The sequence below is a fragment of the Hoplias malabaricus genome, chromosome 15, assembly GCF_029633855.1.
Source record: "Hoplias malabaricus isolate fHopMal1 chromosome 15, fHopMal1.hap1, whole genome shotgun sequence".
NCBI classification, from domain to species: domain Eukaryota; kingdom Metazoa; phylum Chordata; class Actinopteri; order Characiformes; family Erythrinidae; genus Hoplias; species Hoplias malabaricus.
Genome location: NC_089814.1, coordinates 20,852,356 through 21,402,337, shown reverse-complemented (window position 1 = coordinate 21,402,337; position 549,982 = coordinate 20,852,356). Strand labels below are relative to the sequence as shown.

The 549,982-nt window shown below is 38.3% G+C and overlaps 46 protein-coding genes, 1 long non-coding RNA gene, 3 other non-coding genes and 3 pseudogenes across 58 annotated transcripts in view; 27 read left to right on the top strand and 26 right to left on the bottom strand.

Annotated features, from left to right (window-relative positions):
* Window positions 1–7,589: 7,589 nt before the first annotated feature.
* LOC136668043 (olfactory receptor 2AT4-like) lies at window positions 7,590–8,528 on the top strand. The gene has a single exon (XM_066645288.1). It carries the CDS (start codon window positions 7,590–7,592, stop codon window positions 8,526–8,528), a length of 939 nt encoding a protein of 312 aa, XP_066501385.1.
* Window positions 8,529–17,512: 8,984 nt separating this feature from the next.
* On the top strand, window positions 17,513–18,451 carry LOC136668487 (olfactory receptor 52D1-like). The gene has a single exon (XM_066646027.1). It carries the CDS (start codon window positions 17,513–17,515, stop codon window positions 18,449–18,451), a length of 939 nt encoding a protein of 312 aa, XP_066502124.1.
* Window positions 18,452–44,550: 26,099 nt separating this feature from the next.
* On the top strand, window positions 44,551–45,482 carry LOC136668468 (olfactory receptor 52N2-like; annotated as a pseudogene).
* Window positions 45,483–54,184: 8,702 nt separating this feature from the next.
* Window positions 54,185–55,123, top strand: LOC136668453 (olfactory receptor 8G17-like). Its single transcript, XM_066645978.1, has one exon. The coding sequence runs from the start codon at window positions 54,185–54,187 to the stop codon at window positions 55,121–55,123; it is 939 nt and encodes a 312-aa protein (XP_066502075.1).
* Window positions 55,124–79,439: 24,316 nt separating this feature from the next.
* LOC136668450 (olfactory receptor 8G17-like) lies at window positions 79,440–85,511 on the top strand. Its single transcript, XM_066645973.1, has 2 exons — window positions 79,440–79,456; window positions 84,572–85,511. The coding sequence occupies exon 2, from the start codon at window positions 84,573–84,575 to the stop codon at window positions 85,509–85,511; it is 939 nt and encodes a 312-aa protein (XP_066502070.1). The 5' UTR covers window positions 79,440–79,456; window position 84,572.
* A 4,696-nt stretch (window positions 85,512–90,207) lies between these two features.
* On the bottom strand, window positions 90,208–91,173 carry LOC136668519 (olfactory receptor 8G17-like). The gene has a single exon (XM_066646083.1). It carries the CDS (start codon window positions 91,144–91,146, stop codon window positions 90,208–90,210), a length of 939 nt encoding a protein of 312 aa, XP_066502180.1. The 5' UTR covers window positions 91,147–91,173.
* A 3,800-nt stretch (window positions 91,174–94,973) lies between these two features.
* Window positions 94,974–96,469, top strand: LOC136668042 (olfactory receptor 3A3-like). Its single transcript, XM_066645287.1, has 2 exons — window positions 94,974–95,060; window positions 95,915–96,469. Exons 1-2 carry the CDS (start codon window positions 94,974–94,976, stop codon window positions 96,467–96,469), a joined length of 642 nt encoding a protein of 213 aa, XP_066501384.1.
* A 2,644-nt stretch (window positions 96,470–99,113) lies between these two features.
* LOC136668432 (olfactory receptor 52N5-like) lies at window positions 99,114–100,034 on the top strand. The gene has a single exon (XM_066645950.1). The coding sequence runs from the start codon at window positions 99,114–99,116 to the stop codon at window positions 100,032–100,034; it is 921 nt and encodes a 306-aa protein (XP_066502047.1).
* Window positions 100,035–113,045: 13,011 nt separating this feature from the next.
* On the top strand, window positions 113,046–113,794 carry LOC136668558 (olfactory receptor 52D1-like; annotated as a pseudogene).
* Window positions 113,795–116,752: 2,958 nt separating this feature from the next.
* On the top strand, window positions 116,753–117,673 carry LOC136668488 (olfactory receptor 52N2-like). The gene has a single exon (XM_066646028.1). It carries the CDS (start codon window positions 116,753–116,755, stop codon window positions 117,671–117,673), a length of 921 nt encoding a protein of 306 aa, XP_066502125.1.
* Window positions 117,674–119,914: 2,241 nt separating this feature from the next.
* LOC136668041 (uncharacterized) lies at window positions 119,915–121,279 on the bottom strand (annotated as a pseudogene).
* A 2,617-nt stretch (window positions 121,280–123,896) lies between these two features.
* LOC136668040 (olfactory receptor 52D1-like) lies at window positions 123,897–124,947 on the top strand. The gene is made up of 2 exons (XM_066645286.1): window positions 123,897–123,916; window positions 124,101–124,947. The coding sequence occupies exons 1-2, from the start codon at window positions 123,897–123,899 to the stop codon at window positions 124,945–124,947; spliced, it is 867 nt and encodes a 288-aa protein (XP_066501383.1).
* Window positions 124,948–127,625: 2,678 nt separating this feature from the next.
* LOC136668454 (olfactory receptor 52N2-like) lies at window positions 127,626–128,546 on the top strand. The gene has a single exon (XM_066645979.1). The coding sequence runs from the start codon at window positions 127,626–127,628 to the stop codon at window positions 128,544–128,546; it is 921 nt and encodes a 306-aa protein (XP_066502076.1).
* A 3,119-nt stretch (window positions 128,547–131,665) lies between these two features.
* Window positions 131,666–132,622, top strand: LOC136668039 (olfactory receptor 52N2-like). Its single transcript, XM_066645285.1, has one exon. It carries the CDS (start codon window positions 131,666–131,668, stop codon window positions 132,620–132,622), a length of 957 nt encoding a protein of 318 aa, XP_066501382.1.
* Window positions 132,623–148,151: 15,529 nt separating this feature from the next.
* Window positions 148,152–149,105, bottom strand: LOC136668957 (olfactory receptor 6N1-like). The gene has a single exon (XM_066646729.1). The coding sequence runs from the start codon at window positions 149,103–149,105 to the stop codon at window positions 148,152–148,154; it is 954 nt and encodes a 317-aa protein (XP_066502826.1).
* A 4,225-nt stretch (window positions 149,106–153,330) lies between these two features.
* On the bottom strand, window positions 153,331–154,290 carry LOC136668038 (olfactory receptor 6N1-like). The gene has a single exon (XM_066645283.1). The coding sequence runs from the start codon at window positions 154,288–154,290 to the stop codon at window positions 153,331–153,333; it is 960 nt and encodes a 319-aa protein (XP_066501380.1).
* Window positions 154,291–168,601: 14,311 nt separating this feature from the next.
* LOC136668727 (neuronal acetylcholine receptor subunit alpha-10) lies at window positions 168,602–182,980 on the bottom strand. Its single transcript, XM_066646407.1, has 5 exons — window positions 182,862–182,980; window positions 175,657–175,802; window positions 174,949–175,103; window positions 171,114–171,646; window positions 168,602–169,365 (listed from the first exon to the last, which is right to left on the bottom strand). Exons 1-5 carry the CDS (start codon window positions 182,917–182,919, stop codon window positions 168,635–168,637), a joined length of 1,623 nt encoding a protein of 540 aa, XP_066502504.1. The 5' UTR covers window positions 182,920–182,980; the 3' UTR covers window positions 168,602–168,634.
* Window positions 182,981–187,993: 5,013 nt separating this feature from the next.
* On the bottom strand, window positions 187,994–206,170 carry nup98 (nucleoporin 98 and 96 precursor). The gene is made up of 33 exons (XM_066645546.1): window positions 205,993–206,170; window positions 205,054–205,160; window positions 204,484–204,579; window positions 203,855–204,034; window positions 203,617–203,756; window positions 203,401–203,508; window positions 203,115–203,295; window positions 202,539–202,696; window positions 202,298–202,426; window positions 201,956–202,088; window positions 201,716–201,808; window positions 201,424–201,567; window positions 201,178–201,311; window positions 200,863–201,050; window positions 200,624–200,743; window positions 200,159–200,442; window positions 199,899–200,012; window positions 199,652–199,790; window positions 199,328–199,505; window positions 198,793–198,945; window positions 197,523–197,747; window positions 195,089–195,218; window positions 194,552–194,969; window positions 193,981–194,207; window positions 193,607–193,876; window positions 193,146–193,303; window positions 192,637–192,777; window positions 192,203–192,357; window positions 191,552–191,773; window positions 190,811–191,052; window positions 190,557–190,711; window positions 189,390–189,501; window positions 187,994–189,283 (listed from the first exon to the last, which is right to left on the bottom strand). Exons 2-33 carry the CDS (start codon window positions 205,130–205,132, stop codon window positions 189,081–189,083), a joined length of 5,409 nt encoding a protein of 1,802 aa, XP_066501643.1. The 5' UTR covers window positions 205,133–205,160; window positions 205,993–206,170; the 3' UTR covers window positions 187,994–189,080.
* Window positions 206,171–208,527: 2,357 nt separating this feature from the next.
* Window positions 208,528–210,446, top strand: LOC136668882 (uncharacterized). The gene is made up of 5 exons (XR_010795540.1): window positions 208,528–208,749; window positions 208,886–208,947; window positions 209,357–209,403; window positions 209,733–209,760; window positions 209,950–210,446. It is a non-coding gene; the product is annotated as an uncharacterized lncRNA (long non-coding RNA).
* On the top strand, window positions 209,212–209,287 carry LOC136669009 (small nucleolar RNA SNORD49). Its single transcript, XR_010795583.1, has one exon. It is a non-coding gene; the product is annotated as a small nucleolar RNA SNORD49 (small nucleolar RNA).
* Window positions 209,588–209,662, top strand: LOC136669017 (small nucleolar RNA SNORD65). The gene has a single exon (XR_010795590.1). It is a non-coding gene; the product is annotated as a small nucleolar RNA SNORD65 (small nucleolar RNA).
* On the top strand, window positions 209,804–209,879 carry LOC136669016 (small nucleolar RNA SNORD65). Its single transcript, XR_010795589.1, has one exon. It is a non-coding gene; the product is annotated as a small nucleolar RNA SNORD65 (small nucleolar RNA).
* A 236-nt stretch (window positions 210,447–210,682) lies between the features above and the next one.
* Window positions 210,683–217,696, bottom strand: nsrp1 (nuclear speckle splicing regulatory protein 1). The gene is made up of 8 exons (XM_066646110.1): window positions 217,565–217,696; window positions 217,158–217,200; window positions 215,912–216,002; window positions 215,763–215,819; window positions 215,074–215,202; window positions 213,754–213,961; window positions 213,436–213,538; window positions 210,683–211,953 (listed from the first exon to the last, which is right to left on the bottom strand). The coding sequence occupies exons 2-8, from the start codon at window positions 217,178–217,180 to the stop codon at window positions 211,128–211,130; spliced, it is 1,437 nt and encodes a 478-aa protein (XP_066502207.1). The 5' UTR covers window positions 217,181–217,200; window positions 217,565–217,696; the 3' UTR covers window positions 210,683–211,127.
* Window positions 217,697–218,691: 995 nt separating this feature from the next.
* Window positions 218,692–223,585, top strand: bud13 (BUD13 homolog). The gene is made up of 11 exons (XM_066645920.1): window positions 218,692–218,925; window positions 219,053–219,152; window positions 219,862–219,946; window positions 220,051–220,093; window positions 220,197–220,474; window positions 220,607–220,857; window positions 221,386–221,494; window positions 221,580–221,718; window positions 222,160–222,350; window positions 223,090–223,171; window positions 223,290–223,585. The coding sequence occupies exons 1-11, from the start codon at window positions 218,780–218,782 to the stop codon at window positions 223,381–223,383; spliced, it is 1,518 nt and encodes a 505-aa protein (XP_066502017.1). The 5' UTR covers window positions 218,692–218,779; the 3' UTR covers window positions 223,384–223,585.
* A 150-nt stretch (window positions 223,586–223,735) lies between these two features.
* On the bottom strand, window positions 223,736–227,701 carry si:dkeyp-69c1.9 (uncharacterized). The gene is made up of 5 exons (XM_066645921.1): window positions 227,635–227,701; window positions 227,223–227,345; window positions 226,708–226,936; window positions 225,356–225,497; window positions 223,736–223,842 (listed from the first exon to the last, which is right to left on the bottom strand). Exons 2-5 carry the CDS (start codon window positions 227,311–227,313, stop codon window positions 223,810–223,812), a joined length of 495 nt encoding a protein of 164 aa, XP_066502018.1. The 5' UTR covers window positions 227,314–227,345; window positions 227,635–227,701; the 3' UTR covers window positions 223,736–223,809.
* Window positions 227,702–230,354: 2,653 nt separating this feature from the next.
* Window positions 230,355–232,648, bottom strand: c1qb (complement component 1, q subcomponent, B chain). The gene is made up of 3 exons (XM_066646333.1): window positions 232,522–232,648; window positions 231,910–232,081; window positions 230,355–231,535 (listed from the first exon to the last, which is right to left on the bottom strand). Exons 1-3 carry the CDS (start codon window positions 232,522–232,524, stop codon window positions 230,994–230,996), a joined length of 717 nt encoding a protein of 238 aa, XP_066502430.1. The 5' UTR covers window positions 232,525–232,648; the 3' UTR covers window positions 230,355–230,993.
* Window positions 232,649–234,370: 1,722 nt separating this feature from the next.
* c1qc (complement component 1, q subcomponent, C chain) lies at window positions 234,371–236,047 on the bottom strand. The gene is made up of 2 exons (XM_066646088.1): window positions 235,812–236,047; window positions 234,371–235,075 (listed from the first exon to the last, which is right to left on the bottom strand). Exons 1-2 carry the CDS (start codon window positions 235,972–235,974, stop codon window positions 234,519–234,521), a joined length of 720 nt encoding a protein of 239 aa, XP_066502185.1. The 5' UTR covers window positions 235,975–236,047; the 3' UTR covers window positions 234,371–234,518.
* Window positions 236,048–237,038: 991 nt separating this feature from the next.
* On the bottom strand, window positions 237,039–239,535 carry c1qa (complement component 1, q subcomponent, A chain). The gene is made up of 3 exons (XM_066646082.1): window positions 239,436–239,535; window positions 238,858–239,026; window positions 237,039–238,313 (listed from the first exon to the last, which is right to left on the bottom strand). Exons 2-3 carry the CDS (start codon window positions 239,018–239,020, stop codon window positions 237,718–237,720), a joined length of 759 nt encoding a protein of 252 aa, XP_066502179.1. The 5' UTR covers window positions 239,021–239,026; window positions 239,436–239,535; the 3' UTR covers window positions 237,039–237,717.
* A 346-nt stretch (window positions 239,536–239,881) lies between these two features.
* On the bottom strand, window positions 239,882–242,495 carry fbxo40.1 (F-box protein 40, tandem duplicate 1). Its single transcript, XM_066646536.1, has 3 exons — window positions 242,360–242,495; window positions 240,450–242,270; window positions 239,882–240,183 (listed from the first exon to the last, which is right to left on the bottom strand). The coding sequence occupies exons 1-3, from the start codon at window positions 242,360–242,362 to the stop codon at window positions 239,983–239,985; spliced, it is 2,025 nt and encodes a 674-aa protein (XP_066502633.1). The 5' UTR covers window positions 242,363–242,495; the 3' UTR covers window positions 239,882–239,982.
* A 1,670-nt stretch (window positions 242,496–244,165) lies between these two features.
* fbxo40.2 (F-box protein 40, tandem duplicate 2) lies at window positions 244,166–247,992 on the bottom strand. Its single transcript, XM_066645282.1, has 3 exons — window positions 247,981–247,992; window positions 245,664–247,577; window positions 244,166–244,389 (listed from the first exon to the last, which is right to left on the bottom strand). The coding sequence occupies exons 1-3, from the start codon at window positions 247,990–247,992 to the stop codon at window positions 244,177–244,179; spliced, it is 2,139 nt and encodes a 712-aa protein (XP_066501379.1). The 3' UTR covers window positions 244,166–244,176.
* A 2,788-nt stretch (window positions 247,993–250,780) lies between these two features.
* arhgap42a (Rho GTPase activating protein 42a) lies at window positions 250,781–288,594 on the top strand. The gene is made up of 24 exons (XM_066645780.1): window positions 250,781–251,124; window positions 254,710–254,805; window positions 260,323–260,384; window positions 269,751–269,822; window positions 272,686–272,787; window positions 272,927–273,037; window positions 274,095–274,199; window positions 274,449–274,578; window positions 275,122–275,222; window positions 275,339–275,448; window positions 276,179–276,257; window positions 277,621–277,660; window positions 277,797–277,859; window positions 278,968–279,042; window positions 279,155–279,239; window positions 279,322–279,380; window positions 280,888–280,993; window positions 281,082–281,241; window positions 281,692–281,848; window positions 282,338–282,733; window positions 282,898–283,054; window positions 283,729–283,791; window positions 284,141–284,220; window positions 285,459–288,594. The coding sequence occupies exons 1-24, from the start codon at window positions 250,971–250,973 to the stop codon at window positions 285,545–285,547; spliced, it is 2,652 nt and encodes an 883-aa protein (XP_066501877.1). The 5' UTR covers window positions 250,781–250,970; the 3' UTR covers window positions 285,548–288,594.
* A 2,025-nt stretch (window positions 288,595–290,619) lies between these two features.
* trpc6a (transient receptor potential cation channel, subfamily C, member 6a) lies at window positions 290,620–300,647 on the bottom strand. Its single transcript, XM_066645964.1, has 12 exons — window positions 300,495–300,647; window positions 298,664–299,417; window positions 296,644–296,823; window positions 296,080–296,244; window positions 295,490–295,706; window positions 294,144–294,371; window positions 293,733–293,997; window positions 293,127–293,322; window positions 292,763–292,966; window positions 292,521–292,565; window positions 291,456–291,531; window positions 290,620–290,949 (listed from the first exon to the last, which is right to left on the bottom strand). Exons 1-12 carry the CDS (start codon window positions 300,635–300,637, stop codon window positions 290,810–290,812), a joined length of 2,613 nt encoding a protein of 870 aa, XP_066502061.1. The 5' UTR covers window positions 300,638–300,647; the 3' UTR covers window positions 290,620–290,809.
* A 1,938-nt stretch (window positions 300,648–302,585) lies between these two features.
* angptl5 (angiopoietin-like 5) lies at window positions 302,586–309,612 on the bottom strand. Its single transcript, XM_066646244.1, has 8 exons — window positions 309,485–309,612; window positions 308,932–309,100; window positions 308,003–308,106; window positions 307,809–307,902; window positions 307,610–307,713; window positions 306,614–306,734; window positions 306,147–306,332; window positions 302,586–304,894 (listed from the first exon to the last, which is right to left on the bottom strand). The coding sequence occupies exons 1-8, from the start codon at window positions 309,551–309,553 to the stop codon at window positions 304,575–304,577; spliced, it is 1,167 nt and encodes a 388-aa protein (XP_066502341.1). The 5' UTR covers window positions 309,554–309,612; the 3' UTR covers window positions 302,586–304,574.
* Window positions 309,613–313,339: 3,727 nt separating this feature from the next.
* Window positions 313,340–317,418, top strand: cfap300 (cilia and flagella associated protein 300). Its single transcript, XM_066645123.1, has 7 exons — window positions 313,340–313,612; window positions 314,243–314,324; window positions 314,409–314,481; window positions 315,081–315,238; window positions 315,340–315,512; window positions 315,700–315,766; window positions 316,665–317,418. The coding sequence occupies exons 1-7, from the start codon at window positions 313,503–313,505 to the stop codon at window positions 316,797–316,799; spliced, it is 798 nt and encodes a 265-aa protein (XP_066501220.1). The 5' UTR covers window positions 313,340–313,502; the 3' UTR covers window positions 316,800–317,418.
* Window positions 317,419–319,152: 1,734 nt separating this feature from the next.
* birc2 (baculoviral IAP repeat containing 2) lies at window positions 319,153–326,874 on the top strand. Of its 4 annotated transcripts, none has more exons than XM_066645121.1 (9): window positions 319,153–319,302; window positions 323,388–324,899; window positions 324,989–325,088; window positions 325,175–325,253; window positions 325,339–325,387; window positions 325,508–325,750; window positions 325,849–326,103; window positions 326,346–326,387; window positions 326,539–326,874. In XM_066645121.1, exons 2-9 carry the CDS (start codon window positions 323,966–323,968, stop codon window positions 326,730–326,732), a joined length of 1,896 nt encoding a protein of 631 aa, XP_066501218.1. In that variant the 5' UTR covers window positions 319,153–319,302; window positions 323,388–323,965; the 3' UTR covers window positions 326,733–326,874. The 4 variants fall into 4 exon arrangements, with proteins under 4 accessions (XP_066501218.1, XP_066501216.1, XP_066501219.1 ...); XM_066645119.1 differs by lacking the exon at window positions 319,153–319,302 and adding an exon at window positions 321,664–321,786; XM_066645120.1 differs by lacking the exon at window positions 319,153–319,302 and adding an exon at window positions 322,116–322,213.
* Window positions 326,875–327,034: 160 nt separating this feature from the next.
* Window positions 327,035–344,961, bottom strand: polq (polymerase (DNA directed), theta). 2 transcript variants are annotated; one of them, XM_066645117.1, is made up of 32 exons: window positions 344,836–344,961; window positions 344,252–344,378; window positions 343,504–344,173; window positions 342,346–342,528; window positions 339,256–339,386; window positions 338,885–339,041; window positions 338,687–338,795; window positions 337,401–337,614; window positions 337,148–337,289; window positions 336,735–336,881; window positions 336,243–336,455; window positions 335,867–336,009; window positions 335,585–335,780; window positions 335,358–335,500; window positions 335,068–335,261; window positions 334,406–334,530; window positions 334,021–334,264; window positions 331,076–333,657; window positions 330,833–330,973; window positions 330,542–330,741; window positions 329,769–330,009; window positions 329,485–329,678; window positions 329,119–329,253; window positions 328,766–328,940; window positions 328,556–328,682; window positions 328,370–328,485; window positions 328,097–328,281; window positions 327,905–328,016; window positions 327,699–327,823; window positions 327,463–327,604; window positions 327,288–327,394; window positions 327,035–327,208 (listed from the first exon to the last, which is right to left on the bottom strand). In XM_066645117.1, the coding sequence occupies exons 1-32, from the start codon at window positions 344,895–344,897 to the stop codon at window positions 327,095–327,097; spliced, it is 7,896 nt and encodes a 2,631-aa protein (XP_066501214.1). In that variant the 5' UTR covers window positions 344,898–344,961; the 3' UTR covers window positions 327,035–327,094. The 2 variants fall into 2 exon arrangements, with proteins under 2 accessions (XP_066501214.1, XP_066501215.1); XM_066645118.1 differs by having other exon boundaries at window positions 327,472–327,604.
* Window positions 344,962–349,468: 4,507 nt separating this feature from the next.
* On the top strand, window positions 349,469–353,614 carry ddias (DNA damage-induced apoptosis suppressor). Its single transcript, XM_066646287.1, has 4 exons — window positions 349,469–349,783; window positions 350,788–350,949; window positions 351,042–351,147; window positions 351,227–353,614. The coding sequence occupies exons 1-4, from the start codon at window positions 349,668–349,670 to the stop codon at window positions 352,910–352,912; spliced, it is 2,070 nt and encodes a 689-aa protein (XP_066502384.1). The 5' UTR covers window positions 349,469–349,667; the 3' UTR covers window positions 352,913–353,614.
* Window positions 353,615–355,565: 1,951 nt separating this feature from the next.
* On the top strand, window positions 355,566–367,119 carry pcf11 (PCF11 cleavage and polyadenylation factor subunit). The gene is made up of 16 exons (XM_066646706.1): window positions 355,566–355,935; window positions 358,442–358,567; window positions 358,801–358,983; window positions 359,078–359,260; window positions 359,558–360,522; window positions 360,673–360,853; window positions 361,371–361,611; window positions 362,102–363,543; window positions 363,634–363,700; window positions 363,806–363,919; window positions 364,482–364,623; window positions 364,719–364,902; window positions 365,003–365,158; window positions 365,303–365,395; window positions 365,498–365,533; window positions 366,241–367,119. Exons 1-16 carry the CDS (start codon window positions 355,768–355,770, stop codon window positions 366,454–366,456), a joined length of 4,497 nt encoding a protein of 1,498 aa, XP_066502803.1. The 5' UTR covers window positions 355,566–355,767; the 3' UTR covers window positions 366,457–367,119.
* A 152-nt stretch (window positions 367,120–367,271) lies between these two features.
* Window positions 367,272–370,679, bottom strand: ccdc90b (coiled-coil domain containing 90B). The gene is made up of 9 exons (XM_066646708.1): window positions 370,198–370,679; window positions 370,002–370,121; window positions 369,657–369,760; window positions 369,474–369,575; window positions 369,247–369,288; window positions 369,091–369,162; window positions 368,949–369,002; window positions 367,792–367,906; window positions 367,272–367,589 (listed from the first exon to the last, which is right to left on the bottom strand). Exons 1-9 carry the CDS (start codon window positions 370,304–370,306, stop codon window positions 367,534–367,536), a joined length of 774 nt encoding a protein of 257 aa, XP_066502805.1. The 5' UTR covers window positions 370,307–370,679; the 3' UTR covers window positions 367,272–367,533.
* A 136-nt stretch (window positions 370,680–370,815) lies between these two features.
* On the top strand, window positions 370,816–377,125 carry alg8 (ALG8 alpha-1,3-glucosyltransferase). Its single transcript, XM_066646707.1, has 13 exons — window positions 370,816–371,357; window positions 372,741–372,819; window positions 373,236–373,429; window positions 373,595–373,701; window positions 373,774–373,841; window positions 374,114–374,240; window positions 374,344–374,447; window positions 374,787–374,907; window positions 375,029–375,168; window positions 375,356–375,495; window positions 375,599–375,696; window positions 375,788–375,860; window positions 376,297–377,125. The coding sequence occupies exons 1-13, from the start codon at window positions 371,269–371,271 to the stop codon at window positions 376,529–376,531; spliced, it is 1,575 nt and encodes a 524-aa protein (XP_066502804.1). The 5' UTR covers window positions 370,816–371,268; the 3' UTR covers window positions 376,532–377,125.
* A 632-nt stretch (window positions 377,126–377,757) lies between these two features.
* On the bottom strand, window positions 377,758–382,675 carry guca1d (guanylate cyclase activator 1d). Its single transcript, XM_066645281.1, has 4 exons — window positions 382,481–382,675; window positions 380,909–381,058; window positions 378,067–378,154; window positions 377,758–377,897 (listed from the first exon to the last, which is right to left on the bottom strand). The coding sequence occupies exons 1-4, from the start codon at window positions 382,673–382,675 to the stop codon at window positions 377,758–377,760; spliced, it is 573 nt and encodes a 190-aa protein (XP_066501378.1).
* A 5,987-nt stretch (window positions 382,676–388,662) lies between these two features.
* On the bottom strand, window positions 388,663–409,170 carry dub (duboraya). 3 transcript variants are annotated; one of them, XM_066646282.1, is made up of 7 exons: window positions 408,736–409,170; window positions 394,878–394,961; window positions 393,609–393,680; window positions 391,924–391,989; window positions 391,466–391,660; window positions 390,720–391,229; window positions 388,663–389,011 (listed from the first exon to the last, which is right to left on the bottom strand). In XM_066646282.1, exons 1-7 carry the CDS (start codon window positions 408,739–408,741, stop codon window positions 388,988–388,990), a joined length of 957 nt encoding a protein of 318 aa, XP_066502379.1. In that variant the 5' UTR covers window positions 408,742–409,170; the 3' UTR covers window positions 388,663–388,987. The 3 variants fall into 3 exon arrangements, with proteins under 3 accessions (XP_066502379.1, XP_066502378.1, XP_066502377.1); XM_066646281.1 differs by having other exon boundaries at window positions 391,924–391,995; window positions 394,878–394,958; XM_066646280.1 differs by having other exon boundaries at window positions 391,924–391,995; window positions 408,736–409,169.
* Window positions 409,171–410,409: 1,239 nt separating this feature from the next.
* Window positions 410,410–413,995, bottom strand: cysltr2a (cysteinyl leukotriene receptor 2a). Of its 2 annotated transcripts, none has more exons than XM_066646546.1 (3): window positions 413,936–413,995; window positions 413,069–413,261; window positions 410,410–412,230 (listed from the first exon to the last, which is right to left on the bottom strand). In XM_066646546.1, exon 3 carries the CDS (start codon window positions 412,214–412,216, stop codon window positions 411,209–411,211), a length of 1,008 nt encoding a protein of 335 aa, XP_066502643.1. In that variant the 5' UTR covers window positions 412,217–412,230; window positions 413,069–413,261; window positions 413,936–413,995; the 3' UTR covers window positions 410,410–411,208. The 2 variants fall into 2 exon arrangements, with proteins under 2 accessions (XP_066502643.1, XP_066502644.1); XM_066646547.1 differs by lacking the exon at window positions 413,936–413,995 and adding an exon at window positions 413,357–413,473.
* Window positions 413,996–417,882: 3,887 nt separating this feature from the next.
* On the bottom strand, window positions 417,883–450,539 carry rb1 (retinoblastoma 1). The gene is made up of 27 exons (XM_066646208.1): window positions 450,157–450,539; window positions 449,419–449,539; window positions 449,197–449,300; window positions 447,720–447,854; window positions 445,247–445,285; window positions 445,102–445,151; window positions 444,722–444,832; window positions 444,400–444,536; window positions 443,786–443,863; window positions 438,299–438,408; window positions 437,697–437,774; window positions 437,307–437,394; window positions 437,003–437,119; window positions 436,853–436,909; window positions 436,732–436,763; window positions 435,644–435,720; window positions 435,227–435,432; window positions 426,464–426,579; window positions 423,053–423,189; window positions 420,679–420,824; window positions 420,347–420,451; window positions 420,131–420,244; window positions 419,819–419,964; window positions 419,424–419,454; window positions 419,191–419,333; window positions 419,038–419,084; window positions 417,883–418,927 (listed from the first exon to the last, which is right to left on the bottom strand). Exons 1-27 carry the CDS (start codon window positions 450,270–450,272, stop codon window positions 418,857–418,859), a joined length of 2,712 nt encoding a protein of 903 aa, XP_066502305.1. The 5' UTR covers window positions 450,273–450,539; the 3' UTR covers window positions 417,883–418,856.
* On the top strand, window positions 427,223–430,547 carry lpar6b (lysophosphatidic acid receptor 6b). The gene is made up of 2 exons (XM_066646210.1): window positions 427,223–427,652; window positions 427,906–430,547. The coding sequence occupies exon 2, from the start codon at window positions 427,929–427,931 to the stop codon at window positions 428,961–428,963; it is 1,035 nt and encodes a 344-aa protein (XP_066502307.1). The 5' UTR covers window positions 427,223–427,652; window positions 427,906–427,928; the 3' UTR covers window positions 428,964–430,547.
* On the top strand, window positions 433,489–434,478 carry LOC136668675 (lysophosphatidic acid receptor 6-like). The gene has a single exon (XM_066646343.1). The coding sequence runs from the start codon at window positions 433,549–433,551 to the stop codon at window positions 434,476–434,478; it is 930 nt and encodes a 309-aa protein (XP_066502440.1). The 5' UTR covers window positions 433,489–433,548.
* A 737-nt stretch (window positions 450,540–451,276) lies between the features above and the next one.
* dlat (dihydrolipoamide S-acetyltransferase (E2 component of pyruvate dehydrogenase complex)) lies at window positions 451,277–461,109 on the bottom strand. The gene is made up of 14 exons (XM_066646209.1): window positions 460,664–461,109; window positions 458,632–458,733; window positions 458,378–458,502; window positions 457,775–457,925; window positions 457,569–457,695; window positions 457,223–457,398; window positions 456,161–456,308; window positions 455,972–456,039; window positions 455,714–455,836; window positions 455,505–455,612; window positions 455,265–455,383; window positions 454,950–455,112; window positions 454,732–454,868; window positions 451,277–452,630 (listed from the first exon to the last, which is right to left on the bottom strand). Exons 1-14 carry the CDS (start codon window positions 460,895–460,897, stop codon window positions 452,501–452,503), a joined length of 1,911 nt encoding a protein of 636 aa, XP_066502306.1. The 5' UTR covers window positions 460,898–461,109; the 3' UTR covers window positions 451,277–452,500.
* Window positions 461,110–463,207: 2,098 nt separating this feature from the next.
* zw10 (zw10 kinetochore protein) lies at window positions 463,208–471,662 on the bottom strand. The gene is made up of 16 exons (XM_066645151.1): window positions 471,241–471,662; window positions 469,794–469,928; window positions 469,603–469,704; window positions 469,293–469,370; window positions 468,817–468,976; window positions 467,436–467,588; window positions 467,136–467,330; window positions 466,908–467,044; window positions 465,874–466,056; window positions 465,540–465,775; window positions 465,269–465,340; window positions 464,967–465,130; window positions 464,734–464,864; window positions 464,486–464,617; window positions 464,194–464,396; window positions 463,208–464,043 (listed from the first exon to the last, which is right to left on the bottom strand). The coding sequence occupies exons 1-16, from the start codon at window positions 471,343–471,345 to the stop codon at window positions 463,923–463,925; spliced, it is 2,307 nt and encodes a 768-aa protein (XP_066501248.1). The 5' UTR covers window positions 471,346–471,662; the 3' UTR covers window positions 463,208–463,922.
* Window positions 471,663–472,639: 977 nt separating this feature from the next.
* Window positions 472,640–478,549, bottom strand: LOC136667962 (G protein-activated inward rectifier potassium channel 3-like). Of its 2 annotated transcripts, none has more exons than XM_066645153.1 (4): window positions 478,438–478,549; window positions 475,017–475,238; window positions 473,186–474,407; window positions 472,640–472,948 (listed from the first exon to the last, which is right to left on the bottom strand). In XM_066645153.1, the coding sequence occupies exons 1-4, from the start codon at window positions 478,438–478,440 to the stop codon at window positions 472,752–472,754; spliced, it is 1,644 nt and encodes a 547-aa protein (XP_066501250.1). In that variant the 5' UTR covers window positions 478,441–478,549; the 3' UTR covers window positions 472,640–472,751. The 2 variants fall into 2 exon arrangements, with proteins under 2 accessions (XP_066501250.1, XP_066501251.1); XM_066645154.1 differs by lacking the exon at window positions 478,438–478,549 and adding an exon at window positions 476,461–476,508.
* Window positions 478,007–497,275, bottom strand: usp28 (ubiquitin specific peptidase 28). The gene is made up of 26 exons (XM_066645155.1): window positions 497,159–497,275; window positions 495,786–495,860; window positions 494,733–494,853; window positions 493,883–493,970; window positions 493,263–493,425; window positions 490,750–490,836; window positions 490,365–490,502; window positions 489,757–489,827; window positions 489,585–489,661; window positions 488,921–489,069; window positions 488,687–488,814; window positions 488,423–488,518; window positions 488,145–488,303; window positions 487,031–487,245; window positions 486,653–486,723; window positions 486,263–486,491; window positions 485,260–485,574; window positions 485,042–485,175; window positions 481,942–482,217; window positions 481,569–481,664; window positions 481,272–481,450; window positions 480,855–480,933; window positions 479,776–479,855; window positions 479,569–479,692; window positions 479,066–479,261; window positions 478,007–478,624 (listed from the first exon to the last, which is right to left on the bottom strand). The coding sequence occupies exons 1-26, from the start codon at window positions 497,204–497,206 to the stop codon at window positions 478,452–478,454; spliced, it is 3,567 nt and encodes a 1,188-aa protein (XP_066501252.1). The 5' UTR covers window positions 497,207–497,275; the 3' UTR covers window positions 478,007–478,451.
* A 481-nt stretch (window positions 497,276–497,756) lies between these two features.
* On the top strand, window positions 497,757–506,882 carry htr3b (5-hydroxytryptamine (serotonin) receptor 3B). Its single transcript, XM_066645280.1, has 9 exons — window positions 497,757–497,810; window positions 499,355–499,510; window positions 499,774–499,818; window positions 500,266–500,375; window positions 500,528–500,697; window positions 501,935–502,092; window positions 505,153–505,363; window positions 505,976–506,185; window positions 506,617–506,882. The coding sequence occupies exons 1-9, from the start codon at window positions 497,757–497,759 to the stop codon at window positions 506,880–506,882; spliced, it is 1,380 nt and encodes a 459-aa protein (XP_066501377.1).
* Window positions 506,883–509,211: 2,329 nt separating this feature from the next.
* htr3a (5-hydroxytryptamine (serotonin) receptor 3A) lies at window positions 509,212–515,777 on the top strand. The gene is made up of 9 exons (XM_066646473.1): window positions 509,212–509,278; window positions 509,980–510,143; window positions 510,256–510,300; window positions 510,416–510,525; window positions 510,739–510,908; window positions 511,627–511,787; window positions 513,103–513,313; window positions 513,941–514,171; window positions 515,494–515,777. Exons 1-9 carry the CDS (start codon window positions 509,212–509,214, stop codon window positions 515,775–515,777), a joined length of 1,443 nt encoding a protein of 480 aa, XP_066502570.1.
* A 9,420-nt stretch (window positions 515,778–525,197) lies between these two features.
* zbtb16a (zinc finger and BTB domain containing 16a) overlaps window positions 525,198–549,982 on the bottom strand; it is a 115,440-nt gene continuing 90,655 nt past the window's right edge. The window contains exons 6-8 of the mRNA XM_066646566.1: window positions 534,977–535,147; window positions 529,997–530,164; window positions 525,198–527,806 (exon numbers count right to left, since the gene is read on the bottom strand). Coding sequence (XP_066502663.1) covers window positions 527,577–527,806; window positions 529,997–530,164; window positions 534,977–535,147 — 569 coding nt within the window. The 3' untranslated portion in view covers window positions 525,198–527,576. The remainder of the gene's footprint in view (window positions 527,807–529,996; window positions 530,165–534,976; window positions 535,148–549,982) is intronic.

The following is a 549,982-nucleotide window of genomic DNA, read 5'->3' as shown; positions in this document are numbered from 1 at the left end:
ACGGCCTTGACCCTTACGCACAGCAATTTTTCCAGATTCTCTGAATCATTTGATGATGTTATGCATGGTTGATGATGATAACTTAAAAGTCTTTGCTATTTTACGCTGGGTAACACCATTCTGGTATTGCTGCACTATCTTTTTGCGCAACAATGGTGGAATTGGTGATCCTCTTACCATCTTGGCTTCAGAGAGACACTGACACTCTGAGAAGCTCTTTTTATACCCAATCATGTTGTCAATGGACCTAATTAGTGTTAATTGGTTTTCCAGCTGTTCGTTATATGCTCAATTTCCTTTTTCCAGCCACTTATTACTACTTGTCCCAACTATTTTGGGATTTGTTGACACTGTGAAATATTGAATCAACATACTTTTCCTTTAAACTGTTACATTTACTCAGATTACACTTTTGATCTGTCATCTTGTATCATGTTGTGGCGGCACGGTGGCTTAGTGGTTAGCACGTTCGCCTCCCAGCGCTGGGATCTTGGGTTTGCGTGTCTGCGTGGGTTTCCTCCGGGGGCTCCGGTTTCCTCCCACAGTCCAAAAAACATGGGGGTAGGTGAATTGGCTTCTCTAATAACTGTCCTGGTGTATGAATGAATGTCTGCATGTGTGAGCCCAGATATGGATTGGCGCTCTATCCTGGGTTAAACCCTAGTGCCCGATGCAGTCCTCCAGGTGGACGGTCGTTCCTGGTTGAGAGTAGGCTGTGCGCGTTTGGCTGCCGCTTCTCACCAGTGTGTGTGGATTGTAATCCTTGGGTGTCTAGAAAGGCGCTATATAAGTGTAAAGATACATACATACATACATCTATGTTCTATTACGAATAAAATATTGACATTTGCCATCTCCACATCATTGCATTCCGTTTTTATTCACAATTTGTTTAGTGTCCCAACTTTTTTGGAATCCGGTTTGTGTATATATATATATATATACACAAACCAGATTCCAAAAAAGTTGGGACACTAAACAAATATATATATATAAATACACATACGACAAAATAAGTCCATAGGTTCGTACATGAACAGCTGTGTAATGCCAATTCTATGGCCTATTCTGTGCCATTTTATTATGTAATGTTATCTTGTGTAAAAAGACAGCATTCTGTTCTCTAGTGATAGAGAGATGTGAGTCACACAATGTCATTAGTATGTCGGACCATGCCCACACCATTCTTAGAGAGGTCTGAGGAGAAAATTAATATTTAAAGAGAGATTGATTATATTTCTGTTTGTGTTTTTTATTTAAACTTTGCTGAACATTTCACCTAACACCCAAGTTTAGGATTATACAAAATAACCCACAAAATTTCAAAATGGGATCTCAGGGGCTTTAAGTGATTTTATATTGAGTAGGCCAAGCTTTAGGTCTGTGGCAATAATACTACCTTCTATTTCTGATGGTTTAATAATGATTAGGTTATTAGGGCATACTCTTTGAGACTTTCTATGTTTAAGGTTGATTAGGGGCACAGGCAAGATCTTGATATTGTAACATATGTTTATATTTTTAAGAGCAAGCATTTTGGATGCATCTTTCCCTTATTATGTACATAGAAAAGGGCATTATCTGTAAGAGTATAGTTGAACGTATCATTAAAAACACTTGCCTGATTTGTGTGGGTGGCTTGGATAAGTCAGGCCTGGTGTAGAACATCCTCCAAACTGTGCCCTATTCACTATATAGTGCACTAAATAATGAGGTAGTCCCACAATCGTTCACCCTCTTAAATTTGAATAAGGCTCACATTAACATTCAGATGAAAATTTCAAGGGGAAGCAGAAGTTTTGTGTTGAATTTGGTGAAATCGCATGTTATGGTAATTGTATTGAGTTATTTAAATTGTTCTTGTTTGATTGGTTTATTGAAAAATGGTAAATGTTTGTATATTATGGCAATAAACCTATTTTCCAATGTGGTTGTATAATTTCAGTTGTTTCGTTATCTCTCTACATTTCCTTTATCTGTTCTGGTCGGAGAGAAGAGGTGAAAACTCTCTCCAAGAATTAAGAATTCTCTCTTAGAACTATAACTGGGTTTTTCGCTCCACTGGTTTTTATGCCAGATTTTAGGAAACCCGCCTTGAATGCCTGATTGGTCTTCAAGGCGTTTGGAGCATCTCTTGCTCCTGACTGGATGTTTCCTGTACCCAGTTTATGGTGCTTGACAAGACAAAGACTTAAGGAAGGTTCCTGTTGAATGAATACCCAAGAATTCCGAATCATACTTTTGCAATATATAAGATTATATGTAAACATAAAATAATATCATTCAGACAAAACCACGTTTTACATAACTCTTAACCAAATAACACACAGAGTATGTGGCTACCTTGGCTCCTACATAAGTTCACATAAAAAGGTGATTTTAAACACATGTAAATTAATTCCGCCCATTTTGATTGTCTAAATGGAATTAATTTCAGACAGTGTTACCCATATGCAACTTCTTTTTTTAAACCAATGGGAATTAAGGTTCAATTCTGTGGTTTGAGATTAAGCAGTTTTACAGAGAGCATAAACTGATCCTTGGAGTGTCTCTGACTTCACCAAAGATTCCTCTCTTGACCCTATGCGACCCTGGGTCATAAACCATCCCTGTAGTGTGGTTTACGATCCTTCTCTGCTCGGCTATCTCAATTTCTGGTCTGGGCTGTGTGAAGAGGCAAAGCATCTCTGAATTTGGCCATATAGATTTTTAGTATTAAAGTAAATTTTCTTTTATTAAAAATTAAGGCACATTCATCATAGTGTACTACATGAGTTTACATTAGCCATATTGAGTGTCAAATATTTGAGCCTTTTAAGAAAAAGCTCCATCAGTGTCAGTCGCAACTTATTGTTTTTTGTTTTGTGTTTTTTATTGCCCAGTAAAGCATTTTACTAACGGTTGATCAAAGCCGGTGAAACTTATTTTTGGCAAGAATAAGGAATCACCCCTGAGATTAATAAATAGATAAAATATAATTTATCGGACTTCAGACACCATTTCTGAAACTGATTGACGAGGCACGTCAAGACCTGCCCACTTCAGGGGGAACTCCCAACCAGAACAGCGATGTCATCAGTCTGCCTGGACAAGGAACCACAACTACGTCACTCCTGCTAAGGGGAACACCGTGGAAGTGGTCCTGTGCATAGCTGAGGTGATCACTCCCTCCTCCAGCATCATCAGCCCTCGCTGTGGCACAGAACAGAGCCAAGGCCTGGATCCTCTGCTTCAACTAAACCGATTCGCTGTATCCATCGGTTGGAGAAACAAATTCACAGTAAGCCTCAGATCTCATTTTCAGAGTTGGTGCTTAATTAGTCCTTGATAAAATCCCACTTTAATTACTAGTTAACTTAATTTAGAGTTAGATCTTAGATATTTAACCAAACATAACTGATAATACCATAATAATAAGAATAATTAATAAGATGTGTATATATATTCTTATTAATTAAGAATTATTAATAAGCGGGGTTTCATCTGCATTGATTCCAGTCTATGAGGTCCTAATAATTGTGCTATGTTGATTAAGTGATTATTGTTTTCTTTTTTCAATAAAGTATCCTTTATGATTTGAAGTGATATTGCGTGTATAAGACTGTTCATTAAAAGGAGTCTGAAAATCCTGGAAAATAAACCCACGTTCTAGCAGGGAATTGTAACCAAATTTATAATAAATTATTAGTATTATTATTCTCTAGGGGTTAATAATAACAATAATCAATAATTAATAACACTTAAGCATAAATAATCCAAATATTGTTCCCACGCTACACACCAATTCTTCACACTGAAAGAAGATTGAAATCAGCTACCAAAAAAATATTATTGATGTTTTATCTTTGTTATGATATAAAGAAAGATAATGCATTAACACCACATGAAACTAAGATAATATAGTTGTTATAATATATGATGAGAATTGCTTATTAAAGGATATTTACTGATATTTGTGATTATCTCTGATCAATGCCATATTGCAACTGATTCACAAAGAATTTAAAATGTGCCCATGACTAATCTGTTTCAAGTCCTTTGTCTCAGGCCTACCCCTCTTCAACAAGAATTGAGAAAACCCTACTCCTAGGCAAAATGGGGGTTAGGGCTAAGGAGGGAAATATGTCTCTGGTTTGTCATCACTTGTCTCTTGTCACTGCATGTATGGGGCTGCATGTGTTCTCCCTATGTCTGTGTGGGTTTCCTCTGGGTGCTACAGTTGGAATATTTCTGGAAATGACTTCAAGTAACATTTAAATTTACAGTGTTTAGTAGATGCTCTGAGGAGAGAGGAGAACATTCTGAAGCGCTTGCATGGATCAGATGCTAATGCTTCCAGTCTCCCTCTGTAGAAAGACGACTTTGCAGAAGTTACTTCATTAGAGAACCTTGATAGGAGAGATTGGTAGGAATGAAAATCTGAGGGAAGCTGGGATTCCTTTCATCTTCTCTCTGCCTTTCTTAGTTCTCTCCGGTGGCTGCAGAGAACATCTTTCAGCCAAGGGGCAGGTGATGAGGATCCTGGAGGACAGAGGACATAAAAGGTTAACCGCAGATGAGAGTGAGGAAAGTAAAGTATCTGTAGCTGTATCCAAGGAGAGAGAAGAGAGAGTCTGTGTGGGGAAAGGTAGTCAAGATAACTGAGGTGAGAGATGGAGGAGAAATTGAGTGCAGGTTGTGTTGAGTAAAGGAGGAGCAAGGAGGTAAGTCATGGTCAGGAAGAGCAGGGTCGGAAAGTGTAAATGAAAGTGATGATCTGAGCAGTGAAGGGGTGTTACTGTGATGTCCAGAGTGTTGCCTGCTCTATGAGTCAGAGGAGAATGGTTGAGGGTGATGTCGAAGGATGACGCCAGTTATTCAAGGCAGGATGACTGCAACTTGTCTGTTGGAAGGTTGAATTCACTGAGGAGAATGAGTGGTGGTCCATCGATGGGGGAGAGACTCAATTAAGCTGCTTAGAGGAGATAGGGACAATAGATATATTAATATATCTATAAATAGAAAATATTTAAAAGATGAAATAGAAAGATGAGGAAAAGTGAGTAAAGTGAAGGTCCACTTTCTGAACACAAGAAAACCTGTGCCACCACCCCTACCAGATTTTCTCAGAGAGGGGGAGAAGTTAAAAGCAGAGGATAGGGCTGCTGGAGTAGCTGAGTTCTCAGAGGTGATCCAGGTCTCAATGCCAAGAAGTGCAGAGATGGTGCAATGCCAGGGCTGAGATGAAGTCTGCCTTTTGAACTGCTGATTGGCATTTCCAGGGTCCACCTACCACCCTGGTCTGGGACTGAGATGACCATGGTGGATAGATAATTTTAACAAATTACTGGTGTTGTGATAAAAATGCTGAGTCTTCTGACTCTGAAGGGTGAGAGAATAGGAATTGAGAAATGCATGTTGAAAGAAAAAGAGAGGGCTATTGAATGGAAAGAAGATTAAAGTAAGGATACTTAGCCAAGGTAGGAGAGACCTGTCTTTGTGTAGAAAGTGAACATGGAGGGTCCACATAGATATACCACAGACAGACTGCTACAGACCACCTCACTATATGTGAGAAGTCCCTAGATAGGAAACCCCCAGCAATTCACATCTGGTGCTAGCCCAAAACCACACCTGAAACTAGTAATTACAAAAACATTATGTATGTATGCCAGTTCTTTGTTCATATGTTCTTTTGGCTTTGTGTCTATATTCAATCATCATGGTGCCCATGGAATGCTAATATTTTAAGTAAACCTTTTAATGACAACTGAAGATCTCTCATTTTGTTAATGCTGCTCTGTTCATAGTTTCAGTGGGTTTTACTGTGGGCATTTGTCCACTTCCCATCAGCCTGATTACCCCAGCCATCTCATAATTGTGTCATGCTTCTACACTCCAATGATGCTTGCATCGTCATCTTATTAATCCTCAAACATCGGATATCTCAAACTTATCACCTTTATGTACACATCCTCTCATCCTTGACCTTTCTACAGCACTTAAAGGAATACAATGTAGGAATGGGCTTTTTTGTTTCCTGAGCACCCCCTGCCTGCTGCCGAGTGTAATTCACGTTTACAGTACTGTCGTGAAATCAAGTCTTGCACATATATCTCTCTCTCTCCCTCACTCACTCGCTCACTCAAACACAACCGGCTCTCGCACACACACTCCCTGCCTTTCTCTCACAGACAAACGCACACCTCTCTCACATTCTCTCTCAGTCATTCATTGAGTGATGTTTACAAAAGTAGCGAATGGCTCTCAGGGTTCCAGCTGATGTTGAGCCAGGGGAATGTGTGTAATCAAATAAAATATTGTTGACTACATGATAAAGCCCATATATTGCTCAGAATACACACTGGACCATGTTATTACAACCATAAAGTGTAACTCCGGTTGTACACTAGCCAATGTAAGCACAATTATAACAACCATTATAACCATAGCTGCAAACCCTGTTCAGTAACTTTCAGAAACTGATTATTAGTTTTTTGTCAACAAAATGTTTACTAACTAGCAACACATGCACTGCAACACATGAAAAAGGCAACATATGCTTACTATCCCAACTTGTCTCCTCATGTCTGTTTCAGCTCACTCTACTGTATAAATTTAGTCCTGTATTAACTATTATACGGCCACTCATTCTCTCTCTCTTTGCACCCCCTTTCTCTCTCTGCCATATAATGTCCATACTGGGAATACAGAGCTAGATTCTTCTTGTAGCTAGGCAACCATCCACTTCTGAGCTATGTGTCGTTAAGCATTACCCATGTTTTTCAATAGTCCTCCGCTCCGTGATTCAGAAGTTGCTTAGTGCAGTAAACTAGCAGAGGACCCATCGTAGCCAACAAAGAGGCCATATTCTTCCAATTACAGCACCGTGGAACATTACAATCATTCAGAAGCTGTAATGTAAAATACTACATAGTGTTCCAAAAACGCTTATTTTGGTGGGGGGAGGGGGGTGGTACTTGGCTTCACATACATTTACACATACTAGCAAACTAGCGTGTGATACCAAAGTTTTGGGAATAGAACCATCTCCAAACTCCCCCTCTCAGTCATATATATGGTATACCCTACAAATTGATTGCAATTTCTGCATCTGACACTCGAGTTCACCTGTCCAACATTGTCTCATAGCTTCACGCATACATTTCAAAGCCATGCTGAACTCCTGCCCAAACATTATATTGGAGTTCGCCTCCCCTAAATGTGACATATCCATGTCGGTACACATTGTAATCAATAAAAAAAACTGCGGTAGTGACACTCCATGGGAAATCCCATGAGTTCTTTAGAGTATATAAAAAGATGTATTGCCTGGCAAGTTCCTTATAAAAGAGAAAACTGAATGACAGTGCTGGGGTTTGCTAATGTTTAAAATTGAAAATTTGAAACCATAGTGTGATATATTTCTTTTCCCAAATATTTTTTCTACTACTTGTTCATTTTTAATCAGCCAAGGAGAAAATATATCATCTATGTATATATTTTGAACATGTAAATGATATCAATACAGCAAAGCAATTTCCATTTCAGGGTTTGGAAGTGGAAGAGTACATTTTTCCTTATTTTATCAACAGTTTTATCGTTTTTCAATGGAAAACCTGACCTATAATAGCCCTGTTTTGCAGTTGGAGGGACTGGTAATCTCTGAGCATTACATTTATCCAACATTTCTTTCCTTACTGTTTGCTTATGTGCTTGTTGTAATATCCAACACTGGAATCCTCCTGCTAATAATAATGGAAAGAAGTTTACATAAACCTATGTACCTTCTCTTCTGTAACCTTCCCTTTAATGATGTGTTTGGAAACTCTGTTGTTGTCCCTCGATTAATGATGGATATGTTGAAGCCAGACTCAGAGCGTTACATTAGTTATGTAGATTGTGTTACCCAGGCTTTCGGTTATCATATGTTCAGCTGTGCTTCTAACTACGTACTTATGGTTATGGCCTTTGACCGGTATGTTGCCATTTGTAATCCACTGCACTACACAACTATTATGACTACTAAAATGGTGGCTAAACTAACTGCATCAGCCTGGGGTGTGACACTGTTGCTCGTTTGTATTTTGCTAGGTCTCACACTAAGGCTGAATCGATGTGGAACATTTATAGCAAACCCATTCTGTGATAATGCATCACTCTTCAAACTCTCATGTGAAAGTTCTGAAATTAATAACATTTATGGCCTTGTGTACACTGCAGCTGTAGCTGGCTGTTCCATTGCAACTATTGGACTTACTTATTCAAAAATAGCAGCTGTTTGTCTATCCAGCAAAAATAAATCTCTAAACAGCAAAGCTTTGAAAACCTGTAGCACACACCTGACCGTTTATATGATCATGTGGTCATGTGGGTGTATCATGATCATACTCCATCGTTTCTCTGGTGTTGCAGAGTACAGGAAAGCGGCAGCCCTGATGTTCCATATTGTCCCAGGCATTCTGAATCCTCTCATATATGCTCTGCAGTGTACTGAAATCAGACATGTTATATTAAAGATTTTAAATGCAGAAAAGCTGATGACATGAAAATGTTCATGTTACATCAAGGATTCTACTTTTCAGTTTCACCAGATATTGTCAAAAGTCAGTGTTTCTAGTGTTAAATGTTGATTTGTGACAATCCTGGTTATGCTGTCAACATATATCCCTTAAACAGTGATGGATAATTACCTTTATGTGAGAGAATCTGGAAAAGTGAAGTTTAATTTAATAAAACTTTTGATTTTTGATTTATGGTACTGAAATTATTACTTCAGAAGACATAATTGTTAAGCAGTTGTGTGCTCTTCTATTATACTAATATTTTTGAACCAGTGAGAGATGTTTAAATATTGTGGCATGTTCATGAAAAATGTGACCACAGAATAATAAAATTAGCTTGACCTGTTAGAGCATAAAAATTCTATTTGTCTAGCTAAGTATGCATTTTTATTGTACTCATTCTGAGGAAGGCATGATAAATTTTGCACAATGTAAATTCTAAAGTGTTAAAACTCTTGTCAGAAAATGTACTCATAGACTAGAATGGATTTATTAGTGAGTGTCTATATTTAAAGAGCTTCATATTTATGGAAAATGATGCAGAATTTAGTGATAGAAGCATAGTCCTCAAACGTTGCTGTTGAAATGGTGAATGTGAAATTCTAGCTTGAACAGGAGTGCAGTGCCACTTGTCTAGTACAAAATCAGTTCATTGCTGCATATAAACAACACTCTTGGATGATACAAATTAGCATTTTAAACAGATATGATTATTCTGCCGTCACATGTAAACCAGTTTGACAGCTTGGCAGAGAGATAAACGTGTTCAATTACTCTTGAAATTTAAATGGATTTATTGTTGTCACTATTCAGCAGAAGAGTGCACCAGGAACGCAGTAAAACTACAACACAAATAATCCCACATAAATATACACCAGAGTGAAGCATCCATGCTGTCAACCCTTACAATAAAGAAATTTATTTAAGTGTGCTATTAGTATACCTCTTTAAAACAAAACAACAAAAACAAAAACAAACAAAAAATGCATGTATATGTATATTTTCAGTCAACTTTTTATGTACTTATCAGTGATATACTAATCACAATTATACTTAAGTATACTTGGCTTATACTGACAAGTATGCTTGGCCTACAACACTGGAATTTTAGTAAAGAGTTAGTAAACTTTACAAATTTGTTTTATGTTTGTCTTCTGAACATGATTTCAAAAATGAAAATTATTTCAATCTTGAATGATTTAATTCTACTAATCTAAATCATGTTTTGAAGAATTAAAAGAGTGGTGTTTCAATAACAGTAAGTGGATGTTCCCCACTCCTTTGACAAGACTCCAGCACAGAGAAACAGTTGCTGTTGACTTTTCACAAGTGCCATTTTTTCCTTTCACTTCTGTGGAAAAAGTGGATATGGAGGACTCTGCACAGTGAGTGTAACTACAACCTATCAAATAGCAGTCATAGTTAGGGGTAGTCTGATTTCACAAAGTGTTTTTTACAGGATTAGTATTGTGTTTGCAGGAAATACCAAGGAAAACAAATTTTAATGCTAGTGATTAATTAGCTTCATTAATCACGCTGAGAAAATATCTAAGTTAGTAATCTTCCCCCTTACCCCGGCTGTACCCCTATTTCCTGCCACTGTCACATATGGTGCTCTCTCTCTTCACCACTCGCAGTAAGTGAAACAATAAAACATAAGTTCACGCCTTAGTAGAGCATTTAAAGTTCATTTTTGCACAAAATCACACATCTAAACTATATTTAAGTATCTCTAACAATGTTGCAATTCTGCGTGTGCAAAACTGCATGTAGAACACACTGCATTACCATTTTGCGACAGATATTTCTCTCCATGTAAAAGTTATCGGGTAGCTTGATCTTCTCTAAAGGGAAAAATCCTTACATATTCCAGCACAGGGCAAACATAATCTCATTGTAAACCACTGTAAACAATTGAAACTGGTAGCAACAGTCTTGTTTGACTGTCACAAGCAGGTGAGGTGGCCGACATTAGGGGCACCAATAAATCTTAGTAGTATTGGCATTTACTTCAACAAAAACATCTTTATACATAAACATATTTTCTTTCAAAGTCAGACAAGTCTTGGAAATTTAAAAGGAGCAATCTGTAATATTGACACCAAGCGTTTAAAATCTTAAGTACAAACCAGATTCCAAAAAAGTTGGGACACTAAACAAATTGTGCATAAAAACTGAATGCAATGATGTGGAGGTGCCAACATCTAATATTTTATTCAGAATAGAACACAAATCACAGATCAAAAGTTTAAACTATTAGTTTAAAAGTTTTAACTATGAATGTATAATTTTAAGTGAAAAATATGTTCTTTCAAAATTTCATGGCGTCAACAAATCCCAAAAAAGTTGGGACAAGGCCATTTTTTACCACTGTGTGGCAGCCCCCCCTTCTTCTTACAACACTCAACAGACGTCTGGGGACAGAGGAGACCAGTTTCTCAAATTTAGAAATAGGAATGCTCTCCCATTCATGTCTAATACAGGCCTCTAACTGTTCAATCGTCTTGGGCCTTCTTAGTCGCACATTCCTCTTTATGATGCGCCAAATGTTCTCTATAGGTGAAAGATCTGGACTGCAGGCTGCCATTTCAGGACCCTGATCCTTCTCCTACGTAGCCATGATGTTGTGATTGCTGCAGAATGTGGTCTGGCATTATCTTGTTGAAAAATGCAAGGTCTTCCCTGAAAGAGATGACGTCTAGATGGAAGCATATGTTGTTCTAGAACCTGAACATAGTTCTCTGCATTAATGGTGCCTTTCCAGACATGCAAGCTGCCCATGCCACAAGCACTCATGCAACCCCATACCATCAGTGATGCAGGCTTCTGAACGGAGCGTTGATAACAACTTGGGTTATCCTTGTCCTCTCTGGTCCGGATGACATGACGTCCCAATGTTCCATTGAGAACTTCAAATCGTGACTCATCTGACCACAGAACAGTCTTCCACTACTGGTGCACTGCAGAGTTTCAGCTGGCAACGGCGGATTGTGTCCACTGACAATGCTTTCTGGAAGTATTCCTGAGCCCATTCTGTTATTTCCTTGACAGTGGCATTCCTGCTTGAGGTGCAGTGACGTTTAAGGGCCCGGAGATCACGAGCATCCAGTAGAGTTTTACAGCCTTGACCCTTACGCTCAGCAATTGATCCAGATTCTCTGAATCTTTTGATGATGTTATGCACGGTTGATGATGATAACTTAAAAGTCTTTGCTATTTTACGCTGGGTAACGCCATTCTGGTATTGCTGCACTATCTTTCTGCACAACAATGGTGGAATTGGTCATCCTCTTACCATCTTGGCTTCAGAGAGACACTGACACTCTGAGAAGCTCTTTTTATACTCAATCATGTTGTCAATTGACCTAATTAGTGTTAATTGTTCTTCCAGCTGTTCGTTATATGCTCAAATTACTTTTTCCAGCCACTTATTGCTACTTGTCCCAACTTTTTGGGGATTTGTTGACACTGTGAAATTTTGAATCAACATATTTTTCCTTTAAAATGTTACATTTACTCAGATTAAACTTTTGATCTGTCATCTATGTTCTATTACGAATAAAATATTGACATTTGCCATCTCCATATCATTGCATTCAGTTTTTATTCACAATTTGTTTAGTGTCCCAACTTTTTTGGAATCCGGTTGTATAATACAGTTTCAAAACAGTGGAGAGAGCTGTCCATCTCCTCCCCCTCCTCCCCAGAAGTGAAGCTTGAACAGATTGCCATTTTGAGGAAAACTGAATGAACAAGCAAGAGACAAATTTAAGGACTTGGGCCATAATAGCTAAAAAAAGTTTATCACAATCAACATATTTACACAGAAAAGTGTTCATCATTTCAGTAAAACATCTACCTGCGCAAAAAAGTGAACATGCAGCTGCCATTTCCCTGCATTTACACGCCTTTACTGTCCAAATCCACATTGTCTTCAGCAAATTGAGGGCTCACATCAGGTTCTGAAGGGCCTTCAGAAGAGGTTCAGAAGAAGCGTCTTTCTGGGAAGACGGCTAGGCAGACAGAGTTAATGCAGTGTGCGGCATATGGCCTGAGCACTGACAGCCTGAGCTCCCACTTCAACCTCCGCAGCAATGCTGGCAGCACTCATGCCTCATGCCTTTTTTTTATCAAGCCAACCTCTGGATAAGATGCTGAACACATGGATTCACCTTCTTTGTCTGAACCTGGTTAGGCCTGTTCCGAGTGGTACCCATCCTGGAAAACCACTGTATGGGGCCTTGGACACAGGCCTGTAGTTTAGTTTCAGGGTGTTAGCAATCTTTTATAGCCTAGGCCATCTTTGTTGAAAGCAACAATTCTATTTTGCACATCCTCAGAGAGCTCTTTGACATCAGGTGCCTTGTTGGATATCCAGTGGCCAGTATGAGAGAATTGTACCCAAAGCACCAAATTTAACAGCTCTGCTCCCCATTCACACCTAGAACATTGACACCAGGGAGGGATGACAACATAATTGGGCACAATTTGGACATGTTCACTGTGAGGCGTACTCACTTGTCTTGCCAGCTATTTGGACGTTAATTGTTGTGGGTTGAGTTATTTTCAGAAAACAGTAAATCTATACTGCTATACAAGCTGTACAAGTTTAATTTCTATAGAGCTGTCCCATGAAAAGATATAATAAAATAATTGCAGAAATGTGAGGAGTGTACTTAGATCTGGGCAATATGGCCAAAAATGTTACCACGGTAAGTTTTTCTATATTGATTGATATTTTGTTTGATATTTATCACAATATTAACACCTTTTCACTCTGTGACTGTTTTTTCAGTTTAAAAAGAATTTTAATTCAATTCTTAAATTTTTTTGAAAAAATCATTTATTTATTTTTGCCCTGTGAAGGACTAGCGCACCCTCCAGGGTGTATTCCCGCCTTGCGCCCAATGATTCCAGGTAGGCTCTGGACCCACCACGGCCCTGAACTGGATAAGCATTTACAGATAATGAATGAATGAATTTATTTATTTATGTTTATATCATTATTTATTTTCAATTTTCACTTTCCTATATATTTTGATATTGGAAGTCTTATTTTTTTCAATTGCAGATTTTATGTTTTCAGATTTAAATCTTAATTTTTTTAGTTTCATATCTTTTTTTCAGTCACAGATCTTATTTTCACTTTCAGTTCTTTTTTTTCAGTTTAGTTTCAGACTTCTGACCTTTTTCTGAACACTCACGTTATATGCAATATTCAGTATAAAACATAGACTTTAGTGACAAAGTCATTTATAGTGAGCTCTTTTAGACAACATTTGGTACCTATCACAGTAAATGGGCTATAAACTGTCAGACTGCGTAGTTACACAGCCACATTTTAGTTTCCCTGCAATTTGCTGGTGATTGTGTGCACTCCATCAGGACAAAGCTGCAGCGAGCCGGTAACAAATTTGAATAAGCTCCTTATTCCACAGGTTCTTAGTCTGATGTTTTGTTCCATCTTAAATCGTGCTTTAATTTAAACTTTAATAATGCTTTAATTTAAAAGCATTTTCAACTGTGAATTTGTGGAGTAAATTTTGTTCAGTAAAGTACTTCAAAAGCAAAGATAAATCTGCAAGCAATATCCTTAATCCAGAGAGGAAAGTATATTTTGTGAATGCAAAACAATGTATATTTAAAAGATACTTGGTTACTTTATTTCTCCTCACTTATTAGATACTTATTTTCATATGCATTTTGTCATTATTATCTTCATTATGTCAGTGATTCCTGTTTTTATTTTTTTTATTATTTGTGCATGTATTTATTGATAGTTTTTTTCTCCTTACATGAACACCTGGCCAGTTAAAATATAATATATACAGTGCCTATAGAAAGTCTTCATACCCCTTTGAAACTTTGTCACTTTTTAGTCTTACAGCCAGAAATAAAAACTCACAACAAATAAATCTTTCTCCAGTGTTATTTACATATTTTGCCTTCCAACATTCAAGCAATGAGAAAAAATGAAACGGTTCAGAAAATTAACAATAAACTGAAAAAAGCAAAATAACAGGGTTAGAAAAGTCATCAGTCCCGATTCAGTACTTTGTAGCACCACATTTTGCTTTAATTACAACCATGAGTCTGTTTGGATATGTCCCTACCAGCTTTGCACATCTAGATTAGGGAATATTTGCCCATTTTTCCTTGCAGAATTGTTCGAGTTCAGTCAGATTCATGGTGACCTGCAATGCGCTCTCTTCAAGCCATCCACAGATTTTCTCTTGGATTTAGGTCAGGGCTCTGACTTGGCCACTGAAGGACATTTACCTTCCTATCTTTAAGACACTGCTTAGTTTTTTTTTTTTTTTGGCAGTGTGTTCAGGGTCATTGTCATGCTGGAAGATGAATCTCCTACCCAGTTTCAGTTGTCTAGCAGAGGTCCGCATGTATTCCTCAAGAATTTGGATGCACTTGGAAGCATCCATTTTCCCTTTGATCCTGACCAATTGCCCAGTTCCTGCTGAAGTGAAACAACCCCATAACATAATGTTGCCACCACCATGCGGTATGGTGTATTGTTGGTGGTGTGCTGTGTTTGGTTTTCACCAAACATACCTCTTGGAATTCAATCCAAAAAGTTCAATCTTGGTTTCATCTGACCATAAAACCTCTTGCCACATGTCATTAGAAACTTCCAAGTGTTTTATGGCAAAGCACAAACGAGACTCAGTGTAACACTTTTTTAGAAGTAGCTTCTTACTTGACACCCTGCCATACAGGCCAGCTTTGTGTAATGCTTGTGAGATTGTTGTCACATGCACATGCTGACCAACCAGCCATACAGCCATACAGCCTTGTAGGTCCTTCAAAGTTGCCATTGGCCTCTTGGTAGCTTCCCTGGTCAATGTCCTGCTGGCTCGGTTTGTTGGGAGTTTGAAGGGATGGCCTAATACTGGCAAGGTGATGGTGATGCCATACACTTTCCACTTCTTGATAATGCAGTACAGTACTCAGAGGGATAGTTAAAGCTGCTGAAATCTTTTTGTATCCTTCTCCTAACTTGTGCCTTTCCACAACTTTATCACAGAGCTCTTTTGAAAGCACCTTTCCAACCATGGTGTTACCATGCACTACTAGTAGTGGACTTGTCAAGAAACAGCTGGTTTTATTCTGAAGTAAGCAAAACCAGTGCAGTTGATGTTAGGTGTGGGCCAATTGGCCTGGTGTGTGATGTGGAAGGTGGTTAGTGTTAGACATAAATTCTGGTAATATTTGCTGTTCTCTGGTTGCTGTGTGGTTATAATGTCCAGAGTTACACTTTATCATCAACAAAATTTGGGTTCTATTGACACAAACGGTTAGAATCAGGTTACTGATAAACGAGTGTTAGCACCTGCTAACCTCAGCTCAATTAGCTCATATGTTGCATTGGGCCTTGATTTTTGTATAAAGTGCTTTTCTGTCGTTTGTTGTGTGGTTATAACGGCTTACATATGGTTGTAAGTTACATATGGTTGTGATAACATAATTCAGTTTATATTATGTGACATATGGGCTTTATCGTGCAGTCAAATTTCTTTTTTTGATTACACACATTCCCCATTCTCATTCATGAGACGTGTGAAACATAGGTAAGAGATCCATCCATCCATCCATCCCCTTTGTAAAGGCCCCTTTGTCCCCACCCACCCCATCAGTGAAATCAACTGAATCATTTGGTTGTAAATTGTGGTATTTTAGTTATTTAGCAACAACACAGACTACTTTGGAGCAACAATTGAAACAAAGCTTCAAATGCATCCAGACTTTACAAGCCATTATTTTCCTTTATCAACTAAGCTCTTTGCCTCTGCACAATTAAAAAACATTTACCGCCAGCTTCCCAAAATCTGGTGCTGGAATATACTACTGAACTAGCATAGCCTCGAAGCTAATATGCACCAAACATGCTGCAGGCAGGAGCACCGGCTCTGGCATACTGAGGTGTATGTTAATTACAATTTATATTGATTTACTGCTTCTGTCCCTTACCCAGTCTTCCATTAGTGGAAGTACGTAACCAATTACTGATTATAAAATAACTATATTGGTTGAAGTGAAATAAAATAAAACAGCATATCTAATTGTGCTGGGCTGATTTTGTTCAATTATTCAAATGTTTCCTGCTGGACATATCCCACTTCCAGGTTTCTCTTTTTGTATTGTTTTTTTTTTTTATTTATTTATTATTATTTTTTTATGTAAAGGATTCTATGGGGTGTCATTTGCTCTGCTATAACATATATAGCTATAACATACCTTGACCTCACAAGTCCCCCTGCTGACCACATATCCTAAAAGTCTCTGCAGAATAAACCTATTCTACTCTTTTCATATTCAGCTCCTGACTCTATTTGAATTCTTCCAATTATAATTATATGCTCCTGATTTAGCAATGGAAAGTCTGCAAAGGCACATGACAGTACAACATGGCCTTAAGAATGACTTGGTCTTGCAGTATTAAAAAAAAAACTATGTGATTTTCTTTAGTATATCTGGGTGTGTTATCACAACAAAATATATATAAAAAAAAAACAATGAAACAAAGTATAGAACTTAGAAACATGAAGCTAAATGTTACAAATTCATGTTTGTACATATTGCAACCACAACACTACTGTAATGACACTCCATCAGAAATCCCATGAGCTCTTTGAGACAGTAAATAAAAGAATGCCTGGCAGTTGCAGTTTTGCTCCAAGCATAACGTTTTTATAACAGAAAAGAAATTTGAATATTAATGGTGGTTTTTGCTAATGTTTAAAATGTTAACATTGAAACCATACTGTGATATGCTTATCTTTCCCTCAATATGTTTCTACTACTGATTAATCTTTATTCAGCCAAGGAGAAAATCTGTGTATATGCTTGAACATGTAAATGTAGCAAAGAATATTCCATTTAACTGACAAATATTTAAAGGAAGATCATTTTTTACTAAATTTGCTTTAATTTATAAATTGGTACATCATTTTTCAATGGAAAACCTGACATTTAATAGCCCTGTTTTGCAGCTGGAAGGACTGGTTGTCTCTGAACTTTATATTTATCCTGCATTTCTTAGCTTACTGTTTGCTTATGTGCTCATTGTAATATCTAACACTGCAATCATCCTGCTAATAACAATGGAAAGAAGGCTTCATGAACCTATGTACCTTCTCTTCTGTAACCTTCCATTTAATGATGTGTTTGGAAACTCTGTTGTTGTCCCTCGATTAATGGTGGATATGTTGAAGCCAGCCTCGGAGCGTTACATCAGTTTTAGAGATTGTGTTACTCAAGCCTTTGGTTATCATATGTTTAGTGTTGCTTCTAACTGTATTCTAATGGTTATGGCCTTTGACCGGTATGTTGCCATTTGTAATCCACTGCACTACACAACTATTATGACTACTAAAATGGTGGCTAAACTAACTGTATCAGCCTGGGCTGTGACACTGCTGCTCGTTTGTATTTTGTTAAGTCTCACACTAAGGCTGAATCACTGTGGAACATTCATAACAAACCCATTCTGTGATAATGTATCACTCTACAAACTCTCGTGCGAAGGTTCCTTTATTAGTAACGTATATGGCCTTGTGTACACAGCAGTTGTAGCTGGCTGTTCCCTCACAACTATTGGAATAACTTATTCAAAAATAGCCATTGTCTGTCTATCCAGCAAAAATAAATCCCTTAACAGCAAGGCTTTGAAAACCTGTAGCACACATTTGACTGTCTTTATGATCATGTGGTCATGTGGGTGTTCCATGTTCATTCTCCATCGTTTCTCTGGTGTTGCAGAGTACAGGAAAGCAGCAGCCCTGATTTTCCATATTATCCCAGGCATTCTGAATCCTCTCATATATGCTTTACAGTGTACTGAAATAAGACATGTTATATTAAAGCTTTTAAATATAAAAAAACAGGTTCCATGATGACGATGTTCAAGTTACATCAAGGAATATTCTCTTCTGATTCACCAGATAGTGATTTTTAAACTCAGATAGTCCAGATTTTAATCATCATGCAAGTGTAGTTGAGTTTACACACTCTCATAATACATGTGTTTGTGTTGTTGTGGTATACAGCGATGTATTGTGAATACTGGTAAATTAGTGAAAAATAATAATAATAATAGTATTTAAAAGAAATTGTACACTTTTCTGTTGTAAATCAATCAAATGTTGTTTAATCATTTTAATCAGTGACAGATGTTATGATGATGTTGCATGTCCATGAAAAATATGAACATAAACTGATAACATTAGTTTGTCCATCTGGAGTGTAAATAATTCCCCATTTGGTTAGATGTGTGTGCTTTTTCACTATACTTCTCCTGAGGAGGGCATGCTAAATTTTGCACACTGCAAAATGTAACATATCTAATATGTGGACTAGGTTATGCATGTGGGTATGCATGAGCGTATGCATGATAAAACACTCCAAGTTTATAGCAGTTGATGCTGAGTATGGTTATTGCAGCAGAGGCCAAATATTCTTAGCAGTTGATATACTGAATGTGAAATCCAATTTTTAACAGAAACGCGATTATGATTGTCTGGTCGATAACCCATTAATTACTGCATATACACACACATCTCACCTGTAACACAAGATTTGTGTCATTTAACAGACTACAAACCCATTTCCAGCAAAGTTGGGATGCTGAGCATAATGTAAATAGGAACAGAATTCATTAACCTGCAAATATGGTATTTGTACTATTTCAATGTTCAAACTGAGCATTTATTTTATTTTGAATGTATCCAACATTTAATAATGTCAGCAGCATGCTACAAAAGTCTAATAAAATTGTGTAATCTGCACTAATTAAAGAACTAATTAAATTAATTGGAAAAGATCAGGGATATCTCACATCTCAGAATGACAGAGTTGCAGAAATAATATTATTGAAGGGGATAGCCTCTATGTGAAAGGCTGCACAGGCAACTTATGAATAAAATTTCCCAGTTCAAAATGGCAGATGATCTGTGATTTCACCTTCTAAAGTACATAATATCATAAATATTCAGAGAACCTGGATAGATCTATACTTACAAAATATTGGCTGGCTGAAATATTCCAGAACTCTAGCCACTGAACTAAACACAGAGGCATTTCTGAAGTAGAAATTAATGCTTGGGCATAATTGGAAGTGGAATAATGCCCTGTTGTCAGACAAATAAAGTTTGAAATTCTGTTTGGAAATTATGGATGCCTATCAGCTCTCAATTAGCCCTGATGAGTCCAACGAAGGGCTGGACAATTATACAATATTAATATATATTGTGATCAAAAATACAGTGATATTGTATTTAAATACATTTCATATGTATATTGATACATTTACAACATTTGCACTGACAGTGTGTGATGATGTACACCGCAGAGCCAGCACTCAGCAGTAATAGGCTAGGCTTGGTTCCAACACACAATATAAATGTGACTGTTTCACAAGTGATAATATAGCATAAAAAATAGCTAATAAGTGTGAAAAATGTATTCACTTGTATGGAGGTGGTTCAGCTATTATAGATATGATAAACTTTAGGTTTCAGTGTGCTGCAAAATATACCAGAGAGTGGTGCCAACTAACAGCAGGAACACGTCAAATCTGTTCCACCACCTGAAGCAGTTCTACTCAACAGAATACTCTTTGAGTCTGAATTTGAGGCATCATATACTTATATATACTCATATACTGTCCCTGAAACATCACTGCCACCTCAGCTGTGACATGCAAAGAGAAACCCACACAGCAAATACTGCATTTATGCCAAATGACAAACAGCCCAAGCATCATAAAGACATCACTAAAGCAGTAACAAATGCATTTGCTAAGTACACTGTTTAGCACAGTGAAAAAACGTGGACTTCAGGAAAATGATGTTAGTTATTGGCCCCAGATACGAATTCTAAGAGTATTTTTCATGCACTGTTATACGTAAGCTTTATGGATAAGTTAGGGAATGGATGGAAGAACAGCTGAAGTCAGTGTCATATTTTGCATCCACAGCTGATCAAGCCAAACCTCTGAACCATACATGACCCTGAAAAATATCTTTATTGACCAAGAGTGGAAGCTTGTCAGCGTATGATTCAAGACGGTTTACATTCGTAAATATAACACAGGCAAAGCAATTGCAGCTGGACTCGTGGATGTGCTTGCTTTCTGGAGACTCATACAAGACCAGCAGGTCTGCATCATCACAGACAGTGGGACCAGTGTCATCAAAGGCACTTAACTGGATGGACAAGACTACAATTCTTCTTGCACCGACTGAACTTTGCTATTGGTAAGTTAGACACAATTAATATAAATTTGAACATTATAATGTATAATAACAATAATAATGTGCAATTATTTGTTACGTTATTTTTTTGTATGGTCTGATTATATTTTTATTGCTAATAAAAATTGTCAGAGATATGTTATGCCTAAACATATAATATTACCTAAATGTATCACAACAGCGCTTGTAACAGAGCCTGTGTTATACTGTGTATTTGATAAATAAACAATTTGAGTTGAGATTCTGTGTGTTGTGTATGAATACAGAGCCTTGCGCTGCACCCGTTAGTGGCTGCTCACTACACAGTATAATGCTCCTTACCATACCAGGCACTAGATATTACTTAGTTGGCCTACAGTTTTTATTATAGGGATTTATTCCCCCTATATAAGTTGTTTTTTAGGCTATTCTTTAAGTCTTTAGTTAGGACAGACATATTTGTATAGATTATTATACATGCAGCAATTCTCTCAAATTCAATGGTGTTTTATTGCCATTGGATCAGATGCTTGCCCAATCAAGTGTAAAATAATTTTTATTTTATTTTAATAATTGATTGCTAAAAACATAAATACAAATTGAGAACTATACATGGCAACATTTGTCTCTCTTAATATAAGTGAGTGGACAACAATTGAGATCTGTAAAAAGGTGGTGGCTGCCTTTTCCTTCTCCTGGAGGACCTTGAAGCTGCTCAGGAGGAATATAACCAGGCAAAGCTTGTGAGTGAGACGCCAACAAGACTGGGCTTTGGTCAACAAATGGTGAAGCAGATTTGGGCAAAAAAAATGGGCTATCACAGAGGTCCTCTCAAAGGACAAGACCAGGTCGCTGCTTTCCGCAGATGGAAGTTTTAGTTACACAAACTTGTTCTGAGGGCAGAAAGAAAAATGATATGTAGTGTAGGGATGAATGTAGTGGGGGTGGGGCAAAATAGGCAGAATCAAAATTTGAAAGACCAAAAAAAAACCACTCACCCTGTGTTCTCCCTGTGTCCGCGTGGGTTTCCTCCGGGTGCTCCGGTTTCCTCCCACAGTCCAAAAACACATGTTGCAGGTGGATTGGCGACTCGAAAGTGTCCGTGTGTGTGTGTGTCTGTGTTGCCCTGTGAAGGACTGGCGTCCCCTCCAGGGTGTATTCCCGCCTTGCGCCCGATGATTCCAGGTAGGCTCTGGACCCCCCGCGACCCTAAATTGGATAAGCGGTTACAGATAATGGATGGATGGATGGATTATTTAGCAACCTTCAACTAAGTGAGTGCAAGTTAACTGATTTACCTCATATTTAACAGTAGTTTCACTGATGTCAGCCAGCAGGTTAAATTATGTTCCTTTGGTAACATTTCACAGACAAATATAACTTTACTTGATTTTGTGGAGAACCAAGAAATGAAGCTTGCATCTGAGAGCTTAGGTAGCTATAGCAAAATTAGCTAATTGTAATGACTGTGAAATATCACATAATGCTGACTGGTAGCTATGTTAGCTACATGTTTACATGCAACCCCATGCTAGGAATTCTTATATATTTGGGATTGAGTTATTTGAGATTAACTGAGTAACCCAGTTAGCTAACTCATTAGTCCATATCATACTACACGGTGTGGGGTGGGTGCTGCTTTTGGGGCAAGAGTGCTGCCTATTAGAAGGATACATAGAGAGAAGTGTTGTTCTTGGGGCCGGAGTACTGTATTTGTTTGGAGTATATAATGCTTACTTAAACAATGTTTTAATGACTATTTTATTGCTTAATTTTGCACTTAAGGCAAAAATGTACTGTGTAGTGTAACAGTGCTGCTCTAATGGAGGGGAAATGTACTGTATTACTGTTCTGAGGGCAGGGTGGATGTAGCTACAGCTCCGAGGGCAGAATGCATCTAGTGCAGTGTGGTACTGCTTTGAGGGCAGGAGGAATGTTGCTACTGCTTTGAGGGCAGGGGGAATATAGCTAATGTAGTGTGGTACTGCTCTGAGGACAGGAGAAATGTTATTACTGCTCATAGGGCAGGAGGAATGTAGCTTCTGCTCTAAGGGCAGGGGGAATATAGCTAGTGTACTGCCTTACTGCTCTGAGGATGGGTGGAATATAGCTACTGCTCTGAGAGCCGGAGGAATGTAGCTTCTGTTCTGAGGGCAGGGGAAATATAGCTAGTGTAGTGTGGTACTGCTCTGAGGGCAGGGGAATGTAGCTTCTGCTCTGAGGGCAGAGGGAATATAGCTAGTGTAGTGTGGTACTGCTCTGAGTGCCGGAGATATGTTGCTACTGCTTGGAGGGCAGGAGGAATGTAGCTTCTGCTCTGAGGGCAGGGGGAATATAGCTAGTGTAGTGTGGTACTGCTCTGAGGGCAGGGGAATTTAGCTTCTGTTCTGAGGACAGGGGGAATGTAGTTTCTGTTCTGAGGACAGGAGGAGTGTAGTGCCTTACTGCTCTGAGGGCAGGAGGAATGTAGCTACTGCTCTGAGGGCAGGAGGAATGTAGCTACTGCTCTGAGGGCAGGAGGAATGCAGCTTCTGTTCTGAGGGCAAGGAGAATGTAGCTACTGCTCTGAGGGCAGGAAAAATGTAGCTTCTGCTATGAGGGCAGGGAAATATAGCTAGTGTAGTGTTTTACTGCTCTAAGGGCAGGGAAATGTAGCTACTGCTCTGAGGGCAAGAGGAATGTAGCTACTGCTCTGAGGGCAGGAGGAATGTAGCTACTGCTCTGAGGGCAGGAGGAATGTAGCTACTGCTCTGAGGGCAGGAGGAATGTAGCTACTGCTCTGAGGGCAGGAGGAATGTAGCTACTGCTCTGAGGGCAGGAGGAATGTAGCTACTGCTCTGAGGGCAGGAGGAATGTAACTACTGCTCTGAGGGCAGGGGGAATGCAGCTACTGCTCTGAGGGCAGAAGTAATGTAGCTATTGTATGTGTAGTACTTCTCTGAGGGCAGGGGGTATATAGCTAGTGTAGTGCAGTACTGCTCTGAGGGCAGGAGAAATGTAGCTACTGCTCTGAGGGCAGGGGGAATGTAGTGTCTGCTCTAAGGGCAGGGGGAATATAGTTAGTGTAGTGTGGTACTGCTCTGAGGGCAGGAGAAATGTAGCTACTGCTCTGAGGGCAGGGGGAATGTAGTGTCTGCTCTAAGGGCAGGGGGAATATAGTTAGTGTAGTGTGGTACTGCTCTGAGGGCAGGGGAATATAGGTAGTGTTTTGTGGTACTGCTTTGAGCACAGGTGGAATGTAGTGCTCTGAGGGCAGGGAGAATGAAGCTACTGCTATATGGGCAAAAGTAATGTAGCTATTGTATGTGTAGTACATCTCTAATGGCAGGAGGAATGTATGGTTGTGCTGCTCTACAGGCAGGAAAAATGTACTTTAGGACCATTTTGGTGCCATTAATTGCTTTTCAAGAGGAGTAGTATTTTATTAACAGTTTAGAATATTATGTGATATACACTGTATATTTTAGGCTGAATGATATTATATTGAATGGATACATTTCGTGTTTAAATAATGTATTTAAAAACTGCCAATAAGAAAAAAAAACATCTACAGGTTTCACATTTTGTGCTCTATTGAGAGAAATTGTTTGTTTCAAGGAATTTAGTTAGAAAATGTATTAAATCTTTATCCTTTCAAATTCACACTTTCTTTTCTTTCTTTTCTGTCAAGAGATTTTTTAGATCAAGGACCAGAGAAGCCTGAGATTGCTTATTTCATGTCCTCTAAGGGTGCTCAAATTTGGATAAGATTCATCTCTGGAAAAAGCAAGCACAACCAAAGTTAAACTAAAGCAAGCTAGGCTATTAGTAGGAATAACTATGTTAACATATAAAGGTATTTGATGCATACAAGATATTTTGTGTGACAGCAACTTAAATATCAATGTGTCATGCATTCTAACCAATAAATGTTTTCATGTTGTAGAATTGAGCAACTATGTTGTGATTTGTGGACAGCAATGAGAAGCCCATATTTTCTGCATAGCCTGGACACGCTACACACATTCCTTGTGCATTAGGTGATTCATCACTATCTCCACAATGACCATCAGACCTTTGCTGAGGGCTGGCATCATAACCTCCCTGCACTTAATCCCTTGAATTGTTATTCTCCTGCAAGTTTGCATTTCTTTTATTTTTCTATTGAACAATTATTTTCCCTGAACATGGAAAGGGGAACATGCCTAGTCCAGCGGGGTACAGGGTATCCAAACAGAAATTACAGTGCTGCAGATCTAGGGTTACTTTCTTAAGGAGAGTAGTAACACAGGGTTCCACGGGCTTGTCCGCCACACACCGGTCCGCTATACTGTCACACACAAAACCTGAAACTGTGAAAGACATGTTAGCATTTTTAGGACTGACTGGCTACAGCAGACAATACATTCCTGACTTTGTCGGACGTACACAACCTCTTAGAGACATGGTGAAATCTCTGGGGATGAGAAATTTGTCTGGTAAGCTCACCTGGACGGTGGAGTCGGAACAGGCGTTTATAGATGTTAAACAAGCCTTATCCGTTGCAGTTGACTTAGCCAGACCTGACTATTCATTACCTTTTTACATGGATGTTTCTGAAACAGACACTGTGATTAATGGTGTACTGTTTCAGAAAAAGAGGGAAGGTAGAGCAGTACTAATGTATTTAAGTGTCCCATTGGACCTTATAGAGAGGAGACAACCACAGTGCACAAGACATGTAGCAGGACTGACCAAATTAGTACACAAAACAGCACATCTAGTAGCAGGATACCCATTGCGCATTTTAACCACACACGGAGTAGTAGCGTATATAAACTCACAGATGTTCACACTCACTCCATTGAGACAGAGAGGCATTCACAAAGCATTGACTGCACCCAACATCACCTACACACACGAAGGAGTTAACATGGCAGATGGGATGTTGGAAGGTCCACCACATGAGTGTGAGGAACAGGTGGAAAGGCAAGGAAAAGTAAGACCAGACTTACAAGCTACACCCATTCCAGGGTCATGGAATTTATGAACGGATGGGTGTGGGTACAGGGCAGATACAGGTGAAGTCAGAGCAGGATACGCAGTAGTTCAGGAAGCAAAGGGGGAAACACATGAGTTTCAGACAGTTATAGCAGAGGAGGTGAAACAAAACCCATCAGCGCAGAAGGCAGAACTGCTAGCAGTAATTTCAGCATTAGAAGTGGCAGAAGGAAGGGACGTCACTATTTATTGTGACTCAGCGTACGTAGTAACAGCTGCGCACGTAGACATTCCACATTGGAAGCAGGTTGGATATGTCACAAGCACAGGGAAACCACTCAAACACAAGATAGAAGTGATGCGATTGGAAGCAGCTATACACAAGCCAACTAAGGTAGCGATTGTGAAGTGTAAAGGACATCAAAAGGGAGACACAATAATAAACAGAGGGAATGAAGCTGCAGATGAGGCAGCAAAAAGAGCAGTAGGATACATGGAACCCAACAACATGCTTGTGTTGGACTCCAGTGTACCCTGGGAACCGATTCCCACAGGACAAGAGCTTAGACACATACAGGATCAGGCAAGTCCAGAAGAAAAGTCAGTATGGCTAGCAAAGGGAGCTAGCCCAAACAGTCAGGTGTGGACGTCACAAGAAGGACAAGTAGTTTTACCAATGTTACTAACAGAAGCAGTTTTAGAAGAAGCACACACAGTGGCGCACGTAGGAAGACGACAAACACTGGAAAATCTAAAACAATGGTGGCACCCATATATGTCAGCATTAGTGGTTGATCACATCACTAAATGTCAGATTTGTAACACACAGAACGTAGCAAAAGCATTTAAACTAGCTCCAGGAAGGTTTCCATTGCCAGATTCTCATGGACATGAGATTCAAATGGATTACACAGATATGATTGACCCCATTAGGAGATATAGATATCTCCTGGTCGTTGTAGATAGATTCTCGGGGTGGGTAGAGGCACTCCCCACTCTGAGGGAAGATGCAAAATCAGTCTGTAAGTTTCTGATTAATTGTTGGATTCCGAACCATGGGTTTCCTAGGAAAATTTTTTCAGATAACGGGAGTCATTTCACGAGCAAAACACTGCAGTGGGTGAAGCAGTCGTTGGGGCTGTGCCATAGCTATGGCTGTGTGTATCATCCTGCCTCACAAGGTCAGGTGGAGAGGATGAATCAAAATTTGAAATCAAAATTAGCTAAGATTACACTGACCACGGGCATGAATTGGCTTGATGCTCTACCAATTGCCCTGATCAGTATTCGGAGTTCAATTAATAGAAGCACAGGCTTCTCCCCATTTGAACTGGTCAGAGGCGTAGCATTTCCAGGCCCAAAAACAAGACTGAGTCCTGATGTGGGCTCGCCTGGGACGAACACAGATGAGTATCGTCAACTGTTTTTGAAACTAAAATCAGTGTGTGAGGAACTATCTGTGCAGGTACGGAGAAACAGAGGAGGAGACGAGGAGCATGAGATACCTCCCGAGGTGGCCGTCGCTCCATGGGTGTATCTGAGAGCCATCAAGCGAAAGTGGTCAAAACCTCGCTGGACAGGCCCATTCAGGGTGACAGAGAGAACCAGCCACGTGGTACGACTCAAGGGTAAAGGCAACTCATGGTACCACCTGTCTCAGTGCAAGCCAGCACTGCCACCCGAGGAGCACCAGACGGAGAAGCAAGCATCTAATTAGTAACAAGTTCCAGCTGGACACTCTGCGAACAACAGGTGTCACCGGAGAGCTGTCTGAATCAAATCAAATCAAATCAAATTTATTTATAATGCGCTTTTCACAACTGATGTTGTCACAAAGCAGCTTCACAGAATTCCAGTAAGACAAAGATTTGACATGAAATGTAAAAACAAATGTAAAACCCTCAAGTGAGCAAGCCAGGGACGACAGTGGCAAGGAAAAACTCCCCCAGCTGAGGAAGAAACCTTGGGAGGAACCAAGGCTCACAAGGGGTGACCCATCCTCCTCTGGTCAATCTACTGGTGATGATAGTTAGTAGTCCATGAGAACTTCAGTGTAGGGACAGCTTCAAGGCACTTGGTGGTTGCTGGAGCGTGGGCAGCTGGTCTGAAGCGTAGAGGAGGGTCTCGACAGTCATCCATCAGTGTCCAGACAGACAGGTGGGCAGTTGTTTACTCGGAAAGATGTAAAGGGATGGAATTAGTTTTGAACTGTTTTGTGTTTGTAAAGTAGAAAATATGAAAATTTCCAGAGTGTGGCTAATGACTCCAGCAGATCTGACTATGACAGCTTTAACTAAAAGGAGAGAACCAGGAGGACACACAGACACGGGAGCATCCTGAAACACTGGCATCCCTCTGCTCCACCGTCAACAAACCTGAGTGATCGCGAGAAGCGGCGGGACGACAGCACCAGCGTCTCAGTTTACTATAATTCCCTGTGTCCATGGACCCCCCGGATCTGCCACCTTTATCTATGGGGGAGCATTAGCTACCAAAAGATAAACTAAACAAATGTGTTTTTAGCCTAGATTTGAAGATTGCGACTGTGTCTGAGTCCCGAATATTTTCTGGAAGATCATTCCAGAGTCTGGGGGCTTTATAAGAAAAGGCTCTTCCCCCAGCTGAGGCCTTCTGAATTCTGGGAACAATTAAAAATCCAGTATTCTGTGATCTGAGTGAACGTGGAGGCTCATAATAGGAAATTGTATCTTGAAGATATTTAGGAGCAAGCCCATGTAGAGCTTTATATGTTAATAACAAAATTTTGTAGTCAATGCGTAATTTAACAGGCAGCCAATGAAGTGATGATAAAACTGGGCTGATATGTTCAAATTTTCCAGTTTTAGTGAGGACCCTAGCTGCAGCATTTTGAACTAGTTGAAGTTTTCTTAAATTGCTGCTGGTGCATCCTGACAGTAGTGCGTTACAGTAGTCAAGCCTTGAAGTAATAAAGGCATATACTAATGTTTCTGTGTCCTGAAGGGATAAGGCATTTCTAATCTTAGCAATATTGCGAAGATGTAAAAAAGCTGTCCTAGTGATACTACCTATGTGTTGATCAAATGATAAATCCGGGTCAATTATGACACCAAGATTTTTTGCTGCTGAACCAGGTTTAACTGGAAAGTCAGCTAGATTTAAAATTAAATCTGATAATTTATTTCTTGCCACTTTTGGACCCAAAAGCAGGACCTCTGTTTTGTTGCTGTTTAGAAGGAGGAAGTTACGCAACATCCAGCCTTTCACGTCTTTTACACAGTCCTCTATTTTCTTTAATCTGTGTTTGTCATCAGGCTTGGCTGAAATATACAATTGTGTGTCGTCTGCGTAACAGTGAAAGTTAATGTCATGGTTTCTTATAACTGTGCCTAGCGGTAACATGTATAATGTAAATAATAATGGTCCTAAAATAGAGCCTTGTGGAATTCCAAATCTTACTTTAGAATAATTTGAATTTAGATTGTTTACTTTTACGAATTGATAACGTTCCGTTAAGTAAGATTTGAATAATAGGGCTGTCCCTGTGATTCCAACCATGTTTTCTAACCTTTCTATGAGAATATTGTGGTCTATTGTATCGAAGGCTGCGCTTAGGTCAAGAAGCACCAACAGGGATACGTGGCCTTGATCAGAGGCAAGAAGAAGATCATTTGTTATCTTGACTAGAGCTGTCTCTGTACTATGATGTTGCCTGAATCCAGATTGGAATTTTTCATATATATGATTCTTATGTAGATATGAACTACGTTGTTGGGCCACAGCTCTTTCTAAGATCTTGGACAGAAATGGCAAATTAGAAATAGGCCTGTAATTAGACAGTGTACTAGCATCAAGATTTGGTTTCTTGATCATAGGTTTAATAACTGCTAGTTTAAAAGTTTTGGGTACATGGCCCAGACTAAGGGATGAGTTTACTATAGTTAAAAGAGGATCAATAATAGCTGGTAGTAGTTCTTTGAGCAACTTTGTGGGAATTGCATCAAGTGTGCAAGTTGTACAGTTTGCGGAGGTGATAGTCTTCTCTAGTTCTAATTGTGGGAGTGGGTAAAAGGTTTCAAGTCTTTCTTTTATAGTTATATTATGTTTTATATCATTCACATCGAGTGGCAGCCAGGATGGATTTGATCCTGTGGCTTGAGTTTGTTGTCTAATATTCTCAATTTTATTATTTAAAAAGTCCATAAAATCTTTACTGGTGAGAGTTGCTGGAATTAGTTGTTCAGAACCTGCTTGATTTTTTGTAATTCTAGAAAACACACTAAACAGTACTCTCGGATTATTTTTATTATGGGAGATCAGCGAGGCCAGATATGCTAAGCGAGCTTTAGTGAGGGCATTTCTATACTCTATAAGGCTGTCCTTCCAGGCAGAATGGAACACTTCAAGCTTGGTTGATTGCCATTTCCACTCTAGTTTTTGTAATGTTTGTTTTAAAGTACGGGTCTTATCATTATACCATGGTGCGAGCTTTTTCTGTCTTATACTTTTATGTTTAAGTGGTGCTACCTTTTCTAAAGTAGATCGACGGGTATTTTCTAGGTAATCAGTTAGTACATCTAGGTCCATTGGGTCTGATGGAGTTGGAACTGGGGTCGATAGTTCTGGTAGGTTTTCTATAAATTGTAGGGCGGTAGATGGTTTTATTATACGCCTTGTAGAATAGCGAGGGTTCTTACATATATTATGGCTAAAACGTAGCTCATATGAAATTAAGTAATGATCGGAGATTGCTGAGGATTGCGGTAAGATATTAATTTTGTCAATGTTAAGACCTAGTGTCAGAACTAAGTCTAAAGTGTGGCTGCAGTAGTGTGTAGGCCCTGTTACGTTTTGAGTAATACCAATAGAGTCTAAGATTGAGGTAAATGCCTTTTTTAGTGGGTCACTTTCCTTCTCAAAATGGATATTGAAATCTCCTACAATTATAACTTTATGATTGCACACCGCTAGGTTTGTAGCAAAATCGCTGAATTCTTTCAGAAATTCTAAGTAAGGCCCTGGTGGTCTGTAAATGTTGCATAATAAAAATGCGTCCTTTTTTGTGACCGGATTTGTAATAATAGTGGAGAGAACCTCAAAAGAAGAGAAGGTGTCACATTGTTTAAGTCTAATTTCTAGGGTATTTTGGTAAATTACACATACTCCACCTCCTTTGCCTGATATTCTTGGGCTATGTGCATAATTATAGCCTAGGGGGGTGGCTTCATTTAGTGCTAAATATTCATTTGGTCTAACCCACGTTTCCGTGAGACAGAAAACATTGAATTTATGATCACTTATAATATAATTTACGATGAGTGCTTTTGAGTTTAGTGATCTTATGTTGAGTAACCCAAATTTTAGTTCTGAGGTGTTGCTGCTAGGTGTTGTGTATGATTTAATATTGATTAGGTTGCTGAAACAGGCTGATTTTGTTTTTCTACTTTTACATTTAGTTCAGGGGAAAGACACAGTCTCAATACAGTTGAACCTGGGTGACGCCTCAAGACAGTTCGCAGACGGTCGGTTTAGCCTGTCTGTCTGTGGCCTGGTCCCGGCTCTGGATTGTCAGCAGCTATCTACACTACTCTGCTGACTAACTAAAAGACTATGTGCTATGCTGCAAGAAAGTAAGGCAGCACACTCCCGCGTGGGGTGGATACCATCCCTACCTATAAGACCAGGCTTGCCCTCAAAACGTAACCAATTGTCTATAAAGCCCACTTGATTTTCGGAACACCACTTGGACATCCAGCAGTTTAACGCCCAAAGTCTGCTGTAAGCTTCGTCGCCACGCCGCATTGGTATGGGGCCAGAGCAGATTACGGCATCGGACATCGTCTGGGCCAGTTTAATCACCTCTGTAATATTACCCTTAGTTACCTCAGACTGCCGCAGACGAATATCATTGGCCCCTACATAAATGACTACCCTCGAATATCTCCTATTAGCTAGCAGTCTAAGGTTGCCACTAATATCCGGCGCTCTGGCTCCCGATAAACAGCTAACTGTTACTGCCGGCGCCCCTAAAGGAGTAGCTAATTTCACGTGTCGAACAATAGAGTCTCCTATAACCAGAGCACTCTTAACAGGCTCCTCAGCGGGTGCTTCGCTGAGCAGGGCAAACCTGTTTGACACGCGAATCGGAGGAGCGTGGTGTCCCGGTGGGCTAGCTTTGGCCTCAGCGTTAGCATCAGCCTTAGCTTTCCGGCTATGACGCCGAGACGTCACCCATTCACCCCGCTGTGAGGGCTCTAACGCCGGAGTCGTGGGGGTGCTAACTCTCCCTAAGGCACCTGGAGTTGCTAACACTGAATCTCGCTGTTTATCCCTTAACAATAATAAGCTCTGGATGCGCACTTCTAACTGGTCCATTTTATCCACCAGAGAGCTAACTAGCTGACACTTAGTACAAACACAACCACTATCTTTATCGCTAGAGGTGGAAAAGGGGGTTAAACTAAACATGCCACACTCTGAGCAGGCAAAACAGCCAGTAGTAGCCATGGAATTGCAGGTACTTACCGCTTTTAGTTGATTTTAGTAACTTACACCAAGAACGTTACTCCAGGGTCCGGTGGCAGTTTTAGTGCCTCTGTAATGAATATTCCTGCGGAGACAATCGTAAAGATAGATCTATGGATGGTTAGTAGGTTATAAAAACAGATATAAATATAGAAATAACTGGAAACGAGTAAACAGGAAAACCAGAGCGATCAAAACAGCTTCCAAACGGGTACAGAAACAGCCAAACGGGTTGCCAGATCACTGTTGCTTCAGCAGAAGCTGTTGAAGATCCAGAACACATTATTATTTTCTTTACAGGTTGTCGTGGACTGTTCTTCTTTTTTACAGGTTGCTTGGACTGTTAATTTTTTTCCTTTCCTTTTAGGTTGAACTTTCTAAACAAAATGTAAAAATTATTTTTTTACGTATTTTATTAAGTAGAAGGAAACTTAGTGGGGAAACACATTGATTGTTTAATGATGGCTTGGTATGGTAAAAGGGGGTGCGACAGGACAAAATACAGACACCATTACCAACCAGTACTTCCTCCAGATATTCCGATATGGCTCCAGGTAGCCATAAACATTACTCTATTGAGTATAATGATAATAACACTGGCCATGGTCTTCACACAGGAACAATTAACAACGGTAGAGGGAACAGTTGTCAATATTTCAGCAATCATACGCCCGGCAAGCGCGACAATTAAAGACCTGACATCACAGCTAAATAGAACTAAACGATCAACCATCTCTCAGCCTAAATCAAAATGCATCAGACGCTGGGGAGGTATAGAATTAGACTATTATTGGGGTGAGACAACCGCATGGACAGTGAACTTATGTGAAGTGGTTAAATGTGGTACAAATCAGCTGGGGCATAAGAGGGAGCCGGTGTATTTGTGTTGGTCTCGTAACGACAATATTAAATGTAATCAAAACACCGACCAAGCTGCTTATAAGGCTAGACCCTGTAACAAATGGGAAGATGTGATGAGGTCAACACATGTTAATTGGAATCCGACTACACGTTGGGCGACTCGTGAACAGGAGGAATGGGAAAAACTTAACATACAGAGGGATAACGGTCCAATAACCAATTTAATAACTATTGCATTGGAGTGGCAAGCCGACCCTAATGGGGAAAAGTCTTCAGCATTTTTCATAGGGGTCGGGGTAGATGTAAGTGGTAATGACCCTGTGGGATGGAATAAGGTCAGAGTTAGAAATAAACCAACAGCCGACACCGTTGAGGACACAAAAAACATGACAGACAGCAGTGAGGGGAATCAGTCTATATTGGGAACAGATTATTCTACATGGACAACCGAACAGATCGTAAAATTAAGCACAGGGTTTGAAGGGAGTAACTTATGGATTAGATGGATAAATGCGCAAGCCAGAGAAGCTAACATGGACGGGTGCATAGCATGTGCTGCAGCCAGACCAACATTGTTTTTAGGTCCAGCCCCATTATTTCCGAGGGAAGACCCAATAGGGTTTAAGTGTATTATTAACTTAACACATATGGCTAATCCAGCTAATTGTACTGCCTTGGTAAACATTTTTCCAGTCATAGCAAACAACACAGGCTCAGGACCGTTCAAGATTCCTGAATCAGGTAACTTCACTTGTTTTAATCATACAGCAGGTGACGTGACACGGAGTGCAAAACACTTAGGTAACATAAATCCTAAATGGTGCCACACTATATTTAATCATGACTCCGGTAACTATATAGGACCATGGGCTAGAGCAGGACTGTATTATTATTGCGGAGGGTTAAATCTATTGCTAAGACTACCTACGGATAGTCACGGCCTTTTTGCTATGGTTAGATTAATTTCCCCAATCACTATGTATGGCGCGCACAAACCCACTCCTAATCACAATAGGCTTAGACGATCAGGTGACTATGACTTCGACTTAACTAAAAACACACCCACTTATATAGACGCAATAGGAATTCCTCGCGGAGTGCCAGATGAACATAAATTGGTAGATCAGATAGCGGCAGGATGGGAAAGTATTTTCATTTGGATCACACCAAACAAGAACGTTGATAGAATTAATTACGTAAATTACCAAGTAATGAGACTGGCTAACATCACTGGAGGCGCAATAACTGGTTTATCAGAACAACTTTCTGCAACTTCATTAATGACCATACAAAATCATATAGCTTTAGATATGGTACTCGCTAATCAGGGTGGCGTTTGTCATATGTTCGGAGATGTATGCTGTACTGTAATTCCAAATAATACGGCCCCAGATGGAAAGGTAACTAAAGCCTTAATAGCCCTAAAATCTCTGTCTAGAGAGATGGCAGAAAATACGGGAGTAGACAATCCAATCACTAAGTGGTTAGAGAAAACTTTTGGACAATGGAAAGGCGTGTTCATATCTATGGCTTCAGCCGTAGTGGTATTTGCCGCTATTCTAGTCACGTGCGGATGCTGCTGTGTACCTTGTATTAGGTCCCTGATAGAGAGAACAATAACACGTATGATGGAGGGCAAAGATCCTCCACCGCCATATATGTTAACAATGTTGGAGTGTGCGGAAGAGCGGGAGGAATTACTGTTGTAGAACAAGTAGTTTGGGAAATAACAAACAGGGAAATAATGTTACTTCCTCCTGTTGACATGGTTAAAATTTTGGCCGCCTGGGGGCAGAAGGGGCAAGTGGGAGAATTTTTCCTGTCAAAAATTGGTTGGTTGGCTGCCCGACAGGTTTTCGCTCTCACAGGTTAAACACATGTCAAAAACATGTGTGGAGGATTTAGAGTGTGATGACGGGGGAATTGTTGTAGGAAACAATTTTATTACTTTGTGTTAGTGGACAAATATGCTTAAATGAATATTAGTTAAAATTAGAAAGTATAATTACATATTCATTGTATGAAACCGTGTATTTTATGTACTCATATGAATGATTAACCAGTATTTACCCATGTAGTAAACAGTTTAGATCCTGCACACTAACTGGCATGTTGACTCAGTATTTACACCTTTCTAAATTCTTAAACATTTAACATTGAACAGAGGTGCACTTAGGCTTTTACCAAGCTTACATAAATTATAAATGTTAGCCAGGGTGGGGCTGAACTTCATTTTGACCCTGGAGTCCATTAGGGACTCCCCTAAATTTTGGTGACATGAAAAAAGGCGTGGGAAAGGAAAGGTATTTGTCACCCTCCTAATAATGAATGTTTTTGGGGTCAACAGGGTGCATTTGAAACTGGCACGAGAGAGCTGAGTACTAACATGTCTTGTTATGCATAATAATATATGTTAATCAGCCAGAAACGCCTTACCAGCAGGGATATACGTCATAGGGGGTATAACTGTGGAGTCAGATCGGGGAGAGGTCAGAACTTTACTTGGAAAGAGTATTACACTGTTTTTCATGTATTGTTCTCTTGGATCCAATATTGTTAAATAAATACTTTGATTTGCTTTGAACTTCACTCAACTGGTTTCTGCAACGCTTCCGGAACGAGCACGTCTCCCCGAAGAGGTAGGGTGTATTTTGGACCTTTTGGATATTTTTAAATTTTAGTTACTTTGAGAACGGTCCAAAAGAACATTTTAATCTTCACTTCCTAAATATAGTTGAAGAAAATGTTAAATCAGTTAAATGTTTGTTGACAGTTGTGGTTTTTTTAATCACTACAGTTGAATGCTGCTGTTTTGCACTTTGCCGAGTATTTGTTTATTTTATTATCCAGAAATGGATGATTATTTTAATTTAATAAGCTATTTTGTAATACCTACCTTTTGGGTTCCACTGGCTATACTTCAGAGTTTACAAGTGATTTTTATTAAGGTGTTTAAATAAAAATCCAGTTATTTATACAATTGAATGTGTGAGTGCAATCAGTGAGATATTACAAGACAGCCATAAAAACAAATGGCCATTGCAATACTATTTATTATTTGTAATATTGAAAAATAATGTTTTGTCCATATAGTAATGTAAAATGTAGGTAATATTGTTCTGTACCAGTGGAAAAATGTGGTAAAACAAAGAGCCATTTAGGAGCCGAAAGAGTCGGCTCTTTATGAAGAGCTGAGTTAAAAGAGCCGGCTCCCCAAAAAGAGCCGAAATTCCCATCACTACTTGCACTGAGGGTGAGTGTTTTTTTGTTTTTTTTTTGGTCTTTCAAATTTTGGTTCCGCCTATTTTGCCCCACCCCCACTACAATTTGATTGGTTATCTCTCTGAACCAATCATTTTTCTTTCTGCCCTCAGAACAAGTTTGTGTAACTTTTGTTTTCATAATCCAGTTTTCTGTATGTTGATAGGTGGACGTGTGGTTAGTGAGGTACCCACTACCACACGCTCCATTTAAACAATGGTAACATGTTTAAAAATACAGCTGTTAAAATTTGCACCCACACTGATGCCGGCGTTTCCCACTTTCACATCCATTATTAGGGACCAGTTTGGAACACGCACATTGTTCTTAATGGCCCTTTATTGGAGGTTCCGGGGTGGAAGATGTCTGTTTTAGAAGGAGGGGTGTAATTTATCTCTAACATGACGGTGGTATTTACATTGTGCATGTTTTAAATTCTCAGTTAAATATTATGAACAATGTGATGTATTTGGGTGCTTGATGTTATTTTAAAGGCATGAAAAGTGATTTTTGTTTCTTTAGAAACTGCATGTTCCTGGTTAACCGTACCTTCACGGATGGTATATCCCAGGTAATGTTAATGAGGGGAAGGTATTTAAGCATGGGGTGTGTGGAGGAAAGTTGAGTTGGAGTGGGCCAGCTTGGGAAGAGGCTGCACCAAAGATAGTGCAAGGAATTTGTGTTTCTTTTTATTTTTAATTTTTTTCTCTCTTTCTCTTTGTTTGTGATATGTGGGTATAGGCAATATTACCCAATAAAACAAAAAGAAAACTTACTGTAGTGACTGTACCTCTGCCAGTTATTGTACACCCAGCATCTTCACATAGCAGTAAACACAGCAGGAGAATATTTTATCTAAATATCCGTATATGTTTCAAATTATGATTTATTGATCAATTTCTGACACTGATCTGGAGACAGAGCAATCTACTGTTGAGAGGTCAGTAAAGTCTACATTTGTTAATGTTACGGCAGGTGGTGCATACGCTATATTCAGTGTGTCCTTATCTTTCAGGTCATTAGTTCTGGGTTAAATCTGGGTCTTTGTGCTGAAGGCTAATGTCCACTGAGATCCCAAATGCTTGCTTTACTGCTGCTTCCAACTTTGCATTTCATGTGGTATTTCAAGACGGTAAAGTTTCATTATTTCATGATCCAAGACTCCAACTTAACTCTAAATTTCACGGCTGCATCCATTTTAACTATGTATTCTTATAAAATGAGAAAACAATATTATTATAATTGTTATTATTAGTTATTTTTGTCATGCATTGTTTAGTGTTATTGTTTAGTCTTTTGTGTTTGTGAAATTGTATTCAGCTTTGAAGAGAATTAAAGAGAATTGAAAGAAGATATACATCAATACCACTTGAATTAGTACAACAAACATTCATTCGTTCATTATCTGTAACCACTTATCCAATTCAGGGTCGCGGTGGGTCCAGAGCCTACCTGGAATCATTGGGCGCAAGGCGGGAATACACCCTGGAGGGGGCGCCAGTCCTTCACAGGGCAACACAGACACACTCACTCACACCTAAGGACACTTTTGAGTCGCCAATCCACCTGCAACATGTGTTTTTGGACTGTGGGAGGAAACCGGAGCACCCGGAAGAAACCTACGCGGACACGGGGAGAACACACCAACTCCTCACAGACAGTCACCCGGAGCGGGTGACTGCGACACTACCTGCTGTGCCACCGTGCCGCCCAGTACAACAAACATTTACCATCTATTCCAGACAAATATGGTGCTTCAGCACCACTATACACCTTCCTGCAACTTTGTAGTCTGACAGTGGACAGACATCACTGAGATCCTTTTGTTCCACAAAAACTACAAGCTCTGCACTCTCCAACTCAAATCCTCGAACATGTTCAACATACAAGGAAATTAATACTTTAGCAATAAAATGAACCTTTTCTCTCAGAATTATGATCTGATGTATTTCAACAAAGTCTGGGTAGCCTGAGTCAGTGCTCAGAAAACTTTTTTATCAAGATATGGCATATTTGCTTAAGTATGGGTTGGAGCTACCACAAGTTCAACTATGTCTTTAAGACAAATGATTACATTCCATTCTGGATCATTCAATGGTATTTTGTGGCCTATCATTAGTGGGAGCAGCTTATTGAGGGTCCAGTTTTCATGGGAATTTCCTCCAATAGCCTTTCATGTGGAGAATGTAATGGGAATGGCCTGTGAACAGTCTGTCTTATCTCCCCACCTGTAGGGAAACAATTTGATTGTGTTGTTAAGCTCTTCAAGTGTGACATATCTTTTGGCACAAATCACTAAGGCACAGTGCCAATTCCATGGGAATAATCCCCCCAAAAAGGCTATGCAAGATATCAGGTGGATATCCTTCAACCATGTGAAAATGACTCTGTCAATTAGCAAGGACTTTTCACATTTCAATGAGTTGGTGCAGGGCTTTCCTGTATGGTCTGAACATTAACAGAATAATCCTTTGTTTGCATGTGGAAAGCATCTAATTTCACTTCCTTTTCTTGAATGTGCATCAAGGTTGTCAGCAACTACATGAAAATACAGTCCCTTTGATAGTTTCTGTCAGGAACGAGGGGCGGATATAAGGAGGGCGGACGCACTCGCTAAAACACAGTTCTTTAATAAAGGGAGGTAACCAAACAAAGCACGAAAACATACAGGGAAACAAGGCAGGCTAAATTAAACAAGGGAAGCTAAACAGGGCAAACGGGACTGACAGACTAAAGAGTAAACGAAGGAACGAGAGAGGAAAAGAAACTACGACACGAAACAACGACTAGGGAAACAGACACGGAGAAACTGTAGAGACAGACGGACAGACTCGAAAACACGACCGACTAGACATGAGAAAAGAGAAATGAGAAATGTACGACAAACAGGACGTGACACAAGAGGGCTTAAATACAGACACAAACGAGACACACCTGGACAGATAACGAGGACGGGCTGACACATGACACGGACGAGGAGGCGGGACGAGGGCGGAGACAAGGATATAAACAAAACATAGCCATGTGCGAATAAAGCACATGGCGGGGACAACAGACTGACAGGACGAAGGCGTGACAGATGCCCCCCCCAAGAACGCGCAACTCCCGGGCGCGTACTCCTAAACCCCCCAGGAGCTGGCACTGGAGAGGGCACGGAAAACAAGACAGGACAACAGACCAACGGGTGACAGGACTCAGGACAGGACGGGAACAGACACAGGAGCTGGGGACACGACAGGACCGAATATACGAGACGGGACATGGGACATGACAGGAGACTGACAAAGGGGGGCAGCAAGAGACGAGAACGGACTGGACAGGACAGGAGTGGACACATGGGACTTGACAGGGTTTTTGACATTGGACATGACAGAAGACGGGACAGGTGACAGAACTTGGTGCTGGGACTGGACGGGAGCAGAGACTGGTGACAAGACACTGGACAGGATAGGAACGTTAGACTGGACAGGGGTACTTGACTGGACAGAAGACAGGACAGGTGACATGACACTAGACTGGAACGGAGACGGGACTGGAGACTGGACAGGGGATTGAAAGGGAAACTGGACCGGAGACAAGACAGGTGACTGGACATTGGACGGATACGGGAACTGGACGTGAGACAAGACAGAGGGTTGAAACGGGGACTGGACAGGACTAACAGGGGACTGGACAGGAGACAAGACAGAGGGTTGAAACGGGGACTGGACAGGACTAACAGGGGACTGGACAGGAGACAAGACAGAGGGTTGAAACAGAGACTGGACCGGAGACGGGACTTGAGACTGGACAGGGATTTGAAACAGAGACTGGACCGGAGACAAGACGGGTGACTGGACATTGGACGGATACGAAGACTGGACATGACTAACAGGGGACTGAACCGGGGGTTGAAACATAGACTGGACAGGGCTGACAGGGGACTGGACATGAGACAAGACAGAGGGTTGAAACGGAGACGGGGCTTGAGACTGGACAGGGATTTGAAACAGAGACTGGACTGGACTTGGTAGGGGAACAGGGACCAAGACGTTTACGGGGACAGACATGAATACAGTAACAGGTACAGGGACAGAGACAAAGGCTGACACGGGTACTGGGACAAGGACAGAGACGGGAACCATGACAGGGACAGACAAGGGAACCAAAATAACAGGGCGGTGCCCAGGACTGGCTAATGTCTGTGTGGCAGTCTGAGGAACCAGCCTGGGCACAGTTCTGGGGATCGGCCCTGAAGTCCTTCGGGCCGACCTACGGACATGGACAGGAGAGGCCGTAGCCACAGTCACGGGGACAGGAGAGGCCGTAGCCACAGTCACGGGGACAGGAGAGGCCGTAGCCACAGTCACGGGGACAGGAGAGGCCGTAGCCACAGTCACGGGGACAGGAGCGGCGGTAGCCACAGTCACGGGGACAGGAGCGGCGGGCGCCGCCGCAGTCTCGGACACAGGAGCGGCGGGCGCCGCCGCAGTCTCGGACACAGGAGCGGCGGGCGCCGCCGCAGTCTCGGACACAGGAGCGGCGGGCGCCGCCGCAGTCTCGGACACAGGAGCGGCGGGCGCCGCCGCAGTCTCGGACACAGGAGCGGCGGGTGCCGCCGCAGTCTCGGACACAGGAGCGGCGGGTGCCGCCGCAGTCTCGGACACAGGAGCGGCGGGTGCCGCCGCAGTCTCGGACACAGGAGCGGCGGGTGCCGCCGCAGTCTCGGACACAGGAGCGGCGGGTGCCGCCGCAGTCTCGGACACAGGAGCGGCGGGTGCCGCCGCAGTCTCGGACACAGGAGCGGCGGGTGCCGCCGTCGTCTCGGACACAGGAGCGGCGGGTGCCGCCGTCGTCTCGGACACAGGAGCGGCGGGTGCCGCCGTCGTCTCGGACACAGGAGCGGCGGGTGCCGCCGTAGTCTCGGACACAGGAGCGGCGGGTGCCGCCGTAGTCTCGGACACAGGAGCGGCGGGTGCCGCCGTAGTCTCGGACACAGGAGCGGCGGGTGCCGCCGTAGTCTCGGACACAGGAGCGGCGGGTGCCGCCGCCATCACGGACACAGGAGCGGCGGGTGCCGCCATCACGGACACAGGAGCGGCGGGTGCCGCCATCACGGACACAGGAGCGGCGGGTGCCGCCATCACGGACACAGGAGCGGCGGGTGCCGCCATCACGGACACTGGAGACCCTGCGACGACGTCCACGGAGGCAGGGGAACCTGCAGCGACGTCGTCCACGGACCTGAGGGGGTAATCCTCCAGCGAGGGGGGAACTCCAGCACGGTTCTTCCGCCGACTCTTTCGATTCCCGCTGGCGCAACTACTCGATTCCCGAGTCGACTCCTCCGCTATAGGATCCGGAGCAGCGCCAGGCAGGAGCTGGAGCCGGCGACTCCATTCCGAGGCCGCTTTCAAAGCCTCCCCCACAGGATCTTTGGGGCCTGTGCGGAATGGAGTCCGGCGAACGGCACATCCCTTGAGATAATAGTCTGTGCTAGCTGCGTCCTGGGGGTCGTACATTCTGTCAGGAACGAGGGGCGGATATAAGGAGGGCGGACGCACTCGCTAAAACACAGTTCTTTAATAAAGGGAGGTAACCAAACAAAGCACGAAAACATACAGGGAAACAAGGCAGGCTAAATTAAACAAGGGAAGCTAAACAGGGCAAACGGGACTGACAGACTAAAGAGTAAACGAAGGAACGAGAGAGGAAAAGAAACTACGACACGAAACAACGACTAGGGAAACAGACACGGAGAAACTGTAGAGACAGACGGACAGACTCGAAAACACGACCGACTAGACATGAGAAAAGAGAAATGAGAAATGTACGACAAACAGGACGTGACACAAGAGGGCTTAAATACAGACACAAACGAGACACACCTGGACAGATAACGAGGACGGGCTGACACATGACACGGACGAGGAGGCGGGACGAGGGCGGAGACAAGGATATAAACAAAACATAGCCATGTGCGAATAAAGCACATGGCGGGGACAACAGACTGACAGGACGAAGGCATGACAGTTTCCCCAAAGCCAGGAATCAAAATACCATCTTATTACAGTTTAGCTAAGTCATCTAAGAGTGGCTTAAGAACTTCTGTGTAGCCAATTTTTTTAATATCATTAACTTTGCACAAAGTGCAAGATACACTGAAGTGAGGGATGACCAAAAACAGGATGGGACATCTGCCAATATACAGTACACAGACGTTATCTTATGTTTTTTTTCCCTAGATGTTTCTCAGGGATTAAATACCACAAAAACATCTACATATAGGAATAGAGATTCTACGGACTTCAGAATAAAAGTCACTCTCTCTGTAAATGGCACCATCATGGAAGGATCTGCACTGGGAATACTTGTGCATCCATAATCTTTGAGGAACTTTTCCCTGATATTTTCATTGCTCAGAATTTGTTTTAAAGATTCAAAAATTTGAACATAATGAAAACTCTATCTTCATTTGGATCAAGAACATATTCAACTGGCTCCACAATGTCAAACCTTTGTATGAAATACTGTCTTCTCTTGAAAGCTGACGACAGAGGACCAGCTTTGCGATGATGGTGTCATCAATGGCAAGACTCTTCTTTTTTAAGTGTGATTCAACAGTGTCTCTGATAATTGGCATGGATGCTGATGACACAAACTTTAGCTCATCTACTAATTCATCTATACACCTTTTAGAAACATTATGCACACTTTCCAGTTTAAGCAGGAAGGAAGCAAAATTGTCTACAATTAAGTGCCTGTCATCCTTTTCCATAGAATGTGCATCTGAGCTTGTTCCTTCCACACTATCATCATCATCAATATTCTCACCTTGAGCAGCTTCAGAGTTATCAGGTCCAACAGTTGGTTCAACATTTTCCAGAAGAACAGTTCCTTTAAAAACACTAACTGTATGAGGTGTGTGCTTTCTGTTTTTGTATATTTTAAATGTTCCATAAATATTGGTTTGAAAATTGCATCCTTTAAACATACAATCAATAGTCTCATTACTTTTAAGGTGATGGCCAACGTGTTCAAAATATTCTCTCTCTCTTGGAAACCCTGGTGATCTACCCACCAGGCATGTAAAAAACTGGATAGCCTCAGATCTTTGTGACTGACATTCCACATGGATAGTGATATTTTTGCTCTTGCAGCTTCCAATTCATGGCAGACCTTTATAATGGTGGTTTTGCATTACACTGGTCCAGCTGGGCAAGTCTCTCAGTTGAATGTGGCAATTACACCCCACACCAGCAAAGAGTTTCATGTGTTCACCCAGTGGCTGTGTGGTTTCCTTTGGCTGCTTCTTTTGGAACCCTCTTGGCTCCAAGTTATATTATTAACCTATCTAAGTTTACAATTGTTTTTTTCAAATGTGCACTGTGCTCTTTTGGCTGTCCCTTTTTATTATGTTTGTATTATTATACACTAAGTATTGGGCAACAGCACCAAGTTGAAAGTCATTTTGGAGCTTTTAACTGAAATGCATTTATTTAATAAATGTATGTATGATTATAACCCTGTATGTATGCATTTCACCTTGTGCTATTTCAAGAGAAGTCAAGTTTGTAAACGTTTTCGTCATTAAAATAAAGTCTTCAAACTTGCTACCAATGAAACAGAACAGGTGCAGAAATGATTAAAGGCTAAATACTTCCCTGATACAAACAGATATATGATAAGTGTAAAGTTGACCATAAGCTTTATTTGCATAATGATTAAAGAATAGAATTAATGAAGTTGAAGAAATATTGTGATTTCTTTAATATGACTGGGTGTGTCACTAAATGTTACATATTCATGTTTGTACATCATCAGAAATCCCATGAGCTGTTTAAAGTCAGTAAATAAAAAGACGCCTGGCCTGGAATTTGTTTTGCTCCAAACATGAAGTTCCTTTGAAATGAAAAGACTAAATAACAGTATTGGGGTTTGCTAATGTTTGAAAGTTTATATTAAAACCCTCCTGGGATATGCTTTAATCCCAATATTTTGAACATGTAAATGGTATCAATGCAGCAAAATATTTGTCTTTTCAGGGTTGTAATGGCAATAGATTAAGTGTGGAAAAAGATGTGACAGTCATAGGTTTTGTAAGTGAACAATATATAAAGATAGATTAATATTTTTTTGCTGACCACTTTTGCTCGTTTTTTCTTGCTTTGTTTGATCAACTGTTGTGTGATATTTCAATGGAAAACCTGACATATAATAGCCCTGTTTTGCAGTTGGAGGGACTGGTAATCTCTGAGCATTATATTTATCCTACATTTCTTTCCTTACTGTTTGCGTATGTGTTCATTGTAATATCTAACACTGGAATCATCCTGCTAATAACAATGGAAAGAGGTTTACATGAACCTATGTACCTTCTCTTCTGTAACCTTCCATTTAATGATGTGTTTGGAAACTCTGTTGTTGTCCCTCGATTAATGATGGACATATTGAAGCCAGACTCGGAACACTACATCAGTTATGTAGATTGTGTTACCCAAGCTTTCGGTTCAGTTGTGCTTCCCACGCTATACTTATGGTTATGGCCTTTGACCGTTATGTTGCCATTTGTAATCCACTGCAATACACAACTCTTATGACTACTAAAATGGTGGCCAAACTTACTGCATCAACCTGGGCTGTGACACTGCTGCTCGTTTGTATTTTGTTAAGTCTCACACTAAGGCTGAATCGATGTGGAACATTCATAGCAAACCCATTCTGTGATAATGCATCACTCTTCAAACTCTCATGTGAAAGTTCTGAAATTAATAACATTTATGGCCTTGTGTACACCGCAGCTGCAGCTGGCTGTTCCATTGCAACTATTGGACTTACTTATTCAAAAATAGCAGCTGTCTGTCTATCCAGCAAAAATAAATCTCTAAACAGCAAGGCTTTGAAAACCTGTAGCACACACTTGACTGTCTATATGATCATGTGGTCATGTGGGTGTACCACGTTTATACTGCATCGTTTCTCCGGTGTTGCAGAGTACAGGAAAGCAGTAGCCCTGCTTTTCCATATGGTCCCAGGTATTCTGAATCCTCTCATATATGCTCTGAAGTGTACTGAAATAAGACATGTTATATTAAAGATTTTACTTTCAGAAAATCTGATACTAAGATGAAAATATTCATCCCAAAGGATTCTCCTTTTCAGTTTCATTAGGTATAGTACTAAAAGGTAATGGTTATAATTTTAACATGACAATCTTGGTTATGTTGTCAATGTATAACCCTTTAATAATGATGAATAGTTATCTTTTTTGTGAGAGAAAATAAAATACTGAACATTAATTTTATAACATTTTTAGTTTAAGGTACTGAAGACAGAATTGTTTAAGCAGTTGTATGCTTTCTATTGTACCATATTTGAACACTGGCAGAGGTTTTAATATTGTCACATGAAAAACATAGAAACATAGAAAAATAACATTTGTTTGGATAAATGATTCTCAATTTGACTGTGCATGCTTTTTCAATGTATTTATCCTATTAAATTTTGCACACTGCAAATTGTCTAATGTCAAACCTCTTGTCTAAAATGTGCTTATACACTACAGTGGATTTATTAGTGAGGATATGTATGTTAAAATGTTCCAAATTGATGGCAGTTGATGCTGAAAGTAGTTAGTGTGGTAGAGCACTAATATATATTATATATATTTTTATATTATATATTTATATATATATTTGAACCAGGATGCAATACCGCTTGTCTGGTGCATAATCTGTTGATTGCTGTATATACACAGCTCTCCTCAGTGATGCAACAGCTGCATTTTGAACAGATATGTTGCAAAGCTTTTTTAATTTTTGCTCTCTTTTTGTGTCATTTTCCAGTCTACAGACCCCTTTTCCAGAAATGTTGGGATGCCTAGCTAGGGTTGGGTGGTTTAACAGTAATACTGTATACTGCTGTAAAAATGTGGATGGTATTTTAAAATGAGGCAGATATTTATGACGTCTGTAGGGTGTGTCAGATTTCTGTTTCATGTTTTTAATACAAGGATGTAAAGTTAATTTGTGTGCATTTAGGAAAGCCACAGGAACTACTTACAGGGAGCTTACTCACAGTTGATGTCACACTTTGAAAACGGGTGGAAAAAAATCACAAGCCCAATAGCCAAATGCAGTTGTGAGTTAAGTGCTGAGTTTGGTTTAAAAGAGAGGAATGAAGTTGTAAAGAAACAAAATAAACAGAAGACACTTTGGCTTTGACACAGAAGGCTTTGTCCTCTGAAAATGTTTATGAGTCTCAGTTCACTGGAAAATCATTTGCTGCGGTGTGATAAACCCCAAGCGCCTGTTTTCTGGCCAGCTATGCTTCTAAAAAGCCTATAGCCACTTCTTATTTTGCTTATTTTCGAACGTTTTTTTGGCCAGCACCAGTCGCTGAAATTTGCTTTCTCTGAGATGTTTATATATATATATATATATATATATATATATATATATATATATATATATATATTTAATTCGATATAGTACAATGACAATATTTCAAATGTTAAAACATTTGGAATGTGGAACATTTATAGCAAATCCATTCTGTGTAATGCATCACTCTACAAACTCTCATGTGAAAGTTCAGCAGTTAATACCATTTGTGGTCTTGTTTTCACAGCATCTGCAGCTGGCTGTTCCGTCACAACTATTGGGATTACTTATTCAAAAATAGCCACTGTCTTTCTATCCAGCCAAAATAAATGTCTAAACAGCAAGGCTTTGAAAACCTGTAGCACGCAATTGACTTTCTATATGATCATGTGGTCATGTGGGTGTATCACTTTTATACTGCATCATTTCTCCGGGTTTGCAGAGTATAGGAATGCAGCAGCCCAGCCTTTCTATACTGTCCCATATAGGGATATTTTCAGCAATTTCAGTTAGGTATATCATATAGCAGACAAACAAAGTGATATTTCAGAAGTTAAATGAACTTTATACGATTTACAGAAAGTGTGCAATAATTATTTAAACAAAATTAAGCAGGTGCATAAAGTTTTATTGATTTGAATACATTTAGCACTAATTACTGGAACACAAAATTTGTTTTGTAAACTCACTGACCGTTGACCTACATACACAGGTGAATCCAATTATGAGAAAGGGTTAAGGTTGCCATTTGCAAGTTTTTCTCCTCTTTGCATCTTGTCTGAAGAGTGGCAACATGGGAGCCCCAAAACAACATCATGGATTAGGGGAAAGATACTGTCAGGAATGAGGGACGAACTTGACTGAGGCGGACGCATACGCTAATAACACAGACTTTATTATAGAACAAACTAACAAACAAAGACAGGCATACTAGATAAGGAAACACACAACACAACTTGGCTAGGGAAAGGAAATGGGTATGGATACCGATACACGAAACAGTACAAAGAACAATGAACGCCAACCAGGAAGTGAGGGAAAGGGACTTAAATACCAGAACAAACTAGACACACCTGACACAGATAACGAGGGTAAAGAAGGTGGAACAGAGGCGGGACAAAGGCGGAGAAATGGACAATGACAGACAAACAGAGCCACATGGCAGGGGAAAACAAACAAGAAAGGGCCAGGATGTGACAGATACAAAAAGCTATCTCAGAGATTTCAGCTGTCATTTCCACTGTGAGCAACATAGTGTGGAAATAGAAGACCACAGGCACAGTTCTAGTAAAGGCCTGAAGTGGCAGGCCAAGAAAAATCTCAGATAAGCAGAGGCAAAGAATGGTGAGAAAAGTCATAGTCAGCCAACATAATCTTGCTGTAGATGGTGTCACTGTGCATCGTTCAACTATTCATCCTACTTTGCACAAGGAGAGGCTGTACGGGAGAGTAATGCAGAAGAAGAATTTTCTGTGCACATGCCACAAACAGAGTCACCTGAGGTATGCTAAAGCACATTTGGACAAGCCAGCTTCATTTTGGAATAAGGTGCTGTGCACTGATGAAACAAAATTGAGTTATTTGGACATAACAAGGGGCGTGTGGCCAGTGCAGGTACTGGGAATCTTTTTGAAATTGAGGGTTGCATGGATTCCAGGCAATATCAGCAGATTCTTGAGAACAATTTTCAAGAATCAGTACCTGTTTGTACGGCTTTCCCCACCATCGTATACAACTACCAGCCACCAGCTGTGGACTTGTGAGTATCCATACATCCGCAAGGCACCTCTCACCCTGTACAACTCTTGAGTAAGAGAGAGACCAACTCCTACTGAGAAGTTTGGTTCTGTCATTTTCCAGTCTACAAATGTCAATTCCTGTAATTTGCTAGTACAGACCATGCCCGTATAGGCTGGAACTGGGAGGTGAACTCAGAAGCCTTTGGGGAGGAGTTCAGGTTGGCCCCATTAGATAGATGAATATGAGAAATCAGTGGAGATGGGGTAGAGTTGGGAGCAAGTTTGTCCAATGCGGAAATTACGTGAGTATGCAGGGTTTATATACGGTTGAGGGGAGGAGTTCGGGCATGGTCTTACTCCCAAAATTATGTCATTACATAACTTCACTTTGCTAGTACAGACCACGCCTGTAAAGGTTGGAACCCGGGTGGTGAACTCAGAAGTCTTTGGGGAGGAGTTTAGGTTGGCTTCTGAATGCGTATGAAGCCAGACACCAAAAATTACAGTCTAGTCATTAAGTGCTACAGAATGGACAAGTTGAGGTACTCTGGCCAAGGGTTTGGTTGGTGTCCTGAATCATGAGTAGGTTAATCAAAGGCGTTAGTGAGTCAGCAAAAGAACTGGCTTAAATAAACTAGTGCATGACTGAGCACTGTGTGAGATGGTAGAAGAATAGCATTAGGTTGAGTAAATTGAAGGTCATTTATTGATTATACTGAAAGAAATTCTAGCGTAATGGGGGATGGCATGAGTGGAATTCAAGTACTCAAATTGCGCAGCGATAAAGGAGTAGTGGTTGCGCAATGCGATGGATCATCGCACCAGCGAAAATCAAATTTATTTGACAGGTGAGGGGATGACAGGTGAGGTGAAATAAGAAGCCTCAAAAGGACAGCTGCTGGTCAGCACTCCAGGAACAGTGAGACACAAAGAAGGCAGCTTGTTGCATCAAACTCTGAAAAAGACTAATTTCAAAAGGTGCTGAGGAGCTCAAGCATTGTGGCAATAAAAAAAAAAGGTAGAAAGTTGACTCAAGTATGGCAGAAATGCCCAAATGGTGAAAAGCAGGTGCCAGAGGACAGGCAGCTTGTGAGAAGGTTAATTGAATTTGAGGTGGAATCACGTACCTGGAGTGCCAGGCAGGGAGGCTGGTCCATCAATCACCGAAATCACGGAAATGGCAAGGGCTGGAAATTTGGGGCTAGGCACTGTAGTGGAAATAGTTATGCACACGTCACAGTGGCATACATACTACATAGCGGAGTCAATGATAATTAATTATTATTTGACTAATAATTAATTATTTAATTCATTTTTGTTAAGCTCAGTGTTTGGGAGTCATTGAATAATATGTAGTGTCTTTACCTGTCCAATTTTAGCTTGGACAAGTAGGTCATCTTGTTAGATGACTTTACATATTATATAGCAGAATTAGCTAGAATTAATTATTATTAATGACTTATGCTCATTGACCCGCCATAAGTTCTTGGCTCCGAAATTGAATCTGAACTAGAAGTTATAATTCTGTACAAGAAAGCTGCACACACAAACAAATAACCAAGGATTGGTTTTATCACACAACTGGTTTATTAATTGTAATATCAAATAATGAATATCGATTATACATTCATATAATTAAATGGATTACAGGGATACATGAGGGAACAGAGAGATTAATATATGAGGGAATTTCTCTATGATAATTATCCTAAATTCTAGAAAGGCTATAATTTATCCCAGCAAAGCATTCCGCACCACTCCTTAGCTATGAAGAAATGAAACCATGTGGAGATGTTGGTGTTCTGAAGTTCTCTGTGGGAATTCTCCATCATCGCTGATCTGCCGCCTTGTGAGAGACACGTCCATGCCAGTCTCTCCTGGGCCTTTTTCTCAGAAGGTCTTTCTGAGGGTGTGTGTGGCCTTCTTCGTCGCTGGTCCTGAAGCTTTTGTCATCACTTTGAGGGTCAGAGGTCTCCTTCATCATCCTTCATTCATTCATTCATTCATTCATTCATTCATTCATTCAGAGTTCTCTGGCTGTGCTGTTGAATTTTTGCTGGAATAACTACAGTCCTTTTTACTATAGTTTTCTAATAGAGATAAAGTTAAAATAGAGCTTCTATCTGGACCACGCTTGAGGGGCCCAAGACTATTTAAGAGAGCCATAAGACAGTCTGACACCTGCAGAGGGTTGGAGAGTCATTTCAAAACCTGAGTCATTTCTCTCTTTAGCCTTGAAAATGGCTTAAAAAGAGAAAAAGTGTGAAGTGAAGCGAAGGGGTGTGAAAAGAGCGAGCGTCATTTGGCACCACAGGGTTCTTAACCAGAGTTTAGAAAACCCACCTTGAATACCTGATTGGTCCTCGAGGATTGGAGCGTCTCTTGCTCCTGATCCCGGTTTCCTGGACCTTGGTAGTGACATCACATAAAATGTATGACACTTGACAAGACAAAGACGATTCCTGTTGAATGACCATCCCAAGATTTTGAATAGTACTTTTGCAGTATAAACAATTATATGTTAACAACAAAGCAATATCATTAAGACAAACCATGTTTTACATAATTCTTAACCAAATAATACACAGAGTACATGGCTGCCTTGGTTCTACATAAGTTTATATAAAAATGTCATTTAAAACCTATGTAAATTAATTCCATTCCTTCAGATTTGTCTAAAACGGAATTCATTTCACACAGTAGTACACATAGGCAACTTGTTCATCAGGTAAACAAAAGAATTAAGGAATGTGTGATTCTTTTGTTTAACAATCTTTCAAAATGTGTGAGAAGACAGTTTTAATCAAGGTTGAGCCTGTGTGTCTCTTTGCATTCTGAAAGATTTTTCTTTTGACCCTGTGTCTTAAACTGTTCTGAAAAGGGCCTATAGTGTCAGTTGTATGACCCTCTCTGGGTAATCTCACATTCCATCTGGCTTGTGTGGCTTGGAGATGTCTCTGAAAATACAGAAAAATCTTTCAGCATATTAAGATAACTTTGGCATATTAAGTCCCCAAAAATTATAATATCTTTTATTAAAAATTAATAATCTGTTCATCTTCACTTCATGAAGAGGACGGGCTGTAAAGGAAGAGGCAGGGTGCAGTGAAAACGCAAGAGGAGGTGATTAGGATGAAGATTTGTGGCAGCACCTGAAAAGAGGATGGATAGCTGGAAAAGTGTAGGCAGTACAGCAGCAGAGGGGAGGGGTTGGGACAATAATTCACAGCATCACTTGAAAAGAGAGAGCATGAGCTGGAAGCTGGAGGGTGGAGTACAGGAGGTCTTCTGCACAGCAGCAGAGAGGTCAGGATGAGGATCTGCAGCAGCACCTGAAAAGAGAATGTGAGAGTTGTATTCAGAGGCTGGGTATGGCACGGCCGCAAGGACACAAGCTGTTGAATTAGAAGCTGGGAGGGTGAGGGGAGGAAAAGAGCAGAGAGGGGCTGCATCTAATTGGGTGCAATGCTGTCAATCAAGGCAGTGTTCCAAGGGAAGAAGGTGCAGATTCAGAATGAATGCTTAAACATGCTTTCTGGTATCCATCTTGGCAAGCACTGTGGGTGAACTAGTGCCCTGGAAATGTGCAGAAATATTGCAGGTTCCAAGCCATTTTCTAGTGCAGCTTAGATAGAAATATTAGAGGCACTGACATGTGAGACAGCAAAGACAAAAAGACATTGAGGCTAATGCCTTCCAGTTCAGACAAAACCAGGAAGAGTAATAGGACGAGGAACACTCAATCAGGGGCATAGAGTTGGGAGAGAAGATGATATGACGTTATCACATTGCTATGCAGGGGCTCCATACACTGGCAGTGGAGGTGAGAGACAAGAAAGATTCCTCTCTTTAGTTGAATGAACGAAGGGGAGGTCGTTGTTTTGGAGCACGTTACTGGAATGCTGAGGCTGTTCTGCCAGAGAAAGAGGAAATGGGAGGCTTGAGGCCTCGCCAGCGGCTGAGATAGAGGTGGGGTTTCACCCTGGATGCTGTAGGCTGCGGTAGGAGAAGCCGGGTCTGCACTGCACAGCTTGTAGATGTTTTAGGGCTGGGGAAGCAGCCATGACGACCGCAGATTTGCATTGCCCAAACATGAGGCAGTCCCGTAGCAGTGTAGCCGGTGATGGAGGTAGGTGGAGGCTCGAAGCTGTGAGCCGGAGTGCGGAGAAGTGGGAACAGAAACAGGAGAGAGTAGAGGATGGGCGCAGATCTGGAGTGGGAAAGACCGAAACGCGCCGCAGAGTTTATAGCAGGAAGCAGGCGCGACAACAGCTGAACAAAGCCCCAAATACAAGTCCATCCCGTGAGCCAAATACAGCGAGTTTGTCCAGCATAGAAATTATGTGAAATTGCAGGGTATATATAGGGCTGAGGGGAGGAGTTCCGGAATGGTCTTACTCCCAAAATTATGTTATTACATAACTTCACTTTTGGGAACTAGCAAGATGTAAATATGAAGAGAAAGCATTTATGTGCTATTTATATAAGCTTTATTTTTTAGTTCAAAATTTTACAATGACAATATTTCAAATGTTTTAACTTTTTTATTATTTAATTAATTTTTTTTATATGTGCTCATTTTAATATTGATTTTAGCAGCATGTTGCAAACATTTTGGGACCGGGCAACAAAAGGCTGATAAATCTGTAAATCTACAAAAATATTGTTTATTGGCACAAAAAAGCATCTCAGTGGCCAAGTCGTTCAGAAGTAAAAATACTGAAGGGTTTACCACTTTATGAAATTCTGAATGGACATATAATGCAACAACTTAAAAATAATATTTCTAAACTTTAAAATTGTAAAGAATCCTAAATCATAAAAAGATAAAGATAATCTAAAGAAATCTCTAAATTCAAAACAACAAAATTCAAACATTTATAGAGTGTTGTTAAAAGATAAGATGATGATGCAACACAGTGGTAAACATGACCCTGTCCCACCAATTTTGGAAGTGTATTTAAATACAAAATGGCCAAATAATTTTCAAAAACAAAACACTTTCTCATTTTCAACATTGAAATTTTGTCTTTCTAGTTTTCAGTTAAAAATAATGGTTCACTGGTTTGCACATGATTGAATGTTGTTTTTATTTACATTTGGCAGTGTCCCAACTTTTTGGGAAATGTAGTTGTACATTGGACTCAACATTTTTTAGAGAATCCCACTGCATACATGATTGAAGGATATTTCCATCAAACACACACAGACACACACTCAAATATGCTAAATATGTATGTAAACTGGACCATAATTGTAATTCCATAATGATTTATATGGTCTAATTAACAAGAATCAATAAATCATCCAATTTCTTGAATTTAACATGTCAGAGCAGGCAAAAAAATTTTAATCAGTGCAGAAATACATCAATAACAGGAGTAAAAACATGCATATCCATGTTTGTACACCTGGCAAACAAAACACTGCTGTAATGGCACTCCGTCAGGTGTCCCATTGGATTTTTTGAGTCAGTAAATAAAAGGACGGCTTGTCTGGCATTTAATAAAATGATGCTCCAGTTCTGAAGGTCTTCGACAACAACAACAAAAAAAATAATAATTACAGTGCTGAGGTTTGCTAATGTTTTTGATAAGCCAAAATTCTTTTAAATGAAAGATATTTAAAGAAAGATTTACTTATTAATGAGTTGTGTTTGCATTGAATGTTCATTTGCCTTATTTAATTTGCTGCTTTATAATATTTTTTCAATGGAAAACCTGACATTTAATAGCCCTGTGTTGCAATTGGAAAAACTAATAATTTCTGAGAATTATTTTTATCCTACTTTTTTTTTCTTTCTTATTGTTTATGTCATTATTATAGTATCTAACATAGGTATCATTCTGCTCATAACAATGGAAAGAAGCCTACATGAACCTATGTACCTTCTCTTCTGTAACCTTCCCTTTAATGATGTGTTTGGAAACACTATTATTGTGCCTCGATTAATGGTGGACATGATAAGACCCACATCTGAACTCTACATCAGTTATATTGAGTGTGTTACACAAGCTTTTGGCTACCACGTATACACTTGTGCCTCTCACACTATTCTCATGGTTATGGCATTTGACCGGTATGTTGCCATTTGTAATCCATTACACTACACAAATATTATGACTAATAGAATGCTGGCTAAATTGACTGCATCTGCCTGGGGGGTGGCACTGCTCCTTGTGAGTATATTGTTAGGTCTCACAATACGGCTGAGTCGTTGTAGAACATTAATAGCAAATCCATTCTGTGACAATGCATCTCTTTTCAAACTCTCTTGTGAGAATACTTACATTAATAACATTTATGGCCTTGTGTACACAGCAGCTGTATCTGGTTGTTCTATTGGAATTATTGGAATGACTTATTCAAAAATTGCATCCGTTTGCCTCACTTGTAAAAATAAGTCTCTAAACAACAGGGCTTTGAAAACCTGCAGCACACACCTGACTGTCTATTTAACAATGTGGTTATGTGGGTGTATCATGTTCATACTCCACCGTTTCCCTGGTGTTGCAGAGTACAGGAAAGCAGCAGCCCTGCTCTTTCATATTGCACCTGGCATTCTGAATCCTCTCATATATGCTCTGCAGTGTACTGAAATCAGACATGTTATATTAAAGATTTTACATTTGAAAAAGGTGATGCCATAATATGTATGTTCTATTTTCATCATCAATTCTCTTATCCAGTTTCATTCAATGTCTACTAACAACAGTCAAACTGGTTCTGTTTTTATTTATTTATTTATTTTTAATTATGTATATGTGATGATGCTGATTATGCTATATAAAAAATGGATGGAAAAATGAATGGAACCTGACTACTGAATGTTTACTTGTATTCAAATATTATAGATTATATAATTAAATGATTGTACTCCCTTCTATAAACATTTTTATCAGTAATATCCATTTCAATATTCTTGCTTGTCCATGTATTGTCATATATCACATATTAAAATACAATGTTGAAATCATAGTAATTATTTTATTACTCATAAAAACTCTATACTCTCCCAGTGTTTACTCAGTCAGGTAACAGTAGCACTTTGTTCCAAATTTACAAACAGCTTCCTTTCTGGTTGCTGTAACTTCCTATCAAAAATTCATTACATATATGTATATTGCTTTCCAGCATTTAATAAAATGGTGATTTGTATAGATTCATAGAGATAAGTTGGGAGGCACAGTGGCGCAGCAGATAGTGTCACAGTCACACAGCTCCAGAGTTCAAGTCCCGCTTCTCCCCGTGTCTGTGTGGGTTTCCTCTAGGTGCTCCGGTTTCCTAAAACACACCACGACCCTGAACTGCATAAGCATCTAAAGACAATGAATGAATAAAGATAAGTTTTGCTAATGAATATAAAAGTGTTATCAGCCTGCTTCAATTTTGTCTTGTGGTGAAGAGTGTCTAAAAATATAATGGATTTCTTTGAAAAAAAAAATTAACCCTACATATTTTTGACTACTCAGTGTAATCACCTATGTTTGGGATTTTTGCCTTATTGTAGGATGAAACCCTAACCAACTAATTGTAGGCCAGAAAATACTGCATTGCACTGTTTTTTGTTTGTTTTTTATTTCTTCTTCCTTTCAAGTGTTTCATCTACTGCATCCTCAAATGGAACCATTAATTCGATGAAATAAACTATTTGTTTACTTTCAGTGTACAGCACTACATCTGGCCACCATAGTTAGCCCACCCTGGGATACTGGATAATATGCAAAAAGGTTTGTTAAAAAAATTTTTTGTTGTTGTTGAGGCTGCAGACTTCTGGGTGCAATCACTTCATTTTAGATTTTGAATATTCCTGCTCCTTCAGTGTGTCCATGAATAAGATATGGCTTCAGCTTAATATAAAAGTTAGAATTAAAAATTGGGGATTGATGACCTTTCAATGGAAAGGAGAGCGGCATGTGTTTCTTTACTTATGTTTTAGATCATGGGCTTGACTTGACTTTTAGTGACAACATATTCATTTGTTCATTCATTCATTCATTCATTCATTATCTGTAACCGCTTATCCAGTTCAGGGTCAGAAATCATCCTGGAAGGGGCACCAGTCCTTTGAAAGGCGACACACATATTCACATCCTTGGACACTCCTGAGTGGCCAATCCATCTGCCAATGTGGTTTTGGACCATGGCAAGAAACTGGAGCACCTGGAGGAAACCCATGCGGACACAGGGAGAACACATGACAACATATTGTTTTTTCAAAAACAACAACAGGTGGTATGTAATAGTCTTTATATATTATAGCTCCATATGGAAATGGCCAATTAAAAGCCATATTGAAGCCTTATTTTATGGTAACTTTTTAGATAAAAAGGATATCATACAGTGTAAGAAATATACTGGTGACCTGCTATAATCTTTTAAACAAATGCCACTCCAAACACCAAAATGCTGACTAAAATTATGCAAAGAGTAAGTTGTTTGAGTGAGCTTCCCAGGAAAAAGTAATCTTTCACAAAGAGATTGATCACCGTGTTTAACTGGATAAATATTGACTGAACCTCTGACCAATTTACACAGCACCTCTGTTTAACTTTACACCAAAACAGGGCAAATCTCTGGATTTTTTCACTGGCCAATTTAACCAGAAAAAATACCTAGACCTAGAGACCTAGACAGAGAGACCAGGACAGGGATACTGAGACTGAGAGACCAGGACAGGGATATTGAGACAGAGAGACCCAGACAGGGATACGGAGACTGAGAGACCAGGACAGGGATACTGAGACAGAGAGACCCAGACAGGGATACTGAGACAGAGAGACCAGGACAGGGATAGTGAGACAGGGATACTGAGACTGAGAGACCAGGAAAGGGATACTGAGACAGAGAGACCCAGACAGGGATACTGAGACAGAGAGACCAGGACAGGGATACTGAGACAGAGAGACCTAGACAGGGATTCTGAGACAGAGAGACCTAGACAGGGATACTGAGACAGAGCTACTTTTGGCTTTGCTTTGGTTAAAGTGAGAATATTAGCTGTTCTCACGTGTGATTTCAAAACATCAACAAAAACCACAGTGTTTCTATACTGTAGGCCTAGATGTACATACAATATAAAAATTCTGTAAGTTATAAATGGTCATGATTGTGATTTCAATTTGGCTATGTTCATATCAGAGGGGATTTTACTTCCCCATCCCAGAACACCCCCACTTCTGAAAAGCTTGACACACCCCTGGTTGGGTGTATCTTTGTTGCTCTTTATATTGTCTGTTATGTCATTCTCTTATTACCTCTAGTATTAGTACCTGAAAAGAGGTATGTCCCAGCTAAATGGGAGATATAATTGTTCTTTATTTCTTCTGGCTGTTTGTTTGTGCAATCGATTATTTAATGTTGCCTGAGGCTGACTGCAGATGTCAGCAGGAGTCACTGTTCCATCCATCCATCCATCCATCCATTATCCACCGCTTATCCGGGTCCAGGTCGCGGGGGAAGCAGTCGGAGCAAAGAAACTCAGACCTCCCTCTCACCAGCCACCGACTCTAGCTCCTCCGGGGGTATACCGAGGCGTTCCCAGGCCAGTCGAGACATATAGTCTCTTCAGCGTGTTCTTGGTCTGCCCCGGGGCCTCCTCCCCGTTGGACATGCCCGGAACACCTCTCCAGGAAGGCGTCCAGGAGGCATCCGAACCAGATGCCCGAACCACCTCAACTGGCTCCTCTCGACGTGGAGGAGCAGCGGCTCCACTCCGAGTCTCTCCCGGATGTCTGAGCTCCTAACCCTGTCTCTCCGCTTGTACCCGCAATCTCGTTCTTTCGGTCACTACCCAAAGCTCGTGACCATAGGTGAGGGTTGGGACGTAGATTGAACGGTAAATCGAGAGCTTTGCTTTTTTGCTTAGCTCTCTCTTCACCACAACGAACAGATACAGAACCCGCATTACTGCTGACGCTGCACCGATCCGCCTGTCAATCTCACGCTCCATCTTTCCCTCACTCGTGAACTAGACCCCGAGGTATTTAAACTCCTCCACTTCAGGCAGGATCTCACTTCCAACCTGGAGAGAGCACTTTTCCGGCTGAGTACCATGGACTCGGACTTGGAGGTGCCGATCCTCATCCCTACTGCTTCACACTCGGCTGCAAACTGGTCCAGCAAGAGCTGGAGGTCCCGGCTTGATGAAGCCAACAAGACAACATCATCTGCAAAAAGCAGACATGGAATCCTGAGACCACCAAACCGGACACCCTCCGCCACTTGGCTACGCCGAGAAATTCTGTCCATAAAAATTGTGAACAGAACCGGTGACAACGGGCAGCCCTGACGGAGTCCAACTCTGACTGGAAACCAGTCGGACTTACCGCCAGCCATACGAACCAGACTCCTGCTCTGTTTGTACAGGGACTGTATAGCTCGTAACAAAGAGCCCAGTACCCCATACTCCCTGAGCACCCCCCACAGAATACCCCGAGGGACACGGTCGAATGACTTCTCCAGATCCACAAAACACATGTAGACTGGTTGAGCAAACTCCCATGCACCCTCCAGGATCCTAGCGAGGGTAAAGAGCTGGTCCTGTGTTCCGCGACCGGGGCGGAATCCGCATTGTTCCTCCTGGATCCGAGGTTCAACTATCAGTCGGACTCTCTTCTCCAGTACCCCCGCATAGACCTTACCGGGGAGGCTGAGGAGTGTGATCCCCCTATAGTTGGAACACACCCTCCGATCCCCCTTTTTGAAAAGGGGAACCACCACCCCAGTCTGCCAGTCCAGAGGCACTGCCCCCGATGTCCACGCGATGTTGCAAAGACGTGTCAACCAGGACAGCCCCACAACATCCAGAGCCTTGAGGAACCCGGGGTGAACCTCATCCACCCCCGGGGCCCTACCACCAAGGAGTTTCCCTACCACCTTGGCCACTTCAGCCCCAGTGATAGACGAGCCCCCCCCACCCCCCCGGGGTCCCCAAGCTCTGCTTCCTCTGCGGAAGACGTGCTGGTGGGATTGAGAAGATCCTCAAAGTATTCCTTCCACCGTCTGGTGACCTCCCCAGTCGAGGTCAACAGTTCCCCACCCCCACCATATACAGTGTTGGTGGAAAACTGCTTTCCCCTCCTGAGTCGCCTGACGGTTTGCCAGAAACTTCTTGGAGCCGACCGAAAGTCGTTTTCCATGTTCTCACCAAGCTCCTCCCACACCCGAGTTTTTGCCTCAGTGACTGCCGAGGCCGCAAGCCGCTTGGCTCCTCGGTACCTGTCGGCTGATGCCAGGTGTACTTGTGGACACCCTTATGTTCGAACATGGTGTTCGTAATGGACAAACTGTGACGAGCACAGAAATCCAATAACTGAACACCACTCGGGTTCAGATCAGCGTGGCCGTTCCTCCCAATCACGCCCCTCCAGGTCTCACTGTCATTGCCCACGTGAGCGTTGAAGTCCCCCAGCAGAACAATGGAGTCCTCAGAATGAGTGTTCTCCAGCACTCCCTCTAGGGTCCCCAAGAAGGCATGGTACTCTGAACTGTTGTTCGGTGCATAAGCACAAACAACAGTCAGAGCCCTTTCCCCAACCCGAAGGCGCAGGGAAATTACCCTCTCGTCCACTGGGGTAAACCCCAATGTACAGGCGCTAAGCCGGGGGGCTATGAGTAAGCCCACACCTGCCTTACGCCTCTCACCCTGGGCAACTCCAGAGTGAAAGAGTATCCAGCCCCTCTCAAGGAGATTGGTTCCAGAGCCCATACTGTGTATCGAGGTGAGCCCAACTATATCTAGCCGGTACCTCTCAACCTCGTGCACCAGCTCAGGCTCTTTTCCCACCAGAGAGGTTACGTTCCATGTTCCAAAAGCCAGTTTCAGTAACCGAGGATCTGAGCTGTTGTCTCACTAATGTCTGATTACTACATCTTTTCCTTTCCTCTGCCTCTCTATTAATGTATTTAGGCACAGAGCTCTGTGAACAGCCAGCCTCTTTAGTAATGATTTTTTTTGTGTCTTCCCCTGCTTGTGTAAGGTGGCAATGGACTGTCAACAGACCTCCCCATGATTGTGAACTAGACTGAGAGACAATTTAAAGGCCTTTTGCAGGTGTTTTGAGTTAATTAACTGATGAGTGTGGCACCAGGTGTCTTCAATATTGAACCTTTTCACAATATTCTAATTTTCTGAGATATTGAATTTGAAGTTTTCATTATTAGTTGTCAGTTATAATCATCAAATTAAAAGAAATAAACACTTGAAATATGTCAATCTGTGTGTAATGAATGAGTATATTACACAAGTTTCAGTTTTTGAATGGAATTACTGAAATAAACAAACATCCCAGTAAACAAGGAACGTCCCTGGACGTTCAAAATAGGTCTAACAGTAGTCTGTCCGTCAAGGACATATTTTAAACGTGAGTGGACGTCCAAATTCCATCTTAATAAGTTAGTTAAGTTGTGACCAATCGATAACACCAGTGGACGTCCAAAATGCATTTTATACAAGTAATTTATTTCGGGACCAATTAATAACGTCAATGGACGTCCAAAATACGTCTAATAATCGTCTTTTCAATGTCTGTGCTTGGACGTCTTTTCAACTTTAATTTTCAACCTTAAGAGAACGTTGATTAGACGGCAGTCATTACATTATTTCAACGTTGAATCAATGGCTAAATGTTTACTGGGATGATATTCTAGTTTTATGACCTTCACCTGTATATCATTACAGAAGGTCTATATAGTCGGGGTGCTGAGCAAAATGTAAATACAAACAAAATGCAATATTTGCAAATTATTTAAACCCTATATTTAGCTGAACACAGTAGAAAGATAATAAAACACTGCATAATACACTTTGTTCACCAACAGTAGTTTTGTAAATTGTTTGTAACAATTACCCTAAACAATATTGATAGAATGCTACAAAAAATGAGGGGGATACCACATGGGACTGCATAAATGCTGCAGTGTTAAACGAAGACAAGGTAGCTGAAAGGAGACCTTTAATCTACTATAGTGTTTACTAATTATTATACTCAATATTAACAACATTAATAATTAGCAAATAAAATGTATATATTCATATAGCATAAACATACAACCAAAAAATCTATACAAAACCAACCAATCAATAAAAAAAATAAAAAATAAAAAAAAAACACAAAAAAATAACCCATCAAAACACAATCCTTTGTCTTTGTCCTTCCTTTTTTCTTTTTATCCTATAGGAGCATGGGCTTAGGTTTGGGTAGATCCTTAATGGTAAAGGAGATAATTAGTCCCACCAGTTGTAATGTAGTCCAGAAAGGATGAGCAGCAGGTGGAAGATATAAACTTGAAGGAACTTGGGTACAGCAAACTTCCAAGCAGTTCTCAAATCCGCACATTAAGAACCTCCTTCTGTGTAAAAGGGTGAAAATGAATTCCCCAACTACCATGTTCTTAACACATTAGCATTAGCATATTAGTATAAAAAAAAAATCTGCCTTAGCCTAGCACTATCATTAGCATTATATTAGCATTATCATTAGCATAATATCAGCATTGTGGCATAAGTAGTACATACTCACAATGAACCTGCAACTCAAAGTTTCTCACAAGGAGGTCTTCCAAGCAGCGAGTATGTGAGTGAGTGAGTGTGTGTGTGTGTCTTACCTGGCTTCCCCTATTTATACCCCTAGACATGTTAACCTCCCTCCTGCCCCCTAGAGGATAGGTGGAGGTATACCACAGTTAGTGACCAGGTTGGTTACATGTTTCTGAGCCAGAAAAGCAATGTTTTTTTATGTTAATAACATATTTTTTATGTTATGTTTTTATGTTTAACAAAAAAATCAGCTATCGTCAAAACCCTTCTTTGGGCAAATAACAGGATTTGAGCATTGGCAATGACACAGCACCACCAGTGGGTTTGGGCTTACTAAGTGATCATACAATAACTACAAATTACATTGCAGTTTAAGTGTCCTCAGCATAAAATTACAATGTTTAAGTAGGTATGGTGTATTAGTAGTTTGCTTAAGTTTCAGACATTGAAATCATGTTGCTTAGTCCTTGGAAGGATATTGTCGATATAACCAGCCAAATATTTATCTTTTTCTGTATTGGTTATCAAGGGGTACTGTGGTGGAAATTGTTATTAATTTTTTTTCCTTTTCTATTATTTTATTTTTGTTTATCAAATATTATTTTATATTTGTTTATCAAAGGGAAATAATTAGATATTTTATTTTAATGTGTTTAAGTAGGTATGGTGTTTTAGTAATTTGCATAAGTTTCAGACATTGAAATCATGTTGCTTGGAGTTGGAAGGATATTGTCGATATAACCAGCCAAATGTTTATCTTTTTCTGTATTGGTTATCAAGGGGTACTGTGGTGGAAATTGTTATTAATTTTTTTTCCTTTTCTATTATTTTATTTTTGTTTATCAAATATTATTTTATATTTGTTTATCAAAGGGAAATAATTAGTTATTTTATTTTAATGTGTTTAAACATTGTATGGATTCTATGTGTGAGAAACTGCTGTATTTGGATATATATACAGGGGGTTCTGGAGACAATGCAACCTTTGAAATGTATAGCTGTAAGGGATCCAGAGACAGCATGTGTTTACAACCCTTTGAAATGTATAATATAACTGTAGGGGTTCGGGAGACAATGTGTGTTAACAACCCTTTGAAATGTATGATTTCAATATATGGGATCTACAGCAACCCTAAGTGATAGATGAATGAAACCTGAAAGTGTCACTGCTACGGGGAGAGTGAGCCAATGTGCGTTTGTCCCGCTAGCAGAATTTAGTTTCATTCCCATTCCTAAAGCAACTGATTATTGGTGATTGGTTCATGTTTAGATTTTTACTTCAACAGTACACTTCCACCCATGTACTATTTGCTATTCTACCCCTAACTACCACCCAAACATGCCTAACTTTAAGGCATGTAATATTTATCATTTTCTTAGGCATGTCTACATCAAAATATTAAGTACAAGTATTCCAAATATACTTAGAATTTTCTATATACTTGTCAGAATAAGCAAAGAATATCTAAAGGCGATGTTTGCTATTTTAGTCCAATAGATATTTTATAAAATTCTATGAATGTTTCATTGCTGTTTGCTAGTTTTCTGGTCTGTTTTCAATTGGAAAATTGTCCAGTGTTTATAAAAAGCCCTGGCTTGGTAAATTGGAATTTAAAAAAATGTAACAAATGTCTAAATGTCTAGTGACTCTGTGTGACATATGTGGGTATTATTAAAATATTTTTGCTGTTTAAGATGTATTACTTAATATAAGGTGGAACTGACTCCAATCACTCACTTTACATGAACATAAACATATACTGAAAGTGCTACAAACTAACATAAAAGCTAATAAGTTTATATATGGTTTTATCTATAGATTTGTGAATATTAACTTACATTTGTGGATGCAGCGACTTCCTGTTTTGTGACGTATTTGTAAGCCTGTGCAATAATTTCCATTACAGAAACATGTCTGATTTTAGTTGTTAAACAAAACACAAACATTAACAAAATTAATAAACTGTTCCTTTCATCCCAATATTTTCATTTTAGTCTCTAGTCAAACCAGGTTGCTACAGCATTTCTGAGAAAAAAACAAAGAGCAACAAGCTTGTGCTTTGCTAACTAGTATAATATAGAAAATTTTGCTTCTGTAAATGTATATCATTTTCACCTACTATCATTATTTCACTGATGAACTTAGCTTTGCCTTTAGTAAAATGATTAAGTTAGCTACATTGACTTGTGCCCCATCCAGGTTGCGTTCCTGCCTTGCACCCAATGATTCCGGGTAGGCTCTGGACACACAGACACCTGGAACAGAATTAGTAAGTTAAAGAAAATGAATGAATCTATTTTTTTTTTTTACCATCAAAACAGATTGTAACCTGACAGCATAAAAACAGAATTTATTTTTCAAATACAAAAATAATTCATATTTGAATATTGGTTCATGATGTTCTATAAAATTTTTAATGCAAAATGTTTTTTGAAATATCTTTTGTGTGACAATATTGTAATATTGTAAAATAGAAGTGTGGTTCAGTAAAAGTGTGTACAATTGCAAAACATTCTTAAACATTAATATCAGTAGCTGAATTTGCTTATCAACAGTCATCATCTCATAACTACAATCACTTAGACTGTTATTATTACAATGTCTCCTGTAGAGGAGAAAAATTAATGTAACACGAAGATGTTCATCTTGGCATTAACTTTTTTGAATGTAAAATTTTTAATAAAACATGTCTGATTTCAGTACACTCCAGGGCATATATGAGAGGATTCAAAATGACTGGTCCAATGTGCAAAAACAGTGCTGCCCCTTTCCTATAATCTACAACACCAGTAAACCGATGGAGCATGGTCATAAAAAACCCAGATAGCCACATGATTAAATAGACAGCCAAATGCGTGCTGCAGGTTTTCAAAGCCTTGCTGTTCAGAGATTTATTTTTGCTAGTGAGGCAGACAACTGCTATTCTTGAATAAGTAAGTGCAATACATCCCATGGAAATGCTGAGTACAGCTGTTGCATATATATGGCAAGCCAAACAGGAAATATTTAATGAACTTTGATATATATAGAATGAACACTGATTATATATAGAATGAACTTTGATATATATAGAATGAAAGCTGAAATAAATAGAATGAACTTTGATATATATAGAATGAACGCTGATATATATAGAATGAACTTTGATATATATAGAATGAACGCTGATATATATAGAATGAACACTGATATATATATAGAATGAAAGCTGATACATATAGAATGAACTTTGATATATATATAGAATTAACTTTGATATATATAGAATGAACTTTGATATATGTAGAATGAAAGCTGATATATATAGAATGAACGCCGATATATATAGAATGAACGCTGATATATATAGAATGAAAGCTGATATATATAGAATGAACGCTGATATATATAGAATGAAAGCTGATATATATAGAATGAACTTTGATATATATAGAATGAACGCTGATAAATATAGAATGAACGCTGATATATATAGAATGAAAGCTGATATATATAGAATGAACTTTGATATATATATATAGAATGAACGCTGATATATATAGAATGAACTTTGATATATATAGAATGAAAGCTGATATATATAGAATGAACGCTTATATATATAGGATGAAAGCTGATATATATAGAATGAACTTTGATATATATAGAATGAAAGCTGATATATATAGAATGAAAGCTGATATATATAGAATAAACTTTGATATATATAGAATGAACGCTGATATACATAGAATGAAAGCTGATATATATAGAATGAACTTTGATATATATAGAATGAACTTTGATATATATAGAATGAAAGCTGATATATATAGAATGAACTTTGATATATATAGAATGAATGCTGATATATATAGAATGAACTTTGATATATATAGAATGAACGCTGATATACATAGAATGAAAGCTGATATATATAGAATGAACTTTGATATATATAGAATGAAAGCTGATATATATAGAATGAACTTTGATATACATAGAATGAACACTGATATACATAGAATGAAAGCTGATGTATATAGAATGAACTTTGATATACATAGAATGAACACTGATATACATGGAATGAAAGCTGATATATATATATATATATATATATATATATATATATATATATATATATATATATATATATATATATATATATATATATATATATATAATGAACTTTGATATATATAGAATGAAAGCTGATATATATAGAATGAACACTGATATATATAGAATGAACGCTGATATATATAGAATGAACGCTGATATATATATAGAATGAATGCTGTTATATGTAGAATGAACATTGAACACAGTTTTCTTTTTGGGGCAAATTTCGGGCAAGTCATTATTGCTCCAGTAGGTAAACGGGTTGCTTCTGCTGAGCGAGAGAGTGACTGTCTCGTTTCCAAAGGCTTTACTGCTATCTGTTTATTGTTGCCATGGAGGCAATCACCAGCCTCGCCTTGAGATCGATTTGATTTGAATTGAATTTGAATTGAGATATTTTGATTTCAAAATAAGAGCGGACAGAGCGACTGACAAAAAAATCATAATAAAAAATAACTTTTCAAAACAGCTCTCGGGCCAGAAATAGATGCCCAATGGGCCTAAAAATATCCCCCATACTCAAATAGCGAGTGAACGCTATTTGAATAGAATGAACTGAGTATCTGAATATATATCAGAGTTCATTCTATATATATCAGTGTTCATTCTATATATATCAGCGTTCATTCTATATATATATCAAAGTTCATTCTATATATATCAGCGTTCATTCTATATATATCAAAGTTCATTCTATATATATATCAGAGTTCATACTATATATATCAGCTTTCAGTCTATATATATATCAAAGTTCATTCTATATATATCAGCGTTCATTCTATATATATCAAAGTTCATTCTATATATATCAGAGTTCATTCTATATATATCAAAGTTCATTCTATATATATCAGCTTTCATTCTATATATATATCAAAGTTCATTCTGTATATATCAGCGTTCATTCTATATATATCAGCATTCATTCTATATATAACAAAGTTCATTCTATATATATATCAGAGTTCATACTATATATATCAGCTTTCAGTCTATATATATATCAAAGTTCATTCTATATATATCAGCGTTCATTCTATATATATATCAAAGTTCATTCTATATATATCAGCGTTCATTCTATATATATCAGCGTTCATTCTATATATATCAAAGTTCATTCTATATATATCAGAGTTCATTCTATATATATATCAAAGTTCATTCTATATATATCAGCATTCATTCTATATATGTCAGCGTTCATTCTATATATATCAAAGTTCATTCTATATATGTCAGCGCTCATTCTATATATATCAAAGTTCATTCTATATATATCAGAGTTCATACTATATATATCAAAGTTCATTCTATATATATCAGCTTTCATTCTATATATATATCAAAGTTCATTCTATATATATCAGCTTTCATTCTATATATATATCAGCGTTCATTCTATATATATCAGCATTCATTCTATATATATCAAAGTTCATTCTATATATATATATCAGAGTTCATACTATATATATCAGCTTTCAGTCTATATATATATCAAAGTTCATTCTATATATATCAGCGTTCATTCTATATATATCAGCGTTCATTCTATATATATATCAAAGTTCATTCTATATATATCAGCGTTCATTCTATATATATCAAAGTTCATTCTATATATATCAGAGTTCATTCTATATATATATCAAAGTTCATTCTATATATATCAGCGTTCATTCTATATATGTCAGCGTTCATTCTATATATATCAAAGTTCATTCTATATATATCAGAGTTCATTCTATATATATATCAAAGTTCATTCTATATATATCAGCGTTCATTCTATATATGTCAGCACTCATTCTATATATATCAAAGTTCATTCTATATATATCAGAGTTCATACTATATATATCAAAGTTCATTCTATATATATATCAGCTTTCATTGTATATATATCAGCGTTCATTTTATATATATCAGCTTTCATTCTATATATATCAGTGTTCATTCTATATATATCAGCCTTCATTCTATATATATCAATGTTCATTCTATTTATATCAGCTTTCATTCTATATATATCAAAGTTCATTCTATATATATCAGCTTTCATTCTATATATATCAGCGTTCATTCTATATATATCAAAGTTCATTCTATATATATCAGCTTTCATTCTATATATATCAGTGTTCATTCTATATATATCAGCCTTCATTCTATATATATCAATGTTCATTCTATTTATATCAGCTTTCATTCTATATATATCAAAGTTCATTCTATATATATCAGCGTTCATTCTATATATATCAGCGTTCATTCTATATATATCAAAGTTCATTCTATATATATCAGAGTTCATTCTATATATATATCAAAGTTCATTCTATATATATCAGAGTTCATACTATATATATCAAAGTTCATTCTATATATATCAGCTTTCATTGTATATATATCAGCATTCATTTTATATATATCAGCTTTCATTCTATATATATCAGTGTTCATTCTATATATATCAGCTTTCATTCTATATATATATCAAAGTTCATTCTATATATATCAGCGTTCATTATATATATCAGCATTCATTCTATATATATCAAAGTTCATTCTATATATATCAGAGTTCATTCTATATATATATCAAAGTTCATTCTATATATATCAGCGTTCATTCTATATATATCAGCGTTTATTCTATATATATCAAAGTTCATTCTATATATATCAGCGTTAATTCTATATATGTCAGCGTTCATTCTATATATATCAAAGTTCATTCTATATATGTCAGCGCTCATTCTATATATATCAAAGTTCATTCTATATATATCAGCTTTCATTCTATATATATATCAAAGTTCATTCTATATATATCAGCTTTCATTCTATATATATATCAAAGTTCATTCTATATATATCAGCTTTCATTCTATATATATATCAGCGTTCATTCTATATATATCAGCATTCATTCTATATATATCAAAGTTCATTCTATATATATATCAGCGTTCATTCTATATATATCAGCATTCATTCTATATATATCAGAGTTCATACTATATATATCAGCTTTCAGTCTATATATATATCAAAGTTCATTCTATATATATCAGAGTTCATACTATATATATCAAAGTTCATTCTATATATATCAGCTTTCATTCTATATATATATCAAAGTTCATTCTATATATATCAGCTTTCATTCTATATATATATCAGCGTTCATTCTATATATATATCAAAGTTCATTCTATATATATCAGCGTTCATTCTATATATATCAAAGTTCATTCTATATATATCAGAGTTCATTCTATATATATATCAAAGTTCATTCTATATATATCAGCGTTCATTCTATATATGTCAGCGTTCATTCTATATATATCAAAGTTCATTCTATATATATCAGAGTTCATTCTATATATATATCAAAGTTCATTCTATATATATCAGCGTTCATTCTATATATGTCAGCACTCATTCTATATATATCAAAGTTCATTCTATATATATCAGAGTTCATACTATATATATCAAAGTTCATTCTATATATATCAGCTTTCATTGTATATATATCAGCGTTCATTCTATATATATCAAAGTTCATTCTATATATATCAGAGTTCATTCTATATATATATCAAAGTTCATTCTATATATATCAGCGTTCATTCTATATATATCAGCGTTTATTCTATATATATCAAAGTTCATTCTATATATATCAGCATTCATTCTATATATGTCAGCGTTCATTCTATATATATCAAAGTTCATTCTATATATGTCAGCGCTCATTCTATATATATCAAAGTTCATTCTATATATATCAGAGTTCATACTATATATATCAAAGTTCATTCTATATATATCAGCTTTCATTCTATATATATATCAAAGTTCATTCTATATATATCAGAGTTCATTCTATATATATATCAAAGTTCATTCTATATATATCAGCGTTCATTCTATATATATCAGCGTTTATTCTATATATATCAAAGTTCATTCTATATATATCAGCATTCATTCTATATATGTCAGCGTTCATTCTATATATATCAAAGTTCATTCTATATATGTCAGCGCTCATTCTATATATATCAAAGTTCATTCTATATATATCAGAGTTCATACTATATATATCAAAGTTCATTCTATATATATCAGCTTTCATTCTATATATATATCAAAGTTCATTCTATATATATCAGCTTTCATTCTATATATATATCAGCGTTCATTCTATATATATCAGCATTCATTCTATATATATCAAAGTTCATTCTATATATATATATCAGAGTTCATACTATATATATCAGCTTTCAGTCTATATATATATCAAAGTTCATTCTATATATATCAGCGTTCATTCTATATATATCAGCGTTCATTCTATATATATATCAAAGTTCATTCTATATATATCAGCGTTCATTCTATATATATCAAAGTTCATTCTATATATATCAGAGTTCATTCTATATATATATCAAAGTTCATTCTATATATATCAGCGTTCATTCTATATATGTCAGCGTTCATTCTATATATATCAAAGTTCATTCTATATATATCAGAGTTCATTCTATATATATATCAAAGTTCATTCTATATATATCAGCGTTCATTCTATATATGTCAGCACTCATTCTATATATATCAAAGTTCATTCTATATATATCAGAGTTCATACTATATATATCAAAGTTCATTCTATATATATCAGCTTTCATTGTATATATATCAGCGTTCATTTTATATATATCAGCTTTCATTCTATATATATCAGTGTTCATTCTATATATATCAGCCTTCATTCTATATATATCAATGTTCATTCTATTTATATCAGCTTTCATTCTATATATATCAAAGTTCATTCTATATATATCAGCTTTCATTCTATATATATCAGCGTTCATTCTATATATATCAAAGTTCATTCTATATATATCAGCTTTCATTCTATATATATCAGTGTTCATTCTATATATATCAGCCTTCATTCTATATATATCAATGTTCATTCTATTTATATCAGCTTTCATTCTATATATATCAAAGTTCATTCTATATATATCAGCGTTCATTCTATATATATCAGCGTTCATTCTATATATATCAAAGTTCATTCTATATATATCAGAGTTCATTCTATATATATATCAAAGTTCATTCTATATATATCAGAGTTCATACTATATATATCAAAGTTCATTCTATATATATCAGCTTTCATTGTATATATATCAGCATTCATTTTATATATATCAGCTTTCATTCTATATATATCAGTGTTCATTCTATATATATCAGCTTTCATTCTATATATATATCAAAGTTCATTCTATATATATCAGCGTTCATTATATATATATCAGCATTCATTCTATATATATCAAAGTTCATTCTATATATATCAGAGTTCATTCTATATATATATCAAAGTTCATTCTATATATATCAGCGTTCATTCTATATATATCAGCGTTTATTCTATATATATCAAAGTTCATTCTATATATATCAGCGTTCATTCTATATATGTCAGCGTTCATTCTATATATATCAAAGTTCATTCTATATATATCAGAGTTCATTCTATATATATATCAAAGTTCATTCTATATATATCAGCGTTCATTCTATATATGTCAGCGCTCATTCTATATATATCAAAGTTCATTCTATATATATCAGAGTTCATACTATATATATCAAAGTTCATTCTATATATATCAGCTTTCATTGTATATATATCAGCGTTCATTTTATATATATCAGCTTTCATTCTATATATATCAGTGTTCATTCTATATATATCAGCTTTCATTCTATATATATCAATGTTCATTCTATTTATATCAGCTTTCATTCTATTTATATCAAAGTTCATTCTATATATATCAGCTTTCATTCTATATATATATCAGCGTTCATTCTATATATATCAGCGTTCATTCTATATATATCAGCGTTCATTCTATATATATCAAAGTTCATTCTATATATATCAGAGTTCATTCTATATATATATCAAAGTTCATTCTATATATATCAGCGTTCATTCTATATATATCAGCGTTTATTCTATATATATCAAAGTTCATTCTATATATATCAAAGTTCATTCTATATATATCAGCTTTCATTGTATATATATCAGCGTTCATTTTATATATATCAGCTTTCATTCTATATATATCAGTGTTCATTCTATATATATCAGCCTTCATTCTATATATATCAGCTTTCATTCTATATATATCAGCTTTCATTCTATATATATCAATGTTCATTCTATTTATATTAGCTTTCATTCTATATATATCAAAGTTCATTCTATATATATCAGCTTTCATTCTATATATATCAATGTTCATTCTATATATATCAGCATTCATTCTATATATATCAAAGTTCATTCTATATATATCAGCGTTCATTCTATATATATCAAAGTTCATTCTATATATATCAGCTTTCATTCTATATATATCAAACTTCATTATATATATATATCAAAGTTCATTCTATATATATCAGCTTTCATTCTATATATATCAGTGTTCATTAAATATTTCCTGTTTGGCTTGCCATATATATGTTATTAATGTAAGTATTCTCACATGAGAGTTTGAAGAGTGATGCATTGTCACAGAACGGATTTGCTATGAATGTTCTACAACGACTCAGTCGTATTGTGAGACCTAACAAAATACCCACAAGGATAAGTGCTACCTCCCCAAGCTGATGCAATCAATTTTGCCACCATTCCTGTAGTGTGTTCCTGTAGAACACACAGGTGAGAAATCCTTCTGCCACTGTCAATGATAATGGCCCATTAGTGTCAGTTCAGAACACGTGAGAAGTGAAGTTATGTAATAGCATAATTTCAGAAGTAAGCCCATGCCCAAACTCCTCCTCTTCAGCCCTATATATACCCAAACTCACGTCATTTCCGTGTTGGACAAACTTGCTGCATTTGACTCACAGACCTTGATTTGACCACTTCGCAATGTCAGCTCACTCCTCCACTCTGGGTTAATTTCTGCTGATCCTTTGACTCAGATGTGAAGCCACGTTCAGCTGCCATCAAGCCCACAGAGCCTCCAATTTCCCCTTCTCCAGCTAAATAGCTATGGGACTGCCCTGTATTTGAGGATTCGTTCAGCCATTGTCACACCTGATTCCTGCTCCCACTGCTCTAAACTCTGTGGTCCGTTCCAGTCTTTCCTGCTGGATCCATGCGCGGCCTCTGCTCTCTTCTGCTTCTCCTCACACTGCAACCTGTTCCCTCAAGTTTCGCTGTAATCCATTTAATTATATGAATGTATAATCAATATTCATTATTTGATATTGCAATTAATAAACCAGTTGTGTGATAAAACCAAACCTTGGTTATTAGTTTGGGTGTGCACCTTTCTTGTATAGAATTATTACTTCTAGTTCAGATTCAATTTCAGAGTCAAGAACCTATGGCGGGTCAATGAGCATAATTCATTAATAATAATTAATTCTAGCTAATTCTGCTATATAATATGTAAAGTCATCTAACATGATGACCTACTTGTCTAAGCTAAAATTGGACAGGTAAAGACACTACATATTATTTAATGGCTCCCAAACATGGTGCTTAGCAAAATTAATTAAATAATTAATTATTAATAAAATAATAATTAATTATCATTGACTCCGCTATGTAGTGCTTATGCCACCACAACATGTGCAAAACTATTTCAACTACACCATTCTTTTACAGAATAGATTTTAAGGTGTTGTTAATGTTATCATTGTCTTAATGGTGTAGGACCAGCATATTTATCAGATCTGCTACAGAGATATGAGCTGTGCAGTGATCTCAGATCTTTAGGAACTAGTCAATTAGTCCTGCCTCAGGTGAAAACTAAACATGGAGAAGCAGGGTTTAGCTACTTTGCTGCTCTTAAATTGAACCAGCTGACTGAGAAAATTAGAAGAGCTCTGACTTTAGACACACTTAAATCAAGACTTAAAACATTCCTTTTTGAGCAGGCTTACAGCTCAGTTTAAAAAATTTTAAACATTCAGTAATTGCACTTTATTTATTTATTTATTTTTGTATCATTTTAATTGTTTGAATTATTTGAATCATGCTTTCTTTTACACATTTAATATATTTAATTTTATTTTATTTTAATTGTGTCACGCCTTCGTCCTGTCAGTCTGTTGTCCCCGCCATGTGCTTTATTCGCACATGGCTATGTTTTGTTTATATCCTTGTCTCCGCCCTCGTCCCGCCTCCTCGTCCGTGTCATGTGTCAGCCCGTCCTCGTTATCTGTCCAGGTGTGTCTCGTTTGTGTCTGTATTTAAGCCCTCTTGTGTCACGTCCTGTTGGTCGTACATTTCTCATTTCACCTTTGTTCAGTCGCGTTGGTTCACCTTTCTCATGTCGGTCGTGTTTTCTTGTCTGTCCGTCTGTCTCCTCAGCTTTTCCCCGTCTCTTTTCCTTTATCGTTGTTTTCGCTGTTTGTCCGTCTGTCACGCTTACCCTGTCTAGTTCACCGTGTTTTATTTAGCTTGCTTTGCTCCGTTTGTTTTCGTTCTGTTTTAGTCTCGTTGTGTTGTTACATCCTTTATTAAATATACTGTGTTTTAGCGAGTGCGTCCGCCTCCTTTAATCCGCCCCTCGCTCCTGACAAATTGCTTATTTATATTATTCTTGCTCTTAATTTAACTGCTTTTTACTGTATCTTTTGACTCTTTAAAGCACTTTGAATTGCCCTTGTATTAAAAATGTTCTATAATTAAACTTGCCTTGCCTTCTAAAATGTGTTGTACGTGTGTAATTTTTTGGCCGATAATCAAAACGTTTGGTTAAACATGAGGTTCAAAGTGTTCAGGGATTATACTGTAACACAATTTCTTTGATTAATGCTTTTCCCATCTCTTAATGCTTTTTTCAAATGGTCATTTATATGACAACTTTTTAAAAAATTAAATTGAAGAGTTGAAGACAGATTTCTCAACTCTGAAGGACAGGAGTGTGGACAAAGAAAAAGTGAACTAAATATGGTTGCTATACAGTTTAATACTCACTGCAAGCAACACCCTGCTTTCAAAATACTCACATGACTTCCTTGACAGAATTCCCATGACATGATGCTAGCACTTTGATTTCAGTGCAGAAGTAAATATAAGGATAGGAGGCAAACCAACTAGTACATCACTTATGCGACAGGTCTCATTTATTTATTATTTTGTTTTATCAAAAACTAAATGACAGGTCTTAGGCTGAAGACAAATCGCTTGTTATATATACAAAAGCATTTTTAAAGATGTGTTTAATGCTGAACTAATTTTTTAGTTAATGTTCAAATTTTGACAGCTATTATTCTTTCTCAATGGAAAACCTTACATACAACAGCCCTGTTTTGCAATTCGAGAAAAAACAAAAACCTCTGAGATTTCAATACACTTACACAGATTACATTTCATCAGTCTATAAATCATCATAATGAACAGTTGTTACAATTTTTAATATTACCCGTGTAATGTTTTATCAATATCGAAGATTACTAATAATAAACAATTCAATAGAAATTCCTAATTTCTCCAATAACCAAGTATTCACAGACCATCCAGCTTCGATGGGTCAAACGCCTCCCTTGTATGCTTCAATGCTTCTATAACACTAGTAATATTATCAGAATTATCCGGAGTCATGGTATAACAGGTATCCCCTGTTAGATTCAAAGCCACACATAAACCTTTTTGCTTAGATAAAATGTAATCCAGAGCCATGTCATGTTTTAACAATGTTAATCTATGACTTTTTTGTGTATTTGACAAATACTGAAACCCTCTTATTGTCTCATTAGCAAACCTTTGTAAAGTGTATGTAATATTATCTATATGATCTGCTAAAAATGTCACACCATACCATGGGAATAATCCTATACCCCATTTTTCTCCTATATTGATTATGATTTCTTTCTTCTCCCAGAAATACCTTCAGAATTCCCTTCATCAGTTACTTCACCTTTTTGGAGAGAATAAACCTCATAAGGAAGCTTTAATGTTACAACATATAACAACAGCCTGTCCACCCATATGGTAGAAATATGTATGCTTTATCTCCACAAACCCACCAAATATCCTTAAAAGTTCCTATAGTCACATTTACAGACAAAATGTCATACATGCACCTTTAATGTTCTACTCTGTTTGCAATCTGGTGTATGAAAAATCACTTTACACAAAGCATCCTTAGGTTTAGGTTCTTTAAAATTCATCATATAATGAGCACAATCAGATATTCTCATAAACATCCCCTGCCCATTGTGAGTATCATTGGAACAAATGTCCCCACAGATTTCCATCGCATCAGGCAATGCTGTCAGTATATTTTCATGCTGATGAAGAAAATTCACATATGGCAGCTTCATCAACCAAGTACAATTTAATCTAGGTCTAAACAAATGCACTGATAAAGCCATTATTTTATCTTCTGCAGAGTTTTGCTGATATTATAACCATGATAAAGCATAAGATTGACACATAGCATGCAGTGGTTTTGGTACTGTCTCTAAAATTGATGGCCAGGTTCTTGGTGTTGGAACTTTCACCACACATGGACCAGTCAACTTCTTACTCATTCTTACGGAATGGGTTATTTGCTGAAATCATACATTTCTAGCTGCCCATGGGTCTGTGATTTGTAACACTGAAGAATCAAATCCATACGCTTTCCATTTTGCTTCTCTTTTCTGTATTACATTGTAAAGGACAGTCATTTCTTCAGATGTCCAGTCAAAATAAAAAACCTATGTCTGCCCTTCTAAAGTGATTTTCGGATTTGTTACAAAACCATTTGAATCAATGTGTTCCATTGGGTTTCTAGCTTCACTTCATGCTCTGTATTTAACACTGGTCTCTGTGTTATGTTTACTTTCTTCTGCAATGGAAAGGACATTGCTTCAGGAGACTGGGTTATTTTTACAACATTATGTGATCTTGTTATTCTTTTATTTACAACAGGTGTGATAGATTCAGATGTACTAGAAGCAGAAGTTATCATTGGCAGTGTAGTAATATGCATCTCCTTTAATGGCATATCTAAAGTAGTAATCTGATTTGTTACATTATTTCCTTTACTCATTTCTGGAGCTAAATCGGCTTCATTTGTTCTTCAGAGTCATTGCTATAGTGATTTGGTCCTGATCTTTTCCAGTAGATGTAAAAACTTCAAATGTCTCAGGTCCTTTATAATAACTATCACTGTACGAGTTATGTACCCTTCTCTCCACACATTTTGAAATGGCACAAATTTAAGTTCTGGCTCCAAGTAAGTACAAGTGTATTCCCCTTGATCTTCCCATGTAACATTACGTAAAATAATTGAACAATCATCTCTTACTTTGAACTTCCTAAAGGCATTAAACAAAATATACTTTCTCTGGTCACGAGGCAAATGATCAACTTCAGGTCCTGTTAAAACCATATCCTCATCTTGACTATTTTACCACTCAGGAGGACTATTACTCCCTGAATTAAATCTTCCACATTTACAGGGAAGATGAACTGTTTTACCTAATTTAACTTTAATCACAGTCTTCAAAGGTGATGACGTTGAAATTATCAGAGGCACTAGTGTAGTTAGATGTGATCCATTTAGTAACTTTCAGTAACTTTCGACACTGGAAAAGTAAAATTCTCTTTAGTTCTCATATCGTTTAGGTCTAACCTTTTTTCGAACTGGACTCTTTTCTTGATCCAAGTCTCTGAACTGTTTTGAAATGGAATTACTGCTTTCTGGAATGGGACCTGCTGTTTCTGGGACATATTGAAATTAAATTTCTCCAAACTTTTTGTGTTGTTTACAGTGTCTTCACTTGGTGCTTTAACACAATGAGATAAATGATACCACGTTGGAGACCCTTTAACTTGGACCGCTGTTCCAGTACTGCGAACATCTTCAAAAGGTCCTTCTCTGCATTTGTTATACCATTTTCTTCTAAATACCTTTGCATACACCTTGTCTCCAAGATGCAATGTATTCTTCCTTTGTTCATCCAGCCTCTCCTGCTCCTCCTCTTTTCTTTGCTTTTCTGAAATGTATGTGGATATTCTTTTATGTAAATTAGCAAAGTATATATCATATGCCGGCATGTCATCTTCTAAAAGGGCTAAACTTGGACCTTTCCCACTTGTACGCAAACAGGGCATTGGCATTCGTCTGCCTGTCATCAACTCATGAGGAGTCATGTGTAAATCATGCAGCTCACTTGAGTGACACACCATTAATGCTAATGGAAGTGCTGCTATCCAATATAAACCTGTGTGCTGACAGATTTTAACAATCCGATTTTTCAAGACACCATTCATTTTTTCACAAATCCCTTGACTTTGCAGATGGTACACAGCACCCAGACACTGCTTAATTCCCAATTTTTGCAAAATTAATTTCACTGATTTATCCACAAACTCTTTCCCATTATCTGAGCATATTCGATCTGGAAGTCCCCACCTGCTTATGACTTCTCTATACAAAAACTTGGCAACAGTTTGTGCATCTTTACACTTAGTTTATGGCATGTTTCCTCATCTGGTGCACAAAGAAGAATATCATCCATGTATTGAATGACAGTACTTTTTAACTTCTGATCTACACCTGCTAGATCATCGTTCAATACTTTATTGAAAATGTGAGGACTAGGTTTATATCCCTGTGGTAATCTCTTATACTCATAGAATTGTCCCTTGTATGTAAACCCAAATAAAATCTGACTATCTATACTTAGTGGAACACTAAAAAATGCACCACATAAATCTGTGAAATAATTTGCCTCTGGAGGAATTTGGGCTAACAAAACATGTGGATCTGGCACTTCTGCTGGAAAGTCTGCTACTACTTCATTTACTGCTCTCAAATCATGTACTAAATGATAAGAGTTATTTGGCTTCTTCACAAGCAACAAAGGTGTATTACTCTGCGGGTTCTGTGTTATCTTCAGAACATCTGCTTTCACAAGACCTTCAATTTGTGGTTCAATCCCTTTGATTGCTTCTTCATTCAAAGGATACTGAGGCTTCCATGGAGGTTTTGTTCCTGGTCGGAGTTCAACTTTCACTGGTTGGGCTGACTTCACAAATCCAATGTCAGTGCTATGTTGTGACCATAAACAATTTGGAATATATCGCAGCATTTCCTCTTTCAGAGAGTTTGAATACATCTTCTCATTGCAAATTGACTCATGTGTCATCCTGACGACTTGTGGCTGTCCTTGTCCTTGAGCAGTAATCATAATCTTAAAAAATTGCTGGTCTTGACTCCTCCAGATGGAAAGATTCTGTTTCAGTGGTTTAAAGATAACTTCTTCTGCTTCTGCGTTTCACCTATTTATTTCTGCTCACAATCTTCAGATACCAGCAAAGTCACATGTGGTACACTTTTTCCCATATCAAACTCTTTATGCAAATGATCATTTTTGTCTATCTTCATAGCAGCACCTTGTGTTCCCAAAATTATGCAACGTGAGCGTAATTCAGCTTGCTTTGGTTTATGACTCAACCATTGTTCTGCACCTGATTGTTCAGCATCCTTAAAGTATTTCAGTGTACAATGAAATGGATACTCTGGAACCTTTGCATCAGGCATGTTTGCTACAATAAACTTCTCCCACAGCTTGGCTGGTTCCAAGAATTCTTCGCTAAGATTTCCAATCCAAAATACTGAAGAAGCTTCAGTCTCCATTTTTATCATCAATTGATCAATCATTTCACTCTGCACTTCCACCAGGCAGCCGTCTGGTGTATATTTTATTGTACAGTTCAGTCTGCATAAAGCATCTCTTCCCAAAAGTGTAATAGGTGTATGTTCTGATACCAGTATGGGTATTTTAGTCTTCAGATGTTTATAGCAGAGCTCAATTGGTTCTGTGAGAGGAATCAGCTGTTTTACTCCCTCAAACCTGATTGTCGGAATCATCTGACCAGACCTGGGGAGGTGTATATCATCTTCCATCCATCATCACTGTCTTTATTCTCTGTTTCATCAGAACTTCCATCTCTTGAGTCCCCTTTCCTCCTACTCACATCTCCTCTTTTTTCTGCTTTAGTCAGTATGCATCTGATGGCTGGGCCGTGTCCACTCATGGCCTCCTCCTGGTCACTCGGATCCTCATCTCCAATGGTCCCCCTTCTCATTCTCAGGTCACCTCTAGTCTGCAAACGTCGAATTGCTTTTGGAAGTTGGATACAGTTTTATCATTGTCTCTGCTTGTCCTGTTTCAATGATGCATTCATCTTCAACTCGAATGTGATAACTTCCTCCTTGACTGATCATTGGAAGCTGAGGGTATACTTCCTCAGTTTTCACTTCTTTCTCATAAGGTGGTGGTGTCTTCACATGTCCACATGTGAAAAAGGTACATTAACTTCTGCCATTTGTTTTTCTATTGCCTTTGTACGCTGATTTATTGCTTCTGCACCTTTCTCCCGCTTTTCTTTTGCTCTCTATATCAGAGACTATATTTATCTATATTTTTTGACTCTTGTTCAAATAACTGGAGAATACCAAGCTCTATTTGACTTTTTCCTTTCGCTTTTCTCCTTGATGCCCTTTCTTCTGTCCTGCTTTGTATGTTGATACAAGTACCTCCATCGTTTTAATTACATTTGAGTTAAATGTCCCCTCTGTTCCGGCCATTGTTGGTCTATGTCAGGCCATTGCTTATAAATTTTTTCTGATATTTTTGCAATGCCTTTTATTAAAGGATAATTTTTCTTAAATATATCAACAGGAGTAACCCCTTTACATTAGTGCCCATTTTAGCATAATAATGGCTTAATATGTTTCCAACTTTTAAACTTTTAAATTATTTCTCTCCTTTTTTCCTCTGTTTATAGGCCACTATATTATCACAATCAACAAAAATTAAACCCCAATTGAATTTGCCAACTTCAGAGAAATCAAACCTTAATATGCAACACAATTCACTCCACTAAATCCACTTTACTAAGTATTAAAACTACTAAGTACACCATTAACTTAGATTTATTAAGCATTCAATAACTACCTTGTAGTTAAAGAATATAAAAACTTATAAAAGGCTCAACAAGCACTTCTACATATGATAATTACCACTAAATATTTGCACCCATTACACCTACAGCAAAGCTTAGATGAGAAACCCCTTTCCAAATAATAATTTGTCTTCATAAACCTCATTTATAACTCTTCATGGAATTATAATCAAAGCATTATCTTTGAACAACCTGTAGCCAGGCTTTCTTTGAAAAAATCTATGTCATGTACTCTAGCACAAATAATGGGCTAAATGTAAATAGATGGCTTAAGACCTTAAGATGGCTCTTCATTGGCTTAAGACCTGAATGACCTTTTTCTTAACAGCCCAGAGAAAGGGTCTAAAGTGATTGATGGCTCATAAAGCTTGCTTTTAACATCTGGTTTTGCTTTCCCAGTTGAACATAAATATGTCACATACCATTTTTATGATCACTAGATAAAGTAAATTCACTAGTAAATTTTCAACCCTGCATCTTGATTCTTAAAACTTAGTGTATCAATCTTATCTTAGTAGTAGTAAGTTGTAATTTTAACATATAAAAACATTGCCGTGGTATGTTTGAAACCCCAGAAAGCACCACTGTCAAACACTCAGAATTTACCAATATTCCCAATTTGGAAGTACTTTTACATTTATCAGTTGGCAGCTCTATCCATATAAGGCCATCACCCAGTTCCACTGGCCAAAAACAATTACCCCATACAATGTGCCTCAATGTTATAAAACTATTGCATTCAAAGAGAACCCAAACAAATTACTGCTCCACCAATTCACTCTCACCCACTATGTTAAATCTATCCTATATTTGCCTTTTATTTTAGATTATTATACTTTTATCTCAGGTGTGCTCACATACAACTCCATACATGCACCACACAAGCACCACACCCATTGAAAAACTCAAACACACCCAATCTCAGGAGCCCCAAACCCCTGCACAGCACTATACATCATATATTTATACATCTATATTTTGCCCAAATAACTATTATTTTCTATTTAAACCAAATCAATGTGGCTTTTATCAGTACGTCACAAATCAAAGTCCTGCCATCTCTCTCTTTTTCAAGAGTGAAACTTAGGCCTTACACACTTGTCAGAGGAGGCCCCCTTTTCAACGTGTAAAATCTCGAAGCTTCATCGGAATGAGGGGAAATTAGACCCGTGATCTCTTTTTTCTCCCGATAAAAGCCAACATATGGAGATTTTAAATTTTCTCCTTTTCTCCAATACTAATTTAACCTTTAATTCCCATGATTAAACCTTACAGTTTCCCCAATGTACCCTAATAATTACAGACACTTTTTGTCTGTTTTGATTCCCCTTTAATACTAATTATTACAACACTCAGCTTTATAACTTCTCTCTCCCTTTTCCTATTCTCAGCATCTAAAAACGTCTTTCTGGAGCTCATTTTCTATTGTTTTCTTAATTTACGGTCTCCCAGAAAGCTCATTTAATTTAACTTTTTATTTTTTAATTTAATTTAAAAACATCTTCCGTTCAAGGCGGTGCAACTCTTCTGGCAGCAGACAGCTCAAACAAACAACCAGCGCTCAAATTTGTGAAAAATCTCACCTTCTTAATGCTGGCTGAATGCAGGAGCTGTCTGAAGCTGAACGGCCACAACTCAGCATCCCATTCTCGTCGCCATTTGCTGTATTGTGAAGATAGGTGATGGAAAAGAATCTCCGCAGACACAGTTTAAATACATCTTTATTTACAGAAACAGTGTCTTACGGGTTCTTAAGGATCCCGTTGAGAGAGTTTTCCAATTCAGTGCATGCACGTCTCTGCCCCATTCTCTCTTCTCTATCTTCTCTCCCCCATCTCTATTTTCTCTCCCCTCTCTTGGGTAGGACTCCAATGTATATGGTTCTTTCTCCTTTTCAAATATGATGAAGTAAAGGTTGGTCTACATTTGCATGTTTAAGGGACTAAGGGAGGGGTAAAATTTATAGTCTCCTATGCTCACTGACAGCTTATCCTAAACATTTCTCTCTTTGGAGCACAGACACAGAGCATACGTCTAAACATACAGAACAGTGAACATTTCTTTATACTGCACTTAAGGCCTTGTTTTTAAATATACCTCACATGCTTAAGGTCAAATCCAGCAACAATACTGTGAGAGAAGTATGTATGTCTTACCTTTGTTTTTCCTCCATTAAATTAAAACATGGAAATTAAAAATTAAAATAAATATATATTTTCAAAGGTGTCAATATATGTGAAAAACACATTATACTTTTTCCCTTGGAACACTGCCTTGATTGACAGCATTGCACCCATTTAGTTGTTCCTTTCATTCTCTCCTCTGCTATCCCACCTTTCTCCTCTTTCTGTCTCTACTCATCATCCCAACCCTTCCCTTTATAATCCCACCCTCCCTTTCCATTCCTCTCTCCATCTATCTCTACTCATCATCCCAACCCTTCCCTTCATCATCTCAACTTCCTCTCATGTGTTAGACAAACTTGCTCCCACCTCCACCCTGTCTTCACACTTTTCATCTATCCAACAGGGTGGTCCGGCTTCCTATGTATTCATAAGCTACCCTGAACTCCTCCCCAAAGACTTCTGAGTTCACCTCCCCATTCCAGCCTTTATGGGTGTGGTCTACACTAGCAAAGAGACAATATAAGCACTTTTTTAAGTTATTTAAAGCATGTAGAAATGCAAGCAATAAATGTGTAAAATATCAAAAAGTGCAACATTATTCTATTATGCAACATTTGTATTGAGAAAATGTGACAATGAATATTATATATATCAGTGGTGGATGCTGGTCTTTCAAGTAGGGGAAGCTCAATTTTGGCCTACATCATAAAATGTGTCGGTTTATTTATACATAAATTCTACCCTCCTTTCCTTTTCAAGAAAATGATCTGTGACCCTGTCGTACCAACAATGCGTCTTTTCAAGTGAATTGACTAGTGCCCTCTCAATGACCAGCAGAGCTAGGCTGCTTAAACGACCTTGGCCCATGTGAAGTATGTCCGCCAGTGAGTGCTTTGTGACGGTGGAGGGGCTCAGCAGTGTGGACAAAGAAAAGGTGAACTAAATATGGTTGCTATACAGTTTAATATTCATGCAAGCAGCACCCTGCTTTGAAAATACTCCCATGACTTCCTTGACAGAATTCCCATGACATGATGCTAGCACTTTGATTTCAGTGCAGAAGTAAATATAAGGATAGGAGGCAAACCAACTAGTACATCACTTATGCGACAATTCTCATTTATTTATTAATTTGTTTTATCAAAAACTAAATGACAGATCTTAGGCTGAAGACAAATCGCATGTTATATATACAAAAGCATTTTTAAAGATATGTTTTATGCTGAACTAATTTTTTAGTTAGTGTTCAAATTTTGACAGCTATTATTCTTTTTCAATGGAAAACCTTACATACAACAGCCCTGTTTTGCAATTGGAGGCACTTGTTTCATCTGAGCAAAATACGTATCCTATATTTCTGTTCTTCCTGATTGTTTATGTACTCATTGTAATATCCAACATGGGAATTATGCTGCTCATAACAAAGGAAAGAAGTCTACATGAACCTATGTACATTCTCTTTTGTAATCTTCCCTTTAATGATGTACTTGGAAACTCTGCTGTTGTCCCTCGATTAATGGTGGATATGTTTAGGCCTGGATCTGAACGCTACATCAGTTACACTGATTGTGTTACACAAGCTTTCAGTTACCACCTATATGCCTGTGCCTCTCACACTATTCTAATGGTTATGGCCTTTGACCGGTACGTAGCCATTTGTAATCCATTGCACTACACAACTATTATGACTACAGGAATGGTGACCAAATTGACTGCATCAGCTTGGGGGGCAGCACTGATCCTTGTGGGTATTTTGTTAAGTCTCACAATACGACTGAGTCGTTGTAGAACATTCATAGCAAATCCGTTCTGTGACAATGCATCACTCTTCAAACTCTCATGTGAGAATACTTACATTAATAACATATATGGCCTTGTGTATACAGCAGTTTTGCTTGGTTCTTCCATGGCATGTATTGCACTTACATATTTTAGAATAGCAGTTGTCTGTCTTACCTGCAAAAATAAATCTCTGAACAGCAAGGCTTTGAAAACCTGCAGTACACACTTGACTGTCTATATGATTATGTGGCTATCTGGGTGTATTATGACCATACTCCATCGCTTCTCTGGCGTTTCAGATTACAGAAAAGGGGCTGCACTGCTCATGCACATTGGCCCTGGCATTCTAAATCCTCTCATATATGCCCTGCAGTGTACTGAAATCAGACATGTTATAGTAAAAATATTACATTCGAAAAATGTGAGGCCATGATGAGGAAGATAAATCAGGGTTTTCTTTTTCTCTCCAGTTTCACCACACATTGCAATAATAACAGTCAAATGATTTTACTTTATTTGTGTGATGATGATGCTGATTATGTATAGATGTACGTATTATCTATGTATAGAGCTAAATTATGGCTAGGGTCTAGTTGCATTTACTTACTTATATGTATTCCAGTACCATGCTGATGGACCTCTAGTTTTCTGGGTATGATGTTTCTGGCTAAAATGATTTTACTTTTCACTATTTGTGTGATGATGATACTGATTATGCTATCTTTGTATAGAGCTAAATTATGGCTAGTGTCTAGTTGCATTTACTTACGTATATGTATTCCAGTAACATGCTGATGGACCTGTATTTTTCTGGGTTTCTTCAAATATTTTTTGCTCAAATATAGTTGAGTACATTTTTTATCATAATTGCTTTCATTGGCTAGTTTTCTTTCATTTTAAGTTAGGCAACTTACAATTACAATATGAGATTAATATTATCGCAGTTTTATGCAAATTTATTTTACCCACATTCATCATAATATTGTGACAAGACAGATTTTTCAATGTTGTTGCATGAGGAAGTCCATTGAACACCATGAAGCAATATTAAAACACAATGTTTACTTTTTACTGCTTGTGTTTAGGTCTTAAGCCTAAACATGGTCAGTATTTTCTTTCATTTTTTTTCTCAGAAAACCCACAATAAGATCTGATTTCTTCAGCTTATTTATTTGTTGAGTTTGGTTTCTTGGATGGTGGTGTGTTTTTGTTCATTTGTACAATAATTACTTGCAAAGAACTGCATTGGAATCCAATAACTATTTCTTTTTCTCACTTATTATTATTTATCTAAGATCAATAATGCAACAGACCACATCAACTAAAAACATCATTAAACTTTTTTGCAAAGGTCTTGTAAATTGTGCTGTGGCTATGGCATTTCCATTTTCTACACTTTATATTTTTCTAAATCTTAAAGAAATAACACATTTTTCCAAACCATTGGTTGCAGTCACACGTTTTAATTTTTTTGTTTTTTTGCCGTGGACACCATATTGAGTACCGGTTGTCTGGTCTCAGAGTGCAGCAATAATGTACACAAATGGGAAAGATGGATACATTTATTTCATGCTCAGTTTCTCTTCCGTCGTTGGATTCCTATAACACCTGGGGCACAGTTGCCCACAGTTAGCTTCAAGAGAGCATAATGAGGAGAAAGACTGTTAGTCCTGTGCTAGCTATATTAGTATTTTTTTATGGGATCCGATGGAAAACTTTTAGCATGTTAAACTACAATGCATTTCTCTGCTTGGGATTAAACCTGTGTGTGTTATTTGCACACAAATTATACAATCTTAGGATATTTTGTTTATTTAATTTTTTTGTTTTAACGCATAAGAGACTACATGCACAAGCCACGTATTCTTTTGTTTCATTCATTCCCCCCGTTTACAGGGTTAATAATCTGAGCCCACTGTCTCTGCACTCTGCACTAGATTCTTGGAAAGCTTAAATGATGTAGGAATACACTGATCGGCTCTTTAAGCATTTTACTGCTCAAACATAAAGTTATTCTGCAATTAAATGATAGTACCTATAATATATCTTGACCACATACTGTAAGTTCTTTTACTGGCCGCTCATCTTGCAAGCTTCCTCAAGTTACCCACCTTCTTTTTGCTGCATACTTTCACCATATTCACAGAGTGTAATATTAGTCTGTGCTGTGTTGCACACAGAAAATAAGCACAAGAAACCATCCGAAAACCACTTGTTCTACATTTATTTATCAGGCTGACTTATGATAATTATTATGAGACGCCTTACACTCCCTGCTTCTCATTAACAATGGAAAAAATTTGTTGAACTGTGTGTGTCTATTTATATCTATTTATACCCCCATTCCAAAAAAAGTTGAGATGCTGTGTATAATGTATATAAATGTAAATAAAAACAGAAAGCAATGATTTGCAAATCCCATAGTCCCTTATGTTATGAACAATAGTAACTCATTTAGAAAGTGATGGCATCATCACATCTCAAAAAGGTGGAATAGGGGCGACAGAAAGAAAAGTAAGTGGTACTAATGAAACAAACTGCTGAAAGAGCAAGTCACATGACTGGTATAAAAAAGCATTTTACAGAGGCAGCATCTAAAATTGTGGAACAATTTAAAAAATGTGTTCCTCAATGTAAAATTACAAAGACTTTGAATATTCTACCATCTATGATACATACGTCCCATGTTCTGTCACCTCAAGAAGAGAGGGATCATACAGCTTGTTATCAACACACAGATCAAAATCCTTCATCTCTTATGGTATGGGACTGCATTAGTGCCTTTTGTAATTGCTGAAGAATATATATAGAGGTTGTAGAAAAATATTTGCTCCCGTTTAGACAACTTCTCTTTCATGGAAGGCCTTGCATATTTTAGCAAGACAATGCCAAACTATACACAGTATCCATCTCAACGGCATGGCTTTGCAGAAGAAAAGTCAAGGCTGGTTCATAATTAATTTGGACGTGGACATGCCAAGGGGTGTAAAGGCATTGTGACATTGTGGCTGTAACTGTCGGGTGTGTGAGCTATACCTGACGCAGTATACCACATCAAAAGCCTGGTAAAAAAAAATGTTTTTCAGGAAGTGGGAAAAGGGAGTGGGTCCATGGAAAGTATCTTTCTCTTAAAACTTTCTTGACTGTTTTTCCTGTTTTGTTTTTTTTTACTTTTTCTAACTTTAAGTTATTTTGTGATAAAATATTAACCAATTTAACTGCAAAAATAAAAGCACAAATGGATTAGGAATGGATTAGGAAAATAGGAATGACTGTTTCTTGCCATGACACAATGCCAGCAGATGATAAAGTTCCTTCGATTTTTACTGAAGACATTCATGTTGTTTTTTTATATGCATAAACACATTTGACCAACTCTCTTTATTTATAGTTTTACTAGATTATTACTTTATTATGTATCATATAGACAGTGCATGTGATACATGTGTGTTTATACAGGGGCTTTCCTTTGTCCTACTGTGATAACATGGGGTAATGTGAAAACTTTGAACATGAAGAAATGTGGACACTCTGGCACTATGTGACATGCAGGTATATGAACTGGCCATTTGCAGTCCAGACCTTTCACCAATAGAAATAATTTCACATATCAAGAAATCAAAAGAATGTGAATAGACATAAACCTTTCTATAAGAAAAAGAGAAATTTATTTTTAACTGATGAAATCCATTAATGATCACAATTATGATTATCTAAAAGTTTGGGTATAAATAATAAATAGTCATATTCATTTAGCTGAACATTGCAGAGTAAAATTCCACCAGTTATGACTTTCTCTAACACACCATATTTTTTAAGATTTAATAGAAATTTAAATGAATATGTTTGCATGGATACAGTAATGATTTAGCTCCAATACTGGCAAAGCAAATCTAAGTATGTCCTCAGTTGCCACAACATATCAGAAACAAAACTGCATAAACATCTACAAATGATTAAGTTTTCTTTATTTACAACCTAGACAAATGTCTAAATGGCTAACATAAAAATATCTGAACATGTAAAATATCGAAGTAAATATCCAACAAACTATAAACTAGTATGTAAAAAAATCTGGTTTAATGGCTTTGTTAGAAATGATAAGTCAATAAATAACAGTCATTGTGGTTTCAATAATAGGCTTTAAAAATTAAATAAGAAATTACATTGCAAGTAAGCATAATATGACATTTCATGCACAGAATGAGTTAAATAATGAGTACTCCCATGACATATATTATGTATTTTAAAATTTTTTAATTGCAGCATTTCAAGCAACATTTTTGAAACGTGTCATAGATTTGTGACAATATTAATGCGTGTACAATATAAATGTGTACCATTGCTAAAACAGTCAAATAAAATAAGTGTAATATTAGCATCCTAACTTAAAATTACTCTTATAAATATATTTTTGTAGTGATGTATGTCAACTATAGGAGTGAATGGATTTAAACAAAATAATCATGCAAAAGAGTAAACATTGCCTCTTCACAAATATGTTTGTGTAAAAGCTATTTTTGTTTTACTTCTTTTTACCAGAGTACATATTACTGATTAAATGCAACTAGTTACTTAGGACTATATATAAACAGCATAATCAGCATCACGTTTTAACAGTTAAAAAATTAAAACTAATTTGATTGTTATTATGTCAGGATCACGGAGCGGACTGACTGAGGGCGGACGCATTCGCTAAAACACAGTAAACGTTTATTCACGGAAAATAACACAACAGATACTTTAAACATAAGGGAAACAGGCTAAACTGGAGACAAGGAAATAAACAGGGTAAACGAGGCAATGGCGAACCAACACGACTGAGACCACGACAAAACAAAGGTGAAATGAGAAATGTTCGACAAACCGGAAGTGAGACAAGAGGGCTTAAATAGAAGACATAAATGAGACACACCTGGACAGATAACAAGGAGGACGGGTTAACACATGACACGGAAGAGGAGGCGGAACAAAGGTGGGACAAGGGCGGAGACAAGGACATAAACAAAACATAGCCATGTGCTAAAAGGAGCACATGACCGGGGAAAACAGACACGACGAGACGAGGGCGTGACATATTACAGTATCTAGTGAAACTGGAGAGGGGAAATCTTGATTTAACTTTCTTTTCATGGCATCACCTTTTTTGAATGCAAAATTTTTAATATACCATGTCTGATTTCAGTACACTGCAGGGCATATATGAGAGGATTCAGAATGCCTGGGCCAATGTGCAAAAGCAGGGCAGCCCCTTTCCTGTAGTCTGCAACACCAGTGAATTGATGGAAAATGGTCAGGAAAAACCCTGATAACCACATAAACACATATACAGTCAAATGTGTGCTGCAGGTTTTCAAGGCCTTGCTGTTGAGTGTTTTGCTTTTGTTGGTGACACAGACAGCTGCTATTGTGGAATAAGTAAATTCAATAGTTCCAAGGGAAGAGCCAGTTATTGCTCCTGTGTACACAAGGCCATATACATTATTAATGTAAGCAATTTCACATGAGAGTTTGTAAAGTGATGCATTATCGCAGAACAAATTTGCTATTAATATTCCACAGCGGTTGAGCCTTATTATGAGACCTAACAATATAACCACAAGAAGCAGTGCCACCCCCCAGGCAGATGCAGTCAATTTTGCCACCATTCTATTAGTCATAATAGTTGTGTAGTGCAATGGATTACAAATGGCAACATACCTGTCAAAGGCCATAACCATTAGAATAGTGTGAGAGGCACAAGTGTATATGTGGTAACAGAAAGATTGTGTAATACACTCAATGTAACTGATGTAGTGTTCAGATGCAGGTCTTATCATGTCTATCATTAATCGAGGGACAACAACAGAATTTCCAAACACATCATTAAAGGGAAGGTTACAGAAGAGAAGGTACATAGGTTCATGTAGACTTCTTTCCATTGTTATGAGCAGCATAATTCCAATGTTAGATAACATAATGAGCTCATAAACTATCAGGAAGAACAGAAATGTAGGATACAAGCTTTGCTCAGATACAATTAGTGATTCCAATTGCAAAACAGGGCTATTGTATGTTAGGTTTTCCATTGAAAAACAATAATATTGACAACTGTTGAAATAAGGATGCAAACTGTGTTAATATGATCAGTTCAGCACAAATATGAACCATAAAAATTCTTATGAGAACATCCCTGTCCTCAGCCTCAGCTCTGTCATTCATATTTTTCTGGTAAAAAGACTTAGGAACTGATGCATCATAGATAATTTTATGCTAGGCCAGCTATCATTTTATTTATTTCTGTACTGACTCAAAAGGGTAATATCATGTCATGGGATTTCTGACAAGAAGTCTTGGGACTTCTCAGTGTTGTGACAGAAGTGTGTTTTTGTGCAGTGTTTACCAACCAGTAAATCAACCACATCTAGCCCAATGGTTGTCAGTCACAAATATAATAATTTAGTCATTTTAATATATTCTTAATAAATGTAAAATAAATATGTTTTATAAATCATCACTGTCCAACCGGAAACCGGAGCACCCAGAGAAAACCCACGCGGACACAGGGAGAACACACCAAACTCCTCACAGACAGTCACCCGGAGCAGGACTCGAACCCACAACCTCCAGTTTAAAGGAAAGTCAATGTAAATATTTATTATACATAAATGTATACGTAAATTTATTACACATAATGCTTTGACCATTTCTGTTGGTTCATTCATAATTAAATATTCACATGATATGAAACATTCTGTGTTCAAATGGTTTAGAAAACTAAAACACTGACAAAAATGGAGACACATATTTTCTTAATTTTTTACAGTGACGATATGTAAAATTTGTCAAGATTGTAATAAAGAATAAAGCATAAATTTTTCAGTTTTTGGTCATGTCCAAATATACAGATGTAAAACAGAATTTAACAACATGTATGTTAATAACTGTTTAATGAATTAGAGCCAAAATCTCTCATTATACAAACAATACCCAGAATGTCAGACATTAATGTCTGGCTCAGAGAATTTTGTGGAGTACTGAACAACAGACTCACTAGACTCACAAAAATGTGACATACTCCTTGGGACAATCACACAGACAGCTGACAAGGTGGTAAAGACCATCTGAAGGTGGATGAATCAGTTATATAAAATGAATGGCAACCAGGCTTCACCCAGGCTTTCTGCTGATTCAGTCTGGCTGCAGGTCTGGTAGGAACTTTTCTCCATGATGTCCTGATTAGGAATTCATTCGTAATTTTTTTTTTTTTTGACCCATAAGAAGTTCTTCTAGACTTACTTTGTTGTAACCTATATCACATCAGGGGTGGGTTGTGAGAACATTACACTAGGGGATCTATTTTTGTGCACACACTGCAGTATTGTGTCTGTGTCCATCACCAAATGGCTCTGTATGTCATTCTCCATCCCTCACTGTGCCCCCCACCATGCCAGGGAGCATTCCTAGCAGGACCACTATCAAAAGGCCAATATTCCCACTACATACTCATGAGAGAGTCTGCACCCCTTTCACGTGGCTAATGTGTATAGCTTGCTACCTAATGCTGTCTTCAGCATTGTTTTAAGCTTGATACACCATACTGTTTAGTTTTATCTTTACCACATTGCAGTTTTTTCACCTGCTGTTTCACCAACATTGGAACTGTAGCCTGGCCAAACTTCAGCAGGTGTCCTGTAATCAGCGCGGTGAAGATGGCACTTTATGCGCCACCACCACATATTTTTTTTTTTTTTTTCATTTACTTTCTATTCATAATTTAATCCAACTTTATTAGAATAATTAATATAGTATTTAATTTGTTTTATGCATATTGTTAATAGTCTGAGCACTTTATGTACTTCTATGTGCACTCACCAAGAATTAATTCATTGTATATATATAACATACTTGGCCTAATAACTAATAACTGGGTTACTGATTGCTGACAAAATTGAGAGCCTTTTTTCATTAGAGACATACATTTTACTCATTTGAGCTTTGCTTTATATTTAGGCTTGTTTTTGTAGAGCATATTGTCACAGTGTATGTGTCAGTGTATGGGAGAGGCTGGGGACCTCTCAGAAGGAGTTCCCAGCATGCTTGGCAGCAGCACACTTTCTTTTTTGGGGGATGGTTGTGAGCTATTTAGAGGGTTCATATTGTAATTTTGTGTTTTGTAAGTATGTGTGTGTGTGTGTGTGTCAGACACTGACACAGGCAGAGCACTACCCACTGTCCTACCATACACTGTGATCCTACCATACACCAATTGCCTGTTCCCCTGCTCCTTTCTTCCTAGTGCCCTTGTAAATGTACTTCAGCGAAGGATATTTGTCACTGTATGGCTGTGTCTTATTTTCTCATATTCAATGAAATCACAATAATTTATAATACGTTAAATTAATAAACTTATTATTATTATTATTTTTGTTTGAGGCATCTGTTCAGCTGTTGTCTTATGTTAGTTTAGTTCATTTTTATTTACTGAAAAATCATGACCTGTTTTATGAAAATAGAGCAAAGGCATATGCACTGAGTGTGTGTTTTGTGTGCTTACATCACATTTGTACCATTGTTGCCTAATACTAAGCACAATGCACATTATCCAAGCAAATAATATCGTAATGAATCAGCCCTTAATGATACACTGGGGGCTGACTATGTCCACAGAGACAGAGAACTGTAACAGTGCCAAAAATTACCTCCGACATTAGGTGTCAGATAATAATTAATCCCCCTGGATCCAATTTTAAAGCTATTAAGTGTTTATCATATTGTGAGGCTCCCAAAGAAGATACCAAAGAAGGCAACACGTTTTTCACTGCACTGGCTTCTTAACAGTGTAAGCTAAAATGTGCACACTGAGATGTGATTCTCCAGCCTAACACTAGAAGGAGTTTGATCACAGGGAATGTAACATAGAATGCGGGTGGATAACACAACTAATGCATAAGCACAAATAATTAAACACAGATACAATATATTACACCCAAACAAACATAAACAAATGACGCCAGTTGCTCTGTCCTGCTAACTCCTGAGTACAGGATTAGCCAGTCCTGTTGGGCCAACACTGTCCATTGCCCCAGGCAAGTGTGCTAGTGCACAACTTCCATGTGGTCCCAAAACCCTGTGACTTAGGTCACAGCCTTGTTTTTGACAGTAGCCAAAACGTTATACATTGGTGACTGTAAATTCGCCATTTTTTGTTTTCTGTGCAGGTGTTTCAGCTTACTAGTAAATGCTGCCACAGCTTCTTCAAAATTTCAAAGTACTACAAACTTGTAAGGCCATGCACAGTCTACAAGGCCTCTGTACAGCGCCCTCCATAATTATTGGTGCCCCTGGTTAAGAATTGTTCTTTGTCTTCTAATGAATTCTTTTTTATATATATATGGACAAAAATGCAAAAAAAGAGAAAAATCTAAGCTTTAATTCAAGTGCCTTTATGTGGTGGGAAAAAAAATCATACATTAAGAAATAAATCTTTTGAATGAAACCACGTGTTCCACAATTATTGGCACCCCTAGTGTTAGTACTTTGTACAACCTCCTTTTTACCAACAAGACAGCACTTTTCCTATAACTCTTCACAAGATGGGACAATACAGAAAGAGGGATCTTCGACCATTCCTTTTTGCACAACCTCTGTAAATTGTCCAGAGTCCTGGGTCTTCTCCTATGCACTCTCCTCTTCAGCTCACCCCACAGGTTTTATATTGGGTTGAGGTGTGAGGACTGAGATGGCTATGAGAGGAGCTTGATTTTGTGCCTTGTGAACAATTTTTGAGTACATTTGGCCACATGTTTAGGGTAAAAATCTTGCTGAAAGACCCAGTGATAATCTTCAGCTTTTGGGCAGAGGCCACCAGATTCTGATTCAATATATCCTGATATTTCAAAGAGTTCATGATCCCATGTATCTTTACAATGTTCCCAGGTCCTTTGGAGGAGAAACAGGGAAACAGAGAAACAGCATCGCCGATCCTCCCACAAACTTAACAGTGGGCATGAGGTGTTTTTTTGCGTACTCCACCTAGGTGTTACGCCAGACTCACTTAGAGTGTTTGTTGCCAAAAAGCTCTATCTTGGTCTCATCTGACCAAAGCAAACAGTCCCAGTTAAAATCCAAGTACCGCTTGGCAAACTCCACCCGTTTACGTTTATGAGTATAACTCAGAAAAGGCTTTCTCCGTGCATGCCTCCCAAACAGCTTGTTGACATGTAGATAGCGCCTGATGGTTGTTTGGGAGACCTCGTAACCCCAAGATGCTACCATTTGATTCAATTCACTTGTTCGTCACAGTTCCAGATGTTTTGTACTTATTGATTATTGCTCTGACTGTAGATAAGAGCATCTGCAGTTGAGTGGCTATTTTCTTGTAGCCATTGCCTGATTTATGAAGGTCGACACACATCTGCCTTACTTGAATAGTGTGTTCTCTTGTCTTTCCCATGTTTAAAAGTGAGTAAGAGAAATAGGCCTCTGTGTAACATCATATTTATATCCCAAGGAAACAGGAAGTGATGAATTACTAATTAAAGGTCCCTAGATATTTTGATCCACTTTTTACACTACAGCAGAAATGACATAAATGGTTCAAATACATTTATTTCCAAAAAATTGTTAATGATGCCAATAATTGTGGAACTTTTTGGAATTACTGTGGAATTGTTGTTTTTTTTTCACTTGAGTTGAAGGTTATTTTTTTCTAATTTTGTTTTCAGAGTGAGATTATGCTTCTGCAATAAAACATTAATTTATATTAAGGCTTTTAACACATTTTAACTAGGGGTGCCAATAATTATGGAAGGCGCTGTACAAGGAACCAGGATCTCAGACCATCCAAAGGTATAGTACACTACACACTACACAACTATTATGACTTCTAAAATGGTGGCTAAACTGACTGCAGCAGCTTGGGGTGTGGCCCTGGTCTGTGTGAGCATACTGTTAGCTCTTACAATAAGACTGAATCACTGTGGAACATTGATAATAAATCCATTCTGTGATAATGCATCACTTTTCAAACTTTCATGTGAGAGTCCATACATTAATAACGTATATGGTTTGACGTACACCACACTTTTACTTGGCTCATCTTTGGGATATATTGTAATTACATATGCCAAATTAACAGCTGTTTGCCTCACTACTAAAAATAAAACTCTGAACAAGAAGGCTTTGAAAACTTGCAGCACACACTTGACTGTCTATTTGATCATGTGGATATCTGGATTTACCATGATAATACTCCATCTTTTTTCTGATGTTGCAGACTACAGGAAAGGGGCTGCACTGCTTTTCCATGTCGGCCCAGGAACTCTCAACCCTGTCATATATGTCCAGCAGTCTACTGAGCTAAGATATGCTATGATGAAAATTGTATGTTCAAAAAAGTCGATGCCATGACCAGAGAATACATGCATTGCAAAATATAGGTTTCTGTCTGTAGTTTAGTTGTAGGTTTGAAAATCAAACGTAACTAGTCACATTTCCTTGGTTCTATGTAATTTGTTTCAGAGTATGTTCAAATTATAAAAATGTATTTGCAAGGAAAGGAACTGTTTGAGTATTTTTTATTTTGTCTTTAATTTCCCTGTACATTAGAAGTGACTCAGTTGTTTTCAAAATATACTGCCTACTCACGCGTGTCTAATAGGCCATGTTTAGTAATTAAAATAATTATACATATATGTTTTAAAGTCAAAATCCGTCGTCATTTTTCATAAAAATAATAAATCCTTGGAAAATGTAAATTTTAAAATGACCAATATTTATTTTAACACATAATTCCTTTGCATAATTAATGTTTAAACCTGACAGAGATTGTTAAAATTTTACAAATATTTAAATGTAACATGAGAGTTTGAATTCTCCATATTAGGTTATCCTGGCAAAAAGGCATCTGAAAATAAGTTTGTCACTTTCCCTTATGATTGTTTTATATATATACTCTGGCTGTTGTTCTCCATATATACTTAAGAGAAAATCCATTACACATGCTGTGTTATGTGTTGGGGCAGCCATGGCCTCAAGGTGAGAGAAGCAAGGCAAAGTAGGCTAAGTCTGTAGGGGCAAGCTCAAAATATAAAACTAGAGTAGAATTTCTGACCAGAACAGTCATGTCTCTCATTGAGTCATCATATATATAAAAATATATGCTGTTCAGCAAAGCATTGTAGCTGTTTAAAATGTATTTAGCAAGTTAACCCATTACCACTGTTCTGTGACTGATCTGGTCACACATGGCACACTGCCAGCCAGCAAGGATGTAGTATGTCAGCTCATTTAACCAAACTGGGCGGTCAGCACTCTCCTCTAGTACCTTAGAACCTGGGGGGCATTGCAGTAGGGGTGGTGTGAAAAAAAGCCTATGGGTGGCATTTCATGCCTCAGAAGTGGCACATGTTTGTCGTCATCTTCCCATTGTTGGTGGAAATCACTTTAATGGATATGGCTATTGAATAACGATCACTTATTAGCATTTCTCTTTGCTAAGAGGGACAAGACAAGGCTGACCTCTGTCATATTTGTTATTTACAATAGAGTTTGACCTGTTAGCCATTGCACTACCACAGTCATTTGAAGTGAAAATGTAATAAAGAATAAAATGTTAGTGTCTGTTCATATAACACTTGATTGGCTTGTATTTCATCAAATTTTCGGGCTGATCAAATTTTAATCTTTAATCGGCCCGAAGTGCAGAATGTCATTGTAGTGGAACTCAGCTTCTGCTGTTAAGCCCCACCCCCAAAACTTATAAAGATGTAATTCATGTTTATGAACTAAAAACACTTTTTATAAAATTGAGAACTTGTTTCCTCACCATTTGCTAGCTCTCCAGTCTGTTTGCTTGCTGGAAACCAGTCGGATGTGTTAACTAAGCCCCAGTGTCTGTAAATGAGTGAAAAGACAGACAGGCTTGCTCTGGTATGCCAGTTTTTCTCTTTCTCTCTGTCTGTCTCTCTCCGCTCATATAAAGACACCATTAACTGGAACCAAATTCCTTCTGTGTAAAATATACTTGGCCAAAATAAATCTGATTCTGATTCTGATATGGACTTATGGTTTTGGATCCCTTAAGGTGGAATGCCTCCAAATTCGGGAGACGGCTAACTGCATTAAAGGAAGTACTTCGAAACTAAACAACTGAGTTTCTGTGATAATTCAAACAGTGAATAAAAATGTACAGACAACTTAAACCTCATTCACGTGCAAACAACAGTATTTTTTCCCCTCAAACACACCATTTCACTTTAAACTTGGAATGTAAACAACCAGAGAGTACTGCTACTGTCCACAATGGTAGAGGTACCCTTTAAGTCAAATCTACATTTACAAAAACCTTTATAACTTTAAATGGAAATTAATGTAAAAAGATTTTACTCTGTCTCCTCCAACCATGAATGTTGAAGCCTGCTTCTCTAACCATTAGGCCACAGCTACCCCACAAACTTGTGTCAGACACATATCTAATATTCAGAGAGCACTCTGCAAAAACACATTTTTGACGGCTTTGAAAAACAGATAAAGATAAATGTGTAAACTATATATAAAATCAAAATGCATTAAAATTACCATTCAGTGCACACAAAAACAAGTTTGGGGAAAGAAAAAGATGCAGGGATGGAACTTAAACTGTTGACAGTACGACTGCAGTTGTCATCTAGTCTATCTAGGGACAGTGTGACACTTGAATGGAGATGGCAGAAAAGAATATAAGTTTGGCTTGTCTGGCACAGAGCACAGCTGTGCTTTTTACGCACCCACCTTGATGAGTGGCCACATGAGCTAAACAAATACTGCAATTCTGAATGCAAATGAAACACATAGAGATTTCATAATGTTCAAGAATGGCTAGCTCTGGAAACCTGTAGTGAAGGACCTTAACTGTGTATACTAGTATATGTATATGGCAATGTTTTCAGTTCAGCTTTAAACAATTTTTGTTATGCTTGTTTTTATTGTAAGCATTATGAATGTGAATTTAAATGTAATATTTAAATGCCATATATATGTATTATATTAATTTCTTCTCTTCCACAGGCTTCAAATGGAAAACGGAACATACAGAAACCAAATACTTATGATAGAAGGATTAAAAGTCACACCCCTTTCATCTTATCCAGCTTTCATCTTTCTCTTTTTAGCATATATATATATTATGGTATCCAACATTGGACTTATTGTCCTTATTTTAATGGATAAAACTCTTCACAAACCCATGTATTTACTTTTCTGTAATCTCCCAATATGTGATGCTCTGGGAGCTACTGTTGTGGTGCCTGGTATGCTGAAAGATATTTTTAAACAAGCATCTGACAGGTATATTAGTTATATTGCTTGTGTAATTCAAGCTTACTTGGTTCATGTTGTGGGTTCATCTAATCAAACTATATTAATGGCTATGGCATTTGACAGGTATGTAGCCATATGCAACCCCTTAAGATACAACATTATAATGACCAACAAAATGGTTGTTTCCCTCACTGCATTAGCATGGGGATTGGCAATAATCCCAACAGGAATTCTAATAAGCCTCTCAGTTAAATTGTCCCATTGCAGTTCAAACATTTCTAACCCTTTCTGTGACAATCCATCCCTCTTTAAACTGTCTTGTGAGAATGTGATAATTAACCAAATATATGGTTTGTCTACTACAACATTGTTCTGGATTGTTTCTATATCATGCATTGCATTCACTTATATAAAGATAGCTATTCTCTGTCTAAGCAGTGACAACAGTGGACTGAAGAGCAAGGCTATGAAAACATGCACTACTCATTTGTGTGTGTATTTAATTGTTTTGGCATGTGGATTTACTTTCATTATTTTGCATCGCTTCACTGCTTTTTCAGATCTAGGAAAGCTGGCCAGTGTTTTATATTATGTTATTCCTAGCAGTCTCAACCCTATCATATACGGCGTTCAAACCAAAGAAATCAGACGAGTGCTGTGGAGGATCTTTCATTGAAAACAAATTACTTGAGAATTATCAAAGCAATAATACTTATGTATGTACATATTTAAAATAATATTACAAATTTATAATAAAAAAATACATAAAGTCTGATTACCACAATTCCATCAATCATTTAACCAGGAGTGTCTGAGGTAATTGCCTCATAGTAGCAATTTGTATATTGTTATAATAATGTGTATGTTATTGTTAATCTATATGAAATTATCTAGTCCCTAGTGCACTTGTGTGTGTGTGTGTGTGTGTGTGTGTGTGTGTGTGTGTGTGTGTGTGTGTTGTTATCTTTGCTGTGTTGTGAAGACAGGTGATGGAAAAGAATCTCTGCAGACACGGCTAAAGGTGTAAATACATTTTTATTTTCCAAAACAGTGTCTTACGGGTTCTTAAGGATCCCGTGAGAGGAGTGTTCAATTCAGCACTCAAATTCCTCCTGGCTAGGACCCCGATCTATATGATTCTCTAACCTTTGCAAATATGGTAAACATAGAGGTTGGTTTACATTCGCATATACTAAGGGAGGGGTAAAATTCATAGTCTCTTACCCTCACTGACAGCTTATCCTAAACATTTCTCTGTGTGGAACACAGACACAGAGCATATGGCTGAACATAAAAAACAGTGAACATTCCTTAATACTGCACTTAAGGCCTTATGATTAAATATACCTCATAATTTCCTCCCATTGAGACTGTTAAAGTCTTCTAAATTTTAAGCAACCCATACATGTTAATGTCATAACAAATAAGTGATATCTTCCTACACACAATTTTAACATCACTTGCATTATGATGTAACACAATTTCATGGAGTGTGAGGGCGAAAAAACCTGTCAGGCAGCCATCTTTCTTGAAAATCCTTCAAAGATTTTAGACAGGAAAAAATCCCCCACGATCACAAACTGTACTCCAGTCCAATTAAATTTATTCTATATGTGTAGGAAGTTGACTTAAGTAAATGGGCATGAAAATCTCAGAAAATAAAATCAAACCAATGTCCAAATTCAGGCTGGTCGACTCATCTGACCTTCCAATGGATCTGTCCCTACCTGACATAACCCTTGGCCCTAACATCGATAAAAACATAAAACATCTGAGATTTCAATACACTTACACAGATTACATTTCATCAGTCTATAAGTCTTCATAATAAACAGTTGTTACAATTTTTAATATCACTCATATAATGGTTTATCAATATCAAAGATTACTAATAATAAACAATTCAATAGGAACATATGACATAATATTGCCTTTTCAGAAATTTTGTCTTCTGATGTGATGTTGATGACATATTGAGCTTCAGCAAGTCTTCACCATTCTGTTTCAAAGTCCTTCTGTTTTATTGTCCTCTTTGGAGATTTTGGATCCCTGTAGCATTTCAGGAATCTCGAACAACCATCCTCCCTTACAGTGATCTTCCCCCCTATTTCCTTTCTGGAAGAAAGAAACAACAGCCAGTATCTTTTGCAAAAATGACAGATGCAAATAAACATCAAATACAACTTTAATAATAGTAATACTAATAGATTAATACATTTTATAAGCTACAGTGTATACTTCATCCTAGAATCTTTATAATTGATTACTAAATAATAAACCTAACAAAATAATAGAATAATGTCATAAGTGAATAGAAAAATATATAATAGTGGATATTCAAAATGGATATCTTTCCACCAGGTTGTTTTCCAAAATTTCCTCCTCATGGAGTCGGTTCTACTTAATAATGGCATCTGTACTTGATCTCCAGGCATTACAACTCCAACCCATTTCAAAATCATAGCTTTTGCACAAGTTAACAACAGTGTACAAAAACAAAACCTTATACACACTGCTAAAAGAGCTGCTCCAAAAACTTGAGCCAACATTGCTCCTAGTGGTCCTAATTTCTCCAATAACCAAGCATTCACAGACCATCCAGCTCCTTTCGATGGACAAAACGCCTTATATAACGCCTCCCTTATATGCTTCAATGCTTCTATAACACTAGTCATATTATCAGAATTATCCGGAATCAAAGTATAACAGGCATCCCCTGTTAGATTCAAAGCTACACATAAACCTCCTTGCTTAGCGAAAAGGTAATCCAGAGCCATGTCATGTTTCAACAATGTTAATCTGTGACTTTTTTGTGTATTTGACAAATACTGAAACCCTCTTATTGTTTCATTAGCAAACCCTTGTAAAGTGTACGTAATATTATCTGTATGATCTGCTAAAAATGTCACACCATACCATGGGAATAGTCCTATAACCCATTTTTCTCCTATACTGACTCTCAAATGATAGGCTTCCAAGTTATGAAACTGAGCAATTTCCCTTTTCTTTCTTCTCACAGAAGTACCTTCAGAATTCCCTTCATCAGTTGCTTCAACTTTTTGGAGAGTATAAACCTCATAAAGAAGCTTTAATGTTGCCATATAACAACAGCCTGTCCACCATATGGTAGAAATATGTATGCTTTATCTCCACAAACCAACCAAATATCTTTTCCTATCTTCCACCTATCTTTTATCATTTCCTATAGTCACATTTACAGGCAAAATGTCATACTGCACCATTAATGTTCTACTCTGTTTGCTATCTGGTGTATGAAAAATTACTTTAAACAAAGCATCTTTAGGTTTAGGCTCTTTAAAATTCATCATATAACGAGCACAATCAGATATTCCCATAAACATCCCCTGTCCATTATGAGTATCATTGGAACAAAAACAGTTTTTAGTCTCCACAGATTTTACTTCTATCGCATCAGGCCGTGCTGTCAGTATATTTTCATGCTGATCAAGGAAATTCACATATGGCAACTTCATCAACCAAGTACAATTTAATCTAGGTCTAAACAAATGCACTGATAAAGCCATTATTCTATCTTCTTCAGAGTTTTGCTGATATAATAACCATGATAAAGCATAAGATTGACACATAGCATGCAGTGGTTCTAGTACTGTCTTTAAAATTGATGGCCATGTGCTTGGTGTTGGAACTTTCACCACACATGGAACAGTCAACATCTTACTCATTCTTACGGAATGGGTTATTTGCTGAAACCATAAATTTCTAGCTGCCCATGGGTCTGTGATTTGTAACACTGAAGAATCAAATCCATATGCTTTCCATTTTGCTTCTCTTTTCTGTAATGCATGGTAATGGTCAGTCATTTCTTCAGAGGTGCAGTCAAAATCAAAAAACTCTCTCTGCCCTTCTAAAGTGATTTTCTGAGTGGTTATTAAACCATTTGAATCCATGTCTTCCATTGGGTTTCTAGCTTCAAAAGCCACTTGACTAATATTCACTTTATGCTCCATATTTAACTCTGGACCCTGTGCTATGTTTACTTTCTTATGCGATGGAAAGGACATTACTTCTGGAGTCTGGGTTACTTTTACAACATTATGTGATCTTGTTATTTTCCATTTACAACATTTGTGATAGATTCAGATGTACCCGAAGCAGAAGTTATCATTGGCAGTGTAGTACTATTTATCTCCTTTAATGGCATATCTAAAGTAGTAATCTGATCTGTTGCATTATTTCCTTTACTTATTTCTGGAGCTAAAGTAATTGACTTAATTTGTTCTTTAGTAACCTTCAGAGTCATTGCTATAGTGGTTTGGTCCTGAACTATTTTAGTAGATGTAAAAACTTCAATAGGACTTGGGTCCTTTATCATCACTATCACTGTACGAGTTATGTACCCTTCTCTCCACACATTTTGAAATGGCACAAATTTAAGCTCTGGCTCCAAATAAGTACAAGTGTATTCCCCTTGATCTTCCCAAAGAATTGAACAATCATCTCTAACTTTGAACCACCTAAAGGCATTAAACAAAAGATACTTTCTCTGGTCACGAGGCAAATGATCAACTTCAGGTCCTGTTAACACCACTTCTTCACCACGACTATTTTTCCACTCAGGAGGACTATTACTCCCTGTATTAAATCTTCCAAATTTACAGGGAAGATGAACTGATTTACCTAATTTAACTTTAACCACTGTCTTGAAAGGTGATGACGTTGTTGATATTATCAAAGGCATTAGTGTAGTTAAATGTGATCCATTTACCCCCTCTACTAACTTTCAACACTGGAAAAGTATAATTCTCTAAAGTTTCATTCTCTTTAGCTCTCATACCGTTTAGGTCTAACCTTTTTCCGAACTGGTCTTGGACTCTTTTCTTGATCCAAGTCTCTGAACTGTTTTGAAATGGAATTACTGCTTTCTGGAATGGGACCTGCTGTTTCTGGGACATATTGAAATTCAATTGCTCCAAACTTTTTGTCTTGTTTACAATCTGCTGTGTCATGTCTGGCATCGTCAGAAATATACACAGAGTCATCAGCATCATCCAAACCAGGGACAATCTCTTCTTCAGGAAATTTACTCTGGTTTGTTTCCTGCATGTTATTTTCAACCTGTTCTCCCTCATGTTCTTTTGGTTCTCCTGACCCTGCAACCTCTCCTCCCTTTGAGAAAGGCTTCTCTTCACTTGGTGCTTTAACACAGTGAGATAAATGATACCACATTGGAGACCCCTTAACTTGAACTGCTGTTCCAGTACTGTGAACAACTTCAAAAGGTCCTTCTCTGCGTTCATTATACCGTTTTCTTCTAAATACCTTTACAAACACCTTGTCTCCAGGCTGCACTGTATTCTTCCTTTGCTCATCCAGCCTCTGCTGCTCCTGCTCTTTTCTTTGCTTTTCTGAAACATATGTGGATATTCTTTTATGTAAATTAGCTAAGTGTGAAACATGCTCTTTTAGAAGATGACATGCGAGCATAACTTGGACCTTTCCCACTTGTACGCAAACATGGTTTTGGCATTCGTCTGCCTGTCATCAACTAATGAGGAGTCATGTGTAAATCACGCAGCTCACTTGAGCGACACACCATTAATGGTAATGGAAGTGCTGCTATCCAATTTAAACCTGTGTGCTGACAGATTTTAACAATCCAATTTTTCAAGACACCATTCATTTTTTCACAAATCCCTTGAATTTGCAGATGAAACACACCTCCCAGATGCTGTTTAATTCCCAATTTTTGCTAAATTAATTTCACCGTTTTATCCACAAACTCTTTCCCATTATCTGAGGATATTCGATCTGGAAGTCCCCACCTGCTTATGACTTCTCTACACAAAAACTTGACAAAAGTTTGTGCATCTTTACACTTAGTTTATGACCTGTTTCCTCATCTGGTGCACTAAGAAGAATATCATCCATGTATTGAATGACAGTACTTTTTAACTTCTGGTCTACCCCAACTAAATCATCTTTCAATACTTTATTGAAAATGTGAGGACTATGTTTATATCCCTGTGGTAATCTCTTATACTCATAGAATTGCCCCTTGTATGTAAACCCAAATAAACCATGACTTTCTATACTTAGTGGAACACTAAAAAATGCACCACATAAATCTTATACTGTGAAATACTTTGCATCCGGAGGAATTTGGGCTAACAAAACATGTGGATCTGGCACTTCTGCTGGAAAGTCTGCTACTACTTCATTTACTGCTCTCAAATCATGTACTAAATGATAAGAGTTATCTGGCTTCTTCACAGGCAACAAAGGTGTATTACTCTGCGGGTTCTGTGTTATCTTCAGAACATCTGCTTTCACAAGACCTTCAATTTGTGGTTTGATCCCTTTGATTGCTTCTTCATTCAAAGGATACTGAGGCTTCCATGGAGGTTTTGTTCCTGGACGGAGTTCAACTTTCACTGGTTGAGCTGACTTCACAAATCCAATGTCAGTGCTATGTTGTGACCATAAACATTTTGGAACATATCGCAGCATTTACTCTTTCAAAGAGTTTGAATCCATCTTCTCATTGTAAAGTGATCCATGTGTCATCCTGACGACTTGTGGCTGTCCTTGTCCTTGAGCAGTAATAATAATCTTAATAAATCGCTGATCTTCACTCCTCCAGATGGAAAGATTCTCATTTAGCAGTTTAAAGACAACTTCTTCTGCTTCTGCCATCATTTCACCTATTTGTTTTTGCTCACAATCTTCAGACACCAGCAAAGTCACATGTGGTACATTTTTTCCCATCTCAAACACTTTATGCAAGTAATCATTTTTGTCTATCTTCATAGCAGCTCCTTGTGGTCCCAAAATTATGCAACATGAACGTAATTCAACTTGCTTTGGTTGATGACTCAGCCATTGTTCTGCGTCTGATTGTTCAGCATCCTTAAAGTATTTCAGTGTACAATGAAATGGATACTCTGGAGTCTTTGCATCAGGCATGTTTGCTACAATAAACTTCTCCCACATCTTGGCTGGTTCCAAGAATTCTTCGCTAAGATTTCCAATCCAAAATACTGAAGAAGCTTCAGTCCCTGTTTTCATCATCAATTGATCAATCATTTCACTCTGCACTTCCACCAGGCAGCCGTCTGGTGTGCATTTTATTGTACAGTTCAGTCTGCACAAAGCATCTCTTCCCAAAAGTGCAATAGGTGTATGTTCTGATACCAGTATGGGCATTGTAGTCTTCAGATGTTTATAGCAAAGCTCAATTGGTTCTGTGAGAGGAATCGCCTGTTTTACTCCCTCAAACCCGATTGTCCGAATCATCTGACCAGACCTGGGGAGGTGTATATCATCTTCAGGCCGAATACAGGTGAAAGCAGCTCCACTATCTGCCATCATTGTCAATGGTGAATTATTTATTTTCACCTCTATTGTTGGATCTGTCTCCGGCCCTATTGCTACCAGCTGACACCTCCCACACGAGTTCTCCGGGCATCCCTAGAATCCTGGTTCCGGGCCCCTATAAGGGTTCACAGGTCCCTTGATTGACATTGGTTGTCCTCTGAATCCTCCTCTGAATCCTCCTCTAAAGTATCCCTTGAAGTTTCCTCCTGGCCTGTTGCACTCACGAGCAAAATGACCAAACTGTCCACAATTGTAGCAAACTTCAGGAGGCTGCTAAAAGTTCAGACTGAATCTTCCTGGTCTTCCTCTTCCTACATTTCCTTGACCTCTTCCTCTCCATGTCTGCACCTGACCAAACACTGGCTGTGGCCAGGGAGTCACTGGAACATCTGATGTTGACTGGCTCACTTGAGGTTGAGTCTGATCCAGATGTGGTCCTGGCTGATTAGGAGGCTGACTTTGTATGACTACAGCTTGTTTCTTTTCTTTTTTCTTGTTGTCCACCAATTGTATTTGGTTCAGCTTTCTGAACCTGGTTCTGAATTTGGTTCAGCTTCTTGTTTTGGAACTCGGATACAGTTTTATCGTTGTCTCTGCTTGTCCTGTTTCAATGATGCATTCATCTTCGTCTTCAATGTGATAACTTCTGCCTTGACTGATCACTGGAAGCTGAGGGTAGACTTTCTCAGTTTTCACTTCCTTCTCATAAGGTGGTGGTGTCTTAACTGAGTCCACATGTGAAAAAGACACATTAACTTCTGCCATCTGTTTTTCAATTGTCTTTGTATGCTGATTCATTGCTTCTGCACCTTTCTCCCTCTTTTCCTTTGCCGCCTTTATCAGTTTCTGACTCTCTTGTTCAAATAACTGGAGAATGCCAAGCTCTATTTCTCCTATTTCCTTTCGCTTTTCTCCTTGATGCCCTTTCTTCTGTCCTGCTTTGTATGTTGATACAAGTAACTCTATTGTTTTAATTACATCTGGGTTAAGTGTCCCCTCTACCGGCCATAGTTGTTCTATGTCAGGCCATCGTTTATAACATTTTTTGATATTCTTGCAATGCTTTTTATTAAAGGATTATTTTTCTTAACTATATCAACAGCAATAACCCCTTTTGAAACATTAGTGCCCATTTTTGGCATAATAATGACTAAATATGTTCCCAACTTACACTTATTAATTATTTCTCTCCCTTTTTCCTCTGTTTATATGCCACTATATTACCACAATCAATAAAAATTAAACCCCAATTGAATTTGCCAACTTCAGAGAAATCAAACCTTAATATGCAATACAATTCACACCACTAAATCCCCTTTACTAAGTGATATAACTACTAAGTGCACCATAAACTTAGATTTATTAAGCATTCAATAACTACCTTGTAATTAAAGAATATACAAACTTATATAAGGCTCACCAAGCACTTCTACATATGATTACCACTAAATATTTGCAACCCCATTACACCTAAAGCAAAGCTTAAATCAGAAACCCCTTTCCAAATAATAATTTTTCTTCATAAACCTCGTTGTTAACTCTTATTATTATAATCAAAGCATTATCTTAAAAAAATTAACAACCTGTTGCCAAGCTTTCTTTGAAAAAGTCTATGTCATGTACTGTAGCATAATAATGGACTAAATGCAAATAGATAAACAAATCACTGAATGTTTAATTATTACTTTTTAATAACGAGACCTATTAATGATTTAATCTAAATGTATCAATGCAGGTGTTTGTAAAAGAAGTTTGTGGATAAAATTACTGGCCTTTGTGCAGTCTGCTCTGCTCTGGGTAACTTCGACCCCCCTTTTTCCAGCCAGCTCCTCGTCTCCTCGTCTCACGCACCCTCACAGGATAAGAGAAACAGACAAATAGAAATTTAATACATTCAGCTTACTTTTTGGTAAATAAACATTCAATATGCTTATTTATATTTTATTTACCAACATTTAGTTCATTCATAACATTTTTAACCTTCATTCAATATTGTAAACACCTCCAACAAATCTCTTCATTGGCTTAAAGCCTGAATGACCTTTTTCTCAACCCCACTAGAACGGGTCTAAAGTGATTGATGGCAAAACTAAGTCCATCCTCAATACAACTTCTTTTAACATCTGGTTTTGCTTAACCAGTTAAACATAAACATGTCACATACTTATGTCACATTTTATGACAACTTGATAGTAAATTTTCAACCCTGCATCTTGGTTCTTCAAACTTATATACTAAGATAAGATTAATGTACTATGTTGTAATTTTAACATATAAAAACATCGCAGTGGTATGTTTAAACCCCAGAAAGCACCACTGTCAAACACTCAGAGTTTTCCAATATTCACACATTGGCAGTATTTTTTTCATTTATCCGTAGGCTGCTAATTAATTTTTTATATATATATAAAGTAACAGTACTTCACAGAGATCTAAACACCAGAGACTATAAGATGCAACCCCTTTTTCTGAGCAACAATTGTTAATTCATTAAACCCAAATGAACAACATTAACGCTCAACATCCAACTGAAACAACACCATTCCAACACACTTAATTAATTAAATCCAAATTCCATCTTGTGGCAGCTCTCTCCATGTAAGGCTATTCCTCAGTTCCACTGGCCAACAACAATTACCCCATTCAATGTGTCTCAATTTCATCAAACTATTGCATTCAAAGAGAACCGAAACAAATTACTGCTCCACCAATTCACTCTCACCCACTATGTTAGATTTATCCTCTATTTCCCCTTTTATTTTAGATCATAAGCACAACACAAGCACCACACCCATAGAAAAAACTCAGTTCAAACACACCCAATCTCAGGAGCTCGAAACCCCTGCACAGCACTATACATCAATATTTTTCATACATTTATATTTTTAATTTGCCCAAATAAATATTAGTTTCTATTTAAACCAAATCAATGTGGCTTTTATCAGTAAGTCACAAATCAAAGTCCTGCCATCTCTCTCTTTTTCAAGTGTGGAACAATCAAAGTGTAAGATCTCAAAGCTTCAGCAAAATTGATAGGAACTTAAACCCATGATCTCTTTTTTCTCCCAATAAAAGCCAACACATGGAGATTTCAAATTTTCTCCTTTTTCCCCAATAACAATTTTACCTTTAATTCGCATGATTAAACCTTACAGTTTCCTAATGTACCATATTAATTACTCAGCTTTACACCTCGCTCTCCTTTTCCTATTCTCAGCATCCAAAAAAATTATTTGGGAGCTCCTTGTCTATAGTTTTCTTAATGTAGAGTCTCCAAGAAAGCTCATAAAATTGTCTTTCTGGAGCTCATTTTCTACTGTTTTCTTTAATTTTCTGTCTCCCAGAAAGTTCATTTATTTTTACTTTTTTATTTTTTAATTTACAAACATCTTCCATTCAGGCTCATTGTCAGTATAAATAAACAAACTCCTCATTTTATTGAGGTTCATAATCATTTAAATAACTGTCCTTGAACGAAGCTCATAATTTTTACCATTACAAATTTCTCTCCCTATTAATTTCTAAATCTCTCATTCTTCATCACATTTCCCCTCTTTCTCTAAACATTCTCTCTCTCTGACTCTCTGGGCAGAGGTGTCCTTTCCCCCACTTTCTCTAAACACCCCCACAGAAAATGTATGGCTCTTTACAGCGCAAGGGTGAGACCAGTTCTCCCCACATACACTCATGAGCAACCAAAAAAGGGAGGGGGTTTGATCATTCCCCCACTTTCTCCTTTTTCTCCCAAAAAAAATCTTTCAGCTGACACACACACATAGTTACAGACTAAGGGGCAAAGTTATAGGATGGGAAAAGGGAAGGGTGAGAGACACACTCACACTGCAAGACACTCCTTTTTTCTTAACTCACTAAGCACACACACACATACACAGCATCCAACATCCCCAAACAGCGCTTACACACACCCATCACTTTCAACACAATTCTCATAGTCGACTCATTCACACATTAACAGCATGCTTTTTTTATTGCCGCTCTTTCCTTTATTTCCTTTCCTTATTTTTAATTTATGCTACCTTATGAGGTGTAATAATGCAAAAAGAGGCAGCATCAATACAGTGTTCGTCAACAGTGTTTCGAGTGGGCACCCCTAATTAAATCTCTGCATCACACCTCCAGTTTCTCATCAAACAGACCCAAAAAATCACCTAGTGAATTTTTCAGGATTTACGGCCGGGCCCGCCTCCATGGGAGGGCTTATCCGAATCAGGGCGTCCTCTTTTTATTTAACTCTATTGTCTCTTTTCCTTTTTCCCTTTATCCTCTTATATTCCTTTTCCTTTTAACCTTAAATAAATTTTAACCAAATGCCACTGGGCCCAGGGCTTCTCACTATTTCAATATAATCCAATTCCACAATAACTCAAAGCTTAGTTTCACGCAATGACTGTGATCCATGTCTTACAGTTTCAAGCAAAAATAGGGCCCTGTTTACCCAAACGTGCATGTCATCATCAGCTCACCTCATCGTTACTAATTAAGCTATTCTACACTTATACTTCAACTTTTCCTTTCCTTTTCTTTTTCCTTTTTCTTCTATTCCTTTTTACTGTTTTCTTTATTATTCCCTTTTATTTACTTCATTTCTATTTTCTATGATTATAGTTAAAAATTTAGAATGTAGAAACTTTATCCAACACCATCATCAACACAACACTGCATACACTAATAAGTCTATCTCGGTGCAACTCTTTCTGCATCAGACAGCCCAAACACCCAACCAGCGCTCAAATTGGTGAAAATCTAACCTTCGAAAATCTCACTCCGGCTTTAAGCGGGAGTTCGAAAGCAGGAGCCGTCTGAAGCAGGAAGGCCACAACTCAGCATCCCATCCTGGTCGACATCTTTGTTGTTAACTTTGCTGTGTTGTGAAGACAGGTAATGGAAAAGAATCTCCACAGACACGGTTAAAGGTGTAAATACATCTTTATTTACCAAAACAGTGTCTTACGGGTTCTTAAGGATCCCGTGAGAGGAGTGTTCAATTCAGCACTCAAATTCTCTCTCCCCCTCCTGGCTAGGACCCCGATCTATATGGTTCTCTAACCTTTCCAAATATGGTAAACATAGAGGTTGGTTTACATTCGCATATACTAAGGGAGGGATAAAATTCATAGTCTCTTACCCTCACTGACAACTTATCCTAAACATTTCTCTCTGTGGAACACAGACACAGAGCATATGGCTGAACATAAAAAAGAGCGAACATTCCTTAATACTGCACTTAAGGCCTTATGATTAAATATACCTCGTGTGTGTGTGTGTGTGTGTGTGTGTGTGTGTGTAGTTCACTGCCACAGATGAGTTAAATACAGAAGACACAGGTTGTGGTAAAACGACAAATAATTGCATGTCACGTTATCTAATGTGATTTGTATGTATAAATAATTACTTTCATTCAAATATATATCTGTGATGTGTTAAGGGAGAATGAAATGTAGTTTCTCCAAGACAGTGTGCTTTACATTAGTTCTATCTGAAAGCTGAGCTGTGCTGCTATCAGTGCCGCCACAAAACAACCTCCTGTAGGAGGTATTGTATGGAGTCCAAAAAAGGGTTGAATATTTTGAGCTTGTAAAGCAATGCTCACAAATGTAATGGAATTTGTAACTGCGTTTGAGCAATTACATAAACGTAAATCTAAAATCCACAACGGTATTGGAATGCACAAATTTAAAACAACAATAATAATTTAAATTCAAAAATGTGTAAAAAAAAGATTTGCATTTGTAAATCAAAGGTCGTGAATGTGTGAATCAGTACCTTCTCAAACGGCTTAAAATGTGCAAGAGCAAACATTTCTGAAGTTCTAAATGTGACAGTGGGAGTTTTTGAATGAGGTGGGAAAAATCCATACATTCACCTTCTCTGTGGCTTGTGTGAATCTCTTTTTACAGTTGCGGATTTATGACCCTGTTTTGTTATCCAATTGGTGGATCAATAGGAAAGCTTTAGTTGGACCATTCAGATCGCAAGGTTTGTTTAACCAATCAAAACACTGATTTGTTGCCGTCAATCATATCTATTTTCCACCAAAAGAAATCTGGTTCTTGAAACCCATTCCTGATTCTTGTAACCTTGGTCCTTTCCAGTGAACCGTTGGACTGTCATTATATTGGCTGCAGCACTGAATGATGGACAGATAACTTTGGCTGCTGATTGGCTAAATAAAGGTCACAACCAATGAAGAGTGTGTTCTCTGTTTTGGAGCCATGGAAAAACTGCCCCTTGCTCCAGCTGAGTGTGAGCTGTGTGTTCTGTCTCAAAACATTGCCATAACAGTGTGACCTCAAAATACGGTTCAAAGAGAATGTATGTTTTGGTGTCAAAATACGTTACGGAAAGAAGTCTACATGAACCCATGTATCTTCTGTTCTGTAATCTTCCCTTTAATGATGCATTTTGGAAACTCTGTCATTGTACCACGACTGCTGGGGGACCTTTTAAAACCAACATCTGAACGCTACATCAGTTACACTGATTGTGTTGCTCAAGCTTTCTGTTTCCACATGTATGTTGCTGCTTCTGACACTGTACTCATGGTTATTGCCTTTGACAGGTATGTTGCCACTTGTAATCCACTGCACTACACAACTATTATGACTTCTAAAATGGTGGCTAAACTGACTGCAGCAGCTTAGGGTGTGGCCCTGGTCTGTGTGAGCATACTGTTAGCTCTTACAATAAAACTGAATCACTGTGGAACATTAATAATAAATCCATTCTGTGATAATGCATCACTTTTCAAACTTTCATGTGAGAGTCCATACATTAATAACGTATATGGTTTGACGTACACCACACTTTTACTTGGCTCAGCTTTGGGATATATTGTAATTACATATGCCAAAATTGACTGTCTATTTGATCATGTGGATATCTGGATTTACCATGATAATACTCCATCTTTTTTCTGATGTTGCAGACTACAGGAAAGGGGCTGCACTGCTTTTCCATGTCAGCCCAGGAATTCTCAACCCTGTCATATATGTCCTGCAGTCTACTGAGCTAAGATATGCTATGATGAAAATTGTACGTTCAAAAAAGGTGATGCCATGACCAGAGAATACATGCATTGCAAAATATAGATTTCTGTCTGTAGTTTAGTTGTAGGTTTGAAAATCAAATGTAAATAGTCACATTTCCTTGGTTCTATGTAATTTGTTTCAGAGTATGTTCAAATTATAAAAATGTACTTGCAAGGAAAGGAGCTGTTTGAGTATGTTTTGTTTTGTTTTTAATTTCCCTGTACATTAAAAGTGACTCAAAATATACTGCCTAATCACGCGTGTCTAATAGGCCATATTTAGTAATTAAAATAATTATACAAATATGTTTTAAAGTCAAAATCCGTGGTCATTTTTCATAAAAATAATAAATCCTTGGAAAATGTACATTTTAAAATGACCAAATTTTTTTAACACATAATTCCTTTGCATAATTAATGTTTAAACCTGACACAGATTGTTAAACTTTTACAAATATTTGAATGTAACATGAGAGTTTGAATTCTCCATATTAGGTTATCCTGGCAAAAAGGCATCTGAAAATAGGATTGTCACTTTCTCTTATGATTGTTTATATATATCCTCTGGCTGTTGTTCTCCATATATACTATAGAGAAAATCCATTACACATGCTGTGTTATGTGTTGGGGCAGCCGTGGCCTTAAGGTGAGAGAAGCAAAGCAAAGCATACTAAGTCTGGAGGGGCAAGCTCAAAAAATAAAACTAGAGTAGAATTTCTGACCAGAACAGTCATGTCTCTCATTGAGTCATCATATAAAAAAAGACCAAACAAATCCTCTGCTGCTGCTCAGCAAGGCATTGTATCTGTTTCAAATGCATTTAGCAAGTTATCCCGTTACCACTGTTCTGTGACTGATCTGGTCACACATGGCACACTGCCAGCCAGCAAGCATGTAGTATGTCAGCTCATTTAACCTAACTGGGTGATCAGCACTCGCCTCTAGTACCTTAGAACCTGGGGGCATTGCAGTAGGGGTGGTGTGAAAAAAAGCCTATGGGTGGCATTTCATGCCTCAGAAGTGGTACATGCTTGTCGTCATCTTCCCATTGTTGGTGGAAATCACTTTAACGGATATGGCTATTAAATAATGATCACTTATTAACATTTCCCTTTGCTAAGAGGGACAAGACAAGGCTGACCTCTGTCGTATTTGTTATTTACAATAGAGTTTGACCTGTTAGCCATTGCACTACCACAGTCATTTGAACTGAAAATAATGTACAAATGTAATAAAGAATAAAATGTTTGCGTCTGGCCCTGTGAAGGACTGGCGCCCCCTCCAGGGTGTATTCCCGCCTTGCACCCAATGATTCCAGGTAGGCTCTGGACCCCCCGCGACCCTAAAATTGGATAAGCGGTTACAGATAATGGATGGATGGATGTTTGCGTCTGTTCATATAACTTATTAATAAAAATGTTTACCTTGATTGGCTTGTATTTCATGCTGACCATTAAATCACTTATTTTTCCAGCATATTGTGGTCTTGGCACCTATGGTAAAATAAATAGAAACATATAAATATAATTTTAATCAAAGGTTCATTAGCTGGACCACAGTAGAAATTTAAAATAAAGTTATTTTCAATCCTCAGACATACCAGGCTGATCAAATTTTAATCTTTAATCGGCCCGAAGTGCAGAATGTCATTGTAGTGGAACTCAGCTTCTGCTGTTAAGCCCCACCCCCAAACCTCTTAAAGATGTAATTCATGTTTATGAACTAAAAACACTTTTTATAAAATTCAGAACTTGTTTCCTCACCATTTGCTAGCTCTCCAGTCTGTTTGCTTGCTGGAAACCAGTCGGATGTGTTAACTAAGCCCCAGTGTCTGTAAATGAGTGAAAAGACAGACAGGCTTGCTCTGGTATGCCAGTTTTTCTCTTTCTCTCTGTCTGTCTCTCTCTGCTCATATAAAGACACCATTAACTGGAACCAAATTCCTTCTGTGTAAAACATACTTGGCCAAAATAAATCTGATTCTGATATGGACTAATGGTTTTGGATCCCTTAAGGTGGAATGCCTCCAAATTCGGGAGATGGCTCACTGCATTAAAGGAAGTGCTCCAAAACTAAACAACTGAGTTTCTGTGATAATTCAAACAGTGAATAAAAATGTACAGACAAATTAAACCTCATTCACGTGCAAACAACAGTTTTTTTTTTTTCTCTCAAGCACACGGTTTCACTTTAAAAGACGCTTAGCCTTGGAATGTAAACAACCAGAGAGTACTGCTACTGTCCACAATGGTAGAGGTACCCTTTACGACAAATCTACATTTACAAAAACCTTTATAACTTTAAATGGAAATCAATGTAAAAAGATTTTACTCTGTCTCCTCCAACCATGAATGTTGAAGCCTGCTTCTCTAACCATTAGGTCACAGCTGCCCCACAAACTTGTGTCAAACACACATCTAATATTCAGAGAGCACTCTGCAAAAACACATTTTTGAAGGCTTTGAAAGATAAAATAAATGTGTAAACTATATATAAAATGCATTAAAATTACCATTCAGTGCACACAAAAACAAGTTTGGGGAAAGAAAAAGATGTGGGGATGGAACTTAAACTGTTGACAGTACGACTGCAGTTGTCATCTAGTCTATCTAGGGACAGTGTGACACTTGAATGGAGGTGGCAAAAAAGAATATAAGTTTGACTTTTCTGGCACAGAGCACAGCTGTGCTTTTTACGCACCCACCTTGATGAGTGGCCACATGAGCTAAACAAATACTGCAATTCTGAATGCAAATGAAACATGGAGATTTCATAATGTTCAAGACTTTGGAAACCTGTAGTGAAGGACCTTAACTGAGTATACTAGTATATGTATATGACAATGTTTTCCGTTTCAGCTTTAAACAATTTTTGTTATGCTTGTTTTTATGTGAATGATCCTGAAATGTAAGAATTGTGATTGTTCTTGCTAAAAATTTAAATGCCATATGTATGTATTATATTCACTTCTTTTCTTCCACAGTCTTCAAATGGAAAACGGAACATACAGAAACCAAATACTTATGATAGAAGGATTAAAGGTTACACCCCTTTCATCTTATCCAGCTTTTATCTTTCTCTTTTTAGCATATATATATATTATGGTATCCAACATTGGACTTATTGTCCTTATTTTAATGGATAAAACCCTTCACAAACCCATGTATTTACTTTTCTGTAATCTCCCAATATGTGATGCTCTGGGAGCTACTGTTGTGGTGCCTGGTATGCTGAAAGATATTTTTAAACAAGCATCTGACAGGTATATTAGTTATATTGCCTGTGTAATTCAAGCTTACTTGGTTCACATTCTGGGTTCATCTAATCAAACTATATTAATGGCTATGGGATTTGACAGGTATGTAGCCATATGCAACCCCTTAAGATACAACAGTATAATGACCAATAAAATGGTTGTTTCCCTCGCTGCATTCGCATGGGGAGTGACAATAATCCTATCAGGAATTCTAATAAGCCTCTCAGTTAAACTGTCCCATTGCAGTTCAACCATTTCTAACCCCTACTGTGACAATCCATCCCTCTTTAAACTATCTTGTGAGAATGTGATAATTAACCAAATCTATGGTTTCTGTATTACATCAGTTTTCTGGATTGTTTCTATATCATGCATTGCCTTCACTTATATAAAGATAGCTATTCTCTGTCTAAGCAGTGACAACAGTGGACTGAAGAGCAAGGCTATGAAAACATGCTCTACTCATTTGTGTGTGTATTTCATTGTTTTGGCATGTTCATTTACTTTAATTATTTTGCATCGCTTCACAGCTTTTGCAGATCTAGGAAAGCTGGCCAGTGTTTTATATTATGTTATTCCTAGCAGTCTCAACCCCATCATATACGGCGTTCAAACCAAAGAAATCAGACAAGGGCTGTGGAAGATCTTTCATTGAAAACAGATTAATTGGGAATTATCAAAACAATAATACTTATGTATGTACATATTTAAAATAATATTATAAACTAATAATAAAAAATATATATAAAATCTGATTACCACAATTCCATCAATCATTTAACCAGGGGTGTAATTCTCATAGTAGCAATTTGTTCATTATTGTTATAATTATTTGTATGTTATTGTTAATCTATATGAAATAATCTAGTCTCTAGTGCACTTGTGTGTGTGCGTGTGTGTGTGTGTGTGTGGTTCACTGCCACAGATGGGTTAAATCCAGAAGACACAGGTCGTGGTAAAATGACAAATAATGGCATGTCACGTTATCTAATGTGATTTGTATGTATAAATAATTACTTTCATTCAAATATATATCTGTGATGTGTTAAGGGAGAATGAAATGTAGTTTCTCCAAGACAACGTGCTTTACATTAGTTCTATCTGAAAGCTGAGCTGTGCTGCTATCAGTGCCGCCGCAAAACAACCTCCTGTAGGAGGCATTGTATGGAGTCCAAAAAAGGGTTGAATATTTTGAGCTTGTAAAGCAATACTCACAAATGTAATGGAATGGAATTTGTAACTACGTTTGAGCAACTACATACACGTAAAACTAAAATCCACAACGGTATTGGAATGCACAAATTTAAAACAACAATAATAATTTAAATTCAAAAATGTGCAACAAAAATCTGCATTTGTAAATCAAAGGTCGTGAATGTGTGAATCAGTACCTTCTCAATAATCCCAATGGCAATAATCCCAACAGGAATTCTAATAGGCCTCTCAGTTAAACTGTCCCATTGCAGTTCAACCATTTCTAACCCTTTCTGTGACAATCCATCCCTCTTTAAACTATCTTGTGAGAATGTGATAATTAACCAAATCTATGGTTTGTGTATTACATCAGTTTTCTGGATTGTTTCTATATCATGCATTGCATTCACTTATATAAAGATAGCTATTCTCTGTCTAAGCAGTGACAACAGTGGACTGAAGAGGAAGGCTATGAAAACATGCACTACTCATTTGTGTGTTTATTTCATTGTTTTGGCATGTTCATTTACTTTAATTGTTTTGCATCGCTTCACTGCTTTTTCAGATCTAGGAAAGCTGGCCAGTATTTTATATTATGTTATTCCTACCAGTCTCAACCCCATCATATACGGCGTTCAAACCAAAGAAATCAGACAAGGGCTGCGGAGGATCTTTCATTGAAAACAGATTACTTGAGAATTATCAAAGCAATAATACTTATGTACATTTTTAAAATAATATTACAAATTAATAATAAAAAATCTGATTACCACAATTCCATCAATCATTTAACCAGGGGAGTCTGAGGTAATTGTCCCATAGTAGCAATTTGTATATTGTTAATTATTTGTATTTTATTGTTAATCTATATGAAATTATCTAGTCCCTGATGTACGTGTGTGTGTGTGTGTAGTTCACTACCACAGATAGGTTAAATGCAGAAGACAGGTCGTGGTAAAACAACAAATAATTGCACGTCATGTTATCAAATGTGATTTTGCTAGTATGGTCCACGCCCTATAGTTTGGAACGGGGGGGGCGAACTCAGAGGAATTTGGGATGGAGTTCAGCGCGATTTTGGGCGTGTGTAGAACCAGGTCCCCAAAAGTTACAGGGAAGCGATACGTTGGTGAGATTCGAAAAGATCACGGATATGGGTGCGGCTGTATAAACGATGTGCTTGGGAGGTCCATCGGCCGAGTGTCTGAATGGTATGATCTGAAAGGCCTTGATGGTAAGCTGTAGAGGCAGCACCGATCCTGAAAGAGTGAGCGGAAAAATGTGATGGGTTAAGATTACTACGTGAAAAGATTTGTCGTAAGTAGGACTGAAGCCAGTGGCGAGTGGCGACCGAACCCGATTCGGTTGTAAACAATGGATCGGAATGGGAAGCACCTTGGAATAATCTAAGCTGGAGGTTGCGTGTAAGAGGTTCATAGGGGCTTATAGGGGAAGGGAGTTTAAAGAGAAATATTTGAGAAGAATTGTGAAATTTGTCTGTTTTACTGTGTTTAATAGTAAAGACGAGTGTGTTTGGATCAAGTATGAGTAGGTCAGATAAACAAGGGTGAAGAGAATTATGGTGGATGGAAGACGGAAGGGAACGGTATAGAGTGTATGTGATGGAGGCGTCGAAAGCACTGCCATCCAGTCCGGTAAGTAGACAAGGTGTTTGGTGCCAGAGATTTCAGGATTAAAGGAGTCAGATTGCTGAGTGTGTGGGAAGATGGAAGATGAGGTCCGAAAATGGTGGAACGGGAGTAGGATGCAGGTCGGACTGTGGAGCCAATAGTTTGAACTTCTGAAATTGGAAACGAGGCAGAGAGTCAGCAATAGGGTTAATGTGACCAGGAATGTAAACAGCTTTTAATAGAAATTGATGGACGACTGAGTGCCAAGTGAGGCGGCGGACGAATGGCACGAGACTGAGTGAACTGGAGCGTCCTTTATTAATAATATGAACGACTGATTCATTATCTGAATGAAGAAGGATAACTCGGCCAGTCCATTCATGTCCCCAAAGAACTGCAGCAATGACAGCCGGAAAGAGTTCGCGGAGCGCAATGGAGTCACCACAGTCTAGCGCTAGACGGGTGAATTGATCAGGCCAGGAGGATGCGAACCAGTGTCCCTTGTAAAAACCTCCACACCCCACGGACGGGGCTGCGTCGACGAACAAAATCAACGTCCTCTGGGTTAGCTAGTGCGTCATTGTAAAAGAAAGAGATGCCATTCCATCTGCGGAGGAGGAGCAACCAAAATTGTAGCTCTGAAGCGCAGGCTTGGTCCAGGGATATTAACTGAGAGAGAGAAGAGGCTGAAGAGGCTAGGTGCAGCAAATGAGAGATGAAGGAACGACCTTGTGGGACAACACTCATAGCGAAATTAAGATGCCCCAAAAGGGAGAGGAGTTGTCGTTTGGTGACACGTCGAAGAGAAAGAAATTCAGAGAGGAATTCAGTAATGCGGGCCAGCTTGTCGTGTGGGAGTGAAGCACGAAAAGAAACTGAATCCAGAAAGACACCCAAGAACTGAAGTGAGGTGGCGGGGCCGATGGTATTCTCGGAAGACAAAGGAATGCCCAGGCGATGGAAAGCAGCAGTGAGAGAAGTGATGCAGCGGGCCGGAGGGGAGGATGGCGAGTCAAGGACCAAGAAATCATCCAGGAGGTGTACCACATACGGGACATCATAGATGTTAAGGAGGATCCATGAAAGAGCCTCGGCGAGTGTGTCAAAAATCATGGGGCTGCTCTTACAGCCGAAGGTCAGTCAAACTGCGAAGTAGAACTGTCCCCGCCATTTCACCCCAAACAGGTGCCAGAAGTCAGGATGGAGGGGAATGATTTTGAAGGCGGAGACCACGTCTGCTTTAGCCAGCCAAGTGCCGCGGCCAAGGAGCTTAATCAGTGATATGGCATCGTCGACCCAAGCATAGCAGAGGGAAAATTCCGAGCTGGGCACGAGACTGTTTATTGAGGGCACAGAAGAACCGCGCGGGGCTGATAAGTCGATGACGAGCCGCTTCTTACCAGAATATTTTCGAGTGGCAACGCCGATGGGGTTAATTCGGAAAGTAGAAAATGGGGGGGAAGAATAGGGGCCCATCATAAAACCCTCCGAGACTTCTTTGGCCAGAAGAGAATTAACCACATCAGGCTCCAATTCGGCGGAGAGAAGGTTGGAGGCATGGAACGAGGAGACGGGCAGAACCACCAAACAATTGACCATCAAGGAGATAACATACGAATGCAGGGTCAGGGTGGCGCGAGAGGCAGCTTGCGAGATCAGGAACGTTGACAGGGGTGGAGAGAAAACGGATCAGTGAGCTGTTACCGAACTTAGGCGGCCACTTGGGGCAGCTTGGCCGAGCGTGGGCTTGAGCGCAGTAGGTGCATACATGAAGGAACCTGCAGGAAGATGCAAAGCAGCCAGCGGAATTGAAATTATTGCAGATCATGGAGCCATTTAGAAAGAACAAGCGTCTACCGCGGGCATCACGGGAGCTAGAACTGGTGATGCGCTGACTGGGGGCCTGGTGAGGGATGAAAGAAAAGTTAGGGCCCGGAGTGGGCGCCGGGGTGACCTGGGAGCATGCAGAAGTGGGATGAGAAGGGTTGCCGCACAACACACAGGAAAGTGCAGTTCGGCCAGCAAAAATGCGGCAGTAGAGCTCCAAGTCGAGTGCACCCCAGTAGGATGGAATATTCCACTGTTGCAAGCGGGCGGCGGCCCGTGCAGAGAAGAGCCGATGGTAGTCATAAAAACCAGAGCCTCCAAAATGGACTGCGAGGTCGAGGACGATGGCGAGGTAATCGTCCAATTCCTGCCTGCGGGCAGGGAAGGAGGAGCACACCACGTCGCGATAGAGGGAAAATGCGAGTGCAAATTCGGAAGTTGTGAGGAGCTTAGAAGCTCTGTGCTCTGAAGTCTTCAATGAAAGGGTCACGTCCCCCATGTCAATGGAGCGGGGTGCTGTACAGGAAGCTGAGGGAAGCAATAGAGAGGACAGGTCAACGTCCGTACCTTGGAGAATCCGCTGACGAAGGGTGGGCTGCACCAGGGGTGGATTGAAGACACGAGCATTGGGAGGAGGAGCTGGAGCAGTGGTGAAGAGAGAGAATGTGGCATCGGGAGCTCGGGGCGCCAGAGCGAGAGGTTGACTTGCAAAACCTGCGGAGAGAGCATCGTTATGATAAAGAACGGGATACTGCAAGCCCGTGAGAGGTAGGGGGTTGGGATGATAAGGGTAGGGGGTTGGGATGATGAGGAAAAAACAGGGTAGGTGGAAGTAGTAGTAGCAGGGAGAGAGAAAGCAGGAAGATCAGAAGCACGTAAGAGGAGGAACAAACGAGAAAAGACGGAAGTCGGGGCAGGGTCGGGCCCAGTAGTGCAGACAGGAGCCAGATTTGGCACCAACAGGGGGCACTGAGCCGGGGAGGGAGGCCCTCGCGGGGCGTCCTCGGTGCCGCGTCGCAGGTGCAATGACGTCATGGCGCGATGGCGTAGGTTGAGCGGGAAAGACCTCATCCTCCGGGGTAGGAGCCGAAAACAGGGAAAAAAGGGGGTCCTCTTGTTGGCTGAATGAGCGAAGGGGATACCGCGGTCTCGCAGCGCTCTCTGGAGGCCCGCCACTGTCCAGTCGGAGATGGACGGAGAAGCGGGAGAAGCCGGATCGGGCCGTACTCGTCCGGCGGTGAAGGAGGGCTGCCGAGCGCGCTGGTCGCGGCGATGAGGTCGCTGGGGAGGAGGAGAAATCGGAGAGGAGCGGCGTCCGCACGCAGGACCCGTGAGTGTGGAGCGAGAATGACGAGAGCGTGCGGAGGAGCTTGGAGCAGCTGAAGTGGCAGGTGAGGCAGGCACGACGACTGCCGAAAGCAGTCTCCTAGTGCTGATGACCGGGGTGGCGTTGGGCGATCGAGTAGGGGAAGGAGAGAAGAGCTCGTGGTCAGAGGCGAGCAGGTGGAGAGCCATGGTAGCAGTTGGCAATTCAGTGACGCAAGCAGGAAGCGCAAGACTAGCGACTTGATTGTCACGGAGATTACGTGAGGTTGAAGGGTATAAATAGGCCTGGGGGGAGGAGCGTGGGCGTGGCCCAACTCCCAAAATTCTGTTATAGTATAACTTCAATTGTATGTATAAATAATTACTTTCATTCAAATATATATCTGTGATGTGTTAAGGGAGAATGAAATGTAGTTTCTCAAAGACACCATGCTAACATTAGTTCTATCTGAAAGCTGAGCTGTGCTGCTATCAGTGCCGCCGCAAAACAACCTCCTGTGGGAGGTATTGTATGGAGTCCAAAAAAGGGCAGAACATTTTGAGCTTGTAAAGCAATACTCACAAATGTAATGGAATTTGTAACTGCGTTTGTGCAACTACATACACGTAAAACTAAAATCCACAAATGTATTGGAATGCACAAATTTAAAACAACAACAATAATAATTTAAATTCACAAATGTGTAAAAAAAAAGATTTACATTTGTAAATTAAATGTCGTGAATGTGTGAATCAGTACAAGAGCAAACATTTTTAAGGTTCTAAATGTGACAGTGGGCGTTTTTGAATGAGGTGGAAAAAATCCACACAAAACAAAACACAGATTTGTTGCCATCAATCATAGCGCTTTTCCACCAAAAGAAATCTGGTTCTTGAACCCCGTTCCTGATTCTTGGAACCATGGTCCTTTCCAGTGAACCGTCGGACTGTGATTCCATTGGCTGCAGCACTGAATGATGGACAGATAACTTTGGCTGCTGATTGGCTAAATAAAGATCACAATCAATGAAAAGCACGTTCTCTGTTTTGGAGCCATGGAAAAACTGCCCCTTGCTCCAGCTGTGTGTGAGCTGTGTGTTCTGTCTCAAAACATTGCCATAACAGTGTGACCTCAAAATACGGTTCAAGGAGAACATATATTTTGGTGTCAAAATACGCTACGGAAAGAAGTCTACATGAACCCATGTACCTTCTGTTCTGTAATCTTACCTTTAATGATGCATTTGGAAACTCTGTCATTGTACCACGACTGCTGGGGGACCTTTTAAAACCAACATCTGAACGCTACATCAGTTACACTGATTGTGTTGCTCAAGCGTTCTGTTTCCACATGTATGTTGCTGCTTCTCACACTGTACTCATGGTTATGGCCTTTGACAGGTATGTTGCCATTTGTAATCCACTGCACTACACAACTATTATGACTTCTAAAATGGTGGCTAAACTGACTGCAGCAGCTTGGGGTGTGGCCCTGGTCTGTGTGAGCATACTGTTAGCTCTTACAATAAGACTGAATCACTGTGGAACATTGATAATAAATCCATTCTGTGATAATGCATCACTTTTCAAACTTTCATGTGAGAGTCCATACATTAATAACGTATATGGTTTGACGTACACCGCACTTTTACTTGGCTCATCTTTGGGATATATTGTAATTACATATGCCAAAATAACAGCTGTTTGCCTCACTACTAAAAATAAAACTCTGAACAAGAAGGCTTTGAAAACTTGCAGCACACACTTGACTGTCTATTTGATCATGTGGATATCTGGATTTACCATGATAATACTCCATCATTTTTCTGGTGTTGCAGACTGCAGGAAAGGGGCTGCACTGCTTTTCCATGTCAGCCCAGGAATTCTCAACCCTGTCATATATGTCCTGCAGTCTACTGAGCTAAGATATGCTATGATGAAAATTGTACGTTCAAAAAAGGTGATGCCATGACCAGAGAATACATGCATTGCAAAATATAGAGTTCTGTCTGTAGTTTAGTTGTAGGTTTGAAAATCAAACATAACTAGTCACATTTCCTTGGTTCTATGTAATTTGTTTCAGAGTATGTTCAAATTATAAAAATGTATTTGCAAGGAGCTGTTTGAGTATTTTTTGTTTTTAATTTCCCTGTACATTAGAAGTGACTCAGTTGTTTTCAAAATATACTGCCTACTCACACTTGTATAATAGGGAATGTTTAGTAATTATAATAATTATACATATATGTTTTAAAGTCAAAATCCGTGGTCATTTTTCATAAAAATAATAAATCCTTGGAAAATGTAAATTTTAAAATGACCAATTTTTTTTACACATAATTCCTTTGCAAAATTAATGTTTAAACCTGACAGAGATTGTTAAAATTTTACAAATATCTGAATGTAACATGAGAGTTTGAATTCTCCATATTAGGTTATGCTGGCAAAAAGGCATCTGAAAATAGGATTGTCACTTTCTCTTATGATTATTTTACATATATACTCTGGCTTTTGTTCTCCTTATATACTATAGAGAAAATCCATTACACATGCTGTGTTATCTGTTGGGGCAGCCGTGGCCTTAACATGAGAGAAGCAAGGCAAAGCATGTTAAGTCGGTAGGGGCAAGCTCAAAAAATATAACTAGAGTAGAATTTCTGACCAGAACAGTCATGTCTCTCATTGAGTCATCATATAAAGAAGGCCAAACAAATCCTCTCCTGCTGCTCAGCAAGGCCCTGTAGCAGTTTAAAATGCATTTAGCAAGTTAACCCGTTACCACTGTTCTGTGACTGATCTGGTCCCACATGGCACACTGCCAGCCAGCAAGGATGTAGTATGTCAGCTCATTTAACCAAACTGGGTGGTCAGCACTCTCCTCTAGTACCTTAGAACCTGGGGAGCATTGCAGTACGGGTGGTGTGAAAATAAGCCTATGGGTGGCATTTCATGCCTCAGAAGTGGCACATGTTTGTCGTCATCTTCCCATTGTTGGTGGAAATCACTTTAATGGATATGGCTATTGAATAACAATCACTTATTAGCATTTCACTTTGCTAAGAGGGACAAGACAAGGCTGGCCTCTGTCGTATTTGTTATTTACAATAGAGTTTGACCTGTTAGCCATTGCACTACCACAGTCATTTGTGGTGAAAATAAGGTACAGGGGTAAGAAAAAATAAAATGTCTGTCTGTTCATATAACCCTGTCAATTTTTTTTTATTAAAAAATGTTGACCTTGATTGGCTTGTATTTCCTGCTGACCATTAAATCTCTTATTTTTCCAGCATATTGTGGTCTTAGCACCTATGGTTAAATAATAGAAACATATGAATATAATTTTATTCAAAAGTTCATTAGCTGGACCACAGTAGAAATTTAAAATAAAGTTATTTTCAATCCTCAGACATACCAGGCTAATAAAATTTAAATTTTTAATCTGCCCAAAGTGCAGAATGTCATTGTAGTGGAACTCAGCTTCTGCTGTTAAGCCCCACCCCCAAACCTGCTAAAGATGTAATTCATGTTTATGAACTACCAGATCAGTCACAGATACACTTTTTATAAAATTCAGAACTTGTTTCCTCACCATTTGCTAGCTCCCCAGTCTGTTTGCTTGCTGGAAACCAGTCGGATGTGTTAACTAAGCCCCAGTGTCTGTAAATGAGTGAAAAGACAGACAGGCTCGCTCTGGTATGCCAGATTTTCTCCTTCGGGAGACGGCTAACTGCATTTAAGGAAATGCTTCAAAACTAAACAACTGAGTTTCTGTGATAATTCAAAAAGTGAATAAAAATGTACAGACAACTTAAACCCTCAAGCACACCGTTTCACTTTAAAAGACACTTAGCCTCGGAATGTAAACAACCAGAGAGTACTGCAACTGTCCACATTGGTAGAGGTACCTTTTAAGACAAATCTACATTTACAAAAACCTTTATAACTTTAAATGGAAATCAGTGTAAAAAGATTTTACTCTGTCTCCTCCAACCATGAATGTTGAAGCCTGCTTCTCTAACCATTAGGTCACAGCTGCCCCACAAACTTGTGTCAGACACATATCTAATATTCAGAGAACACTCTGCAAAAACACATTTTTGACGGCTTTGAAAAACAGATAAAGATAAATGTGTAAACTATATATAAAATCAAAATGCATTAAAATTACCATTCAGTGCACACAAAAACAAGTTTGGGGGAAAGAAAAAGATGCAGGGATGGAACTTAAACTGTTGACAGTACGACTGCAGTTGTCATCTAGTCTATCTAGGGACAGTGTGACACTTGAATGGAGGTGGCAAAAAAGAATATAAGTTTGACTTGTCTGGCACAGAGCACAGCTGTGCTTTTTACGCACCCACCTTGATGAGTGGCCACATAAGCTAAAAAAATACTGCAATTCTGAATGCAAATGAAACATGGAGATTTCATAATGTTCAAGACTTTGGAAACCTGTAGTGAAGGACCTTAACTGAGTATACTAGTATATGTATATGACAATGTTTTCCGTTTCAGCTTTAAACAATTTTTGTTATGCTTGTTTTTATGTGAATAATGACCCTTAATTGTAAGCATTGTGATTTTTCTTGCTTAAAATTTAAATGCCATATGTATGTATTATATTCATTTCTTCTCTTCCACAGCCTTCAAATGGAAAACGGAACATACAGAAACCAAATACTTATGATAGAAGGATTAAAAGTTACACCCCTTTCATCTTATCCAGCTTTCATCTTTCTTTTTTTAGCATATATATTTATTTTGGTATCCAACATTGGACTTATTGTCCTTATTTTAATGGATAAAACCCTTCACAAACCCATGTATTTACTTTTCTGTAATCTCTCAATATGTGATGCTCTGGGAGCTACTGTTGTGGTGCCTGGTATGCTGAAAGATATTTTTAAACAAGCATCTGACAGGTATATTAGTTATATTGCCTGTGTAATTCAAGCTTACTTGGTTCACGTTCTGGGTACATCTAATCAAACTATATTAATGGCTATGGCATTTGACAGGTATGTAGCCATATGCAACCCCTTAAGATACAACAGTATAATGACCAATAAATCGGTTGTTTCCCTCACTGCATTCGCATGGGGAGTGGCAATAATCCTATCAGGAATTCTAATAAGCCTCTCAGTTAAACTCTCCCATTGCAGTTCAACCATTTCTTACCCTTACTGTGACAATCCATCCCTCTTTAAACTATCTTGTGAGAATGTGATAATTAACCAAATCTATGGTTTGTGTATTACCTCAATGTTCTGGATTGTTTCTATATCATGCATTGCATTCACTTATATAAAGATAGCTATTCTCTGTCTAAGCAGTGACAACAGTGGACTGAAGAGCAAGGCTATGAAAACATGCACTACTCATTTGTGTGTTTATTTCATTGTTTTGGCATGTGCATTTACTTTAATTGTTTTGCATCGCTTCACTGCTTTTTCAGATCTAGGAAAGCTGGCCAGTGTTTTATATTATGTTATTCCTAGCAGTCTCAACCCCATCATATACGGTGTTCAAACCAAAGAAATCAGACAAGGGCTGTGGAGGATCTTTCATTGAAAACAGATTACTTGAGAATTATGAAAGCAATAATACTTATGTATGTACATATTTAAAATAATATTACAAATTAATAATAAAAAAAAAAAAAAATCTTATTACCACAATTCCATCAATCATTTAACCAGGGGTGTCTGAGGTAATTGTCCCATAGTAGCAATTTGTACATTATTGTTATAATTATTTGTGTGTTATTGTTAATCTATATGAAATAATCTAGTCTCTAGTGTACTTGTGTGTGTGTGTGTGTGTGTGTGTGTGTGTGGTTCACTACCACAGATGGGTTAAATGCAGAAGACAGGTCGTGGTAAAACGACAAATAATTGCACATCACGTTATCAAATGTGATTTGTACGTATAAATAATTACTTTCATTCAAATATATATCTGTGATGTGTTAAGGGAGAATGAAATGTAGTTTCTCAAAGACACCATGCTAACATTAGTTCTGTCTGAAAGCTGTGCTGCTATCAGTGCCGCCGCAAAACAACCTCCTGTAGGAGGTTTTGTATGGAGTCCAAAAAAGGGTCGAACATTTTGAGCTTGTAAAGCAATGCTCACAAATGTAATGGAATTTGTAACTGCGTTTGTGCAACTACATACACGTAAAACTAAAATCCACAAATGTATTGGAATGCACAAATTTAAAAAAACAATAATAATAATTTAAATTCACAAATGTGTAAAAGTATCTTCTCAGTATCTTCTCAAACAGCTTAAAATGTGCAAGAGCAAGCATTTTTAAGGTTCTAAATGTGATAGTGGGAGTTTTTGAAAGAGGTTCAAAAAATCCACACAACACAAAACACTGATTTGTTACCTTCAATCATAGCGCTTTTCTACCAAAAGAAAGCTGGTTCTTGAACCCCGTTCCTGATTCTTGGAACCTTGGTCCTTTTCAGTGAACTGTTCGACTATGATTCCATTGGCTGTAGCACACGATCAATGAAAAGCACATTCTCTGTTTTGGAGCCATGGAAAAACTGCCCCTTGCTCCAGCTGAGTGAGAGCTGCATGTTCTGTCTCAAACCATTGCCATAACAGTGTGACCTCAAAATACGGTTCAAGGAGAACGTATATTTTGGTGTCAAAATACGGTACGCTTCCTCAATTTATGGGACAGTGGGCAACACAATGTTTGTTTGTTTACTATCTGAAACAAGAATAAACCTTCAAAGTTATAGGAATTATAGTTAATGTTAAAGGTGATCACAGCCTTTAAATATTAATATAACAGCAAAATTTAAGGCATCCTGAACAGAGGAAGAGGCTAGCTCTGTTTTGCTGTTCTCAATGGCTTTTCAACTTTGGGAGTGGTCTATAGTATAGGGACAGCCTAGAGGCGCTCTCCCAGCTCAGTTTCTCCTCTGCCCAGGCTGAGTGAGTCCTTTCCTCCTCCACTGGTGTGGTGTGATGGTACACTGGGAAATAATGCTTTCACCACTTTCTCTCTCCTCTTTGGGTATATATCTGTCTGGCAGGCTGGGAGAGTGAATTTTTCCACATTTAATACTGCCGCAGTTACACATATTTAATCCATGAATCTGAAGTTAGCATTGTATTTGCTAGTTTCTTGTTCAAATTTCAGATTCTTCTTTAAAAGGAGTTCCAAATTAAAGTTGCACATTGGCTCTGTGCTGACAATGTACTATTCAGGACATTTAAACAAAGGTTTATTTACACACGTTTGTCACACCCCTTTCACACAGGCACATTCATTCATTCATTATCTGTAACCGCTTATCCAATTCAGGGTCGCGGTGGGTCCAGAGCCTACCTGGAACCATTGGGCGCAAGGCGGGGAATAGTCATTGAGGGGGCACCAGTCCTTCACAGGGCAACACAGACACACATGCCTACGGAAACTTTTGAGTCGCCAATCCACTTGCAACATGTGTTGTTGGACTGTGGGAGGAAACCGGAGCACCTGGAGGACACCCACACGGGGAGAACACACCAACTTCTCACACACAGTCACCCAGAGCATGAATCAAACCCACAACCTCCAGGCCCCTGGAGCTGTGTGACTGCGACATTACCTGCTGCGCCACCGTGCCGCTACACAGGCACAGTAATCCAAAAATGTTGTGGAGTTTACCCAGAGGAGCTGTATGTGTGAATGTGACTACCTGCAACTTTATCCTCCTCGTGCCTTAGTAAAGACTCTGGGCAAATCTGAGTCAGTGCATGTAAGAAAAACAGCACAAGAAATGTTCCCGGAGATTCTCCTGCATACGTAGACAAGTGACTGTGCCACATGTTTCGTTTCCTGCTGCAAGAGTGCTCCTGGTGCAGAAAAATTCCCACAACCACAAATTTTGAACACCTGTAGTGAGGCATGACAGATCCTCTCAGACTTGGCTGAATAATGGCTTAATTTTTTCAAGATACATCAAGGGTATTAAATGGTGATCTAACCATTTTGGAGACCAACTAATCCAACATTTTGCCTATTATTGAAATGGCTGTATTTTAACCAAACATTTAACAAACAGTGTTAAATAATACAAAATCAATTAGAAAACTGGATATAAAAAATCAGAAACATCAAATATCTAAGCATACAATTACAAATCTACAGTACTTATCAAATAAAAGCAAGCAAATATACTTGTACTATTTGAATGGCCCTTTAATCTGTTTCACCAATCTGAGATTTGTTTGTGTGCTCTGAGATTATATTTTGAGCTGTGAAACTGACAGCAAAACTACCTAGGGATTTGGCTGTTGTTATTATTGTACATGAATGAGTGAACCCTCATCAGAATATCTCTGCACCAGGAAACAGCAGCTGTTAGAGTATAAATTAGCATACATCACCTTAGGGCTTGTGGATAAAGCCTGCACATTTGATATTTGAAGGTGTTGTGCAAGCTATTATTATACATGTCAAATAATTTTGCACTTTTTTTGAATATTATTCATGCAAATTAATAATATTTATATCCTATTCTGATATTTGTATGGATGTATGTGTTAATTCTATTGATATGTATGGATATTGAAAATTAACTTGTGTAATGGATTATGTCAAATTCAAAGTATTACCTGTCTCTTAAAAAAAATGATTAACATATTCATCCCATACTTTCTCCTACAGGTTGTGATGATAAACCATGATGGACAACAAAACATACAGAAACCAAATACTCATGATTGAAGGGTTAAAGGTCACACCTCAGTCTGCTTATCCAGTGTTTATTCTTCTGTTTTTAGCTTATGTTTTTATTATGGTATCCAATCTTGGGCTTCTTACCTTGATATTGACAAAGAAAGCTCTTCACAAACCCATGTACCTTCTCTTCTGCAACCTCCCATTGAGCGATGTCCTGGGAGCTACAGCTGTGTTGCCTGGTTTGCTCAGTGATATTTTTAAAGATGAATCAGAAAGGTATATCACCTATGTTGCCTGTGTAATTCAGGCTTATGGTATTCACATGCTTAGTACAAGTGCTCACACTATACTGATGACCATGGCTTTTGACAGATATGTGGCCATATGCAACCCATTAAGATACAACACAATAATGACCAGCAAAATGATTGTTAAACTATCCGCATTAGCTTGGGGACTGGCCATCATACCAGTTGGCATTCTACTGAGCCTCAGTATCCGACTCTCCCACTGCAATTCAAACATTTACCATCCATATTGTGACAATCCTTCCCTATTTAAACTTTCCTGTGAGGATGTATTACTTATTCAGGTCTATGGCTTGATTAACTCTGCTGCACTTTGGGGCACATCAGTATGCTGCATTAGTCTCACATACTTAAATATTGCCATGGTCTGCATAAAAAGTAAAAATATTCCTCTGCAAAATAAGGCTATGAAAACATGTAGCACACATTTAATTGTTTACCTTATTATCCTCATCTGTGGAGTCACCACAATCATTCTACATCGCTTCCCTGCTTATGCCGAAGTAGGAAAAGTGACCAGTGTCTTGTTTTATGTAATTCCTCCTGCTCTCAACCCCATCATATATGGATTTCAAAGCAAAGAAATTAGACAGTGGCTTCACCAGATCCCACGGAATAGGAAATTATTTCTAGAGTCACAACCTGAAAGTTAATTGGCAAATATAAAATTTTCTGTTTACAGTCACAGGCAAAAGTTTTGGCATTCCTAGTCAAATGAATATGGTTGTTTTATGTAAGTGAATATAAGTACACATCCCCTATGGAGAACATATGTTTTAATGCAAAATTAATTACACATTCAAGTTTTTTAATATGCTATTTGTTCTAAAATGTTATTTTCATTTTCCTAATACACTAAACTGACCAGATCAATACTGTACACTCAGTGAAATGTCCTGGTTATGTTCCTTTACTGTTACATAGACCACTAAAACATCATTTTACACCAAACACATGCACACACAAATAATTTTATGATGAGCGTTTAAACTTTTTGCAATATGTGAATGCAGTGTTACAAAAAACTAATTTAGTTAGGCCATGCAAGATGTGCAAATAAATTATAGCATCAGCAAGTTCAGAATTTCTAGCATGCCCTACAGAAAAGTAGAGCATGACATACAGCCTCTAAGTGCAGTAAACATGTGCACTCTGATATTTTTCAAGACTTAATAACTAATATGTGTAGACTCCTACTTCACAGATTAGGGGATAATTAAGTCAGGTTTTATTTTGTTAGTTCTATATTTTGGCTAAATATAACCAAATATATATATTTTCTGGCTAGCATTCATTTTAAAAAATCATATTATAAATATGCGAATAAGCAGTATAAATTCTCTGCAAACATTACAGTATAAGATATTATAAGCCTAAGTATTTATTACACATTCAGATTTCTCAAAAATGTAATTATTTAATGTTTAAATTTCACCATGTATTTATTTCATTTATACATTAATTTATATGGTTAAAATATATTATTCCATTTAGTTCTCATCTTTTATAGCATTGTGTGGTTAATTTTAGCCATTTAAAATTATTTTATTGCTATTAAAAATTAGACCCATTTTAGTTCATTTCTTTTCTGAATCCTGAGCAGGGTCATGGTGGGTCCAGAGCCTACCTGCAATCACTGGGCATAATACTGGAACACAGCTTGGACCTGCCCATGTGTCACATCTGTATAACTGTTGAAATTATATTATATTACTGATTCACAATTTCATGTTAAATTACAAAAGTTAGCTTTCAGTCAGTACAGAAACTGAACTGAATACAACTGCATTTCCAAGTTGGGATGATGTGTAAAATGTGAATAAAAACAGTATGTTTGATAAATGTATTGCCAACTATTCAACCCATATATTTTTACTGAGAATAGTACATTATTATCAAATAATTAAGCTGAGAAAGTTTGTTATTGAAAAATATTGGCCCATTTTGAATGTGATGCCAGCAACTAATTTCAGTGAATTTGGGACAGGGAAGACTTACATTTGTGTCATTTAAAATAAATAAATCAATAAATAAATAGAAGCATCTGGTGTAACATTTCACAATTTACGTCACATTTCACAGGTCAGTGATATATTTAGTTTAAGGGACATACCAGAACTAAAGGTGTGGAAGGATTCACCACTCTGTAAAACACTGAGGGCAAATGTTACATTGTTACATTGAATCAAGTATAATGATTAAATGTCAATATTCCAAGATGGCAGCACGTTAACACATGCTGATATATGGCACCATTTTTTCGCTACAACAGGTCTTCTCTGCTTCCTACATTTTCCTCATGAACATGAATATGGTTCAAATCTTGCTGTGTATGAGGAATGGCTAATATCTAACTCTGAGTATCTGTAGAAGCCTCAGGATACCCTGGAGCTAGCTGTGTGCAGTTCTGCACGAGTGGGGGGAGTAAAGACTGGAATGCAGTGCACGAGGAGACAGTTCACAAGCTGCCCTTCTCATCATTTGCTCTTTCTGCTTTGTTGGATTGAGGTGTTATAGAAATATTATATATTTCAATATATATTATAGAAAATGTTATCACCCTCAATTGTTCCATAAAAAATAACTTGGATTGATGCCAGCTCAGATTAAAAGCCTGTGCCACCAAAAGTGTACTTCGAAAAAGCAGTTAAAATGGCTGTAATAGTGAGGAATCATTTGAGCAGTGAGCCATTTCGGAGTGTGTGAGGGAAAGAGCACAATCAGCTAATACTGGCCAGTGGAGTCTGACATGATGGAGGAGCCCTTGGATGTGACACTGGTCAGTGCAGCTGATGTTTTTGAAATCAGAAAATGATGCATTATAGGTTTTCCAACAATACACAGTACTGTTAATAAATAATAGTATTTAATAAATAATGATTTTAAATAATGTGTGCTGTTGTGTCACGGGGCGTGAGGAGTAGATTTTAAGGAGGCGGACACACTCGCTACAACACAGACTTTAATAGAGAGATAACGAGAAACGAAAACTACGACAACATTTGGGAAGAGCAGGAAACAAACGGCAAGACTGGGGCGTGAAACAGGCAGGAGACCGAACGAGGCACGAGAAACAAGAAACGAGAAACATGAAACCCAATACACAAAGAAACAAACCAAGCAACGAGAACAAACAAACTCAAACTCAAAATGACCGATCCCAGGAAGTGAGGGAAGAGGGCTTAAATACATGAACTTAACAAGAAACAGCTGAAATGGATAACAAGGGAAACGATGAGGAGGCGGAACAAAGGCGGAGCTAGAGTGAACATAAACAAAGCCATGTGCAGAGATAGGAAAACAACGAAGAGAGAGCCACATGGAAAGAGGAAAACAAACCAGAAAGTGTCAAGATGTGACAGACGCCCCCCCCCCAAGACGCGCAACTCCCGGAGCGCGAAAAACTAGACTCTCCAGGAGCTGGCGCAGGAGGGGGCCAGAAGAACAAGACAAAAAACGAAACTAGAAAAGACTCAGGATGGAAAAGGGAACAAGGAACTAGACTTAAACGGACATCGGACAGAAGTAGAAAGAAGAGAAGGGGAACGAGAGAAGACAGGGTGCTGGAACTTAGGTTTGAAACTGAACGGGGACTGAGACAGAACAGGAGCAGATAAACGTATCTGGACTTGGGACAAGACGGGAGCAGAAACAGGGTACTGACATTTAGACTGGACAGAGGACTGAAGAGGACTAACAGGGAACTGGACTGGGCTTGGTAGGGGTACAGGAACTAAGACCTTAACAGGGACTGACACGAATACAGTGACAGGAACTGGGACTGAAACAAAAATAGACAAAGGCACAGGGACAAAGACAGAGACAGGAACCAGAACAGGAACAGATACAGGAACTAATACAACTGGTGGGTGCCCAGGACTGGCAAAAGTCTGAGGGACTGTCCAAGGTGCCAGCCTGGGCACAGTTCTGGGGATTGGCCTCGAAGTCCTTGGGGCCGGAGCCACAGTCACAGGTTCAGTAACGGCCGTAGCCACAGTGTCAGGGACAGAAACGGCCGTAGCCACAGTGTCAGGGACAGAAACGGCCGTAGCCACCTTCACAGGCGCAGAAACGGCCACAGTCACAGGAGTAGAAACGGCCGAAGCCACCTTCATAGGGGCAGAAACGGCCGTAGCCACAGTCTCAGAGATAGGAGCGGCTGAGGGAGCCGTACTCACGGAGACTGAAGACCCTGCGACGACGTCCACGGAGACAGGGGAACCTGCAGCGACATCCACGGAGGCAGACGGAACTGCGACGACGTCATCCACGGAGGCAGACGGAACTGCGACGACGTCATCCACGGAGGCAGACGGAACTGCGACGACGTCATCCACGGAGGCAGACGGAACTGCGACGTCGTCCACGGAGACAGGGGAACCTGCAGCGACGTCCACGGAGGCAGACGGAACTGCGACGACGTCATCCACGGAGGCAGACGGAACTGCGACGACGTCATCCACGGAGGCAGACGGAACTGCGACGACGTCCACTGAGGCAGACGGAACTGCGACGACGTCCACTGAGGCAGAAGGATGTGCGACGTCATCCACGGAGGCAGAAGGATCTGCGACGACGTCCACGGAAACAGAGGGATGTGCGATGACGTTCACGGAGGCAGAGGAATCTGCGACGTCGTCCACGGAGGCAGGAGAGGCGGGCGTCGCGCTCACGAAGACAGGAGAGGCGGACGCCGCCTTCAAGGAGAGCTCCAGGCGTGTCATGAGGCCTGTAAGCTTCTCCTGGAGGTCAGGAGTGAGCGCAGAGCGGTGCTTAGGAACTGGGGTCCTAGCGACGACGTCCATGGAAACAGAGGAATCTGCAACGTCGTCCATGGAGACAGGCGCGGCCGGAGGCGCCGCGCTGAGGAAGACAGGCGCGTCCGTAGGCACCGCGCTCAGGGAAACAGACGTGGCCGTAGGCGCTGCGCTCAGGGAAACAGGCGCGGCCGTAGGCGCTGCGCTCAGGGAAACAGGCGCGGCCGTAGGCGCTGCGCTCAGGGAAACAGGCGCGGCCGTAGGCGCTGCGCTCAAGGAGACAGGCGCGGCCGGAGGTGCCGCGCTCACGAAGACAGGCGCGGCCGGAGGTGCCGCGCTCACGAAGACAGGTGCGGCCCTTCCAGGAACAGGAGCGGCTGGAGGAGCTGCGCTTAGGGAAACTGGAGCAGCCGTTGGCGCCGTGCTCTCGGAAACTGGAGCTGAGGCGTCCAACGAGGCAGGTGCTCGTGCTGCTCGCCGAGCACGAGTTGAGGCTTTATGAGGTTTAGGGGGTCTGATGGGCGCACTCTTGAGGGATTCCCTCAGAGGTGCGCCACTGTTAGCCTCACCTGCGTTGTCCTGCGGTAAGAGGCTAACAGCCCCTACACATAACCCCCCCCCCAAGAATTTCCCCGGACCTGAGGGGATAATCCTCCAGCGAAGGGGAGCTTCCAGCCTGTTTTCTCCTCCGGCTCCGTCGATTCCCGCTGGAGCAATTACTCGATTCATGAATCGAGTCTTCTGTTCGGGGGAAATGAACCGCACCGGAGATGAGCTGCAGCCGTTGGCTCCACTCCGCGGCCGCTCTTAAAGCCTTCTCCATCGGATCCTTGGGGCCTGTGCGGAACGGAGTCTGGCGAATTACACATCTCCTATACGGGTAGTCCGTGCTAGCTGTGTCCTTACTCGGATCGGTCATTCTGTCACGGGGCGTGAGGAGTAGATTTTAAGGAGGCGGACACACTCGCTACAACACAGACTTTAATAGAGAGATAACGAGAAACGAAAACTACGACAACATTTGGGAAGAGCAGGAAACAAACGGCAAGACTGGGGCGTGAAACAGGCAGGAGACCGAACGAGGCACGAGAAACAAGAAACGAGAAACATGAAACCCAATACACAAAGAAACAAACCAAGCAACAAGAACAAACAAACTCAAACTCAAACTCAAAATGACCGATCCCAGGAAGTGAGGGAAGAGGGCTTAAATACATGAACTTAACAAGAAACAGCTGAAACGGATAACAAGGGAAACGATGAGGAGGCGGAACAAAGGCGGAGCTAGAGTGAACATAAACAAAGCCATGTGCAGAGATAGGAAAACAACGAAGAGAGAGCCACATAGAAAGAGGAAAACAAACCAGAAAGTGTCAAGATGTGACAGTTGATTTATAAAATTCATGCAATCAAGGAGAATCTGAACAAAACATTGTTCTTCAAACTCACACCTGTTACTTTATATTACTTTACTTTTTTTTCATCATTATGCACCATATAAAACCACTCCTCTCTCCTCACCTTCTCGTGATGAAATTTACACTGACGAAGCTTTACGGTTGTATCTGTCCCTGCTATTCTTGCTAGTACCGCCTCGTCAGAATTGTCTTCCCGGCATGGCCACACCTCACTCTGGTTCTCAGCACTCCTGACGATCTTTGCCTGCGTCCCACGGCCGGTCTCTCTGTCCGAGACGCTCCTCCCGAATGCTCGACGTCAACTCAATACCGCCGTATGTGGTTTGGCCTTTGTCCCATCTGTCATCATGGGATACAGGGTGAGCACCAATGTAACTACTAAGGAGGGTGACTGACCTGTTGTCATACCATTTACCTGCATGCAGCTGGGTATCTCCAACATAGGCTGTTTTTTTCCTGGAAGGACCCATGGCCAGATATTTTCAGATCAGCATCTGACATCATGGAATTGCCTGGTAAACGATTAGTGCGTACTGTAGTCAAACAGTGGATGCCTTGCCTGGACAATATGAGCGTCAATCGGACTGAGCTAAACCAGTTCTCAAAGACCAGCTTGAAATTTCTGTTGTTGGTATTGGTGCTGCCAGACGCAGTACTACATTCCCACTTGCCCCTATATCTGGAAGCTCAGATGGATGGACAGCTTTCCCAGAATAAATTTCAAAATTGTACACCATCTAATCCAGCAAGGACCGGTATTTTGTAACCCCATTTTCTTGGTTTACTGGGTAGGTACTGCTTGATTCTGCTCTTGCCCTTAAAGGACGCCATCTGTTCATCAATACTCAACATCTCACACATTGGACGTTGTTTCAGCTTGGTAAGAATGTGATTCAGGAGAGGGCGAAACTTGTTTAGCTCAACGTAGACTGCCATATCTCTTGTGGGCTAAGCACTGTTGTCACTGAAATGGACACATTTTTTGATGGCCTCTCACCGTGCAAGAGACTTCACATCAGCAACATGTGGAATGCGACTACTCTGACTCCAGTACATACGTGTGGCTGGAAGTTCAAATAATGACATGTGAAGCACAGTGCCAAAAAACTGTTCAAGTTCTTGAACATTAAGGTTAAGTGGCTTGTATTGGTATGGAGTCAGAATTTCACTGGCTGATGGAGGGACATGTAACCAGTCAGGGTGTACTGGAGAGGCAGTGGTGTGACAGGTCTTCCATCGAGGGGTCTTGTAAAAACTATTGTCATCTTCAGACAGATTGTCCAGTTTGTCTTTGTCTTCTTCTTCATCCCCATTGGTATCTTGAAAGTCTATAAAAATAAATAAAAAGTAAGTTTCCATTTCCAGTGAAAATACAAGGATAAATACAACTTGATATCTGACACCCTATTTTGTATGCTGTCTGCCCTATGAAATTAAAGCCCTATTTTTTTCACTTCTGCTCAAACTTTTTTCATAGCTTTTTTTGTGCACATAAACCCGTGATAAAATGTGAAAACATTCAAACACATTGTCAGCAAAGACATCTCTGAAATATACCCCTTATTGCACAACATTTCCCTGAGGCAACGAAATAAAAACTGAATTTCTGTACATGCAAAATAATAAACACTTCGTAAAACCTGACAAAAGACCTCTCTACACTTTCATAAACACACATTTTTAAATTTGCAGTTCATTTTATTTTAAATAAGATTACTAAAGTAAGTAATCTTACTTTTTTCTCATACCATGTGCTCCTGTGACCATGTGTCAGAAAAGGAAGTCCCGCCTTCAAACGATGCTTGATAGTGACTCCCACATCTTATTGGACAGTTCTTTTATGCTTTTTTGAGCATTCTAATTGGTTGCAATCATTTAAAAAATCATGTACTCTACATTGGGCTTAAGAAAACTTTCCGTTGCCTGAAGGCAACACTGCAGTAGAGGACTAATTTGTCTGTTATCTTCTGGATGGTCTACTTTTTGTCGTTTCCCCAGGCTTCATGACACTGCCAACGTCCTCCTTCCTGTTGCAACCTTCTCTCTGCTTTGTCTGAACCTGACATAGATTCATCCCTTCTGACTAAAGAGGTTTCTGACCTTTCTCCTCCCTTCTCATCGTGCTGGATCAACCCCATCGGTGTCGCTATCCGCAAATATTCAGGCAAGAAGCGGATAATTTCCAGTTCTGAGTTCTCACACTGCTACGTGACCTCATGCCTGCTCGTGACCTCATGCTATGGCTCATGCCATTACCTTAATCAAACCTGGTAGTCATGGCACCTGGCTCTCTAAGACCAATATTGTTTCTGCCTTCAAGTCATATTTTCGGGGTCTGCTGGAATAAAAAAATAATATTTTGCTGTCCGTCTCACTTTTGGCTGTAAAAGCAGCCCAAAAATATGCGATACCATTGCTCTGGATTCTGCTCAACCTACAAAGATTGTCTTATCCAGCTCTCATTGCCTTATCCAGCACCTTTCACCACCTTGGGATTCTTCTCTCCAGTGAAAACACAGTGGGCCCTTCAACCTCTCTGGAGTTCCTCGGCATCGCTTTGAAATCAGTCTCCTTCCAAGCATATCACTCATGCTCTTTCTGCTTTTATCCATTCTCCCATCTGTACAAAACAGCCACTCCTCTCTCTTTTGGGCCACCTACTACGTCATTCGAATCATCCCCCAGGGATACTCATTTATCTCCCATTTCCTTTATTTTGCCTCTTCAGTCTGCTCACTGCTCCATGCAGGCACCTTGGACGACTGAAGTTTTTCCAACCCCTCAAATGTTCAGCTTTTTACAGACACCGCTCCTTCAATTGGATTTGGTAGTTACTATGGATGCCATTGGTTTGCTTCTCCTTGGCCTATGCAGTTTGTCAGCTTTGCTGCCAAAACCAATAATTCGTCTGCTCTTTGGGAACTTCGGGAATCATCATCGCAGCACTGTAGGTCCTCATGTAGGCATGAGTGTACAAGAAACACGATTCTAGTTCACTCAGACAATTCTGCAGCCGTTCATATAATCAAAAAAATGCCGTTCCACATCTCTATCACTCATGCACTTTGTACATCGCCTCACCGAGCACTCCATACTCCATCAATTAATTCTCAATGCAGTCCATATTCCAGGCCACTCAAATGCAATAGCTGACTCACTTTCTCATTTTCATTTCCGGAAATTCAGAACCTTAGCACCTCAAGCGGACCATCATCCCACACCAGTGCCACCATCTTCGCAAACCATACACTACCTAATCCCCAGCTGCAACAACTGATATTGCAAGTTCAGGAAACAATACTTTCATTCATCTCTCCGCAAACACTCTCCACCTACTGGTCGGGTTGGAAACTCTTCCAGAATTTCCATACCTTGCACAACAATGACTTTCCTTCAAACAACCTCTCCATAAATGCCGCCTTCCTTACATCAGCCAACACGCAATACTCTATCCATTCCTCCACCTTATGAGTATATTTAGCCACAACATAATTCTGCATAAAACTCATAACTGGGACAGTTATAACTGGTACTGATTGCTCTTCTCCTCAAAGTATTCAGAAAGACGGAATCCCATCTTCCATCTCAAAGTTCACCAATCATTTCAGACATTTTATTACACTGCCTGAACACACTCCGCTCAGGATGCCTCTCATGTACTATTGCCCCTGCACTTGAAGCCATTTTTCTCCTAGCCTTCTTTGGGATATTCCACCATTAGGTGAAATCTAGCGGAAAATGGAGTGAGGTTCAAGATGTGGTGCATCAGGCAAAGGCAGGTTCTGCTCCAGGGCCTAATGGTGTGCCATATCGGGTGTATAAGTATGCACCTGAGGCCTTGAAGTTTTTGTGGAGGTTGATCGTTGTTGTTTGGAAGAAAGCGATCATTCCAAGAAGAAGAGCAAGCAGGATTCTTATCCCTAAAGAGAAAGATGCTGTGAGTATAGAACAGTTTCGGCACATAAGTCTTCTTAATGTGGAGGATAGGATTTTCTTTAATGTAATAGCATGGAGACTTGCCTATTTGAAGGCAAACAAATTAATTGATACATCAGTACAAAAGGCAGGGGTTTCTGGTATTGCAGGATGTTTGGAACATAGCAGCATGTTCTGGCATCAGATTCAGACAGCTAAGAAAGAGGGTAGGGATTTAAATGTTGTTTTTCTAGATTTAGCTAATGCATTTGACTCAGTGCCACATAAAATTATGTGGAAAGGTATTTAATTCTTCCAGGTGCCAGATAAGGTTATTAGGCTGGTTAAAGCATACTTTGAGGATATTCACTTTTACTTTAGTAAAGGGGAATTTGTTACATCATGGCAGTGATTAGAAATAGGTGTGTTGGTTGGATGTATGATTTCACCATTAGCATTTACAATGGCAATGGAGGTAGTAAGTAGGGCCTCTAAGTGGGTTGTAGGCGGGGAAATGTTGCATGACAGTACTCACCTCCCCCCCTATTAGGGCTTACATGGATGACATGACAATGCTAACGAGTACTGTGCCTTACACATGGCGGTTGCTGGAGAAGTTAAATGATAAGCTAAGGTTGGCTAATCTTGAAGTTTAACAAAGCAAGTCTAGAAGTCTGTTGATTGTCAAATGAAAACTTGTGCAAGAAAAAATTGTTTATGATGTTTCAGTCACAGAAGTAGAGAAAATGGAAAGAGTTATTAACAAAGCCATAAGGAAGTGGCTAGGAGTGCCGCAGTGTTTAAGTAGTGTGGCATGATATGGGAGAGGAGTACTCGAGTTACCACAAGTTTAGTTGAGGAATTTAAATGTGCAAGGGTGATCTGTGAGATGATTTTGTCAGGATCGAAAGATGCAGTGGTAAAAGCAGCAGTGTCAATCACAAAAACAGGAAAGAAGTGGAATCCAAAAGTGGCCATGCATGTAGCTAGGAGCTCATTAGAACTAAGGGATGTGATTGGCCTAGTACAATGCGGAAGAGCAGGTCTTGGGTTAGGTGATTCGTGGTGTAGCAGAGTAACAGTATTTGAGTTGGTTATTTTTATAATTATTATTATTATTATTATTACTGAATTAAATGACAAAATTATTAATAATTTATTAGAGATTGAAATACTGTCAATGCTAGGGGTGAGTCCTCAGGATTTTCAGACTCTTAAGGAACAAACTCCACACACTGTATTATTTCAAATAATAATAACTTTCACTTTATTAAAAGGAATGATAATAGGTTGATAAACATAGCACAATCATCAAAATCTCATGGAATCAACGCAGGTGAAACCAGTTCCAATTTAATACTTGGCTAGGTTATATGACTTGGGAATAATGTGTTGCTAAATGATTTAATTAGTGTGTAAATTTATCAAGAGACTTAATTCGATATCAGCTCTGAAGATGAGAATAAAAGGCGTCAGAATAAAAGTTTTCCTCCAATCTTCAGAAGCTACTTTATGAATTAATTAGCTAATACTTATTCAACGATTTTCACTCAATTTTAGCAGTGGCCCTTATTCTGGCCCAAATAAGTTTCACCTGCTTTGATCAGTCATAAAATTAAACTTGGATTGGGCTACAAACAACGAACACAAATGAGAAAATAAAAGATTACTGACAATTAATCGACCGTTAAATAATTAATAACCTACTCTTTTAGTTTCTGTATTGCACTGCTAACTGACACAAGGCACTGTTAGTTGCATGAAGGTCTGTCTTCTTTTAAGAGTCTTTTGGAAGAGTCGGCTTGTCAGCGTAGAGAGAAGACAAAGACAATAAAGAGCGTAAGGGAGAGCGTAAGAAGCGTACGAGAACCATACGAGAAGAAAGAGTACAAGAAGAGTAATGCGAAGAGGTATGCGAGGAACAGAGTAAGAGAGAGTGACTCCCTTTTTCATAGGTGGTGCGGTCACGCCCATTTGGGAGGTCTCTGTCCTCTGATTGGTTCCTGGGTTTGGGGGTTCATGTGACCGTCTCCAATTCCACCTCTCAGAAAATTCACATTTTCTGGACGGATACATAACCTTAATTGAATAAAAATACTTCATTCATACTTGAATATAGCATAATGAGTATACTGGAGTATTTTTATCAAATATATATATATATATATATATATATATGCGTATATATATATTTATAGAGTATATTATCAACTATTCTAGATGTTGGAGATTAATTCATTTTTCTAAATTGAGACAGGAATTTTTCCTCGTGATTAGAACAGTAATACACATCACTCGGTTAGTTAGTAAACAGTCACCTGAGAATAACAGAGAATAACATTAATAACACATTGCATAATACATGTTTAGTAACAACGACACATATGCGTCTGATATGATGTGTTAGAGGAGAAAGGGTTCTTTAATCCTGGTCTCCAAGGCTCTGATTGATCTTTTAGGCTTAATGGGATCATAAAATTAGGGGTTCTGGACCACTTTAATGTCCAGAAGAAGAAGGAGGAGTAGTCATCTGGTGTCATAAAATTTGAAGATGACCCCTCACTGTCATCCTGGGGGTCACTGAAAAGTGTTCTGTTTAGCCTTTGCTATCAGATATAGGTGTGTGCGTGAGTTTGTGTGTGTGTGTGTGTGTGTGGGTGGGGGTGCATAGTCTTTCAGCACACACACACACTCTGTGGAATGCAGGTCCTGTCCACTTCTTTTTATCACCAGACTGGAAAGTCAGAGTCTTAATTTTTTCATTTCTTGATCTGGGTCCATATTCCACTACAGTGGAAAGCTTTTAGTAAGGCCACATCACCAGAGAAAAGGCAAATGATAACTTTTATTCACGAGCAGGAGGATGAGGCACGGTTTGCAACAGCAGCATCACCGGTAAAACAAGGCCAATGGCTTCGATGGGAGAATCTAGAGAAGCAGAAGGTTTCCTGGCAAGTCGTATTAAGCTAATGGAGGAAAGTCTCATAAAATCTTTGCTGGGAGCAACTTATAACATCCTACCAACACCGCAAAATCTTGGACAATGGGTAGGTGAAGAACCTAGTTGTGGGTTATGTACAGGGGTTGGCATGCTGAGGCATATTCTATCAGCTTGTAAAGTTAGTTTGTCACAGGGTCTGTCTATATGGAGATATAATCAGGTGCTAAGGGTTTTAGCATGTTTGTTGGACAGCAAACGGCTAGAGGTTAATGCATTGACGAGTAACTGTGGTACTAAAATAGTATAATCTTGTGTATGATTATAATGGCTTTCTCAGAATTTCGGAATTCATGATTCTCTCAGTAACATCCAATGCATTTATTTACCCCCTCATGTCAGACCTCACCATTTGTCACGCCCTCGTCCTGTCATGTCTTTTTTCCCGGCCATGTGCTCTCTCAGCACATGGCTCTGTTTGTTGTTGCCCTAGTCCCACCTTTGTTCTGCCTCCTCGTCTATGTCTCATTTGGTACCCTGACCCCTCGTTATCTGTCTCAGGTGCATCTCGTCTGTGTTTTGTATTTAAGTCCCCTTCCCTCACTTCCTCTGGTCGGACATTTCACCTTTGTTTTGCTCTTTCCCTGTCGTGTTGTTTCTTCCTTTTTCCAAGTCGGGTTGTTTTGTGTCGTTCTCACTCTCGTGAGAACCTCCTAAGTCATGTTGTTTTTCCAAATCCAAGTCGTGTCGTGTCGTGATCTTTCCAAGTCATGTCGTTTTGTTTCCTGTTCAAGTGGTGTTGTTTCTTTGTGTTGTAAATAAAAGTAAGTGTTTTAGCAAGTGCGTCCGCCTCCGTCAGTCCACCCCGTGATACGTGACACCATTCTTGATTCTATTACACTAATCTTTAACATCTAACTCAGCAAAACCGATCAACTCAGCAAAAGTATCCACCTATATTTTTTTTATTTAATTCTCCACTCTGTTCCTACAAACCCTCATACAGTACATCAATCTTAGAAATTCCCAGAATGCTCAACCAGGAGACCCACTATTCATCACAGAATCCAGGTCTATTACATTATGACACTGGTTCCATACTCATCTCGGTCACATTCTCTTCCTCAGCAGTTATCCTCCAGACTATTTCTCAGGCCATTCATTCAGAATTGGTGCAGCTACCAGATCACACCATTCAATTAACGGTGCTGGCCCTCTCAGGCATGCCACAGTTACATCCGTTCTTAAATCAATGATCTTAGACTAGCCCATGAGATACTTGCATCTCTCTGAGCCAGAGCTTTTGGGGTCCAGTTTCACTCTACACTTACAGAAGCTGTCCAGCCAGGTAGTGTTGCAGTCACACAGCTCCATGAACCTGTAAATCGTGGGTTCCAATACCGCTCCAGTGTATGTCTGTGAGGAGTTTTGTGTGTTCTCCTGTATCCGCATGGGTTTCGTCCAGGTGCCCCGGTTTCCCCATGGTCCAAAAACACACAATGGTAGGTGGATTGCCGATACAAAAAGTGTCCGTAGGTTTGAGTGTGTGCTGCCCTGTAAAGAACTGGTGCCCCCTCCAGGGTGTATTCCTTGTGCACAATGATTCCGTGGGTCACAGATAATAAATGAATGAATGACTGTATGTATGTGATTATATATAACTTTATAAGAGCACCATGCTTACTGAGAAGGCATTAGTTTAAATATATATAAGTATCTTAGGTGCCTAAGACTTCTGCACATTGCTGTATATTTATTAAATGAAAAATGTACAAAAAACATCCAGGAAGGTACCAAATAAACTTAGGTATCCAAATGAAGTTAAGTCAGAGTTAACAGAGATTAGCTGCTACTAAACTAGCAGCTAACTGCTAATAAAATAAGTTTAAAATATTAAGTTTTAATATTAATATTAAGTAATTATTAATATTAATATTAAGTAATCATCAGTTAAGCAAATGTTACCATGTGGAATTCAGTTTCATTTTGAAGAAGCATTTAATTTGACCTATAACTGCACCTCCTGTTAACACTGAAAGACCCTGTACTGCTGTACTGAATAGCTAGAAGCAGTCTGGGTATGTTTTGAGAATTTTAATCTGCTTCCATCTTTCAATTCATTGCCAGTATTTCTCGGTCTCTGTCTTTGCTGATGGAGATTATTAGATGGGCACTGAGGCTCTTTTGGTGGTGTAAAATCTAATGTTATCTATGTTCTAGGGCTGGGCAACATGACCAAAAAACTCATATAGATATGCCTAAAATTAATGGCCAAAAAGACTATGCTGCATAATGTAACTGTAATTATCAACGGTATGTCTAAGAAATAGTGATGTCCCAATCAAGTGTTTTTTTTTTTTATTTTATTTATTTGATTGTATTTTTAACCTAGTAATTTGCAGAACCAAGAATAATAATTTGCAGTTTTATTCATTTTGATTTATATTTCTGAAAACACTGCTATCATATATTTGATTGTGTGTATGTCTTATATTAGAATTTGAAATGTACATACATTAAAATATTTGACAAACAAAATTTAATGTAAAACCTTCACAAAACAACATTCAAAATATAGGTTACATTTACTTCATTATTGACCATTACCTTAGGCATCTATCATTATATTAATGACCCAAAAACCCACAAATGAATATTTAAACACAGGAAAGTATCTGTTTGACCAAAATAAAAAAAATTATGATTTATATCAGACAATATATATGTTTCATTTAGCACTAGCTTTTAATTTAATCAGTGTAATTTGTTGTCACAAAATTTGACTCAATCTCTAGCCTGCAAAATGACAATTTGGTATTTGAAATAATCCTCCATGTTTTATCACCTGGCAGAGTTTAGAATGAGAGCTGAATTTAGCTCAAATTGCTTGTGTTGTGTGAGTTTCCATTCTTGGACGAATGCTTTTAAGGTAGATTTCACTGAACTGTTTTTGTGTTGGTGTCTTCATCTGTGAGTGACTTTATTCTGTCCTAATGCCAAAGGCTTCATTACAAAATGAGGAAAACCAAGAAGGTTCTTAAATGGACTGTCAGAAAACAAATGGGCCTAAATTAAGGTGAGCAATGCTCATGAACCCAAAACTAGCCCAGCATGGCTCTAACAATATTTTTGTTAATATTATTTTTTTATGGACTCACGATGAAATAGAAGGCACAGTTTTTCTGTGAGATGCACTGCTGCTTCTGCAAAAGGCTCTCTTCAGTGCATCCCTCAGCTCTTTATTTCTCAAGCTGTAAATGAAGGGGTTAAGGAGGGGCGTCAGCACAGAGTAAAGCACAGCAATTATCAGACGCACATCTGGGTCAAACATGACCACCCTGTAGGAGATGTACACACATGAGGCTGATATATAGGAGATACCCACCACTATCAGGTGAGACACACATGTAGCAGCAGCTTTCAGTCTTTCAGCTGAGCACATTTTGCTGATTGCTTTCCCAATGCAAATGTAAGAAGTCAAAATCAGCAGGAAGGTAAATATAATGCCAAATAAAGCAAAGGTTAAAGACATGACATTGTTCCTTGATGTATCATCGCAAGCTAGGCGCACCAGTGAGGTATGATCACAGAAGATGTGCTTAACTACATTAGGTCCACAAAAAAGTAGGGGCAAAGCCAAAATTAGGGAAGGAAAGGGAATGAACCAACCAAAGAGCCATGCTGAAAATATTAGGAAATAACGAATCCTCCCGGTCATGATTGACATGTAGCGTAAAGGATGACAAATGGCTAAGTATCGGTCAAAAGCCATCACTGTTAGCAAAGCACGTCCAGTCACAGTCATTGAATGGAAAATATACATTTGCGCAAAGCACCCTGCCTTCGAAATAGTCTTGACATCAACAAGAAATCCTGAAAGCATGTTTGGAATTGTAGTAGACGTATAAATCATGTCACAGAAAGACAGATTGTGGAGGAAAAAGTACATGGGTGAATGGAGTTTGGAGTCTGTTCTGACCAGAAATATAATCATACTGTTTCCACAAAGTATAAGAACATACATAGCTAAGAAAATCGCAAACAGAATCATGTATTTATCCTTCAGTCCTTCAATGATGAAAAATGTAACTGAACCAGTTGTGTTCATTTTGGTGATTTAGAACTGATATTCTGCCTTTAGAGACCTGAAATAGGTAACAGGTGTTAAGCAAAAAAAAAAAAAAAAAAAGTAATACAGGCTATCTTACCCAAATCTTTCTTTTTCACATGTTATGTACAACCTCAACTGTAATCTATAAAACTTTTAAAAATAAAATATTAAGAAAAAAATCTTGTTTCTTTTGAAAAGGCATATTTAACCTGTGTGGAAAGCTTAAGTTAAGTCACACGAAGCAGTATTTGTTTTCAGAAATGAGGAAAGAGCATATCAGTATGACTCTTAAATAGGCCAATCAAATACCAGGAGTTTTATTTCCACAACATGCAGGCTTGTTTGTTTTCATTAATATCAATTAAAAACCTCCTCTGGACCCATTTAAAACATCAACCTTCCATTGTTGCCTGGGTTACTCTGTAGTTATCTGCTAAAATTGGGATAATTAGAGGTTTAGTAAGCACTCTTAAATTTGAAACCTTAATTACTTAATTATTGTTGTTGCTGTGCCTGTACAATAATAAGACAAAATTAGTCTCATGCATTTTTTTTCTAATATTTTTGTCTCTTTGCTTTAATTATACTATAGTGTGCACTTTTTTCAGCATTTTACCTCCTGCTCTTCAGCAAAAACAGGGAATAATGTCTGTTTACTTTGCTGGGCAATCAAGTCATTTATAGAAACTGTTTCTTTATTGTAGAATAAATATATAACATTTAAATATTTTGTCTGTGGTGCTATGATTTGGTTGCTCTTTAATAACTATAATTATTGTTTTTTCTTCCTATCACCGAAATATATTTGTCAAAGAGGTTATGTTGCATTATTATTCTATTTAGTTTTATTATATATATGCTGTGAGATAATTTCCTTTATTCCAGCTTTTGTTTATGTCATGCAGATCAATGATTGATTCAGCCTAGAATTATTGGTAAAACATAATAATTTACACCAAACATTTAAGTTAATTCACTTGTAGGCTCAATTTGCAAACTTAAAAATTTCAGAAGTATTAGTATGTAACAAGACTGCGTTCATTCATTCTTTCATTATCTGTAACCACTTGTCCAGTTCAGGGTCACGGTGGGTACAGAACCTACCTGGAATCATTGGGCGCAAGGCGGGAATACACCCTGGAGGGGGCGCCAGTCCTTCACAGGGCAACACAGACACACACACACACATTCACTCACACCTACGGACACTTTTGAGTCGCCAATCCACCTAACTATGTGTGTTTTTGGACTGTGGGAGGAAACCGGAGCACCCGGAGGAAACCCATGCGGACTCGGGGAGAACACACCAACTCCTCACAGACAGTCACCCGGAGCGGGAATCGAACCCACAACCTCCAGGTCCCTGGAGCTGTGTGACTGCGACACTACCTGCTGCACCATCGTGCCACACTAAGACTGCATTTTCTCACTTAAATATATTATGAAAACTGAATTTAGTGTGAAGCCACAAACAACCTGCTCATATGGAGCATAAAATGAGTTATTTCCCCTCAGGTATGTTTAAAGTATGTTTCAAGGGGGAAAAAATCTAAATACATCTGTGGTAAAAATCCCCAATTGTAGTTTATGATGAGGCAGCAAATAGTATTTTTATGCCAAGTAATGAATGTCAGAGCACAGTAGACCAGCATTACTTTTTACATTTGTTTGAAATTGACTACAAGGTTATGTTTATCAACATTTAAAGCCCTTTCAAGGCATTAAAGTTGGTCCAAACTTCCTTACACAGCAGAGGTACATTTACAAAAACATATTAAACAAAAATGTGTGTGTGTGTGTGTGTTAGGGGGTAACCAACCAGAAAATATTAGCAAAGCCAAAGATCACTTTTAATATAAACTTTATTGCCAAAAGTATTTGCTCACAAATGAACTTGAGAGTCATCTCAATCTTAATCCATAAGGTTTAATGTGATGTAACTATACCAGCTTTAACTCTTCTTGGAGGGCTATCCACAAGGTTTAGTGTATTTATGGGAATATTTAACCGTTGTTCCAGAAGCGCATTTGTGAGGTCAGACACTGATGTAAGACGAGAAGGCCCGACAGTCTCCGCTCTAATTGTAAGCCTTGTGAGCCTTGGTTCCTTCCATGGTTTCTTCCTCAGCTGAGGGAATTTTTCCTTGCCACTGTCGCCATTGGCTTGCTCAACTGTGGATTTTTACATCTTTACATTCTTTACATTTTTACATTTCATGTCATAACTTTGTCTAACCGGAATTCTGTGAAGCTGCTTTGTGACAACATCAGTCGTAAAAAGTGTTATACAAATCAGTTTGATTTGATTTGATTTGATCTTGCTGGAAGAAGCCACTGTCATTTTTAAATACCATCATTTACTGCCTGTCAATGGTTTAACTTTTGTGTTTGATCAGAGTGTAAAATACAAGTCATTAAATTTCCTACAATTTTGTCTCAAGTGAAAATAAGAACAGAGTGTAGCAGAGTCTATCTTTCTTTTTAGTTTACAGTTTAGTTTAGAGTTTGGGGAGCTGTCTTGACTGTCCTCGAATAAGGTGGGTTTTTCTTCACTCAAAGTGTATTTTCCTCTTGGGAAATGTTTTCCCGTTTGCGAGAGCACTGTTTGTTGCCACATGTTTTTTTTCCTCAAACGGAATTTTTCTCCGCTCATGAATTTGAATTGGATCCGACACCATAAATCAGGCTGCTTCTCTTAATAAATAAACACTCCCAAGTGCAGAACTTTTTTTCTTGCCACCGTGCACCCGGAGATTCTGGGTCAGCTCTGGACCCAACGCAACCCTGAAATGGATAAGGGGGAACATGCAAAACTGAAAAAGTTCTGAAAAACTTTCCCTCTGTTACAACCCTTACTGTTCTAGGTCTCTAATGGGTTAAGTGCAATATGCTTACAGTTCAGCACTTGGAGTATTTATTTATTTATTTATTATTTTTAAATCTTATTAATCTACATTTTTACTCTTTCTGCTTCTTTAAACGCTTGAAGTGGTAATGCCCCAAGAGTGTTTTCATTACACAAGACATAGATATCATTCATTTTTTGTGGTAAGAAAATTATGCTATTGTTCTACTGAAATGTTTCCTTGTGGATTTGAGTGCATAATATGTGCATATATTTAGGTTATGTCTGGATAACAAAAAATAAAAAACTTGTATAGACATTTTTAGAAGGATGTCCAAAATTTGGATATTGTGATAAATATAGAGATTAATAAATATAGAAAAACTTATTGTGATAACATTTTTGGCCATATCGCCCAGCTCTATCTCTTACTCAGTATATTGTTCTTGATCAACCATTTTTGTCATGGACAACCAGGGGTTTCTGCACCTTCTAGATGTGTTAGAGCCCATGTACGAAATTCCCAAATGTTATCGTATCGTTATCGTAAACTGTCTTACCAAAGATGCACAACACTGTGCAAATGCATATCAAGAGCTTGTTGCTCATGGTACTAATTTATAGATATATACTTTTATTGATCCCAGTGGGAAATTAAAATGATTGGTGGGGTAATGTGGGAAAATGCTAAATAAAAATGGACAGTTCCTGAAATGAACAACAAAGTTTTTAATGAAACAAAAATATTTAAATTTTAACTGCACTATTACACAGTGATCTTGATTACTTAATTTACTTAAGTTGATTTACTTAAGTAAGTATCAGTAATGGCAAGTACAAAAATACACAAACTTGTACTCGGTTGGGGAAAAAGTACATATATGCATCCCTAGTTGTAATCAAACTATGAGATGAAAATCAGTGCTAGGTTAAGGATTAAGCAGTGGCACAGGTGTGTGTGTGTGTGTGGTGGGGGGGTTGTTTTGAATGGACCCTGATTCGTCAGGGAGAAAAAAACAATCTGATAAACAGTATCACATCCCTACTTTTACAATAACTTATCATATCTAAAGGCTGTACCTCAAATTTTAACCTAGACTTCAATTCTACATACTTCCAGTTTAGTTGAATTTAAGTAGCAAGAGCATTATTAAGCATCTACAGTGAACTCCCCCCTCATAGTTTGTTTCTAGTACAAATGGTGTTTTACAGCACATTTAGCATGATGTGCTGTGCTGTGGTCTTAAAAATGAAAAGTATAGGTATATGTTAGTATAGGATAATTTAGCTCAGCACAAACTTGTAAATCAGAAGATTCTATACAGCAAATATCTAGCAGTCCAGGGGACACTGCTTAAAATGTTTTGCATTATTTATTTTATAAGGAAATGGAGAGCACCGTTTTCCTGACTATGTTAGAAGTTTTCTTGGATCCACAGAAGGCTCTCTTCAGTGCACACTGCAGCTCTTTATTTCTCAAGCTGTAAATGAAGGGGTTAAGGAGGGGCGTCAGCACAGAGTAAAGCACAGCAATTATCAGACGCACATCTGGGTCAAACATGACCACCCTGTAGGAGATGTACACACATGAGGCTGATATATAGGAGATACCCACCACTATCAGGTGAGACACACATGTAGCAGCAGCTTTCAGTCTTTCAGCTGAGCCCATTTTGCTGATGGCTTTCCCAATGCAAATGTAAGAAGTCAAAATCAGCAGGAAGGTTGAAATAAGAGCAAACAGCGCAAAAGTTAATGACAATATGTTGTTCCTTGATGTATCGGTGCAAGCCAGGCGTATAACGGAGCTGTGATCACAGAAGATGTGCTTAACTATGTTAGGCCCACAAAAGGGTAGCAGCATGGCTAAAATGAAGGACGGAATTGTAATAGTCCATCCAAAAAGCCAAGCTACAAATATAAGTGAATAACAAATGCTCCTGGTCATGACTGACGTGTAGCGTAAAGGATGACAAATGGCCAAGTATCGGTCAAAAGCCATCACCGTTAGCAAAGCACGTCCAGTCACAGCCATTGACAGAAAAAAGTACATTTGCACAAAGCACCCTGCCTTTGAAATAGTCTTGACATCAATAAGAAATCCTGCAAGCATATTTGGAATTGTCACTGATGTATAGATTATGTCAGAAAAAGACAGATTGTGTAGGAAAAAGTACATGGGTGAGTGCAATTTGGCATCTGTTCTGACCAAATATATAATCATACAGTTTCCTCCCAGTATAAGAACATACATTGTTAGGAAAATAACAAACAGAATCAAATGCTTGTCTTTAAAACCCTCAAACACAAAAAATGTAACAGGCTCAGTTGTGTTCATTTTAAAGGAACTGTAAATGGAGGAAAATGTCCTAAATCAGGGGGCAAAGAGTACAAATAATATTTAAAGAAAACTGTTTTGGGGAGGGGGGGGTGTTAAATTCAAACTCTGCAAAAATCTCTGGAAGGTCTCCTACAAAAGGAGGAGTATTGCTTTCTTAAATGTTCCAATTAAATTCATCTTATAAAAGGGGCATATGCACATGGACTTAAATACACCCATGAAAACAAAAGTGATTCATTATTCTAACAGAATGTCAAGAGCAAGCATTTGTTTTCATTCATTTTAATTAAAAGCTGCCCCTGGACCAATTAAAAAGCTGAAAGTTTCTTCCCTTGTTATTTTGTTTTTTTCATATACTCAGAGGTTAATTACACAAGGATAATCACTTCTCTCTGATCTGTATTGGAATTAAACTGCTTAATTGCTTAGTTACTTGCAGTTCCAGGGATTTGTTGTTGCTATTGATTTCCCTTTGGTGCATTTTGTTTAGACCTAATTACTTCAGAATTATAAACCTCCAAAATGAACAAAACTGATAAACAGTCAGTTCCAAGCAATGGCATCTGTGCTGTCTTTAGATTCTCTGCGACTTTCCATTGATAATAAATACCTACAACTACAACTACATATACTGGTATTTATTTAAATCTGTTCTTCTCACTGAGAGAATGCATGTTAATTTAAATGTTTTATAGGGAGATGGACCTTCAGTCAACATTTTACATAAGCAAGGCACATTCTTCTTACTTGTCCTCAGACAGAATGTTTAAGCTGATCCACACTTGATGCTTGCAGGGCTTTAGGCAAGGACTGAGTTTTGGCCATTCCCATCAGATACATTATCTATTTTTGGCTGTGTAGGCAAGCATTAATCTTTTAAATTAGATGTAAGCAGCTACAGAATGTTTTGGATGTACTTGGGTGGCCTATCTAGAGAGAAGGGGTTAAATCCTTTGGACATTGTTGTAGAAAAGCCTTTATAATGAGTCAGGTTTGTACCATGAGCCAACAGGAATTAGTCATCCAGAATTCCACTTCAGAATGACACTGCAAGAGTGGACCCTACTGGTCCAGGGACTTCCAGGGACACAGAGTAGCCAAGTCTTGCTAGGATTCAGCCAAATATGTTGGGCTTCCATCTATGAAAAGATGTCAACATGCTTAGATGTGACTGGAAAACTAAATATGGAAATGGAGTTAGTAAAGTACAAACTGGATTCCAAAAAAGTTGGGACACTGAACAAATTGTGAATAAAAACTGAATGCAATGATGTGGAGATAGCAAATGTCAATATTTTATTCGTAATAGAACATAGATGACAGATCAAAAGTTTAATCTGAGTAAATGTACCATTTTAAAGAAAAAATATGTTGATTCAAAAATTCACAGTGTAAACAAATCCCACAAAAGTTGGGACAAGTAGCAATAAGTGGCTGGAAAAAGGAAACTGAGCATATAAGGAACAGCTGGAAGACCAATTAACACTAATTAGGTCAATTGACAACATGATTGGGTATAAAAACAGCTTCTCAGAGTGTCAGTGTCTCTCTGAAGCCAAGATGGTAAGAGGATCACCAATTCCACCATTGTTGCACAGAAAGATAGTGCAGCAATACCAGAATGGTGTTACCCAGCGTTAAATAGCAAAGACTTTTAAGTTATCATCATCAACCGTGCATAGCATCATCAAAAGATTCAGAGATTCTGGAACAATTGCTGTGCGTAAGGGTCAAGGCCATAAAACTCTACTGGATGCTTGTGATCTCCGGGCCCTTAACATCACTGCACCTCAAACAGGAATGCCACTGTCAAGGAAATAACAGAATGGGCTCAGGAATACTTCCAGAAAGCATTGTCAGTGAACACAATCCACCGTGCCATCCGCCGTTGCCAGCTGAAACTCTACAGTGCAAAGAGGAAGCCATTTCTAAGCAAGCTCCACAACCTCAGACGTTTGCACTGGGCCAGGGGTCTTTTAAAATGGAGTGTGGCAAAATGGAAGACTGTTCTGTGGTCAGATGAGTCACGATTTGAAGTTCTTTATGGAACACTGGGACGCCATGTCATCCGGACCAGAGAGGACAAGGATAACCCAAGTTGTTATCAACGCTCCGTTCAGAAGCCTGCATCACTGATGGTATGGGGTTGCATGAGTGTTTGTGGCATGGGCAGCTTGTATGTCTGGAAAGGCACCATTAATGCAGAGAACTATGTTCAGGTTCTAGAACAACATATGCTCCCATCTAGACGTCATCTCTTTCAGGGAAGACCCTGCATTTTTCAACAAGATAATGCCAGACCACATTCTGCAGCAATCACAACATCATGGCTACGTAGGAGAAGGATCCGGGTACTGAAATGGCAGCCTGCAGTCCAGATCTTTCACCTATAGAGAACATTTGGCGCATCATAAAGAGGAAGGTGCCACAAAGAAGGCCCAAGACGACTGAACAGTTAGAGGCCTGTATTAGACATGAATGGGAGAGCATTCCTATTTCTAAACTTGAGAAACTGGTCTCCTCTGTCCCAGACGTCTGTTGAGTGTTGTAAGAAGAAGGGGGGATGCCACACAGTGGTAAAAAATGGCCTTGTCCCAACTTTTTGGGGATTTGTTGACGCCATGAAATTTTGAAACAACATATTTTTTCCTTAAAATGATATGTTCTCTCAATTTAAACTTTTGATCTGTGATTTGTGTTCTATTCTGAATATAATATTAGATGTTGGCACCTCCACATCATTGCATTCAGTTTTTATTCACAATTTGTTTAGTGGCCCAACTTTTTTGGAATCCGGTTTGTATTACTTGAGTGCAATCATTCACTGTGTGTTGGCTCAGTGTTCTGTGTATGGACAATGTTCATGTGAACAAGAACCCAGACAATGTGTTGGTATGACAGTGCTGGGAGTTGGACATTGTTGGACAGTGCTTCACAGGGTAAAGTTCTTATTGTAGAGCAAAAGAACATTAGAACATTGGTCAAACTAGCAACTGAGTGATTATGATGTCTGTCTAAAGCATAAAGTATAAGAGATTTATTGGCACCTTTCCACTGCAGGGGCCCTGCTCGATTGACTCGGCTCTTTTGCTTTTCATATCCCAACTTTTACAAAAGGATATCATATCTAAAGACTGTACCATAATTTACCTTTTTAGTGTTAGACTAAAACTTATTTAGTGATTGCAAGTGAGCCAAGTAGGGACTAAACATGTTAAATAAACCTTGCAGAGTGCTGACTGGCAAGAGGTTGCTGATGTGTGCTTGCTGTGGCACTTTCTATGTCATACAAGATTGATTTAGTATTCAGAGCATTATCCACTTGTAGTACCACCTTGGCGGACATCCACTATTCACATAACCACGGTTTGCATGATTTGTCCATTTGCATTCTGTGCTGCTTGCTGTATGCTCTCAACTAATTATTCATTTATTGTCTGTAACCGCTTATGCAGTTCAGGGTCCTGGTGGGTCTGGAGCCTGCCTGGAATCACTGGGCGCAAGGCGGGAACACACCCTGGAGGACACTTGAGTTGCCAATCCACCTACCAATGTGTTTTTGGCCCGTGGGAGAAAACCGGAGCACCCAGAGGAAGCCCACACAGACACAGGGAGAACACACCAAACTCCTCACAGACAGTCACCCAGAACGGGACTTGAACCCACAACCTCTTGGTCCCTGGAGCTGTGTGACTGCGACACTACCTGCAGGGCCACTGTGCATTCTCTCAACAAATTATTCATTAATTCATTCATTTATTATCTGTAAGCGCTTATCCAATTCAGGGTTGCAGTGGGTCCAGAGCCTACCTGGAATCATTGGGCGCAAGGCCAGGGGAATACACTCTGGAGGGCACGCCATTCCTTCACAGGGCAACACACACTCACACACTCGCGCCTACGAACCCAGAGGAAACCCACGCAGCCACGAGGAGAACACACTAAACTCCTCACAGACAGTCACCCAGAGCGGGACTTGAACCCACAACCTCCTGGTCCCTGCAGTCCCTCAACTAATTAGTCTCATTAAAATTATAAGTTGAAAGCCCCCTAGTGGTCTTTGCAACAAAAATACATTTATTTTTTATTAACCAATAATATGTACTTGATAAAGGAACAGAGCATTGTTGGGAACCAGTAATTTATGTTGAAATACTTACATAATTTCTATAAATTGATTGATAAAACCATGCTGTAATGGCGGTCTTGTGGCTATATATAAAATACTGAAAAACCCCTGTCTGGTTTTGTGGCTTTATTAATCCGGATATAGTTGATCTCTGGCCTAGATTCGTTTTCTGAGACCTGTGTTTTTAAGATTAGAATATATGGGACTGAATGCTTAAAATCTTACCATATAACCACCTCTCAAGTTCTTAGTAAAACTTAACATAAAATATAACATGGGCATTTTATCTTGTTAAGCATTTGAATATGATTTTGATCATATTATTGCTATAGTACTTTTAATTCTCAAGGTTGGCCAGGGTGTTGTAAGGTTACAAGATTTTAAAGTTCAAACACTCAAGAGATTATATTATATTATACTGGGATTTCCCTGACCTATGCATACAGATTATTAGACAAAACTAAAAAACTGGCATGCATATTCATGCATAGGCATTGTGCTGCATATGTCCATACTGGACTGGCATAAAAATGCTGCTGATTTCTTATACATATGGGGATATTTTTAAAAGATGTTTTGACATGTCCTGAAACTCTATTATGCAAGCCATGTATCAGTTAGTGAGTTAGTGTTTATTTCGGTTTTCAAAATGAATACAGTAATAATAATAATAAAATAATAATAATAATAATAATTACCTAAAAAGAAGACAACAATAATAATGGTAACAAATATTAAATTAATAGACATGACATTCAAAACAAAACAATAACAAACCGAAAAGATATAGGCTGAAACATTAGCTTATTGTGCCTACCCTTTGTACTTAGCTAATTAAAATTCCTTTTACTTCTTTATTTAGATGATACAAAACCACCAGAGAAAGAAAACATTAAAAAAAAATATATATATATATATATATATATATATATACACACACATACATACTTTTTTTTTTTAACAATAATCATTCTTTGGTTTTATAAGTGCTTACCACCTTATTTTTTAAAACATTTTTAAACTTGCCAAGTGAGCTACACATTTTTAGTTCCTTATCAAAACTATTCCACAAATTAACCCCCTTAATGGATATACATCTATTTTTTTTTATTTGTCCTTGCTCTTATTTTTGTAAACAAACCTGTTCCCCTCAGTTGATATTTGCTCTCTTTAATTTCAAACAACTTCTGAACACAGTTGGGAAGTAAATTGTATTGTGCTTTGAACATTATTTGTGCAATATAAAAGTTAACTAGATCACTGAATTTTAAAGCCTGTAATTTAATAAATAGTTTGTTGGTTGGTTCATAATAATCCTTTCGATTTACAATTCTTATGGCTTTCTTTTGTAGCATGATAATTGGTTTAGTTATGGTTTTATATGTGTTTCCCCATACCTCCACACAGTAGGTCATGTATGGAAATATAAAAGAACAGTACAGTATATAAAGTGATTTCTCATTCAGAACATTTTTAATTTGATATAATGCTGCAATTATTTTAGTGATTTTTGTTTTTACATAATTTATATGTGGTTTCCAACCTAATTTATGATCAATTATCACACCCAGAAATTTGTTTTCATGCATTCTTTCTATTTCCACATTATTGATCTTAAGTTTAACTTCATTTTTGATTTGTCTAGTTCCGAATATTATGAACTTTGTTTTATTTCAGTTCAGTTCAAAACAGAGTTCTTAGGGCTCAAGCTCATCTGGGTCTATGGAGTCAATATTCTGAACAACTACATTTTCAAGTCTTTGGTGAGAGCATGTGAACCCAGAATGGTACACAGTCTCCTGTCATCAATGTCGAAATAAAGAAATATAAGCTGCTTCAGCTTTCCGTTGCTGGAAGCTTCATAATCAATCCTTTGCTTAAGAGGGAGAATACTTCTGCTCTTCAGCACCCAATTCTCCCTCTGACAAAAATGTCATTGAACGGGGTGGGGAGTAGTGGTCTGTAGTCTCTTGTAATGATTGAATGGACTCGGATACACAGGCAAAGAGACGGGAACTCCCAACCATGCTCATTGAAAGGGGGTTGCCGCCATCTGTTGGTTCAATTGTGTATGTGCTTAGATTTTATATATATATACTGTATATAGTTTTTTTCATACTTTGTAACCTAGACTGCTCTGAGTCCTTTTTAATTTTTCTACCATGAGGTGCTGGAACTGGCCTTTAAATTTTGATGTAAATATTAAATGTATCTATTATGGCATTTTTGATTGTAATATTGATGAATATAAATGTAATTTTATGTGGTATATTATATGTCTGGTAAAATCTAAGTTGTGGAAAACACGATGTAAAATGTCAATAGAACAGTTTTTTGTCTCTAGTGACACAATTATGAAGAGCATTAGGACTGAATTAAAAAGACAAAAGACTCTTAATATACTTTTTAAAGACTCTATTCTCTGGGACACTCTAAAAATATGAGACTGTGCTCGTTTATATGTGTAATTAAATGTTTAGATGTATGAGTATATAATTTATGTAAGCTGGAATTTTTGAAGGACTGTACATATATTTGTATTAATTAATAAAGTTTAATAAAACAAATAAAAAATAAAAAAAAGGAACTGGACCAAAAAAAGGACCAAAGGGTCCAAGCTTATATTCATGGCACATGGGTTCATGTTTTTTTTAATAGGGGGAGGGAGCAAGCTTTGACATTTTGGCAGGCACAAAATGAAGGGTTATTTTTTTTTGTTTTTTTTGTTTTGTTTTTTGAGACACATGCTTTCTCAAGGAAGAGGGAAGTGATTTAGGTTAAAGGAGCCATATGTAATACTGACACCAAGCATTTAAAATCGGAACTATAATGCAGTTTCAAATCAGTGAAGAGAGCTGTCTGCCTCATCCCCAGAAGTGAAGCTCGACCAGGTTGCCAGTTTGAGGAAAACTGAATGAACAAGCAAGAGACGAGTTAAAGAACTTGGGCTGTAATAGCTAGAATGTGCCATAATCAACATATTTACACAGAAAAGTGTCCATCATTTCACTGAAACATCTACCTATGCAAAAAGTGTTACATATCAATTTTCCCTTCTGCTATAAATGTCATTTCTTCATCATTTCAGATCTTATCCACAATTTTTGTAGTCAAACATTTCATTCCATTTCGTATTGAACTTTAAACTTCAGAATTCTTTGACACTTGCAAGAGAGAGAAAGAGAGAGAGAGAGAGAGAGAGAGAGAGAGAGAGAGAGAGAGAGATGCATGAAAACTAAATGTTATTGACATATGCCTTATAAAATGTAATATTCAAAGACTGCATTTTAAAGTATAATACAGCATTAAGATGTAGCCTCCATTCATCCTTTTAAATTATTCCACTTCACTGAAACAACAAAGAGAAATCACTGCTCTTTTAATAGAAATATCAGAAACAGTTAAAGAAGTTTCATAAATTGACATTGCTACTTTATAATTAAGGTTGCAATCAATAGTGATACTTTAGTAAAGATTTTATTGCATTATGTAAAAACACCTATTTTCTCTACTCTTACCGGTCATAATAAACAGGACCACAGAGGAAGACCTGCTCAGCCTGCTCCAAGGAGACATTTTTATCAAAGCCAGGGCATATGTGATGGCCTACCAAAAGGAAAAGGGAACATTTTTAACAATAGAGTAATCCCTTGCTACTTTGGGGTTCATCTTTCGCGGATTCGCTACTTCGCGGGTTTTTTCAAGGGGGCATTTTTATTAATTACATGTATTAGACTAGGCCTGTAGAGTGAAATTTACTTATGCTAAATCACAGCTTAGGAATGACTCTATTAAAGAAACTGGTAGGATATCACATAGAATGACTGTTTAATGCAAAGGGTGGGTTGTTAACAGTACAGGGAAGGTTTTAAAAGTCCAAATACTCATTAAAAACATAATATATATATACATTTCCTACTTCGCGGAAATTCGTTTTTCACGGGTGGTCTTGAAGCTGGGATAGTGAGAGTGGTTGTTGGAGCTGGGATAGTGGGGGTGGTTGTTGGAGCTGGGCTAGTGGGGGTGGTTGTTGGAGCTGGGCTAGTGGGGATGGTTGTTGGAGCTGGGATGGTAGTGGTGGGTGTTGAAGCTGAGATAGTGGGGATGGTTGTTGGAGCTGGGATCGTGGGGGGGTTGTTGGAGCTGGGATAGTGGGGGTGGTTGTTGGAGCTGGGATGGTGGGGGTGGTTGTTGGAGCTGGGATGTAGTGGTGGTTGTTGGAGCTGGGATAGTGGGAGTGGTTGTTGGAGCTGGGATAGTGGGGATGGTTGTTGGAGCTGGGATAGTCAGGGTGGTTGTTGGAGCTGGGATAGTGGAGGTGGTTGTTGGAGCTGGGCTAGTGGGGGTGGTTGTTGGAGCTGGGATTGTAGTGGTGGGTGTTGAAGCTGGGATAGTGGGGATGGTTGTTGGAGCTGGGATAGTCGGGGTGGTTGTTGGAGCTGGGATAGTGGGGGTGGTTGTTGGAGCTGGGATAGTGGGGGTGGTTATTGGAGCTGGGATGTTAGTGATGGATGTTGAAGCTGGGATAGTGGGGATGGTTGTTGGAGCTGGGATAGTCGGGGTGGTTGTTGGAGCTGGGATAGTGGGGGTGGTTGTTGGAGCTGGGATAATGGGGGTGGTTGTTGGAGCTGGGATAGTGGGGGTGGTTGTTGGAGCTGGGATGGTGGGGGTGGTTGTTGGAGCTGGGCTAGTGGGGGTGGTTGTTGGAGCTGGGATGGTAGTGGTGGATGTTGAAGCTGGGATGGTGGTGGTGGTGCTTTTGGGAGCTGGGGTGGTGGTGGTAATGCAGGATGCTTCTCCTTATACAAAGACGTGTTTAATGAAGTCCGCAGTGACGACATTGACTGACAGTGGACGCAGTGGTAATGTAATTGTGGTCTGCAATTTAACCCACATCTGTGAATGGCATACCCTAAAGCATAAGAACACAGAACTCTGTAGTATGAATATTTATTTAGGATCTTACTGTATTTTACAAGAGAATGTTCACAAACTTTGTTGAGTGAAACAAAGCAGAGCAGCAGGCAGTGAAAGTCTTTGCAGAATGTTGGGCACTGTTTTTAATTCTGGTTGGGATCTCCCTTCCTCAATAATTATATTGAAAACAGAGTGGCTAATAAGTCAGATTGAGCACTTTGACATAACCACTATTTAAACTGAGAAGACTGTCTGACAACATGTTTTGGAGTTAAAAAGACAGAGATGTCAGAACAGTGTAAACATGTATATACACTAAAGACAGTAGGCTATGCTGATTAATGCACTAGACATCTACGTTATATATTCTTTTGTCATCTTTAGAATTAGAGCTACAAATTATTATCATAACTATTAAGTCATGTAATAATATGATACCTTGTTGGGCTTGGCCAAAATCGCGCTATAGTTTTTAAACAATAAGCTAACATTAGGATAAAAGTTAATTTTGAAGCATGATGTCATAAGTGAACAGAAAACAACACGTAGTGTCTTAGTAACATTAAGCTATAACATTTTGTTTAGTTATATTTGCTGTTTAATTCAAAACCCAGACTGTTTATAACATTAAATATACACAATCTTTTTCAAATTCTATACTTACACTCCAAGTGTTATCCATAGCTTTCATATGTGACAATTGCAGTCCTTGATTCCTCTGCGGTAGGGGGCAGTATCGCTAAAACACAAGGTCCTGGAACTGAAGTCCTACAACTTTGGTCCTAAAACTGCAGACTCCTGTACTGCAGCCAGACCCTACTCGACTGAGCAGTTTAGCAATGCTGTGAAAGGCAGCAGTGTTTTAGCCTTGACTGTTTCATGATTACACACCCTGGCCATTTTATGACTAAGTACAGTAAATATCCTACAGATTGCTCTTTTAATGGAGCCATGGGATGGTGAAAAGCATCTGTGCTGTGCTACTTTTTGTAAAAGATAAGCTGGGCATTAATGGGCCAGTTCAGAGTAGTATGCAAAACTTAGGTCATTTTGCACCTGTTTGGACTGTGGCATCCCTTGCCACTAAGGCCAGAGAGTGACCTTTGCTGCCAAAATTATGGAGCCTATAACGTGAGATATTTGGACCATAAATCCAGCTACTTACACATCTTTCCCACCAGCTTACCTTGTTAAGCATATAGGAGAGTGCATTCCACCTTCAGTTTATGGGTCTTATTGGTGTTATTAACCTAAAGAGCTGAAGCTAGCGCTATAGCTTTTGAAACTGTTATTACACTTTATCTGTTTAAAACATACAAACCAATTGTATGTGATGTCACTAATCATTTACCTACTTAAGGGGAGGGCAAAAATGGAAAGAGCCACCGCCATTTTCCCTGCATTTACAAGAATGTACTGTCTAAACCACATTATAATTTTAGACTAGACAAGGTTGGTGTTATTTTCCCTTCAATAAATGCCATTTTAGGAGGCAGATCATCACAATTTTGGTATTAAAGCATTTAGTTCCACTTTAAATGGGTTAATTTAAGAGTCTTCCTTACTGAATACTTATTTATACCTTAAACAGCTATGCGAAGCTAAAGCTAGCACTAGTTTTTATAAACAAAACTGATATTGAAACACTTCTTATTTCCCATTTTATCTATTTAAAACACACGAGCAGTGTACATCACGTCACTAAAACATCTACCTACTAGTGAAACGCTTATATTTGCTGTCTCCCTGTTTCAAATGAAATATGCAAGGCATTTCAAACACAATTCTTATTCCTTAACTCGTTTAAAACACACACACCATGGAGAAACACATATTAATCTGCCTCAATTTCTTTAAAACAAACAAACAATGGTATTTACACCTTTCAATCATGTTGTTTATCAACTTATTCATATAAAACACACAAAACAGTCCTGACTCCTCTCAAATGTTGCTATTCCTCACTTTATATAAAACACAACCTATGGTGTTTGCTCCTTTTAATCTATTCATAGGCATCTGTACTTCTATCATTTTTTCCAGAAATAATTCCCTGTTACCTGTTCAGGAAAAAAATATGTTGCTGCTTGTAAACTGCCTCCACTTTTCAAACACAAGGCCAATATTTTCTCTCATTATACTCCGTCTCTGGTGATAGAGATTTTTAGAAGGGCAACAGGGCTTTTGGGGTCTGGTAATATATAACATTAACTCTGTTCACTTGGTCATTTCATGGCTGCAAGACAATATGTTTGTAGACCTGGCCACACGATGGGTTTGGACTGTAATGCGACTGGACAGAGATCATAATCTGAGGCTGAAATTCCAGGAGAGCTCCACTCCGGACTGGGCATTTCTCAAAATGAATATACTGCTCAAGCACTACTTTCGGGGATGCTGGTGCTTCAATCTAGCCTGCTCTAGGGATGTTATTGTGCAATTACTTGAATTAGGATCCTGGTGAGTCAGCACATGCCCCGGTACTGACTGCCGCAATCACAGCAAAACTGCAAAGCCTCCAAGACTGGCAGCTCCCATTGCAATGAATCAGACTTAAACTAAGTTTAGTCTGCTAGGGCAGAGGATTCTCAAGGTCACTGAGCTAATTTGGTATTTAACGTGAAGGTTCAGTGCATGCTAAATCCTTTTATCAGCAGTTTGTGCAAAAACTCTGCTATCAGGAAAGAAGCAGCTGGACAGATAAGGCTTGTTTGCGCATGTGGTGGGAGATCAAGTAAGAGGTTTACATTCTCACAGCAATTCCTGCCCCCTGAGCTCTCCACTGAAGGCCGGCCCTAATTAACCTTATGGCTGCTGTGATGGCAGACAGAGCAGAAGGTTACATGGCTGACAAGAAGGAAATATAGATAATTTCAAAGAGAGGTTTGATGATTTATGTTAAAATTGACCTGAACTTCAGAACTATCTCTCTGCATTCAGTCAACATAATTTAGTGGTTACTCTTTGTATTTCTCTTTCTCACTGTTACTTAAACACACACAGACACCAAGACTACTTTCCTCAAAAAATATCCTCACACAGCTAGAGTAAATAATTGTTCATTTGGTATTGTCAATTTATACACACACATATGTCCAAAAGTATGTGATCACAACTTTTGAATTAGTGAACGTATCTCTTTTAAGGTGCACCTACTGTTGGCAAAGGAGTAATTTGAGCACATACCATGTAAATATGTATATATGTTCCATGGACCATCACTGAACAACAGAACAACATTCTAGGACAGTTGCAGTTAACTGAAGCCCACCATGTCCAATGCTAACCACCAAACAGTGTGTTCCTGGTTTGCTATGTCCTGTGGCGCAGCAGGAAGTCACACAGCTTGAAGGACCTAGAGGTTGTGGGTTCGAGTCCCACTCTGGGTGACTGTCTGTGAGGAGTTTGGTGTGTTCTCCCCCTGTCCGCGTGGGTTTCCTCCAGGTGCTCCAGTTTCCTCCCAGTCCAAAAACACAAGTTGGTAGGTGGATTAGCAAATCAAAAGTGTCCATAAGTGTGTGTGTGTTGCCCTGTGAAGAACTGGCACCCTCTAGCGGGTGCCCAATGATTCCAGGTATACTCCGGAACCACAGTAACCCTGAACTGGATAAGTGGTTACATTCAATGAATGAATGAATAAATTCTGTGAAGTATAAACCACTAAAATCACTGCCCCTAGTGCAGTAATGTGTGTGTTTACTGCCAGGAATGGGTTAAATGCAGAAGAACGTTTTTTAAATGTTCATCATCAAATTCATAATGGTCATTTATATTTCACAACACATTTCTGGTTTTTCATTTGAAATATTCGTTGTACTATTTTCAGTTAAATATTGGGTTTAGTATTGCACAAAATTGCAATGTATTTATTTACACTATTTTTTGAAAATGGTTTGTACATTTAATATATAATTTACTGTTAATACACTTTTTTGAGCAGAATCCATGTATAATAGGATTATTCATCAAATTTTCTGTGACTAGTTTGTGACTAATTTCAGCTTCATGGGGAATCACAACACATCAAAGACTTTAAAGAAATAGCCTCTGGTTCTTGTTTATTCACACATTTTCTATAAAAAAAAAGCAAAACAGCAGTGGAATAACAATTCGTCTGAACATTTAATGACATTGCACATACACAACTAGTGAATTATCTGCATTGTTTCATTAAAATACAGTTATTTAAATAATCGACACATGCCACCTTTAGTGATAAAGACCTGTTATGACTGGCTCACATGCAGAAACTCTCTGGATAGTACCGTAGTTCAGCCAGATTAAGCTGTACTTTGCATTGATTTATGAAAGTAGGCGGCAAGTGAAAACTCCAGTGTGTTACATGTCTTTAGAAGTGGTAAAAACACATGCCATTGGCTGATGTTTTTATAAAACAGTGGCAACATACAATATGACAATAATAATAGAATAAATTATTATTAAAAATAGTCTAAAAAAAACAATTACTTTTGTAAGAACCATTGTTGTTTTAGGACACTATCACTACTAAGCAAAAACAGGCTGCTCAAGGATGTAAAGTAAGCTTGTAAAAATCAGTATTCTTTAATATGCATGCTGAGTTTTAAAATCCCTCTGAATTAGACGTGACTACTAGCCTGCTAGACTGCTAGTTGATCAACTTAGTTCCAGTTCTTAAAATTAATTTAATTCAAACGAGGTTCTTTCATAGGGTATACACAGGACTGTAGTTGATTTTACAGTGTAGTGGTAATTCTGGGATTTGAAACCCCACTCAGGAAAATACATAACAGTTTAGCAATGAGAATCCTTGGGCAAGACTAAAGTTGGATCATATTCAAATTGATGCATGGTCTCACTTAAGGTTCCTTGTGAGAATAAAATGTAATTATTTTGCGTTAAACTGATGATAGGTTGTTGCAGGTGTTCATGCATTAAGTATATTTATATTTTTGGTTGATCCATTTTACAATACAGAATACAAAAACAGATGCAAATATTATGTTTGGCTCCAATTCTCTTTTCTTTTCTCTCTCAGATTCGTACACTTTTAAACACTGCTTCCCAACCGTCATAACACAAGTCTTTAACATCTGTGGTGTTTAGTAAGACAAAGAATGCTAATTACGCTAAACAAAACTACTTTGAGCACCTGCCTTCAAACAATATTGCTTATGTTCCCCTTGTAAAGTCAAAACAGATCAAAGTTATTGAAACACTTGTTTTAAAATTGAAAAAAAGGACACAAACATTTCAAACATGTATTTTTATTTTTTAATAAGCTTGACAACGCTTTTAGCAACTGGATTGATCATCTCAGACAGCTTTGCCCATGATAAGCAAACTCATCAGGAAGACCATGATGAAGAAGATCCACATGAAGAAACGATCCAGCACTTTGGCAACTTTACGCCACTCCCCTGTCCGTCTCTGTGTGGCCTTCTGGTCATGGTAACAGTTAGCAATGTACTCAATGTTTCTCTCCAATGACTGGTGATGGCAAATGCACTGGCCTTTACGAAGCAACTCTGTTTTTTTCTCAGATTCCCTCCCTCCCATTGCTCCAAAAATTTCACCTTCTTTATGTCCACCTGTTCTTCTTCCTCCACACACTCCTACAACTTCTGAGTCTCCATGATCAATTTTCACAAAAGCCCCATCTTTACACTCACTGGGGCGGGATGTTGCATTTGCTTCTGGCACCAGGGTTGGACTGAGGTCATCTTCCATCTCTTCCTTCAGTTTTTGAGAGCCACTAGCATCGAAGGCTGTAGCTCGCTGTGTCTTCAATGCCAGTTCTTCTCCCCTGGCCTGGCTATTGACTGTCCAACTAGCTCCTCTTTTGGCAGTCTTCTCAGTCTGTGCTGACAGGCAACTCTCCCCCACCTCATACACAAAGCAGATTCGGGCCAGGTAGTGTAGAATGAAGCGACGGGCCCACTCAGGTACAGGTTGTGCCTCTGGACCACAGTGATGGACGTTCATTATGAAGATGGTTAGAGCTGTAGAGGCTGTGATCATAGTCATAGTGGCAATGTAGTATTTTCCTGTAAGCACAACAGTACTGATCAGACCACAACACTGCACTGAACAGATGCAACCATAAATACCCACCATGAGGCCAGAGGATTATTGCTGATCAGGTCCCAAGTGAGCAGTTACAATAAAATACCCCACTGCAAATCATTGACTGCTCTGAGACGCCAATAGTAAGATAACTGCAGCACAACAGTTAAAGAATTACAAAAGTGTAACAGTGCCAAACACATTATCCAGCCTCATTAGTGCACTTTCCATATGCTAGACCCAGTCTGGACCCCTCTGGGCACAATAATCAGGAGATATTAATTTTTAACACTTTAGAGTTAACATTTAATTTCACAACAAGGCACACTATTAAAATGCTGTGCTCAACAAAATATATTCAGCTGATAAATATTCATAAAGCAATCACCATAACCAATGACAGGGTTATAAATGTGAGAAAATACTTAGTCGTGCTAAAATAAAACCATTACCAAGATTTAAGTATCAATTAAATCAATCTATATGTGGATGTTATACAGTTTTAGTTGCAGGCAAAATTTTGGGGGGCCTGGGCAAAATGGCACAATTTTTTTTATTAAAAAAATTTAAGTAGAAGCACAATCAAGGAAGCAATTATTTTATTTATTTATTCTAATAGTAAATGAAAGTTATTGAATATTTCTATCATGATATTTCAGCTTCAAAATCATTGTGATACTTCATTGGGCTGTAATAGGAAGAACAGAGCCTCTGTTGTTGCTACTCTGGGCTCAGCACTGCAGAAATTGTACTGTGTAAGGGGGGTAGGCACACTTCATGTTGTACAGTTCGAACTTAATTAATTACTTAGGCTTTAACTGACTTGAAGGAAAGCTTAGGTAGCTCAGAGATGACGGATCTGAAATACAATATATGTTCTGCTAATTCACACCTGCCACAATCTATGGAAGCAGATTAAATTTGTAAAATAACTCCAAATTTTCATATTTCATGGCATTTTTCATCATTGAAAATCTGTAACCTGATCTTAAAAGAGATTTTGAAGTTGTTTACTTCATTCTACTTCAAAAAAATGGACCAAAATACAGTAATACCTTGACAAGTTTAATTTGTTCTGTGACTGAGCTCATAACTCAATTTGCTCATATATCAAATTACATTTCCCCATTAAAATGAATTGAAATATTATTAATCTTTCCAGCCCTGCAAAAAACACACATTTTTGTTACATGTAAATGTAATTTATAAATAACAAATAATGTATAAAAAATAATATATTATATAACATGATAAAAGAGAATGTAAAGAAATATACTCTTTCTATTAAGTGTATTTACCTTGAAGATCAGATGAAGATGCTGTCAGAGGTAGAGGAGATTGGCGGAGGAGGTTGGCGGAGTTTTCGTGCTCTATCGCTTAACTTACTCACTAAACGCTTAATGCTACAATGCTACAAAAACAGCGACACAACAGAGATGTGCGGCACGATAAACAAGTAAACTGAACGCTTGCTGGGCCACCTAGAGGCGGGTACCATAAGCTTGCTCACTCGTAATTCAGATCCTGTCTCGCATCGTAAAGCAAAAAATTGACCGAGTGACGGCTTGTATCTCTGAAAATTTGAGTTGAGTCAAGGTTTCACTGTACAACATTTGGGTAGGAATGCATACATTTTAGCATACAAATGCTTATGTGTAAGCATCATTCTGTGGCTGATACTGCACAAGTCAGTGTAACTGACACAATAAATAAGCATGTGAAATCTCACCAATAAGTGGCACATGCTCAGATGGTGGCATGCTCTCTGCTACTAACAACTGGAAGACGGTAAGGGCCAGCAGGACTGTTACCCCGAGAGACACCTTTTCTCCTGAGTCTGCCGGCAAGTAGAAACCCAAGGGAGCCAGAAAGGAAATCATCATACATGGAATGAGGAGGTTGAAGATATAGAAAGAAGCTCTCCTCTTCAAATGTACTGTGTAGGTGATATCAGGATAAGGGTCAGAACAGCAACCATACAATATAACATTCTTCTCTGCAGGCATTCCAAGCACTTCCCATTCAACGTTCTCCACAAAGTCGGCCAGATCAGCACTGTTCATGGCATTGTGAAGGTCCATCTGGTTACCATTGTGTGTCCAGGAGCCAAAGGTGAGGCGGCACTGCTGGGCATCAAAGGGGAAGAAGGACACGTCCACTTTGCAGGAGCTCTTAGTTATGGCTGGCTGATCCCATGTGATCTGGCCATCATTTCGGATCACCACATTGGTCTCCATGGAACTGGAGAACTGGTCATCTGCACTGTAGAGTAGGGCAAGGCCAAATACAGATAAAAGACAGAACAAAACATTTCTTCTTGGAATAGTTGAGTAATGGTTATTATAATTTGAAATAATTATTTTCTGGTGGATCTGACAGCAAAGTATCACATAAATTCTAAGTGTTATAAAAATATAATACAAGAAAAAAATACAACTGGGTTTTTTGGTATTTAATAAGTACATACACCAATCAGGGTCGCGGTGGGTCCGGAGCCTATCCGGAATCATTGGGCGCAAGGCAGGAACACACCCTGGACCCACTGCGACCCTGAACTGGATAAGCAGTTACAGATAATGAATGAATGAATACACCAATCATCCATAACATTAAAACATAACATAACTAGAGCCTTATTGTTTCTACTTTGTACTACAATGTTCTACAATTACAGACTGCAGTCCACCTGTTGCTCCGCTCCTGGTCCTTGTCAAGACCACCACAGGACCAAAGCAGGTATAATTTGGGTATTGGATATTTTTGGTTTGTGGATTATTCTCAGTCCAGCACTGACACTGAGATATTTAAAAATCCAGCAGCACTGCATTGTCTGATCCATTCCTACAAATGAAACACACACTAATATACCACCACCACATCAGTGTCACTGCAGCACTGAAAATGATCCACCACCCAAACCATACCTGGTCCTGATTATAGAAGAACATAATAAAAAGGGGCTAACAATGTAGTAGTTCAGTATATTAACACTTTTTTTACTTTCAGGAACACCTCTATGATGATAACACATGATACATTTCCTGGCATCTGAAAACAATCAAAATGAAGATTTGTCAAGTTTGTACATTGTAGTTTCATTTGCATTGTTTTAATTCAACTGTGAATGACTACAAACGAAATTAAATGTTGTTTGAAAATGATCTTGTTTATTGGTGTTACATTAACTCTATATTGTGAGTTACTCTGACAAAGTGTTAAGTGTTAAACTATTTTTAAAAAATGCTATGTAACCCTGGAGGTTGTGGAGCTCTACAAACATTCAAAAAATTATGTCTGTGGGAGTTAATTCAACACTGGATTTTTGTAGTTTAGTTAGACAAAAGGAAAATGTTCATTATAATAATTTATGGAACATAAAGGGCTTTTAAAGGAACACTAGGTAAACTTGGGTAATTTTACTCCTGGGCTCCCCCTACAGTTGCAGTGTGTAATTCACTTTTACAGCATTAACTTGAAATAAAGGGGGAGGTGGGGAGAGAAGTGGGTGGTTTCCTAACCTCCTCCAAATGTTACATTGTGCAGTTTCTGCAGTGCTGAGCCTGGAGTAGAAATGACAGAAGCTCAATATTCCCTATTACTGGGCAGTGAAATATCCCAATTATTTTGATGCTACAAGTAATTTAAGGTAAAAATACTACATAGTGTTCTTTTAATGTTATAGAAAGACAAACATTTATAATATTACACAGTTTGTTGTAATATAACAGGTGTGGAGAATACATGGCAGGAGATGAGAACTAGAATAACCAGTGACTGAATGGATTAGAATGAAATCAGACAGTGATGCAAAGGAAACTTACAGGGTGCCAGGGCACAAGAAAACACAAGAAATAAATGGTGCTCTTTAAAGAATTGCACACTATTTCCCACTCCTCTGTTTTTAGTTTATTGTTTCTGTTTCTGCATTTCATTACTTAATCATACAAGAAACGGTAACTGCTAATCATCCTAACTGAAACTGAATATTTTGAATCATAATAATCACAGTGGTCACTGGGTTAAGTATCCATCATAATATTAATCATTTGTAATATTATTTTTCTTCTAGGCCTGTCATTATTAGAGTTTATATTATAGGGGATTTCAAGTAGCACAGCAGCCTAAACATTAATCCATCTAATGCCAGGGATGGAAGACAGCACTGGTCCAGCAATTGGTCTAAATATTTCCTCTGAAAAGACAAAATGGCCCTCCTTTTAAATGCATATATCCATCATATACATAAAAAACCACTGGACTAATTACTTCTTGAGATTCTCAGCTCACCAAGTTAAAACCAAAAATAAATGAAAAATAAAATAAAGTATAACAGGGAGATGAAGGCTACAAATACTTATACTTATTTGTAACTTGAGGTTTGTAGCACTTTCAGTGATGCGGTTAGCTGTCTCTCGAGGTTATTAAGTCAATATTACCCACCTATGGAGCAGGAATAGAGCAATCTTAATTTCGGTTTGTGCTTTTCAACATTTGGATTTCTCTCCCATTGTCTAAAAAATTTCAGATGCCTCTGCCATGTGCAGAGAGAGAGAGAGAGAGAAAGAGAGAGAGAAATAGACCACCTAGCATACCAGAGACAGTTTGTTTCACTCATTTACAGATACTGGGGCTCTGTAAACACATTAGACCTGTTGCAAGAGCTGAAACAGCCTGGAGAGCAGCAAATGGTGAGGAAGCTATTCTGAATTATATATAAATAATAATGGTGAATGGATGCAGTTATGTTGCAACGGTGTCCTTGTTTTATTTATATATACTGACTTTTACTGTATTATTGTTAAAACTATCTTTTTCTTTCTTTCGTTTAGGATATGTGTTAATCTGCTTCAAGAAGTAATGGGGTTTAAGATATGATCAGATGCTCAAATGTGATTATATTAAAGCCATTTGTTTAGAAAAATTTGTACACAGTATAAGAGCCTTGGCCTATAATTATCTCTAAAAGGTGCACAATATTTTACAACGTTGCTTACAATGTTTTTTGTGGATGTAAAATGCACTTCCTTTAAAGGGCATTGTTTTCAGATATGAATGGAAATGGCTAAAATCTGTAAATAACATGAAGCATCAGCAGACAATAATGCAATCTGGCTTAGTCACTGGAAAGATTTATTTTGCACTTTAGCCCTCTTGTTCTTCTATGAGAGGGATTTACAATTTAAGCATACAAGCCCTTCTGCCCTTCTGCAAAGCTCCTGCTTAAAATGATTATTTCTATCAGGGATTAAGCGACTGACTTACCACACCTGCCATGCGACCCGTGTAGGCATTTTCCAAAATGGGGTAGTGCTGTTCCACGTTATTTCACAGCAATGAAATCAGTACATTTATTCAGAGCTATGTCCTAGCAGGGTAATGAAAGGCAGAATCAGATCCACTGACTGGACATTCCAGCAAATAAACGGCTTGTCCAGCTTGTGTCCATGGCAATACCAAGCCAAGCAATGGCAAAGAGCAGACATAAGGGAAGAAGGTGGAACTAATGTGTGTGAGATGGACAGGCAGAATCAAAATCGATGAAACTCAATACCACTCCGACCTACTTGTTATATAGGACTATATCTGGTCTCCATACATAACTACTAGGTATACGGATGGTATCAAGGCCATCGTAGTCCGCCTTATTCCAGATGAGGAATGCATCAAACCAGACCTGACGAATCCACAGGTATGTGGTGAGGATCTGATTGCGTTCGTCCTGGGACAGAACACACAACACAAGTTGACATAGTCCACAACAACAGGAAAATGCAGTAAATGTTAATTATCTAGTTTCTTTAATATTAATTTCAGCTTGTTTCTGTTTTCTTGTGTCCCTGATGCACTAGTTGGAATAAAAACATAATTTCATGCAGTGCTCAGAAATGTTTGGACCAGACAGCAATTCAGATCCAAAACCCTCATGTCTCTGTGAGTGAGTGAGAAAGACAGATAAGAGAAAATATAAAGGAAGAGAGACAACAGCAAGGCAAGGTTTCCTACCCTTCACCAAAGATTACACAGTGCAGTTTCAGTTCCGTGATGCATCACAATGGTTTTGAATCTGTAATTTTAAGATGTGTTCCTTTAATAGCTTGAACTAGCTCAGCTACTTAGCATGCCAAAACTCTTCTATACAAAAGATATAAAAATGACCAAACAACTAAAATAATACAGTTTCATCTGACAAATACTCTCTATGTAGACAACAAGGCATTAATACAGAGTGAAAGTGTTTCATAGATAGATATCGCCTTAAGATATATTAATACCATATCGATGATTTGGGAAAGAGTGATCTGTAAGGTGACGTTAATAATATTGTCCGTGTCCTCCACTGGCCTCAGTGCATTGGTGTAATTAATGAAGAGGTCCTTCATCAGCTTGTGTGCATACTTTCCCTGAGCACTCCAACACACTGCAGAGAAACACAGAGAGAATAATGGTTTAACGGCATCTCTTGTAATATTGCCTTCATTAGACATTTAACAGACCAATGCAAAAATGTGACAGGCTCATGAATAATTAGCCGGAAAAAATATACTGTGGATGTACTGAATATGCGCTTGCACATGTTCAGTACCATTGAACACTATAATTTCTTTAATAAGATATGTGCTTGGTGATGGAATTAATTTGTGACTACTGTAAGATGAGGGCAAAAGGAGTAACCATCTTCACTGCCTGAGTGAAGTCCGGCACTGAGCCAGGTACCGTCACTATATTACAGCAGCAATACGGCACACATTTATAAAATTAATAACAAACAGGGGTTGGACAATAAAACTGAAACACCTGGTTTTAGACCACAATAATTTATTAGTATGGTGCAGGGCCTCCTTTTGCGGCCAATACAGCGTCAATTCGTCTTGAGAATGACATATACAAGTCCTGCACAGTGGTCAGAGGGATTTTTCTTGCAGGATAGTGGCCAGGTCACTACGTGATGCTGGTGGAGGAAAACGTTTCCTGATTCGCTCCTCCAAAGTGTCTCAATAATATTTAGATCTGGTGACTGTGCAGGCCATGGGAGATGTTCAACTTCACTTTCATGTTCATCAAACCAATCTTTCACCAGTCTTGCTGTGTGTATTGGTGCACTGTAGCCTTCAGGATACAATGTTTGAACCATTGGATGCACATGGTCCTCCAGAATGATTCGGTAGTCCTTGGCAGTGATGCGCCGATCTAGCACAAGTATTGGGCCAAGGGAATGCCATGATATGGCAGTCCAAACCATCACTGATCCGGGTCAGCACCCGAACATCCCTTTCAGACAGCTTCCTCTTGCGTCTACAATTAATCCTGTGGGATGTGTTTCATCCTTCTTGGTGGTATGCTGACATTACCCTGGATACCGTGGCTCTTGATACATCACAAAGACTTGCTGTCCTGGTCACAGATGCGCCAGCAAGATGTGCACCGTTGTCCTGTTTTGAACTCTGGTATGTCACCCGTAATGTTGTGTGCATTGCAATATTTTAAGCAAAACTGTGCTCTTACCCTCTGCTAATTGAACCTTCACACCCTGCTCTTACTGGTACAATGTGCAGTTAATGAAGATTGACCACCAGGCTGGTTCAATTTAGCCATGAAACCTCCCACACTAAAATGACAGGTATTTCAGTGTCCAACCCCTGTACTTCTCAAACTGGTTTATATTATAAAACATCAGAAGAATTTTGGTAACATTGTTTTTTATGATAATATAACTTTTCAATACATAAAACCCTCAGTGAAGTTGAAATTACAAGATAATTTAAACAATGATATAAAATGTTGCATAATTTATCATGAAGTTACAAAGCCCTTCATAGTAGTTTGAGGTGAAATACAACATATCAGAAAACAGGTTAGAATTGATTGCCCTCAAAATATTCAGCAAAATTATTACATAAAAATGTTGAAAAAAGTACATTGGGTGATACATGACATATGTTTTTACTATAGTTAAATATAAAGTTATGGTATACGTTTTTAAATAATGCAGTAGATTTTTGGTTTATTTGTTTTCAAATGTAATATTACTTTTAATATTACAATGCATGTAATCCTCAGAGGGCATGTGTAAGTTCAAGGCTGATTTTAGGCAGTCAATATGAAAGCTCTGTTTGTTTGTATCAAGTTGACCCCTGGTTTCTACCACTAACATTATAAAGAATTTGAATCTGCCAGTTTTTTCACAATTTTCAGAGTAAAGGTGTAGTTTATGACTGTGATCAAAAACACTTTTTATAAAATTATAAAATGTTTCCTCACATTTGCTAGCTCTCCTGTCTTTTTGCGTGCTGGAAACCAGTTCAATGTGTTTACAGTGTCTGTAAATGATTAGAAAAATAAACTGGCTCAGTCCAGTATGCTATTCTCTCTCTATCTCTCTCTCTCTCTGTGCTCATGGCAGAGGCCTCTGGAGTATTTTTAGACAATGTAGAAATCTCAAAACGTTAAAAAAAGCACCAACCAAAATGGGGATATTGCTCGTTTAGGTGGGTAATGCTCCATAGGTGCTCCATATGTGGGTAATATAGACATATTGTTTATATTGAAATGTCTCCAAATTTGGGACATGGCTAACTGAATTACTTAAAGTGCTACAAAGCTAAGCATGAGTTTAGTCTTTGTGTATTTATCCAAACACTGGATTAAACACTCACAGACAGGTTAAACTTCATCTATATACAAACAACTGTCAGTTTTTCCCATCAAACACACCTTAAAAGACACTTAGCTTCAGAATGTAATCAACCAGAAAGAAGTGTGATTGCCCACAATTGTAGATGTTACCTTTAAGACACAATGAATGACTTACCTAACATAGAGTAAGTGGAATTCCATTTTAAGTGTAATATTGTTTAATTATGTCTATAATAAATCTAAGTAGTTTGTGCCACCCAGCACAAGGACAAGAAAAAAATAGATTGTTTATATTAACATAATGATGCAGTCTGTATAGTGGGCAGACTCAAGACCCAGTCATTCCAGACATAAGCTCTTCAATATCTAACAGGCAGTTCAAGGCGAGATTCAAGGCTCTGGGCTTTGGTCACACTGCAATGTCTGAAGCTCTTTTTCCTTTACACCCACCAGATCGTCCTGTACAGTGAGTGTAGCTGAATTCTTGCATTTCATTACTATCTTAAATTACTTATATCACTATCAATTATTTTATAGAAGTGGTTAAATAAAGATCAGTACAAATCATGGCAGGATACAATGCATGCATAAGCTACAATATTGAATTCCAAGAGAGATAGTAATTCTTGAAAAGGCGCTAACACTTACAACAGCAGAAGAGCACTAATGAAGTAGACAGGCTACTCATTCCCTCTTTACTGCTCCCTTGAACTCAGGACTAGCTCAGCTCTTTTTCAGAACCAGTTTTGACCAAGCAAAAACACAGAAAACTACACACTGTACAACTTGAGGGGAAGACCAGAGGACCTGGTGCAAACAAGATATTGAAAGCTCAGCAAAAAGATATCATATTTTATAACATGAACTGGCCTTGTTTCAAAGATATTCAGCAATATTGAGATCAGATTTAAGTACAAGTCATCTCTAACTGCTGTAATGAAACACTTTCCGATACAGTTAATACACAAATCAATGAACAAGCATTGTTCAAACACCTGACATGTCTTCAAGTTGCTCGTGAAACAAATTGTATCATTTCTTATAGTACATTTCTTGCTTTTCTTTTAATGCCATTTTAACCGAAGCTCTGAAGAAAGATTGGGTCTAGATTTATGGTGCAATCTGATGTTTTATTTTTTATGAGAAATCTGCTTTTCTCTGGTGCATTACACAGTTTTATTCTACTGTTTTTTTTGTTTGTTTGTTTTTTTTGCTTGAGTGTTCCAAATGTGTACATGGTACATCAAAAGCTAAAAGCAGAAAAGTTCATTTAATCAATTTAACAAGTACAACAAAATAACTTCGTGTTGTTTTTCAAACCCAATAAATATGTGAAACTATCCCAGCGTCACAGCTTGTACTTTATTATATAAGCTTGCAGAAGAGCAGTTTTTCTAATATCCCTGGACATAGACAGAAGAGAAAAACTGATGAAAGGTTGCAACGCAGGATAGTCCGAATAGTGGATAAGCAGCTCCAATCAAGTTCCAAAGAAATTCAAGCTGTCCTGCAGGCTCAGGGTGCATCAGTGTCAGCGCGAACTATCCGACGATATTTGAATGAAGTTAAATGCTATGGCAGTAGACTGAGGAGGACCCCACAGCTGACACAGAGACATAAAAAGTTAGACTGCAGTTTGCTAAAATGTACGTGAGTAAGCCAAAATCCTTCTGGGAAAACATCTTGTGGACAGATGAGACTATTTGTTAAAGCACATCATTCTACTGTTTACCAAAAACGGAATGAGGCCTACAAAGAAGAGAACACAGTACCTACAGTCAAATATGGTGGAGGTTCAAAGATGTTTTGAAATTATTTTGCTGCCTCTGGAACTGGGTGCTTTGACTGTGTGCAAGGCATCATGAAATTGGAAGATATTTTATTGGACCCAAAGGATTTTGGGTCACAATGTAGGGCCCTGTGCCAGAAAGCTGGGTTTGTGTCCTAGGTCATGGGTTTTCCAGCAGGGCAATGACCCCGAACATATTTCAAAAAGCACCCAGAAATGGATGGAAACAAATCACTGGAGAGTTCTGAAGAGGCCAAGATCTACATCCCACTGAACACCCGTGAAGAGATTTTAAAATTGCTTTTGGGAGAAGGCACCCTTCAAATATGAAAGACCTTGAGCAGTTTGCAAAAAAAAGTGGTCCAAAATTCCAGTTGAGCGGTGTAAGAAGCTTGTTGATGGTTATAGGAAGCGATTACTTTCAGTTATTGTTTTCCAAATCGTGTTCATCATTCATTCATTCATTCATTATCTGTAACCGCTTATCCAGTTCAGGGTCGCAGGGGGTCCAGAGCCTACCTGGAATCATTGGGCGCAAGGCAGGAATACACCCTGGAGGGGGCGCCAGTCCTTCACACGGCAACACAGACACACACACATTCACTCATTCACACCTACTGACACTTTTTCTTGAGTCGCCAATCCACCTACCAACGTGTTTTTGGACTGTGGGAGGAAACCGGAGCACCCAGAGGAAACCCACGCGGACACACCAACTCCTCACAGACAGTCACCCGGAGCGGGAATCGAACCCACAACCTCCAGGCCCCTGGAGCTGTGTGACTGCGACACTAACCTGCTGGGCCACCATGCCACCTGGGGGCCAATAATTTTGTATGAAATTATATACATTGTGTAGTGATCCAAAACACATGTATATAACAAAACATGTGTTATTGCAATAATTTTCATGGAGAAATCATTCATTTTATAGAAAATGTTCAGGGGTGCCAATACTTTCAACCATGATATGTTGCGAGTGCCAAGTCTCAGGAATAAAACAGTGTTTGACACTGAAAGAAGCCTGCTTTGTCCTGGTGCACTTAGTCATGTACCACAGCAATAGAAAGCACAGGAGAAAAAAACATGGCAGACAGCTAAAAGTGATGCCACTTTGATACCACGTGTTAGAGGAAGAGTAATTATTTAGATATCAAAAGCCTGCCAAGATAGACCCAAATATCTCAAAACCTCCTTAGATATCATAAGATATAGATATCATGCAGCAGAACAATGACCCCCCCAAAAAAACACTGTCTTGGCAATTAGAGAGCTTTTCATAGCCAAAAAGTGGGCGAATCCTTGACAGGCCAAGCCAGTCACTCGATCTAAATCCAATACAGCATGCATTTCATATTCTAAAAGCTCTGAAACAAGCAGGAAGTAAAGACAGCTGCAGCTCAAACATGGCAGATCACTGATACAGAACATAAATGTCGGTTAAGAAAAAAAAAAGTAGATCTGGAGCCTACAGAGAAACGTTGTTCACAGAAGAGCCTGGATTGATCTCCAGTACATAACAGGGCATCACATGCTCACACACTCATTCATTCACTCACACCAGTGCCAATCAAACTTTCAACATATTGTCACTTTCCAATGAAAAGCATGTATCTCCAAAATAGCAACTTTACAGGAGACATAAAAACCATCTTATCTTTCAATTAAAGTCAGTGTAAAAAAAAACTTTATTCTAAGTAATTTTGAAGCATTTCTATTGGTCCATTCATCATGACATTTTCACACAGTATTTTTAAAGTCTTACTATTCCAGAGATATCACTGCTGTCTTTAACAATCATTGGTCAGCAGTGACACTCAGGTGTATGAAGACTCAGGATTGAGTCTCTGAGTTGACTCCTCTTATGAAACCCATTTATTTATACTGCCCATATTCACTGTGTACATCAATGCATCAGTACAAACCATGCCGTGATTTCCACTACAGAAACATGTCTGTTTTTAATTCAGTACCATGTGAGGTCCCAAAGACCACACTAACCACGCTAATACTGGATTTGGGCCTTGCATATAATACTAATATTAAGACTTTCCAAGTTTCAACATTTAAAATGTTATCTTTCACATCACTGCATTTTGTTTTTATTTACATTTGGCCCAATGTCTCAACTCTTTTGGATTTGTGGATTTATTTGGCTATTAACATCATTAAAAATAAAATAATCTATAAATTAAATGTCTTGTAGTGTGTAACGAATAAATATTGTTCTGTGTTGATTTGACATTGTTAGGTCCAATAACGTGAGAGGTTAATAGATTTATATGGTTATTTTAATCATTGTAAAATAAATTACTTAATTTTTCACCAAACTAAGCCTTGTAATGTGTGGAGAATAAATATCTGTACTTTTCTAAGTTGTTTTGATATCATTTGGTCCCATAACTTGAGAGTTTAACAGATTTATTTGGTTATTGAATTCATTAAAAAAATTAGCTTTGGTATGTAAGAAATAAAATTATGTACAGGTAAAATAGAAAAAAAAAAGATTAATATTTGGATATTAGCATTAAAAGTTATACGTTTATTTTAGTAATTGTGCGACGTTCCCTAACGCTGGAGTTGGGCGCAGGGGCAAAAACAGTAATAATCGGCTGCGTTTCTGGCTTAATCTCAGCAAGTACAGTTTAGTAAATAAAGACTATGGATGTCATTTTTGGTTTATTTTGTTACATCAAGAATCTGCAACTGTACCTGTGAATATACGTTTGGTAACTGGCGAAAAAAGCGGAATTCCGAATCTCTAATAAATGTCGAATCTGAACCAACTTTACCGCAGTGTAAACGTTTGATGCTGAGCGGCAGCTGTGAAAGTACGGTAATTGTGAACGTTTGTTTCCATCACAGCAGTCACCGAAAACACGCAAACGGGGCATTGTCCTGCTGTTAAAAGGGAAATAAAGAAATCGGATAACGGTTCGTTTCTTTTTCTTCCCTTTTCCATTTTCCCATTTGAAAACGAAAATCCAATGGAAGCGGACCGTACAGAGACAGCAGCGAGGAACCTACAGATAAAGTCGATTAACGCTGACATACCTGGAAGAAAAGAGAATCCGAAAACAAACAGCGGGAACCAACTCCTACGTAGAGTCATGTTTTTCTGTCAGACAAAAATGTGAAGAAAAGTCGTTCATTCACTCGGTAGAAGAGGGAAGGTCTGCACAGAGAGAGAGAAAGAAAAAGAGAGAGAGAGAGAGAGAGAGAGAGAGAGAGAGAGAAGGAGAGAGAGAGAGAGAGAGAAGGAGAGAGAAGGAGAGAGAGAGAGAGAGAAGGAGAGAGAGAGAGAGAGAGAAGGAGAGAGAGAGAGAGAGAAGGAGAGAGAAAGAGAGAGGAGAGAGAGAGAAGGAGAGAGAGAGAGAGAGAAGGAGAGAGAGAGAGAGAGAGAGAGAGAGAGAGAGAGAGAGAGAAGGAGAGAGAGAGAGAGAGAGAAATTGCCCCATGAATACTTAGGTGTTTTTTGAAAGGTATAGAGAACATATTTCGAGGTATTCACTGCGATATAGTGTACAACTGCGTACAAACCTTGATTCAATTTTGTAAGAAACTGTTCTGACAAAAACACAACGAAAAGATTTTAATGTTTTAACTAACCAAGTTATTTTTAAACAGAATTTGATACCTGCAGCACTCAAATTGTGAAACGGGCAAAAGAAAAGTTAAAATATAAATAATATTCAAGTTCTAAATTTTTTTTAAAGATTGCACAATATGAAAGTGAATATCCCAGCTAACAAATGGTCGCCAAAACGTTACAGGAGACGTTCTTATAGGACCTTTATAGAACCACCAGGAAACCTTCAGAGGACTATGACGGAACGTTTGAGGAAAGTCCTTTAAAAGTCTCTTTCGACTTTCATAGGACATTTTAAGGACTACCAGGAATCATTCAGCGGGCAATGGGACATTAATCAAAGCTTTTTGTGTATTACTGACTTTATTTAACAAACATAAATTATGTAACCATTACATCCTCACTTACTGATATAAGTACTAAGGAATATTAAGTTTTGTCTTTAAACTTAAAGAACACAGCTATAGTGAAGTGCAAAAAAATTAAGCACTGTACTTCAAAAGAAACAAGCTTTGTTTTATTCATTTCACAGCCCCAGCACATGCAACAAGAATGTATATCTCTATCAGCAACCCTGCTGCCAAAATGTTATTCTTTCACCATCAGGAAGAGACAAACTGCAAATTAATAGTGGACAGGTGTTTTTAGATGTGTAAATAGAAACTCATAAAATTATAAAAACTTTAGTCCACATCGATTACAAACCGTTAAAAAAACCCTGAAGGATAACATTGATATCCAATAAAATATCCATTAATAAAATAAAAAATTCTTGAAGAAGGACTTCACACTGATAAATGTGGGTAAAATACCCAAAACCTCACAGCAACACTTTCACACAGGTGACAAACTATCTACGGTTCTTAGACCAACCAAGATTATTTGGATTGCCTTAAATGTTTATTTTGGTCCCCATGGAAGTTCAATGCACACAACAGTCCAAAATGCATTGTGAAGGCAGTGGTGAATTCAAAGACTGTCCATTACCACTGCTCCCTCGATGACAATGACCACAAGTGTCTGTGGTGTTCTCCTCATGTCTCTGGAATGGTACCATAAGTTAAAAAATATAAATAAATAAATATACACACAATAATAATAAAGAAACACACAAACACTCAAAATTATAATTATAATCTTATTAAAACATGACTGAGTAAACATTTGAAAAAATGCAACATGTGATCAGTGCAACATAATTTTTTGGTTCAACTTACAACAAACAATAACTATACAACTTTGCTATAAAAAATCTACCGTGGATAGTTTAGACAACAATCCTAAAATTATCACTCAACACTAAACACACCCTTGTATTTACAGAAAAATAAGCCAAACATTGTTTTTTAAAGATCTACCATCTACTAAACTGTACAAAATCAGGAACCACATTTTTATTATTATAATTTTGGACAATGTTGTGCTCCCACACCTATGTATCTGCAATATAGGAAAAACATTTCAATACATTATTTTTTTATTTATTTACACCACCAAATACATTTGTGAATAATTTCAGTTAAGTGTGTGTGTTTAGTTATTTTGCAGGACTTATAATTTGCCCTGAAATCTCTGCAGCGGTACGGTTGTGCAGAGGGTAATGTCGCATTCACACAGATTGCTGGTTCGAGTTTGTTGTGGGTTCACTGTCTGTGAGCAGTTTAGTGTGTTCTCCCCGTGTCCGCGTGGGTTTCCTCCAGGTGCTCCGGTTTCCTCCCACGGACCAAATATACGTTGGTAGGTGGATCGGCGGGCATCAAAAGTGTCCATAGGTGTGAGTGTGTGAGTGAATATGTATGTGTGTGTTGCCCTGTGAAGGACTGGCGTCCCCTCCAGGGTGTATTCCTGCCTTGCACACAATAATTACGGGCAGGCTCCGGATCCACCTGGACAAGCAGTTACAGATGATGAATGAACGAATGAATTAATATTACTGGTAGTAATAGTTATGATTCCGTAGAAACTTCAGTGTAGGATGGGCAGCTAGTCTAAGGTAAGTGGTGGTGGCTGGAGCCTGGGTAGCTGGTCTGAAGCCTGAAGCAGCAACTTGACAGTCAGTCATCCATCAGTGTCCAGCCAGACAAGTGGGTGGTTGTTTACTCTGAAAAAGGTAGAGGGATGGAATTAGTTTAGATCTGTTTGGGTGTCTGTAAAGAAGAGAATGTGACAATGTCGATCACATGCGAGCGGCGGGACAACAGCAACAGTGTCTCAGTTTAATATAATTCCCTGTGTCCATAGACACCTGGACCTGCCACTTGTATCTAAGGGGGAACATTAACTACCAAAAACTAATCTGAACAAATGAGTTTTCAGCCTAGATTTGAAGATTGCGAATGTGCCCGGACATTATGTACTCTTGTACCTTGAAGTTATTCAGGAGGAATCCCATGTAGGGTTTTATACATCAATTTTGTAATTAGTATGGAATTCAACAGGCAGCCAATGAAGTGATGGTAGAAATGGGCTGATATGCTCAAGTTTCTAGTTTTAGTGAGGACCCTGACTGCAGCATTTTGAACTAGTTGAAGTTTACTTAAATTCCTGCTAGTGCATCCAGACAGTAGTGCGTTACAATAATCTAGCCTTGATGTAATAAATGCATGTACTACTTATCTTGGCAAAGTTGCGAGATGTAAAAAAAAACTGTCCCTGTGATTCTGCCTGTGTGTTGATTAAATGATGAATCTGAATAAATTATTACATAATTATGAATTAAGATTGTTTGCTGCTTTTTTATTTTTTGCTGATTTAAAATGAAATCTGATTGTTTGTTTCTTGCCACTTTTGGACCCAGAAGCAAAACCTCAGTTTTGTTAATGTTTAGAAGGAGAAAGTCACACAAAATCCAGCCGTTCACATCTTTTACACAGTCCTCTATTTCTTTTGTGTTTCTCATCACACTTGGCTGATATGTACAATTGCGTGTCATCTGCATAACAGTGGAAGTTAAAGTCATGGTTTCTTATAACTGTGCCTAACAGTAACATTCATTCATTATCTGTAACCCCTTATCCAATTCAGGGATGCGGTGGGTACAGAGCCTACCTGGAATCATTGGGCACAAGGCGGGAATACAGGGCACCAGTCCTTCACCGGGCAACGCACACACACACCTACGGACACTTTGGAGTCGCCAATCCACCTACCAACGTGTGTTTTTGGACCGTGGGCAGAAACCAGAGCACCCGGAGGAAACCCATGCGGACACGGGGAGAACACACCAACTCCTCACAGACAGTCACCCGGAGTGGGAATCGAACCCACAACCTGGAGCTGTGTGACTGTGACACTACCTGCTGCACCACCATGCCACCCTCCTAACAGTAACATGTACAATGTAAATAACAATGGTCCTAAAACAGAGCCTTGCGGAATTCCAAATCTTACTTTAGAATAATTGGAAGACAAATTTTTTAGCTTTACAAACTGATAATGTTCCGTTAAGTAAGATTTGAACCATGACAGGGCTGTCCCTGTGAATCCAACCATGTTTTCTAACCTTTCTAGGAGAATATTGTGGTCTATCGTATTGAAAGCTGCGCTGAGGTCAAGCAGCATCAACAGGGATACATAACCTTGATCAGAGGCAAGAAGATCATTTGTTATCTTAACTAAAGCTTTGTGGTTCAGTCTGCCTAATGTCTTGTAATTCTGGAAAACACACTAAACAGTACTCTAGGGTTATATTTATTATTGTAGATCAGTGAGGCCAGATATGCTGAGTGAGATCTAGTGAGGGCATTTCTATTCTCTACACGACTGACCTTCCAGGCAGCGTGGAACACTTCCAGCTTGGTTGATCATCATTTCCTCTCTAGTTTCTGTACTGTTTGTTTTAAGGTATGGGTTTTATCACTGTACCATGGGGCAAGCTTTTCTTTTAAGTGGCACCACATTTTCTAAAATAGATTGACAGGTATTTACTAAGCAGTGAGTTAGTACATCTAGCTCCATTTGGTCTAACGGAGTGGGAACTGAGGTTGATAGTTCTGGGAGGTTTTCTATAAATTGTAGGGCAGTAGATGGTTTTATTGAACGCTTTGTAGAATAGCGAGGGGACGTACATATATTACGGCTAAGACATAGCTCATATGAAATTAGGTAACGTTTTACTAAGGTAATTAAAATTTTAAGCATGTCTATGTTAAGACGTAGTGTCAAAACTAAATCTAAAGTGTGACTACAGCAGTGTGTAGGCCACGTTACATTTTTTACACTACTCTGCTGACTAATTAAAAGTCTATGCTCTATGCTGAAAGAAAGTAAAGCAGCACCCTACCAGGTGGGGTGGACACCATCCCTACCTATAAGACCAGGCTTGCCCTTGAAATGTATCCAATTATCTATAAAGCCCACTTGATTTTCAGAAAGTCTGCTGTAGGCTTCAGCATTGTGCTGCTTTGGTATGTGGGACCAAAGCTAATTTTTTTCTACCTCAACAAATACAATATATTTCATTAGAATAGACATCAGAGCCAATTAGCAAACCTATTAGCACTCTAGGTTCTTCGTGAACAAGATAAAACAGACTTTAAACAAATAATACAGAAGTCATTAAAACATTTCAAATGAGAACAAAACTGTACAACTGAAGATTTATTTTATTTTGTTTAAAAAAAAAAGAAAGAAAATAAGAAAAAGTAATTCACACAGCCTTGCACAACCACAAACCCAGACTACAGACATCCCAAACTTAGATGTTAAGAACTGTCAAACATACATTCGAATGGAAACAGCACATTACTAAGGACTGATCTGAAGAAATTAAGCACTTACTGTTTTAAAAAGGAAGGAGAATATAGCCATGATGTTATTATAGTAAACACACGTATAATGTGTGTATGACAAAGAACGCCAGCCATATATTAATTTTACTCTCAGCATCCTTCAAGTATATCTTTAGAATCACTTATTTTGTTTGAGCATTTGTTAATTTATTTTGGTGTTATATCCTTGAAAACTTCTTTTTAAATGATGTAACTTTGCTTAATGGCATATATACAAAACCTTACAAAAATAGAGATATTCATGACCAATTTACATTTTTACTATGTCACCAGATTTTGGTGCTAACGGAGCAAACTCATTTGATGTAGTTAACCCTAGCTAATCTCCTCATCCTCCTTAAAAACACCAGCATTCATTCCAAATCACAAACTGTCTTACCAGTGAACCAGTTTGTGTCATACAAAGATAAATGACTCAGAAAGGGACTAAAAACCTACATCAACACAAATCTTGCATTACAGTTCAGCAAACTATGCAAACACATCTTCTAAAGAAAAATAGCTAAATTTCTGTCTCCACAATTTATGTACTTGCTGCAGCTCAGGTGGTAAAAAGGTACTCCACCCAAAAGTATATATTTGAACTGAAATAAATGTAATAATTTGAGTCTCAGTTTGCAATTGACATCATCTAAAAGCTGGTGAGGTTTCTACCCAAAAGGTTTATCAAGCAGAATCTTCAAAATATAATTTATCAAAGACAGACACACACATCTAAGCATACAAGAGACCAAACACACTGGAATGACTTATCCAAAAAGATGTTTATGGTTCAATAGGATTCCACTGAAAGTCTGAAAGAGCGGAACCCAGAGTGCTTATAGTCTTCAGACTGCCGATAATGACTTCCCAGGAATTCAGAAAGACCCGCAGTTCTTTTTGTCGTCCTGATTTTCAGTGACTAACAATGTACTCCCGCAAGTAAGACTGAGTGAGACTGCGAAGTTCTTCCAGAGCATAGTCCTCAGGCATGGGCAGTCGGCCGATATGGGGGGCCAAGTGGCACAGTGGGATGTGATGGGGGTCTGGGGTCCCCTCCCCACCCTGCTGAAGGCTTAGCACCACACGAAGGATATTTGCCACTCGTTTAGCCATTTCTGTAAAGCACAGAAATGGAAAAAAAGATTAAGAATGTCTATGAATAAATACATCAGAAGAGTCATGCAGACAAATGAAAAAATACATAGTACAGACGTTTCTGACCTGACTGAGCAAGTCTGTCTTTGGCTTTGGAGCAAGGGAGAAGTTCAATCCTACTGCACAGAGAGGTTACATCAGTGTGAAGCTGCTCCAGTTCATATCCTGGACTCTCCAACTATACATACACAAAAAAGAATGAACAATTAAATAGTTTACTTTTAGGAAGACAACAAACAACAATTTAAAAAGAAAAATGTAAAAAAAAAAAAAATGCCCGCTACCCTATGGTAACATGGGACCAGAGATGACTTCAATACTCTCTGGGGAAACTCGTTCATACAAAATATTTTGGTGATGGATTGAAGTGAGATGAAAAACCTTCCTTGAAAACTGCCACCATATACTTTAAGCTGAAATTCTACTATAGCTAATACACAAAATTAGCTATAGAGCAAAAGAGTTTTAGGTCACTAAAAATGCTTCCAAAATGCTTTACAAAGTGAAGATGATTAAAAATGCCAATATCACTGTTCTTGTGTGGACAAAAGAAAACGGATATTTTCAGAAATGCAGACATTAGTGTGCACCTATCTCTGGCTGAAATTCAAATACCTCCTCACTCCCTACAGACTGAAGTACATAAGCCATTAAACTACAGCGTACATGCAGCTAACATTAGATGTCAGATTTCCACATATGAATAAATATAAATAATGCTGTTAGAAATATTTAACGCATTATTAAAATCTAGATTCAGTAATTTCATGACTTGCGTAGTGCACTAAATAGGGAGTATGGAGTAATTTAGTATTAACACCTATTCTGTCATGTGTCATGCTTTTTTGATGCCTGCTTTAAGAGACACCATGGCCCCCTAATGGACTGGCATAATAATACAGCTACTATCATATTCGCCTGGATGGGGATATTTTCAAAAACTTATATATATATATATATATATATATGAGAGAGAGAGAGAGAGAGAGAGAGAGAGAGAGATATCTGTGTGGACAGGGTTAACTCTGATAGTCCTTCTGTTCCTACTCAGTTACTTATAAATAAAGATTTAAAAAAATGCAAAAAATAAAAAATAGCCGCCGAGTTTCCACAGTGACTCGCTTTACAAGAAAATCTACATCAATTTCACACATAGCCGCTTGGTTTAAATTACTGTAGCATTCAAAAAGCAGCCACAGCTCTAAATACAGCCATATTTAGTCCATTAATTACCTGCTGAATTGTTTGCAGGCTCTGAATAACTCTGATGTAGTCCTGGTAGACCCGGCCTGACGTGTCCCAGTCCTGAATCTGAGCACTGCGCTCAGGAACTGCCAAACCTTCCAGGAACTCCATCAGGTAATTATGATTATCATTAATGATGCAGTCTTCAGTAACACAGTGAAAACAAAAGAGGATATTTCACATTAATATGCAAAATTATATTTCCATTGTTTTGTTTTGCATTGACTGTGCTATGCACCAACCTGAAGCCAGGTTCTGGATGACTAGCCGGTGGCAGTGATTCCAGTGGCCAGCCTTATAAAGGTGCAGGGCTTCTTTGTGCTTATCACCATCCCTGTGTGCACGAATGGCCTTGGCTTCATGGATCCACTGAATGGGGATCAGCAACTTGTCTGTAAGAAAATGCTCCTTTTCTGCAGACTCCTCAGTCTCTTTCAGAGAGCAGTGCTGGTTCAACATCTCCCGCACTGCACGCTCTCGAAGCCTGCAGGTCAATGAAAAGCCAAACTCAGAAAATAAAATTATATAGAAGTGTCTAATCATATAAAAATCAGGTCCATCTCAAAATATTTTAAAAATAAATTAATTCATTAATAAAAAAAAAAAAGACCTCCATCACAGAACAAAGCTCAGAAAACATTTGTGTTATTCAAACATGACCAGTTGTTGGCTGGAAATAATGGAACATAGACATGAAACATGTACATAATATGTACATTTAATATCACATTATCGTGGCCAAAAAAAAGTATCATGTTATCACTATTATTGTGGTATTTTAAAAAAAAAAGTGCTGAAAAGTTCAAAGGTGTACACACATACACAGCTATTTGAACAGCTATGTTTTCATTTTAGATTTAGATTTTATTTTCAGGTTATTTTCAGAATTTCATAAAAAAGAAAGAAAATAAGAAAAAGTCATTCACACAGCCAAATTCAGTTGTCAAATTCAAACATTTTGAAAACAAAGCCTGGTTACTTACAACGTGTCAGGGATATGCAGTAAAACAAAGACTGCCATTTCCCAGAGTCCCACACTCTCAAGTTGGGCAGCATAGCTGGAGTGCAGAAGGCCCTGACGTGACATAGAAAGATGAGTATAGTTCAGAGCCTGTAGAACATTCCAAAGATGCCAGTTCAGTCTATAATCCAACAGCTCTGCTGTCACTGTGCTGGGGTCCAGTAGCTGCTGCAGACTGTAGTGCCTATGAGAAAGAATGAAACATTCAGATTATACTTCAGAACTCTACCACAACTAATTAAGACAAATCAAAAACAACATTACAGGAAAAAGGCTTGTATTACCTTTTCTGTATACAACCTGAAATTTTATGTACTTGTTTTAATAAAAAAATATGGGACCAAACAAAAATTTGTATTATTGTTTTTCATTATTCTTGAATTAAACAATTTTCAGCAATTTATTTGATTTCTCTCAATTTTTAATTACACTGAACACTGGTTTCACTGATCTCCCAAATGAAGTAATGGGAGTCAATTCTTTGACTACTTATGTATACCTGACACCATTTTATATTTATGATTTATTTATTATTTTAAAAAAATGGGCACTGTTCATTACATTAAAAAAAAGATGAATGATTTATAAAAATAATCTTTAGTTGTAGCCCTACTTGTCACTATAGAGTTTGAGCAGGTGGAAGCAGATATCATAGAGTGGTTTCTTTGATTCCATGTCCTCCATTTCCTCATCCAGACCCAGCAGCTCTGTGTCATCCACATAGGGAGGGAACGGTGCACAAGCATACTTCCTTCCTTCTTCCAGACCCTGACCACACACAAAATCATCACTTTTGAAAACAACTGCTTCAATATGATGTGTCAATTATAGCAGAAAAATGTGTGAATATTATATCCATTCATTTATCCATCCAAGGGACAAAATCTCAATACATCCTATTAAATTAGGTTTAATCAAAGAATAGACACTCTTAAGTGCATTAACTCTTTTACGAAGAAACAGAAATTTCCATATGAGCCTGAAAACCAGAAAGAACTTTCTACTTAAACATTTATATACCTTTGTTATAATATCAACTATGTTTACCTGGAATGCAGCCTCATATTTGTTTAGAGAATCTGCTACAGAGGCAGTGGGAGGCAGCATGTACCACAGGTGTACAGCCAAGCAGCGTTTCCAATCCAACTCAGAACACACATTTATACAACAGTCAGTTGACTCCCAGACCTGAGGAATGAAAAAACAAACAAACAAAAAAAAAAACCTAATTTTAATTTCCTAAATTTCACTCTAGATCCCCTAGAATCACTCTAGAATCATGGGTGTGGGCCTTTAACAATCTGGCAATTCAAACAAATCTGATTGTCTTAATTGTTTAAAAAAGTTTGTAATGTCAGGAGAATAATGCAGGTTTTTTATGTAAAAAAAAAATTAAAAAAAATAAAAAATATCACACTTGCTGCAAATAGGCCTTAATGTAAAAACCTTTCAAGGTAGTACTTGAGTAAAATAGCAATCATTTATGTATTTGACTCCCCTCTGATACACCCTTACAAAAATCACAGATGAAGACAATGCATATTTTATAGACTTACAGGCTTGCCTGCTAGTAAAGCAAAAATGCGCAGTCTCTCTTCCTGAATAAAGGAATCTGTCTGCATTCTGTTCCAGTCTACCAACTGCAGAGCCAGAAGGTCTCGGCAGAACTGAGAGCCCACAGCTTGGGACAGCAGTAGGGACAGACGATGGTCTCCTATAGATACACGAACACAATAGAAATGACTACTTTAATAAACCATCTCAATAACAGTCACCCCCGAGAACCTGCCGGCAATGGTTTCAGGACCCCCTATTTAACCTCTGAACTTGTTCCCATAAATAAAAAAAAAAACAATAATATTAATTTTTAGATGCAAGGTAACCACCATTTTAATATATATTATCCTGTGTATGTTATGAATCAATTACAACGGGGGTGGGGGTGTAAGCACAGACATGAGTACATAATACAAACTGAACAAATGAAAGAAAACTAAACCATGCTAAAAATACTCACCACTTTTTTGAGCCAATCTGCAGGCCTCACTTATGCAGTGACCTGTCAGATAGCTGAATATGGCTTCCACATGGTTGTGTGGCAGAGCCTGGCCCACCTCCTCCTGGATCCGTTGGGCTGCACTTTCAGCAAGCCAGCGAGAGAAGCTCTTTCTGCGTGCCAGTTGCTCCTGATAGTCCTCACTAAGTTCAACCTCCATGTCCTGATCTCCCAACCTACCCCAGAGAGCTGCACAGAGGGTCCACACCTGCTGCCAATGAGCGAGCAGAGCTGAACGAGAAGAACAACAACAAACAGATATAATAATCAACAACAATATTAAAAGATATCACATGAATCGTATTACATTAGCCATTATATAGAGGACAACATACTATCTCCTCTGTCTTTGTTGATATCCACAATCCACTTAGCATATTCATGCAGGGCTTCCACTCCTCTTTCAGGCTGGATGAATGGGCAGGCATCTTCAGTGCTGATGGTGCTGTGCTTCAGTCCAATTTCCAGTGGCAGGTGATGAAGAGTTAAGCTTTCTGTCGACTCCTTGTGCTCCATGCCCACTATGTGCTCCACATATACTTTAAATGGGCATTCGGTGATCCTGAAAGGAAAGGGAGAGAGAGAGAGACACACACACACACACACTTAGTAAAAATGCTGTCACTTGAGGTAAAAATAAACAAAATACATAAAAAAAAAAAAAAGCTAGCCCTTGGTATCTGAGAGTGGTTGCCTTCAGAAATGAGAGGCAACAGCTGGGTATGTCTACAAATTACTTTCATTGCCCATGGTATTCAAGGTCAGATTTTGGGACCTTTCTAGATGCCTTGTCACAGAAAATCTCAAGCATAAACTCAACCATGATTATGTAACTAAGTAAATGTGATTATTATTTTAGATTAGATTTTAATTTATTTAGAGACATCCTAATTATGCTCAACTCACTGCCTGGTCTTTGTAGGTTTGGGCAAGAAGCCAAATCCCATGGTGTCCGCAGCCTGCTCCTTCGACTCTTGTGCTGTTCTGAGAGGATCTCCACAGTGCACCAGCGTCCAGTTAGGTCCCCAACCTACTCTGAAGGAGTGGCCCATGTACAATGCAGCATCCATCAGCAGACGCCCCTTTCCTAATGTAACTGAGCTCTCCCGAGGCACAGGGCCTTCAAGCCTGCGTGCCCCCACCGTTCGCAGTGTTACTTCTGGGGCTGGAGGTGGCAATAGAATGGAAGCACCCAATGAGGGCCAGGGGGTCTCTGAAACTGCTGGCTTACTGAGCTTCTGCGGGATCCCCTTAAAAGCAGGTTCTGCCAGATGGGGAAACAAGGCACTGCCTTTCAAGAACTTGGTTTGCAGAAGGCTTCCCACTGGCAGATAAGAGAAAGTCAAAAGCACAATTTAAGTCTCAGGACATAAAGGATTCTCGGTTCAAAAAACCCACACAGATTAACTGTATTCAAGATTTAGGACTTTAGAGTTTCCTGACCTGATAATCCACCCTGGGATTTACCAAGGAAAAGTCGAGGAGATGCAACATCCTCCAAGATCTTCTGAGGAAGTTGTTCATGGAATGGGTCACATTCATCATCCCCCTCAAAGAGAGAGGCCTTCATAATCTTTTTTGAAACACAAGATCAAGTATTACAGCGATGTAAGCGCAAGAATGTGCACAAGACCTATAAGGATATTACAGTATATCACAGAGACTATCAAATCTGAACATTTAATTTCAGCTGGAATTTACACTGCATAAAGTCATGTACATAGGCCAAATAGTAATAGCTGAAACAAACTCTGAATACAACCTTGCTACCTTAAAATGTTTTAACTGCACCTTACACTGAACATCAAATGTTATTTTGCAGAAAAACGTTACAGACTAAAAGGTCTGTTGTTTTTTGTGTGCCATTAGTGGAGAGGTCTGTACAAAAGAGCGATGTGCGTTATACACATACTATTTGGGTTACAGAAAGAGACTTGGAATGAAAAAGGTCAACTGTTGTAAACTTTTGGAAAAAAATAAATAAAAAATAATAATAATAAAAAAAAATATATGATGGTGGGGGAAGTGGGCATCCCTAGCAGATGTGCCCATGTGTACTGAAGATTAAGGCCCCATCCACATATATCCGGATATTTTTGTCTGCATTTTCAAAAAAATCTACAAAAGAGTATTAAAATCCAAGTCCACACGAGAACACAAAATGACATTCTTTCTTTCACCTCTCTATATCACTCTCTGCTCTCTCCATTTGTGCTCATTATCTGTTTTCCATTAAACATCAATAGAACACTTGGGACAGGACCTGCAGCAGACAAACTCAAAGGCTTCTCACCGTTCATGACCCTTAGATTGAACGGACTAATAAGAATTCCTAAAAATGAAAAATTAACACATTCTTTCCCTCTACTAGGGCTCTTTCACAGACAGAACACGCTCGGCCAAGTTAAAGAGAAACAGACCTGTGCGGTTCCATGTGATGTCAGTGTTTTCAAAAAGCTCCATTTCACCCATAAACATGACACCACTGACAACTGAGTTTTCAAAAATCTCCAGCTTGAAGATTGTTTTTGAAAACCATCATTTTCAGTGAGCTAAAACACCATTTTTATGTGTACTTAGTATTCAAAAATATCCGGATACTTGTGGATGGGGCATGAATTTTGTTGTATTTCTAGGCAATAATGACAAAAGGATGTTTAAATTCCACTGTCCCTGCATGACATATAAACCACTACCATATAAATATAATTTTTATTTATTTATTTATTTTACATCTGGCTGCTTACTGAAATGTGCCTGGGCAATCCTGGTAAATGTGTATGCAAGTAGTACTTTATTTGATAACACTTACCGTATTTTCCGCACTATAAGGCGCACCGGATTATAAGGCGCACCTTCATTGAATGACCTATTTTAAAACTTTGTCCATATATAAGGCGCACCGGATTATAAGGCGCATACAATAGACGCTACAGTAGAGGCCGGGGGTTACGTTATGCATCAATTAGATGGAGCTGCGCTAAAGGGAATGTCAACAAAACAGTCAGATAGGTCAGTTCAACTTTATTAATAGATTACAACCCAGCGTAGTTTAAGGTAAAACATGTAGTGCAATGTTAATATACCCCACATAGAGGGGGGAGGGGAACTTCTCCTCGATTCAATAATAATAATAATAATCACAATATAGTAACACTCGAAATAGTGCAAAGCGATAACAATATATCAATAACTCAACGTTGCTCAAACGTTAAAATCACACAACACACAAAATAAACACGTAAAGCTCACTTTACTAAGTTATTCCTCTATTCCCGTGTTCTTCTGCGTGACTGATCGCCTTGAGTTTAAACTCTGCGTCATATGCGTGTCTCTTAATAGGAGCCATTTTGGGGTCTTTACATAAAAAACAAATGGAAATGAAATATATATACCGGTATATATCCAGCATGCACCGCGCGCGGAAGAAAATGAAGTAGGCGGCTGCTTACCGTAGTTGCGAGACCTGGTGTGGCTCAATATTGTTCCATATATAAGGCGCACCGGATTATAAGGCGCACTGTCGACTTTTGAGATAATTTGAGTTTTTTAGGTGCGCCTTATAGTGCGGAAAATACGGTAGTAAAGTGTTTTACTAGTTATTTTACTTAATAATTAAGCTTCAACTGAAATAAAAATAAATAGGCTCCATGCCCATTTTCTACATTTTGCTCTTTAGAAACCTATTTTAACGCTCAATATCCCGTGTGAAAGTGCTGAAATTAAATGCAACATGACTCACACAGCACACATAGCTAGTATGCAAGAAACATGCCTAATAGCTGATGACCATGTTGACAACCCTATACGTTGTACATGAGGTATGACTGTAATGACATATTCCTTATTATAATGAAGTCTATTAAGTATATACAACCTGAAGAGTGTGAGGGTTGACTCCTAAAGAAGAGGCGATGTGGCTGGAGGCAGACACAAGCTCATGTTCAGGGGTTTCTGCTCTTAGTCCCATCTTAGCATCCTCCTCCAGAGCATTTTCATCCTCCTCACACAAAACTGCATCTCCCTGTGGCTCCTGGGTAATGTCTGCCATGTCACTGTCCAGCTCCGGCACACGACTCAGAAGCTCCAACAATGCTGTACTCTATGCAAATATGTGCAAAGACACTGTTTAAGATGTATATACTTTTACATATTTATCATCTGTATGATCAATGAATACATATTCAGCCTTGTGGAAGAATTATTCCTATAAACATACACACACACACACACTTTCTCAATATAACATACTGCATAATAGAATATTTAAGATATTCACTCTGCAGCCATTTCTATGCACACATGAATCTGACTGACACATAAAATTAATGTTTATTACAATTTTATTTATCATTATAACAGAGGACAAAGTGAAAAAAATGCACACACTCATAACACTTCATTCATTAATGTTTTCTGAACTTCCAATAACGGAACAATTTATAAAAAGCATCACAGCCTCAAAAGATTTGTGATTAGAGCATGACCCAAGTAGTTTGAATAAATTTACTTCAAGAATAAACATCTCTATCATATTTTTTTTTCTTACATAATCCAGAAAAGGCATTCTTAAGATAACACATAGTTTTCTAATACATTCATTAGTGGATGAGAGGTTGGTCACTCTGAATATATTTCCAACATCTCTGGTTTCATGAAAATATAATGCAGACATTACAGCATTCATTACTGTACTATTTATTACTGGTATGTTAATTTACTAAAATAATCCAATTAGTATTATCTGTTATGCTCTCAAACATTTCTTAAAAATAAACAGACTAATGCAGCTTATATTAAGCACTACAATCAGGTAAAAAAAATGTAGAGGTTAATATTCCCTTCTGCAAACAAAAGCTGGAAAATTCAAAACCAAATCCATAGGTTTAGCTTGAACACCTGTCCCTCTACGTTAACAGTACAGCACACAGGCCATCACACTAAATAACACAGAAGTTGTATGTGTGCACATGTATAAACACATACACGGCATACTACATTTACAAAGGTTACTCATAATAGTAGATAGTCATTAACCACATGTCAGCTTTATTTTGTTCCTATGACAAAAGTAGATGAGGGCAGAAGGAAAAGCAGGTGCAAGTTGAACTCAGTGTGTGTCAGACGTAGTGTGTTCCTCCGTCTACCTGAGCCTGTGGTGCCATCTGCTGTTGAGTTGGTGGAATCTGTTGCAGCCCTGGCTGAACAGCCGTTTTCAACTTCTTTGGGTCTGCCTTGGCTGGGAGAACCTCCTCCTCCTCATCAGATTCCTGCAGACCATACTTGGAGAAGTGTGCCACCTGCCAATATGACAGATGAATAATAATTACATTTTTCATTACAAAATAAATGTAATAAAAGTCCATCAAATCAAGTACAAAGAACATGGTTCAAGCTATAAATCCAGATTATTTTCCATTCAGATTGGGACACAATGAATGGATAGACATACTACACAAAGCTAAAACAGGCTAACTTAAATTATGATAAGGTCTTTGTTCAGTTTAAAATACAAATTGTTCAGTGAATCTCAAATGACAAATGTATGTACCTTAGCCTACTTTCAGCATATTTTAGTTTTCAGTGCTTAGAAAATTGTCTCATTGAACAGATCACTATAACCTACAAATAAATTATAAAATGTGTCCATAAGAAAAATTTATTGAAAAAGGGGTCACATACCTCAAAGACCCAGGAGCCAGTTTCAGGTCTGTACTCAAGGAAGCGAGCACCCTGTTTGCGAGAGGCATTCTCCAGTCGTCCCTCGTAGTTCATTTCACTGAGACGCTCAGGACTTTTGATCTGTGTGCAGGTGGTTTTGTCATTAGGCCAAACACCATCAAGGGTCACTTCTGCACGTCTATGGACAAAATGCAAATATTCAAAATATTAATATCAGAAAGTCAGATTTAAAAGTACTGACCAATACAGGAACAAGTTTAGACATAATCAAAATTCTCAAAATCCAAAAATGGAATTGTATAAAAAGTGCAGGCAGCTGATTACCTATTGAGTCCTTCTCCTTCAGGCGGTTTATCTTTGTCATCAGGATACACAATTACCTCCTTTCGTCTGAAGTGAACAATGTCATCAAGATTCATGTTTGTCAGATTGACTTCACCAGGAAAGAAAACAGACCCATAGCCTACAAAATAATAAAATGATGATTAGCTAAACCTTCACTTTAGCTCATCTAGAGGCAAGAGCATGCATAGGTAAACACCAGGAACATTTTCAGTGCTATGTCAGGTACCTTTCCTGCCAACAGTGAAGTTATCCACAATACATTCTCCATCTTCATTCAGCATCTTTCCAAGTTCCTCCATGGAGGGAATTGTATAATAACCCACTCGAGAAAGAACAATACCTGCAGAAACACACACACAAAAAAATTAAATAAAAATTTTTTAAAAAGGCAGAAAAATCAGAACTGAAACAGAGAAGCACTGCATGGTAATGCCCCATGACCCACACAGGTTGAAATGCTATTGAAGTCTGACAAATAAAACATACCAGCTGGATGAGGAGGTTTCTGGGCTTCCAGCTCATCGTCTCTTTCCTCCTGAACAGAATCGTCTCCCAAGGAAATCTCCTCACTGCTCAGTTCTAGTCCATTGCGAACACTGACACTTCTCCGCATGTTCAGCTCACTGATGGTATCCTGCAGCGAAGGGCTGGGCTGGGAGTGCGGAATAGGCTTGGCAATGGGATTGGTATAGAACTTGGACACTTCCAGATCATCTTCAGCTCCCCTCTCAGTCTCTCCATCTCTGGTTTCGTCTGCATCCACTCTCAAACTACAGAGATAAGCTCAAATTATGGCATTTCTAAGGCTTCCCTTTACTAGTAGATCAACAGCAAACTTCAGCAAGAACAGAAAATAGCTAAAAAGTTAAGATCAAAAGGTAACAGGGCCTAATGTATACTATAGCAAATATACTATATAAAGTGTAAATCTAACGGATCTTAAAACCTAACCTGAGGCCATTCTGTGGGTACTCTGAAGGAGAAGACAAATCATCAGCCTCTCTATTGAGAGGGCTGCTGTACAGACTGCTGCCATTCAGGTTCTTCAGGACAAGTTTCTTTATGCTCTTCCTAAAACACAAACAGGCAAAAAACAGTTACAGCACCTTCACAAACCATTACACCATTAAAGTGAAAATACACTCTACATAGCTGTAAATAAAATTAACCATTTATATGATATTAATTACCTGGGCATAAAAGCTCCATTGGTTAGAGTAGGCTCATCATCATCAAGCCCATCAAACAGCTGAGACTTAGCAGAGCCGGAAGAGGTGAGGGCCTTGGGACGCACACGTGTGGCAGGACGAGGGGTCAGCTTATAATGAGTAGGGGTTGTCAAAGCTTTCTGAGCAGCTGGATTTGTGGGCTTCAAACGCTACATAGTATTTAAGGTAAGATGCAACATGGTCACAATCAATTTCATTTTTATATATGAATGAATAAATGAATGAATTAATATTTTTTGAACACCCAGAACACTGGTAAGAAACATTTTAACCCACCTCCTCCTTCTTCTTGGGGTCAGAGAGGGGGTTTCTGAAAAGGGGCGAGTCTCCAAAAGGTGCATAAGCAAGGGCATTTATCTGCTGCTGCAGCACTGCCTGCTGGGCTGCTGTAGCATTGGGATCAGTCAGCGCTGGAAAAGAAAACTTTAATTATTCGACCAAACGTTCTAACTTTGCATCCTAATCCTTAAAGCTAAGACAGCAAGGATTATAAATGACAACATTTTTAAGTGAAATGCTGACCAACAGGTTGCTGTGGGGCTCCAAAATTCAGTGTGCTAGCTCCGGAATTAAATCCAGTGGCTCCAAAAGTCCCTAAAGTGCCTAGAGTTGAACCCATTTTGTTCTGGTTGTTTCCAAACAAAGACGGTTGTCCTGTGCCTACACCTGGGGAGAATAGAAAAACAAATCACAATTTATTTTGACAGAAAAAAAAAAAAAACAAACAAAAAAAAAAAAAAAAAAAGCACATAGACAAAGCTCTAAAACATAACTTACAATAACTTATGAACTCCTAAAAAGATAAAGCTTCTACCTGTTCCAAAACCTGTTCCAAGACCTGTCCCTAGGCCACCAGTGGCAGTTTTGTTTCCAAACAGACTCCCTGCAGCAGGATTGGCACCAAAACCTAAAAGATTTTTTGGGACAGAAAAAAAACGAAAAAAAAACCCACAAGCTTTAGCTGTTAGAAGCACTAACATTTTTATATATAAAAATATATGCATGTAACACAAAAAGATTTAGGACAGAACACATAGAAACAAATAACACTCACCGAAGTTTGATGTATTTGTGTTAGTTCCCAGAGTAAGGGTGGGCTTATTACCAAACAGGCCAGTGCCTGTACCAAATGAAGGTGCACTTGTTGTGGTGGTGCCAAAACCAGCAGGCTTATTTCCAAACAAATTCTAAAAGAAAAGGAGATGCTTTCATCACATTAACAGCACACAAATGTAACATTGTGAAACCTCTAGGTAATCATATCCAAGAGCTCCAACTAAGGCATTCCACCTAAAATATAAAAACTTCAGAAACCAAGAATATGAACAAATGAACTTACACAGAGCATAAACTCCTCAAATAGTGCATGGAGACAATCAACTAAAATTTTACTCACATTTCCAAAGGCATTGTTGTTAGTCCCAAAGAGGCCAGTGCCTGTGCCAAAGCCTGTGGCAGTACTGGTGTTAGCTGTGTTCCCAAACAGCCCACCAGCCTGAGATGCAGCTGTGTTTCCAAACAGGCCCTGCTCACAGTAAAACACAAACGCAGATCAGTTAACAGGTCTAAATGAAATATCAATGATAAAACTAAAATATGGCATCTACAGCATGCTTACTTGTATCATTTGTACTTACAAAACTGCTTGTGTTGGGCTGGCCCATGGTGTTTGTGTTGCCAAAGGAAAAGCCTGTGTTCGGAGCAGTGGTGGTTTGGTTGAAGGGCTTGAAGAGACTATTACCCTGTGGTGGCTGGCTAAATAAACTGCTTGTCGGTGTGCCAAAGCCACTTGTACCTATAAAACAGGTAGTTTATTTTAGTTTCTTTTAAGGACACCAAGTTTATTTGCTTTAAAAAACATTGTATGTGAATGCATTGGTTTCATGCTTTTTCTTTTTTTTTTGTCTCCTTGTAGTACAGTATTATCTCAAGTTATCACTTCTAGTTGGTTATTATTTTATAAGGTTATTATATTTCATTATGATAAATCAAATGTGACATTGATTTACCAAATCCACATGATCGAGGAGAATGTGCAAGTAGAATATCGACATTTTACTTTTACTCTATTTATTATTTATATTATTATTATTTATATCTCCGCATTTATTGTAATTACATTTAATTCTCTACAAACAAGGCTTACTTAGAAAACAAATGATTTATATCTAACAAACTTAGAGGATTTTGCACAGTACTGTTCATCCACTTACTGGTGCCAAAGGTCTGTTTTGGGCCAAAGTTGAAACCTGTGTTTGTGGCTGGGGTACCAAAGAGGCTAGTGGCAGTGCTGGGAGCCGCTACTGCTGTAGCTCCAAAGAGATTACTTGTGTTGGCGGCCATTGGGTTGGAAGGCCCCTTTCTGCCTGCCTGATAGTCCTCTAACCTCAGCTCCTGAAAAGCAGAGTCACAGAACAATGAACAACCCTTATCCTTTTTCAATGCAGACCAAAAAAATCTAAACTGCCCTATAAGTATTGTACAACAAATGTTACTCACTTCTAAGGATTTGTTTTCATACTCCTTCATGGCTGTGATGCACTGGTGTTTGGTGTTAATACTTGTTGTCACACCACTCTTTACCATTGTGTCACTTCCAGTTGGCGGCTTTGCACGATATTTAGAAAAAGAAAAGATGGTGAAAAACAATTAGCCTTAAGTCAAATTCTAGAACATTACAATGATGTACAGCAAGAAAATACAAACAAGACCTACATTGAATTTGACGGTTGTGCCAGGCTGTGAGGTAGTGAAACTTGATGACCCAAACAGGGATGCTGAGCTTGCTCCAAACGGATTGGAGGTTGTGTTGGTGGTCCCAAACAGCCCACCACTACTCGTGCTGGTACCAAAAGCTGCAAAACAAATTATGCAAAGGTTTATTTACACAATATTCTTTCCCAAATCATAACATTTCTAGATCTACTCATTACATTCACAAAACTGAACTTACTGCCAAACGAGGCAGGTTTATTGGCAAATGCATTGCCCTGTTGCGAGAAGAGTCCTCCACTTCCGGTGTTGGTGCTTCCGAAAAGACTGTTGGAGGTGCCACTGTTGGCACCAAACCCAAACCCACTGCTTGTGGAGGAGGTGACAGGCTGACTGAATGTGCTGGACCCAAAGAGCCCAGCTAGACAGAGAAGATCATGATCAATCATGTTTACCAGTTCCACATCAGGATAAGCTGCAATGTGTGCAGCATCTCACTAATATTCATACATGGCACAACTCAAATTTTACTATTTTTTAATTAAAGGATTTAGAGGCAAGCAATAACTTAGTTTAACTACATTTGTTCATGCTTGGTCAACAAAGCAGAATTAAAATATATTAAGCCTCTCCCCAACAAAATAGACATAGCTTATATTCAAATGCAGATAACAGGTTATAATGAGGAGCTGAACATCTTGTATGCCAAATTGCAATATGATCACATACTAGCATTTGACATTTTGCATCATGCACGAATACGGTCAGAAATTATTTCGATTACTTATAGCATTTAGCTGAGTGAGATTTAAGAAAATAAGAGCTTAAACAAGGTTCAATAACTTAGTAAAAGCATTTCAACCAACATACCAGGTTTGTTCTGAGCTGCCCCAAAGAGCCCTCCTGTGTTGTTTGTGGTTCCAAATGCAGAGGAACCAAAGCCACCTGTTGTTCCAAAACCAGTGTCTGGAAATTCAAGGCAAGAGATTTATGAGATGCTCCATTTATTATTTTGGGGCGAAAAAATTGACAGACTTGCAGTCTTCACTAATTTTTTAGTGCTGCTATGATGCACTAAACCTAGATTAGAATTTATTTCTACCCTACTAATTATAAGTCAGGGTTGACAGTGGTGCACACTACTACATAAATTCTCATGGTGCTACTTTAACATCTACATACACAATGCCCATCTGCATACTGTCTTGTGAAATTATTTTCCTGTGTTTTTACTGTTTTGTATAACACAACAAAGAGCCAGTAGATATTGTTTCACTCCAACTGAAACATAGAACCCCCCCTCCATTCAGCCATTCACTGAATGACTGTCAAGCTATAAATTTCCATTGTCAGAATAAAATCACAAGTTTTGCTGAAGTGGCACACGTGAAAATATCAGATAACGTAGCATCCCTGATAACATGTTAGTTTCCAACTTACTTTGTTGCCCGAAGGATGACGATGTCCCAAATCCCCCTGTTCCTCCCCCAAAAGGGGTGCCAAACGTCTTGTTGAACATCTTGCAGTGCTAGAGACCTTGCATAAGTCTGTACAAAAGACATTTTAATAAACAAAATCGTACAAACAGATATCAGCATACACTGTCACATATCTGACAACGCTCTGAAAATTCATAATTTATCGTTATGTTTCTGTCTTCTGTTCCACCATAACGGGGCACAAATCATAATCTGGCGCCTATGTCGTTTAAGGTGGAACGGAAAATTCAAATAAGATAAAACCCGCTGTTTATAAACAAGTTCAGCAAAAACATATCCCACTAGCTTTTGGGTTCTAGATCTGAGTCACGAAAACGGTATTTAATTTTATGTCGTCACAAGTCTGTACCAGTTTGATCAAGTCAAACACCAGTCTGTACCAGTTTGATCATACAAGACTCCAGTAACCGAATTTATCCCGAAAAACCGGAGAGCCCCGACACGAGTTACTCTGGTTCGGGGAAACAATAACTTAGTAATGTACAACAATAACAGCAATTAATATATATATATATATATATATATATATATATATATATATATATATATATATATATATATAAAATCACGCTCACGCCAAGCTACAAACGGGTACGAAGCTCAAGTCGGACTCGAGGCGCCAGAATGCGCTGTTTAAGGTGGAACGGAAAATTAGCAAAAGAAGGCAACTTCAGCCTTGTGTAAACGCCCGTATATAAACAGAAAAATTAGTGTTGTGTGGTCTAGCAGGAAAACAAAGAGCCTAACAGTGTGGAAACAAATCGAAATCAATCCCTCTATCGTTACTGAGTTCCGCTAAACCAGAAGCTAACGTGGCTAAAGCGCGAGCGCCCAAGAAACAAAACGTGATTTCGAAAACAAACGGTTTCAAATCTCTTACCCTTGATGCCGCGATCTCGCCTTAAACCGTACCGCTGCTTCGGACAGAGCTTATTTCATACGAGTGTCTGCGCAGAGGTAAGACTCTCAGTCCACACAGGTTCCACAAGTTTTTGGCCAGAACTTGTGTCGAGAGGGAACCGGAGTTAGCAAGGCCAGCTAAACTGTTGGAGCCTGACGTCACTGCTCGCCGTCGACGAACGTCATCGGGTCGTTTACCAGTTATTTTTCTTTTAAAAAAAAAAATAATAAAAAGAATTAAACGGACATTATTACACAATCCTCTACTTACCACCTCACCCACATTTTTACATTTTGAATTTGAAATACTCAAGTCATTATTAACAGTGCAGTTCCTGAAAAAAATCACTGGTTGTGCCGCTTGAAGGAACAGTGGGTAGCTAGTATTGTTACCTTAAAATAATAGGTAATAGGGAGAATATAGCGTCTGTCAGTGTTTTATTAAATAATTAATTTATATAATTTATTTATTAATTTCAATTTGTTTTGATTTTATAGCACATTTTTTAGTATGTGTCCACAGACAGGCATGTCTATGACCTGACATACATATTATGTACTAATATCACTCATGATTGACTAGATATCCTTTACTTTATATTCTAATTATTTTATAAGCAATTTATAAATATATTTGCTTTTTAAAATAAAAATATGTATATCCAAACTAGTAACTTAATAGAAAAAAAAACTTTCAATGGAGGTTAGTATAAATAAAAAATTATTTCAAGTAATTTTGGAGCATGAATGTGTGTCGCCCTGTGAAGGACTGGTTATGCCTGGTGACTCCAGGTGGGCTCTGGACCCACCGTGACCCTGAACCAGATAAGTGGTTACAGATCATTCATTCATTCATTATCTGTAACTGCTTATCCAGGTGTGTACTGGACAGCTGCTGTGTTCCAATGATGTCATAAAATAATAATAATAATAATAATAATTGGACAGTGTACAGCATGAGGCTCTGAATTACTGTCAGTTCTGAGGATTTAGGTTCCCAGTGGCTTTAGTGACATAACAGCCAAGAAATGAAGCCCTATACAACTATAGCCTTGGAAAACAGCCTATAAAGGTATACGTTAATTAAGAGAACTGGACACTGGTATGCATTATTTTTGTTATCTGAACCGAGCTGGTGTAGTTTACCAAAGTAGCCCATTTAAAAATAAAATAACCTGCCACTTGTAAAGTCTGTAAATCATAACTCATACCCAAATGCCCATACTTATCCTATATATCTGTATGTTGTCGACATCACCAGTGTCGAATCTGGGAAAGGCCACCTGGCTTAGGTTTTCACACACTTCTAAGAGGCGCTTATAGGAGCAAATGAAAGAAATGGAACGGAAACCTGCACACTTCAGTACTCACACTTGTACCCTCACGCCCCTCATTTGCTTATGCCTGATATAATTGTTCAAGTCTGTAGAGTATCCCAAATCTTTGCATAATTCTATGCACACTTAATGCTCCCATCTTGTAAATCTGCATCAGACAGCAATTATGAACAGGGTTATCCATGTTTTATTGCAAGCCTGCAACGTTCATCATATAAACCTATAAGTAGACACCTTGAACTACAGGGAGTAACATTGAAGTGTAACTATAATATATTTTGTCATCATTATATCAATGATACAATTAAGGGAAAGGGCCCTGTATTACTTTCTGCATTGATATAAACATCAGGCAGTTCAGGACAGTGTAATGGACAGTGTATTGTCTGTTCATTTCAAACTACAAAACTGAATCACTGTATTGATGTGACATTCAAGTGACTCGTTTACATGAGAAAAAAGACAGGATTGAATTTTAATGGGAACATACACATTCTATCAAACACATGAAGGACAGGGCATCACTGGGAACCAGTCATTGCAGAAAATACTAACAATATTATAAACATCTGATAATGCAACATATGCAAAAAGATATAAGGTATGCAACACAACAGTCTCTGGTATTACGACTTTGAGTCTGGACATTTTGACTAATTTCTTGTCACTTTAAACAGAAATGCTGCGTAAATCCACTCATCAGAAAGGTATTAAGAGAAAGATTGGTTAATGTATTTGTGTGGGGTATTGGGATAGACGGATGACTTACTGTTTTGTAAAATATACAGGATTAAAAGAAAGGCTCAGGGGTCACAGAAATGAATATGAACATATGTTAAATAATCTCAAAAACTTTCCAAACGTTTCTGGTAGAACTTCCAGTTTAAGACAGAATTGTTGAGACTAGTCAAAGTTAGGGAAACATTCCTGAATCCACTTTTAAGGAACAATTAGGAGCCAATCAACTTAAACTTTTAGATGTAGTGATATGTATACGCGTTAACAAGGAGAATCTAGCGTGTTTCCAGCCCAAAAGCCTTTCATGTTGCGTTTAGGGACAAAGGGCGCAAGGCTGCAAGGTCTCACTTTATGACGCAGACAGCAAGAGTGCGTGCTTCGTAGCGAAACGTGAGCAAATCGTCACTGCACGACTGAGATATATTTGGAAGGACGGCCGTTCCTCGCTCTTTTTTCTCGTACGGAGTGGAGGTGAACGCAGAGGGTTTAGTATGATTAAACTGCACGTGAGAAGGCCGGTTCGCCGAGCCAGCGATAAAGATGGCTTCGGCTAGACTTCTCACTAATCGGAGGTCTCTTAATGAGAACGTGCGTTGAAAACAAATTTTGGTGAAATGTTCGGAGGAAAAACACGTGGCAGAAAGATGGCTGCGATGTATGAGGTGAGTGAGGGGCTAGCTTCATTTATTTATTATTCAAATATATATATATATATATATATATATATTTGCAGCAAATCATCGCTGCTTCCTACTTTGTTTCTGTAGAATCCTAATGTGGCATATTTTCTATACCCAGGTGTCCAGTTAAATCGTTGTCTGACACGAGGCGTGGAAGTGAAGCCCATTCTTTGTTAAACGGTGAGCTACAGACTTGAAAATGTGCATACTCTTATGCTTGAGTCTTAAATCGCTCACTATCTTCTATAGTGTACTTCATGAATTGTAGTTACTTTTGTATTTAAGGATGTATTTTGTATTTTTGATATGGAACTGTAAAAACGTGGTCCTAAATGGATCTGATAAATACATCATGCAGTGCTGTGTTGCTTGAAACCTCACTGTAAGACATGTGCAGTGCACTATTAAAGGGTGTAGTGAGCACTTTGAGACTGTCTGTGTTTTCTCTGTGAGGAAAACCTCGAATAGGAAGTGCCGTCTTATGCGACAACTGACGATTTCGTTCTTAAATTATCTGAGAGAGAAAAATATAGCTATTGTACTGTGGTTATTCCGACTGCTTCGTTAATAGTTCGTGTTCTCCTTGCAGGTAGAATGATTCTGATGCCCGATCAACCGCCAACATTTGCTGGCAAGGCAAGTAAAAGTGCTGCTTTGGTTCTGTCCGATTACTCCCCATTTTTGGACAGCTCCGTTTGGCTTTGTTACTGTTTAGGTACAGTTTAGTGTTGGGGTGGGTGTCTTTTTGTAGCTGGGTAGAATAGCTTTGTCCTCCTGTAGTTTTTACACTGTAGAGAACATGGAGCTGTTTGGTCTGGTGTTGTGATGAAACCCAAACTGAATTAAGCTGGAATTACCGGCAGAAGGTTCAGTGGTGATAGTCGGTTTTCTGAATGCTTTGGTGGCTCATTTTAGTACTTGTTGTGTTGTGAACTATTTCTAAACATTTGCTTATGCATTTACAGGACTCGTAGGAGTGCAGTGCACAGCAAGGTAATTCCACAGCTTGTTTTGCTCCTTGTTACATCTAATTCTTTTATGATGAAACCAAAACTGAATATAGCTGGAATTACCGGCAGATTGCTCAGTGGTGACATTCGGTTTTTCTGATATGGGAGACGGCTAAACGTTAAAAATGGTTTATGAAAAATACAGATGGCTAATTTATCTTTCTCTCAACAGATGATGGTACAAGAAGCTGTAGAAGATCAAGACTGGAAACCTGAACATCATGACTGCATAAATTCACTGTTGTACCTGAGAAATATCAGACGTCTTTGCTAATAGGGTGGACCTTTAGTCCAAGTTAAATTTTCAAATGAATTTAATTGAATAATCTGCAGAAGCCGACTTGCTGAGTTTCTGCTGCTGTTGGCTTAGACTAGAACCTCATTTGGTGCTGACTTATGAACTAGTTAATGTTAACTAGTTAAGGATATTTTGACTTGTTATAGTTCAGACAATGGTAAATAGCAAGTCTAATTTTCAAAACATGAAGTAAATGTGCCTATTAGTTGCTATATTGGTCTGGACTGTTCTGTAAAATTGAGCCTGTATACTGTATTGTTTAATGTGCATTGTCTGGAAACCATCTGCCCTTTGTATTTATTCTAGAGACACCATTAGCCCTTGTGTGTATCAACATACTTTGGCTCATAAATCTAATTCTGATTAAATCTTGCTCATGAATTTACACCATTTATCTATTTTTTATGATGGCTGTGGTCTTGAGTTGTCTTCCTTTTCCCTGAAATGACTATTGTAACATTGATTTTGCTATAACCATATGCTAGAATCAAGCCTTCAAGTTTTTGTAGGCTTAAATAATTTGCATAGTTAAAATGGTATCCACTTGACTACTCATGTCACTTGAACGCAATGAGGTAACAAACTAGTTTAGCAAAAGAAATCCACCACATTTTTATTTGCACAAAACTCCAAAGAATTTACAATTAAAGGAACACAACTGCACTGAAGACAAACCTTTGCAAGTATGCACAAGAAATTAGGACTGAAATATTGATTCCTCCCCTCCCTACTATCTACAATTCAACTGCTAGTTGCCACTTGTGTATTGTGAGAATTTTCCACCAAACAGTAAGGTTAAACTCATTTACATCAGGCATTGACTCTGTGGATAACAGGACTTCAGCTTTATTTGGTTATGTGCTAGGGTAAAATGCAAATATCCTACTGAGACAAAAACACAAACAATATACAACACATGAAACCAAATGCAAGAAAACATAGTTGTTGCTACTGGACTTTTGTGCTCATGGTTGGCACCAGTGTCCTATGACAAAACTGCATAATTAAGTTGAATTTGCACCTCAACCATGGCATGCTTGGTGGACATGTATTTAGTCTTCCTCTTTCTCAATGTAGGGCTTTGCAGATGATCGAGCCATTTGTCTGGCCAGATATCTCTCCCTTGCAGAGCTGACAGTCTGATCACTGTTGCGTTTTGCAAATTTGCTGGGTACATGTGCTCCCTCATTCTGGGAACCATTTTCAGCCTGTGCATCCTTTTCTTCATTTTTTCCTTGGGTCTTTTCTCCTTCAGCATCCCTTATTTTCTTTTTGTCATCTGTTTTGTCTCTTTCTTGTTTGTCCTTCCCTCTCTCTGCATTCCTGTCAAGATCTCTGTCTTTTGGGCTGCCTTCTGCTCTGTTCCTCTTTCCATCTCTGTCCTCCTTTTCTTTGTCTCTTTCCTTGTCCCTTCTCTCTCGCCCTCTTTCATCCTCTCTGTCCCGTCTTTCTCGTCCTCTCTCATCATCTCTATCTCTTCTTTCGCGTCCTCTTTCTTCCTCTCTCTCTCTTCTTTCTCGTCCTCTTTCTTCAGCCCTCTCCCAGTGTCGTTCCCTCTCTCCTCTGTGGTCCCTGTCCTCTTTTTGGTGCCCATGCCTTTCTTCTCTTTCTCTGTCTCTTGTTCTGTCCCTCTCTTTGTCTTTGTGAGCTTTCTTCACTTTTTCTTGTTTCCGCTCTTTTTCACGTTCATCTCCACTGCCTGAGGAAGGAGATCTTTGGCGGTAGTGCCTCTTGGAGTGGCTGCTGTTGCCACCTGGCTTGCCAAACTCTGGTTTAGGAATCCTTTTGTCATCATCACTCTGGGGTTCCTCGTCACTGTCATTAGCGTGTTGATGGGAGGTCATAAATGGAGACTTTTCATCCTTAGATTTCTCCGCCCTATGACAAGTTATATATTTCAGAATATTAGTAGAGTGCAACACTTCATGATAACTTGCAATTTCAAAGCACAGAGGATGGTTATTAATACTCTTGACAGGCACCGTTAAGTAATCTCCATACTTAACCACAATAATTAAGCTTGGCCAAACCAGATGTATTTGGCTAGGGGTTAGTTCCACCTCTACAGCAACTCTCTGGTTCAACTGCAAGTCAATTAATGTCACCACCCCCGATGATGCCCACCCTTGCCAGGCTCATAAGTATGAGGAACATACAAACATAGAGCAAGGGAGTATTTTAGCACAGTTTTGGATTATTTGGTCTACATAATCACCCCCCACCCTCCCATTTTTGAGCATTTTTCATAGCAGGTAGTGTCTCGCAGTCAGACAGCTCAAGAGACCTAGAGGTTGAGGGTTCACGTCCCGCTCTGTGTGACTGACTGTGAGGAGTTTGGTGTGTTCTCCGTGGGTTTCTTCCGGGTGCTCCAGTTTCCTCCCACGGTCCAAAAACATGTTGGTAGGTGCATTGGCAACTCAAAAGTATCTGTAGGCGTGTGTGTCCCCGTGAAGGACTGGCGTCCCCTGTGTGTGTGTTCCAGCCTTGCACCCAGTGATTCCAGATAGGCTCCGGACCCACTGGGATCCTGAACTGGACAAGCCGTTACAGATAAATTAATGAATGAATTTGGGCCAGCAGGGTGCATGTACCATTGAGAAAAACTCTCAAATTTAGATATAAACATCATACAAATTTTCAGTTAGACATGCCTTTTAAACCATCATAACCTGAGCAACTCTAAAACCTATCTTCTTATCAATATCATCCCAAACATCAAATAAATGTCTGCTGGATTTCACCAGTATTAATCTGATCTCAGTGGAGAATGGGTAATTGTAAAATTGTAACGCTTAAGCAATTTTAATCCTGACCACAAGGTTAACATGGACCTGGCCTTTCTTCGATTATGTTATTGCGCTTGAGCTCGCTGTGACTCTGAATCTCACAGGAGACTCATTCAGATTAAAACCTCTCAACCACTCGCAAGAGGCTCACACTGAATAAAATTAATTTCACAGCTCCTCATTCTGAGGCACACACTGAGCTCCTCATTCTGAGGCACACTGAGCTCCTCATCAGCATGTTTGTACATGTATAATCCTGATTCTCCCAGTATGAGCCATTATGTCGTATATCTACAAATGGACTGGTATCTAGAACCACAATTGAAAGTAAAATGATTTTTATTTTGAGAAGTGTTTTGAGCTTTGTGTTTTCTGTAAAAATTTTGCTGAATGCTTTGCATAACACCCAAGTTTAGTATTATACAAATTAATTCAACATATAAAATTGTGTTCCCAAGGGCTTTAATATAAGGCAAAAATTTAATCTAAATCTAATTTAGTCTTTGTCAAAAAAAAAAAAAAAAAGCAATTTAAACCATAATGACTGTAATGAAGATGATTCTTCAGAACTGACCTCTCAACACTCCGGTCAGGAATAGATTCCTCTCCAACGGTCTGATTCAGAAGATGTCTGTAAAACCCACTGAGGTCCTTCTGCTTCTTTACATCCAAAGCAGCTGTGTGGGGAGAAACATTGTTGGCAAAATTTTGTCCGTTTCCTCTTCATCTTTGTCATAAGTTGGCTTACATGGTAAAGCTTCAGAATCATGTTTAATCTTGAACTGATATGTCATTGAAGAACTCAAGAACTTGAGTTCAGCAACGCTCAAGAAGTGTTTGTTCATAAAACATTTGTTCAGAAATTAGAACCTTTTTTGTGACAGGACCTTACCCTCTATCTCTGCTTGTCTCCTCTCCTTCTCAAGCTCTTCTTCCCTCTCTTTGAGCTTTTGCCTGTATGCTGATGTGACATATGCTTCTTTATCAGCAAATTTCTCGCCCTCTGCCTCTCTTTCTTTTTGAATCTTTCTCTCATCACGTCGTTCTTGCTCCTTCTTTCTCTCTTCTACAGCACGCATAAGCTGGTTTATGTATTTGGGCTATAAAGACAAAATAATAAATTACCATTTCAAAAGAAGTTGGGACATTGTGCAATATGTATAGAAAATTATGATGTGACAATCATTTAAATTATACAATTAATTGAAAATAAACAGCACCTTGACGTCTTCACTAAGGAGACATGCCTGTGTATTTCATGCAGAATGTGGATTGACCTTGCCTTATTGAAATAAGCAAGGATTTCTCAGAAAAGGACAAGATCTGGATGACAGCATGTTGCTCAAAAACCTTTAAATATTGTTCTGCATTAAATGTGAATTCACAGATGTAAGTCACCCATTTCTTAGTATCAATATTTTTGACATATTGTTTTTGTACTATTTTCAAATTGTAATGGAGTCTGTTTATTGAAATGATTGATAATCAATAAAGGTATTTTTGTTTATTATTTTTAATCAGCAATGACCATGTATGCTTATGTAACTGGAAAAGTTTTATTCCTCAATTCTCTGTGTGGACAGCAGGCTTATGTGTGCGTGTGTTTCAGACACACTTCGTTCAATCGATTCCTTTTGTCTCCAGGCCACAGAGAGGAGATAACCAAAACTGAAAACAGTTTGAGTAAGGGGACCAAGAACAGAATACGTTGGAATGTGTTTGATGAGAAATGATAACTTGGCTCATAGCCATATAAGGTAATGGGATCATAGCTATTGTAAGCAGAGTGAGGAAAAAGGGTATAAAGCTTGTTGTTAGGGGGGATGAGAGCAAGTAAGCTCCAGTTTATTCTGTGTGCCTTACTTCAATAAATTGGTCTTTCATTTGATACCGACTCAGAGACTCAGCTTTCTTATTTCTGTCATAATTTTCCACCACAAAATGAATATAGTGTTTAAATTATTTGCCTATGGTTGCATTGGGTTTTTATCTACATTTTGCACAACTTCCCACCATTTCAGGAAATGGGGTTCAATGCAGCAACAACTTATAGACTTCTATACATACTCTCTGTAATCAGTATCAGGTAGTGAAAGAAATTAAATAAATACTGAATGTCACTGGACCTATTTGAAAGTACAGATATGAATTCTAGGAACCATCAGATAAATGCTTTCTATAATTACTGCTATTTACACAAAATCAAAAATACCTTTTTGTCAGTGCCTCCTAGCAGTTTCTTATTGCTTTCAAACTTCTGTTTCTGGAGGTCATCATACACGTTGTCATAGTCGTAAACAGTGCTGTCCTCCTCCAGTGCCTTCTGCATCTCAAGACGGGTCTAGTATGGGTTAAGAAGTAAACATATAAAAATAATTACACTATAGAATTAAAGTATGTTCATTTGATTCTCCTCTCGCGATCAGATGAGGTGTTCCCACCTAGTTATGCTTTTGGCATAACATCATTTACATCAATGATTAAATGAGTTGACAGAAAAAAAATTCAACAAATTTATGCACACACTGCAAATGTTAAACTGAAACCGATTAAAACAATGTTGCTGCTCAGCAGTTTCTTTCTCTCAAAAGGACATTTGTCTGTAACCGTAATTAATCTGTAAACTACCTGCCAGTCTTTCTTTCCAAAACTCTTCTCTGTCTCTGAGCCTTTATTTTGAAAATTGCCTGTAGAACTACACCTCTCAGTCTTACCTAATGTGTTTACCTATGGCATGTGGGGGACTCCATTTCATGATACATAGTAAAATGCCTCCATTGACAGTGTATTCTAAAGGCCTACATTACCAAACACTTTGAAGCATTAGAACATTTTTTGTAGTGTATCCCAAAAAAAGGAGGCTGATTCCACAGACAAATCCTTTAGTCTCATTTTTCTTACCTGTTTCATCATTTTCTTTTTGATTGCCTCTTTCTGCAAAGTCTCACCCACAGAGGACTGTGAATTAAATAATAAAAATCCTTAAGAATGGTGAAGATAGTGAATGGGTCCAAATTATAATGCAATCCAGGTGGAACATTATATATTACCTCCTCATCAGAGTCATCTCCAAATATAGAAGGTCGTGCGAGTGAGGCAGGTTTTGAAGCACTTTTTTTCTGAGGTAATATAAGTCCATACCTGGAAACAGAGAAGAACTGTAAGGGAAACATTTAGCTTGTTGATTAAAATAAGCACATATCTGTTTTTGTTTCTGTGACAACTAAATCTTTATGCCTTAGTTTAATTGTCAGCCACTCGTTTGTGTAAATTAATCAATTAAAATCCATTTGGCTAGATCACTAGCTTATGTTTAAAAATTCTCTATTACAGTGTAAACCATGCTTTTAACCTGTTACCAGTTCTGTGAGGTGTTTTTATAAGTTAAAATATTTTTCCTATATGTTTAGACCCATGAATTTCTAGTCACACATGAACAAATTCAGAGAGTCTGGTTTTTAATACTTCAAATTAAGAAACAAATTATGTCAATTTCAGGGCTTTTGAACTGTAGGTGAGTGACAGAGGAGTAAGTTTCAATGGCTGAGGTATTCATAGATCTGCAAAATTTGCAGAAATAAAGGAAATGAATATAGTTAGGATTATGCCACAATTAAGGCATGAGGTACAATACAGCATAGGGTAATGCCACATTGAATGCATCTTTTTCTAAACAGATTCTACATTTAAAGATTTTGGACAGAAATGGGGTTTGAGGAGTTTAAAAAAAAAAAAAGAAGTACAACCGCTCAGAGTCAATAGTACTATTCCTCAACAAATGAACGGCGGAATTCTGCATTAGGTTAAATATGAAACAACTGTTAATAATGTAAATATGAAACAACTGTTGGAGTACGTTACTAGTCCCAAACGACCAGTGTATATCGTTTAAGCTAGCGTGTTAAATAAAGCATTATTCCTATCTTAATTTCAATTTTAAAAAATAAACGGCTGTACAACATTAGAACATGTACCGTACACGCACTGGGTACTTTAGCTCTTTTAGTCTGTGAGCCTAACGTGGGTTTTTATTCAAATATTCCTATCCACCTTAAACGGCGCATGATTCACAACTGCCAGAACTGAGCTATTTAAGGTGGAACGGCTAAATCCAGCTCCGTCTTTGGGTTTCGGTGCAGATAAAGGAGCCCTTTGGTGACAGAGAATAATTAGTCTACAGTTTAAGAACCCACCGAAAACCATTAGGTTAACGTTTGCATTTTGCACTAAACAGTGAATTCAGTGTCAGTTTTGTTTATGTGAATTATTATCATTATTGGTTTATGATCTACTTACTGTTTACCGCCGGAGGCTGCCATCTTGCCCTCACACTGAAAAACTACAAACGCAGATTCGCAGAATTAATCACGAAATCGTTTAAGAGTTTTAGACAGTTCACACGCTTTCGCGTTTTAATAACAATAAACCACCAAATAATAATTGGTTATTAATGTAAGAGAAAAAAATTTCATCATGTGCTCAAATGATGAATGTGCTTTTAGTAATCTGAGGATAAATAGTCGATCCGTCCACTGTACACATATCCCCAAAAAGTGATTTATCATTAAATAACAGCTAAATGCTTTTTAAGTAATAACAAATCTGATCATAATATTTTAATTTTATCTACAGAAAACCTGACGATTCAAATGAATTGCCATTTCCTCCAGGGAAGGAGATACAGGTCACGATATATGTCTAACCCAATGGAGAAGAAGGCTTAGAACAGAGAGGTCGTTAAATCGTTTCCCATGACTGGCAAGAAAGCTGACACTGTCCTCCTCCCTCAGTCCACAGCTGAGGTGCCCTGTAAGGCACAGAAACCACAACTGCTCTCCGCCGCTCTGTGTTCTCACTGCCCTTAGGGCACATACTGCCTTAGATGGGTTAAATGTGGAAGACATTTCGTTGTACATCTAGAATTCCGAGTTTACCAATTTGTCCACCGTTTGGGTGCAATTTACAAGTCGGAAAATTAGTATTTCCCAGTTTCTGACATCACTTGAACGCTGCATCATTCTTATCAGGAATATTTTTACCACTTATGAATTTTGAATTGTTTAATTGTTAGTACTACAACAGAGTTTTTTGCCCACTACATTGGAAAAAGGGGGAAAGATTCAGAGAATAACGTAAAAAATAAATAAAATCTGAGATATAATTATTATAACTGTATTCTATAAATCTTGGATTTTGTCTGTCTTTCATTCATTGTCTGAAACCTCTTATCCAATTGAGGGTTACGGTGGGGCCGGAGCCTTCCCAGAATCACTGGGCGCAACATGGGAACACAGCCTGGAGGGGGTGCCAGTCCTTCACAGAGCGACTCACACTCACGGACACTTTTGAGTCGCCAATCCACCTACCAACATGTTTTTTTGGACTGTGGAAAGAACTCAGAGCATTCCACACAATTTGGTTTCCACACCATACTCCTCACAGAGCGGGACTCGAACCCACAACCTCTAGGTCCCTGGAACTGTGTGACTGCGACAATACCCTCTGTGCAACTGTGCTGTCTTTTCTACATTTACATTTATGCATTTGGCAGACGATTTTATCCAAAGCGACTTACAAAAAGAGGATCTAACATTCAAACTACAGCACAATTTATACAAAATACCTTACATTAAGTGCAATATGCCAGGAAGTAATAAGTCTGTCTTATAGATTTAAAAAAAGGATTAATCTCAGATTTTTGTCTCGTATTTTTTTAATACATTGGTCCTAAACTCCGTCGTATTGACTGTCCACCAGAATCCACATAGAAAAATCCTTTATATCAACATCGTGTACACTATATTCGGACCACTGGAGATCCGTCTGAGCCGCGGATGTCTCTGCTGTAAAGACTGGAGCGAGTCCATTGCTTTTTGGTCTTTAGCGGCTCCCGTGCAGTGATGTAACGCCTAAACAAGATGTCTGCTTCCACGGGCCTGAGCAGTAGCACTGCTTCTGTGTCCAAAGCGGATTATTTAAAGCGTTATCTGTCCGACCAAAAAGATGTTAAGAAGTCAAAAGAGAAGAAACTCAAAAAGAAGCGTCTTAAGACCGCGGGGAGAGGGTGAATATGACTGAACACAGAGTTAATACAGTTACAGTAAATTACTCAGCGCTGATAAACAGAAGAGCAGCACCCAGCGCTGAAATAAACAGAGCATGTTTCTCACTAACATTACACCTTCCCGCAGGATGAAGATTGTAGATGATGATATTGACTGGAGACAGCTGTCTGCACACAGCGAGGAGAAAGAGAATAAGGACGAAGAGGAAGATGAAGAGGCGCCTGTGGTACGTCAAGTTCCACCTTCTTTATTAAAGACTCTCTTCAGTGAAAATCAAGTGTATTTTTTCAACATGTGCATATGGTGTTTTTTATGAGCTAGAAAATGTAATGTTATGATTATTTCTGAAATACAGAAAACCTTCGCTATTTTTATACTCTGGTAGTAGCGAAAGCTCTCAATCTTAAGCATCAGCAAGGTGAGAGGATTCCGTACTGCGGCGAACTCAGCAAGGCGACCAATGGCTGTTATTTGGACATCTTGTCATAGTTTAACAATGTTTATCATACGACCTGATTAGAAATTTGAAATTGGAGCGCTGACCCTGATTCGTACTTTGATTTTGATTTGATTTTATCTCTTGTTTACGGTATGGGTACATACGTTATACCATCAGGGTTTACATGTCCCTAAACCACTCTTTGGTCCACACAACTAAATATAATTACATGTCATATTCATGAAACAACCCAATGTTTGAAGCAGTACTAAAGTACCTCCTTACCAGTAGACTTATATTTTTTAGTAAGTACAAATCCATTAAAATTATTATTATGAACATGTAAATGAGTAAATATATCTATTACCCACCTGCTAGATTTTGGGGACAGACATTTAAATTGGGCAGAATATCCTATAAAGAATTCCAAGAATAGTGTCTTCTCATGGGATGGATATATATCTCACTATTTAAGCAAAAGCTTACTTTTGTGCAGGTTGCAGAGATAATAGATGAACGTCCAGATGAAATCAAGCAACTTGAAGCATTTAGAACCAGTACAAAATGGAAGATAATGGGAGGTGAGGTTTACAAGCCTATGAGCTTGGAATGTAACTCTTTTATTTTGTTTCCCATACAGGCAGAGCAACCTAAGCAACCTTGTTGTTTATATCTTGTGTTACAGCTACAGAGGATGACTCTGAAGAAGTTTCACATTCAGTGACAAGGTAACTGGGCTTCATCCAAAAATCTGTTGCATGTTATTTTACATGGATAAATTATCAAGCAGTCAAAATTTGTATGTATGTTTTGCCTTCTTATTTTTTTTAGCTCAGAAATCAAAGAGAACAGACATGTTCAACACGATTCTGACAGTTCTCCAGTACGACGAGCTCGACATGATTCACCTGATCTTTCACCTAAGAGGAAAATACGTCATGACTCCCCTGATCTCTCACCACAGAGGTTTCGGCATGATTCTCCAGATCTTTCCCCACCTAGACTCAAATCAGAGACCAAACACAGGCAACATGACACCTCGTCACCTTCCCCTCCAAGAAACAATGCAAAGAGTTCAACTTCTAAATCACAAAAATCTTATATTAAAGGTACCAGAACATATTAAGCTTTTTGTGTGTAATATATCTGTTGTTTTGCTTTATCACCATTTACTCTGTTACATCTGTTTTTTCTTTTACTGTATGATGACCATTCGGTAATGTGTCACATTTATGCTGCAGATTCCCCACATAGACCAAAGTCTAAATCCTCTTCTGGTGGACATGTACCAGACTCGGATCTGTCGCCCCCGCGGAGACGTCCTAATGCCAGACATGGCTCAGACTCTGATCTGTCTCCACCTAGGAAACGAGCCCAGAAGGGCAGAGGGTCAGATTCAGACCTTTCACCACCCAGAAAGAGGCCTCAGGGTGGCCGTGGGTCAGACTCTGACCTCTCCCCACCTCGCAGGACGGCCTCTCCTTCTGGACAGGTAGTAAAAATGATGGTCATCAGAATGAGTGGTAAATAAGTGGTGGAATGGCCCTTTAAAGTACACTAATTTAATCAGTTGAAATGCATGTTGACTGCTGACCATAGCAGGTAATCTATGTTTTAGAATGTACAGAGTGATGCATTCATCAGTTATGTCATGCATTTTTAAAAATGTTTTTGGAATACCTGGGTTTTAGTGAACTTTTTTGTCATTTCTACTTCCATCTCATTAGCTGTTAGCCAAATGAGATGATGCCACCAACAATAGGAGGCAGAGGACAAGCCAATGCTTCCCTAGAGATACCAGATGTCTTCCAAAGTCTCTTTTCACACTCTCTCATGGGACAGCCCTACACATCATAGGAGAGCACAACTGTCCAGTTCTTGTCACATCAGCTGACAGATGCCCGCTCTGGCTGGCACCCTGCAATGGGATGAGGGGAGGGAGGGAGCCATCCTACTCCCCCATAGAGCAAAACTAATGCTTTTAATATTTTTAATGATTGAAATTTTGCCAATTTTTTAGGGCCCCCGAATGTTGTCTGGAGGAGCTGCAGGCCTGGTTTCTGTTGAAACCCTGCGGAAAGAACAGGAAGAAATCCGCAGGAGAGAAAAAAAAAACCAGCCCCTAGAAGGTCTCAACAATAACCTTTTAATAAAATTTCCTGTAATAGCTATATAGTGCTGTTCCTACTTAACTTGTCTGTTACCCTTTCCCAGAGGAGTCCCGTCATGCACAGACAGTGTTCAGAGACAAAGCAGGAAAGAAGCGAGACTTGGATTCTGAGCGTGCAGAGCAGAGCAGGAAAGCTGGAGAGAAAGCTGAGAAGGATGAGAAATATGCACAATGGGGAAAAGGGTAAAGTTTTGAATATTGTACATTTATATATAAATTAATACCTGTTGCTGTTGGATCAAAACTTTGTGTCTCTGTATTTTTTATTATTTTTTTATTTTTTTATTTACAACATTTGTAAATGCAGTTTTCTTTTTATACTGTGTAAACATTTTATTGTTAATATGAAAAGTCCAATTTTGTTAGAAAATGACACAGTTAAATGAAATCTTGTTATTTTAATAACATAATTGATATCTGTGGTTTTCTCCTTCTCCTGTAGTTATTTTTGGAGATGTAAGTGGTTGTTTTGATGATAATATGTAAAAGTGTTTTTGGGATTAGAGCATTGCTCTGCCAGTTAGCTGCATTTATTTAAATCATTAGAGTTTAGAGCTATTAGAGTTTGCTATTAAATGTACGGAGTAAAGCAAGACCTTTCTCTCACCTCTTCCTTTCTCACAGACTGGCCCAAAGTCAAATACAGGAGCAGAATGTGGCTGATGCAATGCGAGAGGCACAAAAGCCCCTGGCGCGTCACATTGATGACGAGGACCTTGATCGAATGTTGAGAGAGCAGGAGAGGGAGGGAGATCCCATGGCTGCTCTACTGCGCAAGAAGAAGGAAAAGAACAATACAAGCAAAGGAGTCAAAGGTGAGGTCTAGGAGATTACTGTAATTACACTGTAGGTTGCGTTGGGGTTTTAGTAAACAATAAAATCAACATAAACTAAATGTAAATCCAAGAAACCTGGGATTTAGCTTTATCACTGTTTATAAATCATGGAACCAGTAACCCTCATGACAGAACATTGTCTCTGCTGTTACGATGCCTAAAACCAATGGCTTCCAAGTAAAACATTAAATAAACATAATGTAATTGCATTAAAAACAATAAAACAAGAAGACATAAAATTGAAGATCAAAGAGAGTATTCAAAGTGAAAATCCAAAGATTTATTCATGAATTTCATTCTTTAGTTTGTTGCATTTTGGAGGCAACAACTGCCATTAAAAAAAAAGCAAGGGGAATGTCTCTCATTAAATGGAGAATCTATGAAAAATTTAAGGGATTCTTTACAGTTTAAATTCTTGAATTCATTATAGACTTTTTATATTTGCTATATAACACACTGTCAGTATTTTTTAAAACTACCACCAATCGCCAAAAAAGTGATTTTGTTGTATCTCAGTCTTGGTTCAGGCCCAGATTACACACTTTATTTTAATGCTGGGGTTTTATACTGAATTCTTCAGTGTCTAATTTAACTTAAAGCTTATGTCTGAATGTGGATTACACATTTTTCTAAATGGTAGAAAATAGACAATGACAAGAGCTAAAATAAAATAGGCTAAAATTAATGATCTACTTCTATATTCCTCTTTCAAAAATAGAGAGGCCTCGTTATAAGGGTCCAGCTCCACCCCCAAATCGTTTCAACATCATGCCAGGATACCGGTGGGATGGAGTAGACAGGTACAGGCATTCAGAGCATCATTTAATTAAGCATACTGAGATATGTAAACGTTTAACTAATTTTACAAGCAAACAAGTTTCGGAAATCCTCTTCTGATAGACCTCTCCTTGTTTGTAGGTCCAATGGATTTGAGCAAAAGCGCTACAGCAGGATCGCAGACAAGAAAGCAGTGCAAGAAGAAGCTTACAAGTGGAGTGTTGAAGACATGTAGATCCTCATTGGGACCTTTAAATAACTGCCCCTGCTAACTGTATCATTCCACCTCACCAGCATTGCTCCTAGACTCCTGAACAGACTAATGGAAATGTCCTTTGTGCAAGTATCAACCAGTGTGGGGGGGAAAAAAAAAATGTTTTTTGTGACTTTTTAGGGAATGAAGCGGTTGTATTTGACTGTTAGATTTACCTCGAGGTATATTAAATATTATGTTTCTTAAAGAATCCTGTCAATCATTTTTTTAGGAAGTGAATATCCTTCCCAATCATTAATAAGCATTTAATGGATGAGTTATTGATTGATTGACAGTGTAGAGAGTCAGATATCTTCTTCACTGGAGAAATGTGAGGGTTTCTCTTTATTCTGTACACCACTGTTCTTCAGGGATTCTGCTTTTCCAGAGGTGCCTGCCTTTTTTGCCTCAGAAGCTCACTGGTGAGATGAAACTGGAAGCCTAAACAAATTCATAAAAAGGGGAAGTAAATTAAATGGATATTTAGTCTCTTATTTTCAGAAATTACAAAAATTTAATTGGCATCAGTTATAAATAAGAGTGTTACAATATACCAATATAACAGTGTATGTGGATGGTTTTTGGAGAGCACCTCTATATTATTTTGATATATTTTTATGCACTGAAATATTTATTGTTTTATATTTACAATTAAAATGTAGTGTTCAAGATTCCATTATATTTTTGACATTTCGAAAATATTAAAAAAAAATCCAGAAAGACCTTAATATATATACAACATAAAATATTTAAAATATATAAACTTTAATTTTCATAGACATGTTATAAAAACTTTTCACTTCATCCTGTAACACTCTTTTATACTTTAAAATATAAATGACAGGATACGATGACAAAATCATTAGATTAACAAATATAGCCCAATATGTTATCACACATCACACAAGTACCTGCTACCTCAGAAGCTTATCACAGGGGATGTCAGACACCTCCCGTTTCCTGTGTTTACCTATATTAAGCCCAAGCCACCTCCAGAAGGCTCAGCAGTGTGGTCAGGCATCCCAGACCCACCGTCTTCCAAGCTCACTTTACAGACCTATTATTTAACCAGCCACTTGAATGTAGATCACATTTGGCTCCCTGGCACTGTTCCACCTGTCATCCCAGCCCAACCCCATCCAACTTGATTTTACAAACTTATCATGCTCTTATATGTAGATCTACATCAATCTCTCTGCTGTCTAAGGCAGTCCCTAGCCCTACTGGCACTGGCTCTACACTCTAAAACTCCTACATCCCATAAATCCACACTGGCTTTTCTGGTGACAGGCTGTACAGAGTGTAAAAAGCTTTATATTTAATTGAAAATAGTACAAATATAATAATGTATAACAATACTGAAATTGACAAACTAATGTTTTATGAAAAATGTTTGCCCATTCTGAATTCTTATTCTTAGTTAATTTGCAACAGGTCAGTGACATGATTGAGTCCATGATTAAGTCTTTCAGAAATAAAGTAAGCAAAGGGTTGACCATGATGTGAAAGAGACTGCAGGCAAATTTTGAATTTTGAGTGCAGGCAATTAAAGAATAATGCTCTTCTCAACTTAAAATAGTAAAGAACTTTGGGATTGCATCATCTATAGTATATAATATCATTAAAAATTGTAGATACTCCAGAGAAATCTCTATATGCAAGGGAAATGATCCAAAACCGATATTAACTGACTGTGATTAGAAGTAAAACATTGTATTGGCAAAAAAATTTAAATACAGAGTGTTTTACATTTGCAGTCATTAGATTATTTAAATGGCCTTTTAAGCTCTACACTCGATCAGCATGATGAGAGACCAGGATTTTAGTACAACAAGTTGTTCTGCATGTCTACTGTTACACACTGATTTGCTCATTTTACACATATAATTATTATGCCCTCATAAACTCATAGAACATGGTCTAACAGAAAAGTACAGTGAAGATTCCACTGTACCTTCCTCGGGGTGGTGGCACTTGGCCCAATCACCTCTTCTTTCAGTGACAATTGCTGTTTGAATGGATGTGGAATGGGCCGAGAGTGCACAGTTATGTTCCAGGCAGGATAGGCCTCCATTTGCACTGTTCTGAACTCAGACCTATGAAATACACAAATGATTTACTGCCTCTTCTTTCAAAATGTACACTGCATTCTAAGAAATAATTGTGCATGTGATTGGATATTACATCTGACACTAGTGCACTCTATGCCAAAAAAATATCCAGACACCCAGCTTAACCTGGTAACACTTAGAGACACCCTGCAGTGAATATATATATATATATATATATATATATATATATATATATATATATATTTTTTTTTTTTTTTTTTTTTACTTTTAATAAGCTAACATGACAGAAAAAATCAGTCAGAGGCTTGGCAGAGTATTTTAATATTAAATCTATAATGTACCAAAATACACTATATTGCCAAAAGTATTCACTCATCCATCCAAATCACTAAATTCAGGTTTTCCAATCACTTCCATGGCCACAAATGTATAAAACTAAGCAACTAGGCATGCACTAAATTTTCCACAGTTAACTTCCAGTGGTATTATAACAAAGTGGAAGTGAATGGGAAAGGCACAAAATGGTAGGCCAAGTAAAATGACAGAGCAGGGTCAGTGGATGCTGAGGCACATAATGTGCAGAGGTTGCCAACTTTCTGCAGTTTCAGTGACTACAGACCTCCCAACTTCATGTGGACTTCAGATTAGCTCAAGCACAGTGCACAGAGAACTTCATGGAATGGGTTTCCATGGCCGAGCAGCTGCATCCAAGCTTTACCTCACCAAGCGCAATGTAAAGCGTGGTATAAAGCACTCAACCACTGGACTCTAGAGTGGTGGAGACCTGTTCTCTGGAGTGACAAATCATGCTTCACCACCTGGCAATCTGATGGACCAGTCTGGGTTTGGCGGTTGCCAGGAGAACAGCACTTGTCTGACTGCATTGTGCCTAGTGTAAGGTTTGGTGGAGAGGGGATTATGGTGTGGGGTTCTTTTTCACCTCACAAAGGTGCTTCTGGAAGAATGGCAGAAAATTCCCATGAATACACTCCTAAAACTTGTGGAGAGCTTTCCCAGAAGAGCTGAAGCTGTTAAAAGTTTGGGAACCACAGAGTTAATGTAAAGCTTTCACGGTCGGGTAGAAGCTACTTAGAAATAGCCTTGATTTTAGAAGAAAGAGGTGTCTGTAAACTTTTTGGCTGATACATTCTAATCCCAACCTCTGAGTCTAAACAAATCTGAACAATAACAAACTCCTGTATTTATGTAGTAAATGATATGTGGGAATGCTTGCCTCAGTGCTGGGTTGACAGCGAGGTTATCAGGGCAGGGCAGGACCTGAAATCTCCTGGTGTAAATGCCTTGTTGTGGAGCAAAGTACTTCTGGTAGTGTGTCTGAAAGTGTGGAGTTTGTGCTTTAGCAGCTCTGACCTCTTTCAACGAGGCTGTCCTCTTTAGCTCAGCACCATCTAGAGGCTGAGATTGAAAAGCCTCTCTGTGTGTAGTTATGAAGCTTCTGTCCCCTGTGGTGTGTTGAAGTGTTTCACAGACAAAACACAAGATTTGGTCAGTGTTCACTGGGAAACTATGCATACTGCTGCTGTCGGAGCAAAACCTTGTATCTCCACGTTTGCCTTTTACTTGGCTGCTGTTTAAGTTATGTCAAATATCATGAAGGAGCTTTCACTGAGGGTAAAATCTTAAAGAGCGACTTCCACTCAAATCTGAGAAATATTTTTCTCTTTTGTGAAGATGATGGAGTTACAAGGTTTTATTCTGACAGTGAGGAGATGCTAATTGTAATGATACCTTCCAGAATTAGGTTGCACGGTAACATCTTTTTTGGCTGAATCCTAGCACAGGATTTTGGGCCAAAAGCTAACCCTGTTGTTGTTACCATCTTCTCTTTCTTATCTGGATAAAGCAGTAAACCTGGAATAAAAGATAAAAGAGCTATTATGATGAGATGTGATTTTAAGCCAATATGGTTTTAAGTGACATATTCATAAGTAAAATTATTGTAAATGTAGTCAGCCTATCTAATAGTGTTCCTTGATTTATTTCCTTCAGGGATTATATCAATCAACATTATCTGGCCATGAAATAAATACTAGAAATAAATTCTTAAAACAGGGATAAGGAACCATTATGTTGAATATTGTTTTATGAGGCTTTTTGCATCAAAAACCCCTAAAATCAAAGCCCATCAAGAAATATTTACCTGCAACAGTTGGGTGTTCTCCTTGTTGGGGGAAAGCTTGTGAGTTTTTTATTCTGTGTCCATTCTTGAGACGGAACAAAGCAGCACGGAGATCATGGCTGATAGAGCATGGTCTCAGCTGTTTGTTGAGGGACTGTTTTTGGGTCATCCTAATAGACTTGATGGAGATTAAGGCAATAAGTTCAATAGTATGCTCTTAGTGTAGGGTGGGCCTCTTGTGGTTTGAATGAGATGATCAGCTATAAAGTAATGAAAAGCATGAATTTACACTGGAAGTCTGTGATGTGTATATGTCGGTCAATATATCACAGATATTTCAGATTATATCTTCTAGCAAGAAATGAATTAGGTAACATTGTTTTCATCTGAAATTAGCAGCAGAGTGACATCAGTCAGAATTTTTAAGGTTGATGCCATTTTTTATGTATTGCTTTACAGTCTAAATGGAATATATTAATTAATTAATTGATTCATTCATTCATCCATATATCAATTTGTTTATTTATTGCTGATTAATTTTTTTAAACAAGAACTCACATAGTGTGATCTAAAAAAACTCAAGGCACACACCTGGGCATTTCCAGGATTTTCAGTCATTCAAGGATTTAGATTAATTAGAAATATTTTGCTCTTAAACAGGAATTTTAAAGTAATACCATTTAAAAATGTAAAATCCAGTCAGAATGTCTGTTAAAGTATTGTGCTCCATGGGTAGTTCATTGGGGATGTTTCAAGCATTATTACACTCTTTCATTGCTTTTTTTACAAACAAGTTTCTAAAATATCTGTAGAAAAGTTTTTTTAATGTTCATACATAATCATCATAATAAAAAAGAATAAAAAATATTAGATATTTTTCTCTCAGAACAAAACATCATACAGAATATTCAAAGTGGTAACTTTACAGGCAAATGCTCCTAATTGTGAATGAATGTCAGTGTCGGTATTGATTGTCAGCATTTTCTATTTGTCTATTTATTTTTAAATTGTAATACAGCACAAAGGGTAGCTGGTTAATTAAAAACATATAAATAAATAAAGCCATTCACGGAGATATGAGGTTTTATTCTGACCATGACTATTTTCCGATGTTAACTAATTGTGAAAGTACCATTTCTCAGTGAACATGGCTTTAGAACTTAGTAATTCTGAATAAAAATTGGTTAATGTTTTATTTTCGTCAGGACTTCATAAAGCAGTTTAATGCTCACCTTCAGACTGAATCCTCACAACTGTCAGAAATCCTGCACAATGCTAAATTTCTAGTGGCATTGACAGAAAACCCGTGTAGCAACTGCGTTTTTTCTTACATGTGTGAGACAGAGTGTCCTAACCGAAAAGGACTGGGGCTCTCAGTTGATGCTGGTTGCCATGGCTGTGCGATTCTTTCTGAGCCTGTACTGAGTGAGAACAATGACCCTCGCCATAGTGTATGGCAGCAGATTTCCACGCCTACAAACTTACTCAGCTAGGGCTTTTGTTTCAGCTGGAATTTAATATGTTCCAGAACACACACACAAACCTGAAGTGTGCTTTAAAAGAGCAAGAAGTCATTGTTACCACCAAAAAGAACCAAACAGTGTCAATGAAAACGACTGTGTATTATTTTACATGTTTTAGCAGCTAATTTAATTAAAGTGACATCATTAATATGGTGCTTTTCCTTTGCATGGTACTTGCTCGACTTGGCCCTGCATGCCTCAGTGAGCTTTTTCATTAACACAGCTCCCCACAAAATCTAGCTGGTGACATTGCAAAAATCCATCTTTAACAGGAACCAGAGGAGTCGGAAACTACAACAACGGCAGCAGTAAGTTTAAGCTCAGTTTACTCATTGTGCGTTAGTGTGTTTTACTTTGTTTTTTAGTCTGAACATGGCTCCACACACCAGCTCTCACAGGGCAGTAGATTTTGTTGCGTGTCCCCCTCTTGCTGGAGTCTTTTTGTTGGCCACTGATCCAAGGAGCATTTGAACATCTTCAAAAGCCCACCAGATTTAAACAAATGGGATCCCTACTTTATCATAAGGATATTACACATGATTATTATAGACTTGTGTCTGAATCAAGTTGGTACCTTGCAGTGGAAAAGTGCCAAAATTTGCACTCTACCTGATAATATTCCAGAGTGGGTCCGCCACATGGGAGCAGCCATGTTAAAAATATGTTTAATTCTGAAACAGGTAGGTATGTCTTAGTAAAGCAGTTTTTTCAATAATGTGACAAATATGACAAAGTAGATACACTATATATGGCCAAATGTTTCAGGATCCCTTATAATATAAGAATGTAGCTACTTTAAGTTGCACACATAGCTTCTATTATGTCATTAGGACAGCATACACCAAAAGAAAGGGGCACACTGGAACTGCTTTACATAAGTCTAATAACGCCATGTCTAATGCCTGAATGCCATAGGATTCTCATAGAAATGTTCCTACTTTAAGTCTGAAGCCTTCCCAGGTGAGTAGAGAGAAAGTGCCAACATTTACATCTATGTTTAACAGACAGTCATATCCAGACTCTAAATTATAGGTGTCCACAGACCTTTGCTTCTATTGTAGAGTAATATGGTATAATTAGACATTGTTGGGAAAGTGCATTTGTGTTTCAAAGCTTTGATATTTGAACCTTAACACTGTGTCTGTGCTACATTATGTGTTCTGTCATGAGATTACATTGAAGTTTGATACATCCAGAAACAAACACACCAGTTCCATTTTTTCAGGACTTTAATCTATGAGCTGTGGTTTGAATAGAGCACAGTGAAAGAGAGGAAGAAGAGATGCAAATACTGGTTTCATTTGTCATAAAGCAATCTTAGACTCTTGAAATTAAAGATAAAGGATTCATTGGAGAGATGCCATTTTTGGACTTTTCTTCTTCAATATCTCAAAGGAAACTAATCAACTCAGACGTTCTCTATGGAACCATGGTTCTTCTGGGGTTCTTCCAAATTTCAGTGGAGGCCACTCATCTAAAAGCTTCTTTATGGTGTATTAGGATCCGTATTTTTTTAAGGAACATGTAGAGAATAAATCCTCTGCCCCGCACTGCAGAAACTGCACTATGTAACATTTGGAGCAGGCTAAGAAAACAACCCCTCCCTTCCCTTCCCCACTTATTTCACCACAGTGCTGTAAATATGAATTACACTAGGGGGAGCCCCAGGAGCAAAAAGTCAAATCCTGCCTAGTGTTTCTTTAAAGTTGGCCACTGATGTGTCTGACAATTAGATACCTTTTTCCTTCGACATTCCTCCAAAGAACAGCTTATGGCATCTTTATTGTTTGTAATGTAAGTCATGCAGGATAATTTGTTGAGATGCTGGAAGTGAAATGCCATATTTTGGCTGGATATTTATGATGGGAATAGTAGGAAGCCAGTTAAGGTGCTGTCAGCATCTTTGCTGATGATTTGACTCATTCTAGAAGTCTGCAATGACACCGTCTCCCCTTGATTCAGGTTTACCACCACTGACCCCGAAGTGACCAGAACTCCTTGGGCCATATCACACAGATTCACCAAAATAACATCTCCCTTCTTAATGTTCAGGCAAGCGGTCTGTGTTGCGGAGATGTGGTACACAAAGAAGTAGATGCCAGGCACTTTTGCTGTGAAGTAGCCGCCAGAAAGTGTGTCCCCATCTTTCCCAGGAGAAAAGGAACCATCAAAATCAATGACTTTATTTGGGGTGAAAGTAGACCTGGCAGAAGTCTTTTTGTAAGAGAAAAATGAACGCTTATCTATAGGAACTTCTGCAATAGATCCTTTCGGCCCCTTCGGACCCCTTGGTCCTGGGGGTCCAGGCATCCCCTCATCCCCTTTTAAGCCTGGTCTGCCTGGATATCCAGGAATGCCCTGATCACCTTTTGGCCCTTGCACTGGATGAGTGTCTTCACCTGCAAATAAAAACATTACCAAAAAATAATTTCTCAGTTAGAGTTTCCCTGTGGTACTGCTTACACAATAAATAATTATATTGCAATCAACAGTGAGAGCATTATGGAGGTCACGTACTGATGCTGTATGAATACATTTAAATCACAAAACTCCAAAAGCTCCACATATCAAATCATCAAAGAAGAACTTTCAAAATGGCTTAGAACCTTAAATTGTCAAGGTTTGAAAGATGTTTAAAAGTCATTCTCAATAATGGACACATATCTCAGACACAGATATTGGTAACCCCTAAATATTGTCATGTTTCACTGAAGTTTAATGGCTCAAGGTCTTGCATTTCTTCAGCATTACAAATTTAAAAAATGTAATTCACCAGGGTCTCCTTTTTCTCCTTTTGCTCCATCTTTTCCATTGGCACCATGAGCACCAGGGATCCCTGGCACTCCTGGAAAGCCCCTGTAGCCAGTGCATGTTTCAGGGACAGCAGGGCTCACTGCCCACAGCAAAACGCTGACAGAGAGAAGTGCATCAGTCGAGAAGGAAACCTACAATGATGAAAAATAAAAAGACAAAAACAAACAACAAACAAAATAAGTCAGTGACATTTTTATTATAAAAAGGGTTCAAGGATTTAAAATATTGTCATTGTCCAAGTATATGGCCAATGACCCCCCCCCAATGTAAATCTGTAAACATTCAATTTTAGTAATTGAATAATTCACACACACACCTAATATAATTTATATGATCTGATCTCTCCGTATTTATTTGCATTAAATATTAAGCTTTTTTTTTTTAAGGTTTTGGCAGACAGCAAGGACTGCGCTCTGCTGTTCAACAGATATTCCAACTTTCAGCATGACACTTGCATGTGCATGTACTTGCAGTAACCCATTCAGAAATCCTATGAGGTTAAATCAATAGATTATTCATCTTTATAAAAGATATGTATATTAATTACTCAAAAACATGAAAGACAGCTTACCATTTTCAATGATCGCTTGCTCTCTGTTTGATAAATCAGTGACAGTTCTCACTGAGACAAAATAAGCCTTTTCCCTCCATGAAACCGTTCCAACTTTCATTTCTCTCTTTCAAATGGAGAACATCACCTTTGCACAACACTAAGAGGGAAGTCACAGAATGTCTACTCATCCCTTTTTTCTCCTGGGTGACCATAATATTTGAAAAACATCTGTTTTTTTATTTTTAATTTATTTTATTATTATTTTATTTTGCTTATGTCTGCAGGTTTGCCCAGAATGGGAAATAAAAAGGGAACATGTGCAATCACAAATTCCCTGTTCGAAAATGAATTGTAAATTAGAAATGAGGTTAATTGGACATATACTCTCTCTTGCAGCTGTTTAAATCTGTAACCATATGCTTTACATATGCCACAAATGTTCATGTCACTCACTGTTATACATTGACATAATTTAATTAATAACAAAAGTCCTCTGTGATCCTCGGCAACAGCAAAAAAAAAATGGGTAGAGGGGAATGAAGAAACTGTGTGTGTGTGTGTGTGTGTGTTTGTGTGTGTGTGTGTGTGTGTGTGTGAGAGAGCTTCCATGAAGTGATTAAATTCAAAGACACTGTGTACTGTGTACTTTGTACTGTCAATCAATGATAATAAAATAAAATGTTATATTATTATTTCTTGTGCACCCTCCAGGAATTCCATGTATATTATTCTGATTCTGATTTGAAGGCTAATTTACCCATAATTATTATATCTTTTAAGGACTCACATTAGCATTTTTTGTTGTATTATTTGGTCGATGTCCAATTAAAAACATGTATCTCCTTTACAGGAGAAGGAAAATCTTTCTTAACATCCAGTGGAAGTCAATGTAAAAGGATTATACTCCAGGTAATTTTGGAGCATTACTATTGGTTCATTCATCATGAAGTTTAACCACAATGTGAAGAACAGCTGCTGTATTCAAATGATGTAGTAAACTAAATGTTTTTAATTAGACATCGACATTGTATTTAATACACAGACCTTTATTGTGTATTTGTTTTTCTATGCTGTGTTATAGAAAGAATTAGAATGGAAAGAATATATTTGGACACGATTTTATTGGTATCATCCTAATACTGATACCTATGTGGTCAAATATTTGTGAACATTCATTTCATTCATTCATTATCTGTAACCGCTTATCCAGTTCAGGGTCGCGGGGGGTCCAGAGCCTACCTGGAATCATTGGGCGCAATGCAGGAATACACCCTGGATGGGACGCCAGTCCTTCACAGGGCTGTTTGTGAACATGTGTTATCCAATTTTTTGGGGGGGATATTTGCCCCCCTTCACAACAGTAATGGCTTCTGCTCCTCTGGAAAAAATTTAGACTGGATGTCAGAGTATTTCTGTAAGGACTGGATGGTATTCAGCTGTATGAGCATTTGTGAGTTCATGTACTGAACCTGGATGAAAACCAAACCATGAACTCGTCCAAGGATTACTAGATTTTGCTCCACCACTAAAGAGAACACTGTTCCACTGTTACACAGATCAATGCTGGAGGGATTTATGCCACTCTAGCTGACATTAGGTGCTGGACATGGTGGAGTTACTTAAGTTCCTGCACAGCTGCTACGGGGTGTCTCATCTCATGTCATGCTTTCCTATGGAGATGAAAAATTTGTGTGTGTGTGCATCTTATAGTATATGATGTCACTCATTAAAAGGGTCGTCATTGTTTGTACATATTGTGTTTGTGTGCAAATATTTTTATAATATCATAAACATCATCTTTCCCACAATTCCCAATAATTAGAGACTCTTATTTTACGATAGAATCAACCTGAAAGCAGTATTCAGTCTGTTATGAAGCATTTTATTGGTGACAGAAAAAAGTTTGAATTCTTGTTTGTACAGAATTTGAATACATTTAAAACATGTTTTGAGTCTAGGTGGGATTTGTGTTGCCTATATGTATTTTGAATATTTTTAAACAGTAAAACAACCTCTCAATGTGCGTAAATCAGAAACCCAGAGAAGACAGAGTTGCCTTTATTTTCAGCTGCGTACATGCCGTTCTGAGCGCTGGTCTCAATCCAGACTTTGTTGTTGGGTTGCAGGTGCACAGCGAAGCCCCCAGAGCTCACCTGGTAGTTAGTCCCTGTGGAGTAATTGTGGTCACAGAAAGTGGCCTTTTTCTCTCCATTGACCATCAGAGCCACACACAGGGTCTTTCCCAGAGATGTCGCATGATAAACAAAGTAGTAAGTGCCAGGTATGTGACACACAAATTTACCTTCAGTAACATTAAAGTGGTCATTGACATTAGTGATAACCCTGTTGAAGAGCACGGGTGTGTTAGGATTTGGATGAGCCACAGTTTCCCGGGAGACACAGAAAGCAGACTGCGGTTTGGAATCACTGGAATCTCCTCTGCCTCCGGGTGGGCCAGGGGGTCCGGGTGGGCCAGGGTCTCCAGGGATGCCTCTCTTCCCCGAGTGGCCCGGGAAGCCAGAATCCCCTTTCTGCCCTTTCACCGCATCCTTGTTCAGTTTGACAGTGCGGCCTGTGGAGATGAACACACACCATGCTGTTTTTATTTTCAGTAACATGGAAAAGGTGAACAGTGGTCAGTTCATAAAACTGCAGTTTGGGATAGTACCATAGAACGAACAGTTTCAGTTCCTTAAAAAAATGAAAAAATGATTTTACGAAACTTAAAAAAGTGTTGGTCAAAACATCAAAGAGACAAAATAGAATATGCATGAAAAAGTTAGATATCAATTTGACACAGTATTCTATAAAACTGGTAAATAATTTAAAATCAACAACATGGAACACACTTTAGAAATTACAAACCATTGTCTAAAAGTAAAAAAATAAATGTTTTATATGTGACATATAAACAGAGAAATGTATGACACGTTTTTCCTAATATTTTAAACTCAATAAAATGTATGCGTTACAATTTACAAAAAAAATGCCACATTAAAATGTTTTCCTATAGATGTGCTCACTTTGAAAACCAACAAAACTGGTCCTGTGACCAGGGCTCTACAACTGTATATTAAAAGAAACTCTTCCTCTCAGTTATGAAGTTGTGAAGGGTAATTGTTTGGGGTTATTTTCAGGGGGCAAAATCAAAGGCCAATTTTGGCCTGTGGGCCACACTTCCAACATGTCACAATTCATTTTAAAGAGTATTGTCCACACTGTCCATATCTGGTTAGCATTATAAGTCAGAAACCTTTCAGTCTTTGAAGCATGTGCATGAATGTTGAATAGACCAACATAGCACTGACCTGGATCTCCTTTCTCCCCCTTCACACCATCTCTGCCATCATGTCCAGGAAAACCAGGGACACCAGGAAGACCAGGAATTCCAGCAGGACATGATTCTGGAGCACCTACTGGAAATTGATAAACTGCGAGCAAAGCTCCTAAAACAAGCCCAAAGTTCAGCATGTTGACAGGTTGATCCACTGAGCTGCTCTCTGTAAGATTCAGCTAAACTCAGCAGCTTCGGTAGTTTGCAGCCAATCAAATGTGACCGCTTTTGGCCAATTGAATGAACGGCTGTGTGTTCCTCTTTTGTAATAACGCTGACATTCACGGCTCTGCTTTAATACCACTTCTTAGACCTAGTGCTAATATACAACAGCCTTATTTACACAATATTTATGAATAGGCCCCAAACATAAGCATTAGTGTGCTTCCATCCTGTCTGCATTAAACCTCTAATGTTCCTCTCATTGTTACCCTTAAATAGATTTAGCAAAATGTTAGAGATTGCATTTGGGGTTGTTCCAAATTTTCTGCACTTATCAGTCTAACAGCTACAGGGAGCAAAAAATAATCAAATACACAACATTAAATTAAATCAAATTAAATTCTAATATCCATCTATTTGCTATTTGAAGGCTGAAACGAAGAGTTGAACAGAGATTGATTATTTTTGGGCAAGAGGTCAGGGCAGCTCAGGAATGTGTGTGATGCCATTGTATAGGTGAACGCAAAAGAAGAAAAGGGTGGAGACAGGGCGGAGTTAGAAGTGAGTTTGTCTAACATGGAAATAAAATGAGTTTGAAGGGTATAGGGCGTGGTCCAACTTCCAAAATTACATAACTACAATAGCTGCATGTAAGTAATTTCTTCTTATAAAAAGGCAGCACATTTATTTCCCTAAAAATGCATTCATTTTCAAAATAATGAGTCAAACAAATCAAGGTTAATCACTTCGAGTTGCTTTTAAATTTTAAGTTAACCCAAGCTTTTATTATGTTTTTCTATATGATTTTTGGGTTTTCTTGTTATGTTTTTTTTATGTTGCTGTTTACCAATGGGTTTTGTCATCTTGCTAATATATATGGAACAATTTTTGCATTCCCCCATTGTTTCCATCATCTAAAATGAAAATGTTAATGGTTAACTTTCTCCTACCCGTATTCATCCCTGTGTGTTATGTCGTATCATATCATTCATGTTATGTTCTTGGTGCACAGAAATGAACAACTCATATCTCACAAAAAGGTTTTATTGCAGAATGCTTATTACAAATACATTTACATTTGTCTTGATGATATAAAGGCAAAGTATTGAATTGACCATAATAGAATTCTTGCAAGTGAAATCAACTTAAATGTAGTTGATATTTCCTATTGTAAAATTATTGCAAGTATATCAAACAATTATTTACATTTTATTCTAGGTTTAAAAGTATATTTCTAATTTCATATTTTCTCACAGTATGGGCAGAGCAGTTTCTTTGTACAGTTGGTGTAGCATGCTAGGCAGTCAGTGGTGCAACAAGTAATGTTGCAGCTTCAGGGTCTTGAGTTCCATTCTCATCTCAGGTCTCTGCCTATGAATCTAATCCATAAATACATGCTGGCATGTGGAGTGGCTGTTTGATATTGCCCACTGGTGTTTGTATGTGTGTGTGAATGGGAGTGCTTGGGTAAACACACCACACCACACCAATAAGAGTCCTTTGGGCAGACTGCTAACAAGACATTATTCTACTGTAACATAAACCATAATATTAAACTATAGTCAAGAAAAGAACATTTTCCAAATTCCATAAATGTAAATTTACTATAAAATGTAAATATTCTGATTGATTTTACTTGCTAAGATATATTTTATGCTGTATGTGTATGATTAGCCTCTAAGTACAGGCACTGGATTCTAAGAATGAACTTTAGTGAGTTAGCCAGTAGTAAAGATCAGGAACCCATTAAAAACAGCAGAGTGATCAGATTTGGTGGTCATTCTGTTATAATCTAAGGATTCTCGATCTGGGTTCTTGACAGGTTCTATCCACACCTTGTTCCCTTCGGCAAGCTCCAGCACGGCTCCTCCGGACACAACCTGAGATATCTTGCGCTGGTTAAAATCACAGAAGGTAAGGCTGACTGGAGTGGCACCATTACTCCTTAGTTTCAGACACAGGTTATCCTCAGAGACAGAACTGAACACAAAGTAGTAAACCCCAGCAATCCTACAGGTGAACTGGCCTGTAGTAAGATCGAAGTCATTGTGGATGTTGATGTTAACTTTATCAAAGGTGACTGGCCGGTTGTAGCTGGGGAACACTTTGTTGGTCCTCAGCACAGAGAAGGCCGCTTTGCTATCACCCCCAAAAGTGTATCCTGTACTTCCACTAGGACCTGGGGGACCAGCAGGGCCTGGTGGGCCAAGGAGCCCCTGATAGCCCTTAATCCCTATGTCCCCTACAGGACCCTGCTCACCCTCATGTCCTTTAAACGCAGCTAGAGCCTCTTTACTCAACTGCACCTGCAAACCTGAGAGAACAGGGTTCACAAACTTAGCCACAAATATATCAGGTTATACTGGTGTTAATTCAGTAATTCTTGCTTTTCTGAATCTTAAAACTGAGCACACTACACAGTACAGGTGTATTAATGGGAACATGATTTTTTTTGTACATCAGTCACCATTTCACAAGTAACAAATATAAATGTGACTGGAGAAACTACTTGAAAGATAGTATGCAAATTTATGCAGCCTAGGTTGAAGGCTATGTTTTGTGATTTAAAAAATGTCAACACTTTTACAAATGTATATATAGTGCTTTTTCCTGTTGACAATGTAAAAGAGTTTCTATTCATTTACTAAGGATATATTACTTTAAATATTAAACTACGTTAAAACTTTTGTTATGAATGTTGATCTTAAAATCAATACTACTACAATACTAAAAAAAACCTTTGGAGGATTGTATATATTTAACTTTGGCTATATAAAATTTACGCAACATTTATTGAATAATATTAACAAGAACTGTGCTGTTCCACCAATTCATTTGCGCAATATAAGTTGGGTTACCCGAATCTCCCTTCTCTCCTTTTTGTCCTGGCCAGCCATCTCTCCCTGGAACTCCATCCTGTCCAGTTTTTCCGTCCTGTAGTCTGCAGTCCGGCTGACCCAGACTAAAGGAGACCAGTCCACAAACACACACTGCTGCAAAGAGACGAGCTGGATGTGGCATTCTTATCTAAACACAGTTGCAGACATTAAGTGACCAACTCAGAGTTCAACATCAGCCCCATAGCAAGGTTTTATATATCGTCACTCTCCAAAGAAAAACATGTATCTCCAAAACAGTAACTTTATAGAAGAAAGAAAAATCTTCTTAACGTTTAATGGAAGTCAATATAAAAATATTTTATTCATATTATTAATTAAATTTATTAAATATTACATTTTGGAGCATTTCTATGGGTTATTTCATCAGGAAATTTTTGCACAATATGAAGGACAGCTATTGTGTTCAGATAAGGTAATAAACTAAAAATCAACAAAATCTAGACACATGTTTTTTTACATAGCCATACATTTTAAAAACACAAATAGGTCATATCTCATTTGTATAGTTAAAAAAAAAGTAGACACTCCAGACTCACCCGTATCTCTATGTGGATTTAAAGACAATTTAAGTCTTCACCTCCCTCTATTTGCCATGAGAGAGCAATGAGGCAATAAATCCTATTCTTTCAATTCCTCTTCAAAATAGGAAGAAATAATAAAAAAAAAAGAGATGAAAATGCAAGTTCATGCAGAAAGATTGTTTCTGCTTTTTTCAGCACTTTGCCAAAGTCAGCAAAATCTATTTGTTACCAGGGCAAATGTAAAAAGTAATACATGATTTTAATGACTACACAAATGCACAGCAAATAAACTGATTTGATACTGTGCTGTCCAGTATCAGCACAACAAAATATTTCAGTGGTTAATATAAATAAGTTGGAATTCTGTGAATATCAGAGCAATAATTGAATTAGTACAATAACATAGCTTAATAACATAAGTCAAACTGATGGACAGAATTGACAAAGCAAAATTCAGTTTTATTCATTAGAACCAGAGTACAAAGTTATGACAAGGCAGAAATAATTTTTGGTGATCCATGGGCTTAGTATCTAAGGGAAGGCAGAGCAGTGAAAGCATTTCTTATGTTTTTAAAAACATGGATACTAGACTTTGGGTCTTCTTATCATTTATAAGGCTCTCTTTAACAGCAGTTAGTTGGACAGGTTCTGTTCTGTTCACCATCTGATAGTAAGGGCAGTCCTTAAGATGCTCAGACATTGGAGGAACTTCATCGAAGCACCAGTTATCCACGGTGGAGAACAAGTTGCTGAACTGCCAAACCTAATGGGGGGTTAGAATGTCTGTTAGTAGCACGTTAAGTTGATTTGTATTCTGTTACATTTATACTTATGTCATTTAAGTGTGTCTTTCTTAAATATTCTTCTTGGTCTAGAATAATGAGTTTACTAAGGCCAGGAATTTATCCCCTGTCTGTCATGCAGAAGGTAATGGTGCTTCCCATTATGCAATAACAACCACCCTTTTAAAACCCCATTGAGTTATTTGGAGAAAACATATTCACCTCAGATTTCCAGTGATAAACTGACCTTGTGTCTAGTTCTCCAACACCATCCACCGTGAGAATAGATCTTCTTCTCCCATTTCAATGAGACCATGCCTCTTTCTTGCAGCAATGTGCTGCAGACTTCTCTCATTAACCGGGACACCAGAGCCAGCTGAGATAGAGTGAAGCTGTCCAAAAAGCTAGCAATATTTACTAAAACTTCAAAGGGCAACTTGCTAAAAGCATCCAGGTTCCGGGCTCGTTTTCGTTCAGAGGCCTCTGTCCTCACACCTTCATAAAGCATAGTCGACACCTCAGGTGTCAGTTTAAAAGTGCTGAGGTCCTTGTCGTAAGAGATTGCAGCTCTTTGTGTAGAAGGCTGGAACCGTCTCTGAATGAAGGTGCAGCCCAGATAAGCCAGAGGGCATCTCTGCTCAAACCAGCCGTTCAGATTGTTCTGAATGTCTGCATGAACGTTCTTGAAATGGGAGGAAAACTCATCTCGTCTGAATGAATGGCAGCAGAGATATGTGAATGCAGAACTTGCTTTGTTGTGTTTGTTGGTGACACTCTCAGTTTGAATTTGGACATGAAGCTGTAAGGCCGTATTTGCGGTGATGTCCGCCAGAGTGGCATCTGCTTTGAAAGGAGCAGCGTAAAAATCATAAGTCTGAGTTCCCTCATTTGCCAAAAGGGCATCTGAAGAACTAGACTCTGCTATCAGGTGCCCCCTCTGTTCTTTTTCCAACGAGCACAAAAGGGACGCTTGGACCTCGTCCCATTTTGGCAGGTTGTCCATGTCAACTTCCAGTTCAGATGTATCAACCGATTTGCTAACCCTCTTGTAACGACCTGGATTGCGAATATTACTGGGTCTTGCGCTGAAGCTTGTGGGTACCTTGAATGTCCGCACTGTTTTTATCTTCATGGGCTCCAGGTTCCCGTATATGAATTTCTTAAATGGGCGCGTATCACAAGCAAACAAAGATGTTGCTATCAGAAACTTGCGCTCATCTATTTCATAAGGATTGAATTGTACCATGTCTAAAGATGCATTGCCTTCCTTGGGTTCTTTCTGTGGTTCCTCTGTTAAGATCTCCAGCCTGTTTGGATTTGTTTGTGCTTTGAATGCATTACTACCGGATGGAGGGTCTGTACCCAGAGATTTAACAGTTTGCTTGCAACCACTGAGCTCCATGCTGAACATGCTTTCCCAGATGTTGAACATTCCGAGACCTGAGATGTTGGTATCCCTAGCCAATGCCTCTCTTTCTTCTTGGGTTAATGGTCTTTCCTCAAGCTCAGGATCTAATAAGTCAGTGTCTATGAAGGTAGGGTCTGCCTCCACATCATTTGTTTCTCCTCCAACTGCTCCCTCAAGTTTGGCCAAAGGTTCCTCCTCAACCTTCTCAACAAGCTCAGGAAAAAGAGCTTTCATTTTAAGAGACTGGAAGAGGCACCGCTGGTCCCGGAGAGCCATGGACAAGTCAAGTGGCTCCTGGGTGTATTTCTCCTTGATGATATTCTGGTAGAACTCTGGAGGGTCAGCCTCTTCAATAGGCCAGCGGTTCCATTCCATCGAGCAGCATACTACACTAGCCGGACACACATGCAGGTGCTTGGCTAGCTTGGAGCGGCACATGGTGAAGGGGCAGCCATAGAGGGCATTGAGGCAGGGCACCTTCTCATTAGGGCACAACAATGCATGCTCATCTTCTTTGCACATGTGAAAGGTGGCTCCACAAAGCAGACGGCAATTAATAACCATGCAGGACACAGAGACTTCAATGGGAGCTCTGCAACGCCGGCTGTGGCAGCTCTCACAGTGCCTGTGCAACTTGGATGCTGGAGTCTTCTGCCTGACCTAAGGTAATTGACAAAGAAAATGTGTGAAAACATAGTTTGGAACAGCTGGGTTATTTTATGTGGTTATTTAGACATTTCTGGACTTACCATGTTTACAAGTCAATATCAGTTACTTGGGGCTTGAATGCATATCATCTGAAACAGATACTATACATCAAAATGTGAAGGTGAAGTCAAGTAGCAATACATGAGGTGGTTCCAGAAATGTTGCTACTCCTCCTGTCCTCCCCCTCGCTTCTTACTGCTCATTTCCTACCCTGGAACAAGCTGGAGGAATCAAGGAAAGGAAAGGAGCAGGAAGAATGGTGGAGAAAACAAGCAGTAATTGGGGAAATCGGACAACTGATCCCTTATCAATATGATGCGCACTACTGATGGAACTGAGGCTATCATTACAGCCCTAATACTCCTGAGTGACGCCTCTGGTATTTGGACAAGCAGCAAATGGTCTCATAAAATAAGTTTCCGGGTCACAGCGGAAAGGAAGAGGAGGATCTATAGGGGAAAAAAGTAACTTTAAGGGTTTCTGGAAGCCCTCGCGTGATACACTGCTTCACAAATTATGCAGGAAACTGATTTTTGTTTATCTACTTCTCCCCCATGTGGATGAAAATGGAACAACATTCACAGACAAACTGGACCCAGCAACCATCTTTGAAATAAGACATTGCATAACGGTAGAGTGCATTCTTAAATTTCCAACATGCAATGCAAAGAAATTGGAATATAAGTAGTTACATGTCCATCACCAAGAACAAATTCAAAGATATTGAATATTGACAGAAAAAGTGGTCATCTTACCAGTGTGTAAAATCCTCCTTGCTTGTGTGCAGCTTAGTCACTCCAAAACTGAGAGTACTAATGTCCCTAGTGTGTCTGAAAGTTAAAAATAGATTGAAGTTTGCATGGTGGAGGAACAGTGTGACCTCTGTAAGACAGAATCAGGTTACAGGTCTAGAGATTTAGAATTACACAGTAAAGAGTAAACACAGCAAAGAGCGACCTGAAGTTCTTCTTAAGCGGTTCTTTTTAATCCTTTAGGAGACACATTTTAATATAATTTCCCACAAATCATAGTATATACACATTTTCACACTTTAGCACTTAGATTGTTCATATTCCTGTATTTAATGACATCTTAGGGAAAAAAAGGATTTCTCTGTAACTTAGCAACCACTACATGCAGAAGATCAGATGCACAATTGTCTTTATGACCTTTGTGATTGTATATTTTATGTATACAGTAGACATACAAAACATTCTATAACATTACAAAATTAATTTACCATTTACCATTACCATTAATTCATTTTAATACATTACATTACATGTAAGATAAATGAAAAATAGATTTCTCAGACATTTTATACAATGGGACTGAAATAACATATATGCATGGCTTGGTGGACTTTTGTCAATATCAGATAGGCAGCACTTAAAGCTTTTATCCTTGAAAGATTGTAGGAATATATCCAATGTTTTTCTTACATAATATCTGAAAAAATAATTAACCGAAGAGAAAAATTCTAATTTTCTACACATTGTCTTCTACCTCATGCTGAAAAATGAGGATGTACTTAACAGATGTTGTGACATATATACTGATCAGTCAAAACATGAAAATGACCTATAGATGTCATATCAGAGACAGCAGCTCATCTGTTGCTGCAAAGTTTTTGTTCTTCGTCCTCTAGTCCTGCATCAGTGGACACTGGACGCTGTTGCCTTGATGTTTTTAAAGGGTGGAATAAACAAACAATAATGTAATTTTAAGGTTTTGTCTGATGGTGTAAAACATTGAATTTTAATGTATAATTATAATTATTTCGTTGGTATTAAATATAACTATGAAAATGCACAGAGAAAACAAACAAACAAACAAAAAACCCTACATTTATGAAATTTTAATAAACTTTTCTCCGTCCCTTAAAAAGTGTTACTAGACTTTCCCGCTCCTCTGAGACTTCAGTGTGTTCCCACATGCTGGGCAAAGGGAAGGGCACTTTTTTTGGTTCCGTTTGGTAAAATGGACACTGCTTAAGATGCTCAGCCATGGAAGGGGAGCCACCAACACACCAACTGCCCACTCTGCTGAACAAACTGCTGAACTCCCAAACCTCAGAGTGAAAGAAAGAAGACAGAATTTTAGTCTGATTTTAAACTTGACATTTTACTCTTGAATTACAGGTCAACAATAATTCCTCATTTGCCACAGTAATGTTAGAATAGCTTAGTTACTTAATAAAATGTATCATAAAATCATAAATTACAATCATACTGTTAAGGAGGTTAAACCCAGTCTTACTATTGAGTTTACACATATGTAATATTATATATATGCCCTATTTCCAGAAAGTCTGTAACATTTGTAAAATGTAATAAAAATAATCTGTGATTTGTTTATTTCTATGAACATCAATTTAACTGACAAAGGCATGAAGAAAAGATTTCCAGTGTTCCAACATTCCACACTAAGCAGGTAAAATAGTTAATGTCACATGAATTGTTTAAAATGATCATTCATATGACATTTTTGGCAAGCAAGGATGGTTCATAGCTCATTACTTTGTGCCAAATATGCTGAGAAAATTGTCAAACATTTCAAAAAGCACATGTCTCAATGCAAGCTTGCAGTGAAAGAATTCAGGGAAGGCCAGACACCACCTTTAAGTCCTCAGAGGGCATTGCAGGAGAAACCATTATGTGATAAATATAGCCACATGGGCTTATAAGTCCAGAAAACCATTGTCACCTAGCAAAGTCCACCAGTGCATTAAGAAATGCAGTTGGAATTTTATTTTCCCAAGGAGAAAATGTTTATCAATTTACGAAGAAATGCTGCAAGTTCTTTATCTCATTGTCTAAAAGTGCTCTGGACAGATGAGTTCATGTTTCAACTTATTTTGGGAAAACCACATGTCAAATTCTCTGCACCAAATATGAAATTGTCTATCCAGCGTGTTACTGGCAAAGTCGTCTATTTCCAGGAACTCCATGGTTATTTCAGCAAGACACTGCGAGGCCTCATTCTTCATAAGCAATAACAGCATGGCTTTTTAGACAAATGCAAATGCCAGATGGGACTGTTTCTATCTCATACTAAATATTTACAGTGCATCATAAAGAGTAAATATGTTTCTTTCCCAAATAAGTGTGTTGCAAAATTAGTTTAAAATTACAAAATATAAACAAGTTGGTCAGTAAAATTTTTTTAAATTTGTCAGTTAAATAAAGGTTCAAGAGAATGAACAAATCCCAGAATATTGTTTTTTTTTTTTTTTGCAATGTACACCATGCCTCAACTTTTTTTCTGCAATTAGGTTAGTATGTCAATTAATTATTGTTTTAATGGAGCTTGTGTTAACTCAGTGCCCATCAGAATATCACTTACAACTGATGACTTCCATCTGGCTCTACCATGAGAGTATATCTTCTTCCTCCATTTCAAACCAACCATCCCTCTCTCCTGGAGCAGTGTGGCACTGACTTCTCGGAAAACTCTGGAGACAAGTGCTAGCTGGGAAAGAGAGAAACTATCCAGGTAGCTGGCAATATGACGCAGAACCTCAAAAGGAAGGTTACTGAGACAATCCTCATGTTTAGCTTGCATCTGTTGTAAGGTGACCACTTGGGAATGATCCGTAAGAGACACAGGTATTTCAGGCCTGAGGGTGAAAATGCTGAGGTCCTGGTTATAGGACACTGTGGCTCTGTGTGTGGAGGGCTGTAGGTGTTTCTGGCTGAATGTGCAGCCCAGGTAAGCCAGAGGACATCTCTGCTCAAACCAGCCACAAAGACAGGACTGGATATCTGAGTGGACATTCTTGTAGTGTGAGGGGAATTCATCACGTCTGAAGAAATGGCCACAAAGGAAATTGAATGCAGAGGTGGATTTGTTGTATCTAAGAGTGACACTCTCTGTATCTGTCTGGAGGTACAGTTTTAGATCCCTTTCCACTGTAATATCAGCCAGATTGGCATTATATTTGAATGGGGCCTTGTCAAAGTCATACGTCTGAGTAGCTATGTCAACATAAAGTCCATCTGTTGCTACAGTTTCACTGATCTTATGACCTCTTATCTCCACCTCAGCAGCACACAGCAAGGTTCCAAACATTTCATCCATTTTTGGAGCATCCTTCTCAGACACCCCCAAATCGACCGTGTCCACACTCTTGTGCTCAGTACGCGGCCGGGTAGAGGGGTCCTTCAGTTGGATACGTCTGTGTCTGTAGCTGACGGGAACACTAAATGAACGCAGGGTTTGAACCGGTATTGGCTCCAGGCTGCCATAGACAAAATCCTTCTCCTTGGGTGTGCAAGCTTCTATCTGGCCAAAAGAGAGCAGCATGCGTCCATGGTGTACTACGTACATGTTGAACTCTCTTGGATTTACTTCTTTGCTGAGTCTTTCCAAGACTCCCTCCTGCCACGGAGCAAAGCCTGTTTTTTCTGGTTCAGCTGCATCTATTACAGCTCCTTCTTTGGCTGGTACTTTAAACTTTTCTTGCTGATGTGCTTGGATATGGGGATTAGTGGGACAATTCGATACATCCTTCTTCTTCTCCTTGTTTGCTTTCAACTCTTTGCTTTCCTCCCCTGCCTGCTTGCAGCCACCTCTCTTCATATTAAACATCTTCTCAAAAAGGTTGTATTTCTCTGTATTCACGGTCCAATCCTGGGCATTCTCAACAGGCTCTTCTGCTGCAGCCTTTAGAGGACCATAATTTAAGATTTCACCACCAGTTGTTCCATTCATTTGTTTAATTCCTTTTATTGCACCCCTTTCTTCATTAAAAACATCTTCTACCACATTCACCTCCTCCTCTGTTGGTAAAGGTTCTTCTGGCTCATCCATTAATTCTGGAAAGAAACTTCTCATCTTCAGTCTAGCACAGAGGTGTTTCTGATCTCTGAGAGCCATGGATAGGTCCAGAGGTTGGGGCTCCTGGTCACTCTTCAGGAGATTTTGGCACAGAGGTGATTTTACATCCTCAATAGGCCAGCGGTTCCACTCCATCGAGCAGCATACTACACTAGCAGGACACACCTCCAGGTGCTTGGCTAGCTTTGAGCGACTCATGGTGAAGGGGCAGCCATAGTGGGCATTGAAGCAAGGCACCTTCTCGTTGGGACACAACAATGTGTGCTCATCTTCTTTGCACATGTGAAATGTGGCGCCACAAAGCAGACGGCAGTTGACGACCATGCAGGACACAGAGACCTCTATTGGAGCTCTACAGCGCTTGCTATAGCAGCTCTCACAGTGTCTGTGAAGCTTCGGAACTGACCTCTTGTATCTGCTCTGTAGTGGAAAATGGACAAATGTTATCTTCGCAAGTAAACCTTAAACAATCTGAAGATCATGAGCTTCAGTAATTACTCATTCAACCATCTTTTATTAATAGGCCCTGATTCTCATTAGGATGTATCATTTATATGTATGGAACACAAAATTACAGACAAACAGATGCCTTCATTAACAAGAAAGACAAATAAACATACCATCTGTTATACTGTGACAAATGTCATTCAGACAGACCTTGAAAAAAATCAGAAAAATACAGAAAATTATTTTTATATTTTGGTCATTAGCAATTTGTGTTATCAAAAATATACAAACCCTAAAAGCTCTAAATCTATTTATACAAAATATGTAGCAGTAAAGTCAAGCATATGTGGGATATAAGTAATGTACCCTACCTTACAGAAGTGACCATGCCTTAGTAACTTTCCAGCCTTAGTGCTTACCAAGTCCTGCTACAAGCACGATTCAGTCAAGTTATAAATAGGCTGTTATAGTGTACCAAGTTACACAACCCCTACATGTCATAGACTGACTCCAATATACAAATACTTTAGTGGAATGAGCAATTATTCCAGCTTTTTGTATATAATATAAAGCTAGCTTGTAATATTTTTTTCAATCCTAATCCTAACATGACACGCCAGAATATATCTAATGTGAAGGTAGCTACTTTGTAAATAGACCTCTAGATGGCAGTCTAAATTTAATTGACGGGCACAAGGAAAGAAGGACATGAATAAAGTATTAACAGTGAAAACTGATGCTAATTGCGGCGTTAAAGCTGTACAAAAGGTGGCCCTTTGGAGACTGTGTTTTTGGCTATTAATTTACCTCAAATCTTCATTCAATAAATTATTTAATAACAATTTTAATTCTATTTCCATAATTTGCTTGTAAATGATATTTTTAATATCATTTGAGTATCAAAATCGCAGTTAATTGATTTGCTAAATGCCATAAAAGCTTTCTGGAAAAAAACTAACTCAGCAAATACATTGTGTGCTAAATTTAACAACAGTAAATTCTCAAGAATAGGTTAAGTGTAGGTTAGAGTTCAGAGTAAATTAATATGTTTCTTTAAAGAAAACAAAACATAATGTGTCTAGGATTCATATTATTCCTCTGAAATCAGGATTGTCCAGAAAACTGCACTCAACATTCATTCATTCATTATCTGTAACCCTTATCCAATTCAGGGTCGCGGTGGGTCCAGAGCCTACCTGGAATCATTGGGCGCAAGACGGGAATACACCCTGGAGGGGGCGCCAGTCCTTCACAGGGCAACACAGACACACACACACGCCTACGGACACTTTTGAGTCGCCAATCCACCTACCAACGTGTGTTTTTGGACTGTGGGAGGAAATCGGAGCACCCGGAGGAAACCCACGCGGACACGGGGAGAACACACCAACTCCTCACAGACAGTCACCCGGAGCAGGAATCGAACCCACAACCTCCAGGTCCCTGGAGCTGTGTGACTGCGACACTACCTGCTGCGCCACCGTGCCACCCACTGCAGTCGAAAGCCCATTGTAATTTTTTTTGTAAAATACTGTTATTTTAGGTGTGTGTGTGTGTGTTTTGTATGTAACAAAAAATGTTTTGTGGGTTCACTGAATCTCTCATATACCATTAAACCTAAATAATGCCTGTTCTGTTGCTTCTTCTCTGTACTGTGCCCTGTGCACTAAATAAAGGTTGCCTGTTTACAGTATGTCTGTCTGAATTCCAATTTGTAAGGCCATTAAATAGGTGTTAGTTTTGGATGACTGCAGTGGTGGCAGTGATGAGTAACCCTATGACAAGGGCTGACAAGGAGAATGTAGACAAGGAGAGTGAAAAGTTAGTGGCCACCATGGACTCATGTGGGAAGGAAATGGCTCATAGTGCTTGTTGATGCAGGTGCCTCTGTGTCACTGCCCAGACCCGGGGTACTCTGGCCCAACCCTTTTTTGATTCTGAGGTTATTTTAGGGGTTTATGATGTGTTTGGGTGTTTCATCTAAGGGAGGTTTTTATTTCTTTTTAGGCTTGGTGTGTACTGAGATTTGTTGTTTGCTGGGGGTTCACGCTCAGCGTGAAGGGTGTCTGCTGACATGCATTTTCCCTGACTCTTGATACACAGCCAGGCCCCAGAGATGTGCTGACCCATACTGGAATATCGATCCCTCCGATACCAGATCTTTATTTTCTAAAATCCACTCTCAAATCAAAATATTGATACTTTTGATACTTCAGTCACTTGAAGTAATGTGTATCATTAACAGGAACAAAGTGGATAGTAACTAAACTATTGAGACCTTGTGTAAATGATACGCGTTTGTTGGGAACTACTTTTTCTTCCACCTTGGTAAGTGCGTAATGCGCAAGCGCAGTGGCACGCTGCTCAGTCAGTCACAGTCTGTAGACACAGACACAATGGCAGAGCGTAAACAGATTGTGCGGAGCCTTTAGGTACTGCAAGCAGGCACTGTCCAGGTACAGAGGGGGAAAATATGGAGCTTTAAGCGGCATTAAGCACTGTTGCTGTTGGAGTTGTTCAAATTAATAAATATGGTTATGAAATAAGTAATGAAATACATCTATGCTTCAACAACGAGCTGCATGAATTCAACTTGGAGTAATAATGTGTATCACTGAGACAATCTCACATAGGCAAAAGTTCAGGTAAGGTTTCCTATAGAACTGATCGTTTAAAGTGGATAGACTAGGTCTAATTAAATTATACAGAGCATTTGCGATAAAACAGCCACGGTGAACTTTGAAATATATATACTAGAAAAGATAGATTTAAAAAAAACATTTCATCCATATTTTATCTTTATTTACAGTCCGTTTATTTTGCTTGTTTATATATATATATATACATGTTTGTTTGTTTTTTTTTTCTCTCTCTCTCTGATGTCTTGTAATCTTTATGAAGCCATGGTTTGAATGATGTAATAACAATAACGCTTTTCCATGCATCCCCCTACCTGTGGCGCAGTGGAAAGCAGCCAGGAGAAACTCCACACCTATTCCGACAAACCACGCCCCCGTCATGTTAGGATTGGTTCCAGATCACCCGCTGTGTTAGCCGTCAGCCAATCCTAGCATACATTAGCCAAGCGTCGTTTAGTTAGGCGGGACTTTTCCAAATGGGAGTGTGAAAAAACAACTCCTCGTCCCACTGTGACTGAGGGAGAAACAAAATGCCGGAAGAAGAGTTTTAGGATAAGGAGTTTGAGGGAGTTGTTAAGGTGACGGTGCGTTGTAAGGGAGCTTTAAAAAACGCCCAGGGGACTGTATCGAACGAGGGAAGAAGGTCGACCTTTAAAGAAGGAGTGAAAAGCGGCGGTGTGTTTTTTTTTTCTTTGGTTTGTAAGTGAACTCTCCGCTGCATTTTACAATGGGGCTCCCAGCTCTGGAATTCAGCGACTCTTTTCTGGACGGTCCTGATTTCAGGGAGAGACTCAAATGTCACGAATTCGAACTGGACCGCACCAACTCGTTCATAAAGGAGTTAATCAAAGACGGAAACATGCTCATCAGTGCTCTCAAAAGTAAGATCAACAACATCAGCATTATCTCTGCACGTATAGCAGTTATAATGAACACTGAACACAATCGGGGAAAATCCTTAAATTGTGAATGAAATCCAGCAATGAATACACAGTTAGAGCATGCAGTTCAGTCTTATTTGTGCATTGTGCTGGAATTAAGTTGTAATAACGCTATGTAGAGGCAATATGACATGAAACTAATACTTTATAATATCTATAACAGTTTGGGACATGGTATTTATTTTTTAGAGATTTAGTAAATTGGAAAGAGACAAAAAAATTGAAGACTAACTCTTACAAAGGCCACCACTTTTACATATGACTATTCATTTTTAACGTCCTAAAATGAGTTAATGGCTACTGACTAAGTAATTAACATTTTAAAATCAAAATTGAGAAGTTATAAAACTATGAATTAAGCACCAGCAAAGTGTTATATCAGATCAATATGAATATGATTAAATTTTGAGGATGAAACTGATTGGTGGAGATGGCAAAATTAAACTAAAAGTAACTTTGAGCTCAGAGGTTTAACAGTCGCTCACTATTTTGTGTTATAACTGCATATGTATGAGTTTTAAAAACCTATTAGAAAACTCTTCATATAGACACATAGTGAAGTGATATCAAATGTGCAATCAAAAACTGTACACTTTTTATTCATTGTTTTACACAATGCACTGCACTAAATTCATAACAAAAACAAACAAAAAGCAAATATTATTATTTGTTTTATAATAAAATATGCAGAAATATTGACAATTTCCACCAAATACTTTGAAAGGCAGATCATAATGATAAATGATCACTGTTGTAATAAATTATTTCATATTTCCCATCCCTAGTTTGATCGATTTTTATACGGTTTCCTCCTCTTTTGCCTAAACTAAAATTTGCTATTGCAATGATTCCAACTCTAGCATCACTCCTTGGCTTTGAGTTTCCATTTGGAGACAGCTACCCACTGCAGATTTGTCTGTGTGTGGATTCTGGCCATTTGTTCCCATTCTTAATTCCTGTACTTTCTTCATCAGCTGTCACCATGGAGTCAGTTCTGCTGGCAGCAGCCTCTCAGTGTTTACATGGAGATGTGAAAGTGGTGAGATTTGTGTGCTTGATGGGCCACTGTGGAATGTGGCTTCCTGTGAGCCATTTTCTGGATTATGAAAAGGACCCTGTATGTCAGACTGATGGCTGACCTTTTGAACTGTTAAATACCATTCGGCCACCCCTTCATATATTATGGACTCATATCTCGAACCTGGGCCAGTTCGAGCCTCACGATTCTTAAACACAGACAGGTATATGTTTAGATTACAAATCATAGGTCAGAATCCCCCTGATCTTTTTGTTTGTGAAGAGATTTACATTGACGTTTATGTAATTTGGCAGACACTCTTTTCTAAAACAACTTACAATTTTGATCATGTTACAGAGGTAGGCTTAGGTAGCTTTAGGAGTACTGCTCAAGATTAAAGCATAAAAATCCTGTTTCAACTAGGAATCAAACTTCTTTCTGCTTTGTGGATGGTGGTGGTGTATTGTTGTAATTGCCTAAATGAAGTTTAATCAGATGATACACACACCTTTTCTCAGACTCCCTTCATTTATTCATGTATTTTGTTGAAAGGTGAAAGGTCATTCAGATTCTGGGAAGTATTTCACAAAATGAGATTACTCAGTTAACCTGTTAGCCTAAGCCCAGATTTGAGGATTTCGTCTCTCAGCTCATTTTCCATTGGAAATTAATGAACTTAACGGAAATTAACTGAATATAATCAGGAATTTTGCTTTGTGAAAGTAACTTCACTGACCTTGACATAGCAGATCCCATAAACACACAGAAATATATTCTTTTTACTATCAGAGATACTCCCTCTGTATTAGCAACAAAGGAAGGCAGTGCTGGGTACAACATGTTACATTTTAACTGACATTTGACATAGACGTTCCAGTTTTTGTTTTATAGGGGCTTTTTCATCCATTGCTGCAAAATATATTCTCACCTAGGGCCAAAATATAACACCAATACCTGAAGACATTGAGTTAAAAATATCATTGTATTTAACTATTATGACTTTTGGAAGTAGAAGGACAAAATGTGAAGCCAACCTGAAATTTGCATCATGTTTTTAACTTTGTTAAATCATGTGTCTGATTTCAGTAAGCATTCTAGCTTCTCATAACCTTCTATAAAAATGGAATAATGTTTTTTTGCACCTCTTATACTTGAAATGCATTTTTAATCATACAACTCTGATATATTGATAAAATAATGATATATTGATATACTATAGTAGTTGTATCCAATGTATTTTTCACCTAATACTTGATAGTCATACTGTACAGTATGATGTGGGAAAAAATGAAAATCACCTTTTGATTCATTTAAATTGTAGTCAAAATGGCCATTAAGTATAAATGATTCGTTTTTCAGCATCAAACTAAATCAGAAAACATATTTCAACAGAAATATTCAACCTACAATTTTATCACAGCTTTCATACTTGGTGCTTATAGTTTTTCAATGAAATATACAGATATATATTTTTTTCGCACTTTACAGTCCACAGGAAATCCACATTACAAACTGAGACTCATCAGTGCATAAAGATTCTACACTTCAGATGTTCAGTTTCTGTGTGGTAGCAATGGAAATTTTCCTCTTTTTGTCTAGTTTCATTTCTTCGTAAGCACTTCTTGGCAGCTACACGTTGTATTAGACCCATATCATTGACTGCAACATGAATGAGAGAAACACCTGTGATACAAAGCAAGAGAGGAGCTTAATTTTCTTCCTCTATCTTTCTGTCTTAAAGATGAAAGGTTTAAATAGCCTAATGTTAATCTGATGATTCTGGTGATGACACTATTGGTGGGCTACCTGATTTTGGTTGGCAGTATTCATTATTTCTGTATATGATTTAATCATTTTTAGCTACAAATTTGAAAACACCTGGGGGGGGGGGGTGTCAGTTATTTTGCTTTGACTTTCCCCTTGCTGTTCCAAGGAAATATCTCCTGAAGAACCAATAACTTGTACTTAATGGCTGTTTTGACTGGAAATATAATAAATGTCAGGAAGTCTCTGACTCAATTCTGTACTTTAGTTTGCCTCTTTTAAAATTGTCTCATGTATATTAAATTTTTTTGCCATTGGTGTGAAAAAATAAACTTTGACTGCATCCACAGAAGTGTTTTATAATTTTACATTTTATTTTGTGTCAGTGTCTTCTGTTTCATTCCTTTGCTATGCTGAACAGACAGTGTAGGCAGTTCACTGCTCTGTGCCATGGCAACATGGCACCCACTCAAACCCTTCATCCCCAACAAAAGGGAAAGTAAGACTTCCCAGAAAGGTCCAGCTCCAGTTATAATGGGATTTGATTTAGAAAGGTAATCATTTAGGGTTATCTCATTTTATTACAGCTTGTGACCAGTTATCTCAATGTAAACACACCTGGTGCTTGACTGTTAATGGACTGAAAGGAAAGCCCCTGTCTTGACTAAAAGGATTATGGTTATGTGAAAATATGAATTTATAACAACTGTGATTATGACTGACACAGGGAACTTTTTTCACAGATCTTTCTGCAGCCGTTCTGAAGTTTTCACAGTCCCTTCAGGATTTCCAGTTTGAATGCATTGGTGACGCAGAGACTGATGATGAGATTAACATTGGTAAGTGACTAAGACCAGACTCACATGGGAATTCACCTGAACCTCACAACAGGATGATTTTTATTAAACCAATCTCCAGTATGAATGTGATATTAATAATGGTATTTTAGTCTGACTAATCAATAAATACTATAAATTGTCCTGTAATTAATTTTAAAAAGGAGAACCCACACATTTTTCAAGAACTTCTATACAGCTGTTATGAGGGGACTAAGTTAGTGAAACAGATTGGATATAAAGTTCTCCAGTCTTGAGAAAAATGTACCAAATCGGGATTGCTCAAAGTGGGGCTAGGAACCAGATGTCTGAAGAGGTCAGTGTCTGTAAAAGCTACCTGTTACAGGAAATGGTTACAAATGCCTTGCTTCATATCTGAGACATAGTTTTACAATACTCTTATCATAAGGTTTTAACCTAAAATGTATTTTAATGTACATTTATATAAAAGGGACATACAGGGTGTTGAAAGGCCAAATAATGCTTAAACATATAAACATTTATAAAACATTTCCCATTATTTGACTATTATCACCATTATATACAATCTCAGAACACTCAGAAAATCTCAGAATAATTGAAAACATTTGGCAGAAATGTGAATTAGTTCTCTATAATGAAACATTTCAAACACATATGACTTTGCATCTTTTTTACTTTTTAAAAAAATGTTATGCTGAAACAGGTACTGTTGGTTTAATACCCCTTGTAATTGTGATGAAACAATGGGAATGTAAAGGAAACTCTTCTAAATAATTGTGTTTATGTAAGCAGGTGGCCCTTTTATTAATGTCCCTTTATAGATACCCATGTGTTCTGAGTCAGATCTACAACTGAGAACAATCCGGTCCATTGCCTCTGCTGCTAGTACCACCACACACCAGCCTCAGCATCATTTTGTCTAAACAATAAGGCCTTCATTGCACAAAGGCCTGGATCTGAATATTCTAGGGTTATAAATAATAGCAGCGTGTGAATATAACATCGTATCCCTTAGTAAAAATTCAGTTATTAGAACATATCCAATACCTGTCATTTTTTAGAGACTAATTTCTAGTAGCAAATTGAAGAAAGATAAATATGCAGTGAGGGCAGATGTGGGTGGTAAATAATATAGAATCAAAAAAGGACTGTGTATTGGAAAGAACCTTGTGATATGGTACATACCATGATACAGGTGTTATGATTTGATATATTGTGATATAATGCAATACTGTAAGCATGGCGATATATTGCTGTTTTTGGGAAAAGTGACATGGTATAAGAAACATACCATCTGTGTGTATAAATATACACTTTTCTTTTAATCAGAGCAGTGGGATCTGCATATGCAACACTGATTTTTATTTTCTTACTTTGTTTACTTAAAGAATCCTGCAAGCACTTTTCATTTTATGTATTTATTTATTTTGATTTTTTAACCAATATATGCAACTGTTAATTTGTTCAGACTGCAGAAAAAGTAGTGCCATGATGTCGGATGTTACATAAATGCATATTCCACAGTACTGATTAAAAGAAAAGTGTACAGAGCTGAAGTGTGGGCTTATTTTAGATCCTGATTTAAAGGTTAATATTTTTCTGCAGTATGTAAATCAGTATATATTTTCTCAATCTGAAGTAGTTACTAAAATAAAATGCATAGTTCCTGTAACATCCAACATAAATCTAATTCTTAAGCAATCTGAAGAATGGAATTACAACTTAAAATGTAATCAGAATTTTTTGTCTAAAATAAAAATTGATTGCAGGATTAAAAACAAACAAACAAAAAACATTAGTGAACCTGTGTAATTTGTATTGCCTTCTTTGTTGAGAAATCAGAAATAAGCCCACGGTGGAGCACTGTACACTGTGGGAGCTGATCTAGGTCTTTCGAATTCAACCATATAAGGGCAATGCCATCGACTAGGTTCAATAATGCTAACGTTAGCAGTGTGCCTTTAAGTTGCATGTTTACAATGGGGTGGAAGAGTCTAATGGCCAAAGATAGAGTACCACAATGTGTTCTAGCAGTTGGGAGTTTAAACAAAATGCAAAATAAACAACTATCTGCCACCAATTTTGCATGTAAAACATTAGTTAAAAATCGATACTCTGTTTTTAATTTTGCGATACAGGTTTACTGATATTTTATTACACCTACACTTTTAACCACCTTTACTACCCTTTTAAAGGAAAAAAAATCAGGTGAAAGTTGAGGTAAAGATTAAACTAAGATCTGAGATTAAGCTAAGAATATGAATTGATTAAACCTGCTGGTTAAATGGTTAAACATATTAACAAATATGTGCTGAAGATGACAGGATTGTTATTGACTGATGGAGGGAAAAAAAAGTCAGTATCCAGAGAATCTGAGGTTTAACAGTGTAAATAGGTGTAGGTCCACTATTTGGCAAGAGGTCATTGTTGCCCTCTCTATCTACATTTAGCACAAAAAGTAAGGAAATGTGTGTTTGGTAGATTATTTCTTTGTTGTAACAATGCTTCTTGGCAATAAATAGTATACAGTTGGAAAGCCTGTTAATTTCCATTTTAAATGGTGCCACATTTGTAAGGAACATGCATTTGTGGGATGAGCAGTAGAGCTGAGTATGTGGGTTGTGCCTGCCAATGCCAAACAGCTTATTCTGCCATTGACTCGTTTGGTGGACTGGGTGATTGAAGTTTGAAGAAACAAGACATATTGGCAATTGAACAATTTATTCATTTAACAAACAGGAGTCTCAGTAGCGTGTGGAAGAACCATACATAGCCAAAACAGCCTGGCACCTCCTCCTCATGTTGGTCACCAGCCTGGTCACAGACTGCTGTGGGATGGCATCCCATTCTTCAACCAGCATTTTTCACAAGTCCACCAATGTTTTTTTTTTTGCCTCCAATGATGACAAGCCTCGTTTTTCCAGTGAGGGAGATGCCGCCCCACACCACACTGCATCCACCAAAAGATTTTACTCTATGGGTGCAGCAATCAACATAGCATTCTCCATGTGTTCTCCACACTGTGACTCTATGATCCAACTGCTGTAGGCAGAATCTGGACTCATCACTGAACATGACATTCCTCCACATGTTCAGGTTCCAGTGCACGTGTTGTCAACACCAGCGCATACGGGCCTGGCGGTGAAGGGCAGTCATGGCAGGCCTCCTGGCAGCCCGATGAGACCAGAGGTTGACTTTGTGCAGTCTGTTCTGGATTGTCTTGGCAGAGAGCCTTCGGCAACATTGTCTTGCAAACCTTGACTGCAAATCTGCAGAAGACGGCCACTTTGCGGCCTGTCTCTGACATTCCCCGTTATATGGAACCTAGCCATCAATTTGGAGATAGTACTAGGGCTCACTCCAAATAATGCTGCAACTTGGTTTTGTGGAACACCAGCTTGAAGTTGCCCTATTGCACAGCAATTTCTAAAAAATGAATTGACTAAGTGTAGTCTTATTCTACAGTGATAGCAGAACCACTAATATGTCACTAGACTCTGTAAAAAGGAGAGGCCAATAAGGTAAAATTATTCATTTGCATACAAAATGAATAATTGTTAAAAATGAGAGCAATGTTAAATGTATTTTTAAATGCTCCTTTAAGATTTGTTTCCTAAGATATAATTTTTAATACATTTTAAAAGCTCAATCTGTGGCCTACATGTCTTTTTATTTTAAATAATATTTTACATTTTACATTTAAATGCGGACAATTAATTGGTTTAATAAAGCTAGCATTGGTGCAGTATTAAGCATTTAATATGTTTATGTATGAGTAGTAAATAAGACGTGGATGTTTCTCCTCTTTACAAGCTGTAGGTAGTTACCTAATTGCTTTATTCTCCTCACTGCCTGTACTGATCATAAAAAAGATAAACCTTTAGATAAGCTAGAACATTTAATATATTTTCGCTGATTTATTTTCTTTGTTACAAATAAAGTGTATGTCACAGTGTGACATTTTAGACCAGTCATTTAAACTGGTAATGCCTTCCTGTGAATAAACAAAACACATTGCAAACTTTGGTGCACAAATCTAAGCACCTGTAACTAATTTATTTGGTGTGGTTCGAAAAAGTCTGAGTAGCCTTAGTTATGTGTGAATTTAACAAAATGTACCATTTCAATCACATTAATATTTCCACCGGATGCTGATTTTTCATGGATGTTTTGACAAGGCCTGGGCCTGAGTGAACATACTGCCTCTGTGCCTTTTTGTATATGAGGATGGCTTCTCCCCAAGAGTATTAACACAGCTGAAATATGTCATGCTGTGGCTGAGGGACTGTTTACCCAGGGTCCTGTGCTTCTAAGCATACACGTGTGTGTTTACAGGAGTCTAAAAACTAGTACTGAGGCTTTCCTGCTTTCTTCTTCTATCACCAAACAAGAAATTGCAGCTTATTCCAGGCAGGAAATGATGCAACTGAAAGAGTTCTTGCCCACTGACCCTGAAAGACCTGAGATAAACTGATGTTGGACACAGTGCTTTATACACATGACTGCTCTAAATAACTCTAGCATGAAAGTATGTTGATTTGGGTTTTCTTTCTTGTGTAGCTTACCATTTTTAGATACAATGCAACTCATGGGTCTGGTTTCCAATTCACACAGCCACTTTTCCATTAGGCCTATCTGGTACCTGGAAATCTAGTCCTTGTTCGCTCTGGGTTCCGAGTTGAGCATGGACTAAAAGTACTTGTAAACCTTGCAGAACATTGATTGGCCCTAGAGACTTGTCTACACAACAAAATGCAGGCATCCAGCACCAATTACTTGTAAACTCTCCACGGTACGGTAGTGATCTCATTTGTTTTTATCCAACTCACAACTGCTGCACTTGAAATTACATTGAAGATTCAAACACTCCTTGAACTGGTGGCCAGTGAAAACTCCCGCAAGGATTGCATAGTGCAACAGAAGTGTTTTGCAAGGTCACCAGCTACTTTTTTTCTTTTGTGGAGGGGGCTACAAAGCAAGTAAAGCTGCTTACAGGCGAGTAGTGGCAAAAGGCAAAATATAACAGAAAAGCTATTATTGAATGAACTGATCAAAGGTATAACTATGCAAAATTTTGTTTTTGCCTGAAATTATGTCAAAGGTTTTGTTCCATGACCCAGACATAGTGCGACATTTTCTTCTTACATTTTCCATTAAAAATATCTGCACACTTCTTGTTGACAGGTTTTGCATTTAAATGTACAAAGATTGAAATGGTACATTATTTTTCAAGTATTCTTAAATTACTTGCCCTAGGAGCTGGATTTCTGTCTGTTACAATTAATGCATTTTGCTGTAGTGTTTTGGTTTGCAGATCACACCAGGGACCCATCTAGGAACTATGCTTTATGGTTATGCCCTGTTTCCACATTTTGTGCATACTGTATTGGCTGGTCTGTGTAATTGTTTAAGAACACAGCATGAATTCTGATTCTCCAGGGATTACACACTGGCTGTGGGTGGGCCTGCTCATTTCAGTGTGGCATGTTTTATGTCTCATATTCAGATTTTTATTGGACTTTTCTATCTGTTTTACAGCTCACTCACTGAAGGAATTTTCTCAACTATTAAACACAGTTGAGGAGGAGAGACGGCGGCTTGTAAGTAGAGGTCTATTTAAATTTTATTTGTTTGCCGGACATTACCTCATCTCATTATTATCACTAACCAGTTGTGTGATAAGCCCAGTGTTTCTGTCACAGTTGTAAGCAGATATGCATTTTGATAGGGTGGACAGGAGAGTGATTACCATGTTAATCTTTCAGCAGTGCACTCATAGATTTAAGGGTCTGTCTAGTCATATAGGCTGTTAGTGATCTCCTCCTAGTGTGTTGAGCAAAGCTGTGAGATTTCATTCAGAGTAAAATATTGATGGTTTAACAAAGTCATACAAAGAAGTTATTTTTTAAGGCCATTATGCTGGCTATGTCCCAGCTAGGGTTAGCCAGGGGAAAAGTACAAACTTAGACAACAGAGATGGGGTTTGGGACAAGATAGAGTGTTAGTGACAAAGGGGCAACAAGTTGCTGCCTGAAGAACTCTAGGAAATGATATTTAAAAGTGTTAGCACCTGAAAAGGCCTGTGTGTTGTTGTATTTTATAATAAAATCACATATGCAGTGAACTTGGCTCCTATCTCCTTCAAAGTTTTGACAAAATGACTTGTCACGTAATATTAATTGTAAAGCTGAGGAAGTGATGACATCACATTGCTGTTACTTTTATAAGATAGTTCTGCAAAAATAAAAACTAAAGCAAATAAGCCCCACATACTTTATAACGTTTATTTTAATATTGGCAGTTCCTTCTGGCAAAAGACTTTGGAATTACAGGTAAAGCCATAAAATTGTTGCAATGACAGATTCAGCTCAGTTTCTTAGTGTTCCTCAGAAGAAACTGTGGTGCTGTTTTTGTCCCTGTCAGTCTGTGAAGTGTTTTACTGACTGTAATGTTTGCCAAATTTTATCCTGGTTGATTCCTGCTTATTTAGTTGTTCTGCTGTGACATCTTCCCAACAACAAAGCTTACATACAGGCAACCATGCATTCAGAATATTTTGCAGGACTGGTCTCACACACTGCTTCAGGATCTGACCAAACCAGCTGAAGCGCAAATATTATTTTACAGAAATGATCAGTTTTCAATTCCTATTTAGTATGTACAAAGGTAGAAGCTTAGTAAAATCTAAACTGTAGTAACAAGTGGTAATAAAAATTAAACAATTACTGTGAGAAACCGTGCAGTTATAACAAAGAAGAACAGAAGTAGACTGCTTCTTGTAATTGGAGCTACCTCTTACATCATACTTCATAAATACCTTGCACATTATTAAAGTTAAGGCTGTTGCCCCTCAGAGAGAAAGTGCATTCTGCTTTGAACATAATCGGTAGATTATTTCTGTCAGGTCTGAGTATTATGGGAAACATGCTTTTGTCAACAGATCCTTGCTCTATTCATGACTTTCTCCTGGAGGGAGGGGAAATTGCAAATATCAGCAAGACACTGTGATACTTGCTTAGTAGTCTTTGGAATGTGGTGGAATTGCTTATTTGACTAAAGTTGTTTTTCTTTTTTTTAACACCAAACTGAAATCATCACCCCTTAAAAAGTAGGTCAGTGTAGCAATGATGACAACAACAATTATTTCTTATAGGCCTAAACAAACAAAAAAAAATCCCTGAACAGGGTATGTAATTTTAAACATGATGAAATAATGGATATTACATTACAGCAACCTCTAATTCCATTTTTCATGTGTTGTAATCAGGAAACATCTGCTAATTTGTAATTTTACCAGATACTGTAACAGTGACTAATATTTCAGGATAATCTGGGTTTTAATTCTTATTAAGATATGTTTAATTATTTTCTCAACAAAACATATGTGAAACAATTAATACATGTCTTATCATCTTGGAGGGAAAGCAGGTGTAGCATTCAGAACACTCATTGGAATAGTGGATTGTGATTGAACTGTATTTGTTGCTCTGCATTATTTGTAAGTCCCCTTTCACCGTGCACTTCAATGGTCTTGCCCACAGGGCCACCCCAGAGCAGGTACTATTTGGGTGGTACATCATTTTCAGCACTGCAGTGACATTAGTGTGTGTTTTACTGGTATTAGTGGATCAGACTCAGCAGACCTGTTGGATATTTTAAACACCTCAGTGTCACTGCTGGACTGAGAATAGCCCACTAACAAAAAAAAATCTCAAGCTAACAGTGTCCTGTGTCCACTGAAACAGAATTAATAGCTGACCCACACAAACTGTCTTTCTGTCTCAGACTTTACATCTGCAAAGTGGACCAGCAAAGTAGTTGTGCCTAAAAGAGTCAACAGTGCGGCTTACTTTCCACTTAGATCTGGTCATAACCAGGGGCGTCACTAGACACTTTCCTGGATTTTCAATTTTATCCTGGATTTCTGAGGAGAATGACAGGACACGCCACACAAATTCATTATAGACACTACATTTCCCACAATGCCCCAGTGTTTTGATGTTGTTTTATTTTTTCAAAGATTAATGGACAATTTGAAATATTTAAAAGAATTTCAGCCACATACCAGTCAAGGAAATTATATCAGAACTATGTTTTGTTTATACCCACTTACAACCTACCAATAATATTGATTCACTAAAGCATATGTGTTAATTGAAAAGGCATCTGTTTCATTAGCATTGGCTTTATTTATTTTATAGCTCATAAAAGGGGCATTCCTCAAAATTGAGCATTTCTTTAAGAAATGTCATATGAACAAAAACAAAAATATATTCAATAGCAGATTTCTTTACTGTTAATTTGTTATTCATTTTACATCCATAGAACAGTAATGTCCACTTTAGTTTGTAGTAGTGAATTTTAACAAGCTTTTTACTGAATGCACAGTTTTTCTGCTACGGCTGATTGAGTAGCAGATGGGTGCAACAGAATCAATTCAGGTGTGTTTTCATTTTGAGGGAAAGGTTAACATTTTCTATTGCCACATGCAGTCTTAAGTAACAGGCTGATGTTATTGGAGGTCCTGCCCAGTCTCTTGTGAATTATACTTTGTGTACACACAACAAGGCATTACTCAGAGATGAGAAAATTTTCACACATTTATCATGAAAATCACTTTCGGTGTGACATCAAAGTTTAGTGTTTCTTAAGCCAGTGAAGTGTGTTGGATGTGTCTGGAATCAATTCAGCAGCCTATTTTTCTGCTCTTGTAGACTGTAGCTCTGCCTGTTCAGTGGGTTCAGTCTTCTCCATTGTTGCATGTTGGAATGAGACGGAGGTCAGTGGAGCCGTGTGTGTGTGTGTGTGTGTGTGTGTGTGGAGCCCCAGGGGAAGAATTATCCAGCAGCCCCCTCCAGCCTCACTACTTCCTGCAGACTGTGGCTGTGCTCTGCTTCATTCTCCCAGGCTGCTGCAACAGGCTTCTCAGAACGACAAACACCTTCACTAGATAAAACCCCTCAGAGACTTCTCATTCATAGATGTACAATAACAAAACTAAAAGGGTTAACAGCTCCAATTCAAAGCTTTGTTCTTCTTGGGATGCTGTTGGAAAGTCCCACCATTATTGCTGCAATAAACCAAAAGCACTGTGGAGAGAATTTAGTTTAGACTAGATTGTGCAACAGAACATAAAACATTCACCACTGTATTGTTCAGTCAGTTTTCTTTTGGAAATCTGTAAATGCCAGTTTTGAATGTTTCATATTGTATTTGAAGTTGTCCTACAGCAGAACAATAACAGCGTAAAACACACAAAGAAAGAACAATATGTCAAAAATAGAATGTGGATTCATCAAGACATCTTAATATTATTTATTGTGGTATTTAGGTTTATTGATTCGTTCATTGTCTGTAAACCGCTTATCCAGTTCAGTGTTGCGGTATTTGGGTTTATGTCTTAGAGAATTGACAAATGAGAAATTGACCAAAGATGCCAAAATATTTTCACAGAATGTACGTTTTTATTTACTGCACCAGAGTAAATCTAAATGACCCTATCAAACCAAGCATTGGTGAAGAACCCCTTGGACTTGTTAAAGGGACATATTTTTTACCACAAGTTATCACACTTCTATGAAGTCTTAATGAAACATCTGTGATATGCTTTAGACAAACTACCACAAGGACAAAACAAGACAGCACTTTTCTTATTCTGTCTAAACAGCACTGTTCAGAGTGCGTGGTGTAAGTGCCAGCTGAGAATGAACCTGTTTCCTTTCAAATATTAGGCATACTCCTGTTTTTGTTTGATTATTTAACAAGGAATAATATGACACTAAAATAAAAATCTAGAAATGTTCAACTATATTTTGATACACACAAAATAACAAGAAATAAACACTTAAACACAATATTACCACTGTCTCTCACTAATCAAGTTTGTAGAAGTAAGTTTTTAAACGTTTAATATAAGATAGATTGGACTGTAGACTGAACTTCAGGTTTTAAATATATAAGTGTCATGGGGGCAAAAATATAAAGACAAGTTATGATAAACTTAATTGACTAAAGCATCATTGGTAGGATGAGCCGGACCAAATGTGTCTTTAATGTGTCTGATCTAAAGAATACCTGGAAAAAAATCACTAGCGGTGAACAAACTGATATAGCTAGACAAATGACCTAAAGCAGGAACCGGGAATTGCACAATAAATGTTGGGCTAAACACTATTGGTCTATGGTAAGGGAAACTAACCTGTGCAGTGTCTAATTTGTCACTGTCAAAAATAAATGAAAGCACCTAATCAAGTGTCATTTATTACAATAGAGATAAGGATATAATGAGAGGGAGAGAGGAGTGAGGTATAGGGAAGTGTGAGGACTGAGAGGGAGAGAGGAGTGAGGTATAGGGAAGTGTGAGGACTGAGAGGGAGAGAGGAGTGAGGTATAGGGAAGTGTGAGGACTGAGAGGGAGAGAGGAGTGAGGTATATGGAAGTGTGAGGACTGAGAGGGAGAGAGGAGTAGCACAAACACGCTTCAAATTTGACTTGGAAAAAGCTAATCACTATTCAGACTTAACATCTATAATCCTGAAACGTTTTGTGCTTCTAGCTTTAATGCTGTATGAGCAGAACATTCCAAGGTGGTTTCTAATGTGTATTTATTATGTCAGTAAATTTGTCTTTATTGTGTGCGAGTGCGTTTACTGCGTGTCAGTGTCGGTGTGAGAAAGGAATCCATTGTTTGCTGTTGTCGTCACAGTGTAGAGTAGCCGCCATATTAGGAAAATAACACACACAAAACAATTCAAAACTAAAACTATATGTAAATTGCTTTATTGTTTCTGTCACGTATAGTCCGCATTTAGACGTTAAAATAATATATATATATATATATATATATATATAAGTATAGATCCCAAACCCATATATCCGCCTTACATTTGTAAACAGAGCTCTTTCCGTCGGTCAGTAGAGGAGATCGGGCCGCGACCCAGAATAGTGCAATACTCCCTACATAGTGCACATAATAGATAATAAAACTAACAATATAGACATAATTAGACGCTAATTCGACAGGTAAACTAGAACCTTGTAGCTCACAAAAAAAATATTTTCTACATACAACGCACTTGTTGTAAGCACAAACTGTTATTTTATGACCGACCGTGCCCTACGGAGCTCCTACTGCGGCGGTATGGAAACCTCACTGATCACTCACAGTTTAAGACAAGGGGAACTACTTTATTAAATTTTAAGCCAAACCAGAGGAATAATTTAGGCAGACAGTCGCGATTAAACATTATCCTCCAAGAATCAGTTCCACTCTCAGAGCGCAGGGACAGTGGGATCAGATTATTTACCCCGGAGACAAAGGGACACGTGTCTGTAGTCTTGCACACTAAACAAAACACAAGTGTAATAAGACGATGACTGAAGCTTGTATGTGATACGTTTATGAATAACTCACTCCGATTCGTACAGAGGAACGCATCAGAGACTGACGGGTTTTCATTAGATCCTATGACAAAAATGCTAACGTGGCTAACCGATTTTAAAGGTTTTTCTCCTCATTATACTACACAGTGAGAACCTTTTTGGACAGATTCCTTTCCATTCAACATTTGCCCCTAAGCAAAAATTATAAAATAATATTTCTGTAAATTCTTGACTATTTATTATTATTGAAACCTGTTCATTTCTGTTCATACCAAACTTCAAAACTGAATCCTTGTATTAAAATGACTTGTTTACACATGATCATGATCATAACAGAAACTAACGAGTTTACCTTTTAACAGTGTTTTTTAAACGTTACTAAAAGCAAGCACCACATTTTATCAACCACAAATAATACAGACTTGATAAATGATCAGAGCATCGCTGGGATCCAGACATTTATGTAAAAATACTTAGATTTCATATTTTATAAGGTCTGGCTGATAAAACATGCTGTATGTGATAGCTATAATTCAGTCTCCTCCCTGTTCCAGCTTTAATGATCCAGAGTGTTGACCAGTTTTCTTCTAAAGTTAATGTTAATGTTAAAACTGTGCAGATGTAACTTGATTAACTTGTCAGAGTCAGTAATGGTCAGGTGTGCCCGTGTATTTGTGTCGTTATAGGGACAGAAGTGATGACTTCCAGTTTTGTAGAATATAGAGCAGAAAGTGAAACGCTTGTGTAACACAGAAACACTTCCAAATACGAAGAAGAGACTATGATACATTACCTTAACATTCAAGACGTTTCTGTTTGAGGCTCAAATTAAACACTGTGATGTGGAGCGGAGCCCAGCTGAAAGTGATGTAAGCACAAGAAGTTGCTCACCTACAATAGCGTCATAATACGTCATTGAAGTGCACACTTCAAGAAAGGGATTAGGGCTTATAGTAAGAATTGGGACAGGGGGAAGACTGTGGACAGCAAAAACTTTGTTTTGGAGATTTGGAGTTTTGGAGATTTAAAATCCCAGCCGGACGCTTTTTTTATGCCCCGAAAAGAGGACGTCTGGTCACCCTACCCACTAAAGGCACATACATGAAAAGCTCAGAAAATTGTTCCCAAATTGTTTAACTAAAGACATTGTTCAAGTGAGGACACTTGGTTGATTAATTTGGCCCAGGCTAGAATGTCAGTGTCTAAGCAAGAATTGGTTGTTTGCAGTTTGGAAATACAAGATGATTTTGTAAAGTTTCTACTCACATGGAAAAATTATAAAGAACCCTGTGGGGCAATGTCTTTATAATGCTCATAAGTCGTCTACTGTTGTTGTGATATAACTTCAAATTTAAAGATCTTAACATTTTAAGTTTTGTTGTGAAAGTATAAACACTGTAGAAGAAAATGTGCTGAAAACTGGAAGACAGACATTTTTCAGTTAGAGTGGATTAGGACATCACCCGCTGTAGTGTTTTCCAATCAAATAGATGGTACAAAATTGAACAAGTGATATGGAGTGATTGGTCTGAAATGTAATGGGTCCCAGTGTACCCAGGTCCAGGAGTACTTTGAAAATTGACTAAATTAGACCAGTTAGAAATTTGGTTAAAAGTTTACAGACACATCTCTGTTCATTCCTATGGGAGGGTTTTGACAATAAACACATACATAAATGTATTAAAAATTACAAATCCGATCAAATCCAAAAATATATGGCACTAATCCCACTGCCAGGTTTTGAACTGTTTTAAATTGTTCAAGCTTTATTCTTTGCATAAAACTGGAGAACAATAATAATAATAACGACATAAGACAAAATAAAAGGAATAACTATTTATTTATCATTTTTATTTTATTTCATTTTGTTATATTATTTTTTTTTTTTTTTTCTTCAAAATGGACTAAGAATATACATATCTGTTTTGCTGCTTTGCACAAATACTGTTTGCTGGAGTGAGCAGCCAGACCTGTCTGCTTTAAGTGGGAGGCATTTTCCCACATGATGGATCGGACTGATGTAAGAAGCGTGTTTCCTCTCTGGCTATAAAGGGCCATGGGAACTTGTGTCTGCTGCTATGAGAGAATGGCGTGAGCCAGGAGCATGTCTGTCTGTCCTTTGAAACTTTGAAATGAGGAAGTCCTCAGCCCCTCATGATCAGCTGAAGTGCTGAAAGGCCAGTGGCTGTAATGAGTCAAGAACATCTCTCCTACTGTATTTTGTTCATGTGATGTGCAAGCTGTGCTTTAGAACTGATGACTGTTCATAGATGGTGCTTTTCTTATTCAGTTGTTTAGAGACAGGGTACATTTGGTCAAGCATTCTCTTTTTCCAACATTTATTCTAAAATATATAGTTTCCTTAGATTAGTTTGTTTCTTTCTGCTGCAGTAACAGATTCTCCACTGTTTCTGCTCTTCTAGGAAGGCTTTAGACTCTTCAGTGGTATATGTCTTTTAGGGTCAGATGGCTTTAAGCCACAAAAACCCTGGTGTTTGGGAATTAGTTCTACAGTTTCCCAGCTCAGTGCTGCTCGATATCCCTCTTGCTGACACTTGGCATTCTGCATGGTGACTATAAGCTTATGCACAGCTGTCCCAGAGCATTTCATTTCGGTTAATGCTTTTCTTTGTATATTAAACGAACTGAAAATCTTCCATCCACAGTGGGTGCACCTTAAAGAAGCTGAATTTACTAAATTCAGTGGACGTTTGCATACCATCATATGAGGTATCATCTGTTTCCCCAAGGGCTCCTGTAACACTGCAGAGAAGTACAGGAAACACACGTCAAGCACACGTCTCTAAACAGCGAGTTTGTTACTGGTCTCTGTGAGTTTCATATCTTACATCTGGCACTATTTGGAGCCTGTTCAACTCCATTCTGTGTACAGGTCCCATTAGTTTTGATGTTGGCAGATCAGCACTATGGCGATGGCCTATCACTGGGCAAGGGGGAGGGTCGAACACAGGCAAGCATGTGGAACTTATTTTGGGCAATTCTCTAGTGAGGCTGGAAGCCCATCACTCTGTGCCTGGGAAAGTATATAAAAGGAACTTGTGTATGTAATTGTATGTTTTTTCAAATGGGGCTAATAAACGAAAGTGCTACTAATTATAGTGCTATTATTTTACAGTGAGGAAGAATAAATGCTCTGCTTGGTGTTCATGTGTGTTGCTGTAAGTCTTGGCAGGAAAAGACTGTGATGCCAGTGCTGTGGAACAGCATGCATTCGCTGAGCTGTTTTAGTGGGGATTTGAATTTAATTACTTTATAGATATTAGTCTAAGCATAAACTTCACACTGATTGTGTGTAAAACCAGTCTAGACAGAGCAGATTTAGCTTTTGTTGTCTATAAATGGATGGTTCCTTTTTTATTTAAAAGAATGCACAGGGACTCGGCAATAGTAAGGAAAGTTATTCTAGACTAGTTTGCAAGGTCAAAGGGGCACAAATTATTTCCCAAGGTTCCCAAATAATAGCTCAAACAAATTCCAAATGATACTCAGGGAAATATTTTAACAGAGAAAAACTTGACTTTTTTTTAAACATTTGAAACATTTGAAACTGTTGTTTTATTTAGATACAAAATGCTGATGATGTCTTGATCACGCCGCTGGAGAAGTTTCGCAAGGAGCAAATTGGTGCTGCCAAAGTAAGTTCTTATGACCCCCATTGTGAATTTATGCTCTACATATCAGAAGAGAGTCATTTCTAGCCGTACTGTGACATGATCCTGTACATAATTTAACATAGGTCCACGCTGAGATTCAGCAGGAAGTGGAGGAAATTGCAAACACCTGTTAAGGAACAGACAAATTATAACCAGATACAGTAATGCCACATGCACCAGCATTAAACAAAAAGCCAGAGATTTTGATGCAGCTGCCCTGCTCTTTGGTACATTATTTCTGCTAGATCAGTGTTTCCTAATCCTATTTTTCAAGTCCTCATCCTCAGCCAATGTCAGTGCTTTTCCAGGTCTGACAAATCCATTTTAATGTAGGGTTTGTTTTGGGCTGAGTCTGGAGCAGGGTTGTCACAATATTGGAATTTAGATTTTGATACAGACACTAATGAGTGTGGTGTCACAGTGCGGAAATCCTGCATCTGCTGATCTGAACACACAATCTTTTTTCACATTGTTATAAGAATATTCGTTGACTTTTCAGGATGTTTTTGAAGTGTAATTCGGCTCTAACCCGTTTCAAAGGAAAACCTAGTCAAAGGAATTAAATAATTAAATAATGCAATTGCCACCACTTTTAACATGTTCTAAAGAGAAGATTAACAGGGAGACAGTCACATATAATAAATCATTTATCCCCTCGTGTTTATTCTTTATTTTAAACTATAAGCAATACCTGATTTGATGTTTTGTAATCAGTATAATAAGTAAAACCTAAAAAATATATAAGGCTATATGTTACTGATGAAAGCTGTATGTCTTGGATATACTCGTAGCTGTATTTTTGCTGAGTCAAGCGAACATGCCCAGTTTATCTCAGCTTATACGCAGAAAGAAACTCCAAAGTAGAGCCATAATGCTTGAGACTTTAGCACAGTGCAGAGTTGTGACACCCCCCTCAGCTGCCTCAGAGGAGTTGTGTGATGAGCTCACTACTGAAAGATCCAAAGCTGAAAACACCCTGCCTTATTTGGGCGTTTAGGCCCAAGACTCTTCAGCCTAAGCTGAGATGGAACTCGCTCAGCTTTGACATTTCAGCCGCAGAGGCCAAAGGGAACGTCTGTCCGGCTGTTCAACCTCCCACACAAGAGCACATACACACACAAACACTTAGAGCTACACCTTGGAAAGACCACACACTAGTAGTAGCACAGACACTGCCAGCAGATCTGTTTTTATTTTCCTTCTGTTTAGTATAATGTATGTGTGCTCCTATCAAATCTCTTAAACAAAAGTTGTCCTGGCCCAGGGATGGTGATGTCATTGTTAGTCAGCAGATGGGTCCGGGGGCTTGGACTAAGCATGTCAGAAATGTGATTCCAGTGCTTTATCGTTTAGGCTAGTTTGTAGTCCGCAGAGCGTCCATGAAAGGGTCATGGGAAAGGTTCTGCTAATGGCAAAGAGGAAAAACAAACAGTTTGGCTCAGATTTCAGTTGCTCTCAAGAAAAAGACAATCACTGCTGGAGGTTTTTGGGCACAGGAATGGTCGGTTAAACAAGAAGATGTGTGGTCAGTGTGGGCAAAGGATATAAAAGACTTTAAAGTGCCCATAGTCTTATGCTACATTTTTGTGGTTATCTTTTTTCCTCTGTGGTCCATTTAGGATATCAGATCAGAGTCATTATTCATAATTCAAGATCATGCTTTTATGACCATTTTCCAACCAATTTATATTACTAATTATGAAATTGACAATGCATAACTAATGTAAATAACCTATGTTCTAATTCGCTATCCTGTATTCAGCCTAATTCAGAAAGCAGTCTGATATTGAACATTAATGAGCAGGGTTAAAATGCTGTAAATTCCACAGGCAAATATATAAATAGCCTATGTTATGCCTATGTTTGCATGAAATAGCATGCTCTTGATTCCATCTGTAATATGTTATTGACATTTCAGCAGAGCTATACTGTTGATTAAATACTGTCGTCTCTGTCTGTGCTTTACTTTCCTGCTCTGAATCATCAGTTTCATTCTTGATGATCTTCAGAGCACAGCTGTGTGTTTATATCACACATGTATTGCAGCAGCTTTTAGTCCAACACAGCCAATCACATGAGTTGTGAAGCTAATGATTACTCCAAATATCATGTGCATGTGCCATGTGATCCTGTCACAGCATGTGTGCCTGTGTGTGTTATATAAAGCAGAATACATACACTGCAGTAAAGTTTAAACTGATAGTAACCTTCTGTCATTCAGCTACCAGTACAATACCATTTAGATTACAGTACTGTACTTCAGGATTTCTCAAATGCTGGGCCACTGACCACAAGTAGGCCTCAAAGCACATTCTGGTGGTCTTCAGGCCAATACTGAGGGGAAGTCAGTGATTTGTTGTGGGTCAGTGATACTTCTTTTGTCATAAATATTACGTTTTACGTTTATATTACGTATATATACGTTATATTACGTTTATACTTTCTAGTGATAAATAGGTGGGTCTTGAGATGGAAAGGCTGAGGACTCTGCTATATATACTTATAAATACTATATATACTTCACCCCTTCAGATAGGTCTGGATTTGATGTGGTCATTTAAAGTCCTCCTCATGAATATATCTAAAGAGCCATTCAGTGGTCAGGTTTTATTGTGCCCTCTGCTGGTATCACAGCTTTCTCGAATAGCAATACTGCATTCTGTCCCTGTCCATTCAAATCAAAATAAACAAATGGAATACATCAAAACATTTTAATGAGCGTTCTGCATGATGTTTGTTTACAAGTCAGATGCCTTATATAACATCCAAAGTTCTGCACAAGACATTTATCTCTGTAATTGCAGAGGAAATTCCATTTTCTGTCAACATTCTATTCTTTTTCAAGGAAGGAAAGAAGAAGTTTGACAAGGAAACAGAAAAATATTATACTGCTCTGGAAAAACACCTGAATCTGTCTTCAAAAAAGAAAGAATCATTTTTACAAGAGGTGACTATTACAACACTTCACTTTTGTAAATCTTCCAAAATTTAAATGTTTAGTTTAATTTATGATAACGTTATTCCTACAACAGGAAATGTTGTTTTTTGTAATATCGTAAACACATTTAATGCTTTTTCTTTTTCAGGCAGATGCCCAGGTCAGTAAGGAGAGACAGATATTTTGCGACGCCTCCCTTGAATACATCTTTAAAATTCAAGAAGTGCAGGAGCGAAAAAAATTTGAGTTTGTTGAGCCGGTAAGTACCAGAACAAAACACTACAAGTATTATTGGTCTTGTTTTTTCAAGCTAAATTAAAAGAATCTCAGTTTCTGCAGATGCGAGGAAATGTGAAGGGACACATTTCTATAAATCATGATCTGTGAGATGAACGATTAAATCCACATCCTGCACCTGCTAGTTTCCGTCTGTTGCAGAATGTGGCTCCAGGTTTGAGCTGGTACAGATAGCATCATAACCTAATGTTATCACACTGGAAAAAACAATCTCTTACATAGTTATATAAGATTCATATAGAAGTCTGGTTTGCTGAAACTACTGATTACTGATTGTCTTTATTACATGAATAAAATTTAATATTTTAGATTTTTTTTGTTTTTTCATCATATGTAAGTTCAGTAATAGATCATTATTAAAATGAAAGGTATTGAATGAGAAAAAGAGGTCAGCTCCACAATTAAAAACAAATACAAAACTGGTATAATGCTACTGCTTTACAATGTAGGTTTCAACTCATTTGGAAATTAAAAACTAAATGAGTTTAAATAAAACTACATTAAATCCATCCATCCATTATCTGTAACCGCTTATCCAATTTAGGGTCGCGGGGGGTCCAGAGCCTACCTGGAATCATTGGGCGCAAGGCGGGAATACACCCTGGAGGGGACGCCAGTCCTTCACAGGGCAACACAGACACACACACATTCACTCACACCTACGGACACTGTTGAGTCGCCAATCCACCTGCAACGTGTGTTTTTGGACTGTGGGAGGAAACCGGAGCAAACTACATTAAATGCGGACAGAAATGTGTATAAATGATTAAATGATTATTAATATATATATATGTGTGTGTGTGTGTGTGTAAATTTATATTTATAATAAAAGTAACATCCAGAGTATTATAAACATGTTTGAAATAAATAAAATATCAATAAGCTACATCATATTATTTATAATCTATTAAATTCTTATTAAAGTAATCCATGAAAGATTTTTTTTTTATTCTTCTGTTTAACCCTAACTCTCTCTCTCTCTCTCTCTCTCTCTCACAAACACACACACACACACCCAGCTCCTGGCATTCCTTCAAGGTCTGTTCACATTCTACCATGAGGGTTATGAACTGGCACATGAGTTTGAGCCATATAAACAACAATTGCAGTTCAACCTACAGAATGTAAGTCCAAATGAGATTTCTGCTAGAATCCTGCTAATCAGTTTCTCACATTCACAGGATTGGTTCAGTGTGGTGCTACAGCTCATCTTTATTTGTTAAGCTGCTATCTTGAAAACCAGGATTGCTATTTAATTCCTTCAGATTTATAATGACCATTCTTGTAGACTTTCATAATCCTCTCATGATATTCAAAGCTCCCATCAATAGATTTTAAAAACAAGCTGTTCATTTTTCATCTGCTCTCTGAAGACAAGGAATAACTTTGAGAGCACTAGGCAGGAAGTGGAGAACCTGATGAAGAGGATAAAGTCTGCAGAGCAAGACTTCAAAGCCCCTGGACAGTGGACCATGGAGGGTTTCCTTTTTGTGCAGGAAAAGCGTAAGAGTTCTCACAGTACAAATACAACCAACTGTATAACCACACAAAGTCCACATCTCCCCATAGACATGTATATATTGAGAGAATGCATGTTCTATTTGGTAGAACCTGTTCTGTTTTCACTTTGCAATGTCGTGGTGGGAAAAATAATTTAAATTTTAATGTAAGGTACTCCAAACGCCACAAATCATCAGAAATAATTCTAGTTAATATATGTTTTATAATGCACACAGCATTTAACAGCACCATTTGCTATTATCAAGCTGATATTAGCGATCAGTGCTTAACAGAATCTAACCTAATGGTCAAAAGGTTATTGTTGTTTTCATGCCTTGAATGAAACAATTGAAGAAACCTTCCTCTAGTGCATAAATGACATAAACGTTTAGTCCTAAAAATGACTTGTTTTCCATTTAATTGTGTTCAAAATTAAAAATGTTTTTCACTTCTTTTGCTAAGTTACTTTTTTGTAGATATGAGGTTTTGTATTAAGAACCATTTGCCATGAAGCTGAATAAAAGTCATCAAACTGTCTATTTTTAGGACCCCTTGGATTCACATGGAGTCGACATTACTGCACGTATGAAAAAGAGACAAAAATGTTTACCATGAGCAACATGGAACTCAAATCTGGAAGCAAACAGGTAGAACACTGTTTTTTATCATCCTGCTTAACCGTAATGTCACACTTCTACCAGCGTTACCTTTAACACATTACTTCATAACACAGTAATAAGTGACTGTGTTTTTCTGTGTGAAGAATGGACTGTTGATGAGTCCACCTGAGATGTTCAAGCTGAAATCCTGCATCAGGAGGAGGACAGACTCCATCGACAAGCGCTTCTGCTTTGACATCGAAGTAGTAGAAAGGTTTGTTTTAAATTTCCACTCTTGAAATTATTGCACCTTTTCCGCTTTTCTTGAGGCATTAATGGGGTCAATGCGGCTGTTGTGACATCTGGCGCTGAAGGATGTGGTAAAGAATTTAAAAAGGTTGTATTTTCCACTTCTGTGTTTTTGTTGGCAAGTTCTGAAGTTTGTCAGTCTATTTTCAACATTCCTTCTTTCCTTCCTTTCCTCTTCATAACTGAAGAAATAACACTTGTCGAGGGATTCTATTCAGTTCTCTGCAGTGTTTCTATAAAGTGCAGCGGTATGTCACTTTCTTTCTGCTGTGTGTTGTGATTGCACGGGTACTGCCACACCTCCTCTCACAGTCTGTTTCACTTATGCTACTTTCTTATTAACTTGCTGCTTCGAAACTTCCTACTAATAACATTTTAAAATGTCGTGTTTAAGAGCACGACTCGAAAGTGTCCGTAGGAGTGAATGTGTGTGTGTCTGTGTTGCCCTGTGAAGGACTGGCGTCCCCTCCAGGGTGTATTCCCGCCTTGCGCCCAATGATTCCAGGTAGGCTCTGGACCCCCCGCGACCCTAAATTGGATAAGCGGTTACAGATAATGGATGGATGGATGGATGTTTAAGAGCAAAATATTCCAAAGATGCACTATAGTTTTACAATAAAAACTAATAATCTGTGTAACACAAATGCAACAGAAATTTCTTTTTAGTAACACCCTGTCCTGTGTGTGTTCCTCAGGCATGGCATCATCACTCTTCAGGCTTTGTCTGAATCCAACAGGCGTCTGTGGATGGAAGCCATGGACGGAAAAGAGCCAGTAAGGATACACACAGGATGTCTGTCTTCTACATAAATATAGTTTTATATGGCTCATTAAAGAATGAAAGAATCATTAAAACATCCCTTAATTTATGGTTGTTTTCCTTTAACATATCTTAAGAGCAATATCATTAAGAAAGAGAGGCAAGAGCTACTTCTGATGAAAGTAAACTGTAATTCAAAAAGGTCAAGTGTAAGACATTTTGTAGAAACAAGCAAGTCAATATTAGTATTAGTAGCAAGTCAGTATTTCATTCTGGTAGTTCATCTTGTAAGTATGATCAGGATTGTAGAAGATACTGTATTGTGCCGAGACATGTTTCTTGGTGGAGCTGGTGTCTGTGGTTTGCTGGTAGCTGGAGGGCTTGAGGTTTTGGACAGATTTGTAGAACAGAGATTCAGGATAATTAACCACAGTAAAAGTTGGTCAGACATATTGGAGCTGCTTGACTGAGCTGTACTTTCCCCTTTCTGTTGAACCTCAGGCTGATTTTCACATTACTTAGATGTTGACCTCAGTGTGTCTAGTCAGTAGTTCCATGCACTCTCAGAAACACTGTCACTGTGGTGGTACCTTCAAGAGTACATATTTTGAATTATTCTATATTAATTGTGCAAAATAATTGTAGATTTTTACATTGTGTTGATTTCATACAGAGCACACCGCAAAAATCATTAACAATTGTAATGTGCTAAACATTCATTCATTCATTTGTTGTCTGTAACTACTTATCCTGTTCAGGGTTGTGGTGGGTCCGGAGCCCACCCAGAATTATTGGGTGCAAGGCAGGTACACACCCTGCAGGTCCTGTCCTTTACAGGGCGACACACATACACACACACACACACACACACATATTCAATGTTCTAAACATTTAAAATATTTAGTTTACACTGTAGCAATTACAAAATACTTACACCGGTTCATTTAACATTTTTGTTCTGTAATGAAGACTGTTCTCTTCTGGGATGGCTTTATACTAGATGTTGGAAAATGATTATTAGTGAGATCAGGTTCTGATTATTTGATTATTAGTTCTGGATGACCAACTCTAAAGGTATAGAATGTTGCTCTGTCAGTCTACTACTCAACAGCCCAATGCAGGTAGATGTTATACCTCTTTAGCCTACATTGAGCGTGATGACTTTAGGGTCATGTATAGAGGTTATATAATTGGACCTTATTGTAGCTGAATAGGAGGTGTCTAAATGGCATGTGTAAAAGTTTGCAAGTACTGTATGTTGTGTTGTATTGTTTTGACTTTGATGTATTGTTGGACTTTGAAATGTGTTATAAAGGGAAATTTGCAGTTCTATTATGTGTTCAGTGAAATTGATAAAAAATCTCTTGTGGTCTCTAGATTTACACACTACCAGCACTTCTTAGCAAGAAAGAAGAAAGTAAGTTCACGGTTTTTGCTATTTTATCTGTCAATTTGTTCAGTAGTGCACCTGCATGTCATTTGAGGTAATTCCACTGAATTAAAGAGATTAAGTAAATATGAATGATGTTTTGTTTTCCTGATTGTCTCCCTAGCATTCCTAAATGAAGCAGGTTTTAACTTTGTGAGGAAGTGTATTCTCCTTGTGGAGACAAGAGGTGAGCCTAGTAATTATTTTCCCATTTGAATACGCCTTTACTTGCCTCCACATAAATAAATATACTGGAGATGTGCTACTGAATTAGTAACTAATACTATACTTTATGCACAGAAGATTCTATCTACACTCATTGTTCATTTTATTTGCCCCACTGACCACACAGAAGCACTTTGTAGCTCTACAATTACAGGCTTTAGTCCACCTGTTTTTTTTTGGATACATTCTTATCTCCATTTCAGCCTGCTCTTCCATGTTCAGGACCACCACAGAGCAGGTATGATTTAGTGGTGGATCATTCTCAGTGCTGCAGTGACACTAACATTGTGGTGGTCTGTTAGTGTGTTGTGCTCTAAAGATTGGATCAGACACAGCAGTGCTTCTCAAGTTTTTAAAGCCGTCAGCGTCACTGCTGGACTGAGAATATTCCACCAACTGATAATATTCCGACAACAGCATCCTGTGTCCACTGATTAAGGACTAGAGGACACAGAACCCAAACTGTGCAGCAACAGATGAGCCACTGTCACTGACTTTACATTTACAAGGTGGGCCAATGAGATAGGAGTGTCTTACAGAGTGGACAATGAAGGGACACAGTGTTTAAAAACTCCAGCTGCGCTGCTGTGTCTGATCCACTTGTACCAGCGCAATTCACACTGACACACTACCAGTGTCAATGCAGTGCAGAGAATGGTCCTGTGAGGGTCCTGACCATTGTAGAGCAGGGTGAAATGGAGACAAAGTATGCAGAGAAGCAGGTCTGTAATTGTAGAACTTCAAATCGCTCTTTTACGCTCAGTGAAACAGATAATATAGATAATGAGTGTACATATAAGGTAGGTGTTCCTAATCCAGTGATTGTTCCATGTACTCTATACATTAAATAGAATATCAGAAGTATAATTTGTTGTCCCCAATGTCAAATATAATTTTTTTCTGCATTTTTAGTTTTGCATAAAAAAGCCACATACAAGTTTATTCAGTGTACAGGATGTTACCTTCATTTAACTTAAAAAAAAATCAAATCAGCAGTGTTCAAGCCATTGGACTGTGTGATTACATTTCTTTTACTGTTTCACATATTCCATTTTATTACTTTTTGTCAGGTATCCAAACTATGGGCCTGTACCGAATAGGAGGAGTTAATTCAAAAGTGCAGAGACTCATGACTTCAGTGTTTGGTAAATGCTTTTTTCTTTTTACTGCTATTATATAATGCCCCAAATCAAATTGAGTTGTCTCTGTTTCCCTTCTCACCACAAATGAATCTGGACTCTATTGATGTTTCTACAGCTGCCAAAGCTCCTGCAGATATGGACCTGGATCCAGACACTTGGGATAATAAGACCATCACTAGTGGGCTCAAGAATTACCTCAGGTAGGAAAATAACTGAACCATCTACCATTTGCTGAGTAAATGTAAAAGCAGGTGCAATAACTCAGCTGATGTGTGTCTCCAGGTGTCTGGCTGAACCCCTTCTAACCTATAGACTTCACAAAGACTTCATCATGGCAGTCAGTGAGTTCTTCCATGTGTCTTTCTCTCTCTGCTTTTTTCCCCTAACCTGATACATAGAGCATTCCAAAGGAAAAATGAAGAAAAGGAAAATATCTGTTTTTAAGCTATTCAGCTGGCTAAATAAACTTACAAACATGCTGCATGTGATTTATATTGAAGAACAAATTCCAGGTGTTTGAGACAATCTACCACCATTTTACACCATTCCTATCTGGAGAGTATACAATGTAAATAGCTGGAAGGACATTTGACTATTATAAAGATTTACCTGAAATTAAAGGCAATGTCTATTTTTAAGGTGGAACTATATGTTTGAGGGAAACTACTGTTGTTTGTACATGGCTGAAGATTAACTTGTCTGTAACTTTTTATTCACTGTTTTAATTACCACAGAAACTCATTTGTAACTCAAGTTGTTTAGTTTTGTAGCACTTTCAAGGCTGTGAGTTTACTTTCATGCAGTTAGCAGTCAGTTCCACCTTAAGTAATCTGAAACAGCAAAAATAAGAGGTTTTTCCTGCTTTTCAACGTTTGGGGGTCTCTGGGCAGACAGAGAAAGCCTAGCATTTTGGAATGAGACCTTCTAATGCTATAATAATATATAGAAATATTGAAAATCACCTTTAATTGCTATAAAAAAATGTATTGCAGTTAGCAGGTTAAGTTTATGTCATTAACATATCCAAATCGAGTAGCTATAGCATGTCCTAGCTACACTGTAGGCTCGACCCGACAGCACAGACAACCCAAGCTCAAAGACTCAAGATCATGAGTTTCAATGTCTTATGCACAGAGTAGCTGACAGAAAGTTGCACAATGAAATTCTAAATTTGCTTCAGTACTACATATAGTAAACAATACATATATGAATGCTGTACATATAGTATACCAGTATTGTCTTGTTTTGCTGAGGAAGTGACATTTCAGATAGTTTAGAAAGTTTTGCTGTATGTGAAATGGTGCAGATGGATCCAGAAAAGTAATTGTTGTTTGTGTAATGCTCTGGCAGCCATAGTGTGATGGGTGTGTGTAATAAACCACTCACAAACAATGTCCAAATGCTTGTGGAGTTGGATCAGTTGGAGGAAGGGACATTGGGTGTGAGACGTTAACAGTTGTAATGGCCTGGGGGTAAATACTGTTCTGTAACCTGGTGGTCTTTGATTTCACACTCTTGTAATGTATACCAGACAAGAGATGATAAACAAACATTTTATTAAACATTGTTGCTCTTTAATGGTGTTTTAGCGATGGTCAGAGCTTAGAACTTTTATGTCTCTATAAGCGCTGGTTTGGTGGGCAGGAGGACCAAGCCTGGACTGCATTTTAATTTTCTATTTAGAAGTTGATTTGTCAAGCAAAATGTGATCTGTTCATACAAACTTGGAAATTAATAGCATCAGTGAAAAAAAAAAATCATTTGTTTGTGAGTTGTTTTAGAAGAGATCAATCGTTAAACCATATGACAGTTGCTGAGATGAATATTATCACTGTGTTACATTTCTAGAGTCAGATGATCAGAACTACAGAGTGCGTGCAGTCCATGCTCTTGTGTACAAGCTGCCAGAGAAGAACAAAGAGATGCTGGATATCCTGATCAACCACCTGTTTGTGTAGGTTCATAGAGGGCATATTATTCTAAACGGATAAAATATTCAGTAACTGATTTCTGCAGTACTCAGTGATTTCTGCATTTTCCAGGGTGTCAACACACAGCCAGAAGAATCTAATGACCGTATCTAATCTTGGAGTGATCTTTGGTCCCACGCTGATGCGGTCTCAGGAAGAGACAGTAGCTGCCATGATGAACATCAAGTTTCAGAACATTGTGGTGGAGATCCTTATAGAGAATTATGAGAAGGTATGTGTTGATTAAAGTTAACAGCAGGTGGCACTGTTTACCAAACACAGAGGGGAGCTATTATTCCGCTCCTGCTTTGAAATATATGCTATCAAGCTCTGGTGTTGTTTATGGTGGTATTTGCTCTGAATATTATCACATTCTTTACAGGAGATTCTGTTCAATATGAGGCCATTCATACAAGCCTATGCTCCTATATTTTTCAAAGATGAAATTAATTTAAATCCTAAAAACGAAAAGTCAAAAAATTTCAGAAAGATAATTGAAATCATGAATAAATTATTAGATTTATTTTTTTTTTGCTCAAAAAAGGCCAAATAAACTAAATATTATTGCAGAGTTCCCCATAAACAGTGCATGTTGACCTTTAGGAGCTTTTTCATTCATTTTCAACCAGCAACCTGCTATCTGTCTTGTAATATCTCTTATTATCTGTTGGGTGTTCCTTAGATCTTCCATCAGTCTCCAGACCCCAATGTGCCTCTGCCTCAGTCTCAGACCCAGTCTCGCGCCAGCTCACGACGCAGCAATGCCATCTGCCTCTCATCGGGACCACGCAAGTCCAGAGGCCTCTATCCACCTGCCCTGTGCCTCGCTGATGCTGACAGTGTGTCTCTCTCCTTTCAGTTACACCCTGAATATATTTACCAGCCACTTTTATTAGAAACACATATAGCATATTCTATATCACTTTGTTTGAAATACCTTGGTCATTTGCTAAATGTTTTTTAATTTTGCTGCACTCTCAACTGAGCAGTGACACTGACTTCTGACTTTTATAACCCCCCCAACACCACTGCTGCTAATGTACAATGTCATTTTAATTCAACAAAAGCATTTGTCTAAAATGTCTCCACAATTCCAGAATACTAAGCAAAGTTGAGACGAGTAATTGAACTAAATATGGAATGTATGGTGGTTTGTGAATAAATAATTTAAAAGTAGGAGGTATAGGTATAAGGCATGCATCTTTAAAATTCAATCCTCTATTTCAGAATAAACCTGTTACTCTTTCAGTCCCCTTCTTTTTAAACAAAGATTAAAAATTTTTATTTGTCTTCAAATACCTACTTTTTTCCCTGTACTCCTGCCTCAGGTGACACATTCAGCAGCAGTCCCAGCAGCACACCCATGGGCAGTATGGAATCTCTGTCCTCTCATTCTTCAGAGAGAAATGGCTGCTCTAAACCAAACTCTCCATCCCGCTCCAAACACAAAACCTCAGGGAGCCTTTGCTGGACCACTCCTTCCCCCTCCTCAAATGGTCCCAAGAGCCTGCCGGTCACCACCAGCCCCGACTCCAGCTCCAAAGAGGATGCAGCTAAGACGGACGGCGAGTGGGAGGAGGCTCTGAGCAGCCTGCCAACAGGTCGAGATTCTCCAGGTCCCAAACTGCCCGACAGAGCAGAGAATCGGAGTCCAGATGAGCATGGAGCAGGACGCCTCAGCATGTCCACCTGCTCCTCACTCACCTCCCTCCACATCTCTGAGGGTGAGCAGCCCATTAATGCGGTCATATAACTGCACTTCCCACTTTGTTCACAGAACATATAGTAGGCCTTGACTGTGCTAAGGATGAATCTAAAAATATTGATGTTACAAACAAATAAATTTGGCTTCAACAAATCAATTTATTTTGTTAATTTTTTTATCTAGGTTTCAGGAGCTGTCATGGTTCTGTTCAGAGTTTGGTTTCACGCAGTAATAGAGACAGTCTGAAATCACTGCCGTTACCAGATCTTCCTCCTAAAGACTCTGGCAGAGGTAGACTGGACTCCACTGCCAGCAACGGATACCAGAGACCTGGATCTGTGTAAGCAACTTTTACAGTGATGTTATTATTACTCATAGCAGCATGAAGTTAAAAAATGGTACAAATATTACCTTTTTTAAAACATCGGATTAAAGTATCCTCTCATCGAGGTAAATACATTTTTAAACCCTAAAATTCCAGTTCCGTTGTATTCTAAGGCTGTTATTTTAAGTTTTCAATAGCATTTATATAACTGTTATTTTTAAGTTTTCGAAATATTAAATAAAATTTTAATATGTCAACGTAAAACATAAAAACAATGTAGACAGCATTCCAAAGCTGAGCAAAAGATTGAAAGCTGTGGACCGTATTATACCACATATGACATCATATGACAGTGGTCCAGGAGCAGTCTTTGGGGCTTTATTCCTCACTAGTGTACTGTTCCTCTGTTCTGTAAAAGATGACCTCAGGCTGCAGGGCTGGCTGTAAAAGTTCTCTTTGAGAGCCAGAATGTTGACATAGAGGCTCGAGAAGCTCATGCTATCTTTCCTTTTTCTGTAAACAAGCGCATGTGTTTCAGTAAAGACACATCTGTTTGTGACTGTTAGTAAATTACTGTGTCCACCTAATGTTGTGTAAAAAGTAATCACCAATTAATGTTTGTGTGTGAACATGAGGCATATGCTTGATAACAGTATAACTCATTGTGCTCTCTTTGTTTTCTCTTGTAGGGTGGCCTCCAGAGCAGCCCTTTTTGAAAGCCCTGTTGTCTCCCAGCCTACCCCTGTGGGAAGGTTCGTTATCAGCCATAGAGCATTTGTGACAGAGCATGGGATGTATTCTTTTCAGCGTTCTGTTTTAACATTTAGCTACACTGTGCCACAACATTCTAGGATGGATTGTCATTCTTTGTTGGGACACTGTGTCCAACATTTTGCCTTGTTGTTCTTTGCATGCTTCAAAATAGATCTTCTGCAGCTAATGTTACCCCTGCATGCCCTCAAGTAACTGCCTGACGTTTCACCCTCACCTAATTCATCATCACAAAAAGCCTTACAGAGAGTTGCATGCGTAAACTCTTTCATGCAGCTTGTCTCTCCAGCTGTGTCCCCTCTAACTCACTTCTCTTTGTTGCAATTGCAGGGAAGCAAAGGCCATGTATTCCTGCCAAGCTGAGCACAGCCATGAGCTCAGCTTCCCTAAAGGGGCACTCTTCTGTAATGGTAAATACAATCTCAAATTATTCAAGAACACATTCAAATTAGTAATGCTTTATTACAAAGACACAGCTAGACATTTTAGGCTTCAATAGACCAGGGGTGCACAACCTACACCCCACGGGTTTGGCACTGCTCGACAAAACTTTCGATTCTGCCCTAATGTATTGTTAAATTAATTAAATAAAAAATGCTGGCATGTTAAATTCATCAGGCAGTTTAATGAAACGGCAGAACACTGCCACCTAAGGTTTACTGCTAAATATACTTTGGGTACATGTAAAACAGTATAGTAATAGGTGTTTTTTGATGCCCTCTTGTGTAGTTTATGTGAAATTGGCCCTGGGTAAAATTAAATTGTACCCTTCTGCTATAGACATTCAAATTGTCATAGATGCCTTTCCGTTCCATATTATTTATCTGCCAAACACTCTCAAAATAAAAGGTCATAAACTGTCACTTAAGTGGTCCCTGACTTTCAAGTATATATTTTCAGTACTTTTAAATATATTTGTATTATATTCCAGCTACCCTGACTGAGCCAATTCTAACAGACTCTAATGAATATAACTGAGTTATTCTAAGCTAGATACAAATAATACTGGGCTGCTACAAGGAGATGTTGCTTTTCCTCTCCTATTTAGTAGTTTCTCAATTTAGTAGTTTTTGTTGTTTTTTTTAATGTAACATTCTCAGGTGCGTTCACACAGCAGTGATATCAGTAACGAAGTGAAGTGTCTGTAAAAAATACCACCATGGAAATTCCAATTCATCATCCATGCATGAAATAAATAAGAACCAGGGCTCCTATCATGTTCTGATAGAGTACAAATAGCTTTGGTCAGGGCAAGTGAAATAGCCTTAGTATTCTTCTCCAATGTATGGAAATGTCCATTTATATTAGTGGTGGCTCAGATAGAAGTAACTGCTTCATCCTGATCAGGGTCTTGCTAGGTCCATAGCTTAAGTGGAATCATTGGGCGCAAGGTATTAACACACCCTGGAAAGTGTGTCAGTCCATCGCAAGGAAAAAAATTAATAAATATTAATTCAAGATATGTAAATGATTCATCCAATCATTTTCCGTGACTGCTTTATTCTGTTCAGGGTTGTGGTTAAAAATAAATACTTTTTTTCTTCAAGTATTTATTCATTTATTTGTTTATGATTGTTTTGTCCTAGTCGTCCGAAACACTACTGACCTTTCTGATTTAACTGACTTTTTGTCATGGTATTTTTTTCAGTGTATCCCTCCGTGGAACCTGGGTGGCTCCAAGCAACATATAATGGCAAAACTGGACTCATCCCAGAGAATTATGTGGTGTTTCTCTAGTAAGCCCTGAAATAGACAAAGCAAGTCCATGGTATCCATGGTGTTAATTTCTCCAAAAAGAGACCTCTTTTTTACATTCCTGATATAGAATATGTGAATCGTTTGAATACATTTTAAAAATGATTATAACCACGTTATCAACAACAGAGTCTATATGGTCCATATTAACTCAAGATGTAGATATTAGTTTCTAATCTAATTAATATTTTATGTTTCTTATCGACATGTGGTTGACTCTATAAACCCTAAAGTATTTTATTTATAGGTGTGTAATTATGCAGACTGGCTCTGACATGTTGAACCAATAATACGACCAGCACAGACACATGACACGGCCTGTGTTTCTCATATTATAGTTTTGTCTCTGTGAAAGATACTTGCAGTTAACACACTGATGAATGTTGTGGTACTTTTGTCAAAGACAATTTATACTCTGTATATCCAGATGTGACTCAGTGTGCTGATCGTTGCACTCTGTACATATATAATTCTTATTACCATATATACAAGACTTGTCAGAGCCCATCTAAGAATGTATTAATTATATTTTGCTGTTCCTGGAGTGAGAAGTCAGCCAAAGACTGTAAAGAAAGTGTTTGGCTAAAACAGTGTTACTACTCACACATACCGCACTCTGTATGTTCTGAATTCTGAATGTTTGTGGACACCTGCTCATTCATCATTTATTCTAAAATTAAAGGCATTAATAGGCAGCTAGTTCCACAGTCCCAAGGCTCAATGCTGGGGTGCTTTAGAATGTCACATTTCGTGATTTTCTAAAAAGATTATACAAGTTGTGCATGCACAGTTGAACATCCTTAAAAACAGCCGAATTCAGTGATTATAATGATTTTCTACAAACATTTGCACATAAGCAGTATTCCTTTATTTCCGTGTTACCTTAAAAGTGACATTTCCGTTCCAATGAAACATGTTTAACAGATGCTGGTCATCAATAGTCGAGTCAATGTTCCCCCTAACCTCAGCATTGATGCTTTGTTGAATGACAGTGGATTATGTAAAGATTTCAAATCTGTGCTTGTGTCACACCAAGCACAGATTTGTGGCCCACCTTCAGATTCATTGGATTCATTGGTCTGTGTTTACTGTTTTTAAGCACAGTAGTATATATTAACTGCACCTACAAATAATGATAAACAAATCAGTTAATCCTGTCATATCTGTTCAAAGCCAGTATAAACTCCTGTTTATTTTTTAGTTACTCTAGACTGCAGTTTGACATTCCTAATGGTACATGACACCCACATCTTTTTTAAGCCTTTTTTGACAAATTACTTAAACCTTCATAAATATCTATAAAGAAGTCAGATATTTTAAAACTTTATAGCAGGAAATAGATATAATCAACTTTAATAATATTCTTTTATAGATGTTAATGTAGCTTTATGTCAATTATCATTAAATGTTTATGTAGGTGTCATGTATTAAAATCCTGTCAAATTTCCATGAACCTATTGTCAGCCGCCAATAAGGTAATGTTAATTTACAATATGGTACTCTACGACATTTTACATTAATTTACTGTAATTCAATGACATTAATATTACAGTGTCAGCTGAAACTTCTGTCAGAGATTGAGACATGTTAATAGTTACTATCTAGTAACTATATATTATCTCATGGTTATTATCTAATTTTTTATTATTTATTAAGCATTTATACTTTAACTTATAGATGACATTTTCTTTGGGTGAAATCTTTGACATTTCCATTAAGTTCCATATTTTGTTTCTATAGAGTATGCAGGGAACTCTAGCATACATAATTCTTTCAGGAACATACTGTATGTGATAAGAATGGATGTGAGCTTGCAGAATTCATAGCAAAATACATGAATGTACTGTAATTTAGGAAAACACTGTTAGTTTAAAAATGTAAACTCATTCACTGTGAAATCACAGGAATGGTTTAGAGTGTAACCTTTTGAACAGTATTCCCATTATTACCATTTCAAAGAGATCATTGCCATTTTGAAGGATCTGAATATTATTTTCATTTTAACACTGCATGTCTCACAGTTCAGTTCAAATGTGTTAAATACAATTCCAACACATTTGGGTTTTGGGTATAGTTTATTACAGGCTATAACACAGGGGGTCCCTTTATGATGAGGTACAAATGAAAAACATCACTCTATGTAAATGTGTTCTGAAAGCTGTTCTTGTGTGCTCACTGAAACTGCACTTTCTCTGTTATTGGTTCTACTGTATTTCATTTCACACTGGTTTACTGTTTCTGTGAATTTTAATGGACAATATAGGGTTCAATGTGGGAACTGCCCCAATTCCCCAAAAAATCTTCCAGCAAAAGTGTAAAATTAATAAGGATTATATTTATATACTCTATGATCACAGACCAGAAAAGTCTAAATATCTGTTCTAAACGTTACCTAGACTAAATATTCCAGTCCCCCAAAGTTAGTGGAACTATATTACAGTGAAGAGCAAATTATTCACTTTGACACAAATCTTATTAAATGTTAGTTTTCCATGTACTTTCATTAATTTTATATTCCCGTGACCCTGAGATTGTTATTCTGTAGATTAGACATAGAATAAAGCTAGCTATTTTATGAACTATGCTATGAACTCATTAGCATGCTAACATGTTAGCATAAGCAGTCAGAATTTTTATATATGGCCATGTCATGACTCTAGATTTATTTATCATATATTACATAATACACTACATCTAAAACCGTGTACATGAACGCTCATGTAGTGGGGAGGCTAATGTGGCATGGTGGTTTAATGGAAAAATAACTGGGGGACATTTTGAACCAGGGGGCGTTTAACCCTGTGATACCCTAATAAATGTAATAAATGGTAAAAAGTTTTCTCTGTGTAAACTTGATATTACGTAGTCCTTATGTCTTATGTTTAAAGTCCAGGAACAGTTGCAGTTCGACTAAGATGTCCTATTGGTTCATTTAGCTGTTTTTATTGTTCTTATTGTTCTTATTATGTTCGTACCAACCCCATTTCCAGAAGGGTTGGGAAATTTTGTAAAATGCAAAATAAAATAAAAACAGGAATCTGTAATGTAATATAATTTACTCCCTTGAAGATTTATTTACCTTAGCACACAAATATTTCCAACTTTCTTTACTTTCTTTATATTTTATAAACACATTTAGAACTTGACATCTGCAACACACTCAAAGTTGAGAGAGAGTTGAGTTTACCAACGAGTTATATCAACTTTGCTTTTAACCACACTGTTCAATCATTAGGATACTGGCTGTTGCAGTTTTGCACATTTTTGTGGATTCTTCCTTGATACTAGTCTTGAGCTGCTACAAAGTCTTGTCACCATTGACTGATTCTCTTCTTCATGATGCACCATAAGAGACAGATCTGGACAAAAAACATGTTGTAACACGTGCAAAATGAGGCTTGGTATTGTCATGCTGAAATAACCATAGACTTCCCATGATAAGCTGTCCTCTTGATTGCAAAATATTTCTCTCGCCTTCACATCAATGGGCTTCTCCCATATGTAAGTCACCCATATTGTGGTCACTGATGCACCCCCAAAACCATAAGAGGTGTTGGCTTTTGCATTTACTGCTGATAACAGCAAAAAAAAGTTGAAACATGGACTCAACACACATTTCTACTGTCTTTAAGACTATCTGAGATTACCTGAGATCCCAGAGAACTCTTTAATGTTTCCACATAGAACTGGTGTGTGGGTTTCACCTTGTGTAATATAGTTTCAGGTTGCATTCCTGTAACGTCAGACTGTGACAAGGCTTTTCAAACTGTTCCCAAGCACATTTGGCTATTTTTATTGCCGCATTTCACTTTCTCCTGCCACGCCATTTGAGGGCTCAAAGGTCACGCATTTCAGTAGTGTTGTTGTACACACACACGGATTTCTCCAGATTACGTCAATCTTTTTACAATATCATGTACATTAGGTGATGAAATATACTGAAATATTACATAGAAAGTTGCATAATGTTGTTTTTGAACTGTTTAACAGTTCTCTCAATACGTTTGGCACAAAATGGTGCATCACAATCCATTTTGCTTGCAATGAATGAGTCTTTGTTGGAAGCACATTTTGTACCCAATCGTGATACCCTCACTTGTCAGCAGTTTGCTGATTATTATGGAATATATTAAGATTGAAATGTGTCTTGAATATTAAATTTACATATATTTTATAAAATATTTAAATATTAAAGTTTACATTCTTATTTTGCCTATTTTTGTAGAGTGATAGGCAGGTGTCAAAAGAAGGAAATGATAATTATAAAAGATCTAGGATGTGTTACTGCACAAAAAATGTAATAAATAAATAAAGGGAACACTAAAATAACACTGCCTCTAGGGGTGAGAGCACTCACATGCAAAAATGACCCAAACATCAGCCAGAAAGAATGAGAACAGAGAAAGGGTCTGTGGTCGCCACCTGCAGAACCACTCCTTCATAGGGGTTGCCTTGCTAATTGACTCTCATTTCTACCTGTTGTCTGTTCCATTTGCACAACAGCAGGTGAAACTGATTCACAATCAATGTTGCTTCCTGACTGGACAAGTTGACTTGGAGTTACATTGTGTTCCATTTATTTTTTTGAGCAATGTACATACACAACCTAAATACAGTGCAAACTCTATTCTTTGTGCTTTTTCAGTTAAAACAAAGCTCCAAGAGAACTAACACATCACAGATTCTGATTTACATTTAATAAAACATCTCATTATTTTTGGAAATGAAATTGTAACTTTGTGCAGCATTTCAATGCAATAATGCCCTTTTGAAAATTATTAAAAGGTTTATTCCACCTTCTGGTGTCTTTTGCTTAAATACTTCTCTGTGTAACAGCAAACTTAAACCTTTTAGAATTTGCAACATGCAAGAAAGTAAAGAAAGAATGAATGATGCAGAAGGGAATAAATATAGGGCACTGTGTATACCACACTGTATGTGCAACATTTATACTCTGAAAGAAACGATTCAATGAACAATGGCAGTTTATAATGATGTTTTTATTATAAGTTCAGTAAATACCATATTTTCATTCAGTATAAATTGAAGCCTTTACATCAGAAGATAAGTCCAGTGAAACTAAAATGTAAAAATCAGAACTCCTCTTCACAGTAATCCATAAGACAAACAGACATCTCTGGGTCTTCTTGTGTAAACAGTCTTGTGCTGATCACAGTGAAATACTCCCACAGAAATGCTCCCAAGATTACAGCATTTCACTGTAGCCACATTTACAAAGAAGTTTCATTCCTTATAAGTCCAAACAGACAGATTTGCCTCAAGTTTCCTGATTAGCTCCGCCATGTTCTCCATGTCGTATGACTTCTCCTCCAGAAGCTCATAACGCAAGCTGGAAATGTCCTGCTTTATTTCCTTCAGCTCACCTGCACAGTTTTAACGGACAATGGTGTTAGCTTTATAAACACACAGAGTTAAAATGTAATCTCCCTTACTTCGAGAATTATAAAAGCCAAAATATGCAAAAGTGCAAGTTTTCCATTCATTTACGATATTGCGAGACAGAAATAAAGTATTAAACGACCTTTTTACAGGCCACATTTCATAACTTTTTTCCAAACATAAAAATGTATCATATAAACAGAAACTGGATTAATATGTGCAGAAAGGCATTCTCTGTAGAGGACACATACTTTTTTTTTTCACTTAAATGAACAAATCAGTTCAACTGTCCATGGTCACCCAACTTTGTCTTTTGTGTCATGTAAGAGTGTTAAAACACTCACACCCATTCAGACTGAAATACTGTGATTGAAACTACTGATAAAATAAATACGGACAGCTTAACCTGCCTCAGTGTTATAGTGCAGTGTTTCTTTGGGATTAATAATATGTTATCTTTAGCTCTTATCTCAAAAAGCATATGACCCACCTTCATTGACTTCATCACTTTCTTTGTCCATTTGAGCTTTGATAATGTACCGCTTGATGAGGCGCTTCATGATCTTCTACAAATATGAAGAATTCAAGAGAAATTTTAAACATTTTTAAATAAATATAAACATAAGCATATATAAGTCTACATGACCGTAATGAAGACATGGATGTGGTTGGAGCAGGATGAATGTAGTGCTTCTCAACATGAGGGTGGGCCTTCTATGGGGGTCATGGTGCTATTGCAAGGGGGATACAGCAAGGAAAATGAATGAGATGCACAATGCATGTCATTTGTAATAATTGCTCTGTAAAAGTCACTTCATTTAAATTTGTTCAATAGGATTTGGCAGTTTTGTATGCATTACAATATTTGTGTATGTGAAGTCTGAAAGCAAAAGACCTGTGTGTGTGTGTGTGTGTCCGAGTGCTTGAAAATATTCTTACCTACAAAACATTTATTGTCTAACATACAGTGCATTATTGAGAACCGTCCACCAACAATATATATCCAGCCAACATCTTCCTTTGTCCACTGAATAAGGACTGGTGTAAAGTGAGCTTTCACAGTGGCTTCAAAACTTCAGCAGCACTGCTGTGTCTGATCCACTCTTACCAGTGCAACGCAAACTAACATGCCAACACAATGTCAGTGTCACTGCAGCACTGAGAATGATCCACCACCAAAATCAAACCTGCCCTGTGGTGGTCCCATGTGCGTTTTGATCACCAAAGAATAGGTTGAAAGGGGGCTAACAAACTGTGCAGAGCAACAGATGCATTAGAGTTTGTACTTCTTCAGCTACAAAGGGCACCTATATGTTTAGTGGAACTGAGAGCATGGGTAATCCTTGTAGAATATGACAAAGAGTAACTTATTTTGGCCAAGCAGTTTATATTATACATGTCTTGTTCTGGTGCCTGATTGTGTAAACGAATGCAAAGTTATATTTAGATATCAATATCTGAGTCACTGTCCATATCTACATTGCTATTTACTGAGCTCATGACCCTAAATTGTGAAGTGTGTGGACTTTTAGGGTTTTATTTGAAGGGTTTTTACCTTATATCGTCGGCTTGCCTCTCCATTGGCTTTGTTTTCTCCCAACTGAAGTTTTCAAATAAAGCAAACAAAGGAAATTGCTATAAGGACATAACTGACTAATGAAATTTACAAAAATGTGCTCTATCATTTAAAAAATAGTAACAGGCATTGCAATTTATCAGTACCACACTAGAGCCCAATACAGTTATTTCTAAACAGCCATTTATTTCTTAATGTTTAAGTACGTAGGAGTATGTCACCTCATTGAGCTCTGCCTCGCCCTTAGTAATGTTGTTGTGCTTTTGGATGATCTTCAGCAGCAGTGCCTTCAGGCACAAGCCCAGGCCTAACACAGACTTTGGGCTGGGCACCAGGTTGAAGGGCACAGGGAGGGTCCTGCCCTCCTCAAAGTAGGAGAACCAGAGCCTGGCACGGGCAAACTTCCACTCCACATCTGCATCATCCTGCATTCAGCAGAGACAGCAGATGAATTAAAACAGATAATTTAGAAAACAGCCCAATTAGCTGCAGCACTTATGTTCAGTGTTAATCAGAAGTTAATCATTAAAGTCAGAACAGCATGGAGGAATACTGTGGATGAAAACAAAATAACAGAATAAATACCTCAATCTCTTGGAAGGAGCTGTTGATCATGGCGATGAGCATGTTGAGTAAGACAATGACCATGGTGACGTTGTACACTCCATACAGAACATAGCCTGTGTTCTCAATGAACTTGTGTCCATTGTTCACAACAACTGACTTGACCTCAGAGAGTCCAAAAATGGCCCAAAATAATGTTTTGAAGCTTTCCTCAATGCTGCGGGAATAATAAAATTGAATAAGAAGCTATACACGGAAACCATCATGGGTCTAGGACCAAAACCATTTATAAAATGCCATTATGTAACATTAATGCACTGCATCATTAATTAGATCCTTAGAAATTTTATCTTCTTGCAAAGTTACATTCTAAAGAAACCATACAGCTATATCATCAATGAAAATGAAAGCATATTAATTTGTAATGGAAGTGAATAAAGTGATTTTTATAAACATTAAAGTTGTCCAAAAATATTTGTACACTTTAACAGATGGTAACAAATGGATGTTTCCTAACATATTTTAATACCATGATATTTTGTTTTGAAAAATTACTTGAACAACATCATTTTGTCAGCACTGCTTTACTCTTTAGAAGAACACATGGAGAAGAATGCCAGCACTTACGTTGTGAATGCATCATTCTGTTTAGCACCCAGATAATACGAATACAGGTTAAACATTCCAATCATGAAGGCCAGAAAGACTAGAATGAAGATGACCATGAATTTGAAGATGTCTTTTACAGTTCGTCCCAATGAAATTTGTAGCGGGCCAAAGCTCTCATTGGCGGGAAGGATGTATGCAATTCGAGAGAAGCTCAAAACCACCGCAATGGCATAGAGCCCTTCTGAAACCAGCTGAGGATCTGATGGCAGCCAGTTAATACGAGCTGAGAACAGAAAAAAAGATGAAAATTTGCAATGAAATAAACACTCAGAATTTTACCAAATAATAAATAATTAATGCATAAATCTGGCCTTCTAACTCTGATGTTTAAAACTGATTTTTTTCCACTTTTACTGAGCTTCTACTCACCCAGATGGAAGTACTGCACCTCCAGAGGCAAAGTTACATTTGTGATATCTGTGAAGTGTTCGTCAACATAAATCTGAGCTACATATGCATGCCAGAAAGCCATTATCCTTGTAACAAAGGAGGCTACAAAAATAGCTAACATCCCAAAGTCCAACATATTCCAGGGCTCAAGCAGATACTCCCTTGGACCCTGAGACCAGATCTCCTTGCACTCTGCCCAGATCATCCCTGAGGGAGAGAGAACAATGGTAAGGATGCTTTTGATTGTAGGTACGGACAAATTTCCCCTTCAGTCTTAAGGGCCCATATTTGTCCTTACCTTAATTTTTATTGCTTACACTTTGTTTTCATAGTAGGTGCTGAGTAATAACTAGTTAATGAACAAGACATAGTAGGTGCAGAACAAAAAAATTCTAGTGATTTAATCTTGTTTTCAATGCTCCTGTTTACTGTTGGAAACCATTGTATGCTCATCTTATATACACTAAAAATAGTCCATAAATTGTACAGTGAAAAATTGCAAACATATGCCAGTAAAGGGCTGTAAACTCTAAATGAAATATAAATATTTATATTAGACAGAACACACATTTTTAAACCTCTTTACTGAAACAAAAACATTATTCTAATGTTAAATAATCTTACACTGTGTTTATAATGAAAATATTCCATAATATTCATATAACAGACAACGCTGTAATTTATGCATTTATGTTTTGTGAAAAATAAACAAACAATTATGTGGTACAAATGGCCAAGGACTAGGAAAAGGTGGGACTAATGGGATCCCTGCATGCCAAGCAGCTCCAGAGTTTCTGTAATTCTCAGGGTTTATTCTGGGGTTTTCTTTTTGTTTGGGCCTTTTTGATTTTCATGTTACCTTGTGGGTTTATTTTGTGTATGTGTGTGTGTGTGTGTGTGTGTGTGTGTGTGTGTGTGAGTTTATGTGTATGTTTGGTGTTGGTGTCTGATATAAGCCCAAAATACTGTCTTTTTCCTCACTTTTTTCTGCACTACACTTTTTAAGGGCTGTATAAATAGTGTTTATTTGCAATATGGCTATGTCTCCTCCATTGTTGCATTATTAACATATTTCTTTCTTGCTTTTTAATGTACATATGATGGGGATTTTTTTGGTGTTTTTCTAACTGTGTATATCTTTTTTCATGGTGTTATATTGTAAAAAAAATATCTACATTTACTGAATATAAAATTTATGGTAAAAAACACATACTGTAATATCTTAAATACTGCAGATGTATATTTTACAGTGAAATTCTGGTAACCACAGCTGACAGTATTTTACAGTAATTTTTCCAAATGTTTTTACAGTGTGTACAACTGACCTATGACCCAGAAGATGATGAGCATCTCCATCCATGTGAAGGGAGTAGTTTTCATGCGGAACAGCTGTGTTGGATAGTCATGGATGGTCATATTTGGCAAAAGTTTTGTCCCATCAAAGCGATCCGATGCATTCAAGACCAGCAAGCCAAGGAAAATAGTGAAAGACGCGGCATGAGCCACAAACTTCAGAAAAGGCCCTCGCATGATCTTTCCCAGCTGCCGTGAATAACAGACATGATCAAGAAAGAAAAGGGTGTTTATAATAAAGAAAACGCTCAAGGGAGATTTAATTATGGCCTTCTCATATTTTCATCATTACTTGTTTAAAGTAATTCCAGTGTCTATTAGAAATGCTTATCTAGCATATGTGTTTATTTACAATGGATTTTTGTTGAAAATTCACATGATAAAGTTGGTATTTTAAGCCCTGCTATTATTATTACCCTGGGAATTGTGATCCTGGACAACATAATCATGGTAAAAAAATAAATGTCATAAACTCAATGGGCAGTTCATACACTGACTTTGATGTAGTAAGAATCTTGAGGAAAAATATTTTGCAATTATGACTAAAATGGAAGCCACTAACCTTACTGCATGGTGCGAACCAGTACACCATGGCTAAGATGGGCAGTCCTACAGCTACACCCAACACCACCAACAACTTGACAGCGGTTGTCTGCTGCCTCAATCCAGGCAAATTCTCATACCAGATTGAGAGGAGCTGCTGCTGACAATTGGGATGAGCAACAAACTGTTTGGGATAAAATATTAAAAGTACAGGAATGAGATATTTACATATTTAACTTACACTCTTTAAAAAAAATGCTCTTGGAACGATGTGACAGAGGAACCAAATTTGGTTCCCTAAAAACCATCCCTGAAAATGAGATGTGTGAGTGTTGCTGGGAAGACAGCCAAGAGTATCTGCAACTTTAAAAAATAAGTTTTTGTAAATTACAGAAAATTACTCTTAACTCTGATGTTTTCTTTACAGCAATCTACTGTAAGAAGTACTGTACAGTACTTTATGATTTCTGCTGTAAATGTATACAATGCTCTACAGGGTTTTTCTGGAGGATCTAAAAGGAACCTGAATTTAGTTCCTCTATAACATCATAGAATGAAAACTTTAAAGCATTGCATATTTTACCTTTTTCAGTTCGTATTTTATCGCAAGATTGAGGCGAGTGAGGCTTGGTCGACTGGGCGGTTCACAGCTGTCGTCCTCCTCCCCATTCAAGATTGCTTCCACTTCCTCTGTGTTCCGACACAGATCCAAAAGCCCAACTACAAAGTCTTTGCATTGGATAGAGAGTTTCCTGTAATCATTCTTAAGGAAATGATCAGTGAAACACCATTTAGTATATCAGTATTCATCAACAACAAAGAGACACAGAACACAACCCAGATGCAATAAATGTTTGACACAATCAACATTTGGCACAGGCCTGGCCCACTCAACACTACAGCCAGTGCTGTAACTGAGCCTTAAGTTCCAAAATTGGCACAGATTAAACCCAAACATGTGTGCTATCTGGAAAGGATATCAGTGTGATTGCAGTTCTTACTGTAGCATTATTGTAAAACTACAGAGTGCAGCTACATGGGAGATGGATGATAAAATGAAACAAGGCATTTTGGCTGACATATAAATGTGTTATCCATCATTACCATACATTTATTACTATACCTTAGCCTAAAGACTTGCATACTCTGGAATAATCTATTGTTTTTACAGTAATTGTGAAATTATGATTGTAAAATATAATTGTAAAATGCAGTTAAATAATAAAAGGTCTTGCAAAATTATTTGAAGTATCAGTTGGACTTGTGTAAATTCTTCATTGGAAATTCCTGGCAGAACTAAATAATGTGAAATATTGTTATTGATTTCATGACTGCAAACCATGTACAATCCCCATTTAAACTATGTATGTAAGTAAAAATAATACAAACACAATATTTCAAAAATATTTCAGGAGACCATTTGCTGTATTTTTGAAAGTGGAATATTTTTCCATAGGCTTTCAGGTGATCAAACACTTGGGGGGTCTGTGACAATATATATTGTTTCCTAATACACCAATTATTTTCATTGTGTGACAGGTCTGGACTAACAGCAGAACTCTTTTACTGAAATGAGCAAAGCCTTCCTTGAAAAAGACGTTGTCTGGATGGCAGCGTGTTGCTCCGAAACATCTCTACGTTGTTTGGCATTAACTTTAACGATGTGAACAAATGCACCCACATATCCTCATGGATGCTAACTTTTGAACTGTGCGCTTTGCCTGTGCAGTCTTTCACACAATGGTGACCCCCTTCCCCATCTTTAATTCTGAAAAACTCAGCCTCTTCAAGATGCACTTTTTAAACCCTGTCATGTCAATTGACACCCACAATTGACATGTAGGTGCTCCACCCACAAGTTGACAGAGAGTCTGATACTTTCAGTACACTAACTTGGTCGCACTGTCAGGATTCTTCCGGTTGCATTCTAATTATCTCCCTATACATCCACTTATGCGCATTTCCTTTCGTCCTGGTTCTTACTAGTCCAACATAATTAATAAAGACTGCCTCCTGCTACACGTCATGCCAAAATAGCAGGCTTGTGATTGGTCCTTTTGTGTGTCTGTCAACTTCCTTTCCTACAGTAGTAGGCAGTTCTTGGCCTCCTTAAATGGTGAAAGGCACCAGCTTCTCAGTAGAGAGTCTGGCAATGCAAGACTATTTGTCTAATAAACTTATTGCATTTTTATAACATTATACAGATTTACCAGTCATTTGTGGCCCTGTCCCAGCTGATTTGGAATATTTTGCGGTCATAAAATTAAACATGGGCAAATACAAAATACAAATTTCAGTTCCAACATTTGAAATATTGTCTTTGTACTATAATTAATTAAAGGGTTTTAACGAATAGCACATCATTGCTTTCTGTTTTTATTTACATTTTGCAAAGCATGCCGACTTTTTTGGGAATGAGGTTTATAATTATCACAGATTATGTAATCAGTACTGTAAAACTCTTTCAGTTCTCTGACTATTACATCCTAAGCCTTATTAACCAGTAATTGTCGGGGTAAACTGAGCCAAGAAGTAAGGAATGGAAGCCTTAGCCTACAGGTCAACCCAACATTGTTGATCATGTAGTACGATCGGAACCATACCTTAAATTCCTTTTCAATATTGGCCAAACAGGCGAGTTCGTTGCTGAGTTCTAAGGCAGCCAGCACAGGGTCTTCATTGGACAGAGAGAGGTAGGCTGGACTAGCCAAGCCTCTGTAGGCATTAATACGAGAGCGTGAGTGGCTGAAAGAATCATATTTCTGGTGATAATTGCAGGCGTCACATGTACAGAAGTAGTCGTGAGGCTGCTCGATACGAGCACCTTTCCCAAGGAGAATGTGTACAATCTCATACTCATGGCAGTGAGAAGCGAGGATGATTGGTGTGATGTCGTGAGAAAAACGTGACCCGTCCTCATCATACGCAAAGAAATCGTCATGCATTGCGGCCTGTCTTGGGCTGGCAGTGAGCCTTCTGGAGTCAGCAAAGGCCTTGTGGCCTAAAATGGCCTCCACAATTCTTATGTAGCCTTTGCTTATGGCCAAAAGTAGTGCATCCCCAATCCGAGACAGGTTATCTCTCTTTAACAGAAGTTCAGTGACCTCGAGGTGTTCATTTGCCACTGCCAGCTGCAATGCATTCTGGCCCATGTAGTCCACACAGTTAACATCTAACCCAGGAATTTCCTCCAGCATTCTGCGCACTACAGGAATATTTCCATACTCTGCAGCATCAAGGAAACGCTCCTCCACTGGGGTGAGGCTGTTGGGGTGGGCATTAAACATGTACGCTGCCCCCCTCACAGCTTGCCTCCTGCTTTTTGCCGCAGTCTGCCGAGCCTGATGACCACAGTCACTATGAAAAAAGAACAGATATTACATACTGAAGCTTTAGCCAGAATGAAACAAGTCACATTTTGTGCCAAACTAATATTAAAAGGGATCGGTCTGTAGTGATTGATGACAGAACTGATGACAAATGTATATCATAAAATATGTTAGTAATAAGTAGAGTAAGCCATCTGAATTATAATCGGGGGTAGGGTTTATTATTAAAAATCAACTTTAAACTTTCAAATTCATATCAGACCACTATGAGACCTTGTGAAATCTTGCTCTCACATATTATTTGGCGTTACGGCAGTTTGCAGAAATACTGATACAATTAAATCTTTTTGTAATATAGTTTGCATAACATTTGGTGTAGCAAAAAGATTAGTTCTAGAACCATTTTTTTCTTTTTTCTTTAATGCGTTGTATTCTACCTGCTGTCTGCATGCCTTGCCAATTTAATTTGTTATACAGCCTGTTTTCCTTTTAACCTTTTCCTTTTAACTATGTGCCATCATTCAGTCTCATCATCAACCTTCATTAGACCCCAGGGGAAATCAGTCATGCACATAATGCTGCCGATAATTTAATAAAGCCTTGTCAAACACCATTACAGCACATTTCATCTGTGGCAGCGATATAGGGTCTGTTGTTTCAACACAGAAACTATTCCCTGAAAGGACCACTGACGAATAATTAAAAATAAAACATTTGTATTAACCATGACTGAACTCAACAAAGGAGACTTAAGTGTGAGCCTAATATGTTGCAGACTACAGACTACAAAGAAACAAGAAACATTGCTAAGAGGATATAATATAATTCTGTAACAAACAGACAAAGGCAGTATTGCTTTAGTTGGTGATACAGAGGGCAGACATAGCATCAAAGTTCAGTAAAAGTTTCATAAAACATATATTTACTTAAAAGAACATTTACTGAAATTAATAACAAATCTACCAATAGGTTTGCAATGTTTTTCAAGCAGTTAATTGAGAATGGTCAACTTGTTCAATAACTTTTTATACAAATCTAATCGTCTAATCTCAGTATATAATCACTACATAAAATGGATGAATAAATCATAGGGAAAAAAACTCACCCATGGCAATGTCCATAACTGCCATAATAGTCCTCACCAAATTCAGCATTCATCAGAAGGTTGTCTTTACTCTTATTCCTCTTTTCCACCGGGTGGTAATTTGACTGATAATTATCCTCCAAAATAGGTTTCCTTTGATTCATTTTTCTGGACTAAAGCGTTCAGCTTCAAACCTCGATAAAACCACAGTGGGTGAGAAGTGCTTGTAATCCAAACATCCAGAAGTAAACTGAAGAACTGGGAACTATTCTCAAGCAAAGCACCATCTCCTACAATCCATTGTTATGTTCCTGTTTAAGCCTTGAGGTAATACAGAGTACCTAGGAATTCTGGCAATGTCCTCCTCCATCCTTTGGCAATAAATGAGGCATTTAGCAAACTCTGCTTGTTCAGACTGACCCCAAGCTCATGTTCTATTATTAGCATTAGGCCGTGCATTGTTATTTTTTTCTCATCAACACATATGCCTTTGTTATTAACTGCATTTGAATAACTCTGTGAATATTACAATGACATTGTATATTAAAAATTGAAACAACACAGGGACAGAAACATAACATCAAAAATATGAAATAAAAAAAATAATGATAAATAATTCGTATAGCCTTTCCATCCGTTTCAGGTGGTTACTAGGAGCATACTCTTCTCTTGCCTTGAACAAAACCTACTGAGGAAAATAATGGAGAAGACAGAAGACAATTTCTGTTCCCTGTGAAATGTCTATTTCCTGTGAGTTGAGCAAAAGATCCAGCTTTCTGTCAGTGTGGGAAATAGTTTCAATGGAATTCCATACTGACCAATCAGAGCTCTGGAAGGCACGCTCCACTCTCTCTCCCTTTTCTGCCTCTCTTGCTCTTTGTTTCCCTCTCTGTCGTCTCTTATTCCTCTCACTAATACTTGTGCATGATTACCCACATGCCTACGTGCACACATGGCTGCTGCAGCGTCCAGAAAACTCCTCAAGGATATATGAGCCCAGCTGATGGGGTCAGAAGGTAAACCACAGAAAGGGTCATGGGAAGCCACTGTCTTGGTCCTTTTCTCATGTTGATAGTGCCTCAAACTGAAGACCGTCACAGTCCTCAACTATTTTAAGCTCCCTTTCTGGGGACTGGGCTGAGAGTCAGAATGCCTGGAAGCTTTGCTGTGGTGTCTGCGGTGGGATTGATTAAAAAAAATAAAATTGCCCTTATTCATTCAAAGTTATGCGGGCATTTATATCAATTCAGTTTGATGATGTTTAACTCTGTTTATCATCCACATGTAACACCATCAGCACTTCAAATTGAAAGGACAGTTGATCTTATGAATTTATGACAATCATATTACAAGAGGTACAGTACTGTGTGAAAGCCAGAAGCACCAATAACTAAATATAAGGTTTATATATCATTGCTGTCCAAAGAAAAACATGCATCTTAAAAATAGTTACTTCCGAGGAGAAGGGAAAAGATTTTATTCCAAATAATTTTGGAGCATTTCTATTGGTCCATGCGTTCTATTCAGTTTCACACAGAGCTGCTGTGATCGAATGATGTAGTAAATTAAAATCCACAAAAATGGAGGTACGTGTTTTTCTTCAGACAGTGACGATAAACATTGTTCCACAACAGCAGTACTGGCTTCCTAACACATACTTCCAGATCCACAGCATAGTACTGTATTCTCAAAGAACATAGAGTACTTGCAGTATTTGTTTTGCTTTGAATTTTCTAAGCAAGTGGGATATCTTTGATCCTATTTTCTTAGAAATATTTAATGAAAAACGAATAACTAGTACTTAATGGCCAATTTGACTGGGAATGAAATAACCAAAGTACTTAAATGCTGCCAGTCAAGCAGTGGGCAGAGCCCTGTCCATGCAGAGCTTCACTGAAGGTTTGACGTTTTGTTTAGTCTCTGAAAGGACAAAATGGACTCGCCGCTCTAAATAAACACAGTACAGATGATATAACATATACACATAACTACCGATGTGTTTACATTAGGACATGATTCTAATAGAAGCCCACACACTACGCAGGTTCTTTCAAGTGTGTTAAAGATAGATGTCACTTTAATGGATTAGTACAAATACTGAGCCACCCACACCCGTACAGTTTGTTTTATAATTACGTACTTCAAAGTGTTTGATGAGATAGGTTTCAGAATTAGAAGTCCAACTAATGGCATTATTTCTTCACTGGTTTCAGGTTTAAATTCCCAACTGGGAATGAAAATGCTGAGACAGCTCATGCTTTGGTCGTTACTTCTTCCCATCAATTGCCTTTCCAGATTTTCAGGGACAGCGCACTCATGGCTTTGCTGAAGCACAGTTAACAATGGAATCTCCACGAAATACTGCTGGCATTTGCTTTACATCAACTGACACAAACAGCAGTCAGGAGCTCCAGCACATTTTGGACTAAACAGAATTATCTTCTTTAAACAGATCAGCCTTTATTCAAAACAACAAAGACCCTAAAATAGGCTAATACTGCAGTTTTAATCAACACTGCACACCAGCTTTCAGAAAAGGAGCAAATTACATAGCAATATTTATGTTGAGAAGTATCCCGTTTACAGACCAGCATTTTATAGCCCACTGTGTTTATTGCCATAGAATATCACAGTGTCAGAAAAGTGCATTCTAACTTTTAGTAAAGCATCTAAAAATATACTCTTATGAAATACAGTACTGTGCAAAAGTGAGAGACCACCCTTCATTTTTTAAAAGTTTTTTCAGTAAGACTACATTTACAAAGGTTTTTAAATTGTTTGCCATCTGTTTATTAATGGTTATTAATCAAGCTGTAAACACATTAAAAGTCATTAATAATCATTTATAACACAAAGATAGAAAGGGTAACAATGACCTGTTTCTTGCCCAACAGTGAACCCACACCCATCTATGCTGTTAAACCTCAGATTTTGCAAAATACTGACCTTACTTTGTCTTCTCCATCATTCAGCAAATACTTGTTAATACATGTAACCATTTAACAACCAAATTGAATCAATAAACTACTGATAGAATGTCTTTTTAGACACTGATGCGAAACATATGAGATCACTAATCTCATATTCTCAGGTCTTAGCTTATTCTTTAGCTTTACATTTTCAGTTTAGTTTTTTAAAACTTTCAGTATTAAAAAACAGGTAATTGCTGTTATAAATATTATTAATAATATTTCAGCTGTTCACAACCTAATTATTAACCATGTAATAAACAAATTTTGTTTATTATAAATAAATCTCCCATTTATATACCTTTACATATGCAGCCTCATTTTAAAGTTGAACCCAGTTTTTTAGTTTTAAGAGACTTGTTTTCACTGTGTCAAAGAAATCTAAAGAAAAAATTCCCAAATTCAAGAGGTGAAAATGAGAAATAGAATTGTTTGCTGAAAAATATAGGTGCGTTTTTTAACTTGTGCAAGCCACACATTTAAAAAACTCAGGATGTGGACATGTGTTATATCACCTCTTCTTTTCTCAGCACTCTGTAAAGGTTTGGGAACAGAGGAAACCAATTGCTGCAATTTTGTAGAAACTTAACTATCAACTTAAATGGGTATTTTAGCAACTCCAAACTCTAATTTTAGAAGCTGGCTGCATTTTCTAATTCTCAAGATCGAATGAATCCTAAATACCTTCAGTGATATTGAGATCTGGGCTCTGAGGTGACCATTGTTGTGAGAACAATTCTTTATTTCATTCTCCATTTGATAATTTTGTTTTTGCTCATTTTCTTTTCTCAGTAAAGGCTAATTGACATGTACACATCCTTTCAGACCCACATGTTTGGGATGTCATCTCACAAGGAATGATTGAGAGAAACAACTTCAGCGGCAAATGTTGGTGTTCTACTTTTCAATTCTGAAGCAACGGATTTTCTCTTATAATCTCTCAGAGATTAAAGTTATAATATACACTTTATTTGACTGTGATGGTTTTGGTGGTCTTTTCTCTGTACTATTGTATATTTTAGAAAAAAACTGTAATGCCAGGGGATTATCTTATATCTAATCACCTCAAGTTTGTAAATGATATATTTTATTTTCAATTTATCCTGCACTCCACTATAAACTAGAAAAAGACCTATTTAAGGTTAGACCCTTCAACTCTCCTGATTTTCATTGTAACTGACTTGATGTTGACTAGTTCTCCATTCTTAGTCCATGTGTCCCAGTGAATGTGTGGCTGAGTGGCGCGGTCTTGGTCCAGAGGGGAACCATTGAGGTTAGCCCTGCCACACTGGTTAAACCACCAGCCTGTGTTATTGTTATGGACACTGCAGCTCTCCACAGCTGTCTCATTAAATGTGCAGAATGGAGCACAGCCATCATTATCCACATCTAAGGTGCTGAAAGGTGCTGTGTCCTGATTTTGGTCTTGATCGTATCCTCTAAATGCATCACCTGCAAAACATGATCAACAATGCTCAAATGATTCATTTGGAAAATATATAAACATACTTGATTGTATCATAGTTCCACCTATGGATACTTGGGCAGCAAGGTGGCGCAGCAGGTAGTGTCGCAGTCACACAGCTCCAGGGACCTGGAGGTTGTGGGTTTGATTCCCACTCCGGGTGACTGTCTGTGAGGAGTTGGTGTGTTCTCCCCGTGTCCGCGTGGGTTTCCTCCGGGTGCTCCGGTTTCCTCCCACAGTCCAAAAACACACGTTGCAGGTGGATTGGCGACTCAAAAGTGTCCGTAGGTGTGACTGTGTGAGTCAGTGTATGTGTGTATGTGTCTATGTTGCCCTGTGAAGGACTTGCGCCCCCTCCAGGGTGTATTCCTGCCTTGCGCTCAATGATTCCAGGTAGGCTCTGGACCCACCGCGACCCTGAATTGGATAATCGGTTACAGATAATGAATGAATGACTGACTACATGTGAGGTAAAGGGATCAACATGCAGCAAGTCAGCAATACATGAAATGGTGATCCATCTTTGAAGAAAAAACAGTTCCACGGCACCACAAGCCAGTCCTTGTGCACTTTGTATCATTCTTGCCCATATTTGGCACTGACCATGGGGATCTTAGCCTTATGTGTGGTTGTGTCAGTGCACCCCATTCCGTGCTTTTCTGTGGAGATTATACAAACTGTATAAACTGCAGAACCTATTGGAAAATTTCCACTGCATGGTACCTAATTTATTTAACTCTAATTGGCTCTACTCACATTTCATTGTGATTGACAAATCTTTCTGGCTAATAATCACAAGATTTACACATCACAATTAAGGCTCACTCAGCTCACTTGGAACCATGAATGAGCAAGTACTAAAAAAGTACCCAGTTCAAAAGTTGCCCAATGGTAAAGCAAAAAAGCAAGAGTACAGTTGAGATGAGTATAGTAGGTGCCATGCAGTGGAAAAGTTCTGTTTGTGTCCTCTAGTGTTGCACATTAAATTTACAGAATTTGTGGTTGTTGTTGTTAGTGTTTTGTGTTTGGGCTTATTGCGTAGTGAGATGTGTTGTTCAAATTTAAAACAAATTCCCTACCTACTGATGTAATCAAAACTGCATATACACATTACATTATAAATGATTTTACGTACTGTAAATGAGATATGGTCAATGAATGTATCACAAATTAATTAAACTTATGACAAATCCAATTTTGTGTAAGCATAGTGTTTCTAATTCAGAGAAGATATCTCACCTGCACTACCAGCGTATCTGCCAAGGTGTATTGCAAAGAATTTGCTCTCATCCTCAAGCCAGAAGTTGTCATAGGAGGCATACACAGTGGAGTCTTCCTGAGAGATGAGGGCTATGTGCAGCTGAAAACGTGTGTTCCTCTGATTGACAATACTAAACACCTTCCTCAGACCTAGCCAGTGCTCTCCTTCAGTAAACACATAGAAACAAGGCAGAAACTCTTTACGACAGTAATTCTATTTGGTCACACCAAATAGAACCAAAGTGGTATCTCTACAGGAGAAAATAACAATCTGAAATTTTAATGGAAATTAATGTGTGAATCAGTTCTATTGGTCCTTCCATTATGACATTGTTACTAGTATTTTAAGTGATGGTAAATAATTAACTATGTAAAAAGAGCTATATAATTCAAGGCAGACAATGAACAACGCACAAAGCAAAGATAAATTATTCATAAGCACTGACCTGGTAAGTGCCCGAATCCATCAAGATAGTCTGACCACACATGTTTAAAGTCAGTGAAACCATCTGTTCGTCTCTGTATGACCGTCCATCCGCCTTCCATGTAATCCATCTCACAGAACACCTAAGACCAGTGGTCAGAAGATCAGTTTTTTTGCCTTGAACTCAAGAACCAGGCTATTCAAAGCTTATTCAAAATAAAGGCTGTAATAATTGAAAACACATTATGAGGGAGTGTTGATTGGTGGAGGATGTGGGACTTTTATTCATGTTATTATTATTATTATTTCTCCTCACCCAATGGTGCATGGTGATGTAATCAAAGCTGAGATAAGGTATGGCTGACTGAAGTCATTGTACTCTGATTGACAATTACAAGAAGAATCAATAACTTTACTAGTAATATGTTTGATTATGCTTCATATGATTATTATCACTTTGGGCCTAATATGAACTAACAATTTAAACATATTTGATCTCATATAGATTTGACTGTGTTTAGAATGTCCTTGAATTCTTAGCAAATATTTGACTGTGGAAAAGCATGTAGATTTTTATTTTTATTTAAAAATTACACACTGTGTAATATACTCATTCATACATTGTCTGTAACCACGTATCCAGTTCAAGTTCGTGGTGGGGCCTGAGCCCACCCAGAATCACTGGGTGCAAGGTGGGATCATCAGCCCTTCACTCATACAGTCACACCTATGGACACTTTACAGTCAGCAATCCACCTACCAACGTGTGTTTTTGGACTGTGCGAGGAAACCGGAGCACCCGGAGGAAACCCAAGCGGACACAGGGAGAACACACCAAACTCCTCACAGACAATCACCCGGAGCGGGACTCGAACCCACAACCTCCAGGTCCCTGGAGCTGTGTGACTGCGACACTACCTGCTGCACCACTATGCCGCCCCACACTGTAATTTTTTAATAAAATGTAAAAAGTAAATAAATGTATATAAAGGAAACAGTGGCAAGTTCACATAGTCACCTCAAATAATAGCTCAGAATTTTCCGGGTTAATGATGTAAATGCCACTTGGGATTTTTGGAGATACTGCCCCTAAAGTCTCCTTGATGTCACTACAGTCTCTCCCTGTGAATGTAAAAGATGATTTAAAACTAAGGAGTTTGAAAATTATTTACACTGAATTTTCTAATGATCTGCTTCAGGAATATTCAACTATTTACCATGAGCTTGAAGGGGTTTCAAGGAAAACATGTCACTGTTGCTCCTCTGTACCTCTGTGCTAAGAGTGTGGACTTTGGTCATAAGTTCCATCACCTTTGAAAGGAAAAAACATCAGTTAACTAAAACAAGCAATGCATTCCCTAAGTGTGCAGGAATGCAGAGGAAAATTTCACACTGCGACTGAGGTTTATACCTGACTGGAAAGGAATTCCAGAGTCTTCTGCTGTTCATCTATTAGATCTCTGATCAGTTTTCTAGTACCTCTTGCATATGTTGTCATGGCATGTTGGAGGTTACCTGGTTGGCAAACAGTATTAATTAAAAATGCAGTAAAATTAATTAAACCTAACAAACTAAGTAGTTAAAACGTATGTGTGCAAAAATCAGACCACATCTTTCATTAATACATTTAATACATTTCCAGTCGGAACAACTAGCAATTTATTCATTCACAGATGTTTTTGAGGAGATCCACTTGAAATAGGAAGGGGAACTCATAGAGAAATAAAAAGCTTCATATTGACCATGCAAGCTCTGGTAACTGCCTTTATCACATAAGTTTTTATAGGTGAGAGAAAATAATCCACATGGGCTGACATCTATCCCCTACGGAAGCCCTGAAGTGCACGATGAAATAAAAATTTGAAGGTATGTTCTTGAAGCTAATTATGACATTATTATTTTTCTGCCTGTTATACACAACAAAAACAGTTCAAAAATATCTCTAGCATCATTTGTAGAATTTTAGCCATCACGACATTTTTCTGCCTCTCTTTTTGTACTAGTGATTTGAGCCAGAAGAGTAACTAATAATAATTTTACATGGCTAACACTTTGCGTATTATACCACTTTTGACCAGCAGATAGCAGTCAAATATTTTTTCCATTTTGTGTGTATGACCATCGGGAAAAAAAATGTGGAACTTGTTGAACTTCTTATTTCATCGTGCACTTCAGGGTCTCTGTCCTGTCCTTGCAGTGTGAGGAATCAACTTAAATTTCTCACAATTTACAAGGTAGTAAAAAATACATTAAAAAAAAAGAAATTGCCCACTAAAATTAGGGTTGATATCAATGTTTGTGCATGTCCTGTATATGTGTGGATTTATGACAAAAACATACTGCAAAAAGAATGCTTCTCATCCTGCATGAGTTTTGCTGTCATCTCACACGGCACTGTGCACTTTTCTTTCCCTGCATCCTTGACAGTTTGTTCCTTCTGGCTTCGAAGAGACACATCCTGAAAGTTCTCGGATAAGGTCACTGATTCATTAAGTGTGGTATTTATGTCCTATTTAAGAGGAACATTATTGGATTATGGCCTATTCATTCAATTCTGCATGCTCCAGCAATATTTAATAACAATTACCTTTACTGCACATTTCTTTAATATTAAAAATGCTGTTTTTGCAAAACTATCACAAATCATTTCTTTTACAGGACTCCATGAGAAGCAGATATATTTTGTGGTTTGGTGTTTTTCATCTGAGCATGCGCAGGAGATTATGTCACATGATATAATAATGTGATATAAAAAGAAACACAGATACAATGGAGTATAATACTCATTTCATTCTGAACGACATTTGTTCTAAAAGAAAAAGAAAAACAGACAAAGTGAATATGTTTATAATGTTACAGACAAAGAGAGAAAGAATTCTTTAAAACTACCTACCACAATTGTGCTTGATAAAGCAAGAAGTTTGGGGAAAAAATGAAGCCAAAACAAAGTGTTCCAAATCATGTCAGTTTATGTGGAGTTCCGTAAGAGAGTAAAGTCTCTGTCATGAAGGTGCCCACCTCTCAATGAAAAGAGATTTTGAGAAGTCTAGAAGTCTAGGACAGCCTCCTTGGCCACGGTACAACAAAAACAGTGCCGCTACCCAGGCCACAACAAAGAGAGTAGACAACGCGGACTAAGCAATATTAATTGTAAACCACTGTTGCCTTATTGCAGTTTGACAACATCCTGTAGGTTTATGAAAACCAGATGTTGGAAGGTAATGTGACACTTCTCTTTATGGTGGATGAGGTGAGAGGCAGAAGGACACTGAAGCTCATATGTGCATTCTTTCCAGAAACACAGCAGGTCTCTGCCTGGATTTATGCAAGTCATACCATATAAGAGAACGCCCATCGCACTCAGTTTGCTGTGTGTTAAAAAGACTACAAGTATACGTCATACCAGATTCTGTGGTTTTCTGGGAACACATCTGTTGGGCATTACATGGCCCTGCTGATTAGGCACACTGATATCAAACACGGCAGAATAAGTGAAAGTATACAGCAAATTTAAATGTTGAAAACAACTGTATGTGTTTCTGTCTAATTCTTTTCAGCCCTTTCTCTATCTTTCTCTCCCCTCTCTTGCTCTCTGGTGTGTGTGCAAAGATTGATGTGAGCAGAGCAGTATACACCCTCGAAATTTGTTTGCGAGATTAGTTTGGCGATGGATAAGGCTCTGCCAGTCATTGTATAACACCAAGCCCCAATACTGACAGTTCTCTTGCTTCCTTTCTGTATTTGTGCCCCTTTGAGGACATAAAGTTTGATGTTTCTCAGTGTGGCAATGTCACAATATCCATCTCCAAAAGCCATTACAGTGGTGTCAGAAGTGGGATTGTGCTGCAGAACTCAAAAACAGCTGGAGCCGGGTTCTGAGCAGGCGGGTGTAAGCAGATATAGTGGCATGAGGAGAGCTATGTCGGGCCAGTTTCTATGATAATGACACAAGGAGAGTGGAGGCAGCAAGCAACACTGCAACACAAGAACAGTGGCACAAATGGCGCCCCCTCATGTCTCGCACTATGCTCTAGTGATGAGAGGAGGGTTGCGAGAGAGGGTTAATGCATCAGTGTTAGCTGTGGAGCTAGGAGGAGCTGGCTTTAGAACACTTAAATGCTTATTGGTGTCCCAAGACCAAGGAACCACCCTCCTTGTTGATGCCACCTCTGCAAGGATTAGCAGCCAACACAGACTTTAGCTTAGGTGCTGTGTAAAGGGAAATTTTAATTAAAAATATTATTACCATGCTCATCAACAAAAGTACTGACCAACAGTGACAGTGGCACAATAGATGGAAACAGCTCTCAGTGATGGTGAGAGGCTTTAAGTGTGTGCACAGGTTTTGTCCTGCTCATATACAGGATATTTGGATTCCCTTGCAGCAACTAAGGCTGTGTTGGATTTAAAGGGACAGACACTCTGGGGGTAAAACCTGTGAAGACTTTTAGTTCAACCAACACTGAATTACAGAAATGAAGAAGATGCATAAGGGGGCCTGAGTGCCTGGGGAGGAGAGATGAGTGTGCCATTAACATTAGCAGCAAACAGATTAGCAGCAAACAAATTAGCAAAGGCGTTATAACAATTTTTTCTGCTGCTAATGTTAGTGAGGGACTGGGGGTTAACAACAGGGCCAATAGCAGAACTACTCAATTTGTTGCTTATGCTAATGACAGGCCTATAGTTAACATTGATGAGGAAGCTAACTTCAAGTCAATGCAAAGCAGATCAGATGCTACCCTAAGATCCAGTCATATTTGGAGGACTCTTGTGAGGTGCTGGAGCGGTTTGAAGAAGTGGTGTAACAAGTACAGTGGGGAGGGACTGTTGTGGCCAATCAAGACCGTCCCACACTGTACCAAACCTGGTCACCAGGGACTGTCACTGTTAAGATTGCACCATCCACCTAATGTCCATTTAACCCTTTCCCATGAGGGGTGGGCCCAATTCTCTCATTTTGGCCAGGCCTTTGTGTCTGCCGGTTCAAAGATTTTGTTTCAGACTGTTTTGGGGATGAAGGAACAGATTAAAGCAGGTGGGTCAAACATATGACTGGAACCGACCCAGTAAAAGTTGTCTGACCCACCACATGAATTTAGTGTTCTCAGCAGTCCTGTTTAAATAAGTTCAGCTGTTCATTAGAAAAAATTCACTCTCCCTAAACCGCACAGATTTTGAAAGAGTCAAACTGTAGCAGAACCAATCAGAATCAGAACCAATCAGTTTCAGCTGGTGTGAGACAGCAGAGAGTCAAATGCAGAGGCTGAACCATCAGCAGTGCCACAGGCTGATCGCATCCATGCGACACTGCATTGATGCAGTAATTCATGCAAAAAATATAGAGGTCATATTCATTCATTGTCTGAAACTGCTTATCCAATTCAGGGTCGCGGTGGGGTCGGAGCCTACCTGGAATCACTGGGCACAAGGCTGGAACACACTCTGGAGGGGCTGCCAGTCCTTCACAGGGCGACACACACTCACACATATGGACACTTTTGAGTCGTCAAACCACCTACCAACGTGTGTTTTTGGACTGTGGAAGGAAACAGGAGCACCTGGAGGAAACCCACGCGGACACGGGGGAGAACACACCAAACTCCTCACAGACAGTCACCTGGAGCCAGACTTGAACCCACAACCTTCAGGACCCTGCAGCTGTGTGACTGCGACACTACCTGCTATAGGTTGTGGGTTCAAGTCCTGCTCCAGGTGACGGTCTGTGAGGAGTTTGGTGTGTTCTCCCCTGTGTCCGCGTGGGCTTCCTCTAGGGGCTCTGGTTTCCTCCCACTGTCCAAAAACACACGTCAGTTGCTCAAAAGTGTCTGTAGATGTGACTGTGTGTGTTGCCTTGTGAAGGACTGGCGCCCCCTTCAGGGTGTTTTCCTGTCTTGCGCCCAATGATTCCAGGTGGGCTCCGGACACACCGCAACCCTGAACTGGATAAGTGGTTCCAGATAATGAATGAATATTCAAATTTTCTGAGATAATGACTTTTGGGGTTTCATCGGCTGTAAGCCATAATCATTAACATTAAAAGAAATAAATTATTGAAATAGATCAATCTGGTTGTTATGAATCTATATAATATATGAGTTTCACATTTTGATGATACGTTTTGAACTTTTTGATGATATTCTAAGTTATTGAGATGCACCTGTAGAGCATCTTTACTTACCCCTTTACAGGTCATTGAAGCATCACAAAGCAATAATTATAAGTAGGGTGCGAATTATACAATGTCATTTGAGGGGTAATCTTTTTCTTCAGGTCATAATGAGAAAGTGTAGTGCAGGCGCATGCTTCCGTAAACTGAAGGCTTAAAATCCTTGCTTGTTTACTTTAATGTCTGCAGTACATTACCTTGTTTCTTTCTTTTCCAAAAAAAATAAAAAATTCCAGTTTTATTTATTTATTTATTTATTTTTAATTTTGGCAGGTTTGGACCTCCATAACATCCTACTCTAGAAAGCAAAGGAACTTTCCTGCTGTATTTCCTGACAGTGCAATTAATTGAGGTGTAATTAAGGGATTTAACCAACTGAAGTTCCCTTGGCTGATATTAGGTGATTAGTGTGTGGGGGGGAATACAAGGACACTTAAGGACGCTGTTGGATGGATGGAGTATCTGTTTTTTCCGATTTTAGAGCGTTAGATAAAGAGCAATAAAGGCACAGGGGAGCTCCCAGCATGCTTTGGGGTTCCCCGGGGACAGTTCTGTGGTTATTTTGGGGATTCACCCCGTACTGGGACTTTGTGTGTTATTCCTGGTATATGTATCTGTGCTTGGTGTATGGCCTTTGGCGAGGGCATATAAGTTTAAAAGTCTTGAAATTCACCTTATCTCGTAGTGCGAAGGCACTTGGAGCGTTTTCCGTTTCCATAGTTACATTTTGACAACAACCAAAATGGCGCAGAAGACGCTTGAGTTAGAGCAAATCTTCACTTTCAGTCTGCTTCCCAACAAAACCTTCACGTTTCAGCAGGACCCTCACACAGCAGGACTGCTGATGAAATGGTGAGAATTTCACCGTGGTCCATAACCGCATCTGTAACGTTAAGTCTAAATGATCTTTTAGTGTCCCACGGTTTAGGAGTTAAAGAGTTTACTGTAGCTGTTAGTGGAACAATTTTGAGGAGCAAAAATATAACGTTTCATGTTATTTGCTGCTTCAATAACTTTATTCAATGCTTAATGCATTCTTAAATCCACCATATTTTTCTGAATTTTTATCCTTCTGGTTTAAAATAAAACACTAAAATTCGAACGTCCATGGTATGACCAATCACAAAGGAATACGCAGAAAAGAAATGAATACAAAATGAATAAATGAGTCACAGGTGCCATCCCCCACAATATACTATTGACTGTATAATTTCAGGTGGTAGACCATGAGGTATTTAAAAACTCTAGAACTACTCATACTCGCACAACACACACTAAAATGACACCGCCATGTCAGTGTCACTTGCTGAGAATGATCCACCCAATATCTGTTCTGTGGTGGTCCTGACCAGTGAATGAGAGGGGGAAAATATATAAATACCGGTATATCAATATATTACAACATACTACATGTTTTGAGTAAATCTAGCTATTTACTACTCACCTAATTTAACCTTAAAATATTCTCTGTGTTCTCATTAGGTCCATGTTAGGGAGAATCTCTGCTCAGGCCTATACATTTGATCAGACATTCCAGCCTTATAGGAAAAATGACTTTGCTTTGGTGAGTTCAGTATCCTTTTTATCTTCACAACTGTAATGCAATACTGATTACATAAAAATGACTTTATGCTGCTATTTTGTGCAGAATTTCTTTCAGGATCCTTGTGTGAAAAATAGCCTGAGGATGCTGGATACCTCTGGTGTATGGAAAACTTTAGGTAGGCCAGGGTCATAGATTCATGACTTGATTTAAAGGAAATTACTGTATGGTTTGTCAATAGATGGTTTATTTCAGAACATGGTATTAACATGGATTAATATGGGCGGAATATCTACATTTTATTTACTATCCAGAACCAACAGTGGATTCACATGTGTATTCTAAATATTTCTATATAATCTTGACAGCGGTAATAGTGGACAACCTGATAATTAAATTATATATATATATTTTTTGGAGGGGGTAAATCTCCTCTGTGTATATGTCTCTACCATGAAAATTTAAAAATATGTTTATCAAAACAATGTATCAGGTATCAGGCGGTTGTATCATTTGCTATTAGAATTTCTGTTAGAGAATGATGAAAGGCATTCAAATATTCAGATATCTGGTTTCCAGATCTCTACTGTGATAAGATTTGAGTTTTATGTGAATGTTATCTTTACCTATTAATTATGAAGTATTTTTTTTAATTGTTTGAATTTTTTTTAAATATCAGCAGCGTTGCACCATCAAGTCCAATAAAGTAAAATGTAATTTCCACATCGTGTATGGTGGTAATGTATATGGCATTATATTTATGTTGATATTAAATAGATAATCACATTACGCATGTGGACGTGGAAGCTGTTTCCTGCACTAGAGTGTCAGTAGACATATTTGATCCAGTGATCTCAAGTGGAATTGTGCGCCCCTCTGGCCACATTGTCAAATGTTTCCATGAAGTTTATCCTGATTATGATGAGTTGAGAATGGTAAGCATTCAGTTTGTGGGATTTTTTTTTTTGTCTGATTTTATAATGAATGCGTGAATATTTCTCAAACTAAATGTGCTTTTCCCTTTATATGTTTTCAGATGCTGCTTGAAGATGACTCTGATAATTACCATGTAGTCAGTCCCTCTGACCGTGAAGAGTTCCTATTTAGACTTTTTAAACACCTTGTACTGGGTGGTGAACTTTGCCAATATGAAGATGTCATCACTCCTTACATTGAAACAACAAAAGTATTTTACAGAGATTTTGTAAGGTAAATGTGCATTATGCATTACAAATGTACATTTGTCCTAATGGCCACTTCATGCCTAAATTGTAATTTGCAGAATGACTTAATTATTTGTCTCAGTGACAAAGGATAAACAGGGTAAGAGGAAAGGAACCGGACACAATTCACAGACAGCGTACAGAAATTAACTTGATTATTTTGTGCTTTACAGTGTTCAGAAGGCCTCGGAAACTAAAGAGATCCGAATTGTCTCAACGGTCTTGAAGGTTTCTGCTTTTGTATGTATCCATACACTCTTTTGTCTCTTTTTATTTTATTGTGTTGCCTTAAAAACTGTCTTTTATAAAATTACGAAATATAATTGAGATTTGTTTTGACATATTTTGCTCAGGATCTGGATAAGTGGTTGCTAACAATGAATGAATGATTAAATGAATTCTAGGCATCTAAAATGTAAATGTAAATGTCTCAAAGTATTTGGAACATTATTCATTGCTTTGTAGTCTTACTTTCTGTTCTCTAAAATGTGAAAAACTACCTACATTTACTTTGCACTACTTAAAGGGGAATTCCACTGTTGTTTTAAATTTCAGTCATTGAGATGTAAACAATCTCACAACCAGGTGTTTTTATGTGTAAGAGTTTCAAGAGAAACTTACTAAGTAATTGCAAATATAGACATTTTATTTTTTGTCCTTACAAATCAGCAAATTTGTAAGTTTACATGAGTAATATTGATTACAGTAAAATAGTAGTAAATACTATATTTAATCATTTTATGCTGTTTTGCCTTAGGGTCAAGTAAAAATTGCATGTCATTTAAAAGGTTACAACAACAGTGTATCGCAGAACAGTAGTAAAACAAGGTCTTAGGCATTAAATAACAGATTTATAACCATGTGTTACAAAAAATTATTACCATTATTCACTATCTATGATATAGATATACTATAGCTTTAGAAGCATTAACACTTTAGACAATTGGTTTCTATTACCATTGCTGTGAACAGTTCTCACTCTACATTCCTCTATAATAGAGCACTTCATATCAACTTACTCTGACTATTAGTAACTATACAGATGCCAAAATCCCTTTTAATTAAAAATAATTAAAGCAAGACATAAGGAAGTTACTCTAACTTTAATATCACTCTGATTTCTTTCTCACAACATCAGGATGAGTATGGCCTGTGCTATCCCTCTGGAAAAGAAAATGAGCAGACATTCGCCTATCTGTGCATTGATCCGTTTAAAAGACATGTCTATGTCTTATACCACAATTTTGGTGTTGGTCTTTTGTATAATAACTAAAATTGTGCTGTGTTCCTGATCTTCTGTAGATTTTCAGTAGCTGTGTTTGTTATGAATCAGTGTTAGTGTTAAACATTGTTTTGAAAAACATCATTGCTTTCTTACAAAAGCTTGCTTCTTCTCTTTATATTAACACTTCATGGTGAACAGTTCAAGAGAAATGATCTGATACGTAGAAAACATTTTGCTACAATGACTTAAGAATGTTTTTTCCCTGCACTTGTAAGGTTGCCATTTTTTCTAGTTTGTCATACCTTATGTGGCATTTTGCAAATATCAGTTATTTACTTTTTTTTCAACTTATTTATAAATGTACTTATTGATCCCTTATTAAACATGGACAAAAAGTATTTAGTAATTAGAAATCGTCTATTGTTTAACTTTGAAATTTTTCAAAGAAATGGGGAAAATAGGAAATGTTTTTTTTTTTCCCCTAAAGTTGCAGCACCATCTTCTGGACAAACTCAAAAATGACCTCTTTGAACATGAAATGTTGAATACTGGACAATATTCTTCACTGTAACTGCTGGTTTATATTATACCAAATAAACATTGTGTTTGGTTTTGCATTGATAATGCTGTAGTAAACTTGCATTGGAAAGCAGACTACTTTTCTATTTATAACTCTTCATTGCGTTCTATTTAGTGGTGTTAGTTGATTTAAAAAAATTGATTGTGTTAATCTTGACATTCTGTGATTAATAAAATGTTAACTTTATTGGGCTGACGTGCAGACTGACCAATTAAATATTTACAGAGAAGGTGATCGACCAATAACGGTAGCTCTACAGTCAGACCGTGCAATCCGAAGATTTTAGGCTACTTCACCACGCCCCCTTCCCACTCGAGCGAACCAATCGGAGTAGGGGAGGGCGGGACTAGTTTGTGAACGAAACACTTCTCGAAGTTCTATGTAAACTCTAGAAAAAGCAAAATCCCGGACGTTTGTGAATTTCCGCTAGGACATTTTTTTAAATCTAAAAAAGAGGACATGTCCGGGTAAAAGAAGATGTCTGGTCACCCTATTTAAACCAGGCATGAGGACGCAGCAGCTGGTTTGTGTGTGTGAGGGAGTTATTTCTAAGATTTACTTAATATATTAGCATACAAATCAACGGAAGTGACCTTTTTATATTACTTAATGAATTCAATAATACGGCTCTGGGCTCTATAAAACGAGAGAAAATTAAGGGAGGAAGTTGTGGCTAAATGTGGAAGAATTAATTCGCGTTAAATTTGCGATTAGACTCCAGATTAATAACGTGTGAACGAATTAACGTCGAAAGTACTAGCTGTTAGAGAGGAGATTGCGCTTAAGTATTTTCAGTGTAGTCTTCTTCTTGTGTTGGTTTCAATGGCGGTTTACAAACGGTCTGTACTACCGCCATCTACCGGGCTGAGGTGTGATCCCAAGAAATATTAAATTACAGGCGAGTTTTTATGAAAATACAAAAAAAATAAGAATACAAAGCTTAGTGTTTCCGTTATTGGTTGTGTGTTAGGCTGACGGAACAAGTTTTTCATAGTTACAGATTTTTTAATTGCTCTCCTCGTATTCTCTCTTTCACTAGAATACTGTCTGCAGTTTGCTCCACTTTTTCCATTTCTCCAGTGTGCACAGGCCCCAGACCGATGTTTCTCTATGGTATGCAACCCACTATAGGCTTGTATCCATACCACCTCCTGTCGTTTCAGTTTACTGCCTTTTCTTACCTCCTTTTTTAAATGATATAGATGCCTTACTTTCTCCTTACAGTGTTCCATCTGACCTGCCACATTTAATTAGTTTTATCTTTGATTAAAATTGAATTTGTTTTGCTTAAATGTGTCTTCATTTCAACCTGATTTGGCTTGGTGGCGTCTTTAGGCGGTCTGTCCACCCTTTCACTGCCCTCAACCTCCTTGTGTGCAGCACCTTGACTGCGATACATACGGCTTTAGTTTATAGTACGAGTCCGAGCCATAACGCGATGGAGCCTCGTGGGCACGCAGTCCCATTCCCTCTGGATCGATGATTGTCGTGAATTATTAATTAATTATTAATATTAATACGTTAATTGTGTTCTGTGAAACTTCACGCCCTCTTCTGAATAAACGGGTTCTTGCGCCGATTCAGGGTTTAAATTTTAATCATAACCTGGTCCTGATGTAGCAGAGAACTGAGTATTTATTCCGGAAATCTATACCATAGTATGACTTCAGCAATATACTGCATTGATCAGGTTGTGTCTGCCCCATTATACTAGTGAATTATTCCGACATTATTCTGACTTTCTTCTCGGAATCTTTTTTTCAATGACGTGGCTGTAAAACTCCGCCGTAGTTTTCACATATTGTTGTCAGTAAGGAAGGGGAATTCAAATGAATCACCGGGTGATTACGGCGCTGCTCACTGCGCGTTGATTGGTCTTCGCACTTCCTGGATGTTCAGTAGGTCACACAGCTATGTAACTAGTTGCTCAGGTGATCACTGGACAAGGTTAAGAAGACACAGTATGTCAATGTAAGTAGCTAAGTATTGCTTATTTATTGCCTTCATAGAATTTGAATTGTGTCAACTGTATATGGGTAAATGCTAACATCGGATAGTTTCTAACTTTTGCCTTAAGCTACAGTTTAGCTATCTAACTGATCTCAGCTGAGAGTCTGGTCTTTCATTTTCAGTGTTGGCTTGGCATTTAAATTAAAAGTGTAAGATATCATATATTATCTAACGTTTGCTAACACTCAGTTCAGTGTGGATTTGTAGATATACGTTTTGATGTCGATATAGAGTTTGTTTCATTTAAATTTTCTTTGATGTTGTGGTGTAAAATTTGTTCATTTTTAGCCTTTTTTTATATTAGCGTTTATAATAAGCTTTCCTTTTGTTTTCACTCAGGAATTGAGGGGTTTATTCTGGGTGGATAGTTGAACCATTTTAATTCATGTGTGCTGATGGCTAAGTGACTGTATTTATTCAAACGTATGACTACTTCTTGAACTCAGATTAGATCATTCACAGTAGTGAAGGGAATTTCGGCTCTTTTGGCTCGGCTCTTCATAAAGAGCCGGTTCTTTCGGCTCCTAAATGGCTCTTTGTTTTACCACTTATTTCCACTGGTACAGAACAATATTACCTACATTTTACATGACTATATGGACAAAACATTATTGTTCAATAATAAAAATAATAAATAGTGTTGCAATGGCCAATTGTTTTTATGGCTGTCTTGTAATAACTCACTGATTGCACTCACACATTCAATTGTATAAATAACTGGATTTTTATGTAAACACCTTAATAAAAATCACTTGTAAACTCTGAAGTATAGCCAATGGAACCCACAAGGTAGGTATTACAAAATAGTTTATTAAAATAAATAATCATCCATTTCTGGGTAATAAAATAAACAAATACTCTGCAAAGTGCAAAACAGCAGCATTCAACGGTAGTGATTAAAACAACCACAACTGTCAACAAACATTTAACTCATTTAACATTTTCTTCAACTATTTTTTGGAAGGCAGAATGGCATTCAGGAAAACCAAGTGTCTCAGCTTGGAGGGGCTGATCCAGTTTCTTCTCTCTGTTATTATCTGCCCAGTTTTTTGAAAATACTGTTTTTTCTCCCTCCGGCTCTCCCTTTTCACCGCTGATTGGTACCTTGTTGTTCTCCGATTGGTTGAATGGCAAGCCTTAGAAAAAAATGGCTCGGTCTTAGACGGGAACCGGTGTTACACCGAATTCTGTGACCGTCGAGTTCTGTGACCTCAGGGGCGCTCTCTCAACGTTTGTGTTCACGTGCACGAGCGCTTTACGCAGACAGCACCAGGACGAATCGCTTCGTTCTTTGCCATGTTGCGTTCAACAAGCTTAATGAACACAACTGCGTGTATTCACACAGACATTAATGTTTCTACAAGCCGCCTATGTGTAAATATCATATGGATAAAGACAGCAGGCTTTCTGTCTGAAGAAATGCAAGATTAAACAAATCAAACCTGGATATTTCCTACAACAAGAAAATCAAAAGGGAACATATTATATTTATTTATAATATTATATTTTTGATACTGTCATTTATGTTATTTATGGTTTATATTGGGTCCTAACAGTTGTTGATTAACACATAATAAGAATTTGTACTTTTTATTATTATTATTTTTTGGAACATATCTGCACTTTATCCAAGAAAACCATCATATACTGGGCATTTATTTCATGACTGCATTTAAGAAAAAAGGTCAGCATTTACCATTTTCTATTGATGACCTTCAGCATGATAATGCACCAGTTTCTAGCTGTTAATTCTCTATGCTGATAGTCAATATCAACAAAAACATATATATTTCATGTACATTGCAGAATACATGAATTTTATATATAATAAAGTCCAAACAAATATTTTAAGTGTCTTACCAAACTTTCACATTTTCATCAAAAAAAAAAAAAATTTAAATGGACAGTGGAGCCCTAATATAGCAGTCACCGATTCTGATAGCTGCCGTCAGAATGTGTGACTGCACTGAATTCTCCATAAAAAATAGTTAAAATCCAATCAAATTTAATCAGATGACTTTTGAATAGAGTGGATAGAGGAACCTTGGCCTACAGGTCACCTGACAACATCTTCCTCTTAATTTCATCACTTTTCAAAAGGAATGTAGTATTGCTTCAATGAAGTGTAAGGGGACCAACAATTGCGTCCTGGTGCTCTGTCCTGGCTTACGCTGTCTGCGTAAAGCGCTCGTGCACGTGAACACAAACGGCGAGAGAGCGCCCCTGAGGTCACATAACTCGACGGTCACAGAATTCGGTGTAACACCTTCTCTCATCGTTCACTTACAAGAGCCGGCTCTTTGAACCGGTTCGTTCGCGACCGACGCATCACTAATTCACAGGCTCTGACGCCTCGCTCACGCCTGCGCTGTACTTTTCTGTTACTGTTTTCGGTCTGGAAAGAACCTAAATTTCAGTAGGCGGAAATGATTCACGACTTTTCTGGTAAACACTGTGCTTTAAAATAAGTGTATTGATTAAGTCAGTTATCGATCTCCGTTTCAGTAACTAATTTACATTTTTCAAACACTACTTTACTGATTAGCCAATCTATTTTTATTCATATCAGGCTTAATCCAGGTACTATTATTAAACATTGGAGGAGTTTAAGTGACGATTTCCAGGGAGACTTACTGTAGTAAATATATTATAATAATTTGTATTTATAAGTCTTTATTCTGCATGTACTGTATTTTAAGAAAACAAAAGCTTACAGATAAACATATATTTTGAAATATTTATATGTGAAATTTTGGTGGTTTAAACGGGGGTTAATTTACGTCACTGTTTGCCATTTTCTCATCTCTGTAGCCAAGGAGGCTGCGGGTTTAACGTCTGACGAATACTCAGCTTAGCGTATATGCGTGTTGTGGTGAGTTTACCGCTGTTGCTGAATGTCCGAGTCTCCCAGAAACCATTCTTCGCTTTTTTATGATCTCTCGTTTTGGTTAAATTAGTTTTGTTTTTGTGTCCATCTACGGGAAATGAAACACGGTCAAAATGGAGGCCGCGGCTGTGTTGGCGTGCGCGCAGAGACGATACCCTTTTTCATATAAACAAGAAAACGACATTTCAGCTTGTTTTATATTTCGTTATTTTTAATATTTTCATATCCAGGTCGCGGGCTGTGTTTCGTTGCTATGTTGTTATAACCGAATACCTGTCGAGCCTGGCACATTTTAACACGTTATTGTTATCAAGGGTGGAGCCGTAGTTTAATGCTCTCAGTCCTATCAAGGGCGTTTATCCTATAATTACAGGCAAGGTTATGGTCATGGCACTTTAAAAACGGCAGAATTATTAACGGATAATTAAGGTGGAGTACTGGTGTGTAGCTTTTAGCTCATATGCTCATATGCAACGCCCTCCAAATTCCACTTGGTCAGACGTGTACACCATGATCTCTAACCTCAAAATTCAGATCAGTTGCCCTCAGTTTTGACTACATTTAATTTCCACCTTCCTGTCCTCTTTACATTGTAATGGAGAGATTGTAGAGTGGGTAGTGTCATCGCCACTCTAGCTCTCTGTGGAAACTGTCTGAATTCCCCTTTTCAGAAAGACAATTCCTTGTACTTTCATATAGAAACATTTTGTATTTAAATATGGTTGAGAGACCTTCCTTTATAACACCCGTACATTTGAAATAGTTTCCCAATTTAATTTTCAAGTTGTTTTTTTTATTTGGTACTAGGAATTCCTGTGATCTGTCCTGAAGATTTGAGGTGTGACTCAGACTTACTAGACTCCATTGCAGTTGTATCAGCTAATGAAACCTAACATTCCTCAGTTGAGTAGTTTGGCCTAATGGGCATTAGAACGTGTTCTCTTTTCCACATTTATTTAATGAAAATTAACTGTTTAATGCAAATGCCTCTAATTGTCAAAACATCACCAAGTAGGCATTGAATCTCATTAACTAGAGCTCAGCATATTAACCTGAATTTTTCAGTAATTGTATTTGAGGCAGCTGTCCTAATATTTTGTTGATTTTTCACACTTGGAAGTATGAAATGATAGGTTGTTCTTTCTTTTTTTATTTACAGGTGAATGCAACACTGAAGTGAAGTGATACCTCTAACAAGCAAAACATCTTTCTTTTAAAAAATTATTTCATTTCATAATTGCATTTAAACATCTTTCATGGATACCTAAACACCAAACAAAGGGATGTCCAACAGGGAGAAAGGCTTTAATAGGGACACTCAAGGATATCATTTACCAATCATTAATATTCATCTTGGCTTAGGTATAGTAATTAATGCACTATGCCCCATTTAAGAAGATCATATGTTTTTTTTGTGTTTATTAGTGATCCTGGATGAACGTGAAATATGGGAAGTCAGGATTTAATTTAAGTTCATTATAGTTTTGCTTTTCTGGCAGTTTCCTGTTTTCTTGTCAGGATACCAGTTGTGTTTTAGAGGGTATCTACATCCCGAGATATTGTTGCATCATCTGTGAGTATGTGGAAACCTGGATTACCACACAGCTTTCCTAATCGCTTGTGATTTTTGAACAAAAGTAATAGATTTGGTCGGTCATCTTACGTTTAGCCTTCTAATTCTGGTGTCATTAATGCCTTTCTCCCTGAGGGACATCCCCCCCCTTTTTCTTGCTTAAAATGGAAATCCTACAAAACAGTCCTTTTTTAAGAGGGCTGTGCCGAAACAGTGCACCAGCAGACCTACAGTACGATAACACAAGTGAACTTTTCCGCATATCTACTTTTGCTAAGTTCCCTTCCACCGCACCCGTTACAGAGAGAAGTCTTGCTCGTGCTGGGTTTTATTATACTGGCATAGGTGATCGTGTTCAGTGTTTTCGCTGCAATGTGACTGCTGAGAACTGGCAGTCAGGAGAATGCCCAGCAGAGAAGCACAAACAGCTGTCTCCCAACTGCACCTTCATCCAGAGTTTACCTTCGACAGCTAACCTCCTGTCATCGTCCCATTCTGCCTTTTCCCCTCTCCGCAATGTTGCTGTCCTACAGATAAATGCTCCCGTCTCTTCTACAACCAGTGCATCATCTACAGCTGCTTCAACATCAGGCCAGACAGATGAGCAGGCTGGTTATCTCAATATGGGTTTCAGCAATCTTACCCCCTCTAGCCCTCTATCTTCTCGTGGAGTAGAGGACATGTCTCATCAGCGACCTCCTGCTTGCCACAATCCAAGTATGCGTCGGGAACAGGATCGTTTAGACACCTTTCAGAACTGGACCGTCGCAACAGTCACTCCTGCAGAACTGGCAAAGGCTGGTTTCTATTACCTTGGTCAAGGAGATAGGGTGGCTTGTTTCAGCTGTGGAGGGCACCTCAGTAACTGGGAACCTGGAGATAGGGCAGTATCCGAGCACCAGAGGCATTACCCCAACTGCCGTTTTGTGAGAGGTGACCGGGCTGATAATGTATCAATTGCCACTAGTAGTGGATTGGCTAATGTTTCCAACCCAGCAATGCAGCAGTGTGAAGAGAGGCTGCTAACCTTTGTCAACTGGCCTGCAAGAATACCAGTTCGACCAGACCAGCTTGCCAAGGCTGGATTTTACTATGTTGGTAAGACAAAACATTTAGCAGTGTTAGGAGAGTTTGTTTCAATCTGCAGTCATGTTATTTAATAAACTACTTATTTTGTCTTTTGGTAGGTCGTAATGATGATGTAAAGTGCTTTTGCTGTGATGGAGGACTTAGATGTTGGGAATCTGGTGATGATCCCTGGGTGGAACATGCAAAATGGTTTCCAAGGTGAAAGGAGTTTTGATTCCCAGTGTCTGTGGGTTTTATTTATTTATTGATTGATTCTTTGTTTTGACTGAGTTTTATTATTCTAGGTGTGAGTATCTTTTGCAAGAAAAAGGGCAAGAATTTGTTCACCAGATACAAGCAAGATTTCCAAGATTATTTGAACAGGTGCGGAAAAATGTTTGTATGTTATTTTTTGTATTATGTATTTTTCATAAATCGTTTTAATATCTGTCTTAATTTCCTTCTATAGCTGTTGACTAATGGAGATAACAACTCCAGAGAATTTGTTGATCCACCTGGTGAGTACAGAAAATGCATCTGCTTACCATATGCCTTGACTACTAGTTCTATACTATTACCTATATTTATATCTATTTATTTATAGTTTATTTAATAGTTTTCTTGAATTTTGTGTCCAGTTGTACATTTGGGTCCAGGAGAAGAGCGTTCAGAAGATGCTATAATGATGAACACACCTGTGGTGAAGGCAGCCTTAGAAATGGGCTTTGAGCGGAGTCTAGTAAAGCAGACTGTTCAGAGCAAAATTCTCACCAGTGGAGAAAACTATAAGACTGTGCAGGAATTGGTGTCTGATCTACTGAGTGCTGAGGATGAGAAAAGAGAGGAGGAAAAAGAACTTTTTGCAGAGGAAATGGCTTCAGGTCTGTTTAGATGATATTTATTTTATCCATCTAATTAAATCCTGTTTTTGTCTCCACACATAAAAATGATTAGTAATGTCTTAAATTTTTGTTTGCAGATGGGTTTACTTTTCTAAAAAAGCATCATACTGCCTTGACCCAGAGGTTGAAAAGTGTTCAGAGTCTAATGGATCATCTCCTGGAAGAAAATGTTATCTCTCAGAAAGAATATGACACAATACGCAACTGCACTTCAGTCAAGCAGCAGACCGGCCAACTCATTGATTTGGTCTTATCAAAAGGAAATGCAGCAGCAGAGGTCTTTCGCAACTGGATCAAAAAAAATGATGTGTTCCTGCTTCGAGAATTAATGGGTATTTATATTTTGTAGTTGTGTTGGCTTAAAATGTCTGTTTTCAATGTTCTATGTTAGTCTTTGTCCTTATAAAACCATTACAGTCTGTATTGGCATCATGACTAATATGTAGGTACACAGAAATAGGATCCCCTTAAGAGCTGAGGTGATGCTCAATTGTGTGCAGAGAGATTTCCACAACAAACTTACATCCCTACATAACTGACAATCCATTTTATGTTCTTTTCACTGCAATTTCAGCCCAGACAAATGAAGCTGCATCACCGAGTCAAGATCTTTCAGGTATACTCACACAAGGGGTTTTTGTTTTGTTTTTAAGTTTTTTAAGTTGGTAGCTATCACACTAAGGGAATCAGATATAGATCCTGCCCTGAAAGAGTGAGCATTAATAAAACAATTAAAACTGAAATAATAATGTCCTTTTGTACTATAGACCTTCCCATGGAGGAACAGCTGAGAAGACTTCAAGAAGAACGCACATGTAAAGTATGCATGGATAAGGAAGTCAACATTGTCTTCATTCCCTGTGGACATCTGGTGGTTTGCAAAGAATGTGCTCCTTCACTGCGCAAGTGTCCCATATGTAGAGGCTTGGTTAAAGGCACTGTCCGCACCTTTCTGTCTTAAATGGTAAATATTGCATATATGAATAATCTTAAAACCTTGTGTCATTTTCAGACTCACTGTGGCATGCTAAATCTATATTTGGCACAATACTGAAAGCTCATGTTGTAGAAAACTGTTTTATTAATAAATAAAATTAAGTTGAAATATGTAGTTTTTTTTAGTAAAAATACATAGCAGCATTTTTTACAGTACAAAATTATACCTGAAACCCATTTGATGCGTTAAAAAAAATAAAAGAATTACAGTTCATTTAGATTGATTGATTAAAATGAAAGGGAAAAAGCATTCCATTGAAATGTTTTCACTGTACTCCATTATTTATATAAACAAATTCATGGCTACAGTATTAAAAGTCCAGCTTTTCAGATATCCAAATCTTGAAGGTTTCCCCAACTTGGACCCACTTTAACTTTTGCTTTGAGTTTTACATACAGTTTTATAGCAGATTCCATTTCCCACTTCACAATTTGTGCAACCTGCCAAAGAAGAAATACTTTTAGCACCACAGCAGACTTTCATCTGAAGTGTAACATCCAAGAGAATTGTCTGCTTTACCTGGATGATATCTTCCTCCGCCACTTCAAAAATGAGTTCATCATGTAGCTGAAGTACAAAGTACGCCCCTCGAGGAGGTTTGCACCGAGATCTATATGCTTCATTTTCTGCTGGCAATATGGTCAACATTAATGATCAAGCAGTATTAAAGAATATTAGAATAGAGGCTGGTTACCTGTCTCACTTTGGTTGTGTTGATGTGACTGTGGCACTTGAGGAAAAGTAGCCTCAAGTCTGTGTTGGATATTAACTGTGGCCAGTTTTACAATGTCTGCAGCAGACCCTTGGACTGTTGTATTCACAGCTTGACGCTCTGCCTGAAGCATGGAAAAGCTTGAGTTAGGAAAATTACATCTAATTTGCTTATCAGCATTTCCATGCATTCTAGAGACATCTAATAGAAAACTTTACATGTGACTTTATGTATGTGTTTGGGTCTTTGATTCCAGGTAGAAACCTCTTTCTGCCCATTAATGTCTTGACAAAGCCGTTTTTGCTGCAGTTCTTCACAGTTTCACGTAGAAATACCTGTATGCCTTTGAAGAAAATAAATAAATTATGACAACGTCTAATTATATAGCACCCCACCAACTCTGGAACTTGCTGACTGTATTTACCTGTGTATCTGGATTTGAATGTTTCAATATAACAAGCAGCATCATTTTCATCAATACCCATTTGCTCTCCTAATGACTTTGCTCCCATGCCATAAATTATTCCATAACAAATCTACAGAAATAAGACCAGAGAGACTTAGTCACTTAGACATCAGAATGAGTTTAAGGTATGGTGCCACAGCCATGCCTTACCTGTTTTGCCTGTTGTCTTGTGCAATCATCAACTGACGTGGGATCCACCATCTTCCATTCTGCAGCTATGCTTCTGAAAACATCTTCGCCACAGTTGAGCACTTGTAGAAGCCGTTTATCACGTGATAAGTGAGCCAATATGCGGAGCTCCAGCTGAGAGTAATCCGCAGCTAGAATAAGTCCCCCTGGTAAATAAAAGGACATTGGTAAAATTAAGTTTGACAGTTTTTAAAATTTAAAGTTTTATCCTAATATTCCCAAGTGATAACTTACCTGAGAAAGGTACAAAAGCATGCCTCATGCTTACAGAAAAATGCATAGGCTTTTCTGAGAATTTGTCTGAATCTTTGACCTCTGATAATAGATAGTTTGTCCTGGATGATTTACACCTTTAGAACAAAATGTAATATTTTAGTAGCATTCAATTTTAGATACTATTTCAGGAACACAGAAGCTTACCGTGTTTTGCTGGATATATTAACTATGTTGTTTTGAGAGAGTTGGCTTTCTGCAATCAGAGTTGGTGCCTGGATTTCAAAGTCCTTTGGCACATTCTGTACATTGGGTTCAGTGAAGCTCACCCTCCCTAAGAGGGAAAAACATTTGTTTAAATGAAAAATAATTGTAGGGAAGCAATTAAAAGCATTTTCAAAGATTTTGGATTTGCACCTGTAGCGGTGTGGGACTGAGACACTGGGTAAATTCTGTCCATTTTCAGTTTAGGGTGCCAGATCTTCTGTCTTTGCAGGGGATACACCACCTTTGTCATGGCATTTGTTATCCTCCTCCATTCCAGAATAATTCCTGGTAATTCATGAAATGGCTTCAGCTTTTCCAGCACATCCTGAATAAATTGAAATTCTTACTGAAATGGTGAACTTAATCATCAGAATTAATGTTAGTTAAAAAAATGATTAAACATGACATTACACTTATTTATTTATATATATATATATATATATATATATATATATATATATATATATATATATAGGAAGAGACCTCTAAAACAATATAGGTACCTTGGTTGTACTAAACTGCTTAGACAGTCTGATGCGAGCACCTGCTCCTGCCCGTCTGGTGTAACCCAGTGTCTTTTTATTCTTTATAAAATTCAGATCACCATTTGGAGGTAGCTTCAGTTCAAGGAATAGTACCTGAAAATGCATATACAACCAACATTTAAACTATAAATGTTATTTTTTCTATTTTACAAATTAAGCTAACTCTTGCTGGCCTAGCTATACTAGTTGAATCAACTGTGTTAAAGAGGTGGAACACAAAACAATGCGTCAGCTAATGCCTGCAATAACCATACTCAAAGTATATAGAAAAAGTCCCTAATGTTATCTAACACTTTTTGTAGGGTTTTCCAGAATGACACAGACCTCTGCAACATCCTCTGGGCTGGTCAGTGAGAAACTGTGACCAGCTAACTGGTAGGCTTTGGATTCCAAGTCACTGAGCTTGGCCTGCATCACATGTTTCTGAGCTTCACATTCAGTGACACTAAACCCAAAACCATTCAGCTCTAATAGAGCTAAGCAATACTGAGTCGGCATCTCCACTTTCTGAAACACATCTGAAAAACCACAAATTATGTAAAAAGGCACTACAATAACAAAAAGCATAACTAAATAAAGTTTCACTTGATGAAAATAAATGTTGGTACCTAAGAAACCATCTTTTTCTAGAAGAACACTGAGTTGTGCCATGACCCTGAAAACAAGGACACACTCAATGGCTGCTCTGTAGCGTCCAGAATGATTAGGATCTCCAAACATCCCCAGACTTTCCACACCTTGTCCAGGACTAATTCCATCCAACAAGGGGAGGTCTTGAGGAGTAAAGTTTGTCACCATCTTGTGAAGGGTGCGTTCCTTGGAGCCTGGATCCAGAAGCCAACAAGCTATCTGAAATTAATATTAAACTACAGGTTTCAGTATCATTGTGTATAAATTGTTAGGCTGACCTTGCTTAGTGCAATCTTAAATCAAGATATCATGGGCCAAATTGTCCCATTTATCCTACAGCAGTTAAGCCAAACAAATTAAGTTTACTGAAACGTGCAATACAGGTTGACCAATCAGAACAGAGCTCATTTACAAATATCAGTCTTAATAAGCACGATAATAAAACAGCTAAAAATATAAAATATAGGTTTTGGTAGAAAAACCCACAAATACACAGAAGGGGAATCCATTAGAAATATGTAGAATACTGACCCTTTAAATCGGACGTATTCAAATCCAAACTCTTCATCTATGTTCCAGGCCTGGATTTCATATTTGCTGGCTGGCATGACACTAAAGCTGCAACAGCTAGGTCAGGTATAGTGTCAGACAAGCTGGCCAATACTAAATCCTGGCTTGGAACCTGCATCCAAAGTAGGGATTTGAAGACCTCTGCTTTAAATTATTGAACAAAAAAGGCTTATTTGCTCACCTTAGGATCTTCGAATGTGCCTTTCAGTGAAAGGCCACATGCCAGAAGCAGTGTCTTGTATAATCGTATGAAGTCATAAGCAATAATAACTCCATTAGCATCTGAAGAAGACCTCGACAAACAAGCGTGAATTTGCTCCAGTCTCTCTCTCACTGGCAGATTTTCATCAAGTGGCGGTGGTGCTAAGCTTGCACTAATTGCTGTTCAATAAATACAGAAATACAGTAGTAAGGTTTGTGTTCATACTACAGAAGAGCTATACATTTTAGAAAGAGGATATTAATTCACTACCAATGTCTGTTAGCTCCTCTTGTAGTGACAAATAATATGCATCCTTTCCTCCCCAGCACACAGAAATGCCAGTGATAACCAGATTCTCGTGTCCCGTCATGACAAACCCATCTTTTCTTTTGTTTCTCAATGGGTTACTTGCTTTAAAAACATTACAAATGGAAAATGAACCAATTTGAAGCAGTAAATGGAATTTATTTTCTGTGTGAATCAACAATTAGAATGAATGAAATGTATTCATACCTTTTTTGAATTTGCTGCCGATAGAGGCTTCTTGTTGCACATCAGCATCATTCTTCACACAAGCAACAGAAAGAGAGAATTTCTTCTTTGTTTTCAATTCCTTTACAAATGTTTCAAAAAGCCTGTTATCACTTGCTACATCAATAATGGAGAAAGTTTCTGGACTGCTTGTGTTGGAGGCTGAAGGAGAGGCATCCTGTGAAAGCTGCAGGGAAAAGCCCTCTTCAGTGAGAGATGTGTCCAAATGTGATGCAGCCTTCTGGTCAAAGCAGGGTTGCTGAACATCTCTGGGACTAGAACTTGTATGGGATTTCCGTCTAGCCTCTATGGGTGAATGTAGCGCTGACGTTGTCATTTTGATCCTGGGTGTAACAGGTTCAGAAACAGGTGTTGGAGGAATAAGATCATGGCTCACTGTATTTGGTTTGGCTTCCTGGAAATCATCTAACCTCAAACCTCTTTGAGATACCTTGCCAAATTCAGGTGTTGTGTGAGTTACTGGAACATTTGTGTTTGCTTGTTCAAGAGGGTCATGAAGGGTTGAAAAGTGGTCAACCCATTTATCGAAAATGTCTTGCATTCCTGGGCTCAAATTAAATGAGGAATCGGTTACAGTTTCTGAACGAGGTGCATTGCCTTGTGACACTAGTAACTCAGACACAATGTCGTCTGTATAAGGCTTTTCCGTTTCACTTGAGCTTAATCTTGGTCCAGTACAGACTTTCCGTTTTTCCAGATAGTGTTCTCCAATGAGTAGAGAGTCACCCCATTCTGACAGGTTGAAGGAAGACTCACCCCACTGTATTGCTTCTTGATCTTCCACATCTCTCATTTCCCCATTTGATGCTGTGTTTGAAGCATTTGACTTTTCATTTATTTCTAAATCTTGGTTCAAGTCTGCCACTTCATTTCCTGCCTCCTTCTCCTCCTCCTCCTCCTCCATGGCCTCTATAATGGAGCTATCATACAGGCTATCGAAGAGGAAGCTGCTGCTTTTATTAGGACTATTTTCCAACACTTCTTCAGGTCTCTCTTTTGTCGCATTGTTAATATCTGTTGGTGCTTGAGGTTTATCGGATTTTAAGTTTATTTCACTCGATGCTCCATCGTGTGCTTGGTTGGTAAAATTAAGAATATCCTCCATTTGGCTGTCCGTCATTGAAATGTTGTATTTAATTTTGGCTTGAGCTGATAGCAGACGTTCATTTGTAACATTGCTGGAAACAGATGATATGTCATTGTCTTTACTGCTTTTATCTTCAGTTGTACTCTGTGGTACTGATTTGTGATTTTCAGGACGTGAGATGTGGTTGGACTTGGGATCTTGTTTGACAACATGATTATTTGTTGTTCTCACTTCACAAATAACATCTGAACTGCTGTTAATATAAAGTTGCTTATTTTCCTGCACCAGTATTCTTTCAGTCTGTGTGTCAAGCTGAAAACTATCACCAAATTCTTCTAATTGGCTTGTGTACAAGTCAGGTGAACTACACTTTTCTCCTGAATTTAGTATGCCATCATTTGTAGCTCCAGATGTCACCTCTGTGTTCAGAAAACATAGTGAAGTCTTTCCATGTTCAAGCTGGGCTGACATGTCTGTATCTTTAAAAATCCCCATTTTATATTCAGTTTCATTTTGATTCATAGATTTTGATTTTGAAGGGCAATATTTCTTGCCATTAATTGGTATCTCCCCAAGACCTGACGGAACAAATGATGTAGTGGATGTCTTTAGCTCACAGTTTTCTTTTATTACACCCTCTGAGCTTTGACATTTAGCTGTTTCTTGTGGTGTCTTGTTTACTTCACAGAGATGATTATTCAAAGGAACTCCTACAAAACTAGCTGACGTTGTTTCTGATGCTTTTTCAGATTCCATGACCTTGATCTTTATCTTATCATCATCACTTTCCATCCTTCTACGTTTAGACACTGGTCTAACAGGATGACTGTCAGTGCAGGAAGCAGACACACACGGTTGATCAGAAACCTGTCCACAGATCTTTTGAGGTGGCTCTTTCTGAAAGGCTGATGATAACTCATTGGTTTTGTAGAGTTTGTGATACTCTTTGTCCTTAGTATTTATGGAATTTAGCACTCTATGTAATGCAACAGACTGCTGTTCTGGGTTTGCTACGCTGGTAGAGGCCACTCTTGAGTGACTAGTAGTTTGATCAGTTATATCCAAATCCATAGGGTCTTCCAGCGGTCTTGCATTAGAGGCCTTTGTCTTTGTAGGACAGTGAGTGTTGTTTTCCGACAAAGAATTTTGATCAACTGATGTTATCTCTTCAGATAAACCTTCAGTTTGTAGATCTACAGTTCCTAACTGGGGATTGTGGAACTCTTTGTCTGAGGATCCAACAAAAGAATTAGTTCTGCCCTCAGGTGACAGGGAATTCGGGTTCCACTCCACGCCAAGAAGAGCCAAGTCCTGTTGGAGGAGCACCCTAGCCTCCAATACTATCTGCAGTGCAGCTTCATTCTCAGTTAAGGCCTTCTTCCCATTCACCCAAATACAGCGCATGCTTCTGCGCTCCTGAGCGTCCTGCTCACACTCATCTACTGCCTGCCTTGAACTGCAATTAAATATTAAAATCAGTTGCTCATTATTAAATAAATTTTTTTATCCTTAATCATTTTTTCAAGTCTAGACGTACAGTTACAAGATTGTGGACACCTGCTCATCCATCATTTCTTTTGAAATTGAGTATTCTTATTAAGTTTCTCTGCTTTGGCTTCAGTAAAAGCTTCTAGACCTCCTCTGTGAGGATTACATGACATTCAATAACAAACAGTTTTATTGGTCACATTCATCATGTACAGCTGCCCACAATGGGTACACATAAAAGTGGCTGAATTCACTCATTATAAGGCATCCCTATAGAAACTGGACATATAACGTAGATAAAGCTATAAACTAAAAGCACTAAATATGGTACCTTTTGAAAGGGTTTGCTTTCTTCAGGGCCTTTTCGATATCAGCAATGCTTCCTCTTGCTACCTGTGCCACGGTGACAAATCCTGCACTGTAGAGTGCACGCGCTCTCTGGGCATTCAGCAAAGTGATACGCACCAGATCACAGAGCTCCCTCTGCACTCCAAAACTCAGCCGACTTTGGAACTGAGCCAATAACAGCTCAAGGTTGTGCCATCCAAGTCGATTACAGAACACTGTGACCATACCTGAAGTTTAAAAAAAATATAAATAATAATGTTATGAAATGGTATAAAAATGATGGCATAAATCAAGGCATCTTGGGAAAGTACCGATATCTTGATCACTGATATGTTTTTGCAAAGGGAGTGTAAAGCTATATAGAAAACCTGCATAGGTAGAAGCAGACTGCTGAAGTGACTGCAGCTGTCCTTTGCTGCAGCCATACTTCTTTGCCACAACCCCAAGGGGCTCTTCATTGACCAGATCGAATAGCACAAGAGTTGTGAAAAAACTATAGAGAAACAATGGGATAGTTATTACTGCTAAACCTGTGTAAGTAGAATTCCATTCAATATATGTTTTACATATTTTTCGAGCCTGTCTTTCATACAGTTTTGTATATGTAAACCATCTATTGAATATATTGTTGAAAAAAAAATTAATTCTAGGACAGTGCAGAAATCTCTTATTTTTCCTGTACCTATCTGCAGATGACAGTGCATTATCCTTTATAAGATATTTTAATCTATTTTAAACTATTTGATTTCACCTATATTAGCATTATGGGGAAATGTAACTTTTATTTCTATAGACGTTTATAGTATCCCAGCATCAAATAATCATTTTTTTTACTCTGCTAGAGTAGATTAAGCACTCAATTCATTCAAACAACAGTCAAAACAAAAATATCTGTCTGATGTTAATAATTTTCATACATTGTTTTCAGAACTTGGGGTAAAGTTTTTTTTAATGTGGGAATCTATCTAGTTATACACTATACAATTTCCTGTTTACACAATCTTTAGACAGAATAATCTTTTATTTTTACCGCTTGTGAATTGCCATCTGTCTGTGCTGCTTCTCCGTTTTGGCAATTAATTTTCCACTAACGGAGCGGGCCAGAAAGCTCTCTTGGATGCCCACCATCTCTGCAACTCGTTTCATCGCAGAAGGCAGTTGTTCCCACAGACAGAAGAACTGATACCAGTCTATTGTTGTCCAGTCCGCATATACTGGTGTTATCTAAAGCGTACATTTCACATGATCCAAAATCAGGTGATAGGATTTATTAAAAATATCCATTTAATTCAAATCAAAGTGTAGGACTGGAATAACTACCTGATATAGGATGTGGAGATCATTTTCCAAAACAAACCCTTTCATTGCTCTCTGAAGGTCAGCAAAAATTCCAAGTGCCTCGGGAGGTGATAAAGATGATGACAAAGTGGCCGAACCAAGATGTGTCGGGCAGTACCTCTGTGCTGCAAAGTTTTAGCACAGTTACACATTGCTCACACATTAACAACACACAATTTAAAAAAAAACAAAAACATTGGTTTTCTCACCATTGCCTTCTTTTTGAATATGAATGAATTCATTGTCCATCAGCCAATCCATGCAGGCCTCAATGGCCCCACGACTACGTGCGTCTTCCTGCATTTCACCACCTTGTTGCTCAGATGCCATGCTGGCTGCCAGTAAAGTGCAAGATGCATATGTCCTCACCTCCTCTGGTGAACTGGCAACCCCACCTGCTATGATCTTCCATTATAAAAGACAAGAGATTTACAGGGTATGAAGAGGTTTATGTTTGTGGTTATATGCAATGTTATGAAATGCTCACATACCTCCAGGATGGCTCTAAGCATACTGGTAGTGACACCCTCGCCCTCATGCTTCACCAAGCAGCTGCTGATGGGCTTCAAGCAACCCTGAATCAGACTCTCCCCCTTTATGCGCTCGGCTTCTTTACAGACCAGAACACTCTCACCTGGGGAAACATGGCCAAAATAAAACCATGTTTTTTGCATAGTTAATTATCATGGACAATAATTTCAAGTTTCTGTGAACGTGCATGTATTAAAAGAAATTCTAATTTATTATTAGCACATAGGCCACAGTCATAAATTTTTGTGTTTGATCCTTAAGTCCTATCATTTCCAAATTACAAAAATATTTTACAAATGTGAAATTATTATGGCTGTTTAAAAAAGCTGCACTTACCAACAGTGTCCACTCCTTTACGGCCTGCTCGTCCCACCATCTGTTTGTAAGTCATTATGTCTAGCAGATGTCCATTGAACACTGGAGTTCTGATAATCACACGGCGGGCAGGCAGATTTACACCAGAGGACAAAGTCGAAGTGGCAGCCAGTACCCTGATGTAGCCCTGACGAAAAGCACCTTCTAGGATGTCCCTCTCATCAAATGTTAAACCTAATGCAAGAAGGAATGCTCTGTAATGAATGTGCTAGACCTCTCTTAATGAAGGACTGGTAATGATTTAACTATATTTTTTTAAAGATTTATATTTATACTCAAATTTATTTCAAATAAAGGAATCACTTTTTGTAGATTATAAAATTTATTTCAGTGTACACAAGAAGGTTTGTGTGTGTGTTTGTGTTTGTGTGTGTGAGAATGTTGTTAAAAAGTCAACAGTGCTGCTTAGAAGTTATTTGTGTATGCTATGCTAGACATTCAATCATTACGTACCTGCATGATGGAATGCCACTCCCCATGGAACAGTGCGCTGCAAGACTTGGTCGAGTCCTGCAGGAGAACGTTTTAACTGGGCTATCACATCCTGAAGACCCTCTTGGTTCAGGGACACAGACTGGACTTCAGAATCTGATTGCTTCTCTGCAAACGATAACATTCATATGGTTGCTTCAAACATATTAAAGCCCTAGTTTAAAATTTATATCTGTGTCGTTTACAGTTGTGTTTGTTTCTGTTATATATTTTTATAATAAATGTTTTATTTTACCATAATATCTATAACAATCATAACAATAAAAACAAAACTTTTTTTAATCATTTGAGAGAACAGATGTACAACTGAATGTTTAATGCAAAAATAACTGAAAAACCATCATTTGCTTATAAATGACCATAAGACAACAAACCTCTGTGATAAAGGTTGTAAAACTCCCTGGCAACACTGTCTGCCAATTTTTCACACCAGTTTTTAGAGGGACAGAACAGCAGCACAGAGTGACCAGCCTGCACAGTCTCAAAGCAAAGGCTCACAATGTGATCATCATCGCCCTGAGGACAGAAGAACAAACCTCATGTCTTCTATAATTGTGTAGCTGACCTAAACTGTTAGTGACAGATTAGAGACAAGAAACTGATGCATTAACTGCATTAAATTCTGACCTTAACAGGGAGGGCAGGTGTGAACGTTCGAACAAGACTCATAGATCCATCATATATTTTAGTGCCAATCTTGACCCACTCCATCAGTGGCACTGGACGATAGTCTGTATGGTACAGTTCAGCACTCAGCCATCGGGCAAGGAGATCCAGGTTTGGGAGTGTGGCACTCATACCCACAATCTGTACACCACCACTGGAACTCTTCTCAGTGCACCTATAAAGGGGGAAGTGGGTTATGTTTTAGTATGTTTAGTGCTTGTTTATAAATCCACATTATCTACTTGGGCTGAATGAAAAAGTGTTGTCTATAAATTTTATACCAGGACTTTTGTATTTTCCTGAGAAGTCCAGCTTTATTGGTTTTTGAGCTTGAATGCAGTTTCAGACTCCGAGTAAAACGATTGATAGGTATGGAAAATACATATAATGAAAATAAATGTAAAGTTATGATACATTTCTATGGAGGTATGTTTGTAGCATACACTTCCACCATACATGATATGTATGTGAACACTGGACACAATCCACACATTGGGCCACATTTAAAAGCTGCCCTAAATAAAAGAAAAAAAAAACCCAGAAATAATGTGTTTTATTTAAAATACTAACATAATTTTCTTTATAACAAGACTAGGCAAACCTAATTTTGTCGGACTGTCATTAGCCATTGTCACAGAAATGTTTCTGGCATTTCAAAAACAGGAAAACCCAAATCACATGCCCTTGTCACTGGAAGGTCTGGAGAAGCTTTGGTGCTTCATATCATGTCTTTGTTTACATGTGGGTTTTATTAAGTGATTGTTTTGTACAGAAAATACGGAGACCAGGACTAATTAATGCAGAAATGAAAAAAGGAGCACAAAGTTGCCTTTGTAAAATACACCAGCATCAGTGATTTTCTTGTTCATTTTATCTAAAAATATATATTAGATGATCTACCACCAAAGAACAAAGAAGACCAATAACATTTTGTTGATTTTAAGAACTGCAATTACTTATTTAGTCAATGTAACGTGTTAGAGTAAAGCATTTTTAATGTTTAAGCAGCTATATATGGTTTCAGATATTGTAAAAACTATCATTTTAATTGCAGATGTTGCAGATTGAACTTGCAATTTGAACCAAATTTTGATTTTGATCTTTAACTTGTTGAATTTGTCCAATTTTACACTTGAACAGTAAATCATCCTGTTGCAATTGTAATACCAGGATGCATGAGTACATAAATTATTAGACTGCAGGTTAGAGTGTAGACACCTCCTTTAGAGTGCAATATATTGACTTACTTCTCTGATGTTTTTTTGGCAATGTACTGGATTTTGGTGATCAGGAGCTCCAGCAAATATCCACGACCTGAGTCCCCAAGCATGTGTAGCTCATCTACAACAACAATCCCTGATAGAGAAAACCAGTGGTCAAGCAAGGACATCACACATCATTTAAATTGATCACAGAAGCCATGCCCGATATATAATTACAAATACCTAGCAAATTCATTTTGTCCTCTTCTATAAGCTTGTTTATAAGTCCATTGGCTTTCTCTATTGTACACACAGCCACATCCAATTCAGAGAACCCACCAGCTGCCGAAGTGCTCCCCATATATCCTTCAACTCGGACACCTACTTCCTGAAACACATTCTGGAAAAATCTCCTTATTTCAATTGTTCCATTCCACAACTTTAAAGAATACACAACATATAGTGTAACTCTAATTAAAAATTCATTTGTATTTTTATGGTGGTTACTAATGAATATTTACTACATAAAAAATAGCACATTGCCTAAAAAGAAGTACTGCATTTTCAATACATGGGTATGATGACAATAACACTGGTGAGAAATGCCAACCAACCTGTAGAGAAAACATTTTCTCTCTTGCCACAGACACAAAAGGAAGAATAAATATGGCCTTGCGTCTGGTCTCCAAGACTCTTTTTAATATTAGTAACTCTGATACCAGTGATTTCCCTGCACTGGTTGGAGCTGAAAGTGATCAGAGAAACAAAATCACATCTGAAATCAAGTGATACTAAATGTTTTAAAACATATATAATGTTTTTATCTTTAAATTGTAATCATATAACTGCCAAATGTCTAAAAGTTATAACAAAATAATAAAAAAAAGTGTCTCTAGACCCAGTGGGGAACATCTCCACTGGAAAGTGGAAAAAAAACCCAGGTGTTGGTCAAGAAATGATCACATGCTATGAGAATGTGAAAAATAAAAACGTAATTCATAACTTAAGAAAAAGGGAGTATGGAATCCATAGAATGACTTTGAGGCATTGATAAGAACCCTTTCTTAAAATCACATGAACTTTTGTCTGAACTTGATGGTGTTTGTTAAACAACATTTGAAGCACTTGGAAAGAACCTAACGGAAACCAAAGGACATTGTATGCATAGGATAACAGAGTTTTAGATATAATGTTCTGCTATGTGACACTGTTTTTCAGATTTTGTCTAAAATGCTTTATAAAAATAAAAAAAAAATATTAAAAAAAAGTGCTGGGTGATATGAATGCAAATCAATATCCCTATTTATTGTACATTTTACCACAATTATGATTAATGAACGATTATTTTGTTTTTGTATTTTTGATCCTCTTAGTTCAGTGATGAGGTGTGTACTGTAAATATGCTGCAGTATTAAAGCTAGGATATTTTTTCTAATGTTGATGGGAGCTTGTTCCTCTCTTATTTTGTTATTTGGTGTTTGATTATACAGGGTTTTCCTTTGGTCACTGAAACTTTTCTCAGCGTTTACATTTGACTACTTTTTGTTCAGTATCATCTTAATTATAGTCAACACACAGCATGTCCAAACCACAGATGCCAAAGAATTTGTTTTGTTTTTTTTGGTACTAGCTGCTTGAGTCGCTTGGTCAGCCTCTGTGTTTAGGTTGCTTCTATGTTGCAGAATCATATGACAACAGCTTGGTAGCATGGTTTTAAAAGGGACAGTACATGAAAACACAGTGTGGATATAACAATAATTAAAAAAAGGAAAAGTTAAAAAGATGTATATAATTGATATAGACAAGATTATGAATAGTTCTGAATGTTCTTAATTTTTTATTAATTGCCCAGCCCTAACCTATTCCCATTTAAGTCTAAAATAATTTAACAGGGGAGCAAAGAAAATACAAATATAATATAAAGTTTTAAAGGAGGTCAACACTAAACCGTATCCATACTTTTATGTAACCAAGGAAGCCGTTTTCTGTATATAAAATGCAAAGCCAATAAAATGCATTGCTCGAAAAAATAAAGGGAACACTTAAACAACACAATGTGACTCCAAGTCAATCACACGTCTGTGAAATCAACCTGTTCAGTCAGGAAGCAACACTGATTGTGAATCAGTTTCACCTGCTGTTGTGCAAGTGGAACAGACAACAGATAGAAATGAGAGGCAATTAGCAAGGCAAACCCTATAAAGGAGTGGTTCTGCAGGTAGTGACCACAGACCATTTCCCTGTTCTCATCCTTTCTGGCTGACTTTTGCATTTTCTCAGTGCTCTCACCCCTAGAGGCAGCATGAGGTGGTGTCTACAAACCACAGAAGTTGCTCAGGTAGTTCAGCTCATCCAGGATGGCACATCAATACAAGCTGTGGTAAGAAGGTTTGCTGTGTCTGTCAGCACAGTGTCCAGAGCATGGAGGAGATACCAGGAGACAGGCCAGTACACCAGGAGATGTGGAGGGGGCTTTAGGAGGGCAACAATCCAGCAGCAGGACTGCTACCTCCTACTTTGTACAAGGAAGAACAAAAGGAGCAGTGCCAAAGCCCTGCAAAATGACCTCCAGTAGGCCACTAATATCCATGTTTCTGCACAAACTGTCAGAAACAGACTCCATGAGAGTGGTATGAGGGCCCGACGTCCACAAGCGGGGCTTGTGCTTACAGCCCAACACCGTGCATGGAAACTGGCATTTGCCAGAGAACACCAAGGTTGGCAGATTCGTCATTGGTGCCCTGTGCTCTTCACAGATGAGAGTAGGTTCACACTGAGCACATGTGACAAGAGTCTGGAGACACCGTAGAAAGCCTGCAACATCCTCCAGCATGACCGGTTTGGCAGAGGGTCAGTAATGGTGTGGGGAGGTATTTCTTTGGAGGTCCACATAGCCCTCCATGTGCTAGCCAGAGGTAACCTGACTGCCATTAGGTAACAGGATGAGATCCTCAGACCCATTGTGAGACCATATGCTGGTGCAGTGGGCCCTGGGTTCCTTCTGATGCATGACAATGCTAGGCCTCGTGTGGCTGAAGTGTGTCAGCAGTTTCTGCATGATGAAGACATTGATGCTATGGACTGGCCTGCCCTTTCCCTAGACCTGAATCCAATCGAGCACATCTGGGACATCATGTCTTGTTCCATCCACCAACGCCTCGTTGCACCACAGACTGTCCAGGACATGCCTCAGGAGAACATACACTGCCTCATCAGGGGCATACCCAAGCGTTGTACGGAGGTCATGCAGGCTGGTGGAAGCCACACACACTACTGAGCCTCATGTTAATTTGTCTTGAGAAATGTCCACTAGTTGAATCAGCCAGTAATTTGATTTTCTACTTTCATTTTGAGTATAACTTTTAAATGCAGATCTCCATGGGATACTAATTTTGATTTACATTGATCATTTTTATGTTTTGTTCTCAATGCATTCCACTATGTAATGAATAAAGATTTTCAACTGGAATATTTCTTTCATTGAGATCTAAGATGTGTTATTTTAGTGTTCCCTTTATTTTTTAAGCAGTGTATATAGTACATTAGTTACCAGAAGGAAACTGATCAGTTTATCTAGGTGTCTGGAAAAAAATGAATTGCATAAAGTGATTTATAATTTTAATATAGCTGTGGTAACACTGCTCCTCCTTTCAATGGCATCATTTAGTTTCACTCAGAAAAGTAGAGAGAACAGATTAACCTACCTGAGTACACTAGATTTTTTCCTTCCAAGACTTTACCCAAAGTGAGGCACTCTGCCTGCCACTCAAACATCTGCTTAACACCCAGACTCTGGTACTTCTCCAACACAGATTTGGGGAGACCCCAACTGGACAATAACAGTTTGTCTGACTGGTCAGCAGGAATCGCCATGTGAATGCTGTGTGCTGTATTAGGAAAGGTACAGTGAATATCTGCCACAGAAGTATATCATCTAGATTTACACTGGTTTAACAATTCAATTTTACATTATAATTTGACCATAATTATAATCACAATCATCATGAACAATCACCCTTCATTGTTAGTATGAAATGAAATCATAGTATAACGACAGTTACGAAATCTTAAGTGTTAATTATGAGAACTGTTCTTAAAATGCTAAATCATGTCATTATTACAAGATGACATTTCAACTATAATACAGTATTTTCATAATTATTATTATAGGCTACTGAGTGGCGCACCAATGTGCCTTCTGTCATAGTACTTAGTCTTTGGAAGACTGCCAGTTTGATCTCTGGTGATGCCTCAGTCATCTGCAGCCAGGAGTCCTAAAACAAAGGGCTTTGCTCTTCTAGTGAGTGAGATGTCCCCCTCCCTCCCTATATCATATGGAGCATTGCCAGCAAGCACAGCAGCCTGCCAGCTGTTGCAACAGAGAGTATTTGCAGGTCACTTCTGGTGTACTAGGCTGTCTGGTGATGTTGCATCAGTGGCAGTGTGATTAGAGCTTGGGGTTTATATTATGTACTTGTTTTCATCTTCCCACTCTTCGTTGTGTTGTGTATGACACAGGGAATTTAGCTACTAGCTAAATGAGGTGAAATTGAAGGTAGCTAATAATAAGGAGACAATTCATTAAAATATCTGAGTATTTTTTAAAAGATGATTAAGACTTAATGGTAGAAAGTATCTTCCATAATTTCTGTAGCACAACTGCTTATAGTTTTCATTATGTACAAATTAGTGTGGGGTAGTGGGTAGAATTATAAATCAAAGATCAAAATTCAATGTAATTTTATCGTCACCTCCTGGCACCCTGAATGAAGTCCTAATCAAATCTGGAGTCTCTCATACCTACAGTCCAGTGATACGGGGATATTTTTTAAATTCAATTTCTAGTGAGTGTAGAATCTTACTTGCATCAGCTTGTGAACCACCCAGTGAGCTCAGTTCCAGACCAGGTGGAGGAGTGAGCACAGAGATGGACATGTTTCCATGAGTCCGTTTCTGCAAACCAGACCTTTCTCTGGCAGCAGCCACGTGTGCTGGATTAAAGAGAATAAAATCCTTTGAGGTATTCACAGAGATATCAGGGCTTGTTACGCACCGCTCTCCTCTGATCTTCAACTTTGGCCTCTCGTTTAAGGCATTTTTCACGTAAGCTGCTGCCTTCTGTGGAGAACAATTATTTGGATCCTGCTCAAATTTAGGCAATGTTGACTTATGATCATTTGTCTGCCTTCCTGGGTTGTTGCCCTTTATTTCACTGAACAGCAGCCTTTGTGCCAGGTCCTTCTGGTCTTTTGTCTTTTTAATTGTTTTTGCCCTCCCATATTCTTGCAGTGATGCTGGACCTGTGAGTCTGATACTGTCTGCCCTTTGTATTTGTGGTATGATATGTCCATTTTCACTGATCTCTGACTGGTGAGCTCTGTTGTCTATGGATTTAGAGGGTGTCCTTTTCACAGATGCAGAACTTTGTTGTTCTTTTGTCAATTTAGAATCAAGTACATCCAAACCTTCCAAATTCCCTTCATCCTTTGCCAGAGATGAATCAAGAAGAATCTGCTGTTTGTTCTCAATTTGCTGTAAATAAAGTTCTTGTCAGATGAAGACACCAAAAAATGAAAAGAAATTATAGTGAATATTTGAATATTTCATTACCTTACTGATAGCTCCTTCATGGCTTTTATTTCTCTGTGCTTCAGATTCATGAGGTTGTATACGACAGAAGCGAGTTGAGCGTCGAGGTGCAGCTTTCCCATCTGTAGACACTATGTCAGAAACAGGTCTGAACACAAACAAAATGGAAAGCACTTTCAGATGAAGAGTTTGAAAAGATGTGTAATATTACAATATATAACAGCATCATGGTAAATTACACCACTTTGTTTTATTCTAAGCGTATTTGTAATAGCGTTGGTATTATAAAAGTTGACATCATGATGGAGCATATGGAGAAAGGAGAACACATGGATATGTTTATGTTTAAAAAAAAAAAAAAAAAAGCAATAATCTGCCATACACACGAGTTGAATATCAATAACAAAAATATTTTTAATAAATCAAACAACATAAAAATGATGTTAACCATTTACACATTAGATGAAGTGGTCATCATAATATATAATCGTCTTTTAATTGTATGTGTCATTAGTGACTGTACCTATACTAGCTAACATTTAGTGTCTAAAGAAAGAAGATTAAACACATACGTTTAATGTTTCACCATGATTTAATTTTCTTACCCATAACTCTTTATTATAGGATGCTGTCCCAAATAAAACTTCTTCTGTGCTGAAATATTCATCACAGCTTGTGTTTGAAAATAGACCTTTCTTCAGTCGCTGAAACTGCAATAATTACTCACACAAATTTTCAAAGAAACTCATTTTAGAAATTAGTTTTAAAGTCAATCGGAGAGCAACATTATTCGTCGCTCAGTCACAGGCATCCCCTGCAATACACGACAACATAACAAACATATCATATCAATCGCAAATCCAGGGTTTGTTTGTATAAAATAAATGTTTTTAAACAAGCTCCGTTAAAAAGTCCCGCCGGTGTTTCTGTTATTGTCCGGGCGACTACACCAGTTGAGAAAGAACGGTTCCGTGTTAGTTCTTAGTTCAGTCCAGTCCGTCCAGCTCACAGCGGTCAAACAAAAACTTCTCAGGAAAAAATTCTCGTGAGATTACTGGCATTAGTTATTTTTTTCTTTAAATAATTTCGTCTACACTTTTTTTTTACCTCAAACCCCACATGCAGCGGGCTGCAATGCCATTCTAAATTAATTGGACCTCCTCCACTCTGGAACAAGACCCAGCCAGTTTAGGAGATCGGATCTAGTTACATTGATGAATAAGTATATGTCAGACCTCCACCAGCAGGTCTCTCATTTATATTATATATAAACATCAATGACTATCCAAAATAAACCTGTAAGCAACATAATTGCGATTTTAGGACTGCAGTTATCACATTTCCATCAATTGTATATATATATTTTTTTTCAGAGGTGGATAATAATCTGGCTGCGGCCTCAATGACCCCTTTAAAGCTTCAGTATATTTGCTTTAATAACGGTTTTGGTTATACCCCATTTCCAGAAAAGTTTGGATATTATGTAAAATGCAATAGAACAATGACTGTGATGTGTTATTAACTTTTATTTAACTGACAAAAATACAAAGAAAATATTTCCAGTGTGTTCACTGAATAAGGTGTTTTTTCCTGGTGTCATCTACTGGTCTCTTCATGAAGAGGACAACAAGGCAATGGTGATCATTGTCTCCTAATCCAGAACTTCTTATTAAAATAATAAGTGGACATTTCAATACTTTTACCCAAGAACCAATGTAGAGAACTTGTACATTTAGCAAAGCTGTATTTAGCAAGATTATATCAATTTACAATCATGTAACACACAGCCCCATCAGTAAGCACCCAACATCTTGTTACACACAACAAAACTCCCCAAATCAATCCATAAACAACCCCAAAACAGTGCAAGTAAGAACTGCTAAGATATAGAGCACCAAACCTATCAATATGAAAAATAAATAAATAAATAAATAAAATTAAATTAATGAAAAAATAATGAGGGATTAAAAACTAAATAAAAACTAACTAAAAAAAATATATATATATATATATATATTCATTTATTCATTCATTATCTGTAACTGCTTATCCAGTTCAGTGAGCCTACCCGGAATCACTGGGCGCAAGGCAGGAACACACCCTGTAGTGGGCACCAGTCCTTTACAGGGCGACACACACACACACACTCATACACTCACACAAAATTCACACACCTACGGGCACTTTTGAATGTCCACCTACGAACGTGTGTTTATATAATATAATATATAATTTGTATATTTATGCACATTTTTCATTTTGTGCATTTATTTATTCTCCTATTTATTTACTATTTTTATTAATTCCTATGTAATGGTTTTTAATTATTATTTTCTGTATTAATATTTGTAACCCTTGTTTAAAGAGTTACAAGCCAGCCTAGCCATGCAGTCGTGGACACCCCCATTCAGCCTCACCCAAACCAGGTCCGAACTGCTCTACGCAGGATAAACACCAGAAAAGCTCCTGGACCAGATGGTGTTGCTGGACGTATTCTTAATGTCTGTGCAGACTACCTGGCAGGAGTGTTCATCACAATTTTCAACCTCTCCCTGCAACAATCTACAGTTCCCACCTGCCTCAAATCAGCCACCATCGTCCCAGTGGCAAAGAAAAACACAGTGTGCTGCCTAAACAACTACCGCCCGGTCGCCCTAACCCCCATCATCTCTAAATGCTTTGAGACACTCATTATCCCTCATATCAGATCTGCCATCCCAGCTGACCTTGACCAACATCAGTTTGCCTACAAAACCAACAGGTCGACAGAGAATGCTGTGATCACAGCTCTCCACTCAGCCCTCACTCATCTAGAACAGAAAAATTCATATGTAAGGATGTTGTTTGTGGACTTTAGTTCAGCCTTTAAAACAATCATTCCACAAAACCTGGTCAAAAACCTGGGCGATCTGGGCCTAGGCAGTTCACTATGTTTATGGATATTGGACTTCCTGAGCAACAGACCCCCTTGAACACAAGCACCCCACAGGGATGTATCAGCCCCCTCCTCTACTCACTCTTCACATATGACTGCTCCCCCATTCACACCTCCAATAACATCATCAAGTTTGCTGATGACACCACCATTGTATGACTGATTACGAATAACGATGAGTCAGCCTACAGGGAGGAGGTCCGGCACTTGACAGCATGGTCTAAGAACAACAACCTGAAATTGAACTCAAATAAAACCAAGGAGATGGTCGTGGATTTCAGAACATCCACCCGCACCGAGACCACGACCCTCCTCATCAATGGAGTGGAGGTTGAGAGAGTGGAGCACTTCAAGTTCCTTGGAGTACACATCTCTGCTGACCTCACATAGGCCTTCAACACCCAACACCAAGTGTGGAAGGCACAACAGAGACTCTACTTCCTCAGGAAGCTGAAGCACTCCCACCTCCCTCAACACTTGCTGGTGAACTTTTACAGAGCCACCAAGAGAATCCTGACATACTGCTGCACAATCTGGTTCACCAGTTGCACAGCACAGGACAGGAGAGACCTGCAGCGAGTGGTGAGAGGGGTGGAAAAAATCATAGGATCTTCACTATCCGCCCTCAGCGACATTTACAACAGCCGACTCCAGAAAAAGGCTATCAGCATTTCAATGGACATTACTCACCCTGGACACACTCTGTTCTCCCCCCTCCCCTCCAAAAAGAGATTCAGACAATTAAAAGCAAAGACAAACAGTTTGAAACACAGCTTCTTTCCCCAGGCTGTGAAAGCCATCAACCATCAAGCCATCAACCCCCGAACTACTTTAACCAATCCATCCTGATTGACAATCAGTAGAATCAATGGACAACCACCCATCCTAATGGACAAGCAATTGCACACGGCACTTTTAAATGAAGCCTGTATATATCTTGTGTGTTAATGCCTCTGAACAATCTGCTAATTTGCACATGTATAGATTTTTAACTGCTGCCCGAGAGAGGATGCTAAAACTGCATTTCACTGTTTTAACACTGTTCTGAACATTGTTTTCTCAGTGACAATAAAATGCTATTCTTCTAGCTATTCTTATTCTTCATTTATTTATTTATTTTTTTACATTTATTTATTTATTTTTGTATTTCTTCCTCAATATATCCTAATGAAGTGGGCATGCTTTTATGTTCAGCCTTAGCAGTCAAGTCCAGAACAGTGCATTGATTCTAATTGAAGTGTCCAAGAGCACAAATATCGGGGCGAAGTTTTGGATTGGATCTGATCAGAAAGGCAGCTGTTCTTCTCAGTGAAATGGAGCAATGTATGTATCTGCTTAAATGTTATGCTGTGCCATTTCATGGATCCAATCGCACCCTCTGTCCCGTGTCATACATTCATAGACGTGTTTACTGTTTGAATAAAATGGAATGTCTCAATCAGTTATGTGATCTCAGTTCAGGAGTTCAGAAAAAATCAATAGGTAAAAATTATTTGCTCGTAGGGCTGTGCCATATCATATCGTGTGCAATAATATTGCACATTATTTTTTAAACAATAAAAATATCAGTATTGTGATTATCGTGTTATTTTGACTTGTTTACATAATGATGTCATGTGGTTACATGTAATACAGCATTCATATAAGTATATAAAATATCAGTAAATATTTTTATACAATGTCAGAATCTTGGTAAGTTACAGTGTTTTACAAAATAAGCAAATGTTTACACGTTTATTTGTTGGTTCTTCTGAATGTTAGAAATTTTTAGAGTTGTACTAAAATAAAATGTAATATAATTTAAATTATTATAATAATTTAAATAAGTTAAATTAAATTGTAATATTTAATGTAATTAATACTAATATAACATTTATTTTGTTATAGTAATGTGTTCTTGAAATAATACAATTATTTTCAGTGATTTCCATATAGAAATAAATTAATTAATAATAAAATTAATACATAGAAACAAAAAAAAATAAGAAAATAATACAAATAAAGAACTAAAATATATTAAAAATACAAATAAATTATAAAATCAAAAATATAATACAACATATTTTATATTTAAATTAATATATTTGTATAGAAATAAATAAATATACATACATACATACGTTTTCTTTTCCGCTTCTCCACTTCAGGGTCGCGGTGATTAATAAATATAGTTAATTTATAAATCGTAAATTAAAAAAAAAAAAAAAGAAAATTCTCTCCGACAGGTGGCGATGTTAACTCTTGCAGTTGAAAATTCTACTAAAGGAAGAAGATGCTTAAAGGGAGTGGAGGGCGGTAAACAGCTTAGAGCCGTTTATCGGATTTTTTCGTCGCCGCTGTTTATGGTGGAAAAGTATATTTTAGGACAGGCCGATCTATTTTATGGTTGTTTGGTTGTATTTTGTTGACACCTGTACGATGTCAGGTGGTTTTCTTTCTCTGATCTGTAATAGGAAAGGCAGAGTGGCTGTAATGAACGTTGAGGTTTAGGAAAGTGTATTTATGAACACTAAAAAGGTCCTAGTCAGTTGCACTGTTATTTCGCTGCAGGACACCCGTTTTGTGTATCCCTGCTGTAAATTCTGTCTGTCTAGATCAACACTGGAGTCTGATTTAAGGTACGTATTAACTGTAATGTGTTTTAAAATTAAATTCCTATGAATACAAACGTTGCCAGGATCGTCTAGGAGACAAAATATTTGAAAACCTAAACTTTTCAAACTTGCTTCAGGATATTTATTTATTTGGTTACAACGCAAATATTGTTTCAGGCTGGTTTAAAGCAGTGGTTTAATAAAAAAAAAGTTAATTATTTTTTACTTAGAATGTCTGTAAAAAGGAGGTACAGATTTGTTTGTAGTCCCTGAATAAACTACAAACTAAAAATGTTTGGAAAAGTTCGGACTTATTTTTATTTTATTTTATTTTCCTTAGTAAAACTCAGTTAACACAAGATGATGTGTTGATTTTCTTGAAACTTTAACTGACAAAAATATTTTCAATATTTTCCTTGACTGACCTTTATTTTTATATATACAGTAGTGTTTACAATTTAGTGCGTGAACACTTGGGGAAACAGCTGTCAGGCCAGACAAGCACATGCCATACTTGAACCCACTTTAAATTAAGGAGAGCACTAACTGCATTAAAGACTACAAAACTAAACAACTCAAGTTACTGACCAAAGAGAACTGCAGTTCCACACAAGTGTAGAGCTCGGCATTATAGGGAACATCTGTGATTGTGGGGAAACACAGTTCTCTCTGGTTGTTTATATTCAGAAAATCAGAGCTAGTCCACTCATGTGGTTGGCCATGTTTAACATGTATTTGGCTCAGAATCTAAAGATTAAAATACAGATATTCTGTTTTATTCTTAAATTGTCTGTAGTGGTGTTAATTACAGAAAATGGTAAAAAAATGGTGTATATTCTTTGTGGCAGTAAACACTATGATTATACTGTCTTTGTTTTAGCTTTTTGATGTTAGACCCTGACAAAAACCTATTGTGGTAGATAACTCTCTTATTGTTATTAAAGCAATAAAATATTTTCACTTTGCCTAAGTCTGTATTCAGTGATGTACCTTGAAGAAACATTAACTATATGCATGATGTCTTACAGATACAGATGCATCAAATGTGGATTCACATGCGACATACAAAATGTGGACTACAGATATAGGCTGTCATTTAAGGTGTCTCGAGGCAGAAATATATTTGGTGTTACAGTTTTTGGAGGTTGTTTAAATTCCTTCTTTGGAATTCCTGCTGGTGGGTTGCAAAGGTATGTATATATAAAATCTCAACATTAAAGTTTGTACATATGTCTAACACAAATTTTGCTCATCAGTTTCTAATATAATACATTTCTTATAGGTTTGTTGATTCTGGAAAACAAGAAGGTCCACTGAGTATACAGCATTTACTAATCAAAGCTGTTGAAGATTGCTTTATTGGAAAAAAATTTATTTTTGGGTTCAAGGTATTGCATTTTATTTACTTTTTACAGTATATACCTATATAATGATTTGCATTAATAAGTGTTTGTTTCTGATTTACAGCTAAATGGCCTTTCAGACTGCACATTGTTTGATGAACACATATCTTCTGATGCTGGATCTGCACAGATTGTGGCCTGTCAAATAATTCCTTCAAATGGAACTTCTCTGGGAATGACTGTTCTTGCTTATTTGCAAAGCCTCTTTCGGGCAATTTCCCACCCAAGTTGTTTTCCATCTTGCAAAACCATTTGTCAGTCACAGCAGAAAGAGTCACTGTTGAGCAGCTTTGACTACACACTGCCCCTATGTGTAGAGTCAGATTCTGAGGACATTGGACTTACACAGCTATGGCAACCAGCTTCAGATATAGTCTTAAGCTTCTCTCCAGAAGAAACAAGTGGACATTCTTTACGACAGACCATGGTGGATGATATCAAATGTGTTCTGTCACAAAATGAAAATGCTCACTGGACAAAACCTGAACCAGAATGGCCAACAAAGAGCTATGTAGGTCAGGAAAAAAGTACTGGTGATGTACAACATGCAGGGGAAGCTTTGTACACAACCAGTGCCTCTGAAAATGTTGAATTAATAGGTGGAACATATTACAGAGAGTGTAGCTCAAAGGACATCTCATCTACATTATCCAAAGTACCTGATAAATTAGATGCATCTGCAGTGCTGACTGGCTTGTTTGTTAATCAGCCCTTACCCTCCTTGAACACCTTGTCTTGTGCACATATGTTAGCTCGTACAGAATGCAGTCCATCTTTTTTTGAAAAAACACTTTCCAGGTCAGGTCAACATAGTAGAATTTCTTTAGCGGATGCTCCTCTATCAGAAAGTTTAGGAAGTTTTGTCAGCATTGAAACTAATGTTTCAAAGGCAGTTAACAAGAAGGAACCCAACCCTGTTGAAAGAAATCAGGCTACAACCAGAAAATCAAATTGTGTTCTTACACCATTGCACAATATCACCAATATGATCTCTAGCACGAATAGAAAGTCGCTGAAAAGACTGCTTCAGAAGGGAAAGGTTTTGTCTTTATCTAAACCTTGTCTCCCAGGTACACCAAAAGTATCACAGGTCCCTAATGACTCTAGTTTAGGCTTCTGTGACATAAAGCACATGGTTTCAAAAAGCTTAACAAAGAACCCTGTCCACACTGATTTCCAATTACACTGTGTTGATAGAGACAACAATGTAATTGAAGTAAGTTTTGATATGCAAAGCCAAGGCTTGAATGAGCAAGAAGTTTCACCTGACAGTCATCAAGATGAATACAACTGCTCAGCAGATTTATTTTACCAAACCAGTGCAGACATAACATTACCCAAGGAAACAAAGAAATTCGGCCTCTTGGATAGCAACACTTCTGAGCATAAGGTTTGCCGCTCCTTCAGCTTTGCTCCTTCTATGCAGTCAACTCCCATTGCTCATCCATGTTGTTGCCACTCATATCGACAGAGGCATAGATTTAGCAGAAAATGCTCAGACTCACCATGTTTTAAGAATAGAACAGTCCTTACAAGTAGGTTCAGCGCTTTAGGAACTGAGAGCACTACTATACAGCAACCAAGGGTAGTAAAACAAGAAAGTTCTGATTTTGCTCATGGGATTTCAGTTGCTGCATCTGAATTGTCAGTGGGGGTATCAGAAAAAGAAGCGGATGAAGAACTTTATTCTAAAGACTCTTTTTTACCCACCAACTTCAATGAATGGTCCAGAGACCTATTTGCAGATTAATAGCAAAAATTCTTTAATTTTCACTTTTCAACTTTATCCATTTCCCGGTTGCAATTAGACATGGACAGCTATGAGCAAATTAAATCATAGATGATGGAAGTAGTTTTTACACTGCTTTTTTTTTCTTGTTTTATGTTTTGGTGTTTTAAATTGAAAAATTAAAATATAGTTTTATATACAGTTGCAGCTGTTTAAGAGAAATTTTGTTTGGTCATGTACACCCTCAGGAAAACTGTCGCTGTGGTTGTACCTTTGCCTTACACTATTTTGGTACCCTTAGGGGTACATATTCGGTACCTTAATTTAGGGAACATAATAGTACTATGTCCTATATTACTTCATATTAATTTGTGTTGATTTCATATGCCCCATTTCATCTCAAGGACTTATGTACTTTTATGTTACACAGTTCTATAACTCTCTGTAAGAAGAGAATGTAATGTTCCTTTAGACAACACAACTGGACATTAAAATTACTGCTGTATCTTTTTAAAGGCACATTAACACTGTTGGAACAGTAATGTACCTATACTGTAACTTTTTTTTCTGAGAGTGTACAGCCCTATATCACATTGTGTCCAATCATAACTAGAGGACTGAATAGTTGTGGACAATGAGTTCCATTGTGTGTTGACAGATGTGATGTTGCAATATACACATTTCAAGAAAAGTTGTGACATTTTGTAAAAGGCAATAAAAACAAGAATCAGATATTTATTAACACCTTCAAAGCTTTATTTAATTGAGCATAAAAATTATTTTATTTTGTAAATATATACACGTTTAGAAAATGATAGTTGCACTATACTCAACAAAAGTTGGGGGGCTGACCAATGTATTACATCACATTTCCTTTTAATTACAGTGTTTAATCTTTTGAGAAGTGTACATTACAATAATTATTACAATTCTGGAAGTGAAATTTTTGCCCATTCTTGATATGAGAGTGAAGCTGCTCAATAGTCCATGGCTGTTATTGTCTGATACCCCTCTTCAGGATGTGCCATTGGAGACAGATCTGGACCGCAGGCAGAGAAGTCAGACATTAACACACTGTAACTTATAGCAACATGGAAAAATTAAGGCCTGGCATTGTCTTGCTGAAATAACCATGGACTTCCCAGGATTGCAGTATATGTCTCTAAAAACCCAATGTTTGTCTCCACATCAGTGGAGAATTCACATATTTGCAAGTCACCCATGCCATTATCACTGATTCACACCCCTAAAAATGTTAAAGTTTCAGGTGGCATTTCTGATGCATTTGTGCAGGTGACAGTAATTTTATAAATGAGGTCATATTTATCACTGTAGCATGTTTATTATGCTGTGTCATCTGAGACTTCCAAGGTCACACATTAAACGTTGGTGTCTGACTTTACCCTACATGGACTGGTATTTGTCAAAATTTCCAAAATCTTTTCAAATTATCAGGTAGGTTAGATGATAAAAACCTAAATTCTAAGCAAATTTACACTGAAAATATGTGAAGAATTTGTGAGTTAATGCAATTTTGCTTACAAAAAAACAGCCTTTGGTGAATGCTCTTTCCATTCACCTGCTTACACTGTAATGCTTCAAAACAGTATGACAAATGTTGTGTAAAACATTGCATCCTTTTTTGCCCTGAGCAAAAATATTTGTATTGTGCTGCAAGCATTGTTCAAATGGAAATGGGATCTGTAAGCATATGAGCATGGCCTTAATAATATTTAAAGTTCTCTGTTGGTACCAAAGCTAAATGGATATTTAATTGATATGAGATTGAAATGTAATATGTATAATATAAATATGATTACTAAAAAAAAAGTAATTTCAAAATAATTTAATACATGTTTCAAAACTCTTAATACTTGCAACAAATTCATAATATCAATAACAGCTTACATTACATTACCACAGCTAACGTTAGTCAGGCACTCATGAAATCAGACATGAAAAGTTATAGCACAATTTAATAACACAAAACAATTTTTAGAGGTCATAGATACACAAAACATAAAATAACAGAATATAAACGTGCATATTTTTTTTAACGGACTGAACTATTTTACAATGTACTAAAACAGTTTACACTAATAGAAGAATACACAGTTATGTAGTCCTGTTTCAAGAGTAAGAGCTTGAAAGAAATTCTGAATTTTTTTCACATATCACTGAATATGGAGGCTGCATTACAGAAAGTCCTTTCTGAAACTGACATTTTTTTAATAATAAAAATTTACTTTTCTCTGGAGAAACATTATGAAGGTTTGTTTATGTTTCTTATCAGTTTCTCCATGTCTAGTTTTCACCTTAGGCAGGACTAACTAAAATATCACAGTAGTTTGTTAAACTGTTAATACAGTATTTTGTAAAATACATGTACATATCCTGCTTCACCGTTTTAACCAATAGCATCGCTATCCTTTTCCGCCTTCTTTTTTTAAAGATCTGTAAAGACGAGTGGCTGCAGTGGAAAATGAATGACAAGTATCTCTTGTTGTCGATTGGCTTAATAAAATGTGATTGACAACGAATGTCTAGCATCTGATTGGCTGCAGTCAAAAATGATTGACAGGTACTCCGCCTATTGAATACGCCCACTTGTGCTCTGGCCTGCAGCATATATATGAATTTTCCCCGCCCGCTCTATGACGCACGTAACCGTTGACGAAAGGAGGGCAGACATTTTCTCGATCCTCGTGAAGAGCAACGGTTCAGAGAAACGAGAAAGAAACGAGGTTTAAAGCGTCCGAAAGTCGGCTCTAAAGAAGAAACAGAACATGATCAACGTGTAAATGGACTCTGCCCGAATTTAGTCCTCCCGCTAATAGCAAAAGTGAAGGGCTGCTCGAGTGTGGTCGTGTGTGAAGATGTCTGCCGAGGCGGCGAGGGAGGACGCCTGTCGGGAGTATCAGTCGTCTCTGGAAGACTTGACTTTCAACAGCAAACCGCATATCAACATGCTCACCATCCTCGCCGAGGAGAACCTACAATTCACCAAGGATATCGTCGCAATTATCGAAGCTCAAATTATCAAGGTTTTTATGAAAATAGTTTTTTCGGTTGCTTGTCGATGTTTGTTTGGTTTCGGCCATGTTGTCCTCGTTTGAACATAGGGCCGCTGTGGTCTAGGCGTCAGGCCGCTCATTACAGCGTAGCTCATTTTTCGAGTTTAAGAATAAGATAATATTAGTGAGTAAGTAGATAATGACTAACAAGAAGCTGACAGATATTGAATCCAGTCACAGTCTGGTTATAACCTGTTACATTAACATTACATCAACATTAACACCACTGTGCTATCAGCTAACGTTGGGTCCTGTTAAAGGCCTCAGTTAGTCTTGTGCATTCTCGTAACATCATCGTTCAACTAGCTTCAATGGCGTCATTTAACTAATTTACTCTTTACACAGCGATTGTATGTACATATTTATACATTTTGTCTACTTTAGAGACGTAATCAAATGATGGTAAAATTAGTGGGAAAATCCCTTAGTTAGGCGCCATGATTCCCCCAGAACTTACCTAAAGAGTTTATCTTCATATATGTCCTACATCTAAATAACAATTTTGGATCTAAGAGAAATAAACCGGTGTTTGAGATTTTGATGCTTTAAACATAGTTTACGTCGTAAACGTTAATCAACGATGTTGTAATCAATACAAAATTAAATTCAAATTTAGTCTTAATGATATTCCACTGGTCAGTATACAACTTTATTTTTCGAGAGTAGTTTGAGTGATGCTAGACAACCACAAATAGCTTAAATACTAAAATTCTTGATACATTTTTTTTAGTATCTGTAGTGAAATCTAACCCAAGTATAACACTGTATTCTGAGCACAAACATTAAGAAACAATCTCCAAGAATTACCAATTTAAAAATTAGTACATTTCCTGTCTTTTTTGGCCAGTTTAGCTAATGTAATAACGTTCTACCTACAGTACACTGTGCGAGTTTATTGCCAAGTACAACATTACTGCCCTGGCCTTCATTACTAAGTGCTCATCAGCACAATTAGTGACTAACATTGACTGGCTGCATGGTCTGTTATTTGGGCCCATGTGGAGATTGCTTATGCAATTACTTTGGCCATATGGTAGACAGGTTCTTCGCTGTGCTTTAATTTTGGTTTTGATTATTATTAAAAAGAGTTTGAGATATATTTATTCATTTAATAACTGCAAAGAAGTGTTGAACTGAGGTTTGGTGGTTAAATTACTTGCTCCAAGTTTTTTTTTGTCACTCTAGGCACTACGGTAGTTAACGTAAACTAAATCTGAACTGTTTAAGGTCTTAACTGACTTTACTGGATGACAAGACAAATAATGGTTAAAGTACATGATGTAAATTTGTTGTGAAAATGTGGTTTGACAAACTTTACGTTGGTTTCCGTGAGACATTTTTAGTATTAAAATTCACATTGTGTTGGTTAGTGAAAGTGAGCTCTAGCCATGTGGGCAAATTGTCTGTTTTTCTAAATAAAGGGTTCTTGGGTGGATACATTTTCTATAATGATTTCACTGTTGTTAAATGGTATACAAATGTGACAATAAACTTTATGAAATGGGCTTTTGTCTTTCTTTACAAGTGTAATTTTTTTTGTGGAAAAACTGTAATTTTGAGTTTCAGTTCATGTTACATATTCCTATGATTAATATTTTAAAAGTTTGAATTTTTGAATAAGATGTGTAAGATTTAGTGCCTCGTTAGGATCTTTTAAAAAGACCTTAACTGTTCATCATAAAATCAAGGTATTATGCAATTTAATTTTGCTCTTGGAAGACATGTCAACTTTTAAATAGTTATCTTAAGTCAAATACCAATCAAACTTGAATGCCATGGACTTGATTTTTTTTAATTGTAAATTGTTGTTACTTACTCATGAAGTGATGTGTTGATGACTTTAATGGCAAACTATGACTGGTCAATTGGACAATGTCCTTTGTGGACATTTAAAAATGTAAAAAAAAAATTTTTTTAAACTTTTTTTTTTTCCCTTCCCCAAATTTCCACAAAAGACCTTTATGATTAAAGAACACAATTTCCAAAATCCATAAACTTTACCTGTTTAACTGGTGACTTTGTTAATAACTTAAAACAAAAAATAAAAAATGACGTGGACATCAATCAACAAACATTTCTTCCCTGGATTTCCATCGATGAAGATTGCTGGAAGGGTTTTTACCCATCGGAATACATTAAATTTTTTTTTCTCTCTCTCATTTTTCCCCCAGAGTCAATACACTCTGGTGGTTGAATTACCACTAATTCTTGCAAAAAGTTTTTTTTAATGCACCGGATGGATTTTTTTTTTTTACGTGTTTTAATACTTTTTTACTTTTTAAATACCTGGCAAGAAAATGGAATTTACCCAAAGAATCAGCTTTATTGTCTTTTTTTAAAAAAAAACTGGGTTCACCAACAACACTTTCCCATGAGAAATTTATAAAACATTCAAACCAAGGAGGAATATCACATTGTGTTATTGTACATTTCTGTCATGTTGTGCACTAAACTTGTCAGTTTTCTATTACTGTAGGCACCTCCTGCTGAGAAGCTCCCTGTTTTGTACTTAGTGGATTCCATAGTGAAGAATGTTGGAGGAGAGTACCTTGAAGTGTTTGCTAAAAACATAGTCACTTCCTTTATATGTGTTTTTGAGAAGGTACATAATAATTTTTTCCATCTACCAATGGAAGCATTGTGATTCCATGTTTTGTCAAATTAACATGAAAACAGACTTTTCAGTAGTAGTAAATGTTAACTAAGGATCTTACTACACAGTCATACTGCAAGAAAATCAGTTATTTGGTAAAATTGTAATGTGTACTACTACTTGGTTGCCGTTTTACCAGAGTAAAATATTCAGCACCCTTTCCTGTTTCTACCTTGTTTTAGGTGGATGAAAACACTAGAAAAAGTCTTTTCAAATTGCGTTCCACTTGGGATGAAATTTTCCCTTTGAAGAAGCTGTATGCATTAGATGTTCGTGTAAATTCTGTTGATCCTGCTTGGCCTATTAAGCCATTACCACCAAACGTGAATGCCAGTATCCATGTCAATCCTAAATTTCTGAAGCCGGTAAGCATGCAAAAAATGGATGTTCTTAAATTTCCAGTTTAGAGAGAGAAAATTAAATGTTTGTCTTAAAAAAAATGCCCTCTTGTTTGCTTAGACTGAAGAAGCACCACCTCTAAGGGTCCCTGCATCACAGTCTCCCGCTCCTCCCAAAGTGGCTGAGAAAAGCGTGACACAAGAACAAATAATAAGGCAACAACTGCTTGCTAAGCAAAAACAATTGCTAGAGCTTCAGCAGAAGAAGATAGAACTTGAGCTTGAACAAACAAAAGCACAGCTGGTAAGTTCAGTAGTGATTCTTTGAATTGTTCCATTTAAAAATGGCACCCCTAAAAGATCATGTTCCTGTAATTTAGCAAAAGCCCACGGTGAAACAGTTTTATGAGCTCTGATGTACTTTGTTAAAAAAGTTTCTTTGGAGAAAATGCACTCTCAATTTGATCAAATAGATGGGAAATGCATGGCTAAAAATTACTTGTTTGTTTAGGTAGTTATTTCAAAATAACATCTCTGCCAGCTTTCCCACATGAAGTGTTTATGTATTTTTATATTTTTCTTCCCTTCCCCTCCCCTCAAGGCTGCCAGTACAAACCATCCACCTGTTAGTGTTCAAGCATCTCTTCCTGTTGTCAGTCAGCCCGCCCCTGCACCGAGCACAAAATCCTGGCCTGCACCACAAGCAGAAAAGGTGTCAACTAGAGATCCTAGATTAAATAGAGCTCCTTCAGCATTGGTAAATACAAAAGAACAAGGAGGATACAAAAAGGAGACCCAATTCACAACAAGTGTTATTACAGCTGAAAAAAAGCTTGCTTCGACAGAAAGGCCAAATAAGCTACCAAGAATACCGAAGAAAGATGCCACTGCAACTGAGGAAAAGGCAAAATCCAAATCAGTGTCACCGTCAAACAAAAGTGTCCTTAATAAAAGTAAAGATTTTGAGCCTGAACATACAAAGACATCTAATGTTAATAAAAAAGACCCAAGGTTGCGGAAGCAGATGCATGAAAAAACTGACCAAAAGGAGGATGACATAAGAGAGAGGAAAAGATCTGAGAAAAAAGAAAGAGATGATGTCAAAAACATTGACCAGTTAAGATCTGTAAACTCTAGAGGCAAACATGTAAATGGGTCTCTGAATAAGCATGAAAGACTAGAAACTTTTCAGAAACAAGAGATTAAAGTCAATAAAAATAATATCAGGAAAAGATCTCGGTCCAGATCTCGTTCACCCCCTGCCCATTCTCCCAAAAGAAAAGATAAACGATCTCCAAAAAGAAGACCAAGGAGCATCACTCCACCCAAGTATGGACGGACCTTGGGCAAAAATTTACACAAGGAAGATGCAACACATCAAACAAATATTAAAGAGGACAGAGGTGCACCTAAGAAGAATGTTTCTGATCAAAGGCGTTTAAAGAGACCACTGGATGATAGACCATCTGAGCACAGGGATACACAGCCGCAGAGACCATCAATGGCAGACCATAAAGGTGCTAAAGATCTAAAGAAATGGAGAAGTGGATGGGAAGAAAATAAACCGTAAGTGTAATTTATATTATTTAAACCCAAAATTTAGTGCTTACCTGTTGGACACGTTTCTGTTCTAAGGATTATTATTTTGCCAATATCTAAATATAGGTCAAATGTGGAGGTATAAGTGTTTTGAATTTAATCTTTTTTTTTTCCTAGTAAACAGTCTGAGCCAGATATCTCACATGGCAAACCAGGAACTCCAAGACACAAAGGTTGGAGCAGTACTCCAAGACCTGCAACACCACGAACACCAAAACAGCACCGGCTGAGTGTAGATGCCAATTTGCAAATACCAGAAGTTCTCAATTCTGCCAACAAGAGAGACCTTTTACGAAAGGTATAGCATGTTTTTTTTTTTTTTTTTTAAATTACATGTGTATTCTGCCCCTTTTAAATGGATATGCATCCAATAGCTTATCTATTGCAGAAAAATTGCCCCACACATCTCTTCATTTGCATAGATTCAGTGTAGTGTTCTGGATCACAAATATGTTGTCCTCTTTGGAATATACTTACTTACAAATTCAATTAGTCATTGAGGGCAGACTGTAGGAGTGTGAATGCTTGTGGCAGCTCAAGATATTGCAAAACATATAACATAATATTGTTATTAAAATAAAGTGTTTTATTAAGAAATGTTGAAGAATTGCAACCATTGTAGCAGAGAGATGCTTCATTAGCAGGTTCTAATATATATAAACATGTTTGTGTGTACACCGGACAAAGAGATTTTTTTTTTAAAAAAAGTCTGTTTACTTCAGTAATTGCAATTTTAAATGCAGCTTCAATATTTTATGACTGCTAAATTTCCTTTTGAGGTCAATAAAGTATCTATCTATATTTAAATTTTTCAGGCCAGTCAGAGATTGGCTGATGGAGAGCTATCCCATGATGAGTTCCTTAATGTGGCCCATCAAATCAAGCAGCTTTTTCAATATCAAGAACAGCGACAGCGTTCTGATTCATGGGAGGGGTCAAGTGATGATCTTACATACGCGTCCAAAAGAAATCCACCTCATGGACAGATGTCTGATGCAGAGCTGTCTTACTTTGAACACAAATCTAAGCTGAGAAGAACACAGCTGCAACGTTCAGGTAAATTTAGTTTGATTTTATTTTTTTGAGATTATTTTTTTTCACCTTAAATGCAAGAAGTATTAATTGTGGGATTTCAAAAATTGTTTGCTGTATTTCATACCACAATATAGTTTGAATCAGTTGTGGGTGAATGTTAATAGGTCAAATCCTTTGCATAATAAATAACTTAAGACTCAAAACTAGCTAAACATTTTATTAAATACAAAATCTGCCTTAAAGTTAATTTTCATTTAATTAATTAAAAAATGACACATGCGACAAAGTTTCTAAAACTCTTCTGTACAGTTCTGCAGTGTACATATGTGAATGTCTGATTCATACAATCTCCAGCAGGTATTCTGCAGTGCCACTAATGCCACAAGTTAGAAAGTATAAATCATGCTTCAGTTCCTTTAAGTGAATTTCAAACATTTATAATGTGTGCTTATAAATTAGGAATGCTCTTAACAAAATTAAAATATTAACTTTATTTTATACCAAATTTCAGTTCACCAGAACTCTCCTAGGAGTGAGAACATGCTTCATCATAGGTCTCAACAAGAGGAAGATGATCCACTCAACGAGAGCTCTGATGCATACAGAAAGGGCAGTGATATCCTTAAGCCATTCTCAGGGCATGATGATCCTCGAAGGAATGACAGGCCACCATCACATTCAGGGGCTGCAGTCAGAAACTCCCCAAGTCCAGTAAACTGTGATGTGATCTCTGGGAAATCTGCTGTGCCATTTGAAAGTTCATCACCTTCACCTATGGAAATGGAGCAGTTTGATGATGGAGAAATCAGTCCCAGGTTTGAAAGCCCAAACAGTGTTCACTCTGGAACAGGGCCAGACGGTGATGTTCAAATAAGTTTAGAAAGTCCTCCAAGGCATGATATAATATCAGGATCAGGAAGAAGTGGACGAAACCTTGAGTCTTCTGGGCAAACACCACCGCACTCCACTGAAGGACCTAGCACACAAACAAGGCACGATGGAATGGCCATACAGCCACGATTTGATGGACACAAAAGTTCTCATGCTCCTTTTGAAGGGCCACATGCCCACATGGTACAGCAAAGATCAGATGGTCTTCCTAGACCACATCTACCAGGCAGGTATGAGGGGAATACAGGTCCAGGAAGATATGATGGTCCTGGTGGTCCTGGTATCTCTAGGTATGATGGACATGGTCGATATGATGCCCTTGCACCAAATAGGTTTGAAAAGCCCCCTCTGTTGAAAGTTCCTGGAAGATATGATAACCAGCCCATGCCACATGGACCAGTAAGATATGGGGAGCCTCGTGGTGTGGGAAGGTTTGATGGACCTGGATCGGGCCGTTTTGATGGTCCAATGAGACCGCAAGGCCCTGGGAGGTTTGACGGTCCAGGACCGATGCGCTACGAAAGTCCAGCGCAGGCAAATAGATTTGATGGCCCCACAAGGTTTGATAATCCTCACATTCCATCAGGTCCTGGATTTGAAGGCCCAATGAGGTATCCTGCAGGGCCTGTTAATTTTGAGGGGCAGAGGAGACTTGAAGGACCTGGGAATCAGACTGGCATAATGCGCTTTGACACACCCGGGCAACCTGCACCTATGAGATTTGATGGACAGCCACCCGGCATGATAAGATATGACTCGCCACAGGTTCCTTCAAGATACTGCACGCCTCAAAATATGCAGAACACTTTGAGGCCACAAGCACAGACAATGTTTGATCAGCCACAGGGTCAGGGTCAAGTGTTAAATCCTGGTGTCCCATCACATAATTTCAACATGGCACTACCAAATGCATTTGGTGGTCAACCACAATCATTTCACATTCAACAAAATGTCTCACAAACATCAAACTTCAACGTACCTGGTACAACAACACCTGGATTTCAAAACTCGTACAACCCTGTTAATCCATTCCCTGGTGCAACAGGAACCCCCCCTCAGCCTGTAAGTACCATTTTTAGGTATCTTTTAATTTAGATGTACACTCTTTAGCTATGGTGAAGGTAAAAGTGTTTGTTCTTTTGCTTTTATTAGATTGCAATGATGCCAACTCCAGGTCAAAACTTCATGCAGCAGAACCCAGTGCCATTTAATCCACCCAGTAAGATATATATTCTTATTTTCTGGTCATTATTTATTTATTTATTTTTATTATTATTATTATTTTTAAGAAATGTGTTAAGTTTTTTTTTTTTACACTTGCCAGGTTCACAATTGATACAACCTGACAGTCATTTGGGCCAAATGGATGTTAATGACCTGTTGGCAAAGCTTATATCTAGTGGGATTATCAAACCAACGCAGACAGACTCGAGCAGTGGTAAGTATCTCATACTGTGCAATTTGTACCGTGCCCAGATTGTCTTGAGGAGATGAGCCCAGGCGCACTTTGCGCTCAGTGATGTGAACATGATCTAAATGCTCCCATACTCAGTGTAAACACACAGGCAAAAGGATCACTTATTTTACTCATAGACATATAAAAAATGTCTAGTGCTAAGGTGCAGGAAGTGTTTGCCTAGATATTCAGTAAAATTTGTGACCATCTGCCTGAAAAAAAAAATTCATATGCAGTATGATTTTTAAAATCCACATGATCCATAAATAATTAAGGCACGTGGAAGGGTTGAAGTATCACTGCTGACTCTAAATGAGCCATAAAATACAATCCTGAACTCGACTGTGCTGTGCAACACTGGCCCTTTTTCAAAATAAGTCTCAGTTTGATGACATAAGCATGCGCTGGCTCGGAACATTAAAACACAATGTGAGCGCAGGCCAGCAGATGAGTGAGGAGAGGAGACAGTTGCACAGTTCAAATCAGTCGGGCCAACCCTTACACTACTAAATTATGTTCCATTTATCTGTCTTAATATTTTCAGATACTACATCAGCGCCACAATCTCAGAGTATACAAGAGGAGGAGGAGGAACCAGAGGAGGAGGAACAAGATGAGGAGGATGAGGAGGAGGAGGATGAAAACCTCCCTGATTTGACTAGTTTCACATTAGATGACATGAAACAGTATGTTAATCTGTTCTGTTCAACATTCTTTAAATGTGACAACAAAGCATAATTTGCCATCTGTTAATTTTTTTTAATTTTTTTTATATAAACAGGAGATATGAATGTGTCATCACTAAACTGTATACTGGAATCCAGTGCTATTCCTGTGGCATGCGCTTTACAGCTTCTCAGACCGACGTCTATGCAGATCACTTGGATTGGCACTACCGACAAAATCGCTCTGAGAAAGACATCAGTAAAAAAGTAACACACAGGCGTTGGTACTACAGTCTGACGGTAAGCCTAGCAGCTACCTAATTGTTGCTAGATTGCTTAAATTGTTGCTGTATTGCAAAGCAAGTAATTTAACTGATTGCATTTAATAATGGATGCTTAGGACTGGATTGAATTTGAAGAAATTGCTGATCTTGAGGAGCGAGCGAAAAGTCAGTTCTTTGAAAAAGTCCATGAGGAAGTTATACAGAAAACCCAGGAAGCAGCCAAAGAGAGAGAATTCCAGAGTGTAAAGGCTGCCCCAGATGTTGTCAAGGAAGTAAGTCTTGCTTTCACTTTTTTAATTACAAGTTTTATTATGAAGTAACACATTTTAACCATAAAACATAACAAATTGAACATTTTAATATAATGTATTAAAAAAAAACGAATATATTATGAATTCTAAACATCTTGTCATTAGACATGCGAAATATGCCAGGAGCAATTTGAGATGTACTGGGAGGAAGAGGAGGAGGAATGGCACCTGAAAAATGCCATGAGAGTTGACGAAAAGGTACAAAATTACATTTACATTATAAGTGTGTCCGTGTTCATTAGACTTGAGTGTGAATGTTGGCACAATATTGATTATTATTATTTTTTTTTATTCATTCAGACCTACCACCCTTCATGTTACGAGGACTACACAAATGTAAGTGTTTGGAGATTTGATACAGTGTCATTTAAATACATGTTTAATATATTAATGAGGGATCATATTGCAATTGATAAACATTTCTAAGGCTCTTTTATAGGGCAGTGTATCAGCATAAAGTTTTTTTTTTTGTAGTTTTAAATAACATTTCCAACGGTGTTGCTATATTTAATTTTATTTCACATTTATTTCACATTTTCCATTTTAAGAGACCAAAATAAATAAATAAATAAAGGCTTTTAGTGTTTTCAAATAATTAATTTAAGGTGAAAGTTGTCTTTGAGCCCTGCTTTTTGCTTTAACAAGTTTGTTTGAATTTTTTTGGTTTAAGGGCTAGTCGTCTTGAGACTTCTAGGGGCTCAGAGTCCAGCACTTTTGTTTAATGTATTTTTTTTTCCTGCTGAGATTTGTAGGTGTGTAGAGAATTAAGTTAGATTTCTGCTAAAAAAAAAACATGGTGCTGATTCAGAACAGAGGTAGGGGGCACCTTGTCAAAGTTGGGATGTTTTTAACAGTAGAATTAAGAAGTTAACAAACACTGGTTTTACAAACCATTAAAACAGATAATTATGATTTGTGGATAACATGGTACATGTTCAGCCTCAGTGACTTGGTGTTAATGATGTGTTAATGGTTAGGTGTCATACATTGAGTGTATTATGATGTTTTTTTTTTTTCTTTTCATTTAAACCAAAACCCCATAGACATCTTCCTTTGTGGATTGCACACCATCGCCAAATAAGATGCTCTCTGAAAACCCTTTAACTGCTTTCTTAAAACAAGAAAGTGAAGGTGAGGCATCATGCTCCAGTATTAAAGAAGAGCCAGCTGAGGAAAAAACAGACATCGTAACGGTAAAAGAGGAGGCTCAGGTTCAGTTAGAAGGAGAGACAAATACAACTAGTGCAATTAATTTTTAAACAGTGCTGCTTTAAACCTCCTCTTTTTGTGGTTACGTAAGTTGTGCTTTTTTTTATATATATAGAACAGCTCTGAGGCAGGGTCCTCAGTAATGCATTCAAATAAATACATTTTTGTATTTGCAATTGCCTGGTTATTTCAGGTGTTTTTTTCTGAATCCCATTTGAAATTTGCTGTAGATGTATGTTGGGGTTAATGTGTGTACAGTTTAATTTATAAATAAAGAAATATTTTTGGTATTCTTGGTGTAATCTTGATAAACAAATGGTTTGGACTGAAATGCTCCAAGAATTTGCTTTTCTTCAGTAAGACATTTGTACAGACTTGAGGAATGGACGATTATTGAATAATTTATGAATGACCCATTAGTTTTCCTACAATGCTTCATTTGAGTAGAGATGTTTTTTCAGAGCAGAGGGTTTAATTTATTAATGATAGAATTTAATGACAAGGAATTCCTGAGTTCTCTTCCTCATTCTGAGTGTGACAATGTGTCAGAAACCCTCTGCATTTACTAATGTTTTGGTTCTAATAAATTTAGTTTAAAATAAACTTACTTTTCAGAGGTTTAAAGGGCAGTTTGCTGGAGATACTGAATATTCAATAAAAAAAAAAAAAAAATTACTTTGTGTGAAAAGTGTTTACTGTGTTTTTTGCTGATTGAGTTGTGTCACTTTAATCCCAAATAAAGTTTCAGTGTTGAAGATGAAACATGTCTTGAATTATTTTATTTTAGCTTAATACTTGGACAACACCACACATACGTAATCATACATCTGAGAACCATAATGAGGGACTTTAATGGTAAATAAATCCATAAAACTTAATTGCCTTTTATATAAGTACTGTTTCAATTAATGGAATTTGATTAAGAGTGGAATGTATCGTGGTACTAGTGCTAGGAAATTATGAAAGACTACACAAACCATGGCCAGGACATTTGGTTTTATGTTTTACTGGCAAAATGCTGGTACACATTATCTGACAAATATATAAAATATTTTTATACTAAAAAGGTTACATTTAAAACATTTTAAAATTTACTAGTTACCAAAAAAAAAATCGGTTCTTTGTTTTCACTTCCATAAACGATGGAAACCCAGGGCAATTGCCAAACAGGAAAAGATGCATGCTGTTGAAAGTTTAAAAATTATTTTAAAACATTTTGAAATTGACATTTCAAAGTTACATGTTAATACTTGTGTATAATTCTAAGATTTTCCAATATTTAAAGTACAATACAATTTTATGTTCAAGTTACTTGATAAACCAATGAAATGCAAATATATCAGCAGAAACACACAAGATGTCAGTGTTTGAAAATCATTACGTACCTGCGAGATATCGGACAGTTTGAAGTTTAAGTGATTCCAGGAGAGTTTTCAATGAGGCCACTTCTATGTCTATTTTCTTGGTGGTTTCTACAGCACTGCTTTCAATTTCAGCATTCTAGACACAAAGGAGTATCCATTCCTGATTATAATGAAATCTGTAATATTTACTACGTTTACTTAAAGGGGACATATGAAAAAAAAAATTTTAGCACATATTTTTTAAAATCTAGGTGCATACAAACACAAGCTATGAAATAAAACAATCCTGTCAGTACTGTGGTGTGGGAAATGTCTGAATGGAATGAAAATTGGATTAAATGAGCCGTTCAGGGTTAGTGCTGATTTCTACATGGAGTGCAGACCCTTCAGAATTGTCCCAGTTCCTCATTTGAATTTCACTAATCACAGCGCTAGGCCCCGTTTATGTGAGAGCACAGAGCAAACAAATACAATGAGTATGAAGAAAAATATTCATAAATATGGAAGAACAGGGAGCATGGAGATAAGTGTAGTAATAAATATAGTGAAAACAACAATAGTGAAGAAAGAAAAACAAAAATAGTTAACAGCTTCTGCTTCTTGCTCCTGTCTGCTGGGCATCTGTGGCTCACTAATATGTTCTCATCACAGGCTGAAACTGGTCGTTCTTAATATCGCTGTTTATAAGTGTTGTTTTTTTCTTTCTGTTTCACAGACACTTTATTAAAACCCCAGAGAACTGTGTTAACTTGTGGAAAAATGCAAAAATTCTATCAATATAACACTGTATGGGCAGCACGGTGGCGCAGCCACACAGCTCCAGGGGCCTGGAGGTTGTGGGTTCGATTCCCGCTCCGGGTGACTGTCTGTGAGGAGTTGGTGTGTTCTCCCTGTGTCCGCGTGGGTTTCCTCTGGGTGCTCCGGTTTCCTCCCACAGTCCAAAAACGCACGTGGGTAGGTGGATTGGTGACTCAATATGGTCCGGAGTGTGTGAGTGAGTGAATGTGTGAGTGTGTGTGTCTGTGTTGCCCTGTGAAGGACTGGCGCCCCCTCCAGGGTGTATTCCCGCCTTGCGCCCAATGATTCCAGGTAGGCTCTGGACCCACCACGACCCTGAACTGGATAAGCGCTTACAGATAATGAATGAGTGAATGAATAACAGTGTATGTAAAATTTACCTTTTTGTGGAACTCTGTATTTACTTCCATTAATTTTTTCTCTTGCTCTGTGAACTAATAGATACAAAAAACTGTTTATTCCTGCTCTATAAACTAATGAAATTATTATAAATGTTGTAAACCGCTGTAAACTACTGCCTACCATGTCTGTAACTCTGCTTCGCTCTAGATTAATGTCCAACTTGGCATTGGCTTGAATCTTCTGACTTTCCTCCTGTAACAAATTACTGTATTATACAACATGCAATATTAAACAACCCCCATGAATGATACATGAATAGACATTCGATATACTTACAATCAATCTGTTCTTAATCTGTTCAATTTCAGTTTTCATTTTCTAAGTGAAAAGAATAAATGAATAGGGGAAAAAAGGCTCAAAAGTGTCATTAGCGTTAAACTACTCAAAATCTATTCCAAACCTACTGTATGTCGTCTATTTTTAAATAAATGTTGGTTCAATTTTAAAAAGATTTACGCTGGGAGGTTGAGGTGTGTTTTTTAAAAACTCTTGAGAAGACTTACTGCATTTTCAGAGCGCAAATTGGCAAATTCACTTTTTTCCAGAATAACCATGTCCTTCCTAATAGAATCCAAATGAGCCATAATTTGCTGCAGGGCAATTTCCTGAAACAGAAAGGAGAGTAAGGATACTGAGCTCATTTATTGAGTGAACAGACGTTGACAGAGACCTGTGGATTCCTGTACCTGATGTGCCCCTGTCACCATGTCTCTGTATACAATGTCCATGTTGGCTGTGGTAAGAGTTACCAGTGCGGTCACAATCATTTCTGCTTGTTTCTTTTCAAACCCTTAACGGAAATATAATCAAGAGCAAAAATATATAGACAAGCCAGGGTCAGGAATACATTTGTTTTTATCAAATTTATTTAAAGAGTACCCTCCACTTCACACAGAGAATAACTCAATGCTCAAATTTGAATTGATGTGATTATTGGAAGGGTCATGACCCCAGAGAACATCTCTGCTCCACTGTCCACTCGTGTCGAGCCATGTTTACTATGGAGATTACACAAAGTGTCTGTACCATACCATTGGATTCCAGCTCTTTGACGAGGGCGTGACTGTCAAAGGTCAGTTTTCTTTGCTCCAGAGGTGTGAGCTCCACTTTTCGTACGTCGTAATTCTTAGCAGTGGCCGTCACACGGAACTCTGACAGAAACAAACTTTTAACACACCGACAAACAGCATCCCGTTTAAATTGGTGTAAGATGAAGACCAGACTCACCTCTGCGACCCTGAAGAACGGATGGCCTTGTGACATTGTGAAGGGATGAGAGCTTAAGTCTGAAGAGACCAGCGCAGTGTCTGCGTGCAACAGTTCCCCAACACGCCATTATTCTGTATTATAATACACAGCCTAACGACTTTAGAAAAGTAACCTGCCCAGACGAACTTAAATCTAAGATTTAGAGCCACTCGTTATTGAATCACAACAAGAACACGAATACAGAACAAAGCTCTGTTCTCTAAGGATAAATAAAGACTCGGTCTGCGGAAGTCCTCTTCACTCCGACATTTTACAAACGCTCTTTTAGCCCAAGTTCAAACAGTTCAGTTTTATTCTGTCATTTTATTTTGTTGATGTGGTTTCCTAACCCGGCCGGAAGGAGGCGTTCCCTAATAGCGGTGCCACGGCCAGAGATAGTTCAAAGAAGAGACCTACTACTTTTTTTTCTGTTGTAAATCAAAAACAAACTCCAGAGGGCGCTGTGTCTTAGAGGAACGGCACTGAATATGACTAAACGACTGCAAGGGGGGGAATAAGCCTGGTTGTACAATTTTGCGACAACACACTACGTGTCTATTTCTCTACAAAAGTCTGTTAGGTCAGAGCAGAGTTGGGGTCACTACTTCTGCGGTCTTATATAGTGTCTTACACTTGGCGTTTAAAAACACTCGAAAATACGAGAGCAGTGTTGATATTACTTTCTGTGTTGTGAAAAACAGAAACTACGAACCCATTCATGCAGTCACTCTTTGGAGCGCTCTCTGGCTTTGGACGAACCCAGAAGACTTAAGATGCTTTTTTACTCCCTATGTAGTGCAGTTTATGGGCCGTTCTTTAACAGTTTCTACGTCTAAATATTGCGTATTATATTTAATATATATAATTTTATAGGCTCTGTCTAAAATGTAATGCACGTTTATAGTGTAGTAACCACAGTGTATTGACCTACACTGCACTGCATGAGGAGTGCGTTGTGATTTGAGACCGAGCCCGAGTTTCAGCTCTCCCCGTGTGTGTTTACAGGCTCAGTAGACCCTCTCTGTTTTTGTAGTGAAGTGTGTCTCTGTCATGGCGGCGCCCATGAGTGCAGAGAGTAGCTGGTTTGTGTCTTTGTCTCTCGGAGTTTCCTTCATCAAATGTCTTCTCATAAACGCTTAGTAAGTGCAGGTTACAGCAGAATTAGTTCAGTGTGTTTTCAGTGTGTGTTCTAATATTTCTAAACGGCCTGAGTCCGCCCTCTCGCTCATATGCGGTGCTGGGCTGTTGACAGATTGTTATGAATATCCATTTATGATATTAAGTTCAAAAACTCATAAAACATCTTATTTACTGAAAATAACATTCCAGAATTACACTGTGCTACCAGAATGACCTGTTCATTCAGCATATTTATTTGCTCTCTTCTGCTTCAACAATAATTTGGACTAGGGTGACTAGATTTGAGGTGGTGAAAAAGTGGACACGTCTCCGGGGAGGGTTCTCGACCAATAACGGTAGCGCTACAGTCAGACCGTCCAATCATAAGATTTTGGGCTAATTAACCACGCCCCCTTCTAAATCAAGCGAACCAATCGGAGTAGGGGAGGGCGGGACTAGTTTGTGAACGAAACGCTTTTCAAAATTCTATGTAAACTCTAGAAAAACAAAACCCGGACGTTTGTGAAATTCCGCCCGGACATTTTTTTAAGTCTAAAAAAGAGGACGTCTGGTCACCCTAGTTTGGACTGAAGTTGGGTGATTCATTTTGGAGCACCAAGACTATTCCAAATCACCCCAAAAATTTTTGCTGGGATGTTTTATACCCCACGGGTAGACACTGTGCATTGATCACGGAAAACGTGGGTTCATACGCAACTTCTCAAAAACAGCTTATTTTATTTCATGCCTCTCTGTTTAGACCATACAAGTAGTATGTAAACAAAGAATCCAGTGTGTGTCCTTGCCTTGTGCTTGTTGAATCTGTGTAGGCTCTGCACCCACTGAAGCTTTGATTAAGATGAAGGAGTTACAGAAGTTTATAGAATGAATGACCCCCACCAATAAAAATGAAGCTTTTTACCTTTTTAATATATCTGTTAGATGTTGTTTATCTACTAGAAGACGTACCATGTGCAAAATAAGTGGTAAATATCATGCCTGAGCATTTCGGCTTCAAATCAGCAGTGTTTCATACTTCAAAAACCTAAGGACCCAATCCAATCAATTTGTGGGGTGGAGATTTTATGCTGTGAGTGTTGGAGGGATGTAGATAGGGATGTACAAATCGTGAGGCATATTTATAAGGTGGTGTTGTGTTGCATGCACATGGGGGTGAAGGTGTAGATTTGCATCAAAGGTATTTTTTTCTTGGAAATTATAACTTACTTTGATGAACAAAGATGAGATTTTAAGGGTTTAGTTCTAATTGTTTAGCGGAGGTGTTCTTTAATTAATTCTGACAATAATACATAGGTGTTCATTTTTTTCAGATCTAGCTACATTTTTAAACAACAGTCTTTACATAATTAATAAATAATTTGTTTAAAACTTATTTATTACAGCCACTCTACAGATTTTGAAGTTCATCGGAACTGGCTTGCTATTACTCACTCCCTGCCTTTGTCCCAGTGGTACTATGAGGTAAGTTATAGGGTTTATATCTTATTTTTATAACTTCACACATACACACCATCTCGTTTTAAACTGTACATGAACATTCACTTCTAAGATACAATAAGTGATTCTGTCTTCATAATTACACCATAGCCAATCCGAACAGACGTCATTTCCAGGTACTGGTCTTGAAGGTGCAGTGAAGAGATTATGGAATATAACGTGTATTTTAATTGAATTACATATATAAAAATGAATAATTATTATCCACAAATATTCTCTAAGTGGGGTCGTAATTCTCTAATCTCATGGGGTGTGCTTTTTACCTTACTTGCATATGAGAGACAGTGCACTCTAATTTGTCATATATATCAGTGCTTTACAAACTTTATGCTGGCCCAATTAAAAAAAAAATGTATCCTTTGTTCCCTTTGCATTTTCAGGAAACTTCTGAGTGGACGCTGGACTATCCTCCACTGTTTGCTTGGTTTGAATATGGATTGTCGCACATTGCCAAATATTTTGATAAGGAGATGCTGGTGGTACAGAATGTGAATTATACAAGTCCCGCCACAGTGTTGTTCCAGAGGCTGTCTGTCATTGTCACTGATCTGGTTTTCATTTATGCAGTTAAAGAGTAAGTGTGTGTACACAGATATTGATGTACTTTACTGTTTTTTAATGATCTCAGCTGTATAGAACTTTTGTTCATTATTTTGGTCACGCTGATGTTCGTAATTAAACAGTGGTTCAACATTTTCCTGCACTGGAAAATATCGTGACTGGTTTGCGATATTTCTAGGTGTTGCAAATGTTTGCGAGAGGATAAAGGGAAGGATTTGTTGGGGAAGCCCTCTTTCATTTTGGCTACTCTGCTGCTGTGGAACTTTGGTCTTCTCATCGTTGACCGTATCCTTCAAAGGAACATAATTAAACACTCTTAACTGAGCTCATGTTTTGACCTTGAATCGTTTCATACAGATATCCATTTCCAGTATAATGGCTTTCTCTTTGGAGTTCTACTTCTGTCTGTTGCACGACATTTTCAGGTGTTTTTTAGTCTTTCTTCTTTATTTGTAAACAGGTTTACCTTGTTAGTTCATTTACAGCTTACGAACATGAACTACAGTAATCTAAAATTATAGTAGTGGGGACATAACCTTTGTTTCAAAACAAAATATAGCAGTTTTTGTGTAGTGTAATGTCTATATCTCACTTGTACAAAAATGGCTTTTATGAATATGAATGTGTTTTATTTGCTTACTCATATGCTGAATAAAGTGCATTCTTAATGCCTTTTTATGCATATACATCTCAACAGGCCAGACATTTAGAAGGTGCTTTACTGTTTTCCATCCTCTTAAACCTGAAGCATATATATCTGTACATTGCTCCTGCCTATGGAATATTCCTGCTGAGATGTTTCTGCTTCACTCAAAGTAATGCAGGTACATTTTTTTCAGCATGACTTAAAAAAAAAAAAAAAAAAAAACAGTTGCTTTTGATATTCAGTTTTTTGAAGTCCTTAAATGGCCTTTATTTCTTTCCTAGATGGTTCATTGCAGTGGAAGAGTTTGAGTCTTTTTCGGTTAGTAGCTCTTGGATCAATTGTTTTGTCCATCTTTGCGGTGTCATTCGGACCTTTCATTATGATGGTATGTAAACAGAACTTTTTTCTATGAAAAAAAATAGCAAATATTACTGATGAGAATAATATAAAACTGCCCTGTATTAGGACTCAGCTCGTTTCCAAAGATTGGGTTCCCCACATGTTGACAGCTGTGTTTTAAAGTATGTTTTGTACTCAGATTCTAATATATCAAGACCATTAGGCATCAATATATTGGTTGATTTATGACATTAAAAAGAATTATTAGAGAAAATGTTTGACAAGCCCTCAGTCTCAGAACTGGACATGTTAATATGGAGAATAATTCAATTCTCAACTCCATTTCTTTTTTCTTTTTCTTCTTTTTTTGATGCATCTCTCCAAGGGACAACTCCAGCAAGTCCTTTCCAGACTCTTCCCTTTCAAACGTGGGCTGTGTCATGCTTACTGGGCTCCTAATATCTGGGCTCTTTACAACATTGCAGATAAAGCTCTTTCTATATTGGGTATGAATTTTTATTTACAAATTCATGTTTATGATTGCGGCTTGCAGTGTACTTACGAAATTTTAAGTGTGATTTCATATGGATTAGTCTCATATTAACAAGTAAATGTTTGAAATCATAGGTGTTAAACTCAAGCTGCTTGACATTAACAAACTTCCCAAGGCTTCAATGACGGGGGGTTTGGTTCAAGAATTCCAGCACTCTGTTCTTCCAACTGTGTCTCCGTTGATGACACTAATTTGCACATTACTCTCCATCTTGGTGAGTAGTCTGGACAAGTGTCTAGTGAGTGGCTAACAAATCGGTAACATTGATGTAAATTGATTAGCAAGCAAGAATTGAAGCATGAGTTTTTGAAGGCAAAGCAAGCCAACAGTGGTAAGATTTTTTGCAGATCGTGCTCTTTTTGTCAACTTTTAGCTTAGTGTTTACCATTTATTCCCTTTAGCCTGCACTATTCTGTATGTGGCGGAGACCTAATGGAGTCAGAGGTTTTCTGCACTGTGTGGTTATATGTGCCCTTGGATCATTCATGTTTGGTTGGCATGTGCACGAGAAAGCCATACTGATGGCAATACTGCCTTTAAGGTAATCCCTTGGTTTTTGTGTTATGTAATGAATGCTGGACATTGTCAGACTTGCCAGTTTTCTCACATGGTATTCTTCCACTCCCCCACACACACCCCTCTAGTTTGCTTGCAGTCCAGAGCAAGGAAGATGCCAGAACATTTCTGATCCTAAGCACAACTGGTCATTTTTCTCTCTTTCCACTGCTCTTCACAGCCCAGGGTATGTACTGGTCAGTCTCTGACAGCTCCTCATTTCACAATGACCAACTTGGGTTTAATATTTTGACATTTTCATCATCTTTCGTCTACAGAACTGCCTCTCAAAATTCTTCTCATGCTGCTGTTTACAGTCTTTGCATTCAGCTCCCTAAAGAAGCTTTTTAGGTAAGTTCAATAGATTTGAAGTCACTTGTTTCATCTTTGAATATCTTTTAAAGATTATTAGCTCTAAATTTCACAAAGCCCTGAAGTGCTTATCTGGCTGATTTGATCATTGGGATATTTTCAGCTAAATTCATTTATAATAAAAATTATAATAAATCAGTGGTCATATATGTATTACTTATAATAACTTTTATAATAATTTAACAGTCGAAAAATGTGTAATGGTATTGTATTATTACATTGTTGTATTGTAACATATAAATATGTAAAATGACCAGTGAATGCACTAGAAGTGATGATATATTGTGATACTGGAGACAATTATAACAAGTGCTCTTGTCATCCTCTTGTTATCTGTTTTAAATGTAATTTAGCATTTTAAAATTCAAAAATTTTTAGTTTATGGAATTTATGATTGTTTCTCATTATCATTCAGTAAAAGAGGGCACTTGCTGAACTCAGTGGAAGTTGCCTATCTTCTGGGCCTGGTTCCTCTGGAGCTGGTGTGTGAGTTTGTTTACCCACTGATGTCCTGGCAGAAAGCACTGCCTTTTTTCCCACTTCTCCTGACCTCCGTCTACTGCTCACTGGGTGTGCTCTACTCTTTTGTGAGACTCTATCTCTCAGTGCTGACCACACAAAACTCCACAATCAAAGCCAAAGCTCTGTAAGTAAGAATCGTTAGAGATAATGTGGAAGGCTGAATACATGACAAGGGTTGAGACCAAAATGTTACTTCAGGGCCCAAACAGGTGAAGATTGTCTTGCTTTTCTGGGGTGAACTTGCTCTCGGGTGTAAAATGTAATTAACTGGGATTTGGAGAGTAATTTTCTAGTATGTTATATTATTAAATAAAGAAATACAATTTTTAAAAAAAGATTTTTTAAAAAGTCTTCTCATTCTTCGTTCTAAATAGTGAATTTGTTTAATTTGTTGGAATTGCTTGAACCACAACATTGAAAAATATAAAATATTTTCATTTTTATTTTTTAATAAGGCAACAACATAACGGTGTAGCAGAGCATGCAATAATCTTGATTTTCAATTTACAGATATGTCAGGTGAATATCAAGCAGTCCAAGTACAGTGTTTATTGAACACCAGAATAAAATGTTTGATTAAAAAAGAAGAAAATTTGTTCACCTTTACATTCCTCTGAGAGACTCACACCCACAGCCCCAGGATCCTTTAATTATTTGAATTGTTCGATGGACCCAAATGTTTTTACATTATTTAAATTTAAGAACATCTATTGTTCAGATGTATTAAATCAATAATGTACAAAATGCAATATGAAACTAATATTAGTGTTTGCATGACTAAATAAAATACTAATTGATCAAAATAGCAAAGGCAAAGGAGGGCTCTTTAGTACATGTGTGCATTGTGATAAGGTCTGTTGTTTTACTAAATCCCTTAATATTAGGTTACTGCATTTTTCTTTTACCTGCATCAAGGAACTAACTTCCATTGGGAAGTTCAGAGTGTGAAGGGACGATTCTGTCTTCTCGTCCTCCTTGTAAACCATTTACATTTTGATGGCTCTGTTTTTGAGCACTGCCTCCTGTAGCAAACTCTTCTGTTAAGTACAAATGAAAAGTGCTTACCAACATGATGCAAAAGCACCACATCCTCATAAAGTCCTTGGCAATCTCACACCTGAGACTTTCCTTAAAAAGAAGTGTGTTCCTGTAGTTTGAGTCTTGCCAGCAGTCTCCTCTGAACACCTTAACGCATTAAAGGATCAGTCCTGGGTGGCTTTGTACCTCACCGTTCCCACAGTATCCTGTGCTTTTCTCCTGTGTGATGTCTTGTGCAAAAAAGCCTTATTTCCTTTGTGTTTGGCTTTCAGTGGGGAATTTTTTTCCTTACAGAATTTGTCTTTGTTGCAAATCATTATTTGCTTTTAATCATATTCCGACGTCCTTCAACTATGATGACCAGGACAGGGGTCAAGTCCATCATCTTTTTCAGCATCTTCATAATCTCAGGATGGCCTTTGGCTCCTTCAATGAACTCTTGAAGTGTCAGTTCACCTTGATCAAATGGAGGGTAAAGATGTGTTTAGGTTATCAGATACATAAAGGTTTAAGATCAGATAAAAGCTGAGGTAATAGTGTTGCAGAATTAAGCAAATGTTTTTTTCAGAGATCCTGTTTTAAATCATGCAAATGCCCTAATTTTTCAGGTTTCGTTTGCTCTAACCTTCTCCGCTGACATCAATTTTTTCAAATATAAGTGAAACAATGTCCTCTGGTACAATGTCATATTTTCGAGTGATGTCTTGTATGGCCTGTTGGAAACAAACAAAACAGAAAAATGTCTCTCAAAGATTGCAGCTTGTTTTAATATTCTCATTCATTTGTGCTTTTGGCTATGCTATTACTACATGGTTCCTATGAGTTTTGCTATGAGTGCTTGCTGTAGCATTCCAAGTGTTTGCTAAGACTTTGCATGGGTGTTGCTTAGGTTTTCAAGGTGGTTGCTGGGATTATCATGTGTGTAAAGTTGTTTGTTAAAGTGCACTACAGGGTTAATCAGAAGTCAAATGTCAGCCTTTTATTTCAGAAACAAAAGGGAAAATAACATATCTAAATACCCCAGCAAGTAATGGGTGAGGGGATCTACCTAAATGCTCAGCACTACCTGACAATACTTCCCATCTCTTCTGACCGAAGATGGCGCTCAGCATTTAGGGTGTGGTTGAGCCTGTAATGAGTTTGTACCGAACAACAAAACTTTTGAAATTTCTGGGTTGATAACTTTTGAACCACAAGAGACATTTGATTGCAGCAATCAATTCCTGAGACAATTTTGGTTGTCTTTGATATGCTACATGACCACTTCCCACTGGAAAAACTTGCCCTTGATCCAATATGGCTGCTTTTAAGACAACAGCCAAGTTCCAGACATAGTTTAAAAGGCCCCCACACCCGTTACTTGCTGGGGTATACATTTAATCATTAATTTTATTCATTCGTTCATTGTCTGTAACTGCTTATCCAGTTCAGGGTCACGGTGGGTCCGGAGCCTACCCAGAATCACTGAGCGCAAGGCTAGTTCTGGGGTATTCAGATATGTCATTTTCCCTTTGGTTTCTCTAATAAAAGGGTGTCCTATGACTTTTGATTCACAATGTATATCTATTAGCATGACAAATTAAATTAGCAATTAAAATGTTTGTAATAAACCTAAAGTTGTGGACAATGTAAAAAAAAGGGTGTGATGAACATGAGTTAAATGTGAATTAGAATATTCTAGTTAAAAATATACATGGGCAGCTTCCATGAAAAATATGTTGTTGTGTGTACAACTTAGTCTTAATGGTGTAATGAAGTAAACTACCTTTGTCAAGGGCAATGAGACAAACCAAAACCATGACAGACTTAGAATTTTGTGGCTTCTAACAGTTTGGATAGTCATCATCAATGTTGGTTAAGAGTATTGGCATCCATTTTTTCAAAAAAGGTTTTAATATAGATTTGTGTGACTATGCACAGTACATGTTTCTACTGTGCACGGCTTTATCCCAGATGCCTCTAAGCCCAGTGTTTCTGGACATATTTAACATTAGTCTTCCATTTGGAACAGTGAATTTTGAAGCCTTTGGGCATGTAACTACATTTTGTATTGCTTGACATGTTTGCCAAAGCAAGTCTGAGCCCAATGTGGTTATATCGACAACAAATGAATGATAGTCCTTGATGAATGACAGTTTGAATGACACCTGACAGAGGGATCAGAGATCATGGTTAATCAACTTTGGCTTGCGTCCTAGCCCTTTACACACTGAAATTCATCAGATTCCTGGAAACCCTTTAAATTTTGCAAAACAATCCCTAACCGTCTTTCAATGAGGAATAATTTTAGTACACTCTTAAAAGTAAAGATACTACAAAGGGGTCTTTGAGCGATGCCATAGAAGAACCACTTTTGGTTTCATAAAGAACCATGTTTGTCTAAGAGGTATGTGAGTGAGAAGAGTATTTTAAAGTTTTAAAAGTTTACCCATTTAAAATTATAAGCAAAAATAGTTCCTAAGTAAAAATGTTCCTACTATGGTATTTCACACTTTGTAGCACCTTTTTTTTAAGGGTGCGTGTGTTGGTTGGAAAAGTTGACACTTAGCAAATTAGTGCTTTCCTATATAGGTTAGAAAGGTTATAGACATAACCTTTTTGAAATCACATCGTTATTGAGACAAAGCATAGAAATATCTTGTGGTTATGAAGTCTGTAACACAAATTAAATTCAAGAAAAAAAACTTTTTTTTTTGTACCATTTCAACTTTTTCTAATTTGAGGTTCTAGCTAGAACAGCATAGATTTTAAATAGCGTAGTTTGGTGTGCCTCTTATTTCTAAATGGAGAACGTCTGAGGTCAGACCAAATGGGGAGTGTGACTTCATGGCTTGAATGAGATTAAATTAGATCATCCACAGTGTAAGTGGCTTTGCCTGATTTCCAGCTTAATGCGCCTGTCAGCTCGGAGCACTCTGTTACTGACAACTACAACTTTGATTACAAAATATTTAATTGCAAAAACTCAGATGTAATAAAATAATGTTGACATTTTTATGATAGAACTATTTTTTTTACAGTAGATATGTAGTTAATGAGGTCGGCACGGTGGCGCAACAGATAGTTTCACTGTCACACAGCTCCAGGCATCTGGGGTTGGGGGTTAAAACCCTACTCCAGGTGACTGTCTGTTAGGAGTTTGGTGTGAGTTTGTGTCGCCCTGTGAAGGACTGGTGCCCCCTCCAGGCTGTGTTCCTATCTTGCACCCAGTGATTTCAGGTAGGCTCCGGACCCACCGTGACCCTGAACTGGATAAGTGGTTACATACAATGAAAGAATAAATTTGTAGTTAATGATAATAATACTCCTGATTATTCATCAAATCAAGGACACAATAAAAATACTATTTAATAGATAGGTAGAAAGATGTTTGTGTGTAGACAAAGGGATAGAAATATGGAAGCAATATAACTAGCCAGATAGATGTTAGTGTGTGATGTTAGAATGAGTGAGTTTCCTATAGTCACCGTGAATATGGTCTCCAGTTCATCCTTGTCAATTTTTCCGTTGCCATCTTGGTCAAAAAGTTTGAAGTACCACTTTAATTTCTGGTTGATTTCCCCCTTAAGCAGTAGGCTGACAGCAGCAATATACTCCACAAAGTCTATATATCCATCCTTAACAGACAACAGAGCAAAAAAATCATTTTAGCGTTTCACATTTGACCTACATTGACCTACACTATTTGACCTGAAGGTGTTGGGCACCTGCTCATCCAGCTTATCCCAAATGTTTAATATAGCTGCACCACAGAGAATGCAGTTCTACTGCTGCACAGCTCAGTGCTGGAAGGGTTTAAACTACTAATGTTTTTACAATGTGAATGGAACCTAATCTCAAGTGCAGCAGCTTTTACAAACTGCGCACAATTTAATGTCTGTGTCCACAGTGGGTGCACCTGGGTAACAGAATTCACTAGTTATAGTGCCTACAAACTGTTGGATCATCCATGCATGTGCTTAGAGTTACTTGAGTGTTTTATTTTTACTGATTATTATTAATATTTATTTATTTATTTATTCTTGGCTTAAATTGGTTTTTAATGATCATTAATCAATGGGACAGTGTTATCATTTACTCAAAAGCAAATAGTCCCCTATACTGTTATATAATATCAAGATCCAAAAAGACTCAAACTTGTCACTATAAAGCGGCTGTGAATATGAAATTATGATTGGGTTTGTATTGGAATAATGTCAGATAATTGCTTACTCAAAAATAACAGGTTCAGAAATGTGTTTCCACTTAGCTGATATTTAAAACAGTATTAATGCTTAGCTTTTGCTGCATTTGTAATCAAGTAATCACAGAAATACAGGTTAGGTTTGTGTGTGCGACTAATTTGCATGAGTTGATGGTCTGAAAAAGCAAAAATAAAATTGCAGCTGACAAGTACGAAAATGTGGTTTAAAGAATCCATCATGTGACACTTTTGAGCGGAAATTGCAACACATCTGCTAGTTTCCCACCATTAATGTCATGGTCTTAAACAACAAGTGTTTCATCATATTAGGTATTGAAGTTGGACGTGCTTCATCTCTCCAGAGAACATAAAACCTGTCACAGTGGAATTTTACACTCCTCCATCCTATGCTTGGCACATACGGCTCAAGTGCAGTTGCTTCAGGGTGTTCCTTTCTAAACAAGTTGTGGGTGTGCATACTGAAACCTTAATGTACATGAAATAAATATTGGTACTGACTAAATTTTGTTTTCAAGAGACACATTGTAAGTTTGGATATACAATAATCTGACTAAATATACTGATACAATCCAAGTAGTATTGGTTCATTTGTATTGGTCAAATTCACTCGGGTCATTTGGGGATAATATTTAGATCAGCTGGCATTTACAAATCATATATAAATATGATAAATATTTTGGTCAATTTTTGAATTTGTATTTATTTATTTTTTGGTCAGTAGTGTCCATAATACCCAGTTACTCGACTGATTTCAGTTTACAGAGACAGTAAGATGTGTGTAAGCAAAGAAGAAACCTACGAAACCCATTCCAAAATTAATCCACCCTGTCCTTACCCCATCCATATCGAATGTGTAGAAAATCTGGTCCACATAACTGCTGGCGTCCTTGTTCATACCCTGCAGCCCGAGTATGCACTTCAGCTCAAAGAGAGTGATGAGGCCTGATGGAGACTCCTTCATGAACTTGTTGTACCAGTGGTGCATATCCTCTGCCAGGATTTCGTCCAGGCTGCTGTGCTTGTGGCCCATGGCTACCCTGTGCGACCGTGAGGGAACAGCCCGTTCCTCACCTGCTGCTCAGTGCCCTGCTCCACGAGTATGCTCCTGCTCCAAAGCTGCTACACTTCTTCTCAGCCAGTGTTCAGGAGCCCTGCTAGCTAGCCACACCTGGACATTCATCAGCAGACTGCCCGTGTTCAGAAGGCCCTGCAGCGAGCTTCGGACAATCTAAACCACTTATGTCCGTGTGCGATTGAAAAGTGGTAGTTGCTTAAAATAACTGCCGTTAATTGGATAATGACAGCTTTCCTTAGCTGAATGAGAGAACATACAGAGCACTTGCTTAAAAAGAAGCTCTGGCACAGAACTGAGAGTGATTATATAAAACCTGCCCTGAGTTCACCTGCCTGTGGAGGCCTGTCCTAACCGTAAAGAAGGGAAAGTTTAAAGGAGGTTGCCATCATGATGCTGCTCATTGTGGACATCTGTGATGTCAGGACCATTTGACAAACATTAAATGGCTAATGATTGAATTCATTTATTATTGAAACTTACTTGGCAGCATGAACTACAGTATTTGTCTAAATACTTGTGGATATTTCTGGTAAATTAATAAATTCCACTACCTTAAATTTGGAATAGGTAATTATATAGAAATCAGCAAGTAAGACCATTTGTACATTGTAAGTCCCACCTTCTACTTTCAGGCCTCATTCCAAGGCCACACCCCTACAACATGAAAGGATAATTCTCCCAGAGCAAATTTCAGCTGAAGGAACCGAAAGGTTTGAAAATTAGCGAAATAAGACAGGATCTACACTGTTCAGGCACTTGTGGTTTAGCAGCAGATGATTTTTAAGTGAAATGATTCTCAAAACACACACATTAAGAGCATAAAGCCTCAAACGTAAGTCAAATGAAGGGTCTTTTAGGTATTTTGCCTACTTTCAGCTTCATTCCTGTCCTTTTTTTAACCCTCAATTCACAGCTAGGGTTGTGTTTGTTTCCACACCCATTTTCAGACTGTGATAACAATCAATGAGCTCTCACAGCACCCCCTCCCTGTGGCTGTCTTAAATGCACTTAAATGAACTTTGGCATTGTACTTTAAATAAATAAATAAATAAATAAATAAATATATAAATAAAAATAGTCACAACACACATAATTGAAATTGAACTGAAATTCCATCCTGATATTAAGATATGTCCACATTTGATACCGCCCAGCCCTAATATCAGTAGACCATCTGATTTACTGATTTCTATGGTGAAGGAAAGAGTATTTCAAAACATATAACACATATTTTAAGGCACATCACCTACTCAAACTTTAAGCTGCACCTATTGTGGACACATGTTTAATTGGACATGCACAACTTGTATAATCACTGTAAATAAAGCCTATAAAACAATAGGACACACTGAAACAGCTGCGGAGGAGTTTGAATTCAGAGAAAATACTTAGAACTATAGAGCCGTGCAACTGCATTCTCTAGAATGATGGCACTCCATCCAGTAACCTTAAGATGAATGTGATGTCTGTTGTGCAGAACTAATTCAAAACCAGCACCTGACCTCATTTAATACTCTCATGACTCTCATCCTCGCATCGAAAACCTCACTCATAAAACCCCTTCTATAGATTTAATTTATTTTAGTTACTTCTGGTTTCTAGTTTCTACATTAAATCATTCATTTAAAATAACGTTTGGCCAAAAAGTATAATATTTATATATTTATCGCACAGTGTCACAGCAGTAGTAGGATCATTTGACACATACACACTACAGTGATCATGATGATGAAGCACAACTCACAATAAAACGCTACACCCCTCAGGAGCGTCAAGTTTATAAGTTGGCTATGTGCTTATCGCAGCAAAGAAGATTAATGTGCTTTAGATCAATTCTGGAGCTTTTAAAGCCATAGGAGTGGCAGCACAACAGCTCACTGAGTTTACTGTTATTTTACACCTCTTATTCTTTTGCCTGTAAAACAAACCTCATGTTGTATGATGAACAGGCAAAAGTGTCAAACTGTCATGGTAATAGATGACTGGTAATGCCATTTTATTTGTGTTTTAAGTTGTGTTTTACCAAGAGCACATACCTGTAGAGCAGGGCACTTTCCTGGGGTCAAATAAGGAGTCATGACTGTTGCACAACACACCAAAGTACCTACTAAGCATGCTTCAAATCGTCCCATAGAGCCAATCAGAAAGTAAAAGGGCAATGAGATTATTTACCTAACTGAATTAGCATGGAGAGAAGACAGAATGAAAACGATACCATGAAGGAATTAAGAGGCACTGGGCTTGATAGAGACTATTGAATTATTTCACTGGGTCACTGTTGTCAACCATTTTAACCCACAGGTGTTTTGGGCAAGCTTAGTTGATAAAACATAGTGTGACTCAGACGAGGAAGACTTGGATGTGGATTGAATTAATTGAATTCAGTTCCACAAGATGTAAAATCATGGGCAAATTTAAATGTAGAATTTGAAAACTGTACTTTTTAAAACAGCTGAAATTTTCCTGTTTTTAAAAATTTACACCCAAAAGATAAATCTTGCTGTTTTTGCTTACTTTATTGAGAGTTGAGTAATTATTGCTTCTCCTGTAAAGATGCTATTTTGGGGATGTAAGATTTTGTTATGACAGTGAGCATATGCTGATTTTCACATCTCCATATTTATAGTGATTAATCGTAATTACTTCATACGAAAAGACTACAATAATTAGATTTTCACATTAAACAGATGTCAGATTTGCTAAATCCCATTTAAATATTTTGCCTGGTGTAGTGTGTTCTGTGGATGACTTTATATTGTATGGTTTGTAGAATAGTGCTTGTGATCATATGGAAGTTATTTTTACATATTTGTGTGCAGTATTCGGCACTGGATATAATACATAGGTCTATTGCCCATTGTTATGTTGGAATTGTTATTTTGAGCTCAGGTATATATTTTAGATAACTTTTTTAGAGAGGATCCTCCCAAATCAGAAATTACTGGTGGTAGATTTAATGTGTTTTCATTTGTTTTGATTTTGGAGCTTAGTAGTGATTTTAGCTGTTGGAAATAGATGAACTGATTACTCCCCATGCAGAAATTCAAGGTGATATATGAAAGTGAGACCTGGGTGTTATTGTGGAATAGATGTTTAAGATGTGTGATGCCTTTTTCCCTCCATAACGTAAAGTACAATGGTTTTCTAGACATAACTAGAACAGGGTTGTTCTAGATGGGAGTATTCATGCTCAGTGAGAGATTGGAGTTTGTGATTTTATGAAATCCACCAAGCTGTCAGAGTTATTGTTATTGATGGATTTTGAGTGTGTGGCTGATAAATGGAAGATCTGCTATCTTGATATCTTTGCATAAAATTTGTTCAATATCAATCCATATGCTGTCTCTCTGATTAGGGTTAATCCATTTTAGTGTATACAGCAATTGAGTTGCAAGAAATTAGTTGTAAAATTTTGGGTCTTCTAAGCTCCTGTTTTTTTTCTGTAAAGTGGTCAATTTTATTCTGGGAGTTTTATTTTTCCAGTAGAAGTTGGAGATAGCTGTGTCTAAAGACTTGAACCAGTGTGTAGGACAGGGAGCATTGATTTTGGGCAATATGGACATTTCAATTATGGTAATTCTACCTGTCAGAGGGATGGGAAGAAATGGAGTGTTATATAGGTTTGTGTTTACTAGAAGAATAGCTACTATTTTGAATTCACTGTAGTTCTGAATGTAATTATAGATCCTTTACATTTATTTACAGTGCACATACAGAGAAGGATATGATTGGCTACTTTCAGTACAGGCACTAGCAGAGTTTCATGGTGCTTTGTACTCATTAGGTTCAGCACATTTGATCTACCACAATAGTTATCATCACATACTTCGGAGATATTTTACACTGTTTTGCCTACATGTATTAAGACATTATATGAACATAGCTGACTAATGATGAAATGGGTGTTTCTCTTCTGCTCTTCCTTATTTGTAAAATGTTTGTAAGATACCCAGTAATAACCACATATTTCAAGTATCATACCCTTTACTTACTCAGTGCTTATTGTATCTTCCAGTTTACTTAACAGGTACTTACTCTGTACATACCCAGTAATTAGTGAGCTGTTATTTAACATGTTACCAACTAATATTATGTTGGATGTTTAATGTCTGTATTCCTTTTATATTCTCATTCTGACATTTTGCTGCAGCTAATGGTTCTATGAAGATGGCAAACAAATGGGGAGAGAGGGGGCATCCTTGCCTAGTGCCTCATTGACAGGTGAACCTTTGTGATATTACCCCATTTGTGGTTACAGTGACCATGGGTGAGGTGTATAAGATCTTGATCCATTGTATAAAATATTCCAGGAAAACGCCATTCTGTGTAATGCGGTAAATAAGTATTTCCAATTTACTTTATCAAATGCTTTTTCTGCATCAAGAGTTACTATTGCTGTTAGTAATTTCTGTACGGTGCATGTTGGATTATGTTAATTAGTCTACGCATGTTAGTGGAGGAATGTCTACTTTTGATGAAACCTGTTTGATCAGGGTGGATTAGATGTGGGATTACACTTTCCAGTCTATTGGCTAATGTCTTGCTTATATTTTGTAATTTTAAATATAAATTTAAATTTTATAATTTTTTAAGCGTGAGAGGTTGATAACTAGAGGGTATGGTTGGGTCTTTATTAGGTTTGAGGTGGAGGGAAATTGTAGCTGTATTCATATCGTTGGGTAATTTCATATTTTGTTTGATTTCTTTTATAAATTTTTTATAGGTAGCAGTCACACAGCTCCAGGGACCTAGAGGTTGTGGGTTTGAGTCCCGCTCCAGGTGACTGTCTGTGAGGAGTTTGGTGTGATCTCCCTGTGTCCTCGTGGGTTTCCTCCGGGTGCTTCGGTTTCCTCCCACAGTCCGTAAACATATGTTGGTAGGTGGATTGTTGACTCAAAAGTGTCCCTAGGTGTAAGTGTGTGAGTGAATGTGTGAGTGTGTGTCACCCTATGAAGGACTGGAGCCCCCTCCAGGGTGTGATCCCACCTTGTGCCCAGTGATTCCGGGTGAGCTATGAACCCACCGCGACCCGATAAGATGAACTGGATAAGCGGTTTGACAGTGAATGAATAAATGAATGAAATTTTTAAAGAGAGGTGATAATATTGGCCAAAATGTTTTGTAAAATTCAGCAGGGAAACCGTCTGGACCTGATGCTTTATTATTAGGCATTAGATTTAATGCTTTGTAGAATTCTGGAATGTAAATTCTTTTGTATTTGGGGGTTTTAATCACTAACAATTAGCAAGGCCAAAATCACTCATGAACTGTTTTATGGTTTATGTAGATTTACATTTGCAGGTGGTTTTGTAATTTGTAATTCTGTAAGTCTGGATTAATGACTTAATTGGAGAGTCTGAAATGTTAGAAAGTTGTTCGAAAGGAAAAAAGATGGGGTTGTGAGTATTTGGGCCATATACATTTGCAATGATTATTCTATGTTATTCTATCAGTGATGGTGGTGTTATGTATAAAAGAGATTTTCTTTATTAGAATAGCTACACCTATTGGCTTAGAGTTGTAATGAGCGGAATATTTGCCTTTAAAATTTTGAGGTGGTTTCGTATCTTATTCCCCCCCCCCGAGATCCAATGCCACGAATGTTCCAGGCAACAAAATTTAGCTGTGACATTATAAGTTGCTGAGTATAATAAAGTGATTGTGTTGTGATGTAAAGTTGCTAGTTGCTAGTGATTGTGTTGCTAATGTAAAATTAGCGTGTGTGTGTGTCTATGGCTACATGTTGTTAAATTTAGTTGTTAGTAGTGAGTCTGGTGTTGTGGTATGGAACATAAATAGTGACATTCATTATATAAGAAGAGAGGGAAAAAAAGCACCTATACGTAGTATATACTAAATACACTCTCATTAGCCTTTTCTGCTAATCCATGGTCTCTGTCAAAACACTATAAACTTGTCACACACGAGTGAGAACAGGTTCATCCTTTATTACATATGAATTTCAGGGCAAGGTATATACAAAAAAAAAAAAAAAAAAAGCAAATAACAAATCTAAACTACTGTGTCTTTTCAAAAAGATAATTCCAAAATATTAACAAATCTGTACAAAGTTTTTCGTTTTCATTTCATTTTTAACTTGTACATATATAAAACCAGTTTAAGAGAAAGCACAGAAATGCTGAAGCTTTGTTGGAGGGAGGGTTCCAGCCTTGTCATTCCCGTCAATAACTCCAGCCTCCCATTCACTGCTGTGGTTTGGCCAAGCAGGTAGGTTTTCAGTGAGCTGTACTTCGTGGAGAATTCCTGTCATGGCTCACAACCTTTACTTTCCTGTAGAAATAGAGTAACATACACATTTTCATAAATATCTAAATAAGACAAAACTGCAGATACACAAACAGTGCGTTCGTGCCCACTGTTAGCATGCAACTTTGCTTTGGCTAAGCACAGGCCAAAAAATAAAACTTCCACTAACATCATTCTATAGAACAGAATGGTATAGAATCAAGATATGTACTGTATTAATATTATTGGTATAAATCGTCTATTTACATTCAACTAATCAGGCTGTCAATAAGCATTTATAATGGTTTAAACTGGACTGTTTCCCAAAAATATCTTAGTGTTAAGATCATCTTAACAGGGGATTTCAGTATGAGAATTCAGTATGATGCTCACTCTACTTCTTAAGAATCTTCTTTGCTCTAAGATGCTTTTCGGAATTCCAGCCCTGAACAGTAACAAACCACACATTCTGAATCCATCTTGCCCTCCACATGCTGCAGGTTTCCAGAGACAAACGATGCAAAAAAGCTCCAGAGCATCACTGAGCCTCCAACATGTTTCAGCATATGCTCCGTTCTTTCTCCTTGAGACCTAAACATTTCTGTGACTTATTTGTATAGTTTTGAACATATAAGGAGCTGACTTTTCTTGCCTTTTCTTTTGAGTCAGTAGAGGTGTACATTTGGAGTCTGGGCATTAAGATCTTCAGCGTGCAGTATGTGCTCTTAGTTCCTGCTGCCACCAAATGTTGCTGCAGGTTTTATGCTCTCACTCAAGTTTTTTTGACCACCTGCCTCCACAGGAATCTGGTGGCAGCCAGTGATATCTTCCCTTCCTCTGCCACATTCAGGTACTGTAGCTACTGTACGGTACTGTACAGACTGTAGGTACTGTATTCCTTTATCTTTGACCTAGAGAACTATGCTTCCAAATCTCTGTCTAGGAACATTCAGTGGCTTTACTAACTTTTTTTTTAAATCTATTGTTTGTGAAAGGCAACAATCTCTTAATGTTTTGGACAATTCTCTTGACATCTCAGTCAACAAAACTCTAGCTGGTCTAGGTGTGTGATGGGATTTGTCTGAAGCACACCTGATTCAACTAATGAAGCCCTTCAATGATAGCATCATGCACGCTTAAGACAAGACCTGATTTGCAAAGGTGTGCTTTTATGAAGGATTTTATTCAGGTGGTTGAATAATTCTGAGACTGCAGTAGTCATTAAGAGGCATTTTGTGAATCTGAAAAAAACACTTGTTCTTTGAGTGTTGAGCTATTTAAATTGTTCTTGTTTGATTGGTTTACTGTAAGCAGCTGAAAGTTTGTACATTTTGATAATAAACTCAATGTGTAAAGGGGGTTGAATAATTGTGTTTAGAATTCTGAGTGGATCAGACACAGCAGTGCTGCTGGAGTTTTTAAACACTGCCCGGTCACTGTCCACTTTATTAGACTCATCCACCTTGTAGATGCAATTAATCTGTTGCTGCACAGTTTGTGCTGGTCATCCTCTAGTCCTTCCTCAGTGGTCAATTGAACGCTTTTGGCTAGATATTTTTTGTTGGTGTTTGAGTGTACTCAATTCAGCAGTGCCACTGTGCCACTGAGGAATTTGAATACTCCAGCAGCACTACTGTGTGCAATCCACTCATACCATCACAATAGTTACACAGAGAAACTGGTGGATCCTCATAGTCTGAAAATGGTGATAAAAAATCATAGGACACTATGACCTGTAGGGGCCAAGGCTCACCTCTGACTGGGCCTCCTCCTCCTCCTCCACGTTTTTCTCTTCTTGTCCTTTTTCCTCTGTCTCTGTGTCCTGTTCACTCTGTTGTTCTGGAGCTGACTCTTCATGGGGCTCTTCAACCTTTGTGGACTCTGAGGTGCTGTTGTCTAACTGAGGCTCATCAGGCTTCTTCTCTAACTCCTCTACCACCTTCTCATTCTCTATAGACTCTGGGGTCTCCTCACAGTTTTTACTCTCCTCTTCTTCTTCTGTTTTTTGCTGCTGTTCTGAATCTGGAGGTGTATTTTGGTGTTGCTCAGTGGTAGAAGACTTTGGCTCAGTCTCTGTACTGTGATCCTCTTTTTCTTCCACCTTCTTCTTTTCTTCAAACACCTCCTCAACTTTACTGTCTGGAGCAGGGCACTCAGAAACAGGTGAAGTGGTCTTTTCCTCTTCAGGCCCCACGTCATCTGAACTAGACTTTCTGTGGCGACGAGATGGAGGACGGCGTTTGATTGAATGTCTGGCTCTGCCCTGAGGGAAGACCAAGAGAAACAGTTTCAAATAAGACACTTGTGTATAATGATGGATGTTAAAGCAACAATTTTTTTAACCACCATTAATAAGACTAGTAAATTAGTAAAACTATGACTGAAGCAGAAGAAATAATATATATTAAACACTTTTGTATTGTTATCAAGGTATTCGCCTTAGTATTATTAGGTTTTAATAATAGGCATGATTGTCTGTTGTTTGAAGAGGTTTTTAACCTTGCTGATGCTCTGTAGAACAGTGCCTTCTGCAGGTTTCTCAAAGCTGGTGGGGGTCTCTTCTTGGCCAGGTTTGGAGGCTGATGCGGCACTCTGTTGGCTGCACGGGGAGTTGGGGAATGAAGGTGGGCCTTTCATGGCTCCTGGACTCATTGGTGAAGGCAGCAGAGCCGTGGGAGAGATTGTGAGGTTTGCCTGTGAACAAAGGAACAGAATTTCATGTCTGAGACTTAATCTGCAGGAGCAGTGTTCACATCTGCCCAGAAGAGGGAGACACAGATAAAGCAGTGTTGAGGATGTAGAAGAATTTTAGACACCTACACTGTGTTTACACCTTGCATTAACACGTGTTTTCTATTCAGATTCTACCTGGATATACATTGGCTGGATTGTGTTTATATTTGGCTAAATATACACCTTAATGCAAGTTGCAAACAGGATGTTAAGCACAAACCCACCTGTAGTTTCTCAATAAGGGCAGAGTTCCTGTTTTTTCTTGGGGGCTGGGAAGTTACCTCTGGTTTCTGTTGCTTAAAAAAAGATCACAAATTTAATATATAATTTCCAAGATGACATAACACCAAAAAATTATCAAAGTATCAACTGAATGTTTATAGTAATAAAAAAAAAAGCAAAGCAAAACAAAACCAAGGGTTGTGAACTTTCATCCGGGTGCTCCAGTTTCCTCCCACAGTCCAAAAACACATGTTGGTAGGTGGATTGGTGACTCAAAAGTGTCCGTAGGTGTGAGTGTGTGAGTGAATGTGTGTGTGTGTCTGTGTTGCCCTGTGAAGGACTGGCGCCCCCTCCAGGGTGTATTCCCGCCTTGCGCCCAATGATTCCAGGTAGGCTCTGGACCCACCGCGACCCTGAACTGGATAAGCGCTTACAGATAATGAATGAATGAATGAGATTGAGTCTGTTTTACCAAATTTTAACATCATTTTTTCCCCTCTGGTGGACATTAGACATTGCACTAACGTTGTAAACTGTAATATGTTTCATGTGGAGTTTATAAACATAAAACATTAGCGGTTAAGTTACTACATTTTAAAGTAATACATTTTATAATATTTAGAATAAAATATCAGTACAGGATTCTAATAAAGCCATTGATTTTTTATTAAGCAGAGACACAGGACTACACACCAGTCTTATTTACTCTGTGATGTTTTATAAGAAGTCTGTTTATGTTGAATAATGGACTCCTCATTACTGATAGGTTAGTGATGTGACAAATGCTCTGCAGTCTCGTCTTTCTTTGTAAATGCAGGTATATTCTAAAGTTAATGCTTGAAATGCCTTGAACCTTGAACTGCCATGTCCCAAACTTTTTGGAATGTATGGCAGGCATCCATTTTGCAATGATACTGATAAAATAAAGCTTAACATTTTGCCTTTCATTTAAAACTGTTTAAAGTGGATTTAAAAATGTTGTGTTTCATAAACTGTCCCATTGTTATAGGAACTGAGTTTGTGTAGGTTGCACTTTGTTATTAAAGCTGTTTTTGACAATAGTATGGCTCAGGACCCACTGCAGTTCTGAACTGGAAAAGCTGTTACAGACAATGAATGAATGAATGAATGAATGTTCAGAACTATTTGTTATACAACCATTTAATATGTCATCATTTCACTGTGGTATTTTAAAGTATTGCATATAGCCCTCGCTATTATTTCGACTATGTCCTATGCTTCTGTCTCTATAACACATCTTGAACAAGTAATTGCAGTGCCGCTTTTAACCCCAGTGTTAATTCATACTGGAGTATTTCTGTAATTCTGCTGCCCATACTGCCTTATGAATATGCAGAGTATAGCTTATTTTCTACTGTAAATCTAACTCTCAAACGGCTGTGTATTCATTGTCTGTAACCGCTTATCCAATTCAGGGTCGAGGTACTCCTGTTTATGTAGAATTGTAACTTACACTTTTACATAAATGGCAGGGTGGACTCGAGGTTAAATTAGTTTACAATTTAAGTTGTAAAAATCAACCATGGAAACTGTAATCTAATCTCTTCCTGTCCCTTCATTTTTCCAAGTAAACTCGTAAATGGTTTTGCTGTTTGATGTGTTTTATCGCAAATACACATGCTCAAACAAGAAGCTTTTTTTCCTCATATTACTCAGAAATTCTCACCTCCTCCTGGCCTGCATTGTTACTGGCAGGTAGCGGCAGAGTGCGTGGAGGTCTCTTCCGCACAGGGTTGTTCTGAAAGGAAAGGAAATATCATATTTATACACCAGTGCATCTAAAGTCTTATTTTATGAATCAAAACCATCACAATTCTTTTTTCTACGACACTTTTCAACCTCAACCTCTTATCATACCTTAGAAATAAAAAAGTAGTTTTTGTTAATGTGCCTTAAAGAGTTACATGTTCTATTTTTATTAGTTGCCTTGTATTTAGGACTCTCTCAAAAAGCTGTCCAAGAAAATGAGTTGTGACTTCGGTACATAAAACAAGGCAGAATTAATAAGTGCACCTTTATACATTGACTTATGTATTTATGTATCTATTAATTAAACTAAATTACTCATTCTAATTTTATTGTGAATGGGCAGTGTTAAGATGATATGGGCTCTTTAATAACAACAAGTGAATATCCAAGTGTTACAAGACATTTTCCAGAATACTTCACAAACGAAGAATGGGATGAACATAAGGGAAAGGGCTGAGTAACAGGCTAAAAGACAATAGAAGAGTCATAGCACTGAGGATCTGATGGGAAAAGTAGAAAGATAAAGACATTGTCCAACAGCTTAAGCTAGTGACAAAGCAAGTTAAAGATTAGAAGCTGTAAAGATGAAAGCTTAGATGTGAAGGAAAGCAGGATGGCCCATTGAAGAAAGGGAAAGTGAGGTTTGTAAGTAGCCAAATTATCATGCCATCTCCTGACTCAGTCACTGAATATAACCTTTCAGCATTATGTAACAGCAACTTCCATTTATAAGGATGACTTCCCCAGAATTGAGATACAAGTGCACCTTGTCAAGCCTCATTTCTGTCTGCACTTACACCTAGAGGCATTCTAAGCATGTCTGGACGAAATTATGTTTGCACTGTATTTGGCAAACGATATCAGGGTGGTTGAATCTATTTCATAGTAAATATGCAAGCTAGATCATCTTTAAATAGTTTTAGTGATGTGTGGGCAGAGGGCATCAAGTTTTAAATCACCACTTAGGTCATTCACAATTCTCATGCCAACATGTCAGAACACTTCGTATATATTCTGCAATTACATTTCCATTACAGAGTCACAGGTGGTTGGAGACACAGAGAAAAGCTGATTTCATCCAAGCAGAGTGTGCCAGAAATAAAGGTGAATAAGCATGAGCTAAAGGATGAGAGATAAGTCAGAAGAAGGAGGAAAGAATCATTGGTTCCACTGTGAGAATGCTCACCGCTTCAGGTCCTGCAGGGACAGGGATTTGACAGGAGAACTTTCCAGCCAGTTCAGCCACAGAAGACTTTACCATTGGCTTCTTCTGAAATACATTGTTTTTAGATCAATGAGGATCCCAGTACATGGTTAAGGCAAAAAATAAAACCACCCTCATAAATCATCTTGGGGTGTAATATACAAGGGGCATTCAGTAAGTACTCAGTATTGTTATGAAGTAAAACACATTAAATGTATTATATTTTTATTATATTAATATATTATTATTTTATTAATCTAATCACATTTCTTTCAAATTTGGGAAAAGGTTAAAATCCTTCTGGGGTCCTCTATAGTAGAAGACTAATGTCTTAAAATCCTGTCACATGCAGCGTGATGCTCAATTTGAATTAACATACTTCTGTTCTGTTATATATATATATATATATACACTGTAGGATAAGTTGATTATACTGATACTGAAAAAATACCAAACGTCCCTTCTATATTGTCATTCATTCATTTTCTGTAACCCTTATCCAGTTCAGGGTCGCGGTGGGTCCAGAGCCTAGCTTTCATTGGGCGCAAGGGAATACACCCTGGAGGGGGCGCCAGTCCTTCACAGGGCAACACACACACATTCACTTACACACATTTGAGTCACCAATCCACCTACCAACGTGTGTTTTTGGACTGTAGGAGGAAACCAGAGCACCTGGAGGAAACCCACGCGGACACGGGGAGAACACACCAACTCCTCACAGACAGTCACCCGGAGCGGGACTCCAACCCACAACCTCCAGGTCCCTGGAGCTGTGTGACTGTGACACTACCTGCTGCGCCTTGTATATTGTCAGTTGGTATGTAATTATTATAATCTGATCAAACCAGAATTACAGCTGATAATTGCAACTGAGATTAACACATCATTAGCGGTTGACGTTTCCATTCTTTTGAAACAGACTGAAATTAATTTCACATCCCTCAGGGCAGGAATGCACAGTCATTACCAGTGAAACTACATGTCACACCACTTCAGGTAAGAAACTGCTAGAATCATTATCAGTGCTATATTATTCTTTTGAATCAAACTTCAACCATATGTGTCTCAAGGCTGTAAATTTCTCCACTGGGTCTCAGGACACATTTGGATAGAACTTATAGCTTTGGAATTACATGAGTATCGTGGCAGATCATAAGCTCCTTCTCTTTCTGAGTGTGAGGGATTCAGCTACTCTTCTTTCTATATCATGATGAAATGCAATAAATATACAGGTATATGTTAGTCTCTTGTCTGACAGAGAGGATTACTGCATCAACTACCACAGTAAAGCCCACAGTGGGGCGAGTGGGTAACATATGGGTGGCACTATTACAGAACTAAAGCAGTTGTTAAGGACACCACACATGATCAATGCTCTTTGCTATTAGATGATGAAGACAGTGAAGAACTGTTCAGACACTCAGGAAAACCTTTGTAGCAAACTATTTATAAAAAGCAGGTCTTTCATGGTTCCCTTTAAATGCCATTACTTAATTCTTTTTCAGAAAGTGGAAACTGTGAGCCGGAGGTGATTCTTATATATCTTTTTTATAGCCTTTCTCCACTTTGTTGGCATGCACAGGCTTCAGCCAGATGTTTTGAGGAGGCCAGGGTTGTTGAGGGTTTTCACCAGGTTTGGAGAGTCAAAGAACTGAATTATCATCAGCTGACAGTTCCTAATGTCAACACTCACCTGCTTAACTAGGCTCTTCAAGTCGGTTAATGTTAGTTAAGTTCTGAGATTTTACAACTGCAAAGATGCTTTATTTTTTTGCATATTCCACAATTTTAATGACAGTGTAAACTTTTGAATCCCTAATTCAATTTGTTTTTCAAAATATTGTATATTTACACCTTTCCACAAAAAATTGGAGACGTGTTTTTTAACAGTGATGGCTTACTGTATTAATTTTTTTAAACAGAATTTATTTACATGCCTTTTAATGGCTTTTTAAAAATCCTGTTCTGCCATAGAAAAGACTGTATGTCAGACGTTTCACAGACGAGACTTAGCAACATAGTATGTTCCAAAACAGGAAACCATGGTAAGATACCACTTTTGTTCAAGCGCTGAGAAAACATGATTCAGAACTGCAGATAGAGAAACAGAGAAAGAAAGCTATGTGGGAAAGACATGGTCTCTTTCCATCTGCTGTTGGCTTCAGACTCCCCAGTGTTCCCTTATCAACCCAAGCATAGTCTTCAACAGCCCCCCAGCCTCCTATCTCTGGCCATTTAACATTATCACCAACTCTGTCTGGAAACCAGTCCTGAGTGGCTTTTCACTTTACATTATCCTTCACTGTCTGCCAGCAGCTGGAGCCCTACTCTAAATAACTATGCAAATTTCATTTAAGACAAGGAACAGAAAAACGTCCAGCAAGAGTTAAAGAACGTCCAACCCATGACCCAAGGGTGGGCAATTAATAGAGAACGAATGGACATCAACATTCAGAACTTCTAATTGATATAATCTTTCCTATATTTATTATATACAATTTTGATCTTCATATATTAACTTTGTTTATATGTCCCCCACTCCGTGTTCATGTACTGTCCCCTATAAAACCACACTATCATGTGTGTAGTAGTCACATGATTCTGCCCCATCGAGTCTGTCGCATTGAAGGAGAACCTAAAAATGAGGTCAACTGAGCAACTCAAGCAGCTTGGGCCAAAGAACAATGTGGTGTCTTTGGTTTGGACGTGTTTTGACTTTAGTGAAGACAGCTCTGAACAGAAAGAAGTCAAATGTAAGCACTGAGCTCAGCAACCAAAGTTAGCAACATTTTAAAAAACTCCCAGCTTTAATACTTGAGCATATTTACAGTACAGTAAGTAAATTATCCAGTTAAGTGTGATATTGATTTGCCATCATATCATCCAGCCCTACAACGACTCAAACTCAGTCCAATCTCTGATACCTTTTTCTCACAGCTGCCCAATTCCCAGGGTGCTCTGACCTCACTCAGGCTCAGCCCATACTCCCTCTTTCCCAGTTCTTTTTCCCTATCTAATGGCACTGAGCCATTAGTAACCATTAGTGAAGATTGGTGCAGCTGGATGATTAGTTTAGATAACAAACTTCACTCACACTCATCCCAAAGGTATTGGATGGAGCTCCATTGCTCCAGAGGGGAGAGCGCCACTGCTACACAAGCCAAATGTAGAGGTCATTACACCAATCTAGTCAGAATTTGTCATTTGGCATGCTGACTTTAGGCTGCACTGCATTTGTCCACACTACTCCACTCCCGATTGGCAAGGCATTTCAAGCTTTGAGCACACAACTGAAAGCCTTAAAGAGGTATTAAGCAGACATTTTGACATATGCGAATGATGAACATGGCAGATGAATGAATACATATCCAGACCTAATGCTGTAAGTTCAGTGTAAATCTGTCTGCACTCTACTGCATGTTATTTGATTACTTTACTTATATTATGCTTTCAATGATTGCATAAAGAGGACTTTTAAATATATAGTGTACATTTAACGGGCAAATACCATGGAAACAGATTGAGTTTTTTATTGCATGGCCCCTCCCAGTGTTTGATGGATGCCAGGCTCAGTCTGTGAGGCGGAGTCGCTCATTTTGTCCACTGACTCACACAGAATTGTTGAGGGAAGGCCCCACTTTTCCTGCCCAATATCCACATACGCGTCTAAGCCAAAACATGAGGTCACAGAGCTGAGGCACCTTTAGCATAGGAGAAGAATGTCAGAGGAGCTTGAGTATGACCTCAGCAACTCGCAATGAGACACTGCCCATAACCAGATGAGCTCCACGGGTTCCACAAAGCACACTGTGTCCACTGCATCTACATCAGCTACACTTTACACTGTGTTCAGTTTTAGATGGTGCAAGATTACTTGGATTTAAATGTTTCAATATTAATTTGTATTCAAATTTAAATGTATTTTTGCCTTCTCCTGCAAAACTATTTTGGAGCTACATGTTATTTGCTGCACAGTGATGATATATGAGTGCAAACTGAATCATGTGCTTCTTTACTCTCATACAGCTGCTGTCAGTGTCTCTTTCAAAGCCTTGCTTTGTGAAAAGCTAATGTGATTCTGCTGCTTTCTTCCCCCGGGTCATGGTTTCAGACAGTGAAAGAGACCCCCACTTTTTAACCATGTTGGCATTCACTTTGACTGTTATTATGCTTTTTTTATTTCTGAAATTTAAATAATAATAAAAACAATTCCTTGCTTTTTTTTTAAAATTTAGCATGGCTCTGCCACTCATTCCATTTTGAATCCTATATATTTGTGATGTCACTATAATAAGCCTAACAATTTACATATTTCTATCTATTCTGCAGAAGTGTTAAGGAATGCTGTAAAAACCCATAATGCTGTATCTAAACATAATATAACAATGCAAGTAAAGTAAAGTAATAAACTGCATTACATTACATGGTTTGTTACTTTAGAAACTGTGTTACAATGCATTTCAGAATATTGTAATAACATCCAAATATAATAAAACACTAAATTGACAATTTAATATAAAATTAAATGTGTGATGGACTGTAGTCCCTCTGTTTCTCTGGATGTATTATCCCTTCCACCCTGCTCTTCAGTGTTCAGGACCCACATAGGACCATCACAGAGCAAGTAAGGTTTAGGTGGTAGATCATGCTCAGTGTTGTGAGTGGCGTGGTGTGTTTTTGGATCAGACACAGCAATGATGCTGGAGTTTTTAAACACCGTTTCCACTCACTGTCCACTCCTACCTCCTACACTTACCTGTTGGTCCACCATGTAGATGTAAAGTCAGAGACAGTATGTCATCTGTTGCTGACATAGAAGGTTTTAAAAACTCCAGCAGCACTGTTGTGTTTGATCCACTTGTACCAGCAAACTAACACACCACAACGTCAGAGTCACTGCAGCGCTGAGAATGATATGTGGTGCTCTGTGGCGGTCCTGATCCTTTGAAGCACATGTCTAAACCTTGATTGTTTAAGTAAAATTTCACTATATCCCCTAACATTTCATTATGAAGGAGAAAGAAATGAGGGCTCATGCTGGGTTGATTATGTACATCGTGTTTACTGCCTGCTTGTTGCTAAGGATTACAATATGTTGTGAAGTAAATAGTCCATTTTTCAGTTCCTCTCTTGCTCACTCTCTCTCTCTCTATGTGTCTCTCTGTGTTGTTGAAAGCATCACATGTGGTGGCTCCGGTGCTGTAAAAGTGTAAAGGCCTTCACGAAGAGTGCCACAGACTGATGTCATTTCAGGAGGTGTATGTTAAATTAAACCCATGCCCTGAACTAACATGACACTCACTGCACTGCCAAACACACCAGCTGTTCTATGCACTCACCTCTACAAAAGTGACTAAGTCCATACAGTCCCTGTAGACACTATATAAACACAATATACGTTTATATATACCCCTTATATTTGCTGCACACAGCTTCTCTTGGAGGTTCAACTCTGCACAAATGGCTTATATATTTTCCACAGAAAAACATTAATTGAAATAGGAAGTTCTGAACCATTGTATGATATGAAGCAGAGAAACACAATTCTCTGGAGTTCTATCTCTAAAGCTCCATGCAGCTCCTTAGAGATGAGCTGGAGGAAATACTGTGATCCAGAACTAATCATCAAACATCAGGTGGATTTCTCCATCAGTCTGGTGAAAATGGGCTTTCATACATAAGTATCCACGCCTTCATTCATTCACACTACACATTGCTCCCTCCAGGGTGTGTTTCTGCCTTGCGAACACTGCAATTGTTTCTGAATACGTTAATACAGCATATGCATTTTGCATGTGTTAGTTCATATTGCATTACTGTACTGAAATGTGTGTGTTGAGTCATTCAGTAATCAGTATGTTGGGAATGTGCTGGCAGGCATGGGTCAAGTATATATGTGTTGCCTTTAAAGAACCTTCACCCACTGGGCCACACTGCAAATCTAAACACAGTGATTGCATACTGAGACGGAAGGCCAGCCCCACTAAAAAATAAATAAATAAATAAAAAATGTATAAATAATTTATTAAATTTGAGTCATTTTACAAAGCAAAACTATGTGAATCTTAATTTGAATTAAATTCAAATTCTTACAATCACACAGAGAGCTTTTGTTACTGTGCATTTAAAACTGATATATGTCAATAACCTATGTCCTGATTGGCACCCAAGCAGGGCAGAGCTAAACTGCGGAGTGCTGAAGAGGCAGGTATAGTAAGATGATACATATTTGTTTTTGTGACATCTTTAAATTCATTAATTCATTCATTATCTGTAACCACTTATCCAATTCAGGGTCGCGGTGGGTCCAGAGCCTACCTGGAATCATTGGGCGCAAGGCAGGAATACACCATGGAGGGGGCGCCAGTCCTTCACAGGGCAACACACACACACACCCCTACGGACACTTTTGAGTCGCCAATCCACCTACCAACGTGTGTTTTTGGACTGTGGGAGGAAACCGGAGCACCCGGAGGAAACCCACAAGGACACGGGGAGAACACACCAACTCCTAACAGACAGTCACCCGGAGCGGGAATTGAACCCACAACCTCCAGGTCCCTGGAGCTGTGTGACTGCAATGCTACCTGCTGCGCCACCGTGCCGCCCCCATTTATAAATTATTTATAAAAATGTATGTAGTTACACTATACTGCCAAAAGTATTTACTCGTCTGCCTTTGCATGCATATGAACTTGAGTGACATCCCATTCTTAATCCATATGGTTTAACATGATTTCGGCCCACCCTCTGCAGCTATATCAGCTTCAACTCTTCTGGGAAGGCTTGCCAGATGGAGAAGTATCGTTCGTCACTCCAGAGTTCGTGTCCACTGCTCTGTCCAGTGGGAGCATGCTTTACAACACTGCATCCGACACTTTGGATTGCACTTGGTGATGTAAGGCTTGGATGCAGCTGCTTGGCCGTGGAAACCTATTCCATGAAGTTCTTTACGCAATGTTTTTGAGCTAATCTTAAGGCCACATGATGTTTGGAGGTCTGTAGCGTTTGACTGCAGAACGCTGAGCACTATGTGCCTCAGCATCTGCTGATCTCACTCTGTCATTTTATGTGGCGTACCACTTTGTGGCTGAGTTGCTGTCATTCCCAGTCACTTCCAATTTGTTATAATACCTCTGACAGCTGAATGTGGAATATTTAGTAGGGAGGAAATTTCACAACTTGTTGCACAGGTGGCCTCCTGTCACAGTACCACGCTGGAATTCACTGAGCTCCTGAAAGCGACCTGTTTGTAGCCACCAATGTTTGTAGAAGCAGTTTGCATGCCTAGGTGCTTGGTTTTATACACCTGTGGTCATGGAAGTGATTGGAACTTGAATTCTGTTATCAGGATTGGCAAGTGAATACTTTTAGCAATATAATGTATATGCAACAGTTTGAGCCGTCCTATATTTTGAAGAATAAAGAAGCAATATTCTGGGAAGACTAGATATTAGAACATTGTTGTAAGTATTTAATGGCATTCAGCCTCAAGATCATTCATGAGAACAGGTATTTAAACTAAGGGTATGAACACAAAGTGACCACAGTTCCGTTGCTGCATAGCCCAAAGCTTGGGGTATTTATAAACTTGGCACTGGGTGGGTTGACCTTATGTGCAAGCTTATGTGCAGGTGCTCAAAAGCATCCCATATTTTTCATGCTTTTCTGTAGTGATTGTACAAGTGTGATGGCTCAACTCTAGAGCCTCTTTTGCTCTTACACTTGTTATAGTGTCACTAAGGGTCACCACGTTCCATTAATAGCACCTTATCTTTAGTGTTTTTATCCAGCTGTCTTGCAATGTGTGTCAAGTCCACTGTCCCTGCAGTAGCAGTGCAATAACAACATACACTCCTCAAATAAAATGTGGTTAACACAACATTTCCAACGGCTGTGTAACTGTGCTTACTTAAATTGCGTAAATTCCTAATACAGCTGTGTAGCTCAGAATGAAGCAATATCTCACATGGGCTGGGCTGGTATGAGACAGCTCTCCACCCTTATCCACATTAACATCCACTACATGCAAACATTTCAACATGAGACTCATGCCTTTATAGTGAACTCTTATTTTTTTTATAAGCAATGCCAATTATGTAACATAATTAACATCATTCAATGAAATTCACTTTAAAATGCTGTGTTATTGTTTACAATCTGCTGAGGAATACTTTGTTTTCCAACACTTCTAAAGCAGTTGTAGTTGGTGATCAGTTTCATAACATGTTATTTTTATCTAGGTCCTATTTAAATACAGATGATATACAGATAATCACGCTACTAATAAACCTTCTAGGGACACTCAGAATTATAACATCAGGGCTAAGATTAGAAAGAAATGTAGGGTTAGGTTAAAGTTTTGAGTTGAGGTCAAATTCATGTCTCGAGTGAGTTTCTGCTTTGTTAATGTATTAAGAATGCAAAGTAAGGACATGTTAAGCATCTGCTAAAACAATTATTTACAAACCTCCAAGGATTAGTCTTTGACTGCACTTTCTTGCTGCTCATAATCCAAGTCAGTCATGCTCACAACACATTGAGTCATGTTGAGTCATTTTTTGGCTTAATTTGGCATCATTTGTGTCTATTTCTTTCCCAGTAACAGCTTTTTAGCACTTGTTTTCACAAAAATATGAATTTGGCTGAAGTTGTGTCGAAACCCTATGCTTCAATTCATCATTAATTACAACACTTATGTTTGTCTCCGAGTCTCACAAATATGAAACACAGAGGAAAACCACAGACAAAAAAATATATATCTTCTATTTTCTGAAAGCTTGGTTCCCACTAGCCCTGGTGTTCTGAGTTGTATTCTTTTAAAAAGTTCAAGAGCTGCTCTATTTAGCCATGTCCAAATTCTTTTCTCCTCACTTTCATCTGTGTGTGCAGTGTGTCTGTAGCCTGGACCAGGGACAGCTGCTGAGGTGGGACTGACAATAACTCTGTTCTGCCAGAGTCTCCAAATAGCTCGCATTCAGGAGATAATGAGCTCACATAGCCAGGAAAACACGCGCGCACACACACACCCCTCAGACATGTACAGGGCAACGGGCACCAGTTCATGCTGTGATTATCCACATGGACACAGTTTAGAGGGTCAAAAATTGTGACAACAGGGCCTGGTGATGACATATAAATAAAAACACCATTGCTAGGTTACAGGGTGATTTGATTAACTTCTCAAAAACTAGGCTTTTTCTTCAGATCATAATCTTAATGGTGTAACTATATTTAAATCATGAACAATGTACCTAGCTTACATTTAATAAAATACAAACCCCAATCTCACGGACGGGACAGTCTTGTGAAAGTCAGGGAGACACAGTAAAATTCTAAAATAATTTTTTTGCAATATTTCACACAGACTTAGTGTTTCCAATACTTTTTGGTTTTATCTGAATCTTACATACTTTGCTATGGTTTTTTGGGATTTGGGTTTGTAAATTCTTTACATTTTATGCTAGCATTGGTTTGGTGCAGTTTGTTAACAATGGGAACATACCATCCACATACCAGTGCTTACTAACAATAAATAAATAAATATTACCTGCAAAACCAACCATGTTACTGTAATATGTACAGAGGTGGGTAGTAACATAATAAATACAGTTACTCCATAACATTTGTTTGAGTAACTTTCTCGATAAATTTTACTTAAAAGAGTAGTTTTATGGCAGCATACTTTTTATTTTTACTTGAGAATATTTGTGAAGAAGAAGCGGTACTTTTAATCCATTACATTGAGCTACATTCTGCTCGCTGCTTATTTTTATCGATCCGTCCAATGCACGATCTCTTTGTTTTGTTTTGTTGAGACTTCCAGCAGAGGCTCTGTCACATAACTGTGTCTCACCAATCAAATGTAGCCACTAGCAACGTTTTACTCCATTTCACCAATCAAACAGAGGCTGAGAGCCAACTGCTGTTAAAGCTGAATAGTCACTTCACACAGTGAACATGCAAACACACACACACACACACACACACACACAGAGTTTATGTGAAGACTGCTTTGTTCTTCTTGTTGTTATTCTTTGTAATCTCCGCCTATTGAGCCCATTATTTTGTTATTAAGTTACTGTGGCTTAATTTAATTTATGTTTCTTTGTAAATATTAAATTTATTATTGTTTTAGTTGTTTAAGAGACATTCTCCAGCTCAGAATTTGTTCATTGCTGTTTTATATTTTTATGCATTCAGGTGTATTATTTGACGTCCTGATTATTAAACAAAGAGGTTACTAAGCAGTTACTCGGTATTTGAATAGTTTTTTCACGTAGTAAGTTTTACTTTTAGTCAAATAATTCATTGGGTGGCTAATTTTTACTTTTCCTTGAGTCATATTATTTTAAAGTAAAAATATTCTTACTTGAGTACAGTTTTTGGTTACTCTACCCATCTCTGCTAATGAAAAGCAGAAGCAGCCCAATCTCTGGGTTGAACAATAGGTACATAATGCACACCCAAATGCTATAGTGTGGGAAAAATTCAATTCAGGAACAATATGCCCTTTAATATACTCCATACAAAAAGATGCTTTTAAAGAACTAAGGAACCAGAATTAGAGAAGTGGCAATAGAGGTTTGTTGTCAAAATAAATACATAAAGTCATACAAAAACAGCTGCAAACAGGCAAAATTAACATTAGAATATTAAACATAAAATACAAGACAGATTTAAGATACAGGCCCTTTAGATTGTATTATTCACTAAAAGGTAACATGAACACTTTACATTTATGAGAGTGAGAAACTGCAGGGCAGGCCTGTACAGATCTAATTTCTTTATTATTATTTTTTATCTCACACCTGTGACGTTTTAGGAGCTTTTTTGTCATAATGGCCTAGTTGTACTACCATCGTAAAATAGCTAACAGTGTCTGCCAAAGCTTCTTCAGAAATCAGTACGTCTTTCATCATTATTCTATGAAAAATCCTGAATTTGGTCACATAAACCTGAAAATGAATTGTTAAATAAATGTAGGTATGCACTTATTCTGATTTGTTGGACCACAACAAAATGGACACTTTGTTAAATATAAACTGATAAATAAATTCAAGCCTGGGGAAGCTGGCGATTTTCTGGATCCTTTGGGTTCATCTTTGCATTTGTGGATGCAGCATTCACACTGATAATGGTTTTGATTTCCACTACAGAATCTTGTCTGCTTTTAATGCAGTGGCCCCTGAGGGCCTGAAGATCACAGCCAGCCAGTACTGGTTTTGGGCCTTATTCTTTGCATATACAGTATGCTCTGGATTATCTGTTGCGCCATTACAAAATTTGGAATGTGTTACTGCCATTAAAATAAGAATGCACACATTTGTTTGTAATTTACTGTGTTCAGAACAATGGATTGGCCACCCCAGAGCCCAGGCCTCAACATCACTGAATGTGGTTAAGAACACCTAGATCGTGAGAACAAGTTAATATAAGATTCAAAGATTGAATTTTGGGAATGTGGAAATATATGCTTGCAAAAACATTTCATTATAGTGCTTGGAAAGTGTTCAAATAAGAAATGACTGGCAATATATTTTACACATTGAAAATAAACTGATGCAAACAAAATAGTTACATCTCTCATACACACATTTCCCTTAATAATACAGGCACTTCTCTCACCTCTCCATCTCTTCATCTTTTTAATGATTCTACCGAAAGTTTTCAAACATACCTGCCACAGACATTTCAGCTCTTTTCAAGCACTATGTATTTCCTTCAGAAATCTGGTAATATATAATAACAATGTTTTACATGCAATTATAACATATAGTCTTAAAACACCACACAAATTTTTTTTAGTGATTTGGCACAATATATTACCACAATTTCTCATGCTGTTTATTTTTTTGTTTGTTTGTTTGTTTTAAATGAAACATTCATTATGACATTCTTACTCTACCATCTCTTTAATTAAAATAAATCTATTCTGGAACAATCCTGTGAAACTCTAACACATCAACTTTTACAGATGACAAGGAAACCCTGATACACACAAAATTTGCAGCAATGAAAAACAAGTGCTATCTCACAGCATCAAGGACACACTGCTTCTCCAAAGCAACAACAGAGTAAATGTAGAAAAGACCCCCCCCCCCCCCCCTTTTTTTTTAAGGTCTGTTTCATTTGTAAATTATGCAATTATGACCATTGGCTGGACCTATCTTTGAATTGCTGACGGTATTTGTAAGCATTGAAAGTGTCATAGATAAGTAAAAAAAAAGGTTTTGCAAAATCTTGAGAACTGATTAGAGTCAGTGTTGAACAAACATGAAAGCAACACATTTATCAACTCCTAAGTAAAGATCATTTAAAATTACCATTACCAGTGAAATACAAAATAACTGTTTTTAAAGGAATATTGATTAGAAAAACACTTGTGACTAGGAAGGGGAAAATAGCGTTGCACATTTCTCTCTGCACCTTTAATCTCAATAACGGATCAAAGCGTGTCAACTTATAGCAACAAGTTAAATCAAGGTCAAGGCTGCAAAATTGATAATATTAAAAAATACAGAAAACAATCATTGTTTTTAAGAGAATGACAGAAATGTGATGTTTTGTTAAGATTAATTCTGCAGAGAGGCCCATACACAATAAATATTTCTCTATTTCCTATGTCCCATGCTTTTGCACAAGTGCATCATATGAGCCCGCCATTTTAATCTGTCTTACGGATGAGGTTTCACCACTTCCTGTGTCAGTTAACTTGCTGCAATTCCAGCCATACTTTCCTCTAACTTAAGAGGCATGCTAGAAGAGTCAAATGTTACTTTTAAACCAGGATTTCACAAGTTGATACAACCGCACATAAACAAGCCTAACAAAGCTTAGAAGACCTTACAGAAGTCGTAAAAAGACATTAAAAATGTAATATGTGTAAATGGCAAAATATTTCTACAATCTCATTTTAAATTTACACTTACATTTGCAGGTTCAAGATCAAAATAAACTTAAATAAGCATTTGATGTCTTTGCATGTGCTTATATCAGTTTGGGGATAATCTAAGACTGTGACATGAACTGTGACAGGTGTACAAGAAATCTCTCAGTCTATCAGAATGCATTTCCTCTGCCCTCGGGCATATTAAAATGGCTTTATTTTCCAAATCAGCAAGGTATTTCAAACAGGTATTTGTTTGACAAGTTAAAATTCAAATGGAAAAAGAGCACATTGTGATAGGGTGAAAAGACTAATATGTCGCTAACTTAAAAAAATGCATGTCATCATCCATATGGCTATATAACACCTACATAACCTTTCATGAAAACAGATATAAACTTATAAATGCATTTACAGATGTATACATAGATCTATGTCAGCTTGTGTACGTGCTATATGTAGCCTGGAGTAAAGTTTTAGCATGAATACATATACATAAAATGCACAACCCTGATCAAATGATACGTGGATGTGTGTGTATAACAAAAAAATCAATAAATAAAAATAAAAACACCACACATACATTACTGAGAAATTATTTAACTGACTGTAGAATTACTGCTTTATACTGCAACAAATATAATAAAAATAAAATAATATAAAATGAAATGTGATTTGTGGGGGAAGTTAATGCGTATGTAAATTTATGTTTTTGATATTTAACCAAGCAGGTTAAACTCGGCAAACAGGTGGAAATTACAAATATGTGTGTCCTGTTAAATTATTTTCCATCTAGTAAACAAACTAACCTCTTCTATAAAAGAAAATACGGACGTTTCTAAAAGCAGCTGATATATTAACACAGCAGTTAGAGGTTTTGCAGTACGGTTTTCACTGCGAGGTGGCAATAATAATAATAACAGATATGTAAACATTGCTATAGCTTACCTCCATCTTAACCTCTAGCTTCTTATGAGTTCCCACAGAACTCTCTTCCCGCTCTGCTGCTGACACACTACTCTCAAACACTGCTTCATTTCCCACCCGTATTCCGACCAAGCCCGCCCACGGCGTTACGATTGGCTGGCAATAGCCAGGCTCGCACTGGGATTGGCCAGGACCAGAACTCCGACCCTAGGAATGGCTATTAGATGGTATTTGCAAGTAGGAGGCGGGGCTTGTCGGAGTACGGGCGGGAAAACCGTGACTTGTTGATGAAGTTATATTTAACTGCGGGTCCTACAGCACTTCCAACATTCAGAGCAAAAAGTTAGATCCGTTTTCACACTGCTATATGACTTATGACATTTCCTTGAAGCATGCATACATTTACTTAAGAACACATTTTTACAATAACTGTAGCATTAAAAACTGACTTCACCAAAGTGTAGGAGACATTGTGCATTGGAGTATAGTATATGACTAAATTGTAAGCGATCGGTTTGCACGTAAAATAAGAAAAAAAAATGGGAGGGATTTGAGGAGGACTGCGGTTTGAAGTTTACGGTGATGTGTCAACAACACTTCCATTTAAGGATGAAATGAAAGAGGAAGCTGAATTCTGAAACAGACTTTTTGATTATGCTATAGAGGAGGGGGTAATCTGTTTGACATCGTTGCTTTACGAGCCTAAGCTATAGGGTCTCTCTCCTTATACAGGACCTTCCATATAATTAAAAAATAATAATAATAAATAAAATAAAATGAAAAATTCTGCATAATTCAGTCACTGTAGTTCAGTTAAATGAACAGAAAAAAACATAATTGCTGCAAGGATTTGGTAATATTTACAGTGATTCCATCTCTTTACTCTTTTACGAGAGAATGGTGGCCAACTGATGGAAGATTGTCTGCTGGGTTCTCCTACTATCCACACCAGACCAGCTGCTCACACTCACACTCCATCTACTGTTACCAGCCTCAGACCACTTGCCTACCTAACATCAACTATACTGAAGTAGAAATGGACTCTAATTAGTAACCCTCAGACTGATGCTTCCAGCATCACCATTATTATTATTATTATTATTATTATTATTATTATTATTATTGGCATATTGCCATAAGCCCATTTACTTCCAATATTCTTACATCAATACCATAACTATATCAGTACACTGGAGAATAATTACAGACTTAACTGGTGATACTGTTTATTTATAATAGTAGTTTGATCAAAGGATAATGGTTCCCCCTTGTGGATCTTGGTTCCTCCCAAGGAGCTCTTCTGATTACTGATTCTGTAAAGCTGCTTTACACCTTCTGTCGTAAAAAGTGCTACACTAATAAATTTGATTTGATAAGTATTGATGGTACCCAGCAATGTAATGTAAGGTCAGGTACTGATGATGTATGAATAATTAGGATCATTAACCCACTACAAATTATCCCAGAAGTTGGACTGAGCTTATCACTACAGAAAAGTATAAAATGCACTAACTACAAGACGTCTGTACAATTCTGAATCATAGTGTGTATAAGATTCACAGTGGTGGTACATTTTGGAAACAACAACAACAACATTCAACTTTACTGATTCCCTACTTGTATCTTGTAATGAATAAGGGGACAATTTTAGGTCAGAACCGTACTTTTAATTCAGTGTCTAAGAAATATGGCACACAATCGAGTCCTGAAATTCTTAAGACTTCTTCACAAGAGTAATTTTGAATATACACAGACACACACACACACACAAAGTTAAATGCTGAATGACTGTGTAAACAATTAAATTAATTTCTTTTTAAAGGACTACTAGGTAGTAATTTTACTTTAAAATCAACATGATGTTTCACTGAGCTGTAATGGAGAGAACAGAGGCTTTTTCAATGCTATTCTGGGTGCAGTACTGCAGAACCTTCACTAACTTTTGGTGGAGGGTAGGAAAGCACCCACTCTCGATTTCATGACACTGCTTTAATAGTGTATTACTCCACACGTATCAAAATCATCTCAAATATCTGACCTCATCTGAGCCAAAAACACATTTTGATACTGATGTGTGAAAAGCTGGACTCTAATATCACTGAGTCTAGTCAGTTTATTTTTGCCAATTAGCACAGTGAAAACAGGATTGAGACTGATGGCTCAGTCTATTGCTTTCACTAGCAATAAGTGTCAACTTATAATTTACAGTTCAGTGGCTCTCTTGCACATTTTTCCAGTTACAGTAACTCTGTGTATGTAGAAATATTTAAATTGAGTTCCGAGAGGTGCAGCTGTCTTTTTCAGTAAGTCCCCTTTCTCATCTCTCCTGTGCGTTAGCGGAGGTTTCAGGGTCTCTTGAAGGCAAAATAAGTACAAAACAGAAAAAAAGCTTCATAAACATAACCTTTAGGGCCACATGTTTCCTGTTGTTGTCATTTCCTGTTTCAAACAAATTGAGCAATTGTCTCTTTTAGAATCACCAAAGGGCATGGTTTCAGAAGCTTGGCAGGACCTGCAACTCTGCCCTCTGCTGGTTCCTCTTTTTGTCATCAGGCTGTGATTTAGTTCTCTTCAGCAGCTTGGCAAAGAAAGTTCTAAAGTTCTCCCCCACAAAGAAGAAAAGGATGGGGTCCAGGCAGGAGTTGGCTGTGCACAAACAAAGGGTAAGCACCGAGGCTTTACGCACCCCTTGGATGAAGTCGCAGGAGTTTTCGAGCCCTTTCCTGGCCGCCACATTCCATTCCACATATAAGAAAAGTGTGCGCATGATATGATAAGGCAAGAAACAGATGAGGAAAAACCCCATGCTGATGATGACAAGAGCACAGGCCTTTTTCCTGGAAGTCTTGACTGTGTGTCTGGACGGAGCAGGCTTCAGCAGTCTGAGAATTACAAAGGTGGAGCACCATAAGATGAGGGCCAGGGGCACCAAAAAACCCACAGTCAGACTTGCATTGTTGATCAGCATCAAGTTGCCGATGACTGTTGTGTTGCTAGTTACAAGCTCCAAGCATTTTTCTGCCCCTCCCTTGCTTCCCGTCAACAGCAGAGGACTGGAGGCCAGTGCCACGAACAGCCAGATGAGGAAACACACCAAGGGTCCACTACAGCAGTTCTGCAGACGCATGAACCTGTACGGCTGGACCAAGGCCAGGTAGCGCATGATGTTTAGAGCCACCAAGAAGTAGATGGAACCGTACATATTCAGGTAGAAGATGTAGCCAATGAGTCGACAGGCCACGGTGCCGAAAGGCCAGTGCGAGTGAGACAGGTAGTAAGAGGCTCTGAAGGGCAAAGAGCATACCTGCATCAAGTCAGACACCAGCAGGTTCACCATGAAGAGGTTGACCGACGTCAGGCTCCTTTTTCTCTTCCACATACTGAAGAAGACCCAGATGGACACAAAGTGGCCTGAAATGCCCAGGATGAAAATGAGCAGGTAGACGGTGGGAAACACAGAACGTTTGAAGTCATCAATGCTGCAGTTACATGATGAATTCATGTCACCTACTGGAACTGTAAGGAAAAAAGAGAGTTGTGGAAGTTTAGGGCAGGAAAATAATAATTTAGATAGCAGTTAATGAAATAACGATTGTAACTGAAAATACATTCTTGTGAATAAAGAGAACAAGAGAAATGAAATGAAGTTGCACATTTTTAAGACTAAATACCCAGACAGCGAGCATATATCGGTCCACTGGCACAAAAAGGCTGGCACACAACTGACTGTAGACCACTGCTGGTCCACCATCGGCCCACTCAGATTACTGTCCTGTACAGGATACAACCCATTTATAATCTCCTCACACAGATTTTACATTCACAGAGACTTTTATTCTGGAAAACAAACTAATATAAACATTACAAACAACTCTGAGAGATACAATAATGAGTATAAGCCTGGTATAAAATTATTAAATGATAAAAATGTTGACACTGTGCTGGATTCAAATGATTTACTAATCTTATTTATAAAAGATAACAAACGAACCTAATGAAGGAAAACTTGTGTATTGGACTGTGAATAGAAAAGTGCTAAAATGTGGCATTTTGTCTAAAATTCTGTTCAATCACCGGCGATCTGCCCAGAAAACACTAGTGGACCTCCAACTTTGCCCTCAGTGGGCCAACAGTGGTCCGCCATCTCCTTGCTCTCAGGGTATAAGCAGAAATAAACAGCAATAAGAGACTTTCATGCAGAAATTCTAATATACTGCGAGACTTACTACAGCAAAATATTTTATGACCGCAAATACTTCACAGTAAACGTGGCAAATTGTCTAATACATACAATCTAACATTTTAAAACACTGAGTGTCATACTGATATGAAAACAGAAAATGTTTGTAAGTACCTCTTAGTTTCTTCAGCTCAGAAAAGCAGTGTCTCGAAACAGGTAGGAGAACGTGTGGTCTCCTTGAACCGCATCTCAGAAAGAGATAAGGCTTGTGTTGTGTAGATGAGTTTGGGAACGGAGGGCGGGCTAAAGAGACATGTTTTGTCGGGGCATGAATTTCCCCTCAGTGCGAGTCATTAAATCCTCTTACCTAGGAAGAGGGCATATAAGGCAGTATTTTACAGGTGAGTTAGTTCTGAAAAAACAAAAAGCATAAAAAAAACCATAAAAAAATAAAAACCCAACTTCTAGTGCTGCGAGCTATTTAGAGAAGTCATAATAGTTCCCCATAGCCGTGAAATATTTTTCAGCTTTAGCCTTCTATTTCCTGTTTGACAGCATTCGTTTGATGACAAAAAGTACTCCTACAGTTTCAGAAAAAAAAAAAAAAAAATACAGCTCACTCATTTATTTTCTGACCTAGATGAAGATAAATTCTCATGACACATTTAACATGTTCTAATAACCCTTGCGCAGCCTCAGGAAAGGGCTAGTGAACTAGATTTGAATAAATAAACTTCAGAGGCTGCAGTTCTCTGCTGGGTTTGCATGATTAAATTCTTCAGTTTACATATGATCTGAGCAGTTATACAGGAGGACATTGACACGGTTTATTAACCCTGATCAAGACTAACTACTTTGAATAATTAGCGTCTGAAATCATCGACAAGTTTCGCATATGCCATTTTGACCAAATCTAGAATAAAATCTTTGTAAATGGAACAAATTTAAGTGTTTAAATTCCCGTGAACGCGCCAGTTTTAACAGGTTTTGTGATGGTGGAATCAGCATTTGGTTTCACTCGATAGAACATGTAATATTTACCTCATGGTTTATGTAAAAACACCAGAAACAGTACATAAAAACCCTTTCAACTGTGAAGAGAATGACTGTCAAAAATGAGATATATTCCAGAATATGATAAAATTTACTCAAACAATAACACAGGCAAGATAACGCTTTGAAATATCACTGGTTAAATCTTCAAGGATGAATAAGCTAAAAACATGTACTTTGCCGTGGGACAAAACAAAGTACTGACAGAAGGAAATGGTTCAAAAGACAAAGCTTTCTGTTCAGTCTGTAACGTGTGATGTGGCTTCTCTGTTAATGCTGAAAAATGCAATGAAAATTCCCGATTACTCAAAGTGCCAAAAACGTCATAGTCGAGGTCCTTATCACTGAATTAAGCTGCAGTCCAGCCACTGTCGCAAAATTGTGCAACTTCAACTATAAAAAAGACAATCACATAATCTACATTTAAAAGAGCTTGCATTTAACACCCAGAAATGAGACTGAACACAGCTCAGGCAAAGGTAAGGATTCAAGGTCCACTTTTCATTCTGTTATCTCAGTTAGTGTAAAAAAAAAAGTCTCAAAAATATGCATTAAATACGACACCTATCCCAGCTACTAATGGTTCTATCAAACTGTTTCTGTGAATTAATCTAGTTGTCAGATTCATTTTCAAGCCAGGACAGACAGATACCGTTTTATATGACAGATTCAATCAAATCCAGTGAACAAACTACACAAAGAAGTGGTTCATTATGAAATGTAAAAGAAAGTTAAATTAAAGACGTTACTGCTCTGTTTTTTTTTTTTTTTTAATTCTCCATGCCAAAAGACTCCTGGCTTGTATAACTGATCACTTCTCCTCTGAAGTACACTTTGAATGTCTCCCATCTCGTGCTGGCACTGGTTTGGTTTGTAGTAAATTAAAAGTAAAATTAACAGCAATCCCCCATTTGCTCTTCACATACATTCTAAACTATTCAGTGGCAATGCATCTACAGTAGCCTGAAAAGAAGTGGTTGGCTTTCTTAAGTGTTTGTAAATGTACTCTCCAGATATATTTACGGAAAGGGTGAAATTTAGGATATTTATTAATTATGGTGTTAAACCTGGCAAATGTGGGAAAACTAATTTATTAAGACAATAAATTAAACATGGCCCTAACTATTGTTGCCAATTGAAACACTGGAAAAGGTTATAAAAATCCAGCATGGAGTGCGACAAAAATCCTGGCTGTTCTTAATCAGCTGTGTCTATAAATTTGTGCAAGTATAAACAAAATGACAAGGGTATAAAAGGAAAACCTGCAGCAAGACCACAGCAAAAATGTGTCAGGAAATATAACTCTAAGCAATATGCCTTTAATACACAGCAATCAAATGAAAACCCAACAGACAGAAACAGAACTTCCTGTTTGTGATAAGAATGAAGGATCTACAACCCAAAACCAGCACTAGAGACCTAAGAGAAGAAAACATGGTTAAAGTGGGCTAAAGAACAGCAGTCATGGACTGTAGACGATTGAATGAACGTGATGTTTATATAACAATTAGATTAAAAATTATTTAAAATAATTTAAATAACGTAACTTTTAAAATTAAGAATGCTAAAATGCTCAGCTGTTTTAACAACAAATGGTTTTGCATCAAATATTTTAATTTGCTACAAAATAAAAAACCTATTCATGTTGTGACTTCGTAACTTTTTTCAGGGGGCATATTGTTATCCCGTGCCGTTATCATTTACTATTTATTGTAGAATTCCACTGTATAAAATTAATTTTTTCTAATTTTGACTTTTGCCATTTATAAAAAAATATAAATCTGACATGAGCCATTTTGAAGGTGTGGGTGTGCTTAGTCAGTGTTTTTCTTTACATAATGCACAACACCTCTACAAACGAGGTATAGCTACATGGTTTAGTTAACTACCAACTAGCTAGCTGTTCTCAACAATCAAATTAAAACTGTTAAAAAAAAATAAACCTATTAGATGTTGTACTTACTGTAAACACTTCAGCTAACATTACAGTGGTATGAAAATGTTTGTGCACCCCTGATAATTTTCAGGGTTTTCCTTTATACATCTTTGGTTGTTCGGATCAACAATTTCAGTTAAATATACCATATAGCAGCCGGACACAGTGATATTTGAGAAGTGAAATGAAGTTTATAGGATTTACAAAAAGGGTGCAATAATTATTTAAACAAAGTTAGGCAGGTGCATAAATTTGGGCACCCCAACAGAAAAATTACATCAATATTTAGTAGATCCTCCTTTCGCAGAAATAACAGCCTCTAAATGCTTCCTATAGCTTCCAATGAGAGTCTGGGTTCTGGTTGAAGGTACTTTGGACCATTCTTCTGACTCCATCTGCAGCAAGATGTTGTAGGTTGATAATAATTGTTCTCACCATCCTTCACCTCTGCTTATCTGAGATTTTTCTTGGTCTGCCACTTCAGGCCTTTACTAGAACTGCGCCTGTGGTCTTCCATTTCCTCACAGTGGTAAGTGACAGTTGAAATCTCTGAGATAGCTTTTTGTATCCTTCCCCTAAACCATGATGGTGAACAGATGTTGATGTTATGAGGCTCCCATGTTGCCACTCTTCAGAGAAGATGCAAATTGGCCACCTTAACCCTTTCTCATAATTGGATAATTGGATTCACTTCTCAAATATCACTGTGTATACGTTTGCTATATGATATATTTAACTGAAATTGTTGATCCAAACAACCAATGATTTATAAAGGAAAATCCTGAAAATGATCAGAGGTGCTCTAACTTTTTCATACTACTGTATATTAGCTCCATGTACATTTGTATTCCTTTGGGATTGATCACAGCTAAAAATTATTTCAGCGAAGGAACAGTTTTGCTTAATTTTACTAACTGACCTGAAACGAAGTGGGGCTTTGTGGAATAAGACTAAGGGAGGAGTAGTAGAGGGATGGTAATTGCTAGAATAGATTACAGTAGAGCAGTGGCACCTTGTGTTACGAGAAATACCCCAGAGCCCAGAAGGCCAAAATCCAGAGGCAAAGGTAGAGAAAAACTAAGTGAGAATTATGTACACATCAAGACAAAATAGAAGAAAACACTCAGCTGAAGAAAACATGGCCGTTCTTAGACTCATCATTAGAGTCGTAAAACACAGTTTAACACTCCTGATACAAGCACCAAGAGCCGCTGTGGGCATGCCTCGCCTTTTTTCACTTATAGTCTATTGAAACACATAACTGATATTACATTGACCTCTTCATTTTATTTCTTTCAAAATGCCATCAACAATGCCCATAAATTTTCTCATTAATGTATAACTGTGTTTAAAACATTCAGTTTAGGCCTAGCTATTTATATTCTCTCTAAGTTTTAGTAATTAATTTAGATAATATTGTGTAAAGCATGCAAATTTCAAGTATTAAAAAAATGTGCGGTAGTGTCGCAGTCACACAGCTCCAGGGACCTGGAGGTTGTGGGTTCAATTCCCGCTTCGGGTGACTATCTGTGAGGAGTTTGGTGTGATCTCCCTGTGTCCGCGTGGGTTTCCTCCCACGGTCCAAAAACACATGTTGGTAGGTGGATTGGCGACTCTAAAAAGTGTGAGTGTGTGAAGGATTGGCGCCCCCTTCAGGGTGTGTTCTTGCCTTGCGCCCAGTGATTCCGTGTAAGCTCTGGATCCACCACAACCCTGAACTGGATAAGCAGATACAGACAATGAATGAACATGCAAAAATTCAAGCAAGGTTTTGCCTTGTGCCCCCGGAACAGAGGAGTAACCAGGGGCTCACATGTATCTGTGGTAAAAACCATAGGTGGTATTTCGAGGTTTTGGTTTGAAAATGAGTGGTACTTGGTTTGAGAAACACTGCAGTAGAGAAACAGCAAAAGTATAGTCAATGAGTATGTCTTACTTGAAGCAATAACATTCACTGTCAGAAAAAAACATGTAGAAAGCAGATTCAATACTACATCTTTATACTTTATTTTCCTAAAAGACACATTAATAAAACAATCTTAAGTCAGTTTTTAACAAACTTTTGTTGAATTTAAATCATTTGTTTGACAAAGTGACAGAATTACATAAATGTAACTAACAACTCAAAAACAAAAAGCACAAGCTCTGTCCAGAAAGCAAACAAGAAAAATGTTATATATTAAAAAGAAATATATGTACATGTGCCCGCACACAAACACATACACTCCCCATTCACATAATAAAACAACACGGGAATCTATTAACCCTACCACACAATGTTAAAGGACAAAGAAATGAAAGAAAAAACAAATAATCATCATTTCAAGGCAATTGGGGCATTCTATAGTTTTGGGAGGTCTTAAGCTTATTAAAATCTAGACCTTTGCTAAAAAAGGGAGTGTGAGGCATATTTCTGCCTTCCCCTTCAATCACAAAGCAATAGTATCCTTACCATACACATGATAATGCTATTTATGACTTATGAAATATAGTAGTCACACATGTAGGTGAATCTTACGTTGACTATGTGGTAAAGCCAATTTAAAGAATATGTTAACACTAAGAATAACTTATTGCAAGACACATGTCCTTCTTTAAATCTTGATGCAGTTTTCTTTTATAATACGCAAAGATTTTAGTCAGACTGAAACATAAAACCTAAAATAGAAAAACAGGTATTTTAAGGAACAATTGAATTATGCTAATAAGGGGGAAAACAAACAAACAATAACAAAAAAAGATAAACGTTTATGAAATCAGGAGGCACCATGATACTCCCTGGAGGGAAAAGCTAAAATAACCCTCTTAAATTATAAATTATCATATGACACTGACTTGTATTCAGATCATTTTGTAAGAGGTGGTTGTAATATGTGCTGATTGCTATTATATAATAATTTTGGAACAGTTAAAGTAAGCAAAGGTTACAAACAGCATACATTAATGCAGGCCCCTGATGACGCAACATGCTGGTTAGGGCTTGGGGTCCTCTTTCTCAGCTTCCTCCTTCAGTTTCTGTTCCTGCATGCGGCTACGAGCCGAACCTGTGCACGAAGGCAACAGAAACCGATTTCAACACTAGTCAACGGCGAAGGGTACTGAACAAAAATAGAAACCAAAAATGCATAAATAAGCTTGTGTCCAAAAAACTCACTCATTTCTGTCAGCTTCTGGATTAGTGTAGACTCTCCACTTGATTTGCTGTAAAGACAAAGCAAAATTAAAGGGGCAAAAAAATAGGTCACTTGGATAACAACCGCTGTCTTACAGTACACACATCAATACAGAACGAAACTGAATGGCTCACCTCCCATCAGCTTCATCTTGTCCATCCACATCAAAGCGTAATCTCTTCAGAGGTTTAGGGGCAGAGTCTCCTTCAAGTCTCCTTTTCATAGACCAGTCAGTGCTACTGACCATCTGATTGATCTTTTGAAACTTGTCTGATGACTATTACACAAGCACAGGATAAGATATTAGACAATACAAGTCATTAACATGGTATACAGTGGATACACATGGGTATAAACTGTTACTTACGCCAAATGATTCTCCGATTGATACAAGGATCCTGTAAGAGAAGTAATGAATTACATAAATTGTTCATAAGTAATGGATATACAAACAGTTGGTTCTTTTGCCAAATCTGATATTGATCAAAGCTAGGAAACTCATTCTAGTTTACTGCATCCTAGCACAGTAGGCGGAGAGGAGCAGAGGTTATGCTAAACGTGTGCCTATGCTCAAATGTCTGGGCTTTTCTTTTGAATATTTATGAACTTGGGGGCTGCCGCAGTCACTGAAAATATACTTGGGAAAATGAACCCGAACCAAATCTGTGCAGTTATAACTGCAGCACCAAAGGTAATTTTTAACACACCAAATATTAACACCCTACTAATGTTAAAATTTCTGGAACAAATATGAGCACTGACCTGGATCGGGGAGTCATGACTGTTGGAGTCATGCGGTTGCTCTTCAAAGGAGAGATATAGACGTTTCCGCCGGGCACTCTCAGTGGAGAGCTGCAATATTTGTATGGACTTCGGGGGATATGGGGTATTGGAGAGAGGGGAGGTGGCTAGGAGACAAACAAAGCACCAATTTTAGTGGTTTAGCCTTTTAGTGGAAGTTTAGCCTTCTATAACAAGCCACTTTTGGGCACTTCTAAAACAGCAACTCATTTTCAATATTACTTTCATCCACCAGGAGGCACTGCAGCACACGCAAGCCGATATAGTGCTCACCCGAGAAGAGTAGTACTGCAGAATATTTGTCTTCAGCTCCTGCATAAATACCAGGTTGTAGAAGACAATAATGGAGTCATACTGGCCTTCCCTGATCAACACACGCTTGAAGGTCTGGAGAATAAAACATTGCATACAAAACAGTAAGATTTCCTTCAACATAGGAGACAAAGTTTAAATCCAAGAGAAAACAGCAGAGATGTTGTGGGGCTTTACCTCCTGGTTTGTGTTAGGAAGCTCCTTATACGCAGTCACGATTGTTTTGAAGCGCAAATCTACATTTTTCACCTTGCATATGGCATACATAGCAGACATCATAAGCTGAAATGAAAGAGGAAATCAGGGTATCTTTAATAATGCGATCCAATTTTACGTCACCTGTAATTAGAACAATATTTCTGGAACAATCCTAGACAAATGTAGTATTGTGTTTGCAGCAACTTTCAAAGATTTTAAGCATATCAATTAATTTCTAGATTGTTTTTATTCAATTTAAAAATAGGAAAACAAACAAACAAAAAACTATGTATCACAATCTCAAAAATTACCTGGTCTAGGTGTCTATCTTTCATTAGCTCGTACTCATTCTGTAGTGTGTGTTGAAGCAGAGTCCATATGATGTGCTCCAGCTCCGGATGAGAACTCAGCAAGTGAGAGAAAAGCATTTTCAGTCGGAGGTAAGCCATTCTGTAAACTACACACAGAGGGTAAAAAGTTACAATCTTAAAAAGTACAGTTTGTTCTTTAGTAGAGAATGTGAGAAGAAAGAAAATTCCTACTCTCCATTAACTATCGCATATTTTTTGCAGAAGTTATAATAATGCTTTAAAAGGACGTATTTTTCTACATTTTGTCTTAATGCTCATTTGTGGCTATGTGCACTAGAAACTGTCATAATTCTGGTTCTTCATGACATGTTTTCAATCTCTAGCTCTGAGGTTCTTTAAAGTAATTATATAAAAATGCTCTCTGTTCTGACTGGCTGCCCTACATTCAACCTCCTTTCAAATAAAATCAAATTTATTTGTATAGCGCCTTTTACAACTGATGTTGTCACAAAGCAGCTTCACAGTTGTTTCAAAGAAATCTAAATCAAGACTCTTACTCAGCCAAAAAGGTCACTCATCAATTCTGTCAAATGTTTTGTATAGAGGATACAATTTAACATTTGTAGGGCTGGGCAATTAATCGAAAATGAATGAAAATCAACTTTCTGAACTTTGAATCTACATAACCTTGTTTATATCTATTATATACATTTTTAAACGGTTTTATTTTCTCTTTTATGTCATGTCCCCACTATCTGTTCATGTACTGTCCCTCTTAAAACCACACTACCAAGCTGTAGCTCATACCAAAAAAACCCACTGTGTCTGTGGTTTGGACGTGCTATGTTTTGACTATAATTAAGTCACTATACAAATATAATTCAAATGTCAATGCTGAGAAAAAACACTGTGACCAAAGCACAATCAAACATCAAATATACATTGTGCTCAAAAGAGAGTAAGAAGCTCTCAATAACATTAAATATGCTCCAGCTCCAAAATTTTTCAAATTAATCGTGATATTGATTTGCACTCATATCACCCAGCACTACTATGGAGGATTCTGTTTTCTTTGGAATCTCTGTAGTGCCAGGCAAGAAAATGCTACATTACTTTATTTAACACTGGCTTCCTGAATCAGGAGTGAAGCATCTCCTTACAGAAAACACTCCCTATGTGACCAACCAGTTGAAGTACCAATGGCACTACGTCTGGCCAGCAGTGTAGCTCCCAAATTGGCCTTTCTTGGAGCATGCGTTTCCCCAGTGAACTGAAAGAAGGGAAGTGTGGTGATTCAGAGAACCAGGGTTACACAAGAAACCTAGAATTGTCTTTCATCATTCAGTCAGCATTTCACTATGAGAAAGATCTAGCTGAGAGAGAAGCTGTCTCCACCCAAACTAATGATAGAACATTGTTCCAGAACTTTTGTGAACATGTGCGATAAAGGGGGATTGGAACCTATGACAGGGGCCTGCAACGAGAACCATATGTGTCGGAAAACACACTAACATCCATCTGATAAAATCAGATTAACGTGTCTGAGGACCAGATAGCCACAGCACATATATCACTTACAGAAAACTTAAACAAAAGAGCCCAATAGGTAGCCATTCCTCTGACAGAATTAGCTTGAGGAGCAGTAAGCTCTTGATAGTCTAAACTATAAATTAAATCATAGTTGACACTGGTGAGCCACAGAGGGACACTGGAGAATTCTCTCTCAAGCATGTCAGAGGGTATATCGCAGGAGTGGTTGCAGGTGTCTGTCTGAGAAAAGGGCACGGAGGACGTCTATGTAACTGGTGCACAGAGAGTGAGGGTCCCGTGCTGTGACCAGAAAGGGGCAAACTGTTAAAAGAGGAATGAATAAAATCTCAAAGTTCCATGAATAATATTTAAAAAGATGTGAAACCCCAAGTTTGTCAATAAAAGGAAACAATTGGTCTTTCAGCTAGCTGTCAGATGTGCTGCCATAGGTCCATCACAAGGAGGCATTTCCCATAGTAGAATACCAAATGAACAGTGAAAGAGTAGTTTGTTTGTTTTTTTGCAGTTTCCTTTCTTTTCTTTCTTTTTGAGAATGAATAGCTGGTACTGCATCACAGCCCTGGGCTTTGTTTATTTTAAAATCTACATAACAGTGCCACATGTCTGAACTGGTTACAAAAAACAGTTCTAAAGACATTTAGAGAGTAGATGGGGAAAAAAATGGAGAAGTAGCAATGCTACGATAAAACCAGAAACATGTTCTGTTGTAATGTGTACAGTACTGACAACACAACACCTTTGATCTGCTTAAAAACCTGCAACAGAAATATGATTTACATCATTAGGTCAAATATTTCACAAGCTTAGATCAGGGACACTATACGTTTCTTGTAGAAGAGACTCAGAGAGTTGGAGCGATGCTGTCTGGTGCCTGGGACAGGAAGCTGGGATGACGGGACGGCTGAAGTGTCTGTCTCTGCAGCCGTGGCTCGACGACTAGGCCTCAGTGGCGACAAATACCTGACAGAGTTTTAAAATAATAATACAAAGAAAAAGGAAGAAAAAAAAAATTCAGTCACATCTCTGCTATTCACCATCTATTATAAAGTGGTATGCAAAATTGAATACCACAGGTCACGTTTTGTGAGTTTTTCAATATAGATCACATCCACAGGATGCAATTTCAATTAATTTCAATCAAGCAGCAAAAACCCACATTTGTTTCCTTCCATCTCCAACATGTTAAATGATACAAATGAACAGTGAATTTGTAGAGAAATGAACTGGAATGTTTCTCTGTTGAGGAGTTGTTAACTTTTTTTCTTAAATAATGAACAAAACAATTTAACCAATGTCTGCCTGAGTACAGAATTCTTGATGTTATAATTGCTTTCTTTAATTTCCTGTTAAAAAGATATGTACTTGTAAACAATGAAATAAAAAACATCTTGCCAAACCCTCAAACAATCTAGAGCAGGATTTCCCCAGTACACAATGTCCAGATAATGATTACACACCAATTAAGGGGCATGATTTAAAGGATAAGCAACCCCCCAGACATGCCACTTCAACAGTTTCAACATAGAGATAATCTGAGGTAGTTATTTCAGACCACTGTGTACTCAGCTGCTGTATTTTCTTTTTTGGCAAAATGTATATGGAGGTATATTTGGTGCCAAAGCCCTGAGCACATGTGACAGTGAAATTTGTAGAAAATAGTCACACGTGTGTATTAATAAATTTGACATCACAGAGAAAATCTCTTCAGGAGTTGCAAACCTGTAGATTGTTTTCCTCTCCCACTAATACAACTTAACAGTTACACCTTTAAAAATTCTTCATTGCAGGCACACAAATCCTCTGTTCAGAGACTGGGGAACTCTTCTGACTAATCAGAGGGCTCGTTAGGCACGTGGCGAATGCTATTGGCTGTGGTCTCCGCCTCTTACGAAAAGCCTTCTCCAGAAAACAATCATGGAGGACAGAGGGTCCATGTAAAAAATGGAATGGAAAATGGGAAATGACTCTTAATCAGATTTCTGATGAAGAAAGTGGCACAGAGATAAAAACTGGGAGTATCTGTTACGATGTAGCATCGTTATGGGGAAGAAAATGTGTTTTTACTTTGGGAGTTTGAGGAGATTTTGATTTGAAATGTGCTTTTTTTTTTTTTTTTTTTAAATCTTAATAAGAAATCTTTCTTCCTCATATTCCCGCGACATGTGGCAGATACAGTCATGTGAAAAAGTTAGGACACTCCATGATAATCTTTGTCTTTTTGAGCATTTTTAAACACACAAAGATTTGAACTAGAGATGGAGCTATAAACAAATAAAACTGAAGAAATTATTTATAAACAAAAGTTGTAAAATGTAATAAACAAAAATGTACATTTGTTGTGAGGAAAAAGTTAGGACATTCTATGCCCTAATCGCTGGTATTTCCCCCTTTGGCTGAAATGACCTCAATTAGATATTTCCTGTAACCATCTACCAGTCTCCGACATCGACTGGGAGGTGGTTTTTCCCATTCCTCCAGGCACAATTCTTTCAGCTGTGCGATATTTGAGGGGATTCTTGAATGCAGAGATCACCCCACAGCATCTCAGTAGAATTAAGGTCCGGGCTCTGATTTGGCCATTCCAGAACTCTCCAGTAAATTCGCAAGGAATGGCTCAATAAATGGAAAGTTTTGGCTCATGGTCATGTTGCAAGGTTTTGGAAAGATAGACTCACATTTTCCTCAAGCACCCTCTGATACAGTGAAGAATTCATAGTAGATTCTATGATGGAGAGCTTGCCAGGCCCCGGTGCTAAATCCCCAGTGTTAAACGTATTTACTGATAAATCTACTCCCAATTAGGGTTGGGCGGTATAATGATAATACTGTGGTATACTGTGGTATATAAAAAATATGGATGGTAGCTCAAATGAGGGTGGTGTTTTTGATGTGTGTGGTGTATCAAGCTTCTGTTCTGACTTTAAAAGTCGACTAAAGCGTTCATGTGCATTTAAGAGAGCCACAGGGAGGGGGTGCTGTGGAAGCTCAATGACTGCTGATGTCACGGTCTGAAAACAGGTCGAGAAAAACACAAGCCCAGTAACCCACCACAGTTGTAAGTTTAGCGCTGAGTTTGGGTTAAAACAAAAAGCTGTAAACAGACAAAATACTCAGAAAAACTTTCACTCGACTTTGTGCTGCTCACCGGTATATGGCTTTATACTGTAAATATGTGTGTTGAGCCTCAGTTTGCTAAAAATCAGCTGTGGTGTGCTAAACCACATGTGCCTGTTAGCATCGGCAGGTGTCAAACCGCCTGATTTCGCTTGTTTTCAAACTTTTCTGTTCCTTCAGCACAAGCTGCTGAAATTGGATCTCTCTCAGAAATGGGTTTTTATCATCAACACATGTGTCAATGTGCACTGTTGGGCTGCGTTTAGCTAAATTCACTTGACTTTGTGCTCACAGATATAAGGCTCAATGCAGCCTGACAGAGCACCCCCTCCCCACGGTAAAATGTGGATACCACCCATCCCTACTACCAATGAATCTATTCTGAGCATCAGGCAGTCAGGATGAATTGGATCAACCATAGACAGTAAATGAGATCAACTCTTGGCCAATGATTCAGAGCATCGAAACACACTGGGTCAACCCAGTCTCGGTTTGTGAGCACATTCTTCTGCATAACACTCTTTCCAAATATGCATAATATATCACTCTGAACAGTTCTAAACAGTGCATTAGTCATGACCCTGTCCTGACTCTATCAGTTCATCCCTGGCTATGTCCTGTTTAAAACAACCTAGCTATATGAACAGCACCGTAAACGTGGCTCGAGTTGCCCAGAGCACAACCCCAAAAATACACAGAGAACTTTCCCTGTTCTATTTCTATGATATTTGGGGCAAAACTGAGAGAGGTTGTCCTGTGTGAGCAGACAAAACCCATTTACAGATTTGAGCAGGTGCAATCATTGATGTGTGTCTGTGCAAGAGAAATATCCCCCGAAACAACCTAATAACACATAATTTTGCCACTAACTGATATGCAATACTGGGTAACTTACCTCAGTAATTAAATGACTCATATGTTTGACTGGGTTCTCTTTGTCTGCTTTTAGCAATTGTGTGAAAATCTGATGACATTTTAGGTCAAATTAATGCAGAAATATAGAAAAGTCTAAAGAGTTGAAACATTTTCAAGTACTACCATGCAAGTTGATAGTTCAAAAACATGACCCCTTTTCCTTGTGCTCTCTCCTTCTAAAATGTACAACCAACGGCACACTCACAGATCAGCAGCAGTATGGTTGTGCAGTAAAGGCTGGTTTAGAGTGGCAGGTGGTTCAGCCTGCTCACCAGGGCCCTCTTCACGAGACTGCCTCAGGAGCTCAAACAGAGGAGAATCCTAGAAGAAAATCAAAAGGGGCCCGAGGTTAGCATCAGCTCATTAGCGAAATACTTCTTAAACACCACTCCTTCATACAGAAATTGTTTTGCAATACAATTTAACTAAGCGAGTTCACATGCTAAACCACTCAAGTTTAAATTGCTCTGGAGATGTAGATCAAAGTCCACAGTTCCTCTTTTCCTTCCTCAGTCTCGCTGACCACATTACATTTGTCACTACATAAATTTAAATACACAAAGCAACAAATACAGCATATATATGTTCATGTTGAGGAGGGGGAAATAAATGGGGAAAAAAACAAGATATTTTGTTTTCGTGGTATTATTTAGAATTTCTGTGAACACCAGACAGATGGTTTTTCATTTATGATTTAAGAGTACATATACCCGTTTAACCATGAGATTTATACTTCATTATGTAAAAGTGATAACATTGCAAATAACAGTGAAATGTACTGTGAAAACAATACATTTTTTAAAAAATGTAATGGCCATTCAATACCCATACATAATTGGTAAAATAAATAAATGAATAAAATTCTACTGGCCAAAGGTATTTCCTTTACGAGAAATAGAACTGAGAGTAGTCTGTATTGAATGTAGAGAGCAGGGAGTGTCATGTGCTGCAGCTCCTCCCCTCAGTAAGATTTTCAGCCTGTTGTTTTCCCAGACTCTTATTTCTACATTGACTGAGCCAGGGCATGGACTGTAGTATGACTGCATCTTAAAATGACACAACAGACAAAGACAGGAGGGTAAAGTTCAAGACGTACCATGCGGGGCTCACATGTACAAAGGAGGTAAAAAAAAAAAACCCAAAAACCAAATCTGAACATACTGTGCCGCTAAAGGAAGAGGAAAGCAAGACTTCAACAGGCTCAGCTCATTTTACCCCACGAAGAGGAAGCAACAAGAAGAAAGAAAGAGAGGTGCAAGTCTCCAAATGAAGTCTATGTTGAGAACATATGTATGCATTCAAACCATGGATTTAAAGAGGATTATGGAACCACCTTATACTGACTGAATGACAAAGAAGAACAAAGACTCACCAGTTTGAAATTAAGGTCAAAGGTAAGTGCACACTTTCTGTGTGATCATGCAAAGTCAAATTATGGGTGCAAAATTAATTCAATAAAAGTATTTAAGACCACATAGCTCATTTCAAACACGTAGACAAATACTGTGGGCAAGTCTCTTTAGAAATTCTGCATGACATATGTATAAATGTACTAAATGGATTAACTCTGGATTTTATTTTAAAAATTATACAGAAAAAAATGCTCACAAAAACTAACCTTTATACCCATTTCTTCCTTTTTTGAAGGAACAATTTGTCCTTAGGTGAAGATGACAAACAACAAGACTTGCGTCGATGATGACTTTAAATACAAATTATATGGTGTTTTCTTCAGCATTGTCTTTATAATTGGACTGATTTTCAACATGGTTGCTTTGTACATTTTCAAGTTCACCCTCAAACAAAGAAATGAAACCATCATATACATGCTGAACCTGGCTGTATCTGACACACTCTTTGTCCTTAGCCTCCCTTTCAGAATCTTTTATTTTATCAATAAAGACTGGCCATTTGGAAATGAGCTCTGCAAAATTTCAGTAACATTATTCTACACAAATATGTATGGCAGCATCTTTTTCCTCACGTGCATCTGTGCAGATCGCTTTCTGGCCATTGTTTACCCATTTGCTTCTAGGTCATGGCGGACTAAAAGAAAAGCCAAAATTGCCTGCTGTGCAATTTGGGTCTTTGTGTTATCAGTGAGCTTCTCAGCAGGATTTCAACTGGAAATATCAGAAAAAATCAAAAATGAAACAAACCTGACAAATAGTTACTGCTTTGAAAAGTACAGCAACAACCAGTGGAAGAACAATTTATCCAAAGTGGTAGTGTTGATGATGACGGCGGGTTTTGTGATTCCACTACTAACCAACCTTTTTTGCTCCATGATGATTATTAGGGTCCTGCGCAATCCTAACCCTGCTGAACATGGAGGGCACCTAAACAAGATCAAGGTCTTACGCATGGTTGTTGTACATTTGCTCATCTTCTGCATTTGCTTTGTCCCGTATAATGTAAACCTAGTCTTTTACACCTTAGTCCGAAGTAAAATCATCGAGAACTGCACACTGGAAAAAGTAGTCAGGACGATTTACCCCATTGCCTTCTGCATTACAGTGACCAACTGCTGCTTTGACCCAGTTATTTATTACTTCACTTCGGAAACCTTCCAGAACACCATTAAGCGCAAGTCCTATGCTGCCCACAGCACCATAAACTTTACTCCCACTGATAAGGAGACTGAGTTCATTTCAGTGAACAAGCCCCTGAAATCAAAAATCCTACAAAACGAGTCAACACTATGAAAAAAAGAACATCGCATCCTAAATGGACTGTTAACTAGTCTTTGTTTTTTTTTTTGCATTTTTTATTGTGTAATTAAGGATGTTTTTACAAGTGTTTAAGTGCTTGTTTAATTGTACGTTCTGGATTCAGCATAAAAAAATACATTTTATACACAGGTTAGTAAGAGGTCAGTAGGGATTCCAAATTGGATATCTGTTTCCTATTGATTCGATTAATTACATTTTTGTGTGGTTAGACTGACACTTGGGTGCATGTGATTTAACAGATTTTATTTATTATTTTGTAAGAATTTAAAAATGGTAACTCATCACAAAAAAATATCAAAACTTATTATTTTAAAAAATGGAATATTGTTCAGAAGGCATAAATCCTCCATCTCAAACTAGATGACATGTTAAACAATAAAATGTTCTTTTCTTAAATAATTACAGGATCTCATTACTTTGTACAATAATTTCCCCATACCAACATCCCTCCCAAATTTTGGAGTTTGGAATACATTTAGATATTAGAAGTTATACTAAATAAATGCATATGTGAGAAAATGACTGATCAAATCCAATAGCAAATAAATAATAACTATAAACAGACTAACATCATTAATAACTTGTCAATTTTAAAAGTCTTCTGGTGTCTATTTATCAGCATTTCAATCAAAATAGAAATATTCCTCAATTCAACAACAAATTATTAATAATGATTCCAAACTTTTAAATGGTAGTGTGCAGAACTTTGTGAAATATGACAGACTAGTTATTAATTTCTGATTAAACTGAACCGAAGCTTTGAAATGTAACAGACTGTAAATCAAGCACACCTTCCTGGGCAGCAACTAAAAGAGAACTGCAATGCAGAAACTCTCTTTGGCTTGTATGTTGTAATCATCACATGAAATAAACCTGTTAATTCAGGCTGTGGTTTTTAGTGCTTAAGCCACAGAGCTATGTTTTCATGCCTGTAAAATTGTCTACATTAAAAATAAAATTGCTACCAATAAAACATAGTATACAAAACAGTTTAACCTGATGTAATTTTAGCAGCACAAACATACACTATAGAAATTGTTCAGGTGAAGTGATTGAACGTTTAATTTCCAAAAGGCTGCAGACAGCCTTTATAATTAATAAACTCATCTACTTTATTATGCATCTATTGCAGGCATTCAATTATGCACACTTGGCTTCACAGAAAAACTGTGAATGAAATACCAAAGCTCAATAACAAGCATGGGCTATAAATGTATAAAGTCTCACAGCATTAAGCTATGGGCAATGGAACTGCACATCATAGAATCTAGTACCTTTGGCTTAAGTGACATTTGTGGGCATCTGACCTCACTAATGTTCTTATAAGTGAGTTCCCATCAAATTCTCACAGCAATGATCTAAAGCCATGTTAAAGAGTGTTAATGAGTTCGTACATTTGAGTACCTGAAGCCACTACCAAAGAGGTAATGAAACCATTCTGAACAGAGATGTGAATTGTGAGGTGGTGCTTGATCCTTGTGGTATTTTTTTTCAAAGCATATAACAGACATTTAATTAAGCCCATGGAACTGTTTTAACCTGTGGAAAAGTGTAAATTATGTCCACTTTAACAATCTAAAGTCTTTTTTGAGGATACTGGAATCCTTTTGTTTAACCTTCACCAAAATCATAAATGCTACAGACAGCAATATATAATTATCTAAACATGACCCAATAACATTTATATGTTTAGCCAAATTTTGGGAAGCCAACAACCTGGAGGGGGAGGAAAAGGTCACACAGACATTAATCTGTGGCTTTTTCACAACTAACATGTTATCACTACACTTTTCTTTCTGCATGACAGACTGTGTGCAAAACTGATATGTACAAACATTTGTCTGGAAATAATCGTCAAATAAATAATAACAAGGCAAAGCTAGACAAGTATATGAACCATCTGGTTTTATATTGTATACTAGGGAACGGAATCTTTTTATTTTTGAACATGTGTCATTTGTTCCAGTATTGTACATAAAAGGTGCATCTATGACTGTTCTGTGCATCTATGACTGTTCTGTGCATCTAAAATGGGCTGCAAAAGAAAATGTCATTGTCTGGGCTGCTTGGGCAGCAGAGGTTTAGCTATGGCTTTTTTTAAAGAAACCGCTGAGAAAGCATGATAGAAAATAGCTATACATATTTTCTGTTTATCATAAATGTCTAAAAAAAAGCTCACAAAGTGGCCAATATTTGTTTTATATTTAGACAACCTGGTATATGTCTTGTAATCAAGAGGTCAGATTTTGTAAGTAAGTAATTAAACTGTATGGTAAGGCAATAACTACATTGTCAGGTTTAATTAAATTATGCACTTTGTAACATACACTTTGATGTGCCCTTGCCTTTTTACATCCTACAGCTTAATTTAAGGCTTCAAGCTGGTTACAGAACAAAGAAAGTCCTCATTATTTTTTAATTTGGGTACATTCTTTTAATTTAATGTACTGTAATTTAAAACACTAATTCTTCAAATTTTGTGATAAAATTACATTTACTGTGTTCCCTGTGCTGAGATGCCATAGCAACTATATGCTACATATGATACAGGTGACCCCCTCCCTCCACCAAAAAATAAATAAAATAAAATAAATAAAAATCCAGACAAACAAACACATAACTATGAAGGGAACACGTAAAATATTCTAAACCTTTTTTATGATTTATTCAATATGCTCCACCCCTATTTGTCCTCCTGTGTAAGAATTTTTTTTGAGAATAAACATATTTGCTTGAAAGCAATGCAGAGCAGAAAAGCATGTGACTGCAGGTTTCTAGAAGAATTGTACATGCAGAAAGCCATCTAGATATGGCCAAGCAGTGTGCAAGTGTACAATTTCAAATTTGAATTTTAATTATAAAATAAACCACAAAGCAACTGCTTAACACCACTGTCTCTAAGAGTTACACCCATAAACAAATTGTTTTACTCTGGATTAAAGATTCAGGCTGACATTTTGAAAGCAGGATAGAACTGTGTAAACCCTTTAGACCAAAAAATTATACTTTACTGTATTATTCAAATATACACAACACTCCAAAAGCTTACAATTAATTTGCCCAAAGTTTCTCTTTAATCTTTAATGCAAACAAGTACATGACCGCAGCTGTGTGCACAGAATCACTAACTGAACCTCAAACAGGTGGAGAGCTTTGTTTGCACAACGACAGAGTGGTCATATATAAGGGCTTGCTCTCTCTCATAAGATACACTCCAAAATGACAAATTGCTGCCAGTGAACACAGCATCATCGACTGATTAGTCAGCTGAGAGTCATTGACAAAACCCACAAATTATGAAAATGCAATTGAAGCAAAACTAAATTGGTAAGTCAATTCTTTTAATGTAATAATTTATTAATTCAAAATGAAATAATTCTCAAACTGCAGTGCCATATAATGCCTATATTTGATTGCTTTAGTCATGGTACCCATTGGTCTACAGCAAAAAACAACAACTATTTGCATCATCTGGAATATTTTATTGCTGCCCAAAGCAGGACATGACAAAGGAATATACAAGACACATTTATTTACTAATTGAGCAAAAGCATCTTTCTAAACATAAGCTATAAATGCATGGATTGAACACATGGAATGCTGGCTAAGAATAATGAAGATGATTGGCCAGAGCAGTCTGTAAACTCTAATTTTATGTTGGTATGAATTTCTCATCAGAAACATCCTTCAGATAAAACAGCTATGGGTAATGGGTAAATGACTACATGTAGTTTTAGTTTATTGCATAAAAGAATTTGAGATTAAACTGCCTCAGTAGGCAAATGCAAATAGGCATCCAAAAGAAATCTCTAAAAAAAATAAGGAAAATTATTTGTATAAATTTGGTTGATGGTAAAAGTTTGATAAAACATTTTAAATATTAAAATTCCAACTCCCTGCCCTGCCTTTTTCAGACATGTTTTATGTTTTTAATGGATACAAGGCACACATCCAGCTAAGCCAGAGTGGATTAAAAATAAAGTGTATCTGTTTCAACAGATTTCAGTATGGTTGAAATGATAAAAGCGAGTATCTATGCCAGGCCTGGATATATTCTCTAATGTATTTCCAAGTTTTAGGGAGAACTACAAGCAGTTACAATTCTTAAAACAACTCATGATTCATTCATTTTTAACCTCAGACATATTACAATACAAAAAAGACTAAGACACTGATAAGTAGAGGAAGAAATAGAGGAAGTTGTAAACTAAATGGAAAACTTATTTTTGGCTTAAGCAACCCATATGAATCAGTTGAGCACAGTAGTCATTAGCTCCTGCAGTGGACACACCTAATTAAGACTTTAAACACAATCACAGCTGGCTGTGCAAAGGTTGCCTACACCACTGCACTACACAAATATTGAATGTCAACACAAAGGGAGGGGGGAGGGGTAACTTATGTTTACCATGCTACTTCTTTAACACCAATACAATTGGTTTGATCAACTTCATCACTGTTGCTCTAGCCCCAGACAGGTTAGTCATTCAGCCCGGGGACCAAGCATACAAGTGACTTGGAGGAAAAAAAAACAAAAAAACAAAACAGTAATACAGTCATGGATCCGGTGAACAAGACCACCACTTTAACATCATTCAACTGCACAGTGGACTCCAGCTATGGTTTTGTCTACTACCAGATTTCCTACTGCCTTATCTTCAGCTTCGGATTGGCCAGCAACCTTATGGCCCTTCACCATCTGTGGCTCACACCACGTAAGCTGGGCAGCACTGCTGTTTACATGGCCAACCTCGCTGTCGTAGACCTCTTCTTCATAGTGTCACTTCCACTGCGGATATATTACTACTACCACAGATACCACACTGTTGCCTGGTCTCCTGGAAGAGTATTCTGTCTGCTGACTTTCGCTCTAAAGTACATCAGTCTATATGGGGGAATCTTTTTTCTGGCATGCATAGGGTTGGACCGCTACTTTGCCGTGGTCCACCCTCTGTGGCAATGGCTAAGACGAATACGAACAGCACGTATGCTGAGTGCAGGGATCTGGTTACTGGTGCTAGCCCTCAGCTTGTGCCTGCCTTTCCTTCTCTCTGGAGCTTCTCTGAGTGATCAGCCTTGTCTGTTGGACCCCTCCTCACAACGCCACCGCACTTTAATCATGGTCGCACTGGGCATGGTAGAGATAGCCTTCATTCTTCCTGCAATGTTGCTATTCTTCAGCTACTGCAGTGTCTCACGTGTGCTTTGCAAATTGGCCCACCGCAAGAAGCTACACCATCAACGAACTCTCACAGTCATCTACTGGGTGCTAGGGGTCTTCATGGTCTGCTTTGTGCCATACCACATTAACCTTCTGGGCTACACCCTCACACACACGGGTGTTGTTCCCAGCTGCAGCCTGGCTAAAGCCACGACTTTTCTGCATCCTGTGGTGCTCTCTCTAGCCAGCACTAACTGCTGCCTCAACCCTCTCATCTACTACTTCTCTGGCAGCTTAGTGCACAAAGAAACTGCTGGCAAATTATGAAGTGCAGTAAATGCATGTTTAAAACAATTTAGCCCTCCATACTTTGGACACTAATGCATTAATTTGTTGCAAATGTTGTGAGGCTGGACATGCTTTACAGAAAGTCAAATATCTAATTTACATAAATGAATTTCCAGAGGAGTTCCTATTATTGTTATCTCTGTAAGTACATTTGCTTAGTGGAACATTACTGATAAAATGTCCAGAAACCTTACTTAACGAACTTTGAGATACAAACACTACTAATGTTTGGTTCGGAAATAGTGGAATAGTGGCTGTAATGTACCGTGGTTTGTCTTTCATTTGTCCACAAAACAATTTAACAAATTAGCAAAAGTATTGAATAGTGAATGTCACAAACTACAGTCCGAGAGGCTTAGTTTAGCTTGATGTTTCTGAAGAATTTTGGCCTAAGGATGATAAAATCAAACCATTTAATCTGATAAGGAGATCTGGGACATGATTTTACTAGTGTGATTGTTTTTGTAGTGGCGTCCTGTTGTTTGTAATATACGAAATCTGATACCATGGCCTAGAGGTGTGCTAAATGTACATCCCTAAAACTGCAAAATGAACAATAATGAATTATTTCCATTTTTAGATTCCGTTTTACAATCAAACACTAATATTCTCTTAATTGCAAAGGCAGAAAGCAGGAAAGAATGAACAATATTAAGTTCTTTCACATTTCTTTTAAGCACACAGCATGTCACATGCCTTACAGAGTGGGTAGACAAATGTTTCTTACCGCTTTCCATGCAAGACTCTCCATGATCTGCTGCTCACATCGGCCCAAGTGTTCAATCATATCGTGCTTTAGTGTGGGCTCTGCCTTAATGAAACTCTCTATCACTTTGTAGAAGTCAAAGGCATAAAGCTGGAAAACTTCCAGAATCCAAGGGAAGCACAGGTCAGTCTCATTCCCATTCTCGTTCACATTCTTCAGGGAAGTTCCTAAAGTGAGTTATCACACAAGTCACTGAAGTAACTCAATTATCTGACAGATATTTTCTGTTATTTTTCTTGGCAAAACTGCAAAGGTAGAAAAAAAAATCTCACTGAATTGTATTTGAAGTTTTCTTAAAAAACTAAAACTAATTCAAAAACATTAACTTGCTGTTCTATTTATAGTGCTAAAAATTCAAGATGCTTTAATCCAGCTTACCAACATAAGTTGCCATGACAACTTCAAGTGCACAGGCAAGGAGTGAGGTATGGAATGTAGCGTTGTTGAGAAGTTTACTGTTAAGAAAATGAGCAGCATTAGTACTAGGGCTCTAATCAAATAACCTTTCACAACAGTGAAACAGTCATGGTCATATTAATGCATTTTGATTGTCCTTGAACAACTAAGGCCTTGTCAACATGGATCCAAATATTTTTTTAAAAATAGAATATATCCCTGTCCAGACGATTACGAAAATGGTTGAATTATCATGCCAGTCCAGTAGGGGGCCATAGTAAATTTTTATGGGTGTTTTCACACCTGAACTTTTTAATTCCAGTTAAATCAAACTCTGGTTTGTTTTCACCCTTGGTTAATTTCTGATGAGAACATGATCCGATCTCGATCCAACCTAACAATAAGACGTATGCTGCAGGTCGGTGCTAAATGGCATTTGCAGCCAGGGTGTGCTTTTCATATTGGACACAGTAGGCAGGTAAACACAGGACTGGTTAAAATTTACAAGATTACAAGCTTCTTAACTGATTTGGACCAGAACAAATGAACTATAGGTGTGAAAACACTAAGATTTATTCACACACTACAAAGCATGAGAGAAACACAGCGGTTTAATCCCAAATCACATCATATTCCCCATGTAGTGCACTATGCAAGTCATGAAATTGCTGAATCTAGATTTTAATAGTGCACTATATACTTCCAATTCAGCATATTTTATAATTATTCATTTGTGGAAATCTAAAATGTAGTGCCATCTCTGTGTGTATATATTGTAGTTTTATGAGGAGCTATTTGAGTTATTTTATAAAGTTTTATGAGTTATTAGAATTTCTGCCAGAGACAGGCACGCCTAGTGACTGAGCATTTTTTTTTTTTAAATAATCCATTTTCATTGTACACAAGGACAAGCATTTTCAAATGTCTGCACATTGGAGAGCCTTTTTGTGAGGATTGAAAGCCAAAAAGCAGACAAAAACAAATCCTTTCTTTTTAAAAACCTGTATCCATATGGAGGGGTCTAACTTTAAGCTATTGGTTGTTTTAGTAGTTGGTACTAAAATCTTTACCTGAAATTCTGCACAGAAAGTCTCTTCTCCTCCTAAAAATAATATTGAAAAAGTCATTAGTAAAACAGTTACAGGATCAGAGAAAAAATATATTAATTTATCCGAATCCATTTAAACTCACTGATTTCAGCATTGACTCCATGACTTTGTAGTAGAGTTGAACACCAAGAGTAAACCGCTGTTTAAAAAAAATAATAATAATTAAAACAATGAAAGTTTTCCTAATTTACATAATATACCCATTTAAACTGAATATTATTCCTTTAGGTACCTTTTTGCCCAAGCCTTCACATCGCTGGCCAACAGCTGCAGCAAATTTCTGGCAAAAAATCTGACTCAGCTGTTCAACCCGTTTAGTGATTTCATCTGATGGGTCCACAGAACAGTTCTAAAATATACAGCATTATTGATTAACTTTATTTATTAATGATGTGGAGTGAAAAATTGTGATATATATATATATATATATATATATATATATATATATATATATATATATATATATATATATATATATATATTATTATTATTATTATTTTAGTTTTTAGTTATTTTAAAATTGGTAAAGAGTTTACCCTAAAGTAAACAATGAGATTTGCAGATGGTTGGTCACTAGCTGAGGTAAGTTCACCCCTCAGTTGCTGTATAGAATTCAGAGCAGATCTGAAAAATAAAAAGATGAAATATTTAAGAAAAAAAAGGAACACTGATAAAGCATGGCCTAGCATAGCAGGAACACAGAAATAGCATGGCACAAAATATCAGTGCCTAGCTCTGATAAAAGCCCCAACAAATTTTAAGGATATAATTTGCAGAAGCAAATGAAGCCCATGTGCTCAATCTCTGTCTACGTCTTGGTTGCTTCAATTAAAAATTATATTCGAGAAGTATTTCCTTTCCACTGAAATATATAGAGAGTAGCATTAAAATAGCATTGCGCTTTTAAAGATTATTACAACATCTACCTGATTGGGGTCTGTGGTGGAATGAGAACATTCTCTTCGCCACAATGATTCTTCCTGGGGGTCATATCAACTTTTACTCTGCAGAAAAAAGGACCATGTACATAATTAATGCAAGCATATGGGTAATTAAGCAGAGTTTTTAATTAAAAGATAAATATACAGGGGCAGGACAATGAAACTGAAACACCTGTCATTTTACTGTGGGAGGTTTCATGGCTAAACTGGACCAGCCTGGTGGCCAATCAACATTAATTGCACATTGCACCAGTAAGACCATGTGCCTCCAATGGTTCAAAAATTGTATCCTGAAGGCGGTGCCGTGTATCAGGATGACAATGCACCAATACACACAGCAAGACTGGTGAAAGATTGGTTTGATGAACATGAAAGTGAAGTTGAACATCTCCCATGGCCTGCACAGTCACCAGATCTAAATATTATTGAGCCAATTTGGGGTGTTTTGGAGGAGCGAACCCTGTAAAAGGAGGCTCTACACCATACTAATAAATTATTGTGGTCTTAAAGCAGGTGTTTCAGTTTCATTTTCCAACCCCTGTATATAATTTTGCTACAACAAATTCAGAATTATGACTAGTACATACGCTTCCACTTTGCCTGGGCTTAGAGTCTCATCATCAACCAAGAAGAGTCTTGCATCAAAGTCCTTGTTTTTATAGTACAAGGCTTCATACTTTTTGGATAAAACTTCAACCTATGGGGGGAAAAGTGAGCCTGATTTAAAACACACAAATATACTGTATTTCACTGAAGAGTGAGACTAAACACATAATTGCATTTGGTTGAGCAATTAGCAATATTGCCAATCCTTGTGAAAAGGCTCACTGGGTCCATAAAACAATAAAGGTGACCAAAAGCCACCATAAACACTTAAGAGTTGCCACGCAACTGACAATGCCTACAGATTCAACACAGTTTCCAACAGCAGGTGTAACCACTGAGATGGTCAGCTCAAAGCAAACATTAACATCAGGTAATTTTCATCACTGCACATACTCAGGCCTTAAACTTAGCTGTCAGGGACACGAAAGCTTACGAGCATTTAACTGGCAATATGAATCTGTAAATAATGTTAACTCTAGATAAAGTACGCAGTAAAACTTTAAATTATCAGGTGCTGAACATCAAAATTAGCATGGCTCAGGACTGAAGATTAACTGAATAGAAAAAAGGAAATGTAAGCAAGACTACACAGAAGAGGAGAGGGGAAGAGAGAAAAAAAAAACATAAAACAAAACAAAAAAAACCCCGTATATTTCCTTTCTTTCTCAGAAAAAAATTAATCTGAATTCTCCAAAAATAAACACAAACACAGACAAAGTGAGTACTACAGTGGAAGTAAGCTGTGCAATGTTAGGCAGTAATGAATGAAGCTTTATGTCTTGTAATCTGTTAAATATGCTACTTCTGATTTATCTGATATAATGTGTTGTAAATCATTTTTCTTACACTCTCTTCCTCGCATCAACTCTAAGATATTTCAGGATGCAACCATCTTGGTGCCTCTGTATAATGTAATTACCATGGGGTAATGGGGTCCAACTAACAAGCCTATGGAGTGTTTGAAAAAGGTGGGGTAATATCCTTATCACCCCTGAATACTGTATAAAAATGAGAGCTTCACAAATGCTTTTTTGTATGTCTTTCAAGATCTACCCAGGTTAATATGTCTATACCTTAACCTGTTTTATGAATGCTTTTTTGGTATCTCTTTTCAGATTTACCCGGGTTGATGTGATTTTACTTTAACCTGTTTGAATAAAGTAATGAACCTGTTCTCTTTTTTAACCTGAAACCTGTGTTTGTGATTATTGATTTTTTTATAGAAATAGTGATTTTTAATAAGGCATATACAAAGCTAAGTCAGGCTTAAAAGGAGGAAGCCTTTTTGGCCTGACAGTTTGCTTTGGATTTATGTGTTTCCTATTTCCACCAGTTCCTAGATCAGAGTTCAAGGCGGCATCTTGGCTCAGGGTTGGATTAAGTCTATTCCTAACCTGCTTGTTTGTTTACGGCATTTATGTTTTCAGAGTAGATTTGTTTCTAACCTTTATCTTAGGAAGGTGTAGAAAGTGAATATATTTCTGGTCTTTACAAAAGCAATGGTGTTTGCTTTGGATTTAGGTGTTTCCTATTTCCACCAGTTTAGGGTTGGATTAGATCCACTCACAACTGTTTGCTTTGTTTTTGAGGAAGCAGACTGATAAGCAATAACATGAAAGCTACAAAACACCATCAATATCCATCTTTGAATGCTTTTAAGAGAGAGACAGAAGAGTCCAGTGGATCTTCTTCCAGCGACAGTGAAGAAGAAGAGGGTTTTAACCTCTCAGTGTTGGAAACTGCCCTGGTTGTAATTAAACAGGTGAAAACCCAGGAAGACGAGGAGAAGATAACAGTTAAACACATGCAGCTATCTCCCGAAAAAATTGATCATCTCTTTAAAGAGTTTAGCCATCCGAAAGTTATGGGGTTGGGTCCTTTTATGACACTTATGTCACGTAAGATCAAATTGTACTCTCTACATCCGTTAGATGTTTTGGCTGTGTGTCCACAGATATAGTTGCCTGATTAGAGTCATACTTTGAGAGATATGTAGATAAGCTTCAGTCTATGAAGGCTGTCAGAGTACAATATGGGCATGTTAATGGTTTTAAAGGAAGCCATGGGTTCCGCTGTCTGTTGGTTTAAAGTAGTAGACTGTCATCATAAAAAGGGTGAATCTGTGAACAAGTATACGTCATGTTTTGCTGATGTTACATGTTGCATGGTGGATTTAGTGAGTGTACTTCTGTTGAAGAAGTACTTAATTCAAAAGTTTCCAGTTGCACAATGAGCTGATGAGTTATCTCAGGACATGAAGATTTTGCCTCTGTTAAAATCCAAATGGCGTACAACAGCAGTAGGGGAGCTGTCTGAGAGTTTAGCAGCATATAGAAAGTATTCCAGTGAGAGATTACATATATCTGCTATCTTGCATAATGTTTAGCAGCAATCCTGGAAGACATATAATAAAATGGAGGGTATTTTTCACTACTGTGGTAAAGAGGGACACTGGGAAAGGGAATACAAACTAAAGCATTTGGATTTCTGGAAAACTGCTAATTCAAACAGGCATCAGGAGAGTTCGGCGGAAGAAACTTTTTCACAACTCAAGCTTATTCAACAAGCCACTCTAAAGCCTGCTTCTCACACTCAGAATCACAAGCCTTGAACCTGATTATGTCCGTAGTGAGAGCTTATTTGCAACTGGTTGCACATAAACAAGACAATAGACTATGTGAAAACTGCTGTAAACGATCAGCAATGCGATTTTTTAGTAGACACAGGAGCACAAGCTACATTAATGCCTACACCTATGGCTAAAGCTCTTAGTTTACCTTTAATTAGCACTGCAACTGTCATTACTGGAGAGTCTTTTAACACCTGTAGAACAGAACCAGTTTTGGTCCTTAATCAATTTCCCTGCCTTTAGAAGTACCCCCAATTAAATCACCTCCAATTAGGAATTCATGCTATTTTTAAGTTAAATGTTCAGTTAATATGAAACTGAATTCTGAGATTGAGAAACCTAAGCTTTCTGTCCTAAGGTATCAAATCCAGTCATCACAAGTCATCCCATTTGGTCAAAAAATAAAGACGATTGTGGTTTATTGGAGATTGAATCTGTTTAGCTAACAAGCAAACCGCCTCCTGCTACTAAACAATGTCCACTTTCTAGTGAAGCCAGCAAAGGAAAACGTCCAATTATTAATGAAATGTTGGAAAAGGGAATTTTGATTAAGGCACACAATAACTCATGCTCTCCAATTTGGCTAGTAAAAAAAGCATCAGGAAAATGATGCCTCACAGTTGACTATCGCATTGCTAATACATACACTGAACGTATTACACACTTTGTAGCACATCCTAGCAGTGTTTTTGATGGGGTTCCAAGTACACATCCTGTGTTTTCAGAAACCGATATGGCTAATGGGTTTTGGTCTGTTCCTTTACATCAAGATCAAGTCAGTCTTGGTTAGCATTTCAGTTTGAAGGTGAACAATATCAGTGGACACGTTTTCTCAAAGGGCTGCATTACAGTTGAACACTTTATGATCAGGCATTAAGGCGGCATTTGGCAGAAGCATAATGTCCAGTCAAAGAATCCACTTTCGCAAAAAATATAGATGATACCTTGCTTGCATCTCCTAATTTGGAAGTGCACACTTCTGAATTGCTGAATGAATTCAGACAGGCCGGGTGGGCTATATGTTCACCTTATCCAGTAGTAGCACAGGGCCAAGTTCCCAACCATTTCTCAGCTCAAACTGCTGAATTAGTGGCCCTTACTAAGGCTTTCATACTGGCATCTGGTGTTACTGCAACACTCTATACAGACTCCAGATACAGCTATGAAGTAGTACATGGCTTCTTAAAAGCTGCATGATCTCCCATTAAGAATGTTTCTTTGGTTTCAGAACTCATGACAGCTTCTGAGCTCCCAGCAAAACTTGCAGTGTTTAAAATAAAAGCTCACAGGTCCCCCAACTCGGTAAAAACCAGGGGTAATATTATGGCTGATGCTGCAGCTAAAGCAGTGTCAAAATTTGACACAATTTCCACTGCTACAGCAAATTGTAATCCAATGCTACGTTCACATAGTAGGTAAAAGTGGCCCAAATCCGATCTGTTTCATCATATGTGACACAGATGTGTCATATTTGTGGCTGTGTGAACAGCACAAATCACATTGAATCTGACTATTTAAAATCAGATTTGAGCCCCTTTCATATATGTTATTGGGACCAGACCCATATTGGATCTGTGGCAAAGCGACTCTGTCTGAACGGCCAGATCGGATTTCTTGTGACTTTTTACGTCACTCTAGTCGTTGAGAATGATCTCCGGACTACAATCCAAAGCACTTTCGTCTTAATTTGAGGTGTTTAGGACATGGGAACAGACTGGTTAGAGCGTTTTTATTCTGTAAATAATAATGGGACATGAAAAATGTGTGAAACTCCTTAATCCAGGTTCCTGTATTTCATTTATGAGAAGATAAAACATATGGACATTTACATAATGGGTTTTTATAAAACAAACAAGATATATTGCTCATGTCAGTATGAAGCTGTAAAAATATGGATCATAGAAATATATAACTCATGTCGGCGCTCGTCTAGTTCTCTTTGGAGACAACGTGTTTGTGAGAGACCCGGGAAATTGGGAAAATAACACCCGGTCATGTTTTAATATTCTTTACAGTCTTTAACATAGAGCTTAAAAATAAAACGGAGGTTTTGTGATACAGCGCTGCACAGTCTGATCTCATTCCTTCATTTCAAAAATCAAAGTGCTTTGTATGAAACAGACAGACATTTTTTTCTGGTCATCCCCTGAAACATCGTCCTTTGCGCATGCGAGTTAGTTCAGGATCGTGATCAGACTGATGTTAGATACAGGTCACATTATACAGACTGTGGGAACAGCAGAAAAAAAAAGTCTGACTTGGTGACGAAATCAGATTTGGGCCACTTTTACCTGCTGTGTGAACGTAGCCAAACTAACACACAAAATTTGCATTTGTCCCTAATACAAGCAGATGTTCTTCCATCTCCTGATGCAGTGCTGAAATACTGCATGGAGCTCACTGACTCCGTTTGCTCCGCACAACAGTGTGCAAATGTTTGGATGGTACCATTTTAGGGTCTGTTAACCTGATTGCTATGGTAATTGATGAGGTGTGGCTAAAGGTGGGAGGATCCCTGTCTTAAAAGGGTTTTGTACAGAGAAATTTTCAGACTTGTTTTAGGAAGAGATCCGTGCGCAACAAATAAACTTCATTTCATCTCTACTTTTCACGTCTCCTCTCCTATTTTCTAGAAACAACTTGTCAACAGAAAACAACAACTTCCAGCGACGAAAGCAGGAACAAAAGAGCAAATTTAACAGACAACAAATGTAATCAGCCAGCAGTGATTACATGACCCTCAAGGGAACAAAAAACTGCACAAACAACTGATAAAACACGCAAAGCATTTCATATGGAAAAAATAAATAAAATAATAAAATTCCAATAAGGTGCTTACTGATGGGAGCTCCTGTGATCCTGATAAGATCATGGAATCCAAGAAGGCACAGAAACTGCTTTGGTACATGTTTTTTACCTGCAATTTAGGAAGAGAATCATGATCAAAAGACGTCAGTGAGGCAATTTAAGAATTGCTGCAATATGTTAAAAGAATTGCTTCTGTAATTAAGAGCAAATTATCGACAAACACCTTGAGTCTTGACAGTTAGTGAGTATATGAACCGTAATTGTTTGCAATTATTGCATACTGGTCCTTAAAGGAACACTACGTAATATTTTTACATTAAAATTACAGCTTCAAAATCACGGTGATGCTTTACTGTCCTATAATTGGGGGAACAGTGCCCCTGCTACTCTGTGTTCAGCACTGCAGAAACTGCACCATGTAACTTTTGGAGAAGGGTAGGAAACCATCTCCCTTTCTCTCCCATGGTGCGCTGATGTCAATACAGTGCTATAAAAGTGAACTAAAATAGGGGTGGGGGGCCCAGAAGCAAAAAAAAAAAAAAAAATTCAAATCTTACCTAGTGTTCCTTTAATAATATATATTTTTCACCTGGTTAAAAATATTGCAGCTCTCTACTCTGCATGTATTCTTTTAGATTTTCTGACCTCATCCACACTGCAGTCACTCTCCCTACAGAGAGTCTCAAGCAACTGTGCATCCACCTCAGGGGGACGAGGTTTGGCTTTGTTTCGTCTTGAAGTCCGAGTCTGAGGGCTCTGGGTTGTTGCACCAATTGCTATCTCTGATGATAAAGAGAGGGCAACTTATCTCAAATGCTGAACAGATTAACAGACTTTAATAAACTCATTTTAATCAACCATTTATACAAAGTTATGTAAATTCAAATTGGAATAAATATTTGTTGAACTGTTTTAAAACTAGGGTAATACTTGATCAAAACCTGGCACATCGAACCAGTTCACTCACTGTAAAGAGGCTGAAGAAATGTGGACGGGCAGCGCTTGGTGCAGAACTCCAGAACACACAAAAGTAACTGGAAGGCTATCACCAGGTCATCCTCCATCTGCAGAACACTTCCTGCATAATCAAGAAGGCATAACAGAGAGGCATGAAATATAAGATGGAAGTGTGGATTGATGGACTGCTGCACATCCTCTGGAAATATGAAGCGAGGGGAAATAGCACATGCAGACATTCAATGGAACACATTCAGTAAAAACAAGCAAGGGATTCTGTTACTGATAAATAAGATTATCTGGAATCAGTGACACAGAACTGTGCATACTGTGGTACTACTATTGCTACAGAAATACATTTAGCTTAGGTATTTGAATAAAATGACCCACCTTTAGCCAAGAGGAACATGGTCCAGGTACTTCGTAAAAGCTCTTTCCTCCTTGGTAAAATGTAAACAGCAGAGGCATCTGTTTTAGTGATGCTGTTCATAACATACATGATTAAGACTTTAATGACGACTAAAACTTTACTCACTCTTCTTCATTAGGCACAGAATAGATTTTAGCACATGTTCTGAGGGGAAAGATAATCAAGAGAAAGGATATCATGTTAGACATCATTTCAAACCTTGTTGAAACAAAAAGTGACAAGATAGAGATGTGGCTTCTTGGAGGTCAAGGTAAAACATTCCTTGCACTGTTTCTAGATTTTTCTAGGTTTTACTAAAAATTAGTAAATTAAATTACTGTGCAGCACACATTTGCTAAAAACAAAATTCATATCAATCTAAACCCAATAAAATGATCTCTCCTGATCATAACAACAGGCAGGAAAGGTGGTGTTTGACCACATGCATTTATTAAAACCCTGACACTGCGCCTGTTATCTGCTCATTCACTGACTTGAATAACATCATAACCAAAACAACAGACAAGGGCTCGAGCCAGCTGGCTCTGTAAAGACGCTTGCCAGGACATTCAAAAGAATGCCACATTCGGTAGGAATTCTGTTGCCTTCAAGGTGGAAAAATGTGGTCAACCAAATCATAGTTAAACAGCGGAAATATTCATGCAAACATTTTAATTATTATTTTTTAAAGAATGCATCATATTTAAATCAAAGAGTGCTTTAATGAAGAAGAACAACCTCTTAAGGCTAAAGCTATAAAACCTCTGGATCGTTTATGTTAGCAGTCTTGATTCTAAGCTCCTTAAACAGCCAAATCCCTGCTTATGGAGACATTAGACAAGTCTAGTCTCCTGGATGCAAGGATCACTACAGTTGTGACAACTGGAACTCAAGGTCAGATAGTTTGTATTTTAATATTAGTATAGAACCATAATAAAACTGTATTAACCAGTTGTAACAGCAAGATACACTGCAGTGAAAAAACACTTCACACTACCCTACAGCAAACACTGGTCAAGTCAGTGTATTTTCCACCTACATTGTCTTCACATCCTGAGGTTTCCTGAAATATTAAATTCCTTTAATGTTTGCCCTATTTAAATAATCTTGACTCTCCCACTGATTGTTATCAAGTACACTGGCTCTGTAAGTTCATGTACAGAGACTTACATAATAGTTTTTTTTCCCAATAAAATACTCTCACTTTTAGCAGCAGCTTCTGATACATGGGTCAGTTGAGTAGCGTGTTAAGGTTTCCTTCCACTCTGTTTTACACCACACATCAAAACTCATCTAGTGCACAGCAGGTTAAAACCACAGTGTGCACCTAACATGTGATTTTCTCGAGTACAATGAACGAGCGTGCAGCAAACAGGAAGCATATGGGTTAGTGGAAAAATGTAATATTTTACTCAGAAACCTAGCACACGGTTCATTGTATATAGACTGTACAGTAATGACACTTATATACAGAAATACATATATATTAATAATTTCCACTGAGAACGGTGGCTCAAATTTGAAATGTGTGCCAAAAACAATACTATATATATAATGAATACGTATGAGAGTATTTAAAAAATTTCTATTTGCTAGAAGTCACCTACATTCACTATGTTACACCAGTCAAATCAGAGAGCCATGCTGTAGGAACCTGTGATGTTTCCTTGTCATTCAAAGTGATGATGTGATCAAAAGGAACACCAGTTAAAATACAGTAATAAATAAAACCTTGTGGCAGGCCATTAAAAATATCCTATGTAAAAGTTTGTCACCACATTGGTCATCCAACATTACAACTGGGAAATTACAACATAATCTGCTTTGAACTAATTTGTTTTTTAATGTATGTATTTATTGTTGTTCTACCTGCACTCTAAGATATGTTCGGCTACAACAAACATTCATTCGTTACTTCGTTGATTATCCAGTGCATGATTGCAGTGGGTGTAGAGCCTACCCAGAATCACTGGGCGCAAGGCGCACTCACCCACACCTAAGGACATTTGTGTCACCAATCCACCTACCAACAAGTATTTTTGAACTGTGGGAGGAAACAAGAGCAACCGGAGGAAACCCACACGAAGATGGAGTAAAACACACCCAATTTCTCACAGACCTCACCCAGAGCAGGGCTCAAATCCACAACCCTGGACCCCACCATGCTGCCCCTACAGCTATTCATGCTCATTTTAAATAGAAAAAAGCTGTAATTTATTTACAAGCTAAATCAACTTGCGTAAAACCGTGCAAGTAATGAATTTGTAGCAATTAATAACATGAAATTAACACATATAAATTATTTTAAAAAATGGATGGCAAATAATACAAATAGGTAAAACAGACTGACAAAGCATATTAATGTTAGCTCTTAAGAGAAGAAAAGGAATGTGTAATCTCTTACATTAGCCTTTAGCTTAGGACTTACTGCACCTGTAGCTACAAGTTAGTAGTAGGCATTTATTAAGGAGAAAATTCCAATATAAATTATTAATAAACATAAGAGACTAATGAGCAGGTAACACACCTGGTGTGAAAAGAGCCTTAACATTCTCATACTTAAGAACAACAATCAGCAAAAATCACAAAAATACCTTACTTCACAAATCGTTGATAGAGCGCCAGTGACACCTCATATTTTTTCTCAAGTTTTGAGAGTGCAGAATTCACTTTAGGGCTAATGGTGTCCATGTTCTCATCCATCTTTTTCACCAGTTTAAAAAACTGTTTCACACTGCAACAGCACAAGACAGATACTGAGGATCAGCACATACTTTATTTAAAGCTTTAACATGGCATTTTAAATAAATCACCAGTTATTATTCAAAGATTGATTAAGAGATAACCCTAAAATATAAATATAATATAATTCAGACAATTGGGTCCAAACGCACAATATTTAGTTCCGCTGAAAATCAAAACAAATATATAGTTACTGTCCAATTAAAATATTTCTCCCAAAATAGTAACTTAACAGGAGAAGAAAGAAACCTTCTTAACTTTCAATAGAAGTGAATGTAAAAAGATTTCATTTCAAGTCATTTTGAAGCATTTCTATTGGTCCATACTTCAATATATTTTTACACAACGTGAAGGACAGCTGCTGTGTTCACATGATGCAGTAAACTAAAAATTCACAGAAATGGAGATCATTTTTTACACAGCACTGACATGTGAAGCAACAGATTTTGCTTTGTGCCCTAAAGCGTCAGTATTTGAGAAATTTAAAAAGCTGACAGAGTTCAAAGTGGCCAACTCATCTAAAAAGTCTTAAAATCCAGTAACCTGAAACTGAAACGTTTCTGAGTACATCATTCAACCAAGCATACAACTTAGTTTCTTATCTGTTTGTCTTGATTTTACATTACGTGATTGCTGTGAGGAGCCCAGGCCAGACAGCACTGATAATATATTCAGAGTCTATAGGCATACCAGGCAATAGCATAGAAATAGTGGGTGGGGGAGGAAAAAGCTTAAATTCAGACAGCTTACATCGATCTACTAGACTTGATAATGAAGATCAGACATGCCTTATGGTAAGTTAATAGTTGTCAGTCCACATTTCTGTGCTTTCACAGAGGTGCAGAGGTAACTATATTTGGCTGTATACGACCGCAGCCCACAAGTTTAAGCTATTATCAGATTATCAGATATTTACCGATTAACTTAAAGATAGCAGAAAATGATTTTCATGTTGCTCATGTTGTTGCTACAGAAATTCAGCTGCACTGCTGTCTTTATCATTTGATCACTGGACATAGAGGCTGTTAACTAAGATAAAGATACAGCAAGGAGGGGTTTTAATGTGAACTGAAACAAGTATTGGCAGCATAAGCCAACAGTAAATGTTAGCTAGGGAAATATGTCAGCTTACTCAATCATTACGTAATATTAATTTGATTTTAATTTCTTTTTCTTAAAGCTTTTTCAGAAAAATTACTTTAGCTATTATCGTTCTATCAGGTGTCACTGACTTTTGCACAGTGCCACTTCCTTCATTCTGTAGAGAAGTAGCATCAATCCTAAATGGCTGACAGAGGACATCCCTAAATGCATGTTTAGTTCATATAACTTACCTCAGACCAACAGCTTTCTGTAGTTCTGTAAAAGTAAAACTGATCTCTTCCATGTCCACTGCTGAAACATACAGGCAAGCTCCCCAGTGCGGTCTGTTTGAATTCTGCATCAGAAGAAGTGACAAAATGAAAAGAGATTTTGCATATTTACTAATGATCCTAAGCTCCATGAAAATTGGAAGACATTAAAAATATTAATTCACCAATTGGAGGAAAACATACATTTACTTTCTCTGCTGACTTTGCTACTGACTCCCAACTTGCCCATGCATTATCACACACTGGGTCGGTCACTTTGAGGTCCACACAAAGGATGACAAAGTCAGAATCCTTATCCTTGTGCCTGACGGAAAGAAAATGTATGTGTGAACTTTGTGACACAAATCAGGCGTCATGGCTGTAATCATTGAGTAGCAAAACTGGAACAAGCACAGGGCTATTACTGAATGGAGAGTGAGTAGTACAAATATTCACAATATTTTTTGTACAGCAAACTCTCACTTAAAAATGTGGAGATAATTAGGTTTTCCTTGATATGTGTCTTTAAAGAGAGGCACCAAGAAACATATTCCACAACTTCAAAGCAAATAACCTGACCTGGAAAATTGACTGAAATGCAAATATTTATATGCACCCTACTACAGTGTTATTAACAACGGTATATGTCTATAGTAGTTGTATTATCTAGTGTATTATCACCTGACAACACACTCACACAACCAGCTATTAATTACTTAAATTATATCATTTGGCGGCTCTTTACAGTAAAAGTCCGTCTGAGTTGTGGATTTTAATGCACCTTACGTTATGAACGGAGGGAGGGGATAAATAAAAAGTGACGGAGCTAGTCGGTAGCTACGTATTTCTTAGAGTTAACTACATAAACACAGACACAAATATGAGAGAGAGAGAGAGAGAGTGTGTGTGTTGTGAATCTTTTGAAGAGCAGCAGATTCTCACTTCTCGACAGTAAAGACGGGACTGAGCTGGGAGTCCGGAGAGGAGCTCTTCTTTCGACCGGGTTTATTCCCTCTGTTCGGGGTCCCGTTCCCGGAGCTGCGCTTCTTCGGAGACATTGCTTAAAAAACGAACTCAAAAACAACCTTTGTTCACAGCGGGACTTTAAAAATAAATATGACTTAAACACCGGAGAGTTCAGGTACAAATCGACTAAAAATAACGGCTCACTAATATAATACGTCAAGAGTTTATTTAGTAAACGGGGGGTCAGTTTCTCTTCTCTCGCCCACCCCCCAGTCCAGTGTTGATCCCAAACCGCGGGAAAACTGCTCCGCGTAACGTCCTCCAACACGACGTCATTTCCTGTACGTTAGTGGGTCGCGCCTAAATCCACAGCGCGCACTTGTGTCCTGACTAGAGCGGAGCACTCAACTCGAACTTAGACCCTTTCAATGGATTGTGTGCCTTTACCAGTGTAAACTCTGAAACGTCAAACGTTGTCAGTTTTGAATACAATACACAGCTCTTCAAACCAGTGTGTTCTGTAATATGGGTAGAGCTGCAGTTCTCTTTTTCAAAATGTCACATCATAACAAAACACCTCAGTGTATATAATGACCTTACCTAGCAGAGAATGGTAAAACAAGCTGCAGCTTGTCTTCAAAGCTTCAGCAACCTCATATTATATTCTGAACAGTTTAGAAATAAGCACACATCCCTATCGACAAATTTGAACTGTAATCAATTTTTAAAAGATAACAAAATATAGACTTCATCTACCCACTGCAATACCTCCAAATATCCGTGGCTTCATTCATCAGTCTTAGCATCTTTTTTCCTCAGCTAGCTTGCTATCAGCAGTTTGTCTCTTCATTAACATTCTATAACTCACAAAGTACCACCATCCATATACAATTCACCAACCATTAGTTAATGTCACAACAGATGGGAATTGAAATGTACAGCTTACACTGGTACAGTGAATTCATCAGTAACTAAAAAAATCCTGACCTGGGGAAGGTGAAAACAGATTAAATTCATTACTGATGTGCCAATAATGTACAATGTAATGTGAATCTAATAAAATAAATAAATAAAAGAAAAAGGGCGCCCCCTCCAGGGTGTATTCCCACCTTGCACTCAATGATTCCAGGTAGGCTCTGGACCCACAGCGACCCTGAACTGGATAAGCGCTTACAGATAATGAATGAATGAGTTATCTCAACAAGTTCATCGCTTCCAGCAAAATACTAATCTAATTACATTAGTTCCATCTAAAAACACTAATGCAAAAAGAGTTTTTAGCTCCTGTTTATTCATTCCTAACATGGCCCACCCCCCTTTATTATACCATACATCTGACCAAGTTTCAAATTTAATATTAACCACAGGTTTGCAAACAATATCTGACTGACCACTATGTGCTAAACAATGTGTTCTTTCCGCTGCAGTCATAAATATGTAGATCCATCATTTCAATTCAAATTCTCAATTCAGTTTGGGGAACCTAGTTTGGTTTATTCATGAAGCAGGTTGCTCTGTTCTGCATGTTTGTGCGTCTTAAATACAGAAATATAGATTTGAAAATATTTCTATATTAAAAAGGAAAAATATACTAGAAATAAGAACACAGAACAAAAGGTATAACCCTGCTTTGTCTGGAGTGAAAGATGTAATAAATAAATGCTATACAGCATTCCAATAATTTTATAAAGGGTAACCACATGGCCTAAAGACAAATCCGCTGTATGTACAACTCAGGAATTATTCGATGCCATTTAAGATTTGAAAATGGTCTATGTGTGAACAGCAGGTAGAAAGTTGGTTTTAAAAACCTTGAACTTGATAGAGACATAAATTTCCTTTGGCACTGACATCCAACGGATCATTTCATTGTCTTTCTTGGTAACATACAGCACTTTCTCACTCTGTACCACAACATCTCTCAAACGTCCTAGTTATCTGAGACATCTGAGGGTTAAAACTTGGTGGAGAGAAGTAAAAGATTTGGAAAGTTTTGAACCCTCTAACTGAATAGCATACATTGTCTTCTAGTGCTTGCAAGAGTTTCCTGGCAGAAAAACCTTCATTCAACAATTCCATCTACACCCCACCTCTATAATTTGACCTAGACTTAACATATACTCGATTGAGAGATTACTTCAGGCCCTGACATGTTAAAGCTGTAAAAACACAGTACCCAAGGGTGTGTACAGTAAAAGTTAAGAATGAAGACAAGAAGGGAGAAAATAACTGGTTACAATTTTGAGTGTTTAACATTTGCAAAAGATCTCCTCTGATCTATCTTAAAGTTCTGGGCTGAGGGTCAGGGTGAGACCCTTGCTCAAAGCAGCATAGTGATGGGTTTCTCCAGGAACTTGCGGAACTCAGCCAGCCACTGAGCGCCTACTGCTCCATCCACCACTCTGTGATCACAGCTAAGAGTAACGGACATCATACTTGAGACGTCAAACCTACAAAAAGAAACACCATTAATTTCAAAATTACACACACCCACAAACACAAAATACATATGGTCCACTAACAAACCAAACATCTCTAACACAATTCAGAATATAGCAATTTTATACATTAGCGCCATAATCAGCATAAATCTCATTACGTTCTTAAATATTTAGTCAAGCGAGTCCTCATATGTTTAAAATACTATTCTGAAAAATGTAGAATAAGTGCACTCCAACCTTTATAAGACAGAAGTTTACAAACCGGATTCCAAAAAAGTTGGGACACTAAACAAATTGTGAATAAAAACTGAATGCAATGATGTGGAGATGGCAAATGTCAGTATTTTATTCGTAATAGAACATAGATGACGGATCAAAAGTTTAATCTGAGTAAAAGTAATATTTTAAAGGGAAAAATATGTTGATTCAAAATTTCAATGTCAACAAATGCCAGAAAAGTTGGGACAAGTAGCAATAAGTGGCTTGAAAAAAGGAAATTGAGCATATAACGAACAGCTGGAAGACCAATTAACACTAATTAGGTCAATTGACAACATGATTGAGTATAAAAAGAGCTTCTCAGATTGTCAGTGTCTCTCTGAAGCCAAGATGGTAAGAGGATCCCTCTTCCACCAACCCACTCCACCATTGTTGCACAGAAAGATAGTGCAGCAATACCAGAATGGTGTTACCCAGCGTAAAATAGCAAAGACTTTTAAGCTATCATCAACCGTGCATAATATCATCAAAAGATTCAGAGAATCTGGAACAATTGTTGTGCGTAAGGGTCAAGGCCATAAAACTCTACTGAATGCTCGTGATATCCGGGCCCTTAAACGTCACTGCACCTCAAATAGGAATGCCACTGTCAAGGAAATAACAGAATGGGCTCAGAAATACTTCCAGAAAGCATTGTCAGTGAACACAATTGACCATGTCATCCGCCGTTGCCAACTGAAATTCTACCGTGCAAAGAGGAAGCCATTTCTAAGCGAGCTCCACAAGCTCAGACATTTGCACTGGGCCAGGGGTCTTTTAAAATGGAGTGTGGCAAAATGGAAGACTGTTCTGTGGTCAGATTTGAAGTTCTTTATGGAACACTGGGACGCCATGTCATCTGGACCAGAGAGGACAAGGATAACCCAAGTTGTTATCAACGCTCCGTTCAGAAGCCTGCATCACTGATGGTATGGGGTTGCATGAGTGCTTGTGTCATGGGCAGCTTGCATGTCTGGAAAGGCACCATTAATGCAGAGAACTATGTTCAGGTTCTAGAACAACATATGCTCCCATCTAGACATCATCTCTTTCAGGGAAGACCCTGCATTTTTCAACAAGATAATGCCAGACCACATTCTGCAGCAATCACAACATCATGGCTACATAGAAGAAGGATCAGGGTACTGAAATGGCAGCCTGCACTCCAGATCTTTCACCTATAGAGAACATTTGGCGCATCATAAAGAGGAAGGTGCCACAAAGAAGGCCCAAGACGACTGAACAGTTAGAGGCCTGTATTAGACATGAATGGGAGAGCATTCCTATTTCTAAACTTGAGAAACTGGTCTCCTCTGTCCCCAGACATCTGTTGAATGTTGTAAGAAGAAGGGGGGATGCCACACAGTGGTAAAAAATGGCCTTGTCCCAACTTTTTTGGGATTTGTTGACACCATGAAATTTTGAAACAACATATTTTTCCCTTAAAATGATACATTCTCTCAGTTTAAACTTTTGATCTGTGATGTGTGTTCTATTCTGAATAAATTATTAGATGTTGGCACCTCCACATCATTGCATTCAGTTTTTATTCACAATTTGTTTAGTGTCCCAACTTTTTTGGAATCCGGTTTGTACATTGCCATTTAGGATTCATGACAATCTGACACATCCCCAGCAAAACAGGCTCACTACACGAATACTTTAAATTCAGTCAAACCCTGAAATATATTTGTATGGTAATTTCATGGCTAAACAGACTCAAGCAGCTGGTCCAACCACAATTTCCTCTAATTATTTTCCTTTACCACAATGGTTTCATATCAGCTAAAGCCTGATATTACACTTCCATTTGTTCCCAGCTTCCTAAGCCACTGAAAGTGGTGAAACTCACCCTCTCTCATTGTCTGCAGGCAGCAACCTCTTTTCAGAACCCCCCACCGCCAAGATACATGCCTGAGGAGGGTTGATGATGGCTGAGAAATTCTTTATGCCATACATCCCCAGATTGGAGACTGTGAAGGTACCACCCTAGGGGGAAAAAATTAAATTTCATTGTCATGACATTTAATGCGTAACATGTTACTGACCTGGAATTCTTGCGTTACTGACCTGGAATTCATGTGGTTGCAACTTGCCCTCACGTGCCTTTGCAGCTAGTGTGGTTATATCTTTACTGATGGCTGCTAGGCCCTTGATATGGGAATTAAAGACAATTGGAGTGATCAAACCATTGGGGGTGCTGACTGCAACGCTAACATCTACCACATGATTTCTGTAAGAAATTAGAAAGAAAGAAATGCAGAGATGAATTACTAACAGTTATACAGAATTATAAATTATATTCTTGTGTAATGTTACATTTGTTTAGACGTCAAAGCTGCCCTCCAGTGGTCACTGGGAAATGTGCATCATGAGGTCACTCACTGTCGGATGACTGTGTCCATCCATGAGGAGTTGGCCTCTGGCACCTTTAAACATGCCAGTGCTGATGCTTTGATGATGAAGTCATTGACTGAGAGCTTGATGCTGTCTGCTTTCACCTCCTGATCATGATATGACAAGACAAAATAAAACATCTCAAATGCAAGGCTCCCTCTTTCAGCTAAAATAGATAAACATGAAAAACTTCAAATGAGACAAAACTGAAGCCATTTTCAGTATCACCTCGTTGAGTTCTTTTCTGAGGTTCAAAACCTGATCCATATTGATGTCCACAGACAAATAGTAATGAGGAATAGTCTGTTTTGACTGCATCAGCCTCTGAGCAATCACCTTTACAGTACAAACAAAAGAGAAAGAGTAATGTCAAATATATCTCCTTCTTGAAACAACGTAGTCTAATATATAGCCACATATTAATGAGGGAGACTCACTCTGCGGATATTACTGATTGGGATGTCGGTAAAAGTGCCAGTGGGAATTGGAGTCACAGCTGGAGCTGCTGGTGCACGGCCAGGTGTGGGTGCTACAGGAGCTCCTGCTGGAGCAACTGGAGCCTAGTGAAATAAAGAGAAGTTGAAAGAAGATTACTGTACAACCTGTGGAAAATAAGCCATTATTTAGAAGGAGGATGTGTTTCGGACAGAAACGAGAAAAGATATGGCTAATGGTCTAGCAGGCCCTTTACTCACAGGAGCAGCCTTGGCTGGAACAAAGTCTTCAATGTCTTTCTTGGTGATCCTGCCATCTGGTCCAGTACCTGAGGAAACAGTAATGTTTCTCTAAAGCTTATTTTGTAGCACAAACCAGTCAAAATTAATCTTGGAACTCAATTACATTAGGAAAAGATGAGTGAGACTTTATTTTTTTTTTAATCTCACCAGAAACCTGTGCAAGGTCAATTCCCTTCTCAGCAGCCAGTTTCTTGGCCAGAGGGCTAGCGAACACTCTGCCTTTCCTAGCAGCAGCAGCAGGAGCAACGGCAGCGGCTGCAGCCACAGGAGCAGCTGCAGGAGGAGGTGCCGCCACCTTATAAAAAAATTCAGAAAGTCAGTTACACAGATGTGCTGGAAAGCTATACTTTCACAAATTAATTGTATTATGAATATAACAAACTTTCTAAGAATAAAGATAATATAATTGGGTTAAATAAAAAACAGGAAAAGCTCACAGGTGAACCAGATTTCATATTTGTTAAAACACTGTGATTAAATTAACCGAGTACTCAGATATTAAGTGTATTCAGAGGTCACGAAGGCACTGGCAAACACCTGTTCATCACATATAACACTTCTTGTTATTTACAAGATCACTGCCTCAACATAATGCACTCCAAAACAGGAATTCCCAAAACACTATCAATGAATTTAAAGGTGCATATATTCCAAATTGTGCCAAGGTTGTGTTTTGCCTGTAATTCATTGAGATCCATCCAGTTTTATTCAATCTGACAACAAAGTTTTATCAGATGCAATGTGAAGTGTGTTGAATTCCATCTACTTAAGCTATCAGGAAAGCCCCCAAAAGATCCACTGAGAACGCAAGCGGTGAAGTCTTATAAACAGATTTTTATGGCTTTAAGCTCTTCCAGTGGGGAAAAATAGAGATACTATCTGAGTTCACAGCTCACAAATGTATCATTTCCTTTCACAACACTGTAAACAATAACCCATTGGCTTGCATGCCCATTACACAGAGATTGCAGTAAGAGAGGCCTTGACATGTTACAAACCGAGTCATTAAAATATATTTAGTTACACCACATAACCTTAGACTGTTATAAACTCAAAGGTGTCACAACAACATTCGATGTGGACAACCAATGAAACAATCTATGATATCAACAGGACTGAAAATAAGCTAATAAGAAATAACTATGCATAGGACATTCCTAGATACCAGCATTAAAAAATGTTTTTTCAAGTATCCTTCTAATTCCTTACTGGTGTTGGGGCTGGAGGTGGAGCTGCGGTCACACCTGTCTCCACATAGTCAGCGAATGCCTGAATGTCTGACTCTTTCTCTACCATGATACACAGTGGTGTGCCCAGGGGGACATCCCTGGTTCCCTCAGGAATCATGATCTTAGCAAGGTAGCCCTCCTCCTGTACTTCAAAACCTGAACAAAATGAACATTGCTAAGGCAAAGGCACAAACAGCAGCAGAATGTACAGGGTTTTTATGAATGAAAAATTATAAAGGTCATCAAAGGTATATCAAAAGAGCACTGTCTAAAAATCCTGTGTTAAATCATATTATACTAAAAGCAACTGATCTATGACAGCTTACCAATTGTAGCCTTATCCGTCTCAATTTCAGCTAGTAGGTCACCCTCATTCAATTTTTCACCCACTTTCTTCTCCCAGCGCTGAACTGTGCCCATTGTCATTGTGGGGGAAAGAGCTGGTAGAAGAATCTACAAGTTAAAAGAGACACTATTGAAAAATCACAATGCTGCAAAATGTAACGCAAGTCCAGTGTCTACCGTCATTTACCTTCATATGTGAGGGGTAAGAGCTGCCTGGAGCCTGAGGAGGAGAGGGGGCAGCAGTAGCTGGAGCTGATGGAGGTGGAGGAGCTGCTGCTGCTGCTGTAGCGGCCAGTTTTTCCAGAGTGAAGTCCTTAAATGCGGGGATGAGGTCAGGGCTGAGGTTGATAGCAAGTAAGAAACACCACATATTAATCAAGCCTTAGATGTCAGTTATAAAGTTCAATTAAAATTCTTACTGTTTTTTGAAAATTCACTGGTTTGCATTTAAAAAGAACACATCCCTCCCAAATCTGGGAAGTCTGTAGTGGGTGTTCCATCATTCAAGTTTTTGTGAATTTTGAAATATTGTTTGGCTGAAGTAGAAAAATTTTAGATTCTCCTTTAGTCCTCTAGTCTCCTAGACATGCTTTCAGAACACGACCACCCCAAAAGTGTAGTGGATGGAATAAAAAAAAATCCCTTTATCTGCTGAAATTTCCATATTGCCCAGAACATTAGCAATATATTTGTATGGAAACCCAGCTTGTGTCAGGGCATAGACCATTTCAGAGATGTCTAAAATAAAGCTATCATATATAAATTAAAAGAAAAAAAAAATTCTGCTCACTTTTCAACAGTAATACAGATAACTGCTCCAATGGGGACATCTCTTGTACCCTCTGGCACCAAGATCTTGGCAAGATAGCACTCTTCCAGCATCTCAAATCCAACTGTGGCCTTATCTGTTTCCACCTGATCAAACGGAATACAAGATTAATGAATGAACAAATGAATAAATAAACAAACACACAAACATACAAGAAATTATTTAGATTTATCACAGCATAACTTGAGTAATTAAGATCTGCTTTTGTGTATCACCTCAGCGATCAAGTCACCTTCGTTGATTTTTTCTCCCTCCTTCTTCTCCCAGCGAGCAATGGTGCCCAACTGCATTGTAGGAGACAAAGCAGGGAGTTCCACCTGAAGAAAAAGGAAAAGGACATTAAGCACAGAAGGACCCTAATGGCACATTCATATACAAAATAAATCACTGCACAAATAGTATGTTTATCATAATAATGGCTGAATCAATTTCCTTGTTTTTGATTACGGTTAAGACTTGACTAAAGAGAATATGGCAATAAATCACTGTGACTACAGTCTATAGAGTGCAGTGCCAATGTCCGAGATCTCTCTTCAGTTATTTAATATCCATTCAAATGTATTTTGTAGTAAACAGATTAGGCGAAAACTGAAGAAACCGAAGAAATAAAAAAAAAAAACAAAAACAAAAAAAAAAACAGGAGTTTCAAAGAGTAAAGTTAAAAATTATTTAAAGATATGGGATTCTGATACCTGCAACACATTTAAATGAACCTGGGACAGAAGCATGTTTACTTCTGTGTTATGTTATCTTTTCAATTAATTAACTTTTTTCTTTGGAATTGTTTGGGAACTGAGAATACAAATTGTTTCAGTTGTGGATTTTCCCCCATTCTTGGTTGATACAAGACTTCAGGTGCTCAACAATCCATGATCACTGTTATATGATTTTCCCATCATGATGCACAACAGGAGACGGAGCTGAACTATAAGGCAGGCCAGTCAAGAACACACACCCTCTCTACGAAGCCATTTAATAACACATCAAGAATGAGGCCTGCCGTCGGGTTTCTGAAATTAGCCCAATATTGTTCAACTACATTGAAAAAGTAAGACTCATGGCTTGCTGCAGCTGACCCCATATACATTACTGTGCAAATATCAGAAACTATGATTTAGTTACTTCATTTTCATTCAGTAAAGCCAATATGCAGTTAAAAGTCGAATACTTTAGTAGTAGGAAGAAACAGGAGTTTCGAAAAATGAAGTTAAAAATGATTTACAGATAAAGAGAGAAAAAAAGTTTCTCCATTGGACTAAAATTATTTAAAGCTTTCATTTACAGGATTTACAAGCGATAAGATGAAATCAAACTCCAATCTTGTTTCCTCCTGAAAAAAAATCCACAGGTGTCTCTGTCCATCCTTCCACTGTAGGAAGACAGCTCTGTGCTATGGGTCTGAAATGTCAAGTTGTCAAGTAGTTGTTGCTGAGAAAAAGAAACACACAGAAAGGAGATAATTTACAAATCTAATAAGAAGCCGGTGGTGTTCTGGACAGTGGACACGCTGCCCTTGAGCCCAGACCTCAGCGCCACTGAAACTATTTAAGTTAACATGGATCCAGCTGAAGACTGAACTGTGGAGCTGTGGAAACACTTTCCTGCAGTTTTCTTTTTATAAACAAAGGCCAATTCCCAAAGAGCATAAAAACTGTAAAAGGATGTACGTAATAAATGCTCAAAATGTATTACATTTTATTGATGTATGCTCAAAACTAAACACCTTGTACTTTTAGATTAGACTGAGTGTAAGCTAAATAACCGGAGTGAGTTTTCTGAATTTGTAACACAGAACAAAATTAAACGGATACTACGTCGTTTACTTTAAACTGTAAAAGGGAAATGAATGTGGACCGGACGCGTCCTGTTCTTTAAACGTGAAGGTGACTCTACTGTAGCTCGATAGTGATGGCTTTGGCATTGAACGTTATATGGATGCATATGGTGGTTGTGTTAAACTTAAATGAACATCCCGCTCCATTTTTAAAATGGCTCTTTGTCATTTCAGTTGGAATGCAAAATTCAAGTATAAATCCAACTTTAGCTTCACATTCAAACCGGTCGGTTTGGTCCGCTAACACAGTTAGCTGGGGCTGTGCTCAAACCGCATACCAGCGTCCTAGAAAGTATGGTAACCGACAGCGCCTCACCGGCGGCAGAACCTTCGTCGGTATGAGCGGTATACAGCGTGGCTGAAGCGAATGGAGACGCAGCCCAAACTTCTGGCTGTGAACGCCGTTGCTTTACCTTCTGGTGCGGCGGCAGGCTGTAGGCTCGATGGCTGTTGCTGAAGGCGGCAGTGCGTGGGGGTTGTAGACACCGTGCTGAGGCACCGAGGACACCGCTAAAGGCTCCGCTGACCGGGCGGCGGCCGCTGTGGAGGCGGCGGAGCGGAGCAGCGCTGAGCGGCACGGAGCCGCATACCACGGCGGCCCGAGCCGAGCGGCCACACGGCCTCAAGAACAGCGCTAAACGCAGCATTTCGACAAGAGGTATATCTGGCTTTGTCCAGGAGAGGCGAGTCTGCAGGTCAGGGTCTCTGACACTTCATACAGTGTCTGTGTTTATGGCTGAAACGAAGAGAGACGCGGCCTCACTTTGTAATGACCTCCCCGAGTCCCCGCTCCGATACAGCACCTTCACTGCTTCAGAGCTCTGAGACAGCCCGTCCTCACCGGGGTTGCCACGACTTCGCAGACTCCCCCTGCTCCTGGTCTTTTTAGTACTTCCGATTCAGCTACGAGGATCAAGAGGAAAAACTAAATAGATCAAAACACTCATTATCAGGTTAAAACCATTATAAAATACTCAAATATTCATAAGGAAATTATTCAAATGCAATTTAGCCTTACATATTTAGTTCCATTTTTGAGCATATCACTCTGTTTTGAGTGTCCCCTTTTTCAGTTTTTATTATATATAATATTTTACCCCTCCCAAAAAAAAAAAAAAATCACATAAACAGAGGGAAAGGTTTTATTTCCAGGATGCAGAATGTACTGAAGCATTGCTGCACTAACAGATAAATATTTTGACCAGATTTTACTTTTATTCTTTTGATTTCATTGGTAGAAGTTAGAATCGTTATTTCACCCCAAAAAATATCTTTTTATTTGTGTGTGTCGATGAGATACTGTACATGACAGGTTTATATAAATTAGGAAATCATGGATTTCTAGCGATAAACATGGCAACCTGCAGACATCAACAGGGTCGGACTGTCGTGATAACGTCGCAAGCGTCAGGTTTGACAGCAGAGTAACCGTTGCTGTCTTTACTTAGTGCTCTACATAAATGTAAAAATACCAAATTCCCCCCTGCACCCGAAGCGTACGTAACAAATATAAATAACATATCGCTACTTCTATCATATAGTTTATCATATAATTTAATAGTTACCTTTTTACTGCACATGTATTAAACGTTTCATTTTATAGTGCACTTTATGCTGTAGAGAGAAATCTGAGATTTAATCTTATTAATTTCGGAATATGAGTTATACAATCGTTAAACGTGCTGCAATTCCAAAACTTTTCTCAGGTCTAGAACTCAGTGCTGAAGATGGTTTCTTATTCAGATATTCCTTTTTGATTTAAATGTAGATGTAGTTACACGTTAGCGTCTGTAGATGGCATTTGTACACGCTTCTATTAGATAACTACATTTATTGATCCCAAAAGGAAATTCAAGATTCAATAAATTAAATGAAACCAGAACTTAGGTCAATAAACGGATACACTCTGCCTTTCCGAGTTCACTGTGCGGAATTTCATACATTTTGTAAAACTTTATAGATGGACACAAGAAAAGAAGAAACTTAAAAGCTACGTTAATGCGCACTTATGGCTTCCTAATCAAGGATGTCACAATCTGAAAAACAACACAAATATTATAAAAGCTCCAAATCGTGAACAGATTTTATTGTAGGATTTTTTTTTTTACTGAAATTGTGAATGTCAGGAACCACTTTTTTATTTCACCCTCAAAGTTTTATCTTCATTCTGAAAATTACGTGTAATGTTAAAAAAAAATACGAAACCCATTTCCAGAAGAATTGGGGTTATTGTAAAATTTTTATATAAACATGTTTCCAATGTATAGGCAGCAATTCTGAACTGATATATGCCTTTCTTCTTACATCAGTTTCAGATTGCATTTATTGATGCAGTGGTAGATTGCATGAAATGACAGTGATTTTCTGAGATGCGTCCAAGCCAATGGTGTTATATTTATCACAGTACCAATGAGTTTCTCATGCAATGTTATGAGTGCTCCAAAGTCAAACTTTCAAGTGTTTTTCTTGCCCTACACAAACTATTTATCTGCATTTCTGGAACTATTTCTCATTATAAATGGTAGATGTGAAATACCAAATTTCTTTGCTATCTTGCATTGGTGATTATTCTTTTTGTACTCGACAACGCATGATTAGAAAATATACATATGCAGGCAGAACATCCAGTTCACAATGCAGAAAATGTTTGTAGCATGTTAATCTGGCATTATATGCAACTGGAAAAAGTATAGAGCAATGATTAGCCTCTCATTTATCATAGACCTATCTTTTGCATGTAGCGCCTGCCCCATCCAAATTTCTATAAGTTGACATGTGCAGATTCTCACTCGCATCCACTGCCCAGTTTGCTCAATATGTGGCAAGGGATGCCACAAAATTGTGATCTTGTGGAATAAAGCTTGTCAGTTTGTGTTGAATTTGGAAGATAAAACTATATTAAGAATAAACCTGAATAGTATTAACCATGTGTCAACACAATGTAAATATTTTATTATTGCATATCAGCACTGTCTTTTAGATTTCGCTCAAGTGTAAACACTTCAACTGAAATTGTTTATTGAAAATCATTCAATCAAATTCCAATTATACCACTTGACAATTACAAAAAAATTTAAATACGGTAACCCATTATTTGAAGACTACTTACATAGGGGCATGACACATTATGTGATGTATGTAAAATAATTACTTGACTATTAATAGTAAATGACAAACATACAGGGGCTTAATTGCCTTATAATTTCCCTGACAGGCGAAATAATAATTTTTAATGTAATAAATGGAGTCCATCACTTTGCTTAAGGGTCTTTATATTGTAACATTAATTAAATGAATGAATTATTTAAAAAATAATAAATCTTATAATGACTGACAAACCCTAAATGAATACTTCAGCACTGCCTTTAAATGTTATTCAGTTTTTATACGTGTTTTATGAAGCCCCCATGCAGACAGACTTGTAATACAGTGTTACTTTACAGATTTCAGGGTTGCATAGCAACACATACATAACAAAGCTTTGCAAAAATGTTACTGCCTGATGACAACAGATCACTCGCAGACATACCAGTCAAGTATTGACATTGCTTGGGAAGAAATGTACTGGTTTACATTTTGCAGCCTAATAGAAAAATAGAAGAAAAATATCTGAAAAAGGAAGAGCAGATATGTAGCGTTTCATTAAATATGAAGTGCCATGGTCATTAGAGTTTATTTAATTTTGGTGAGGGCTACAGCTCGTCTGTCCGTGTTCTGGAACAGAGCCCGAATCAGACTCTTCATTTCGTTACTAGTGAACTCCTGAGCAAGTGGCCCCTTACCCTCAGCCCACCTGGAGGACAGAAATGTAATCTTATTATTATCCCAACACAAGACTTACCAAAAATGTAAATGTCATTTTCAAGTACAGAATCGATACTCATCATCTTTACAAAATATGCATTCAGTATATCCTAACTGATTTTAATTTTCTGTGTATTACCTGTCCACGATCTCTTGCAGGCTGGCGTGCAATACTACAGAGAGTTCTTTAAAGGTCATCCATTTCTTCACATATACAGGGACTTCCTCTTGGTATTTCTTGTTCTTGTTCTCCTCTGGCAATGGCGTGAATACTAATGGTCCCTCCTCTATGATCGTCTGACAGAGCGTGTGCAGACGCTCTCCATCCTCAGTGGAGATGTCCTGGGGTGAGATTAATGATTCAGACCATTAAAAGGCACATCAGCTTTAAAGAACTGCACAGTTAAATTGTCTATATTGTCAGGACTCACCTCTAACATCATGATTTTGGTGATTAGTTCAGATATTGCTGTATTTAGGAGTGTTCCCATGGACTTGCAATATATATTCACTGGTAAGACATCCTGCCAGACTTTTCCCAGTCGCTTCAGTTGGTGTATGACCTAAGTATGATAGAAAATATGTCAAAATGTGCAGAGTATTTTTCAATCATTTTCTATGCTATAGAATCTGTTATTTATGGAACGATACCTAGAGAGTCATATTTATTTCTTCTCACCTGTCTGACTGCCTTGCTGGCTGCAGAGTAATTGTCTTCATCATCCAAATTTGAGAAATTTCTAGCAGTAGACAGTCTCTCCAACATCTCTGCCTTTTGGACATTCATCTGTGCCACAAAACACTGAGCACCTACGGGGAAAAAAAACAGAAGAAGGATTAGGGATTTTAATATTGAGGCCCAGAATTACAAAAATGAAGAGTATAACTAAAGTTTTGGTCTATGCCTCATACCCAATTTTCTAAAGCCTGGGACCAAGTCAACAAAATAGGCCACTCCGTCTTTCAAGGGAAGATGTGGTCTGAACTGGTGTCCAAGTGTCAACAGATGGTGGGCAAGGAACATGCAGTTGTTGTGTTGGATGGCAGCTAAGTGAGGGAATTTAAGTAAGTTGTCCCTGTGTTAAAAAAATAAAATAAAAAATAAACATTCTTTTTATATATAACTGTTTACACATTTGTTTTAATCAGATTTTGCCAGATCCACATTCATATAAATGAAATATAACAGGATTAAAATATGACCAAAAACGTACTTGTGGTATGTAGGCACAACATCATAGAAAAGGTGAAAAATATTTCGGGTTGTGTAGAAAAGCTGGACAGCACTGCAAAGAAGGGACAACCCAACAGTAAAATAAAATGCATAATATTTGTCAACATAATAGTAGTATTTTAAGCTGTGGCTTTCTATGTAAATAGAAATGTGTCAAACACTTAGCTGTTGCCTTGCATTTGTTTACTGAATATAACTAACTCTGATAAGCTTATCTTTACACTGGGATGAATACGGTATCATCCACATACCACTGGGGGGAGCTACCCACTGCCTCAGACAGGGTTTTTATTGCCAGTTCCATTAACTGCTGCACCGATTCACTGATGCGGCACACAGGTAAACACAGCATGCGCTGGGCCAGCTGTTTCTCATTCTTCAAGATCTGCTGATCACCCTGGCCACCCCTCTTCCCCTCCTGTTTCTCTCTGCTTCCCCCACCTGGGCTCGGCATTTTGGGGATGGCAAGTTTGAAATCTGGAGAGATCTGAATAGGGAGTTCATAAGGGGCAAATTAGTGTGACACTGCCAACACACGTCTTTTTCAACAACACTGACATGAATGAAAAATTATATTAATCTTACTTTAACAGTATTGTGCATCTCTGCCGTCATGAGTTTGCGGGCAGCTACTATGACATCTTGGCATTTTTTGCTAGCAAAATGGCAGTTGACATTTCTTGCATACTTCAAGAGATCTGTGGAGTCACCACAGAGATAACCCATTTCTTTCAACTGATTTTCAAAATCCTCAGTTTCTTTGATAACCTAGACACAGAAAACAAAAACAAAAAGGTGAGGAAAAACTTCAGCTACGTAAAGTGCATAGTGGTGTCAATCGATTAAAACATATTTGAGTTAATCCCAATGACATTCTGCAATTTGTTGAAATGCTAGTGTTTACTTGTTTTTAGGAAGGGAGATAAATAGATGTGCAAAGTAGTTAGAATATAATGTCTTTTTTTGTTTTTACTTTATTATAACATCTCAGAGTAGTTTTTATGATATTTGAATTAGAATCTCTCAATTTGTTGAGTAGTGAATGTGTGTGTGTCTGTGTTGCCCTGTGAAGGACTGGCGCCCCCTCCAGGGTGTATTTCCGCCTTGCGCCCAGTGATTCCGGGTGGGTTCTGGACCCACCGTGACCCTGAATTGGATAAGTGGTTACAGATAATGAATGAATGAATGAATTTGTTGAGTAAATGTTTCAGAGAGTTTCCACTAAACACAAAAAATCTTGGATGCAAGCTTTGATTAAATTGCAGCATGCAGCGCACAGCTCAGACAATAAAATAAAGTATAAATAAATTCAACTACTTTATAAGAGATAAATGTGTGGGTGGGTGTGTGTTTACTTAATTTTTCTGCTGATATATTGATTAATGTACCTACTGAACTCTACAGGAGCTATACTGTGCCTGCAAATATGTAATGAAACTGCAAATATATTTGCATACATACAATACAGGCTCTATAAATCGAGTGAATTATTGGAGGAATTTGTGGCCAAATTTGGTAAATTAATTAATTAATAAACAATAATAAAGAAAAGATTCCAGATTAAATCACAGGCATTAAACGTTGACAGCACTAGTGCATACTTTTTTTTGTCTCCTTACCGTATCATAAGCTGCTAGCTGACTGCTGTTAGTTGGTATTGAATACAATAAGCATTCATGGATGATGCAGTCTGACATCTCCTCCCATATCTGGTCTCCTAATACAGCAGATATTTTCTTTTCACCTATGGACGTATCTATGTGCACAGAATGGATAGGACACCAGTTATAATCTGCAGAAGAATTAGGTTTATGGAAGAAATGTGTATCTAGAAATTTTAGGTGTACCAAAGAGGTGTTGGTACAGGGTCTTCAGAACGATAAGGATTTTGGTGTAGACCTCAGAAGGTTCAGGGTGCTCTGCTTGTTTCTCATGACTCTGTAGGCTCAAGACTGTTCCCTGATCAAGCTGCTCATCCACCTCCACCATCAGAGACGGGTACATAATCAAAGGCTTCAGCATATATTTTAGTAACACCTGTCCTGAAGGTATAAAATAAATTCAGCATGAGAACTTCATGTAAGACGTATACATTTGGTAGATGTGTGATACAAGACACAAAATGAAAAACATTAAAATTAAAATACCAAAAAGTTTGATTTTTTTGTGCAGCTCTCTTTGAATGGCAAGGGCTTGGAGTATGCTGAAAATAGGAGGATTAGGTGTATGTTTGTCTTCCTTAGATACACCTCCATTCAAATGAAGTGCTGTTGTCAGGAAAGACTCCATTCCATTTGGCTCTGCAAAATAAATACATATTTGAGTGATTAGAAACGTGATAGCTGTGATAAATACAACATACAATGATAAAATACGAATAGGTCTGACATTGTAGCCTAAATGTTAGCATAGCATCACCTAAATGTTCGGCTCTTCCAGGGTACAAAAAACACAACAATAAGGCTGGACAATAATTCAATATCAATATATATCACAATAAAAAAATATTTCAATAATGACAATATGATTTTCAAACACATTTTCAAAATTTCAGTATATATTATTTACAGCATCTATCACTGACATATGTTCATTACTGGGTGCTGCCATCAGTTCAATGCACCTAATGTTTAAGTTTAAAAATATTAACATTAACAGAGCTTTTTTGATTGTTTTTTTTTTCCAAACTCTGAACTGGAGAATTGGTTACAGATAACAAATAATGAATGGCTATTGAGTACTACTTTGTGTTTTCTGGGTTTCTGCTGTTTTCTCGTTTTTGACTTGGCCTTTTTTAATGAAGTAAAACCTGCTCACGTCTGTCTTTAGCCTTTGGTTATGTCCAGAAAGTAAGCAGCTGAAACTGTGGGCTTTCTTTAAAAGGATTTTACAATACAGTGAAACCTTGATTTACGAGTGAATCAACTTACAAATTTTTCAAGGTACGAGCCTTCACTCGGCCTCTAGGTGGCCCAGCGAGCGTTCAGTTCACTTGTTTATCTTGCCACGCATCTCTGTCTTGTTGTTTTTTGTAGCATTGTAACATTAAGTGTGTAGCCAGTAAGTTAACAAAACCTCCCACAACCTCCTCTACCTCTGACAGCATTTTAGTCTGATCTTCAAGGTATATTAATAATAATAATAATAATAATTATAATAATATTATTTATTATAATATAATAAATTAATAGAACCTGTTTAATACTTTACATTTTCTTTTATTTTGTATTATGTATTATTCTTTTTATACATTATTTGTTATTTATAAATGACAGTTTTCTTATTTAAAAACACATAACAAAAAAAGAAATTTAATAACATTTAAATTCATTTTAATGGGGAAATTTAATTTGATATACGAGCAAATTGACTTACGAGCTCAGTCAGTCACAGAACTCGAAAGTGAAGGTATTTCTGTATAAGTTTTTCTATCCTTTGGTGCTGTGTTAAAATAATAAATTCCTTCACGGTACAATACCCTGGTTTGTTTATGAATACATTTTAGTATTTAGGATAAATTATTTTCACCTTTGGCCGGAGGCAGTTTCCATACCGCTAGTTTCTTCCACTCCTCTCCAAGATGGTAAATGAGATTCTCTCGCTGTACAATTATCTCTGAGTTAAGGGCTTGGAGTAAAGGCAACTCTGAACTTTTCCAGTCTTTCAAAGATTCAACACTGCTTCGTGCCTTAAGACAAAGGGAATAAAAATGTGATAAGATGAACGTAGGAGTATTTTCAGACTAACTACACATTGATACATAAAAATACAATGTTTATGAAACAGTGAAGGAGAGATGTAGGAACAATGTAATATAGTGCTGCAGTTTTCAGGATAAAATATTAATTCAACTATATTTTAGTAAAACCAGAAATGGACTTGCAGCGCATCATTTTGTTCTTTATGTTCAAATACTTATTCAAATAAGTGAACATTCTCTAGATGTTACTCTTATAAATGATAATACTTCTACTGAATTAAAAATAAAATCATATTCTACTCACCTTTCCAAGCTCGTTGGCTGCTTCCTCGTATTTCTTCTGCTGTAAGGTCTTGTGGTACTCCTCCATTGAGGAGTCAAACTTCAAATACAAAAACAGTCCAGAGATGAGAATTGTATCTACTTGATTTTTATATATATTACAAGACAAAAAAACAAAGACTTATAAGAATAACACTTAAATACATCTATAAAGCATTTAACAAACAACTGTATGAATATTGTTAGATAGGTTTTATTGTGTAGAAAATAAAAAGCATGCATATCACAACATCACATAACATCCAAGCCAGTGGGTGTATATATCCAGTTACCTCTTGTAGATGTTGAAGCATGTTTATCACAGCAGAATTTTTCTCCAGCTGCTGCTTGAGCTTGGCATATTCTGTAACAGCCTCATGTAGGTTCTGTTGCACCTGTATTTAAAAGCATTCAATAGATGGAGAAATGTACGGCATCCGTAGATATATCGTCATCATGTATTGAAGGACAAAACTGTCCATACCTCATTCTCAATACAACTTTTCAAGAGATCAATATCTTTAGACACAGCTTCCACTTGGTCCATGAGTTCTTCAGCTGCCTCCATACTTGGTATAAACTCATTGTATTTCTTATTTATCATGTCAGACACTTCTTCCTATTAAGAAAATAGTGATTCAAAGACAAAAACACAAATCACAAAGTTAGTTTTGTGTTATCCACACACCTGGCAAAACGCTCACACCAAACAGAGAGATAACTTTTGCACCTGCAATGTGTTGTATAAGGTGCACAACTTTGTGATTTAATGGTTGCTGTTGTTGTTCATTTTCCTGCCTCCATGATTATTATAAAATATAGCTAGATAGCTTGTGACTAACCTTTGGCTGCAGTGCATTAAAAGATGTCACAGTATCTCATATTAGAAATGATGAAAAGCCAAAATAAAAGCTAAAATGAGAGCAAGAGCTTCATTCCAATTCATAAGTTAGCTTTGAGATATATTATGTGAATGAATCTTTCACATCCTTGAAATCTGTTGAGGAACGTTATACTCAGTTAATATATGAATTACTTATAGCCATGAATACAACATCAATGCAAATTTGATGAGTACTCTTCTCTTTGCATATATTGTGTATTATATAGGCTTAGGGAATACTGATCAACCTCTTATTCGTAAAAAAAAAGCGTAAGTAGTGATGAAAAACTAGAGGACGAACAATGCCAACCACGCATCAACAGATGAGCTACTGTCTCTGACTTTGCATCTACAAGGGCCAACGAGGTATATGCGAGGACAGTGTTTAAACACTCCAGCAGCACTGCTGTATCTGATCCAGTTTTGCCAGAGGAACACACAATAACACACCACCACATTTGACTACAAATGTGTGCACACCAGCAGATGGACATTCCATATGATACGTCAACAAGAGAAGAATATACTCCAGTCAGTGTACACACTAAACCGCAAAGATAACGTTAAAACGGAGCCCAATAATTTAATGATGGAGGCCTAAATTCTCAGAGAAGGCTAGACTTTCTGGGCGCCAAAACCTAACTGGTGCACCGTCTAAGGAGGAAAGGAAAATTCGAGCAAGAAAAAGTCAAGTTTCATCTTCGTCTATGGAGGCAGTAAGTTAATTAGTTCTGCAATTAAAGAGAGCTAAAGTTAGCTAGCACAACAGATAGAGTAGCTTAAGTCATCTAGCCAAAGTTAAATCTGACATCATGAAAATTCAACTCAAATACTGACTCTGTTTAAAGACTATGAAGCAGTATTCAGTGAAATGTAACCGATCTAATTTTACGTTTACAGGGACATGTTTCTATTATTTGTAAAAACCTGTTCATTAACGTCAGTAACGTATCATATGAGGCAAAAACATCAATGCTGTGCAAGCAGCTACAAAAATGACAGCTAAGTTGTTAGCTCCCCTAGCAAAGAGAATCTAGAGTTTGTTTACCTTTGTTTCCTCCACTTTCCGGGACAGTTTGGATATTTTAGAGGCGAGATCATCTTTTTCCAATTTCCCCGAACTCGCAAGCACTTCGGTCACAAACGAAGCCATCCTCCAACAACCGTTGTTGCCTAAGTGAAAGTTGCTTTTTGGTCAAATGCTGCTACAGCCCGCCATACCACGCCAGCTCTGCTGGGAGTGAATCCAAGCCGAAAGAACTAGGGTCTTGTTCCAAATCGCGCCATATTCCCTATTTATTGCACCACATGTGATTGAACTATCGCATCTACACTCAAACAGTGCGTCAGTGTATTTGATAGGAAGTTGTGAAGACCTTCTTTTAGACGTAGAATTGCATATAACGTGCTATGTGGGCGCAGAAGCTGTTAACATGGCTACACAGTGTACTACATAGGGAGTAAGGGGATAATTGTATTTCAGCCCTTGTGATGTGTCACTTGCGAACGAGCCGGCTTTATATGTGAAGAAATTCGAGTCGACTCACATTGAAGAGTCGATTCTTTTGAACGTAACACAGCTGCATTTTAAGATTTTTTTGTTTTTGTTTTTAAGCAGTGGCATCAAACCTGATTCACTTACACTGCTTTGAATCACCATGAAAGCCTAAAATAATAAGGGTTAGATTTCTTTAACCCCCCTTGGGGGGGCGGGGGTTACATATTAATCTGTCATATTTCTTTACATAACTGTTGAGGCATTTTTCAAATGCTACACTATGGCAGAAGCACAAAGTATCATTGATGCGAAGCGAACTTTAGGAGCAAGAAGTCTGAAAGAGTCGACTCTAATGTGATGTGACTCACTGAATACCGGACTATCTACTGACTGAATGAACAGAATCAGTAAGTCAAGTCCTCGGTCACACGAGTCATAATGGTGACTGCAGGATGTACAACAAAAAGGCGGGAGATATTATGAATAGAGGATATTCAAAATACAGGAATGAAGAAATATCTGGCTATATCCACAACTTATGTACTTATCCAAAATCAGTAACTTTGGCTGCTTTAATTTTTAACATGTATTTCACAAAACCACTGTCAACAATATTAAAAATACACTAAGCCTTTAAGGTGATTAAATCATAGCTAAGTTGCCTATTGTAAACATAAGCCTTGCTAAATTCCTGCGTTCACAAAAACAGTATTTAACAAGAGCTGAGCAGTTAAGTTAAAGCATTAACATACCAGCACCCAGCTTGCAGTCAAAGTGTTGAAAGTGAAAACACATGAGAAGAAAAATAACAAGGTGTGTACTAGAAAAGGAAGACATTTCTCATTTAAAACAAGGTTTTGGAAAAATCAATGTTATGAATGCCAGTTGTGTTAAATCCAAATGCATAAATTTAATTCTTGTAGGATCCTGAGTTTGCACATCATACAGAATGAGTGAACAGGGTTAAGAACAGAACCATAACATGAAAGATTCAATACTAGTTTGATAAATTACTACTGCTTGGGACTTAGTCTGGACTAATCAGTATTACAGTAGTATAATTATAGGTCAATTTCTCTCTCCTTTTTTTCAGCCTTTTCTTTAGCACTTTCAGGGGATGTCTGCACTTCAAATGTCTTGTCAAATGCACTGTAATCCACACGAAAAGCTCCTTTCTCTAAGGAAATGCATGACTCAAAGCGATGACCCCAAAGAATCTCATCCTCTGTGTAAGATGTCCTTGCCTGGCAAGTCATACCTAGAATAGAAAAATATTTACACAAGATTAAAAACCAAAAACTTAAGATAGTAACATTGCTGGTGTATTATATTATTATATAATAGCAATAATAATAATAATAATAACAAAAACAATAGAATCAACATAAATAATTAATCCTTAACTCAATGATGTTAAGTACAGGAAAATCAAACAATCCACATGACAGAAATATTTGCCATTTATTACACTGAAAGACTGGAAGAGCTAGCAAACCTGAAGCTTCAACTATGCCTTCAAGAATGACAATGATCTCAAACTTGTCTTTCTTCAGAGATTCAGCTCCTATCTCCCAGAAGGGGCTGCTGTCGTTAATTATGTGAGTAATTGTTTGAGGCTCTACAAGTAGAAGCCGGTCTCCTCCAGTGTCATACCCCAAGTTGATCTCAGACTGCTCCAGAGGAATGAACTCCCCTTCTTTAGTTTGTCTGGATTTGATCAGTTTTGCTCTGATCTTGGCATCAACCATGTGACTCTCTCTGAGGTCTCCAATGCGGAAGAGCAAGCAAAGATTCTCATCTCGTTCAGATATAACACAGTGCTTGCTGAAGATCAGAGTCTGGGCTCTCTTCTGTGGCCGGGATATCTTGACAAACATGCAGCCGACCATGAGAGAATCAATGATGGAGCCAATTATAGACTGTGCCATAATGAGTAGTGCTCCTTCTATGCAGTTGGCGGTCACCATTCTAGAGCCATAGCCAATGGTCCTCTGGCTCTCCACTGACAAGAGCAGGGCAGACAAAAAGCTGTCAACATTTTCAAAGCAGCGTGGCCAGTCTGGGTCTTTCACATGGTTCACGTCATCCCTCAGCCAAGCATCCAGGAAATAGATTTCGGCAAAGACTACCCAAGTGCCAATGTAGCACATGGTGAAGACAAACAGGAACCAACGGTATCTCAGATCAACCAGGGTGGTGAAGATGTCAGACAGGAACTTGCATTTGTCTTCAATGGGCCCCAGGTTGACCCTGCATTTGCCATCCTTTGTAATGTAGCGCTGTCTTTGCTTGCCTGTCGTCAGGCAAACTTGCTGCTCTTCGCCTAAGAGTTTGCACCTTTGTTTTCGGAATATCTGACGAGACATTTCCACTGGGACCTGCACTGGACAGTGGTCACTGCTGCTGGAGTTTGAGTGCCACTTGGAGCTCAGGCGCTTGAGCCGCCGACTACGGCGAGCACGGTGTGCTTTTGTAGGCTCTTCTGTAACCTCATCCTGAACTGTGGGATGGACGTACATGCAAATGCTCTGCTCTTGGCCAGCAGGAGTCTGATGGTGAAGATGAAGATGATGATGATGATGACTTTGCAGCTGAGAATAGGTCAGTCGGCGTGCTGACACCGGCACCAGGGCCTCCGACTCAAAGCTCTTACTCTGTGGGACAGAGGCCTTTTGGGAGTTCTGTATTGCTGAGGCCACAGCAGATTTAACTCCAGCCTTACAGTGAAGAAAGAAAGATCATTTAATTAGAAGTATACAAAGTCAGACAGAGAATTAGTTCTACATACACTCTCAGAAGATTTGTCACTGTGGTGGGACCCTCAAGGGTACATATTCATTCATTCATTCATTATCTGTAACCGCTTATCCAATTCAGGTTGTACCTTTAATTAATTAATTAATTCATTCATTCATTATCTGTAACCCTTATCCAATTTAGGGTCGCGGGGGGTCCAGAGCCTACCTGGAATCATCGGGCGCAAGGCGGGAATACACCCTGGAGGGGGCGCCAGTCCTTCACAAGGCGGAACATATAATTATAATTATAATTGTAGATTTTAAAATTGTGTTGATTTCATAGACCCCATTTCATCTCCAGGACTTATATTATGATTTCTTTATATGACACAGTTCTATAATGAAATATTACAAACATTTATCTCTCCTTCCAGAGAAGAGAATGTACTGTACATTTAAGGAACAAAACTCGACAACACTGTTGTATCTTTACAGGTACATTTACACAGTTTGAACCTTAAGTGACCAATATTGTACCTCTACTGTACCTTTTTTCAGAGAGTGTACTGTACGGATTATGCTTGTTACCTTTGGGTACGGGCTGTAATGAGTAGATTCCGGAGTTGGCCGTGGAAGGTATGCAAGCAGGTGCTTGGCAGTTAGAAACTGTGCTGGAGGAATGGAGTTTCTACGATGGTCTAGTCTCATGGGATGATCTTTCACGCCATTGCATTCCTTTAAAGCCATCTTGCTGCATGTGACAGTAGAAACCATCACAGCTGCTGTAACTATGGGCTGAGTAGTTTCTTCCTGTAGAAACAACAGTGAATTAATAATAATTCATTGTGGAACCGATAACCTGTTCAGATGGTGGGAGGAAACCAGAGCACCAGGAGGAATCACACATGGACACGGAGAGAACACGCTAAACTCCTCACAGACAGTCACCAGGAGCGTGACTGCTCACAAACCCACAACCTTTGGACCCTGGGGCTTTGTGAACGCGACACTACCTGCTGTGCCACCATGCCACCTCTCAAAGACTTGTGTTTCTTAATATTTCAAGGGCTATGAAAAACAATCCTACCAGATGTCTCTGTCTCCTTCTCTTTAAGCCCACCCATGGACTCTGAGAAGCCCCCAATCCATTGTGTCATAGAATCTTGAATATCATCAAAATCTCTTCAGTGTTCTACATCTAATTAAACTGTGGAGATTACTGACGATCCACTAAATCCAGGATATACAATGGGAAGGAGTGTGGTGATGGATTTGAAGAGATTATAGCTCTATATCTTATTTGACAATCACAATTCTTTGTAGAGATTAGACGGGGAAAGTATTCAACTGTCTCTAATACATCTGGATTTGCCATTCTTGCAACATTTTTAGAAAGTTGTTGAAATTCAGCCAGCATGACAGCAGCCATAGTCAAAAGGGGACTTGAAAGGGTCTGAACATCTTAGGTTTGTCTTAGGTTTTTTTTTCATAAAATGTGCAAAACAAATTTTATTAACCCCTTTGATTTGTCACAAATAGTCAATATAAAATCCCATATTGGATAAAAATGGTTATTATTGGGTAATAATGGTTTATTTATAATAATATATATATAATTATATATAATATGTATTTAATTATATATATATATCCTGTTATTTATTCATTCATTCATTATATGTAACCGCTTATCCAATTCAGGGTCCTATTATATATATATATATATATATAAATAATGGGACTTGTGAATCCATGACATTAGCTGATACTTTTGGTGTCCATATCTGCAGATGCTAACCCTATTAGCATTACAGAGAAATCTATTTTAGCACAGCTGTTACTTACACATTCTGTTCTTTTGGAGTACAATAAATACATCATTTTTAAAACAATTATCTGCCAGTACCATATTCCAATATCTTGCATTTCTATCCCTTTGCATCCCTATGATCCACATTCATTAGAATGACAACAAAGTCCCATGTCCATACTAGATCAAATCTGAGACAGAAACATATAAATGCCACAGTACCTGTGCGATTCAGCCGCTAACCTTCAGAATTGCTGAAAACACTCCTCCTAAAGATGAGCCAGAGACATATTTCATAGAACGTTGAGAAAGCAGAACACTTCTTGTTTCATTTAAATGTAAACAAAGACATTTATTCTTCCGTTGAGGCATGAGTGAAGTGGCAGTGCATCTGCTGTAGTTAAACCCTCCAATCCCCGTGCGGTGAGGGTCAGCTGGTAAGCTGCTCTGAGGCCATCAGTGTCACAATCTCGGCACGATGCCATAAAGTTAATAGCAGAGAGATGAAAATGATGAACCTGCTACTCACTTATCAATCCATATGTAAAAAGGTTATCATATAAGTCAATCTATATCTACACCACAATACTTATTACAGTGTTCACTAGGTATCAGTAGGCCTCCTGATGGGATATTCATAACAGCAAGGGACTTCACAGTACCTGTGTGTCAACTAGAGACCACACATTCTTTTATATTATTCATTCATTCATTCATTGTCTATAATCACGTATCCAGTTCAGGGTCACAGTGGGTCCGGAGCCCACCCTGGAGGGGGCACTAGTCCTTCGCAGGGCGACACACATGCACACACACACCCCTATGGACACTTTTGAGTCACACATCCACCTACCAATGTGTGTTTTTGGACTGTGGGAGAAAACCAGAGCACCCGGAGGAAACTTAGGCGGACACAGGGAGAACACACCAAACTCTTCACAGACAGTCTCTTGAACCCAAAACCTCCAGGTCCCTGGAGCTGGGTGACTGCGACACTACCTGCTGTGCCACTGTGCCACACTCCTTTATATTATTTCTCAGCAAAACAATCATAATATTTTTCAGAAAATATTGTTGAGGAGATAATTCATTCATTCATTCATTATCTGTAACCGCTTATTCAGTTCAGGGTTGCGGTGGGTCTGGAGCCTACCCGGAATCATTGGGCGCAAACAGGAACTCGAGGAGATAATATTTCTTTAAATTATAGTTAATCTGCGCACAAAAATACTATGAAAAACAAAGCAAAATATATGGGAATTGTTTTTAAAGTAAGTTTTCTGAGAAGAATGAAAGCTGTAATAAAAGCAAAGGATGGACGCACTAAAGAGAAGAGTGCTCTCTTTAGTGTACTCTTATGCATAGTTATTGAAGCTGTATAATTTATTTTTGCTTCTGATGTGTAAAAACAAATAACATATTTATTGGTTATGAAATAAATAAAGGCTGTAATTCACAAAATGCTGGACACACTAAATACTGAAAAAATATTTTTAAAAATAGTTTTTCGGGCTGTGTAATTTTCTCTTAAACGCATACTTATAATTTTTGTGAACTGGTAATTATTGGTAATTTTAGTTGAAATTAAATCAACCGAGGATTGTCTAACTCCAGCTGTTGCATGCTACTATAACTACAAGGTATTAGAGCCAAATAAAGTCAGGAATGGGAAAAGTCATGAAACATAAGAGTAAGAAAAACAGAACTCAAGTGGCACAGTACAACAAAGTGGGAAAAAGTTTATTGAGGATCAGCACAGGCTTAGAAGGATGGAACAGGATGAAAAAGAAAAGTTTGACAGCGTGAAATAATGGAAGTAAGGGAACTATGAATGACTATTTTCACAGCAATACCAATCTACAGTACATTTGGAAAATCAAAAATGTAAAAACCTTTTTTTCATTACCTCACATTCACTGTCTTCCTTTAATCTTCCATTAGGAACATTAGCATTTAAAATGTATTTTGTGTTACAAAATGATGTCCGTTTGATCTTTCCTGAGATCAAACATCTGGAAAGAGCGTGAGCAATCACACAACAGCCCTTTAAAGAATTCAGTGTGCAATGATGTATCAGGGTTGACCAAAGGGTTGTGACAAAAATATGTATAAAAAAAGGACACAACTATAGTCAGTGCAGCAGCAATTAAAAAAACAAAAACAGTGTTTGACGGTTCAGTCAATATGGCTGTGAATTACCATGACCTCTGTGCTCACTTCACAGTGACGATGGATGTGCTGTGGATGGATTCCATGACTGCGGCCAGGCGACTGCACAGGTCGTGATGAGACTTCCTCACTTTAGGAGGCTCCTTCAGCACCACCCTGTCAGCTGAACAGTCGAGGACCCTCGGCAAGAACTCGCCCAGCTTCTCCTGCAGAGATTCTGTCATTCACACACAAACATACAGCACACCAGTGAGAAAACAAGGCATGAGCTTTAAGCATCTAGCTGCTTTACAACCTCTTTAAATCCTCTTAAATGTATTACAGGTTCATAATGTAAATTCTTAAGTTACTCTGATAATGCTTATGTGGTTTTATGTATCAGAAAGAGAAAGAAAATACATTTTTACAACATTATACAACCACTTCTATTTATGTTTCAGTATTATGCAAATGCAAATTACATCATTTACATTTAGATGTTCTTTCAGAAGTTCTTTCAGACATTGATGATAAGACATTGTGCTTGTTCTACACACATTTTATGATGCTACAGGAAAACAATCAAGTAAAAGCATATTCTACTAGAGACTGTTTAATAATGGGCTCTTTAATTGGGAGTAATTTACATATTTACAGGGGTAGAAAGAGACAGCATTACCATCCAAATCCTGTTCCAGATAAGAGCACCAGCGATCTCTGATGGTCTCTATGACTTCCATATCCTCTTGGCTGATGCTTTCTCTGACCATGAGGTGCATGCAGGGGATGACACAGTCATTCATGATGGTCACTGCCTCTTCAACATCACTTTCTTCTCCACTCTTAAACAGCATGGCTGCATTCTGATTTAACTCCTACACAGCAGACAGTAAAAAGAATTTACATATGGATTTGTACTTTCTTTTGCCCTTTTATTCAACTTAATGAGTGAAAGATCTTGTGTCTGTAAGATCTATAAGACACGTGATATTGAAGTTGGTGGAATGGTTGAGCATTTGATTTAATTCTGGTATGAAATAAAGAAGTAGAACGGTCATATGATGTGCTGTATTAGAAACAATACTATCTGTCAAATCCAAAAACACGATTCTATTTCGTTACACTTTCACAAAATGAATACACATATACACGGCATCACAACATGCAATGTTGTGCACATACTTTCAGACATTTTCTTCTGTAAAGTGCTATAAGTTTCTGGTCCACTCCCTTCCTCTCCCCACTTCTGAGCAGGGCTGCGTTGTCCTGGTAAGCATGTGCAAGGTAAATCAGGGCTTCCCGAATTCTATTTAAGAGAAACATCAAGATTTTAAACATCCAGTTCTCAAGCATAGAAAAGAAACCGCAAATCCCAAAGCTTTAACGTACTTTCCATTCTGGTACTGTTCGAGGCCTGTCAGCAGGTAGGCAAACACAGTCTTGAACATGCTGTAGTCGTCATGCCATTGCTAGAGGGAAAGAGTATAAAAGTAAAATCAGGTTACACAAACATAGCCAATACATTTCCTTGTATTATATTTTTATCCCCCTGAAAACTACTTTTTAATGCCAATACCAGCTGTAACAAATGAGCCATTTCCCAAACTCTCTTTGTCCCCTGGTATGAATTATGCTGTTTCACTTACTGTAAGAGTTTTCTACAGAACTGGGCAAAACCCTGAGACAAACGTTAAATTTAAGAATGTTCTCTGATCTGTGCGCAATACTGTAAATATTTATCTCTGTTGTGATTGGCTGCTTTCTACTGTGCCTCTTTCATAAAGCTGAAACACTGCTGGTGTCTTTAGTGTGCACGTGTGGGCTAAACTGCTGTTGGTTGAACAGGTGAATATTTGTAAACTGATTCATTTTTGGGATACCACAAAATCAGTAAATTCAAAATGGGCAGTTCTGCAGATAATTCACTACATATCTATATAGGTTACATGTTCTAGGAAGTGAATGGCACATTTTGAAACAATCATTCATTCATTCATTTATTATCTGTAACCGCTTATCCAGTTCAGGGTCGAGGTGGGTCCAGAGCCTACCTGGAATCATTGGGCACATGGTGGGAATACACCCTGGAGGGGGCGTCAATCCTTCACAGGGATCACAGACACACACACACACATTCCCACCTACGGACACTTTTGAGTCGCCAATCCACCTACCAACGTGTGATTTTGGACTGTGGGAGGAAATCGGAGCACCCGGAGGAAACCCACGCGGACACAGGGAGAACACACCAACTCCTCACAGACAGTCGTCCGGAGCAGGAATCGAACCCACAACCTCCAGACCCCTGGAGCTGTGTGACTGCGACACTACCTGCTGCACCACCGTGCCGCCCATTTTGGAACAATCACACTTCCAAAACCTTTCATTTAAATAAAGTGAGTGAGATTAATTTTTCCATTGACATGAGAATGAACAATGTTCAGGGTGCTGACTCTTAGTGGTCATACCATGTACTCCTCCATGTCCATGTCCTCTGGTTTAATGAGACGTATTTTGGCTCTGGCCTCTCTCATGATACTGACAGCCCTGAGAAAAAAGGGAGAAATTGAAGTGCAGTGCATTTCAGTCCAGCACAGGCTGCCTTTACTTGCCGCCAACATCTTATTAACAATTTAAGAAACAGTTTATAATGATAAACTAGCCCTGCAGTAGCTATTCATTTTCTCTCAGGCACATCATGTTGAGAGTAGAGCATCATTTGGATTTGAAGCTGAGGACTGTATAGCATGAATGATTATGCACTCTACCATAAGGCACAACAAAACCACTGCTCAATATATTTTACTTGGTGCTTGTCAACAAAACCCCTTGTATCCATTTTAGTGAGTGCAGGCTTGAAGCACCAAACAGAAAAAGATGAATACCTGTCGTCAAAGCTCAGATTGCGGTCACCAAACTGCTCCAGCAAAGTCCTCTCAATGATGCGGTTGGGCGCTTTGTTCTGGAAGAAATAAACCAACACGTGCTGTAGGCGAGGGTCCTGCTGTGGCGTGGTCTCCTCCTGAGAGATCTCAAACAGCCTGGAGTACTCTTCATGAAACGCCTGGTGGAAAGGTCGGTTCATTTATTCGGATAACAGCAATTTCTCTCTATCATTTTCTACATTTGAAGGTTTTATTCGTAAATGCTGTCATAACGAGTAAGTGGACAAAATAAAATACCTTGATAAGCCCTGCCTCAGGGCCATCACTGTCAAAGACCTGTCTGGCTCTGGCTATAGCAAAGATAATGCCTTGCATGGCTGGGGTCAGCATCATCTATAAAAATGTTTTAAAAAAGGACACATTTAAACAAACTGAACAGTAATCAGCATGATATAATCATTGTCATATAATTACAACCTGAGAGAAGTGTTTTGGACATTGGAAATTAATATAAAGTCTTAAAAAATGGAAGCTTTATTTTCCTTCATTTATATTTGTGTATTCAATAAAAACGTTCAAATATCAAAATGATAATAAGATTATAAACCAATCAAATGTGTCCCAAAATTTGACTACTACTACTACTACTACTACAGTGAATGCACTGTACCTCTTCATTATATCCGTCTGCATCTGACAGCACCAGGATCTTGCCTACGTTAGGGATCTCCACTTCAGACACTTCATTCTCAGGCTGCATTTGTCTGGTCTCGGGTGTGCTGCCCTCTGCAGACGCGGCCTCTGCCTCTATTTCCTCAGACCCCTCAGGCTCAGCCTGCAGGTCCGACACTGCCTCTGGTCCTGTCTGCTCACTCACCATTTGATCTGCCATCTCACTCTCTGCTTCCACTGACCTTTGCTCCTCATGCAATGCTGATACAGGGCTCTGAGGAGAACACGAAACAAGAGAGGTATATAAATACATGTCGGGGCTGTCCAATGAAAAGAATATATCTCCAAAATAGCAACATTACAGGAGAAGAAACAAAAAACCTTAACTTTCAAAGAAAGTTAATGTAAAATAAGTATTCCAAATCATTTTGGAGCATTTCAATTGGTCCATTCACTCACACAATGTGAAGCACAGCTACTGTGTTCTAATAATGGGCTAAACTAAAAATGGAGATACTTTTTTCATATACCAAGTAACCAGAATAGTGGAATGTGCAAAAGTAAAAATAAACTAAATAAATTCGACTTTAGGAAAGGTAATTCATGCAGAAATGTGCTTGTGCGTAGCTTATTTATAACTTGACCATTTGAACACAGAAAACGCAATATTTATTTTTGACCACTAGATGTCACATCACTTCCATTTATTAAAGTCTGGATCACACTATTTACAATGCCACTGCTGTCTTAAAAAACATTGGGTCACATTGAAGAACATCAATCAAATACATGAGTCAAAGTCTTGATTAAAATCAAGGGAAAACTCCAGTATTGATGTCTGAATCAAGACCTGGAGCCATGTGTACTAATGACAGCCGGTGTGCTGATTGAAGATGAGAGACCGAGTTAAACGCTTCAGTAGCTACTATTCTCTCTAGAAATCGAAGAACTTGAAGAGAGGATGACTCAGAGCACAAACAATTGCCTGTTGATTGTGGCGTCATGAGCCTATTCTTGACAATTACTTTGAACAACTGCACAAATGAGGCCTCATGTCATTGGTGCGTGTAACTACAGGAAACAGGGTCCCTAGTTAAAGTATGTGTCTCTTGCTGTGAACATGCTGCCCAACAACCTCATGGGTCAGGAATGAAGGACAGACCCTCAGTGTTCTGTCCACCTTCTGCTTTTCCACCTTATCTCCTTACCTCCACCAAAGACCAAATGACTAACAACATGCCAAGCAAAATATTTGACATGGACACATTTCAACAACCAGTTAAAACCAACATTCATTGTTTGTAACCGCTTATCCAGTTTGCGGTGGGTCCGGAGCCTACCCGGAATCACTGGGCGCAAGGCAGGAACACACCCTGGAGGGAGCACCAATCCTTCACAGGGTGACACACACACACACACACACCTATGAACACTTGAGTCGCAGATCTGTATTGCAGACAGTCCAGTCAAGTAAAGATGCTCAGCTTCCATGCGGCCACATTTGTGTAGTATGTACAGAATGAGACCTGGCTAATCCCTGCTTTAATAACAATTTGCCAGAAAAAGACATCACACTGGTGGCAGAAAATATCTCCCTAAAATCCCAATATACACTTCCACATCAATGGTACCTTGAAACATATGTCAGACATAACATGGGCACTGATGCAGCCCATACCATGACCTTTCAGTGATACCAGTGTGGATGGTATCTTTTGTCTTGAACATGGGACTTGACATCCATTTTACATTTTCTAAACTATTTGCGATTATTTTAGGGCCAGAGAACCCAGGAACATTTCTGTATAGAACCATTGTATTGCCTTCTCCTTGAGTAATGGATAATGGTTTACTGAGGTACTCATAAGCCTGTGTGTCTATATTGATTATAGTAGCGTGATGGTTTCTAATGCAGTGCAATCTGAGAGCTTGAAATCAACCAACTTCAACAGTTGTTTCCTGCCTTGCCTTACATGGTCTGAGATTTCTCCTGGTTTCCCGAACACCAGTTTTCAGACACACATCCCTTATACCTAGTTAATTCAGCAATTTTAAGGTGCATCCAAAGTAGAGGTTGATATTCTGTCGTGTAGACATAGGCTGAAAAAAACTCATGAAACGGGATGCTTAAAAGCATAGTTCACGATTGCACTCAAACACACTTTTTATAAATTCAGAAGATGTTTCTTTTTCCTTTCCTTTCCATTTGCTAGCTCTCCAGTCTGTTTGCATGCTGGAAACCAGTGTGATGTGTTTACGAAGCCTCAGTGTATGTAAATGAGTAGGAAAGTAAACTGGCTCTGTCCAGTATGATAGTCTTTCTCTCTGCTCAAGGCAGGGGCATCTGGAGTATATTTAGACAAGGGAGAAATCTCCATACATTGAAAAGCATGAACCGAAATGAGGATATTGTTCTATATCTGCTCCATTGACTTATTTTTGCTGTTTTAGATTACTTAGGTTGGAAATTTGGGAGATGGCTAACTGTTTTTTTCCAAAGGTGCTACAAAGCTAAACAGCTTGAGTTACAAATGAGTTTCTGTGGTAATTCAAACAATGAATAAAAACGTACAGATAAGTTACACTTCAGCCACGTACAAACGACAGTTGGTTTTCCCCTCAAACACACCTTAAAAGACGCTTAGCTTTGGAATGTAAATAAACAGAGAGAAGTGCGGTTGATCACAATCATAATCTTTAATAGAAACAGCATACAAGTTAAATTCTGCTTCCCACAATGGGCTAGAAGGGTGTAAATCCCCCCAAGCACTGGGCTATATAGTAGTCAACTCTTCAGTCACAGATTCAATATCACTCCATCCAATACTTTTGGGATAAAGTGGTGTGGTAAATGTCCAACATCAGCACCTGAATTAAATAATGCTCTTGTAGGTATATTCCATATAAAATCCTCATAGCGATGTTCCAGCATATTGTTTCAAGACTCCCCAAAAGAGCAGAGGAGTACAAACACACTTACAGACACACTCCTGTCTATATATTGTATGTGTGCACATTTGACCAAGTACATGAGTTTATGTGGCCTTCAGGGGGTTATATGTGGGCCATTTCTCAAGAGAATCAAATAACTGGCTCACCTGACTGCTCTCTTGCCTCTCGTCCTGCTGGCTCTGGACCAGGCTGGTAGTGGCTATTTCTTCAACCCCCTCCTTTTTCTCCTCACTGGACTCTGGTGACACTGAGTCAAGAGCTACTGGACTGGCAGCAGCCTCTGGAAAGCACAAGGACCAAACTAAGCTGATGAGTGGCAACAGATGCTAGCATTCATCATACAGCAGCAGGAAAAGCAACTGACCTTCTGATTTCTGGACTGGTTCCTGTGCTGGCTCCTCGACTGCTTCTTTTGTTGCCTCCTGGGCTGGTTCTTGGTTTAAATCTTGTGTCATGTCTGGCTTTGAGTGCTGCGGCTCTGAGCTGGGCTCTTCTCTGTTAGTATTATCGGGTGCTGAGGGAACTGGCGGCACCTCCTGAGAAGCTTGACAGAACTGCTCTTCCCATTCCCTCAGCTCCTGCTGGAACCAGCGGTTATCCTCACGAACATAGCGTCTCAGGATGGGAGGAAGAGAATCCATGCCTTGTAAAGCTTGTCCTGTCTCATCATCTGTGTCCTCTGCCGTTTAACAAAGACAATGAATTCCTTAAAGTTCAAGTAACCGTACTGCAGATTTTAGTTCTTTACTCTCAGATGGCTTACAGTTAACTTTTATTAGGTGTACAAATAGAAAGCATAGAAAGAAATAGTAAAATAAATAAATAAATAAAACTAAGTAGCTTGAAAATGGTAATAATTTTTGTCACTGCATTTGTTATGAGATCCATCAAGGAAAAAAAACAATGCTACAAACGTGCATTAATTTGTTCTGTTCTTGGGGATAATACTGAATGCAAATCCAAAATCCAAAAGTATATATGAGTTTTGGTTTGATGATTTAACAATGGTGGTTTCGATGTTAGCAAAGTTTTTTTTTTTTAATTAACATGACAATTTTCAAAATAAAATAACAGTTACCATAAAATGACAAAAGGAAGAATGTTGCGCAAAAGTGCTTTAAAATGTAAGGCCTAAAATTTCCTGTCAAACTAGGCCTTTCATCCCAAATGATACCTTTTTCTGGCATTTCTTAAGAGATTAGTTAGAACATGATCCAGTTGCATAACAAAGGTAACAAAGTTTAATATTTCAATTTAATAGAAAGAATCCCACACTTTTGTAAACAATATGTCTATCTAAGTTAACTAACTGCTACACACTGTAAATCCGACGTCTCTGAGTATTATTTTACAGAATGTGAACGTACCCAATATGAGGTGAGGCAGTTTGTCATTGATGTACATGAGACAGTAAGCACTGGCATTAGTCATGCCTCCGTAAGAGTCACGGACAAGCTCCTCCCATGATGATTCTGTCACCATGACATCATTGTACTTGAGCCAGCGTTTTTGTGTGTGGTCATAGATATAAGCCCAGTAATGTCCAGCAGACGCCTGTCCCTCATGCACAAGGACTGCATGTAGTCTATAGGGCACCTGAGGACACCAGAAAAAAAAAATAAATCACTGTCTTGGCAAAGGTGGTTAAACACTAAACGCTGGGATTTAACCTGACGCCACTGCAAAGACCACTGGAAATATAAACATCTCCATCTCCACTCTCAAGTGCCAAGGGCTGTTTGGGATATAGACTTTACCTGACACAAACTGTTATCTGAGTACATGCCCTCCAGAGCCTGGCTGACCTTGTCAATGCTGGCCTTCAGCTCTGAACACAGGAAGAGAACACCGATCAATAGGGTGCACCTGAGGCCACGTTCCTGATACACTCAAACACATTAGGATATCTTCTCGAAAATAAGGCTGTGCTCTAATACAATACGGTAAAGGGCACAACATGCAGTCCTCAAACAGCAGTCAATACTACTAGGCTGAAAGGAACAAAACATTTTCTGCAACACTTGGTGGAACATAAGGATTAGGTTATTTTTCCTGTTTTCTCTGGGTAAGGGAGAGATCTGGGTGATATTTCACACAGAGAGAAAAATGCCTAGAGGTGTGAGTAGAAGACGCACCGTTCATGTTGTTCTCCACCTCCGTTCTCCAGCGCGTCAGGCAGCTCCTGACAAAGTGCAGCTCCTCCTCAGTCACACTATGGGGGGCCGGGTGCAGTGGCCCATCCATGGGGGGTCTACACTGTGTAAAGGGCTTGTGTATGGGGGTCCTCTGTGTAGCAGTTTGTGTACAGACTGAGCCATCTGATGAGCCTGCATCTTCTGGTTCTGTTTGGCTAACAAGGGTTTCAATGCAAAGATAAATAATGAATGAATTTAGATGTTAAATGCATTTGTGTATGAAATGTTTCTGTTAATCGATGTATATTCTCTTCAGATTAAAAGCTTTAAAAGGCCATTAAAAGCTTGCAGATCATCTTTATAGGTCTATAAAAGTTTAGACTGAAAGCGGCTAAAATATAATTTACACAATATTCCTCTTTGCTTCTTCATAACAAGTAATGAAAGCATTTCCTCAATGGTCAAAAACGGTAAAAAAAAATTAATTTCAGAAGAGATGGTGGGTGACCTAAGTAGGCAGAGATTGGCACTTCTATTACATCCAAGGCAACTCTGTTTGTAAATCTCAAATACAAAATATAAAAACGCAGAAAGAATTCACATGACAGATCATTTGTGTCTATTTCTTGACCGGTAAGATGACATGCCCTTATGATTCCCATTAAACCCCTACCTCTTCATGCATCACCATATCAGCCATATTAACATTATGCAAACTGTATGTCTAAATTATCACCCACATGATTCATACCATGCTGAATTATCTCAATCTTATAAATTATTCACTATAACAAGGATATTGTTTGCTCCTATTAGCCAATAAATGCTATGTGAGAGTCAATAATGCTCTTTGTTGAGAATCTTTAGCCCTCTAAATGAGAGTGAATGAGACACAAGGCAGGTCCACATAGACAGAAGTACATTTGTGTTTGAGATCACAACTGGATGTATTAGTGATTTAATCATGCAGCTTGGATAATGTTTGAGGGCTATTTTGTAGCATTTTAGCATTTAGCCCTTGGCTGCTGGATCATATTTAGGGCAAGTGGAAAATTGTGTAAATGTGAACATTTTGTAATTTTCCCCTGAACTTTGGTCCCCTTTGTGTCCTTGCCTGGTGTTCTGTGAGCTGGATTCTGTGTGCACAGTAGTGGCAGCAGGCACGGTCGCAGTTGGAGATGTGTTTGTGGGCTTTGTGGTGGCGAATTCCAGCACATACTGCAGCATATCTGGTAGAGGGTACTTGGTTGGCCCTGAACCGTAGTTTTTGTAGCTTTAAAACAAAGAGAAACGTGAATGCCACAGCTAATTTTGATTTCCAGAATAATTGCTCTAATAGAATGGGTGGCATGTCTAATTTTGCATATGTCTAATGTCCAGTTCTCTACTGACCACTCAAGTTTCTGCTGCAGAACTGTTAACTGGTCCTTGAGCCTCTTCACCTCTCCTCTTCTTCCATGAGTCTGTTCAACATTTTTGTGAAGGTATCTGCTCTCAAGATACAGACACAATAAAGTACATTAATACAATATTTCATAATATTAATATATAGTAATTTATAAAGTACAGTTTTTATAAATACTATGGTCATTAGGATTTTGACTGGAATTCCACATACAATTTCCATATCAGTCCCTAACAGACACATACTCTTACCTGTCCATGTAAATAATCTGAGGGAACTCCAGTTTTTTGTGTATTTTTTCTGGCCGTCCAAGAGACTGATTGAACTCAAATCTAGAGAGTTCAAATGTCAACACTGGAGGTAGCTTTGAGAACCATCTCTGCAAAATTAAATGTTTCATGTTACGTTTTCAGAATTTAAAATGTCCTTCTATGCAAAATGCAACACATTATATTTTATCACATATTTTAGGTCAAACTCCTAACCTCTTGACCAGGAGACACTGTTTGATCACAGTGCACAGATTCAATCTCTCCCTCCACCATAGCACCTTCCAAACACTCGTCCAAGTTGTTGAACCCATTCACCTGAAGTGGGTACTGTCCAAACTGCTCAATGGTGGACACGGTCTTATCTGAATACAGTGAATTCACACACACACACACACACACACACACATACACACACACACACACACACACACACACATACATACATACATACATACCCATATAAGGTATATATATTTATATACACAGAATAACCATAACATCACGTTCTCAACACACACTAACACATCCCCAGCACGTCAGTGTCACTGCAGCACTGAGAATGATCCACCACCCAAATCACACCTGCTCTGTGGTGGTCCTAGGCAGGTCCTGACCACTGATGAACAGGGTAAAAGGGGGCAAATTCAGTATGCAGGGCAACAGATGAACTACAGTCTATAACTGTAGAACTACAAAGTGCTCCAGTAGAGTTCAGAGAATTGGCAGTGAGTGTAGAAACAAGGAAGTGGTTATAATGTAATTGGCTGACTGGGGTTGTGTGTGTATTGTGCAAAATTCTTAAGCACCTACGATTATTATAATTATTTATAATAAAATATAAGTATTAAAATAATATATATTATATGCTGGCATGTACCTTCATGAAGTCTCTGAGCTACAAATGTTCCGTAGAAAAGCTGCACCATGGGGTTGTCCTGTTTATCTTCTGGATTACTGAAAATCAGAGGATCCATATTGTAGTGTAGTTAGTTTAAATAAAATAAATAAATAAATAAAAGCTAGGTTCCATTTTAAGCTTTTAAGCTTACCTTCCATTAGCTGCCAGCTGGAAGGCGTCCTCCAGCCAGTCGAGCAGCTTGTGTGTGAACTCACTAACGTCCTAAAACAGTGAAACTATGTTGTCTCACAAACACTAAGCACATTCCCTACTTAACCAGATCACTGTGTCATAATAATCTGCTGTGCAGTGAGACCAGATACAGTATACATTATATACACAATACAGCTCAGATTTATAAAGATAATCTGTAAGGTACGGTGCCAATGTCTAACACAAGCAATAGCAAACACATTCAAAGATGTTCATGTCTGATCTCTGGGATGTTGAGAACAACAACAGCTTCTGAGTTTCCAGAAGAGATGATTTGATTTCTCAGGGCATTGATGTTTCTTTCGGACATTAAAGAATTTTATTCTACATGCCAAAAATATAACTTTACAGTTTCTGTGGACTACAAATTCTGTGCAGTTTTAGGGCTCTATTCTCTTTAATTAATCTTACATTTTTTGGAAACTAGAAATTTTGGAAGCCCTTGGGTTTTTGTTACACTAATTATCTTCTGACTTTAGCCCAGTAATACATTAAATTCACTTGTTTATGATGTAGTCATTACTTGCTGAACAAATTTCTGTTTACCTGTTGGGCCTCACTGGTCCTGAAGGCATCCCTGAGCAGCTCCACTGCTGCAGAGGGGTCTACAAACCTGCGGTTGGAGCCCACCATGAGAGCAAAGAGGCAACGCAACTCCTGCATGAAAGCTATGTTTCTTTTTTCCTGAAATGGAGAGAACCAGGCATCTATAGAAATACACATACACTCACATTGCACTTGTAGTGCAGGAAAGTACTTCTCATTATGAGGTATACAAACAAATGATTTGCTAAAGCTTTCATATATAATCACACTTTGATTGAAAAGCGCCCCAGAAGCACTTTTATATCCCTGAAAGGATCTAAAGGCGAGCGTATGAGAATGTTAGTCAGAATATGAGCCAGATCCTCACAGGCGGCTGATTACTCACAGAGTGGCTCTTGCATTTCTCCAGCACGCGCTCAGACAAGCAGTAATTGAGCACCAGTCTGCGGAACACCGGCAGATGGAACAGAGACTGAGAACAACAAGAGTAAAAGGATTCTCCATGACTCTGACATATCATCTTTTTCATTTGCTCTCATTTATTGCAAGACATGTTCATCAATAGAGAGCGATGGCTGAGGTGGATTTTGGGATGTAAAACACACAGAAGTGGGTAATTACTGGGGTCGGAGCTGGGGTTAACATCAATGCTTTTTGTCACACAACAAAACGACGGGGGGCGGATGAGATCTCAAGTACTCAAGCTGAGCCCATTAATACTCAAATACTGCAAACATCTGCTCCAATTAACCTATGACAACTTGGAAATCTGGCACTTTGGCTTCTAGCAACTCTAAAAATAAACAATGTTTAAAAAACATGGTACACTGTGAGTCAAATATAATACAGACATCGAGATCAGGAGTTAAAATGAGGTAGTAAATAACACATGGAGCTTTAAAAGTGAAAACTAATATTGGCTTACTGTAACATACTTACAATTACAGCCTGTAAAACCAGGAGTGTGGACAAGCAAACTTATCACTGAATAATGCTGTGCACGTTTGCTTAATGTGTTCATCATTTTCACATGAAAAACATATTTTACGTCAATCAGTTAATAACTTTTGGCAATGACTATAATTAATGGTGCGTTGACGTACGATGTTTTATTCATGTGGAAATGAGGTAACATTCAGTGGAGATCAATGCACCTGAATCAAGCACATTCAGTGCATACATTTTTCAGCGCATAAGAGCTGTTCTGTCAAATAATATCACAGCTAGACGATAAATGCAAACTAACAACATTTGCCTTCGCTAATCTTTGAACAGAAATGTATTTATATCAAACATAGCCTTTAAAGTTCATTACAGCACACTATTTAATTAGCACTGCGGTCTATCCATATCATCAAGGGCTTGAATTTCAACACAGACATCTGAGAAGCTCGGCTAAATTCTTTCTGGAATGACTGCAATAGAATTAGAGTGCTGAGATGCTTTTGCATCAGAAAAAAAGAAAAAAACACACACAACAGAAGAGGCCTAATCTTTTCAAGTCTCCTGCCATTAGCAACACCGGTAATTTCATTTGCGCAGTAAGGCTAGATTACATGGCAACAGGTTATGGAAGAACATCCTGAATTATATGCTTCAATTTAGAACACAGCAACATGCAACTAAATCTGTTTACAGTATGAGAAAAAAGGCCTGTGTTAAAATGTGTTAAAACATATTCTTCTCTTGCTCAAACACAGGCTAGCGCAGGTATACTAAGAACGCCACATCATATTTGTGGATATTATGCTATTTCATAAATGCTGACATACTTTAAAGGACCCCAAGAATGCATCCACCTCATACCATCTCTTGAGTCAATAATTAAATGAACAGTTACACAAACAAAATCTAATTTACACAACCACCCAGTCATATCTGTTGTCTTACATTTCTTCCATAGTTTTGTACTAGAGCTACAAAGCTAAGTTAGATCCCCACCAATAACATTCTTATAAAAAAGGTACAGTAGAGGTACATTAATAGTCACTAAATGTAACTTTGTACAGTGTAAATGTACCTTTAAAAGGTACAACAGTGCTATTAAAGTCCAGCTGTGTTCCTTAAAGGTACATTACATTCTGTTCTCCAGAATGAGAGGTGAACATTTGCAATCTTTCATTACAAATATACAACAAAATACAAGTCCTGGAGATGAAATCAATATAATTTTAAAATGTACAGTTATAATAGAATAAATTATAATTATGTTCCCTAACCAAAAGTAGTAAATATGTGCCCTTGTGGCTGACAGTGTAGCAGTGTGCAAAAGGACTTCAGAAATAAGAAACGATATATGAAAAATGGAAAGTGGGCTTGGCTTATAGCTACAAACAGTGGCAAAAGTATCTTTAAGCTTGATTTTTTAAAATATACTTTTGTCTGTTTTTAAAATGTTGCATGTTGGAACAAAATCTTGCTTCTCCAAAAACTTTACAGAAGAAGGAAAAACATTTGTCATTTTCAATTCAATATTAATTAATGTAGTAAGATCTTTCCAGGTAATTTTTGTGCTTTTAAGTTTGTCCACCTCCATTGGGAATGCTGATTTTCTAATTATTTTAAAGACAAAAACTATTTTACAAAAACTTACATTCAATGATTTGTTCTAAAATAAATTCTATTAACAAGCAACTTCTCTTTCAGAATCTAAACAAAACAAATCCATTTAAGTATATGCATAACACTAGACACAGTTTGATGCAAGTGTGTGATAGCATGCAGTAAACACAAACCTAAGACGCATCCTTCCATTGCTTGTTAGATATATTAGCATTATAGCTCCACTGCAAATCTATAGAAGCCAAATTTTGTTTTCTGATAATTTTTTTGGAAAGGGAAAATTGTGTAAATTAGAAATATTTTGCAAAACAATTTCTCTAAGATACAGCAGCCCACCTGGATGACAGCGCTGAACCAGCAAGTGTTGCCCACGTTGCGGATGCCCACAGGCCAGCCCTCCTGTCTGATCCAATCTGCAGGACTACAGCTCTCTCCGGAGGCCTCGCTCCTCTTCCTCTTCACACGAGCAGCATTCTCCTCAGCGCTGACCTCCAGAGCTCTGCAGGAAAACACAATCCTTACAGTCACAGTCTTACTCAACAGAGTAGCCAAATTTTGCTTTATATATGTGAAGCACTTCCTGTAGTCAGCTGTCTAACTCACACACTCTCACAAATTAAAAAGGCAACATTTGGCTGGAGCCCCTCATGGAGTGGACTTGTAAAACTCTCTCTCTCTCTCTCTCTCTCTCTCCTCTCTCTCTCTCTCTCTCTCTCTCTCTCTCTCTCTCTCTCTCTCTCTCTCTCTCTCTCTCTCTCTCACACACACACACACACACACACACATTCATGGAGTACTGCATTAAGTTGCTTGTAACTTGTCACCCAGTCACATATAAACTCACTTATTCACACACTCATGTTTATTAAATTCTCCACAAAGGGTGTTTTTCCATTTCTTAGCACTGTATGTCCTTAAATGTCCTTTTGTTTATGCTCTTCCTAATGGTGTGTTACCTGTGGAGCTCTCTCTCCTCAGCCTGGGCCTGCTGCGACTCCTGCAGACTGAGCTCAATTGCAGCCTGTAGGTCATCCTTAGCTGGGTCTAAGGACAAAACATCAGTTACACTAGAAATGAGGGGTAACAAAATAGTTCAAGAATAAATGTGTGGTATAATGCAAAAATTCTGTTTTGAAATAAGTCTTCTAAAGTGTGATTTATATTTCAGTATTTTACATTAACAATTTTCATTTATCGAAACTCAAACCATTCAGTGTTTTGATTTCTTGGAGATCTTTTCATTGATTTTACACTACATTCAACCTGGAGGTTGTGGGTTCGATTCCCGCTCCGGGTGACTGTCTGTGAGGAGTTGGTGTGTCCTCCCAGTGTCCGCGTGGGTTAACCTCCGGGTGCTCCGGTTTCCTCCCACAGTCCAAAAACACACGTTGCAGGTGGATTGGCGACTTAAAAGTGTCCGTAGGTGTGAGTGTGTGAGTGAATGTGTGTGTGTCTGTGTTGCCCTGTGAAGGACTGGCGCCCCCTCCAGGGTGTATTCCCGCCTTGCGCCCGATGATTCCAGGTAGGCTCTGGACCCCCCGCGACCCTAAATTGGATAAGAGTTGAAAATAGCTATTTGTTCGACTGATGTTTTACAGTCCAAGAACACTGACTGGTTACATTTTCACAGATGATGTGCCATCGTTTCCAAGCTTGAACACATGTAGCAGCAAGTATGCAATTGAGCCAATTTAAGCAACTTAATCACACTAGAAATATAATAATAAAAGCTTTGTTACTACATTTTATGCAATTTACCACATTTTGAATATGGGTTTAATATTGTCCTCTTTTTTTTTAGCTTACTGTGGTGTCCATTGGAGGCTTCTGTATGCTGGTCTGCAGAGGGTTGCTCAGGTGCCTGCTCCTCTTCTGGACTCTGAGTGGTTAGCAGGCCAACAGCATGGCTAATGTCACCCTGACTGGCCTAATGTCAAGATATCTTAATCAATGGTTGGATAATTTCAGCTTTACAGATTAGCACCTTATTACCCAGGGGGCTTTGTGTGAAGGGCTTGGCTCGCTCCAATGATTAAATTAGAAATTGAAAATCAACTTATATATGAGAGCTTTTTCAACAGGAAATTTACAGAGGAAACATTGTAACTCATCATTAATCATTTGAAAATTAAGATTCAGAATTAGGACTGAACAATATAATGCAATAGCTGTGTATTTTTCTGTCCAATTACAAGGCTTGCAATTTAAAAGCAAACTTTTTTTTCCTATAAATTAATCTCCAAGACTTTTTCAGCCCTTTTTAGGCCTAAATGTATTTTCCAATGGTTGACAGTAATAATTAATGTATGATGTGATTAGAATTGGTCAATTACAGTATTTCAAATCACGATTTTGATCTGAAAATGATAGTTCAGCCTACTGATTTGATGTGAAATACACCATTTCATAGAAAGTCAAAAATAACTGACAGTAGTGGTGATCCCACCAAGAAATTAATGAGCAAAATGGGTTGCCAAAATGAATTTTCCTTTACAAACACTCAATATTTTACTATAGTTTGAAACAATATTTATATAAATTAAAATCACAGTGCACATGTAGGTTCACTATTTGTTTAGAGAGGTTCCTATCAATTCATTTCTGTACAATAACCCCTTTTATGCCAAAATACAGTGAATGACAACTTTAACAACAATGCAGACATTTTTAAAAAGCATTTGAATTCCACTTTAACATCTTGTTATGAGAGGCTTGAATTGATGCTGAATTGAGCCACTCCATTTATTACACACATGGTTTAACATGTATTTACAAACACCAATGTGGTTTATGTTCTTGATAAATCTGGGTCATTGCGGTCATATTACTGCCTATGCAGGGCCGACAGCATGAACCTACTTGAAGGGCACTCTGAAGAACTTCCAAGTCCTGAATGCCAGTGATCTCCCTCAGCTGGTTAAGCAGCATTTCATTCTAAACACACACACAAAATTGCATCTATTTTAGCACATATTTATGACATTACTCTTAAAATTATTGTTTTTTGTTTGTAAAGTTGTTTAAGCAATGAATATACGACATGTGTAAATCGATAACTTCAAAAACAGTGCAAAATGATATGAGATGCAATTTGCCCATAGATTTATCACCTCACCCACTTCACTTCAGGCTCTAATTTCACCTGAATGAGGACTGGAGGCAGCAAGGAGCCACAGAGCTCAGACCAAATTACATATGATAGACTCTTATAAGATAACCAGAGACCTTACCAGAGACATTCTTCATACAGACAGGTGCCTCTCAGGGTGAGGCATATTAAGATTGTGAAAGTTACTGAAATCCACTTTGCACAACCTCAATCTCTCATACACTCACTCTCTCAGATCAAGCCTCTCCTCTATATGTTAAATATTGTATTGGGCTCAGTCCTGGTGAAAGGTGGTATGTAAACATTAAAAAGACTATGGGTCCAATGAGAGGAGCACCGGGGTGAGGGGCTATATAAAGCAGCTCAGGCAGCAGGTGGAAATGTCAGAAAGGCCGTGAAGGCAGCCAGACACACAAGCCTGGGAGCAGGAGACATATATGGAGAGCTGAAGGCCTGGAAGTCCTGGCTCACACTCTATTTTGGGCCCTGACACAGATAACGCCGCTATTTATCATGCCCCTCTCCATGCCACCCAGGGGTTGAGTGACAAAAGCAAACGGAAATTTTTAGTTCTGAAAAACCAAAACACTAAGCTCTGACATAGAGTACAGTGAAATAAATAATTACTCATGAACCAACTAAAGGTTAAGCACTAACATTAAACCAAGAACAACAAAGCAGCAAGAACCACATGCAAAAACAAGAACAGTGGCTGTTCCAAAAAAGCAGCTTTTCTAGTTAGACAAATAAACCCAAAGCTGAAGACTGTCCAACAGAAATGTCCCTCAGCTCCTTGCTTATTGAGCAGGACAAACACTGGGCTTAAATTATCTGGCTAAACTGAGACATCCTGCTTTGTGGAATACACCCCCAGGGTTTGCTAGAGATGTCACTTCAGGTCAAAGTGATGAAATAGATGTCCAAGGCTAAACTAAGCTGGAAGTATGGGAAAGGCCACTGCAGTTCAACAAATGCAAAATCAACAGTAGATCACCCAGTAGCCTGCATGCTGCACAATCAGCTGGAGAAGCAAAACACTGTCTTGTGTTGACAACCGCATTAACTGCATTGCTTTATTTGAAATACATAAAATATTTTTTACATTTCACAGCACACTTCTCACCAGGTTTGCGGAATTCTCCTCATGTTCACAATCTTGTTCCACTTTCATGGCAGCAGTACAGGACAGTTGGACTTTTTGCCCCCAAAATTCCTTCGCCCTGACTTCGGAGTATGACCTACTCCATAGAGCACTCCACCGCAGACTGTTTCCCACCCGTATTTCGACAAGCCCCGCCCCCCGCTCTATGATAGGCTAGTGGGGTTCCAATAGCATTGATGTGATTGGTTAGTGTATCCCCACTACTGCGCAATGATTGGTTAGCAATCTTTTCATCTTTCTTTGACTGGCTATATAACCCCTACCCCCTACATACCCTTAATAATACCTTATTGATTAATTTATGAAGGACTGGCGCCCCCTCCAGGGTGTATTCCCGCCTTGCACCCAATGATTCCAGGTAGGCTCTGGACCCACCGCGACCCTGAATTGGATAAGCGATTACAGATAATGAATAAATGAATGATTCATTGTCTGTAACTGAATATTTAGTTAGGGTTGCAGTGAGTATAGCCTGGAATCACTGGGTGCAAAGTGGGGACGCAACCTGGAGGGGGCGCCAGTCCTTCACAGGGCGAAAAATACTCACTCATTCACACCTATGGGCAAATGGGAAGAGCACAACAAACTTCTCGCAGGGAGTCACCTGGAGCGGGTACTGAACCCACAACACTCAGGACTATCTGTTGTGACACCATGCCGTCCATTAATTTATATTATATTATCAAGTTGAATTGTGTAGACATTCTGGAAAACATCTATCCAACCAATTTTCTAAAAATAACCAAAATTTGGTCACTTTAAGCACATCTAATTAGACAGCATTATTTAAAAATACTATTTCTGGACAATTTCACACAGCAACTAAACTTACCAGCATGTATGTGTTTTAGGACTGAGAGAACACAGAGAGAACACACAAAACAGTTTTTGTTTGGTTTCAGTGACATTACCGGTCCCTGCACCACTGTGCTACCCTGACAATGTAATGAAAAAGATTGTGATTTTATATCTTTTCAATTACATGTCACATATTATTTAGATTTATATTTTTCATTCATTCATTCATTCATTCATTCATTATCTATAACCCTTATCCAGTTGAGGGTCGAGGTGGGTCCAGAGCCTACCTGGAATCATTGGGCGCAAGGCGGGAATACACCCTGGAGGGGGCGCCAGTCCTTCACAGGGCAACAGACACACATTCACTCACACACTCATACCTACATACAATTTTGAGTCGCCAATCCACCTACCAACGTGTGTTTGTGGACTGTGGGAGGAAACCCACGCGGACACAGGGAGAACACACCCAGCTCCTCACAGTGATTTATATTTAAAATTTTATATATTTACTATGGATATTTTAATTTCAAAAACTATGCACAGACCTTATTACTTAATATATCACATTTTGATTCTGAATCAGTTATCTATATGTTTATATATATATAATTTACTGGACTCTGAAAAGACTATTATGTGTGTGTGTGTGTGTGTGTGTGTGTGTGTATGGGGGGGCAGTCACAAGAGATGTCAATTTCCTGCTCTCTGGCAATATCATCTTACCATCATCAGAGAAAATCAGTGAACTGCTGTGGGCACCAAATCTTTGTTGCTGCCGTACAATGTAGACTTGTGTGTGAAGAGCATTCGGAAAACACTCAGGATACTGTCATTTTTTTGAAGAATATAGCTTGTGGAGAGAGAAGATATTTCAGAACTGACACTTGATAAGGTGGGATTTTTTTCTAAACTTCCAGCTGATATCCAAAAAGTTATGTCTTCCATTCTACTGTTGTGGGCTCTTCTCTCAGGTAAGACTCCATTCAGGTTTTATGTAAACTTAAACCATAAGACAACATTTTGATTTCACATGAACTGGATAAGCAGTTACAGACAATGAATGAATGAATGAATACGTATGCATTAAAACAATGTGGACATTTATAATATTCTGCATATTGTATTTGAAGTTATGCTTAAAGACTGCTTGAGAAATACATTCATCTTTCAATTTTAAATACAGGAAACAAATTGTAAAAAAATTAAATAAGTCAAATATGCCCAGCTAGTATGTGTAATCTGCTTATGTTGCAATACGTTTACCTATTATTTACCTATAATCAGAATGGACTGTAGAATCTGTATCATCTTCAACTGTTAATATCTATATTTATTTGCCAAGTGGTTTGTCAGGTGGATTCAGTACCAGAGAAACCAAAGAGATCCGCATTAAACCAGTTGACCCGCACACTGCTACGCAAATATGACTGTGGGGTCCGGCCTGTTCTCAACTGGACCAGCCCAACGGTGGTCTACATTGACCTTATCATCCAGTCTGTGCTGGACGTGGTGAGCCTGTCACCAGCAAATAATTTTTTAAATGTTGGCAATTCATGTCTTGTATCTAGTTTGAATATAGGCAATAACATACCTGTAAAAAACAAATTAATGCATATAACAAATTAGTATAATTTGCATAATAAATGTAATTATTTACTACACCATTTAATATTGATTCTGTAAAAGGTATATTTTATGTACTGTATAGATCTTTTGAAAATTTCTGAACTGACCACAGCACACTCAGCATATGCTGACAATTCTTTATACAGGATGGACAGACTCAGAAAGTGACCACAAGTATTTGGTATCGACAGGTTGGTAACAATTTATTTGTAACATTATTGATTAAATATCAGAGACCCCTTTCATTTCTCAATTTCTAGTCATATCAGTACAATGGTGTCGGCTTATCTGCAGATGCACATTCTTTAAGATTCACAGCACTGAGTTGTTGTCCCACAGTGGGAGGATAGACAGATTATTTACGAGTCTTTTCTATCTCTCACAGATGAAAGCTATAAGTGTGGTTTATCCAATGGTGATTTTTTTGGTCGGCTACCAGGTGTTTCATGGCTCATAGGCGTTCCAGATTTCTAATGGATTTATAATAGTTTTTTAATGTTTTGAACTCCTGTACTGGAATTCCCTTAGTTACAGAATATAAACAAAGGAAGTTCTCAGATTTTTACACATTATTGTACAGTCTAAACAATCAATTTCTTGAACAATCTATACTTGACTATATACTTTTCACGTTGCAGATATGGAAAGATGAATTTCTTGTGTGGGATCCTGAGGAGTTTGATGGAATCACAGAAATATCACTTCCCTCTGATGCCATCTGGGTGCCTGATGTCATCATCAGTGAATTGTTAGAACAAACATAGTATTGAATGTTGCTGTCAATTTTCATTACGAATATGACTGGGGAATTAGACAAAAGCAGATTTGTCCAAATTAAAGTACTTTAATTTTGTACTACTCATGCCTCTGCTTTACACTCTTCCTTTCATCTCTCTTTAGTGTGGATGAGGGCAAGTCCCCCATCATCCCGTATGTTTATGTCAACTCCTCTGGGACAGTGAAGAACTACAAACCCATTCAGGTGGTCTCGGCCTGTGATTTGGAGATTTATGCCTTCCCCTTTGACAAGCAGAACTGCACTCTGACCTTTCGCAGCTGGCTCCACTCGGGTAAAGCCCCCAGTTTAACACTCTGTGTGCTTTCACTTTCTTTCAGCTTAGACATACATGTAAACAGTGCCACTCAAAGTGTTCCAAAGGTTTTCTCTTAAACAACCCAGATCTTCATATCCTTATTATCTTAACCCTTTTAATCCCAGACTAACTACTTCCTGATGCTTATTATTCATTCATTACAATGCAAAAAAATTGCAAACTGTCTAGTGATGATTGAAAATTTGGATTTATTGGAGGAATCCAGATAATTTGAAGAATTAAACGTACACTATAATGCCAAAAGTATTGCGTTCGCATGCATATGAGTGGCATCCCATTCTTAATCCATATGGTTTAACATGATTTTGGCCCACCCTTTGCAGCTATATCAACTCTTCTGGAAAGGCTTTCCACAGGGTTTAGGAGGGTGTTTATGGGAATTTTTGACCTTTTTTCCAGAAGTGCATTTGTGAGATCAAATACTGATGTTGGATGAGAAGGTTTGCAGTCTCTGCCCTAATTCATCCCATAGTTGTTCTATCATGTTGAGGCCAGGACTCTGTGCAGGCCAGTCAAGATCTTCCACATCAAACTCGCTCATCCATGTCTTTATGAACCTTGCTTTGTGCACTGGTGCACAGTCATGTTGGAACAGGAAGGGGCCATGCCCAAAATGTTCCCACAAACAGTCTGCTGAAGTACACTGAGACATTAAGAGTTCCTTTCACCGGACCTGAGGGGCTGAGCCCAACTCCTAAAAAAAAACACACCATAATCCCCCCTCTACCAAAGTTTACACCTGGCACAATGCAGTCTGACAAGTGCTCCTGGCAACCGCCAACCCAGACTTATCCATCAGATTGCTAGCAGAGAAGCGTGATTCGTCACTCCAGAGAACACAGAGTCTCCACTGCTCTAGGGTCCTGTGGTGGTGTGCTTTACATCACTGCATCTGCTTTGCATTGCACTTGGTGAAGCTCTCTACACACTGTGCTTGAGCTAATTTGAAGGGCACATGAAGTTTGGAAGTCTGTAGTGATTGATTCTGCAAGAAGGTGGTGACCTCTGTGTACAATGTGCCTCAGCGTCTGCTGACCCCGATCTGTGATTTGGCATACTTTGGCAATACAGTGTACTTTGATGTATCTGATAAAATCAAAGCAAAGGTGTTCTATCATCAAGAATATGAGTAAATGATTTTTGTTGATGATAAATGTCAGTGAAATGAATGCTGTTTGCTTTGTGTTTGCAGTGAATGAGGTTGACCTTGCTTTGTGGAGGAGTGCTGAGGTCATTGCCAATGACACCAGAGAGTACATGAATGATGGGGAGTGGGAATTACTTTCTGTGCCTTCTCTTTACTGGAAAATGAACATGGCTGACAGGGACTATGCCCACATTCAGTTCAACGTGAGCAACTCATACAATCTCTAAAACGGTAATACTATAAACTCTTGGGAATAAAGGTTCCTCAGAAGTTCCTGATATAAACGCTATCTTGAATTACAATGGAGCGGCACGGTGGTGCAGCAGGTACAGTTGCAATCACACAGCTCCAGGGATCTGGAGGTTGTGGGTTCAAGTCCCTCTCCGGGTGACTGCCTGTGAGGAGTTTTGTGTGGTCTCCGAGTGTCCGCCTGGGATTCCTCCGGGTGCTCCGGTTTCCTCTCAAGGTCCAAGACAAACATTGGTAGGTGGATTGACTACTCAAAAGTGTCTGTAGGTGTGAGAGAATATGTGAGGGTGTGTCACCCTGTGAAGGACTGACACCCCCTCCAGGGTGTGTTCCTGCCTTGTGCCCAGTGATTCAGGGTAGGCTGCGGACCCACTGCAACCCTGAACTGGATAAGCGCTAACAGGCAACGAATGAATGAATTACAATGGAACTCATACACTCACACTGGAAAATAACACACACACACTTTTCTTTTACAAAAGTGGTTCTTTAAAGAATAACCTTTTAAAGGGCACTTGTTACCAGTTAAGTCTGAAGGCCCCACAACGTCAAAATTCATTATTTCCTTCTTTATCGTTATTACCCCAGAGTTCAAAGAAAACAATGTAAGTAGTTATTTTTTTCCCTCCTATGGCTCTCCCTAGTGAAATATTTTTTTTAAAGGTGAGGGCGGGCGTGGTGGTTTCCTACCCTCGTCCTAAAATTCCATAGAGCATTTTCTGCAGTGCTGAACCCAGAGTAGCAATGTTAGAGGCTCTGTTCACCCTATTACATGGCAGTGCATCACAATGATTGTAAAGCTGAAATTTTAAGATAAAAATATTATGTAGTGTTCCGTTAAGCAGTTAAGAACACACAATACCTGGCTTTTGGAACTGGTTAGAGAAGCACAGCTTTAGGGAGCTAAAATCTTTTTTCTCTGGAATTGTTCATAAGAAATGCTTTTATGAAGTCCTTATGTTTCAGAGTGAAATTCTGGTGGAAAACATTTATCTGCCAACAGGCGTCTTCACGAACTTAAGAAACATTGGTGTACTGCTGTTACATTGTGCTATGGCTGCACCCCTTGTCCAGTTGGGTTCCTATTGTAGCCAGAACAGAGAAAGCTTCTAACAGTAGATAGCTGACTAATTTACATGTAAGTGATGTACCCTGCAGTGAGTCAGGAACAAAAGGGAAGAATACATGGTTTTCATTACCACCTGCATGTCTCAGGGACAGGGAAAACAGACTATTTGTCTTGTCAAATGCTCTTTTCTCCAGCCTTACCCGTCCTCATGGACAGAGGCAGAGAATATAAAAAAAGTCTTCAGGACGTGCTCGACTATTGACAGTAGCCTGACATGTGTCACATCCAGTGCGCTAAGTACCACGCGGCTGTTAGCAACGGTGCACTAATGCTTATAGATGAGGCTTAACGGTGGACAGCGTGCTGTGAGGATGACGATAATGAGACTGTCTCAGTGGCGTTTTGATCAATGGCTGTCTTGTTGGGTGGGTGGAATGGGCCGATAGCTCAGAGGGGCCGGGTAAGCCACCTTGTTCCGCCAAGATGCGCACACACCGGGGGAACCACGGAGGCACTTTGATTACCTTTGCTCCATGGCTCATTGGCACAAGCCATTTAGGAATCCATATTTGTGTTTTCATTCATCGGCCAGATGGGAGGGCTAGGGGGTCTTTAAGTCGGTGTGAAATTGCTCTTTGTTATCCCTGTGAAAGTTTAAGCAGCCTTAAAAGAGCCAAAGTGAAATGGATCGTTAGCTAGTTCGACTCCAGTGTGCTAAGAGAAAACAAAGAGTTTTTTTTACTGGCTGTCTTTATAGCAGTTACTGTAGGTCTAGTTTAGTGTTTGAAAGGGGTTCAAAGAAAGCTGATCTAATATGAGCATTCATACTGAGGAGTCTGGCAAATTCCACTGTATTATATCTCCAGTTGCATTTTTGTACTGATATAGGAACTATTTGTCTTCTGGACATTTTGTGGTTCATCTTATTCACATAGCATCTTTTTATGTAGTTTGTCACACATAGGGTGGGGAACAAAGACAGCTCTAAAGTATTTGGTGCCCTAAGCAATAATATAAATTCAAAATCAAAAATGTACATGTTGTACTTTTCCTCGAAATCCACATATTATACTACAGAATGTTTGATGCATGGTACAGTACAAAGAGTAGGATACAAACATTAAAGTAAAATTATCTTTAGCTTTCTAGAGTTTCACTGCCCCTTTTATATAAAGAAGATAAACATACTGGCTCTACATTTGTAACTAACTCAGCCATGTTTTTCAGGCTGAATTCTCTCCACAAGGGGGCAGGATTGGCACTCCTATAATTTTTCTGTGCATCATTGCAAGGAAGCAAACACATTAAAGGAATGCACATATTTTTGCTTAAGAAGTGAGTGGGGTTAGGGGTGGAGGGGCTTATTGCCTGTGGCCAATGCCATGTTTTTCACAACATTAATGATGATCTGCACCGTATATAGCAAGAACAACACACTGCTGAGTAGTGGAGGAGGCAACCTATGAGCAACACAGTTTAAAGGGTGGAATGTGGGCTCACAAACACTCACAGCAATTGATTTCTATAGCGTTGGTGCTGCCTCTGGCAAGTTGACGCTTTCGGCAATTGCCTGTGTTGCCTATGCTACTGGCAGGAACAAGATAATTAGTCAGAAGGTAGGAAGACGTGGAGCAAAATTGTCCTCAAAATATGTCTCCATATAACAACTGAAAACACAAATATTTATGAGTATTCCACTCAGTGAGCACAGGAGCTCAACATCCTTTCTACCCTGAGTGTGAGCTAAGGCAGTAGTAATAAAAATACACTTAAGTAGAAACATAAGTATTGTCATTTGAAAATACACATCCATTAATATTTACTTAAATAAATATACTTTTGGAAATGCAGTTTGTCATTACCTAACTCTGGGCCTTGTACAGATTGTTTTGGCTTTTCAAAGTGAGAAAGACGTTTTATTTTTATACCCTCTGTGTCCCTTTAGGTTTTAATCCGCCGGCGCCCTCTATTGTATGTGGTGGGTGTACTCCTCCCCAGCATCTTTCTCATGGTGGTGGACGTCATCAGTTTCTACCTGCCGCCGAACAGTGGCACCCGAATTTCCTTCAAAATCAGCATTCTACTGGGCTACACTGTGTTTAGGGTTAATCTGACAAATGAGATCCCTGCTACAGCCATCAAAACTCCTCTTATTGGTGTGTAGAATTGCCTTATACCTTATATATTCACTGGGTACTATTTCCATATAGGTGCACTTTGTAGAATTAAAATGTCTAGCAATGAATGTGGCCCACATCTAAGCCATAAGTACCAAAAGTGTCTCCTTTCTGGGCGTAGTCCACCTGTTGCTACATCCATCAGTTCAAATAGTACATAGAAATGAGGAGCTGTTTTATTTATTTATTTATTTAATTATTTTACTGTACAATTAAAAAGTAGATGTGTGTAAATACTGGACATTAAGTGTTTATGAATGGCAATAAAATTACAATCATACTAGCACATCAAACACTACGGTATCCACTTGTACCAGCACAGCACACACTAACCCACCACTACCACATCAGTGTCACGGCAGCGCTGAGAATGATCCATTACCAAAATCATATGTGCTCTGTGGTGGTTGTCTAGGGGATCTGATCATTGAAGCACAGGGTGAAATTGGGCTAACACAGATGGGGGCTACTGTCTGTAATCGTAGAATTACAAAGTGCAACTGTATGGTCAGTGCTGATGATAAATGGCCATTGAGTGGAGAAACAAAATGGTATAATGTTATGGCTGATTGATGTATACTTATACTGCAGGTGTTTTCTTTGCTGTCTGTATGGCACTCCTGGTGCTCAGTCTGGCCAAGTCCATTTTTGTAGTGAAGCTCCTGCATCACAACGAGAAAGAGGTTAAGGAGATGTCGATCTCTGCCTGCTTACTGGACAAGTACGGCTCAACCGACCAGACCTTCAGCGAGAGTCTGTTCACCTCAGTCAGGACCTTGGACGATGTGGATCAATCTGGAGGTGTGGGAGAGGAAAACATTTTTGCAATTCCTATGGCCATGGAAACCTTTAAACTGTTAAATTATCCACAGACATGGTAACATTTCATCCTCATAGATTATCTACAATTATAGATAATGTCTGATTTCGTGGGTAAAGTTATTAAGAAAATTTCACTGCATTGTAATGTTTTAAATATCACTACAGTATTGTGGGGCAGTTGTTACCACTTTGCCACTAGCAGCAAGAAACACAATTAAACCTTTTACAGAGAAAACACACAAGTCATTCATAAAAACTCATACAAACATAAACCTAAACTTGACAAACTGAAAAAAAATCAAGCTCTATATTTGGGATAACTCTATCATAAGGATCTATTGCAATTAATATCACAATGAATCACAGCATATTTTTGGTTAAACAGATGTTTACTTTTGCATTATTTTCAGGTTATGAATTCGATCTGTCTCCTGAGGCAGATCTACTTTCTCTGACAGAAGCCCGGGATGGCTCACTACAGCTGGAGAAGGTCCTACAGGAGGTGGTCTCCCTCAAGCTCTATCTGCAGGAGGAAGAGAACGAGGGCTCAGCTGAGGCAGAGTGGCTGGCGCTCTGCTACAAAGTCGACAAGTTCCTCTTCCGCATTTATCTGCTCATTCTGCTGATTTACACCAGTACCCTGCTGCTGCTGTGGAGCAGCTGGGGCACAGGGTGAAGCGTTTCCTCACAGACAGATGGACAGATGGACAGATGGACACATGACTGGTTAGACTACTATCTAAGGAGTCTAACTGTTGAATTACTCTATTAATCCTTGTATGTATTTGAAATAACAGATGTTCACAAAATAAATCATGAAATGAAATCTATATCTGATGCTATAATCAGGTCTAGGAGAAAGTACTGAATAAGTAGATGTTGCATATCTTGTAGTGTGGAGTTTTTACTCAAATTTGCAATTGATATGTCACCTAAAAACACACTCCCTGCTGTAAGTCATTGTATAGGGGAGTATTTATGGATATGGTGTTGGATATTTCATGAATCTAGAATCTGGATAATTGTCTCAAACCGCAATACGTCTAAAATCCAAATAAGGACGTGTTTGGATCTAATTTCAATATGAACAAATGTTTTTATTATATATACAATTACAGCTTCATTACTAATATTCCAAGAATTCTATGAACAAGCAGTTGATGACAAATAATTTTTTAGTGTTTTACATTTATATTCATTCTGACATCTGCCTTAAAAATATCAGTTTTTAAATACAATGAATTTTGAATATGAATTTTATCACAAGGGGTTTCCTGTGTAATTTAGAATCATCCAGGATTCTGTTCATCACTTTAGACACGTTTAACATTTTTCACTTGGGTTTATAGCTTCCTAGTGTCTTACATCGGGACATGAGTGAGTTTATATGGGACCAAAACATTACAATCTGTAAAAACATTAGTTTAATGTCATTGTTTTATATTACTGATATTCAGTCATTTCAGATTATTCAGGGAAAGAAAACTCTAAACTTTGAATGGGCAACTAAAGATTTGAATGTCACTGTATGTTCTTAAACCAGGTTAAATTTCAATTTGCTTTTAGAGTGACAGCTTCTGAAATTCCTTTCAGCATGATGGAATACAAATGGCAATGTTTAGACTATTAAGAGTAACGTTGTGTCATGTACTCCAATGCATGTTTGAGAGATAATGACCCCATGAGGTTAGTTTCTTGGCCCAAGTTGAACAAAGCCTATATGTCAATAAAACATGATTTTTCATTTAAAACGCAGTTTTTTTCCCCTTCTTTTGAAATAAGAGCATTACGTATCCAGCTATTGTTTGCTTACAAAAAGAAAAAACACAGGTCATTACAGTTAGTCTTCATTACACAGTGTATCTGAACTGCCTGACCAGTATGAAAATAAAAACCTAATTCAATTCCTCAACAAATTTCTGGTAATATTTCCCTGACACAAATCTAATCAGCCGACTAATGCAGAGCTAATGAAGTCTCATCATGGCAGGGCAGAGTATAGTATCTCAGTTTAATGTAGTAAGTGCTCATGGAAATTGACTTGAACTTGGCTGAGAAATATGACCCCAGTGATGTGACTAGTGGCTGTTATGGATATTCTGCCAGACGACCCGAGCGTAAGTGTGGGAAAAATCGTTAAAAGTAATTCAACACTTTTTACTTTCCATATTTATGTCATTAAGTTAAAATATTTTAACTGCTTATACTCTATGCCCAAACCATATCCTAGCCTGGACTTTTTCTGAAATCAAGAGGCATTCATTGTTAACTGATCCACTCTTGACGTAGTAACAGCATCTACTCTTTTATCAAAGGATTCAGACCAGATGTAAGAACTTTACAGTCAAGATTTGCCTACATTCAACCACAAGAACAGTGAGGTGTGGTACTACATTTGGAATATTAGTACAGGATCACAACTCCAGCTCACTTCAATGGAATGTCTGGACAGAATGCATTTCCAAAAGCTCCATAAAATTATATCTATATATCGTAACCTGGAGCATGTGACTTTAGTTTCATGTTTAGTTGCTCCAGTGTCTCCACCTTTCATTTCATGCTTTTCTAAAGCTGTCTGAGTGCAGTTGAATGTCTGTAAGAAATGGGTGCAACTCATAGTGGTTGCATCCACAAATCGAAGAGTTTTTACAAAATTATGAGGAGATGTGTACTTTGGGCTAATTAGCCAAATGTTATGTCCTTGTATGAATTATGTATGCATCTAATTCTCTTTCCAGGCCTATGATACAGTTGAAGCAACATCATATGGGCCCATTTGCTGTGATTTCAGCTCTATCAGTACATGAGTGGATTGTGGAGATAATAGTGTGTGTGTGTGTGTGGGGGGGGGGGGGGGGGGTAATTAATTGGGAAGCAGTGAGTGCTTCTGGCCAGCTCAGACATCCACACCCCATAGTGAAGCATCAGTTGCAGGAGGTAGCCCACAGCGGAGAGGAAGCTGAAGAGCTCAGTGAGATCAGAGCAGCATTGGAGCAGTGGTCAGAATGAAGCCGTTAGCTCTGTGGACAGTGCTCAGCATCTGCATGCACGGAACAGTCAGGACATGCTCAGGTAACTCCACCGAACTTCACTGTCACTGGAAAAGGCAAAATGGAAGATATGGCATAGGTTGTTAAATATAATATGTTACAGTATTGTATAGTATGGTATAATATACAGCATAATATAATATTTTAAAATTATGTTTTGTTCCAAAACACATTATATGACATACAAGACATATAAAAAAAACATATTATAACTTTGTGAAAGAAATAAAAATATGTTTTCTCAGAAAGTTGGTTCAAGGTTCTAAACCCTATGGGGTGCTTTTCCAGAGAGGGATTAAGCCTAGTCTTGGACTGTGCAGCAGATTGAATTGTGATTTTTCCACTAAAAGAAGGATATAGTCCAGGGCTATACTTAATCCCAATTTGGGAAACCACCCCAAAGTGTATCTAATTTAAGTTAGACTCAATTAGGAATGTGTCTAGTATCGTTATTTTCTGTAGTCCTATATTGGAAAAAAAAACCCAGCATTTTGCAATTTTACTATCACGAGAAGGCACTTTATTACAGGACTAAAGCACATTTTAGCACAGTTTCTGTGTATTTAATCATCAAAATATCAAAAAGCCTAAAATGTGCCAGGATGTGTTGCCCCTAAACTTCAGAATCTAGATTCCACTCCTTTAGCCAGTAAAAAGCATGTTCTGAAACATACATTTTAGCTTAAAGTTAGCATTTTTAACCAATGTTCTCTAACTATGCAGTTAAAAAGCTTGGCAGCAACACAAGCCGATTTGCCAATGCCACTTTAGTCCGACTATCAGAGTTCTTAAGTGCTGGATATAAGAAAGGAGTTCGTCCGGTAAAGGACTGGAGGAACTCCACAATGGTGGCCATCGACCTGATGGTGTATTCTATCCTGAATGTGGTGAGTTGAATAACTGCTACAAAGATATTAGTATGTACTCTATAATGTTCTAATCCCTTTAGTAAATATATTTGTGCGTCATTTATGCACATGTACTTTTTCTGTCTTTCAGGACGAGAAGAACCAAGTTCTGACAACTTATGTGTGGTACAGACAGGTAAGCTTTACTGAGTGGTAGCATTTAAATATTAAATATGCATGCACCGTTAAATGGCTTCAGGAATACATAATTATGAATTATAAGATTGATTATATTCCTGTCTCCTATGAAGCAATGGACAGACGAGTTCCTTGTATGGAACCCAGAAGATTTTGATGATGTCAAACAGATCTCTATGCCCATTGCAAATGTTTGGATACCTGATATTGTCATCAATGAGTTGTAAGTTCCTACCTCTTTAAGGTTGAGTCAGTGGATTTTGGCCAACCAAAATTGCTTGTGTTTTGATGGGAAAAGTAAGCAGTTATCCTAGAGTGGAAAATAACAGAGGTGAAAACATTTATTGAAAAAGATCAATAAACCAACCAGCTAAAAAATGACCAACCAATCATCCAACCAGCATGCACTGTTTTATTCATTACATTCCCTCAACAGTGTGGATGTAGGAAAGTCTCCAGATATCCCATATGTGTATGTGAGTAATGATGGACTGGTACAGAACTACAAACCAATCCAAGTGGTGACTGCCTGCTCCCTCAACATCTACAACTTCCCCTTTGATGTTCAGAAATGCAGCCTGACCTTCCAGAGCTGGCTGCACACTAGTGAGTTCACCCATATACCACATTCTCAGAAAACAAAGGTGGGTATTACCTAGCTATGTTTCTTCAAATACATGCAGTTCAGCACAGTATTGTTGGATATGTACTCGAACAAATTGTGCTTTCGACTCGTATTAGTGAGTGAACTAGCCTGCGTTTAATTTCAAAATGGATTTGTAAAAACAATACTTGGACTGCTTAGGGGTTTCTGGTCACACCACAGAGCTCTCATAAAACAAGAAAGTCCAAGTGGATCCTAAATGAGAGCACTAGAGCCGCACTTATGTCAATTTCTGAGCTGCTCAGTGCATGTTAATCAATACGTAAGTAGTATGTTCAGTTGCTACATTTAAATGTTCTGAAATTATTTTGAGAAGGTAATTGTATAGCATTTGAGCCATGATAAACAATACTTTTATTTCAATATGAATTAAGGCTGTATCCAGTGTATGAGCACAAATGGCTAGTCTAGAAAACAAAGTTAAAAGAAGATTATGCAGAAGCCAGGCATAGAAGAAATGAGATGCATATAATGAGAAACCTGTTGTACTTTGTACATTTTTATGAAAAGAACATAATAACAATAATATTAATAACATTATTACCTAACAAGTCAACACCAAATTAATCAAGCATAGGTGAGACCGCCTGCATTATACCTCTCTCCAGGAATCTGCAATCAGTCTGAATGAAGTGACCTTTAGCATATCTCATCCTGTAGTTAATGACATCAACATCTCGCTAATGAGGAGGCCGGAGGATGTGATGGTGGATAAGTCCATATTCATGAACCAGGGTGAATGGGAGCTGCTGCATGTTCTGTCCAAATACAAATCCTTCAGTGTGGACAACGTGTCTTACTACGCCGAGATGAAATTCCATGTATGTACCATGTATGTACAGTTAATGCTGTTTGGTGGGTCATATAGTTGCTGTGGTAGACTGGGGTTTGAGTCTAAGTCTGGGTAACTACACAATATAATAGCTGTATATTTTTGGCAAGACTCCTAATGCTGTTAGATATGGGGGTCTACATCTGTAACCTGTTGGAAAAACTCTGATTGTGGTGGTACCCACAAGGGTTCATATGTGTACCTTTAGTCAAGGAACATAATTGTTCCATATTCGTGCCATAATAATGGTAGAAGTTGTGTTGATTTCATTCATCTCCAGGACTTCTATTTTGTTATTTTATTTTACAAATTACTATAATAAATTATTAACATGTTTTTCAACTCTCCTTCTGGAAAAGAGAATGTAATGTGACTGTAAGGAACACAACTGTGTAAGCTACCTCAAATCACCCAGAAATGATGTGGTAGACAGTTATAACATTAAAGATTATGGGGTGTGTCTTTACTATTACTGGTAATAATGGCATGTCGCTATTGATGGCACTCATAAAATCTTTCATGGCATGTTTATGGCACTGATATTTCAATTTAGTTTAACAGGATTAAAGTGTCTACAGAATGTCATACCGAGTTTGATTGCATTTAGGCCAGTATATTGGAACCACTTAACCCCACCCTGAGGTCAAAGTGAGGTCTGTGATGATTTAGGCTTGAAATTTGCAGTTTCAACGTATGTATGTGTTTCCTTTAGCCTTGTAATTCTGTTGCAAAATTAAGGAAGCCAACACGGCACACAAAATATCAGACTGATTAAAGATTAGTGGAAATTGTGCACATTCTTTTTTCACATCGTCTACAGCCCTGTTTAAGCTGGCCATTAAAATGTGTCCTGTATCTGGAAGTTGTCCACACATTTAAAAGACAAATCTAATTGTGTTTGTGTCTGGAATGTATCAGATCATTCTCCTGTTCCCCAGATAGTTAAGCACTTATTGCAACTGAATCTAATGTGTGTGCAATGTGTTTAGATGTTTTTTGCTGATGTTCCATAACTCCGCCTTCAGCTTCCAGTATTGTTCCCACCCCTCTAATTATTGCTGAGAAGTATTTGAAAACTGAATATCACATGACAACATGGGTCAGACTGGTATCTGGATTCAGATAAAATTGGAGGGAAAAAAAAAGAAAGCAAGCCTGAAGTCATAATGTGATACATGAAATCGATCCAACTTTAAAACGTACAAGTGCAATGAAATATGATACAGTTATGTTTCCTACAAAAACAAACATCTGGGGGACTCATACCAGTGAGAGTTATTCTGAGAGTGTTCTGTAACCCTCAGGTGGTGATTCGGCGCAGACCTCTGTTCTACACGGTCAATCTGCTGCTGCCCAGCATCTTCCTGATGGTGATGGACATAGTGGGCTTCTACCTGCCTCCAGACAGCGGAGAGAGAGTGTCCTTCAAGATCACCCTGCTGCTGGGCTACTCTGTCTTCCTCATCATCGTCTCCGACACTCTGCCTGCCACTGCCATCGGCACTCCTCTCATTGGTAAATGGAGCATCATTTTCTTCTGAGCAAAAAACAAACAAACAGGAAAAGCACTGTGTAAAGCAGCAAAACACAATGAAAAATGCTTGTCATTAAGCTTCAAAGCCATATGACAGATGAGAGTGTCATGCAATGCACAGTCAGAGAATAACAATGCACATGTCCACATCAAGTTTTAAATGATGTTGTTTTCATCTGATATCTTTACGTTTTTCACAGCAGCTACTACTTAAAGGCGACTTTCTGTTCTTCAGTATTTTGGATGCACAAAACAGGTCTAATGTGTTTATGGAGTGAGTAAATGGGTAAAAAAACAAACCGTCTCAGTCCAGTATGCTAGGCTTTCTCTCTCTCTGCCCATGGCAGAACAAAAACATATGGAGGTTTTAGACAACAGATTATTTATGTCATGAATTATTGATGTCAGGTAGATACAAGAATCCTGGTGAGAAATGAAAAGCTGTATTTTTTAATGGTTCTTGTGACTAGGAATGATTTTAAATAATTCACTGTACACCATGACATATCACAATGGTAATGTGCAGCAATATATTTGTAGTCTTGTCTTTTCATCATATTTTTCAGACCTGATCTAGCTGAAGTTGTAAATGTTTCTGTGTATTTCAGGTGTGTATTTTGTTGTGTGCATGGCACTGTTGGTGATCAGTCTGACTGAGACGGTGCTGATTGTGAGGCTGGTTCATAAACAGGATCTCCAGCCTCATGTTCCTCAGTGGGTGAAGCACCTGGTTCTGGAGAAGGCCACGGTGCTGCTCTGCATCAAAAACAAGAAGCTGTGCTCCCTGCTGACTGTCGACTCTGACACTCCGCGATACAAAGAGAACAACATGAACACAGGTCAGCGTCCAGACACACTGCTGTGGTAGCACATATCAGAGCTGATTACTGTAATACAAGTATGCACTCAGACAATTGTCTGGTTTTGTAGATAATGAGGGAAACTGGGAGTCAGATCCATCAAATATTAACAGAAGCACACACTGACATAGCAACAAATATTAATTATATATAGAAGGGTGGGTCAATCACTGCGTTTGTAACTACATTCAAAAGATTAAAATGACTTCTCACACAATTCATTAATTATTTCAGGTCTTTCTTTACTTTTTAATTGCCAGAAACAAAATTTAATATCCTATGAATTTTTGAAAGATGCTTTTGGATGTAAATTACCTCATTTAAAAAATTGGCTTGTAACTTAATAGCTAACTCTTTCTCAAACACACATATTTAGGGGCTGCTCCACAAGGGAGTGCTATTCAAAGCTTTGCATCAAAGATACTTTTATCTATTTGGATCAATTTCATCTAAAGTGTGTGAGGTGCTTGGGTGGGAAATCACTACTCAAAATGGTTCTGAAGGCAGCACTGCCTTTGAGAAAGAATGTGGTTACAAGCCAGCAGACAGGCATTAGCGAGATTTTCAAATAATGCACTATAAATGTTTGTTTGCCTGCTCTGACCTCCATATATATATATATATATATATATATATGAAGCAGCAGAGGCAGCATCTCAACTCTATAGACCATCTGCTGTAATGTATGAGGACAGAATCTACAGAACTAAAGCTGTTTGTCAGGAAAATCATCCAGGTACTTGAATAGATCTTGGCGTTTGTGTTCTTGATTAATTAGTGGAAAATGGAAGATGGTGTTAAGCAAGACACCAGAGCGTAAATACGCATGGGAACGCATATTAACAAACTGCGTAAGATTGCATACTGGGAGTTAGATCTTTAAACACAAGTTAAAAAAAAAACCACACACAGACAACTCGCATTCTTTCAAAATTCCAGTAAAGTTACCTCTTTGTTCGCGCTAGGAATTGTGCTGCTGCAGGTTGTATTACAGTAATAATTTCTGTCAATAACAAAAGCATGGATACGTTTCGGAGCATGGCTTTGGAAAGAGAAGGCCAAACTTTAGTACAGAACGAATGCAAGATACAGATATGATGTGCTTTTCTAGACCCCAAAGGGCTTTACATAATTTAGAATATTAAGGAATTTCCTCAACAAGTACATTGACCATACCTCAGACGTTTCAGAGATGATAGTAAGCTGTTTTTTTTTGGGGGGCTAAATCAGCTCAGAGCCTAAACAAGGTTTTATGCTCTAGATTTAATGGATGAATATACTGTGTGTTTTTGTGTCTCCAGTGCGCTGTAACCACCACTGTGAGAGCTCCAGGGACATGGAGAGGGGCCTAAGTGTTGGTCTTTCTGTACGGGACAGCACTCCTCCAGTGATGGACAACATCCTGCATGAGGTGTCCTCTATCCGGCAGTACCTGGAGAAGCGGGAGGCCAGCAGAGAGATCGCCAAGGAGTGGCTGCAGGTGGGCTACGTGCTGGATGTGCTGCTCTTCAGGGTCTACCTGCTGGCCATGTTGGCCTACAGCATCACACTGGGCACTCTGTGGTCTGTCTGGCAGTATTCCTGAGATCACTGACCATTGAGTGTTCCCATAACCGACTCGTGTAACACTGATAAACAGCCGACACTGTGGGCGTCTCGCAGCAGGATCGCTAGCACACAGAACATGTTGTGGGGTTAGCTGGCCAATAGCTTGCTGAGCTAGAAGAGTTAATATGCAGGAAGGCCCTCCACTATTTCCATCTCATTTTAAATAGCATTGTGGTTATTGAAATGCAATTGTGATTTTGAAAACATAGATAATTGTACATAATCTACAACTCTACACAAGTATTAGGGCATATCAGAAAGACTACAGGACGGTGGTGAATGGTAGTTTAAGGGTGAATCCCATTTCTTAATTTTACCCCTACTCCTTTTTTTTTGAGAATATTCTTGCCCCTTAGAACTGAGTTACAGTGTGTAGTGGTTAAAATCAGGTTCCGGATCCTGATACGTCATCAAAACTATGGTCCCACAACATTCAGCAGTAGTATCAGAGAAGTGCTTCTTAAATTAAGACATTATAAGCGTTCAAAAGCATTCGACAATCTTATTATCTGCCACACCTAACTCTCTGTCATATGAGTTCAGTTGCTATTTGGCAGCTTTTTGTCCGAAACTTACAGTTCCACCTTAAACGCTGCAGCTGCCACAGGCGCTAAAATGTAGTTGCTTTGGCATTTAAGGTGGAACTGGAAATTTGGAAACATCTGCAAACTACTAGTGAGGTTTTAGGCTTTTAATGAAGTAAAGAGACATAATGCACTGAAATTACATTAAACTAAGTTAATAAGGCCTTTATCATAGGTTGTAAAGGAGAAAATACTGAGATTTGTGACTTTGTTTGGTCACTTGCGCCGCCATCTTGCCGCTAATTCACAAGGCGTTCATAGTCCTTTATTTGAAGTGTGCTCCTGAAAAATCTCAAGGTTCAAGTGGTTTATAGCCCTTCCCTTTGGTACTACCCCTCCCAACAAAAAATGAGAACAAAACAGAGGCATAAGGCTAAGGGGTAGGACTAAGGGGTGATATGGGATTCACCCTAAACACAGATTTATATTATAAAGTAAAAATGGAATATTTGCTCCATGCCATCAGTTCAACTTTTAGTATACTGCAGACATCACTATGTAATGTGACTAACCTGGCTAAAGAGCCTATATAGTAGATCATCATAAAACATGAAAAGAATACATCTCAGGATCTCAGTCAGTTCCAAACCATATCTGACGTCTCTTTTGAAGGTGCGCCTGTAGTTTTTGAAGTGGTTGCTGGGACATAACATTTACATAGTCATGTCTAACTAATGATTTAACTCAACTCTTTTAAGGTTCACCCACCACAGAGAGGTGTTCACATGCTCACATAAGGCCTATATATAATGCTGCTATAAAATGGGAACCTCTGGTGCAACCACACAAAGTCAAGAGTGAGCTAGAGGCACATTAAGTATCCCAGTAATTTAACTGCATTATAACAGTAGAACAGAAGTAGAAGGATGCTTTGTGGAGTAAAGGAGCATCCTCCAAAACTTTGGGATGCCTTGGAAAGATTTTATTTTATTTTTTTGTGAATACAATCCGACACTCACAGTAATGTGATCTAGTTTAAAGATTTTGCAGAAGAGTAGAAGCTGCTACTGCACAAATGGGGACAAACTATCTACTGATGCTCTTCATTTCTACAAATTTTTGCGCTTATAATTTATTTCTATCCTGTTAAAGGCTCAAGAATGAACAGCCAACTCCAAATTGCCAAACGTGGCAGAAACCAGTGTTCCTAAATGTAGCATCTTGAAGCTTTATGTTCATCCATGTACACACTGCTATTGCACACTTGTAATAATAAAGGTTCTATAAGAGAACAAAAAAGGTTTCTCTGGAGGTCAGACAAAAAAATGTTCTTTTGATGTATAGTTCTCTTTTTTATAATGAGTATACAGACCCTCCAAAAATTCCAGGTGTTCAAGCCATGAAGCATCAATGGATATTTATTGTTAACAGTGTTCCCAAATATCGTTTAGCTTTACAGAGGCCTTATTTTATGCATAATAATATTCTCAATAAAAGCATTGAATTGGTAAGATATGTCATGTGTAGATATTTACACTTATACAGTGACTTAGGGTAAGGATGCAGTCGTCCAGAGCAAACAGTAAAGTGTTACAGCTCTAAGCCTCTACCCCTCCCCCCTGTCTATAGAGCTGTTGGGTATTAATCCTTGCCTTAGGACTAACACTAAACGCACTAATCGTAAAGATTTTTAACCTCGGTGGGAATGCACTCAGCAGGCGTTTGGTGATTGGATAAATGCCACTGACACCCTCCATAATTAAAGCAAAAATGAGTTAGACAGTAAATGGGAGCATTGATCCCGATACAGTCGATGAGACTGCATGTTTGCAGCCTGTCAGAGCGAGCTCTGTGCAATTCACAAGCCATTAGCCCATCTCCCTGTGCCTGAAACACTAAGTCATTTGTTATATTTATTGTGAGAGTACGTGCAACAATCAGGGACCACCTTTCTTTATCACATGTATTAAATTGACTGCATTAGTAATTTCATTTGAACAAAGTGCAGGCCATTCATTTTTCCGTATTAGGGGAAAAAAAGATAGCTTAACAGCTAATTCAAGGCTAATATAAACATTTTTCGTATCACGTGACTACCCTGAGCCTTTAGGTGTCCACCGCAACCCATAAGAGCCCATGGTGACATGTGTCACAAACACTTTATACTGTCTGGAAAATTCCTTACACAGCTTTATCCCTAAGTGACATTCGCTGAACATCCTGGATGCAGTCACATGACAGTGTGTGAATGTGTGTACATGTGACCGTATTTACATAAATCATAAAATGCTTATTTTAAAAGAGTATTTTTGTTTCTAAAAGATGTGTTCCAAAATGTTTTACAATTCAAAATACTTTATTCACCTGTCCTTTGTTAGATACGACACTCTGATCCCATTTCAGGAGTAAAATGTTCAAATACAAGTTACAAAATGGTGGCTGGGATGTTTGTTACATTGAGTTTTTAACCCCAAAATAATTACAGACTATAGCAAGAAATGTGAAAAAAAGTGTGTTCCATGTTGCTTCTTTGGAATGTTTTATATTTCTCATAATTTGGATTAATTCACGTTTTAAGCCAAAGGTAAATAAAAGTGTGACTGTGTAACGTGTATATAATATTGTTCATTACTCACATCTAGTGTAATTCTAATGATAAACGTGTTGAAAAAATGTTGGTTGTCTATCTTCGTTTCCATAGAATTGACTGAACCTCTGTTAGAAAGAAGCAGGGGAATGTTGAATTGAATACATACTGTTGATGTATTATATTTTGAGTTAACTTACACATATAGTAAAAATGTTGCAATATTATTGTAATAAATCGTATTGTTGTTTTTGTCATTACTGAAATATCTATCAGGCCAATGAAGCCTGGTTTTGTTCTGTACTGTTCTGGAGTGCATGTCATACCCCCTCACAATCACTAGAGGGCTATAAAAGCTAAAGATACACTTACAGTGCCTTTGTTTAAGGCCATCACAAAATTTCCCCTTGAATAACTCTCAGTGGGGTCTGAAATGAGAAATACTGTCTGTTCATAATCAGTAGGTTCCGAGTGAACAGCTGTCAGAGGCAGCTCCACTAGTGAAACAGATCAAGAAGAAAAGAGGGGGGAAAAATCAACATGCACTGTGGCAAATTAGCAATAAAACTCATTCAGCTTCAGCTACGACTGTCATTCAGAGAAACCAAATGCTGACAAAACCTCTGAATGAATGGCTTCCGTGGGTTCTTGTAGGACATCGCAGGTTTTATAAATGCAGTTGTCAATAGCGGTGTTCTGGGCTGGTTTTGGCCTGCTGACGCCTACAGACATGGTTTAGCTGAGAACACAATCGCAGGATTTGGACAAGGCCATGTCTGCCATTCAACACATCACTGTCTAAACTCCCCTCGTCCATTAGATCATATCTGGGTCAAAGAGCACCCAAAGATGGGACCCCCTTGGCCGCTGCACAAAGGCTATTCAGGGCCAGATCTGCATTCACTGCAGTCCCTTCTCACATGGCTGGAAGGGTCACATGACCCCAACGGAGACCCAGCTGCCCAGGGTGCCGGCTCGGACGCTTCTTAATGATGCCCAAAGAAAAGGAGGCACCTTTAATATGATTAGAATGCCTTACAACTGTGAGCCTGGGTTTGGACCTCACTCAGTTCTTCCAAATTTTGAGTTTGACATTGAAATATGATCGCCGCTTTGTCTGTATGCTGAAGTGACTGCCTAGGTGAATGAATGGAAAGAGAAGGGTACATTTGCTCTGGTCAGTGATGCCAGCACAAGAAAGAGGACCCAAAATACACACTGTCACACAAAGACACTCAAACACATTGTAAACGAATACAAATGAAAAATAAGTAACACAAATAAAGTACTCTATACGCAATACATGTGCAATATACTTTAAGAATCTCTATCACAGATGGATTAGATTGTAATATGTGACATTACATGTTTGTAATTAAGCATGATCTTGTCCAATTATTTTTCCATATTCCAATAACAGTAATGTTTGTCTTCGTAAATAAACGTACCTAGCCCAACCTGACAATGACATATAATTATATTTTCATTTGACTCTGACATTTTCTTCTGACATGTCCAGCTGGTGGTATTTGAATCAATCATATTTCTGAGTCTTCTTGCACAACACTGTCTACTGACTATATATAATCAGTACATTATCTGGAGAATAAAAAGGCCCTTATGCAGAAATAATCCAGAACCAAAGCCAGTCCAAATCCCAGAGACAGTTTTAGTGTTGTAGTGGATTGGTGTTGTTTGCTGAAACGATTCCTCCGGGTGGAGAGGAAAGAGCCCAGAGCCTCCGCAGGGCTTACGTTTGTATTCTCCACTCGTCTGCTTTCTGGAGAAAACGAGAGCTGAGACTCTTTTGTTTCAGTCTATTTCCCTCCAAATGGTAATCAGAGCAGGCTGTGATGGCACAGGCCCGGCGCAGCTAATGCTACAGTACATGTGTGACTCCCCTTCACTAAGCAAAGCCTTTATCTGGGGGCTGTGTTTTTCCACTGCAGGAGACAAGTGCTCACATGTACAGTTTATATGCTTTTTCATCCTCCCCTCCTCCAACAGGAGTATACTACTACACCTGAAAGCTACAGGTGGCACTAAAGTGAGCCCCTGTATGGTTTTGTGTGGTGATAATAGTTTAAAATATTTGTAGGCAAATTAATTTTTTTATGTATTAACAAAACAGCCATTAGCTTAGTAGCATTTTTCAAAAGGTACCTGAGTATATTAGATATTATATTTATATAAAACAGGAAATAAAATAAGAAAATTAGTGGCATCAATGGTCTTAAAAATTTATTTAAACAAAAAAAAAACAAAAAAAACACACACACACAACCACACAATACATAGAAGAACAATGGACAAATCATGCCAGGACCCCTCTAAAAGTGCATAGAAATACTTGGATAATGAGAAGAGAAAATGCAACCAAATTCTAACACTAAATATGTATTTTTTTTTTTTTTTTTTTTTTTTTTAACTGAGGGTCGTCTAAAAAGAATGGGGGCTGTTATTGAAGTAAAATATTGAATACTTTAAATGATGATGCTTAAAGGCAGCTAAAATTATTATTAAAAATAGTTGATCTTCTCCATAATGTGATAATTATATATAATTACAATAAATACTAAAAAATATATAGTTATTTATTAATATATTATTATCTTTTCTAGATTTAGTGTGAACAATCCTTCTGATCCTCTGGTTCAGAGAAGAACAGGGTAGGCGATGGGAGCTAGGTTTAAAGACACAAACCAGGCTCTGAACTGGGGCCATGGCGCTTGGGTGGCGCCTACTGATATTCTGTTTGCAGCAGGTATTCAGCGTTGCAGCATGTAGTGTTGCAGTCATACAGCTCCGGGTGACTTTCTGTGAGGAGTTTGGTGTGTTCCCCCATGTCCCCCATGTGTGGGTTTCCTCTCACGGTTCAAAAACACATATTGGATTGGCTACTCAAAAAGTGTCCGTAGGCGAGGGTTTGTGTTGCCCTGTGAAGGACTGGCGCCCATTCCAGGGTGTATTCCTGCCTTGCGCCCAATGATTTTGGGTAGGCTCTGGACCCTGAACTGGATAAACTGTTACAGATAATCATCATCATCATAATTATATTCTTTGCAGCTTAATCCATTTCAGGGTCACGGTAGGTTACAGATAATGAATGAATGAATGAATGGTGTGAACAAAGTTTGTTTCCAGATATTCTCCTTGATTGTATGAGTTTATTAAACTAACAGCACACTTTTTTTTAACATAATAAAGAATTAACCTATAGGTAGAGACCTATAATTAAAAGTAAGTATTGGATAATAACTTCAAAATACACAGGTCTGCCTTGAGGGATCGCTTTTAGTAGACACTTTACTACTTCATACCAAGATCACACCACAAGACCTGCCATTTTGGAAGTGCCACTCTAACAAGTTAAGCAAGGTATTCCAAGCTCATCAGCGGTTTGATTCTTGTGTCTAAAAGTAAAATACAAAATAAAACAGATAGGTAGGGAATCTGCAGGATTAAGGGAGCAGTGACCCTGGCTCTCTAACTCACCTCCCTGTACAGATATTTTAGGCCATTTGCACCATTCCCAGAGGCATTCCCTCAAACTGCAACACAGAAACATACAAGCTGAGTAAACAGGCCCTGAACCACAACAAGGAGAACATACTTACAGCTTTAAAAATATCTCAAAAACCCCAAAACACGGATCTCCATTTTCAGTTAATTTTTAGTTTTCTCTAGCTGCATGCAGCCGTCTCTCTCAGTGTTAAAAATTTACCAGAAGCAGTAGAAACGATCTAAGATGCTTCAGATATTTGACCACATTGACTTCTATAAATTTAACATTTTGGAGATATGTTTTTTTGTTTGTTTTTTCTTTTAGGACTCAAGAGATAACTCACCTCCAGCAGAAACCCCTGTGTGGATGATAAGGCCTACGCTGATCTCAGAGCAGGGAAAAGAGATGGAAAAGGCCAGACAGACTTTAGTCCACTTTTTTATTATTTTTTTCTAACTGCAGATTTAAGGAATACAACTGAACATTGTTATTTAGATGAGACTCATAAATAAAAATACAACAAAATAATAATTATATATATATATATATATATATATATATATATATAATCACTACAAAACACTACTGTTAGTAGGATGTAAAAAGTCTCACTATTAAAAGGCACACACTTTTACGTAGTAACAACATTGAGAAGGAAACCTGCAGCATTAAATCTCTTTAATTTCTTTATTTTTTTCCACACTCCATCAGAGAACACTGAAATGTTACAAAGAGATGTGTCTGATTCTACACAGAAAGAAAGAAAAAAACAAAACAAAATAAAAAACTACATCAGAAACTGATGCTGATATCTGTAGCACGGCTGCCAGAAAGTAGTGCCACAAAAATAGCATGTAGCTGGAAAAGACAAAGGACCTTTGCAAAGCTTAATGCAAATTAATTTTCTTTTTTTAATTGTTTTTTTTCTCCTCTTTTTACAATTGACAACAAACAGAAAAAAAATAAAACAATAATAATAAATGGGCACCTTCTAAGATTAGGCTAAGATTAGGTGCTGAGGTAGACGGAACTAGAACAATTCAAATAATTATAAAAACACTATTTTTTTAGTACAGAGCAACTGGACTGGCACTTGTGCTGTCACAACAAGGAAGAAAACAAACAAACAAACAAAAGCCACAACAGGAGGGTGTACAGTAAAGGGGGTGCGAAGTGACGAGAGAGAGAGAGAAGGAGAGAGAGCGAGAGCCGAACACAGAAAAGGGGAGAAAAGCAAGAGAGTGAAAGAACAAGTAAAAGAAAGTGCGTGAGATATCAGATAAAAAGAAAAACTAAAAAAGAAAAGGAAAGGGGAGAGAGAGGGAGAGAGAGAGAGAAAATAAGACAAGGAAGTGTGTGAGAGAAAGTGTTAGACAAAAAAAAAAGAAAGGCAGAAAGAGTGAGTTAAAAAGTAAGCAAGAGGAAGGGAGAAAATGAAGAAAGTACAGAGCAGGAGAGAGTGAGAGAAAGCAGAGGATAGAAAAAGCAAGACAAAGAGTACGATTTAAAGAAAGAGCAAGTAAGAGAGTGCGAGAGTGAGAAAGAAAGAGGAAAGAGAGATGCTTTGTTATAATAAAAAGCTTTGTTATGCTTGGTCCGATAGGGCAATTGGTCCTCAGTGCTAAATATATATATATATATATATATATATATATATATATATATATATATATATATATATATACATATATATAATAAAAAAAAAAGACAATGTCTTGGTGCTTTTGTTACTGAAACAGTTTTAGTCTAGACCTCGATGGCACATGCATGGCAACATGGCGTGAAATGGCTACTCTTTCAAGAACACCACACTTGAACACAGTGAGCCAGCTCCAGGGATGCCACAAGGAGGAGGTCTTCTTCACTGCCACACTAATAGTGTAAAGTACTCTGACCACACAAACAGTCCAGTCAAGTTGGGGTATTAATCTGAGCTTACAAAAAGAAAAGAAAGTCGAGATGCTGCTTTTGTCAGCTTTCATCAGCAATCCTGTTGCCGACAGTAAAAACAATGGCAAAATAAGAGCCTCCTCAAAACAAAACCCACACTTTTTCCTTCAAAGCAACGTTTCAGTTAAAGGAATGTTTATTGTGTTCAACATCAATTTTGATTTATAGTTGTCCAGGAAAAGAAAGAAAGGAGAAAGAAAAAAAAACCTTGACGACCATCCAAAAATCACTATTAATTGGAATCCGTCTTTTAACACAGGATCCGAGCATGATGGCATCCCTGGAGCCTTTGAGACACCGATTATTTTCTTCTTGAAAATACAGAAAACTAAGCAGATATAGATGGACAAGTTTTTTGTTGAACAATTTCATTTAGGCACAAATATTACAGAAACATCAGAATAACATTGAGGGAAGAACTATATCAATGCCAATATCTTTTAATTGTATTGAGAGAAAAGTGGCATAGAACGGTACTAATCGATTAGTGCATTTGACACTAATAATGCTCTCTCTCAAACACACACAGTCTCCCACCCATACTACACACTCCCGCAAAGAAAAGCAAAATAATAATAAAAAAAAGAATATTGAGAACAGTGACACTGGTATGTGGCTTAATATCTTACCATTGTCCCACATCACAAACTATCTCCTCAGCATCAGCTGTATGATTTTCCATCTCTTACACTGAGCTACTTAAATCTCACAGGGGGCTCAAAGAAGGCCCAACTCACAGTGTTTTCCAGGATATAACAAGACAAGACATTTACAACTCCCACCCCCCCACCCCCACCAACCCGTCTCCATCCACCATCCCATCCCTTCTTATTTTAGTCACTTCAAGTAAAGAAACAAAAATGTTGGCAACATGATTGTTTGAAAAACTCGTGTGCAATGTCATTGATCATTGGCATCACATTAAATCTCTCTCTCATACTTTTTTTTTTGTTATTTAAAAAAAAAAAAAAGTTTTGTGGCTGATTTAGTCCTTCACCTACAATGTATTGACATCCAGAAATCAACACTTACCACGACATATTCACACACTTATGTCCAACATTACCAAAGAGGAGCAAGGCAAACGATTTGAACTAGAACATAAAGACTTTTAAAAAAGAAAATAAACCCAACCTCCCCCCAAACAAATAAAACTACTAATATTTGCCCTGCTTTAACCTCGACAAATGGAAAAGGGACTGACACTCAATACAAAAATATCACAATTTTATATATCAAATGGCCTCTGTTGGCTCTTGCTCAGGACTACACTCATATAAAGAAATGTTGACCGACAGGATTTCGTTTTTCTTTTTTTCCCCCTCCTTCTTTTCATTTCCGATTAAACACTTGCAGTCCCAATTGTCCAACGCACAATGCACAGCTGCATATGACCTGTTCTCAGCGGTTCAGACTTGTGAACCTTCTTTTTTTTTTCACATTACAAAACTACAATTCTATTCACATATTTTCAAGTTTAATGTTTTTTTTTTTTTTTACTTTAAAGTACTACACTCCATCGATCCCATACATACCTCCCAGAGCAACTCTTACCCCAAAACTTAAGGCTTCAAAATCTCTCCACTGCTCTTAAGGTAAAGGTTGGGGGAGGGGGGGGCTGTAATAGAAAATAAACACTTTTGTTTGTTTCAGTTCTACCATCGACAAATTTTTACCCTTTTAGTACATACGTCTACTTATAAATTTCAACAGACAAAGCATGAGATGAAAAAGTTGCAATAATGCAAATCAAAGCCACACAAATATATGCGTTTGCCAATGAGAAATCAAATGTACAAACAAGGAACAGAACAAAACTTAGAGGTAGCTTACAAAAAAAAACCACCAGCTCTTCAACAAGCAGGGTTAATAAAACCAAACAAAAAATACCAAGTTTGGTAACAACCATAATGCAATAATAATCTCTCTTCACCGTGGCACTTATTTTCTGAGTACACGTCGTTTTTCACATCACCTCTGCACAACGTAGCAGGCAGACACGTGCTCACAATCAAATATACACACAAACACAGAAAGGAAAAAAAATTTAAACACAAGCCCATGAGGTCACGAAAAATACGAGGTAATTCAAGTACAATGTGCTGAGATAAATCAAGGTAAAATAAGAAACGCAGACGTAGCAAAAAAAGGAACAAATAAAAGAATTGATCTATTCTTTTATGGTAGCCCTCAGGGCTGGACAGGCCAGGCCTCATACCGTGTGTGAAACTTTTTCACTAATTATTTAGATATGTGGGGACCAGTCCTGAACGTCACAGTGCCCTTTAGTGTCCAAGCCACTGGCAGAAGCAGCTTTAGTCTAGATTTTGGTCTCTATACGTCAGAACAGCATGAAGAGTCGATTAGATTTTTAGGCTTTCCTAGAGGGTGGGTGTTAATGCACTGCTAAATCCTGTTTCTGACCGGATTGCTGCGAGTTAAATGTAGTTCTGAAACTGGTCGTGTACTCGATACATAGGAGATCAATGTGAATTAATGAGAAGAAGCGGAAACGTCCAGTTAAAGCGTGTATTGCAAAATAAAAAAACGGATGATAAACAGAAGAGCGGTGGCACTCGATAATGTCAGATAAGAAATATCAAACAGAAACTGTCATCGTAATACGTGTTTGTAGGACATAAGATGAAGCCATGAAAGGTTATGATGCGGTGCTGCAGAGGAGGTGAGATGACATTTATGAATGAAGCGCAGAGAGCCGATTTGTAAGCTATGTCTATGTTAAACCAATAAACTACTAATGAAGGTGAATCATGCTGGAAGGCTCTACTCACTGAGTGTCTGGTACTTCTCTGTAGCAGTAGCCACAGACAACACCGCCTACTGTCCTGGAATTTAAATGCAAGTGCTTGACTTCTGGATTAATGAGAGCAAACCTCCGTTATTAACCAGGAGTAGTTGTAGCGTCAGATGACCTTAGAGAGTAGAGGTGACCTCCCATTTGAGACACTGCTTCCAGCAAGCAAAGAAACGGCATTTACAACAACTGGATGCGACACTACCACCACCATGCTTCGCAGAAGGGGTAAGATTTTGTTTTCCTCGTGTTCTCTCTCTCTCTGTGCTTCCTATCCTGTCCCACTTTGCCTTGCCCATCACCTCACCCCCCTCCCCAGGTTTACTACTTCCTCCTGCATTCCCAACTCTCTATCCGTGTTCGTCTCCCCATCCCCCCTCGGCCTGCCGCCTTGCTCAGACGTAGCACAGATACAGGTAGGTTTTCTCTATCCTCCAGTCCGGCGGGATGTCCTCGGGCTTGTGGCCCTTCATGTGCTTCTGCATGGCCGAGAGGCTGGGGCAGTACTCCAGGCAGATGGTGCACTGGTAGGGCGAGGCGCCGTTGTGGGTGCGCAGGTGCTTGATCATGGCTGAGTAGTCCCTGGAGCGCTGGTGGCACAGCTTGCACTCAAACGGCTTCTCACCTGCACAGAAGAAGAACAGGGTCATTGACCAGCAACACTCCGCCGGCCCAAGGAAGGACCTCTGTCAAAACCAAACACACATCCTTCAGGTGTAATCCCTCAGGTACAGGACTTTATCTGTCACCTGGGCACTTTTCTAAGAAAAACAGTTCCTACAACAACAGCAACATAAAAAAATGGGGTAATGACTCCTCTTGGGTTCTGTGGCTTTTTATAAACAAATCACTATTTAAAGTGCACTGCAGGTCTCGCATAAAACAAACCATGTGATTCCCACGGACAAGGAAAGTAAATCACCCTCCACAGTAACAGTGTGACAAGCTGAGAGAAATAAACTAAATCAATTTTAAGATTTACACCTTGTCATCAGAGAGCACTGGAGTCATGTTATTAAACGTCAATCTGATTTCATAAATTAGATTTTTATTTGATGAAGCCACACAGCATTTGCCTACTATGTTATGGAAATGCCTTCCCAGGAATATACAAGCACAGTCCTGTTGATCAGGAATGAGTTTAAAGGGTGTTTATGATCCACGACTTATTATTCAACATCGGTACATGACCACAGTAATGTTTTTGTGGTGGACTGTAATCAAATCTGTATGGAAAAGTGAGTGTAGAGCCATTGTAGAACCTTCCCAGAGGAGTAGATATTGTTACCGGCAGCAAAGAGGGGCGCGCACACACACTACATACATGTGAATACACTTCATTTCAAAAGAAACAATCATTTGGCCTTTGCCTGTATCTTACTGTATCAAAACTAGCGCAGGACTGTTGTAAGTGTAAAGGGAAGTGTCTGGCAGAGGTACATTTCTTGACAAATCAGGAGTCTAACACTGAAGGATTTCTTCTTAATGTAGGAATTTAGAGAAAAATACTTAGTGACAGTATCAGAATCCACTCTCCATTTAGTCTGACAGCAGCACATAAGTCATCTAAATGTTGACCTTTAGAAATGTCACTGGAAAACACAGGGACGAGGTGAAGAGGAAAACCGAAGCCTGCAGAGGGTCACCTCGAAGGAGCTGTGAGAGCAGCGTTTGTTTGTTCCTGCTTTTCTCTGCATAGACAGCTCGCGAGATCAGCCTTGACCTGAGAGACCGGAGCAATGTCATGTCCGGCTGCGGTCCTCTATGCAAACGGCCCTAATGAGGTGGTCATTAAAGCTTTAGGAGGCTGCGGCACGTGTCTGTGTGGCCGGTGTACTTTTAACCACACTGTAAACAGGGTGGCCTCAGATAACCAGGCAATAATGAATTGCAAATGGAGCCCGGCTATCGATCGGCCATTGACGGCGCGGGGCTGCCAATGTCAATGCTTCATCAAGCGGCTCTCTTTTGTGCGCGCTGGCCTTTGACTACGAGCTTGTCACTGCTCTTGTTATCTCGGGTGTGCTCGGCCCTGGCCCGATGGAGGGAAAAAAAAAAAAGCCAATTATTTGACAGGCTGCCTTGATAGTGTGGCTTAACGGCAGCCTTTACTGAGCAGCCTAAGGAAGGAGAAGGCCTGGCCTGGGCGTACACTGGTCTCTCTACTACTGCCCTAATCCCCCTGTCATGGGGTGAGCTGACAGCACTGGAAATGCCCTGCCCTTTGGTGAAGGCCTTATAGAAAGTCTAAGACCTTGGAATCAATCAGACTTCCTCTTAACAACTGCACCAGACGTCTTTAAGAAGAAGCTGATGCAACGGCGCAGTCATGTTTGAGTTTGAAAGACAACACACTCAAGTGGAGACATAAAAGGCACATGAATACTGCATAAGAAGCGCGCAGACATTAAACGGGAATGACCCGCTCATTTTTCTGTCTTACCCTAACAGCATTCTAATTAGGGCTGAAAGATATGGATGAAGGATCGCATCAAGCTATTGCCACAGATTGTGATGTGTCCTGCCATGCATGAAAAACACATTGGTGAACCTCTGATGTAGTTCCATACTAGACAGCACTGTACTGACCAAAAGACAAGTCAGGCTGCTTACTTTCAAGGAAGATAATAAACGCTTATGTGCTTAATGTACACTTATTGTATTGTGTTTATTCATCAAGAGCTGCATCCTCTGCTTAAATAGGGGGAGATTAAAATCATGTGTTCGTGCTATAAATCTCAAGAAAGATAAACAGCAGGCCTTCATCAATCCTTGTGGCAGAGACAATGTGCTGACCACTGGAAGATGACCGTACCTGTGTGCACACGGTAGTGGGTCTCAAGCTGGTGTTTGAGGCTGAACTTCTTTCCACAGCCATTACATTCGTAGGGCTTTTCTCCGGTGTGGATGCGCTTGTGGCCCTTCAGCGTGCTCTCATCCCGGAAGCAGCTTCCGCAGAACTCGCACTCAAACGGGTGGTCACCTGAAAAATCACAAAGCAGAGGAAGGTTTAGGACAGTTAGGTGGCACTACACAGGTCGCACAGTGACAAAGTTTAAGGAAAACTATACTAAAATGTATGTTTTCTACAAAACCATCCACACCTTATGGAAATTATACCAGCATCACAACATTATCCTGTATGATAACATAGGGTATTATGAGTAAACTGAAAATGGCTTAATACATCTGTTTCAGTAACAGTGTGAGATTCCAAATATGGAATGTGTTACCACAGCATTTCCCACTAGCGAAATCAATTACATTTCTCTGTGTATGTGTGAAATGCTCATTTCAAACAGTAATTTGCAGGGCCAACAGTTCCATGATTTAACCCTCAACAGGTGGTACAAAAAAAATAAGGATCTAGTAACAGTAACAGACCAGAGTTCCTGGGTTCCTGGGAGATAGCTGTTGACATTTTGTGTAGCCTTGGTCAGTAACAGGGTCAATGTGTAAGGAAACCAAAAACTAACCTTTATTGTGTTGTTCCCTATTGGTTTTTCCATTGTTTAACAGCAGCAGGCTGGAGTATCAACAGAGTAGCGAGACTATGGGTCTACATTTAGAAGACCATGGCTATAATTGTTTAATTTCCATTTGCTTTGAATAGTTTATATTTCAGATTTGTTTCCTTTTTTATTTTTTAATTATTATATAAGTTTGATTATGAGTTAAGTTTGATTTCGCTTAAGGATAATATGTATTTTCACTTGTAATAAAGTCATTTACTGAGGTTGCCTCATAATTCCCCCTCAAAATCATACTGAAAATATCATAACTGTGACCAAACACTGGACTTCTTAGTTTGGTAAATCCTCACTTAATGGAAAACTGCACTGTTCCACTGTACATCCAACAATTTCACAAGCTTGATAAAACTGCACCTCATTTGCATATTATGCTCCTCTTCTTACAGGCCAGGTTTCATCAGGGCTGTCCTGCAGCCTGGGCACGTATGTAATGTATATTCAGATGTCAATAATCGGGGATATTATGATATGCAGGGGTGCTCTTTCTTGCCCTTTGCTAATTGCTTTCCTGTGTGTGACTAGCAGTCGGCTCATATATCATCCCGGCTCTCTGTACAGATGTGCGACGCTGCCAGGCGTGTAATGTTCTCGATTAATGCATTTCACTACGGCGCTGAAGGTTTATGTCATCGTGAATGACCTACGTGTTTCATTATCTGGCTGTCCGAGCGGCACCGTGCCAAGGAATAAATTGCATTTCTCGTTATGTACTGTCATGCTCAGCCTCTCGCCAGCCCCCCGTTACAAGACCATGTCAATTTCCTCAGGCAGATTCGGCTGGAGATGCAAACCTAAACACTCCACGAGTTTTACGCTTAAAAATGTCACCGCTTTTCTGTTCGGTGAAGAGTCCTCGATGCCTAATGGGAACAGAAAGACTAACAGTAGAAAGAATCTAGAGCAGGAAAAAACAAAGGAAGGTTGGTGGGATAAAGGGGTAGAAAAAAAAAATCTATAAAAGTGACAGCCTTTATTTGTCTGCATGAAGTTATCTGCGGCTCATGCTGTAAGACATTCTGCTCTCTTCCTCGCGTCTCTAGTTGCAATCCATCACAGTCTGAGTCTGGGCTTGAGCACGCGACTGGAATAGTAATCCCGCCAAATTTCACCTGCCTTTAATTGAGACTAAGCCCATGCTTCAATCAAAGACATCTGTGCTGAGCCTACGGAAGGAAAAAAAAGGAGAACGCTTCACACTGCAAAATGCCCTGGAGTTAAATTCGGTGGCTTGCTCCTACAATCAGTACAAGCATCTTTAATCTTTATTTGGCAGAGTAATTGGCAACGCACCCGACACTACAGGGCACGGATTCATACATCTAATAATACAGGGTGTTATTTTAGGCTTCGTGTAAATTCTGTGTGTTTTTTTTTTTGTTGTTGCCACAGATACGGGACAATCTGCTTATCAAATTTCACCGCAGTTGGAGGGGCTTTGGCAGAGCTGGGGTTTTGTTAGGGATGCATTAAGCTTGGAGGCAGTAAAGATACAGGGTGATAGATCAAGACTCTGCGTCTGTTGCTGTGTTTCTCCTTCACTGCCTGTAACGTGGAGAGCCATCAGGCACAGACAGAGGGAAAGTGTGTGTGTGTGTGTGTGTGTTTGTGCGTGGGGGGGGGGTGGTTTGTTCGAAAAGCTCGGGGGCTGCCACCTGCGTCCCTGTGCCCCCTGAGGGGGCTGGGGGTGGGTGGGTGTACATGGCGCTGCTGTACCTGGCTGGGGCGCGTGGGGGCCGGGGCCGCGGCTGAGGGCCCAGTTCATTATGCGCTAAAGCGGCGTAAATCAGGGATCCATCACTGCCAGGGCCTCGGCTGCCCGCGCTATCAAACACAGCTGCGAACACAAAACACCCGCCGCAGATGGAAAATGGGCCCCGAATAAAACACAAGCGCCGAACAACAACGGAATATTAACGAGGCCCAGCCGGCAGCAGCCGAGGGGAGGGAAGGAGGGAGCCGCCATTATTATTAACCCTTAAATGTACAGCACAGCTCAGACTGTAAACTGCCACTGTAGAGAAATCCCATCTAAAACATTCTGCTTTAAGTAAATGGCTATAATTTGACACATTATCAGCAACTGTTCATGGCATTTTTTTTTTTTTTAAGTTTGAAAGGTTTCTGTTCAAAAGTTTATTTTCAATAAAATGGCTGTTAAATACAATTTATTAAATTTCCAGGATATATTTCAGAAGAAACTACACAATATGATCTATTTCCACAAAAAAGAGGAATAATAAAAATGAGACACATAACAGCCATGTAAGACCAGGTAAAGCACCAACATTTTCCCTTTCAGATACAAAGAATTAGGTGTCTCGATCCATGAAGGAGTTATAACTGTCCACTCTAAAATGGAGAACTCTAAACCACTTTGTGTGTTTGGATTGAATGAATTGTGAGAAGCAGAAAATACAAACACATACTAAAACTGAACACTGGAAACTTTTTCATTAAAAATATGAAAAACCGAATACCAACCTCTGGAAATGAAATAAATGAAGGGTGGTCTCTGACATTGGCATAGATCTGTACATTTACGAGGCTTCCTTCTGGCAGTCAGAATGGAAGTGTACAGTATGTTTTCTCTGCTTTCTTTCTGTCCTTAGTATTGGGAGTCCACTGGGAAGCTACTCATCAGTGTAATAATTTTAGTCACTCTCATGAAGCAAGTTTATTACTGATACACTGATGTCAGAGTCGGTATCAATAGGGAATTTATCAAGTTCTAGATTTCTAAATCTGCCCTCTGTTTGGAAAGCCACACGATGCTGAGATGTTGATTAAAATCCAGAATATTAACACAATATTTGAGTAGGGGTTAATAGTTGGTGAAGCGGAAGCGCGATGCATGCCTGCTCTATCTGTGGCAGAACATCAGTGTGTCTTTATAGCAGTGATCCCTTCTACAGCATGAGAAAAATATGAATGAGATTAAGAAGATCAAAGGAGAACTAAATGTGAGCATTGGCTCTTTAAAAAAAAAAAAAAAAAAAAAAAAAAGAGGAAAATCAAGACTTATTTTTGGTGCTTTCGCCTGGGCCAATTGCAGTTTTTCTTTTTAAATCCCCTGACAAAAGCCCCCACATCACATTAAACGGGTGCTTGTGATGCTCATTGTAATTTAATACACGCCTACAGAGAATTGGGTTCAAAGAAGCGCAATGCTGCATCTTTCTCCCTCCCTCTTCTCTTTCTCTCTCCAATTTTCTCTCTCTCTTTCTCTGTGACATTTATATATAGAGGCGCGGGAGGCTGTGTGTCGTCTCTGATGTGATGTCCAGTTTGGACGAGTGTTGACGAGTGTGTACAGTATCTCCGCCCAATGAGGGCTGTCCTTGAGCCCATAAACAGGGCCCAGCTCTGCTCATCTCTCCACTTTCACTTCAAATATTTATCCCAGGCGCATTGGCCCAGAGCGGCACTGACACACCAGTCTGTTATTTAAGGTCAGAGCCTGAGAGCGGGAGGGTTGGGGGGGGGTCTTTTTTCGAGAGAAAATGGGATTCATTTCCATCGTCTCATATTCTCTGCGCGTAATAGAGGCTGTTCCCTGAGTCACCTCATCTGCTGGGCTGGCCCGGGACAGCCGAATAACGGCACTGTCACAAACCATCACAGTGCAGCCCCCTCCGCTAAATGACCTGTCAATTCAGCATTGCTGCTCCCCGATGGGCCAACTCTGCTCCTGCTGAATGGCACCAGCAATCAAAGACACAGCACTACAGTACAGAGCCTTCACATCAACAAGCTATAGGGATTTACATCAGATATACTGTCTCAAAAGAAAAAACATTTTGGCACATTCTTTTTCATGAAATTGCAGACTATACCCTATACCCCACTTGAGACCACCCTTATTGTGTCATTTAAAACAATTAAACAAATACTACATAAACTGTGCATTATGGAAACAAGTGGATCAATTTTTTTCATTTAACATCTGGAATCTGCCAGTACCAATAGAGATGGATTTTACAGGGTATCACTGAAAGAAACTAATATATCTCAAAACCATCCGCTTCAAGAGCTGAGAGGCTTAAATTCCTAATTCTGTGTAAGAAATGAAAGGATTACAAATAATAATAATAAAAAAGTACACATGTTTACGAGTCAAAACATCAAAGTGCCTTGACTATTTGTGCCGTTCCATAAACTGGGGTGCGTGTGTTTGTTTGTTTATTCCTTTTATTCTGGCAAAGCCAGTGGAAAATCTGGACATCTGGGTGTAGTGCAGGGCTTCAGTGTGGTGTAAGGCAGACCTGTGTGTGAACGGAGGTGGCGTTTGAGCGCCGTGTGGCTGGGGAAGGTGCGGTTACACTCGCTGCAGATGTAGCTGCGCACGCCAGCATGAACCTCCATGTGCTGCTGCAGAGCCATCTGTGTCTGGAAACGCTTGCCACACAAGAGACAGAAGATGGCCATGTCTGAGCCTGGAGAGAGAGAGAGGGGAGAGCATAGACTGTTAGTTACATTATCATCCATCCATCCATAAATTATCTACCACTTATGCGGGTATTATCATACATTACAAATGAATTTAAACTTTATGTTTTGTTATATTTTGAATGGTTTTATTCCACGTTATCATCCTTAAATTCTGGTAGAAACAAAAAGACCCACAGGTTAATGATCTCGGAAGTTTGTTGGAGCAATATGTGTAAATTGTTGCTTCACAGCAACTCCATTTCTTTCTTGTCCTCCTCACCACTTGTTGCATGCTACACTTTCATAGGCAATGACCACTTGCTGCCTTCAGATCTTAAATCAGAGCAAGGATTATTGTTCTGTAGCTACAGTGTTAACTGGCTGAATCACAGTTACAGCCGAATAGAGTAATAAAGCGAGAGAGTGAGAGTGAGAGTGAGAGAGAGAGAGAAATACTCTATAATTGCATTCACAGTCAACTACCAGACCTGGGTTTCCCCTCATATAATGTCAAACAATGTGACATCAATAATGTGAGCTATCAGCAACACATTCGGTTCTGAACACACTGGGCTTATAACAGTCTAAATAAACACCATATCTCCCACTGGACGAATAAGACGAGTTCTACCAAGAGTTGACACTGTGATTTAAAGCCAAGAGAAGTCAGGAGCAGTTAGACTGAGTAATCAGAGTTACAGTTCCAATATGCATCAACATAAACTACGCCCAGCTGCATGCCTAACTCTATAAAGACTCAAAGTACAGCAGCTCTCCTTCCTCTCACTCTGTCTGTCACACACACACACACACATACACACACACACTTTTTCAATTACTAGACTCCAGAAAACTCTGGGGAAAGCGGGAGTGTTTCAAGCTCAGCTTCTATTCCATCAATCAATAATGCATCTTTGGGGCAAAGCTGCCGCTAATTTAAAAATCTATGAGGAGCCCCAACCTCATGTTCATAAACGTGGATCAATCAGAAAGAAAGAGAGAGAAAATGAGTGAGAGAGAGGGAGAGAAGAGAGAGAGCAAGAGAAGGAGATGATGGGAGAGAGAGAGAGAGAGAGAGAGAGAGAGAGAGATGCAAGACGGGAGCAGTCGTGTTCTTAAAGCTCAGGCAGAGCGGCTGAATTGCTGCTTCTGTGCAAATAAATACTGACAAGGCTTCCTTCGGGCTCGCTCTCCCTCTCTGTCTGTCTAACGCCCTCCTTCCCCCTTCGTTTGCTCACAGCTCTCTCCTTATAGCTGTCTGTCTCTATGTTGTCTCTCTCTCTCTGCTGTCTCGCTCCTTCCTGCACTTAATTTATCAATGAAAAGAGGGCCATTGATTGGAGCTGATCGCGTTCTCAAAGTGGAGCTGAACGATAGACGCGAGCCTTCCCCCTCCGCTAATGTTTTTTGGTGTTGCTTCAGGAGTATATGCTTGTCCTCTGTATTCTTGTCTGCCGCTCGGCCCAACATGCATAAAGAATTCATGGCCAAAAGTACAGAGAGATAGAGTGAGACTCGGAGAAAGAGAGTGAGAGAGAGAGGGACAAAAAGTCTAAAACTGAAAACACTCGCTAGTGTTTTTGGGGCAGAGATGAAAGACAGACAAAGGGGGTGGGTGCAAAAAGGCTGGCTGGAATGTAGGGGGTTACAGGGCTGGATTCTGGATTGTGACCTAATGGTCACAAAGGTCTGGACAGGGCAGAGGGGGGATAAGCAAAGCCATATCAACCAGTGCGGTTGTGTTTGCTTTGGAAATTCCCATTTCTCTGTGTAACCAAAAACGGATGAAAAGTTAAAGGAACAAGCCATCGTTTTTCTAACCCAATCTCTATCTGTCACCTCTGACACTTAGAGTCCATAACCACTGAGAATCATTTCCACATGTATCTCCTTAACCTAGAAAATGTATGACTCAGAATAATGACTAATAGAAACCACAGAGCTGTTGCTGAATTGTGTTAATACACACTTTTGCAAAAAAAGTGTCATGAAAAAAAAAAGCAATGAAATTTTCAGTTAAAATTATTTGCAAAGGAAGCTATTAATCTGCATTGTTTGCTTATTAAGACCCAAAATGTTGGCAGCAATATATTACTAATGAAGTGGTGATGAGGGCGGCGCTTTCACAAGCTCTAGCTGATCACACATGGGCACCAGAAAGTTGAATAAAATTTCATCAGATTCACTTTGGCTACATGTTCTCTCAAGTCTTTCATCGTTAAGACCTGTATTTTTAAAGTGTTTTTTTTTTTTTGACATGAAAAACATCTCGTCTTCTGAAATAAAGAGTATTAAAGGCAACATCTTTGGGGCAGCAGCTCCCTTTGGTTTGTTTACACTCAGAAACTGTTATATTTTAATGTGGAACGGTAGGTTTGAGCAGAAAAACAAATGTTGTTTGTAGGTGGCTGAAGTTTAACATGTCTAAGTTTTTATTCTCTGTCTGAATTACAACAGAAAATCATTTGTAATTCCAGTTGTTTCATTTTGTAGCACTTTCGGACTGTGTTTACTTTCATGCAGGTAGAGCTCTCCGTATTTAGAGTCAGTTCCAACATAAATAAATAAATAAACAAACCAGTTAAATGAGTCAATATTACCCACTTTGGAGCAGGGATACAGCAATATCCTCATTTCTTGTCATGAATTTCAACATTTGCAGGTCTCTTTGCTGTTTCCCTGCTGTGAGCACAGAGAGAGGAAGCCTAGCATGTCAAACCGATTTATTAATATGTTTTTTTCTTGTTTACTGATACTAGAGTTTTAGAAACCCATTAGACTGGTAACCAGTGTGCAAACAGACTGGATATATACCAAAAGGTTTAGGAAACATCTTGTGAATTGCATTTAAAAAAGTGTTTTATTTATTACAATCGTGAATGTCACTTTAAATAGATAGTCTGACCCTCTTTCCGAAACAACGTTTACTCTTCTGGGAAGATATTACACTAGATGGTGGAACATTTCTATGAAAATGTGATGGCATTTCAGTCGAGTGTTTTAGTGAGGTCAGGCTGATGTTGGATCATTAGTTCTGGAAGAAAACACCAGCTTATCCCAAAGGGCTGAATGGAGCTCCTTTGCTACAAAGAACGCAGTTCCACTGTTCCAGCTTTGTAATAATCTAGCCAATATTTGGCATGGAAACTATTAACATGTACAGCTGCTCCACATTATTTCATGCTTTTTTTTAATGGATATGGAGTTTTTCGGACTGAATGCTCATATTAACAATATGGTCAACTAAAGGTAGATCAAGTCACCTACTAAATATGGTGCTTACAAATGACTGGACTACAATAGTTTCTGTTATGAGCAGATTTTGAGTGAACACATCATCTCTATTTTTAAAACTACAGGGAAATATTGTCTGTGATAAGAGACACTATGAGATTGCAGTTGGGTAGATGGGGAAAATACCTTTAAGTTAATGAGGACAATTGAATCATTTTTCTACTCTCATTATTTCTGTTAAACAGCCAAATCAGATGACCATGCCTATTTATAGAGCTTCAATTACATCTTGTTCAGGCACTATCACACTCTGAATCAAAACAAGGATGACTTGTAGTGTGATGGTCAGAGGAGGTGTTTATTTATACACAGAAGTGTGCGTATGTAGATGTTTTTGTGGGGGCATGTGTGTGCGTATGTAGATGTGTGTGTAGCAGACAGACTACCCTTTCACCTCAGTGCCTAAACATATCCTGTATGTAATTAGATGGAATTAGAACTATAGCCTACATTCTTGGCCTCCTTCGCAACACAGACAAAAATATACAAGTTTAAGATATATGTCAGGAAACTGAGGGCAACAGAGGTCATGCACATTTTAATCAGACTACAATTTTTTTTTAATTAAATCTCAATTACCAAAATGTTGAGGATAGCAAATAAAAACAGATCAATTAGTAAAACCTCGTTTCAGTGAAAACAGTACAAAGACAAGATGTTTTATGTTTTACTTTGTTTAAATATATGTTTATACTGAAACATCCTTCCCAAAAAGTAGCACACAAAGGTAAGTGAAGCATCAAAATTTTACTGAATCCAGAGCTGAATCCATGACCTTTAATTGCTCCCACACCACATCTATCTGGGATGGATGTCACTATATATGTTACAGGATTCTCTGAAAACTTAAGTTGCCCAGTCAAAGCCGTAAGTGTATGGCATTCAGGAAGGTCCCAGAGCAATTGTTGAAAACTGTAGAAAGTAGTAAACAGGCTCCATTCATCTAATTAGTAAATTTTACACCCGTCTTCTGATATGCACAGAGAGTTAGGTTTAAACTACATGAAAGAGGCTGAAAGAAATATGTATTTATTTCACTGGAGGTCACAGAGCAAAAACAGGCCAACAAAAATAACACTGAGGTTTTACTCCCCCTGAAATAATCATATATATATATATATATATATATATATATATATATATATATATATATATATATATATATATATATATATATATATATATATATATGGAGAGGTGGGGAAGGGAAAAAAAAAAAAACACTTTCTGGGGAAAAACTATTTTGGGCGAGGGAGAGCGAGACAGCTGATAGAGCGCAGGCTGGGGAAAGGAAGTGCACTGTCCATCTGATTGGTGTTAGCTGGAATTAAGTGTTCCACAGTGAGAAGTTAGGAAAGGCAGGAGAAAATGGACTGGCGGAGAGAGGCTCAGCTCACAGGTAGAGATGTATAGAGAGCGAGAGAGAGAGAGAGAGGGCCCAGCCACCTCTATTACAGTGTAAAATTGAGTCAGACAAAGTGGCACCTAGACAGAGAAGTGCTTAGCCTGCTGCTGCCTGCTGCTGCCCGAGTTTTGGCATAATTTACCTCCACTCATGTGTCTATTTGTAAGGGCCTCTTTGCTCTACTTGCAGTGTTAAGTTAATGGGGCTGGAGTGCCTCTGGCCGTTGCTTAACGGTGTTGCTTTGTGCCGTTGGGATCCGTAGAGGAAATCTCTGATGTGTGCCTGATACTTCACGAGCTTTATGGGCAAAATCCATCTGCTTTGTTTGTATAATCTATAGGCTGTTGTCGAGGTTATGGTGAAAATTAAACAGCCAAAAACAGAGCGCTGATTAAATTGAAAGATGGGAAAGGGAGGAGAATGGGGCCTGTCAGCATCAGTGCGAGGGGAACAGCCACCGAGAGACCGAGTGTGTGTTTGTGTGTGTGAGAGAGAGAGATTCAAAAGCCAGCGACTGTCATTCGAGACTGTAGTCAATTAGCTTGTTTTTCATTTCAGCGGTGTTGATGGAAAACAAACTCCTGCTGCTCTGTCTGTCACCCCAGCAGTGGGGTGTGATGTCACCTGTTGCTCAATGAAGATCTCCCCATGATGGCACTGGTGGAGAAGCACACTTCTGCTCTGATCTGCAGGGAGGCGTACATTAATGCCTGCAATCCACATGGATGCAGTGATAAGCAGGGGACTGATAGATTTGGTTCATTATGAATGTTTGAACCAGTGTTTAGCTGAAATCACTGAATATTGTTGCTTCAAATGCCATTTTAATTAACTCCAGACCAATTGCTATAGGCCCATTCATAAAGATTCAGTATTGTCTGTATATTAAAATGTATAAAAATATACAGAAAAAAGAGGATGTGGTAGGACAGCAGTAGTTTGTTGGTTTGTGTGTGTATGGTAAGGTTGTATAATACACTCAGTTGACCATAGTGATAGTTTACTTTTGAACCATTCAGATGTAAATGTTCATGCCACGCAAATGACAGCTGCCTTTTTCAGAATGGTGCACAAAAAAAAAAAAAAAAAAAAAAAAAAAAAAAACAATTCTAGAGTTGTCCAGTGATGTCATTCCCTACTTTGGAACAGATACGCAGTCATGGATGTGATTAATTATGACACAATTCACTTTTCTGAGGACACCATGGCAATTGTAAAGCACTTCTAGAAATGCTTAACAACTGCTAAACAAACAATTGCTAAATAAACAAATACAAAAGTGTTTATGTATCACTTTACTTTTTAAGTGTACAAAAACATTTGAAAGCTGTGTGTGTAAAATGTATAATGTATAATGTATATTGTAATTCACAATCAAATATTTTCTCGCTCATTTGTCATTTTATTTAAAAAACAAACAAAAAAAAAATCCCTAATAATTGAGCAGTCAAGTCAAGTGAGAAGAATGCGTTCCATCAGTGAAAAAGCACTGCAAAAGTATGTACTAGTGAGTTTTGGTTTAAATGAATTAAAGATCGTGTTTTTTTTATTTTTATTTTAGAAATCACGGAAGTATACCATTAATACTCATTTTTTATTATTAGTGTTAAAAAATTAAATTGCAATTTTATACTATAAAGCCATTTAAAATGAATTTGCATACCTAATATAAAAAATGCTCCAAAATGTTTTATAGTAAAATCTCTTTACACTGCTTTCTAAGTTAAAGACTTGTAACTTGTAAAAAACTTATTTTTAACCTTTAGGTGATTTGATCCTGACTGTGATGACATACAAGTAAATAAAGAAGCTGAAGTGTAAAGACATATGTCCTAACAGCTGATAGAGATGTACAACGTGTTTATGGTTTTCTGTCCTCTGTGTGTGTGTGTGTGTGTGTGTGTGTGTGTGTGTGTCTGTGTGTGTTCTGACGCTCAGTGTTAAAGTGTGAGTGTGTGAGGTGATGTAGCTGATAGGTGGGGTACTGCATGTACACACTCCGGTTGTGTGGTATGTGCGGCTCTGTGGGAGAGGCTGCGCAGAACAGCAGGAGGGGTGAGGGGTCAGTGGGGGCAGCTGCAAGGGCCAAGTGGGGGTGGAGGCTCTGGGCGCTCTGGCAGCCCCGCTGAGGCTGAGGGACAATGGGGGGTTGCAGGGTCGCAGGCGGACACAAATTATGGCCAAAACTGTGCCAAACTGCATCCCAGAGCCATACACTGGAGCATGTGAGGGCACAAAGAAAACTACACTTTCACACTGCCGCCATCAGGATGGCGCAACCACTAAATAACAGTGTTATTTAGTGGTTACTAAATAAAAGGTGTTATAGACCGTTTCTACACGACTTCTAAATAACTATTTTATTAAACAGGGACTTTCTGACACTGTTCAGACAAAGAATATGAAAAGGTAGAAAATGACAAACTTATAGATTGTATGCTCTAGAGAATCATTACAGTGCAAAAAGAGAAAATGGGGGCTAGGGCACAAAATATCACATTAACAATACCAAAAGTTTTAGTTTTTAAGACAGAAGAAAGTCAAGCTTCACTAATTCCTCAGATACGAAACATAAGAATCCACAGGACTCCCAAAAATCATCTAGAGTTGATGTGTATTTCTTGGAGTGTGTAAAGACTCGACCAAAATATATAACCCTGGCAATTTCTTAAAAAAAAAAAAACTGAAAGAAAAGGTCTTGAAATTAGCAGAACTATGTGCTGTCAGCAAAGGGTGGACACAGTAAATGCCGACAAAATCTGAAATTCTCTTTAATTGTTGAAAGAAATGAGCATACCCCAGAGTGCCTGCGGTAGTAAATGTAGCGCATACAGGGGGCTAAACTGAGAACACTGTAACTGCTCTTCTCCTTGAGCTCTGTAATGATTTTCTTAAAGAGTGTGTCTTAATTATAATTGGGAGGCATAAATGAGCGCATTGTGGGTTTCGCTGGGGGACGACTTTGCTACAGGCTGCTCTCTGTTCACTGCTGTGTTTCGGGGTTTAGAGGGCAAAGCCACATCTAAAGTCTTCCCGACCCATTCATTTCCACGGTAACCTGATGCTCAATGAAAACCAAACACCAAGGGGTCTCGCAACTGTGCCTCCGACAGACAAGCACGACCGATTGGAGAGAGAGAGAGAGAGAGAGAGAGAGAGAGAGCGCACACACACACACACACACACACACACATCCCTATCCTCCTCTATCTCTCTCTGCCCCATGGTCTCAAATATGGCAGACAGAGACCATGTCTGCCTCAGAGAGCGCAGGAGAAAAAGCACGGTGAGAGAGAGTGTACAGGTACAAACTGTTCCTGCAGCGGCTGCTGCAGGCTTGAGGTGTGAGGCCAGTGACGCAATGAGTCCAGTGCCTTGCGGTGACCACAATATTCACTCGCTCACTCACCCAGTCTGACACATAATGAGGCCAGACTACAGGAGACGCGCACATCCGTGTAATCCCGGAGAGTGTCTGAGCATAATGTGGTATTAGAGCAGCCGCTGGCTGACAGCTCCACTCCGCAACACAGAGCGTGTGACAGTAGAGAGAGTGCAGCTTTAATGCATTCAAAATGCCTCTGCGCCTCTGACAAGAAAAGCAAAGAAAAGAGCCTGAATGAATTGTTTATTGATCTAACAGGAGGAGGGATGGGTAATGGCAAGAGGGAGAGAGCAAAAGACTGAGTGAGGGAGAGAAAGATACAGAGAGAAAGACAGAGAGAGAGAGAACAAAATAACATTTTGTATGTTATTATCAAAGTGCTGTTGGCCTCTAAGGAAACGGCGTCCAAATACACGTCGCCCTTTTCGCTCTGTGTGGAAAATGATCAAGCACAAATGTTAGATAGGGCTTCGTTTCATGCTGGGCCCTATTCTTCATCAAAATTACCCCTCCCACCATCCCCACCCAAAAAAACAAAACAAAAAAAAATACCTCCACTTTTAAGCAAAAAGGCAGAAAAGAACAAGGATGCTGCACCTTCCATTAACTCAGTGAGACAATTACTTCTCTTCACTCAGGGGTTCAGGCCTTTTCCCAGACTTTGCACCAATAATAGCCACAGATAATTCACTTTCATGTTGGTGTGCTGTAGTCCAGGCATGGTGAGATGCGCTGTGCTGCTCGCGGACAGATTAATGCCACCAGATGTCATTGTAGATGCCATATTAATTACCTCAAGATAATGTCATGGAACCATATGGTTCCTCCAGTGTCCATTTAGACAGAGAAAATGTCTTCATCACTCACAAACCCCCACATGGAAGAAATTGGCCCTACTGAGTTTGACAGGTGTTGGAGGCAGATTCTTCATAATTAACTGAGCTTTCAACACCATCCCCGATGTGATCGGAAAGGACAAACTGTAAACAATTGAGCTTGCAAAGGCTCCACCGTTTGTGATACTAGTGAGAATGAATCTCTCTCCTGTTCTGAGATCAGCTATCATGATCTTGTCAATCAAGCCTGTCGTCCATGTTAATTATGTTGCATTTTATTACCACCACTGCATTTGTAATGCTAAAGAAATAAATACGAGGTTTCTTTGTAATCTGGGTAGATGTAGTGTGGGTAGTGGGAACGACACACATGTACATACTGTGCATGGAAACTTATGGATTTTATCACTTCATAATATAATTTTCATAGGACAAAAGTTACATAAAGATTTATATTTCGTCTATTTTTACCACAAAGAAAGAAATTTTCATTAATTACACAGTTAGAACTTTAAAGGATGAAAATCCTATGATGAGGCAAAATGGTTAATTCACTGAATAGTAGGTGATAGAGTGTTATTAGTGGATAATGAATAAAATTAAGAGACAATCCATTCAAAAACAACATCTGACTTCCTAATGAAGGCCTGTATGAGAGAAATTTTCACACCTACTTTTTTTTTTTTGGAGAACAGTTAATTAATGACCCCATGATGCCCTGATGGACGGAGTGATTACACACCATAAACGCTCCACCAGGAGTAGGTGATTTATGACTCCGCCCACCACAAAGATCAGCAGGGCTCAAAAAGCGGTGACGTGCCTTTAAGAGAATTTACAGTGGCTGGTCCTCGCCTTGGCTCAGGATCATTTACAAAGCATAGGGCCACGCTCGCTCAAGCCCCCCACCCTCCCACCCCCACTCAGTCCCATTCCCACAAATCCGATTTAATCAGACAACCCTCGCAGTGCGGCTCCCAGTAAGAAAAAGGATAATTAGTAAACAGGCAGCCTCTCCTCGGCTTCATTGGCATTCGAGCGGGGTTAGTGTGTCGCATTTAAAATGCAGTCTGATGAAGTCTACAAAATCAAACCATTTGTTACTCCTATTGAGGAGGCTTCAGGCCACTGGCAATTAAATTGGAATTAGTGCTGGGAATGAGATACGGCAGATTCATACCAAGGAGGGGAGAGAGTCTGGAGGATGTCTGGTGCTTTCTCAAGTTTACAGTGTTGATGGCTCCCTCAGTAACTGATGCTGTTTTAGGATGTAGTGATGCACAGAGGCTGAGGTGTGATACAGTTTACAGTTTTTAGTATTTTCCATATCAAAATGGTCACTCATCTCTTGATCACAATCTACAATCTAGACTGGTTTGGCTTATGAGATTTTGCATGTATTAAATTTGAAGTGCTGTTGTGCAAACTGAGTTATAAACAATACAAGAACAGTGCTCTCAAAGCTCAGAAGCAGAGGTGCTGCTCAAAGGCTCTGAGGGTACTCCACTTGAAAGCCAAATCCTCTGATTATTAAAAATTAAATACTCTCAAATACTGTCAGTAGAAGATTTATAGAGTGCAAGGTCATAGTGGTATCTTCTATTCTCTTGACATTTTTTAGCTTTAGCTTTTTAGTTTAAAGGAACTGCAAATAGTATTTTTACCTTAAATTTACAGCTTCGAAATAATTGTGATGCTCCTGTAATTACCTTTTATAGGGAGAACAGAGCCTCGTCATTGCTACTCCAGGCTCAGCACTGCAGAAACTGCACTGTGTAACTTCTGGAAGAAGGAGGGGAACCACTCCCCACTCTTGATTTCTGAAAAGGTGCTCTAAATGTGAAATACACTCCGCAAATGAATGATACCAAATCTTATCTAGCGTTCCTTTAAACATTTGAGAGGCAGATTAAGCCCCCATCATTCACAGTGGAAATATTTAAATAGCTGCATGCCACAGTTGCATTATGGGAATTAGTTTCTCTACTGTTTCTACTGATGGTGAGGAGTTCGAACTGTGATACTAGTGTGTTTACTAGTTGACTGTATTAAGTTGCTGTCATTCATTCATTTTCTGCGTCCTCTTCATGGTTGTGGTGAGTCTGAAACCTATTTTGAATCACTTGATGCAGTCCATCACAGGGTATCACTCACTAACTATGGACCAGATCACCTGGAGGGGCGGAACCAGATCCTACCCTCCTCTAAAAGATACACAGTCCAGTTTCTGCAGTACTGAGCCTGAGATAGCAACGACAAATGCTTTATACCCCGTAATACAGCTCAGTGAAACATCACAATGATTTTTTATGCTGTAATTTTAAGGTAAAATATGACCTATTGTTCCTTTAAATGCTTCCTAGCTAAACACAAAACAGTAACAAATCAAACTTGGTTGGGTTAGGGCTTATTTCTACTGTATAAAAATTGTTACACCATATCCACTCTTCTTTCTAAACAGCTCCAGCAGCACATGATGACTGACGATGTTATCAGCCTCATTTGATTTGTATGACTGTCATGTACTACACTAGATCTTAACGCCTCTAACAGAATACTAACCACTCTGGATCGGATGATTTCTTTTCTTTTTTTTTTTTTTTGTAGTTTCACAGAAAAACACACAAGGCGGCACATACGGCCAGCCTGAAGCGCCAAGCCGACAAACACTCATCAGTTAATAGATGCTGAAAACAGAAAATACAGTCTTATGCTCAGATGCCACGACAACAATACTGGGGCTGAAGTGGATGCCTTGCCTGATGTCAGTTTTGACATTGCTATTGATCTGTGGTTTAAGAGTAATAGCTGCTGAATGCCTGGGTGTATCAGAGAGCGAAGGGTGTGTGGAAGGGGGCATGTCTGCTCGGCGCTATGATGTCTGCATACTGATGTCTCCGCTTGTGTGTTTTTGTGGAGAGGACAGTGCTGGCTGAGGCGTGCATATGTGAGCTATTTTGAATGAATAAAAGGCGGAGGGAAGAGATGCCATTTACTTTGCACAGCTGATTGGGCACAATGGAGATGGGGTTACCAGTGGGAGCTAGTGTGTATGTGCGTGGGCTTGTGTGTGTGTGTGTGAGAGTGTGTGTGTGTGTGTGTGTGTGCATGCGTGCGTGTGTGCGTGCGCGCGCTCTGGCGAGGGGTTGCGGAGATGGGAGATAAATGAACTGCAAATGAGAAGGAACAGCTCCTGCAGTACAGCTGGCTTCCGAATTGCTTGCTTGCTTGGCTGTGGCAACCAGCCGAATGGTTGCCAAGCGTGTCAGTATTCAGTGTCCCTCATTGGCCACGAGTGAGCATTTCACATGCTGCAGTTCTGCCCTGTGTCCAGCAAGGGGCGCTGGGATTAACCCATTCATCACAGCTGCCTTTGCTCGTACTCTGGACGATACGTATCTATAGTTGTTAGCATTAAATCACTGGGTAATATTTCACTGAAGGGCAGCGTGATGCCTGCATTAACCTTTCATGATAAATGACTATACACATTTATAAAAGATTATTCCAACAAGAGTCGTAAGCACCCCAGGAACTCCATCCTTCAGTAAAGTGTTGCTAAATATTTTTACTATAAATGTGAAAGCATTTAACGTACGATCAACGCTACGAAATTTAATGCTACTGTATGAACATGAAATGCATGTGGAGTCAATCTATTCAGGCGACTGGATCAACTGTTTTTGCATGCTGTAGATCTGCAATCACTCTGCGAGCTGTTATTTGCTGTGAATGAGGCTGGAGTGTGTGTATGTACGTGTGTGTGTGTGTGTGTGTTTTCCCCTCAGGGTGTATGCAGAAATGCTCTCTATGCGAGCCCATTACTGGGAAACACATCAGGAGGATGGAAATAAATTACACTGTTCCACCAAATGACAAACTGCCACCATGAAAAAGATCTACACTGAGGAAAATAATTTGCAAAAAGTTCTGCCACTTTTCTTTCTGATTTTCTTCCTAAAAAATGCCCAGCTGTTTGTTTACCAATGGCAGTTCACTTTGATCCTTATCTATTTTGACTAATAAAGGAGCTGGCTAATCTTTTAAAACGGTTTAACATGATCTTTCCAATCAATGCGAGCGCCTAAGACGTATTTCTAATCCGTTTGACATATCTGATATACAAGCTTATTTGAATCGTTCCGTGTGTTTGGAATACTGAATATTCAGAGATTGTAAACAATTAAAAAGCGCTCTCATTCAAAAGAGGAGAGGAGATAAAACAAGCAGGGGATGTGTGCGTGTGAGGAATGAACTCTAATTAAACACAGACTGTTATGGTATCTGTATGAAACATCTGTGTCGGATGCTGCTGTAGTGGGCGGGGCCTCGTACTGTGACTGACAGCTGATGGTCCCGCCCTGTTAGAGGATGCAGGCAGGCTAGAGGGTGATAAATTTACACTGCTTACTTATGTCTACACCAAGAGCAGCTCAATTTCATTCACATCACTCACCCATTTCAATATGTTTGTTTATGGCTTTTCTCCTACTATAGTTACAAATGCTTGCTGACAGACATTTGGCATGCAGGTCTACAGCAGCTGCTCGTTCAGTAGAAATAAGCAGATAACTCCTGCACTCTGGAGTGGCCGGCCAGAGGGATTTCTGCACACGTAGATATAAAAGATTGGGCAGGGGGTTGTGTGTGTGTGAGTGTGGGGGGGGTCGACTTTCTTCACTACATGATAATCTGACTGGAAGCCTTGCTCTGGAATTCATTCAGCCCCTCTCTTCCCATGCTTTGTTCCCCCCACTGGCCATCTGGACAGTGGACAGACAATGTGGCAGGGGCCGTGAATGACCAGCCGCATTAGTCATAGGCTCTTGGCTCGACCCCCTTACGTCCCTAATCTTTACATTTTCGGGCTTTTACTGTGGCCAAATGACCGGAGCACCTTTTCTCACTGGCCGATGACACGGTCTTTCCTGATGGACAAAAGGCCTTAAGCAGCCGCCCCCTACCAAAAAAAAAAAAAAAAACCCTCTGGCCCCCCCACTCCTCACACAACTCCTACCGGACCAACAGAGACGGCACTTTTTTGTTGTTTTCTGAGACAGCAGCGGTGAGAACAGAGGCGCAATGCTTCTCAGACACAAAACAGCAAAAGTGTGGGGATGTGGGGTGGAGAGGGGGGTCACAAGCAAGGCAATTCCCCCTCTGAATTAAAAAAAAAAAAAAAAAAAAAGGAAAAAAAGCCCTGGAAAAGTAGGAGTTGTGCTAATCATATTCCAATGCATTAAGAGAACCATGGCCAAATGACTTATAAAGATAAAGGTATTAGGTATAATAGGAATGGCATGCCTCTTTCCAGCTTAATGTAGGCTTTTGTGGGGCTATTAGAGGAAATGGGGCTGAGGGACAAGGCTGTGGCCGAGTAGAATCACCTTCCTGATGGCCAGCGCAAGTTTGCTTTATTGGGCTGGGCTAAGGGAGTGGCGTGTTTTAAATGCACCACTCCAAATGAGGGCTCAGCAAGATACCTACAGCTGCGGTGAAGGCACTCTCTGTAACAGAGAAGAGGCTTAAATAGAAAAATGGATGGTAATCAACATGCTTCATAAATTGGACGCTGGTGGCATTACAGAGTAACAGTGTCTTCTCCGCAGCCTGACTCGGGGGCACCGTAAACAAAATAACAGAATAAAATGGAAAATGACAGTTGCGGTTTGTCTAAACCACTTAGGGACACTCGTACAAAACAGGGATATTTCTTGTGCAAAACAGGGTCATATGGAGTGCACGGAGAGTGTCAGCATTTTGACGATCACGGGGAAAGACAAACACTGCATAAATATTCCCATTCATTGAGGATGTGTGTGCATAGCACCTACTGTACCATCCATCAATGTACACAAATATATCTTGACAGTTTAATAACATCAGGAGCTGGTACAACAATCCAAAAATACCCCAAACA

Bases quoted from the DNA above. Each gene is read 5' to 3' on its own strand.
- LOC136668043 (XM_066645288.1), top strand. From the start codon at position 7,590: ATGGAAAACCTGACCTATAATAGCCCTGTTTTGCAGTTGGAGGGACTG.
- lpar6b (XM_066646210.1), top strand. From the start codon at position 427,929: ATGACAAACAACAAGACTTGCGTCGATGATGACTTTAAATACAAATTA.
- arhgap42a (XM_066645780.1), top strand. From the start codon at position 250,971: ATGGGGCTCCCAGCTCTGGAATTCAGCGACTCTTTTCTGGACGGTCCT. The intron at 274,200-274,448 runs GTAAGTCCAAAT...TGCTCTCTGAAG, and splicing joins TGCAGTTCAACCTACAGAAT to ACAAGGAATAACTTTGAGAG. The intron at 275,449-276,178 runs GTTTGTTTTAAA...TGTGTTCCTCAG, and splicing joins GACATCGAAGTAGTAGAAAG to GCATGGCATCATCACTCTTC.
- LOC136668039 (XM_066645285.1), top strand. From the start codon at position 131,666: ATGGACAACAAAACATACAGAAACCAAATACTCATGATTGAAGGGTTA.
- LOC136668450 (XM_066645973.1), top strand. From the start codon at position 84,573: ATGGAAAACCTTACATACAACAGCCCTGTTTTGCAATTGGAGGCACTT.
- fbxo40.2 (XM_066645282.1), bottom strand. The intron at 244,390-245,663 runs GTAAGTGATATT...TTTCACTCTGAG, and splicing joins CCAGATGGAAGTCATCAGTT to GTTTGGGAGTTCAGCAGTTT.
- LOC136668040 (XM_066645286.1), top strand. From the start codon at position 123,897: ATGGTCCTTTCCAGTGAACC. The intron at 123,917-124,100 runs GTCGGACTGTGA...TTGCCATAACAG, and splicing joins ATGGTCCTTTCCAGTGAACC to TGTGACCTCAAAATACGGTT.
- htr3b (XM_066645280.1), top strand. From the start codon at position 497,757: ATGGGCAAATGGGAAGAGCACAACAAACTTCTCGCAGGGAGTCACCTG. The intron at 500,698-501,934 runs GTAAAGCCCCCA...TTGTGTTTGCAG, and splicing joins TCGCAGCTGGCTCCACTCGG to TGAATGAGGTTGACCTTGCT. The intron at 506,186-506,616 runs GTGTGGGAGAGG...CATTATTTTCAG, and splicing joins CGATGTGGATCAATCTGGAG to GTTATGAATTCGATCTGTCT.
- fbxo40.1 (XM_066646536.1), bottom strand. The intron at 240,184-240,449 runs GTCAGTTTATCA...ACCCCCCATTAG, and splicing joins GTTGGAGAACTAGACACAAG to GTTTGGCAGTTCAGCAACTT.
- LOC136668727 (XM_066646407.1), bottom strand. From the start codon at position 182,919: ATGACTCTACGTAGGAGTTGGTTCCCGCTGTTTGTTTTCGGATTCTCT. The intron at 175,104-175,656 runs GTATTAATATAT...GTTCTGTCCCAG, and splicing joins TTTCCCAAATCATCGATATG to GACGAACGCAATCAGATCCT. The intron at 169,366-171,113 runs GTGAGATTTCAC...TTGTGCTTACAG, and splicing joins TGAGCATGTGCCACTTATTG to GAAAATACTACATTGCCACT.
- angptl5 (XM_066646244.1), bottom strand. From the start codon at position 309,553: ATGATTTGGAACACTTTGTTTTGGCTTCATTTTTTCCCCAAACTTCTT. The intron at 309,101-309,484 runs GTAGGTAGTTTT...CCTCTTAAATAG, and splicing joins CTTTATCAAGCACAATTGTG to GACATAAATACCACACTTAA. The intron at 307,714-307,808 runs GTAAATAGTTGA...TTACATTCACAG, and splicing joins GAAACCCCTTCAAGCTCATG to GGAGAGACTGTAGTGACATC.
- polq (XM_066645117.1), bottom strand. From the start codon at position 344,897: ATGAATATTTCAGCACAGAAGAAGTTTTATTTGGGACAGCATCCTATA. The intron at 337,615-338,686 runs GTAAGTCAATAT...CCCCCTTTATAG, and splicing joins GCCAAAAAAACATCAGAGAA to GTGCACTGAGAAGAGTTCCA. The intron at 330,010-330,541 runs GTGAGCAAATAA...TATTAATTTCAG, and splicing joins GCACATTCGAAGATCCTAAG to ATAGCTTGTTGGCTTCTGGA.
- birc2 (XM_066645121.1), top strand. From the start codon at position 323,966: ATGGAAATCCTACAAAACAGTCCTTTTTTAAGAGGGCTGTGCCGAAAC. The intron at 326,104-326,345 runs GTATTTATATTT...CTGCAATTTCAG, and splicing joins CCTGCTTCGAGAATTAATGG to CCCAGACAAATGAAGCTGCA. The intron at 326,388-326,538 runs GTATACTCACAC...TTTGTACTATAG, and splicing joins ACCGAGTCAAGATCTTTCAG to ACCTTCCCATGGAGGAACAG.
- nup98 (XM_066645546.1), bottom strand. From the start codon at position 205,132: ATGTTCAACAAGACGTTTGGCACCCCTTTTGGGGGAGGAACAGGGGGA. The intron at 204,580-205,053 runs GTAAGTTGGAAA...TTGAATTTCCAG, and splicing joins GTCATCCTTCGGGCAACAAA to ACACTGGTTTTGGAACAACA. The intron at 194,208-194,551 runs GTGAGTTGAGCA...CTTTCCTTTCAG, and splicing joins AAACCTACAAAGACCAGGCA to GATCACCGAATGCCCATTTA.
- LOC136668453 (XM_066645978.1), top strand. From the start codon at position 54,185: ATGGAAAACCTGACATTTAATAGCCCTGTGTTGCAATTGGAAAAACTA.
- bud13 (XM_066645920.1), top strand. From the start codon at position 218,780: ATGTCTGCTTCCACGGGCCTGAGCAGTAGCACTGCTTCTGTGTCCAAA. The intron at 218,926-219,052 runs GTGAATATGACT...ACCTTCCCGCAG, and splicing joins CTTAAGACCGCGGGGAGAGG to GATGAAGATTGTAGATGATG. The intron at 223,172-223,289 runs GTACAGGCATTC...CCTTGTTTGTAG, and splicing joins CGGTGGGATGGAGTAGACAG to GTCCAATGGATTTGAGCAAA.
- c1qc (XM_066646088.1), bottom strand. From the start codon at position 235,974: ATGCTGAACTTTGGGCTTGTTTTAGGAGCTTTGCTCGCAGTTTATCAA. The intron at 235,076-235,811 runs GTCAGTGCTATG...TCATCTCCACAG, and splicing joins GGGGGAGAAAGGAGATCCAG to GCCGCACTGTCAAACTGAAC.
- htr3a (XM_066646473.1), top strand. From the start codon at position 509,212: ATGAAGCCGTTAGCTCTGTGGACAGTGCTCAGCATCTGCATGCACGGA. The intron at 509,279-509,979 runs GTAACTCCACCG...CTAACTATGCAG, and splicing joins AACAGTCAGGACATGCTCAG to TTAAAAAGCTTGGCAGCAAC. The intron at 510,301-510,415 runs GTAAGCTTTACT...TCTCCTATGAAG, and splicing joins CTTATGTGTGGTACAGACAG to CAATGGACAGACGAGTTCCT.
- LOC136668487 (XM_066646027.1), top strand. From the start codon at position 17,513: ATGGAAAACCTGACATTTAATAGCCCTGTTTTGCAGCTGGAAGGACTG.
- LOC136668675 (XM_066646343.1), top strand. From the start codon at position 433,549: ATGGATCCGGTGAACAAGACCACCACTTTAACATCATTCAACTGCACA.
- LOC136668488 (XM_066646028.1), top strand. From the start codon at position 116,753: ATGGAAAACGGAACATACAGAAACCAAATACTTATGATAGAAGGATTA.
- dub (XM_066646280.1), bottom strand. The intron at 393,681-394,877 runs GTGAGCATTCTC...CTTTCCTTTCAG, and splicing joins TCCCTGCAGGACCTGAAGCG to AACAACCCTGTGCGGAAGAG. The intron at 391,230-391,465 runs GTTAAAAACCTC...GTCTTCCCTCAG, and splicing joins TTCTACAGAGCATCAGCAAG to GGCAGAGCCAGACATTCAAT.
- ccdc90b (XM_066646708.1), bottom strand. From the start codon at position 370,306: ATGGCGTGTTGGGGAACTGTTGCACGCAGACACTGCGCTGGTCTCTTC. The intron at 369,761-370,001 runs GTATGGTACAGA...ATTTCCGTTAAG, and splicing joins CAAAGAGCTGGAATCCAATG to GGTTTGAAAAGAAACAAGCA. The intron at 369,576-369,656 runs GTACAGGAATCC...TTTCTGTTTCAG, and splicing joins TGGTGACAGGGGCACATCAG to GAAATTGCCCTGCAGCAAAT.
- si:dkeyp-69c1.9 (XM_066645921.1), bottom strand. From the start codon at position 227,313: ATGGTAACAACAACAGGGTTAGCTTTTGGCCCAAAATCCTGTGCTAGG. The intron at 226,937-227,222 runs GTATCATTACAA...AACACACCACAG, and splicing joins GTGCAACCTAATTCTGGAAG to GGGACAGAAGCTTCATAACT. The intron at 225,498-226,707 runs GCAAGCATTCCC...TGTATTTCATAG, and splicing joins GCTGTCAACCCAGCACTGAG to GTCTGAGTTCAGAACAGTGC.
- c1qa (XM_066646082.1), bottom strand. From the start codon at position 239,020: ATGCCACATCCAGCTCGTCTCTTTGCAGCAGTGTGTGTTTGTGGACTG. The intron at 238,314-238,857 runs GTAACCCAACTT...CTGTTCTCTCAG, and splicing joins AGGAGAGAAGGGAGATTCGG to GTTTGCAGGTGCAGTTGAGT.
- LOC136668432 (XM_066645950.1), top strand. From the start codon at position 99,114: ATGGAAAACGGAACATACAGAAACCAAATACTTATGATAGAAGGATTA.
- LOC136668042 (XM_066645287.1), top strand. From the start codon at position 94,974: ATGTATCTTTACAATGTTCCCAGGTCCTTTGGAGGAGAAACAGGGAAA. The intron at 95,061-95,914 runs GTGGGCATGAGG...CCAAAGGTATAG, and splicing joins ATCCTCCCACAAACTTAACA to TACACTACACACTACACAAC.
- guca1d (XM_066645281.1), bottom strand. From the start codon at position 382,675: ATGGGCCACAAGCACAGCAGCCTGGACGAAATCCTGGCAGAGGATATG. The intron at 381,059-382,480 runs GTAAGGACAGGG...TTGTCTGTTAAG, and splicing joins ACACATTCGATATGGATGGG to GATGGATATATAGACTTTGT. The intron at 378,155-380,908 runs GTGACTATAGGA...TGTTTCCAACAG, and splicing joins AACTGGAGACCATATTCACG to GCCATACAAGACATCACTCG.
- alg8 (XM_066646707.1), top strand. From the start codon at position 371,269: ATGGCGGCGCCCATGAGTGCAGAGAGTAGCTGGTTTGTGTCTTTGTCT. The intron at 372,820-373,235 runs GTAAGTTATAGG...TTGCATTTTCAG, and splicing joins TGTCCCAGTGGTACTATGAG to GAAACTTCTGAGTGGACGCT. The intron at 375,496-375,598 runs GTAATCCCTTGG...ACACCCCTCTAG, and splicing joins ATGGCAATACTGCCTTTAAG to TTTGCTTGCAGTCCAGAGCA.
- zw10 (XM_066645151.1), bottom strand. From the start codon at position 471,345: ATGGCTTCGTTTGTGACCGAAGTGCTTGCGAGTTCGGGGAAATTGGAA. The intron at 469,371-469,602 runs GTAACTGGATAT...TTGTATTTGAAG, and splicing joins TGCTTCAACATCTACAAGAG to TTTGACTCCTCAATGGAGGA. The intron at 468,977-469,292 runs GTGAGTAGAATA...CTTTGTCTTAAG, and splicing joins CAGCCAACGAGCTTGGAAAG to GCACGAAGCAGTGTTGAATC.
- cfap300 (XM_066645123.1), top strand. From the start codon at position 313,503: ATGGCGCAGAAGACGCTTGAGTTAGAGCAAATCTTCACTTTCAGTCTG. The intron at 314,482-315,080 runs GTAGGCCAGGGT...GATATTAAATAG, and splicing joins TGGTGTATGGAAAACTTTAG to ATAATCACATTACGCATGTG. The intron at 315,239-315,339 runs GTAAGCATTCAG...ATATGTTTTCAG, and splicing joins ATTATGATGAGTTGAGAATG to ATGCTGCTTGAAGATGACTC.
- c1qb (XM_066646333.1), bottom strand. The intron at 231,536-231,909 runs GTGAATTACATT...TTTTATTTGCAG, and splicing joins AGGAGAAAAAGGAGACCCTG to GTGAAGACACTCATCCAGTG.
- cysltr2a (XM_066646546.1), bottom strand. From the start codon at position 412,216: ATGAATTCATCATGTAACTGCAGCATTGATGACTTCAAACGTTCTGTG.
- usp28 (XM_066645155.1), bottom strand. From the start codon at position 497,206: ATGAAAGTGGAACAAGATTGTGAACATGAGGAGAATTCCGCAAACCTG. The intron at 493,426-493,882 runs GTAACACACCAT...GTTTTCCTGCAG, and splicing joins GAGGAGAGAGAGCTCCACAG to AGCTCTGGAGGTCAGCGCTG. The intron at 489,070-489,584 runs GTACATGCCAGC...CACTGTATTCAG, and splicing joins AGCTCAGAGACTTCATGAAG to ATAAGACCGTGTCCACCATT.
- LOC136668957 (XM_066646729.1), bottom strand. From the start codon at position 149,105: ATGAACACAACTGGTTCAGTTACATTTTTCATCATTGAAGGACTGAAG.
- ddias (XM_066646287.1), top strand. From the start codon at position 349,668: ATGAACACTAAAAAGGTCCTAGTCAGTTGCACTGTTATTTCGCTGCAG. The intron at 349,784-350,787 runs GTACGTATTAAC...GATGTCTTACAG, and splicing joins ACACTGGAGTCTGATTTAAG to ATACAGATGCATCAAATGTG. The intron at 350,950-351,041 runs GTATGTATATAT...CATTTCTTATAG, and splicing joins CCTGCTGGTGGGTTGCAAAG to GTTTGTTGATTCTGGAAAAC.
- LOC136668519 (XM_066646083.1), bottom strand. From the start codon at position 91,146: ATGGAAAACCTAACATACAATAGCCCTGTTTTGCAATTGGAATCACTA.
- LOC136668038 (XM_066645283.1), bottom strand. From the start codon at position 154,290: ATGAACACAACTGAGCCTGTTACATTTTTTGTGTTTGAGGGTTTTAAA.
- LOC136667962 (XM_066645153.1), bottom strand. The intron at 474,408-475,016 runs GTAACAAGCATA...CTTCACTGTAAG, and splicing joins ATTACAGCCCGTACCCAAAG to GCTGGAGTTAAATCTGCTGT. The intron at 472,949-473,185 runs GTTTGCTAGCTC...TTTCTATTCTAG, and splicing joins AGGCATAGTTGAAGCTTCAG to GTATGACTTGCCAGGCAAGG.
- nsrp1 (XM_066646110.1), bottom strand. From the start codon at position 217,180: ATGGCAGCCTCCGGCGGTAAACA. The intron at 216,003-217,157 runs GTAAGTAGATCA...CTCTGTTTCCAG, and splicing joins GCAGCCTCCGGCGGTAAACA to GTATGGACTTATATTACCTC. The intron at 213,539-213,753 runs GTAAGGTCCTGT...CTCCCCACACAG, and splicing joins GAGACAAGCAGAGATAGAGG to CTGCTTTGGATGTAAAGAAG.
- dlat (XM_066646209.1), bottom strand. From the start codon at position 460,897: ATGCTGCGTTTAGCGCTGTTCTTGAGGCCGTGTGGCCGCTCGGCTCGG. The intron at 458,503-458,631 runs GTGATACACAAA...CCGTTTGATCAG, and splicing joins AAGGTGACTTGATCGCTGAG to GTGGAAACAGATAAGGCCAC. The intron at 457,399-457,568 runs GTAAGCTGTCAT...CATTTTGTTCAG, and splicing joins GACGGATAAGGCTACAATTG to GTTTTGAAGTACAGGAGGAG.
- trpc6a (XM_066645964.1), bottom strand. From the start codon at position 300,637: ATGAATCAAAGGAAACCTATTTTGGAGGATAATTATCAGTCAAATTAC. The intron at 296,824-298,663 runs GTATGGTTCCGA...CATTTCCTTAAG, and splicing joins ATATTGAAAAGGAATTTAAG to AATGATTACAGGAAACTCTC. The intron at 291,532-292,520 runs GTAAAAACCCTT...TCATATTTGTAG, and splicing joins AGGCAAGCCGACGATATAAG to AAGATCATGAAGCGCCTCAT.
- pcf11 (XM_066646706.1), top strand. From the start codon at position 355,768: ATGTCTGCCGAGGCGGCGAGGGAGGACGCCTGTCGGGAGTATCAGTCG. The intron at 360,523-360,672 runs GTAAGTGTAATT...TTTTTTTCCTAG, and splicing joins GGATGGGAAGAAAATAAACC to TAAACAGTCTGAGCCAGATA. The intron at 361,612-362,101 runs GTAAATTTAGTT...ACCAAATTTCAG, and splicing joins AACACAGCTGCAACGTTCAG to TTCACCAGAACTCTCCTAGG.
- rb1 (XM_066646208.1), bottom strand. From the start codon at position 450,272: ATGTCTCCGAAGAAGCGCAGCTCCGGGAACGGGACCCCGAACAGAGGG. The intron at 435,433-435,643 runs GTAAGCTGGATT...AACTCACTTTAG, and splicing joins TGTCATGGCAACTTATGTTG to GAACTTCCCTGAAGAATGTG. The intron at 420,825-423,052 runs GTATAGTGTCCC...CTCTGTGTGTAG, and splicing joins GAGTCTCTTCTACAAGAAAC to TTTACAGAATGGCTTACCTC.
- LOC136668454 (XM_066645979.1), top strand. From the start codon at position 127,626: ATGGAAAACGGAACATACAGAAACCAAATACTTATGATAGAAGGATTA.